The sequence below is a fragment of the Trachemys scripta genome, chromosome 4, assembly GCF_013100865.1.
Source record: "Trachemys scripta elegans isolate TJP31775 chromosome 4, CAS_Tse_1.0, whole genome shotgun sequence".
Taxonomy (NCBI): Eukaryota; Metazoa; Chordata; order Testudines; family Emydidae; genus Trachemys; species Trachemys scripta.
Window position 1 is genome coordinate 47965592 of NC_048301.1, and position 537421 is coordinate 48503012.

General features: G+C 40.7%; 2 protein-coding genes across 8 annotated transcripts in view; both read right to left on the reverse strand.

The window, feature by feature from the left end:
- NPAS3 (neuronal PAS domain protein 3) overlaps positions 1-4574 on the reverse strand; it is an 827431-nt gene extending 822857 nt beyond the window's left edge. For 3 of the 5 annotated variants that reach the window (XM_034768663.1, XM_034768662.1, XM_034768661.1), the window contains exon 1: positions 4401-4574. In XM_034768663.1, coding sequence (XP_034624554.1) covers positions 4401-4558 — 158 coding nt within the window. In that variant the 5' untranslated portion in view covers positions 4559-4574. Of the gene's footprint in view, positions 1-418; positions 1036-4400 lie in introns of those variants that run through there. The other 2 variants (XM_034768666.1, XM_034768664.1) reach the window with 1 other exon arrangement.
- A 66679-nt stretch (positions 4575-71253) lies between these two features.
- AKAP6 (A-kinase anchoring protein 6) lies at positions 71254-454452 on the reverse strand. 3 transcript variants are annotated; one of them, XM_034768678.1, is made up of 14 exons: positions 454352-454452; positions 372212-372569; positions 313375-313626; positions 306975-308777; positions 283124-283246; positions 244671-244767; positions 243271-243434; positions 173410-173558; positions 166494-166614; positions 133116-133262; positions 129387-129611; positions 106813-107028; positions 78807-82228; positions 71254-72208 (listed from the first exon to the last, which is right to left on the reverse strand). In XM_034768678.1, exons 2-13 carry the CDS (start codon positions 372524-372526, stop codon positions 78845-78847), a joined length of 6996 nt encoding a protein of 2331 aa, XP_034624569.1. In that variant the 5' UTR covers positions 372527-372569; positions 454352-454452; the 3' UTR covers positions 71254-72208; positions 78807-78844. The 3 variants fall into 3 exon arrangements, with proteins under 3 accessions (XP_034624569.1, XP_034624568.1, XP_034624570.1); XM_034768677.1 differs by having other exon boundaries at positions 243271-243437; XM_034768679.1 differs by lacking the exon at positions 106813-107028 and having other exon boundaries at positions 243271-243437.
- Between the last annotated feature and the right edge of the window lie 82969 nt (positions 454453-537421).

The window sequence follows — 537421 nt, forward strand, 5'->3', positions numbered from 1 at the left end:
TCCCCCAGTCACCCCCTCCTCCTCCTCTCCCCTCCTTCGCGGAGACTAGAGACCCGAAAGGGGCCGCCCCGGGGATCCCCACCACCACCACATACACCCCTCCCTCCCTCGTCAACGCGCCCTGCCAAACACCGGCTCCTGCAAGCTGGGGAGGTGCCACTGCTCTGAGACTGGCGGCGGCTGCAACGGGGAGGCTCGCAGCGCGCGCGCGTGTGTGTGTGTGTGTGTGTGTGTGTGCAGACAATATGCAATAGGAGAGAAACTCCCCGTACTACCTGACAGGGCGAGCGGGTATCTGCAGGCAGAGAGTCCGCCTCCTCCCACCATTCCCCGGCATGGCAGCCAACCCAGACCCAAGGCAGCGGCGGCGGCACCGCGCGGCGCTGCTGCTGCAGGTTCAATAAAGAGAAAGTGTTACCGTTCTCGCCGGGAAGGATCCTGCTGAAAGCTTGGCTTGGTGGGCGCCATCTTCCTGGGTTTTTTTTTTCCTTTCTCCCTTACTTTTCCCCGTGCTGGGGCTGGCGTGTGTGGTGTGTCTAGCGGCGGTAATGGCCCTGATTACCCAGATAGGCTAAGGAAAAGTACTGAGGCCGAAGCATCGCGGGCTCCCGCTCCTCGGCGCAGTCCTGGTGCAGGTTGCTCGCTAGCACGGCTGCTGCGGCGGCCGCCGTCCACAAGCCGAGGAGCGGAGAGAGCCCGGGCTCCGCCGGCTCCACAGACATGCCCAGCGCAGAGACAGGCGGCCGGCGGCGGCGGGGGGAGAGAGCCGCGCAGCCCCGGCGGGCAGCCCGGCCATTGGCATCGCCCGGCAGGTGTGACACACGCACACAGCACGGGCCAGATTAAGCTGGGTGCCAGGCCATGGGGCGAGCGGGGCTGGGGAGAGAGGGGGAGGGAAGAGTCAGGGAGCTCCGGGCTTGACCGCTGTGAAAATATTTCTGGGCATTTTCCAGCTGCTTCCCAGCTCCGCTCTCACTCTCTGTGCAGGGGACAGAGCCTCCGCTGCCGGCGCAACAACGCCACTCAGTTGCAGTTTCGCACACTTTCCTGCTCTGGAGCAGCAGATCCAGCAGAAAAGAGGGGCTGAGAGACAAGGTTGTGTGTGTGTAACTCTGCGAATGCACGTGTGCATATCACAGGGGAGAGCATGTGTGCACTCTATGTAGAAATCCGTGAGACAACATATGCTTTATACAGCGTGTGTGCATTACATACGGAGAAGTGCGTGTATGCGCAATATGTTATGTGTGCAGCATATGTGCATCTATTATGTATACGGTATTGGAAGAGAGTATATGCGTTAGATACACAGAAGTGTACGCACGTGTGTATAGCTCATATCTTCTGTACAGAAACCGCAGATAAATGGGGAGGGTTGCGAATATAGGCGCGCGCATCCATTTGAGTGTGTACAGACCCCGCATCTTAGTATACAGTTCTAGCTATAGATGCTCTCTTCTTGAAAGATACAACATTGGTCATGTTAACACAATGTGACACGCTCTGTTTGGGAAGCATATGCTTCACATTCACTGGAGATTACCAAACTGATCACGAAATAAGGGAGCGAGAAAAAGAGCATACCTTACAGGTTTCTTTTAACATACCAGGAGAGCTGGGGTTAAAGAGATTTTAAAAAACAATGTCTCTTTTGTAAATGGCTTTTCAAAGCCAAAATAACAGTGTGGCTGTGCTTCTGCTGCCTGCAAGTTCAGCTGCGTAGGGCCTGATCCTGTTCCCAAAATGAATCGGATTCTTTCCATGGGAGCAGGATCGAGCCCAAAACAACGGGGTTTAAACAGAGCGTCTTCTCCATAATTTAAAAAGGGAAAGAGGAATGGGATGGCTACACGTTTGAGTTGTGCAAGAGAAAGCGAGTGAGGAAGAAGTTATTAAAGCACCTGAAAGTTTGGCTGTAGGGCGTTGTTAATGCACCAGAAGAAGAATCTCTCCCTGTAGGAGCCATCGAGACTGACCTACCTATTAGGTTTGAGGACTTCCAGAAGCAGACACAGGCTGCCAGGGACCAAGCCCCTGCAGACAGCTTCTCTCTCAAAGCAGCCTACTCACCTAGGCCCCGATCCTGCAAACACTTACACACGTGTCTACTCACTGTAGTAAAGATAAGCACGTGGGTAAGTATTTCAAGGACGGGCCCCATTTCTTACTGGACTGTTTGTATTTGTCACTCTGCAATACATACACATATTAACTATACTGTATTTATCCAGAGTAAACATCATACATCTCAACATAAGATCCTTGGGTTTCTTTTATTTTTATTTCAGTCATTAAATATGGGATCTGTAATAGAATTTCAACTTTATATCAAGGAATCTGGGGGGTCCAAAAAGCACAAAATGCCAGTCAATCCGGCAAGCCTTTTCCCTCCCCTCCTCCAGAAAAAAAAAGTGAAGAGGTGTCATCTTGGATTTTTGCAATGAGCATAAAAGTGATGCCAATGTTTTGGTACATTTGTAAAGCATTTCAGTATAACAAGTTGAAACATCATTCAAATTAAAGGCATAGTTTTAGTCTATAAAACTAATAGTTACCTAACATTTGGAGAAAATGCAAATTGTTTTTTCTACATGAAATTATGTAATTTATGTAAAGCATCCAGACTGGACTTGAGTCTCATTATTGTAAGTATTTGACTATATATTTAGTCAACAATATTTGGTTTACTGGTGTTGGTAGTTTATCAGAGAGGAGTTGTTCTTATAACTTTTTCCTGATTACTGACTGACAAAAATCCAGCTATTAAAATCTAACTGAAGTACTAACATTTCACAAACTGCCTTGCCAATATATTTCTGTATAGCTTAACCCTCCAGAGGTCTCTTTCATTTATTTAAAAGTCAATCTGACATTTCTGACCCTTGACTTCCCCACTTCACAGACTAAATTATTGTGACAGTTGCCTGTACTTCCTAGTTAAAGTGACCGTCAGTTTCCCTTAGAATGTAAATACTTTGTAAGTGACAAAAATCCTAAAGAAACCATGACAGGAAAATACTAGCCCAACTTTTTCCCATTCTTTATATCTGTCACGTTCCAGTTCTTTTATATAATAGGTTCGTGTATTTGAGCAAAAGAAGGCTGATATTTCATTTCAAACGTTCCTTAGTAAGGAAAGTTCTTAGGGATCATCTAACTGCAATATCACGTTTATACTAATTTTTCACAAAATAAAGCCTTCAAAAGTCACGTCCAGAAAATGTCTAGCATCGGGCATCAAATGGAAAACACACCCATGTGTTTTCCAAAACTTGCCCTGATGTGTTAGGCAACTCAAAGTTGGTGAACAACACAGCAGGCAATGATCGATTATCTGAATCTTACCAGTTTAAAAACTGGTGGTTCGAAACAAGAGTTTCCAAATCAGTGAAGTTTTAAATATAAGGTAAAAACTTACTGCGATACTAATATTCATTATATGCACTAATATTCATTATATATAGTTAGAGGTGTTGGATATTTATGGTTACACATCATTTTTACCCCCAATATTTAATTTAATGCAAAACTGGAAGCCCAGATGTTTGGAACTATACTATTTTTATTTTATTTTAAAATGGAAATTGTTTAGATTTCAATCTAGACTTATTTTTGTCAATTACTGGGGAGTACATTTTTGTTCTAATTTGCTAGTAGCAAAGAATATCAAAGAGAAAGTTCAGATTGTAGACTTAGAAAGACGAGGAAATGTCATGTAATTAAACATCATGTTAGTATCAGCACGTATCAATGAATTATTAAGGGGCGGGGGGTGGGGAAGGTCTTTAAACTTCATTATGACTTAGTGCCTAGCCTAACCTAACTTTGTAGGGCTCTTCCTAAAGGCGCTGCCTGCGAATTGCGTGTATTTGCATTAGAATGCAGTTAAGATGAATACTCCACAGTGCTGCGTACACTTAGGGTTTCATACTATATTTCCCTGTACTAACAGGTGACATGATAACACTACAATGTGGACCTGCAAGCGTGCAGCTCCAAGTGAAAATTGTCTCTTTCTCTGTCGAAAACAAATTATCAATCAACACACCGTGATCAATTATCCCCCAGGCTGCCACACAGTGGGATTTGCACAAGGCATTGACATTGAGAAATTCCTCTCTAGCAGGGAAGAGCGGACGGGATCCCAAACTTTGCAGCAGCCAAGCTAAGATGCCGGGGAACTCACTCCCCCCCACCACCACCCCCCATTGCTGCTTTCCAACTCATTCAAGATACAACTAGAAGATTTTGTTTACATTTCGGTGCATTTTAAAACTGCCTGAATTTTTACACCCAAAGAGCTACCAACAGTGGGGGGGGAGGGAAGGAAAGAAACACAAAAGCACAAAGAAAAGCAAGTGAGGGAGCCTCACGCACACCCTTTTTTGACCTGCACTCACCGTTGTTGGTAGGAAGTGATGCCCTGAACGTTTTGCGGGTTGCCGTTGGCTGCGGTGCTGGCTCTCCCCATGCCTGGCCCGGCCGGCACTCCCCCGGCCGCCCCACCGGCCGCCGCCGCAGTCACCTGCACGCTGAAATCCGGGAAGATCCTGATCATCCCCGCGGCTCAGCACCCAGCGAGTCTCGGCGAAGAGGTACAGCAGCTCCTCTCCCTCCGGCGGCTGCAGCAGCAGAGCCAGGCACACTGCAATCCCATTAGTGAGCGGCGGCCACTGTGAGTGAGGGAAGGCGCTTTGATCTGAGCTGCTGGGCTGAGATTGAGAGGAGTTGGGGGGAGGGAAGGATGGGGGGTAAAGGGAGGGGGGAGATATTTTACCGATTTGCAAACATGCAGCGTGTGAGGATTTTTGGGGGGGGGGGTCAGCACTGCCAAAGGAAGGTATAGCTAATAATACCACTGAAGCTGAGGTTATACCAGAAAATCCAAGCTGAGTAGGGACAGAGAGGAGAGGGAGGCGCAATTACTTTAGCGGTGCCGTGAAAATGATGAGCAGCAAATGTTGCCTTTTTTCCCCCGTCCTCCCTCTCCCCCACCCCTCCTCCCAAAATGCAAGTCTTGGAGGATTTCTCTGTCTCAATGAAGTAATAATAAGCGCTGCTGACCACAGCCTGGGCTAGAGCCAACAGCGCGGGAGAGGAGGGGGAGGAAATATCCCAGCTCCCAGAGTCCTAAAGAAAGAAGTGAGAGTGGAGGATTGTTGCTGCCCAAGTTCTTGCTCTTGGTAGCTTGCTTCTCCCCCCCCCCCCCACTTTCTATGAGGGGACGGTTTTCACAAGTGAGGAAATGCGCCGCTTTTGTGCAATGGCAGAGTTTGTTCCCTATTATAGGGAACTGACTCTCCTCCCCTCCTAGTGTGCAGCAATGTTATTGCTATTCAAACTTGTAAGGTGTATGGTTGTGTGTGTGATTGTGTGCGTGCATGCACTGATTCCCATTGCTGCTTCAACATATCAATTATACCGCTGAGAGGTATGCAAGAACCCTTAGCAAATTTATATCACAGAGCAGCAGGAGCAAACAATAACAATAGTGAGGAAGGTGGCTCGTCTTTGGTGTCCCTTTCATGCAAACTGCTTTATATCGGAGAGGAAAAAAGCGTCTGCAGATTTACAGCTCCTTTGTGCAACATGGGTAGGAGTGGGCGCAATTCCTCCCCCCTTACCGAGGAGGGTGGATTTGCCTTGCCCCTCTTCCCCGCTGCAAAGTGATTCTCCACCCAAACCCGGGTTTAACTGCTGCTGTGCATGTGTGTGCGCCCCGCGCCACTCTGGGCAGTGTTGTGGTGCTTCTCAGGGCGCAGCAGCCGGCGGTGCAGTGCGAGGTGTTGGAATGCGCAGAGCAGCCACCCGCCCCGTGCCAATCCCTCCCTCCTCCTCGCAGGCGCCGGGAGTCAATGAGGGAGCAACAACTTGCTCTGCCGCGCTGCTGATTGACTCCCCGCGCGTTAACCACCGGCGCTGCGGGCCTGGGCCGCTCGCCTCGCAGCCAATCACCGGCCAAAGCGCAGGGCTGGCGCGGCGCTTCACCTGCTTAACCCTTTGAGCCAGGCGAGGAGGGAGTAGCGGCCAAGACGTCAAGAGAGGGTGCGGGGGGAGGAGGGAAGGAAGGAGGCGAACAACAAGTCCGCAACAGAGCCGTTCCTTTCTTAACAGGGACAGGCATTTGGGAAAGCCCTTGTCCTAGTATGGAGGAATGCAGAAGCCTTGCAAAAAGCACCCAGAAAAGCCTGTAGCCCCTGCATCAAATTACTCACCCAGTTTCACCCTGACACCGAGAAAGTAACTGTGGGCACTTGCCCCAAATGCTGCCCCCTCACCACACCCAAGTTACTCAGTCTAAGCAACCTGGTGTTACTTTGCCAGGGTTCCATACTGCAGTGCATTAAACACTTTCAGTCAGGAGTATTAAGGGAAGAGGAGGAAAAGCCTTTCCTCCCCACAGCTTTTCTGTCCGGGTGTATTGTCCACACACCACCCTCCTCCTCCTGGGGACTTGGAGCCCAGGCCCCTCAGATCCATAAGGCAGACCTGAAGGAGTAGTTCTCATAACAGCCTGCCCTGTTCCCCCCTAGCCAGGGGAATGAAGCACCTACACTGTGCTAGTGTGGGGTACACAAGCAGCATTCATACTGTGCCTGTCTGTGCTCCCTGAGGACAGAGCTGCTAACCCTGATGGCACCACTCATGGTATGTCTCCACTGCAAAAAAGTGTGTTCTCAATTCAGGTTAGCTAACTTGAGTTAAAATAACAGTGAAGGCACAGCAACTCAGGTTGGCAGCTCACGTTCAACCCTAGGATGCCCTATAGACGAACTCAAGTCACAGTATGGCAGTTGCACTGTGAGATCTGCTTGCTGTACTTTTCCAGCCTGGCCCACCACCCTAGAAGCATTGTGCTCCTGGCTTCCACTGGCAAAACTACTCTTGTCCTGGCAGTATATCTCCTTTCACCCAATGCAGCTCAGCCTCTATGAATCTTAGATTGGCCCTTAGTCCAAATATCCTCTTCATTTTGACTATTTTTATTTGAAACCAAATTAAGACACATCAACTTTATGTTAAAACAGAAACTGCATTCAATCCTTTTGTATTAAATAGCATCTGTGTTTGCATTCTATTTTAATACAGAATTCTTTGGACTGCCGCTAATACCAGGAGATATGAAACTGGTTAGTCCCCACATGTTGCACATAAAAAGAATTCATAATGAGCATCTGTGGGATGTGGAATGGATCCCATGAGTTAGCCGAAGACCTCATAACGTAAGAGCTGAGAAGCCTAAGTGAATTATGACTGTCTCTCTCCTCACAAGTAGGATTAATTTTCTATCCCACTTATATTCATTATCTATCCTGTTTATACCATAGGGACATCAATTGTTTGAGTGTTAAATATAAAGACTTTACAGAAAAAGTATAGGTTAGATAGCTGAGGGAGGAGAGGATGTTATTCAAACTCCAGGTTTAAAGAACAGTTTTAAATAAAGATGTTCACATTATTTTTAAATTACTGCTGATGTTTGTTTCTTCTTTGTAATCAACATATTTAAAATGCAAGGTTTATAAACTATCCTCCATTTGCCCATGGCCCTCCCAATTTTGTCAATAGGAATTTTGCATGCAGATCAAGAACTGTATATGGCCTTTAGAGAGCAGGTCAATAAATGGCTGGAGGAATGATTAAAGACTTCTGAATAGTGCCTTTCCTTTTTCTTACAACACAGTACAAGACTGGCATGAATATAGGCTACCACTCTAATTGGTTATGGAATAAACACAGAAAGGAATTTAAATGTGCCCACATAGTCATTTTTGAAATTTTCAGTCCATTATAGTATTTTTTTCTGCCAACTTGTGTCCCGGCATTAGAGTGGACTTAATCATTTAGAGGTCTCCATCCTTTGACTGTCACTCTGGGTACTGTAACCATATTTTCGTGATCCAAAGGCAACGTCTGAGATACAGAGAGCCAGCCTTTGGCTAAGATGTCCAAAGCTTGTCTTAGTTAGAAGTCTACTCCCGAGGGCATTCTGCACAAAAAAAATAAAAATTCTATGCACAATATTTTAAAATTTTGCAAGTTTTATTTGTCAATAAATAAATGCAGAGGCTCCAGCATGGCAGTGGGGAGCACAGGTCACTGGTTTGCTGAAGGTGGGAGATCACCCTGCAGTCCCTACCACCCCCAGGACATGGACTCAGTGGTGAGGCTGCCCCTGACCCTTACACAGCACAAGGCCCTAGAAACACCCTGGGGTCCCACCCCTCTGCGCCAGGCAGTGTAGGGCAGGCTCAGCCCAGCAGAATCCAAGCGTAGAGGGGGTTCAGTGTGGGGGGGATCCAAGTGTGGGGTGAGAGGATTCTGTGTGAGACAATCTGGGTGCAGGCAGCTCAGTGGGAGGGTCTAGGTGTGGGAGATCTGGATGCACACAGGCTTGTTGGGGGGGGGTTTCAGGTGCGGGGGCAATGGGACTCTGCAGGGGCTTTCAGGTGAAGGCGGTTGGAGCTCAGCAGTGGGGTCTAGATGTGAGTATCTCAGTGGGGAGGCGTCTGGGCACTGGGGGAGTGAGGCTTGGTGGGGTGGGGGGTCTGGGTGCAGCTAGTTGGGGGTCAGTGGTGTGGGGGCCTGGATGTGGAGGCTCAGAGTGGTGCAGGAGGTGGGGCATCAGGGTGGGGGTTTGAGTGCAGGGAGCTCAGTTGGGAGGTGGTCTGGGTGCAGGGGTGGGGGTCCGGAGGTAGGGGGGTCTGGGTGCAGGGGGGCTCCAGATGCAGGGGTTGATGTTCAGTGGGATGGGGTTCAGGTATGGAGGACTAGGGGGTTCTGGATGTACCCAGTGAGGCTTGGCAGGGGTGTCTGGGTATGGAAGGTCTGGATGCATGGGGGTAGTTGGATGGGGGAGGAGCTCCCCATACATTGACCACCCCCCCACACACACACAGCTGAGGAGCAATGGGGGCAGGAAGCATGGGAGGATGCTGAGCTTCCTGCAGCTGGGGGACGTTTCTGGGGGTGGGTCAGACACAGCCCCCAGTCACTCCTTGCAGGGGAAGAGGAAGTCCCGTCTTCTCCTGCCTCCAACCCAGCTGGGACTAGCAGCTGATCTCGGCTCAAGGTAGGAACCACTGGCTGGGGTGTCCCCAGACCTGGGATGATTTAACTTTCTACCGGGTGCCTGAAACCATGTACCTGCTCTGCTAAGGAGTGGTACATGACTGCTCTTGCAGCTTCCCTTTGCTTCTCTGTCAGAAAATAATTTTTCTGCAGGAAAACAAATAAATCTGTGGGGGATATGAATTCTGTGCACGTGCAGTGGCGCAGAATTCCCTCAGGAGTAGAAGTCACACATGGGGGTCCTGAGCTTGCACCACTGAAGCCAGTAGTTTTGTCATTGACTTCAGTGGGCGCAGGACTGGATTCTCTTTGCATATTTTAAACAATATTTTATGACTACTGACTATCATTTATTTAACTGCTTAAGCACAGCAAAAGCCAGATCCAGCAGCCCCACAAGTAGCCCCACTGAAGTCAGTGGAACTTCCCATATGAGTAAGACTAGCAGGATTCAGTCTCAGGTTTGTAATGTCTACAATATGTAGAGCCATTGTTTCAAAGCCCTTAAAAGAATATCAACTACAAATGTTACACCATGACTGTAGAATAGTGCATTTGATTGTTTATTGCTTTTCTCCCACAATTAAGGGTAGCATAGTAAAGCAACGAGTGAATCTCTGCTATTTGAATCTTATTTAACACTCGAGTGAAAATGTTCAATGTGGGATTTATACTCCTATCTGTCTGCCCCATGTTCAGTACTGTGGGCCAGACTCTCCTCCCATTTTCACTAGTTTTACACCAGCATAACTATGTAAGGGGAAGGATAATCAGGCCCTATCATTTTTTTTAAGTTAGTTTATATTTCATCACTCCCCGATTATTGCCAGATTCTGGTTCTTGAGTGGAATTCTTTTTGTCTGAATTCAGTATACTATTATAAGATAGTCTGCAAGTTGCTTTGGTATTGATTGAGCTCAAAGATGTTCAGGTACAGTAGTGATGTTTCTTATAATACACTGTAGATCTTCCACTGTTATGGCAAAAACACAGTAAAGATAAAAATTAAAAACACATGACAGTGTGTAATATAATAACATTTAATATTTATACATTACATATACCTATCTCTCACAATTATATGTTATATCTTTATCCTCATTGTCAATGTACTACAGTTCCTTTCTTTCACAGGTGAAAAAAAATCTCTTCTCTGGAAATTCATTTCCATTTACTTAAAGTTAAATGGTTTGACTTTGAATTTTCATTATCTGCTGTTGGAAGGAGCCTATGACAGGTACTAGAGAGAATGCTACAAAGCTTCATTGTATCATCTAATTTTTGCTTCACTTTAGTCAGATATCATTTAGGCGGAGAGTAAAATAGTATACATAGAACAGGATAAAATAGAACAAAACAGAACAGAAATAAAATAAAATGAAAATAGTCTACATAATGAACTACAGTAGAAAAATGCCTTTATCGCTGAAGTGTTGAATTTTTTTTTAGTTATACTGATTCCTCACTAGTGAGAAAATTGAACTAATTTTATATAAAAGGAATATGTCATAACAGGATATGGCATTTATCTTCATGAGATAGGGGTGACCTCATCATTCATAAGTGGTGTAGCTATGAATGAGTAATCAGCCTCACCCACCCATTAAGTGTAGATAAAGTCCATGTCTTCTGTATAGGTATTAAATATTCAATTTATTATTTTACAACTCCCCATCTTTACAAGTGTCCACTGACTGTTGTATGAGCTGCTGCAACCAATATGTACTATTATTATGAAGCACTGGCCATTCAAAGGCTGGACTTCGTGACAGTGGATGGATATAGAGAATGGAAAAGAAAATAGCAGAGAAGATGAAACAGGAGAAGATAGCCCATGTAAGGAAAAATTATGGGCAGAGAAGGGAGAAGAAGACTAACTGACCTGTACTTTCATTGCTTGTAATATTTATAACATACATACAATGAAAACATTTTTGCATTAATACTACACATATCAGCTACCTCATATCTCAAGTTATATTGCTAAAGTTATTCCCAAAGGAGTTTATATATGTATACTGAGAAAGGAATATATAATTAGGAATGAAGAATTTCCTTTCACCATTTATCAGCAGTGCACATTAGAAAAGAGCAGTTGATAAAAAAATATGATTTCTTTCCAGAACTATATGAGAGAATATAATTTTTCCCTCAAATGATGTCATGTGCTGCATTTTGTTTTCATTCCAGTGTAAAAATAATGATCTCAGTATAAAATATACATACATTCTGTTTAATTTTACGTGGAAAGAATTGACTGTTCATCTGAAAAATAACAACATATTTCTAAACAGTGAATGTTAAAAGTCAGGAAAAAAGCCATCAAAACTCAAATAGGAAGTACTCAAACATTTTCCATCTGTAGAATTCCTTGATATATACTCAGGGTGCCAGGGCTGGGAGAGAGGAGGACAGAAATTTATTTTCTAAAAGGATGCACTGGGAATGAGGGAGAGATTAAGATAGCCATCCATATATTCTAAGCAGGAAGAAGAAGATAGAAGGAAAATGCCTGGGGAAAGTAGCATCACTATTGAAATCATAAAAGATGTATAAGGACATCAGTAGAAGAACTAAAAAAACTATTAGAAGAATGCCCTAGAGGGCTATCCCAATGGCTCAATGATTAGCACACTGTGCTGCCACTTGGAAACTAGAGTTAAGGTTTGAGGTTAACCTTAGAATCTCACTCATCAGTATGGGCAGTTGAGAGCATTGTGAGGGCAATGCTTTTAGCATGGAGGAAGAAGGAACAGTGATGCATCACTCATGAATCCTAAAAATATCTAGGTCCTTTACAACTACTAGAGCTGTCTCAGAAAAGAGTATCAGTCTTTCACCTGGCTGGAAATCCTAATTCCTTGATTATGTGAGCGCAAAAGAGCCCCTTTGACCTACACTGCGTAATGGCAAAGGATAGCTCATTTTCTATTGCTAGAGCTTCAATATTAATTTCTCCTGTGTAGTATCCACTGCTTTGGCCAGAAGTCCTAATTAATGGGTAATCTCTTAGCACCAGAGGTTTCCCATAGTGTTGATCCCTCACAAATGGTGTTGAACAGCTCCAGTGGAAGATCAAAGAACTGTCGTCTATTTTCCCCACACTTTATCTGCTCCTACAGTCAGCAACTTAACTGCAGATGCTCCATGGTGTTCATCCAGACAGTTTTATCATCTGAAGACCAGTCTTTCTTCCCTTCAGGATCACTTCCATGACTCCAAAGTGAACTAATGCTGTACTTTGCTGGCCAGGGTGCTGGAATAGTTTTTATAGTGGGGGTGCTGAGAGCCATTTAACCAAATTGTTAAAAACTGTAAACCATGTAATGGAAACCACATCAAGCCAGGGGCGCGCCAGCACCCTTAGTTCCAGCACCTATGTTTCTGGCAATCAGTATGGGATCATCTTGGGGCAGGAGCGCCGCCAGGTTTTTTGCCACCTTAGGCGGCGGAAGGTCCCACCCCCAAAATACCAATGACGACCAGGGCGGCTGAAGATCCGAAGATGCCATGGTTGCCCCCCCCCAAATGTCAGTGCCCTAGGCGACCGCCTAGGTCACCTAATGGGTTGCGCCAGCCCTGTCTTGGGGACAGCAGATCAGTTTCAAAGCAACACTTTCAGTTGCTCTTTCACCAGGATCTGAATTATATTACAAAGCCTGCAAATAAGCTGAAGTCAAGAAAATGAAAAACAAACTATATGGTGGGGTTTTTTGGTCCACAGGGTTTCATGAAGCAACAGTGTATTTTTTTCCCCTGTGCCTACACTGTACCTACCCTCCAGGGCCAGTAATTCTTTCCACGCCTGCATGCCTTTAGGCTCAAAGCAGATTATAAAAAGACCGGGTTAGTTAGCAACATTTTTTTCCAGGTGTTTTCTACCATCTTTATTTTCTTTCTGCATTGATATTCCTAACTAAGAAAATTTGCAGGGACAAGAATTTGGTGTGCAGTATCCTACAGGTAGCCACAGTAGCCAGCTTGATTTATCTCCTATGCTTAAGGGGGGATCTTAGCATCTGCATCCTTTCCTTTTAATCAGTCCCCAACACCTTCTGATTTAAAAAACAAAACAAATCCCAACAACCCTGCTTGGTATCTCCTAGCTCATTCCTGAAATGATGAATCAAAGTTAAGAACAGTAAAATAGGAACAGATTATTATTTATTTCTCCCTCTCAGAGCTCATGTATCCATGCCTAGTGTGGCCTAATGTAGCCTGCCCACTTTTTGGTGCATACCAACAATGCTCTGCTGAGTTATGCAGCAGTGGTCGAGTAGCTCAATATATAAGTTTATTAATACCAGTGTTTCTTACTCTTGATTGTAATCTGGAAGTCACAATCAGGACTGACCCTAATAAAAACCTAGATTCTCAAGAGGTCCCTGGAAAAATATTAATTGATTTATAATCCTGTTGCATTCCAGAGTGGGAAGAGTATTTATTTATCTTTACTTTTATTAAGAAAGCTAACATCATGTAAGTCTTACTTTTTACAAAGGAATTAAACTATTGAGTGAAGTCTCCTTGCAGGAGGCCTTCATCCTGCTTTATGACAATTTCTTCATTTCAACCTACCCTTCCTTCTGGGATGAGAAACCCAGTGTAGAATTTACAGACAGTCCTCCCAACACCTTGTCAAGTCATTTCTACCACTCAGCTTATTTCATTGTATTTCTTTTTGCTTTTGTTGTTGTTGCTCACTTTGTCCATTGGTAGGGCAACCTAAAGGTGGATGGTGTCCTGGAGTGACATTTCAAGCCCTGATTAAAGATATTTTCAGACGCTCAACTAAGTCTTCTTATATTTGACTCTCCAGTCCTTTCTCATGGCTTTAACTTTGGCAAGAAAGTTAAGTGAGATGAGATTCATTTAGTCCTTTTATACATCTTTATTTTCAATTCCCACAGACCAGCCCTAAACGCCACCAATTTCAGAACACACAGAGTTCTGCCTCCAGCACACGATTCTTTTCTGTTTTTTGGTCATAAGTCTTTACAAGTACATTTTCATTTTCATTTTAGGTTTCTACCTAAAGCACTTGAGTTTGTGGAGAAAGTTGATGTCTTCATTGTGTTCTTTGAAAATCCCACAAAAAGACTACATAATCCTTTAAACCCTACTTTGCCAGACGATCATATTATCCCATTTTCAGGAAGATAAAACAATAATACAGGAAACTCTTTTCAGATTGTGGGGGCTCATTCTGGCAGTGATTCATATTGGATGAAGAAACATCAGTCCGCTTTGAAGGAAGTCAGGCAGTTACCTGGCCATTAATATGCCTTCTAAGCATTACAAAATTGAGTCACTATTCTTTTGGATACAGATTTTGTTTTAGGCAACAGATGCTTCAAATACCTTTCAGGAAGGATATGTGTAGTGTATATGTGTGAGAGAAAGAGAACTTATGACTTCTGCGTAGAAGTAATTCTTGAGTTCAAACCTGATTGAAAAAGTCTTTACTGCATTTGTTTAATCTCAGTCTGATCCCAGCTGACATGGTTACTTATTTGTCTTTTTTAGTTTGACACGCAGTCACATCTGCATTTCCTTGGTTTATTTTTCACTATTTTATTACCCATTCTATTTTGTCGGTTGATGAAAATTACTGCTTGCTAAGTTATCATGAGTTATGACTTTTGTGAAGACCAGTGGTTCCAATGCAGAAGAACGGCTAAATTAGTCCCCTTACCTCTAATTTTTATTTTTCCTAGCATGGATATTTTTGTTGTAGAGAAACTGCCCCAGTATACTTTTCTAATATTCTGTACATATTTGGTTTAACATGGGTTTGTTTTTCTTCAAGTCAGACTAAGAGAGTATGTCAAACAGGGCTAAATGTTACAATAATGGCATCTACATAATGTTTGTGTTTGTATTCAGTTCCAATGTATAATAATTGTTTTATGTCTCTTCAGTTTTCAACTTTAGCCACACTCTTCTGGGGAAGGTGTGACTATTTCAAAGAACGTGCCATTATGGGGAAGTTTCATCTTAAAAAAAAAATGAAACCAGCCTCCATTCACCTGGATTGGCCAAGAATACTCATGAATTAATATACTCCCCAGAATAGTGGAAAGATAATAGAATAAAACAAACATACAGTTAAGACTAATTTTGTCTATTTAGGGGCCTAGATAATATTCATTTTTTCTACTCGAAGATCCAAGGAATTAATTAAAAGTGTCAAAGAAGATTCAAATAATTATAATTTTATCCATCAGCATTCTGCTTACAATCTAAAAAGCTTTCTGTTTAGTCTATTCAGTAATGCAGTTTTACTACCCATTCAGTCCATTACTGAATGCCAACCAGTCATGGTGGTTGGATTGGTTTGAAGTGCCCTTTATTTCTAGTGAAATTCATTTAGCTGTTGATAGTTTATAGAGTCTGAAGGGTAAAGATCTATATAATAAAGCACGTATAATGTGCAAAAAATCTTGAATTAATGTAATGTTAGGTTGAACTATCAGACACTTAGAATATTCCAAGTTTAACATTGTTTTTGAAACTTTAATTTGAACTCTTTTCACATCCTATACTTTTTATAGTATACATTAATAACAAGAGCATATTTTAAAGTTTACATTTATCAAGGAAAGTAGGAATCAAAAGTATGGTTGAGCTAAGGGACAGGTAGCAACCTTAACTTTCTAAATGTTATTTTGGGTGCTTGATATTCCAATTTCACCATTGCATGAATATTACTTTTTTGCATTTAATTTTCCTGAGACAAGGAGGAGAAGTTTGAGAGGGGGAAAATCCAAAGCTAGATGACTTTGGGGAGCTTGTAAATTATTTGATCCTATGACTATGATAAAGGGCACAGCATAGAATCATAGAACTGGAAGGGACCTCGAGAGGTCATCTAGTCCAATCCCCTGCACTCATGGCAGGACTAAGTATTATCTAGACCATTCCTGACAGGTGTTTGTCTAAGCTGCTCTTAAAAATCTCCACAACCTCCCTAGGCAATTTATTCCAGTTCTTAATCACCCTGACAGTTAGGAAGTTTTTCCTAATGTCCAACCTAAACCTCCCTTGCTGCAATTTAAGCCCATTGCTTCTTGTCCTATCCTCAAAGACTAAGAAAAACAATTTTTCTTCCTCCTCCTTGTAACAACCTTTTACATACTTGAAAACTGTTATCATGTCCCCTCTGAGTCTTCTCTTTTCCAGACTAAACAAACCCATTTTTTTCAATCTTCCCTCATAGGTCATGTTTTATAGACCTTTAAACATTTTTGTCGCTCTTCTCTGGACTCCAATTTGTCCACATCCTTTCTGAAATGTGGCGCCCAGAACTGGACTCAATACTCCAGTTGAGGCCTAATCATTGTGGAGTAAAGCAGAAGAATTACTTCTTGTGTCTTGCTTACAACACTCCTGCTAATACGTCCCAGAAGGATGTTTGCTTTTTTTACAACAGTGTTACACTGCTGACTTATATTTAGCTTGTGGTCCACAGTGACCCCCAGATCCCTTTCCACAATACTCCTTCCTAGGCAGTCATTTCCATTTTGTATATATGCAACTGATTGTTCCTTCCTGAATGGAGTACTTTGCATTTGTCCTTATTGAATTTCATCCTGTTTACTTCAGATCATTTCTCCAGTTTGTCCAGCTCATTTTGAATTTTAATCTCTTCTTTCTGTTTATAAGCCCTGGTATCCCTAATGCCCCTTGTACATTCTGCCATAGGGTGCCATTTGGGTCACTGAACACTTACATTGGAAATCAGAGCTATTTGAATTGCAGAACTTAAAATCTGTGCCATCTTTGCCATTGGAGTTAGGTGTTTCTAAAAAATTCATCCTTTACTTCGATTTTCTAAAAATGGGTTTAGAAAAAGATCTAATACATATCTGCAAAAACTACAGATTTAAATGTACATATCTTTAAAATTACTGAACCATTTTTCTTCAAACATAGGATTTTTAACATTGGGCATTTGACACACATATACTATTCCATAATGCATAACCAAAGACACCCATCACAGTAGCATTTAACTTCAAAAAAGGGAAACTGTACAAAAATGAGGCGGCTAGATAAATGGAAATTAAAAGGAGCAGTCACAAGAGTGAAATGCCTGCAAGCTGCATGGAAACTTTTTAAAAACACTATAATAGAGGCTCAAACTATATATATGCCCCTGATTAAAAAAATAAACACCCAGTAAGAGGATAAAAAAAAATGCTACCATGGCTAAATAGAGTAAAAGAGGTGGTTGGAGATAAAAAGACATCCTTTAAAAACTGGAAGTCAGATCCTACTGAGGAAAACAGAAAGGAGCTCAAACTCTGGCAAGTCAAGTGTAAAAGTAAAATTAGGCAGACCAAAAATGAATTTGAAGAGCAACTAGTAAAAGACACAAAAACTAGCAGGACATTTTTTAAAATACTTCAGCAGCAGGAAGCCTGCCAAACAATCAAAATGGCCACTGAACAATCAAGGTGATAAAGGAGCATTCAAGGAAGACAAAGCCATTGCAGAGAAGCTAAATGAATTCTTTGCATTGGTCTTCACTGCAGAGGATGTGAGGAAGATTCCCACACCTGAGCCATTCTTTTTAGGTGACAGATCTGAGGAACTGTCCCAGGCAGAGGTGTCAATAGGCAGTTTTGGAACAAGTTGATAAGTCACCAGGATCAGCACCAAGAGTGCTGAAGGAATTCAAATATAAAATTGCAGGACTACTAACTGATATGTATCCTATTGCTTAAATTAGCCTGTGTATTAGATGATGGGTGGAAAACTAATACTATACTGAGTTTTAGGAAAAGCTCCAGAGGCAATCCTTTCACTTGCAGGCCAGTAAGACCAACTTCAGTACCAGGCAAACTGGTTGAAACTATAGTAAAGAATAAAATTATCAGACACATAGATGAACACAATATGTTGGGAATACACAATGTGGCATCTGTAAAGGGAAATCATGCCTCACCAATCTATTAGAATTCTCTGAGAGGGTCAGCAAATACATGGACAAGAATGAACCAGTGGATAGAGAGTACTTGGACTTTCAGAAAGCCTTTGACAAGTCCCTCATCAAAGGCTCTTAAGTGAAGAAAGCAGTCATCGGATAAGAGAGAATGTCCTCCCATGTATCAGTAACTGGTTAAAAGACAAAAAACAAACAATAGAAATAAATGGTCAGCTTTCACAGTGGAGACATGTAAATAGCAGTGTCCCCCAAGAATCTGTATTGGGACCAATACTGTTCAACATATTCATAAATTATCTGAAAAAAAAGGGGTAAATAGTGAGGTGGCAAAGTTTGTAGACAATACAAAATTACTGAAGATAGGTAAGTCCAAACATGACTATAAATAGTTATAAAGGGATCTCACAAAATTAGGTAAATGGGCAAAAAAAATGGCACATGAAATTCCATGTTGATAAATACAAAGTAATGTACACTGGAAAACATAACCCCAAATATACATATAAAATGATGGGGTTTAAATTTGCTGTTACCATTCAAGAAAAAGATCTTGGAGTCATCGTGGATAGTTCTCTGAAAACATCTGCTCAGTGTGCAACAATTGTCTAAAAAACTAACAGAATATTAGGAACCATTAGGAAAAGGATAGATAATAAGACAGAAAATATCATAATGCCACTATATAAACCCGTGCTACGCCCATAACTGGAATACTGCGTGCAGCTCTGATCATCCATCTCAAAAAAGATATATTAGAATTGGAAAAAGTTCAGAGAAGGGCAACAAAAATGATTAGTGGTATGGAACAACTTCCATATGAGAAGAGATTTAAAAGACTGGGACTGTTCAGCTTGGAAATACTCCTTCACACAATGCACAGTCAACCTGTGGAACTTGTTGCCAGATGTTGTGAAGGCAAAAGTACAACTGGGTTAAAAAAAGAATTAGATATATTCATGGAGGATAGGTACATCAATGGTTATTAGCCAAGGTGGTCAGGGATGCAACCCTATGCTTTGGGGGACTCCAAACCTCTGACTGCTAGAAGCTAGGAGTGGATGACAGGGGAATGATCACTCAATAAATTGCCCTGTTCTGTTAATTTCCTCTGAAGCATCTGGACCATCCACTGTTGGAAGAAAGAATACTGGGCTAGATGGACCATTGGCCTGGTCTGTCCATTCTTATGTTCTTAATCTAAAATCCAAGATTTAACTACTACATACTCATGGAAATAGATATGGAGATATTGGTTCTTTATTCAATTCTAGTGATGATGCTACAGAAAGTTAATGACCAGTACTAATTTTCAAAAGTGATTTTGAATGTTGGGCTTCAGTTTTTGTGTGCTCAAATGGAGATGCCTAAGGCATGATATTAAAAAATGCTTAACATTGACTTCATTTGGAATTGTGGGGGCTCAATATTTTTGAAAATCAGAGCATAGGTGTTTATAGCTGGGCATTCAGAAAATGAAGCACCCAAAATTAGAGATTTTTGAGAGTTGTGCGTTGTCTTGATGGCACGATTGAGAAATTTATGTATTTTTCCAAGACAGAAGTTGGAGTCAAGGCTTTTTCACTGGTAGGTACTAAAGTTAAGCTTCATTTGAGTGTGAATCTATATTTCTTTATTCAAAATTACAGTAAATGTGTTCTTGCAGAGAAATTGCTCAAGCTAAAGATAATTATAGTTACAAAGTCACTCAGGTGAATCAGTGCAGAGAAATGAAGAAGACTTGCCTCATCACTAATAGACACGAGAAGTATGCAGTAAGTGACTGTGAATTCTGTCCATACCAAAGTGTCTTTAGCCCTGATACATGTATAGCAATACTTTCTGCTCTATTAATAGATGTATTTTCCATGCTTTAAGCTAATTGTTCCTGCAATATGACAGTATAATAGCAATTAAATACATAATATATATGGTATATTAGACCTATATAACTCTGTCCTGATTTATTTGGTCTGAGAGAATCTATAAGTTATCTCGCTTCTGAAACAAAAAAGGCAAAATGTTTCTGCATGTGGATGGATAGATTTCAAGCTAAATCAGTGGGTACAAGAAAAAACTAAATCAGTGGCCATCTTTGAAAAGAACAAGCAAAGTTTAAGTTAATATATTGCATAGAAAATGCTAATATGGGTATCAGGAGGACTAGGGCAAATCTTGAATTGATACCAAAACTGAAAGTGCATAGGATGATGACTGGAAACACAATAGCAAAATTAAACTGTTGCATTTGAGAAACCTTCAAAAATAAGAGCAGCCTTGGAGTACAGAAAACTGGTTAGAATTGTACAGGCCTTAATTCAATATTGAATTGTAAAAGACTGGTAGCAGTTCATTGATTTTTGTTTGTTTGATTTATTTTGCTCTTCCATCTTTTCCCAATCACATCTCCTCTCTTTGACCACCAGTTTGGATTTATGAAAGATTTAAATAATTTCTCAAGAAAAAAACCACAATTGGTTTAATTTGGACTTCCCATGTTGCTAAACTTCAAAATGGACTACTACAGTAGACTATTTGTAGCAGAGTGTTTAATAGAGTACTGTGCAGATATGTTTTTCAAAAGTGGCTAGCTTGGGTGTAAAAAGGGTTTAGAAATACTATGCATGAACAATTAAAATACTACCAAGAAGTTACTAGAAGATACTTCTCTGTTTCGCTGGAGATTAGTAGTAGTGTTTCTCTGAAGGCAATGGTTAACATTACCTAGAAACAATTTTCCATTGAAGTACATGGAGATTTGGTCTTATCAGTATGATACTGAAGTCAATTGTCTAATGCTATTAGAAATGAGTCTCCATTGAAGTGAATGGAGATTAATTTTCAATAGTATTTCATTGAAGTCAATGGGCCAGTGCCATCAGAAATGAGTCTCACTGAAGTTGATGGAGATTCATTTTTGATAGCAGACCACTGAAATCAATGGAAATAAGCTCCAGAAAGTTAACCCCATAGGGGGCAATTGTAAGTGATTCTCCATTGTCTTCAATTCACGAAAGAGGAGAGAGATTCTTGTATTCTGCAGTATAACCATTTTTTTTATATAGCAACATTCATACTTATAGTATCTCTAAACTATCTGTAAATTAATGCCTCAAATGCTAGTAGTGAAGTGACTTTGTAGGCTAACAAAGCAGTTATAGGTTCAGCATGATCACACAACACCATATAACAACACAGTTCATACAATACTGGAGCATGTTTTTGAGAGAGATAATGTTAGGCAGGATATCACTTATCCCATACTCTTTGAACAGTGCCTCAAGCACTAATGTCTACCTAGATAGCCATCAGAGACAGGCTCAAGGGATCACAGTTTAATGTCTCATCCAAAGGGTAGCACCTATAAAAGCACATTTCCCCCCAAGTACTGAAGTATAGAGTCAGTACTCGTATCAGCTAAATTCTGGTGTGCGAATTGAATCCACAATCTTCTAACCTGTAGGCTAGAGTGCCCTCATCTTAGCTAAACACGTAGAACACATTTACAGAGCTTCCAGCATTAACTCATGGGGAATTAACCTCACTATCTTTGTCCAAGCACAATAACCCTCAATATTTCTTTTCATCTGTGCAGAGCTTTAAACATTTGAAAAGCTAATAGTAAAAAAAGAATCAATATAAATAAAAAATAGGTGTATAGGTGGATCCTGGGCTGAACACTTTATATGAATTAAGAGGTTGATTGAATGAGAGAGGATAAATATCTTTAACTTTGCCATCTTGTGTATGCCATTATGCTAAAATATTTGAGTATGTTACCATATCACACTAGGCAATGTAATATACCCCAGGCAAATATTTTCCACAAACACAAATATTTTCTACAAACATGGATTAGTTATATGGAAGTGTATTAATATTTCATTATGTGATTCCATATTCTTTAATTTATTTTATTTGTTGAAATTTCTAACAACACAATATATAGGCACTCATTCAGCACTCTGGGCACATATCCCATGAATTAAAAATCACAACAAAAATTTTAGGGTATAAGAACAATGTTGTTAAATTCTTTATATCTATGACTCCCGAAAGTTTAAGAGGTAAAACATTGCATAATTCCAAAATCACTGAAGCAAAAGTATTGGCAGTGTCCGTTGAACTTCTACATTGGGGCAAAAAGCCCCCAGTCCCATTGATTAAGAAGGTGAGATATTATATATGATATCAGGAGTTAAACAAAATACTTCAAACCAAATCAAGTTTAGGGCTTTAGAAGTTAACGCTAAGGGCCTGATAGTCAGTTGATGCAGATTGTATTCAATAATGTTAAACCTAATCTGCAAGCCTACAGGCAAGCAGTAAATAGAAAGTATCCTAATTCTCTGCTGCTTCTTCCTCCTTTAATAACAGATGTGTTTTTCATTCTATCCTAGCTAGAGGTTGCAAGTCAAGTAGCTCAGTACAGAAGACATTAGTTTAACTTTAAAATCACACAGGTTGTATTGTGATCTCTAGATCAGCATGCAAAAGCTGTCTCCTGTCTAGCAACATCAACAAGATGTTATGTTGTGCTTACCATATGTGACACCAAGTCTTCTAATGCCAGCCCCTGGTCAAAGACTGTCCTCAGATTTGTGCCATTCTACCTTTCTGAAGCAGCTTCCTAAAGATGGAAAGGCCTAGGGAAATATCATTCACTTTACATTTCTTTCTTGCATGCTTTTCTTGGATTAAGTTTCATCCAGTTTCTAATCACCTCATCATAGAATTAGGATGTACACACAATCTCTCTGTCCTCAGATTTTGGAAAGACAAATCTAACTATCATCTATATATGGTGATAACCCATGTTATTGATCTCAAAAACTCCCTCCAAGAAGCAGCATATAGATTCTGAAGATACCAAAACAGATCCCTGGAGAATATCACAACCAATTCTAGTGCAAATAATTGAAAATTAACCCACTGTATGTGAAGTGATGAGTTATCCCTGAACTAGAGCCTGATTAACCCACATGCAGCAATGAGTCATTCCTGTGTTAGGCTCCAAGCAATTCTTAAGCCAGGAGCTGATCTGGTGACTCTCAGAGCAAATATATAAGCCTCACAAGAGAAACAGGAACTCATTCTGATCAACATTGCTTCAGGGCTTGGAATTCTTCTCTTTCTGGCAGTGGTGACAGACTCCACAGGCTTAGCCTGCTCTGGCCCTGCTCTTCCTCCAGCCTTGCCTCTAGTGCTGCTCAAGGCTAGTTCCCAGCCCTACTCTTAACCTTGTTCCAACTCTGCTCTTGACTCCTGATTCTGGTTCTGAACTTCTCCCACCAAAATAGTTACCACGTCTCAGGGAGGTGCATTAACAACACTGATGGGAGAGCTCTCTCCTGTTGGCATAGAGCATCTTCATTAAAGCGCTACAGGCAGTGCAGCTGTGCCGATGCAGCATTTTAAGTGTAGACTTGCTATAAGAGAGGAAGATATCCAGCACCTTGCAGCATCAGGTCCGTAAATTTTAACTCAAGCTCAACTGCCTTTTGCGTGTGACTTTCTCAAAGATTTCCAAGTTCGGGAGCCATCTAAGTTGCCTTTTGTCCATGTTCTTATTTTGAGTTTGAGATTGGGGCTAGGGTAGTTGGAGTAAGAGTGTAAATGTGTGTGCATTAACTTAGATTTAAAAGAAAGAGAACTGAAGAAGGAGTGTGCACTGAACCCCCAAAGAGCACTTTAGGTGTTTATTTTTGCTTCCTTGAGTATCAGAAAGCAAGTGCTCTTGTTCCATGTGTAGAAGAGCCTCAGGAATGTGATTGGTTTGTTAAGGCTGTCACTAAGATTAGAGCTTCCAGAAACTCCTGTTCTAACATCAAATCAATTTCTTGCTAAAACTCATTCTTATTTTAAATGGGAAGAAGATTAGAGCTATGAGAGCTTGGGAAATAACCCGCCTGGTGGGCAAGCTTTCTTTTAGTAAAGAAAAAACTCCCCAAGCTCCTGAGCCTAAGGATAACTCAATAACGACAACGAAGAAACTAAATTTGGGGGATGAATATAGAAGTGTGAGAAATAAAGAACATAGCTAAAAAATAGTGTTACTCCTTGTCATTAGCACAAACAACAAAAAAGCAAAAGCAGTTAAATTTGGAGGCTGAAAAGCATCTCTGCATTTTGAAAATGAAATTATTTTTAAAAAAAATTGTATACTCAACAATCTGCCTCTCTCATATTTTATGCTTCAAAATATCAGTATCACTCAAGTAACATTCATAAAACATTGCAGAGAAAGTTCTGATATGGGAAGGGTAATAATCAGTGATGGGGGAAGAAAAAAGCTCTCACATCAGATTGAAACGGCATCTCTTCCTGCTCTTCCCTACCGTCAAATATATCCCCTCGACTCTTACTAATTGGATTGTAACCCTCACCCACTCTTATTTGCTCTAAGTTTCTGTTGTGAGGTAAAACCATGCCTTGCCATCTGCATTGATATAGATGAAGTGGTGCTGAACTGATATCTTCAGTTTCTGTTGTGGCCATTCCAGAGTTCTTATGACTCATTGCCATTCTCCTGAAGTTACGGAAAAGGGATAGAAGATTTTAATTATAAGCACACAAAAGCCTAACAGGCATATGGAGATAACAGCCCAGAATTTTTAGGAGACGTTGGAGAAGTTGGTTTGCTAGAGTTTGAAACTTGGACAATTGACTTATTTTAGCTCAAGAGAAAATTTCCTGAGTCTCTGTTTCTGCCAGGATTGCTAATAGATGAGCTTTGGTTAGCAGCGGAGTAAAATAGAAAATGTGCACAAGGGTCACTGTCAAAAAAAGAAAGTCTAATAAATAAACAGGACACACATTTTAAAAGAGCCTAATAATGAATTATTTTGGTATTAAAATAAGTACCATTATTCATGAGACTCACTTGGAGTCCTATTCTGTTCCAATTGCAGTCAGTGGAAGTTTTATTATGACTTCAGTGGGAGAAGGATTGGGCCCTTGGTAGCAATGTGGATGCTGTAATGGCTGTGAAAGATTTGCTCAGTAATTCAGCATTTGCCAACTGGAACATTACTTTAATGTTGCCAAAATAAAATAGAGAATTTATAAAAAAAACAAAATCTTTGGGTGCAAAAAATCCATTTCCTGACCTACTCTAGAGCTGGTCAGAAAACTTAGTTGACAAATATATCTGATGAAAAAAATATTTCCTGATGAAAAATTTCATGGACACAATTTCATTTTTTTTGACCAGCTCTAGTAATTACTAACCCATGCGGGGAAAAAATAGGCCCAATCCTTAGAGGTGCTAAATACCTTCACTGATTTCAATGGGAGTTGCATTTACTCAGCACCTCTCAAAAACAGACCCTAAAAGTAAAAAAAGTAGCTGATATCCACGCGTATCAGTAATGATTACATGAAATAAATTTAATCTATGCCCACCCGGCAGAAATTCAGAGCCTAGATAGATATAACTGAGCAAAAAAACCCTAAAGATCCAAAGAAGGGATATGTAGCCAAAATAACATTTCTGTTCCTTGTATTTAAATAACTAGTTAGTGTGGAATTTATATTGTATGTATTTTCTCTGCACCTGGGAGTGTGCTTCTCAGTGCAGGTAGAGAGACACACATTAGCTCTGCTTGCTTTAGTGTGCTAAAAATAACTGCATGGATGTAGATTTCAGAGTAGCAGCCGTGCTAGTCTGTATCCGCAAAAAGAGCAGGAGTACTTGTGGCACCTTAGAGACTAACAAATTTATTAGAGCATAAGCTTTCGTGGACTACAGCATATATGCATCCAAAGAAGTGGGCTGTAGTCCACGAAAGCATATGCTCTAATAAATTTGTTAGTCTCTAAGGTGCCACAAGTACTCCTGCTCTTTTTGCATGGATGTAATGTGTCCAAACCCCGCGTCCGTACCCAGGTGACTAGACTGTGCCAAAGCATTCACACTGCTATTTTTAACGCAGTAGCTTAAGCAGAGCTATCGCATGTTTATCTACTCACACTGGCAAGCATGCATCTCATTGCAGTGTAGACATACTCTTAAGGGCCTGAGGTTTTGCCCCATAAACATGGAAATATCCCAGCAGCAATGAATTAATAATGGTCATTGTTCACCCAAAGTAATTGCCAATAGAATGTAAACAAACATTGACAAACATGCATGATGCACACTGAGCAAAATTAATTACTCATGCTTGCCTTTTACCTATATCTGTATGCAACCACTGTTATTCTTGCTCCAAATAAATTCAGAAGAAACCAACAAAGGCAAAGATCGAGGGGAAAAAAATCTTAAAAGCTATAAAAACGTCAAAAATCCAGGGAAAACAGAGTTAACAACCCACTGAATTAAGCATTATAGGCTAAATTCTGAAGTCCTTACTCAGGACCAGATTCTTATACTCTTACTTTAACTGAGTAATAACCTTATGCCATGAGTTGTCCCTGGCAGTAATGGCTTTATTGGAATCTCATCCTGCCATGGCGCTGAAGTGGTCTGAGGGGATCGTGGAAGTAGTATTACGGTGCAAAGGATGGTCCAGCATCTGGCCAGATCTATACAGATCAAAGGTTATCTGTGCATTTCATGGGACAAAACCCGCTGCCTGTTTCATGGGAGGTAGCTTCTCCCAAGAGGAAACTCCATAAGGGAACCTTGCAAAGTCTCTAGCCCTCCATATGTAGTTGTGGTTTTTTTCTCCGCCTGATTACCTCATGTAGGGGATGGTATAGGTCTCATGTTTTTTATTCTGTCTTCACTTAAAGTGAGTGTGCCAAATCCCAAGAGTTGATGAGCACCTACAGCTCTCATTAACATCAACAAGTGTTGAGTCATATCTTGTTCCATGAATAATCCCACTGAAACTGATACTTTCACTCTTATCCCAAACCCACAGATTATTTTAGATCTACTCTAAACAGAATGCTCCTCTGTTGAAGCCACAGACTTGGGGATAGAAAACCCGATAGATCAGCTTTTAATATCCACAGTGTCTTCTCCCTCCCCAAAGTAGACAGTAACTAGCTGTGGAGAGGAGACCACAGTATTGCCACTGAGTCAGCCAAACTGTGAGAAGGAAGGTGGGGCCCAGGGCAGCAGGCAGAGTTTGGCACAGTTTTCCACAATCTGCTATGTTGTGGCCTGGATTCCCTGCAGATCTTTGGGTTCCATGTGAATGCCATGTCACATTCACTGCCATCTCTGCATGAGTGTTAATCCATCCCCACCTCTTAGAAGGGCTTGTGTTGGGAACTCCCCAAATTGAAACAGGACAGAAATAATCATGCACTTACTCTGTCATAATGCAGTAATCTGTCATGTAAATACCTTGCCATTATATGGTAATGATGGTTTAATTAAACGGTCATGGCTACCACATTTGGCAAGAATAATTACATATTAGTGTCCTGTACCTTAAAGTATTCACAACTCTTTTTACTGAAGGAGGTGAAACAAGTGGTCAAGTATGAAAGAGGATAATTTGGTCCAATGTGTGTATTTATTCAGGATGACTTATTATGCCATGCTCTCATTTGACTTTGCTCCAAAGCACACTAAGGTTTAATTAAAAGGGACTTTAAAATTACTAGGGCTGCACATTTTCAGAGCCTCCTGGAGAGGCTATATCACCTCACTACTTTTTTTCTTTTCACTTCAAGCACTGGGTCAGTACATCACAGAAACTTAAATAATACACTCATGTACAGATTGGGAATCTCAGCCTATGCAATCTGATTTACTATTTGACACTGATCTGGACAATTTGGTAATGTGGCAACTTGTGTGGTTTTTCGCAACTCTAAATACCTGCTTATGCTCAATAGATATACATTGTTTCTTGTGAGTCTGCAAAGTCTTTATTTAGAAACTGCAGATACTGAAATATGTAGAAAAAGTTTACACAATAATCATATGAGCACTGCTGACTCATATTGAACTAAATATATACCACAGTATGTATATCCATCTATGAATATTTACTTAATTGTGAAATGTATTAATAGTTTGGATGGAAATTTCTTTTTCAGTCAGCAAAACTTAAACACAAGTTATAAACATACATTTGTAAATATTCTTTACGTATAGCTTTTAACCACTCCGTGACATTGTAAGGGCAGGGTATTTTGCCTAGCTGCAGGTAAATCTATGATAGTTCCTGCTCCCAGAATTTGAATCCAAATACACCTGTACCCCGATATAACACGACCCGATATAACACGAATTTGGATATAATGCGGTAAAGCAGTGCTCCGGGGGGGCAGGGCTGCGCACTCCAGCGGATCAAAGCAAGTTCGATATAACACGGTTTCCCCTATAATGCAGTATGATTTTTTGGCTTCGGAGGACAGCGTTATATCAGGGTAGAGGTGTAATGGATAGACAGGCCCTTCTGTGCATGGATCTACATAAGAGAGACATAACACATACCAATAATTTTCTCAGCCCCCACAGCAGCAATATCTTCTCCCTCCTTCAAGCCTCATGGATGAACCTAAATGAGTCCTGGGGTGAAATCCTAACCTCATTGAATTCAATGTAAAACTCCCATTGACTTAAATGAGGCTGGATTTTACCCCAGGGATCTATCCATAAGCCCTGGATATGAAGGGGGCGCAGTTGGAATGAACATCACCATTTCCTCCCTAAGTTCCTTTAGATAATGGTCCATTCACTCCTCAGTCTCTCCCATTTTCTTCCATCAGCTTGTTTTCACCTTCCTTACACCGTTCTTCTCAAATAGTTTACCCTATTTCTTATAAGCTTTTTCCAACAATTCTTCCTTATCTCTCCTCTTACCTAGTAGCCTCTGAGGCTCATATTGGCAGAGCATTTCTTCAATATTCTTCCCTTTCTAGTTGCTAAGTTCAAATTGTCATTTACCAAACTTCAGGGAATCTTCTGCTTATTTTCCTAGTCCCCAATTTAGCAAAGTATTGAAACACATATCTAATTCGAGACACGTGAATAGTCCCACATGTTTAAAAATATGCACATGCTGAAGTACCTTGTTGAATCTGGGCCTCACAGAACATCTTTCAAAGTATTCTGCTTACTGTCTGAGGACAATTATGCTATGGCTATGTCTACACTACCCCCTGAATCAAAGCTCCAGGGATTGATGCAACCAGGGTTGATTTAGCGGATCTAGTGAAGACCCGTCAAATTGACTGAAGATCACTCTCCAGTTGACCCGGGTACTCTACCCTGAACGAGAAGAGTAAGGTAAGAGTAAGCGTAGTGTGGACTCCGTGGTAAGTTGACTTAAGCTACGTTGACTCCAGCTACATTATTCACGTAGCTGGAGTTGCGTAGCTTAGGTCGACTTACCGCGGCAGTGTAGAAATAGCCTATGTCCTGTATCCCCTTCCCCTATGATCTCTCACAAGTGCCAATGAACTGTATTCCCCTCTGTTAAATCCATATTATTTTCTACATTTATTTAAATACATACAGAATTTCAAACAAGACATAAATGATAACCAATTGCAATAGTACAAGACTACTTTCCTCAAATGTAACTTTCACTCAATTTAAAGTTATTTCTTCATCTTACAAATATTTTCTCAGATTTTAAATTTTTTATTGAGAAATTAATATTTTATCATCTCAGGAAGATGATAGAGGTCCAAAACCCTTGAAAGAAATAATTGATGATAAGATGTCAATAGGGTTGCTCAGACTTTAAAGGTTCAAGGCAGAATTTGGACTGAGTTGAGTATTGTAGTCTATAGTGATAATGTATTTAGGCAGTTAGCAGCATTTACCCTTTGACCTCATGCCTAAAAACCACCCCTGCATGTTATTAGACCATAATACACACTCCGTTGTGTCTTATTGCTTAGTTGCATGGTATCTGCAACTCACAATTTCAAATGTGATACCAAGGAAAAAGTGTCACAGTGTGATCCTTCCAAACCAAGTCATGACAATGACCTGCTGTTAGTCCGACTGCTTTGGTGTGTGGGTGGAACTACAAAAAGGGACAGAGCCACTAAGCATGAGAGAACCTCAGTATGCAGATTTAATCTTCAATCTTTATAAATCATCCCACATGCCATAGGACCATGACACACACAGCTGTCTTAATCATATAACGGATTAAATAAGGAGGGTGGGAAAACCAAGAGAATTCCTGGATCTTGCAGGGATATTTATATGCCCAGGGCTCTTTTATTCAACCCAAGAACTCATATTTATAGACCTTTTCAGGGTACCTAAAAACAGTTTACCAAATAAAATTTCTCCCCAGTCTCTCTATGTAATTACTGTGTGCAGTTTCAAAAAAGTCCTTTGTAACAAGCAAGAAAATGCAATTAAGAAACTCAAAGCAAGATTTATACATTCCACTCCCCAATTACCATTCAGGAGAGAAAACCTGACCGGTGAGAGGGCAAAAGCAGCTCTGTCATTTTTTATTTATATATTTATTTATTTTTAAAAAGCCTTGCTAAGAAAGGGAATAATTTAATACTGAGGAACTTACAAAAGCGATGACCACTGATATTATATTCAAGTAGCACATACTCAGGTAACTTGACCCATAATTTTTAAAAATAGATTAACTCTATTATGTCCTTGGTCTCAAGCATTAAGGCACTGATCTTGCAATTGGAGACTTGTGGGTAAACCCCATGATAAACCTCCAAGAGAACAGATGTACAACCTGAAATTTCAAATTACTATCTGGGTGGGTTAAATTAACCTTCTAAATACTTCTAAACCAACTATTTAAAAACTGGCTGCTGCTCTAACAGCTGCACAAGGTCAGCTTTATTTATTCATTTAAATTTGTGTTTCTTCATTTATGTTTAGGATAGTTTAAAAATGAGCACGTTACTAAAGGTTTTAATCCTGCAAATGAATCAACTACTTTGTAACAATATGCAGCACATATGTAAAGCAAAAGTAAACATTTAATCAAGCTCATATGGAATAATCAAAGATATAAGGCTTTGCACGTGGGGACACTCCATATTGTAATTGAGTGCCTTGGCACCGAGCCATACAATAGGTACACACATCACGAGTGGGTGAAAATGCAATTGGTAGGGTTGCAAGGACACTTTCTGACACATCTAGTAATATAACTGTGATTTGTTATATCAATATATATGCCATAAAAAAATTGAACATTAATGCAATGCTAAGGCTGAGCAATCAAGTGCTCGGATGTCAGGAATTATGGAAGTAAAGATGAAAACTGCTCAAACTTAATACTACCCTGTTGCTTTGGTTTTCAAGTAAAATTTTTATCCTTTTTGAAAGATTCAATCATTTTGAGAGAGATTTCCTCTATTTAAAATGGGAAATACTATTGGAACCAGTAATATAGCAAACCAAAAGAATTTTTTTAAGTGTGACCATTTTATATGATTATAAATCATGTCAGGTGTACATGAACAACATTAAATATTCTGGGCAGACAGCACTCCTTACTTCTTGTACCCTCTGCCAGCCCAAAAAGTGGGAATTTTTTCATTACCCTCATATTTCACTTAAGAAGGAAAAATTAAATGCACAACTACAGAATGGGGAATAGCTGGCTAGGTGGTAGTACTGCTGAAAAGGATCTGGGGGTTACAGTGGATCACAAATTGACTATGAATCAACATTGTGATGCAGTTGTGAAAAAGGCTGGTATCATTCTGGGCTGTATTGATGGCAATATAATTTGTAAGACACAGGAGGTAATTGTCCCTCTCTACTCAGGACTGGTGAGACATCAGCTGAGTACTGTGTACAGTTTTGGGCACCACACTGTATGGAAGATGTGGAGAAACTGGTGAGTGTTCAGAGGACAGCAGCAAAAATGATAAAAGGTTTAGAAAACCTGGCCTTTGAGGAAAAGTTAAAAAAAAACTGGGCATGTTTAGTCTAGATAAAAAAAGAATGAGGGGGGAACCTGATAACAGCCTTCAAATATGTTAAGGGCTGCTATAAAGAGGACAGTGATCAATTGTTCTCCACGTCCACTGACGACAGGACAAGAAGTAATGGGCTTAATCTGCAACTATGGAGATTTCAATTAGATATTAGGAAAAACTTTCTATTCGGGTAGTTAAGATCTGGACTAGACTTCCAAGGGAGGCTGTGGAGTCCGCATTATTAGATGTTTTTAAGAACAGTTTGGACAAATATCTGTCAGGAATGGTCTGTGTTTACTTGGTTCAGCACAGGATAGGGTATCTTTGATGATCTCTCAAGGTCCCTTCCAGCCCTACTTTTCTATGATTCTGTAATTGGGTTCTCTTCAAATACATAATTTAGTGAGTAATTTTTCTTGGTAACTACTATGCTGAGATGCCTGATCCTCAACAATATGAGTAATGGCATCCTGCCTACATGATAACTTCTGATGGTCTAGTTCTGAAGGCCAAGCAGCAGGGTAGTGTAGTTCTTCACTAAGTTTGTGAAGTGCCATTACTAACTTTACTCTCATGTTGCATGGTGTTTTTGCTGCTTTATCCTGTTCCCCTTCTCTTCTGAGTGCTGCTGACTGACCACACTGTCAGCTTTTGCAAGATCTAAGATAGCCTCAACTCAGATATGAGGAGATCCAAAAGTTAATCAAGGCTTTACTCAATTTGATCCATTGCCGTTGATTAGGTTCTACTGACAGATTAGGATCCATAATTTGCACATCTGACTTCCAGACATTACTTTCACAGACTCACAGAGTCCCCTTCAAATTGATGGGAAACCAGGAGCTCTAACATTGAAACTCCAGTTCAAGAGCCAGAATCTTCCAGCTTTACTCATGCTGCAAGATGTCCCGTTGACTACTGAAGAAGAATAGAAGCACAAGCTAGCTCTAATGGAATGGTGTCCCATTATAACAAGTACAATGAACCAAATTTGAAACTTAACCTTTCCCCTCTGCATCTCTGGCTTGTAGTGAGATGTAACAAGCAAAATATACTATTTTCTGATACTGCTCAGTTACAGGCTGTACACAAATTTATAAATGTCAAATGCTGGATCTGATATAGGCACTGAAAGTAGGTCTTAGTTGTTTTAACAATTGACTAGCTCTAATTGCTATTGCAAAGAATGAATTTAATCATGGAAGAGACACATTTTGATTAGAACACAAATACTGTACTTTCATTATGTTTGTGTAAATGTAGATGAATGTCAATGGTCACATAGAAATGGAGTCAGTATTTTTCCATGATCAGTGACAAAAAGGATACTTAGTTTTAAACCAGCCCCTCTTTTGTAACAGAATATCGATGTAGGACAACAGTTTCAGAAGTGCCTATATGACTTAGGAGCCTTAGGCCCAATTTAAAAAAAAAATTTCTTAGGTACTTAAAAGCCTGAGGCCTGGTCTACACTAAAAACTTAGGTCAACAGAAGTTGCTTTACATTGACCTAATAATGTATGTGTCTACACTACCAGGTCCCTTCTGCCAACCTAACTTGCCTGTTATGTTGACTAAATTACTCCACTTCCACGAGAGGCATAGTGCTTAATTCGATTTTGATGCATCAACAGACATGCAGTGTAGACGCCTCATTGTATAAGTTGACTGAATTGGCCTCCAGGAAGTGTCCCACAATGCTCCGCTGTGACCGCTCTGGTGATGGTTTTCAACTTTGCTGCACAGCAGTCAGGTCACAGGAAACAGCCCCTCCCCTAAAGCCCTGGGAACTTTTGAATTCCCATCACCTGTTTGATCAGCATGTAGCGCTCACCATCCCAGCTGATCATGGCGACTCAGTGACCCAAACACGCTCCAGCCTAGAGTACACAGGAGGTTGTGGAACTTATTGGTCTGAGAGGAGAAAAGTCTGTGCAGTCACAGCTCCGATCCAGTTGAAGTAACATAAACATCTATGAAAAGATCGCACGGGGTCTGGGGGAAAAGGAGAACACTTTGGATGCGCAACAGTGCCGTGTGAAAATCAGAGAATTTCGGCAGGCATACCAGATGACAAGGGAGGTGAACAGTCGTTCTGGTTCTGCACCACAGACATGCTTCTTCTAGAAGGAGCTGCATGCGATTCTTGGTTGCGACCCCACCACTACCCCCCAAACGCAGCATGGATACCTCACAGGAGTCTGAGTCCAGGGCCATCTCAGGCAACGAGGAGGAAACGGCTTTGGACAAGGAAGAGAAGGAGGAGAATATAGATAATTGTTGCAACCACTGTTATATATTTGCAACAAATCTTGTACAAAATGTGGCATGTAAGATGTCTATGAAAAGGTTATGATTTGCTGGTTATGATTATGCTATCTGTATGCATATAACTTTAAATACAAAAATGATACAAGTATTGGCTCTATACTGTCTGTATTTCAAACTTGTGCTATGCTTCTGGGTGACACCCCAGACAATTTGGCATCAGCACTGCCTAGCCTGCTTGATGGCCCATTAAGGACCATCAGCTATACAGTTGACCCACTGACAGAAGGCAGATGCACATTGTGACTCAGCAAGGCATGCAGGGACATGCCTATGGATAGAACTCTAAGGCTTTCAAGCCATGGCCGGACAGCTTGTATTTGAGACAAAGGAAGCACAAACCACATGGCAGAGAATATAAAAGGCCCTGGAAACCCCTCCATTTTGTCTTCAGTCTTGCTTCTTACTTCTGGAGGAAACTTGCTACAAACTGAAGCTCTGAATAAAGGACTGAATGACTCATCCCAGCTGTGGATGTACTCCAGAGACTTGATTTAAGCCTGCAGTGTATTCCATCACTGCTACAAGCCTGAACCAAGAACCTTGCCATTATTATATGTAATTGATTCTATTTAACCAATTTTAACTCTTATTTATATTTTTGTTCTTTCTATAAATAAACCTTTAGATTTTTTATTCTAAAGGATTGGCAATAGAGTGATTTTGGGGTAAGATCTGACTTGTATATTGACCTGGGTCTGGGGCTTGGTCCTTTGGAATCAGGAGAACCTTTTTTCTTTTACTGGGGCATTGGTTTTCATAACCATTCGTCCCCATAATGAGTGGCAATGGTGGTGTTACTGGAAAACTGGAGTGTCTAAGGGAATTGCTTGTATGACTTATGGTTAGCCAGTTGGGTGAGACCGAAGTCCTCTCTGTTTGGCTGGTTTGATGTGCCTTAGAGGTGAAGAACCACCAGCCTGGGGCTGTGACTGCCCTGCTCTAAGCAATTTGTCCTGAATTGATACTCTCACCAAAGGCAGCGTCATTATAAATGCTCACATCAATAGTGCGCAGCTGACTGGGTTCCATACTTCTTGGGCTGTGGCATATGCATGGATAAGCCAGGCTTTCAAAAAAAAGGCACGAAAAAGCATGGGTTGTTTGCCATTGATATCAGGACAGGTAGGAAGGGAGGAAACTGCATCATGGGAGGCTGAAGCCATGTTCCCATTCCCTCCTTCAACAATATTTTGGTCCCATGAGGCATTGCAAGCTATTCCGAAACCCCCCTTGCAGCTACTTGCACTGTGGGATAGCTACCCATGGTGCACTGCTCTCTGCATCAATTCAAGCACTGCTAGTGAGGATGCACTCCACCGACACAATTAATGTGGTGTGGACACACCGGACCGACTTAATTACTGTGGTGACTGGATGTCGACTTAACTTAAGTTGACTTAATTTTGTAGTGTAAACATGCCCTATGTCTCACTGAAAATCAATGGGACTTAGGTTCTTAAGTCACTGTTGAAAAAAAAGGACACAAGCTCCCAAATCACATAGGCACTTTTTGAAAAATGTGACCTGCAATAAACACCAAGGGAAGGAGATATCTGTATGAGAAAAGAAAAAAAGTAGTTGTTATTAAATGTAAAATGACAGATTTGTTTTAACATGAAAATTTAAGACCCGCCCCCATGCAAGTAAAATCCACAGGAATTTTGCCATACTCTTAAATTGTGCACGACTGAGCCCATGTAAAATATGAAGTGCCAAGTGTTTTACTTCTTCCCTCCATTTCTTTGGATGGCAGAAAGAAGGCTGGGCTTGTGCTTAATGCTCTAGGCAAATGATCTGAGTTCTGTTCCCATCTGTACTGTAGAATTCCCATGTAATGTTGGAGAAATCATTTTCTCTCTCTCTCTCTGCCGTAGTTTCCTCCTCTTTGCCATGGGGCTAATGAAACCGTGCTTCCTTCCTTCACAGGGATTAATCTATGTGAGGTGCGCAGATACCGTGGGGAGTGGTACCATTGAAAAGCCTACAATAAATTTAACTTAAATTGTGGCATTGACTGTGGATGCAGTCCTGCATTCCTTATATATTCAGAATTGCCACTGACTCCAATGGGAGTACTTGAGTGAATAAGGACTAACTGCATAGAGGTTTCAGGATCAGACATTTGAGTCCTGATCCAAATCCCACTGACACTAAGGGAAAGACTCCCACTGGATCAATGGGCTTTATATCAGGACATCAATGTATAGCAAGGCCCTAGCATGACCCTCATATAGCAGATGTGTGTTCTTGTATGTGTACAGTAAGCTGACTTGTTAACATTTAAAATCCCTATTTTTTGAGTTAACTTAAAAGAAAACAGCTTTAATGCCCCCCCAAAACCTAACAAACCCAACAATTGGAAACAATTATTAAACATCCATACTTAATAATTCAGAAATAGCTCTTAGCTGTCATAAATGACATACTAATAACTAGATAAATTTACATATTGAACCCATAATAATGAAACATAAGAAAAGAAAAAGTCTCAAATGGAAGAGGGATCTTGAAATGAATTATTTTATCCTAAATGTTGTAGTTGGCTTCTTTTACAAGAGCAGACTTTAATTTACTTATTCCAGAAATGATAAATGAAGAACCTTATCAATCTAGGTCTTTACCCTTGGAGGAAACTTGTTATTACATGCATACAAGTCTGTTTTCTCCTCTTTTTGGCTACCGACATACAAAACAGTATCTTTATGATCTAGGATTTGTTTGAAGCGATTTCATCTGGAATGGAGTCAAGCAGAGTAGTGGCAAAGGAGCTTTTACAGATTATGACCTGTAATCTAGTTAATACTTTGAAACGCAAAGATCCAAATGTTGAGTAATTTTGGACAAGACCACAACCTATGTGTCTTAGTGCCCTTCTGACAACTTGTCCTGGAGGCTAAGATGAAACCAGTTATCTGCTGAATCCAATTTGGGGTGAAATACCCTGTACATAATTAATGATATTTAGATTCATTTATCTCAGAGAAGAACAAGATAAATCTCTTATCACAAAAAAGTATATTTTATTCTATTTAACCTTCAGTTAAATGGACCCTGGTGTAGCTCTTAAGGTTTGATCCTGCACCAATAAGTCAATGAGACCTTGGCCATTGACTTGTTGGGGGCAGGATCAAGCCCTTCAACCCGATATTAAGAGTTTCACTGGAAAGTAAAGGGTACATAAAGCCTTCCTCAGATCTTCAGCACTAGGGTAAATTTCATCCCTTATGACAAGGTAAAGATATACGTCCAACCCTAGCCATTACTCATTCAGTGCTTCAATGACGGTCCATGACAACTTTGGAAAAGCCACATGACTTAATCAAAAGTTTGGCTTTATAGCCAAATTGGAACACCAGCAAGTATTTATGACTGTTTAGGCCCCCAAACTCTCTTCTCTGAGTTGCATAAGGTCCCTGATGGTAGAACTATGATGTGGAAGCCTGTGCTGGGCTGAGTATACATTCTATACATCACAGAGCCTAACTTCCAAAGGACTTCTGGCTTGGCTTTTTGGGAACAGGTAGCAGGGCAGGGATGGCTGAGACTCTACTGCTACATGGTTCTCCCCTCATTCTCTGGCTCTCCCCTCATTAATCTGAGCTCTTTTGATAGTTCATCATGAAACTACACTGGCCACTTCTTGTTCCTTGCATTCTTCTTTTTGAAAGGAATTCTAAAGTACTGTGCCTTAACTACAGTGTTGTTAAATTTCCACAGGCTTCTTCCAAGCTTAGTGACTTGAATAGTCTTGTTTCCTTTGCACCTGACTTATAAGAAGCCAGATCCCGCAGTATTTCTGCAGTGCAGAACTATTAACTGTGGTTTATAATCTATCATTTAAATCAGTTTCTGTACCAAATGCCTGGAAGATAGCTAATGTGATTCCAATTTTTAAAAAGGGCTCCAGAGGTGATCCCGGCAGTTACAGGCAGTAAGCCTGACTTCAGTACCGGGACAAACTGGTTGAAATTATAGTAAAGAACAGAATTGTCAGACACATGGATAAACATAATTTGTTGGGGAAGAATCAACATGGTTTTTGTAAAGGGAAATCATGCCTCACCAATCCACTAGAATTTTTGGGGGGTCAACAAGCATGTGGACAAGAGGAATCCAGTGGATATCATGTACTTAGATTTTCAGAAAGCCTTTGACAAGGTCCCTCAGCAAAGGCTCTTAAGCAAAGTAAGCTGTCATGGGATAAGAGCAAAGGTCCTCTTATGGATTGGTAACTGGTTAAAAGATAGGAAACAAAAGCTAGGAATAAATGGTAGGTTTTCAGGATGGAGAGAGGTAAATAGTGGTATCCCTCAGGAGTCTGTACTGGGACTAGTCCTATTCAACATATTCATAAATGATCTGAAAAAACGGGAAAACAGTGAAGTGGCACAATTTGCAGATGATGCAAAACTATTCAAGATAGTTAAGTTCAAAGCAGACTGCAAAGGGACCTCACAAAACTGAGTGACTGGGTAACAAAATGGCAGATGAATTCAATGTTGATAAATGCAAAGTAATGTACATTGGAAAACACAATCCCAACTATACATGTAAAATGATGGGATCTAAATTGGCTGTTACCACTTAAGAAAGAGATCTGGGAGTCATTGTGGATAGTTCTCTGAAAACATCTACTCAATGTGCAGTGGCAGTCAAAAAAGCTAACAGAATGTTGAGAATTATTAGGAACGGGATGGATAATAAGAATAACAGAAAATATCATATTTCCTCTATATAAATCCATGCTATGCCCACATCTTAAATATTGCATGCTGATGTAGTCGTCCCATCTCAAAAAAGATATATTGTAATTGGAAAAGGTTTAGAAAAGGGCAACAAAAATGATTAGGGGTATGGAATAGCTTTCGTATGAGGAGAGATTAATAAGATTGGGACTTTTCACCTTGGAAAAGAGATGACTAAAGGGGGATATGATTGAGGTCTATAAAATTGTGACTGGTGTGGAGAAAGTAAATAAGGAAGTGTTGTTTACGTCTTCTCATAACACAAGAACTAGGAGTCACCAAATGAAATTAATAGGCAGCAGGTTTAAAACAAACAAAAGGAAGTATTTCTTCACACAACACACAGTCAACCTGTGGAACTCCTTGCCAGAGAACGTTGTGAAGGCCAAGACTGTAGCAGGGTTCAAAAAAGAACTAGAAAAGTTCATGGAGGATAGGTCCAACAATGGCTGTTAGCCAGAATGGACAGGGATGGTGTCCCTAGCCTCTGTTTGCCAGAAGCTGGGAATGGGCAATAGGGGATGGATCACTTGATGATTACCTGTACTGTTCATTCCCTCTGGGGCATCTGGCATTGGCCACTGTCAGAAGAGAGGATACTGGGCTAGATGGACCTTTGGTCTGACCTTGTATGACCGTTTTTATGTACTTCCTCAGGTAAAATTTTCACTGATTTCCATGAGAATTTTGCCTGAATGAGTATTGTAGCTTGTATGTATTGTTTTTGGTTTTATCACATATCCAATGATTTCCTTTGTTCCCTCTTTACCACCAGAATGAAATAGATCTTAAATCTTTTCTCAATAATAGCCATCAGTATATGTTGGGTCAGACTACATGCTACCCTTGCTCAGCCACACAGGGACAGAGGGGCACACAAACAGCCTCTCTCTCTACAGCTCCCCATTGTTCAGCTACTGAAGGGCAGCACACAATAGCCAGGGCCAGCTCTAGGATTTTTGCCACCCAAAGCAAAAACAATTTTGGCTGCCCCCCCCTTATTTAATTACCCCAGCCCCGCCTCAACTCCGCCCCTTTCCCAAATCCCCAGCCCTGCCTCCTGCCCGCAGGCTCTCAAGTCTAGGAGGGACGGGGAGAAGCGGCACTGCGCCGCGGCCACTCAGGGTCTCCCCCCCTCCCAGGTTTGAGAGCCTGGGAGGGGGAGACTCCGAGTGGCCGCAGTGCGGGCGTCGCTTCTCCCCCTCCCTCCCAGGCTCTCAAGTCTGGGAGGGAAGGGGAGCAGCGGTGCGCGAAACAGCTGTTTCGCGTGCCGCGGCCGCTCGGGATCTCCCCCTCCCTCCCAGGTTTGAGCGCCTGGGAGGGAGGGGGAGACTCCGAGCTGCCACGGCGCGCAAAACAGCTGATTCGCGCGCTGCTGCTCCCCCTCCCTCCCAGGTTTGAGAGCCTGGGAGGGAGGGCGAGTAGCGGCGCGCGAATCAGCTGTTTTGCGTGCCATGGCGGCAGCAGCAGCGGAGGTGAGCTAGGGCGGCCGGGGCACATTTTTAGGGGCGGCATTCTGGCGCCGGCCATGCCGCTCCTAAAAATGTGCCGCCCCAAGCACCAGCTTGTTTTGCTGGTGCCTAGAGCTGGCCCTGACAATAGCAGTCCCTTCACTCCCTATGCTCTGAGGAGTCTAGGGACTGCTCATACCTAGTTCCCCACCTGAGGGGCAAGATGGCTGAAAGAGTGTGGGGATTAGTAGAAAAGAGGCAGAACCATGTCCTCACACTTCCTTTGCACTGCTCTACAGAGTGGGGCAAGCATGCCATGTAGTTAGCCTAATCACCGCGGTGTATCAAATGTGCATCCCACCTGCAAAGGGAGCAGTGCCTGACCAGGACACAAACTGCTTCTCTTGAAGCAATGTAGCTGGGCCCCACCTCCTGTACAGGATTTATGGCTATGTCACAATCTAAGCCATTTGGGTACTGGAAAATAAACCTTGTTCAGTCACACAGCAAGTTTTTTTCAACAATCATACACACCTCGACTGATTTAAAGTGACTGACTCAGAGGAACAGCAGTCTCCAGTTGTTATATTTCCAAATCAAGTTCTCTAATCTCCTCTGATTCCATATGTACAGCTCCCATTAATGTCAGTGGGAGAGTTACATTTGTATTGATGGGGGAACAGACCCACAATTTTTTGCTGTAAAACAAATGACACCTGATGTATTAGACAAAGGAATATCTGAAATAAGCTCAAGAAGTGAGAGGAAATAATTCATTTGTAATAACTTTCATTCAGTAAAACAAGTAAAGTGACAGCACAAAGCATTTATCAAAAACAAATGGATTTTAGATCTTCAAGAAAAACCCAAAGCTTCAGGGACTGCAAACATCGTATATCTACAATGGTATCTGTGACATTAAAAAAAGAGATGAGGTGACTTAAAAACACTGAGATTGATGTCAGTAGTATATGTAACCTCTAACTTTTGGCAATGCTGCTTTTGAGAAAACAAAGTAACAAGAGAATATGAGTGAGAATAATATCTGCACTGACTAGACCAGTGCCTCCATGCAAAAATCTCATGCTTTTTAAAACTTGCAGATCACTGAAGGCTGATCCAGCTTCCATTAAAGCCAACGGGAAGACACCCATTGATTTCAGTGAGAACAGGATCAGAAAAAGATTACATAAAACTGAACTTTAACTTCAAATGAACCTAACAGAAATAAAATGCTACGAAGCCAGGCAAAGAACTGGGGTGGGAACATCTATAAATTAAGAGTTACAACAATGGAAAAAATGCAGTGGATGACATCTTTGACTGGGGAAGCTGTAAGCAGTCACATAGAATCTGCAGTATCACCAGTATGGATTCTGATCTTATGTTACTGTAAATCAGGACTAACTCTTTTAAATTAATGGAGTTACACTAACAGTATGAATCAGATCTCTGAAATATCCCTCATTTCAGTCCTACAGCTACCTGCATTGCACACAAATTTGGTGTCCTCTCATAATTAGGTATTGAAAATTGTTTACAACAGAAATAGACTCATGGAGCAATGATTACAGATGTTTGTTTATACTATAGGAAGAGATCCCCCAGCATTTCACATTTCCTGAATGAAAACATTTTTGTGTTCCTCCTTTTGGGTCTTTCTTACATACCACATCTCATATTTGGGCCATGCCATGTTTAGAGGTTTAGTGTAAAACTGGAGTGAGAGTAGAATAAAGCCCACTATTTATAATCTATTGAATAGTACCTGGGAACACAGAGCAGGTTAGTGCTTTAATGATTAAGAAACCCTGTAGAACACAGAACAGTAAATCTTTGTTTGAAAACTGCCTATCAGAAGTGTTATATGAGAGGGAGATGTACTATTTTGCTGATAGAACAGGAATACTTGTGGCACCTTAAAGACTAACAAATTTATTTGAGCATAAGCTTTCGTGGGCTACAGCCCATTTCTTCGGATGCTGATGTTTTCATGAGGAGGATGCATTCTAGTTATTGTAATAGAGCTCACTCGCACACAATTATGGAAGTAAATTTGAGACCCAAAGGAACCTAACTCCAATGGGGTGTACTGTAATGATGAGTCCCAACCCAAACATTCATTCTAAACAATGAGAGTCAGAATTTGTTTGCAACAATTGTCTCCCTCCCTACAACTAGGCCTTCTCCCTTTCTCACCCTCTCAATTCAGCAGGCTTGACATAGGCAAGACACTGCGACTTACGTTTTGTCCCCACTTCCCTCATGGAAAGACAAGGGAAGGAACTCCATGAGGGGAACTTAGCAGAATTTTCCTGCTTCAGAACCCTATCCTGTGGGTTTTAACCGATGGAGGGGATGAGCCAGGCCAATGCTGTTAGCCCTTCACTTTCAAGAACATTATATTCATGCTAAAAAACAAAGGAAAATATATATTTAAGAGAATACTGTCATTTTTAGCCATCTAATTTCAGTTTTCCCCTAAGCCATCAACAGAAAATGTTTGCTGCACTTATGCAAAACTAGACAAACTCTATGGTTCTAGAACTACTCTATGGTATTTAGTTTTATTTCAACTTCTTACTTGACTCTTTTGAAATTTGAATTAAAAAAATTAATATGAATGTAGACAGTAAGAAGATATTTGGGATAATTATTGACAGTGCTTAACTTGCTTCTCTTGGAATTCCAATAGAAATACCATGTGCCTGGCATTAGAAGAACAAGATTTGCATCATTAGGATCTTTATGCACCTGGGATAGATAACACTGCAGCAGAAAAACTGGTGTTATGGTTTGAACAGAAATTAGAGGTTACCTACCAGAGCGTTTTAAACCTAAGAGACATAGGTTACAGACTGGTGATCGTTGTTACAGCTATACTGAAAGCACTCGCTTCTAACCTGTAGTGGAATTCTTTTTCTTGAAGCTTCTCAGGACAGGGAAAGAACCATCAGTCTCTCTTTATATCCTCCTCCTAAAAAAAATTCCATTCCATGTTTGAGGCTAGTAAAAGTTTTGACAAAGCACATATCTGAACAGATTTAGCCAGGTTTCTAGAAATTAGAAGGCTCCAGGACTTGGGTAACCTGAATTGCATTAAGCTGTTGAATTATAGCGGAAAACTGAAGGGAAAACGAATGTCTTTTGTTTTCTATCTTTTTCCTTTAAAAATGTTTGTATACACAATACAATATTGGGCAAGTCTAAAAGGGAATGGGCAGGTTCCCTGAAGTGTTTTCTGTGGAGATAAAGGCACACGTCAGGACCCCAATGGGGCCCCGGGTGATCGCTACTTCCCACCACCCAACACAGATGTAATGCGGTTAAGCAGTGTCCGTATAAGAGAAAACTAAGACTACTGACTATTTCTCAAAAAAGGTTTTTAATGACTTACAGCTATAAATGCAACACAGACAGAATAAGAAAAGGAGAAATAGAGACCAGCATTGAATAAGGATTAATATAAATGGCAAGTTATATTGCAAACAAGCACAAGTACAGGTAATATTATGCATCAATTACTTACTACTATAACACATACTATTAGCGTTGAATATAAATGGCAGGTGATACTGAAGGCAGGTACAAGTACATGCAAAGCTACTGTTACTTATTGACTACCAACTTTGTACATTCTGTTCCCACCACCAGTGGACACAAATATAAGTAAAACTATTATATCAGCAACTTATAACTACTCCTAAACAATGTAATACTTCTATTAAGATTTTACTACTATTTATAATACTTCAGCATTGATATGACTTGAGATCAAATTATCCCGACACTACCATTTGTAATACTGTAGTGCCAACACAACTTGAGATCAAATTAGCTTGAGCAACTCAGACTTCTTTACTTCATTACTTTAGACTGCATGCATTTTCCTCTCCCGAGTTTGATCTACGTAAAGAAAACGAATGCTACATCCTGGAATATTTGCAATAGACACAGATAAGGCCAGCCACTGCGTAATCTAAAGCATCTAGGCACCTGCAGGAGTAGCCAATCAGAGTAACCAGTTGTTATGTCTATGCTTTAAAAAAAAAATCAAATCTTGAAAATCTATTTCTGTTTTTTTTCCCCCAGCCTGACTAATTATACACTTCTACATCTGCTAACAGAATTTTTTATTTAGAAAAACCTGTAAAGATTATTCATTGAAGAACTGAAGCCTTATGGGTAACCAACATATATAAAGAAGACAAGAAGCTAAAAGGCTTCATTTATTTGAGTTTTGGGCAAAGGTTTGGTGTGTGGCTCTTATATCTATTTGTTAAAATAAGCTGTTCATTCAAGCACCTTGAAACCTCATGTAGCAAGTATATGGAAACCCAATTCAGTTAGGGCATGATGAGAAACAGTAATGCAATTAGAAAAAAAAGTTCAATGCTAATATTTTCTTAGTTACCTTAGAAATTTTTGTAAGTGCCATAAAACGTAGATAAAACCTCTCTGGATCATAAACTGAATCCACAACAGCTTGAGGTATGAGTTTAATTTTGCAACATCAAGGTTATTCTAACATACATATTTCAAGTTCTTCAGCAGGATCTCACTGAAAACCAAATGCTGCATTCAAGATGAGCATTACTGAGTAAATAAATGATCAAAAAGTTCTGCATTAGAAAACCCTTTATCTCTGGAGTGAATCAATATGAAGTATTGCTGGGAGGATACTCACATTTTGTTAGTACATAATTTTTATACTCATGATGATTTTTGCAACCAGCATAAATAGCTTTTTTAGACATTGTTTCCTTGCCAACAGTTCACTGTTTGTGGGGAGCTGGTAGGAAGGGTAAGAGCAGGGATTGCTTTGCTCTTACTCTAACAAAGATTTATAAGTTGGGGGATGGGGAAAGAGAATTCTTACACTTGGTGGTTTGAATTTGGTATTTATGAAGGTAGCCCTGGGGATGAGGTCCTCTATTTACACAACAGGTGCAGCACAGGCTGCAGCTGTACAAGCTTCCCTACCACTAACCTACAAATGTGCCTCAGTCATTAGCTGAATGAGCCACTTCCAGGACCGATTTACCCAGGTTTCTAGAAATTAGGAGGCTCCAGGATTTCGGTAATGTGAAATTTGAGGGGGAAAATTAGTGTCTCCTGGTTAAACTAAGAAGAAACCCAACTGTGTTTTGTTTTCTCCACAGTGCAGCACTTGTATGGATATACTGAAATATAAAGTGAGTACTACACAGGAAATTATTTTGAGCAAGTAATGTTAGGTTCAGAGGGAATGCATCAAATCTTGTTGCTTTAATATTTTCTCTGAGGAAATAGCTGTCTCAAGAACTAATCCTGTACTCTATATAGAGAAAACTCCCTTCAAGTTAATGGAAGTTTTGCATGCATAAGGACTGCAGGATTGGTACCCAGATTTGTTTAATTTTTTTCAGTTAAAGATGTCAAGCAGTCTTTTCAGCAAAATGACAACTCTCAATGGCCCCAATCCTATAAAGAACTCTGTGTGGGCAGACCCCTGCAGACATTCGGGGCTATTTACAGATCAGAGACTGAGTCTGTCCTTAAGATAAATGACAGATCCTGACTCCAAGGCAGGCCAGAAAAACATTACCAATAACAATCTCTCAGTACTGTGCATTGTTAATAGCTGCTGCATCAGTGCTGCCCTTGTATAGACTCAGCACAACGTCAAAAATAACCTTTTACTTCTGTTCATGCTGCGACACCAGTTTTTGTGCTTTATTTCCCCATCTGTAAAAAATGGCCTAACTGCAATGATGCAAATATTATTCTTCTGATGCTAGGAACATTGTGTTTATATCCAAGTTCTATGAGAAGCTTTTTATATTTAAGCAGGCCATCAGCCTGAGTGAGGATGATTAACTTCTGCTTGTTTCATTAGGCAACAAGATTATTCTGTTTTCAGTGGCTTTTTTGTTGCTGTAAGTGATAATATACTGTGTGCAAGAACTTGTGCTCTGAAAAGGAATTTCAAAGTATCCAAGAATTTGATTTTTTTTCTCTCTAATTCTCAATATGTTTCTGTTGCATTCAGGAAACAATATAGACTTCCTCCTTTTAGCTAATTTAACAGTTATACATTCCCTTGCTTGTCAACCAGAAATGGTGACACCCACATAAATATGTTTTGAAGGTACTAATTTCAATAACAGGGACAGAGAAAGAATAATCAGAGCAATAACAGCTATTAAATCTACAATCATAATGTAACAGGGTTTCATTTGTTCTGCTATCAGTCCAGCCATCTAAGCTAATAGCAGAGGAACAGCTTCCAAATAAAATGACTTCCATGGAGATGGGGCAGAGGCTTCTGTGCATTATCCTGCTAGACTGTTGGTACTTTATGATGGGACTGAAAGCTCTTCAGGGAAGGTCCTGGAAAAGGGCTGAAATCTACCAAGAGGACTGATAGTCCACAAAGGAGAATTTTGTTCTTATAATTAAGGTAATAAGTCACTGGAAAATACTTAATGTTTTCTTTAATGTCTAAACTAATAAGCATTACAATTGTTGGGAGGCGCAGAAAACTGTATAAAAAATAACCATATGGGTAATATTTCTCCTTGTTGCACTCAGTGAAGGACAGCAACATATTGGTTTGCTAACATACTTTGTTGTATTTCATAAATTCTTTCTGCAACAGCAGTCAAACTGGACCAGGAACTCTGTGGATCTGTTTGCCCTGCTATCAGATCTTTGGCCTTAGTTCATGTTTCCTTAGGTGTATAATCTACTAGTCAGAATTAGGTGCTGTCACCATCTCAACTTGGGCTTGATTGCATCATAGAAGAGAAGATTTTTCTCTTGAGAAGAAGGATGGTCTAGTTGTTAGTATGCTAGCCTGGGCCTTGGGAGATCCTGGTTCAATTTCCTGATCTGCCAAACTTCCTTTGTGACTTTAGGCAATTCACTTGGAGCCAAGATTTTCAAAAATGACTAGTGATTTCACGTGCCTATGAGGCCCCAACTTGAGACACCTTAAAGGAATTGATTTTCAGAAAGTGCTGAGCAGCCACCCTCTGGTAATTAGGGCCTTAAAGGTGTCTCAAGTTGGGCACCTACAAATTGCAGCATCCAAAATCTTGGACTTAAAGGGTACATCTACACTTCAATTAAAAACCTGTAGCTGGCCCATGCCAATGGACTCGGGCTCATGGGGCTTGGGCTAAGGGGGTGTTTAATTGTGGTGTTCAGGCTTGGGATGGAGCCAAGGTTGTAGGATAGTGGTGGGCAACCTGCAGCCCATCAGGGTAATCCGCTGGCGGGCTGCCAGACAGTTTGTTTACATTACACACCTGCCCGCAGCTCCCAGTGGCTGCGGTTCACCGTTCCCAGCCAATGGGAGCTGTGGGAAGCAGCGTGGGCCACAGGGACATGCTGGCCACCGCTTCCCGCAGCTCCCAGCCTGGGAGCGGTGAACCGTGGCCACTGGGAGCTGCAGGTGGCTGTGCAAATGTAAACAAACTGTCTGGCAGCGCACCAGCAGATTACCCTGATGGGCCGCATGCGGCCCATGTGCCTCAGGTTGCCCACCGCTGCTCTAGGACCCTGTGAGGTGGGAGGGTCCCAGAGCTTGGGCTGCAGCCCCAACCCAAACGTCTACACTGCAATTAAACAGCCCCACAGCCTGAGCCCCAGGAGCCTGAGTCAGCTGGCTCGGGCCAGCCGGGATGTCTAATTACAGTATAGACATATCCTTAGTGCATTGCTTAATTTGTGCCAGGGCTAATTCCTGGCACCTCTAGACTTGGCAGGTCATAGCCCCAGCACCTCTGGGCTTACTGCATCAGTTATAAATGTAAAAAAATTCCTTGAGCCTTGGCACCTCTTTCATTACAAATTAAGCACTGCCTTAGTGTCTCAGTTCTTCAGTTCCCTATTGTGAAATGGAGATAATAGTACTTCCCTATCTCTCAGGGGTGTGTTGTGAGGCTCAATATAATAATAAAAAGATTGTCGGGTACTTAGATACTATGGTAAGGGGGGCCATAAAAATACCTTTGCTATATTATCAGTGTTGTAAAGGGTGATCAGTCCCTCAAGATTACTTCATACGTTTATAGAAATCATAGAAATGTAGGATTAGAAGGGACCTTGATTGGTCATATAGTCCAGTCCTCTGCACTGAAGCAGGATGAAGTATTATCTAGACCATCCCTGAGAGGTGTTTTATTAACCTTTTCTTAAAAATGTCCAGTGATGGAGATTCCGCAACCTATCTAGGTTCCAGTGCTTAACTACCCTTACAGTTAGAAGTTTTTCCTAATGTCTAACGTAAATTTCCCTTGCTGCCAATTAAGCCTATTATTTCTTGTCCTGGCCTCAGTAAATAAGAACAATTTATCACCTTCCTCTTTATAACAACCTGTTACGTACTTGTAGACTTTATCATGTCCCCCCTCAGTCTTCTCTTCTCCAAACTAAACAAACCCAATTTTTTAGTCTTTCCTTGGAGGTCAAATTTTCTAGACTTTTATCATTTTTGTTGCTCTTCTCTGGATTTTCTTCAGTTTGTCCACATCTTTCCTGAAGTGTGGTGCACAGAACTGGACACAATGTTTCAGCTGAGGCCCTATGAGCACGGAGTAGAGTGGAAGGAATTACATCCCATGTCTTGCTTACAGCACTCCCAGCATGATGTTTGCTTTTTTAATAACAGTATTGCATTGCTGACTCATTTAATTTGTGATCCACTATAACCCCCAGATCCTTTTCTGCAGTACTCCTTCTTAGGCAGTTATTTCCCATTTTGTATTTGTGCAATTGATTATTCCTTCCTAAGTGATGTATTTTGCATTTGTCGTTATTTATTTCAGACCATTTCTCCAGTTTGTCCAGATCATTTTGAATTCTAATCCTATCCTACAAAGCAATTGCAACCCTTCCAGCTTGGTATCATCCGCAAACTTTATACGTGTATGTTCTATGCCATTATCCATATCATTTATGAAGATATTGAATAGAAGTGAACCCAGGACAGATCCCTGTAGGACCCCACTCAATATGCCCTTCAGCTTGACTGTGAACCATTGATAACTACTCTGAGTACAGTTTTCAAACCAGTTGTGCACCCATCTTACAGTAGGTTCGTCTCTGTGCTATATTTCCTTAGGCTATGTCTATACTGGAACTTTGTCAGCAAAACTTTTGTCTTTCAGGGGTGTTAACCCTCCCCCCCACCACCCCGAATAACAAAAGTTTTACCGACGAAAAGGGCCAATGTGAACAGCACCAAAGCTGCTGCCACTCGTTGGGATGGAATTTTTTTGTCGGCAGGAGAGCTCTCTCCTGCTGACAAACAGCAGCTTCACTGCGCGCCTTTCAGTGGCATGGCTGTAGAGGCACAGCCATGTCCCTAAAAGCTGCGGAGTGTAGACATAGCCTTAGTTTGCTTATGAGAAGGTCACACGAGACAGTATCCAAATCCTTACTAAAGTCAAGGTATATCACATCTACTGCTTCCCCCATCCACAAAACTGTCAAAGAAGAATATTAGATTGGTTTGACATGATTTGTTCTTGACAAATCCATGTTAACTGTCACTTTTAGTACCTTATTATCTTCTAGGTGCTTACAAATTGATTGTTTATTTGCTTCATTATCTTTCTAGGTATCTTTCTGAGTTCCGAAAGCTGACTGATTTATAATTCCCTGGGTTATCCTTATTTCCCTTTTTATAGATGGTACTATATTTGCCCTTTTCTAGTCCTCTGGGATCTTTCCTGTCCCCCACAAGTTCTCAAAGATAATCATTAATGGCTCTGAGGTTTGTTCTGCCAATTCCTTGAGTATTCTAGGACTTACAGTAGAAACTCAGAGTTACAAACACCTTGGGAATGGAGTTTGTTTGTAACTCTGAAATATTCATAACTCTGAACAAAATGTAATGGTGGTTCTTTCAAAAGTTTATAACTGAACATTAACTTAATACAGCTCTGAAACGATATTATGTAGAAGAAAAATGCCACTTCCCTCCCCCCTTTTTTTTTAGTAGTTTATGTTTAACACAGTACTGTAGTACTGTATTTGCCCTTTTTTTTTTTTTTTGTCTCTGTTGCTGCCTGATTGGGTACTTCTGGTTCCAAATGAGATGTGTGGTTGACTGGTCAATTCATAACTCTGGTGTTTGTAACTCTGAGGTTCTACTGTATTCCATCAGGCCCTGCTGACTTGAAGATACCTAACTTCTCAACTAAATTTTAACTTGTTCTTTCCCTATTTTAGCCTCAGTTCCTACCCCATTTACACTGATGTTCAGTATGTTAGTTATCCCATTAATGCTAACCATTTTGGTGAAAACTGAAACAAAAAAAAGCATTTAACATTTCGGACATTGCTATGTCTTCTGTTGTTGTCTTTCCCTTCTCATTGAGTAGGGGCCTATTTCTAATATATTTGTAAAATCCTTTCTTGTTGCCCTATATGTCCTTCACTAGTTTAATCTCATTTTGTGCCTGGGCCTTTCTAATTTTCTCCCTAATGATTGTGGTGTTGTTTTTTATATTCATCCTTCATAATTTTACCTAGTTGCCACTTTTTGTTTGACTCTTTTTTGAGTTTCAAGTAATTGAAGATCTCCTGATTAAGCCAGTCTGGCCTCTTACCATACTTCCTACCTTTCCTATACATTGGGATATTTTGCTAGTGTACCCTTAATAGTGTCTTTTTAAAAAATTGCCAACCTCCTGAACTCTTTTTTCACTTAGACTTGCTTGCCATGGGATCTTACCTACCAACTCTCCGAGTTTGCAAAGATCTGCCTTCTTGAAGTTCACTGTCTTTATTCTGCTGCTTTCCTTCCTACCATTCCTTAGAATCATGAACTCTACTATTGCATGATCACTTTCACCCAAGCTGCCATCCACCTTCTAATTCTCAACCAGTTCCTCCCTTTTTGTCAGAATCAAATCTAGAACAGCCTCTCCCCTAGTCGCTTTTTCTACCTTCTGTAATAAAAAGTTGTCTCCATTTCATTCCAAGACCTTCTTGGATAATCTGTGGCTGCAACTGATAGTTGAAGCCCACAGTCAGCACCAAGTCCTGTGCTTTGGATAATTTTGTTAGTTGTTTAAAAAAAGCCTCCTCCACCTCTTCTTCCTGGTTAGGTGCTCTGTAGTAGATCCCCTATCATGACATCAGTCTTGGTTTTTACCCATTTTATCCTTACCCAGAGAGTTTCCGCAGGTTTGCGTCCCACTTCTATCTTGACCTCCTCCCTTTTTCCCTGCCTGTCTTTCCTGAACAAGTTGTATCCTTCTGTACCAATATTTCATTCATGTGAATTATCCCACTAACTCTCTGTGATGCCAATTACATCATAATTGTGATTATTCACCAGCATTTCTACTTCTTCCTGTGTATTTCTCATACTTCTTGCATTAGTATACAGACATTTAAGATGTTCATTAGACTTCTTCTCTATATTCTATATGTCTGATCTGCTCAGGGTCATACGTTGGAGTATCATTAGTGCCCACATGGATGAGCAGCATGGGGTTGTAGTCAAAGGGCTGGATGATCCTCAGCAATTCTTCCCTATTGTCTCAGAGATGGGCCCTTGGCAGGCAGCATTCCTCCCGGGATGTCAGGTCAGGCCAGCACATGGATGCTTCCATCCCCCTTAAAAGGGAATCACTGATCACACACACACACCCATTTCCCCTTGGGCATGGTGACCATGATCCTCCCAGCTTTGGGTGCACATGGCTTCTCCTCCTCTAACTTTGGGAGAGATTCCTTATCTCTCATGTCTATGTGCATATACCTTTTTTATCTCTATGGACTATAGGTTGGAAGGAAGGATGGAACACTGCCTGCTGTCAGAAGTAACCAGCAGCCAGCTTCCTCCCTATGAGGGAGCCATTTCCTCCTCCCGTGGTAGTGCTACTGCAGTCCTGCCTAGCTGGATTGCTTCCTCAATCTTGGATGTCTCCATATACATATTTTCTATGAATTCCTTGTGTGCACCAATACTCCTCACTGTGGCCAACTCTTCCTGTAGCTCTCCCATGTGCTTCCTGAGAGATTTTACCAATAGAAAACTCTCACACTGGATGGTCTCCCCAGCTTGGCTTTCTGTGACAGGGAAATGCAGGTCAGTCTCTTCAAATCCACACCAGGACCTGGGGAGAGGCATCCATGGTTGAGTTCTCCATCTGGACATAGGGACAGATGGAGGAGCCAGGAGCAGTGTTGGCATTGGTGATGTGGCCTTTCCGAAGCGTGGCCATTTTATTTTTTTGCCCTACTAAAAGCCTCCCTCCCAAACTCCCCTGTTTGCTAGCTCCTCTTGGTTGCTTAGTGTCTGGCTTTTAAGCCCTTTTCTCCTAGGTCAGCTTTGTCCACTCCTTAACACACAGAGGAAGGATGATCGCTAAAGGGATTAAGGATCAAAGGATAGGAGGCTAGGGCTTGGCTAATGCACACTCAGCTAGGAGCTAGTAAGTCTCTGGCCCCCTCTCCCATACAGTCCCCAACACTGTAAATGTTAAGCAAGCCAAAAGAAAAACCAAACAGACAAACAAGCTCACTCATCCCAAGAATTATGCTGCCTCCTTCTGCAGCAGGATTTGCTGGATTTATAGTTGATGAAGCCAGATTGGATTTCTGAAAGAGGATTCTGTTTTACCTTGTGTTTATTGGGCTGTTAGGGACAAAATGGCTGCAGAGGATAGGTCAAACCGCTCACTATTGTGAGTTATTTTTTGCTAAGATAAGGCATAGTAGCTATACTTTAGAAATATTTGACAATATTTAACACCTTAATTGAAAAGCCCATAGATACAGAAAACCAACAATTGTTACTGATTGTTTTGTTTACAATAATACTAATAAGTCATTAAATGTACATTATATTGTTGGAGATTTGAAAATATAAGGTAAAAACACATCAAACCCTATTTTAAACATGTCTGTTTTCTTTTGGTTATCATCTGCATGTTGCTGAACTGTTCTTTTTCTATTCCTAGTACTATACATGTATAGTGTTTTGGATCAGGATCTAGGATTACAAAAATGGATTTGGATTTTGGACAAAGCATGTTGCTTTAAGACACCTAAAATATATTACAAAGTTTTAAAAAAACATATAATTTATCTAAGTTAGCTATAGGAGTACAGTAATGGGCATAGGTGCTGGAACTAGGAGTGCTGCTGCACCTCTGTCTGGAAGTGGTTTACATATACAGGGGTTACAGTTTGGTTCAATGGCTCTCAGCACCCCCACTATACAAATTGTTCCAGCAACCCTGGTAATGGGGAATTTTTGGCTGTGTAACCAACCTCTCATAGTGTCAGACAACTTAGATGACATTTGGCTTTATGATGGTAGTCCACACTATTGTTGGTTTCTAGCCTAGTCTTTAAGCATAGAACATCCCATGTAAATGGCAATGAGGAAGGAATTTGTTTTTATGCCGTCAAGAGGTGATGTCCTGAATTAAAGTCATGTATCTTTCAGAATGAACAGGATTCATGGTCCATTTTATTCCTTATGTGGTATCATCCATTTTTTTCTAGGCATGTGTTATTTTATTGAATATACTTTGAGACACTTAGGATTGACGGGGCCATTAATACAGTGCCATCAAGTCCACATTGCTCTGTCAACATACTTTAGTTCTAACCTATAGTATACCACAACCATTTTAACAATAGCCTTCTCTGAGCAGAGGCATTCTAGCTATACCTAGCTTTGTGAGGTAGATAAATGCTTTCCAGGAACTATCCTGAGATCACAAAACTAATTTAAATTCTGACCTCTGATATTCGAAAAAAGCTATTGGTGAAAGGCTAGTGCACTTAACCATAGCATATCTACCTTTCTCTAATGTAAATTATTAAATCTAAATCAGAGAAATGTGGCAAGGTACACAATTAGCTGTTGGAATAACATCTGGATTATGAATGATATAGCAAGCACAAGAAAAAGGTAATAATTGTCATAGAGCATCATTAAGTTTTATACACTGACTGAAGCTGGGAGCGTGATGCAGGTAAGCAGAAAGGAGGCTGCTGGACTGTAATCCTATTCTATGTTTCTTCACAGAATAAAACTTGTTCCTGGTGGTTTGTCTGATTGGCACTGGCCTGAGGTGAATACACACTGACACACAACGCAGAGCACACAGAGGAGTCTCAGGCTCAGTTTCCCAAAGCTGTGTAAAAAGTCACCAGGCAGACTTTACCTATCTTGAACAAATGTACACTAGGCCAGAGAACAGGATGGGGGCAACAGATTACCTTTGATTTTAAAAATTAATAATTTGGAGGGGAAATTAGACAATATTTGCAAGGAAATTATTCATATTAATCTTTCGCATGATCTGTGGTGACGGACAAAAGTTCCTAACACCTCTTGAGACAGGAGATTTCCTTGAACCAAGTTCTGACTTTGAGCCAGATCTACCCCTCTCTTTGCATCCCTTTGTGACAATCAGGGTCCAGACACCCCAAAAAGAAAAGAGGGGGTCTGAACTCTAAAAAATAAGCACCAATATTTCTACCTTTGAGTCTATGATTCTTGTATCGAATAAACTTTGTTTATTTTTACCTCAAGCAGGTCTCTATTGCATAAACCGTGTGGCAAAGTGAACTGATAATTGTGGGCATGTTTCACATCTTTGGGGGAAATGAACCAGAGGGAAACAGTCCACGTGTCTGGTAGTTAAGAACTCAGGGAGATGAATCTGGGGGGCCTCAGGACCAAAAGGGATTGTTGATGTCACCCTGCCAGCAGTAACTGGATTGGTGGAAGCCAGGGTGGGACCTTGTCCTTGTAGGCTGGCTACTGGTGTCAGAGCACTGAACCATAGCAGCCTAGCATTAAGACACCCGAAGTTACAAAACAGGTAGTGACAGAATTCCTTAACGGTCTTGGTGATCCCCAAAATGTTACACCCTCCACTGGCTCATATCAAACATAAACTGCTTGTCTTCACTTTCAAGGATCTTCATGGCCTAACCCCACCCAACCTACCATCTCTCATTCTCTATTGACAGGTCCAAAATCAGCCCATGAGGCCAGCCCATTGCCCACTTGTTAAATTTTCAAACAGACACCTTTTTGCTTTCTCCTATGCCACAAAACATCCGTAAAGCCATTTTACTGTTCAAATCCCTCCTCCGAACTCTCATTTGCTGTGATGCCTCCAACATCTTAATGACTGTTAGGCTACTGGTGTGCTGAGACCACAGCCTAGCATGCTAATTGTTTCATTTTTTTTCCTTGTACTCCCCCATCAGTCTGTCTGTATCCATCTGGTGTCTTTTGTCTTATACTTAAAATATAAGCTTTGTGGGATAGGGACTGTCTTTTTGTTCTGTGTTTGCCCCCTCCCACTTACTGCCCCCCCTCAGAACCCTCGATCCACCCAACCCCCCCTGCTCCTTGTCCCCTAACTGCCCTCTTCTGGGACCCCCCACCCCTAACCGCCCACCGGGAGCCCACCCCCAACCAACCCCCCCATCCCTTGACTGCCCCGACCCCATCCACACCCCCACCCCCTCACAGGCCCCCCGGGACCCTACGCCTATCCAACCACCCCTGTTCCCCATCCCGATGCCCCCCCCGAACCTCCACCCCATCCAACTGCCCCCTACCCCCCGTCCCCTGACTGCACCCCGGGACCCCCTGCCCCTTGTATAACCCCCCCAGGCCTGGCCCATTTACCATGCTGAGCAGAGCAGCATGTCTGGCTGCCGCGCCGCCTGGAACTAGACACGCTGCCACTCTGTTTGGCAGGAGCTCACAGCCCTGCTGCCCAGAGCGCTGCCTGCGCAGCGGCGCAGCTGCAGGGGAGGAGCCAGGAGCTAGCCTCCCTGGCTGGGAGCTCAGGGGCCGGGCAGGACAGTCCCACGGGCCAGATGTGGCCCATGGGCTGTAGTTTGCCCACCTCTGATCTAGCACAATAGGATCTGGGTCCCGGACTAAGGCTCCTAGACAGTATGATGATACAAATAAATAACTGCACCTCCTGAAAGAAGGTGTACCTGAACCTGTTTAATTTCTAAGGCATGCAGGAATTTTCATTGCTTAGATTTTTGGTTTAAAACCCTTATTCCAACTGCTAAATTGTATATTAGCCATGGGAATAAGCATTAATTTGCTTAGATTCCAATAATAATTCCAATTCCATTCCCAGGCACCCAGTGATGGCAAGTTTAGCCAAGTAGCTTGAGGGAATGTATAACCGGAACTGTTCCACGTGTTAAACAAACATTGGTGACTGACAGGAAAACATAAATCAAAGTCATAACGAAAATAACCATAGGATCCTATACTAAACCATTTCTAGGACAGTAAGTTTGTGGCGGTGCACAGAATCCAGTTTCAAGCTAAATAACCTCGTCCATTATTGTCATGTTCTTCTCCTTTCTCATCCTGACTTCATTTTGACTCAGTTATTTCATTATTTAGATAACATTGGGCTGATTGGCTGTAGTCTGAGCCCCCTCAAGAGTAGGGAGATTTATCAGGTGACATGTAGTCTTTACCCCTGTCTCAGGATGGGTTAATGCAGATTTATGAATATGTAGTCTTAGGTATTTTTTCTGTGATAACTTGGGCTGTTTTATCTGATATTTCCAGTTTTAAGACACACATCTCTGTCACCTCTGAGTAGAATTTTATCCTTTGCCCCTTGATCTTGAAAAATTAGATCACAGCTTATTTTTTAGGTCACAGCAGTGGAGTAGCAAAATCAGCATCTACTTCACATTGTGCCTTCCAGTAACCCTTTCATTATTCCATGATCTTGATTTTTTTAAATCAGAGTTGAGAAGAAAGTGTGGATTTTATGCACTCATTATTTATAAAAAGGAAGCACATTACTTTGTCACAGATAACATATCATGTCAGTGTATGATATCCTGAAGACTTTGGTTATGTCCCAAAAAGAACACTTATGAGTTTATTATTTGTTTCAAATTCAGCAAGAGTGATTATTTTAGAGCTAGTACTTTTTTGGCCTATTTTGCCCACTTTTAAAAACAAGTAGTAGTTTAAAACCATACTTAGATCCTTCTCATATTTGCTAAAGACTATTGCAATGTCCTCTGGATTCTGAATAGCTATTAAAATAGTCATGGTACATACAAGACCCTACAATATTTTTACTCTACTGCCATGGGGCCAGCTAGCCAGCAGATGAAACAAAAGTTAAGTAACAAACCCCTTTTCCCATAGATGTGGTGACATCTTCAATAGGGCTGATGGCAGTAAGAAAATAGATAAGACAAAGCCATATCAGCCCATATTCCATAAGAAAGACAGTGAGGAGGGGAAGCATAGTGCCAAGCACAATGGAGCAGTGGTGTGTGACTGGGGCTACTAGGAACTGCGGTAATACAAATAAATAACACTGATTAAAAACTGAGAGAAAACAAATGTTACGTAAAGTTTCTAAGAAGGGTTTAAAATGTAAAATTACTGGTACTTGAAATTGTCCTTTTAATTATTCTATTCACTTAATTATGCTTTTACAAGACTCTTATGAAAGAACGAGAGAGAGAGAGAAAGAATGAGAGCATGGAACTTAACTCTTCCTGGAAGTCTGGCGGAGGAGAGAAGAGAGAAGCACAGTCCTTTTTCTTTGTAGCATCTCTTTGCTATAGAAATCTTACCGTTTCTTTTGCAAATCTTGAGAGAGGTCAAAAAAGAAGAACCAGTGTGACCCCTGGAAAACAGTCTCTTTCATCTCCTTTGCTCTGCAAAGGATATACTTCTTGTCTTGCAAATGGAGCCCTTTGACAATCATTGCTCTCTGTATCTGGTTTAAGCTTCATCTTTGGTGCTAACAACTAGTGCACTTTTGACCTCCCTATGTTGCAGTAGAGGTACAGTGCCAAAAAAGGTCAAGGAACAACTTTTCCACAAAGATCAGTCTCTGACAAACCTTTTCCTTTGAGTAACCCCAGAACTTGGATATTGGCCTTACTGGACTTGATTTTAAGATAATTCAGGGCTGTTCCAGAGAAAGCAAAGGCAGTCATCTACTACTGCTTTACAGCCCACATACTGGTTCCTTATTTGTTGCACATTTTCCCCCAAGATTTTATATGTGAGCTCTTTCCTGTGGCTCATTTAAAAAAAAAATGTTCCTTCTGTTCTCTGCAACAACAGGAGAGAGTCAACGGTTGGACTATTTGAAAAGGCATACAAGCTGCACAATTTTCAGGATCTCCAAAACATTCATCGTCTCACAGTTTCCACATAAGTATATTAAATACAAAAGAGAACTGGTTGTTTTTAAACAACATTAAAAGGTCTACTTTGCACCACTAAAAATCAAGGATTTCAGGGTTAAGTTCTTTTATTTTACTCTGAACTTATATACTTGTGAAACACAAATTAACAACAGAATGTCAGTCAAATTTAAATTTCATATTTTTGTCACTTTAAATTAATTTAAATTGTGTTTCATTGAAGACTTGAAATGTTCTGTTATTCTAATTAAGACACTATTCTATCATTTAAGCTAGGGTTGTGACCTTCGGGCAATGTATTTAATACTCTTTTCCAGTCAGCATTTTCTCTTGTTAAGCTTGTATACTGGGCTACATATTAGGCATTATTCAACAGCCCATATCCCAGGTAAAACTCAGTGTGAGTTTGGCCTATATAAGGACTGAAAGACTAGGATCATTCATTATATATAAGTTGATGGATTTATTATTTAATTGCTACCATTTCTTTGAAATAGCCATTTTAAAATGCATATTGTGCTGATACTCTGTAGTTACTTTCTTAGGGTCCTTTAGGTTAAATGTGATGATCTAGTTGCCATGTATATAGTTATGCAGTCAGAGAACTACAAGCCCTAGTGAAATTTTAGATATTTAGATATTTAGCAATTCAGCATGAAATTTGTTTTTGTTACTGTTGTTGCTTTGTATTTTAAAGAGGTATTTCCAGATAAATAAGCCCATAAACCTACATACATGATTGTGGTTTTAGGTACAAGTCAATAAATGGTTGCTTAAGTGGTGCAGCAATATTATATCCAGAGGATACACCTACCAGTGTTAAAACATTCCATACATATTGGTGTATAACAATGTTGCATTGTTTAAAATACTTGCACATACCAGGTTTTCTACCTGTGTAAAACAATTCTGTAACAAATTCCAAAATAACCTATTCTATCTACTTGTGCAACAATGGAATGGCACAACAAATCAATACATATTTCTAGTTTTTAAAACCTTAACATCATGGTCATTTAAAATTTTCTTTTCAAAACATCAAAAATAATTCAGGGGTGCTGGAACAATTTGTATAGTGGGGTTGCTGAGAGCCACGGAACCAAACCCTATACATAACGGAAACCACTTCAAGCAGGTTTCAGAGTAGCAGCCGTTTTAGTCTGTATCCGCAAAAAGAACACGAGTACTTGTGGCACCTTAGAAACTAACAAATTTATTAGAGCATAAGCTTTCGTGGACTACAGCCCACTTCTTCGCACTCCCCAGACCCTTAGTTCCAGCACCTATGAAATAATTACACTATATTATGAAGTAATACTTTGCCCTTTTTGCATTGAATTATAGTCACTAAAATATCATTTAACTCCTGTTTAATATAAAAAAGTTCTAAACAATTAAAGATTTGTTGTGAAGTATACTTAGGCTAAGTCCCGCTATTTAAAATTTAAGCTCAGAGCAAATTTCTGCATCAAAGCTAAAGTGTTAAAAAAGTGTTTTAGAAATAATAACTAATGCTCAGCACTTGAATAGACCTTACCATGTTCAAAGTGCTGAACAATTATTAACTAATCAAGAAATGTTAGCAGCCCCTGAACTACATCACTAATGGTGCTGCTATAGTAACAAAATGATCTTTAATCGCCTTAAAAGATATGGTATATATCATAATGTTTAGGAATTTGGACTAAGAAGAGGTGCTGCTGATAGAAAATTATTTTTTTATCTAGTCACCACAGTTAAAATGGTACTTTTCCATCAATTTCTCAGCTTCTTGTTAACATTTGCTGTGCAGAGATGCTATTATTTATTCCAACAAAACCTGTAACCTTGGTGCTAATTATGAGTCTGATTCTCATCTTACCTTGGTGTTAAACTAATGTTACTCCATTGATTTCAGTGAAGATGCTCCTGGTTTACATCAGTGTGTACGTGAGAGGAGAACCTGGCTCTTTTTTACAAAAAGGCTGTTTGCATGAGTGCGTTTGAATTTTTAGTATTACAGTAATAAGTAGTATACAGTAGTACCTCTAATGTGGTTCACTTCTTGCTCCTCTCTCAAATGACCATCTGGCATAAAGAGTTGGGTCCTCTACCAGTTGCTGGCTGTTCCATCTTTTTAAATTATTACCCTCTGTAGGTTGTTTTGCATTGGCAAGATGTGAGATCTTGCTGGCCATTCTGTCCTTCCCAACAGGACAAAGCTTTATTTGTTTGCAGAAGCAGAGATTATTTAGTGATCTTTTTTTTCTTCATTCCAGTCTCTTCTGTACTAAAAACTCTTTTCCTGCTGTGCAAACTCAGTGGGAGTCCCCTGGCTACTTTAGGATACAACACTACTAGTAAAGGAAGTGGTAAGTGCTTTCTCTCAGAAAGTATGATGGCAGACCCTCCTGTAGCAGCAAATTTCCTTGTGTAATACAACTTTGTTCATTGTGAAATCGCACTAAAACACTTGGTGGCTCTTTTTAAATACAGTCTGTGTATAAAATATGTGTCCACAAATCTAGTAAGTTTTTAATGTGTAGTATGAAAATGTCCTTCTTCTAAATGTTTGCCTAAAGAGAGGCATTTTCCTATGACCATTCGTAGGGGATAGAGCAGTGTTTGGTTTTAAGTAAACAAGTGCTGACCCAAAAATGCAATCCTCTTCTTGCTGCAATTTGTGCATCAGGAACAGTAACACTAGGGCCACAAAAAGAGGTATTGGGAAATCACCTTCAGGTCTGATGCTCATTCACACACAGTTGTTTTCCATAGGGAATAAAGTGGAAGGTAGTGCCTTTTACCCTGACAATAGTGCCAAAAGACTTATGTAATAAAAAAACCCTCTCTTTTAGATGCAATTATCTAGTTAGTTCAGTATTCATAATTCTGTTAGTAGCCCAAAGTTACTGTGAGAAGGGCTTTTCTTAAAACACCTGTAAGCTTCACCCAAAAGGTTTTTCCTTACCCAGTGAGTACACCTTATACACTCTTCTCCAGGCACCAAACTACTCTCACTCCCTATCAAATGATACTTCCCTAGCACCTGCTCTTTGATTTCCTCTCCTTCCCTATAAAGGTTGTCAGCTGTAGTTCATCAGGAGGGCTAGACAGCTTATACTGGGACTTCAACCGTACATTTCCACCACAACACATACCCCCCATACTCAACCCCAAGCTTTTCCCCCAGGTGCTCGATTGCCTCCAATGCAGGATCTGAACAGCCTGTCACAGGTCCTATATATTACAAGCCTAATACCTCTAAAAATGTCAGATAAAATTGCATATTTTTAGACTTACTGGGCTGAAATCCCAGCTTCACTGGAGTTAATGGGTGTTCAACGAGGCCAGGATTTCACCCCTAGCTCTTTATTATTTTTAATTATGGATGGGGGAAGATAGAGGGGTGTGTGTGTGAGAGAGAGGGAGGGTTAGGAACATTCTTTTGTAGCAGCAAGATTAGGGACATTTCCAAAAGCACAACCTTTGTTCTCCTTCAGCCAACCAGATGGGCATGTGATAAAATAGTGTGTGGGTTTCACAGCTCAACATAAATGTTACTCACCTCATATTTTCACTGTGTCTACTGTTAGGAAAATTGTACAGAGAACTTTTAAAAGGGTGATAATGTGGGCACTGGGCAAGGGAAGATAAATGCTGTGACTCATCAGTGAAAATCCATAAGCTAGCCCTTGTTTCTGTAATGTAAAATGTGTTCTAAGCATTGTATGAAGATGTATAAGCATTGCTAGCAAGTCCAGCTATGGCTTATTGTAAAAGAAGGTTAACATTGAGAGTAGTCAGTTTAATGTTAACTATGGTTTGCATGTTCATAAAAGGTTTGAAGTTCCAGAAAATAAATGCCCTGCTATACAATTTTTTGGAAGAGTGTATGATTGCACAAAACTTTCAAAGTACAATGAAAGTCTAAAAGAAATATAATTATTATTGTCGGTTTATCACCTCAAACATGTTGTTGTAAATTGTCATTATATCAGATGAGTTTGGTAACAGGTTTTCCATTTTGCACTTTATTTGACAAGGTGATTCATTGTTTAGTGCAGTTTAAGATGTCAGTCCTTCTGGAATGAATTGAGCTGAGCTGATGTGCATATGAGCACTCCTCCATCAAAGTATATGATTAAAGAAGGGTTATTCTTCTGAAATATTGTTACCCTATTGCCTGGAATACAAGTGTTTTCTTTATTGAAATATAATTTAGCACAGTTAGCTTCATCTAGGTAACCATATATATGTTACACATGGCATATGGGAAGCCTGTTACAGTTACCCACAGAATCATATTTTAGGTAATTTCTTATACTTCAGCACAATAGCTTGTCAAGTAATTGAAATAATTTGTTTCTGGCAGATCACATCTTTGTTTCTCAGAACATAAGTATTAGTAAAAAAAACAAAACCAAACAAGCCATAGGCATTACCCTATAATATCTAGTCCCTGACAGTGGCCTATTCCTGATGCTTCAGAGCAAGGCAAAACTTCTCCATCTTTGCTTTGGGCAAATGGTGCAAACCAGTAATGGGGGAGAGGGAGGCTGGGAAATTCCTTCTGGTCCTTCAAAAGGCAGCAGTTTTCTTCATGAAGGATGAAGTTTGCTTTCAGTGGTCATTAGTTTTGACTAACCTGCTATCTTAGCACAGCTGCCTATGCTATATTTAGATTCCTTTACAGTCCCACCAAGGTACTGGACTCAGTAATTTCTTGTAGAAATGAAATTCAACAGATTAATTATGTCACATAAAGTAGTACAGTATTTCCTTCCATCAATTCTGAATTCACTACCAATCAATTTCAGTGAGTGACTTAGAATTATGTGGCTGGAAAAGAAAAGGAACAATAGATCTGTCTTAACGAAACCATTCATTATTTTGCATACTATCATGTCTGTCGTGATAAAATTATCTCAAATAGTTTTAGGTACATGCTGTATGTAGGTGTAGCTTAACGTTTTTTTCTCTCCCAAGCATATTACTCATATAATTGGGTCTTTGGGAAACTTTTAATCTTCTGACAGCTGTTCTAAATACAATAATTCACTCGAGCATTTAGCACCCCATTCTGCAAGCTGAGGAGCACTTCCTACACTTCCCATCCATTCTTATTCCCAGGCACTACAGGGTAATGAATGCCACAGACATACCGATCCATACATTAAAATTTGACTTCACTGGTAGTTGAGGATTAGAGCTGGGCAAATAATTGCTATTTTTGGTGGCTGAACCGAAAATCAGGAAAAAATATCCATTTCGGGTCAACCTGAAATGATTTTTTTTTCCTCAACAAAAAATCCCCCAAATTGTTTTGAATTTAATTAAACTTTTTATTTAACCCGAAATGAAATGTTTAATTTAATTTTCAGGTGCTTATCCTCTTTAAAAAAATGAACATACCTAAATTTTGAAACCAAATGCTCTGATTGTTTTGGGAAAATTCCCCTCCCCTTCTTTTTGGTTGAAACTATTCACCAAATTTGAACGAAATTCACTGATAGTTTGAGTTGATCCACAACTGTGTTTTTCAATGATTAATCTATTTGTGCAAAATTTTTGCCCAGTGTGTTGAAGATGGTTATTGAAAATACTTTTACCCTTCTGAACAAAATCAGATACCCTTCCCAGAAAGAAGTAACCTCACCTTCATCACCCTGCACTTAATGCAATAAAATGTGAATTCGATGACAATAATGCTGTAGATTGATACATTTAGCAAACTGAAGATCTTCATCAGAAAAATGTGTATTCATTAATAGCATTATTTTACATATTACAATAACAGGTTTTGCATGAGAGATCAATCGGTTTCAACACAGTGGATGTTTCTACCATGCTCCAAATATTTTTATTAGAGACAATGCCCATCAGCCACCTATGAAGCTCCTCCCTTTGTGCCTGCCTCTTCATTTTTATTCTGTCAGCAGCAGCATGGCATTGCCTTGCTGGGCAAGGCTGGCATACAGATCTAAATTGTCCCCTAGTCTGTCTGGCACAGCTGTAGCCATTAGATGCATGCTGGCCACACATTCCTCATCTTTACCTCCTGGATCCCTTACTGTTCCTTCTCCCCTAGTGCCTGCTAGTTGCTGTACCATAGTACTGAGGTCACATAATTCTGTTAGTTATTAAATTAAAATGTAAGGGCTAATTCCCACCTTTGGTTATAAAGCACGTGAAAAAGAAAAAGGGCAGAACACAAATGCTTAGCTCAGTGGTGCTGAGGGCATCTTGTTTTAGTTAATCTGGGTCCCCCAAAAGATTTTAAAAACTGAAGTGAAAAACTTCAGGGGCAGATTTGGTAAATATTTATATTCCAACCTATGGCATGAAACAGAGAGGAAGATTCTTATGTATCATTTTATTAGCATATGAATACAGAGAGTTATGTGCATGGGGAAAAAAACCTACTAGTGGCTTCTCTTCACAAAATAGTGCCAAAAGCAGCACGGATCTATTGTAACTGGCATGGACACTCAGTGACCGAGTGGAGCCAAGAGGCTTGCTTTGATTTTTGCCACAATTTTAGCAATCAAAAATAAATATCTACAGTCTGTTTGCCACTTTAAAAAAAAGAAGAGGTTCCACTTTGAGGTAAATAAACAAAAAACACCAACCCCACACCAAAAAAAACCAACAACCTATCACACATAGAGAATTAGATCTGTCTAGCATCACTGAGTCAATATAAATAACAATCAGTAAATGGGACCATCATAATTCTACAAAGCTTACAGCATCTTTGATTAAACCATTGGCTGGGGACTATAAGGATTTATAGAGTGATTTCTATAATGAGGGTGAGGGGTTTTTTTTTTGTTGGTTTTGGTTTTTGGAGGTGGGGGAGATTGTGTAAGATAATAAAAATCATAGGATGAGAAACCTGTCTGGAGTGTACAGTTTCAATTCTAAGGATGTCAGAAATGCCTCAGTTGAATTTGGTCCAAATTTGGCCCCCTGTTCCTTCTGGAGGCACCACACAATACGTGTCCTCCAGAAGGGCATTATGCAATAGGGCTTTTGAGTCAGGAGATGTGAGCTACAAGTTTACGGCTTCCTGAGCAATGGCAATAACATCACCACTCCACCTCAGAGGACAGCAGATTATTCCTAATGGCATTAATCCCTATGGGGCGGCGGTACCATTGGCTAGAATGTGGGGATGCAATAATATCGCCCTACAGAGTCTAGTTTTAATAGACAGTATTGACACTGTAAATGAGCTTCAGGAATGATTTACACTTTTGAGATACAGCTTGAACTCCTGTTAAACTACATCCCTTTCCTCTTCGGGAAAACTATCTTGTGAAATGTGTTAAATCTTACATGTGCCCCTCCATACCCCACCCATAATGACAAATGTTGAGAATTCTGATTGCAACACTATAGGTAGTTGAGTCTCGCTTTGCACTTAAAATACAGATTTAGTCTCTTGGTTTTGTATGAAAAATATAGCATAGTCTCCCCACATGTATAGCATGTACACCTTGAGTACAGAATTATATTTCTGAGAATTTACAAGTAAACCTGTTGTTTGAGTTAAAATTAATATAAAAAATAGGTTCTTTTAAGAATATAGCATACGTGTCAGTCTTTTCTTATTCCTAAATGATCTTGTCAGACTCTTCAAATTTCACTATAGCTAACATTAATTGCAATATTGTGCATAGGTTAATTTGAAGAAATTAGATTGTAATTCATCTAATGATTGTTGTGTCTAATTGCTATGGCCCTACAGACAGACTCAGGTTAATGGCTTAAATAACTCAAGTGACAATTGTGGCATCAGTGGTAACAACCAATGACCGACATTCTTCTACAGCTAGTGGGTGGGTGGGTGAGGTCTGTGGCCTGCAGTGTGCTGGATGTCAGACTAGATGATCAGGCCTTCGAGTCTATGAGCTAATTTGCATGGAACATTTTGTTGGGTGTAATGACTTAGTGGTATGAAGGAGACTGGACACATATCAAGAGTTCTCATTGGTAAATCACTGGACCCAAACTGTCACTGTTAATTAAAGATTCCATGGCCAGATACTAGTTTGGTCATCAGTGTTTGAAAGGCTTCCGATTGCACTGTTGCCCTGGCTCCACAGCACTGCTGGAGGAATTGAGCAGCACAGAGAGAGCCCTTAAAGGGCAAAGACTTGGAGACTCAGGGACTGGACTATGCTTGCATCCCTTCACATAGTACTGATCTCATTAATACAGCACACCAGCTCAATAAGTCAACTCCATATTTAGGACTAAAGTCATCAGTACACTTTGGCTGCTTTAGGCTACTGTGAATCTGCCCTCAAAAGTCAAAATTTAAAAAAATGTTTTAAGGCTGATACTACATATCAAAATAGTGCCCAATGGAGGAAGCAGTGGACTGACAATGACTAAATAAGATGGCTACATATCATCATTATAAATAGTGCATGGTAGCATTCTCTTTTGCGGGTTTGGTCTTTTTTAGTGTTCATTTTTAATCATTTAAAAAAAAAAAAACTAAATTCCAAGCCAACTCCCCTACCATGTTAAAAATTAGTTAAGGTTGAGAATATATAACAGTATCTTAAAGGTTTTTAAAAAATAGATGGATATGGTATATTAAACCAAAACTAACATTAGAAACCCAGGAAATTCAGAGTTAAGTTTACACATAAAAGAAATCCAAAGATGTTAAAGTATGGAAATGCACAGTTAAGGCAACCAAATAACCTTAATTCTGCCCTGTGGTGATGTTATTGGGGCGGGGGGGGGGGGAGAGAAGGAATTACATATGCTATTAAAAATCACTCTAATCTAAGTCCATAAACACTCAAATGCCATAATTATAAAGTTACAGTTATTATATGACATCACTAAAGGCCAAAGTTAAGGTTATTTGTGTGCTTTAAATGTACATTTCCTTACCTTAACATGTTTGGATTTCTTTTAAATATGACTTTAACGTGGAATTTCCTGAGGTTCTCATGCTTACTTTTGGGATAATTACAACATCCCTCTAATGTTTTCACCCTTAAATTACTGATACATACTCTTAACCTTAACTCCATGAAAACAGAGTTTTTTGTCTGGGAATAAATTAATACTTACCATTTTATAAGAATTTACATTTTCAAAGCATTGTACTAACAATAACTAATCCCATGCATGATGCAATTTGGTGCACAGTAGATTTATGATCTGCTCCTTGAAAATGTTTTATTGAATCAGAGTTGAATAGATGCATTCTGAACAAATAATTAATCGTTATATGACAAATGTAAACAACTGGTGTTGATAGAGTGAGCCTGAGAAGTTAGATACACTGCTCTGGAGGCAATAGATCAGTTGCCACCAATTGTACAAAACCCCCTTTAAAGAAATACTATTATTAGGAATAAATTTGTAGAAACTGTCCAAACCTGGGGATAATAAGCCCTTGGCACTCAGACCTCTCCAGCACAATTCTTGATATCTTAAATCAAGACTGGATGCCTTTCTAGAAGGTAAGCTTTAGTCAAACACAGGTTATTGGGCTCATTGCAGGAGTAACTGGGTGAAATTCTATGGGCTGTGCTATACAGGAGGTCAGACTAGATGATCTAATTGTCCCTCTCTAGTCTTGACATCTATTAATCTACTCCTGTCCATCATTCTGAAGGAAAAAGATTGAGGCACATTTTCATTTACTGTGAAGCAAATAACGGGAACAGTGTTGTGAACATTTATGCTACTATATGAGATTTGTAAAGTAGAGTCAGTAGGAAAAAGTCTGTCCTCTTTTACAGTCCAACACTAAGGACTTCAGTGGAGATTTGAATTAAATGTAAATCAGGGACCTCGATTAAGGACTGTGGAATAGGTATGCAGTTGGTTCTTAATGGTATATGTGCAGTAACTCCCAGGCACAGGGATGGAAGCCTATCGCTATCTTAGTGTGTAATAGTACAATATAGAGTATATTTACTGCTTATAACCCGGACAGTATTTTGAAAGTTTAGATTAGTAGTTTGTGGGGACTACTTTTCATGACTTTCCAGATTTGTGAGGCTTTTTTTTTTTCTGACACAGGCATTTAAGAATTTTCAATATATAGACTAGATTAAACAACTGTATCACATCAAAGTCTATGGCATCAGTGTGAATTTAATGTTTGAAATTCAAACAGCATTTGAGGGCCAGATTCTGGCTGTCTGCATACATGTACCTCTATATCAGGAAAACTATGGTAAGCAGTAGGAGCACAGAGTGGAGTTTGCCATCTGGATTCTTCATCCTATAAAAAGACACTATTCCACATGGCCTTCTTTGACTTACCTGATAGAAAGGCACAACATCATGTGACCAGTGGGGTCAGGGATACGATGCAAAGTTTATGTCCATGTGTATTTATATACAGCTGCTTTGATAGAGCATATCTTCCAGAAGTGCCCCCTGGATCACAGTCCCACTGTGCATATTATTCCTACTCTTAGTGGGTGCCATTCATTCTATCTGCATAAAGCCAGACTATTCAGACTCTAGGTGGGTGGAATGTGAAGCGCTTAGGGAGATGAAATCCAAGTTGCAGGGCATGGGCTGCTGTGCTGTCTCCTCACTACCTGCAGAAGCTATTGTTGGGGGGCCTTTCTTATAGTCAATGTGCAGCCAGTATGTAGACCCTTTCTTCAGCGTACGGACAGTGCACAGGCAAAAACTCCATGCACCCCCTATGTAGGGTTAAGTGGGCCAAGGGATTTGTGCAAGTCTCCTGCACCATAGGTGATTTTCACCTAATTGAAAAAGAATGTGAGGGGGCTGTGTATGGGTTGGTGTTAGACAGGATATGAGCTATATTAATGCCACTTTTGCAATTCTTTTAGGGAGCGGGCATTATAACTATTTCCAAGTGCTAGACACAATTTGGCTCTAAGCATATGGCTTTTATATGACATGAGTGAATGCTGTATAGTGCATGCCAGAGATTTGTTTTCTTTCAGAAATCAATTTATATTGACATCAAAATCCAATATGCTCTCTGTGAGAAGAAAAATAAGAAAATATAGAGCTTATAACCATGCTAGTAAAGAATATTTGATAATGAATGGCCTTGAATCACAGTTATAAAAATGATACTGTACTTTGTCTCCTGAGATCAAATAATATAGTTCTGCAAACACTAGTTAAGTCAAGGTGTTCTCCATCTCTCAGGATTGAGCCACATAGCCTTACAAGTTTGAATTGTGACCATATACTATTCCAAATACTGTATTATGAATTATTGTCTTTATGGTGTGATTATACTATTATTTTCACTTAGAAAAACCAGTAAGTGGCCACTGACCTAATAAAGCAGAAGCACGGTACAATAACTGATGGAGTTCTGCAGTTTGTTGGCTGAGCTGACAGACATGAAAAGCCTCTAACTTACGAGTTCTGTTCTCATCATCAAGATATGATTGCAGTCAGAGTGAGTTAGGTTAAAAACAAAGTGCTAAGATATACTTCAAAACTCAATTCCCATGTAAAAATTAACCATGATAAATCACTAAAAATTAATAATTTTAATTAAAAAAAAATAGACTGGCTAAACTCTGTATGATTTTATGAGAAATTGCACCTAGAAATTATTTGACATTTTCCAATATTCTGTAAAGAGTGATTCAGACCTTCAGTGTGGCTTGGGTTTAACTTAAACACAGTTCTGGACTATAACAGTGAGAATATGCAAGTGGAGAACACGTCATAGATTCAAAAAGGCAATTGCAAGGAATTTTTTCTCAATTTTTTAAGGGCTTCATTCTCATCTACATAAGGCTCTTTTACAGTGCTTTCGCCTTGTAAAGGGGACTTAGCAAAGATAAGAGTCAGGACCTACATGTTTTTCTCACCATTATAAGTGAAAATATGCCTTTGGTAGCTTGAAACCGAAAAGTTTTTCTTACCAGTTCCTCCACTATTACATGGACATGCCAATGAGGTATTTTAGGTCGTCGTCTAAATTCTGGCTAGGCTACTGGCATTTTATTTGATTGATTTTATTAAGAAAACCAATACTGAAGGATTTTGTTTGTTTAAAATAATCCCCCACGCACATAATAGAAAATATATATATATATTAAACAGATAAAATAGAAAACAGCAGACCCAGTTTCTGGCTTATTAAATGTAGCCTCCACTTAAATAGAGATTTTTAGGAAAGAGTCATTTTTGCAGAGATACTAGATAGAGCATTCAGCATTGTTTTAGCCACCCAATATAGTTTTAGAACAAGATAAAAACATTTAAAATGTACATAATCTAAATTATTCAAACATCCTAACTGTAAAAGAGCTTATATAAATATATACAAAGCTCATTCAAGGGGACTATGTAAATGAATGAAATTTTAAGAGACAGAAAGTTTCCTAACATCCAACATCAAACTATTAATAATAAAGAAATAAAGGTTTAAGATATATGTATATTTGTCCTTTGGGAACTGGTGTTGCAGTTCACTAGATTCATCTGTCTGAATGTTTGCATTTCCATGTGTGACCAGAAAGATTTTGAAACTCCTTAGTTTGCATGACCTTTACTTTGGAGCCATGTAGCCCAAAACTCTTGACTGATATGGAAACTCTAGACTCTATGAAAGATTGCAAACATAACTCTTCTGTATTTTGATGCAGTATTTTTTTTCTTCGAACGTAGGTAAAACAGATAACCAATTTTGCTTTTTTTCCCCAATAAACGATGTTTATTATGCCAATTCTAATTATCATGCAATCTAATGGTTTTAAGGCTTATATTTTCAACATCACTGAACATCACAAACATGAAAGCATTTTATACTGTCATTATACATCAATGTTTGTACTTGGTTATACATATATACAGAAATTATTCACACATCTTAACCTTGCTATTTCCTCCTTTGAAACCAACATAATTTTACTCTGAAAGCAGCTTTTTAATAAATGGTATAAGAAATACAGCAAGGCACACTTTTTTAAAAACTTTTTTCCCTTTACCACCTCAAGAAGCATAAAAACCCAAAATGTTGTACTTAATTCAGTAGAATGTCAACAGTTCCTAATATACAACACCATGTAGTTGTTTCTTGAAGTGTTGCATAGATTAAATTTTAAAATGAAATAAATGGCATTGATTTTAATTGCTTAACTTTTAGATGTATTGAATTAGGAGGACTAATGACTTTTCCTTTTGCTGCAATCAAATAAAATTGTAATTTTAAACACAAAATAGTTTCAACAAAAATATGCATTATACATATATATATATTAAATTTGATACATGAAATAAGAGAGTACTGACCGGTACAGCTTTGTAAAGATGAATCAGACTGATCATGATGAATTTGTGGAATTTCAAAACTTTAAAGAATGTAACGGGTGATAAGTATTACAGAAGCATTCAATTTAGGTAGGGTGGGTAGTTAGAGGTAGCTTGGGAGCGGAATCCACATGAAAGCAAATGGCTTTACTATACTACAAAATGATTACTGAATTAGGACCAGCATATGTAGCCTGATCAGAAAACCAACATGGACAAATCACATTTGGAAAGAAAATGTATCTTGAGAGTCAGTGTAACGAGAGGCAGTGAATGATGCAATGGCATTGGAGGTCATCCCATGGTTAACAGGATGAACCTGCACCTGAACAGCAGCCAAGTTTCTAAAAGGAAATGAAAAAAAAAAGTGAAAGTATGTTACATAAAATACAGTTTTATTTGCAAAACACAAGCTCTTCCAGAACAACTGAAGATAGCCATTATACGATTACATGCCAAAGCCTTTAAATGCACAGGCATACAGCATGCGAACAACGATTTTTAAATGCCTAGATTCAAGTTAGAGTAAAAAATGTCTTTGTACTGATGTAGAAAACTTATTGATTTTTTTAAGAACGTAGTTTCAAAACAAACAAGGGAAATCATCAAGTCTGACCTTTTCCCTGGATCCTGTCCTTATACTTACCTGTGAACTTACCTTCAGCACACTCAAAGGTGCTCCGATCAATAATAAAATATGGATCTGCCACAGCCAAACAACAAAAAGGGATACACAATATTTAACGGACACACATAATTTATGTACGTATATACAATGAGATTTTAATATAAAAGGCGAAGAGGGGTATCACAGAACTATTTGGACATTTCTGGCACCAGTAATGAGTTAACTTTTCATACTATGGAATTTATCCAGCTTGGAGTTTAGGGTTAAACTATTCATCAAAGAGCAGAGGCTTATGATGAGGATTATGAAGAAATAACTGTCGGAATACAGCTAAAAGATTAGTGCAAAGTACATCTCTTAGGCATTTCCTAGGAGGCACTCCAGACATGCATTATATGCCTTCCAAATTAAGCAGAAATATCTGGATCTATCCAGTTACCTTCTCCTTTGATCTTATTTGCTGTAACTGACCTCTCTATTTTTATAGAAAAAGTAAATTACATGAAATCTGTGCAAAAACAACATGCAGAATAATGAAGATATCAAATTTGCTCTTTAAAAACTTTGGTGTGGGTTTTAATCAGATCTATAGTGAGAAGTCTCACTGTTGGACAGTTAACCTGTTTTCCAAAATCAAAACATCCACAGATGATAATATAAACTAGCTATTTCTACCATTTAGGTATTATTAAGATTTTAAATAAGTCCTCTGGTGGAATTTTCTGCTATAGTGAAATAAAATATCATGACTATGTTGTAAAAAAAGATAAAGAAACACTGTTGTTTCTAGTGCCCTATTAAATCTGCAAAGATAAATGGTAAGAAAAGGTTTAGATCATTCCTGCAGCCTAATTTTTTTATATTTAAATTATTATTCATTAGTGTCTGTATTCCACTGGCCTTGAATACTGTTTTTTTCATAGAATTATGTAACTACTAATACTTTGCATTTAGATATCACATTCTATCCATGGATCTCAAAACAGTTTTCGGTGAATGATTTAAGCCTCAGGATTCCCCTCTCAATTATTATCCCTGATATTTCATTGTTAAAGAAACTGAGGTAGAAAGGGATTGAGTGATCTGCTCAAGGCCATACAAAAAGTCTGACTAGCAATCTTGTGCTTTAGCCACAGGACCATCCTTTCCCTCTAGGTTCCTCCTGGCTACAGTCAGTTGCAGGATATTTTAACTCCCGCTGCAGGATTATGGGATAAAACCAGTTTATTTTTCTTCAACCAAGTAATAATTTTTTTCCAAAGTATGTGAAATTTAAATTGTATGTTCTATACAAAAGGACGGAAATATCTTTTGTGACTTACGTGTGACCATAACAGATTGCACACAGAAATCTAATGTATTTTCCAGAAAAGACTCTAGGAACATCACATAAGGTGATCCCTGCACACACTGAATATATGACTATGAATCCTGATTCCATTGGTGAGTCATGGGTCATAGTGACAGCAAAAGATTGCATGATCTCATATGCAGGAAGGCTGTTCTTTCAAGCTGTCCTCTCCTTGAGAAACAAAATCAGTATCACTTTCTGAGCACCTCTGCTGTATATTGGCTCATATAGTAGAATAATCATTTCTAATAGAGGTATTTTTGAAGCTGCTTATAGAATTGCTGTTACTTTCCCTTAATGGTCAGTTTTACAGCAAACTGATAAAGAACAAAATTGCAATTTAAATACATTTGGTAGAAAATACATTTCCTCCACTATAGCTTTTATCCTCTTATACAACCAAGGCAAACATAGACTGAAAGAAGATAAAATTAGCCAAGCTACATCAGTAAGTATGCCTTTTGTCAGCTTTGCATTCCAAGTATATTTTTAGAGTATACCTATACTATAGGTTATTTTTCTCTTAGTATTGCAGCTACACTTGGAATTACACATTTTAATGAGCTTACAGCACAGGTGCTACAGGAAAAAATAATGGTGTTTGCCATTTATCTTTCAAATTAAATAATGTGTTTTTAAATAGTAACTTTTTTCATAATATACTTATGGGAACAACATTTATCTGTCACATTTTAAAAGATGTATTAGTAATAAATGTAAATTACTTTTAGAAAATCAGTAATTAGGCTCATCAAAAAATAAACAATCTGCCACCAAAAAGATAATCTTTAGCATAGTTAAGTATAATAACTGTTATTTGAATAAGTTAACAAATTAGGATAGATTGCTTCTGTAATTCATTCCCCATAGCATGAGAGATGAAGTTACAGCACCAAGCTCTTAATGGGGGAAGGGAATTCAGACTTTAGTGAATCACAGATCTCATATGTGGCAGCATGGATTTTCATTTTTTTTACTTGCTTGAGGTACATTCCCAGCATTGCAGCTAGGAATAATAAAATCTATGTGTAATTTTAATAGAAACAATACTATCTAACATTTAACAAACAATAAATAGCTTCTTAAATAAAGAGTAGCATGTAATAAAAAGGGCTTTTTATTATTTAAAAAAGCCTGTAACCTTAAGGCAAAATAAAAATTATTCTATGACTCCATCAAACTATCATGTACAGTCTCAGCATTTCCTTTCACTGAATTTCATGAGGGTGTGTAAATATCTCTATTCTTTATACTCAATTCTGGTCCTCAGGCCTGATTAATTGTACGTTGTCATAACCTAGTATTAATGAAAACACAGCTTGCTACCAGGTAAGTAACTGTAATATCTGTAACAGTGGATGGCAAGTTTGTGCAGTGCTTTGAGATTCTCAGATGAAAAGCACTATTGAAGTGCAAAGTTATATTACTATCATCATTAGTGAAAGAATGAGGACAAGAAGAACAGGCCAGTCACACACACACTATGGTAATTCTCTTTCTCAGGTTAATATAATAATAAATAAGTGATGAAATTAAGAACTCTAACAAAAGATTAATTCAAATTTACTTTGTCTACTGTATAAACTTACAAACTTGAGCCTTTTGTCCTCATCTCACTTTTCAGATAGATACTTCCATGTATACATAGTCCTCTGAATATAGGCACTTGATCATATACTCTCATCCATCTCTTTTGTAATTTCTCAGTTGAATTTCAGTTGCTTCTCCAGTGATTTTGGAGTGGATGGTGTCACTAAGCCAGTAGATGTGTATTAAGGTTTCATTTAAGTATTTGCTTAATTGGCAATTGTCAGGTCGTGAACACCCACAATCTGTTCAAACATCTTTTCTCTGATGTCACAATTCCAATATAATGCAACATTATACACACATACGTGCAAAGGAAAGTGTCAGGATAAAGATCACAGAATTACAGAAATGTAGGGCTGAAAGGGACTTCGAGAGGTCATTTAGTCTAGTCCCCTGCACTAAGGCAGGATCATCTATATCTAGACCATCCCTGATAGGTGTTTGTCTAACCTGTTCTTAAAAACCTCCCATGTGGGGATTCCACAATCTCCCTTGGAAGCCTATTCCACAGCGTAACTATCCATATAGTCACAAAGCTTTTCCTAATATCTAACCTAAATCTCCCTTGCTGCAGTTTAAGCTGACTACTTCTTGTTCTACCTACAGAAGACATGCAACACAACTGATCACAGTCCTCCTTATAACAGCCTTTAACATATTTGAAGACTATCAGGTCATCCCCCCGTCTTCTTTTCTCAAAGTTAAACATGCCTGTTTTTTAAATCTTTCTTCATAGGTCAGGTTTTCTAAACCTTTTATCACGTTTGTTGCGGTCCTCTGGACTCTCTCCAAAGATTCTGTCTTAAAGTGCGGAACCCAGAACAGGACATAGTACTCCAACTGAAGCCTCACCAGTGCTAAGTAAAGCAGGACAATTACCTCCCATATCTTGCATACTAAGGCTACGTCCTCACTAAGGGGGGGGGGAGAGGGTGTCAATTTAAGATATGCAAATTCAGCTATGCGACTAGCGTAGCTGAATGTATCTGAGCCGACTTACCCCGCTGTGAGGACGGCGGCAAATCGACCTCCGCGGCTCCCCCGTCGACGGCGCTTACTCCTACCTGCGCTGGTGGAGTACAAGCGTCGATTTGGGGATCGATTGTCGCGTCCCGACGAGACGCGATCATTCGATCAACGGGAGATCGATTTCTACCCGCCGATTCAGGTGGGTAGTGTAGACGTAGCCTAAGGCTCCTGTTAATACACCTCAGAATTATATAGTCTTTTTTGCAACTGCATTCCCATTGTTGACTCCTATTCAATTTGTGATCCACTATAACCCCCAGATCCTTTTCAGCAGTACCACTACCTAGCCACTTATTCCCCATTTTGTATCTGTGCCTTTGATTTTTTTCTTATTAACTGTAGTACTTCAGACTTGTTTTTTATTTAATTTCATCTTGTTGAATTCAGATGAATATTCCAATTTGTCAAGGTAATTTTAAATGCTAATCCTCTCCTCCAAAGTGCTAGCAAACCCTCCCATGCTTGGTGTCATCCGCAAATTTTACAAGCGTACTCTCCAGTCCATTATCCAAGTCATTAGGGAAAATATTGAATAATACAGGACCTCAGACTGACCCCTGCAAGACTCCACTAGATATGTCCCCCCAGTTTGACAGCAAACCATTGATAATTACTCTGAGTGTGATCTTTCAACCAGTTTAACCCCATCCTTAAAGTAATTTCAACAAGACTATATTTCCTTACTTTGCTTATGAGAATATTATTTGGGATGTGTCAGATAATTGTTGTTGTAACAAGAGAGCTTTAGCAGAGGCACAAGTATATGTGTGCATACAGAGAATCATACAAGTATGGACAAAAACTATAGCAATGTCATATTAGCTGAAAGCAACAGAGGGTCCTGTGGCACCTTTGAGACTAACAGAAGTATTGGGAGCATAAGCTTTCGTGGGTAAGAACCTCACTTCTTCAGATGCAAGTAATGGAAATCTCTAGAGGCAGGTATATATCAGTGTGGAGATAACGAGGATATTAGCTGAGGAAATGCAAAAGCTACACTTCCAAAACCAACATCTCATTTTGTATATATAGGCCCAACTCCTTTGATACATCTGAAGAACACATTGCACAGCTCGGAAATGGGGATGCAAAGGTGGAATTGGCAGTTCCCCAATTCTAGGTCATTGTGTACCAAAGACCTCAAAGGATCAATATGGCAGCCAGGGATCCATGAAGAGTAAGAAAGCCCTGATCACACTTTCTTTCTCCCAGCCACACCCCCTGCACAAGCAGCTGGGCTGAGTGTGGCATAGGTGCAGCTATGCTGGCTGTAAACTGTTGGAAGATCCCTCTGCACTAATGTGATTCTTGCATAGCCATCTATGCTGGCTCTAGCACCACTTTGAATTAGTGGTGAGGTGCAGAGCATATGCTGTTTTCTATTTCTGTTTTTCTGGCTAAATATGCAGTTTAATATTTCTTTTCATTAGAGATTTATGTGAGCCAGAAAACCAGATCTGAACTTCTTCAAACTTTGGCAAAGATTGGAGCCAAACTTCACATCTTAGGCTCATCTCTACTACTTATGTTCCAAAATATACATCATAAAATATACCAGAAAGGAGCAATTAATATTGCTATTGTAGCCTTTACTTTTCACCTTCCTCTACCTTTTGTGTCCTTACTGTACAACCTTAGTCTTGCATTTGCAATAACCCTCATGGTAAAGCTTTCTTATTTTGGTAACACTAATCATTTAGCCTGTCATTTCTTTTTCTTCATAATTGCTTAGCAGGTTTAAATCCAGAATCATAGGATATAGACATTAGCAGATAAGTTAATACCTCTCCATTTAATCTGGTTAGCCACTATCCCAGAGGTTTGTTTTCACAAGATTATTTGCAAACACAGTAGAACACTGATATTATGAAGGCTTCATGGGATTGCCAAACTTCTGATTGTCCAAATGTTTTGGATAACAGAGGGTCGCTGATTATAGCAGAAGACCAGCTTACTGTGGAGAAGAGAGGAGAAGGGGGTGTCCCTAAGTAGAGACAGCTTCTACGAGGCTGGACAGCTCAGCAGCATAAGGAGGAGAATGGGAGCTACCTGGGAATATCAACCCTATGGAATTTCCAAGATCAGCAGAACAGAATTTTGACTCCAGTGGATTTTGTGTGTTCCACTGGAGTGGAGCTTCAGTCCATGCAACAACCAGGGGCAAAACCAGTATCTCGAATACATTAGTTGACCAGAGGTATGTAAACTGGGATTGTGATCAATCAAATATATATAAAGCATGGTGCTATCATAAAACAAAAGTCCCGGATGGTGATTCATACCCTTTCATTATACAAACATATAAAAATAAGTCATATGCAAAGCCATACTGTACAGTACATACCTGTTTGAGATAATGTATGTGCACGGGAGGGTTACATTCTATCTGTGCATATTAATGTGCCTCTCAGTGTGAAGATTCAGGAGTTTTTCTTCACAAGTAAGTGTTTCAGTGTCCTGGTGCAATACATCTTGATCTTTCCAGTGCTCTGGCTTTAATTGAAAACCTATAGCTGAACCCTTTGCAGAAGCAGCAATACTTCCTTTAGACTTCCCAGTTCCAAGTGACTTTCCTGTACTTCCTTTTTTAGTGCTAAACTGCAGAGAATTCATGTCTAAGCCTTCATTATGGCTATCCAAAGTCAGTGAATCATCAATAATATTTTTTAAATTGTTTGATACCTTTTGGTTGGCAGGATTGGGCACATTTACATCAATGTCATTACTTAAGAAAGAAAAGCTACTACATTTAGCAGAAGTTTTAGGTTCAGCCAATAATTCTAGGACTTTGCCTGCTGCCAGAGATCCTTCAGGAGTAGCGGAAGAGAAATGTGGCTGCTGCTCAACTCGCTCTTCCTCAGGACAAGCTTCAAAAAAACATTCAATGTTTTCTCTCTCATCTGCAAAGTCCAGTGGCACTGGAGTACTGCTCTTTTCCTCTATGTATTTGGTTACCTCCCCACAGTCACTATCATGAGAGGAGAGAGAAAGATAAGAGTAAAAATCCCCCTTTCTTAGTTGTATGGGCCGGTGAGAATGTTCCATTACCTTTTCCTTGATTTGAGTTAATGAAGTAGGAGTGGCTGTCTCACATTCAGGCTGTGATTTACTCTTCAAGGCTGTTGATGCCATGTCAATTATCTCCATCACAAAGTTGTGCACTGAGCAATCTTCCACATTTCGTTTATCGAAAGCAACAGATTCACAGTTGCAACATGAATCACTACCACTTGCTGAGGTGTTCTCTTCTGCTTCATTTGGTTTAAAAGTTACACAGCAATCGGTAGGTTTTTCAATAGTGCTTGTTCTGCTTTGTTGATCATTAGGTAAATATTTTAGTAAAGAAGTATCTTGTGTATCTATACCTCTCATTTCTGATGCAGGCTCCATACAAGGCTTTCTAATGGGAGTATAAGCAATGCAATGATCGTCAGATTGAAGTTGATTTTGACATTCTTGTAGAAGACTTGTGGATATATTTGATGGTTGAACAGTCTCCTTACCATCCATATGTGAATCATCTGAACTATCTGTAAACGCTTCGCAGATGCAACATTCGTTTTCAGCTCCCTTACCATCAAGTAAGCCAACATTTTTGAGAGTGGATGAAGTTCTAATAAGCTCTTCCTTTTGACTGTCTGGAGTATTTTCAACATTTCCATTCTCCATGTCATCCACAAACTGATCTTTAGCAGCCTGAGAACTATCCTTTATAGTCTGACTTTTTGTCCCCAGCTCATGACCATCTGATACGTTTTTACTGTTGCCATTATTTTCCGGTAGCTTATATACTGAACCATTCAGAAGTGTTTCAGTGCTCAATGTATCTATTGCTTTTGATGTCTCATTGCTACTTACATCTTTACTGCACTGAATTTCATCACTGAGGTTGCATCTTCTCTTCTCCCTTGTCAAAGAAAATTTTGGTCTAATCCAAGTCTGGAGTTCATTCTTTATGTAATCAAGTCCAGAAATTAAATTGCACTCTTCATAAATATCCTCATCAGTTGCAATACTAGAGTCGTCATCTTCATCTTTGATGCCCAGCTCCTCCTCTGTCAAGGTCAGGGTAGAACTTGAAAGCAAATCACTGTCATCTTCATCATCAGTGCAAGCAGAAGTGCAGGAGACATTAACAATCATGCTGACATTGACATCGCTCTCATCAGCTACTGACCGATTAAGATGTTTCCTAAATGATGCATTTGAATCTGGCACTTTATTTCTATGCAATACAATGTCCTCAGAGCAAAGAGAAAGGTCCTCACTGCTGCTGAGTTCAGTGAGAGAAGCAGCTGAATCTTCATTGATTGAGGATGCAATATCTAATGCTAACTGTCCGGCTAATGACATTTTTTGTGAGCTACTTTGGAGTGTGATATCAGAAATGCTGCGCTTTATCTTATGATCTAAGGGGCTCTGGATATTCTCTAAGCGATTCAGGAGGTCTAATGTCCTTTTGCTGAGTTCTCCAACAGAATCACTGCTTGCACTTATGTCTCCTGAGCCATGATGACTAAAAAGATCTTCATTGCTTTTGTATGAAGTTAACCAGCTTTCCAAAGATGCGCTTCGCTGAAGACCATCACCAGCTTTAAAAATACTTGAGCCAAACAAATCACCTGCCACAGAAAGAGATTCTAATGAAGAGCTATGAGATAAACGTGAAACCTGTTTTGCATTCTGTATATCAGTTAATTTCCTAGAATCCTCCACAGATTTGCAGGAAGTGGGATCTGATTCCCTGGAGACACTTGCCAAAGTAAGTTCATGCATAAACTCATCTGGTTGTAACTCTGCAGATTGATGTTCAGCTTTACAGGGTATTTTATCAAAATAAAAACCATGAAGTAAAGTGCCCTCTGTACATGCTTTATCAGTTTGTGATTGTTTCATCATCACTGGCAATTTGAGTTTGGTGCCTTGGAGATAAGAGTAATCATAAAATGTAAACACATCATGTTTTCCTTGTAATTCTTCTTCCAAACAATCAGAGGTATGTTGGGTAGCACCATTTAGATCTCCCTCTTTTCCACTTGCACAACATGAAGAAGAAGTTGAGTGACAATTATCTGAAAGTGTAATATGGTCATCGTCTTCTTGTTTAATTTTTTGTTTTATCACATGAACTATGTCACTCATGTGGGCTTCCAGAGGCCCAATTTCAGGATTACTCTGGGTTCCTTCAATATCATTTATCAAAAAGATTTCAGAATCGTTTGAAGTTTCTATATCACCTTCACTGACTATTCCGCTTTCACTCTCAGAATGTCTGCTTATGTTTCCGCTATGGTACATATAATTGAATGGTTTTGCCAAAGTAGTCCTGCCTATTTGGTCTGGCAGAGATTTAGTAGAGGAAAATGGGGAGTCCTTAAGACTTTTATTTAAAATATTAGACTGTGTTACACTGGGGAAGTTTGAAGTCTTTTTCAATAAAGGTATATGTTTTTTTCCTGATAACTCTACATTGTGGAGGCTATAGACTTGGTAAATGTGAGGGCTAGGAGGTGATGTAATGCTGGAACAATACAGAGGAGTTTCATGATCACTGATATGTTCTTCTTGATTCAAGTCATTACCACCACATTCTTCTAAAGCAGATTTCTGTTTTGGATGATCCTGCTTTTGTTCTTGATCGAGTTCATTTAATTCTTCATTAATGCTAATCAGCTTATGACTTATATCAGTTTCATCCCATTCTAATGCATCTTCATTTGGACCATTTACGTCCATCAAACCAGGATCAATAATATTCAGGGGCTCCTGTAAAAAAATTACAAAGATAAAAAATAATTGTACATTAAAAAACATTCTAGAGAAATAAGGATAAATTCACTGCCTTTAATTTACATGTGTTCAATGTAAGTGCTTATTTCTTTGGAGCACTTACCACTATTATATAAATACCAATGAGTTATGTATTATGTAAAGTTAAAATGGACATATGAGAGTGAAATCAATTAAATGTAAACATGGTCTCCATTTTTGTACTTTTTCTGTATATACCAGAATACATTTGCTCTTTGATTGAAAACCTGTGATACAGGATTTTGATTTCTCTCCAATAAAGATTGTTTTTGATAAATCAGGTTAGTACAACTTGCTTAAGAAACCTCGAGACTAAAAGCTAAAAGGGATCCCATACAAATATATCAGTAGGTAAAAAATAACTATTAGCACTTTATTATATTGGATTTGAGAGAGATTATCTGTTTAGCCTACTTAAATTTAAAAGAGTCTAGATTAAAAGTAAACAACCATTAAAGGATTTTAAACTTTTTATAACAGAAACTTTTATGCTGCCAATGTTATAACAGCTAATCTAATACACTGACAGTCATAAAACTTGCTTAGGTATGGAGTACCTTCACTGTGATGAATTTTTATTAGAATTTCTGTTTATTCTTTGCTTGCTGATAAAGGCAGTACTAATGACTGGTTAGTATGACTAATGAATGCTAAATCCTCAGCGGTGAGAACAATCAATCAGTCTAATCAAATACAACATTCATTTCAAATATTGTCTGTGCTGACACTGTACTCTGGGAAAGTGCTAATAAATAACTGAGCTAGACTTTTTTTTAAAGACTTTTGTCACTTTCCAATAATATTTGCAATTATGTTTATACAACACTTAAAACTAATCTCAAGAATATTTTCTTCTAGAGATAAACAGAAACAGATCTGTGTGAAAGGAAACATGATGGCAACGCATTCAGAAAGTCAGCACAAGGCCAGAGCACACTCGTTCAGTCCCACATTGAAGCTTTCATAAAAAAACCTAAGTGGTACACAGATCTTCAGCTGGCTTTCTGGACACAAGTGAATTTCATCTTATGGCATCTTCCCTTCATTTTCCTCTCCATGCCCATGTAATCTTGCAAGGGAGAATTACAATTTAGGGAAGATTTTTGGCTCATCTGTGATAGACCTACTATCAGTCGGTGATGGTGACATGCGAAAGAGAAATCAATTACTCAAGTCCTTAAATATAACTCTGCTTTTCATGATGCCATAGCTCAATGTTTGTCAGGATGTTGTCTGGATCTGTAGATCTCAAGGACAGAACGCAACTGAAGAAATGAATAGTAAGGCTGAATGCTTTCTTCAATGGCATTCATCTGAAGACATTTTCCTGACATGTTTGTTTTAAACCAGCCTTACAGCTGAGTATCTTTACATTTAGACAATGGCCCAGATCCTGACTCTGTTCCAGCCCCTTTGCACTGCTCCTGAGGTGCAAAGTGGCCACAAAGCTAGCATAGCTAGCCAGCCCTATGTCAGCTACTCCTTTAGCCTCCTTGGCACAGAGTGTTATTATGGTCTGCAATCCTTAGTTGTTTAATGGCTCTTAATTGTTTATGGTCTTCCTGTTCTGACATATGGCACAGTCGCTCTTCCTTCAAATCCATCCAGAAAAAATTCTTACACAGAAATGATCTCTCCTGTGTACTGTATTGTCAGGGTCTAAACTAGATTGTAAGTTCCTTGAGGCACGAGTGCTTCCTTATATGCATGTACAGAGCTGAGCATGTGCTCAAACAACAGTCTACACCACAGCTGATTTAGAAAGATATTGAAACAGAATTGGGCTGTAGCAAAAAGGAGGACTGGGGGGTGTAGTTATCAAACACTGAGTCTATTATATAAAGAATTTTTATGGTACTCTTTTTTTTCTAGGATACTTAGGTGCGTGATCCCTTCAATATGGCTCACTAGATCAGAAATCCCAGCTGAAACACCTGCTTGCTAGATGTATGTAGATGAGGGCACCAATGTACATCCACCTGGAGAGCTGAATGCTATACTCAGATTTGGAGAAACGGGGACTATAGGGTACCAACTCTGATGGTTGGTACCCTATATTTGGTCACTACCACTATATTTTGGTAACTTGGGCCAGATTCCAACAATTAACCTGCAGGTAAAAATCCATATATCCAATTATCAACACCCTGAGCATTCAGTGCCACAGGAAGATTACAATTAAATAAAAACTAGTCTAAAACATGTTATCTAAAGACAGTCTACTAATTTTTCCCATTTTTCTCTCTGGATTTTCTTATTACTCCAGACAACTGTACACTTAGCATTTGGGATGCATTACTACAAACAGTCTCAAACCTCATTTGATTTGTACTGCTTTAAGCTGCTGCCAACTGCAAAAAAGAAATCTGTGAAGGCAGGAAATCAGCAGCAGATTCCACAGATTTTATGTGTTGCAGAATCTGATTTTATGTCTCAGAAATACATTTGGCTCTTCCTGGTTAGGAAGATAACCTTCCCCCTGTAAATTAGCACTCTGCTGCCTTGTTTGTTCTGCAAGTCAGACAGACTGAAACAATAAAACACACACAAAAGTGTGACCTCAGCCCATTCATCTTAACTGAGTGCTCTGTTACGTCAAAGCCTACTTTTTATCATTTAAATGTATTCAGTTTTCTGAGAGTAAGTTTTTCCGAAAGAAGAAACACCCAGCTCAAGTCACTGAAACATTATTATAAATCATTTCACATTGTTGACCACAGAGTACATTTTCCCCTCCCTTTTACAAAACCGGGCAGGCTACTCAAATAAAGGAAGGCGTTTGGACACCATGACATCAGCCTGGGAGAGCAGCAACTGGGAGAGTGTATGGCTTATTGGAGTGCTGAACAGTGTGGCATACCACGTCCCACTGTGGTTGCACTCATGATGGCAGCAGGGGGGAACCAGAAATCTCAGAAGACTTTGTTTGTGTAAGGTGAAATGTCTTCCTGAACAGGCTCCTAAATGCATAGGCAGGATGCCAGGGCATCAGATTTATGATTATTTTATTACATTAGATCTTGTGGATTTTTCAGTAGAACATCTGAAATTGCAGACAAGATGGAACCTTTACTTCTAATCGCCCAGAGGGTGGGAGTCACAGCCTTTCTCCTCCCCACTATAGTCGGCCCTAATGTCTGTGCTACATTCTAAATGTCTGAATTAATGTTCCTTGGAAGGAGAGTCAAGATAGGGAGTAAAAGCAATGGCAGCATTTTCTTTTCACTGCTTTCCTTTCATCTCGCTATAATGTTGTGGGTCTTTCTTCTTCTTCCTATGGCACAGATGCAAAGCTGGCTTTCAATGAGATAATGTTTGGAATAACTCCAGACAGTTTTTCAGGGCTTTTTTTTTTTTTTTTTTTTACAATAATTTATTTTGGTCCGACACACCTGACAATGACCTATGATAAAACTTTCCCCTCTAATTTCGTCTTTAATTTTATTTTTCTCCCATTTTTCTCCCATCTGAGAATTAAATAGCTAGAAATTACTTGACGTCTTAGGGCAAAAGGGTGGGTATTTAGTTAACTGCTCCAGAAAATAAAAGATTTCTGCATGACTGAGATAGGCCATTTGTGCATGAAAGGCCAGATCCTCAGCTGGTGTAAACTAGCAAAACTGCACTGACTTCAAAATTATACCATGTAATTTACATCACCTCAATCAATGCTGACTATGCTCCTCCATGGAAATTGCACTTGCTGATTCCAGGGGCATTTGACTTATTCTGGACCAGGATATCACTCCTTGAGTCACATTACCCAAGAAATGAACAGTCCATTATAGACAGATGTCCCGATCCTGAAAACCAGACACCAAAGGATAGTGAAAACATTTTCTGATTCTTGCACAAGCAAATGGGGACTACCATTGAAGGGCAACCTTGAGAGTTCTAGAGAGCATCAGGATTCTTCACAACGGTGAGTTGTATAGGGTGAATCATGGCCCCATTGAAGTCAGTGACAAAAATCCCATTAACTTCTGTGGCATTCACACCTGATATCAAACTGTTGGGGAGAGGAATCTATGATACTTACATATACTTTTTTGGATATTAGCTGGTTTAACTGACTGCCTGTGAGTATTTAAGCTGCCTGATATTTCAGTACTTTACCACTTCAATTTGTTTTATATATGTCACCCTTTTAACAATGAGTATCCTTAAAAACCCTGTGGGACATAGCTATAGCTGATGCGTATTGGTGGAGTTCCATTGACTTCAGAGGAGCTAGTTTTATTTACCGCAGCTTAGGATCTGGCCCAGCATTTAAATTCTAATTTCAGGGCCCATATCAAATAATGGGCTGAATCCTGGGGTAAGGGACTTGCCAGCAATGGGAGTTTGCCTGGCCAAGGACAGAGTAGAAATTGGGTGGGATTTTGGTAAGCACTTAGTGTTGACCTGACTGCTCCCATTGAAATCTATTGTAAAATAAGGCTAAGAGTGAGCACTTTTGAACCCCCCCCCCCCCCCTCCCAACTGAGTAAAGATCTCAGGATTTGGCCTAATACAAGTAATAATTTAAGAGAGTATACGTATTCTCAAAAGATCACAAAGTACACCACAAATTATACATCAACACTATTAAATGCAACCCCATCTGGTGTGGAGTGCAACAGCCAAATGGCACACATGCAGACAAGAGAAATATTTTTTGACCTAACAAGCCAAGACACATTTCTATCCATATTATATATACCATGCTTCTACAATAGTGCCATGGAGCAAACAGCAGATAGCCTTCTAAGGTTCCATCCAGAAATCTACCAGACAGTAAATTGTATCTGACTTGGAAGTTGAAGGTGAAAAGTTGAATTCACCCTGCTGGGATTTGCACGTGTGGTTTTAGGGAGCCTAGGTATTTGCAACTTGGGCCCTGATCAAGCAAAAACTTTAAGCACATGCAGAACCTTACTCAGATGAGTAGTTCTATCATGTTCACTAGAATTACTCATGTGAGCTAGGTTAAATATGTGCTTAAATATTCGTAAGATCCAGGCTTTACTGCTTAAACCACTGATCTACCCTAAAAATGTTATCAGGGAGAAGCATACTGTAAAACCATTTAAAGATTTGTTTCCTCATCCCCTGTGATTGTTTAAGAAAAAAGTTTAAAAGGATAATGCATTTCTCCTGTACTGTTTTCTTTACTAATACAGAGATGGATTTGTCTTTTTCTCCAGTAAGCTATTATTAAAGTTAAACAATGATTCCCTGTGTTTCATTCTCATTTCAATGTACTATTTCAGTACAGATACTTTGTGTTGGTGAAATAGTCCTGTAGTGTAACCCCCACATACCATTATATTTTTTAAAGGAATTAACATTAAAAAGAGCTTTTACAATAATAAATATAAACTCTGTTCCCCTCCCGCTCCCACAAAATCCCTTAATTGCTGTGTACAAATTATCCAAATGTAACTGCACTTATGGAATGGGGGGAAATGAAAGAAAGAAACCATCCCCCACCTCCAAGAATGTATTCACATTCAAGAAAGACAAACATGATTTTGTTTTTTGAAAAATGCCAGCATGCCAAGTACTTCTGCTGAGGGAAGTAGTCATGTTTACAGTAGCCACTTCATTTCTGCTTCACTTATGTTCATTTTCTAAATAGGGTTCCTTGTATGATAGCCAACCAGCGAACTGTCCTCATCTCTCAACAACTACACTTCATAATTAATAAGCATTATTGCTGAAAGGACCTGCTCATTACAATATGATGGGTTATGCTGTACCGGACCTCATTAGAAAAAACAATCATTAACACATCTATTTACTATAATTAAGGTTAAAACAGGAGTTTATCTGTAAATCTGTGTTTATTTTTTAAGAAAATAAAAATCCAGGACTCAGGTTCATATTTTCCCTTGTTCTACTTTGAAATAATTAGCCTCAGTTCTACACTCTTCACACGCAAAAATTCCATCTACTTCAACAGGCATTATGTGTGCAAGACGGTGGAGTCCAATTTTTGAGGCACCAAAAGGAGGACTTCTATAGGGAAAAAACAGATTTTCCATCCCCCCCTCCATTATCCTTCCCTCCACTCATACCCCCTTTATTCTATCTGCAATATTTGTTTATACAGGTTCTTATAACAGTGCCCATCCCAGCAGCATGGCCAAGACTTCGCACTAAGGTCTGTGTGGGCGGATTCCTGCACCTATGAGGAGAGTCACTGGTTTTAGTGGGGCTGTGCTCAATTGTGGGTGTCCATGCACAGGGTTGCCAGTGGAGGACAGGGGTAATTGATGTTCTGTCATTGTTCAGTTTCTCACAGGCATGTCAATGCTTCAGGTTCTTCTCGACACTCAGAAATAAAAGGTGGAAGCAATACTAATTTTGGCTGTTAAAATGACACTTTTCTCTAGGCCATTTAGCAACTTTAAAAAACCCCAGAATTAATAATTTTAAGAATTTTTAAAGGGACAGCATCAATTTTAAAAAACAGTCTTATCTGAAAAATGTGTACTTACTATAGTTACTAGTAAAGCCTAGGATTATTGTCATTCAAAAAAATCAGAGGAACCCCCTCGTCCCCCTCCAATTTTTTCCTCTATTTTTAAAGTTTGTTTAATCTGTGCATTTGGGAGCACTTTGGGATCAATTAGCTGTGTGCCTGCACCCGGGAGTAAACAGGGCATAGAGAGTCCCCTAACTTCGCTCGATGGGCTACCCAATATGCCACATGTTGTGCAGGGAGAAAGTGAATGCGGAAGTGTGGAGTTTTGGCTTCAGCCCCTTCCCCGACAGCACAGCTGAGCCAACATGGAAAAGGAAATAACCCGTGCCAGGGAAATGGCTGGTGTAGCTTACTTCTCCCACAGATCACTGGAGAAACAGGGACTAAACTGGGTGACAGTTTGGTCCCTGTTCTGCTCCTGGAGTAGCATTTACCCAAGCTGGACTGCAAGCCCTTTCTGTGTGTAGTCAGTTGGGCCCCAATCCTACAACTAGATCCTCCCACGGGTTCCTGTGCAGGAGACTTAATCAGTTTCTCTCTTACTGAAGAGACCCTTTTAAATGTTGTCAGAGGAGGAGGAAAACTTCTGTTAAGTTTTTCAGAAGAAACATTCAGGATACACTATTTAAAAGCTGCTCTGTCAGGAACTGGATTTTTTTTTTTTTTATTAGGCAATTTCACAAGATTCACATTGAGAGGGTCTTTTTAACAAAATAATTCAAACATTGCAACTGTTATGAATCCAAAAATAGGCTGCAATGAAAAAAGGTGACACTTTTTTAGTTCCATCACATTGTCATCCAAATAGGGTTTACAATCGCCGACCTACATGCCAAGTTGTGTAAGCGGGCTTTTTTTTCCTGATGATAACATCTGGCTACATGGCACATTTTACTGGCAATTGCTTTTGCTGCTTTGTAGTTTTCTTTTCATCTGTCAAGAGGTTACATGACAGGGTTTTTTGTGTTCCTGAACGTCATTTTGGTCTCACCTTTGCTTCTGTGGCATATGTGTATTTTTCTCCTTCTTATGAGAGAGTCCAGCACAAATCCTTAATGAAAAGCCTAGAAGGAGCATTCACAGCTTAACACAAAAACAGAAATTTGTGATGCATTTCCATATGCAGTAAAGGCCAAATCCTAAGGTCTTACTCAGATAAATTCCCATTCAAGTTAGCGGGAGTTTGCCTGCAGAAGCATCTCCGATTTGGACCAAAATGCACACACTGACCTTACTAACAGGAGAAAGAACAGTTTTTATGGTTACGGCACAGAATTGGAGCAGTTCTGTGGCTTTGTCTACATATAAACTTGTGCTAGTTTAACTAAGAGCTTGTCTACACAGGCAAACTGGCAGAACTACAGTGTTATAATTATACTGTTATAACTATACCAAAAAAAGTCACTTTTATTCTCTAACAGAGTGTCCACACACAGAGTTATACCAACATAGCTAGAGCAGTATGATATTACCACTATAGTTCTGCCAGTCAATCTCCCCATATACACAAGTCCCCATGGTGTCAAAGAGAACTATCTGTCCATCCTAATGATAAATTGAGATTCAGGAGAATAATTCTTGGAAACTGATTACCATGGAAAGCACTTTCCTGAGATTTTGCAGGCTCCTTCATTATGGCAAAGCATATGTTCTAAACATGGCAAGCCTCAAACTCAGCCCTAATCTCCAGTGGTAAGAAGTCCCAAATCAGAAGGTCTCCACTGAATCCTCTCTGCCCTAGAGCTTCAGGCATCTTGTTCTGGGCTCCATTAACTGAAACATCCCTGTTGACAGTAGTGAGAGATAAGGGAGACCTGGAGGTTAGTAGGAATAGGGCTTTGAATTTTGAACTGGATCTGGGATTATAGTGGAAGCAAGTATAGGGTGCAAAGCACCAGTGTTATATACTCTTATCAATTTTTCTTGCTTAGGAAGTGGGCTGGTACGTGTAGTAACTGCCTTGGCTTCTGTGTAGTCTCCTTGGGCAGCCCAAGATAAAGTACTTTGCAGAAATTCAACCTCTAGGTGACAAAATAATGGACAACTGTGGCCAAGCCTGCATTTGAGAGGAAGGTAGCAGTCTGGCTAGGCAAAAATGCAAAAAGGCACATCTTTCCACAACTGCTGTTTGGGTGTTTGTGAGTGGTAACAAGTGTAGATAGGAATCAGAGGTTGTACAGCATTGTAACAAGTGAAGGGCAGAGGGCTATTAATATTAATGTTGTTAATATGCCAGCTTGAAGTTTAATGTATACAGCTCAAAGGCTTCCACATGACTTAGAGAAACTTTCGGAGTTGCACTGAAACAAATATTTGTGATGCATTTTTGTGTAATGTTGGAACATTTTTATTGTGTCCGGTTCCATGATAAATTAAAGTTCTTCCTCCCCTTTTTAAAATAAAAAAAAAAAATTTTTTTAAAAATACAGCTTCTTTCTGCATTGTTGAGTAAACCCACTGGATTAGCTGGGACTCCATAAAGTTTAGGAACTCATTTATTATGTTGCTAGATCAGACACTGCATTTATTCACACAGTGCATCTATAAAACCTAGCTTTCATTAGAGCTGTGGGGAGGCCCAGTCTTTCTCCCTTACTGGAGAAGGTGAAGCTCAAGAAGATAATTAAGCATGAAACAATGAGGAGGCTTGCTGGGTAAGCAGTAGTGTGAAAACAGTTACTCCTCACAAAAGAGGGGAAATTAGCTGGCTGGATAAAAAAGGAAGTGTCAGACTGGAAGACTGAAAAGACTGCCAGCGTAAGTAAATAGCTCTATGCATCATTAATGCAATTTTTATTAACACTTAAATGCCACAGCTGTCTAAATTTAAATGCCGCTAAATGCTATGTGTTGAGAGATTAGTATACCATGTTAAAATAATTTATTTTAAACTTCCAACTTTAATCTTTCACTAATCTTGGCCACCCTTTCTGACTACAAAATTCAGCAACCTCTCAGTATTGTATCCTTGTTTACAAAGCCAATGTAAACAGAGCATTCTAAAGTGATTCCGTTTGCTCATTATACCTTAACAAACACATTATTTTCCATTCTTAATACAGATATTTTTGTGAACAGAAACTTTTTGATTTTGCTCTTTCACAGAGTAAAGACTTACGATGTGTGCTTCCTTTCAAAACTTCCTTCTACCCGAATAGTGTTCCCTGAAGCAGCCACATTTTTGGCACAAGTTCAGTTATATGCAGTGCCAAAAGAAACAGAATAAACAAACACTGCTTAATGCAGCTGGCTAGGAAATTTACATATTACTGCACACCAACATGAAGACCTGAATATGGATTAGAGCTACAGTGATGACACAAATGTCATATAGATAAAGAGAAACAAAATTCAGCACATCATTACTTACTTTTACTGATGATTTACATTTTACTATTTTATATATATGTGTGTATATTTATGCATAAATATTGATGTAAAGGTGTACATTTATATTTTATATAAATATCTGTATATGCCTCATTTTACAGAAAAACACATTAGAAATGTTTTACACAGTTTAAAAAAGGGGTGCAATTTTTCATATTTCTCCACTGGTAAAGCCAGTCTGCCCTATCATATATCCAAATATACAGATTTCTGAGACAGAGAAACAAAATAACTAACATTTTAAAAACTCTAAAGTTCCTTAAAATTGCTTTTGTATATATAAAAATATTACAGATCTAGGCTCTGATCCTGCAAGCATATGTGTTAAAAGGATATGTAGCTTCTAAGATAAAAGGTCCTACAATATTGAATGTTAAGGACCCAATCATGCAAATACTTCCACACATCCTGCAAATACGTATGCATAAGTGTTTGCAGAATCAGTCTTAAAATCCAACAGTACAGGAACTTTTAAGGTAGAAGTAATTACTATGTAGACCACTAGAAAAAAGGATTCCTTTCCCTTTTTAAAAAATCTTTTCCTTATTAACTCTTCAAGGAGAATATTAAAACATAAGCTGAGATCCTACCTCATGGCACTCACTGCAGGATTGGGGCCATAAAAGATACACTGCAATGAGCAAGGCATTTAAATTTATACAACAATCATTTTCAAAGGATCAAAAGTGTACAAGTCTGCTACTTTATATTTTTTAGCTTCTGTTTTTCTATCATCATTTTTTTAAAAACAACATTGGCTCAGAGCATAATCATGAGATCAGTGAATGTTAGGTACAAATATAATCTCCAGAATATTGCTTCTAGGAGAGACATGCTATAGCACAACTGTATGAATGAATCCATGCCACACCTTCATTCAGGATAGAATACTCAGGAATCAGAACTCACTACTAGGTTCAAATTTTCAAAAGCACTCAGGTCCCATTTAGACACCAAAATAAGTGGTCCAGAAGAGCTCATGTTGAAGGCTGAGTTCTTTTTGGGAATCTGGCCAGGAGTGTCACAATGAGAGCTACTATGTGCTGAGCCCTTTTGAAAATCTGGCTTTAGTCGTGGGTACTGTGCCTTTGAAAATCTGGCCCTTAGTGTATTTTCCTGTATTTTGTCATAGATGTTATTTTCTGTACTAAAACAGTACTTGACAATTCTTCTAATATTCTGCATAGATTGGAAGTGCATTAGATTCCATTTTCTGAATATTACATATTTTGCTACTAAGACTGACCTCAGTACCCATTCTTTGTTATTCAGGAAGGTTTTATTCAGCCAACAGTTCTAATATACTGACTTTTGGAGACGGGGATGTCTTTGTGTTCAGACCTGTGGAATACCTGTACATATACAACTCCTCTGGGAATTCTGTGCCAAAAAATTAAAAAATCTGTGGCAAAAAAAAAAAAAAAAAATCCTGCGCACAATATTTTAAAATTCTGTATATTTTATTTATCAATAAATAAATGTGAAAGCTCCCCCTGTGGGGAGCACAGGCCACCGGATGCACAGAGGTGGGAGATCACCCTGCGGCCACACTCTGCCTGAGATACAGACTCAGTGGTGAGGCTATACCCAATCCTGACTCATCACATTGGTTGGGCTTGCCTCAAAAACACCCCAGGGCCCTGCCCCTCCATGCCAGATGCACCAGTGAGAGGGACAGAGCCTTGCACACACTCTGAGCCCTGGCCCCCGATCTAGCTGTGGGGCAGGGAGGCTAAGCCCAGCAGGGTCCAAGTGTGGGGAGATACAGATGTGGGGTGAGAAGTTTCTGTGTGGTGCAATCTGGGTGTGGGCAGTTTGGTGGGGAGTCTGGGTCAGGGGGTTTCTGGATGCACAGGGGTTCATTGGGGGAATGGGACTCTGCTGGGGGTTCCAGGTGAAGGTGGAAGGGGCTCAGTAGGGCCTCTGGGTATGGGGAGGATGGTCTCAGCAAGTGGGGATATGGAGGGATGGGCTCAGTGGGGGGGTCCGTGTGCTGCGGGAGCAGGGCTTTCTGGGGGGGGGGGATAAGGTGCAGCTAGTCGGGGCTCAGTGAGGTGGGAATCAGGTGCAGGAGGCTCATTGGGGTAGTCCAGGTGCAGGGGGAGTGGGGCTTGTCAGGGTGGGGGTTTGAGTGTGGAGGCTCAACTGATGGTAGTCAGGATGGGCAGTCCTCGCACCACTCACTCCACCTTGGCCAATCTGGTGGTGAGGGAAAAGTTCCTTGCCAGCCCCCCTAGAAAGGAGCGGTTAGAGCAATGCCCACATCAGGCCCTGACCAAACCTGTTATTTTACCAGCTCTAAGGGGAGGGAGGGTAGGTGCCACTCCACCTGGTCCGGGGAAAAGAGGCTTTTCTTGTTGGGCCTGTCCCTTATAAATTCCCCAGTCCTTCCAGTCCCTGGGGATATGTCAGTGTTGCCACGCTGACCCTTTTGGAGCCGCTTCTGAGCCCCTCTCTCACCCCAGCCTGTAAAGCGCTAAACCCCTTCCCCGGCAAACTAGACAACAGCCTACCGCTTAAAGGTGTGGTATGGTCAAAATTTTTCACCTGTGTGACAACAGAGATGGGAGCTTTATACACACTGGAAAGAAGGATTCCCAGCACCTCAGTGTGTAGGATAATACAGCACTGAAGGACCTTAGAAGATCCTGAGATATTTGAGTTTAAAATTATGAAAATTTTAAAATATTTGATATTTGAGTTTAAAATTATGAAAATTCCAATATATCTTTTTTGAGATGGGGCGACCACATCTGCATACAGTATTCAAGATGTGGGCGTACCATGGATTTATATAGAGACAACATGATATTTTCTGTCCTATTATCTATCCCTTTCTTAATTATTCCCAGCATTCTGTTGGCTTTTTTGACTGCCGCTGCACATTGAGTGGATGTTTTCAAGAACTATCCACAATAACCCCAAGATCTCTTTCTTGTGTGGTTGCAGCTAATTTAGACTCCACCATTTTATATGTATAGTTGGGATTATGCATTTATCAACATTGAATTTCATCTGCCATTTTGTTGCCCAGTCATCCAGTTTTAAGAGATCCTTTTGTAGCTCTTCGCAGTCTGCCTGGCTCTTAACAATCTTTAGTAATTTTGTATCATCTGCAAATTTTGCCACCTCACTGTTTATCCCTTTTCCCACATCATTTATGAATATTTTGAATAGGACTGGTCCCAGAACAGACCCCTGGGCGACACCACTATTTACCTCTCTCCATTCTGAAAACTGACAATATATACCTACTCTTTGTTTCCTATCTTTTAACTAGTTACCAATCCATGAGAGCACCTTCCCTCTTATCCCGTGGCAGCTTACTTTACATAAGAGCCTTTGGTGAGGGACCTTGTCAAAGGCTTTCTGAAAATCTAAGTACACTATATCCACTGGATCACCTTGGTCCACATGCTTGTTGACCCCCTCAAAGAATTCTAGTAGATTGGTGAGGCATGATTTCCCTTTACTAAAACCATGTTGACTCTGCCTCAACAAATTATGTTCATCTATATGTCTGACAATATTGTTCTTTATTATAGTTTCAACCAGTTTGCCCGGTACTAAAGTTGGGCTTACAGGCCTGTAATTGCTGGGATCGCCTCTGGAGTCCTTTTAAAAAACTGTCATCACATTAGCTGTCCTCCAGTCATGTGGTACTGAAGCTGATTTAAATGATAGGTTACAGATTACAGTTAGTTCTGCAATTTCACATTTAAGTTCCTTCAGAACTCTTGCGTGAATACCATCTGGTCGTGGTGACTTATTGCTGTTTAATTTATCAATTTGTTCCAAAACCTGCTCTAATGATACCTGAATCTGGGACAGTTCCTCAGATCTGTCACCTAAAAAGAATGGCTCAGGTTTGGGAATCTCTAAACTTTGCTTGAAACTTTGACTTGAATGAAAGTCACTGATTTCTGTTCTAACAAGTACTGTCCTACGCTGTGTTCCTGTTGACTAATAAACCTTCTGTTTTGCTGTTTTGCTGGCTGAGAGTCACATCTGACTGCAGAGTTGGGGTTTAGGGCCCTCTGGCTTCACCAGGAGCCCCGCCCGGGTGGACTCGCTGCAGGAAGTGCATGATGTGGAAGGGGATGCTGAATGCTCCGAGGTCAGACTCAGGAAGGTCGAAGCTGCGTAAGCTTCTTGCCCTGGAGACAGTATGTCAGAGAGAGGAGGCATGCTCCCCCAGAGTCCTGGCTGGCTTTGTATGGAGTAGTTCCAGAGCACTGACCCAGTGACTCCATGACAGTGTCCAATACATTTTGATAGATAGTAACTAAGACATCTGGCTTCCCAGAAGAAGGAATATAAAAAAAAGTGCATAAAACATTTTAAAAAAACTTTCCAAAAGGTTTATAAAATATTTTTTTCTGTAAAATAGGTGGCATATGCAACATTGATGACGTTGTTCAATGTACAAATCTTATTGAGACATGTTTGGAATTATTATAACTCATTGTGGCTTTGCCATTTGTAAGAAATATTGAAATCTTAATATCAGGATAAAAAAACTTTAAGCCTCACTACACCGTAAAGTTTTTCATATATATACATATATATTATATGAGAGAATGACTTCATAGTATTTATGATGAAAATAGAAGGCTCTTCAGTCCATGAAATAGATTACTGAAAACTGCTCATGAGAGTGACTGAAGGACACTAACACAGATATACAATTTTTTACCCCATTCTAACTTGCAATATGGTTTAAAACAACTATAACAACAAAGCATGAAAGGTCCGATACTGCCAAACGTTACCAATTGCATGGTCCTTGCTACCTTGACTAGTCTGAATGAAGTCAAGTACTCACCGTAGTAAGTAGTACACCTAGCAGTGAATGCAAGAACAGGCATCCAAGTTTTAATTTAAAATATACTGGAAAATGTATGTATGTGTGATTTATTTTGCATGTAGAATGTTTTCTTTACAAACATGGCCAGCCTGAAGTAAACATTACCACTCATACAAAGAAAGCCAGTTTCTAAAGTTAAAAACTGGATAGCTTTCAAATACTTCACAGAAAAGTGTGCGCTGCATCAAGAAATAGAAAAAAAAATCAAGGAAGAGAATGGGGGGTAATTAAGTATTTGCAGCAATTGATTTTCTCATTAAAATAATTCTTTTCTTTTAATTTAATTCCATTCATCCTTTTGTGCTCATGTTCATTGAAGTAAGCAACTTCCAAATGATGTTCCGCAGATTTGGCCAGATACTGTGGTGAGGGTGGAAGACTAGATGTGTCAGGGGCTTTGTAATAGGTCAGAGAGACTTTCACCTCTCGGTCAATATTTTCAATTCAACTGAGGTGAGTAGTCACTGAAATTTGTTACTATTTGATGGCTGTTCAGTGGCCTATTAGAAATGTACTTGGTTTCAATCCACTGGAATCCATATCATACTCAACACAACCACAATTAGCAATACATGCTGCCTTTTTTGATAGTTTTAACAGAGAGAAAAGGTCTTAAAGGGCATGACCTATTATCTTAACCCTAGAAGTTATCCTTCTAGTTCAATGGAGAGCTGTACTGGTGAGAGGCAGTGTAGACAAGCCTACACCACTATTGCTTATGCTGCATCTCTTCAGTGCATGGAGAGAGGACTGCAGTCCCCCGGGCAGTCAACTCTGCTCCTCTCTTTCATGAATACAACAGAGCAACAACAGCCAAAATAATTTAAAAAAATCCTTACAAATCCATGTTCAGCTATGAATGGTATCACCGACTAAGCAGGTACCTCTTACCTACTCCAAGCCCCAGTCCACACAAACTATACATGGGCAAATCTCACCCCCCCTTCTTAGGGCTTGACTTTTTAAATTAAATAAATGAGCAACAAAATCTAGTCCATGGCTTCTCCCCAGGCTTGATTGCTCAGCCTACCCCCCAAATCTTCTCTGCCTGAGGCTGAAGGGTAAGCTAGTCTGGGAGCACGCTTCTTTTCTTTTTATTCCCGCCAGGCCTGATACTGCTGGCAATGTGCAAAGTGATGCTGGCTTTAGCACCTGTCCCCTGAACACACCATTATCACCTTCTTGCCTAGTCCTGCCTGGGGCTTGTTCCTCCCGTCCCTGGCTTCAAACTGAACTTCGTTTAAACTAAAATGTGCCAAATAACATGTTTAAAATCAGAGCCATAGCAAATGATCTGACCCACTGGCAGTGAGCTCAAATGATCTCCTTTTAGAGCTCCCTCAGCTGACTGGCATTTTCCTGCTAAACTTAATTCATATTATCAGCTTGAATGTATCCATTAGCCTTGTGATGGTTTGTAATGAGAATATGCCACACTCAGATGTGTTAAAAACTGCCATTTGGGAAGGCTAAATGGCTAAAAGAGTTGGCAGTGTGATATGGAGTTTCTCACCTCTAGATTGTTGGTCAAAACTGGGGTCAGGTTGGTAGTGACTGAAAGTCTTTTACATCTGACTGTTTGCAGACCTATATGAAATGATTTGATGAGTTTGGTTTATTGGTGTTTATCTCACAAAACCACCACTACATTTGGCACTGATTGACACCCTTGGCAGACAGCTCAAAGGATTTCAAGGACAAGGAACCTCAGCTTTCCTCTGGATCATACAGGAAGATCCTCCAGATGGCCAGGTATCTTGTTTGTGGAGGGGTGTAGTTTTGGAGAGCACGAAAGTGCCACTGCTAATGCTGTAAATAAATATAGTACTTCAGCTACCAAGACAGTCAAGCTTGGCACCTGTTTTCACTCAGTTTAGCTAACATCTTCTCCACTGAGGTTATTTCCTTTTCCATCTAGAGGGAAGCCAATGGTGTTTCTCAAGTGTGTCTCTTTCAGAAGCCCTACAGAGATCAAATAGACTAGCACCTGTCACTGAGTCTAAAATCACAAAAAGTTCATTTTTAAAAAGCTGCCACCCAATGCAACAGGAATTTCAAATTTTGACATCAGTGGTTCTGACTTGATGATTTGAAAAATATGACGGTGACATGAAAAAATGAATAGGAATCTTTTTGTGAAACAAGCTAAATGCTGTATTAGCGTACTCTCTTCTAGGAGAAGTCATTTGTAATTTAGTAAATATAAGGAATTAAATAATGACTTTGATAGGGCTCGATTATGTAAAGCAGAAGAGCACTTTGTACAGGACGTTGAATGTCCTCCTCACCAAGTAAGATAATGGGAAAGCTGAGGATTTTCAGCATCCCACAGGATCAGACCCTTATGTAGCACTTCTAAACTTTACACAAGCTTTTTTTCAGCTATCTCCAACCTTACAAAAATAATGGCTTAATTAAACTCTTTCAGTTGAGTAAGTTTTTGTTTAGTTTTGCTACCTAACAAAGTAATGGAGCAATAACTAATACATTTGTCAACTCTGGAGTTTAGAACAAGTATCAGTCCATTGCTTTTTTTTTTTTTTTTTTAAATGTATCAATGAAAAGGACACAGAAAAAGTGAGGGGGAGATTTGATTTAGCTCTGAATTCAGTATTTTAAAAAACTGTTTTCTTTTCCCAAATGTGCCAGAGAGGCAGGCGAACAGGGGAAAGGGATGAGAATATCAGCTCAGCAGCCATGTAGAAGTTTTTAACATTTTGTTTTTCAAAGTGAATTATAAAGACTCAAAGAGGAGGCTGGGAAAAATCCCAAACAGCACATTAAGAACCGTCTTCCCCTCCTAAGAAATAAGCATCCAAGAAACAAGCTCATGGAAAAGAGAGCGAAATAAACCCTTTTTTTTTTTTTTAAGTGAGCTGTCTCACCATTACAGATTTTCCCAAGTCCTTACAACTCTAATTAAAATGTGGTAATTGGTTATGTTACCTCAATTACCATGACGCATGGACATTGATGCAAAGCGACACCAATTGAATCCCTTGGGTGTTATACCCCAAGGCCATCCCATTTATTTTGGCCTTATTATTTTCAATTATGTGGCTGGATGTACAGCATACTTTCAGAGCCAATACACATGGGGCTTTTTCTGGACATATAGTGCAGTGTACATACAGGATGACTCGGGAGATAAAAAAAATTTGCATGAAGCACAGAAGTGGACGTTAACACCATAAAAAGACTAAAAGACAGGAATATTTCAGAGGTATTACAGGGCAGTTTGAAAATTAGAGCATTCTGAACCCAAATTATCTTGGCTGAAAACATCTATTTTATGAGTCTGATTAGTACTGCCCCCTCAATAATTAGCAATCTCTGTTGATTGAGAAAAGAGATTGTGAATTTCTGCATAAAACTGATCAGAATTCTGCACTTATTGCATGAGCAGAGTACCTGACATCTGTGGGAGCTCTGCTTATGGAATGAGCAGCTTCTCCAGTAATTGAGAAAGACAGGGGTATGGGAGGTGCAAACTTTGGGAGAATAACAATTTGAAAATATAGATTTGGACCCCAGTCCTTGGCAGCACTACATGTACTTTGTGCTACTCCAGCAGTGTAAAACAGCTGCAATGACAGCCAAACTGGCTGGCAAAAGTTTCTGCTTGTGTGGGTAGTGTACTTTCATACTAACCCCATTGTGGCCCATAGTGTAAGGGGGAATCCAGGAGGCATGTGGCCAGGGCATCTCTACACTTGGCTATCTGTGGCTACTGGAATGACCTATTGAAGCCATAGGTGCAAGTCATTCTGGGGATAGCCCTGGATGGCAACAGGATCAGGGTAACAGAAAGGCAGCAGTAAGCAATCTTTGTGTCCCACCCTCAGCTAACCTCAACACAACTTGTAGAGAGCACTGAATCAGGTCTTTCAGCTATTTAGTGTTTTCACAAGTGTCTCTTTGTCTTCTAAGGCTAGGTCTACACTACCCGCCTGAATCGGCGGGTAGAAAACGACCTCTCGGGGATCGATTTATCGCGTCCCGTTGGGACGCGACAATCGATCCCCGAATCGACGCTCTTACTCCACCAGCGGAGGTGGGAGTAAGCGCCGTCGACAGGAAGCCGCAGAAGTCGATTTTGCCGCCGTCCTCACAGCGGGGTAAGTCGGCTGCGATACGTCGAATTCAGCTACGCTATTCACGTAGCTGAATTTGCGTATCTTAAATCGACTCCCGCCTGTAGCGTAGATATACCCTAAGAAAGCTGCTAGTAAGGTCTCTTTTGGTGTATATTATGTGCCATTTGTGTGGTTCTGAAACTAAGAATTAGGAGACCATAACTGTAAAATACAATAAAAGTGGGGTGGTGACTAACAAAAAAAGAAAAGAAAAAATTGTAATTACTCAAATATTAGAGCATATAACTGGTGCTATTTGGCAGTCCTGTTGACAGCCTCAGTACCAGAGGCCAAGGACTGAATGAAAATGGTGGACTAAACTCTCTTATACCAAGTGGTGGTCCTTTCAGAACTGGGAGGAGGCACATTTGCAGAGTAGCATGGGGAATCTTGCAGTGACGTACCATATATAAATAGGCCTCACATTCTGAATCATTCACACTTTTTGCTTCATTAAAAAATAGGACTTTATACTTTATATTCCCGTACTGGCTAACTGAAAGACAGCTGTTAGAGATTGGAGGTGGTGATGTGAGGACTAGAATGCAATTGGATCTCAAAGTGCTTTAAAAATGCTAATGACTTAAGCATTGCAACATCTCTGTGAGGTAGGAAATTATTATTCCCATTTTACACCCGAAGAAACTGAAGCACAGATAAAGAGTCCCAGGTCTCCCAACTCCCAGGTAAATTCTTCAGCCAAAAGACCAACGAATCATTTATTGTTTTTAAATTAAATCAAATCATTATTTTACCTAGCCTCTTTAACCTAGCCAACTTTTTTGCCCCTTTGAGTGATTCTGAATTATAATGCTACTTTCTAGATTCTTCTGCATCGTGAGAGGGCCATCTTTTGCCAGACTTTGGTTTTTGCATTACATACTAATACCTCTTTGTTATGTCTAGGTTTGTGAGGCAGCCTATTGCAAGGATAATGAAAAATTCAATAAAGATTTTTTTTAAGGCATCAAGAAATAAAATAAATTTGAAAGAAACCTACAAACCCTTTGTAATTAACTCCAACCTAGCTTTCAGAAGGGGATAAGCAATCAAAATAAGAAGTAACTGAGGATAATAAGGAAGAGTAAAAAGATAAAGGAAAATTCTGGTATACAAATTAAGAGGAGAATGGAAGATGCAAGCAACTCCTGCGCCTCTGTATGGCAACATAATCAGCTGTCTTATTTACTGTCAGAGAGTCAGATGCCATCGGAGGTATAAAACATCTCATTTGTTTTCATAAATTACAGTATACTGTGGGCAACCTCAAATAAAGACTTGTTACCAGGGGATACTGTTTATGTGCCAAGACTGGCACACCATCAAGTGCAGAGAGATGGGGAAGCAGAGGAAGCAATCTTGGGACCATCCCAAGAAATGACTACACAGGAACTGAGTGAAAGGAAAAGCTATAGCATGCCAACTCAGGACTGGGGAAGCGTAAGAACCCAGAATTCTACTGAGGTTGGTGCATCTTTCAGTGCTGAGAATTCAAATGGTTTTATCAACCTCAGAAATCTGTGGATACTGCTATGTTTATACAATCATATTATAAAAAAATCCACAACAAAACACTCCAAAACAAAATACTGCCCTAAATGAAAATTAAATGAGCATCCCGATAGTTCTTAATATCTGCCATTTCTCAGCAGAGAGGAAGGTATGAACCCTACCCAGTTGCAGACAACTCAGTCTAGCACACAAGTTCTGCTTCCCCCAGGCAAAGTGGGAACAAAGCAGTGTGCAGCTTGTGAAGTTCCGTGGCATCCAGACATCAAGTAACACACAGCACTTGTACAGTCTCTCTACCTCGGCTCCCAATCGATTCCAATCCCAAACAGAGCCACAAGACTCACTTTGCTCCTGCTGCAACAGCAGTGCCGAACTCTAATTAGCACATAGCAGCTTATTTAGAATAACTGCAGCTCCAAAAAGCAAATAGCTTACACATAGCAGCTGTTCACGTGCAAGAGGAGAGAATATGCTCTCTCTGAAAAAACTTGGACCTCTATTCAGCAGCCTCCAGGATTTCTCACAGTTGCATCTTGCTCCTGCTCCAGGCACAAGAGAACAGCTATACTTACTACAGCAACTATAAGTTTTAAGAATGAAAAAAATATCCAGTTAGCCTCTTTATGGCAGCTCGCATCTCAGTGAAATATAGTAGAAACCCAGGTCAGCCTCTTTCTGGTAATTGTACTCCCATTACAGCAGCCTCCAGCAACCGAGCTTCAAGATTTTTAGAACTGCATTTGTTCCGTGCTGCAAGGTACAAGACAACAGCTAGTGTACACTCTTGCTGTTGCAGCTCCAAGCTTCAACTAGTTTCTCTACAGCAGGTCCACTCAACAAACCAGTCCAACTCTACAGCCCTAGGTAATGGTTTCTTAGAGCTATTGCTATCATTTAAAAACATAGACAAAAATAAAAAATCCCAAAATTGCCTCAGGGTTGGATCAGTTACCAGATATTGCAAAAAATAGAGAAGGGCTCATAGACCCTTGATCCAATTTTTTCCAAAGAAAAAGTTCTGCTATTATCCTTTCCCCCATCACTAACTCTCCTCTTCTAATCCCTCAATGTGCACCCTTTTCACAACCATATTTTGCTGCTGACCTCCCTTGCTTCTGTTCTCAACCTCTCACTCTCTTGGGATTGTTCTCTTCAAAATTCAAGCATCAGTAAGCTGGTTATTTCCTTTCTCAACTGTCATCTCCCTTCTTTCCCTCAGATCTAAGCCTAAGTATGCAATCTACAACTGCTACCTCAAGTTCCTTACACACCCAATTTGGTTTTTGCCTTCCACTCCATTGAAACTGCTTTTCAATGGAGATTTTATCTGTTCCTTGCTATATCTTGAGGCCTTCAGCTCATCAACCTCTCTACTGCTTTTGACCCAGTTGATCTCCATCTCAACACCTGACCATCTTTCAGCATCTTCTCCTTCTTTAACTTTTGTGATACTGTCCTTTCTTGGTGGTTCTTCTATGTCTCTCGCCTTCCAACAATGTCTCCTTTTGCAGGTTCTCTTCCTGCTATGTTTTGCTTTCTGTGGGAGTCCAACAGGGCTCTACCATTGGCCCCTTCTTTTATCCCTTTATTGGATGGTTACATCTGCTCATGTGACGTCAACGGCCATTTTTAAACTGATAACTCACAAATTAATCTTTCCACTCCCTATTTGTCTCCCACTATCTAATCCCATATCTCATGTTGTCTCTCAGATGTCCCTTCCTGAATGTCTATCAACTAAAATTAAACATGGTCAAAATTGAACTCCTGGTCTTTCCTCCCCAAACCTCCGGACTTGCTTATTCACTTTTGCTATTGAACACACTATCACCCTCCCTGCCATTCCAGTAACCAGCATGAGCGCCAATTCCTCCACCTCCCTTGCACTTCACATTCAAGCCATACCTGGAGTCTTCCCTCTTCTTTCTCCACAACATTTTTAAGATCTGACTTTTTCTTTCTGGACATAGAGATAGAGCTCTTATTCAGTCCTTTTTATCTCTGGTATTTACTGTAGCCTCCTCTGACCTCCTTAATATGCATACTTCCTCCCACCCCAAGCCAATACAACACACAGCTGCTAAAATCCTCTTCTTTGACCTTCACTGGGACCATGTTACCTCTCCCCCTTTCATTGGTTTGTTCTTCTCCTCCACATCAAGTTCCAGGTTCTTATCTTTGCCTTCATAGCCCTGTGTAACTCTGCATCTCTCATTATCCACACTTCCTCTTGCCTTGTTCCTTCCCCCCTACTCCAACACTTATGCTAGCCATTATATCCTGTTTCTCTGCTTTTCCAGTAACTCTCTCCTTTACTTTCTTCCATGTCATCTTCTACAAAGACGTACCCATTCTATGATAATCCATAAGGTCAATGCCCTTATTCATTTCCTTCATTAAGTTCCACTTTTACTGCAACACCTAGAAGAAATTAGACAACTAATCAATGGCTAAATAGACATACACATGGGGATAGGGGGAGGGATAGCTCAGTGGTTTGAGCATTGGCCTGCTAAACCCAGGGTTGTGAGCTCAATCCTTGAGGGGGCCATTTAAGGATATGAGGCAAAAATCTGTTGGATGATTTAATTGGGGATTGGTCCTTCTTTGAGCAGGGGATTGGACTAGATGATCTCCTGAGGTCCCTTCCAACCCTGAAGTTCTATGATTAGGTTTGGATACATAATCTTTTTTTTAAAAAACCATGCAAACATCAAGATGTGAGCCATTCATCACCTCAGCCACTTTGCTTTTGTGCTGAACCGCTTTCCCACACACTTTATCAGTTGGTCTTTTGAGACCATTAGCACACGGGGCAGGGACTTCTGATGGGTCTGTAGAATCCCATGTACATTTTGGGTGCTATATTTATATAAAAATAATAAACAACTCAAAGAGATCTATTACTTTTTGTTTTTCTTTTAAATGGAACTTCAAAAAAAAATCTCTGTTTAAAAAACAACCTAAACCCACAAAAGTTAACATTTCATTGCTAGTCACTTAAACTGTCAAGAAAGGGGTGGATGTCAAGTAATTTTTCCTATTTTTAAATTAATTATAAACCTAAAAATTATATAAAGTAAAATATATGTTGTTCATTCTATTATTTTTATGATGCACGTCAGTACCTGTATTGCATAGGATTATCATCATTGCTTCTATGGTTGCAGTACTCATACTTCAGTGTTAGGACAGTAACACAGGACATGTTGGGTCAATTCCTCCATTACTGTCAATGGAGTAACAGTAGGGATATGGCTTATTGTCTAAATATAGTTAATCCATTCCAGCATGGTTTTATACTGTACAAGATCTGTATAATTGACACCACTTAATTGATAGCATAAGTGATATAATATTTTGCGTCTTAGGGATTGTTTGCTAAGATAAGACCAGATGAATACATTTTCCTTATATTTTAAGTAGTACAGAACATATTACATACTCAAAGTATTCTGTCAGTGTTTCCCAACCTTTTCCAGTCTGAGGCACACTTACTTCAATAAATGATTTGTGTGGCACACCCCTCCGTGTTAAAATTATTTAAAAAACCCCTTACTTTTAATGAGAAATTTGATGTAAGGTCTGTCTCATGCACATTCACCCAAAGAGCAACAGCACAAAATGCAATTTGGTTGTGACACTAATTAAAATAAATGAGTTTTTTTCCTCGCAAGTGACTTTTCCAAAATTCCATGGCACATCAGTGTGCCACGGCACATGGCTCGGAAACACTGTTCTATGTGAAGAATGCACTTAGTGATAGGCTGGTGCTAAAAACATTATTAACAGTGTACAGAACTTTTATGAAGTGTCAAATCGAAAAAATTATGGGCCCAATCCTGCTAAATTCTGAGTAACTCGACTTGCACTGCTTTCACAGGAGTTGAATGTGCCCGGTCCTTGACAGAATAAGATCCCATGTGATTAAAAATGCAGCAAACAGAATATGTATATTATGAGTTTATCTTATTAATCAGTCATGTCCATATCCAACACTGTTTTGTGAAAAATAAAGCTTTATTTGTTGACTGTGAAGATTAGAAATGGCATCTTCAGTCAGCAAATCCACCGTAACATGAATATGTTTGCCATCCACTGGAATGATGTCTCCCATGTGACAAATGAAACAATACTAGATCTATTTAAAGCAAATATCACTCACCGGGACTTTTCCCAACTTCTTTTGTAGCCTGGTTTGCCACTGGACAGCTTGCATGACAATGGCTTCCCACCTTCTTTCAAGATTTACAATTATCAACTGCATAGACTGGTGATCTGCATTCAGATTGCAGGTCTCCTGGTCATCCAGGAGGTGCTGGCATAATCGCAACACAGAGGCTACTCCACGACGTCTCTGTTTGATCTCACAGCACAGAGACTGCAGGACAGAGAAATGACAGATGTCAGTGTAGTGTAGTCTACAAATGTATAAAATTAACTGTTAAGTTTATACTTTGTAGTGTCCAGTCTTCTTACAATATGTCTGTGTTCCATTCATTGTTTCCTTGATACTTAATATCAAAGCTTGGTGATGCACTCACAGATAGTAATAATAATGGCAATGAGGCTGCAAAGCTACTTTAAGACTCCTTCAAATTAATGCCACATGTAGCTAACTGTCTCAATGATGCTGGACGATTTACAGCACGTACAGGGTTCCCCCCAACCCCTATTCCACTGGGGCATGTCTCTGAAAATTAGTTATCCCGCCAACATCTAGTCATTCAAGGTTTTAAAATGGATTTTAAGAATCTTTCAGGAAAAATAAATAAATGTCATAAAATGGCATAGTTTAATTCAATGTTTAATTCAATGCAGATCTAGAAAATCAAAATAAAGAAAAAATATATTACTTAGAAGAACCATTAGAAATGATGGGCCATATGTTATACTCCTGAGGAAAAATGTGCAGCAGGGAAGTGCAGTGGTCCTCTTTACAATCTTTACAAATGCTTCTTGTGATTATAACAGTCCTAAGGTATTTCTTACACTGAAATTAAAATAGGAATACTATAGTAATGATATCTGTGTTCAAAATTATAAATATTTAATAGCAACCACTGTATTTAATGAGAAAGATCCAGTGCAACAGAGGAATACCGTTTGCGCCTCATCATGCAATTCAAACCAGTGAACAAGCCTTGTTTTTACCAAATAGCGGTTGAGGCCAGGAAATGTTGCATATACTCCAGAAACCTGTACAATTGCATTAGCAACCCCATATGATAATAGTACAACTAGTGCATCTCCCGTGCCACAACTAAGGGACACATTTCTACAATTCTGAAGGACAATGGTTGGCTACTTTTCTGTGCAGTATAGGGTCATGTATGGGGTTTTCAAGTGCTATCACCTCCACACCCAACGTTGCATCAGGATTGTATTAACTTAGGATGTCTTTTTACAGTAATTGCTATGAGGTTTGGTGGGACATAGCCTGGGCATCTATGAGGAAGAGTCCTCAGCCTCGCACTTGACCATGTACCTTTTCATGGCATGCTGTGGATCTAATATATGATTCCTAATTGGCACTTGAGCTACTCATGGCATTACACAATGTATGTAATAATGTATTTCATGCATGGAGTTTCCCCAGATAATTTAAATTGTAACTTGCCAACATCTGTTTTCCTCTGCAGGATGCCACAGATGAGAGTGCATGACCCTAGGAGAAAATCTCAACTATCATTTGAGCATTTTTGTTTCTCTTAAGGGACAGGTATTTTGTTTTTAATTTTCTGTTTAAAAAGAAAAGTAAAATAAACTCATCACAACTTTCAGAGCAGTTCACAAGTGCCAATGGCTGAAAAATATTGATAATTAAGCTGGACAGCCCCTTCTAAACTTGAATAACAAAACAATAATATTCTTTAAAAAATAAGTGAAGCTTCTGCATTATTAAATTGCTTTAAAAAAGGAAGCTATACCTAGAAGTGATGTATATCAAAACAATATTTGCCCTCCAGAAGCACTTATGCTTGTGCAATAACTCTAAGCCAAAGGACTGGAGCAAAATAGTGGTGCACATATCTAGAAATATACATCTTTCTTTTGCCTTCTGATAGTGTGCAAGTGATTTTTTTTTTAATTCAAAGCCTTCAAAAGAAATGATAATTATATCCACAAACACAGCAGAATTACTAATCTACTGGCACAATTTGATTCTTCTAACAGTTAACAGATTGCTTATTAATCAACAAGGGTAAACAAGACAATGCAATCTCATTTAGAGCGTGAGTTTTAATGCCTAAAAGTATTTGTGTTCAAAATGTTAATCCCGATAAGGCTTCATTAGAAGACATCTTAAAATGATTAAGTGCATTTCATTGTAAAGTACACTGAGTAGTATATCAGCAGGTGGACATTTCATACAGATGTTCCACTTATTGATATAATGCATTCTATAGCTATTTAAATTACCCCAACTCTGTGATAGCTGGAATTCCATTATTTCTGTAATGAGAGAACTCTATACCTTTAATATTTCTGAATTTTAAATAAGGTGAATGACAAATTCCCAAACCACTATTTATGGCAAAATATGACCAGGAATTTTATTATTCAATTTAGATCAGTGCTGCATTTTCACTTCAGTTTCCTGAACTTGCCCTTATTTATTTTCCTAGGATTCATTACTATATACCTACACAGCTCTTGATGTAATCAAATGTCTGAAATATTTCCTTTCTGATGCTGTTCATTAGCCTAATATTACACTAGAAAAAAAATCTAGGTACAAATAAAGTGGTACTTAACACTGCAACAGCAAAGAAATTGAACATTATGGTGGCTTTTATGAGCTAGATTCTGCTCTCAGTTGAATCTGGTAAAAATCTGAATAAACTCCACTGAAGCTGAGAATCTGGCCCCATATCCTTAACTCATCCTCTTATCTTGATATACCTAATAATGGTATCCCCTAAAATGTTGGATGCTATAATACTGTTAGAATCCCATATAATATGACAAACTAAGGGCCATTCCATTCATAAACCAAAATATGTGGGCTATAATAAGACCTGTACATGGTATTATCTGCAAGCAGAGATACAGGACCAAATTCATCTCTCATTTACATCAGTTTTCCACCAGCAGAATAACATTAACTTCAAGGAAGCTATTCTTGATTTACATGGGTATGACAATACAATTCAACCATGGTAGTTTTGTTTCAACTTTATTAGATGTTATGATTAATATTAAAAGAGGATGAAACTCTCATTCCTAACAAGGAAAAGAATGACTGTAATGACTCTTGTAGAGCTAGAAGACTTAATCAGGTAAAGACACACAAACAATATATACAATGGCAAGCTACAATGAATCCAAAGGGGGTATTTATGGTCTGTTATGTATCATGCTAAACGATCATTATCTGTTTCACTGACATGATATCTCACAGTGTCCCATACCTATCCATACTTTGCAACTATTGAACTGGAATGGTTATGTGAAATATTGTGAATACAATGATTGTGCACAGACAGTTCTCATTTCCAAATCTTCACCAGTTATTTCATTTTACATTTCTAAATAGTATAACTCTATATTTTGAGAAATTAGCTTCTACAAAAAACTCATAATCAACAAAGCCATTACTTATCAAAAGAAAAGCAAAGAGGACCAGGATTTTCAAACACAGGAGTCTAAAGTGCATGAACCTTAAACCCTAAGTCCATTTTTAGGCACCTGCCTGACTTTCAAAAGCGCTGAACATTCCACCGCTCTGATTGCTCTCAGTGGGAACTGTTGGTGCTCAGCAGTTTAAAAAGTCAGGCAGATGCCTATATATAGAATTAGGAGGCTTGCTTTAGGCTCCTCTGTTTGAAAATCTAGACTGAATTGTCCCAGTAAGGTTAACAATGTTTTGCAATATGGAGAGAGATGTCTGGTGAATATATAGGCAATATTACAATGCAGTGTTTATTAAAACATATTTCCTCTACATCACAGAAGAACCCTGGGGATCTTTCTTCTCTCAGCATAACCCTATGTTTAGTGCTTTGTGACTGTCAACCTGACAGCTGAAAAGGGCTGGATTGCTCTCCTTTCACAGCCTGCTAATACCACACCATAAATTATCTGGAAGGACCACTGCTGAATGACATCAAAGACCGCTCCCAATCCAAGGGCCAAGAGTATTGTCTAGGCAGAACCTAGTGCCCAGGATGGTTCTGGGACAAGGGGTTGAACCATGTACTACTGCTTGGCTACTAAGGCCCTGATTCTGCAAGGTACTTAAGCATATGCTGAACTTTAAGCATGTGAGGAGTCCTCTTAAATTCAATGGAACTATGCACATATGTTAGGCACATGTTTAAGTTCCTTGCTGAACTGAGGCCTAAGCAATATTTTTCAACAACTGGATATTCTTCCTTTAAGTCTAAAAACAAAACAAAAAATGGAGTGTGAAATTTATTAAGGAAACTATTAAATACAAAGTTTATTTTGCTATTGACCAGTCCATCAGTCTAGTCCAATTTATCTCTAAAGCAGAGAGATTGCTAGACAATGGCACCAAATTGGTAAGCTGAAATTGTTCACAAATGATAAAATTCTCATATCACAGAATCATAGAAATGTAGGGCTGGAAGGGACCTCAAGAAGTCATCATGTCCAGTCCTGTGTACTGTGGGAGGACTAAGTAAACCTAGACCATCCTTGATAGGTGTTTGTCCAAACTGTTGTTAAAAACCTCCAATGATGGGGATTCCACAACCTCCCTTGGAAGCATATTCCAGAACTTAACTACCCTTATAGTTAAAGTTTTTCTTAATATCTAACCTAAATCTCCCTTGCTGCAGATTAAGCCTATTACTTTCATCTTCAATGGACATGGAGAACAACTGAGTATCATCCTCTTTATAACAGCCTTTAACATATTTGAAGACTTATCAGGTCTCCCCTCAGTCTTCTTTTCTCAAGATTAAACATGCCCAGTATTTTTAACTTTTTCTCACTAGGTTTTCTAAACCTTTGAAAACAGTTTTGTTCCTGTTCTCTGGACTCTTTCCAATTATTCCACATTTTTCCTAAAGTGAGGTGCCTAGAATTGGACACAATACTCCAGCTGAGGCCTCATCAGAGCTGAATAGACTAGGACAATTACCTCCTATGTTTTAAATACAACACTCTTGTTAATTCACCCCAGAATATTAGCCTTTTTTGCAGTTGCATCACATTGTTGACTCATATTCAATTTGTGATCCACTATAACCCCTCGATCCTTTTCAGCAGTACTACTTCCTAGCTAGTTATTTCCCATTTTGTAGTTGTTCATTTGATTTTTCCTTTCTAAGTGAAGTACTTTGCACTTGTCTTTATTGAATTTCATCTTGTTGACTTGAGACCAATTCTCCAATCTGTCAGAAGTCATTTTAAATTCTATTCCTGTCCTCCAAAGACCTTGAAACCCCTCACATATTGCTGTTATCTGCAAATTTTATAAGCGTACTCTCCACTCCATTATCCAAGTCATTCATGAAAATATTGACTGGTACCAGACCCAGGACTGACCCCTGCAAGACCCCACTAAGATATGCCCCCTTAGTTTTACAGCCAACCATTGATAACTACTCTTTGAATATGGTCTTTCAATCAGTTGTGATACCACCTTATAGTAGTATCACAAAACTGTATTTTTATAGCATGAATCTGAATTACCATATACAAAAATTTAGATGATTTTTTGTAGCAAAATGAGTAGATGATTTTTTCACATACTTTTAGTAAATACTGAAATTTCTTTGCATGAGGTCTTAATGCATTTCAGTCATTTTTGTCTCTCCTGTTTAAAGTTTGATAGACTTTATACTGATGAATATTGTAGTGTGTAGAAAAAAATAAATCTCTGAAAATTCAAGGCCCAATCTAATTGAAAATACCTGAGTCTCTGGAGTTAGGAAAGCTGTCTGAAGGGCCCACAGATGCTAACTTACATGTTTTCACTTTCTTTGTACTTTTAGGTACAAAGGAATTGCCACACCCAATCAGACTAGTGGTCTCTCTAATCCTGTATCCTGTTTCTGACAATGGGCAATATTAGATGCTTCAGAAGAAGGTACAAGAATACACTGAGGGCAATTATGAAATAAACACCCCAAAGTGGAAGTTTCTGCCTAACTTTTGCCAGCCTTCTGCCCTGAGGCATGAGGCTTTATATCCCCCCTTTATATTTTTTTCCTATCCTGTGTAATCATGGATAATGACTGAACTGTTACTCAAACTTTTTTATTATTATTTTTTTGTATTTATTTAAAATCAACATTCAGACATAGGCCAAGCTAGTAAAATTCAGCTAAAAATTTGAGAATGGAAGCTCTTATGCAACCTTAACTCTAATGGTTGCTGGTGCTCTCAGTATAATGATAATACTAGTCAGAGTCATGTTTTCGAGTGGCAAACGAACAGCAGGAGCAAATGAACTCTTCAAAACAAAGGTGGGCCTATTTCACCACTTTATGTCTGCTTTAGGCCCATATAACACCACAGATTTCAACAGAGTTGGCATAAGACTAGAATAATGACTATGAAAAGTCTGACCCTTTATTTTTATGCAAATATCACTAATAATGAAAAACAGTGGCATGACAGGAAGTTGGAATTATGACGTATCAACAGAATGCTTTCCATGAGATGACGGTGGCTGTCTGCTAGCTGGCTCCTACTGTCTGCTGTGCTGCAGCTTGTGTTTTAAAATTAACTTTGCATACTGCATGAATATTGAAAATAAGAATTTCTATTAGTGAATGAAAAAGACAACCAATGGTAAGTAATTCCTCAAAATAAAAAAAGCCAAATGCCATGGACTGGAAGTGAATGATGACTTGTCATCTTTTAAAGAAAATACTGGCAAACACGGGTGTTTTAACTGATTTCAAGGTTAAAAGAAAATGTCACCTAATATAGGATCTCCGCTTAGTTGCAAATGGTGGGACTTAATCTATATTGAAGCTAAATATTCTATAAGTATGCAGTGAAGTGCAAAAAACAGCAATTGAAAAATGACATGATTAAATGGCACAACATGCAATCATTTGCTCTCAATTATATCAATGTATCTTCTTCATTTCAAGGAGTCAGGCAGAAATATTGTTTTTTAAATGCCTCTATTAAATTGGGCACCAATAATAAAATAGATGAGAGTCCTAATAAGCTCATTTATGTAACATACATCATACACTACAAAACTATTCTCTCCAAACGGGTTTGCACATAGATTTGTCTCCCGGTTGTCATCAGTCTTGGCTATATTAAAAGATTTTAAAGGCATAATGCTGCCTGCAGGCCCATTCACTGGAAAACCTTTGTATAACTTTTCTGGTTCACCCTTGTGAGATCTTTAATGCTAATTATGGAAAAAGTATTGATATAATATCTTTGCTGTCACATTTTATTACGATGACAGACACAACAGAATCAGGGATTGACATTTTGGAAATATCATCTAATTGCAAGTCAGAAACACGGAATGACAGTTTAAAGTAGATTACAACTTATTTCAAAAATAGTGAACTGGTTTCCTTTATTTAAAAGCCATACTTTTAATAGCATTAGAGGCCACTAAATTGCTATGCTGAACACATCTCGCTAGGATTCTCTGATCAGTGCATTATTTCTACACAATGAATTTGGAAATTGTTCACAACATTTTTTTTTAAAAAAATCCATATTTCCAGTGCCAATTCCATATTTTTTCCTGAGAGAGAGATATAAAAAATTAACTGCCATCCAAGTATTTTAAGATAAATATTTCATTTTTGTAAGTTCAATTTACCTATGTGTGTATTTATTATTGCCATGATATCTGAGTGTGTTGGGTTGAATTTTAATTCAATCAGATCACTGACTTGTAAAAAGATACACAAAGACATTTGTGTTGAAATCATTTGCAAACAACAATTAAAACAGCATTTTTAGGGACTAAAAGCAGCACCTGTATTCCTTCCAACTTGTCTCCTGAAGTACAGTATATGAAATAAAACACAATACTGAATTTAGAATTGATATTTCTCTTAGGCTTATTCCATGAAAGCTGTTATTATCTCTGTATGACATTCTTTAATTTATTTGTGCCACTCCTTATGCTGGGTTAAGTATTTTTACATATATTTATTTTTAAGAAGATAGTTCACTGGCCTGGTACTTAGTTCATATTCACATGTAATTAGTAATACGTAATATACTTCTTCTAAATTAAAAACACTATTAACATTCTAGACGTATAAAACAATATGAAGATTAAGTTACTCTAAAGGAAACGATAATAGCTTACAGATTGCTTTTATCATTACTAAAATGCTGGTATCTATTACAGTGTCTCCCTGGAATAAAGAATGCACTTTTGGCAATAATCTGTTAAAAAAAGTGTCCATTATTGTTCAGATGCTGCTATCTAAAGTCTAAACTAGTCTGCAATTACAGAAAGGTAACTTTTAACAAAAAAAAAGAAAAATGGTGTTGGATGCAAATGTAGCATTGCTACTAAAACATGAAACACGTCTTCTGAAGCCTTATTTTTTCCTGGTGTGTGAGAGGAGAAGGTATTAATTAGAATTCATTTTCACATTCAAAGATTTTAGAACTTATTCACAACACACACTGATTTGTAGGTTAAATTGGCTCCAGGGAGCCATTTCCAAATAATTTGTGGGGAGGAAGGGAGGTGATGGGAAGAAGCCATTTTGCCCGCTATGGCACTGTTTGCATGTCCAGACTCTTCCAATTTCTATCCTGTTTGCAATTATTTTTCAGAAGATTCTCCTTCCAATGAAAACAGGAGAGATTTTGAAGTATGTAGTGGAAAATGTTCATTTTTGGCAAAATATTCTAAAGAAATAGAGACAGCATCAGAAGGGTAAGATCAGGGCATGAATATTAGCGCTTTGTACGTCTTTTGGAACGAAACCTGAAAATCACATTATATTCACCTGGCATTACAAATCTGAAACTTGAGCTAGGTTTACTAACCAGTTCATCATGGTTTGCAAAACCTTCAGCAAACCTGGGTCAAGTTTCAAGAGAAGAACTTCAGGTTGAGGTGAAAATCTTCAAAATTCTGAAACCGAGAAGAACGCAGTGGGTTAAGCTGCATTTTGGTTTGAGTTTTGGAGTTAATTTAAATTCAAAACTTGAACTGAAATTAAGCTCTCCTCTCAACAAGCATCAGACCTAAGATACAAACAACCCCTCTATTGCTCAGAGTACTGTTTCAGATATCTGAGTTTCATTCAACTTTAATGAAAAAGGATTATGTTGACTCATAGCATTTAGAACCCAGTATCCACCCAGAGACCTAAATATACATTGTTAAAAAAAAAGATTTACATAGCTTTATTGCATGAAGGTATGCCAATGCCTGTAACAGTTCGGTCTATGCCAGATGCGGCTACTCTGCCTACTCCATCCCCTCCTTAACATAGCCCTTTCAGAGCTTCTAGGCTGGTATATTTTCCTTGTTTCTCTGCAATGGTCTTCATACATTCCAGGAGGCACTGAGTGCTTCCTTCCCTTGAGAATGACACAAGAAGAACTTCCTGGTGTAACTTCAGATGGGGAAGCAGTGTATAGAAAATAAACTGATTTAGTCTTTTTAGGGACTTGAGAGCAGGCAAGGAGGCAGGAAGGGGAAAATGGAAACAGCTAGAGTAGGGAAAAGATAGTTCCTTTGGATTTTTTGTCACACTGATGAGGCAATTTTAAACCTGGGTGAACAAAAAGATAGCTTGGAAATAACATCATCCCCACTCCTAATAAATGATGCCCATGTCTGAGTCTGCTTAGGAATACTAGAGGCAGAGATAGCGTTGTGCTTTCAACTATATCTGTTTATGCAGTGACAACAAGCACTCTTTTCTGGAATGTTGTGCCTAGTCTTATTGCAAAGAGTTAGTCCATCTAAAATAAAAAGATTAATATTTAATTAAATGAAAATATTTTCTCACTTTGTGTCTTATCTTGCCCATATTTATATATAGGTTTTTTTCCAGGCTTATTGAGCTCAGTCCTTAACAAAGCTCACAGGCTTCCATTTCTTTAATAAGAAATAAACAAGAGCCAGGCTAAAGAGGCCACCTTCTCTTTTCAATCTCTCATTTAGCAGAGAAAGGGAACAGGTGGTGTGAAGTGCTCCTCCCTGTGATCTCTGATCCAGTAAAGGGAAAGTCTGCAGTGAAATGTTTCTCCTTTACAGCCAGGTACAAGCTATTTTCTTTCATTTCTACTCGGAGGAGAAAGGTTTAATTAGGTAAAGTCATGGCCTGATTTTTCTGTATGTGGAAGTGAGAAGATACTATCCCTTATCTCATTAGCATGTGTGTGCTGGGATTCAGGTCACACTGCCTAACTGAATCTTTATTACCCATTGTTGCTTCCAGACACCATTATGTCATGTCAGGTTCATTCCTCTAATACTATGTTGCCAGAGATTGCCATCCCCTCTAAATTGTCATCTCATGTTTGTGGTATGCAGTATTTTGTAATATGCAATCAATAAAAACCATCAGGGATGAAATAGTCCTTCAGACTATAAAGCACGGTCTTTTTGAATAAACGTTCCTCATAGAAGAGCTGATTCTGATATCCTTACTCACATTAAATTAGACTTTACTCTCCTAATAATCCCATTGAAATAAATGGGATTACTGATAGAGTAAAATACTACTCATTGTGAATAAGGGTATTAATATGGTCCATAATAATACTCCCTGATGGGCAAATGTTCTATTAACTCCCAGGTAAGACTAAATCTAGGAAACCTATCCTGTATAATTGAGGCAAAAATTGGGTAACTCAAATTAATATCAAAGCCAATAATATAGCACCTAATCCCTGGGCTGAGTACTGAATATTTATCATCACTATTAAATCACTTACAGACAAATGTTACGATGTAGATTTCTGACAAATGTGTGACAGTTTCATAGACAATAGATCATTATGGTGACAGAAGATCTGTTATAGTCTTTTCGGTCAATGATCCACCAATTTAAAAGAAACGCTCTTTAGTAGGATTTAATGGCTCTAGAGGACTTTAGTGGATCAATAATCCACTAATATTGGTCTGATTTGGACTGTAAATGCAGTGCAATGGGTTCAAAGGGGCAGTTATAGACAGCCAAGTAAATCATATAATCGTATTCAGTGGTTATCAAGTGGGCCTTAATGGAGAAAGTACACTGTATTTTGTCAGCTCTCAGACATTTCTCTACTGGGTTTTTCTAAGGAACTCAACCTTGGAGTTGAGCCAAATCACTGACCCTCACTTTTAAAAATCTGTCAATTAATATAGATCAATCTATTTTCAGCATGGTGGAAGTGTTTCTGTCTTTTATTTTAGATCACATTTTGCTCCCCTCTACACCTCCTTTATTCTTTTTTGTTGCAGGAATAAGTCTCTCACCCTGCTGATGGTGTTAGAAGAGGAGATGTCTGGATTTTCCTGTAAATGGATCCTCATGCAACAGCAGATGAAAGGCAGCAGGAGGCAATAACTTGCATAGATATATTAGAGCTATGGATAGGAAGGCCAAGGGAACAACATAGCTTCAAAGACATCCACAGTGGTAGTGGGAGGTAGGCAGGAACAAGTATCTGATGCTCCCAAAAGATGCAAAGCTAGTTAGGGGCTAAGGAATAAGTATTCTCCACCTCAGTTCCTCTAAGAAAACTTCTGACCTGTTTTGGAGGGATGTGGAAAAAGCAGACCCCACCCTTCTCTAGATATCCATAGTAGAGAAGGCTGTGGAAAGAACTGTGTGTCATTTGCACAATCTGTGTCATTTTGCATGACAGATTTCCTGGTTTTGATATCCTGCACAGGTGGGACAGCCTCTCTCTAACCAGGCAGTCCTTATAGTTAAGGTATTGAGAAGGGAGAGGAAACAGAGCAGTTTCTTTACAGCTGTTGTCTCCTAAATCCTCTCTCACAGCATAGGATTCACCCACAGACCCTACCTGCTGAAGAGGGAAGAGAGGAACTGGTGAGTCTCAGCCCCATTTCTTCTCTCTGACCAGTTGTAGTAAACAATAGGGCCAGCTGGCTCTAGAGACCACACTACTGGGTGTGTAAGGGACTGGGAGTGGGGAAAATTTCACAGGGACTGAAGCAAGACCGCAATTAGTAGGGGGAAACATCTTTGCACCCATGCTGTTGTTAGGTCTCCTGTGGTTTGTTATGGAGTCTGCACAACATCTCTCAGTCATTCCGGTCTTCAAGATCGTTCCACTGACTCCTCCTGTCTCATGTTTGCTGCTAGCATGAGAATCCACTTACTGCAGGTAGATCCCCTTGTGATAACATCAACAGGAGAGTTATTATTTCTGCAACAAGGAAGATAATAAAAAGGTGAGCAGGGAGCAAAGTATGAAATAAAGAAACAAAGGGTCTGATTCATTGTTGCATCCAGTCTCTGCCAGGTGAGGGACTCAAGGTTGGGGGCAAATATGGGGTTTATACCACCTTCATGCCTCTGTTATTGTGGGAGCTGTTGAGGCCTGGTTTGGCCCTTGACACAGGTTAAAGTGGCCTCAGGGCTGCTTTAACTTGCATCTGGCTGCTTATGAAACCAAGGGCTGTGAAGCAGGCTAGTTGAGAACTATTTACAGCTGCACTACACCATATGGGGCATTCCCCATCTGCAGCGGGAATTCCCTGGTGGCTGGATCTTCTGGCTTTGTGGCCCATTTTTTTTTGTCGGGGAGCTAGAGTAAAGGAGCCATAGAGTACGAGTGAATCAGGGTCAAAACTATGTTTTAGAAACAGACCGAGATTGGCCTACAATTAATTTTAACCTTTGATTATTTAAAATGTGAGGATCCGCAAAAAAAGAAAGCACAACCAGAAAATTTACAGGTCAGGATCAACAATCAAAACAGAATGGTGTGGTGAAGGCTGCAGTCTCAGGTAGGATTTTTATCCTTACATAGGAATTCATGTGATTGTGGCTTTAAAAGGGAAAACCTAACTGAAGCACAAAGTGAGCTCTCTCTTGAATAGCAATAATTAGAGCATTAACCTGTAACTTGGAGATGTGAAAACATCTATGCTTCTCAAGGGCAGTGGCAGAATCCCACATTTTTGGCAAAAATCATTCAGCAGCTGTCTCATTATATTGTAATGTAACGTCACAAGGCTGGGTGCTGGCTTCCTTATTGTTTGGTATATAAATGTTGCCTTAGGATGGATGTCAGAAAAGCTCATTTGGGGTTCCTCAGTGTTTTGTAAATGACACTCAGCTTATCTGCTTTTGAATCTGACCTTAATCAGGCAATATTTCAAACAGTTCCATACTGGATGTCTTCCAGCCTGTTAAAGTTTAAGCCAATTAAAACTAGGTAAAGGTTTTATCATCTGTGAAAAGATTTTGGACTTTGGATAGCTCCTTATTGTTAAAAATATATAAATTATTAGAACATTTTTTTTTTATAATTTTGATATGTAGAAAGGATTAAATCCTGCCTGACTTCTGTTGATTTGGAAACTGTTTTGCATGCTTTTGTTACATCCACATTGAATTTCTGTAATTCTTTATTTGCAGCTCTACCAGCAGCATTGTTACACAAATCTCAGCACTGGCTTCCAACTTTCAACCAGAGTTAAAATTTGTATTTGCCCGGATGGATCTTGTTTGTTTGTCTAAAGTCTCACATCTTGGGTCCTGTACATTTTGTAAATCCATGTTGCTGGCTTTTCCTTTTAAATAAAAATTTGATTGTGGCTATAATTTTATGGCTTATCCAAACATGGCATAAGCTTTATCCAGGGGCTTTTATTTAACTGATTTGTTTTTAAGGCCTGGTCTACACTAGGCGTTTATGTCGAAGTTAGCGCCGTTACATCGAATTAACCCTGCACCCGTCCACACCGCGAAGGTATTTAGTTCGACATAGAGGTCTCTTTAATTCGACTTCTGTACTCCTCCCCGACGAGGGGAGTAGCGCTAAATTCGACATGGCCATGTCGAATTAGGCTAGGTGTGGATGGAAATCGACGTTAATAGCTCCGGGAGCTATCCCACAGTGCACCACTCTGTTGACGCTCTGGACAGCAGTACGAGCTCGGATGCTCTGACCAGCCACACAGGAAAAGCCCCGGGAAAATTTGAATTTGAATTCCTTTTCCTGTCTGGCCAGTTTGAATCTCATTTCCTGTCTGGACATCGTGGCGAGCTCAGCAGCACTGGCAACGATGCAGAGCTCTCCAGCACTGATGGCAGTGCAAGCTCAGAATAGAAAGAGGGCCCCAGCATGGACTGATCGGGAAGTCTTGGATCTCATCGCTGTGTGGGGCGATGAGTCCGTGCTTTCCGAGCTGCGATCCAAAAGACGGAATGCAAAGATCTATGAGAAGATCTCTAAAGACATGGCAGAGAGAGGATACAGCCGGGATGTAACGCAGTGCCGCGTGAAAATCAAGGAGCTGAGGCAAGGCTACCAGAAGACCAAAGAGGCAAACGGACGCTCCGGATCCCATCCCCAGACATCCCGTTTCTACGAGGCACTGCATTCCATCCTCGGTGCGGCCGCCACCACTACCCCACCACTGACTGTGGACTCTGAGGATGGGATAGTGTCCACGGCCGGATCCTCGGACATGTTAGCGGACGGGGAAGATGAGGAAGGAGATGAGGAGGACGAGGCAGTCGACAGCGCTCACAACGCTGATTTCCCCGACAGCCAGGATCTCTTCATCACCCTTACAGAGATCCCCTACCAACCCTCCCCAGCCGTTACCCCGGACACAGAATCTGGTGAAGGATCATCCAGTAAGTGTTGTAAACATCTAAACATTTATTTGTAACAGAACATGATTATTAACAATGTAAAAAATGGGTTTCTCATGATTACTTTGAATAACTTAACGGTTCAGTCATGGGCAGTGCAAGTATTTCAAAAAAATCTAGCAATGTCCGGTTTTGCATGATTGTCCTGCCCAAGCCGCTCTACTGTGTAGTCCCTGCTACTGCAGCTACAGTAAGATGCGGTCTATATGTCCGGGGATGGAGCAGAAATCCTCCTGGGACATCTCAAGGAAGCTCTCCTGCAGGTAATTTGAAATCCGCTGCATTAGGTTCTTGGGGAGAGCGGCCTTATTGGGTCCTCCGTAGTAGGACACGTTGCCGCGCCACGAGACTAGCAAGTACTCCGGAATCATTGCTTGGCACAGCATGGCGGCATACGGCCCTGGTCTTTGGAGGCTTTCCCGGAGCATTCTCTGTCTGTCGCTCTCAGAGATCCTCATGAGGGTGATGTCGCTCATGAAGACCTGCTTTGAATGAGGTAGGGGAATGTTATTAGTGTTGGCTGGTTTGCAGCCACGCGGTGGAGGCGGGAAAGGGTCAGCCGAAAGGGATCGTTCCCGGGGACAGCCGCGAGGGTGTGGGACAGGAGCAAACTTCCTGCTTGCCGGATTGCTGGCAGCAGGGACCGACATTGATTTCAATGTGAAATGAGGCCATTGCTAATATTAAAGTTTTAAGCTGCCACGAATCTACGGCTTACCATGTCTGCCTGCAACAGAAATTCCGTTGTCCTGACAGGGTTCTCAAAAGTGCTCTGCAAAACCACAGACAGTGAATGCGAAGGCCGAGAATTCGACCTTGTGCTGAGTGCGCATGTGATAGGTGCTGTGCATGGTCCTGTTCACAGAGAAAGACTATGTTCTTTGTTCACAACTACATTTATGTTTCTGAGGAATTCACTCCCTTTTTCCCATTCCCACAGCCCCATCTGCGACTGTCTCACAACCTAGCCTGTCATCACACTCCCAGAGGCTAGGGAGGATTAGGCATAAGAAGAAGAGGACACGGGAGGACATGTTCTCCGAGCTTATAGCCTGCTCCAGAGCACAGGCAGCACAGCAGACCCAGTGGCGGGAGAACTTGTCCCAAATGCACCAAGCCAACATGGATCGGGAGGAGAGGTGGCGTCAGGAAGACCAGCAGGCGACTCAAACCCTGCTTGGACTACTGAGGGAGCAAACGGACACGCTCCGGCGCCTTGTGGATGTTCTGCAGGAACGGAGGCAGGAGGACAGAGCCCCGCTGCAGTCCATCTCTAACCGCCCTCCCCCGCCACCAAGTCCCATACTCCCTTCACCCAAAGTGCACAGAAGGAGAGGCGGCAGAGTCCCTGCTAACTCTCACTGCACCCCTGCAGAGAGCTCGAGCAGCAGAAGGCTCTCAGTCCCCAAAGTTTGACAAGTTCTTTCCTTCCCGCCTGACACAAGCCCCCGTCCAAGTTTCACTTCCCAGTCCCCTGTGTAGTTGTTAATAAAAAATATGTTTCTGTTAACTACTGTTTCCATCATGTTCTTTTGGAGGAGGGGGGGAAAGGGGGTTGGTAATTGGACAGGACAGTCACCTTTGGCAGGGTACATAGTCGGGGGCAGGCACAGCAGCAGGGCACATACATAGTGCAGTGATGCAGTGACTACTTACCCTGGTTAGTCTGGGAGGTTCTTTTCATGTTATGTGGTGGGAGGTGGGTTGCTCTGTGACTTTGTGGCACGGGAGGGCAGTTAGAGATCTGAAGCGGCGGTCCTTAGGCAGGATCACAGAGCCACACAGCAGGGGATCTGTAAGCGTCCCCCCCCGCCACAAAGTCACATAGTACCCCCATACACACAGTCCCTATCAGGAGGGGTGACAGGCTCCGTTGAAAGAACCATCCCACCGCACCGGAGCCTGTCAGTCCTTCAGTTTAGAAGCTGCATTCGCGCGACTACACTACACCCGCTCCGCACCACAGTCTGCGTCCCAGTTTTAAAAAATTCCCGCGAAAACAGTATTACAGAAAACGGTGTGCTTTAACAAAGTAGAACTATTTTTATTTTGAAACGTGTGTTGGAAGTGGGGTGAAGGCTTCTCTGTACACAAAATTAGAAAGTCACAGGTTACCCTGCTCACTCAGGAACTTTGCTTTCAAAGCCTCCCGGATGCACAGCGCTTCCCGCTGGTCTCTTCTAATCGCCCGGCTGTCTGGCTGTGAGTAATCAGCAGCCAGGCTAATTTCCTCAACCTCCCACCCCGCCATAAAGGTCTCCCCCTTGCTCTCACAGAGATTGTGGAGCACACAGCAAGCTGCTATAACAATGGGGATATTGGTTTCGCTGAGATCACAGCGAGTCATCAAGCTTCTCCATCTCCCCTTGAGACGTCCAAAAGCACACTCCACCACCATTCTGCACTTGCTCAGCCGGTAGTTGAAGAGTTCTTTTTCAGTGTCCAGGGCACCTGTATAGGGCTTCATGAGCCAGGGCATTAGCGGGTAGGCTGGGTCCCCGAGGATGACTATAGGCATCTCCACATCCCCAACAGTTATTTTGTGGTCCGGGAAGTAAATACCTTGCTGCAGCCGTCTAAACAGACCAGAGTTCCTGAAAACACGAGCGTCATGAACCTTGCCCGGCCATCCCACGTAGATGTTGGTAAAACGTCCCCTGTGGTCCACCAGTGCTTGCAGCACCATGGAAAAGTAGCCCTTTCTGTTAATGTACTGGCTGGCCTGGTGGTCCGGTGCCAGGATAGGGATGTGAGTTCCATCTATGGCCCCACCGCAGTTTGGGAATCCCATCGCTGCGAAGCCATCTATGATCGCCTCCACGTTTCCCAGGGTCACTACCTTTGGCAGCAGTACATCAACGATTGCCTTGGCTACTTGCATCACAACAACCCCCACGGTAGATTTGCCCACCCCAAACTGGCTCGCGACTGACCGGTAGCTGTCAGGCGTTGCAAGCTTCCAGAGGGCTATGGCCACTCGCTTCTGGACAGTCAGGGCTGGTCGCATCCGGGTGTCATTGCGCTTCAGGGCAGGGGACAGCAACTCACAAAGTTCAAGGAAAGTTCCCTTCCGCATGCGGAAGTTTCGCAGCCACTGTGATTCATCCCAGACCTGCAGCACTATGCGGTCCCACCACTCAGTGCTTGTTTCCCGGGCCCAGAATCGCCGTTTCACAGCATCAACATGACCCATTGCCACCGTGATGTCCTCGGCGCTGGGTCCCCTGCTTTCTGAGAGGTCTGTGCTACTCTCAGACTTCAGGTCATCACCGCGTTGACGTAGCCTCCTCGCCTGACTTTTCTGCATCTGCCTCAGGGCAACCTGTATGATAAGCTGCGAGGCGTTGAGAGCGGCCACAACTGCAGCGATGGTTGCAGTGGGCTCCATGCTCACAGTGCTGTGGCGTCCGCGCTGTCAATGACTTGAAAAGTGCGCGAAATGATTTCCCGCCGGCGCTTTCAGGGAGGGAGGGAGGGCGGGAGTGAGTGATGGATGGATGACGACAGTTACCCAAAAGCACCCTCGACACATTTTTTTACCCAGAAGGCATTGGTGGCTCGACCCAGAATTCCAATGGGCAGCGGGGACTGCGGGAACTGTGGGATAGCTGCCCACAGTGCACCGCTTCCAATGTCGACGCTTTCCCCGTTAGTGTGGACTCACAAAGTCGAATTACTGTCCTTAGTGTGGACACACACGTTCGACTTTGCAATATCGATTCCAAATATTCGATTTAAGTAAAATCGAACTACTCTCGTAGTGTAGACAAGGCCTAAGATTTGCAATATTGAATGTTGAGCAACACTTGAAGATATTTATAATGAAAAGCACCATACAAAGTGTTTGACTGACTCACTAACTGATGATTAATTACCCACTGCTATCAAAGAGATGGTCCTAAGCCATAAATTAAGAAATATTCATGTGGCAATATCTGGCATGCTCAGTCACAAATTCAATGAAATATTCCTATCATCAGTGGTTTTAGTGATTCAGAGGTACAAATATTACCGCCAGTTGGTAGGACACTACCTTTACATAGAAAACCTTTATGCAAATAGAGACAAACTCTGCGAGCTGTGAAATACAGCATTTCATGGACATTTAGGAACTTTTAATGAGACAATATTTGCCAACATTTTCAAATATAAGTGACCTAATTTTCAGAAGTGCTGAGCATCCCAGTCCCACTGAAATCAGTGGGAGCGACAGGTTTTCAGCACCTTTGAAAATCAGGCCACATTTTATTTTCAGTGCCTGAATATGGATTTAGGAGCCTAATTTTAGGACTCAGGTTTATAAATTTTATCCATTATTTATTGGTTTATATAAAATTAGATTAGAAAACTCTAAGAAATGTGGCATTATGGACAACTGAACTGAGCACGTGCGCTGATATTATAACCAAGAAAAAGGTGGGGGGCACTTTCTAAGGTTGACTGGCAACAAGCAATAGCAGCTTATCCACTGCTGTTTGAGTGGATTTTGAGACAGAGGAACTCCAGCAAGTCCAAGCTTGCCCTTGAATAGATTGGCTGTGAGGTGAGACCATATACACTGTCTTTTTTTTTTTTTTTTTGGCTCGAGATGGATCATTTATCTTGAACTGAGCCCCTGGATGAGTTTTGTTATGAAATACGGTGAATGTATGATAAAGTACTTAGGTTCCCCCCCTTTTTGGGAAGGGATTTTTTTGGGGGAAAGCAGCATACTTTTATCAATATAAGGTCAATCCCCTTTGCTAGCCAATAATTCCCACAGTTCTCTGCACTGACCATGCTCATATAATAAGATTTACAAAAAACTGTCACTACAGAATGCACATTCCCCTCCCCATTTTTACTCCTCATCCCTTCCTGCTCCAGGTCTCTCCTGACCCCTTTCCCAGGTGTAGGCAACATCATTAAACTAGGAAATCAGTTTTGCCAAGTCACACAACTTAATTGTGAGTCTCATGATATTTGCTAAAGTCCCAGTGCCTAGAGCTATGTGTTTATATGAGAATCTCCTGTTTCATTAAAAAAGAGTATGTTTCTGGCCCTCATGATTGCAGAGAAAAGGTTGAAAAGGTGAACCCAACAGCTCAAAAACCAGAAGAGCAATAAAAATCCTCAAATTTATATATTTTTTAAAAATCTCATGATTTTTGAGATTCTAATTCATGAGTTTTATAATGGTTGGGCTTAGCAATAGTATGAAATAAAGGTCCTAAGCAGTGGTCAAAAATGTTAATGCTCAACAACATAAAACACCCCTATCTACCCTATACCCCCTTCTTTGTATACAATGATCCTGTCAATACAACTCTCCTCCCCCTAGCAGGCTGGACTAATCTGTGTTTGCAAGATCACTTAACATCACTGTTGATCAGCCAGTAAGTGTCACTATAGACTGAAATGAGGCTCATTCTTCTCATTTGGGAGCTGAGTGTGAAAAATGTTTGCAGCAGCCTCTGGCCCCTGCAAGCTGATGGAGGGAGTGATTGAGTATGCTGGGTTTCCAAAACAGTCGTACCTAGTGCTATGTACAGAATACTGAGCTGACCAGAATATATAGGACTTTTTGTTGCTGTGAAAAATGTAGAACAAAATAATCATACACAGGATAGCAAATGATGACAGTAGCTAGCATTCATTCTGATAATAATGAAGGAAAACTGAAAAATCATATCCAGCACAAATTGAACTTTAAATCAAAACAAACAGCAACACAAGAAACAGTCTTTCTTCACCACAAAAGGACTGTATTGAGAGGCAACCTAGAGACAGGAAGGATGGTTTTGTGGTGAAAGTAAAGTCCTAGAAATTGGAACAGCTGGGTTCTAGCTCTGACTCTGCCAGAGACCTTCTGGGAGAGCTTGGGGAAGACACTTAATTTCTTTGTGTTTCAATTTCCCCATTTCTAAAAAGGGGAAAAACTATACCTACCGCAAAGATTTAGCGAGGCTTCATTCACTATGTTTGTACAGCACATTCGGGTCTGTGGGTGGACAGTGCTATAAAAATACTATGTATTATTACTGCACAGCAGTATTCCAAAAGAAAATGTGCAACAGTACATTAATAAAAAGTACACCTAAGTTAATGCAGACCCAAGATCAATTTTCATAAAAGAAAAATAAGTCAAAATAATTATCTACGAGGGAATGAAACGTTTTCCCATACATACCATAGTGTTCCTGTGCTATGTCCTCAGTGTGTTTACCTATAGCATTCAACCTTTTCTTCAAATGAAAAAGGAAAGGAAAACAACTGCAAAATGAAATAACTTTTTCCTGTACCATATGTCCAATTTAAAATGTAATGCCATAGAATAAAAATCAAAAGCACTGTTGTGTTTATTTTATTAACAGGAGTATTTCTCTGTATGCAGTAGCTATAGGTATAATCTGCATAGGACAATAAATTTCCTTTAAGAAACAATGGTTTACATTCTGTAGTGAACAATGTTAATTAGGTTAATCTCATAGTTCAGTGGAAAGAAAATCAAACTAAATACTAGCAGGTTTACCAACTAGTGGCATAGCTAATGTTTTTGAAAATGTTCTAAATGTTCTCTCCCAAATATATAGATTATACATTGTAGTATTGTTAATTATATCCATTTTCTCTTTTATACACTCCCCCCCAGGAGTTTAGTGGAGATTGGAAAACTTACTTATAGTGGATTTCAGATTTAATGAGACATAGATGGTTTTAATATACATGACAAAGTGATGTGCTCTTACCATATTTTATATGTACTTGTTTTTTATAGTCTAATGGCTACCATTTTGAAAATACATAATTTGATGGTTATATAGTATAATTATTAGCTAATCAACTATGTAATAGTGCCACATTGTTTAATATCATTAGATCTCTTTGCATGATATTATGCGTAATTTTTGAATAAAAGGTTTATTTCATTTTGAAAAGTTGTGTGTGCATTACAGATGCAGGGACTAATGTATAGGTGTCCATATATACTATGACTGTGTGAAGTTAGACTCCTAAGTCCATAGGTAGGGACCTAAATAAATGATTTGATTTCCAATAGAAATGAGCACTCAACCGTTCCTATTAACAACTTATATCTATTACTGTGAAGGTCTACAAGTCCAAGAACAATATTCCATCTGCATCAAATCCAATTGTAAAACAAAAATAATCAGCATGATTATTTGTTTTTGTCCACTGCCAGAAAATTGTCAAACAAATAACCAAACAGTATGTTTGTCCTAACCCAGGTCTACAGTTTCACTCAAAAAGATCTTGGAAACACTGATAATTCCAGAAAATGCCAAATCTGCATTGTCTGGCTATACCGAAAGAAGGACAGGAGACATATGACATGGATTTAATCATGCCGCAACTTTATTATTAAATGTTTGGGACTACCCGGTAGATAAAAGTGTACAGTGCAGGTAACCTCCTGTTTATTCTGTAATTACCTGCTCCCCCTCTTAGATTGTGGCCAATCTCATAGTGGGTGTGTCTATCTCTACCTATCTATAGTTAATAAGCCTGATTCTTCTCTCATTATACCAGGTATTTGCCTGTGGGATTACTGACTTCAGTACAGCTACTCCTGCCTGTGAGAGGAGACTCAGGTCTCATGTCTATTAAAATGGGGTGTTATACAACACATTAACTAAAGTGTTCAATATAGAGACTGCAGTACACAATGTAATCATTTATCATAAAACCAAGTTTATAGTGAAGTAAAATAAAAGACACAAATTGCTTGCAAATTCTGATGACAGAGAGCATCCCTTTGAAGTTTTACTGTAGAAAAATAACTTCTCTGTAAGTGTGCAACAGTACATTACATGAACACATTGTATATAAATGCAGGTATAAATGTGACTGTACGATTACATATGTGCATATATTGTATTATCATTACCTGATACATATTTTATCTAACTATTAAGAGAAATCTCGCTATGAAAACTATGTTTTTTTTTATTACCTTAAAATATTGCAGTTGTTTCTCAGCAGTCATTGTTCCTTCATTTTCTTGTCTCAGACAGGAATTGAAGATGAAAAGCTCTGTATCTCTCAGCCACCCTTTCAGCTCTTTGATCCTGACCTCCAGCTGCCTTACCAGACTGCCACTTTCAGGTGAGAGCAGGTCACGTGGACCTGACCCACTGTGCCCTACCATTGTGTCTTGGATCTTCTCTCCTAGGGTTTTCTAATGCATTAGATTAAAAAAAACAACAACAGAGATTAGTCTTATGTACCAAAACATATCACAGGTTAGTGAGCAACAAGAACTATCTGTTAGATGACCAGTAATATTTTTTCTAGTTATTACCAATATCAATCAATTTATTCTTTGTACCCTTTATTCTCATTTAGGGCCCAATTTTCTTCTCATTGAAGTTCAATGGCAAAACTTTCTTTGACTTCAGTGGGAGGAAGAGCAGGAGCTGGTCCTTAGTGACAAATGGATTTTTTCATAACAACAATTATGGACAAAGAAGACTAAATTGTACTCATTAGATTAACTTTGTAAAGTGATCACCTAGGAACACTTGCCAATTGCTTAAGATAACTAAATAACTTTACCACATAGTAAGGATAGGAAATATTATAAATAATGAGTTAACCTTACCTAAAATCACAAGTTTTTAAGCATGGCCATTGTATACATTTTTAAACTATGGATTCCTAGAATAAAGTTTTCAAACTTGGATGTCTAAACTTAGAATTGGGCCAAAATCTGGCCAAAATGGGTGGCCTGAATTTCAAAGGCAAACACCACCTACAGCTTCCAGTGAGATAGGAATTTCAGGTGCTTAGAACCTCTGAAATTAGATAATTAAATATGGATTTAAGTACTTAACTTTTAAGCTGCAAAAAGTTTAAAATTTTTGGCCCAAAATAAACATTCACCTATAGCCACCAATTAAATTAATTTACTGTAGCTTTTCCAGACAGCTTTTATAGTAAAAGAAACACTAGCTACATTTTCAGGGGTGAGCATTCTGAGTATAATCAATGTGCTGAAGAGGCCAAGGATGGATTGTGCAGGGAGACTGAACTTCCCTTTCAGTATCTTAAAAGGCAATCCCTCAACATCACAGTGGAAGCATGTGGTTGCCTGCTTCTATTATGCCAAGCTGTGTTTCATCTAACCTATAAAAGGCTGTCAGTCCAACACTTATTATAAGCACTAAATCTGTGCTATTGATTGTAGAATTTTGAATAAATACTGACAACCATATCCTATAAACTTTTGAATATATAATTAGCAGGGCTTAATTGTTGTAACATGAAGATACAGTTTTAAGTGACCCTGTATGCCTGTCTGTGGAAAATGTACCATCCCCGTTCAGTGGGACATGATTTATTGTGATGAATTAAGCCTCCAAAAATAAGCTTTACAACACAAATAAAATTAGATTAACAGACATTAATCTACTGTGTAGCATTGTGTAAATAGTATCTTTAGGAGATCATAACTTGAAAACATGCATTCTTGGCAACACCTTTCTATTTTCATGGTGGAAATATTGATAATTTGAAGACTCTCAGAGGAATCCAGAGTTAGCTATTGTTTTTATGCTGTAACAAAAGTAGCAGCAGGAGGTGAAATCAATGCCCTTGGAGGGTAGGGTCACAAAAAAGAATTTATTGCCACTTTTTTGTTCTGGAACAGTTTGCAATCATAAATTCTTCATAAACAGAATACTTCAGAGAATGGTCCGTCTTCATAAATATACGACAGAGGACATCAATTTCATTTAATTCACAATTTGTGTCAGCACAGCAGATGCCAATGCCTGCCTTGATAGGGTTGTTTAATATGCAATTGAGACAGAGTAATATTCAGCACAGGGGACAAAATTTCACAGATTAAACTGTACGCACCACTGACATTTCATTCTAATGTATTTCGATTCCACACTGTTCACCTTAGATGAAAGTAATATTAAAAACCATATCCCTCTATTTTACCATTGTTAGAAGTTAAAATCTTTGTCTTTAATTTTTTTCATGCCAATTAAAATGTAATCATGCCAATTAAAACAGTACGCCTAGTGTTGCTAGTTTCTGCAGAGGTTTTTATTAAATTAAACAAAACTCTATCCAATTCTGCTTATTATACATGAAATTGCATTTAGCAGGAAAACTGCATTTTTTATTTTTCTTGTAAATGCAGAAATTGATATAAAAAGTAATCTAAAATTATATTTTGATTTTAACATGCTGAGAGATAAAGTTTTTTAAATGTATTTTAAAAAAGACCGGGTAGGTTTTTTTATTTACATTTTGAAAACTGATTTTAAGAAGGATTATATATCAGTTGCTTTCAAACTGTCTTTATATCCTACCAAGTTTAATCAGAGGCATGGTACTGAGCTTGAATTAAACTGATTAAATGTGCTTCAAGTCACAAATGTCAAAGGTTTATAAATAGAATTATTTTTAAACAATTTAAATACAAATTGGTTGCCATAATTCTTCATTAGTTGAAAAAGCTAGACTGAGAACTTAGTAAATTCTGTTTTTTAAGAATTATAATACTGCTGTTCAATCATTTAAAAATGAATTTAGAAATGCTGCACATTACTTTTTAAACAAACTACTGATAGGACAAACTTAACTTTTTGTGACAATTGGCATATTCATAGACTCAAGCTGTTTGAAACAGCTGAACCACGCAGAAGAAAAAACATGCAAAATGGCTTTTGTATTACTACACAAGTTAAAATGACAAGCCAGTATCCAAGCTGACCCTGACAAGTTGTGTATGTAGCTTTATTGGCAATATCTTAGAAATACTGTTTTTAAAAGTAAGATAATAGCATGCAAAATTATGCTGTATAACTGTATTGCTAATATTACACATCTATAATTAATCATTTAAAGTAATTTATAAATTTATCTTACCCTTGATTTGAAGTGAAGGCAATTAAGTAGAAGTGGATGAAAAAATATAGTTTAACTTCTCCTCTCTCTCTCAGCTGTCTTACAACAATAGAACAATAGTGTCTCCTGCATAGTGCCATCACTAGTCTCTGGGTAACAGAATCACTATATTGCTTTTTTTGCAAATTCTTGTATCTCACACTTTGGCTGAAACCCAGCCCATCATAGCGTGAAATGAATTACATGAAACTTTTTTTTGGCTTTTGTCAAAAGTGAGCTGAATACAGCAACGTGAAACTTACCCTGGCTGCATTCTTAGATTCAGGTATTCAGATTTGTACCAAATTTGCATATTTGTTTTTGAGCATTCAATATCACCTGAAATATGTAGTGACAACCCCACTTTTCATCTTAAGGGTATAGTAAATAGTTAAACAGTAGATGTCTCTAACATGTACTTTCAGAATAAATTCTATTAACATTCACTCAAGCATGACAGTCAGTGTATATCAGATATACTGTATTATAGTTGACTTGGTGCATGCCCATAATACATGGCATATTTTACTTACATTCTTTATGTATTAAAGAACTAAAATTATTAAAGTCAGACAGGTGACAAGCATGGAATAAAAAAAAATCAACAGAAGAAGAAAATACTAGTTTTTTTTTATAATAGTATGAGTAGCTTGTTTGAAATGTATGTAGCGAATTGAAAGAGCAAGATATTTGTGCCTCAAATTAGAAATCAGACAGACAGCGTACTTCAACAGACAAAAATGTACATATAACCCACAAACAGTAATAAAAATGCAAATACCCCAAGCAGTTCCCATTTTTCATTAATTGAATCCACTTTTTCAAGGAGATCATTTGGTAGTAAAACACCACTTTTCTTCAAAGCTTCAACCTTACTAAGCAGTTCCATCTTTTTCGGGTGCCTGATTGACATTTCTACATTATATCTCTAAAATGAGAAGAAAAAGATAACATTAGCTACAGTAAATTGTTTTCTCTATTAAAATTCACCCTTAAAAATCAAAAAGCTCAATTGTCATCCTGATCAGAGAGCTTCCTTTTTTATATAGCGAAACACACAACCTTATTAATGTGTCTTGGAAAGGATTTTTCCATAGGATTTCAGATGCACACTGAGCAGGTGGTTTGTATGGGTGGGGTTTAAGTTAGAAAAGTTGGCAACTGATTGCATACAACAAAATTAGACATAGCTTCCAACAGTCCCTCATCTAGAACCTGATCTACCTTTGTGTTCTTGAAATCAGGTGTTTTCCTAATTTTATTAAGGCATGTTATTCCTATCAGAAATACTGAAGCATGACACTGAAACTATGAAAATGAAAACAAGTAAATTCCACATTGTTGTAAGCTTCCGGCACAACTTTTTTTCTCTTGATTGTCCTGTTGGGTTTTGCCTCATATTTGGGTCTCAGGAGGTTGAGAGCTATGAAATTAAGGCATATGATGACATCATATTTTAGCCACGTTAAAAATTATTAATATCTTATTTCAATAAAATTCTAATGATTAGATTTTTGTTGAAGCACTCTTACAGTAGCACTAAAATGGTGGCACAAATAAGAACAGCAACAATGCTCACACTGTTCAAATGCTTCTTCAGCCTACAACTGCTCGTTATTTCCAGTATGATTATTTACCTTTTTAAAAAGAAGATGGAAATAAGGATAAAGAGAAATTTAACAAACATTTTACAAAATTACTTTAAAGTGAATCTCTAAATATTTCAGTTGGCTACTTCTTATATTTTTCACAAAAGGACATACTGGCATCTGCATGACATATTGGTAAGTAAATCTCTTTAAAACACATGTTCTCTTAGAGCTATGTTAGTATTATATATGATGGTTACTACAATGATTAGGTATGTTTTAGTGGACTGCAGAGTAAATCAGAAAATGCAACACACACTCTTACGTAAAAGCACATTTGTTGAAATGGGACTTCTTATATTGCCAAAAACCGCACCTTTATTCAGCGAAGGGAATACAACACATTTTCCCAAACAAGTGTTTAGAAAACCTACATAAATTATGCATAGCTATTAGCAAACTGCATCCTCAACATTAAGCTTTCTTTGCTTTAAAGTCAGCCAAGACAGCTACTACAGTAGCTCTTACCCAAAATGTTAATATCTGGGCTAAGTATAACAAAATTAAACTAGAATAAAGAATGTTTAAAACATGGGTGCTTTTGCCAGATCCAAGAACATGTACTGTAGCAAAACAAAACAAAAAACAATTGGAGGCAGCTTAAAGAAAATAAGAAATGTGTGAAATCACTGTTTCAGCTAATAGGTCCTCAGCATTTCCATGCATATGTTTGCATATTGTTAGTTTCATATTTTAATCTTCCATTTACACAACACATGCACATCATTTGTATTATGTAAACTTCACAAAATATTAGTCATTTGTGGATCACAGAGCAAAATCTTTTAAATGAGGTGATTTAAAGCATTTCATATTATTAATGAACACCGATCAGGTGTCTGCGTATCAAAAATTGCATGAATATTCATAGTAAATATCAAGGAATTGTTTAAAATTTATAAAGAACTTGTCTTCTGATAGATGGAAAACAGACTGTGCTTTCTAAAAATGCGTGATAACAGGAGGCAATCGGGTTTTGCATTGAGGAATTGCCTCAACCCGCAGATAATCCAGTTTCATTGGACTAAAATGATCAACAAGTATGCTTCTTGGCCCTATATTATTGCCTTTTCAGCTAGAATGGTGACTAGAGGAGATTACAATCTGCTTTATGTAATCTGATTTCTATTTAACGATGATATAGCTGAAAAGGATTTGCATAATTATTTCCATAAGTACATGTAATATCAAGGGGAATCCATAGTCGATTACAGCTAGGCACTGAAATCCAGTTTAGCTAGGAACTGAAATCCAGTACACATTACTCCTTTTCTTTTTCCAAGTGAATTAATAGACTGAGGGAGTCCTCTAGCTGTGTGACACTGGTGCGGGCTCTGGTTAGTTAACACTTTTCACCTGTGATTGACTGATTTGGTTGTTGTTGCCTGAACTAGATTTTGGTTATGCTCTTGGGTAGTATAAAATCAATGACAAAACAATACAGGTTGCATATGTTTCATTACAATAATGTTCATGCTAACATAAAAACTAAAACATTTCACTTAATTTTGGACTAGATAAAATAATTCTGCAATGTAGCATAGCATGAATAGTTTCTGTGACAGATGTTATAAAAGGTTATTACATTAAAAAATAAATAAGCTAGACTTTATGTATGCTTTCTGTCTTTGTCACCATGTAACCTACTGTATATAAAGCATGACGAAACCTGATGATTGATAGAGAATGCATTATACAGTAACAGTAAAAGATGAAAGAATTCAGTTAATTGTTAGATGTATTGGTATGTGAGTGAAAGTCAGTATTGTTTCACTTATGAAAATTAAAGTGAAGTGTTTATTTTAATTTAAGGAAAGAGCTTAATGTACAGCAGGTACAGTTTAGGGACTGATAGCACTAGATGCTATTGCTAATGCTTTTTTTTTTTATCCATTAAACACCTACACTCTAAGCAGTTGCATGGCAAAATTAGCTACCAGCTCTATCAGTGCTGCACAACCCTAGTCTAGGAGGACTACTTTATCCTGTGGTGAGAAGATAATTTAATCTTCATATTCATTCTATCCGCGGCATTAAGTGAGCAAAGGCTGCTCCATTGTGACAGTCTGTGAATGCTATGATATAGATTACTGTTCAATAGCCAAAAATGAGATTAAGAAAGTTAAAGTCACAGGATTTCTCACAGTGGCTGCAATAAATAAATGACTAATATTTAATTTTCCACAGCACTTGCCCCACCAAACTTTAAAAAAAACACACATTGAAATACTGTCAAGTACTTACAGCATGATTAGCTGTGTGTATGTGTGCATGCATGGCTGGTTTTGTGTTAATGAATCCACCCAGTAGAAATAAGAAGCATTGGTATCTACGTTAAAGAATTTTGATTCTTTTTCTTGCCAAAAAAAGGAGTTTTAAAAAAATCACTAAAGAGTTTATCTATTAAGATGCTTGGCAAATTCATATTAGGTGACTACTTTTTTTAAACAAAAAGTACTTGAATTCCAAAACAAAGGAAGTAAAAACACGATTTCTGTCAGAAAGAAATATTCTATGAAATCTAGGAAGGCTTGACTGAGGACCCCTCCCCCTTTTTGACACTTATGCTAAGGGATACTTTATATATATCTATATAGATATATATAAAAATAATTGTGTTTGTGTGTGGAAAATCACACCCGAAAATTCTGCCCAAATGGAGACTGGAACAATGCCTTGTAACAGTGTTAATTGTCACCATGGAAACCAGAAGAATAAGCCATTTTGAAACTGGTATAGAAGGCACACATTGAGCAACTCAAGCATTTTTCAGCCTCCCTCAGTGTTAAGGAACAAGATGCCTAGTCACTGAGAGGTCAGAGAAAGAAATCATCATGAAAGGTTTGTAGATGTGCACTGTCTGGTAAATAATAAAAAAAAATCTGTACACCGTTAACAACGCTGTAAGACTGCACACTGCATCTTTCAGAAAGAGAAACATCACAAAAAGATGATCAGGGCTGGGGTACAGATTCCACCCCTAAAGCAAAACTTTAGGGCAATATTATGCGAACCTTGCCCCTAAAGCTCCCTGGGAATTCTGTTGTTGTAATAAAACTTCAGAAGAGGAAAGAAAAAAGGCTGCATGATGGAATTCAAAATAATGCTCTAAAAGCACACAGAGAGATTAAGACATCCATTGTAAGACTTTTGTATGGTGCTTCTGTTGGTTATAGTGAAAAGAGACTAGACATACTGAACACACAGTGGAGCTATGGCTACGAAGTACAGAAGAATTAAGCCAGTGAAATTTCTCAGTTATTGGAATAAGGTTACACAATTTGTAGATCTTCTACAGTCCATCATTCACAGTCTCCAAAATGCAACTTTAACTTTCTTTTAATGACACGACCTAGTATATGATTGAGATTAAGATTAAGTGATCTGCAATTTTATTTGTACCTGAATAATATTTTACAAGTTTATAAAACTGCAGTGATGCAGTTGCTGCAGATACACACACATACATATACATAAATGGTGCATATATGTACATACATTCATTGATTTCAGGCATGCAAAAAAGTTGTATACAGTCTACGTCAGTACATGTAAAAATGCTTTGTGGACACATTCACTAAAATATACATGAAATATACTTGCATATATGTATATTCATACAGATATGTGTCTGTCTATCATCTCTCTGCACACACTCACATTGTGCTTTCTGGATAATGTTTGCACTCTTCATGCTAGGCTTCATGGTGGCCCCTTAGGAAGCCCCATGCCTAATGCCATTCAGTGATGAACAAAGACTCTTTTTATTCTGAAGTCCAGGGTCCAAAGCTCAGCTGTATACAAGCAAAGTGAAGGAATCTGCTAGAGGCCAGCCTACCCTTCACAACAGCTCTTAATGCTTCCACCTTTTGTCATTATATCAATGTGGGACATATTACAAACTGTCCAGAAGCTTGGTTATATTTCATATGCAACCATTACAACTAGAAGCTCTGGACAACATTCAAGACCTTGGTTGAGTGTCCTGTCCAGACAAACAGCAGTCGTTATTTCTTGCAAACTGCTTATGTTTTACTATTAGCAATTTATGGCAAATAATTGCACAGGGAAATTATAAAGACTCCTACAATTGTCCTTGTAAATTAATAATAGGTTTTCTTGATTGGGATAAATTTGCTGCTGAGCCTTTGGAAAAATTAAAAAGTGCAATGTCATTTAAAATTGCCAGAACTCTCACAGCAAATTACATCTGAGGTTAAGAATCAGTTTTTTCTCTTCTAGCTTATTCCATTTCCATGATCTGGAAATCATATTACATTGGCCATGTATTGTTAATTGGACATAGATTGCATTATCTTTAATATAAATCAAACTACAAATATTAAAATGAATTGCAAATTCTCTAATAGAAGATCATAAAACAATCTTTTTTTAAAGTCTCTCCCATTAATAATTTAATTCCAATTATATCACTCAGAAAATTCAAGAAGGAAACTGGTAACTTATTGCCATTCACTCTTCTTTTTAAATATATATATATATATATACACACACACACACACACACACACACAGTATTATTTATAAATAGACACACACAAAACAAATCTTAATACTTCATACTGCACAATCCCCCTCCTCTGAAAACAGAAACAAAACCAAAACAAACACCATGCATTTTTTGTTTAAAAAAATAGGAAATCTGGATTTTACTTCTGTTTTTCACATTCATCTTTCCAGCAGCAAGCAAAACGAATCCATTGAAGAAAAGGCTTAGTAACTTTGTGAACTACATTTTGCCCACAATAAAAAAATATGCAATTGGTACCCATTGTTCTGCTTTTCTGAAGGAAGGTGATCCCAACCATTTAAATTTTACTATAAATGTAATATATTTTTGAAGACTTTGCATGCCCTTTAATGAGTTTATATTAAATATTTAATACTGTTTAGGGCATATCCACTACTACCAAAAACAGTTATATTCCCAGCAGTCCCACTGTTTCAGGCAGAGGGCTTGATTGATCCTCCTAGCCTGAATTGAGTAGAATGAAAAGAAGCAGTTGGAAAATAGCTGCAATCATTTAATGCAGATGACCTCTGACAGGCTCACAGCTCTTCTATCTGAACAGAAATTTGCATGGGGTCTCTGTGCAGAGGAACAATGTAACCTAAATGGTAGACAATCTTTATTCTAATGAAGTGGGTGTCAAGGTCAATGTAAAACTGCAATGATAAATGGTGCACCACTAGGCAAGAGAAGTTGCATAGGCACTGTAGTGTTTTCACATTAATTGAAGGCTGAAATGCACTGAGTGAAAGTACAAGATTCTTTTCACCATAATGTGTTAATGCACAAATGTTTAAATGTTTTCTTCAAGCCTCTAGCCTGTTGACACAAATCTTACTTAAAAAAAAAAAAAAAAAAAGTTGGCCAATAACCAGAAAAATAGAAGGTTTTATTAGGTTGTCCTATTTCTAGAATCCCTAACAACTTCAACCATCTACTCAGAGTGCCAAAAGAATAACAAGTCTCCAGACACCTAATGTAATTCCCATGATCCTTTTCCTATTTAGGAGATCTGTCTTTAATTAGTTCCAAACAAGCAACCCTTTAGACAACTCTTCATTAGATACCATTCCCAGTGAACTAGCTATAAGAAAAAAGAGTCATGCTCCAATATTATTTCCTAGGTTTTAAGTTTTCTTTTTAGTATACAGTTAACATCGCCAGGTGTACTTTGTTCTGAATAAGAATTAGACCAGTAAAACTGGGTTTTGTAATGCAAAGAGTTGTGTGTCTATAGTGGGGACTGAACTACAATCCGTTATTGTGGCTTTGTCAAAATTGCAATACAGCTATAATTATGGCACTTCATCAGTCGATCAAGTAATTTGTAGAAGGCAATACATTTTGTCTTATAAAAATGAGGAGGACAGTAAGCTGCTTTTAAAATCCTGAGCTGCTTAAGCCTGTTAAGGGTATATTGTTTGCTAATACTCTCATTAGCAGCCAAGCATTTTAACTTCATCAATTAAACAGGAAATGGCGTTGCACCATTAGTTTCACAATATGCTAAACTACAGATAGGAGTATTTTGCTAACAATTTTAGAAAATATATTTCCAACTGTAAGTCACAAAATGAATTGCCAAACTGTTTTTGTGTACATACATATACACACACAGTGTGTGTGTGTGTTGAAAGTCACAGTTATGTTTCTGAAGGTAACCAGTTTTATGAGAACTTGTATATATGCGCAAGCGCTCACACAGGCATGCATGCACACACACTTAAAAATTCTTAGGTCCCATAGAGATTGAGTTTAGATACTTGCTCACTTCTTCACACTAGTGAGCACTTACGCATGTAAGTAGTCCCCCACTGAAGTCAGTAAGGCTACTCCTGTGAGTAACTAACTGCTCAGCGGCATGATTAATGGATTCACAATCTAGCCCATAGATTGTGAATATTTCTCAATCTTCAGAATACTAAGATCTCCTGTACAAATAGATTTTAATAATACAATTACAGTTACTAGACAAGGAGCTATAGCCTGTCACTAATTAAAGTATCTGCAGTACTTTCAGTAACTGGAAGACTGATAATGGAATTTACTGTACAATGCCATGTCTATTTTACAGCTTCGATGTGAAAGAGAATTTTCCATACAGAAATTAGTTTTCCTGATATTGCAATTCAGAGAATAAACTCCAATGGAAAAAAAAAAGTATAGTGAAAGAAAAAATCTTACTGATGAAACTGTTTAAAAAACTGTACAGCTTCATCTGTGTGTGATTTGTCAGGTCTGAAGCTTTGACGTGCCCAAGGGGCAGACCCCAGCGGGGAGTAGGCTGCAGAGCTAAATAGCTGTGAAAGAAGTCTTAATGTAGGATGGAATTCAAACTAACCTTGACATGACCTCAGGAAAAATATGCAAAAAGTAAAATGAATGCACTCTGCAAGATACATCCTAATTTTGTGGCCAAGCTGGTTAGTTTCACAAACATAACTAGGACTTTAAAAGAAAAATAAAATATAAGAAAAAAGGGGAAACTTAGGAATTCAGAGTAAAAAGTTAAGCAGGCATGGTGTATTATTGTGGAGGCATGTGAACCATTTGGAAACAATCCAAATAAAAACCAACACTGAACAATATTGTTGTCAGCCTGTCTATTCAGGAAAATTGTTTTTTTTAGGTTGAATATAAATGACACAAAGCCAAGATTACATCATTGCATTACAAAGTCTGTTGTGACTTTTAGCTGAACAAGCCCCATGGATCTATTGGTTGATAGCAGTAATTCAGTAAGGAGGTTTTAATCCCCCCCCCCCCCCCAGCTTCATTACTATAAATATAGAGAATTTTTGTTTTAAACATGGATGGCTTTTTTTTTTTTTTTTTTTTTTTAAAAACTCTGCATACTGATTTTGGTCTGGTCTAATACAAACAATAACATTTTAGCAGATACATTAAGTTTTGATTTAGCTTTATTATAAATTTTGCCTATCTTGCTCAGTGTTCAGTTAAGCAGGAAGACATCCACCCTAGTACAGCAGACAAGAACTGGCTAATTCACTAGATATATGGAAATTTTAATTGAGTGTCAACTTGTGTTGAAATTCAATCCCATTACCTTCCAGAATGCAATTTTGTAGCAATACCAGTTATTTACTACACTATTAATCAGATTTTAAACATAATTAAATTCCTAAGAACATATAGCCAAAATACCATAGTTTGAATTCCTACATCCAGGGTAATCAGGGTATGAGATTCCACTAGATGCATATGTGTACGGCCCATCTACAAAGCCAAATAAACTGTGTCAGAGGATTGTGTTAGAACACAGTTCCATAATATAGTAATAACACTTTCCCACCCATTAGTATAGGAAAGATCAAACAGTGTTATAATACTATTAGTGCATTTCCAGTCATAACACAGTCACTGAAGCTAGTAAATTTGACTGTTTAAACAGGCCCTTTGGGTGTATCTACAGGGAGGAATTTGTGAAATTCTCCCTCTGTTGCTAGCACCTTTGCACCAGTGCTAACACCACTGTAGACTGGCTACCGGAATTTTTCCTACTGTATTTTTCCACCGTAGCTCAATCTTCCACCATTGTGTAGATGAGGTCTAGGATCCATTTGAACATGGATTGTGTTTATTGTGTCATGGGTCTGTCTTATGACTGGAAATGCATCAACTGTATTATAACACTGTTAACAGGTAGGACTAAAGAGTGTTATAACTCTGTTATGGAACTGCGTGCAGCAGTTTCTAAACCAGTTCTCAATTTAAAATTATTTAGTGGCATGAAGAAGTTTTTCTGTAAGAGAAATAAGAAAACCAGTGAGCTCCTCAGAACTTTGGATTAACAGGTATATATCCTCACTGGAATAATTTCAGAGTCAGGGCATGCCAAACTCATTGCATGGTTAATGTTCAGCCCATCAGTAACAGGAAACCTACTTCGCTGTGAAGAAATGTTTAGGCCCGGGAGCACAAAGTTCAAGAAGCAACTGTTACATACTGGATGCTCAAAACCACTAGTCAAAGAAAGACTTAAAATAGTGCATCTCTAACCAAATCCAGCAGAGCCCTATACTTACATATAAAAAGATGCCAATATAACATGAGGGGGTTTGAGAGAAACCCACAAAGAAAGAAAATTATGAACTGAGGATCTCACTTCATCCTCCGTTCATCTGGTTTTGCCTAGGTTTTGCAGCAGACATGATACACAGATCAGACTTTCCCTAAAGCACCAAAGGTTTAATTCCAAATTAATATACTTTTGTCATACTATGCCACAACCATTTTCCTATTTTGATACAGATGTTCTTTTGTAGTTAATTCTCTTTGTATTTTTCATAGACAGAATTTCCTGAAGTCTTTACTCAGTCATTACTCAGGAGGTCATTAGGTGTTTTGAATGAGTAAGGACCGATTAAAAACAGAGGGATGGATTACCCTCTCATGTGGTAAAACACATAGGTGTGAGTTAAGGGAACTCTCTGTGTACTTTCCCTCCCACAGTTGCTCCCACACTGGTCCCTGGAGTGGGGAGAAAGGATTTCCCTACTGCAGAATGAGCTGAGGGTCCAAATCTGTACTTTCCCCAGATATATGTATGGGTCTTGAAGTAGCCACAGGAGAGACCAGGGAAATCCATGAAAGTGTTCTGCGTTCATGGTGGCTTCCAGGGCTGGATTTAGAGGCAGGTGACCACCTCGGGGCTGGGTTTGAAGGCACCATGCTCGGGATGCTGCGAAGTACTCAAAAGTTTAACAAATGGAGAGGGGGACACCATTTGGTCTAGGGATGATCCTGTTGGTTTCCTCCTCTCGCCACTTAATGGCAGGATAGCTCCAATGAAATCATGCTATTATGGACAGCTTCTGGTTACAGCTCTTCTGGTGAACGGTGGGGAAAGAAATAAAGCATTGGGCTGTATTACCATTCCTGGAATCTTTGCAGGCCAACCAGTGATAATGTGCATCCCACCAGCCCTATCTCTGTCACTACCCAAAGAAAGACTCTTTATTCGGCCTGCTCAGTCCTACCCCTTCTGCCCATGTGGATACTGACCATATGAACAGTCCTCTGTGGGGTCTGGGGTGACAGTATTATGGCAGTGTCTGAACGCTCCTGTATGGGAGAACTGAAATCCACTGTATGTGGTCCCTATGTTCACAGATCTTGGGGACACAATTGGACTGTGAGTGAGGATTTCTAGACTTGGTCCAATGTTAACATAAAAAAGCTCTTCCTTTATTATAAACCCACCTTCCTGCTGCCTCCAAACTAAATAAAGGCTAACAGTTTCAGTACTGTGCTCCAGTTTGCTTCTTGTGTTATGTCAAGTGTTGGCACACCTCAGTGGATCCACAGTGCTTGCAAATGCATCTTCAGTGAATATATATGGCTCATCGGCATAATGCAGCATAACTTCCCTAATTGTAATGTCATTATGATGTACCATTTCAATGCTGTTTTAATACCACATCAATTCATACTTACGATGTTATGTAATTAATATGTAATATCTTCCCTGGTATACTGTACACACTGAAAATGTTTTGAAATGTAATAATGTCCATACTTAATAGCCACTTTTCTAATACAAATCAGAGATGTCATTAACAAAAATTCTTAAACACCCCAATGCCATCATTGCATCAGTAAAGTGCATATTGTGGGTTAATATACTAATACGTATGTTGAAAAGGTGATTTAAGAATTGTTAAAAGGTCCAAATTTGTTTTTTTCACCTTTTTATGTAAATCATAGTTTAATTGTTTTCAATCATTTTTGATATGAAAAGAAAAAAATTTCTCCTGGGTTAAGACTTTATTTTTATGGTCAAATTACAAGCATCTTAAAAAAGGTCACGTTTATATTGGAAATGCTGATGTAGCCTAAAGTATGGTTGCGTGTATGATACAGCAGGAACTATTTTAAAAAATATTTTTAGCATCAGGAGAATCTAAATTTGTTTAAATCTGGACTTTTTTTTTTTTTTTTACAATTGCAAGTAATGATAACAACATGCAGAAATGTTAAGGCTAAGTGTACAGTGTCAAAATAGATTGAATCTCTCTAAAAACTGGAAATTCAGGCTATTTAAACATAATCCAGATGTTTGGCTTGTATTCACATTTCAAGGAGGAGGAAACTTATATGAAACAAAATTCATACATGCACATTTCATTAGTGCCATTTCTATCACTGAATTAAAAGTTCTTCCATGTGCTTTCTCAAATCAGATAATGGTTTAAATTAAAGGAGTTGCCTATAAATTGTTCACCTCGCAAATGTCATTGAATTGTTTTCATATGGGAAAAAACATTTAACTCTTGTGTTAAAAATTCTGATAATCATTTTCTTCTTAATGCTATCAAGTGTAATAGATGGTGGAACATCTCATTCTAAACAACCAGGATAAGTAGGCACTCAGGACCAATGACTCTCTTAATGCAGTAGCAGATATATATTTTCAGACCGACATATCCTGATGGAATTATGAACACTTTGGTATAAATGCATTCCCTCCCCATTGATAATTAAGAGGGTCACATAACTCCAGATTTTTGAAGAGTTGTTGTAGCTATGTTGGTCCCAAGATATGAGAGAGCCAAGGTGGATGAGGTAATATCTTTTACGGTACCTGAAGAACAGCTTTGTGGAACTTGAAATCGTGTCTCTTTCAAAAAGAGACATTGGTCCAATAAAAGATATTACCTCATCCACCTTGTCTCACTCATTTTAAAAAATCTATTTAGATGTTGCTGCCCTCAGCACTGCAATGTCTAACTCAGGGTTTCTCACACTTTATTGCACTGCGACCCCCTTCTGACAACAAAAGTCACTACAAGACCCTGGGAAGGGGGACCAAAGCCTGAGCCACATCATCCCAGGTGGGGAGGCCAACGCCCACGCCCCCCCACACCCGGGGGGGGGGGTGCCAAAGCTTGAGGGCATCAGCCCTGGGTGGTGGGGCTTGGACTTTGGCTTCAGTCCCAGCCCCAGCAACTCTAACGCTAGCCTAGCAACCTGGTTAAAACAGGTCACCACCCATTTTGGGATCCCGATCCACAGTTTGAGAACTGCTGGTCTAAAATCTTTAGGAACCTAAATCTCATTTTCAAAAGTAATTTAGGACCTTAGGAGCTAAATTCACATTGAAAGCCAAAGGGATTTAGGCATATAAGTGTCTAAATCACTTTGAAAATTAGATGTAGGCTCCTAAAACAGTTAGGCATTGCAATACTGAATGCAGCAACACTTAAAACCTTTAAAAATCTGGGACATAAGCAGTTTTTTTTACTCAAGGTGGGCTCATGCTGGGGGAAATGTGACTTCCATGACATGTTCTGTTTTTAGAAGACTAACCAGTAGTATCTTATTTGCAGTACTGAATATTAGTTAAGGAGTGGTAGTAGTATGGCCATTGTGTCTATAAAATACACTATCCACAATAAATTGCACAATTCTTGTAACCTTCAGTGTCTTAGAAACTGAGATTCAGAATCCACTTCTTACTAGCATCTCTCATGGACTAGATGACCTCTCGAGGTCCCTTCCAGTCCTATGATTATATGATTGATTCTGTAATAAAGCGGTAACAGCTCCTCAAGGTAGGCAAGTTAGGCAAAGCTTAAGAAACAAACAAAATTAGGTAGAAATGCCCTTCATGTAGAATGGGCAAAACAAAGGAGGGGAAAAAAAAGAAAAAGTTCTGATTTGGGTACCTCACTGTTAAAAATGTATGCCTTATTCCAGTTTGAATTTGTCTAGCTTTAGTTTCCAGCTGTTTTATGTTGTTATACTTTTGCCTATGGCTTAAACTGTTGTGGTTGGAAACCCTACAGAACATGGTGTTATTGCAAGAATCTGACATGAAATGAAACATTTGGTGGACTCAGATGAGTTTTGTTTTGAGTGTCTGGCCTTGTCAACTCATGTGAACCAAAATGGTCACACAAAAGCCTATGATCCTCAAGTGTCCACATTCTGCACAACTCTACAGCTTGATTCTCTAACGCACCTAAATAGAGCTTAGGGGCAGTGATGAGCAGAGCTAATGGGGTACCAGTCACAGTTCCCTGATTCTTAGCCACCGCCTGTGGCATAAACTGAAGATACACGAGGGCAGCTTTAACTTACACCAGTGGAGAATAAGGCATAGCAGAGCTTTGTTCCACCATCCCATTTCCTTGCCTTCCCCTGCCATATCCCTCCACCTACTTCTGGCATTTTCCCTACCTTCCGTTATGCTGGGAGGAGGTAGTGGAGCTTGGTGGCAGTGGTAAAGATTCCCCCTATATGAAGGCAATTCTCCAGTGCAGATCTCTGGCCACTTTAGGTTCACTTTGTGAACTTTCAATGTTTATCACAAAGTGAGGTTGGCAGAGAAGTGACTCTGGGCCCCTAATGTTTCCAGTCGCTCTGCTGCATGTCAGTTGTGTCCATGTTGGCCACACAGGGTTGTAGCTACACCTTCCTATTTGCGTGATAATTCCATATTCTGACTGGTTTGCATTTTAATTTTTGAAATCTACATAAAGAAATGGAAAAAGGTATATATTAAAATTTGGAGGAGGTATTTTTATCTTTAAAAAGGTCAGAAATGCATGAAGGTGCCAAAATTCTTTTTAAAACAACCTTTTGATAGGAAAAGTCAGGACAGAAAGGCTTGCAGTCAAATATTCTGAAGCGAGTTCAGGGAAGTTTGAATCTCCTTCAACCATACAGATCTCTAGGGAAGAAGGCTCAGAAGGGAATATGGAATTACAGTGATTACTTGTAATTGAATTTCCTAGGAAAGACTTAGAATATAAATATGAACTTGTCTTGTACTGGCATCCCTGGAAGACCATTTTGGTGCTGCTTTTATGGACAGCTAAAGCCTATAGCCAGACATGTCATTAGAGCTAGTGTGACAGCTCAAATACGAACCTGTAAGATATAGGTACTGTACAACAAGCTGTAGATTGGAAGCAAGTTGTCTGATGTCAACAATCAATCAACTTTCAATGGATATTTCTACCCAGTGATGTTTCTCTGTTACTCTATGCTGGGTATTTAGTTATTCTATATGGAGAAGGTAAAAGAAAGCTTTAAGGGACAATAGGGGGAGCGGGAGGGAGAAAGTGGACCCCATCGTTCCTCTAATTTATTACTCACATCTTTCAAAATGGACATTTTGTTAAAAACATCAGGAAAAATAAGCAACTCCTATTATTAAGATGATACATCCTTCCTGAATAGTTATTGCACTGTGCTGATGTCTGAGTAAAGCTGCTTTTTTTAACCATCATTAAGTTTCCTTTCTAGGTCAACAACCATTTTACACTTATTAAAACAACAGAATTCTTAGTATTTTTGAATTTGAGTGTTGGTCAAAGCTACAATCTATATTTTAAATATTTCAGATTCTTCCACTAATTGTTATAGTACATTGCTATATAACTTAAGTTTAAATAAATTTAAGCAATGAATACATATTTCAGAATGGCTCAGAGTGCCTTTATACATTGATAGTCTACACTAGCACTACATTAACCCTATTAAATGTAATTCTTCCAGCTCATTGATGATTGACATTAGATACTGACATTTGAAGAATTGCCTTTATATTGATTTTATTCTTTGCCTCTTTAATAATGTGTTGAAGAAACAGCAGTGGTAGAAGTTAACTGTCCTTTGGTAAATCCATTAAGCACTTAAGAAAAAGGTTTGAATATTTAAGCCATGCAAAAAAACTTTAAGGACATTACATATGTTTTTAATTTTGCAACCATTCACAGTAAACGCTGAAAAGTCCCATTAGTGTGAATACATTTACATTTGATCAGTAGAACATAAAATGCAGAGTTAACAAATTCCACACTGTCACATCCACAAAACAATGCCATATAACAAAAGAAGTTTTAATAAATATTGTTATGTGCATTTCTCAAGACCTGAGGCAGGATGTACAATGCACAATACAGTGTGGTAGGCCACCTGGTGGCCAAATGAACTAATTATACATTTAAAAGAGAGAAAAGCAGACATTTGTGGAAAACAGATTTAAGTAAAGGAACAAAAAACGAAAGATAATAAAGTAGAACCGTGTCGTTTGCCTACCTCTGAGTGTCAAGTATTGGCCGCTGCTTGAGGCACAATACCAAACTAAGAAGAGCAATATTTTGGGATATGGTAAAACAAACGTAGCCCAGATTCTTGGCTGTACTGAGGCCACCTTGCCTCAGTCCACGAACACAAAGCTATTGTAAATCAGCTAGAGGATTCCTCAGGCTTAGGGGAATCTTCCAGTGTTGTAAGGCCACCAGAGCAGCTCTTACGCTACCTGCCAGAGGGAAGTGGACCGAGTAAAGAAGGGATGGCTGGGACCATCCGTTACAATGATGATCTATGATAATGGTAAAGACCCTGGGGTAACTGGCAGCTGGCTTACAACAGAACAACCTGGAGACTTCTGTGTATTACCCTGAGGACTATTTTAGTCGCTGGCTGAATCCAAGACAGTGGCGGCACGAAGAGCCTTCAAACCACCTTCCTGTCCCCTAGCTTATCACTTGTGTTTCTAGGAGCTTTTCCCTTGGGAAAACATACTGTGTTCTATATCCTGAAGACACTCTTACACTGAGGAGCTATTGAAGTATTCTTTCATGACTTCTGTAATATTTGTTTATTTTACTGTCTGCTCTTGTGTTTATTTTAATTCTTTCCATCCTATTCTATTTTCTATTTTTTTTATGAATTCACAATTTAAAAAAATTCTGTCCCTCCCCTCCACCACCAGTTTTCTCCCTAGTTTTGACCTCATTCAGTATCCCTCCATTCAATATCAGTTCCTTTCCTATCAAAACTTTTAATTCCCCATCTAAATGACTTATGGCCTCAGCTGCTTGTACGGGGCAAGTCATCTTCTGGAAAAGCCCACAGTTTGCTGCTTCTCAGCTCAATTCAATCACATGCTGGAATCCCTGCGAGCAGTATCAAATTTAAATAAAAATAATTAAACAGAATATTTGGGGTGGTTTTGGATAGGATGTGGTGAACTTCAGAGAGAATTTTTTATTGCATGTTTTGTCCCAAATACAGAATCAACACAGCAAGAAAGAAAGATGGTCTACTGGAAGAAGGAAGAGAACTTTTAAATAATATAGAGTATCATTCCTCACAGGTTTGACATTGAACCTTATTATATTTTCTGCACTAGGAAACTGCCTATTCTTAAAGATGCCTCTAGATATTGGACAGAGTTCTGCCCTCGCAGACTCATGCTGCCATTCTTAAAAAATGTGATGAGTCCCCACATATTAATAGCACTGCTGAGCCGTACATACAAACTGAATTAGGAATAAGTAGGAAGTTAGTGTTGGGCACATTTTAAATACCTAAGAAAGAATACAATTATTTAAAAACAACTACATTGTTTTTTTAGTCTATTTTGTGTTCATTTTTAAGACACATCTCTAGTCTAACAGCACTGATGCCAATAATGGAATTTTGTAATTCCTGGCAACATTAAGAGTTATCTAATGTATTAAAAAGTTCAGAAAAGCAGCTGCAAAATTTGAATTTGTGATGGAAAATGTTTATGTTTGACACACACATTAATCAAAATGCTGCTCTTACTGTTACAGAGAAGCAGAGTAGGGAGCTGGCCATCTGATGCAGGAATGCTTATGGTGGCTGGAGAGGTGTGAGATGTGCTGAGACATATTTTGCATCTCTTTTAAAAGGAGTAAGTACCCACACCAGCTATCAAATGCTCCAGGTGCAGAGTATTTGATGGTGACTGACCACACCTACTAATGAGATTGCACTCCTGAGGGCCATGGTAACCCAGTGGTTAGGGAATCCTGGCCTGGGTGCCCAGCACTCTTGAGTAATAAGTGGAAAACCCTGTTCTGCATGTGTAAACTGTGAAGAAAGATGTTCTTTGTGTCCTCTTCCCCACTGTGAACCCATGCTTTACACAGAAGGATTTGGCCCAGAAAACATAAATCTCCCAGAATAAACCAAAACCCCCTACTTCAGTGAAAATGTACTATTATTACAGATCGGCTCATCAGTGGAATGGCTCTCCATTGTCCCCCTCTTGAAGACTCTAAAAGTTGAATAACTAAATCATGCCCTGCTTTGTGAAAATCTCCCTAAAATCCTTGAATGTGCATATTTTAAATCTAACGATAAACACTAAGCCCCGGCCTGGTATAAGTAGGAGTAACTCCATTGACTTCATGGACTTTTACAGCTGGTCTGAATTTGGTGTAAAGTGCCTGAAAATTAGGAAACTACAGATATTTCTTTTGAGTGCACAACTTATTAGACATTGGAGGCCTTCACAGAATGGACTGAGGATTTGTTGGAATAAAGTTTGCATGGCTGCGCAAACATACTTATAGTATATCAATCTTTAGAGTATAATGTAGCTCCAGTACATGCTTAGGAGCATACAGGCAATTTAAATAACAGTATATGCTGCTGTGTTCATCTGTGACTGGCGATGTTATGAGGATCTCTCCAGTATCTGAGAAACCTCCAAACATGGAAACTTGTAGGGATGAGAAAACTTCAAAAAATTTGGAGGTTTGCTTTGGTCAAAATCAGTACCCAATGGTTAAAGTACCTTATCTAGCCAAACATTTTTTGTCTGTAAAACTGGTTCAGAAATCTCCTTAGAATAGGCTTGATACTGAGATTTTTGGTTCTTCTTGGACCAGAAATATTGTAAACACAACTTTTTTGATGGTACTTCAGCATTTCAGCTTCCACCTATGACTGAAATAATGACATCCAGAGGCATGACAAATGGGAGGGAAAGAAGTTAGTCACAACACTTCCAAACCATTTGGTTAGAATTTTGTCAAAATTGTCGGGTTCTATAGAAATCCATTTGACTCTTCATAATAACCTAGGATGCTGGTGCAAGAAGATTTATTTTAATGCTTGTGTCTGTATCTCCTTATCAGAATAAACACCCCTGTTTTGGGATGCATCATGTTTCATGCTGGATAATAACATGAGAGGACAGCATGTTTCTAAAACTAAATGGGCTCTTTGTTAAGAGAACTATTTACAGAGATGCTGCAACTGCAGCTGGTATTCCAGTTATGTGCACACAGACTGGATTCCTGCGGCATCCTCCAAACTCCTGCAGTTTATGCGTTTTCCTCCAAGTTCCATGCAGGTTGTTACATTTTCCCTTTAAATAATCTTTGTTGTTGTGTCTCTTCTGTTAGCATGACTTGCTGTGGCACTTGCTCCTTGAGACCTGGAGTATGAATCGTTATAATGCATGTAGTATCCCATCCTGTTCAGTTCTTTGTTGGACTGTCTGGGCCTCTCAGCAGAGATGCAAAGACATTGTAGTATGTTCACAGACTTTATTTCCTGTTCCACAGAACCATCTGTGTTGTACTCTGGAAGGGAAGCCCTGGTCAGTGTATCTGCCATCATAGTTACTCCCCTGGCAGTACCTTATCCTCACTTCATAGTGCTTCAATCTCAATAATATGTGTTGCAGTCGCTTGTGTGCACTCAGCACTGACTTCTTTATGATGTTTTCTAATGGCTTGTGATCTACCTTGTGCCCAAAGGTGAAATGATGGAATCATTCTAATCCAAAGGACACAGCCAGTAGCTTCATTTCTATCTGAGCATATGCCCTTCCTGCATTTGTAAGGACTATAAGCAAATGCTATTGGTTTCTGGCCCTGCATCAGACCTGCGCCTAGGCCTCCTTCTGAGGCACTATTCTGTGGGTCTTGCTGTTCTAGAGGGTTGTAATACTTTAGGACCAGTGCCTTGCTTATTATCATCTTTACTCTTTCAGATGCCTATCCTGTGCTCTCTTACAATTCCAACACTGCCTCATTGCATGTCAGCTATCTCAAGGGTTCACAGGCTTCTGACAGGTGTGCACAGAATCTGGAACGATGGTTAGTCATTCCTATAAATTTCTAGACTCCCTTCACATTCTTTGGTGTAAGCATTTCCTTAATGGCTCTCAGTTTCTCAGAGTCTGGTCAGAGTTCCTCAGAAGTCAACAGACATTCACTATAGGGGACCTTAGTTCTCCTGAGCTTCCGCTTGTCTACATTCTGCCGAATATTCTGCTGTTGGCATCTGACTAGGAGTAGCTTGTTATCATGGCCCTGGATTGCATCTTCCTCGACTGCTTCTTCTCCTCCAATAAGAATGTCATCATGTACAATCTTGATGTGTGGGAGTCCCTCTAGTGCTGGGTTCAGTTTACACCGGACCACCTCTGAGGCCAGGCTGATGCACATAAGCATTCACTCCCAGCAGTACCTGCCAAAAGGTATGGCAAAGGTTGTTAGGTGACTGGATGGCTCATCTAGCTCAATATGCCAGAACCCAATCTTGACCTCACAAACCATGAACACTTTTGCCCTAGATAAATCAACTGGTATGTTCTCAATTGTTGGTAATGGGTAGTCTTTTCAAAGCTCTGTTTAGTAGTTTTGGGTCAATGCAGATCCTTAATTTACCCAAAATTTTCTCACCACTACTAGGCTGAGGATCTACTCCGTGCTAGTTTCAATAAGAGTAAAGCCCTGTTAGAATGCTGGACAGGGCCCAGGGGGCCCGATCCCTTCCTCTCTCACACTGGGGATATTCTGGTGCTGTCCTATGATCATTGCCCTGCTGCCCACAAAGTGGGTAGTACTCTCGTGTGTCAACTACTATAAATGCCAAGTGATAGCAGTCATTTTGTGGGTTTCTTATTGGCAGCCTGCATTTGGCCATTGGCCTCAGAATGGTATTATTATACATCACTAGTACTTGGTCACATGTCTCCAGTCTAATATTGCTGCTTATCAGTGTTACTGGGATTACATTGCAGCTGGCTCCACAATTCAGCTGAATTGAATTGGTTGTTGATCAAATAGCCTAGTTGCAAATATGGGAGTAGAATGGCTGGCATCCTTCTTCTACAGTACATGTATATTGGGAGTGTTTGCATCTGCTAAAGTCACAGTGCAGACATCCTCAATCACTGCATATGTTACTGCTTTTTTCTTCCTGGGGTAGCTGCGGCATTGTAACATAAAACATCTCTTATTTCTCACACTGTTGCAGCTGGGCAATTTGTTTTCTACCTTTCATGTTGGTTTCCAAAGATGTACACAGGACTATGATGCCTTCATTCTTGGTTGTTCTACCTTTGTCCTGCTACCTGGGTTTCTTTAGCTTGAGCCTATGCACTTGCTCTGCATTAGTGGCTGTCTTTGTTTTGATCCTTTCTCTAGACAGTTCAGATGCCCTTGTTATTTGGAGGCATTTCTCTGTGGTCAGATCTGATTCTCTCAACAATCTTTCCTGTAAACTGGAATCACATGTCCCACAAATGATCCTGTCTCTAATTAGTGAATCTTTTATGTCTCCAGCGATATATGAAGATACCAAAGCTGCCAACTGTGTAACATAAGTATCTATTCCTTCTTCTGCTTCTTGGTGGCCTGTCTCTCTACAATCTCACACTGTTTGGAGTAATGGTACTCAGACACGTTTATCAGCTGTGCTATATTTTGCATGTTATTCCTGGCAACAGTGTCTCACTTCTCATGTTTTCCCCCACTATGAGATAGTAAAAAAGCTTTACCTTAAATTTTTCATCTGTATCCACCATGATCAGCTCAGTATACAGGCTAATTTCTTGTGTATGATTTTTTTCTGGAAATCCAGCTTTCCTAGTGGCCAGAGGCTCTCCATTCTGCCTGTTTGCTCTGTTTCTAGGGGCTGCTTTGTTTTCCTGTTAATCACACTCTCTTCCTCATTCAGACTGACTGCTGCCACCATATTCTCACATACCACATGTTGGGTAACAACATGAGAGGACCTCATATTTGTAAACTAAACTGGCTCTTTATTAAGAGAACTATTTACAATGATCATGCAGCTAGCATTCAACCCATGAACACAGAGACTGCCTTCCTGGTGCCCCTTCCAAACTTTCCCTTATGCAACCTGTGCTCTTCCCTCCAAGTTCCATGTGGGTTGCTACACATTATGCATAAGGATTCTATTATGGAACCAGGAATACTGATTTGTAGGCGAGCTAACTTCATCCATGGATGGATGGGAGAATTAAGGTTAAGTAGGCCCAATATATACCTAAGCTTCACATCTCCTAGACAGATCTCTTCAAACACTTGAATGGTTCTTGCACTTCCCTAGTGAGGCAACCTAGCCAGCTCAAAAAAAGCTATCCCTTGCACCATAATCTGCTATTCTGTCTCTGATTCACTAAAGTGAAATCGAGCCCTCTAGGTCCTAAAACGTAAACTTCAATCCTCAGTCTGTGATCATGGGTTTGTTACCATATATTATTATATTTTCACTTTATAATGATAATTTTCTGAATGTTGAGGAACAGATGTTTGGCCATATTTACAAAAATCTTCCCTTCATGTACATTCAAACTGAATCAGATATGCATATTAATTCAAATTTAATCATACATGCATATTAATACATATTCACATGTTTAGCGGTCATATGAATTTTAATCTCTATGTACAAAGAAAATTGGTCATGTAAGAGCTAGAGGTGCTGATACAGTGCAATCATCATAGCATCTAAGTGCTGATTGTTGAAGAAATGGGGTGGACAGAAGGGAAAAAATTAGGAAGGAAAGAAGAGCTAGGGAAGAAAATCAGACTGGAAAAAAAGGGACTGCTTCTTTGTTACACTTTCCAAAAACATTACAAATAATAATATAGTCTCTTCACCCTCTTCCATCTCTGTTCCCAATATTCTCTCAACAAGCATGCACTTTGATCTTTTAATTTAAAAATGGAGATTCCTAAAGTGGAAGCTGTCTTTGCTGAAGGGATGAGAATTGTACAAATTTCCCAAATGAAGCTTTTCTTTTCTTTTTTACTAGGATCTTGAGTTAAGCATTAAGAAACAAACAGACTGCAAAGCAAAGAGTTTTAACATCTTCCAAGCTCAGTAACTCATGTTTCAGTCTCCCATCTCTTGTGGTCTCCTAATAACTAGAGTTCTTCAGTCCTCCAGAGGATTTTCAGAAAGTACAGGGGAATCAATGCCTAATATTTGAAAAAGTACTTTTAATTTTTTGAAGGGGAAAGAAAACCCTTTTTGTCTTTCCTTATACAACATAAAGAAGAAAAAAAGGGCAAAACCGCTTTACCTATGCAATTTACTTTGAGAACAAAACTAAACTGGCTATTTCACTCGATCTGAGCAGTTGATGATTCACTCCTTGGAGAAAAAAAATGAACTCTGACTTTTAATTTCTTAAGTTTGGGAAAAAAAAATTGAACACAAAGATGATCTTATGGAGGTAGAACACTGTATTGACCAGATGGCCCTACCCACTAGGGTTACCATACGTCCGGATTTTCCCGGACATGTCCGGCTTTTTGGGCCTCAAATCCCCGTCCTGGAGGAATTCCCAAATGCCGGACATGTCCGGGAAAATAGGGAGGGAGGGGCCGGCGGTGCTCGGTCGGGGGCCGGCGCCCCAGGGCCTGAGCCGAGCCGGGCGGGAGACGCCGGGGCCAGAGCCTCTTGGCCTGAGCCGGCTGGCCGCCAGAAGGAGCCACTCGACCGGGGGGGCCGGACTGGGCCGCACACCCCAGCCCCAGCTTACCTGCTGCCTGCCTGTTTCAGGCTTCCCGCGAAGCCTGATGGCACTTATCATTCCTGTGCATCTGCTCGTCTTCCCCAAAAGCCCTCATTGCCATTCAGTCTAGGATCTACCCTTACCTCACCTCCTTTTTAAATATTTACATGAGATCAACTGGTGAGGTGATGAGGCATCATGGACTTTGCTGCATATAAGTGTTGATGAGACCCAGCTGTGTATCACATTTTCAATAGGTGCTACCAACACCATCACAAGGATGTTGCAATGCCCACAAGACATCATTACCTAGATAAACAAAAGTTGGATCAAACATGACCCACGCAAGGCTGAAGTAATGCTGGTAAGAAGGAGAAAAGCTTCAAAGAATTACTGGAACACTATTCTCCTTCCATCAAATATACCTATTCCCCATTTATCAAAGTTGAGTGAAGCTTTTGGAAAATGCTTTTTTTGTCACTGGATAATCAGGCAGCATCAGTGGTAAAATAGATATATAACCCCAAGCAGAGATTCCCATAACCAGAGAAAGGAGAAGAGCAGAAGACTCCAGGAAATCCACTGAAGACCTTGCTGCAAATGTTTAATTTAACTAGTAAGTGCTTAGAAGTTATGCTGATGTGTGCTATACATAAATGAGACAGAGAGAAGTGAAAGTACTGTACTTTGCAGTGTCTTAGATCATAGGCATGAAGAAACATGTGGTTTTCCCTTAGAACAGTATCCCAGAAGAATTTGTTTAGACCATCGTAAGAAAAGAGAGCCAAATGGTCAAACACATAACTGATGATCACTAGGCTAAATTTTGTTATTGAGAGTGAATAGTCATATCCAAACTTCCATCTGATATTGCAAGCAATGAAATAGGAGTTTTTCAAATGTTAGCTGGCTGCAACTCTTAAAACACACACGATAGAATGTGTTCAGAATATCGGGAATTCTGCAGCTAGCTGTGGATTTGGTAAGGATAAAATATCAGCACAAAACCTTAAAATCCCCAACTGTGTCAGCCTCTCACTCATCACAGAAGTTGACATTGAGGTGCCCCAGATTTCCAGGGGCCCAGCTACAGTTATTATTACAATTTGTACAATGTTCAGAAGGAGAAGTTAGCACACAGCACTGTAGTGATTTTTTTATGTCATAAAATAACTGCTGTTTGTGTAACGTCAGACACAAATGCCTGGTCTGTCTAAGAAACTCAAATTCCTGGTCTGTCTAAGGAACTTTTCAGGAGAGTATAACTTGGCCATACACATTTGCTCTAAATTGAAACTTGGCATGCAATAAGGATTTTAGGACATATTTGTATGGGCATGTATTAAGTGTACTAGCATCATGAGTGTTTAAGGTCCAAAGAATTTGTCTTAATCTAACACAACTTCATGAAGAGGTATTTTGTTTGTTTGCTTAAAAAAACTATTTAAATCCTTTTTAAAATATAAAGCACTGCACAAAACCTGTTTGAGGAATATGTTGGCTATGGCATAAAATAACAACAGGAGATTATTCTAGGAGTAAATTGGGAGCTCAGAAAGAGTAAGTTCACACATTATATTATGAATATGGAATAAGATACAGGAGGAATGCAACTAAAGTAGTAAGTCAAATGAGTTTGGGATATCTAGATTTATTTCTGGAAAATGAGGGAATTAGGCAGCATGAGGTGAAAAAGCAGGAAAGGTGGGATTAAGATTCATCAAAGAAGGTAAGGAATATTGGGCCATATGACCTTTTTGTGCTTAAAATATGTTTAAATGTTTTCTATCCAAACACCCTCTCCAACAAACAAACAAGCAAACAAGCAAGCCAACCAACCAACCAACCAAAGTTCAACGTTCAAAGTTAAAACTACCTCTCTATTCTTAACTCACCCTACTTTGCTCTATTATATAAAGAGATCTCAAAAGAAGTGTTTGATTTTACAATGCAAGGGTTGCCTGAATGAAAGATGGAGAAATCAGCATGGACTCTGGAATTTCTTTACTATAATGGGCTGATCTCTCAGGCATTGATATTATTCTATTAGAATTTTTATGAGTGAATTTCACATGAGAGTAAATATTTTTTAAGCATTCTATGGGGATTTTTATTAGGTGACTTCCACTGATTTTATTAAAGTTGAATAATTAAATTTGTGAAAATCTCCCTAAAATCCTTAAATGTGCATATTTTAAATCTAACGATAAACACTAAGCCTGGGCCTGGCATAAGTGGGAGTAACTTCATGGACTTGAATTCTTTTACAGCTGGTCTGAATTTGGTGTAAAGTGTCTGAAAATTAGGAAACTACAGATACTTCTTTTGAGTGCACAATGTATTAGACACTGGAGGCCTTCACAGAATGAACTGAGGATTTGTTAGAATAAACTTTTACATGGCTGAGCAAAAATTATTAGAGTATATAAATCTTTACAGTATAATGTAGCTCCAGTATATGCTTAGGGGCATACAGGCAATTTAAAGTGGCTGGATGGGACCACCAGTGGAATGGATCTCCACTGTTCCCCCCCTTGAAGACTCCCAGCACAGGAGTGAGGCTGGAGCGCTAGTGTACACTGGCTATTAGCTGCATCAATGACCCCTAGGGTTGTGGGCATTTGAGTGCAGTTTAGACCAGCCTTGAGGCGTCTCTAAATTGTTTGGCTCCAGAATACAGGAAATTTGGAGGTGGCCTACACCAACTTATTTCCCCTTGCCTCAGAGTTTGTACCAAGAGAACTTTGACTGGACCTGAAAATCAGGGTCTTCTTCATATTATTTTCTTTAAGCATAAAATGTGCCTACAAGATCAATAAATGTGGCCTTCCTCTATTTTGGAATTCATTTTCAAAAGCATGCTGGGTTGAATGTGGGGAGAAACTTTTACTCTCATGAGATGTACCAGGGATTCTTTTGGAATAACTGGGGGCTGGCCCCAAAAGAATTCCTACACTGCTTTACTGCTTCTAGAAACATGTTTATGCATTCAAAATGGAAACAGACAGGAATATAGTATTCTTCCTTTTTTATCCATACTTTATCCTTACTTTGATTACCGTGTCTACAGAATCACAATGTTTTCCTGTTGTAATTACTGGAACATTAAGGCCAAACATTTATCTACTTTAAATAAGACTTCTTGCCAGTAATAATTCTCCCTGCTACTTTTTAAATAAAAAAATTTTTTTTTGCCATAGATGCTGAGCACTTTAATCATAAATAAGGCTGCAAGTCTGTCATGGAGGTCATGGAAGTCACGGATTCCATGACTTTCTGGGACCCCGTGACTTCTGCAGCAGCCGGTGCTGCTGGCTTGGAGGCCGCTTGAGCTGCTCGAGCGGCCTCCGGGCCAGCCGCATCGGCTGCTGCTAGGGCAGTCTCGGGCCACCGTGCGCCCTTCCCGCAGAGCAGCAGCAGCGGTCTTGGGCCACAACCCTCCTTCCTCCCCGGAGCACCCGTGGCGGTCCCAGGTCATATGCCACTGCTCCCCCCCCAGCACCAATGGCACCCCCAGGCTGCGTACCACCGCCCCCCGTTCCTCCAGTCCCAGCAGCCCCAGAGCACCTGCAGCGGCCCCAGGATCCCCCTCCAGGGCACCTGTGCTGCCCCCGGAGCCCCCCCTCCAGAACACCCAACATTTATATAGTATATAGGGGTATATAGTACAAGTCATGGACAGGTCATGGGCTGTGAATTTTGTTTACTGTCTGTGACCTGTCCATTATTTTTACTAAAATTACCCATGACTAAATGTTAGCCTTAATCATAGAATAATGTTAAAATATAGGCCTCGTCTTCATTGAAAAAATTAACTATTTTTACACTAGGTGTCAAAGATGGCTTTCCCCAGTCATCTTTCCTGTGGTGTTGAAAATGAACATGTTGGTGTGGAGAGTGTCAACCAAGTTTAACACAGTGCTATAAGTGTCTAGGATGCTTTGCTACAACAGGTATTGAACTCAGTTGACCCTCCTATCACAGTGGGACAACTGTTTTCAGGACAGCTTCGGTTGGGTAGCCATTTTTGACACCTATTGTGAAACACAGTTCAGTTTCCTTGTGTAGAAAGAGTCCCTATATTCTTAGTCTCTAAAAAGCTTCACTCACCAAAGTTCAGTCATGCTCTCTGGCATAATGACATATTAAGAGCACGTTACAAAATCAGAGTCAGCTGATCCGGTTATTTTTATTAAGTCATGTATCTTTTCATATACCTATGGACATAATGTAAGAGCACTAAACAGTGATGCAATTAACTAGTGCAAATGAACAATATCCTTATTGGTATTATTTAACAGTATAATCTTTCTGTAATTTTTGAACAGACATGAGAAAGAATATATATATAGATCAACAGATAAAATCAAAGCTTTCACCTTGCAACACTCAGTTTGTATCAGCATTAAAGTCATATTTCAAAAAGCTAGAGGCTGCACTTTTTGCAATTTAGCCTAAAAGTTTATTAGCAAACTATAATGACTATCCTGATTGCAATTAAAAAGGCTCCCAAATGGGTCAACATACTTAAGTGCTATCTGCAATCATTTAGATTTTAACATGATGGTTATTACTTATTACCAAGCTGCACAATGAGATATATTGATTACTTTTAACCTTTAGATCCAAGGATTCAGAAAAGGTCAAGGTAGTACTCTACCTTTCCTGTCTAGTAAGCTTATGGCCTTTAGAAGAATTCTAATGATTCCTATTGGCAAGGCAGATTTGAAATTAGTTTATTCTCTTGGCTGACATAGAAATGATGACGTATTTAAAAATACTGCATGCATAGCACATTTATAGTTTCTGTCCAGAAAGGGCCTAATCTTGCAACATGCTGAGAGCTTCCTGAGAATTGGTGAGTACCCTCAACTCCTACTGACTGTTAGCGGTCTCATATAAGAAGATAGATTACTAGACTGACAGGAAGACTGCAGAATTTGGGCTCTAGGATCATTCTCCACAGGATATAGTCCAAACAGAATACTTTTCAGGCAGATTACCTTGTAATAAGTTTTTTTACAGCAGTAATTTGGTTGAAATAAAGACAACTACAGTGTGGCTTCAGTAGGTATACAGTCCTTGTTTTAAATGGAATAAAGTAATCCAGTTGAACTACTCTGTTTTACAAGTTAAAAAGATACAGAGAACATTAATTGATCCTTGCAGGCTTCTGGTATTTCAGCTTTCTTTCTCTTTAGTAACATTTGCTTCTCACATTTATATCCTCAAAGTGAACAGAACTCAGGCCTGAGATTCAGGAGAATTATGGGCAAGAGAAACATATAACTGTTATGTGTTAGATTAATTCACAGAACACTTGGCATTATTATTGCCAAGTAGTCAAATTGTTCCAAGTTGTTCCGGAAGGTTGTTATTAATAGTATGTTTTCTGAGGAAAGTTCTGTCTACTTTTGGAACTGCATTTCTGTTGCCAAGGAAACTCCTTTAAGCACAGCATTCTAGGAGCACACTGCTGCTTTTGTTTGCCAGTATCCTATTCATATCATCTAAGTAAGCACTTTACATACTTCAGCCTCTGGTTTCAAATGTTTTAGGTTTTTGTTTATTCGTGTTACTATTTGAAATATAGTTCGTTCTTTTTAAATCCAGGACTAGTCTAAGTTTATTTGTAACAGTTGCATTAAGGAGGGAGGGTTGATTTTTTTTGCAAGTTTACGATAAATTAGGTTTAATTTGAATAATAGCTCCATAGGTTATAGCATTAGTCCTTAAGCGTTAATTATCTTTTCACTCTGAAATTAATGTAGTCATTTCCTACTGACTCCTCTCCACCGTTATTGAAGTGCCGAGGAAAACATGTCATTGAGTTCTGAGCCAGAACTGTTGTTGTGATTAATCCTGGTCACATGGCCAATCTCTGCCAAAAGGAGATCACTGAAAAAAGGTGACAAAGACAGTGATTTCCTGTCAGCAAAGAGTACGACAGGGCTGTCTAGAAGTGATGCAAATGAGGGAAACTTTCACCACGGTTTGTTTGAACCACTTAGGGCCACAGCACACAGAGCTAGAGTGAATGGCACAATGGAGCAGCAGCACACCCAGAGGAGAAAATGAACTGCACCTTCAGAAGAACCGTAGCTTCCATTAGGGAAACAAAAAACTGCTGGAAAGGTTTTTTTCAATTTTTCTTTAAAGGTCCATAGCACTTGATGTGCATTTTAATGTTATTTAATAGAGTGAACTTCTTCCCTTTGATAGGATACTTCAGTATTTAACCTGTTCAAAAGCCACATTGACAGATTTTCTTCTAAATCTTTCCAACTGTTGTACCAATTTTTTTCTATTCATTATAGAGTTCATCTTTGCTGAAGACTTAATAATTCAAGAGATTGCTTATGCAGTATGTATTTCAAGCATCTTAAATAGTTTTGTAATCATACATCCAAACATCAAAGGACATCCTGATGTTTTTATTTTGAGTTTTTAAAAAATGTTTATTTAATTTTATTCTCTACATGTGAACAATTTTAACAATCATATCTTACTTATTTAAATGGGGTTTTAATCTAACAGACAATTAAGTTTTACAATTAATCTTCTGGGGAAAATATAGGAATTATCATTAACTTTCTATGTCTCGTACATTCATTTCTAATCTCCAGAGCTCCAATAAACACTGATTTGCTTCATTTTTGAACATTCAAGGTAGAGATATAAAATCCATACCCGAGTTCCCACTGAACGATTCATTAGCAGAGTTTAAATTCTGTGGGCCTGATTCTGCAAACCCTCTGCATGCAAATCCACCTGAAGTCAATGTGAACCCTATATACAAAGAAGGCTTATGAGATCAGGTCCACATGCTATCGATAAAAATGAGGGTTTTCTTATATGTTCAACTCAGCTACAATGATCTTCAGAAATCAATCAGATATCAGAAAAATTTAGATGTTCCTTATAAGTTAATTTCAATTATAGACTAACAGGCTGTAAACCACTCATTCTGTGTTTGCATCTGTAACATATATTAGTCAAATCAGGTAGTTACTTTTTAAAAATTGAAAATGAAAATTGAGTGAATTGTCCCTTTTATCCCTGGGAGAGGGCTGCAGGAGGAAGAAGAATTCTCTTTAGAAGTTGTGCTCAAACATAGGAAAATAAAATGAAAGAGAACCAACAATACTGCTAGTGTATATCATACATGCTTAGAGTTTTAAAAAAATACCAGCTGCACTATACACTCCTGTTTATATTTATAGAAAGAATAAAATAAATTTAAAAGAAGGGAAAACAGAGTGTCTAATAAGAACTGAGAACCCCCTAGTATATTTCAATGCAAAATTAAGCAGAAGGAGTTGACTTAAATTTATATGAAATCTGAAAATATAGTACTGAGGAAATAGTCTAACCTGTGAAAATGCATTTTATTTTCCCACATGCAATTTTAGCATTTATATATTATATTATGCTGCTTTAATGCATGCTTTTCCCTCCTGATTTACCTGTTTTATCATACCTCCTTTCCATTCATAGTCTCCTTAGGGGCAATGATTACTGTTGGTAATAGTGATACCATAGTAGGTTCACTGGCAGAGAAGGCTTGCTGAGCTGGCTCAGAGGTACAATTACTTGTCAGCTCAATAGCTGGGAGGAGGGGATCTGAGGGTTTAGGAGAATCCACCGAAAAGCAGAAAGTGCAATTAACAAGTTCATATTTGAAGCTGCAGTTGATAAAGAATACCTAAAATAAGGCCTATGTTTTCATAACACCCTCCATCTTTCAACAGTTTTGATTACTCAGCTGCATGCATTTCTTTTCAGATTTTCTTCCCCCCACAGAGTAGAATTACTTCCATGTTTAGTATAAAGTGTTGATACCACATGCTTGTGATTGCTAGGCAGACCACTAACGACTCTGAGTCAGATCTTTCACATAGGTAGAGTGTCACTATTAAGAGTATTTGTTATTGACTGTGGGGTGGTTAGCTAGGCTAGGTTTTAGAAATATAAATGCTGAATGTTGTTAGGGGCATGATGTATCCTGGTTACTAAAATCATAGAAAATAGAGATTAAAAAGCCCTGTTTGTTCACCTAATCTGTCCTTTTGCCAAGCAGAGTGTGTGCGCATCCCCACTGTTTATGGTTTTGCAGTGGAAGAACTGCAATTGTACTAGAATAATATATTCTTAAAAGCTTTAAAATTGTGGCTGGGACTCTGCAAGGAAGAGCTCCACCTGTGGAGACTGCAGAGCGAATGTGCTGAATCCAGTTTGGAATCTGTGCTCATTGACTGTAGGCCTTGCAGATATGTGGGAGCTATAGACCTGACAACTCTCCTCTGTCTGAACTTTTCAATCCCAGGACCATTGTACCAGAAGAGGCCAGCATAACTCAGGGCTCTATTAAATCCAGGGAATATTATCTCCCTTTCTGTGATAAAATATTTCTGTATGTGTGGTCTAAAGTTGTGTTGGCCATTTTTGTCACCATACTGCACTGCAAACCTTTGAGTAAGTTCCTGTCCTCTTTTATCCCTCCCATTGCCCCACTAACCACTATCTCCCCAATTATATACATTACCATTCATATCTTTCTGACTGCATTTCGAATACATCAAGATAATAAACATTTCTAAAGGGTGCATAGAATAGTGGGGCCAAGTGCTTCTTGTGATTCCAGTCCATTTTTGTTGTTTTTTAAAAAATATTAGAATTTTTTGAATTCTTCAATGTAAAACTGAAAACGATGACTACATTAAGACATAGAGCAAAACACTTTGGAAATTGCCCTGTATAAATATACAGTGCCTAAGCATTTCAATCCTGACTTGTAACACACTATTTATTCTAATCCACACATTTTTAACAGTGAGGGTGAATAGCCATTGGAATGAACTAACAAGGGAAATGGTGGATTCTCCATATCTTGATATCTTCAGATCAAGACTGGATGCCGTTCTGGCAAATATGCATCAGCCAAACACAAGTTATTGGGCTCAATAAAGGGGTAGCTGGATAGAATTTAAGGGATGTCATATACATGAAGTCAGAACAGATGGTCCCTTTTTGCCTTAAAATCTAGGAATCTCTGAGTCTATCTAGGGCCGAGACCATCAGCTGTGTGTGAAATTATGTATTTAGTTTTCTTTTAATATTAACAAATGACTGAAAAAGAGAGAAACTGAGGCTATTCAACTTAACTTACTTGTGACTTTTAATACGTTAAAGCTCAAACAATATTCTCTGCATGTGAAGGTATTTTATAACCTATTTCATAATTATCTGTTTAGGTCCTTTCAAATAAAAGGACCAACATTAGATAGAATAAAATGCATGAAGAGCAACAACAAATTATAAATTCAAAGCAAGAAAATATAAATTATATTTAATAAATTATCAAATCAGGTAACCTTAGAAGAAAGAAAGCAACTTCTATTTGACCTTGAATGTACCATTTATTCTATAAGAAATAAAAAAAAAAAGCTAGAGGGTAGTTGTTTCTTGTCATTATACTATTGCTGATTCTGTAGTTAGTTATTAATTTTATTTTTTATGATTCACAATCTGCTCTTTGAAATACGCCATATGCTCAAAGCAATTCAAGGATGACAACTGTCAGAATTACTCCAATAAAAATTGCCTAAATGAGGAAGATTTACTGCAGCCTGATATTTCTGTGGAAAAAATCTCCCTCCTTTCCCCAACCCCCATCATGCCCCTTGAATACAGTTTCTCAGACACACAGTCAAGCCTGAAACAGTTTTAAGATGAAATCTATATTTTGGGGGACTATTAAAATTATCCATGAAAAAGAAGAACTGATCAAACAATCTGGACTAAGACAGCAATGGCAAATAAGGGAAACAGTATATATTTATTTGACAAAGAGCCTCCAATCAATATGCGAGTTCAAAATCATTTTGCTTAAATCACAAGCAAGTGTATTGACTTAACATGACAATGTCTGCTTTATGTATAACTAATAAAAATTAAATTGGAAGAGTCCTGTATCCCAGCAGCAGTAAACCAAAATCAAGGCAAATTCCTCTCTTCCCTGAAGAGATCTGAAAGGTGGATAAAAATCCAGCTGAAAGCTCCAATCAAAACACATTTTGTTAAATGCTACCATTTCATTTTTTCTTCATTTTGTTTCAGTCTATTTATTAATGCAGTTTCATTTATTTCTATTCATCTTGAAGACAAATCTTTGTCCTTCTATAGAATTACACCAAATAGAATGTGATAAAGGGAACTTTCTTGCAATTATGATGTCGGTGCAGCCTGTCAGTGCACAGGGGATGGAAATGAGGTTGGGGACAGGGAAGGGAATTCTAATAGACACCATGATACATACAATGAACGTAGCGATATCCTGCGAGAGAAAGACTTGTCAAGCTAATCAGATCTTCTATAGCTAGGTAAAGGCAGTAACGGTAGCTCTAACCTTGTAAAGATGCTGCTGCTGCTCCTCTGACATCATCAGGTCATGGCTGTCCATCACTATAGATTCCATGTCAATCAGCCAATCCCAGAGCTCCTGGTATTCTGAATCAAAGTCCAAAAGGCTGTAGATAAGGAACAAAATGTATTATGCATAAATACAGCCTAGTTGTTAAAATCGTGTATTAGGATAATATATTCTTGAAAACTCATGATGTACCAAGTTATATTTCTAAAGAGACAGTCTATATTTATAGAGAGTGGACGCAAATAAAAATTGAAATCCAATTTAAACCAGTGACATGACCTAAATTTGGCGAGTGATGCTAGATTCTGACAACTGTAAGCATACTGTACTTGCTGCAAAAATGTAGAAATAAAAAACCCTTAGATAATGTTGCCTAATGGTTTTTAAAGTGCTAACATTATATTTAACAAGCTTCTCTACAATGATCATGATATACTATTATTCATACCAAAAATATTACTTTCACAGAAAAATGACTCAATCCATTTAGCCATCCCTCTGCTGTCTATCTGCCTATCTCTGCAAATATATATCCTACATTTATTTTCATGGATGAATAGCTAGCATTTCAACTTAACGCTTTAGGATAGGCTTGAGTGAATATGGTAAGCCAGTGAGAACTAAGGCCAGATACAGTATTAGACAGGTGTTCCCTACAGACATGTAAGAAACAAAGGTAAGGACAGGAAGTCAAAACAATGAATCTTTGAATAGCCAGCAATCATTAAAATTCAAAGGAGGATCACTATGGTTTTCAACAAAATAAATCATTAGAATAAGGAGCTTAAAAGGATTAATGTGATTCTCTATTGAAAGCCTAGTGAGTAAGTAAAGCACAGATTCTTCTAAAACACTGTGATATGAGAAAGAAGGTATACATGGAAAAACTGCAAAATTGTCAAAAAAAAACCCCTTAAAAGAAATCCTCAAGACTTGTCAATCTGTAACTGACCAAAAGCTTATTAATAGCAATGAACAAAAGTCATCATTGTAGGTCAAATGAGTATATGACAGTGTGTGTTCCTGCCCATGAATTTAATATTGCTTACCGAGGCTAATTTTTTCAACTATTTAAAAACTTTATCTAGTTTTTTACATCTTTTTTATTAATGTTATAAAGAAAGTGAGAAATCCTGCAACAAAGGAACAAAAGAAATAATAATACCAAATATATAATGTATACACTACTGTAGTTTGAATCACCATTAATTAGTGTACCATATCCAAGGTGATTGTGAACGTATGTAGATATAGTTAATGTGTTGTGAGACACCCTCTTTTGAGAGGCAGGAGGGAAGGGCGGAGAAAGCATTTAGTCCTCTGTAATATTACTTCCACCAAGACAACTAAGTACTGTATAATGCACGTGTTGATTCTGCATTCTCTCTCTAGATCAATCCACTACATTTAGCATACTCTTACTTAATAATTTATGAGGTTATAGTTCCTATCTTGGAAAGGTAAGCAAAGGTGCTATTATAAGGAAGAGCAGGCATGAACAACCGAGTTATTGTGGTTGAAGAATAAGTTTCATTGGAAGTTGAGGGCATTTGTAACCTCTCATGAGGTGCTTGATGGACCTTTATTTTGAAACTAATTGCGACACTACACTCCATATTCTTCATAGAAATATTGCTATAATATGATTGTAGCATAACTATGATACGTTTTGTGCAAGATAAGTCACGTGAGATATCGTTGGAAAGGTTATGATTTGCTGAATATGATTATCCTATTTGTATGCATGTATCATTTTGGTATCTAAAATTAGGAATATTGACTATACATCTGTACTACCGAAGTGTTTGCATCCAGGGAACACACACCAGACAGAATACAATCAGTCTGGCTGGCTAGCTGGGGACCAGTCAATGGACCATTAGGGAGAACAATAGGTCTTTGAAGATGCTCATCTCCCACCTTCCTGAGAAGCTTTCTTGGGATGCTACAAACCACCTCTGATTCATGATCGTTTTGACACTGCAGGGTCATGTGATTAAGTCACCTGGTACTGGACTCCATGATAGAATACCAGTATTTTTCCACTGAGGGGGGAGGAACCACACTGAAAAAAAAAGGATTCCTGCCATATGTAAAGCCTATTTAAGGCAGGGGAGGGACATTTAAAGGAGGGTTGGTTCTTCACTGAATCCCCGCCCAGGATGACTCCTGGAAAGATCAAAGAAACAAAGACAAAGTGGGGGAGAAGGACTGAACCCAGCCTGGGAAGGTATCTGGCCTGTGAAAGAAATACCTGGAGTTTTAAGCTGCAAGCAAGAGCAGTTTGCCTTCAAGAGACTCTGCAATCTGCCTAAAACAACATTTAGGGTGAGAAATTACTATTTGTAACCAGTTTCTTTAATATCTAAGCATATATTGCATCTTTATTTTATTTGCTGGGTAGTCTGCTTTGATCTGTTTGCTATCCCTTATAATCACTTAAAATCTATCGTTTGTAGTTAATAAACGTGTTTTGTTTTCTCTAAAACCAGTTTGTGGAATTCATAACTGGGTGGAGGCAAAAAGCTGTGCAGATCTTCCTCCACATTGAGGGAGGGAGCGGATTTCATGAGTTTACGTTGTACAGCACAAGATGATACAATTTTGGGTTTACACTGCAGAGGGGGTGTGCACTTGAGTGCTGGGCAATTCCTTAGTTGAAGCCTTCCCATTGAGTGCTGATTTCAGGGTCTGTGTCTTTCTGCAGCTGGGTGTGTCCCTACCTGTATGTGTGCTGGAGTAGTTTGAGGTCCTGGCTCAGCAGGATGGTGTAAGGGAGCCCAGCCTGGTGGGATAGGTGGGCTCAGTGGTACCCCAGTACATCAGCTGGCACCCAGGAATCGGGAGGGGGCAGCCCGTCACACTAATATAAAACTATAATCTTCATGAATAAAGTCCATGATATTCAGACTGTTGTGTAATAGAATCCTTACCTAAACCTCAGAGAACTGACTAACCATTCTGCATCTTCAATACTCAATTTTTTGATATTATGTCTCCGCCAAAAATTATCCCAGCTCATAAAAACTGACAGGGTAGAATGCTGATTATTAAAGACATATTTTTATCAGGCAAGGGACCAGATTTTCAGCTGGTGTAAATTGGTATAGCTATACTGGCTTCTAGGGTCTTCTCAGTTTACATCAGCTGAGAATCTAGCCCAAGAATTAGTGATGGATTGAACCAAAATCTGGATCCAAACACTCCACTCTTTTGGCAGAATAGGTCTGGGATGGATATTTCAGAATCAAAACCCATAAATGGATTAGAATTTTAATATAATGAGCAGAATTAAAGTTCTGAATCCAAACACATCTCGCACACTGGGGCTTCAAAATCCAGATCTGAACCAAGATCTAAATTTTGCTATGCAAACCCATGTTTAATTATTATGAAGCTTGGTTTAGAAGTTGTCAAAAATATGTTTTGACATAACTATGAACTGCTTAAAAAAATCCCTTGCTTTTAAAGATATTCTATTTTTAAAAAATGTATAAGCTATTATTAATTTGATAAAAATGTATAAGATAACAGGACCAAATAAAGAAGTTAACAAAATGGGACAAATGTAGGTTCAGTGATAGGTTAAGATTAAAATATAGCTGTCAACGTTTCTGTTAGGTTGAATATTCCTTTTCTATTCAGAATCCATTTTTTCTATGCATAGCATGTAATTTTTCACACTGCCTGAGGCAGAATCAAGAGAAGCTTAACTTCTGAAATACTGTATATCTGCTAGATGCAGGAATTACAAAAATGACTTGATTTTGGTGCATTAACCAAGTCCACTTTAAAAAATGTAGAGCAAGTGTTTCTGGTCCAAAATATTCATCCAATAAAGGAATTCCAATAAAATTCATCCAAGAGGAATGCAACAAAGTGTGTTAAAGAACAAATAACTAAACTTCCTTGAACATAGTTTTATGGTTAATACACTAAACTCATGTTAGCAACATAGTGTTTGTAATGACATTAAGGTATATTTTAGCTTGGTAAACAGGAAATAAGATATGCAGAATTGCATGGCTTATCCCTTGAACCCTAAACATATTTCTTAAAGTATGGACATCAATTTATTATTTTGAATGAAAATTCATGAGCTGCTTTCTTATGAGAAAACCAGTTCATCTGTGCCATTAATAAATAAAAAGGAATGTGGAGCTATTTCCATTAGCCATTTTTTTTCATGTTTGACACGTACCACCAGATTGTATTATTTCTTTGATGGCATAGCTCACATGGCATTTAGAAGTACTGTAAGCATAGTAGTATGCCTGCCCAAAAAAAAAAAAAAAAAATCCAACCAGATAAAATATTCTTTCGACTTTCTGGGTCATCATCTGTTGGATCTCCTTTCCATAAGCATGGGATTGAAGTATTATAGAGGAAATCAAATTTCTGACCATAACAGCTTTAAAAAATAATATTGCTTTAAATTCTGTGCATATCTGGAGCATTCCATAATGTTCAGTCAATGCACTCAAAGCCTGATCCTGCAGTCCTAACTACGGTCTAATGAGTACTGCCAAAGGACCGAAAGAAATGGTCCTGAGACATGTGCAATAGTTTACTGAACACAGTAAACATGGGTCCGAACTAAAACTCTGATATCATCATGCCACCAACTCTGAGGGTGTTCAGAATCTGAACCTATGTAAGTATCAACATTTTGCAGCTGGTCTCTATTACTCCTTTGAGCTCTTTCCACACACATGGTGGCCATTGTTCTCCTGCAGCAGATCCCCATTCTTTTCTCTTTCATTCCCTCCATAGCCATTCCTATGCAGACATTAACCGATCCCTCTTCATTTTCATTGTAACTATCCCTATTCTGCAGACATTCCCCAATCCTTTGTAGTCCCACCTCACAGACTTTCCAATTTGCAGATACTATCTTACTGGTCCCATTTTAATCATCTCTTCCCTGCACCTAATCTACTTCTGATCTATTCCCACTGTAGATATATCTCCCCCATTTGCCAAATCCTCATTCTTACCTTGTTCGCACTGTAGGCATTCTCCCCTGAACAGGCTCCAAAGGCCATGCATCAGGTCTCTAATATATGGGCATTCCCATGCTACTCCTCAACATAGTACCTTATCATAGCACAAAATTTGGATATATGTGCACAGAGGACCAAATATTAAAAAACAGCCCCTAATCTTGTAGTTGCAATCAAATGTGGGCGAACCTCAAGGGTTAGATTTTCAAAGGGGCCTGAGGGAGTTAGACACTCCACAACCCATTGATATGGAGGTCAGCAAAGGTTGGCGCCCTTTGTTCTGTAGGCCCCTTTGAAAATCCCAATCTAAATTGGTAAATGGCTGATTTATGGATGTTAAGCAAGAGGTTAAACATCTAAAATGCTGTCATTTTCATGTGCAATTTTGTCTTTTACATGTGCAATGCTTGCCATTGATACTATGATAAGGTACAATGTTTAGGAACACTATAGGAATGCCCATAAATTAGAGACATGTTGCATTACCCTTTGAAAGTTAGCTCTGACAAAGCTGTCCCAATGCACCAGAGGACTGTGGCCAGAATGTTTGCAGTAGGTAGATCAGCTATGGACCTTGGCATTACTACAGGGGAGGGAAATATTCAGATCATGGGGATAGAGCAAGGGCATTTCTCCATTGGCATCAGTGGAAATTTGAAACAAATCCCTATGGAGCCTGTTCAAGGAAGAATGTCTATAGTGGGAATGAGCGACAATACAAACTTTGTAATTGGGGGAGATATATCTACAGTGGGAACAGCTGGAGAAGAGATTATGTACAGGGAATCAGACAGATGACAAACTCATTAGACACAGAAATCTCAACAGACAACAGCTAAAGTAATTATTAGAGCTGGTTGGGAAACAGTTTTCCCAAATAGATGCCATTTGGGATGAAACTGAGACCTTTTGAATTTTTTTCATGAAAAACCAAAAGGAGAGACAAAGAAAGAGCATGTGCCTGTACTAGAATAGTCTCGTGGTCAGAGCAGCCAGCTGGGAAAGGAGAAACCCAAGTTCAAATCCTTCATCTGCCTAATTCAGGGTGGTCTCTCTCAATCTCTCCTGTTGAAGCTGTTCCATATAAATAACTAAATATTGATTGTCCCAGAGTCAGAACAAATGCCCAGTGGTTAGGGAACTCACCGAGGATGTGGAAAGGCAGGGAATTGAACCTGGGTCTCTCACAGCCCCCTAATCACCAAACTATTCTGGAGTGGGTTTCTTGCTTGGTATCATTTTGACCAAAAATTCCATTCTGGACCTGAGAAACCTTCCTGTCAAAACAGCTATATTTTCACTAAAAGTTCTGGTTTTGACTAATCAGCAATTTTAGATGAAACAACCGTCAATCAAATATTTCCTGGCCAGATCTAGTACTTATAGCTTTCAGTCAGTACTGAACTGGGCCATATTTAAACCAGAAATCCAGAAATGAAAGGCTTCACATTCACCTACTAAGGGTCTAGTAAAACGGTCTCTAAGGAAGTTTGTTATAAAAAGATACTGACATGTCATGGAAGTCTTTGGAAGAAACATACTAGGAAACCCGAAAGCATCAGAACAAATTAAGAAATAAAGAGAAATAAAGGATGACATAACAGGCTTAGAAAAGGCTGAAGTTTAAGGGTATGCAAAATTTTTCATGTAGATAATGGGCTGCTATTTGGAAAAGTTAGGTAGCTCTAGGAGCAAAGCAATTAATGTAGATAAAATTATACAGAACTCATTAATTTTTGCATTAATAAATATGACAATAAATATACATAGCATGTTACCTTGTATCTTGGTTAAGGAGGAAAAATCCTGGCTAGCATAGCAGTAAGAAAGAAGATCATGTAAAAAAAGCACAGATCAGAGAGAATAAAACAAAAAGAATAGTTTCCTACCCATTACTTCCCACTGTGTGAACTTTTGACATATCAGCAAACTCTTCCTTTCGCTTGCTACTACTGTTGTACTGTTCACTATACAGCTTTAAGGACATCTGTTCAACAGCATCTCTTTGTGCTTCCAGATAGCATAGCTGAACCTCAGCCTAGAGAAAGAAAACAAAGAGGAAAACACTTTTTTTTTTCATTCCAAAGGAATGCATTTAAAATGACTACTTTTGGACTGTACCAAACAATTTAACCAAATTTCTTTCTTCCCTTAATAAGGCTGGTCCTATAAATCAGATCATAGTACAGTATATTACCTAGCGTATAACTGGACCATTTAAGTTCTTATCAAAGCATGGACCTTATGTCCCGTGAGATGTATATCTAGCAAAATGCTAAATAAAAATGTTTGTCTGTATGCGTGTGAGCGAGCAAGTGATATTAGAAATATCACATTCTGAAAAAATCCAGCTAAATATATAAAATAAAGCTTCTTGCACATTTCAGAAGCTCATCTTCATCTCTTGCTAACAAGATGACGATGCTTCAGAGTTAATTATACTTGCATTGTTTTGTTAAATTAATAACTGTAAATTAAAACAAAGGGACTGGCATTGTTCACATTCTGTTTTTCCCTATCTAGTTTCCAGTGATTACTCAGAAATCTTGATTGCAAGGAAGAGGCAATAAGTTAGATGTGCTGTTTTCCATCAGTCTATGTGCCTAGCCAAAAGAATGTTGAATAATTTTTGGCATGAAAACTTATTGAACAGACGCTTTATTTATTGCAGCTGTGGTGATCAGTTGGATTCTGGAAGTCAGAGCACCAGATGACATGGGAATAAAGTTTGCTTTTTGCTGTGCTTGCCCCTGGGTAGCAGGGAGAAGAACAGAGGGAAGGATAAATTCAAAAGCACTTTGGGGCCAATATGCTGTTGTTTTCCTTTGGTAAGGGTGCACTAAAATAAAAACCACAGACATTACAAATTCTGATAAGCTTAAAAAATGTCACTTCTTTGTAACTTAATTCCATATTCCTATTAGTAATAACATGTTCAGTCAATCACTTGGTATGGCAGCAAGATGAATGCACTAGCATGGAGGAAACCTTGGTTTGGAAATGATCTTCACAGTCCAAGCAAAATGAAAGAGAAGTGTTTGCTCTCTGCTCAGAGGGTAACAGTGACTTCTATCTATGATAACAGCCATTTGTGATGTAGAGAAAAAGTGCCAAGATGAAAGCGCTAAAACAGGGAACATTTCCAAAGCCCAGAATAAGGATGCATATTATGGGCCATGTTTGGACTGGGAAGAAAAAATAAAGGAGTGCCAGCAACATATGCTTGAAAGTAGTTTTGGACACTTATATAATCTTGTGGTTACCTGGATTATGTGAAACTTGTTTATAACTTGTATTAGCATTGATGTATTTTTTACCAAGACGTATTATAGCTAATTTTGAAATACCATTTCCATTTTAACTTCCTTTTTCAGTTGCTTGTAGCTTTTCTCCAAAAATCACTCTTTGTAGTGAATCTTTTAATGTTTGGGTTTAACCCAGATATGATTTTTTGGGACAATTTGAAGAAAATCCATTAATCCATCTTCTGAGTAGCTGGAACATAAAAAAACTTCCAGTGCTTTTCAGTGCTCAAATAAGTAAATCATAAAGGTTTATTTTAAAGCATTATACTTGACATGTATGTAGTCCTGAATGTGTCCATTTTGCCTTCTTTGAAGAAATTTGATTATGAAAGAAAGTTATTTTAAAATAATTAATGTATAAACAGTATGCACAATATATAACTTTCCTTACTGATTTCATCATGCACTAAAGTGCTGTAGTCCAAGTGTTCACAGATGTACAATCTTTCTTGAAGAGGGTTGACTTGATTCTGCCAATCTTTCAGTCCTTAAGATATTTTTGTTTGGTATCACTGAGCAAGTTTATAGTGTGCTGTATATATCCTCTAAAGAACTTTGATCTCATACGCAGGCTGAACACTGCTCAACACCCATTTCTCGTCGTAAGAGCACTCTTCAACTTAGCAATTTGTCATCTGTGTAGCCATTTATACATTTTAAAACAATCCAAAAACAACAAGATTGTGGATATACTGTACAAGTATAAAGACAATCTACGATTAATTAATTATGGAAGTTACATATAGTTACCAATGAAAAGGTAGTACCAGAATATGTGAAGTTATCGAAATATTCTGGTTGAATATATCTAATCTCATCTGGTTTTACCAGATAAACTAGGTTGGGAGTGGTCAGTAGTGTGATGAGACCCCTGAAGAAAAAGGAATCCATGGAACACAGACTGCTGTTTACAGACCTCAGAAAAGACTACCAGTAACAGAGAAATCAGAGTTCTCTTTAGCTTAACAAATAGTTTCCTTCTATGGGTTATTGAGGTTCCAGGTTCAATCTCTTTCTGGAGTGGATTCCTCACCCACAAGGATAATCTTTCATTTGAAGTTTACTCATTTTGATGCCTTTATGTATTCTTCACTGTCCACATCACGCATTGCAGTTTTCATTTATTCTTGCCAGAAAGCACTTATTCATTAGCTGTTTTTATTTTAGTTATGGTTGAGGTGGCACTTTCATTCTAAACCCCTATTGTGAGTGGCTGATAACTTTCCAAAACAATTACCTTATGAAATAAAATTTCCCATGATTGTTTTCAGCCTAGAGGTGAATTCTTTTGGAAAGTTTAAAGAAAACAATTTTGCTTGCTTTGAGGATGGAGGTGCAAATGAAGATGCATTTTTAACTTAGCAAAATAATTATTTTTCTTGTTTTCACTAATTAAAAAAAAATTAAATTACCCATATAAAAAAACTACATTAAGCACTCAAAAAAGTCAGGAAATGCCCATGATTAAATTTTTACATGCAACCTGAAAGCTGGCACCTTCTTCATATGTATTAAGAGATAGTCTTTAATGATATGAACACATGCTAGTTCTCAAATGACATAATATACTGCCATACAAATTTTCCTAAAATTTTAGATACACACATATAATATTTTTTCCATAGAGTTTTCTATAGATTTTAAGAAAAAAAAAAAAGGGGGAGGGGGATAAAAAGAAGCAGCTTCTTGCTACAGAGCTTTGAAGTTCTGCTAACTTTCAAAAATATGGCATTAGCATGTGGAGACTCCTCACCTGCAAATCTTACAAGCTGCATAGCTGGGAAGGCATTTGGTAGACTTCTTTGATTGGCCCTTGGACACCTTACAAAATGCACTGCAGGCTCCCTTGATTTCTTTGCAGCTTACAGTGTTCAAAAGAGTCCTCCCTCAAGTCATCCTACACCTTCAGTATACTTTTTCCTACACAGCTAAGTTAGACACACACACACAAATACACACAGGTAACACAGTCTCTCTCAGCTGTACATTTTGAGCTTACTAATAAATTCTGTACAAAATTTCAATTGACATGGACACAGTGAAGACAGACGCATGCATGGAATTAAGTGGAAGGCTGAAACTTTTGTTAAACTTTTAACACGGGACCGGTGCTACCTGCCCATAACTGATACTTGCCTATACTAGACATTTAATTGGTTCCAGTGCAGGAGTTACAAGGCTCCTTACCATATAACTCATAATGCGGGGTAGGCTATCCTCAGTAGGGTTGCCAATATTGTATTTCAATAATAAGGGACTGTTGACAACCCTAATCCTCAGTTTACCCCTCCAGAACTCAGTTCTCTCTGAGTCTTAGCACCCCCACCCAGCTATGAGTGGGCAGAGGGTTGCAGCAGGGTGGGGACCTCGGCCCGTGAGGGCTACAGGGTCTGACCTTGGTCTGAGAAAGCTACAAAATCTAACCTGGGCCCGGGAAGGCCACCCTATAGCATGGTCTCACCCTATACCATGAGCCCAAGGCTCATCAGCAATATCACAGGTCTTTTACCTCTGGGAACTGTTCATTTTATTCTCTTAACCACACTGGAAACAAACTGCAAGTTGCTATGAATAAACAGCTCTAACCAAGTACCTCAGTTAGGTACTAAGCATGTTCCTACTTAACTCACTGTGGCTTGAAGGTGCTGCGAGAAAGGCAAAAACCTCCGTGGTCCTCTGCCAGTTGGCCCATGGGAGAAAAAATTCCTTCCTGACCCCTAAACCAGCGATTGGTTAGATCCACAGCATCTGTCAGGCCAGATTTCCATTCCTAGTTCAGGGTGGGTAGGGTGGGGCTGCTGGAATGGAGCTGTAAGGGGCTCTACATGGCACCTGCACCAGGTAAATTCTGGGAGCTGGGGAATAATAGCCAATCAGCGACCCTCCTCCCCCAGCTGGCCAATGGGTGCCAGAGATTCTCTGGGGAAGGAGCTACCTATTGTTAGGGTTACCAGATAGCAACTGGCAAAAAATGGGACGGGGGTGGGGGCTATATAAGAAAAAGTCCCAAAAAATGGGACTGTACCTTTAAAAACGGGACACCTGGTCACCCTACCTATTGTCCCTTAAGGAGTGTCTCCCTCCCTTGCTCCTGGGACTGTCTCCCTTCACTGCCAGTCCCATCAAGTTCTCTGACCCATTGAGGCAGGTGGGTGGCATATGCATGTATGATTTCTAAAGGTGCATAGAAAAGTCTAAAAAAAATCATCTCTCTCCATCCCTTTAAGAGTACACTAATCCCCTCGAGTACAGAGACAATAGGGACTTATCATCAACAGCCTATGGACTGCCAAGCAACAGGATGATCTTCTAGTCCACAAAATCAGATCCAGGTGTACGTAGACTTGAGAGACTATTGCATGTAGTGAGTTTATAGGCAGCTCAGCTGCACTGCTATCATGTAGGCGGCTGCAGACCCAGTCTGCCGGCTTGTGACTACAATTCTATTTACCTGTCCCTACTCAGTTGTTGAGCAGTGGATTGTGGCAGGGTACTACAAGTCAGGGGGATATAATGGGAAAAGGGAGGAGACGACAAATTACTGAGAGTAGAAGTGAGAGAGAACATGAACAAATGTGGCTGAGAGAGGAAATACGAGGATGAAAGCACAGGATGGAAAATGAAAGGAGAGGAAGATTGAAGCAAGGAAAAGGGGAAAAGGGTAGAAGCCAAATGGAGAAAAAGAAAAAGAGAAAGAAAAAGGTAAAGAAAATATAAGAGAGGAACAGACATCCATTATTCTCTTCCCCACAACCTCCCAGCTCACTAACCTTCTTGTGCTGACCACCACGATCTACACTAAAATCATACTCAGTGAACCCTGCTACCTTACAAGACTACTATTCCAGTTTTTTACCTTGAAAATATGATCCCTGAATAAATCAACTATTTTTAAGGATAGCTGCTGTCTTCAGTTATTGTAAATATTTGCAGCAACTCAAACTCAGGTAGCTCAGAGCTTCAGATGGATCCTTCTGATTTCTTGTGTGTATGAATTCATCTATCACACTGTTATACTTAAAGGGTTTTTTCACTTCATGTTCTACTGACATCATTGCAAATCCAGAGAGGCTTTGAAGACCTCAGGTAGCTATTGATCAGTTTAAGTTTCAAAAAGCTATAATTTGCAGGAGCCTCAGTAAAAAGTCACAGTCCAGAAAATGTGCAATACAACACAGAAGTCTGAGTAAATCTGATGCAGTCTATTCTTAAAAGTAAGATTTCTTCTGAGGTGATGAAAATATAGTTTTGTATCATTTCAGCATGACGTTGTAGCTTCATTGTAACAGGTTTCAGAGTAGCAACCAGAATGATTACTTGTTTTAGTGCTCAGCAGATCTGGCAAGCTCAACTAAACCACTTTAATATTTTTAGGTTGGCCTATGAAACATTTTTTTGCTCCCCCTCCAGCAACTATAAAAGACTGCTGTCCACCACAAGCACACCACTGTGTACAAGACCAGACTGAGAATTCTGAGGAGGGTTAGCGTGGAGATCCTTTGGTATCACCCCAAACTTCACTGACAAATTGAGTGTACAATGGGTTTTTTTGGGAAGATGTTTGCCTGGATTCCTACTACAAAAGTGGAGCACAGCAGCTGCTTGCGCTTGGGGCTGGGGGTGAAATGGGGGTTGATCTCTGTGAAAAATTGGTAATATTTAACAAAAATGGCAAGGAACCATGAGGTGTGGTTTTGAGAGCTGCTAGGGGCACAGGTACAGGAGAGTTCTGTCTCCTTTCTGGTGAATGTTAGGATTCATAAAGCACTTTTAAAACATTAGTGCTTAATAGTCACGAAAGCCTGTGAGGCAGAGAAGTATTACTATCCCCACTTGCCTTGCCTAACTTTACCTAACCAAGTCTGAACATTTTGGCTTTTGACCGAGCCCACAGAGGAAGTCAGTGTCAAAGCTGGGATTAACCTCTTGCTCTCAGTCTCACACTATTGAGATGATCTCCCTTGTGGTCAGAGGTCCTACTGGCTGCTCAGCAGAGAAGCTGGCTCAGCTGCAGGCTGCCTGTAGTAGGCATCTTGCGATGGTCACATTCAGCAGTAGGCTGAGCAGCACTGCACCCTACAGTTGGAATTAAGCTGGGGTCTGCCCAAAAATCAAGGGATGTAGAGCTCTGATTTTTCTGAACCCTCTAGATCAACTCCAGTAGGCTGCAATGGGATTGTGAATAACTTGGTACCTTCAGGAAAACTCAGGGTACAGTTTACAACCCTAGCAAGCAATTAGCATCGGTTTACATTTTCAAGGCTATTGGCACAAAGAAAAGAGCCCGAAACTTAATTAAAAAAAAAAGTAAAGATTTTCCAAATAAAGGGAGGAGGCTGTGGCTGCGGCTTTTGCAGGCCCTCAAAGACTGGTTCTGCATGTCAACATTAAGTGCTTTCCACTATAAAGGTTACCATGTAACATAAATGGTAATCAGTGACAATACAAATCAATGAAAATACATTTTATTTCTTGTTAGACCTGCTTGTTTGAGTGACCTTATTCAGTAGTGAAGAAAGACAAGACACTGGATAATGGCTGTTAGTGTGTGAGGGGGGGAAGGACATTGTAAGGTTATACTGTATAAAACCTTGAAGTGACTGTAGAACCAACTGAGTCACTCAGAATTTACACTAATGTAACTGAGATCACAACCTGGCTTTAATGTTCTACTGTGAAGGGAGGATTCCAATAAATATCACCAAATTGGTGAGAAAAAGAAAGTGTTTACAAATACTACTTTCCATGAAGTACTACAAGTTCTTCTGATATGAAATCTATCACTATAAGCACAGTATTCTATGATTTAAAAATACAAAAGTACAATAAATTAAACTGAATTTGAACTGTGTAACTTGAACTAAGCCCTATTATCCCCTCTTTAAATAGTGCTGTAGAAAATACTATTTCACTAACTTGTAATTATCAAATAATTTTACACACAAACACACACACACACACACACACACACACACACACGTCCCAATTCTGCAAACACTTATGCATGTGCTTAACTTTAATTGATGGGGACCACTCATATAAAGTTAAGCATGTGTTTCAATATTTGCAGAATTGGGGCATTATTAGGTACTGTTATTATATATATACACATTTAAAGAAACTTCAAAGTAAATATTTACATTTTAAATCTACCACTTGTTTCTTGAAATTACTTTGAATTTTAAATACTTTATTAGTGAATAGTATTCTTATTTTATATCTTAATATTTTTGATGCACTGAGATTTTGTATACATTTGTTCTGACAAAAAGGAACTAAATAAAAATGCAACTACTACTAAGATGATGCTATATGGTTGCCAGGTGTCTGGTTTTTGACTGGAATGCCCGGTCAAAAAAGGACCCTGGCATCTCCGGTCGGCACCACTGACCGGGCTGTTAAAAGTCTGGGTGGTGGCATAGTGGAGGCTGGGGCTAAGGCAGGCTCCCTACTTGCCCTGGCTCCACACTGCTCCCAGAAGTGGCCGCCAGGTCCCTGTGGCCCTTAGGTGCTGGGATGGCCAGGGACTGGGAGGCTCCATGTGCTGTGTCCACCCAGAATTCCGGCTCTGCACTCCCATTGGCTGGGAACCGGACCAATAGGAGCTGCGTGGGGCGGCACCGGGGGGCGGGGGGGTAAAGCAGCATGCACTGCGCCAAGCTGCCGGGCTGCCCGTGCACCAAGAGTCCGCAGGGACCTGGCGGATGGTTCCTCGGAGCCATGGTAAGTGCTACCAGAACCCCCCTGCAACTCCCTGTCCTAGCCTAGAGTCCCCTCCCACATCCCAAACCCCTCATCCCCAACCCCACCCCAAGCCCACACCCCCAGCCACAGCCCTCACCCCCTCACCTCCCTACACCTGATCCCCATCCCGGGTCCCCTTCCTGGACCTCAAAGCCCTCATTCCTGGCGCCACCCCAGAGCCTGCACTCCCAGCCCAGAGCCCATACCCCGTCCTGCACTTCAATCCCCTGCCCCAGCCTGGTGAAAATGAGTGAGGTTGGGGAAGAATGTGCAACGGAAGGGTGTGTGGGGGGGGTGGAGCTAGCAGGGCTCAGAGAAGGGGCATGGCAGGGGTGTTCGGTTTTGTGTGATTAGAAAGTTAGCAACCCTATGATGCTATATGATAGAAAAAATATGAAGTGTTACTATTTGGTATTAGACGGCATCATTTATAAGCATGCTACATGGTAATTATTTAAATAATATAAACTTTCAAGCTGATACATTTTTCAAATATTTCAGACAAATATAAATCAATTCACTGGTCAGATTTTTTTAGACATTTTCTCATGCTTAACTGCAAAGGCTGTTTGACTTTGCAACCAATTCTATAACTGCACCCACATGAGGTAGATTCTTGAGCCTGCATAGAGTTCCATTGACTTCAGTGAGGCTCAGCATGAATTGTAGAATCATGCCCTAGACTGTAAACTCATCTAGGCAGGGCCTGTCTCTTAATATGTGTTTGCACAATGATTAGCACAAAGAGGCCCTGGATTCTTTATGAGGCCTTTGGCACTACTGCCACATAAATGATAAAAAAATAATCATACTTACAATGGAGGTCACCAAAATAGGTATCTATCCTCCAAACAACGAGAAAGGCAATTCTCTTTCGTATCATGAACAGAGCTGTAGTCTCATGGAAAATTTACACCAATATGATCACTATAAATTTGGGTGACATCCACTATCCTAATAATTCAAAGCACTTTGTCTCCTTTAAATTTATTCCCCTACCTCATTTGATTCTGCAGTGAAACAAAAAGATGTAGTTATGATATCATAACATCTTCTATGCCATCAGACTGTGCTATTGTAAAGAGATGATTATGATTTCACTGCAGGATCAAGCAGAAGTAGCTAGGCTGGGAAGGAGCATATATTAATGCACAAATGATTTAATAAATTTATTTAATAATAAAGCTATTCAGGAAAGTGCTGGTTAAGAGCATTGTCTGACTATACTGAAAGGACAGGAGCCACTTGATCAAGTTGCAACTTTATTATTAGATGTCTGGGACTACCTGGCAGGTAAATGTGTACAGTGCAGGTAACTCCATGATCATTTCAACATCTACCCGAGGGTTCCTGCCAGCCCCCACACCTTCTTTTTCCATCCAGATTCCCTAGCCAACTCATTGCTGGGATCTTACCATCACCCTCCCCTCGAACAAGAAGGGTTAAGGTGGGCTATAAGAAAGGGGGGGGTTGGCTCCCTGCTGTTCCAGTTTAGGAGCCCTGAACCCCATCCGTTGGCCAACTGGTGGTGAGGGAAAAATTCCTTCCCAGCTCCCAACCAAACCTATTATTTTGTCATCTCCAAAGGGAGGGAGGTGGGTGGTGCACTGCCAAGTCTGGGAAAAGTGCTTGACTTCTCCCGCCGGGCTTGCCCTTTATCGACTCCTCAGCCCTTCCGGTCTCTGGGGATAAGTCAGCATCGTCATGCTGACCCGCTCTACTTTTGCAGCAGCTCCTGAGCCTCTCACTAACCTCCCTTCCTCCCACCCTTAATGCGCTATACCCCCTCCCAACTTAAGGTGCAGTCATTTCTCTTGATATAAATATTCTTTTTCACATTTGAATAAACGAGAAATAAAAAGTTATCTCCACATGATGACCATGTACAAATATCATTAAGGATATATAGGATCGGGAGACAATCATGAGGTAATCATTAAAAAGCTAAAACAAAGCTTTATCAGTAATGACAGGTAAATTATTATACAGCAAGACTGACTTCATAGGAACAGCAACAACTTAAGATGTGGATGTAGACAACCATTTTGCCATGTATAAACAGCAGGCAAAGACTGTTGCTTCTTTGAGTTTATTTATGGGCCTCACAGAAAGCATCAGCCTCTTGAAGTATCTGACACCTACTCAGGTCGGGGGAACTGTAAAAAGATAACTGTTTTAAACGTAAAATATTTGTATTGCTGAGAGGTCAGCTTCACTGCTACTGACTTCATGGCAATTTGCATACCATTAAAGCATTACCCATAATGTTCAGAAATTTTAATTTTAAAGCTATGCTGTTAAAGATGTTTGATGAATTGTAAGCATCTAAGACAGCTGGGAAATCTGTTAACACTCCTGAGTGTTAACAAATAGTTACTGTATTTCTGTCTTATTTTGGTATCTGTTTAACAATACAAAAAAAAAAAAAAAAAAAAGCAACCCTCACCCTCCATTTTACGACAATGAACAAGATCACATCAGAACAGTAATAGAGATAGCTTCCCTTATTATTTTCAATATATTTAAGTTTGTTAAAATGTCATTATTTTATTATATTTTTGTAGAAAAAAGGGGATTATTTCTATTTCCCACATCATTCTAACACAGTTTTTCTTATTAAATCTTTCAGCCCAATAAACGTGAGCATCACATTTGTGTTTCTATGCTGTGTTTGTGTTCTCGTTCTCCTCTCCTGAACTCCACCAGAGCAATCTTTATTTATTTCCTGGCTGAAAAGAAAAATTAAAAATTTATAATGTGAAGATACAATCTTTGTTTCCCTTGCCCTGCTGGACTAGTGCTTGACTCCAACATATATTTATGCTGGCAAATACTGCTATTAACTCAGTTACCGTACTACATGAACTACAGTTCCTTTGAAATTCTATAAAATAGTTGTCCTTAGATGATAATAGAAAGGAAGGAATGAAGTAGGAACAACAAGAATTACTTTACATACTAATAACAACAATTTAGTTATCAAAACAGTACTGAACAAGCATGCCTTTTCATACAGTTCTTTTAAAAATTTAGCTTCCTAGGGTTCTAATAGCATTTTCCTATGGTTCAGGAATGCACAGTAGCACTCAGCCCAGTGCCTATATCCTTATTTCAAAGAGAATCATTCAAACCGACATCCACCCTGTCAAGAAACTTGACTTTGAGCTGCTAATGCAGAATAAAAATCAATATAAATTTTGATCATTTGATGAATATTTGCTTCTTTCTTTAGTGCTTAGGGATTTAAAACTGAAAACTGCTGAATCAAGTCATTCTATTTTTTTGTGTTTGTGCCAACACCAATTTACTACCCTCCTGAAAGTTCCTGAACAAGATGTCTCATGTGGCAAACATGTTGGTTTTTCCTGTCAATCATAACAGTGCGCCAGTAGGGAACCATAAACATTTCCCTTTCATACTCTTAGTGTTTCAAAAAGGAGTATTTTGATTACTTCCCTGGAAAAGATAAACTTGACTTATTTAGACATATTGTAGAATGCCTATGCCTGTTATTCTTGGAGTGCTGTTATGCCTAAATTGATACTATCTATTAAAAGTTAAACACTTTATTTTTGGCTCCAGTGACCTCACACAAGAAACAGAGTTTGCAGACAGAATTCACAGCAAGCAAATCCCAGTAACACCAACAAGACGAAGAGCTTTGCTATCTTTCACCGTGTATTTTCTGAAAGATGGCAAAGAAATTCTGGCTGCTATAATCAGCACCAACACTTCACAATATTATTGAGAATGAAAAGAAGACAGGCAGTAGAAAAAGCTCCAAGGCTTAGCAATTAAGATGTGACTTCAGTTTGTAGCAAGTTTTAAAAGAAATATATCCTAATTTTTAATATAATGGACTTTTAAAATATGTCTATTGAAATCCTATGTTTCCATCAGGATCTTTTCAAGAAAAAAAGTTTCTAAATTTGAAAAAGTCTAAGATTACTTTAACAAGGACTGCAAATACAAACAATTTTCATCTTGGAAGACAAAAATTATACATGGCACAGTGGCAGAAGGGCTTTATATTAAGGAGCAATTTTGTTGGTTTCTTATAAATTAAATAAAAGTGGCAGCAGCTGTCTTTCAGAAGGCAGATACAGGCTTGTACAGTCATATGATATTATGCAGACAGATGTTTTAAATAAAATAAAATATTTAGATTTCTAGATACCTTGCTAGATACAAAGGCAATTATAGGATGTCTTTGTTAAATTAAATTTCTCATTCTTTTGAGAGAAAAAAAAAAGAAAGAGAATTGTCTTGGAAACAGTTCCAACAGGAAATGATCATATATCTAAAACAGCTGGAGACTGTAACTAATATAAATTTACTTGAAAATAAAAATGTTGCCTGCCTCTGGAGACATGCTGTAACATGCAGGAAAAAACAGATGAGAATATAACATTATTTTTAAAAATCTCAGGTCATATCTATGTATCGTACTAAGATGTGATCCACTGATATACAGAGTGTGTTCAGGGTTTAGAAAAAGTAATAGAACAATTAAAAGCCCAAACTGCAACAAAAAATAAAATCTCTTTTGCAACAATAAATAATATTCTTCTGACAAATTCTACCTTTTATAAAACAGGTTAGACACTTTACTCTGGCATTGATTATAATATGATACCATTTTATTGTATTACCTAGACAAAATGCAATGGAAACCTTTTATCTCTGCACTTTAAGGTGAATTTTGACTCACATGTTTCTTATATATGTCAAAGTTCCAAAAATAACTTTAAAAAGGAATACAACTCAGAAAAGCCAATACCTAGCCATTCAAGAGCTATTCTTACTTTTATTGGGTCTGATCCTTCAGTTTTTGTTTTGAAAAAACTCCCATTGACTTAAGTGGGAATTTTGCCAGAGTAAGGGCTACATGACTGGTCCTTATGTTAAACCCTACAAAAATATAAGCGATATATTCTGGCACATGAACACGAAACCTAATATAACAATTTTGCCCCTCCCAGTCTTAATGGAAATGGAAGAGTTTGACTGACTGCATCAAAAATTCTCTAGAATTATTGCTATTTTTACTTTCCTACAAGACCTCAATTACAGCTTATCACTGCTTAGTACACTAGACCTGATCCTGCATACGCAACCCGGACAAAGCATCTACAGGGCAAAGCTTACCAGTAAAGCAAATAGCAGTGAGCTGTGCATGTGATGATGGAGTAAAATTATTTGGAAGACATTGGATAGTATGCACTGTACCACAAACCCCAACATTTAAGTATCCTGTGAACGACTGCAAGCCTCCTGGGAATTCAATAGGACTTGAGAGTACTCAGCACCTTTTTGGGTACAGCTTTTCAATCTTTGGGTTGGAGTTGCAGTGCATATTCTTCAGGCCTTTTCCAATACTATTGTTCTACCAGTATTTGCAGAACCCACCCATTGCTTGCTTTCCTAGTAAGTGTGATACTCTAGAAACATATTGTTCAGGGTTTTTTGGTAACATTCTGCTTGTTATTTTTTTTCTAATTAATAGAACAGAACATATGACAAACAAAGTATCTCTGCTGAACTATCTAATGAATGCCTATTACATCGTAGATGTTTGAACTCCTATACTATAGTCTCTTTATAACATGAGCTGCAGATGCCATTAAAAACACCTTTCAGAAAGACTCAAACTGAATCTTTCTTTATTTTCAATAGCCTTAATTGGATAAGTATCTTTGGGTCCACTAACACCCAAAGAGAACTAAACTCAGTAATCTCGTCAATACACTGGTTTTAGCAGATTTTTACCAAAGAAATCAGTTATATGAGCTACTGACAGCCTTCTCTTCATTGCTATATCATTTCTTATTCAATATACACTATGTATTATAGAATTGTTACACGTTACATTGTTACAGTATTCCATCTTATCATGATCCTCACAAAGATGTGGCACTTGGCTTTACTTATGTTTGGTCAGAAGTTCACATAAAAGATGAATGCAAATATTATTTTTGTTATTTGTTTGGGGGGGGTTGTACCCCAAAGCATTCTAGGTGCTTTACAGAATAAAGAGAATGACCAAATTAGAGCTGGGTGAACTTTTTTGCACAAAAATCTTTTTTGGTAAAAAAAATAGATTTGGTGACACAAATGTTTTGCAAATTTGTGTTGATTTTGCCTAGTTGTTTTGGTTCGAAAAAAATCCAATAATTTTAAAAAATCAAAATGTTTTATTTTGAAATTTTGGAAACAAAGATTTAGATATTTTTAGTTCAAAACTACCTTTTGTATCAACATTTCCTTTCCTTTTATATTATTTTTAACATTTTAAATACATTTTAAAATGCTCAAAATTGAAACTAAACATTTTGTTTGACCAAAACCAATTTTGTTAGCTTTTTGATCTGCCAAAATTTTTGAAATTTTTTGTTGCTATTTGACCCTAAATTAATTTTTCCCCAATTTTTCAAAATTTCCAGTGAACCAGAAAATGTGTTATTTGCCCAGCTCTAGAGAAGGTATCTACCCTGATGACTGCAATCCAAATTTTAAATATGTTACAGACAGGGTAACAAATAGTAGTGAGGGAAGTGAGGACAATGGTTACATCATTATATACACATGGTTACATTATATACACAACTCGTGGCAATTCAATTGTATTATAAATACACACACATTTATAAATGATTATTGACTAATCACGGAAGAAGTGAGCCTTAAGAACAGATGTGAATGAGAACAGAGAATGTTGGCATGGTGGGCCACAATTAGGAGGTAATACAAGTATAAAGATGTCACAAACAAAGGGATGAATGAAGACAGTCATGGGACAGATGCACTGGAGGTTGAAGATGGCAATAGTGGTGTGGCAGACAGTTTGGTAGCTGACAGATCCTATTTTAATAACTAGGTAGGGGTTAAATTAAACAGGATATTGAAGGTTGAATTACACTTGTCAGCAAATACTACATGCTACGTTATGGCATGAGATTCCTAGACTAATGAGAAACACATTGTTAAAAATAAACTGATAGCCATTTGGCCTTCAGTGTGGACCCCTGCTTCCACAATCATCTGAAGAGATTCTCCCTCACTGCTATTAGATACACTTTCTTTAAAGTTGCCCCTTCTTCTTATAATACCAGTGTTGGTTTCTATCTGTGGTTGAACTTGCAGACACATTATCTGCAGGTAGCGTTGAGCGAATAATTCACTGACTATCTGATTAATTTAGCTTTGTTTTCTCCTTGTGGAATATCTGCAAGCTGATCATTACTTCTCACATTTATTCATTATTCAAAAGTATTTCAGAATTTTTTGTGAATGTTTTTAACATTGATTGCAAATAGTTCTCTGTGACTATTCAATATTTGCTATTTCAGCAGCATTGGCTAGTTGTAATTGGTTTGATAATGACATTTGGAAAGGTGCTGGTGCCTTATAAAATGCTAACGATTTTGCTTAGTTGCTTCTTATTCCTTCCAAACATTCCTGTCTGCTTTGTAGCTGTTGTAAAGCAAGCTGAAGTCTTCTCTGATTATAACTCCCAAAATACGTAGTAACCAATCAGGGTCTAATGAGTAAAGCCAGGATGCTAATGGATGAAAGCTTTTTGTAATTTGTGCTTAAATTTTTTTTCATTTCTAGTTTACTTTGTCTCTCTTCTGTTCCTCAAAAGTGGAGAGGTTTTCGTGGCTGTTTGAGTGTTAGTCTTGCGCTAGGACTCTGAACATATACTCCAGTTTCCTACAAGGTTTTTCCATCTGCTCTTAATGTATTATTGTTAGCATTCTACCATCTGACATCTTGATGGTACCATAATTGGGAAATGAGTGTTTCAGTATTTTTCCTAAGAGTGTTGTAAAATCCCTGTTTCCTTGTCTAATTCTATACAGGCTGATATATTTCTTTTTGTCAAATCTCATCAATTGTCACTATTTTTCCTCTATCAAAATCTTAGTATTTGATTTGTGCAATCTCTCCATGATGTTCCTATCAACATATTTGAATTTGCATTTTTACCTATTTATGTGACTTGAGTTATAGAACATATGCTATCAGTATAACATCGTTTCACTTCAATCAATACTTAAAACAAGCTTAACTGATATGACAATAGCATATTAGACCAGAAAATAATATGCAACCCCGGTGCCACCTTGCTGGGTTAAAACCTTACACATGGAAATCCTTTGCACATTTGATGGTTGATTTTTTCTGCAGCCAAAAGAAGACACAGCTTGGTCCTCAGAGACCAAGGTGCAACTATTATATTCTAGACTGCCAAGGATAGTAGTCAAAGATGTTGATTTCCAGTAGCCATGAGTAAGATTACAATCTGTTTGTGTACATATGTTTAGAAGATGAAGGTACTTCCTTCCATTATTGTGTCAGAAGTGTAACTAACGAAACCATGGTTACTTCAGGCATTCAGCTCATGTTAGACCATGATCTGTTTCAAAGACACAGAAGAAAGATGTGAGTTATAAAGCCTCTAACAACCACAATTATATGGCTTAGGATACTGTCTCACTAGACATGAAATAAAAAAGCAACATACACCACAGTTTCGTTGGACCATCTCCAAGAGATAAAAAAGTGATAACTGATAAGTGAAAAGCCACCATCATAGGTGCTGGAACTAGGGGTGCTGGGGTGTGGCAGCACCCATTGGTTTGAAGTGGTTTCCATCATATACAGGATTTACAGTTTCAATGACTCTCAGCACCATCATTATACAAATTATTCCAGCACCTCTGGCCACCATAGTATTTTAGAATAAATCATTTAACTACCGATGGGTCCAGGAACTTAGGTTTGGTCTTGCAAAAACTCTTCCATCTGAGCCTTAAGATGGTTTTGATCCAGCTTCCATTTTATCTGAACCACGACAGTTTTATAGGCGAAGCTTCAGATTAAAAATTCCAGTTTTGGACCATCTATAATAATTTCCATATAAAGCTGTGTGGAACAGGACTTCTGACATTATGCTCTTGTGTAGAGTTTAGATAGAATTTCCAATCAGTTTGATTACATCTATTTCTAGTACTTTGTTAATCGCTTCCTGAAGCTGCTCATTAAAAGCTCCCAGGTTGACACATAATGCTGTGGTGGCTGAGACACGGATCTGGAATATGATCACAAAACTTGGCTTGGCTGAGAAGTAAACTGTAACATTGTTCACTTTATCACAAGTGCAGCTTTCCCAGTTGATAAAATGGCTTAACATCTTATATTACATTGGCCATTTGTTTCAGGAGGAACAAGCTGAATCTTTACCATTAAATTCCTATTGAATTCAATATGTGAGTAAACTTCATTCTCTCTTTTGACAATGGAATTGCAGCAAGACCCTAGTACTGCAATTTAACATCTCTCTTGCAACAGCCACAGAAGTGATGACAGCCCTAGACAACAATCACATGCCAATACTATGGTGCTTACCTACTGACTGAAAGCTCTCATAGCCCTAGTCAATAACTGAACCGACTAATTCCACTGTGCTGCATGTGACTGGTGATATTATCCCTTTAAGTGTGTTATTTAAGTTTGCAATGCAGTTAATTGAAACCCTACTAGATGCAAATCAAAAGTTTCAGCCTTAATTGAGATATTTTGAAAATTGAACCCATTGCTTCAGGCAGGTGCTACATGAGATTCCATTAATATAGGTAATTAACATTAGCCTCTGCTTTAATTAACATGCACACTTTAATTAGTAAAGCATTAACCAACATTAAAAATCTGATCTTCATGCATCACAAAAACTGTAAAGTTATGAGTACTATGTTATTTTTCCCAAGACTGTAAATCACACAACACATCAAAATTTAAAAGTACATCAGATTTAAAATATTAAATAGATTTACAAAATTGATAAAAATCTCAAAATATTCAACATATTTAACCTAAAATATCATAAATGTTATGAAAGCTTTCTTAGTGTATATTTTAAAAAATAGAATTAATTTAAAATTATGCCAGCTGGTCACAGTTAACCCTATGATAGACTTCAGGGCTAACCACAAATTTTAAACATGATAGTTCTGTCTACACTGAGAGCTAAATTGTATTTAACATCATGTTTGTTAACACATTTTATAACATTATGCCATTTCTCAGGGTGGACAAGTCTATGGCTTCAAAGAAAAGTTTGAAAATGTGACCTGAATGCAATCGATGCAGTCCTGTGTTTTTGATTTTTCAGAGAGTCTAAAACAATAGCTTTGAGAAGTATGAACTGTCTTAATGGGTTGTTAACTATGAAACCCCCTTCTCTAGAGTGTCCCCCTGCTGACACTACTTTAGCACAGAACTCTGTGGCCTCATCTACAGAGGGAGTTTTTAGGCACTGATGCAGACCTAGCTTACCCTGGTGCAAATCATGGTTTACACTGGTGCACCACGTAAACACTAGGTGTTTGTACTGTTGCAGTTACATTGGCCCTATGACACCAATCATTGCCTCTACCACACCAAACTAGGCTAGTCCAGGGGGTCAGGGTCACCATGTAGGTAGGTACTTATGTCCCAGCTAGTATGAATGTATCCTGAGAAGAGTGTTCTTATTTAGAAATATATTGGGACTCATTTTGATCTCTCACGTGTCTAACAGGAGTAAATCTCTTTAAATAAATGGAATTAACTGGTGCAAAACTTAAGTGAGTGAAATCAGAATCAAGCCCAAAGCTTCTAGAATGTCTTGTCCCATCCCATATGATCTCTATTTTTCTTACAACAGTAACCTCATCCTATTGAAAACTTGGAAGACATACAGCATTTAAACAGAGATATTTACTTTACTTTTGCTATTAATGCAAATGGTTCAGGGTATACAAAAATAAATACAAGGTTTTTCCCTCATGCCACAGCTTCTGCTGTTTGATCCTACATGAAAGGCATAATTGTGTTTTTTATTATATTACAATCTTTTACACATGGAAATGAATACATGTAATAATTCAGCATTATGACTTCACTGGAGTCTCAGATGTGATGTGACAATAGCTTGCAAGTCAGAGGCAGAAAACATTATTCAAATTCAGATTATTTTGAAAATTAGCAAATGCTTGAGAAACAAACACATAAAAGAAAATCTATGTTCAGCTTGCATATATTTTGTTGTTTTCTATATTAACCTCCTATATGTTTTGAAATAAAGTTCCAAATAATGTAAAGTTATCTTCCTCTGCCTAATCTTTCCCTTCTGGAGTTCATTTACTCATCTAATCTCGATAGTTCTTGCTTTAAATGTGGCAACAGGCTCTGTCCCTTAACACTTCATTGTTACTCTGAAAAAGGATTTCTGGTCCATACATTCTGATGTCCCTCATGTGCCTTTTCTCTGTACATACTTGTGGCACATGTATTAGTTGTTTATAAAGAAACTCATAATGAGGCATTGGATGTGATTGTTTTGACAAGGCAGTCATTTGAGACCCAGTCATAAAATTATTGCACATTCGGAACTCCCACTGAATTTGATAGTGAAACAACTGCGGGATTTTAAAGGGCTACATTCTCCATTCGGGTTGCATGAATAATAAATGTTAAGGAGAGCTATGCACACACATTGAGAGGAGAATATACCCTTACAGTCTCCAGAGCCTCTAGAAGTTATCAAGATAGATTTTTTTTCTCTGAAACTCATTCTCACTTTAAATGGGAAAAAACAGTCATGAGAGGGGAAAAAAGTCAACTTCAAAATGTCTTCAGTGCACATTATCAAATTTAAGCACTTGTTTCCATGGACTAAGTCCTGCGTTGTGTTTCTCACACACACATGCACACACAGGGCCGGCGCTTCCATTTAGGCGACATACGCGGTTGCCTAAGGCACCTGGATTTGGGGTGGGGGCGGCAATTCGACAGCGGGGGGGTCCTTCCGTGCTCTGGGACTTCGGCGGCAATTCTGCGGCGGATCCTTCTCTCGCTCCGGGACCCGCTGCCGAAGTGTCCCAACGACCGGGAGCACGGAAGGACCCCCTCCCACCGCAGAATTGCCTCCACTGACCGGGAGCGCGGAAGGACCCCCGCCTAGGGCGCCAAAAACCCTGGCGCTGCTCCTGCGCGCACGCGCACACACACACACACACACACTTCTCAAATGTAAAACTTTCCAGACACTGAATTTAGTGTTGCCAGCTAAAAAGTGCTGGATCCCCTAGGTGCAATTTGCAAGAGTTTGTGGGATACTGCAGGACATTTTGTGGAATTTTGATAGTTTTTTATAAAGCTAAATTAACACTTGACTGTGTGTTTTATAGATTATACAATTGAATTGGCCCATTTTTAAACCTGAAGAATCAGAGGTTACAATAAAAACTAGATATTGGGTCAAATTCTGTCCTGACTTGCACCGTGAGCAGCACCAGGAAAGTCAGTGTACTACTGATTTGTATAGGGTAATTTGTCCCTTTATTTTAAAAATAGAGATTTTTACATGCACACTTTCCAGGACTACATGCACTTGCTATTTTCTTCATGCAAATACGTATCTAGCTACTATTTTATGTGGCTTTTGTGGCTAATAATCAAGTCAGTTTGCTCTTGTCATATCTATTTGATTTAATTTACTAATAACTAACTACAGATTTTCTTCCCATGGGGATAAAGGGGAAGATATGTGAAAATGAAAAAATAAAAAAATGCTTCAAAAATTGCATGGATGACCATGTTGAGAATTAACACATGCTCACTCATAGTTAAGAAACTGTTAGGCTATCAATTATGTGGAGGCAGAGGCTCAAGGAAACAGTGGAAACCCTGGTCTCAACTCTGTGGATTTTGGAACATTCATGCAGAAGGTCAGCTCCTCTGAATGATTTGTAGACACCATCCTCATGCGAATCTAGCAAAGTAGCCAGCTTGCTGGTTATGCTCCCACTAGTCCCTTCATCTGTATCTGTACATTACCCTGTGTATGCTGCTGGTCTTAATCACCAGCTGGGGACATATAGCCATGCCCAGCTTAGTTTCTGTCCCATCCTTCAGGGATCTCTTTATCATCTCCCCAAAAAGAAACAATGTGCAAAAAGTAACACAAACAACAATCTGATTAAATGTTCAGACAGGGGCCCTCTGGCCTCTGGTAGCTCCTGGGCAGGGTCTTCCCCAACCAGTGGGAGGGGGGATTTATAGGCCCTGGCTGCCCGCAGTCTCCTGCTCCGGTTATAGAAGAGTATGCTCTCTACTCTCTTCCAGCTTCCCCATACCTGCTCATGGGACTGGGCCCTCCTTAATTATCCAGCTGAGCATGTGGGCCAATGACCAGGTTCTGTTCAGCTGCATCAGTGGATTCCCAGCACCTGCTTGTTGGGCTTCTCCCAGGAGCAGGGTCAGCTGCTCCCTGGCCTCCAACTCCTGGGTCACTGAAGAGACGAATTAAACTCCTCTCTTAGGGGAATGGAGACCACACATTAGAAGATACTGGTGCAATGAGAGGTATTATGATTGAAAATCTACTGCACAGAGAGTGGATTTTCAGGCCACAAAGGGCTGCTTGCTACTCCATCCAATAGGTAATCTTCAGTGCTTTATAGCCCCAGAAAAATGTTTGTGTGAAGGGAATTCTCTAGGCTTGGAGTCAGAATTAAGTATACAGCACAAGCTATACTCTCCATTAGGACCAGTATAACACAGCTTGACTATCAGGAGCAGCGCCAGGGTTTTTGGTGCCCTAGGCGGGGGTTCTTCCGTGCTCACGGTCAGCGGAGGCAATTCTGCGGCGGGGGGTCCTTCCGTGCTCCCGCTCGTCGGGGCTCTTCGGCGGCGGGTCCCGGAGCGAGTGAAGGACCCCCCGCCGCCGAATTGCCACCGAGAGCGGCAAAATGCCACTCCCCCCCAAATCCTGGTGCCCTAGGCGACCGCCTAGGTCGCCTAAATGGAAGTGCCAGCCCTGATGACTATGCTTCCCTTTCCTCCCCACAGCAAAAGAAGGGACATATGGCCCAGAAATTCTACTATATTAAAATCAATTCTTCATCTCCTCCTTGTGGCCACCATTCCCGATTCTCCTTATATAGAATAATTCAGTTTTCAATAAACCAATATTCTATACATTTTAATCTAGAGAGTGCATAATGATCCAGTGATATTTCTCTGTAATACATAAGTTGCCCCAGCTACACTACAGCTATGCAAACATTTTTAACCAAATAGTAATTGATATTCTGTGGGACACTACATTAAAGTGAGTACAGTATTCTGTAATTACTAGAAGGGATTTGTGTGTGTGTGTGTGTGTGTGAGACACACAGCATCTGATATCCTAATTATCATCAAGAACAATGACCTTTCTTAGGACATGGAAATATATAGCTAGTCTCCCTTAGGAACTGAAAAGATAACTTACTTCTGTCTCCTATGAAAAAATTGGCAAACTATGAGTAAAAGCTATGAAAACCATACCATGAATGTAACTTTTGAAATTAAGTCACTGAACCTATTTTGAAACTACATTTCATCTTTTCCACATTTAAATTGCTGTAATATAATAGGCAATGGAATATTATAAACAGTCAGTCACTCTGATAGGCATAATACACAGCGCACAATGTGTCATTTGTAGAACCAAGTTTCTTTTAAAAGATAGCAGAACAAATTACCTCATGCACTACATTCTCAAATTACAGGGTATGTACTTTTGATGTTTGGTTATAACTCCAATTAGCATTAATAAATTCCAACATGATATAATCTACTTTTGTTTAAAAAAAAACACTTCCATTATATTCCAGCCACAAACTGGGAACACTCTACTTTTGTGCTGTTTGTTTTCTCTTTTGCTTGTATTATCCTACTAGAAGCCTGAAAATAGCACTTCTTTCCCTATTGATTTTGTCATTTGGAAACACAGATACGTTTCCACTTTGTGTTTCCAGTGGACCTTTAGTTTCCTTGCTTGTTGGTGCACCAGTATGGTTGATGTCAATGGACTATCAGGAGAGGCATTTGGCAGTTTGCTACAGTGCCAGCAGGGGGAGCTCACTTTTTGTTTGTTTGTTTGTTTGTGCAATGAAATACTGACCTTAAAAAAAAAGTTCTCTTTAAAAAAGTGATGGATTGTTGTTTTTTAAACCCTCTGAAAGCTGGAGATTTCTCCTCAGGTAATAATTTTTATAGTCCAAGTTGTATGTCCAAAATTAAATCCCTTTTATTAGTAGTAATGCAGTCATAACACACTTAAATGTTACAGTTCAAAACCAAATGTGCTAAATTCATTCTGGGAGTAAATGCATTGAAATCAATAGAATTACAACAGGTCTAATTTGGCCCAATATGTACTAGTTGCGTTTTATATCATTTTTAGAACAGAATACAGGAAGAAACTGCAGAAACTTAGTGAAAACTTTGGAGCAAAATTAAATGTAAGACAAGTTTGATCATGTACTTCTCCTTGCCAATTGGCATACATAATAGAAAAATGGTAGAGAATAGGTTAAACAGTCTAAAAGGATTTTAACCTTAAATTTGACAGAAGCTAAATGGCTGTGACATTGGGTTCTTCTACTTTATTCCAGCTAGTAATCCACCTTCAAAGTTCCTGTCAGGTAAATGACCTTGTATTTCATTAACTGATAATTAAATGGATTTATTCCACTAACGGTTTTAATTAAAATGCTAGAAATATTGATTACCCCTCTCATCCTTATTCCCCCAGATGAAAAAAAGGTTTTAGGAATGTTTATTTAGAGAAGACAGAGAATTAAATTAGATTGAATCTCTATGAGACCCGAAGACTGGTTCTTTCATTTCTGCTGCTCAAGCAGAAAAAGGTTTCAATTTTTTGATGTTTGATTAATTATTTTGAAATCCATTTATGCTTACCTTGGTGTTTAATTAAAAATGTCATTTTTAGCATAATTTAATTGGCTATCTGTGGAAGACTAACTTCGAACTTATATATTAAATATTTTTTATTTGGGGTAAAAGAAACTTTTTACTTATTTGCTTTTGCCATAAAGGTATCATCTCATGAATGAAGAACTAAGGAGGTCTGGAGCTTAATTGGATTTTCTACATTTGAATATGAGGATACATATGCTTATAACTAATGCAGGTTTATTTGGTTGTACACTTGAATCCATTACATATTCATTCAGGAACATTAATCTAGCAAACATGGAGTATGCTCCTCTAAATATGCTGGATTTGCTGTTGTATACATTAACAATGCATGTATCACAAAACTGTCTTCAGCATGTCTTTTATTTGTGGGGACATGGCTCTCTTACAAGTGATTTGATATATATAACACTGCCATACTGCATCCAGTCAATTTGTAACCAGTTGCTTTATAATCTCACCATCAGAAATTATAATAATCTTAGAAAGGAAGGTTTAGTTTATTTTGGTTTTAGATATTCATCCAAAATGTACATACTAACTTGCACACACAAAAATATGGGGAGTTATATACAGATTTTTCTTATAAAACTATATTTTAAAATATCTAAAATCTGATTTCTATATCAGCCAATAATTCATTGACAGCTTTTTAAATTATAAATGAGAACTAACTCAAACTGTGATGTTCCTTTTTTAATCACTAATAAATGAAATGTTTGTTGTGGTCTAAATAAAAAAACACCACCATATTTTATACCAGCACCTATTTCCAGAAAGTTTGTTCCAAAGTACCATGTATGTACATCTATAGCACTAGAGAAATAAAATAATAACCAAAATAATAATTGTGAAGCATGTGCTTCACTGAAGTATTGAAGTACAAAGGGGACTGCTCACATACCTAAACTTAAGCACCTGATCAAGTTCCTTGCTCACTTAGTGCCTTTATGCTTACAGCTGGGTTCCATCTTCTGTTGTTTACTTGTGAACTGAATCTTATTGCAAAAAAGTTCACACAAACACAAGGTAATCAGTCTCACAAAATACTAGATGTTAGAGATGGAAATATTTGTAACTATAGGCCACATATTTCATTTAATTTATACTGTGAAATAAAACATGATTCTATTCTGTAGACACATGTGTCTTTGGGCTCTCAGTCTGTTGTCAAAAATATACGAATTATATATATTATGTAGCCAGTGCAATTTATAGTTTCTTTCCACTTTTTCTTTCAAGTGTTTACTGGAGAAGTTTTTAGAGCCCAATGGAAAGCCTGCTGAAGTCAATGAAAAGGTCCTTAGTCAAAATAGTTGTCTTGAGTTTAGAATGGGTTGTAAGTGTTGTAAAGTTCTGAACAGGAAGTCCGCATGCTCTATGCCTTTGACCCAGTTTGATGATAGTGACTTTCTGAATTGTCATAGCTAATATAAGAATGAGATGGTTCAAGTGTCTTAGAAGTTCCTTGAGATTAATTTTCTGCAAAATAATCCCTGATTTTAACAAGTAACTATGTAAAAACACAGCAGGTGCCTCTGTGAGCGGCAATAGATTTAAGGAGTCTAATTGTATAAGTGTGCCCCTTTATAACTTCCCCTGTTTGAGGTCAATGAATCCTCCCTTCTATGTGTGCACTCATTTTCAAACCACTGCATGTGATTTCAGTCATGCAGCTTAAAATATCTATTTAAAATAGCAAATATCTAATACATTGTATAAGGCCCTATTCTGCAAACACTAATGGGAGTAACTTTTTGCACATAAGTACTCCAATTGAATTTAATGGGAGTATTCCTCTGCCTATGGTTATTCACATGGACAGGCCCATAATGCTTTGCAAACATATCCCTGCATGCTAATGAGATTAGTGGGACGGGATCTACTGTCTGCTTCAAAGTGTAGTGTAAAGTACTGCAGACAGTAGGCAGGGTCTTTTCTTTCAATGGTCCACCCCTTTGGAACTCCATCTGCCATGGCATATCATCACTGTCATTTTTAAGGGGGAACCAAAGTTTTTATTGTTAGCATTTTATTTTTGAGTTATTTTATTTATTATTGCTTTGATGTTTTGTGACTGTGGGGAGAAGAGTTGTGTTCTTTTCATTTAATCTTCTGCTATTGATTTTCTTACTACCTAATTTGGATAAATATTCTATTGCATTGCTTAATTTTGTGAAGGCACCATGTAATCGTTGAGCATGTGTTGCCAAGAAATTAAAATGCTGATGAGCTAGTAGGTATTTTCCATGTCTACCTTCAATGATTCTTTCTATTACTGCTGGAATGAATAAGGAAGGAAGGAAAGTGAAAAGTGTCAAAAGGTTGTGTTAGTGACTCAGATTTCCATGGAGAAAGGAGGATGGAAAGCAGGTGGAAGATTTTCAACAAAGAGCTGTGGCTATTCAGAAATAATGCAAGCCCACCCATATAGAAGTGCTGCTATTTGCCTTTACTATTTGTCACAATTGGGAACTATTTAATTGGTTTGTTTTCAGAGATGTGTGAAATAATTTTTAAGAGATACACATTGCATAGTTTTTACTGCCTTTTCTCTGAACTTTGAGGAACTAGTCAAGCTGAATAACTTTATTTTTAACATTGATATATGACACATTTTAACCTGTCTACATACAAAAGTAGTGCTGTTAACAATTGCAACTTTCTTCAAGTATGCTATGAATCACTGTATTCCTTTTCCCTTTTTTCATGCACCATTGCCACTATCTTACCTTCAGCGGTTTTGCTAGATTTCAATGAAGATGGAACCAGAGGGCACACATTAGAATTTTATATCAGTTCAAGAACGGGAGAGAAGAAAGACATATGAAGCTAGAATGACATTCATTGAAGGTTCCCTAGGGAAGATAACACATGTTTTTGTCTTTCACCTGCTAGGCATGCTAAATCAGTGCAATGATAAGCTAATTTATGAAATATATTTCATTGAAACCTGTACATCTTTACTGTGCTAGTTCAGCTATTAGATTTTCAGAAATAATGGATGCCTAATTCAAAAAATGTTAAGAGTTGGATTTTTTAAGGTAATGCTTACGATATATCTTTTCCAGAGATCTCTGGGTTTTGAGCTACAAAGAACCATTTCAAAGGCAATTAGGATTAGCCAAAAGTTAAAATAAACATTCATTATTCCTGTAAAGCAAGTCATGCTGATGCTATTTGTTACCATATCAAACCCAACACAGGTTTCTTACTTGGGTACTTATTTTCTTTTAATATTCTGAAATATAAAACATAGAAATAATCTGTCTAGGTAGACCTAGCATTGGGACTGTTGGAAAAACAGTTATCAAAACAGTAGCTCAACCTCACTCCATAAATGTTATATTGAGATCCAATCTTGACTCATTCATTTCTTATAAAGGAAGGAATAGGCTGCTTTGTTGTTCCTCAGTGACTACAGTACACAGAAGCTGACTCTTCATCTTCTCAAGCAAGATCTATAGGGTGCCTCAGTTCAGAGAGAATGAGGGAGAACCCCCTAGAAAATTTCAGAGCTCTGTTTTGGTTGTGGGAGAGGTTAGTGCATTGCTATTGATGGAACATGGCAGCAGCACGAAGCGATGCAATAGTGATGTCATAGCCTTCTTAACCACCAAATGAATATTGGAAACCTATGATGATCCCATCTATGTCAGGAGTGTCTGATCAGCTCAATCACTACACACTCTATGCCAGACACCAAATACAATTAAATTGCATTATAGTTCACTCAGATAAGTATATGAACCCCAATCCAGCAAATATTTATACATGAGCATAAATGTAAGAAAATGACTTAAAAACTTCACTTAAAGAGAAGCATGTGCATAAGTTTTAACAGGATTGGGGTCATAGATAGCATGTAAGCATAAGCAGGGCCGGCTCCAGGGTTTTTGCTGCCCCAAGCGAAAAAAAAAAAAAGCCGCGATCTGCGGCGGCAATTTGGCGGAAGGTCCTTTGCTCCAAATGGGAGTGAGGGACCGTCCGCCGAATTGCCGCTGAATAGCTGGACGTTCCGCCCCTCTCCAGAGTGGCTGCCCCAAGCACCTGCTTGGCAAGCTGGTGCCTGGAGCTGGCCCTGAGCATAAGATTAATCTGGAGTTCAGGTTCACAGGATTTACGTTTCCTAATTTGTGATTTCTTAACTGTTCAATTTCAGTGGTACAATAACATTTTTTCCCGTATTTAATATTCTAGGTTTTTATTCTGAAAGAAAAGAAAATGTGATTCTTACAAATTCTGCCAGCTGCAACAGTGTGGCTTGAATTTTCCCTGCTCTGGAGCAAATGTGTTTGCAGAGATTGGACTCTTCCACAGTTGTACCACTGCAGATAATAAACAACTCCCCAGTAATTCCCATGACACCTGGGTGTGGAGTTCTACTTTCCCAAAGACATTCTTTTCAATTCTGTCTCCCAAGCATCATCCTTATAGACCCTGATTCAGGAACGTACTTAAGCATGTGACTAACTTTAACTACATGAGCAGCTTCAGTGAAGTCACTGAGGCTACTCACATGCTTAAAGTTAAATACATGTTTAAATACTTGGCTGAATTGCCATGGTCCTTACACTGAGCAACCATGCAAGGGGCAGGGGAAAAAATGAACTGAAGTTAACCACTCAGGGACCAGGTAACACTCCTGAAGCCTATCAAATGTTTTAAGCTGCACATCCCCCATCTTTTGGGTGCGCACCCTAAAACCTAATAGAATTTTCTACATTTTCAAATAGTCATAGCTTTGTTGAATCAACAGCAAATTTTTAAAACCTAGCAAGGGCACTACTCCTCAGTAAGGTGCTATTTACATTCAGTGTTTCAACTTTCAAAGCTATTTCTGAGTTTAAATAAGATTGATGCATTTTCTCATCCTCTAAAACAGCTGAAGTTAGACTGGATTTCCAAAATGTAATTTCCAAAAGGAGAATTTTCAGAAGATTGAGATTCAAAGCAGACTCCTATACATGTGTGGAGCTCCACTGAAATCAATAGGCATTTTCTTGTGCACAATGAGTTGCAGGATCAGGGCTTTAACTGGGTTACATACTGCAGATACTAAGGACCAGATTCTCAAAGGTATTTAGAAGCTTAAAATTCAGATGGCACCCTATGGGATTTACAAAAGTGCCTAAGCAGGTAGGTGCTTAGCTACCATTGATTCCGCTAGATGGCTATTTGAATTTTTGGGCACCTAAATACCTTTGTAAATCAGGCCATAAGTGACTGCTACGGAGCATTATTTTTCTAAAAGTCCAAACCATTACATACTTAAATATATTTCCTCTCTTATCCTTGCCAATTACCAAAACATTTGTCTGTAAATAACAAAGGAGTCTTTCTACTTTCTGGCTGTCAACTTTTAGTAACATCACAACCCAATGTTTTGTGACATCAGAATTAAGCGCCTCAAAAATGACTGTGATGTCACAAACACTGGCATTGCAAAATAACTTGGGTATGATAAGGCTAGTTATTAATGAGATATTTAATTATAAATAATAAATATTCTAGTGGTAGTAGAAAGAAGCTTGAGCTGCAAAATTTAGCTATGGATACAAATGTTCCCAAAATTCAGGGAGAGGTGGTCTGAAGTGGTATTTGGACTCTGGGATTTGATTCAGCCCTTTATAGAGGAGAAGATTAGCTGCAAAGTTCAGATCCAGAGTTTAGGGTTGTTTGGATCGAGGATTTTGGGATCAACAATGCTGGGAAAAGAGATATAGACAACATTCCTGAGATTTTATTAAAATATGATATTTTTCAAAGTTTACATGACTGATTGTTGCTCCTACAAACTCTATCTGCTGGTGTTTTTCATAATGTGCACAGCATCATATACAAAATTAATAATAGCTTTTATGATCTAATTAATTTCTCTATGCACATTGAGTCAGCATGATAGTGACTCCATGTGACCTTTAGAGAGAAAGTCTAAGAAAGAAAACCTTTAACAGAGGAACTATGTAAACATAAGTAATGCGTCCATGAACATTTTATGGCAAAGATAATAACAAAGGATTTAGCTTCAGTATTCACCACACAAAATACATCTTTAACTGAGATGGCTGTTTTGTAGAACCACCAGTCCATAATTCTGTGCTTGTTTATCTGGACTTCAAGTGATTGACCTAAATATCCTTTTAAATACGAAAGTTATAATTAGGGCCTCAATCTTGCTAGCACTTACACATATGCTTAACTTTATGCACTTGAATAGTCCCATTGATGTCAAAGTTGTTTAAAATTAAGCTGGTCCATAAGTATTTGCAGGACTGGAGCTTGTTTGATTATAATGTAAACCCCAAAAACTTTCTTGAAGATCGTTCATTTAATATACCGTCCATAAAACAGACATACTAGAAATTGATGATTCAAGTGGCTACAAACTGCCACAAAATGCACGGGATGGTTTTGTGCATCACTCAGGGTTCTGATTTCCAGAGGTTTTATTTCACTAATCTATATTATATTGGTATTTGTACCTATAGGAGTCTTGTAAACGTGCACAGTGGCAATTTTCTGCTAATTGCTAGGTTTTTTTTTTATCATAACATAATGAAAAAGTTGTTAATATGATTTGAATATTTAATTGTATTGACAATTTTCCAGCACACTTTATTTCCCTTGTACAGTATTAATACTGATCTACTGTACCAGTGCAATATATTCATTTATAAAAGTAGTAATGGTTGTTTCAGATTAGAATTTATAGTCTTAGTGCTAATAAGAGTGAGACATATATCCCTGTGCATGAAGATGAAGAAGATACTCCTATGTTTACAATTTTATTGGGGACTGATTTGATATTTATAGGGAATTTGTTTGCATATGAAACCAAGGGCATATCATTTCCTATAACTTAACTATAACTTCTGTGGTTTATAAATGAACTTTGTTCCAATTTGCTGCTATTCACAAACTTATGAAAAAAGGCTACAAAATTTTAAGTATTTTCTCCCTGTATTTTTATTAAATAAAATCAACATTCTAAAAATGAAATAGACAGCTGCCAGGAAACATCAGTTCAACGGTTTTGGGGGGGGGTTTTGCCTGAAAAAGGGAGGGAAGAAATTACATTAAAGTTTTAAACGGAAACAAAAGTTTTCAGCTGATATAGATAAAAATCTATTAAAGATAAAATTGTTTTGACAAAAACTGTGTAAATAAAATGCCACTGGCTGCAAGTCTATTATTGAATGAAAGTGGAAAATAAGCATAGCACTCCTAAAAGGGCAATACTAAAGTTGCACAAAATAAACACAATCACTGCAGTATAATTTTTCACATTAATTATGTTCTCTTATCGTAGATATATAACTAGCAGAATACAACAAGAACAAGATAACACTGAAGTTATTTTGCAAACAGGGAAAAAGAAACCAAATAAAATAATACTGATATGCTAGTTATTAGATTACTAGCCTTTTATCTTGTGGAGTTGCTTCTCTGAACAAAAAGACTTTATTAATCATCTCTGTTCTTTCCAGTAAATTCTATTGCATTTCTGGAAAAGACTGTTTACAGCTTTTTTCTTAAAGAGATCTACATTTATTCACAGAGCTGACTTTTTCCAAAGATCAGAGTGTTGGAAATATAGTTAGAAACATATTTTCTAGCATAAATGCTTTAACAGTATTGTATCTCTTCACATACAGATCTCAATGTCTTGTCTCAAGTCAAGAGGGAAAAATTGGTTGCAAATCTGAAGATGGAAGGCAATCTGGGGTGACAGTGATCATGAAATGATAGTTTTCATGATTCTGAGGAAAGGAAGGAATCAGAGCAGCACAATAAGGATGATGGATTAAAAAAATCAGGCTTTAACAAACTCAGAGAACTGTTAGGTAGGTCCCATATGAAAAAAAATTAAGAGATAAAGGGGTTCAGGAGAGCTGGTAGCATCTCAAGGAGACAATTTTAAAAGCACAACTGCAAACTATCCTGATGTGAAGGAAAGATAGGATAGGAGCTCTCTGATGACCTAAAAATCAAAAAAGAATCCTACAAAAAGTGGAAACGTGGACAAATTGCTAAGGAGGAGTACAAAAGAATAGCACAAGTATGTAGGGACAAAATCAGAAAAGCTAAGGCACAAAGTGATTTACACCCAGCAAGGGCATAAAAAAACAAATAAGAGGTTATTTAAATACATTAGGAGAAAGAGAAAGATGAAGGAAAGTGCAAGTCTTCTACATAACAGGGAAGGATAGCTAATAACCAAAGACATCAAGAAGGCAGAGGTGTTTAATGCCTATTTTGCTTCAGTTTTCACTAAAAAAGGTTAATGGTGACCAGATGCTCAATACAATTAATAGGACCACAAGCAAAAGTTGGGGAAAAACAGGTTAAAGAATATTTAGATAAGTTAGGTATAGTCATGTTGGCAGGGCCTGATGAAATTCATCCTAGGATACTTAAGAAACCAGCCAAAGCAATCTCAGAACCATTAGCAGTTATCTTCAAGAACTCATGGAGGATGGGTGAAGTCCCAGAAGACTGGAGAAGGGCAAACATGGGAATGATACACCAGCCAGTCTAATATTGGAATATTGATATTGGAAAGATATTGGAACAAATAATTAAACAACCAACTGGAAGATAATAGTGTCATAAGGAATAGCCTGCATGGATTTGTCAAGAACAAATAATGCCAAACCAACCTAATTTCTTTCTTTGACAGGGTTACTAGCCTAGTGGGGAGGGGGAAAGTAGTAGACATGATATATCTTGATTTTAGTAAGCCTTTTGACACAGGCCCAAATGACATTCTCATAAGCAAACTTGGGAAGTATGGTCTAAATGAATTTAATATAAGGTGGATGCACAACTGATTGAAAGACCATACTCAAAAAGTAGTATCAATGGTTTGCTGTCAAACTGGGATGGGTGTGTGTGCACAGCCCACAGGGCTCAGTCCGGGGTCTGGTACTATTCAATATTTTCACGAATGACTTGGATAATGGAGTGGAGAGAATATTCTTATAAAATTTATGCATGATACCATCCTGGGAGGGGTTGCCAGCACTTTGGAGGACAGGATTAGAATTGAAAATGACCTTGACAAATTAGAGCATTAGTCAAATGAACAAAATGAAATTCAACAAAGACAAATGCAAATTACGGCAATTAGGACAGAAAAATGCACAGCTACAAAATGGGAAATAAGTGGCTAGGCAGTGGTACTGGTGAAAAGGATCTGTAGGTTATAGTGGATCACAAATTGAATATGAGTCAACAGTGGAATGCAGTTGAGAAAAAGGCTAATAACATTCTGGAGTGTATTAATGGGAGTGTTGTATGAAAGACACAGTACGTAATTGTCCTTCTCTACTTGGCACTGGTGAGGCCTCAGCCTGAATACCACGTCCGATTTGGGCATCACACTTTAGGAAAGATGTGGACAAATTGGAGAGTCCAGAGGAGAGTAACAGAAATGATAAAAGGTTTAGAAATGCTGACCTATGAGGAAAGGTTAAAAAACCTGGTCATGTTTAGTCTTGAGAAAAGAATGAGGTGGCACCTGATAACAGTCTTCCAATATGTTAAGGGCTGTTATAAAGAGGACTGTGAGCAACTGTGCCGCATGTCCACTGAAGGTAGAACAAGAAGTAATCATCTTAAACTGCAACAAGGGAGGTTTAGGTTAGGTATCAGGGAAAACTTTCTTACTATAAGGGTAGTTAAGTTTTGGAATAGGCTTTCAAGGGAGGTTGTGTAATCCCCATCATTGGAGGCTTTTAAGGAATGGTCTAGGTTTTTACCTTGTCCTGCCTTATTGCAGGCAGCTGGACCTGATGACCTCTTAAGACTCCTTCCAATCCAGCATGTCTTTGATTCTCTGATAAGACTACCTGGTGTTCCCCAATAGTATCCTTGTTCTCTCTTCTACATAAAAGTTTCACAGTGTTCCCAGTCTAAACAATGTGTAGTATCACAGTCCAATTTTTCAATTCTTTAAAACAAATATGGGCCCAAACCTAATTTCTTTAGGCAAACATCCTCTAACTTTGCATGGGGATCAAAATCAGAAATGATTCTGTGATTTTGGCTCATCTCTGCGTTTGATACAAAAGCAATATTTTTCACTGTCACTGTCTTTCAGACTCATGATTCCATAATCACACACATACAGACCCATGGCTGTCAGCTGGATAAGTGTGCAGTAGGATGAACAGCAATAATGTTATTACTTTCCTTTCCCCAGAATTCATTTTGTGGGGCACGAAGCGTGTCTTTGAAATAAGACACAAACTTCCCCTGGAAGGTGGCATCTTTAACAGTGAATCAAAAGACCAAAAGCAGAAAAAAGCTGTGTCATTAGTATCTCCACCTAGATTTTGTCAAGTAAATAGGAGATTCATAGAACCATTCACTATTTCCAATCCTTCTGTCTCTTATCCTCCCTAAAATTTGAGGGCCTTTTAGATATTCTGGGTACCCTTGTTGTTGTTGGGCTGCTGGAGATCCAGTAATACAGCACACTCTTATGGTGATCTCCTAATGTAGCTCCTCTATTATTATTCGGAGACCCAAACTGTTTGCAATTTATTCTCCTGTTATATTTTATATACATTTGTAATATACTGTCTACTGTGTATGTGTACCATTTCCTTCTGCTGGATGGTTTGTCAGCCCATCTCAATTGTTTGTGATTATAACAATCCCTAGTGGTTTGTTTACAGGGGATAAAAGCATCGATGTTACTGACAGCTAAGAGAGAATCTCTTTCAAGTGGTACAGGCCTGTATTTCTAGAACCTGTCACATGTGTGAGGTATAACTGACTGCCCTGGCAATTGTATGTAAGCATCTATGGACAGTTTGAAGCGAGTACAATATGTTTTAACCATTTTGTAAATACATTTTGTAAATTACTAAATACACAATACATTGAACAGACACTAAAGTATTACAATATAACTAAGGACATGTCTCTTGATGAGATTATGCACTTTGATGAGTAAGTAACTTCTCTCAGGACTGATTAGAACAGATGTTTACGCTTGTATTTATGTGGACACTTACAGATAGTTACAAATGAAAATGGATATTTAGAGTTATAAAACAGGTTGGAGAAAAATTATGAAAAAGGAACTGGAGCAAGCCCTTTAGGTTTTAGAGGGAAAGAGGAGGGATCCTCCCCCCACCCTCCCTCCCCCATCACCCAACAGCAAGGCCTCACAAGCATTTTTTGAAAAGAGTTAAAAAAAAAAGATTTAATATAGTGAATTGAGCTACATTCCATTAGATATAATTAGACCTAGACAGGAAAGGTAGTTCTCAGGAGCTAATGAAATATTAAGATTGAATCTAAGATTGTTGATTAGGATAAAGCTAACCCTGATTAATATAAACAAGAAAGGTGTTAGAGACCTTATTTTTCTTTTTATTTAAATTTTATTTTTATCTTAGAATGAATAGGCCTGACGATTTCCCATATACTGAAAAAGATAAAGTTTTAAAATATTAAATGGCATTGCAAAGTAATTTCCCCCCCAAAGCTCTCTGCCACCCCCCACAAGATCCCTGTCCTCTCAGGTTCTTCATAATTCAACCCCATCTACATTGATGCTCTCATTTCATAATATACCCCATTTGTCTACTTGGGTTCATCCCAACCCCTTCTCCTATAGCAACTACTCCTTTAGTAGAGGGCTAGCACAAGATCTATGCACCACTTAAGTCCCACTTAACCCCTACTGTACTATCCTTCAAGCAACCCATAGCTACACAACCTATCCTGAGAGCTTAATTAGGATTTAAGAGAAGTATTGCTCTTGTGCTCACCTTCTATGCTTTCAGCAGCTTCCCCACTTCCCAAGTGCTAATCATCTTCTCAATCCTCATACAAATCTCTCCTTTAAACCTATTTCTTTCCTGAAATCATCCTTAGCACTGATCCCTATATACCAGAAGCAGCTAGGATTTGGAAGGGGGTTCAATATAGAACAGCTTTTTATTGAAACAGTGCAGAAATTTTGCCAGCTTTGCATGTGTCCCCAAGTGAGCTTCTAGGTTTGATGTTCAATTTAATGGATTTGTGTTTAAAGTGTGGTTTTATTCACTGGCTTCACTCCTATCTTGCAGAACTGCAGGCTTTGAAGGCTGCAAGTGGAGTTTGTCTGAGAAGTCCACAGCCAAGTTAATTTGTGAGTGGCCTTTCAGCAGATTGACAAAGTGCCGGTCAAAATGCTGTTTCTTTTGCTTCGATCCAGGAATGAAAAATGTGTGACCTTAATTTTAGAAATATTTCTTGGACCTCACAAGTTGAGGAATATACTAGAATTTCTTTAGAAAGATTAACCTCCACAAAGGATCATCTAATTATGTTGTCCATCTATTCTCATGTATGCCTGGTATTGAGAAAGAATTGTAGCAGTAAGTCTCCTTTTGTAACTTTTAATTAGGGACATTTCATTGCCATGTGTGGAGCTGTGAAGACAGGAAACTGAAAATCAAAACCCCATTTAAATGTAAAACTGGGTATGAAATTTTGCATGACAGGATGGGATGATACAAATCACTGGCCTACAATTTTTGAGAAGTCGTCTGCTTCAGAGATAAAATGTACTATTTATTATGTATTTTGATGTGCTGAATTCAAATATGACAATTAAAACAACTGATTGGCTACTGTTTTTAAGTTTTTACATTTTATGTCTATGTATATTGTGTAGATAGTAGAGTTTTAATCATAAATTGTAAACCTCGGTCTTTTCATGTGTTTATGGTTGCTTTACATGATAATATTTCACCTGTCCTGTTTATATAACACTTTAAAAATCAGCAAAAGGGTTATATAAATAAAATTTATTATGAAACAAAAGGCAAAAAACTATTATGTACATAGTTTAGTCCTATTCAGTATCTACTCGGCGCTTCTTGGCTTGTCTCTTGTATTCATTAAATGGAGGATCTCTTGTCACTGTCCAGCAATAGTCTGCAAGCATTAATGGGCTCCATTTGCCCTGATAGCGTTTCTCCATTGTTGCAATGTCCTGGTGAAATCGCTCGCCGTGCTCGTCGCTCACTGCTCCGCAGTTCGGTGGGAAAAAATCTAGATGAGAGTGCAAAAAATGCATCTTTAGTGACATGTTGCAACCAAGGCTTTTGTATGCCTTGAGGAGGTTTTCCACCAACAACCTGTAGTTGTCTGCCTTGTTGTTTCCGAGAAAATTTATTGCCACTAACTGGAAGGCTTTCCATGCCGTCGTTTCCTTGCCACTCAGTGCATGGTCAAATGCATCATCTGGAAGAAGTTCACGAATCTGAGGACCAACAAAGACACCTTCTTTTATCTTAGCTTCACTTAACCTTGGAAATTTTCCACGGAGGTACTTGAAAGCTGCTTGTGTTTTGTCAATGGCCTTGACAAAGTTCTTCATCAGACCCCACTTGATGTGTAAGGGTGGTAACAAAATCTTCCTTGATTCAACAAGTGGTGGATGCTGAACACTTTTCCTCCCAAGCTCCAATGAGTGTCAGAGTGGCCAATCTTTCTTGATGTAGTGGGAATCTCTTGCACGACTATCCCATTTGCAGAGAAAACAGCAGTACTCTGTGAATCCAGTCTGCAGACCAAGCAAGAGAGCAACAACCTTCAAATCGCCACAGAGCTGCCACTGATGTTGGTCATAGTTTATGCACCTCAAAAGTTGTTTCATGTTGTCATAGGTTTCCTTCATATGGACTGCATGACCAATTGGAATTGATGGCAAAACATTGCCATTATGCAGTAAAACAGCTTTAAGACTCATCTTCGATGAATCAATGAACAGTCTCCACTCATCTGGATCATGAACGATGATGAGGGTGCCATCACACCATCGATGTTGTTGCAGGCTACAAGATCACCTTCCATGAAGAAGAATGGGACAAGATCCTTTTGACGGTCATGGAACATGGAAACCCTAACATCACCTGCCAGGAGATTCCACTGCTGTAGTCTGGAGCCCAACAGCTCTGCCTTACTCTTGGGTAGTTCCAAATCCCTGACAAGGTCATTCAGTTCACCTTGTGTTATGAGGTGTGGATCAGAGGAGGAGGATGGGAGAAAATGTGGGTCCTGTGACATTGATGGTTCAGGACCAGAAGTTTCATCCTCTTCCTCGTCCGACTCAAGTGAGAATGATTCTGGTGCATCAAGAACCTGCAGTCCTTCTCCATGGGGTACTGGGCGCATAGCTGATGGAATGTTTGGATAATGCACAGTCCACTTTTTCTTCTTTGACACACCTTTCCCAACTGGAGGCACCATGCAGAAGTAACAATTGCTGGTACGATCTGTTGGTGCTCTCCAAATCATTGGCACTGCAAAAGGCATAGATTTCCTTTTCCTGTTCAACCACTGGCGAAGATTTGTTGCACAAGTGTTGCAGCATATGTTTGGGGCCCACCTCTTGTCCTGATCTCCAATTTTGCAGCCAAAATAAAGGTGATAGGCTTTCTTAACCATAGTGGTTATACTGAGCTTGTGTGATGCAAAAGTCACTTCACCACAAACATAGCAGAAGTTATCTGCACTGTTCACACAAGTACGAGGCATCTCTGCTCACTCTGGCTAAACAGAAATGTGTCCCTTTGCAAAATCAAACACTGACAAATAAGAGAGCACGACACTGTATGATTTCTAGAGCTGATATAGGGCAATTTGTTCAGCAGAGTGATGTAAGCTTCGTTATGATTGCATCATCCATGACTTCTAGGAATAACATGATGCAATTCATATCACGTATGACGCAATACCAGCTTCAGATTGCATCATTGTTTTACCTAAAAAGCAAGTACTGTCCAAACCCAGTCATAGATTTATTCATAGATCCAGTCAAAGATGTATTTGAGTCATTTCTGGTTTAAATTGAGATCACTTCCCTTTAGAACTCATTTATCCTCCGCCATTCCCAAGTCAAGGGTCGTATATACTGACCCAATAGCATATCTTGAAAACTAGAGCCAATCAACAATTTTAAGCATGATTTTTGTTCTCAGTGACCCAGAATTAGTCAAGTTTGACTACATTTATTTCAGAAGCATTTTGGCTGTAGAGCAGTGTTGTCACCCCACCCAGATATGTAATCATGTAAGTTGATCAAATTATATGAACTCCTTGGAGGAAATTAATATATAAATTGTAGCCTAATTTTTAGATTCATCTACATGATTATGTAATGAGGTTGTAAGTACTCTTCATAAATGTGGCCCTATCATGGGGATTCGGCATCTGAGCCCCGTAATATGTCTCAGTTGCTAGAGTCTGTGATGGCATCACAATGTAGTGAAAGTCAGCAGCAGTGTTGTCCAGTGGTGACAGTTTGCAGGACTGGAGGTAGAGGAACCTGGGCCCTCCCTGCTTCACTGGGTTTCAACCAGGGTGCTGTCACTAGCAGGTTGAGTATGTGGCCTAGTGTAGATGCCACCAAGCCTGATCTCATGGTCACTTCCTACCGCAGCCTCTGACCCTCCAAAGTCACAACAGGATCTGCTTATGCACTCACAAGGGGGGCAGATCTCTCCCTGCCTGTGATCTGAAAGCCCTTCTCCTTCAGTCTTGGCCCACCGACTCTGGTCTCCATGGGACATTCGGTGGTTCAGCAGTGGGGTCTGGTCCAGGAGGTATGGAAGTCCTGCGGCCTGTCTTCCTTAACATGGCCTTCAGGGTCCCATTTAAGTGTTCCACTAGCCAGTCTATCTGTGGATGGTAAACGCAGGTCTTGAAAGCCATGATCTCCAGTAGTTCACACAATTCCCACATCAGTTTGGACAAAAAGTTGGACCTTCAGTCCATCAATATCGAGGTATCGTGACCCTCGCAAAGACCCTCATTTGCAATGGTGGATACATTTGTTGTGCAGAGGAGGGTGACTTCAGGGTATTGTGTTGCATAGTCCACTATCACTAATATGTGAACAGTAACCTGATGTACTTTTCTCGAGTGGCCCCATCAAATCCATGTTTACCCATTCAAAGGGCATTCTCACCATGGAGAGTGGAAACAGGGAAGCCTTTGGCACCCCTTTGGGCCCTGCCAGCTGACATTCAGGACACAAGGCACAAAAATTGTGTACCTCTTTGTGTATCCCCAGCCAGAAGAACCTGAGGGCCACCCTCTTCAGTGTCTTCTCCCTCCCCTAGTGCCCTGCACATAGCAGTGAGCGTGCTAGGTGGAGAACCCACTGGCAAAACCTTTTGATCTCTTATGTTTTGGGGGTTTCATGTTACCCTGTAAAGCTGCTCACCTTGGCACTCAAATTGAGGGCTACTGCTTTGGTTGTTGAGATTTTCTCTCCTCTCCATCAAAGAAGTCTTTCTGCTTCCAAGCCCGGCTCACAGTGTGGTCTTCCCATTGTTCCTGCATGGCTGTGTTGGTTTCCACTGGGTGGTCTTCACTCCATCTTTAAAGGACCTCCCTAATTTACAGCCCTGCCCTAATATCACAGGCTAGGCCAGGGTGGAAGATAACCCTACCCTGCAAGTCTCGGTGTGGTCCCTCAGCTGCACTTCTGTCATAGTGTAGGATCATATATCCCCATGTATGCACCCGGGGTAGATAGCAATGCCCAAAATATTGGGAGACACTAAGTTTTCTTGTACTATTGCTTTTCTGCATCTGGAGTCTACCAGGCCTGTTACCTTAGACCCACTGACCCATACTGGGATTAGCATCTTGGCCAGGCCCTGTCTGTGTGCCCTGGTGCATGCAATCCAGGCCTGTCCATAGTTGCAGTCCATAAATCTGGATAATGGTGTAAAAAATTAGAACTTTGTTAACGTAAGTTTTTAATTGTAGTTATACTTTAATATGCTGAATATTGTATATGTATATCTCAGATTTCCTCTTCGTTTTTTTTTTTTTTTTGCAAGATTTTAGAGTTTCAGCTGAGGTCAGAGAAATGAGTAGGTCAGAAGTCATTGAATTCCACTTTCAGTGCTTCCATTTAACTGAGCTAATTTTTAATTCAATAGGCAACTTCTGAGTTACTCAACTTACCCAACTTCTAAAACCGTTTTAAACGACTTATTTTTATTTTTTGGGTAATAGCAGAGCTATCTAACGATTTTTTATTTTTGTTGTGATGGTGTCTTCTTGTAAATCCCTGAACTATTGCAAAATGATTACAAAAATGTTCTGGGAAGTGAAATCAATGTTTATATCAAACACACAAAAATTTTTCATTAAATTGCACAGGTATTTCCTCATATTGTTTTCATTTTCACTAATGCAGCCTAGCATGGCAAATATAGTGTAATGACTTTTATATTTGTCTAAAATTACTGGATATTGTAGCAAGTGCATGGTTAATTCAACTAGATTTGTTGTTCTCCATTTTGCTCCCTGTTAAAGAAAATTGTGAGTTTACTAAACTAGCGCATGGTCCTGTATGAAGGCAGCTCTACAGACACAGTCCATTTGGAACTATACTTTGGTGCTTAAATGGTTAAAGAACGAAATTTTTATACGTCAATAAATGTTGCTTTAAAATTTGATACTCAGCTTTAAAGTTTTAGGTCTCTATTGTGCCTTTAAGGCACTGACCCATATTAAGGGAGATGCAACAGAGTACCAGCCCAGCAAGTACCTCAGGGAGACACAATGCCTGGAAGCGCTTCTGGATTCAGGGAGAGCATGACAAATGCTATTCCATCCAATTTACATGCCAGCTGGCTTTACTGACCAGAGTTAATGGGGATGAGCTAATCGTCCTACCTCCAGCTTGCATTTTTTGGGTTGACTAGGGTGACCAGATGTCCCGACTTTATAGGGACAGTCCTGATTTTGGGGTCTTGTTCTTATATAGGCTCCGATTACCCCCCACCCTCTGTCCCGATTTTTCACATTTGCTGTCTGGTCACCCTAGGGTTGACTAGCATTGTTAGTGGTCCTAAAAATGGAGGAAGGGGGTCTAGTGATTAGACCAGGGAACCGAGTCTGGGCTCATATTCTGATTTTGGTTCTGTTACTGACCCAACTATGTGAACTTGAGACTAATAACAACAAACAAACAGAGCACTTTTCATCAGCAGATCTCAACGCATTTTACAAAGAAGCTTAAGCTCTCTGTGCCTCTGTTTCCCCATCTGTAAACTGGAACTGAATAATACCTATTTCACCAAAGTGTTGTCAAGCTTAATTAATGTCCTAAAAGCCTCCTTTTCTTCCCATTGCTACTTATGCATATTTAATGCACATGTTAATGTAGCTTTCACACACCTTAGATTTTCCCACAGTTTATGCAGGTGCCTGAGCAGAAATTGGGAAGGACTAAATCAAACAAACAGCCCAGTGCAGGCACAGGTGCGGGGCTGCAGTGCAGTGTAATTTCCCATATCTATCTGATCAGCACAATTTAAAATTTCGATTTACAAATGCAGCATATAATGGCAAGTCTAGTTCACAATCCCTACAAATCAAAGTCACAAATTGAAACCAGATTACCATGCGACACTAAGCTATTTCAATTACCGCTAAAAATCAATGCCTGTGGTCATTCGGCTTTCCTGACAGACAGTTGCTCACTCACATTGCATGTGTGAACAGAAGGAAGCAGCTCATATTGGGAATGGTCAATAGGTAATTGTATGACAAAAATATTATCTCCCATTTGACTAAGACTCTTTTGTCCCTTCTTTTGGGATGATGTTGTTAGTGCTCATAAAAGTAAAACAGGTTTGACCCAGTGTAAAATTATCACAATAAAACTTCAAAGCATGCAAAGAGGCCTGATACATGATCACAGTCCTTATCTTCAAAGCACTGCATGCCCTGGGCTCAGGGCATCTAAAGACCAGCTAAAGCTCTGGGACAATGACTATGGTCAACGACTGTGGTCAACAATTCTGCTCCTCTGGCAAAATGGAACTCTCAACAATAAGAGTAAAGCTCATCAGTTTCACAGACAGAACTTTCTCTGGCGGTAATCCAAGGTTGTGGAATGAACTCCCCCAGAAACTAGAGACCATCACTTTCTGCTTCAAGTGCAAGGCACATTTTTTGACCTTGCCTTCTTTTACATAAACCCATAGCAACAGGTATATTTATATTAAGAAACACCCTACTAGAACAGGACACTCTACCTTTTGGGGAAAGGACGAGAAAACGAACAACACTGTGACATATGTGTAGGCATGTTGCTTAATGAACTACTGGAAGGTTCTCAGATACTATGGTAATGAACACAGTATAAAAACCTGTATAGAACAGAATTTCACATTTCATTATAAATTCAAAACTCAGGCCATGTTCCTTAAGAGACAGGAAATCCACTTTCTTCCTGTGCTAACACTTGATGGTCAAGAAACCACTCCAGTCCATGCACTTGGTTTCCCCAGCATTCAACCCTTTCCCCTGCCATCTTCTGGGGAAAGCTCTTGAAAGGCTCCCAGATCTGCCAGAGGAGCCCTTCTTCACTCACCAGCAGCATGCAACAAAAGCAGCAGAGGAGAGTTTCAGATCTACCAGCCCCACGTCCTTTGGCATCATCTCATAACAGCTACAAGTGTCTCAACACATCTTCAGCATCATTCATAACTATTTGACTACTTCCTTTCCTTCTGAGATTGTCTAACTAGTCCTGCTGTACATCTGGTGTCATCATGCCACTTCAATTGTCCTCCTTCAGGTTGTCATCAACTTTCCCTTCCATCTCTTCTTCCCTTACTTTTCCACTTTTCTCTCCATTGGTCTTCATTTCCCCAGTTCTTCCTCACTTTCACCCTGCCTCTTCTCTCTGCCACCCTCTTGTGTTCCAATAGCTCCCCATTGTTTCTTTACCTCAGCCTCCTCAGTTTCACACATGCATAGATCCCAGAAAACTACAATTATAAATAACTTTGGCTTACAAAAACATTTATAAAGGAACTACCAAGATGTGCACAAATATGCTTACATCTAAGACAAGTGCATCCCCATTGTCTCATTGTTATAACCACTTTCTCTCCCTTTCCCAAGCCACTTCCTCCACTTGTTATCATTTGTCATGTCATGTCAGAACACAGACTTGGATCCAGGAGCACTTAAGCACATATTTAGCTTTACTCATGTGAGTAGTCCTGTGCTCTTTAGTGAGACTATCCACATGAGTAAAATTCAGTGTGTGTGTAAATGCTTGCAGGATCAGATATAACATCTTCAGGGCAAGGTACAGTGTCTTTTTCTTATCTGTAAAGCACTACACATACCATGATGCTCTATTAATTATTAAAGTTTTCAGCTTTCTGTGTTTTTTAAAGTGAAAGTGAGATGAAAGTTAGTAGTTTTGACTCACTTTCACACTGGACTTTTAATTTGTCTAAGCAAACCCATGTAGTGTGAAAGCAAGAAAAAAAAAGTTCACACTCCCACACTCCTGATATGTGAAACCACAGAGTTTTGCATATCTCTTGACTGAACCCATCTTCCCTGAGTTGAAAGGCTAATGCATTAGCCCAGTACATCAGCCAGCCCCAGGAAATTACTCTAAAATATCTGAGTAGTTTTTTGCATGGAAATACACACATTCCACTTCACTTTTTTTTTCAAAAGGATTCAGCATCTCAGCAAATCACATTGTTATGTTGTGTTATGATGCATGATGTTTTCATAACGATGTGACATGTCTGAATGACAAAAACCTGGCTCCCTACCAAAAATGTAAAGCAGTTTATATCTTTTTTTTTCCACAGGAAAAAGCCATTATCAGTTCGTATAGCAAATTTCCCTGTTAGAAAATGGCAGAAGACCAATTTAATGCAAAGTATTCACCAAGTCTATGATAACCAAAAAACAAAGACGTTCATGGGAGATTAGAAGCAAAAGATGTTTTTCATAAAATTGTGCCCAGCACTGCACAATGAAACCATAGGCACACACAATTTCCAGCTAAACATCACACTTTCAGCTTTGGGAATAGAATCTAGGAATATCATTTCCAAAAAGCAGAACATTCCTTCTAAAATAAGGCTCAAACAGAATATTAGCTGTTGGTAGCTGTTGCCTATCCTCACTGTAGTTTGCAGCTAACTACTACAAAATAATACACTCACTAACCCTTACTTGACACCATCGCTTTCAGCTGCAATCTTAACAAAAAGTAACAAAAACCTTTTAGATTAAATATTCTCCTTATTTTGCCAGGGGAAAGGGAGAGATCCTCCCATATGAATATCACCTTCCCAGCTGCTTTATCCCTGACCACCTAATAGGATTATTAATTCTCTTTTAATTTAACACAAGTAATAAACACAATATAGCTTTTGGTTCAAATACTGTACCTGAAAAAGCTTTCATCACTTCATTATATTTGAAAAAGATACTGTTGTTTAACTTGCTTCCATCTGAATTTTATTCCTTTATATAGATTTTTATACTACACTTGCCATTATAATATATGAGCACCCTCCCAGTAGTGCATTAAGCACTGTGACTAACATCTGTCACATGTGGACCCTTCTCTTGCTCACCCTTTCTCCAGTGAGACAATTGTGCATGCAATGAAATGTTTTATTTTGGTAGGGTTCTCTTTGCTGGTGGTGGTGTTTTAAATGTGCATGTTACTATCTGTTTATATTAGAGAAGACAAGGGCAAAGAAGTGTGCACTGGACACGGAGCTGAGGGTGGTGTGATTTGTGACGGTCCTTAGCTCTTGTTCATTTCACAGTTGCAGACTGACACCCAAGATTCAGAAAGCTCTGTGTCCTATACAGATGAGCTTTACCCTTGTGGTAGAAAGTTCCATTGTGCCTAAGGAGAGGAACTGTTGACCACAGTCTTCATCCTCAACTTCAGCTGATCTTTTATCTATCCTGGGGCCAAGCTGTTGAGTGTACTGAAGATAAGGATTGAGACCTTGAACTTAATTTGCTGTTCTCTGGGAAGCCAATGAAGAGAGCAGAAGACGGGTCTGATGTGATTGCAGTAGCCAGTGTTGCTGAGGACACATGCTGCAGCATTCTGTACTGGTTGCAGTTTCCTAAGGGCTAGTGGCTTCCTGCCATCTGAACACTCTTAAATTCCAGGGAAAAGGTAGTAATGCATTGTCACTATAGCTAAAAGCAGCAGTTCTCAAACTGTGGGTCGGGATGCCATTTTAATGGGGTTGCCAGGTCTGGCGTTAGACTGGCTGAGGCCAAAGCTGAAGCCTGAGCCCCAGCACCCGGGGCTGAAGCCCAAGCCACACTGCCTGGGGCTCAGGCTTCGGCTTCAGCCCTGGGTGACAGGGCTCTGGTTACAGGTCCCCCACTCTGGAATGAAGCCCTTGGGCTTTGCCCTCCTCCCGCTCCAGGGTGCCAGGGCTCGGGTGGCCTCAGGCTTCAGTCACCTGTGCTGGGGTCGTGTAGTAATTTTTGTTGTCAGAAGGGGGTCACGGTGCAATGAAGTTTGAGAACCTTGGCTAAAAGGATAAAACTCCATATGCAAGACTGACAACAGAGTCTGTTGGTAGAAGGCACCAGGAAAAGAGGTGGAGGCAGCACAAAGTAAGAGCATTCTCTTTTGGTCACAGCCGAAAAACTCAACAGTGTTAGTTGGATGGTGTGGCTGGGTGGGAGGGGACAGGAAGGAAAGATAACCAGAGTAGCTGTGGGATTGTCAACTTCTCTTGGTGCAGCCTCACTAGAGCTCCAAGCTTTCTCTTAACTGGTCCCTTTTAATTCATCTACAATTAGACCAGTCTATAACCTCTTAACTTAAATTGAATCTTCAGCCCTTAAACTCCAAGGCCTCCTTTGTCTCCCTGTCAGCTTCTCAGAGGCAGCTTGGCATGGGGCTGCTGCCCCATCACTATACCAGCCCTTTCTGCCACTTTGGTATCCCAGACCTTTCTGCCTCCCTTTCCTTTCTTTATAGCTGGGATTGTTTTCTTTATTTGTCACAGTTGTGGGTGTATGTCTCCATGATTGGCAGTTCTGGCAGCTACATAGGGGTGTGGTCAGCCTGATTGCATCTAAGCAGGGAAGACTCTCCTCTTCCTTCTGCCTATGCTCAGCACGGAGTTTTGTAAACCCCATTACAGGGATGTATTATCTCAACGTGTCCACCCATTAGCTTGGACTGACTGGGCTTTGAGGGCACCCCAATCATAATCTAAAGATTATCCCATTTGGTGGAATATCCATGGGAGAACAACAGCAGTACCGCCAACTGTTCACCTTTGGCATCAACTCTCCTAGGGAACAGTAGGTTAGACTGGTGCAGAATGAATCTGGTTCTGGTACTTCAGGGAATCTGGCCCCATGTATTTAAGATCATTTTTATGCTAATTGGTGATCAGTTTAACAAGGTCTTTACTTTGAGGTGAGTAAAAAGGCTGGTGATCATGTCCACTCATACTCATAGAAAGAGATGCTTTTGGGCTCAGAAAATACACCACCTAATTTTACTATGGATCAAGTTGGGATTTGTTCCCCGAATCACTCACCCAGCTCTAATTCTAACAGAATACCTCAGAATAGTTTTATACTAATAACAGCTCTGTTGAGACTCTTGAAATTATAATATATTAAAGAACCATCAGCCTATCAGAAGAACATGTAATTTTATGTTCATTACTTTTGGTTCCTGACTATAGAATTTGGATGGTTGCACCTCAATTAAAAGTTGAATCAAAGTTAATATAATTTAAATAAAAACTTGAATAAAAAGTTAAAGTTCTGTCCTTAATAGCATTAGTACCCTCTAATGACCGCTACGGTTATTACCACTAGATAACTGACCTTCTTGAACCTCTCTTCACATGGAAACCTTTTTTCCAACACAGTCAATTATTTAGCAGTAATGAGTGCTGTGTAAGAGATTATTGTTTAACCAAGTAGCTTGAAACACTGCTTTTTCTTTGTTATCTCTATTCTTCAACAAATGTTGCACTTTTTCTATTATAGGTTTTTCTGTTCCTAAGAGAAAGCTGAGGGCTTTTTCTTTCCACTGCAGAAGTTCACCATATAATTGGCAAAACTTCAGATATAATTAAAATTATGAAAATTAGGGTATTATGATACTGTACTTGTGAACAACAATTGCTGACACATGGCAATCTCTACAGTTAGTAGGGCAGAAGTGAGGGATTTAAGAGAATAATGTGAATGAAGAGGAAAGAAAGAAGGGTGAGATTGGTGGGGATGCGAAGATATCAGATTGAAAAAACATGTGGTGAAAGGAGAAAACATAATTCAGGGAAAGAGGAATAGGAAAGAAAGATGAAAAAGACAGACTGACAAAGATACAAAAGATATAAAAGAAAAGAGTAAAAGGAGGGGAAAGAGAAAAAGAAAAGAAGCAGTGGAGATATAGTGAATTAAATCTGGGTGGGCAGAATTCATTTTGATTAATATACAACTTTTTTTTGACAAGGGTCTGCAAATTTTGTAAAAAATTATTAATGTATTCCTATACTCAAGAAGTATGAGAATTACTGGTTTACTAGTTTGAACATGGGTCCGGGACACAGGAATTCTTGAATTCTAATCCCAGCTATGCTGATGATTCTCCCTATGTCTGCGGACAAGTCCCTTAACCTCACCATTTCAGTTTTTTGATCTGTAAAATGGGGAAACTTACCTCTTTCCGGGGATGTTGTGAGGATTAGTTAGGTAATGTTTATACAGTGTTTTGAAGATATAAAGTGCTATCTAAACATGAATACTAATTTACCTGAAGTCAGTCTCAGGCCTTATTGCTTGCTATGCCAGGAAGGCTTTCGGGAGAATGTCTGCCTCAAAAAGGACCTGCAGATCTTGCAGCATTGAGGGACATGGCCCTTGCAGAGACAGAACAGATACCTCATGCCTCCGTTGGTCAGAGGCATAACCACCTCACAAAATGGGCAGCTCTTAAAACACAGGGACTTGCCCTAGTCAGCTGTGGCAGGCAGTGCTACCAGCAGCCATGGGGAGAGGAGCCCCTTTCCCTCTGAAGTCCCAACTAACTAGTATTAACTCTAGCAACTAAGCTGTAGTGGTGGTACATCCAAGAAGAGTATCGCCAATATATACCATGGGCAATAAAGAAGGCACTAGGTGTGGCAGGCAGCGGCTGGCTCTGCCCTTTATACCCTTGTGATCACATGAGGAAGAGAAGGGCATATGTGCTGCCCAGAGGCATAGTGCTGTCTAGAAAATTCTCTGGTACTTGTGCACTGAACATGCACTCACCAACTGTGGAATATATATAAAGACTAGCACTTGAAGAAGAAATTTAGCTCACCCCATAGGACAGTGACAGTTAAGGAGGGAACTTATAGATGCCTGCTTCCAGACCCCTACAACACTGTAAGCAAATTACCTACTTTGTGACAAGCATATTTTGGCATAATACTATAACAAGGACTTGCAATTCAACACCATGCTCCAACATATTGCAAACAGGGCCCCATAACCTGAAATGTTATTTCAGTGAATTAAAAATTATTTGCTCATTTAAGAGCAGGAAACTTATTCTACTCTTCTCAAGAACTACTCCAAAAAAAAAAAAAAAAAAAAAACAACCTTGAAAATTGATCAATAAGCATGATGTATTATCCTATTGCCAATAATGCTGCTATTTAGAAGAGAACATAAAGGACAATCCCTTCACATGATTTACCTTAGTAAATTGCAAACTGTCTTCTAAAGTCTTAGGTTCTTCTAATTTGTATATTGGTTGGGTTTGGTAAGGTTTCTTTCACAAACTGACCAATAAGTGGAAAAGCAATAGGGAATAACTGGCAACTGTGCCTCCAAAGCAAACTGATTACAGTGTACCTACCATCCCCAATGGCTTAAGCTCCATTTTTTCTAGCTTCAGAAAACTGAAGGAGAGGTATTATACTTACATTATTTTGCACAGAAAATACTATAGGTAAGATTTCTGTAGACAAAACCCTGTCAATTAAACAGGTTGCCACATTGGAAGAAAATGGAAGAGGAAGGTTTTTTTTTTATTATTTGTATAAAATATATTTTTCTTCCAGGCTGTACTGAAATAGTTTCTATTTAATTGCAGACAAATCCTAAGAAGGTTACAGCAGTGAAACATTAAAATTCTAAGGGCAACTAATAACATTAAAACTTTATAGCCCCAGATAGAATAATTTAGACAAAAACAACATGAACATATGTTTTGTGTAATAATAACAAACATTTATAGCTGTCAAGAGAGAAAAACACAGGTTTATGCACACCTTAATGGCGTGCATGGGTGAGCATGAGTATATTTAAAACATAATATATTACAAAATTGACAGCAGGCATGACTCTTCTGGGTACTATGTTAAATCAATGAATAAATTACCAAAAGTGTGCTGTGGCTGTTTGGATGTGTAATTGAGCTTAACGTATGTAGTGTTATTTCAAAAGAAACTGTTCAAGGAGTTTCTAGACCAATCCACTATGCATCTTTACTAAGCTGTTTACAAATAGCAATAAATGAAACTGTCTCACAGTAGGAAGTTTAGTTATACACATTACGTAAATGGGAAAAAAGTTAATTTTAATATGCTTTTCAAGAATTAAAAACAAACTTATAATATTGTCAGGACCATTGAATTGGAAATCAGCATTTTCATATTTGGTTTTACATGTATTTTAAATTAATTGCTACTTTACATTCTGAAGTCCTTACACTAATATAAATTGGGAGTAACTCCACTGAAGTAAATGGAGTTGAACCCTGCAGTACCCACGTAAGTGAAACGAGAATCAGACCCCAATTCATTAATTAGTTAAAAAAGAGCATTAATTAGTATCCATTTAGTTTCTCTGTATTTTGCTTGGATAGCAAGTAAACTCTATATTTTTTAAACATTTGTATTAAATTAGAAATGTGAAAATAATGTTAACCTATTTTTGCTGACTAGTTAATGTTCAAACAATAATAACCAAGGGGCAAACAAAGCCATTAATGTGATATATTTATAATAAAATAGCCATAGAAATATTTCAATTTCTAACTACAGTGCTGTTCATCTTACTTACTACACACACATTTTATGAAAAAGGGAAGAAAGCACATATTGGCCTATCTATTTTGCTGGCCTCATTACTTCCTTAGTTACTGTGAAATGCATGATGCTGTGAAACTCTAATATTGTAGACTGGAGTTAGGAACTGCATCCTGCATTGATGTTCCCTTGCAGTCTCTGAGAGATTTTGCCAACTAACTGAAAGGGCAGAACTGACAATCCAACCTCTCAACTATCCTCTGTCTCCCTCCTTTTACTAGAACTCCGCAAGTACAACCAATTTTAAATATGTTGTGCTGCATGCCTGTAACCAATCATATCTGTGTTTCAGAATACATGCTGGTATGTGGTGTCACAGCTATTTTATGCTTAGAAGTTCCATGATATTTTATCTCCTTTTAGTCTCTACTTTTTTGTCATTTATTTCTCCATTTCTCCGTAGGGGATTTCTGCCAGCACCAGCCACAACTGTGATGTTCTTAGGGCTCAACCTCAATGATCAATTTATTATTCTGTGCTAAATGTGTGCCCCTTTCTAACACTATTGTAAAGAAGAAAAAGATGGTAAAGAAGTGAAGTGTCCATATCCAGATGAGCTGATCCTACTCTCCGGCCTGATGATGGTTCATAAAGCATTCTATGGGGCTAATATAAAAGAACATGGTATGTCACCTGTCTCTTGGCCAGAAATCCCCTTTTACATTTAATACCACCTTAGATTAATTGTCATTAATGTTTATGGCTGCACATGGGATGTTGCTAAACACACAACTACCACATTTACTTTTCTGCAGTAGCTTCCAGAAGTATAACCAACATTTTGAATTTCTGTATGCAATGGCTGATCGGCTATCAACACCTAATCTCTTCCATACTATACTGTACAATTATCATAAATTAAAAATAGTTGAAGTTAAGAAACAGAAAATACTGTAGCCACGTGTTAATAAAAAGTCTGATGAATAACTAAACGAATGCCAGGATTACAAAAGAAATGTTGGCCCCAGGTAATTAAAAATAGTAGACATATGTATATGTATTCCCTCATACACCCCCTTTTTCTTTTTTCAACATATAATTCTGTGCTTCACAAAGTGTCGTAATAAGCCTATTTTCCCACCATTTGTATACAGATAATTGTAAAGTGACTTCACACGTGTTGCTCATTTTAGCACCTAATTGCTTCCAAATAGATAAGCCACTGCTCCCATCCCAAAGTGTACTGTCAACTGTACGATGGTACTAGACATTTACGTGTGAGTCAAATTTAAAATGCAGACTGTCCAAATACTGTTTTACCTGAGTTCCCTTTTATGACCACCGGAGTGGAGAATAGTTATTGCTTATGTATACTTCTGAGACTAGAATGGCAAGGTTCTACAGATAAAGCCATGCTATAAGATGTTGTTCTGAAAGACTAAACTAGGAACTGAACTGGGGGAGGGGGAAAGTGAAAATGCTACCCAGACAGAACATAAAAGTAATTAAAATATGTTTTAAAAGAATAACATGCAGAACATAAAATGTGCCTTTATCTAATAATATCTTTGTTCACATCAATGTTCCTTTTCTTCTCTATTACACATTTATTCATTCTTAGACATCAACCATAACAACAAAAATTCAAATATTGAACTGCTAATTAAACACAGTAATATTTCTAAGGGTTTAGTTTATTCTGCAGATATGAACACTTAATTTAATGCACAAATACAATGAAAGTAAAATTCTTTTTAAAGCTCAGCACAGTACTATGTCAGTCACCATTCAATGAAATAAAGAAATGCCTTTTATTTGCAGCACGGCAATATTATTCCAATAAAATGATAGAGACAAAATGCGTGCAACACAAGCAACAATCTTTATTAATGACAACAAGCAATGGCATCCGCCTAAAGATGCAATTTTAAAGGTACACAAGTCTAAGGAGACTGTCAAAAGAGGGAAGCTAGCCTTGTGTTTTTAACAGGGTTTCTAAAAGATAAAACTGCTTAAACTGTTATGAAAGATTGCAGTCTGGCACCAAAAGCAAAAGCATCTCAGTATACAAGGCAAGCTGGGTTCACTCCACTGTTTTAGATTGCACTAACAGAGGTAATTAGCATGAAAATCATGTGGTATTACTGCTTTGCTACTACCTGTTAGAATAAGCAAAATGGGCTAGGGGAGAAAGAGTTAAAAAACCAACAAACTTGCAGCTCTTACTTCAATATAGCTCAGTAATCCAAAAATACTTATCTACTCTGGTGATGGGTAAACTTCAGAATGTTTGGATAAACATCCAAAAGTTCATTTACTTATTTGAACTTATCTGAACCTCTTTGGTCTGGAAATCACAGACTGAATCTCACAAGAACAGGCTTTCAGTACAAGATTCCCAGTACCTTCTGGTTTTGGCCAGTAATGAACACTGAGAGAAGAGGTTCTCCCACCATACTGCTGTGCTTCTCTTTCACCTTTGATCTTGGTGAATCAAGCAGCACTGGGTGCGGGAGAAGTGAAAAGAAAAAAACCAAAATAGTGTTAACTGAAAGTTTTGAAATTCAGAAGTGATTAACTTCAAGCAGAACTGACAATCCAACCTCTCAACTATCCTGTCTCCTTCCTTTTACTAGAACTCCACAAGTACAACCAATTTTAAATATGTTGTGCTGCATGCCTGTAACCAATCATATCTGTGTTTCAGTCTCTCTCTGTTTGTAGAGGGAGAAGGGCCTGGCTGTAGGGAGCTAAAGACAGAGTACCTGACTGGAGCAGGGCTGGGGAAAGGCTGCCGAGCTGGGGAGCTAGCAGAAGGCCAAGAGGTACTAGGGGTTGCAGAGGGCAGCCCAGGGTTAGGCCAAGGCAGCAGGTCCAAACCCAACCTTGCCAGTGATGAGTAGGCTGTTACTGCAGTCTGCCCCAGGCCATGGGGCTAGACGATGACTGGCAGTAGCCTTATACTGAAGCAAGGTGGGAATAGTGGGTGGGGGTTCCATGGGGAGGGGAGACCCTAAGACTGAAGGGTTACTGCTAGAGGGCAGCACCCCAGGTAAAAGAGCACCGAGGTCCAGGGAGGGACATGGGGGCCAGGGGACAGGCGGATCACCGGCCTGCAGAGGGCACTCCAGAGCTGGAATGAGCTAATTCCCAGAAGTCACCAGCAGGAGGCGCCGCAGGGGTGAGTCCGCACCTCTACAGTACCCTTCAATTGAGTGTTGAGAGCCATTATAGCTGGCACAGAACAGCAGTCATGAGTGAAAGAAGAAAACGCCCCTCGGGGGCAGCATTCAGAAGAAAGAAAGAAAGCAAAGGAAGCTTTTCTATCTAAGCAGGAAGGAGGTCTCCTGAGATACATAGACACAAAAGTTCACAGTGAGCTTTCTGGCCCCAGTGAGGATGTGAATGGTGAGGAGATGCCTGATCTTCCAGTTAGTCAGAGTGCAGGTGATCTGGCATCTACTACAGCATCCATATCTCCATCTCAAATGGATGTAACCATGCACATTCCTGAAGAAAAGTGTAGATCAGAAAAGGGTGTGATGGAGGCGCAAGAAACAGCTGCTGCTGAGTTTAGTTCCTTAAGTCTAGATGATTCAGGACTGTGGACTCACTTGAGCAGTAGCCTGAGGGACTTCCTCGTAGTGCATGGGCCACAGCAAGTGAAAAACGTCATGTTCCCCAAAGACAATGAAAATAGAAGTTTCCATCCAACACATTACCGGCGTAAAAGTGGGGAGGCCAGGGCTTATATACTCAAAAACCCAGAATGCTGCATACTGTTTTTGTTGCAAACTCTTCCAGTCTAATGTTCCTGCCACACTGGGTTCTACAGGAACAAAGGACTGGTAAAAACTGGCTAGAAATCTAGCATGCTATGAGAAGGCAGCAAATCACCAGAGAGCATTCCATAGGTGGAAAGAGCTTGAGATGAGACTAAGGTTAAAATCCACCACAGATGATCAGCATCAAGAGAAGATTGCATCAGAGTCTCTCTAATGGCAAAATGTTCTGAAAAGGCTCATTGCCATTGTGAGAATGCTTGCTACCCAAAACCTAGCACTGCGTGGTACTTCAGATCAGCTGTATGTGTCAAACAATGGAAACTTCCTTAAAATTGTGGAGCTGATGGCTGAGTTTGATGCTGTACTCCAGGAGCATCTAAGAAGAGTCACCAACCAAGAAATGTAAACACACCACTACCTTGGAAAAACAATTCAAAATGAGATCATACACTTACTGGCAACAAAAGTCAAACAGAAGATTGTGGCAGATGTGAAGTCAGCAAGATATTACTCTGTTATTCTGGACTGCACACCTGACATCAGCCATACAGAACAAATGACTTTAATGGTGCATTTTGTAACAACAACAGAACCTAGTGAAAATGTCCCTGCAATGGTGACTGTCAAAGAGCATTTTCTGGAATTTATTGACATTGATGATACTACAGGAGCTGATATGACAAATGTGCTTCTTAAAAAGCTGGAAGATATGGGAATTGCGATAGCTGACATGAGAGGTCAGGACTACGATAATGGTGTCAACCTGAGAGGAAAGAACAGAGGAGTGCAGACATGGATCTGAGAGTTAAACCCTCGAGCTTTTTTTGTCCCATGCAGTTCTCATTCATTGAACTTGGTGGTCTCTGATACAGCATCAACTTCTAGTATTTTTTAATGTAATTGAAAGCATCTATATATTTTTCTCTGCATCAACTCATCGATGGCAAATTTTGAAGCAACATCTGGGAACATCCTCTCTGACACTGAAATTACTCAGTGCCACAAGATAGGAAAGTCGAGTGGAGGCGATAAAGCCTATCAAACACCAAATTGGGAAGATAGATGATGCCATAGTTGGCATTATGGAGGATAATGCTATGACAGGAAGTGTTCATGGGAGAACAGTGGTAGACAGAAATGGAATCACCAGAAACATATATAACTTCAAATTTATGTGTGGCTTAGTGTTGTGGCATAACATACTGTTTAAAATAAATGTTGTAAGCAAGAGACTCCAAGGTTTTGACCTTGATATAACTGGAGCAATGGAACAACTGGACAAAGCAAAGTCATACCTACAGTCTTACCAGTCAGATGCCACAGAAGTTGGCAGAGGAACTTCACACTGAAGCTATTTTCCCACCCAATCAAGAAAACAAGAGTCACTGAAGAAGACGACATTTTGATTACGAGGCACGGGATAATCCCATAAGAGACTCCAAACAACAATTCAAAGTTGAATTATTTAACCAGGTGCTAGATTGTGTAATACAGTCAGTTGAAGAATGTTTCATGCAGCTCAAGGAACACAGCAGTATATTTGGGATGTTGTATGATATTCCAAAACTCCTCACTATACCTGAAGAAGACCTACACCAGCGATGCAGGGCACTAGAGACAGTGTTGACACATGATGACATGTGCGATATTGATGTGAGTGATTTAGGTGATGAACTGAAAGCCCTTTCAAGATACATTTCAGCAGGCTCAACTTCAAAGGCTGTTCTGGAATGTATGTGCACAAATAAGATGACCACCCTCTTTCCAAATGCTTACTTCCTGTAACAGTTGCCAGTGGAGAATGCAGCTTCTCCAAGCCAAAGTTAATAAAAACACATCTACGCTCCACAACGACACAGGAGAGGCTGGTCGGCCTTGCAACCATCTCGATAGAGCATGAGCTGGCCCAGACTGTGGACCTTCAGGAAGCAGTTCAAATCTTTGCAACCAAGAAGGCACGGAAAGCACCACTTTGATTATTCAAACAGATAAAAATGCCAGTGTTTACTATACAGTAAAGAAAAGTTACATTTGTTGTTCAGGCATTTGTAAGTTAAGTGTTACTTAAAATTTTTGAACAAGATATTTTAAGTTGTTAGTTCTCCTTTATTGGGATAGGTAGCAGAGCAGTACCATGAGCAGAGTAGAAAAGGAAGAAGGCAGAATTGAGACCTTTCAAAGTTTTGGCCCAAGAGAGGAGGCATGGGGGGCATCATTTGAGCTCCCCGCCTCAGGTGCCAAAATGTTGTGGGCTGGCCCTGATTATCACTTTACCCGAAACACGAGGGGCTGACTTCAACCTTTGGAGTGCACCACAGTGAACCTCCAGAATTGAGGTGGAAGAAGAAGGCAGAGTGGTTGGCACACTTTGCGCAGCAGCCCCACTCTGAAGAGAAGCCTGAAACCAGCTAGTGCAGTTCATAAGTGGGCAGGGCCAGATGGGAAAGGACAAGGTCAGACTGGCTGGGAGTTGATATGATTCACAGTATCTCTCGAAAAACTGCTGCTGAGGAGGCTCCTTTAGAACCCTAGCTGAAATGTAAAGCTTCTTTCCCAGGGGACGACAATAGCAGTATTGCCATCTGCCATCCTTCAGGGATGAAAACCCCTTACAACATAACTGACCCAACAGAGGTACGTGGGCCATTTGGGCAAAAACAAGTATGGTAAACCTGTAAAGTTTATTTTAAGCAAGGGCTAAATCACACTTGTTCAAACTACAGTATCCTGAAAAAGCAATATGAATTCAGACAACTCAAATTCTTTGGATACTTTAATAAGAATCAGTGCATCCTAGACTAGGATAGAAAAAGAGGAAGGTTTTAGCGGTTTCATGATGAAGACGGCTTAAACTATTGTGACAAAGTTCTTCCTCTGTCTTGGTGGGTCCTGCGCTTATTGGTGGATTTTCTTGCCTCAGAGATTCACCATGTGGGTTGGGGAACAGCCCAGAGACCTTCCCCTCTGGAAGAACCCACAGTCCAGGTCAATTGGGAGGTTTGGGGGGAACCCGGGCCCGCCCTCTACTCCGGGTTCCAGCCCAGGGCCCTGTGGACTGCAGCTGTCTATAGTGCCTCCTGTAACAGCTGCATGACAGCTACAACTGCCTGGGCTACTTCCCCATGGCCTCCTCCAAACACCTTCCTTAGTCTCACCATAGGACCTTCCTCCTGGTGTCTGATAACGCTTGTGCTCCTCAGTCCTCCAGCAGCACACCCTCTCAGCTCCTTGCGCCTCTTGCTCCCAGCTCCTCACACTCGCACCACAAACTGAAGTGAGCTCCTTTTTAAAGCCCAGGTGCCTGATTAGCCTGCCTTAATTGATTCGAGCAGCTTCTTCTTAATTGGCTCCAGGTGTCCTAATTAGCCTGCCTGCCTTAACTGGTTCTAGCAGGTTCCTGATTACTCTAGTGCAGCCCTGCTCTGGTCACTCAGGGAACAGAAAACTACTCATCCAGTGACCAGTATATTTGCCCTCTACCAGACTCTTGTACCCCACTGGTATGGGTCTATCATACTATTAATATTTTTCTATATGCAATGGATCCTTTTTATCCTGTATGTCTGTAGAAACTTAAAACATTCTATCGATACAAACCCAAGGAAGGCATATAAACTTGTATGTACTTCTGAGTGCTGCTGTTTATATGGAAGACAATTACTATATCAACACATGATCATTAGATGAGAAAGGCAAAGATATGCACTTATTTTTTGGCAAGAAACAAACTTTCTCCAATAAATATCCCTCTGCCACAGATGCTAAAGCCAATGGATTTGATGTCCTATGCATATCAAACCAAATCTTGCTGGTGCTTCTTCCATAACATCTCTAAATTCCAGCCTTTTCTTTCTGTCCACACTACTAAAACTCCTGTGCAGACCGTATCTCCCTCATGAAACCACCTCCTCTCTATCCTTCCTGACACCCACCTCCATTCCCCTCAGGTCCATTCAAAACACTGCTCATGAGGAATGTTTTGAATACATTTGTTCCTGCCCCATCATTCTGACCATGTTACCCCTTTCTTTGAATCCCTCCACTGGCTTCCACTTCTTCACCACCATTTCTTCCCAGGATTCCACCTTTCCTATGGGCAGTGGACTGCACTTAACTGCATTCGGACAACACATGGAAGGTGTGGATATCTCCTCCACAAACAGGAAATCAAAGAATCATCAAATTGTGACAGTGGTCAATCTATGAGTCACATCACGGACAACTGCCCCATTTACAGTTAAAGTGGTGGAATCCACTTAGCTACTCCAGAAGCATTAGAATGACTTTCGAATCTCAAGATCCAATTATAATCTCAGCCCATTGCTTTTCAAATGCCATGTGAAAGAAGAGGATGATGATCACATCAAATACAAGCTTCTAGTCCATACTTTTAAGGCCCCCTAAAACTTAGTCCTGACCTTATTTTTTTATTTCAATCTGCTCCACCAATGATACCATCCTCCAATGCTTACTTGTCTGTTTCTCCTAAAAGGACTTTTATCCTTTCTTTTCCATGGTACCTGAACTTGTTTGTAGAGACACTACCCTGTCCTTCAAATCCTCCCTCAACATACACTTCTATTGTGATACCTATGAGAAACTGCCATGTGATAATGGCTATTATGGATATACGGCTGTTATACCCCATGTTTACCTTATATTTTGTTTCAGACGGGTAGCCGTATTAGTCTGTATCAGCAAAAACAACGAGGAGTCCTTGTGGCACCTTAGAGACTAACAAATTTATTAGTCTCTAAGGTGCCACAAGGACTCCTCATTGTTTTTGCTTATATTTTGTGTATTTATATTTTTAACTTATAAAAAAGTAGTAAATTGACCAGATTGAAACCATCTAGCTGCACTTGTAGCTGGCCTATATAAACATACGTTCTTATTACTATTTTCCTTCCTACCTCCCCAGTTCCTTCCAACTGTTTGTTATACCCATTTGTTGTACCTAGTCTTAGTTTTTAAATTCTTCAAGGCTGTCTTCTACTCTATATTTGCACAGCAGCTATCACAGTAGGGTTTCAGTCCTGACTGGTGCCTCAATGTACAACTGTAATACTAACACTGACAGATTTACTACACGCAAAAACAAGGTTTTGTCTACTATTTTATAGGAAGGCAGAATGATTGTCAGTCACACAAAAAACAGTCCCTTTACTCATCACTTGACCTTCTGATCTCTGGATCAAGTCCTACCTTCGAGGTTGACAAACCAGCAATACTATAATGCCAGATCTTAGAAATATCTAAAAACAAAGAACCTTTGATTTGGAGCAGTGGATGAGAAAAATAGTAACTAAGGAAACATTCTTTCCTAACATAGCAGATTTAATAGGAATCTGTTAATTTTAAACCGAGGGGTTCACAATCCTCAGAATATACTTAATACTACATCTAAGATTCCAAAATTATGAAAGACTCAGAATTAGAGCTTATTACACAAGTGACTTAAACAATTCAGAATGGTGACATATTATGTTCAATACAGAGCCCACCGTTAAATAGTCAACATTTTTGAATCTCTGTAGTGATGGCAACACTGCAAAATCTACTGTGCTAATTATGGGAAAATACTATGGTCACTGCAGGTATTTGCAGGTTGGTGAATGTTGGGTTCCTAATGGAATTCATCGTAATCCATTTCTTCCCAAAAGAGCTTTACAGACAAAAACTATACAAGGACCTTCTATTCCACAACTGAATGTAACCTTTTAACAGTGCCCAATACTACGCAATAGTATTAAAAAGAAAAGAAGAATGCTATAGTCAATTGAAATTGCAGGGAGAATTTAGATGGGCAGATTGTAATGACCAAAGCTGGAATTTGCCCTGGGAACTGGTGGTTGGAACCTTGCGTTAATGTCTAATCTGAAAGATGTCACATTCACAAGAGAGCTCCCTCACATCGAGCTGGGACGGTGGTTCACTATGGATCCAGAGAAAAGAGCACCCTCTACTGAATCACCAATACCACTATCTGTGGCACCTTTTTATTACTAGAACTGACTCATGAGATGACCACAGAACAAAGTGGATATTCATACTTACCTTTCCATAGCACCATGAGTTGCTACAGTAGAGGGAAGACTAATTTCCACCCCATTGTTAATGTTTTCTTTTTTACTGATGAAGGGGCAACTATTTATTTACCTCTATATTCTGTACGTGTATATCAAGAAGTGGTTGAAATTTTAACATTAATGGTATGTATGTGTGTACGTGACTGTACAGAATGTAAATGAAACATACACCCACTTTTGAAGCTTACATTTCATAATTCATCCTGTGTGACTTAATGAAAGCCTCAGTTTAAGCAGAATGATCCCTCTAACATAGGTTATCCCTATCCCTTTGCTAGAAACTACTAATTCCAGGGAGAGGAGATGAGGGTAAATCACACATACTGATGTAATTGTTTCACACTTTCAAATCACTGCTATTATAGTACTAGTCCCATCTACTCTGGTATTAAGATTTCTTTTTTGTAATTAGCAGACCAAAGTGTTCGTGTCAAAAAAAAGCTCTAGATTCTGAGCTCAATCTAGCTCATATCTGTTAACCACATGATAGAAGATTAACCTGATAATGACTTTGCCTGTTTTTAAAAAATACAATTACCTGAAAATTATTGGTGTGATGGCTTGCTTCCCTTAGAATTACAGTATGTGCACAATATGGATCTCTGAAGATTAGAAATCTAGAGTTGAAGAGCCCTTTAGCTGAACAGAGGAAAAGCAAAATATCTACTCACGTATATGACATTTCTCTGTATTGATCACAGAGACCAAAGAAATTCGCTCATACATTCCTTCTGTATCATAATATTAGTCTTAAATGTTGCAGCTACAGAAGCATGGTCTGGACAACTAGGATGTAACTGTCTAGCCAGAGAGTGAGGGCTGTCAGCATTTCCCTGACTATTTTCTTTTTCTGTTTTGTTACACATTTCTCAAACATGCCCTCACATTAACAAACTGAGAAGAGATCTGTTGTCTGGAATATAGTCTTGATCAACCCACTGTGTCTGATAAGTTGTCCAGCTGTGCTGGAAGAAGGACATAAGACACTGGATGTGGTTTATTTAAGCTGGAACTTTATTCCTGTATGTCTGGGAATAACAATCAGATAAAAGTGTACAGTGCAGGTAATTCCATCATCATTTACATATACCTGGGCTGTTGTCAGCCCTTCCCCTTTACCCATCCTGGTCCCCAGCCAACCTGCTGCGGGGACCCCGCTACCCAGGGCCGGCTCCAGGGTTTTTGCCGCCCCAAGCAGCGCAAAAAAAAAAAAAAAGCCGCTATCGCGATCTGTGGCGGCAATTCGGTGGGAGGTCCTTCACTCCGAGCCGAATAGTTGGACATGCCGCCCCTCTCCGGAGTGGCTGCCCCAAGCACCTGCTTGGCAAGCTGGTGCCTGGAGCCGGCCCTGCCGCTACCCCTCACCTTGAGGGTTAAGGGATCTATAAAGGATGGCAGTTGGCTCCCTGATGTACCAGTCATAGGAACCCCAATCCTCACCTGTTTCTGTGCCTTTAAAGAATACCTCCTTTAAATCTTGTACCAATCCATTTTATCTGATCACCATATCCCTTCCCTATAAAGTGCCTGCACTGGACATCTGCCTCATGCTGACATAATGAGTTGTGACATCATTGCCTAACCCCTGTTTCATGTTTGCCCCAGCTAAGCCCCCAACCACCCTGAAGGCAGCGAAAACTCCCACCTCGCCTTGGCCATGCTGGCTGTGAGGGAAAAAGTACTTCCCAACCCTCTGAGAAAGGAATGACGAACAAAATTCCCACAGGTATTTAACTATGTTCCTGGGTGGGAGTTGCTCTGCCTGGTCCAAGTAACAGAGGGCTTTTCCTGCACTGGAGGATCTATATAGTCCCTCCTCTCTTTGGGTCACCTGGGGTGGAGTTGATGGGTCAGTGTTCCCACGCTGACCTAGTATGAAGCTGCTGCAGCCAGTCACTTTGCCTATCTAGACCTTAAACAGGCCACACGCCTTTTCCTACAACCAGACAATGGCCCCCACTGTTTAATGTGTCATGAGGTCATTGTCCAGCTATGCCAGAAGGAAGACATAAGACACTGGATGTGGTTTAATTAGGCCGCAACATTATCTCTAAATGTCTGGCCGAACCTGTGCTGGGACACCCCCAGTGCTGGGACACTGTCAAATGAGGGTTGGGGGGGGCTATGAATGGGGAGGGTTGGCTCCCTTCCGTACCAGTCATAGGAGCTCTGAACATCCCCCCGTCTCTGCTCATTTAAAGAATATCTCCTTTAAAACTTTACCAATCCTCTGATCACCATATCTCTTCCCTATAGAGGACCTGCACTGGACACCCACCACAAACAGGCACTGGCAACTAGCTTGGCTGCCTCCCCCACATATCTAGTTGGGTTTTTAGACATCTACTAATGCCCTCTTTAATATTGGCCAAAACCCTGTCAGTTCCCAAGTCTCACCGGTGGATCCCATCCTCCCTGAACAATTCTGGTGCCCTGTATGCTCTGTCCAGATGAGAAATTACCAACACCCCTATGCCACCTATGAATTTTGCCACCTCCCCATTCACATACCTCCTAGCTTTGTTGACTGATCGGAGCTTCACACCTCCCCACCACACCCTGAGTTGCAACATATTCAACCCAATAATTTTTTCTCATGGGAAAAGTTCCAGGATCTGCCCCAACTCCCTCTTAGCTATGAGCATTAAGGCCACCATGTTCCCAATCATTTTCCCCAAGGTATTCCACAATCATACCAAGTGCCTGTTCATGGGCCATCACAGCGTACGGAAGGGGCATTAGCTCATCCCATAATATGCTCCTCTTCCCATGCCAGCTCAGGACTGCTTCACCACTGTGACCCAGCTGCGAACCTCCAGACAACCTGGAAGGCCACCTATGCACCCAATAAACTATACTGTGCCTGTAGATCCACACCACTATCTGCCAGCATCTGGAATGCAAATACACAGGAAAATTAACCCTGGTTCCCCACCTGGGGTGTCACATATGTTCTGTATGCTTCAGAATGCCAACTCCCAATTGTCTGAATTGCGCTAGCCCTCACATCCAGCTGGACCACTGCTGTTGCCAAATTCATGTGCTAGAAGCCCCAACCTCATCAGTCCCCATCTTAAAACTGTAACAAACTTGCATGTTGTGAAGGGACTCCCGTCACCATGAATATAGAGATTGCCCATCTCTCCCTGGCCTTATTGCCATATATGCCCTCACGGCCTTAACAGGGCAGATCCCGAGCTCATCACTTTCCTGTAGAATAATGGATTCACCCTGGCCTCTTTGATCCATCTTTGACTTCCTCAAGGTTAATATCACTGATCACCCCTCCCAGTGTATTTCCCTCAGTTCCAAAGCCCTTCCAGAAGAGTCCCTACAGGACACAGGTAGGTACTAGTTCACTGATCCTAAAAGCTCCAAAAAATGCTACCAGAAATGCCATCATGAACAAGGCCAACTTTTGTCCACAATGACATATGGGCTCTAGGATCTGCACCAGATCCATAAGCGTATTAACAGTGACAAGACTATGTGCATCCTTCCTATGTGAATGTAGATGGTTGATGATGCCGGTTGCTAATGACACCATGTGCTGCAGTACCTGTTCCTCCATAATGGGCCCTCCTGCTCCTGAAATTTTACAAAATCATTAAAAACTTCTCTCATAGATTCATAGTGTTTGTGGAGCCGCCAATATCTGCACTATACAGACCCCCCTCCTTCCCAGCCCCAGCTCGGGGGCTGCCGTGGCAGAGGAGAGGGGGCACATCCATCGCATTAGAAAGGCAAGACTACTGATATTAAAATATGAGTTGGGTGCCTTTGTTTGTAGAACAAAAAACAATTATTTATTAAGGGTTTTTTTTTTATAGAGAGTTTTTATCCAAAGCACTTTACAACAGTTAGCTAACGGTACAAACAACATTCAGAAAGAGGTCCCCTCAGCAATTTTCAAGTGGTCAGTGAAAAAAAAAAAAAAAAGTTTGAGAACCACTGGTCTAGAGCTATGCCAAGTTGGTTAGTATATGCGATGGCTCTGTTTTTGAGAAATCGCCATTTCCATATGCATACTGTGACAGAACAAGTGCTTGGAGGCACCAGAAGAACAGCCTCCCACAAGAATCAGTATTATCTCCAACGTTCTTCAACTTATATTCAAATAATCTACCATATACTGGGTCTTGAAAGTTTGTTTATACAGATGACATATGCCTCAGCACTCAGTCACACTCCTTTGACATATTTGAGAGTGTTCTGACTACAGATATGGCAGCTATGGCCGATTCTTGTCATCAGCAGCGCCCGATACCAAGTGGAAGTAAGACACTGTCAACTTTCTTCCACTTACATCATGCACAAGCGGGCAGAAAGCTGAACACAGATCTCAATGGTCAATAAATAAAGCATGATGCACACCTGGTCTAGGCATCACATTGGACAGAACTCTCACATATCGTGGCCATCTTACAAAGTCAGTGACTAAGGTCAAAATGTGCAACAACCTGCTCGGAAAGCTGGCTGGAACAACGCCCAAATGTTACACACTTCAGCCTTGGCACTCTGTTACTCAGCGGCGGAGTTCTGTGCTACAGTACGGGCTCGCTCATCTCACACAAACATGTCAGTGTACAACTTAATTCCACCATGTGTATTATTTTAGGCACACATAAATCTACTCCTCTACCATGGTTATTGATTCTTTGCAATATTGCTCTGCCCTGTGTTTGCAAAGAGGAAAGCATAGTAAAGCTTGTGATGAAATTGTGTGATATGCTACATCAACCGCTATTTAAAGTCATTATTTACGACCACTACATGGTCGTCTGCCCTCATGTCACCCAGCGTGGATAAGTTTACCAGCTGAGGGATTTATGGTAGAGGACGCACAGTGAGCTTCATAGTCCGCAAAGAAAGTGACTAATAATTATCTTGTATCGGACCCCATTCAACCTCAACCAGGATTTGATTTGCCGCGAAGGCAATGGAACCTTTTCAACCAGTTTTGTATCGGACATGGAATTTGTGCTGAATTTTGGTGGCATTTTGGAGACAGTCCTCTATGTCAATGTGGGCAGCCACAAACCATGACACATATTGTTGAAGACTGCAAAATGACAACTTCCTGGAGGGCTTCGTGCCTTGAACATTGTTGATAAGAGCGTGGTGGCTTGGCTTGATTGGATTGCAATTTGAGTCCTAGCAATCACTGGCTACACACACACACATATATACATCATCATCATTGGTTTACTGAACCTGTGAAGTATTGGGAACAGAACTAACAACCTGTTTTAAGAATATAGTCTTCTAACCCTCAGGCAAAAGGGGAATATCCATTATCTGTGAGTAGTATTAGGATTTGTATCCTCTTTTCAGGGAAGATAATTACAATCTACTAGACACTTCTGCAGATAGTGAAATTCCATCTAGGAGCAGAATTAAAATAAATACATAACATGGGAGTATTTATACTCAGATTCCAAGGTGAGAAGGGACTATTATGATCATCTAGTCTGACCTTCTGTATAACACAAGCCACAGAACTGCCTCCAAATAATTCCTTTTGAACTAGTGCATATTAAAAAAATCCAATCTTGATTTAAAGATTTCCAGTAACGTAGAATTCACCATGACCCTTGGTAAATTGTTCCAATAGTTAACTACCCTCACTGTTAAAAATGTACACCTTATTACCAGTCTGAATTTATCTAGCTTCAACTTTCCGCCACTGGATCTTGTTATACTTTTCTCTGATACACTGAATACCTCATCATCAAATATTCGTTCCTCATGTAGGAACTCCTAAACTGTGATGAAGTCACCCTTTAACCTTCTCTTTGTTAACCTAAGTAGATAGAACTCCTTGTGTCTATCACTGTAAGGCATATTTTCTAATCCTTTCATTATTCTTGTGGCTCTTCTCTGAATGCTGTGCAATTTATCAACAACCTTCTTGAACTGTGGATACCAAAACAGGACACAGTATTCTAGCAGCAGTTGCACCAGTGCCAAATACAGAGGTAAAATAACCTCTCTCGACTTGATATTCCCCTGTTTATACATCTGAAGAGTGCATTAGCCCTTTTGGCCACAGAATCATACTGCAAGCTCATGTTCTACTGATTATCTACCATGACCCTTGAATTTTTTCAGATTTCTGAAGTAGTCACATAGCCAGTAGGGGACAAAATACTTCATACATTATTGCTCAAAAATAATCCCTCTTGTTGACTGAGGAGCAACACTGCACCAATGTAAGTCCTATCTAGTCCTTTTCTGCTGAAAATATGGTGGAACTCACAGGAACTTAAAAAGGGCCAGTTAAAAAGCAGGCATCTCAGACATTTCCCAAAGTGGAAAAACAAATAAATATAAACATACACCCGTCACTTCTAATTACTTTAGTATACCTCTAATAGCAGCTTCAATCAGGAGGAGAAAAACAATTATTACTTTATATGTCTAATAGCCTGAATTAGAATAGATGAACTGTATGTTACATTTATCAGTAGTAACATTACACAATGAAACTTCTTAAACTGAAAAACATGAGGTGATTCCGTTTTTCTTTAAATGTACTTCTCTCTGGATAAAAAACAAAAAATATACTCAAATTTATGCTTGATATACTAGCTGTATGGTTATTCTAAAAATCACAAACTACCAATTACTACTAAGGACCCTGGTTAATGTTAGAGACTTCAACACATTTGTAAGTGAGCTTTAAGTATTCCTTTCCTGTTTTTAGTTTTTATTTCCATGGTAAAAGATCAGGGAGAGAATGCACTGCACTGTAAGAAGTTAGGTATTAATAACATTTTGAAATCCCTCAACTCCTCCACAGTATTCAGAATTGAATATACCAAAGCTGTGTTTCAGGTTATAAACTATTACAAAACTTCCATACAATACAATATATAATCTCATAAGCAAAATCGAATTCCTGAATGTGAGTGTGCCGAAGATACATTTCTAGAACAGCAGCTTCCCTCTTTCCTTCCCTCTCTCTGTTTGCTTCTATAAAAGATGCCATAGTACTGGGAAAACACTTTTAAAAAGTCCTAGGGGAAAAGTTTCCTAGAGTCTTAGAAATCTGTAAAGAAACAGAAATAGGAAGAATTTCAAAGACCAACTCCTTTCCTGCAGTCTCTCAAACAAGGTAAAAAAGAAAAATACCCCCTAGATATATTCCTTAGATTCTCTATTATGCTTCTCAGGTTCCCCATGGCTTCTGAAGTAAATGTAAACTGAAATCTAGAGTTATATTTCCCATTATGTTTTATTTTTAATTAATCTTTCAGCCCAAAGCACTAGATGATCAGAACTATTTAGAGATATGCATTTCACCACAGTATTTGCCTGTTATACATTACAAGGTCACATCCTATGCGGTGGTGACAATGTAAGAAATAGCCTCCAACTAGTGTCTTTGTGGTAGTGTTTTTGGTTGTTTGTTTTTAATGGTGGGGGAACCACCTATATGGGAGAATTTCTCTGAGTTTTCCATTTCCCACATGATGGGAAAGAACTGTTACTTCGCCATAAAAATAATTAAGGATACATGATCAGTTTAAGTTAGGTCTCTGAGTCTCCCAATAAAATATTTTAACTCTGTCCTCTAGACTTAGGTTCTCCGTAGTAAAATTAAGCAGAATTTTTAAACAATTTTTCTTACATTTTAATTTTGGTTAAGCATTTAGCCTTTGGCACGGATGAATCAATCTGTTCAGAGATAATGCAGTGAAATTAATGTGGGAATATTATCCAGTACATAGTGATATTACAGAAGGTGAAAACTTTTAACTCTTAGCTAGTCTGTGTATTTTAATGGACTGAATCACAAAATCAAGTTTTGCTCACTGCCCACTACCTTAGAAAAGGCCATATGACGTTGAAGCTCTTCTAACCAAGTCAGTGACTTAGGATATTAGATCAGTTTGAGTCTGGGTATTTAGGTTTGTTCATTCACTCTTGTTACACTGTTATTCTTGATGACTCCTCCATCATCTCTAAGATCCTTCCCAGAGTTCACATCTATGGCCAGGTAATAGGAGCTGGACATTTAACTTAATTCACAGGTGACACCAAAGACCATTTCAGAGAACGGTCCTTAGAAAATGACAAACCCCACTACAACTTGTTCTCGTAGCATGAGAATCCAAGAAACTAATTTATAAAACATCTCTGGAAGCAGGAACCTTGAATTTTTCTATAAATTGGAGTCTCCCATATGCTGGTGCTGAAGGTACTGGACTTATCTGCGAATTGCAAATGGAAGAATCAATGTGGCTCTAAAAATAAATCCATTTTTGTTGTTGATAACACCACTGAACCTATGGCATGATTTGGATGAGTTCGTGTTGTTTAAACTACTCTTGCAAGTATCACATTGGGCGACTGGTAAATAGTATAGCAATCCTGGATAACTATTACATACCTAGGATGACCAGACAGCAAGTGTGAAAAATTGGGACAGGGGTAGGAAGTAATAGGAGCCTATATAAGAAAAAAATCCCAAAATCAGGATTTTCCCTATAAAATTGGGACATCTGGTGACCCTATGCACACCAAATGATTACAGATGTCAATACTTTGTTTTTGAAGTACATGTTGTATTCAATGCATGCACTATTATGGCAGGCTTAAACCAGAGCAAAAAGATTTGTGGCAAAGCATATGACCTTCTTCCCACTACAATGGCCATCCTCTAATTAGGCAATGCATCTGATAGTCATTAACAGGAATGAGATAATGAATCACTTTCTCTCTTCTTTGTTAATTTGCTGTAACCAAGCGGCTAATGGATGTCAGAGCTGAGTGATTGCACTGATTATAGTGATTTATAGTTGCAACAAAACAATTTAAAACCATTCTGATTATTCATGTTAAAGATGCCTTATGTTTTGTTTACTAAATGTTTTATGTCCCTTTCCTGCCCCTTCACAGTCCCTTACACACTGTGAAAGAGGTCTTCTTGGAAAACTTGAAAGTTTTAAGCTTTTTTTTTATTATTGTTTCAGAGTAAGACATTTCATTTTGTTTATAAAAAAAGAAAAAGTTTACCCAGTAGAAATGAAAAAGCCTTAGGGTGGAAAGAAAACTTCAGTGGTGCCTAGTTCAAAAGAAGATGGAAATAAGAGGAAATAAGGCAAACTTCAAGCCACTTACCTTGGGGCTCCCAGTCCCTTCCTCATCCTCTGCAGACACATCAGTAGCCAGTATCTCTGCTTTGATGATATCCAGAGCCCTAAGAATCCAGCTGTGTTGTCGTTTGATTTGCCTCTGTAGTTCCTTCCACTGACTTGCAATCATCTGCAGCATGTCCTTCAGTCCTTCTCCAAAATGAGGAGGCAAAAAAAATGAAAGTTGTAAACTCAGCTACATCTTTATACAATTGGTTATCAGGAAATTTAAAAGAAAAAACACAGCAAATATTTCAGTATATTCAGAAAATGAGGCCAGGAACTACAACACTATATGGTCATAGCATCTCTTTTAGCCCACAATGAGCCAGAATGTTACATTTTAATTATACCTCAGCTCAGAATTTAAAGGAAAATAAAATGTCACAGAACCAGTGATTTATATGTAGTGGGGAAAGCCCAGGAAACTCCCCCCTCTAGTTATCTCTTCCCTGGCTCTAAACATTCAATAACTTCCTAGCCAGGATGTAATATTTCATCCCTCCCACTCCTTTGTATATTTTCTGTGGTTTAAATTATTATTTTCTAAACATACTGCAACATACACAATTTATCTCAGTGTACAGCTTTGAGACCTTTGCTGTGGCTTCTCCACCCCCTGGGAATTATACCAGTAACTCACTGATTTACTATAGGTTTTGCATTAAAGAAATTCTGTCTGAGGCTCTCATGAAGTAGGTGTAGATTGTGGAACAACAGCTGTAATGACCAGAAAAATGTAAATAAAAGGACAACTGCAAATTGGATGAAAGTGGGCCAAAATTAAGACACCAATCCCCAGTAGTAAAGTATAGTATACTACTATTAAGCTAGTCATGCTGACATCTAAAATATTATATAATTATGCACTCAGATTTAAGTCCTTTGCAGAAAAAGACAAGCATAATCAAGGGAAATAATTTTTAAATTATTTTGCTAATAAATTAAAACTGAGGTAAGAATTAGTTTATGTAAGTAACAAAAAAAGAAAAGAAAAAGAACCCCCCCCCCACCTTTACCAATGCAATTACCTGTGCAGAATATATATATGAAATCCTAATTCATTATCTTAATGTTATTTCCATAGCACCTATATCAAAGAACATGTCAGTGTGAAGTTTTCAGTGATGTGATTTCAATTGAAACTCAGCTGAGCAGCAAGACCAAAATAAAATGAACAGACTAGTTGAGGTAGTATTTCATTTTATAAGTATCACAGCATTGTAAGCAGTATATGAAACATTTATAAATCTTGAAGGTCAATCTGATAATGTAAATATTAATAATACATAAGGAAGTGAATATATGCAGTAATTTACAGCAATGCTTCTTCATTCTTTAATAGTCTGGAGACATAAAGACTTGCAATATTTCAGAAAGATTTACCTGATTTGTGAGATACAATAAGCTCAAGAAGTTGACATCCTTCTTCTACCACAGCTTCTTTTAAAGCACAGTGGCTATCTACATTCAACTTAAAACTCTGCAAGGAAAAAAATATGAGCATCAAATGTGGGAGAGGCAGCTAAACATAAAACCTGTACAAAATTACTTGCTACTTTATATCAAGACCCACAGCCCCATTTACAAAATAGCCAAACAAACTTGCAATATCAAAAGCTATTGATATTTTAGATCTGGCATCAAAATATTTCCATGAGATTAGCAAAGTGCATCTGTGTTGAAACAGCTGACAAATCTAGAAATTCATTAGGTTTTATGAAAAGTCACATCCTGTAGGCTGTATCTGGAGTAACAGTGTTCTATAAAAAACACAGAGTTTATGCCATCCCATATGAGCACTCTTTCTCATACTTCCTTTGAAATGTTGCTAATATTACTGTTTATGAAACCATAAAAATGTACAACACTGAATATATTAGCCTTATGCCCACCCATACAAATCCATTAATATTGTGGTTCTGACTTAACTCCCATCTCCCTTTTCAAACAACAAATCATGCTGCATCAGGTACCTTCTTCTTTAACTGATAAAACAAATGTTTTTAATCTTTTGGGCATTAGTATCATTAACTAGCATTATTATTATTTTACAATGAGTCTCTAATTATCACATTTGCTTTGAAGAAATTAATTACATTTTATTCTGCAAATTATACTCTAAGCTGCTAACATAAAGATGATCTGGAAACAGGAGTTACCCTTTCATCAACAGGCATGATATGCCACTTTGATATCTTCATTAGGTAAGTTTGAACTATAATTTATAATTTCTTATCCAAACTGTACAAAAAACAAAGGAAGAGGGAAATACTTGGAATATTTAATCATAATTCATATGTGGCCCTCATTCCCACAGGCAATTCTTACTGTCATCTGTGGGAGTTCTGTGTGAAGAGTGACAACAGTAAGTACATGGCCCTCTGGATGAAAGGGTCATTCTCCATCTGGGAATGAGTTCGTTTATAGATGTTAGACTGAACTGTGCATGTGCCCAACTGTACTTTAGTTTCTCCACCAACTGCCCTGAATTGCTCCAAATCCTACTAATTAACTACCAGGGACCACAAAATATCTAAGCTTCCTTTCTGAGGGAAACAAAGCAAACATTTGCAAGTAGAATCGAGCAGTTCCTTCCTGTCACCAATCCCTATTAAACCCAACTATAGTAAATTTGAATTGTATGGTGTGACAGTGAACAATGCAGTTTGGCCTTAGGAGAAAGCATCGGTGGGCATTAAATACCTACAACTCATACAATTGTAGGGGTCCTCAAGGTAGTGAGGAGGGGCAGCGATATGGTGACTCAGTTACTTTTCCCTGGTAACAAACACAGTTGCAGTGGAGCCAGAACACACTCCACCTGTCTGGAGAATGCAACTTTATTAAACTGATTTATTAAAAAATGGCGTCTTCCATGTGGTGTGACCTTGCACACACTGCATGGGAGGTCGTGCTGCATGGAGGATACCATTTTGTAGAGCAAAATGGTGTCCTCTGCAAAAGCAGGGGCCCCAGAATTGAGCTTTGCAAGGGACCTCCATGGGACAAATGCTGCCACTGGCAGAAAGCAGGGGAAAGGGGGTGGGGAGGAAACACAGCAAGCTGTAATAAGAGGACACAGTTTTTATTTGATTTGTTGAGGGTTGGGAAAGTTTGTTGACCAAGTATGGTTACATAGAATACTGCTCTCTCTCAGAAAACATCCTATATTGATGCATAGATGCTTAAGCATTCAAATAGAGGACAAGGCTCCAGCTTCCAGAGATAGCATATGTTTTAATTATATGGGAAGTTGGAAGAATCTGTGTTGTTCCATTATGTCTGATTATTAGGAAACATGCAAACAAACAAAAAATGGAGGTCTGATACTATGCTTAATTTCTTAAAAGACCATTTTTAAAATTTATTAAAAAATAAATAATTAATGGATTTACTTGTAAACTTGCAGAAAATTCATTCTATACTTAAAGAGTATGTGCTGCAATTTTAGGAAAGATACACAATATTGTTCATACACAACAGAGGTTAAAGTATTAAACTCAGCTTATCCTTAACTCCGCTGCAATTGGTGCCTCCATAATATTCCTGTTGTTGTTTTGTTCGACTGAGAAGAACTGTTGCCTGCATAGCAGCACAGTTTGAAGGAAAAGAGGGAAATTTTAAATTTTAAACATTAGCAGCAGCTTCCTGAAAAAAAGTCTTGCATTAAACCATTCTGCATTTAACAATGCTTTTATTCCCAGGAAAGCTCAATCTAGTAACTCCCTAAAACTAAACAAGCATTATGTGCCTGATAAAAACCTGAAGATATATTAAATAGGGTATGATACAAGTACATGAAATACTTGATAATAGATAGGAAACTCTTATTGTGTACAAATGTCACGTGAATATTCTTTACTTATACAACTGTTGACCATTTAATTAAAAATTAAGTACTATATAATTAGAGGGCAATACTGAATACATGATTATTTCAGTGTTAACACAAGTATAGCTTACATGGTAGTTAGTTTTGGATCTCTAAAGGGTCATTGGCAAATAATTTGCAAAACTATGAAAATATCACATAGTTACATAATAAATGAAGTAAGGCTTACACAACTTAAATAATTGGCCAGAATGACTGGAAACCAGAGTGGATAGATTTAAATCAAAGTAATTTAAATCACCAATTTTAATTATGATTTAAACGATCAAACAGGAAACTTTGATTTAAATAATCAATTTTAATCTTATTTTGTATGTATTGTTTTTAGATTTTTTCCTAAAGAAAGGTTGATTCTCTAGTTGGTAACCATTAAAACATGTTGTTTTACAAGTAAATATAGATTGCACACTAAATTGAGTACATCTTTTTGCTATCCCAGAAGATACAGTATATTGATTATATTTATTTAAGCAGTAATACAGCTTAATTTACATTTATTCAGATTCTTCATTTTTTACTTTTTTATTATGTTAGAAAATGATTAATGACATTTCTTATTTACTAGATGATTACATTTTTTACTCATGATTTGAGTCATATTCTATTTGGATGCACAAAAACAGCATTTTAATTTTTTATTAGTTAAATAAAACTACCTTAAATATGCCGGATAAATAAGAAAAAAAGTTTATCAAAACATGTTTTGCACTTAAAACTAACTGATTTATTAAACAAAGAAAATATGTGTACTTAGTGAATTGAACTGATTGTTTCTGGTCACCATGTCCTTCAAGATTGTAGAATTATCAGATTTTATCCTCTCACACCTAGTTTTTGTTCATAAATTGGAAAAGAAAAACAAGGTTTCTTGCTTTTTCAACTCCCAATCAGTTCCTCACATTTGAATGAACTAGTCATTGGACTGAACTAGTTGGATAAACTGAAATGAAGAAAACATTCTCTCTGTACCTGTGAAAGAGGCTACTGCTATCAAAAGCTGGTTTAGCACTTCAACAAACCCTGGTTCCAAATGCTTAAACAGTGACTTCCATCCGTTCATTGCTTCTACTTTCTTTAAAACATTGACAGTAAACATATACTGCTTGAAAATTAATTTTATTTAATTTAGGTGATTTTTATAGATTAAAGTAAGTTTTAGTCCTTAATTTTAAATGTATTTCTTTTTTAATATAAAACCTATTTAATTTAAATAAAAAAAATGATGTTTTTGTTTTAAAAATACTTGATTTTTATCCACCCAGCCGGAAAACATTTTTTAAAATGTATTTACCAACTCTTCACAAAAGAGAGTTGCCATTTTAAACCCAAAGGTTGCATTCTCTATTTAGCATCCATGTAAACAGCCATTGCAAACTATTGGGATTTGACTTCTCCATTGCTAATACAGCTGGCTATGCAAACTCATCCAGACACTAAGGCCTGCTGTTGAAATAAGCAAAGTATAGCTTTTCAGAAATTCTTTTGAATGATGTGTCCTTTAACCAATAAAAATATTTTAATATTACTATTAAAATCCAAATAGGGAAAATTATTTTTTGACTGGGAAATTGCTGGTTCCAGAGCACTACCTGGGGAAAAGTTACATAAATCAGTCTGACACAGGCTAACCTGTGTGAATAGACTGAACCCCAGCCCATTCTCAGCGCACAAACACTCTGTCTTTGTGTTCAGACTCTCACCTCTCCCAGGACCTTTACTGGGCTCTCAGAAACAACACCACAAATATATTTCAGACTGAATTTGGCTGTCCCTCCAGGACTTCCTCAGTCCAAGGACCCGGTTTCCTTCTCCCCAAAGAACTACTCCCACTTCCCTTGTTTTCAAGGTGGAATTATGGAGCAGCACCTGCCACAATGAGTCAGCAGAACATAAGCAGCTTTATGAAGGGTCCTAACCCTTGCTAGCAGGATGAGTTCACAGAAATGCACTGCTGTATGCCATTAGTTTTCTGGAAGCCATATTTTATAGTTACACTGGATTTTTATAACATCATGTTGGTGGGTTTGAATAATTTTCTCTGTAGCCCTGAGGTTACTTTAATTTGTATTGTATAGGTTCTCACTCACAATTCATTTTGCATAGAACCGCTCAGCTTTACTTTACTCTTACAGTCCAAATGTGAACAGTTCACAGGATATCCTATTATACAAAAGAAATAGCTTCAGAAAGTGGTATAAGTGTGTAGTGCTGGAATCTTCCTTCCAATAAGCAGTTTGCCAAATAGCTGTGAAGGTCAGTTACAGAACTTGCACATCCATATGTGGCAGCTGTTTCTTCAAGATAAGTGACAATGAATGTCATGCAAAAAGAACAGGAGTACTTGTGGCACCTTAGAGACTAACACATTTATTTGAGCATAAGCTTTCATGGGCTACATCCCACTTCGTAGCCCACGAAAGCTTATGCTCAAATAAATGTGTTAGTCTCTAAGGCCTGGTCTACACTAGGAGGTTATGTCGAATTTAGCAGCGTTAAATCGAATTAACCCTGCACCCGTCCACACAATAAAGCTATTTAGTTCGACATAGAGGTCTCTTAAATTAGACTTCTGTACTCCTCCCCAACGAGGGGAGTAGCGCTAAATTCAACATGGCCATGTCGAAGTAGGGTAGGTGTGGATGGAAATCGACGCTAATAGTTCCAGGAGCTATCCCACAGTGCACCACTCTGTTGACGCTCTGGACAGCAGTCTGAGCTCGGATGCTCTGACCAGCCACACAGGAAAAGCCCCGGGAAAATTTGAATTCCTTTTCCTGTCTGGGCAGTTTGAATCTCATTTCCTGTTTGGACATCGTGGCGAGCTCAGCAGCACTGGCAACGATGCAGAGTTCTCCAGCAGAGGTGACCATGCAATCTCAGAATAGAAAGAGGGCCCCAGCATGGACTGATCGGGAAGTCTTGGATCTGATCGCTGTGTGGGGCGATGAGTCCGTGCTTTCGGAGCTGCGATCGAAAAGACGGAATGCAAAGATCTACGAGAAGATCTCAAAAGCCATGACAGAGAGAGGATACAGCCGGGATGCAATGCAGTGCCGCGTGAAAATCAAGGAGCTGAGACAAGGGTACCAGAAGACCAAAGAGGCAAACGGATGCTCTGGATCCCAGTCTCAGACATGCAGTTTCTACGAGGCACTGCATTCCATCCTAGGTGCGGCCGCCACCACTACCCCACCGCTGACCGTGGACTCTGAGGATGGGATATTGTTGACACCCGCTTCCTCGGAGATGTTAGCGGACGGGGAAGATGAGGAAGGAGATGAGGAGGACGAGGCAGTCGACAGCGCTTACAACGCTGATTTCCCAGACAGCCAGGATCTCTTCATCACCCTCACCGAGATCCCCTACCAACCGTCCCCAGGCGTTAACCCGGACCCAGAATCAGGGGAAGGATCAGTCGGTAAGTGTTATAAACATGTAAAGATTTATTTTGAACAGAACATTAATATTAACAGTGGGTTTTTCATGATTACTTTGCCCTCGGCGCTTAAAGTTTTAGTCTTTGGCAGTGCAACTACTGCCAAAAAATCTAACGATGTCCGGTTTATCATGATTGGTTTGCCCTAGGCGCTCTACTGTTTAGTCCTTGCCAGTGCAGCTACAGTAAAATTCGGTCTATATGTCCGGGGATAGAGCTGAAATCCTCATGGGACATCTCCATGAAGCTCTCCTGGAGGTAATTGGAAAGCCTTTGCATGAGGTTCCTTGGGAGAGCGGCCTTGTTGTGTCCTCCGTAGTAGGAAACGTTCCCGCGCCAGGCTAGCAGCAAGTACTCTGGGATCATTGCCTTGCACAGCATGGCGGCATACGGCCCTGGTCTTTGCAGGCTTTCACGAAGCATGCGTTCTTTGTCGCTCTCTGAAATCCTCATCAGAGTGATGTCACTCATGGTGACCTGCTTAGAATTAGGGGAATGTTAGTATTGGGACTGCTTGCCTGTTCCTTTACAGAACTGTAACCGGTGGTTTACAGCCATGCGGTGGAGGTGGGAGAGGGGCAGCATACAGGGATCTTTCCCAGGGACAGCCGCGAGGGGGTGGGACAGAGGCAGAGTTCATGCTTACTGGATTGCTGGCAGCAGGAACTGGCCAACGCTAGGAGCATTGCTTTGAACGTGAAAGTAGGGCAGTGCTATTATTAAAGTTTTAAGCTGCCACAAGTCTACGGCTTACCATGTCAGCCTGCTACCCAAATTCCGCTGTCCGGCCGCGCTTGTCTGATCTGCACTGCAAGACCCCAGGCACCGAATGTGAAGGCCGAAAATTCGACCTTGTCCTGAGTGCACGTGATAGGTGCTGTGCATGGTCTTGTTCACAGAGAAAGTGTTCTTTGTTCACCAAAAAATTTATCTTTCTGAGGAATTCACTCCCTTTTTCCCATCCCACAGCTGTGACTGTCTCCTGACCTACCCTGGCATCACAGTCCCAGAGGCTGGCGCAGGTTAGGCGTAGAAAGAAAAAGACATGGGACGACATGTTCTCAGAACTTATGGGCTGCTCCCGAGCCGTGGCAACCCAGCAGACCTAGTGGAGGGAGAACATGTCGCAATACCAGTGAGCACACCGCGAACGGGAGGAGAGATGGCGGCAGGAAGACCAGCGGGCGACTCAAACACTGCTTGGACTAATGAGGGAGCAAACGGACACACTCTGGCGCCTTGTGGATGTTCTGCAGCACCGGAGGCAGGAGGACAGAGCCCCGCTGCAGTCTATCTGTAACCACCCTCCCACGCCACAAAGTCCCATACCCCCCCTCATCCAAAATACCAAGAAGGAGGGGCGGCAGAGTCCATGAAAACTGTCACTCCACCCCTGCAGACTGCTCAAGTACCAGAAGGCTGTCATTCCCCAAAATTTGATAAGTCCTTTCCTTCTCGCCTCACCCAAGTCCCCATCCCAGTTTCATCCCCTAACTGTGTAGTTGCTAATAAAAAAAGTTTCTGTTAATTACTGTTTCCATCATGTTTTTTTAGAGGACAGTCCGTTTGAAGGGGGGAAAGGGGGTTGGTAATTGGACAGGACAGTCACCTTTACTAGGGTACAGACACGGGGGCAGGTTCAGCAGCAGGTCACACACACATTGCAGTCACTAGGCACCCTGGTCAGTCTGGGAGGTGGTTTTCATTTTCTGTGTGTGGGGGGGCTATGTGACTTTGTGGCAGGGGAGGGCGGTTAGAGATCTTATGCAGCGGTCCTTATCCTGGATCACAGAGCCACGCAGCAGGGGATCTGCAACCGTCCTCCCCCTGCCAGAAAGTAACATAGCCCCCCCCACACAGAGTCCCGAACAGGAGGGGTGGCAGGCTCCGTTGAAACAACCAGTCCACCACTGCGAACCACTCTAGAAGCAGGAGCATGTCATTCCTCGAGTTTAGACGCGTCCTTTGCATCACTACACTACACCCGCTCCCCACCACAGTCTGCGTCCCAGTTTCAACACTTTACCGCGAAAACAGTAATAAAGAAAACGGTGTTCATTAACAAATTTCCAGTGATTTTATTTTTAAACATGTGTTGGAAGGGGGTGAATGGGGTATGAAACTGGAAAGGATAGTGAACATTCACTGGGTAAAGAAACGGGGGCAGGTTCAGCTTCTCTGTAAACAAACGTAATAGTCACAGGTTACCCTGCTCACTGAGGAACCTAGCTTTCAAAGCCTCCCGGATGCACAGCGCGTCCCGCTGGGCTCTTCTAATCGCACGGCTGTCTGGCTGGGCGTAATCAGCAGCCAGGCTATTCACCTCAACCTCCCACCCCGCCATAAAGGTCTCCCCCTTGCTCTCACAGAGATTGTGGACCACATAGCAAGCTCCAATAACAATGGGGATATTGATTTCGCTGAGATCAGAGCGAGTCAGTAAGCTTCTCCATCTCCCCTTGAGACGTCCAAAAGCACACTCCACCACCATTCTGCACTTCCTCAGATGGTAGTTGAAGAGTTCTTTTTCACTGTCCAGGGCGCCTGTATAGGGCTTCATGAGCCAGGGCATTAGCGGGTAGGCTGGGTACCCGAGGATCACTGGATCCCCAACAGTTATTTTGTGGTCCGGGAAGTAAATACCTTCCTGCAGCCATCTAAACAGACCAGAGTCCCTGAAAACACGAGCGTCATGAACCTTGCCCGGCCATCCGACGTTGATGTTTGTAAAACATCCCCTATGGTCCACCAGTGCTTGCAGCACCATTGAAAAGTAGCCCTTTCGGTTAATGCACTGGCTGGCCTGGTGGTCCGGTCCCAGGATAGGGATGTGAGTTCCATCTATAGCCCCACCGGAGTTTGGGAATCCCATCGCGGCGAAGCCATCTATGATGACCTCCACGTTTCCCAGGGTCACTACCTTTGACAGCAGCACCTCAACGATTGTGTTGGCTACTTCCATCACAACAACCCCCACGGTAGATTTGTCCACGCCAAAGTGGTTCGCGGCTGACTGGTAGCTGTCTGGTGTTGCAAGCTTCCAGAGGGCTATGGCCACTCGCTTCTGGACAGTCAGGGCTGCTCGCATCCGGGTGTCCTTGCGCTTCAGGGCAGGGGACAGCAACTCACAAAGTTCCAGGAAAGTTCCCTTCCGCATGCGAAAGTTTCGCAGCCACTGTGATTCATCCCAGACCTGCAGCACTATGCAATCCCACCAGTCCGTGCTTGTTTCCCGTGCCAGAATCACCGTTCCACAGCATCAACATGACCCATTGCCACCGTGGTGTTCACGGCGCGGGGTCCCGTGCTTTGTGAGAGGTCTGTGCCCCTCTCAGACTTCATGTCCTCACCGCGCTGCCGAAGCCTCCTCGCCCGATTTCTCAGCATCTGCCTCTGGAAAAGGTGGATGATAGGGTGCGAGGTGTTGACAACGGCCATAACTGCAGCGATGGTCGCAGCGGGCTCCATGCTCGCAGTGCTGTGGCGTCCGCGCTGTCACTCACCAGAAAAGTGCGCGAACTGATTGTCCGCCGGCGCTTTCAGGGAGGGAGGGCGGGAGTGACGGTTGGATGACGACAGTTACCCAAAACCACCCTCGACACATTTTTTCCCCCAGCAGGCATTGGAGGCTCGACCCAGAATTCCAATGGGCAGCGGGGACTGCAGGAACTGTGGGATAGCTGCCCACAGTGCACTGCTTCCAATGTCGACGCTTGCCCCATTAGTGTGGACTCACACAGTCAAATTACTGTCCTTAGTGTGGATACACACGTTCGACTTTGTAATATCGATTCCACATATTCGATTTAAGTAAAATCGAACTACTCTCGTAGTGTAGACATACCCTAAGGTGCCACAAGTACTCCTGTTCTTTTTGCGGATACAGACTAACACGGCTGCTACTCTGAAATGAATGTCATATACTGAATTTCATGACCAAGGCCATAAAGCAGGATTGAGGGTGCTCTGGTATTGAAAGTACTACATTCTCAGGGATAACTACATTAAACTACAGTTAAGATTAAAAACAAGAGAGAAAGAAACGTTTATGTGAATCTTGTAGTTTTCTCCAAAACACTATGCAAACCATAGTCTAAACCTTTTAAGTTAAGATTCCTTTTTAAAGTTAAAAACAAAAATTTATCACATGGGTACGAACACTCAAGCTCACCCAGATACCCTTAACTATCACACGTTATCATTGCCCTGAGAATTGACGGACTCTGGAACAATGGGACCGATCCCACTGGTATATAAAAATTAACGATAAAATTCCATTCACTTTTCTGAGAGAATCCAGCCCAATGTATGACTCAAAAAAACACACAGGCTCATGTCATCACTGACCAAGAAAATTAAGAAACCCAGTATTTTAAATTTACACTGACATATCATTTAAACCAAACTGTATCTGTGAACACATTGCAGGCACACTTGGCTACTATTTTTTTCCCCAGACACACACACAATTCACTGAGAAATATATGTTTGGACATATCATGAATTAAAAAACATACGTAGCCCACACTGTTTTCAAAAGCTCTATGCACCTCCAAATACAAAATTATTGTTTGATAGCAAAGCGTAGTGAGACAGAGGGATGTATGTATCTAAATACCGTAGTATACATTTACTACATTCTACATATCAATAGTACAAATATAATAGCTTTTACAAATTTAAGATGTTCACAGTCACAAACTAATCCTCAGGGAACCTCTATCAGGCAATTTCCCCATTTTCTTTCATATCCTCATTTTACAGAAGAGGATACTGACACACAGAGAGGTTTTGACTTGCTAGGAAAGGGAGTGTGGTCCTCTGTGCTGTGTTTTATTCATCTGGAAAGTAGTGAAATTTCACATTCCATAGGTGAAATCTGAAAATATATGGGTTTTAGTATGTTTATAGCTACATGCAGATATGTAGGTACCATTATCTTCACTATACTGATTCAGAAGCATTACAATCAAGTGGATTTGGCAACTGCATAAGACAAGAAATGTAGGGAATTATTTTCAAAGGTGCTGAGCCCCCACATCTCCAATTGAAGTCAATGGGAGCTGCAGCTGTGGATAATCAGGTTTAGGTTCTATCAGTTCTTATACTGTCCTATAAGTTTAGGCAAGTCACGTGATCTTGTGTCTCTTTTTCCTCATTTGTTAAATAGAGATTATGATATTTATCTGTGTTTACATGGGTGGTGTGAGGCTCCAATAAATATGTGTGAATTGTTATTCAGGCCAGTCAGTGGAACAGATGGGAATAGAACATGAAGTCTCTAGGTTCACAGTCCTGTGCAGTTTCCTAGACACTGGGGGTCTTTTGATGGGGAAAGTATGAGCAAGGAGCTTTTAAGTAAATTTGATGCAGACTCCCTGGTCTCTGTTCTAGAGACTTTGCAGGATATTTCTGCTTGGTGTGGACGATTAAAAAAAAAAAAAAAAGTATGCTGGCCTGGCACTAACGTCTTGTTTAAGAAGCCTGTGTCAGGCCAGTGTTTTGGCATATGGTTTCTTTAGAACACTACATTGTTTAAAAGTCACATGAAAATTGCTTTGATTAACAATTATTTATCTCTTCTGCCCTCCAGAGCATCACCCCTTACCAGAGAAGAGTAAAACAAGTTTGGAGTTCCTAGGTCAAACTGTTCGGAAGTTATATTTTTCAAATATAACACAATAAAACTGGAAAATATCCAAGAAGTGAGAGAATCTCATTTTTTGAACTTTCCCCGTCTTTCCAAATGTCTGGTCCAATTTTGTCTTTATAATGGTGAAATGCTAGTCTACACAGTTAAATACATGTAATGTATGTATCGCTGATCTCACCTTCAGCTGTATCACAATCATATTTTTCATAAGTCGTGTATATCTGTGGTTCTCAACCAGAGCTACACATACTCCTGGAGGTACACAGAGGTCTTCAAGGGGGTACATCAACTCATCTAGCTATTTGCCTAGTTTTACAACAGGCTGCATAAAAAGCACTAGCGAAGTCAGTGCAAACTAAAATTCCATACAATGATTTGTTTATACTGCTCTATATACTACACGCCGAAATATAAGTACAATATTAATATTACAATTTATTTATTTTATAATTACGTGGTAAAAATGAGAAAGTAAGCCATTTTTCAGTAATAGTGCTGTGACACTTTTGTATTTTTATTTCTGATTTTGTAAGCAAGTAGTTTCTAAGTGAGGTAAAACTTGGGGAATACGCAAGACATATCAGCCTCCAGCAAGGGGTACAGTAGTCTGGAAAGGTTGAGAGCCACTGACATATAAAAACAGCTGTGGACTTGCTGTTGTAGGGATTATCGATTACTGTTACCAATCTTTCTTGTTTATTTGTGTGCTGTAGTTATAGTAATTAACATTTGTAACAAATAATTATTTTACATAGTTGAAGTTCGAAAACTGGCAACCCACTACATCAAACTGACAATTTTCTTTGCTGTTCTTTGTATTTATACCTACCTGTGAGTGTGTGGCCCCTTCTACTTGAAGCTATGTATGCTAGTATACGTTTGATTTTTGCTGAATTTCATGCATTTTTGCCTTGCAAAATATATCAGTAAAATCTGAATTTTGCACAACTACAAAATTGCAAATCAAACCCCAGAAGTTTTGGCCCATCTTTATTCATCATATTTTACATCTTCAGTTTAACATTATTACTGGTTAATAGGTGCACCTGAAAATCAAGCTGTATTGTAATATCTGGTGCGTTATGTTAAATGAATCTTTTCTAGGGCAGCAAGTCTTTTTTTCCCCTTCCTAATGAAGAATACCTCATCTTTTCCAATTTTCCTATCAAATGCATCCACATCATCTTGAAACAGTGCCACATCCAGCTGCATCTATACTGAGCTTCAATTACATGAAATTACCCAACCTACTCTTAGGTCCTTTAGGTGCTCTTTTGCTATGTGAGGCACATGCATGGTGCATCTCTTGTGAAGTGCATGATTACAAACTATTCAGCACAAGCCTGTTTTAAGTAAACAGTAAATTAAATATTGTCAGTGCTTGTTCAAACTTGCTCTTATGAAGGAACTTCTAGAATGGGTTTTATAAAAGTCTAGATTTAAGAAAGGGCTGGGCATAAAGTAATAGTTTTTTTAAAAAAACCTTCTCTTGGCTCACCAGTTTGTATCTCTAGGCTTTTTTCTCTTTTAATCTACTATATCTTTGCTTGTTTTAGGATTAGTTCAGGATTTGGACATCCTGTTTAGGTGCCATTATTTGAAAACTGGGCTATATGGAATACTGAAATCTTGCGCATAGGCTACCTATGAAGAAATGTTAGGATAATGGTAATTTTGCCATAGTTTTTCATAAATGAAAGTTTCTCCTTCAACAGCTGCTCAACAATAATTTTTCTTTCACAGAATCCCCAGAAGAATCACCGTCTTTCAAATCAGCTGCCATTATCTTTTGTACTCAATGAGACTGAAGCCATATATTGCTTTTAGCACAGGTGGCCTCTGCATCACCAGTTCCTCAGTGTTTCTCTCTACCTCCTAACAGTATCGGGCTATCATTTTCCCCAATAGCAGCTTGGTTTTATGGTTACTGAGAACAATAGAAGGCAGTGAACATTTTGCCAGAGGGCACACTTAACTGAGGGCAACCTCTGGCCATAAGCCTGTTGAGAACAATGGGAAATGGTAGCCATTTTGAGATAAGACAGTTCTTTTAGAGTTTCTTTGGAGAAGAGTTCATGCACCCGCCTCTGCTGAAAGATAAACAACAAAAATAAATAAAATCCTGAATATTTCTTTGTCCCGTAATACCATAATAAAAAGGAATTACAATGTAATGTGTCTTTAAAATTAGTTTAAGCTAATTTGAGACCCCCAAGCACTAGAATGCTTTCATCAAATATGCAGTGTTGTTGTACCCACATCGGTCCCAGAATATTAGTGAGGCCAGGTGGATGAGGAAATATCTTTTATTGGACCAACTTCTGTTGATGAGAGAGAGAGAGAGCTCTCAAGCTTCATAATAATAATTACATGGTTATTGCATAGTGTTACTACAGGACAGAAATAAGGTTGTTTGGGTGCCCTAACAATGCATTCTGTGTTTTAACATGTCTGGATTTCTTTTAAATTTAATATTAATTCTGAATAATCTGGGTTCATAATTCTTTGTTATGAGATAATTACAACATCCTTGAAATGTTTTATCTTACATTACTCACACATACTCTCAACCATAACTCCATTTTAACATGGTTTTTGTCTGGGAATTGATATTGCACCTAGCACACCTGGAAAGTTACAGACAAACTGGTGGGAGTTTAATGAAGAACAAAAAAATATGATTAAAAGGTTAAAGGGGCAGAGGAAAGATTCCAAGAACTAAACAAGATTAGCTAAATGATGATTAAGGGGAAGAAGGGGGAATATAAATGTCTATTTGTATTTCACAAGTAAGAACATCAAGGAGAGAGAAAACTTATTTAGCATGGGTAAGTATAAGAGGGTATAATAGCTAGGACTAATGGAATTAAATTAAGAAAATTTAAGCTAAACATCAGGGAAGTTTCTCTGACAGTGAGATCTATTAGATTGTGTAATAATCTTCTAATGGAAACAGTGAAAGCTCCATCTCTGGAGACATTAAAAACTAGACTGGAGAAAGCACTGGAGAATATACTATTTGGAACAATCCTACACTGAAGCCAGGGGGGAATGGACTAGATGATCTTATAGGTAGTTTTCATCTCTTATTTCGATGAGTCTATCTTATGCATGCCCCATCAAGCAAATTGAGATTACTAGCCTCAAAATCTTAGGATACAGAATACTAATTTTATATTTATGGATGTTAGACATGAAAAAATATCATTAGATCATCCAGCCTCCCTTTCCCAATTCAGAAGAGATCCCTACAGCATATTTTATAGTCTATCTCCATTCTAAAAGTCCCACATGATGTAATTTCAACCTCTTCCTTTTGGAAAACTATTATACAACCTAATATGACTCATTGTCATATTTTCTTGAATTCTGCCGACTTTTACCCTTTCTCAATTTCATTGCATTACCTGACCTCTACACCTAATGTCTCTCAAACTTTGTTTAAATACTTCCACTATTAGTAAGCTGTTATGTTTTCCCTTGGTCACCTCTTAGTTTTACCCAGATAGCTATTTTGAACTTTCCTCATAAGTTAAATCTTTCATGTCTCCTGATTACAGAGAGGAGAAACAAAAATATTCTCTCCAGTTTACCAGTATCTTTTTGGCAATGTGGTACCAAGATTTGAATGCATAATTTCAAGCTGTATATGGAGAGGGATGATTATGTCTCTACTCTGTCATGGAATGCCATTGCATATGCAGGTCAAAATCATAATGGCTTTTTTTCTGCAAACATTTCATATTGTAAACTCGTGTCAAATTTGCTGCTATCATCTCTAATCTCTTCCAGTTTTACATCTTACAATATTTCTTTTTGCTATTGAGTATGTGCATTTTAGATTGCCCATCACAAGTATTGGTTTACAGTTTCCTAAACTTATTCTCAGTTTATTTTCTGCTTGTGATTCTAATCTCTCTAGGTTCAAAGGTGTTATTTCTTTGTACTGACTGGTGTTCACAACTCCTCCCAATTTAGCATCACCTGCAAATTTCAAAAACTTGTTGCTTACTTCCTTTTCCAGATAATTAGTGAAGATGTTAAAGATTAACACTGATCTCATCAGATCCTCAACTGGACACTTTGCCTGAAATCTATACGTTGTTGTTTATTATTCCACTCTGTTTATGGTCTTTTAGCCAGTTTTCATCCGCATGACAATGTTTCTATCCAAGCCAATTTGCATTTCATTTTTCAAGTACGATTTCATGAGACACAGCATCAAACTGCTTTATCTAGATTTAAATCCTTTTACCAACTAATACAGTTCAAGGGTTGTGCTGTACTTTGACCCCACTCTGTCTCTTCCATGAGGAGCCTTTCAAGCCACAGGCCCATACCTGCACTTCTATCAGCCCCACAGTTACCTCACTTTTGGACTGGATCACCAGAGTACAGCCCTCCCTGTTTCCCAGAATAATATTACCTCCAGCACATCCAACTGGGTTTGGCCCCTGCTATATATTTCTCTCCAGGAGCCTGTGACCCAGTATGAAATTGCAGTAACGAAGGACAGATTTTTTCAAAACATGTGTGATCTGTTTATCCAAAGGAACATCACAAATACGGAGACAAGTGTTAAAATACCATTTAAATGCATACTAACTTACCTAAACCTAGGCCTTTCTTTACCTCTTTTAGGGAGGCTCACATCATTGCAGTGAAGCCTCCCTGCAATCTTTATCTCTCAGTCTGATTCTCTGGGCAGTGTCTCAGCCCATAGTTCCCAGCTTATACCTTCCAAATATCCTTTTTTCAAAGTTCCTGTGTCTGACTTGGGACCCACACCGGTCCAAACTGGCTTATGCATTTCCCTAGAAAAGACAGTGGATTCAGGTATTGTTCCTTTGAGCACCTCATTATGTAGTTACCATTCAGTATCATTTGCTGCCTCTTTCTTGCTACCATCTCTTTCGCTCTGAGGAGAAGATTTTCAAAGGCTCATAAGGCAGGTTTAGGTGCCCAATTCCCAGTGACTTTCAATGGAATTGGATGCCTAACTGTCCTTTCTGCCTTTGAAAATGACCCCGAGATCATTGGCTGGCTACTGTCTGCCCTAGGACTATTCTTGGTCTTCTGATGATACTCCTCTGTCCTCTCTCCAAGGGCAGAATATCTATTGATAGCAACAAGGATGAAACATTCCAATGATGACACATTCTCTTATCACTTTTTTTGCATCTCTATAACTATCTATGTCATGTATTGTTTCAATTTATTCTGATGATCTTCCTTCATCCTATACCCAATATTTTTTCCCTTCCATCTCCCAGCGATGTCAAAAGCTGCTAAAGCTCCTGCACGGTCCCCTGGGTTTCATTCAGGAAAAGAAACTTTATGATTTCCACATTGGATTATCTTCACTCTGCCAGAACCCACTGTTTTCTGGAGACATGTTCAAGAGTGATTGTGCTTAACCTGCAATTTACCTCCCTTCAGATCTGCTCAGAAAATTTGAGGTAAGTTGTAGAAATGAAGACCTGTCAGGCTGTGCTATCACAATATTTCTCCAGACTGTCTTATGTCACACAACATGTTTGCAGGTGCACCTCATTCATGTGGAGAAATGGTATTCCGAAAGGGCCATTTTAACCACTGCTGATTCCCAGTTTGTATTGTCCTGACAGCTGCAGAAAAGGCCAGTTCATGTGAAAAGATTTTTCTATCCCAGAGACAAATATATGATGTACAACAGGCTCTGTAGATGTGGAGTCTCTAAGGTGATAAACAGCCATATGTATATTACTCACATATACATTTGCTAATGTACAGATCCCAATACACACATTAGCACTTAATAATACTATGTGGTTTTAGAACAATCCCTGAAGGATGTTAGTTCTATTAAAATTATTTGAGAGCTTGGAGGGTGGATATAATCTGCTTCCACATGTCTTGTGCAATTAAAAGGTGAACTGAAATGCCTCCTTAACAAAATAAATGTAATAAACTATTTGAGATCCCAAATTATTAACTGAATGCATGTGTGGAATTAGAAATGACAAATAAACACATAATAAAACGTGAACAGAAATGTTTTTACCAGCCAAGACCTCAGTTCATGCCCCAAAGTTTCCATATTTCTGCTGCAACAGCAGTGACATTACTCACACCAAAAACAGGGCAGGAGCTGCCTTGCTTAAACTGTTTTAGGTGTGAATGATGTCATCCATCTCCTGTAAGAGAAAAAACACTGAATGCTAAAGGGATTGACCTCAAGTCTTGGCAGGTATGGGACAGAAGAACAGATTTTAAATGTTTTTAAAATTTAATTATTTGTAATCTGTGTCCCTATACATCTATTCTGTTAATGTTTTGGGATCTCAAAGAGACTGCTTTTTTAAATTGCATTTTGGTTCACTTTACAAGACAGCTAATATCTACAATGTTCATATCAATATGCTGAAATTTCAAAAGACTATTAGAATAAATACATTTAGAAATATACATTAAATATTACAAATCATTACCGACAACAAAGCATTTTGCAGTTTATTGAGAAAATAATATTTTTTTCAAAACCAGTGTTTTTCAGACATGTCAAAGTCACTAGCTCATACTGAGAAGCAAGGAATATAAAGAGAAGTATAAAGTTAGCAGTGTGGGAATGACTATGTTAAAATTTGTATCAAGCCTCTGAATAGAGCTGACTGGAAAAAACTGGATAAAACATATTTTTGTCAGAATCCACTGATATGGAAAAAATCAAACCATTTTGTGGAGACTCTTCAATTTCAATGAAACTGGGCAGCGTTTTATCAGAAACCTGCTGGGTTCTCTGTTACCTTACCTGACTACAGGGGTGTTGGAACAATGTGTATAGTTGGGGTGCTGAGAGCCAGTGAACCAAACCATAAACCCTGTATATGATGGAAACCACTTCAAGCCAGGGAGTGTTGCCACACCACCAGTTTCAGCACCTATGCCTGACTGGGCTTCCAGTTTGGGGTTTCAGCTGCCCTGTCTGTAGCTTCCTCCATCTGCCAAGCACTGGGATGCTATCTGCTTTCACAGACTGAATTTTTTTATTTTAATCCTGAATAGCAACGATTTTGAATTGGTCGATATTGGTCATAATGTTGACATAATATATTTAGACTTCTGTAAGGTGTTTGACTTGTACAGCACAACATTTTGATTAAAAAACTAAAACAATATAAAATTAACATGGCACACATGAAATGGATTAAAGGCTGGCTAACTGATCGGTCTCAAAACATAACTGTAAATGGGGAAGTGGGTTGTTTCCAGTGTGGTCCCTCAGAAATCAGGTTTTGGCCATATGCTATTTTTATCAATGACCTGGAAGAAACCATAAAATCATCACTAATAAAGTTTATAGATGACATAAAAAAATCAAGGGAGTATAAATAATGAAGAGGACATGTCTCTGATCACTTGGTAAACTGGGTGCAAGCAAACAATATGTGTTTTAATACAGCTAAATGTAAATGTATACATCCAGAACAAAGAGTATGGGGAGGGACTCTACCCTGGGAAGAAGTTATTCTGAAAAAGATTTGGGGGTTGTGATGAATAATCAGCTGTAAATGTGCTCCCAATGTGACTCAGTGAGCAAACAGCTAATACAATCCTGGGATGTATAAACAGGGGAATCTTAAGCAGGAGTAGAGAAGTTATTTTACTTCTATATTTGACACTAGTGCAACAGCTGCTAGAATATTCCAAGAAAGAAGTTGATAAATTGGAGAGGGTTCAGAGAAGAACCATGATAATGATAAAGTAATTAGAAAGTATGCATTATAGGGATAGACTCTAGGAATGTTTCTTTGGAATGAATCTTTGGTTGTTTGAAGGACCGTGTGCTGTGGCTGGCAGTTGGAAGCTGTGAGCTTCAAAGGAAGGTTTGAAAGCTAGAAGCCTCTGGTAACTGGCTGAGCCTTCATCAGTGGGCGGGGCATTCATACAGGCCAGGGCTTTATAAAGCAGCGCACAAGCGACCAGGGGCTGCTAACAGGGAGTTTCGCAAGGGAGTTTGGAAGGGGAGCAGGAAGGGGCGAGGATCCCTTGCCGGTTCCATCTGTTTTCTCTTGATTCCCCTTAATACCTATAAACCAACTACATCCAAAACTTCTTGCTTAAACAACCCTTTCAGCCGACAGGAGGCTGCAGACAGGAGTTTGACAGAGGGAGGCTTACGATGGTTAGGAAGACCCGCAACACCTGTGCCAGCACTGCTTCTGTCTCCTCCACCTGTGCCTGTAGCCAGACAGAGCGCCTGAGCATGGATGCCTCTACCCAGATCCTGGTGTGGTTTTGCAGAGACTGTAACTTGCAATTTCCACTTACTGATATCCAGGCTGGGGGGACCATCCAATGTGAGAGGTGCCTGCTGGTGGAATCTCTCAGGCAGCAGGTGGGAGAGCTACAGGAGGAGGTGGCTAGGTTGAGGAGCATCCGAATCCACGAGCAATTCCTCGACAGTGTCCATGTGGAGACAGCTGAGGTAGCTGTCCCAGTACACAGGACTGCTGATACACCACTGGTGGAGGAGGAGATGGCTCAGGGTGGACACTGGCAGCTGGTTACTTCTGGCAGCAGGCAGTGCTCCACCCCTGCTCCGAACCCTCCTGCCGTGGTTATAGGTAACCGTTATGCTCTTCTTGATACAGGAAAGAAGGAATCACTCCCTACAGTAAAGGAGGAGAAGCCTCGTACCCCTAAGGCTGGGAGGTCTGCTGCCACCACTGCGAATAGGAAACGTAGGGTAGTGGTGGTCGGAGACTCTCTGCTGAGGGGGATGGAGGCGCCCATCTGTCGCCCTGACATTTCATCTCGGGAAGTATGCTGCCTGCCGGGGGCCCGTATCCGAGACGTTACAGAGGCATTGTCGAGGATTATCCAGCCTTCTGACTACTACCCCATGCTACTCATCCATGTGGGCACAAATGATACTGCACGGTGTGACACTGAGCGGATCAAGAGTGACTACAGGGCTCTGGGAGTACGGGTGAAGGAGTTTGGAGCGCAGGTGGTATTCTCTTCAATTCTTCCTGTCAAAGGTAGGGGCCCGGGCAGAGACAGATGCATCATGGAGGTGAATGCCTGGCTGCGAAGATGGTGTCACCAGGAGGGCTTTGGCTTCCTAGACCACGGGGTGCTATTCGAGGAAGGACTGCTAGGCAGAGATGGCGTTCACCTTTCGAGGAGAGGAAAGACCCTATTCGGACATAGACTGGCTAACCTAGTGAGGAGGGCTTTAAACTAGGTTCGACGGGGACAGGTGAGCAAAGCCCACAGGTAAGTGGGGAACATGGAGACCGGGGAGATGGGTCGGAAACGAGAGGGAGTGTGGGCTATATTGGCAGAGAGAAAGGAGGGTCAGGACAAAACTGGGAGGAAAGATCAAACCAGTATCTTAGATGCCTATATACAAATGCGAGAAGTATGGGCAATAAGCAGGAAGAACTGGAAGTGCTAATAAATAAATACAACTATGACATTGTTGGCATCACTGAAACTTGGTGGGATAATACACATGATTGGAATGTTGGTGTGGATGGGTACAGCTTGCTCAGGAAGGATAGACAGGGGAAAAAGGGAGGAGGTGTTGCCTTATATATTAAAAATGCACACACTTGGACTGAGGTAGAGATGGACATAGGAGATGGAAGTGTTGAGAGTCTCTGGGTTAGGCTAAAAGGGGCAAAAAACAAGGGAGATGTCATGCTAGGCGTCTACTACAGGCCACCTAACCAGGTGGAAGAGGTGGATGAGGCTTTTTTCAAGCAACTAACAAAATCATCCAAAGCCCAAGATTTGGTGGTGATGGGGGACTTCAACTATCCGGATATATGTTGGGAAAATAACACAGCAGAGCACAGACTATCCAACAAATTCTTGGACTGCATTGGAGACAACTTTTTTATTTCAGAAGGTTGAAAAATCTACTAGGGGGGAAGCTGTTCTAGACTTGATTTTAACAAATAGGGAGGAACTCGTTGAGAATTTGAAAGTAGAAGGCAGCCTGGGTGAAAGTGATCATGAAATCATAGAGTTTGCAATTCTAAGGAAGGGTAGAAGGGAGAACAGCAAAATAGAGACAATGGATTTCAGGAAGGCAGATTTTGGTAAGCTCAGAGAGCTGATAGGTAAGGTCCCATGGGAATCAAGACTGAGGGGGAAAACTACTGAGGAGAGTTGGCAGTTTTTCAAAGGGACACTATTAAGGGCCCAAAAGCGAGCTATTCCGCTGGTTAGGAAAGATAGAAAATGTGGCAAAAGACCACCTTGGCTTAACCACGAGATCTTGCACGATCTAAAAAATAAAAAGGAGTCATATAAAAAATGGAAACTAGGACAGATTACAAAGGATGAATATAGGCAAACAACACAGGAATGCAGGGGCAAGATTAGAAAGGCAAAGGCACAAAATGAGCTCAAACTAGCTACAGGAATAAAAGGAAACAAGAAGAATTTTTATCAATACATTAGAAGCAAGAGGAAGACCAAAGACAGGGTAGGCCCACTGCTTAGTGAAGAGGGAGAAACAGTAACAGGAAACTTGGAAATGGCGGAGATGCTTAATGACTTCTTTGTTTCGGTCTTCACCGTGAAGTCTGAAGGAATGCCTAACATAGTGAATGCTAATGGGAAGGGGGTAGGTTTAGCGGATAAAATAAAAAAAGAACAAGTTAAAAATCACTTAGAAAAGTTAGATGCCTGCAAGTCACCTGGGCCTGATGAACTGCATCCTAGAATACTCAAGGAGCTAATAGAGGAGGTATCTGAGCCTCTAGCTATTATCTTTGGAAAATCATGGGAGACGGGAGAGATTCCAGAAGACTGGAAAAGGGCAAATATAGTGCCCATCTATAAAAAGGGAAATAAAAACAACCCAGGAAACTACAGACCAGTTAGTTTAACTTCTGTGCCAGGGAAGATAATGGAGCAAGTAATTAAGGAAATCATCTGCAAACACTTGGAAGGTGGTAAGGTGATAGGGAACAGCCAGCATGGATTTGTGAAGAACAAATCATGTCAAACCAATCTGATAGCTTTCTTCGATAGGATAACGAGTCTTGTGGATAAGGGAGAAGCTGTGGATGTGGTATACCTAGACTTTAGTAAGGCATTTGATACAGTCTCGCATGATATTCTTATCGATAAACTGCGCAAATACAATTTAGATGGGGCTACTATAAGGTGGGTGCATAACTGGCTGGATAACCATACTCAGAGAGTTGTTATTAATGGTTCCCAATCCTGCTGGAAAGGCGTAACGAGTGGGGTACCGCAGGGGTCTGTTTTGGGACCGACTCTGTTCAATATCTTCATCAACGACTTAGATATTGGCATAGAAAATACGCTTATTAAGTTTGCGGATGATAGCAAACTGGGAGGGATTGCAACTGCTTTGGAGGACAGGGTCATAATTCAAAATGATCTGGACAAATTGGAGAAATGGTCTGAGTTAAACAGGATGAAGTTTAACAAAGACAAATGCAAAGTGCTCCACTTAGGAAGGAAAAATCAGTTTCACACATACAGAATGGGAAGAGACTGTCTAGGAAGGAGTACAGCAGAAAGGGATCTAGGGGTTATAGTGGACCACAAGCTAAATATGAGTCAACAGTGTGATGCTGTTGCAAAAAAAGCAAACATGATCCTGGGATGTATTAACAGGTGTGTTGTGAGCAAGACACGAGAAGTCATTCTTCCGCTCTACTCTGCTCTGGTTAGGCCTCAGCTGGAGTATTGTGTCCAGTTCTGGGCGCCGCATTTTAAGAAAGATGTGGAGAAATTGGAAAGGGTCCAGAGAAGAGCAACAAGAATGATTAAAGGTCTAGAGAACATGACCTATGAAGGAAGGCTGAAAGAATTGGGTTTGTTTAGTTTGGAAAAGAGAAGACTGAGAGGGGACATGAAGCAGTTTTCAGGTATCTAAAAGGGTGTCATAAGGAGGAGGGAGAAAACCTGTTCACCTTAGCCTCTATGGATAGAACCAGAAGCAATGGGTTTAAACTGCAGCAAGGGAGGTCTAGGTTGGATATTAGGAAAAAGTTCCTAACTGTCAGGGTGGTTAAACACTGGAATAAATTGCTTAGGGAGGTTGTGGAATCTCCATCTCTGGAGATATTTAAGAGTAGGTTAGATAAATGTCTATCAGGGATGGTCTAGACAGTATTTGGTCCTGCCATGCGGGCAGGGGACTGGACTCGATGACCTCTCGAGGTCCCTTCCAGTCCTAGAATCTATGAATGCAATCTACTTATCTTAACAAAGAGGAGGTTGGGGGCGAGTTGATTACAGTCTATAAGTATCTACATGGGGAACAAATATTTAATAACGGGTTCTTCAATCTAGCAGAGATAGATATAACGTGATCCAGTGGCTGAAAGTTGAAACTTGACAAATTCAGATTGGAAATAAAATGGTCTCGGTGCCTTCTCTTAACCCCAGTTGGGAGGCACAACTTTTTCAGTACTTGCAAATATCTATAGTCAGAACCTAGAATACTTCAGAAACCTCAAAAGTAGAGTTTGCACTTTATAATGGATTCTCCTCTTTTCTTCAGTCAGAGCAGGGGGTTTAAAAAGAGGTTGATCTATGGAAAGGTCTCGTCTGAAATTTAGATTACCCAACTGGTCTAATCAGTCTGTTCTCTGGTCCAGCTCCTCCCTTCCAGGCAGGTCTGATGCATGCTGGATCCTCCAAAAACAGCCCCAGCTCTAGTGTGGTATAATAATTCTCCTTGTAGTGTATTAGGCAGTAACAGTCAATGTCAAAGCCACCTTACAGGAGGCTTGGTATCTACAGCTCTGGAAGGAGCAGGTCTAGAAAAAAAATGGTTGCTCTTGGGAGCTTTGTAACTCCTGAACCTAGTGGGAATTTAGCGAAGAAGTTCATGTGATGCTGTTCCCTTTCACAATGTAAAATGCCCTGAGGTAAGCACTGGAAGCCAGAACAGTGAAGAGACCATTTTCCTTCACAGAGCTCACAAGACTTGCAGTTTCTATAGCATCAATTGGTTTAGTTGGGGGCAGAGGGGAGGGGAGGCTGCGTCCATAGGACTGGGAGAGCAAATTCTCCCACCAGAACGTATGAAAAACTTGTGCCAATTCCTATTCTCTACACACATATAATGCACACTGGAAGCTATTTTAGATCTTTTACAAACCTGTCCTTCAAGTGTAATAGTTCTACACTGGTCAATAAAGTTACCATCGGCTGTGAATCACAAAGTACCCACCCGGATTTCCTTATGAAATACTTAAACTTTTAATTACAGAAATAAGATTCAAAGGAGCTAGATACCAAAACAACAGTGTAACCATCTTAGAAATCACTACTTTTCTCACTAGCAGCCATTCTACAAAGCTCTATTCCAACTGGTCTATTAGCCTGCACCTAAGTTATAGTCCAGAGACAATGTAGCATTTTTTCTGTTCTCAGGCACTTCTGGCCAAGGAATACAGAAACTCACACAGAGATAATTAACAGGTTTCATAAGGTACGCAGTAGACACAAACACCACTACATCTGCATCCCCCTGGTGTTTCAATCATGTTTTCTTTCTTTTTCTTTACTTTTACCACAGTAAGTCCCTCGTGGTTGACAGCATTATTTAGAATCCTGGATTTGTAGTTTATATAACTGATTAGTATACTCTGTGGATTGTCTTCTGTATAAAATGACACATGTTTAGGGACGCATAAAATTATCTTTCCAGATCAGGTCAATAAGTTCAGAAAAGCCAAATTATCAACAGGTTAAATGATTTACAGTGAATTCTACTGAGGGGAGAGATAATAGTCCACTAGACTGTTCTAACTCTTAAGCACCATCATTCTGAAGATAGTACAATATATCAAAGAAAAAAAATCTAAACATGCTGCCATGAGCAATGAAAGTGGTGAAATTATTTACGATGCTTCTACTGTGTTAAGATTTTGGAGGCTTTAGCATCTTTAACAAAAAATAAAAATGTATTGAAAAAACAAACGCCCACCACAATAAAAAACAAAAAATAACCCCCCACCCCCCCCAAAAAAAAAAAAAAAACCACGAACAAAACAAAAAACCCAAAACAAAACCACCAAACAAAAAAAGCAGCAGATTAGCCAAGGGCATTTGTATTTCAGTTTGTTTTCAAAGTGTACAAATGTTTAATACTTCTGTAATCTGCATTTCCCTGAAAATCACAATTTTGAAGGAAGATTTTTTTTTCAAAAATAGAAGACAGGTTGCAAATTGATGATTAATTATCATCAAAATCATTAAGATATCATTGCAGTTTCACACAAATTCTGAGTGGTAAAATACAGCCCATTCACAGTGAACAAAATTGTTCACTTTTTACAGCTAAGAAAGGTACTCATGTTATTGATGGGAGTGACAGGGGGAAGAGGGTGGAATTCTGATACCAGACAGCTAAGATTTCAGATCTGGTTGTTCAACAAGAAAACATGACTGTCCAATTTTGCAGCCTTGGGCTCATTCTCTTATGAAAATTAATGAACCTCTGTGATTGTCTAAAGACCTTTCTCTGGATTATGCTCATTCTGTTTTCCACTGCCCCTCCCCCCCTGTTATTCTTATGCCTTTAGTACATCTGATTTCATTTGGTCTTATATGTTTAGTTTTGTCTTTGTTAGGAATTTAAATGCCACTGCTTTCACTAGTCTCAGACTGAGAGTCAAAACTGAGACAATGGCATAATACATTTCAAATTCAAGTATTAATTTTAATCTCTAAATTATATGATGAATAATTTCCACCTGCCTTGAAATCTAGACCTGATCATAAAGGTCTAGATCTTCCATTATTGCTGCCTGCTCGGTGTGAGCATGTCCACAAATATATTTTGTTCTTGGTTCCCATTCAGGCCAGTAGAAATAGCCTGGCAGGTCTGGAAAAAAGCTACACTTTTGGCAATTCACTTGCATATGCTTCAAGTCCTTTGCTGCATACATGTGAACTTCTTTTGTGTGGAAAACCATGTTCTATCACTTCAGGGCTATAGAACAATTAGAATAATATTTCTACCATGAACAATAGAGCCAAAAAGGCAGATGGGTTGGTGACTAAAATTTTGTTAAATATACACATGCATTGTCCTTTGTTGTGCTTGTCACTCAATCCAGCACAAAAGGCCTGGAGGAAATCACCAACTGGAAGCTGGTGGAACTGGCCGTAGATTAATGTAATGCCCTTTTAGCCCTCTCTTTTTATGCTATCTAATTGCTTTAGTGCTCTTCCAGAGCTATTTGTAACCCATCTAAAACTCCTGAGCGGTCTCTCTCAGTAAGAAAGAATATGAATATCGGCCTTTATATGGTCAAAAAATGTCCTTTATTTTGGACAAAGGACACTACTTCCTCTATCTCTCTAGAGATCTATATTGTCAAAACTCCGGTCTCTGACAATACAGGTGGCTTTTGAAAAAAAGGAGGAAGATTTTTATGAGGTATGGAGAGCACATCTAAACTCTCTTCCATAGAGAACAAAAAAAAAAAAAAAATTGCAGGTGTGGACAAACTGGTGTGTGAACTTTTATACAATTTATTTGTAAATGCTAGTAATATTATTCTTTTGTTACAATTAATTAGGACAAAAATGCATGCTACCCAATTCCAAATTCTTAAAGCGTCCATTTTTAATTAATTTAATTAAAATGAATTAACAGATTTACTTGTAAATTCTCAGAAAATTAACTCTATACTCAAAGAGTAAGTGCTCTAATTTTGGGGAGGATACACTGTATTTTACATTCATAGCAGAGGTTGAATCCTTCTATAAGTACAATAAACTCAATTTCAACTATGGATCTGTAAGCTATACAATAGGGTGCGGGGAGGATCTTTTTATGCTTCCTATCCTTTCACATCAGCAGAAGGGTTTATTGCAATCCAGTACTTAATTACTGTTAAAACTATTAGGTCACTAATGGCAAGGGTTCCCAAACTTGGTTGGTGGCTTGTTCAGAGTGAGCCCTTGGCGGGCCGCGAGACACCTTTGTTTACCTTAGCATCTGCAGGTACGGCCACTCGCAGCTCTCAGGGGCCGCTGTTCACCGTTCCCAGTCAATGGGAGCTGTGGGGAGCAGTGGCTGGCCCGCGTCACTTCCCGCAGCTCCCATTGGCCAGTAATGGCAAACTGCGTCAACTGGGAGCTGCGAGTGGCCATACTTGTGGATGCTCAGATAAACAAAGTGTTTCACGGCCCGCCAGGGGCTTACTCTGAACAAGCCACGAAACAAGTTTGGGAACCTCTGCTAATGGTCATTCCTGCAACTTTGGAAAAGTTTACAAAGCCGTATACGGGGCCTCCCTTAGGGAAAATGGCACTCTGGGTGAACTTGTCTTTTGAAGCCTTCCCCCATCACCCCTGGCCCCCATGGGCTACCCACACTCCCATCACTTCTGGGCCCTACTGCCTCCCCCAGTGTTTAATTTGTATTGAAAGAGGTGCCACAGCTCAGCCCTGGCACAAATTAAGCACTGTCTGGACAGCCTGATAGCAGCTGCTAGCCAGCTGCCCAGCTCTGCAGGCAATGCCACTGCCAGCAGCAGCCCAGAAGTAAGGGTGGAATAGTATATGGTGTGTTGCCACCCTTACTTCTGCGCTGCTGCTGTGGTGTGTGGTGCCTGGCGCTCTGCTTGCGGCTCAAGGCAGGCTTTGTGCTCTCACACGGGGGCAGCATCTTGCCCTAGCCCACGGCCCTCCGACAGCCCTCTGGCCACTCCTGGCTCAACAGCGGCGCCATTTCAAGTTTTGGGAGGGGTGGAGGGCAAATTTTAACCATGATTCCAGGGACTACTCAGACACCTGAAAACTCTAGGTTTTTGGAGGGGAGGGGGAAGGAGAGCAGGTAATAATTTAGGAATTAGCTGACAGGAGCACAACATCTAATTGTTATATAAAGAAAGAAAAATATACACAAACACCAATTAAAGCCATATTTTAAGTATATATGTAAATATAGAACAATCAGGAGAGAATACATCAAGATATTCCCAATCCTAAAACTAGCGGTATAAATTCTGGAGCTTTAACATAGATATCAGAAACAAAAGTTTGATAGTTTGTACCCTATATTTCATAAGATAAATAGAAAGAAATAAAATCTGCTTACTTTCTCTAACAGACATACACTGTTACTGCCATTATCTACTCTATTTTAGTCAATTGTTTTTCACGCCATTACAAACGTATTTACTTAATTTTAACATATGTGATTAAGGTTTTTTTCCTCTTTTATTAAGAACGATAATTTATTTTTCTAATGATTTTTGCTGTTATGTTTACTGATCACAATCATGTATGTGACTCACTAACATTTGACTCCATCATTGCTATTAGTATCATACTTGGAACTGCTTATTTTCATATGAACTTTAAGTTATTTTACAGATAAAACTAAAAATACAATTTGAAAATAAGCAACCTTAATCTGCACAGTGTCTAAAGTTATGTGTTTGGCTACTTTTTTTTAAACTGGCACTGCTAAGGTGAGTACAAGCTAAATTTACATTCTAGAAGGATACTATTATTTGATTGTACCATTTTAGATAATGAATGACAAAGCACAATATGGTAATAAAAGTAATAATGATAATTACTCCAGCTAGGACAGGGTAGGTATTTTAGAACTCCCTACTTAATGAATTAAATTTAAGCATAAGAGAAATAAAATTATGAAATTCAAAAAACTAAAACAGCAGCACTGTAATCCTTAACAACTTCGAAAGAATGAAATTACAGAGAACATATGTGCATTGCACATTTCGACAGGAAGTACCAAGAAGTAATAACAACAACAATAATAATATAAGTGTGTGTTGGGGGGGAGAGTGTGTATATTGGGGGAGTGTGAGTGTGAGTGTGTGTGTTGGGGGAGTGTGCGAAACACCGCGCTGTCACTTTAAGCAGAGCAGCACTCACTAATCTCAAGGCTTGTTCATACAGCAGCAGCAGCTGCCAGCAGTCCCCATTCCTGAACTCTGTCCCTGCACCTCAGCTCAGCAGAGACTGAGTACACGAGTGGGTTGGAGGGGCAGAGCAGCGGTGGGAGGAGGGACACCCTGGCTCCGGAGGAGCCCCCCTTAGAATGGAAGCCCTGGGCCATCTCCCAGCCCACCCACCCCTAAAGGCCAGCCCTGCATATACACGGACTAAACAAACTTAGGCTAGGTCTACACTGGGGGCGGGTGGGGGGGGGGTGTCGACCTAAGATACGCAACTGAAGTAGCGTATTTTAGGTCGACTTACCTGGCTGTGAGGACGGTGGCGAGTCGACTGCTGCCGCTCCCCCGTCAACTCCGCTTCCGCCTCTCGCTGCGGTGGAGTTCCAGAGTCGATGGCAAAGCGATCGGGGATCAATCGCTACCCGCCAATCCGGTGGGTAGTGAAGACGTGGCCTTAGTCTTAATAATAAAAAACACTTTGCATTTCTATACCACCTTTCACCTGAGGATCTCAAAGTGTCTTATACACATAAATTAAGCTTCATAAATCTCTGTGAGGCAACCAAGTATTAGAAAAACTTAAGAACACAAGAATAACCATACCATCAATGATCCATCCAGCCCAGTATCCTGTCCTCCGACATCAACCAGTGCCAGATGCTTCAAAGGGAATGAAGAGAACAGGGCAATTATGTGATTTATCCCTTGTTGTCCAATCCCAGCTTCTGGCAATTAGAGGTTTAGGGACATCCAAAGTATGGGGTTGTGTCCCTGACCATCTTGGCTGACAGCCATTAGTGGACCTATACTCCATGAACTTCTCAAGTTCTTTTTTGAACTCAGTTATATTTATAAGAATATAAATTTGGCCACACAAAGATGGGTAAACTGAGACATGGAGAGATTAAGGCCACAATGTCACATCTTCAGTGCCTAAAGTTATGCACCTAAATCCACATTTAGGCACCTAATAAGTGGCCTGGTATTCAGAGGTGCTGCACACGCACAACTCCTATTAAAGTCAGCAGAAGCTGAAGCTGCTCTAAAAATCATATTTCTGATTTAGGTGGATACAAATATGGATTCAGGAGTCTACTTTTAGGCACCAAGTTTGAAAATATTGACCTAAGCGATTTGTCCAAAGTTACAAAATGAATCAGAGATGGATACAGGAACAATCTTGGAGTCCACACTTCTAGTGCCCTGCTCGAATCACCATCCAGTATTGCCTTTTGCAACAATGACTATCAAAACACAAAAGAAAATGACTCAGGATACTCTACACGACTGAAAATAAATGTTCGCTGGTCTCCTTCAACAAAATACATAACACTTAAAATATGACAATCTAAATGTTGGCACCTGAATATTAACTGTTTTGATAGAGCATTTCCTAATATGATCAGGGAAAGCTGTGAGATCAGCAATTGCCTTAATTATAATTACTTTAATTAGCTCACTATTTTTCCTTAAACTTTAGTACACTTTTATTATTGCAACAAATTATCATTCATATCTGTCTATATAAAATAAAATTTTAAAAAGAGAACACTTCCAATAATTCTTGACACAACAATAAGAAAGTCTGAATATGTGAAGTAGTTAGAAATATAAGTATTATAAGTTACAGAAATTGTCAGATAATTGGACCAATCCCTTTAGGAGGTATGAGATGAACAAATACCTCAAGGGAAGGAGGGGAACATATAGATGAAGAGAGAGAAAAATAAATATTCAGTAGAAGAGATCTGTCACTAAAGATGTACACTGGATCTTTTCACTGATAACCTGGAACATACATTCTTCTTAAATTTAAGAAGCATTGCAACAAATTATTTTAAACAAGGTGATGCTGCACTCTTTGGGGATTTTCATTATAAAGTCCCTCACTGGTTATCTAGTGCTAAGTTTGATACAGGACACAGAACCACTAATGGACTAAAGACCCAAGAGCACATCAAAGGAAGCCCTATAATTAGGAAGCTGGCATGAGCAAATCACGTAAAGCAAAGTCATGCTAGTAACAAAAGGTAAAAGTAAAGATTACAATATCAAAAATAAATAAAATAAAATAAAATAAAATAAAATAGGCCCCTGTGAATTTCACACGTTAGAAATACATTTTGTCTGAGTCCTTCTCAATAGTCACTCTTATATCCTCACTTACTTTTTTCTGTGCTCTAATAAAAGCAATGGTTTCTGCTGAGGAATAAAAGTGATAATGTGTCCACTTCAACAACCTCTTAAATGGGCAGAGTAAAGAACATCAGTTTGAATTCTTATTTGTTGGGCTGGTAAGAAATTAATTTGGTTTAAGAAGCGAGGTAGTATAATCTAGATAGATGCTTCCATTTCATGAGCTGCCTTCGGGATGCTATTTTTGATTAAAACTGATTTGCAAACCACCCAAAACTGTGCATGAAGTCTGTTTAGAAACTGATTTTGATCAGGGAGCCAATGGGCAGAAATCAGCATAACTGAAACAGAAGAGTTATGAAAGGTAAAGCAAATCAGAAACCATTTTTCAAAGGTTCTTTCTTGGTAAGGTCTTTCTATGTGCTCAATACAGTAACTCCTCACTTAACATTGTAGTTATGTTCCTGAAAAATGCAACTTTAAGTGAAACAAACGATGTTAAACAAATCCAATTTTCCCATAAGATTTAATGTAAATGCGGGGGGTTAGGTTCCAAGGAAATTTTTTTGGGGCAGACAAAAGGCATTATATACAGTACAGTACTGTACTGCACTGTGGTGGGGAGGTGCCCCGGCTTACCCCTGGGGCTCAGGGCTGGGGGTGCAGGGTCTGGGAGGGAGTTAGGGTGCAGGAGGGCGCTCAGGTGGGGGTGTGGGAGGAGGCTCAGGGTGGGGCAGGCAGGAGGTACAGAGCACTTACCTAGGGCAGCTCCTGTTTGGTGCAGGAGGTGTGCAGGTGGCTCTGCGCAGCGTGGCACCACCCCCATGGGCGGCGATTCTGGGAGCCGCGATTCTAGGGCCACCCGGAACACAGGAGCCTTAGGGGCTGCAAGGCCCTGGGCTAAGGGGACCCTGGGGCCCTGGCCTGCAGCTCTAAAGCCCCTTTCAGAATGTGGCCCTGCGAGCACAGGCCAGAGGACTCAGGAAGAGCAGGGGCAGCCACGCAGCCAGCGGCCGGAGAGAAGCGGCGCTTTCCCCTTCAAAGCGCCGCTTCTTTCCAGCCGGCTTTGAAGGGGAAAGCGCCGCTTCTCTCCGGCTGCGCGGCTGCCCCTGCTCCTCCCGAGTCCTCTGGCCCATGCTCGCAGGGCCGCATTCTGAAAGGGGCTTTAGACCTGCAGGCCAGGGCCCCGGGGCCCCCTTAGCCCAGGGCCCTATAGCCCCTAAAGCCCCTGATTTCCGGGTGGCCCTGCCTGTCGGGGGGGTGGTTAGGGGCGAGCAGCTTCCCCGCTCGCTCGTGCCCTCTCTCCCTCCCTGACATTAGCCCCCTCTTCCTCCTGCCCCCCACCCCGCACAGCAAGCAGGAGCCTTTGGGAGCAGCTCCAAGGCAGAGGGCAGGAGCAGCACATGGCAGTGTGGGGAGGGACACAGCTGAACTGCAGGCAGCTGCTGCACAGGGAACTTAGGGGGAGCTGATATGGGGGCTGCCGGTCCACCCTGGTTCCAAGCCCCCACCAGCTAGCTGCAACGGGCTGCTCTTCTTGCAAGCAGTAGACAAAACAGGCAGCTGCCAAACGGCATTAGAAGGGAGCATTACACAACTTTAAATGAGCATGTTCCCTAATCGATCAGCAATGTAACAACGAAACAACATTAACCGGGACGACTTTAAGTGAGGAGTTACTATAAATGCAGCAATCTTCAAGGTTTTATTATACGAGCCCTATTATCTAACTCATCAACTTTATTTCTGAGTGAAATATCTTATTCCACACCAGTTGCATGGTTTTATGTCCTAAATGGTAAGTTTCTAAGTCTACTACTTAAAGGTCTAAAGCAATTTTCCAACCTAGGGGGTTGTCCCTGCTTGGAAGCCTCAAGCCAGTGAATTGGAGGGAAGGTTAAAGCATGATCCCATATCTGTATTTCTTCCCCAGTGTAAATGTGTTCCTATGGTTTTGGATAAAGCAGTAGCTGGCTCCTTGAAAAATCACTCTCCATGTGATTTGGCTCCCTCAGTGGCCCCTAAAGCTGTTGGCCAAAAAGAGCAGCTCACATGTACAAGACTACAGGCTCAGGCAGTAGGTCACAGAACCAAGCTTCAATCCTCTGCTCCAGTAGCATCCAACTAAGCTGCAAGAGCATGCGTTACCCATCCCCATGGAGTCACCCGTTGATGTCTCCACCTTAAGCAGTAGGTAGTCTACAGCTGCGTGAGGAACAGGAATCCAGAGCCACAAAATAGGACAGCACTTAAATAAAAGAATTAGAAGGGAAAATACAATAGAGGGAAAAAGAAGGAACAGAAAAAGGACAGAGAAAAAGGCAGGGAAAATGATGGTGGCAACAGTGTACCATAAGCACAATGTTACCCTCATCTGAATCACTCTCTAAGAAAGTATCCAGATTTTTACATATATTTTTCTGATTTGCTTTGCAGTTTATATATTGTTGGTCATCTTTTTCATCTGTTGGGTTTATGAAGGTATTTTCCATCCTTCCTAATATCTGGTAATTGTGTATTTGGATGCTATCACTGCTGCCATCACCCATTTTCTTAGAGTTGAGCATATCTTAGAGCTTCTGAATTGTCTGTGAGAAAGCTATGAAACCAGTCTTTTTTATGTCCCTTCAGAGAAGGACTAATTTTTGACAAATACCTTGCCAACCAGAAAAGTGGTTCTCGGGTTTTACGTCACTTGGACGTTCCTCCCAACTACCTCATATAACTAGAACTCTCCTCCTATGTAGCAAAATGGGTGGTCACAAGCCCAGGTTGAGAATCCCTGTTCTAGATCATGTTTGTATCTTTTTAGAGGGGAGGGGCAGTGTAAACAGTGGGACTGAGGTCTACTTTGTAGAGTTTCAACAGGTTTTCCATTAAGCCTTTCTATAACTTTAAAGTATGTGCACTTTAGGTGGTGTCTTCAAGTGGTTCTAGATACTTTTTGGTAGTTATTGCCGGTATTCTTTTATATCTAGGTGTGTATGAATTTAATGAGTATTGTCACAGGAGTGGGCACAGAACTGATTTTTTTCACCATTTGAATTTTTAGAAATGGATGCTGAGCTCCTACAAGGTGCTAGATTGACAAGACTGGACAGATCTCACGCGTAGTTGCAGAACACAGCAGCAGCAGCGCAAAATTCCTTATTCCACCAATTTGTCTCAAACTTTACCTGAAAGACCAACGCTTATGAAAACTGTTATTCGTCAGGCCAATCCAATACATTCTGAGAATGTGAACAGAAGTGTACATTTTTAATGTTTTTTTCTCGGGATATGGACTTTTTTTCCCCTCTAGTAACTGGACTGAAATTAATTGTTAATTAATTTCACGTAAACCTGGCTGACTTTTGTTCACTAGCATTTTAGCTTGGATTTAGACTAGTCGCCTATGTATCAAAGGTTTCTTATCCCTTACAGATTGTTATGGTTCTCCATTTCCCCAGAAAGCTAAATGTGTGTGTTCCATTCAATGGTGCTAACTTTATTTATTTTAGCAAGGGGAGAGTTAAAATTCAGCTTTAATATGCAAATAATTTATATTCAATAGTCACATGCTGAGGTCCTGAAATGATGATCCAGGTGACATGACAGAAAATTTGAGAGGTCTCTTGAATCCTGTTACCAGTACTATCTTTGCTAGAGCATCCTCAGCCAATAGACAAAAAGGGAACAAATAAACCTTTCCCTCATCTGAGTTTCTTTTTATTTTCTTCCCTCTATGTGGCAGCAGCGGGGAGTTAAGTGGCAAGTATAAAATATCCCCTTTCTTTGATACCCAGGCTCCCTATTGTGGCTAAGGTTAGGATTGCCCTGGAGTCTCCAGGAATTAACAATTAATCTTTCATTAAAGATTATGTCATGTGATGAAACCTCCAGGAATATGTCCAACCAAAATTGGCAACCCTAATTGTGGCCATGTGTTTTAGGCAGAGCAGGGCCACAGTCATTAATGATAATCTGAGGCAGAGCCTTCTCTCCACTAGCACACTTTGTCGCCATAATACACAATCTGGTAGGATTGTGGTAAAAATGCCTGAGTCATGTTTACATTGCAGCTTCTACTGCTGATTGTGAATACAAAGATAGCTAGTGTAGATGCAGCCTATAGGAGAGAGGCAAATTCATTGTATTAATGTATTTGAAAGAGGATCAACTCACAACTGGATGTCACTGCAGAAACCCTGAGGTAGTGCTGTGGAACCTCACTTAGGAGTGAACCTGCAAGGTACTGAGTGCCTTCTGTTCAGAAGACATCAAGAAAAACTGATGGCATTCAAATTTGCCAAACCTGTCTTGTAAAACAAGAAACTTTGAGGGAGGTAAGCTCCCTCTCTCTTCAAGCCCTTAATCAGCATTGATTTAAAATGCTAAATCGAGAGGAATTTTAACACTGAACTTAATGTGAATTGAAGTTCATATACATCTGTTTAAACACAGATTGGAATTTCTGTCAGACCACTACCAGTGAAAAGTTGACATTCTAATTAATACGAATAACTCTATCTTCCTATTACAAAAATATCCCTTATTTTAATAATTCAATCATCTACTGCAAAGAAAGGAATATAATAGCATATGTTTTTTTTTAAATCCCAGGAGAAATGAGGCTGTAGGATCACTACTGCTTTTCCGTGCTGTCCAACACATTGTTTACATAGACTGACAGTGTACATGCCATCAAGGTATATTCACAGACTGAAATTGTAGTGTATTATATACTCTAGTACTTCATGGTAGGATTTTGAAAAAAACCACTCTTACTTCATGAAAATAACCCCCCACCCCCGAAAGGTGTAACATACTCTATGCCTCAGGAACACTCCGGTGATAGATTTTTAATGGCTTTAAAATAATCAAATGAAATGATAGACAAAGGTATAAGGCTCAGTTGTGATCTCTCCTGTGCACCTTCACAGAGAAGTGAGGGGATGTAAGGTGCCCACTCTCCTGTGGGGGCTATACATATTGGTGAATCCTGAAGGAGAAGAGCAGCCACCATGCAGCTGCTCCTGTCCATCCCACAGTGGTGGGTAGCGTATGTACAGGCAGGGATAGGGAGAGAGTAATTTTGGTTCCAGCTCTCACAGTGCACTGGAGCTGGGGCAGTCTTTCAAGTAATCTGTGCTAGTAAGAGGGCTGGTACAGAAGACTCCCCCCATTGAGCAAGAGGGAAATAGGAACTGAAAGTCACTGCCTCCTTTCTGCCCTGCTCTTGGGACACTGCAGCTATTTCCATCTAGCCCAGAGAAAGCCATCTTCCAGAGAGTTTAATGCAGTAGAGTAGGAGTGAACACACTGAAATGACCCAGGACTTTTAGGCGCCGATCCTGCAATGTGTGGTGCATAGTCAGATCCCTGCGCTTGCATGGGGCCAAAGTCTATGGGGCTTCATGTTAGCTCAAGGGAACCTTTGTAAAATACACAGCAGGACCAAACACTCTTTGGTGCAGGGACATTTACTGCATACATGCACAGTGCCTATTACAATGTCTGTAGGCACTATTATGATGTAAATGATTAACATCAATAAAGAGCATGAAAAATATCAATTCATGCTTGAAAGCTGGAGATCAGAGAGTTTTAAAGTTGTGGTAGGGTCAGTTAAATTTTTTTAACTGCTTAATTTAATGGTGGTCAGGCCGACCATTAAATTAACAGAAATAAACGAACAACAGAATTTACTGTATCAACGTATTGAAACTCACTGATTTCCAATGCTTTGAAATGGAAGAGCTTATTTATTTATTTATTTTTGCTCCTACTTTGCATTATCCAATTGGGCCGCATAAGAAGACTCATTAAAACGTTTAAAAACCATCTTGAAAATTAATTCTGCAACACACATACACATATTGTATTTAGTATTTATCCTGGAGAGCTCTGATATGCCCCTTAAATCACAAGAGTTTTCCTTTAAGGAGGCATTTTCATTATTATTTATATTGGGTTAGTAACAAAGGTCTGAATCAGGAATGGGACTCCATTACTCTATACAAACAGATAGGAAGAGATGGTCTCTGCCCCATATATTTGATAATAGTGTGAAAAATCTAAGCATGAGGTTTTCAGCATCTAAAATCTCATTTCATCTAACATGGTTGCTTTTCATATTTTACTACAATTCAACAACTGTAGTTGGTTTTCACCTGCTGGTAACCAGTACCAGCTGTTAGAAGTATTCAGTAAAAACCTCAAGAGGCTTATCCAATGCCCCTCAATCTATAATTCTTGCCTGTAATATCTACACATCTTATTTTGCCAAGTGTTTTCTACTTCCACACAAAGGTTTGTTTGTTTGTTTGCACAAGAGCAAGAATAGTGACAGTTACAGGATAAAAATGTACATCCGCTAAAATTATTGAAATGATAATTTCAAATATTTTATTTAAATCATTCTGTACTATGATTAAAAATGTGGCAGATAGTAAAAATAAATTAGAGCTTCATTAATACTGGCCAGAAGAAATATAATTTTACTTTTACCTTTTATTATTTCCTTTTCTTTCAGTCTGAGGATAATTTCTGAATTGCAATATAATTTTTTCTAATTCATTTTTGAAGAGATTTTTGCTACACTATGGTTACTAATGAATGTAGGAAATTTTGTTTTTCTTTTAGAAGGTGAATTTGTTGGAATTTTGAATAATAATACAATTTGCAACACTGTAAATACAGCATTAAAATATAGGTGTTGACTAAAAATTAGAAAAAATAATCTACTAACAAAAAGCACAGCAGAACACTTCAATTACTTATAGCAATCACAATATAATCTTGTCCTACCAAGTGTGTCTCAAGGTACAATTTAAGGCTGTCTGTCTCTGCTTTAGGAGGAGTCCAATTCTCTGTCGTTTCCATGGCTTCATTTAACCAGTGAATGAATTCATCCAGCTTGCTTACAAACCCCTTACCAGATAAGAAAAAAGAAAGAACAAGAAAAACATATTTGTTAGTACAATGACAATCTGGAAAAAGCATGCTCTTTATTTTTTTTTAAACCAGCAGAGCATTGGACAGTGAAATCTTGTCCTCAACAACCATGCAAAGAATGATAAAAATTGGTTGGTGGTCTTCTGATAAAGGAGGAGCAAGACTGTGCTCAATGTGTTTTGGGATAATCTAAGGTGGTCTCCTGGGACAGACCAGTGTAAAAAATTCATTAGATTGTGGTAGGGTGACCAGACAGCAAGTGTGAAAAATCGGGACAGGGGGTGGGGGGTAATAGGAGCCTATACAAGAAAAAGACCCCAAAATTGGGACTGTCCCTATAAAATCAGGACATCTGGTCACCCTAGTGTGGCGAGATGGAAAAACAATGGGGTTTTAAAAGTGAGGGGGATTTGTATGAGTGGCTGGGTGAGAGGCCTGGGTTATGATAAAAGATGGGTTGGAAGCCCCTATTCAGGCAACCAAATGTGGCAGCTGCATCACTTCTAGTGATATACAAGGCAGAATGTGCAGCATTTAATGCAAGGGCTGCTGGTCTTTTATCACAGGCACTATTAAATGATGCCCCTAACTTTACATGACTGGATGATGCTCTAAGGCCCATTCTGAGTGCAGATAACTCCACCAGAGTCTTCTGTTCAGCATGAATCAAGGGAAGGTCGAGAGGGTAGCGTGGCCATGATGTTTTTATCAACTTAAAATAGATCTTAAGAGTATGTTCATCTAATATGACCATCCCAGAATTGCTTAAGATAATGCTACCACTGGTGTATTAGTTTTATTTTTATTCATTCATAGGTTTGTTTAGGATACTCAGGACTCTGCTATCTGAGCACCTCCCATAAATTAATTAAATTATGCCCTCAACAGCTCTGTGAGGTAACCAAAGTATCATTCTCATTTGTTCCCCTTTTGTATAAATAATTCAATATTCAGTGGAGCAGGGGACTAGAACCAAGGTCACTCTGCTCCCATGTGAATGCCTGGGTTCAAATGCCTATTCCAGGTGAATGCCCTAACCACTGGGCTAAAGGTTATAAGGGGCAGAGGGGCACTCCTCTAGCCCTTTAAAAATGCTTGGAAAAAAATCTTTCAGGTCAAGTAAAACAATTAGTTCACCCCCAAACAGATTTTTTTTATTTGCCAAAAGTTTTAAATTTTAACAAAAAAAAAATCAGAACTACCACTGAACAGGGAGAAGAATACTACAAATCACATTACTGATTGCTTGTCACATCCTAGTGATGTTATCTCACAAACAAGGTGATTTAATATATACATAGACATAGGCAGACAGATATACATACACACACAAAATAAAGGTGCTCTCTTATACAGGCTTCATGTATTTTACTAATAAAGTAATATATTACACCCCCATAACAGAGTATTATGTTTTAGAAGAATTTTTCAAAAAATATTTCAAGATTTCAAGCATGTGATGCCAATACTCACTAGTACAAAAGGCAGCTCTCAATAGTGACTATGCTTGTCCCTCAGAATATTTGTATTTTTTGATATTATGTATGGGAACCCTCCAGTACTAGCCTTCTAGATGTCAAATACTTTTTCTGCTATGCTATTTTTCTGCACATACTGCTATGAAATGTGCCACATCTAATATGCCTGTATTTACCACATGGGGGGAGACAATCCACAACAGGTATATGACCTGAATCATTTGTGTTGTGGGGTAGGGAATGTTTGAAGGGTGTTTTGGGCCTGAATAAATATATAGACAATATCATGTAAAGCTATGAGGAGCCAGAATCTTTTTGTTTAAAAAAATATAAATATTCAAACAGTTTCATTATGGACATTAAAATCCCCACTAAAAATAAATGGGTCGGTGATGAGCACTGAGGAGACAGCTAAAGGAAAGGAGAGGCATGATGACAGAATGGGGAGATCTAACCCAGGCTACGTCTCTGTCAGAGAAATATTTTCTGCTACAAAACACAAATCACAATAATCCTACTATTTTTCAAACGATGGCTATAAAATTTTATTGAAACCATTCAAAGAACACATCTGTAGAAACTGAAAATAATTTAAAAAACTAAAAGCCTGACACTGAAAATGACTGTCAGAGGATAGATAACATTGTCCAGCTCCTGAATCTCAATGTCTGGGTAAACACCACCATCTGGAGGCCTAATGGAGCATTGTCAGTCCTACAAAATCTTAAGGAGGGAGTCCAATGCTGAATTGTAAGCATCTAAATTGGATTTTTAAATCTTACCTCTGCACATTCAAATATGTGCCTTTTTTTGCAAATAAGTGCTAGGGAACATCAAAATGAATATTTGGATGTCCCACAACTAAATTAAGACCACAATTTTACTTGACTTGTCATTTGAGTTCTGGTAAAATTAAAAGGAAAACCCATATAGTTAAACACATGACAATGGAAATGAAGACAATACATGCGAGCCTAGATCAGACAGGAGATTTCTTTTTCATATTTTCCATGTGTTTATCTCAAACTAAATTCAAGATTATGTTGAGGCACCATAATCCCTACTTCATTTGTCACAAACTAATGATCAAAAAGTTTTTCAAAAATTTTTCACAGTAGTGCCTAGGACTCCAACTTATTTATTTTAATAGCCTGATGCTAGTGGGCAAAGAGACACCTTTATCATCCCAATGCCAGCCTCATGACTCATGTCTGCCTAGAAGGCAGCTCCAGTGGAAATTGAAACCTATGCAAATACAGTCAACTGGATCAGGTCTGTTGCAAAAGACTAGACTACAACCCTGCTCTCGAAGCTGAACTTCTACTTCTTTTCAGAGAGACAAGGTGGGTGAGGAAATATCTTATCGGTGAGAGACAAGCTTTCGAGCTTACACAGAGCTCTTCTTCAGGTCTTCTCTTTGGCATTATTCCAAGGCCTGGCTAAATACAAACTTTAAAACCAAAATCAGTATTTTCAAACAATATGCTGCTCCTTTATCACTTTAAGCACTGATGCACACATTTGGGTCTTGATTATTCCATCTGATAAGCAATAGGTGTTGCTATTTTAGGGCTAAAGCATACTTTTAGGCACAGCCTTGAGCAAAGGATAGTGCATAAACTTAACACCAGTCAATAGTTACCCTGCAAGACACTCCAAGTCACAACCTAGACCTTACTGAAGATGTGATTACCACTCTATTGACTGGCTAGAAGTAACAAAACATCCTATGTAGAATGATGAATACCTAATGAATTTTGAAGATGTACAGTAAAAAACAAAAAGGGGCTATCTTCATGCAGTTTGTTTTGGATATTTCCTAAAATACATATATATTTTAAGAAATGTTTTAGACAAATTTGGGTCTAGGAAGTTCTAATATGGAGAAAGATTTGCCTCTTGATAAAAAAAAAGTATTCTGCAACACTAGAAAAAAAATGTAATGCAACCCAGTCAGAAAATGAAATACAGGACTAATTACACCATGCAAAAGAATGGAATTTAGTGTGCAATCATGAACCCAGACTCAGGACTGATCAAGGAAACAAATAAATATTATAGGAAAGCAAAATATACACAATAATATTTTGCCATGGTTTCTTCTCACTTCATGCCTCTAACAGAAATGGCTGTACATCCCTATCATTAATAATTTTTACCACTCTCTCTCTTTTGTATTTGTGGTTTACCTGTTTCTTTGTCTACACAGCTTTCTTAGACAATTTTAAGATAGAGAGAGCCTCAGCTGGTGTAAATCAGCTTCAGTTGCTTCAGTGGAGCAAGGCTGACCTATAATAACTATGTATCTAATCCAGACACTATGATGCCTATAATTAAACTATGATATATCACAATGTTTTAGAATCTGAAAATCCCAAAGTTACCTGCATTATAGCAAAAAAATTACTATAAAAACAAGAACTCCTCAGGAGAGAAAAAAAAGGAGACCAGGAGGGAATTCCAGTGTAAACGGATCTCTCTCTTTGAGACCAGCTGCATCAGTTCTGTGATGTAACTGCTCCGTATTGTCCTCGTAAGCTAGCCACTGATTTTATTCCAGACTCCACCTGGTAATATTGTTACTATGCTATGTTTGGAAAAGTCAAATGCTACATAGTGGATATTTGGTAGCAACCTCCATAGCTAAGGATACAACGCAGTTCCATGATGAACTTCTGTTTGAATGCAGTGATACATTTCTGAAATGTGCACCTATTGGGTTTTTCACATGATTACAGGTTGTGCGACTATGGAACATACATTTTCCTTTGTGTAAAAAAACCCCACAATGTTTTATTCACACTTTTTTAAAACAAAGCTACAGGAAAAATTGTTTAAATTTAAAAGTTGGCATGGACATAGTCTTCTCTGGGGATCTATAGCTATTTCATCTGGGTGGATAAGGATTCAAAATAAGAGAGTTGTAAGTATTGAAAAAAATCTAAGTGTGTTCAAGGTATCTGGTAGGCTTCTGGCAGAGCCTAGTAACAGTATTGCCAACCCCAACGGTTCAAAAACTCCCAAATCATGAGATTAGACTAAAATCCTGAACTTCTTTTTCAAGAACCGGTCTTTTTTCAATGCCCTCTAATGCCCCTGCCTATCTCAAGAGAGTGTGTGTAAAAACAACAAGTCAAACATTTTAATTGTGCAGAGAAATAGGCAGGCCCTGCCTCTCCCCACCCCCCTTTCCCACTGTTTAGAGTCTTTTCTGACGCCCTTTACACTTGCTTCCCAAATCCCTACCACTGCTGAGAGCCCTGCCAGGCACACCTGCTCCCTCACGCCCCTCCCCCATATCTGACTCCCCTTGGCAGATTCTTGCAGCCCTTCTAACTGCTGCCAGGCAGACTCCAGAAGCTGGTCAGCCCCCAATTCCTCCTTCTTTGCAGGCTCCAGAAGCTGCCTGCCATGTCTCCAGCCTAGAGAAGGCCTGCCCTGGGCTTGGACCTCCATTAACGCCCCCTTCCAGGATTGTGGGAGATGGGCCAAGGCTGCGCCTACTAGCCCCAGAGGTGGCAGGGTGGCTCTGCTGTGCTTTCTGCTCCAGTGTTTTGCACTGCTCAGAGCACGTCAGTACTGCAGGCACTAGCTGCCTCTACCTGCAGCTCACATGGTACAACAGGGAAAACTACAGTCAGACCAGGGAACACTCCCTAGCTGCCTGTAGTGTTTGTGGAATTGAGAGGATGTTCAGGGAGGGTACTGGCCCTCTTGAACCTGAATTTGGCTATGCATGTTTCAGAGAGACACTTGTAATGTCGTAAAATATACACTATAAAATAATACAGGATGTAATGTGGCAAGTTAACATTGATGTGGAAACTTTAATGTATGCAGTTCCTGAGCCAAATTCTGCTCTTTGAAACTATGCAGAATTCACTTGGGTTGCATGTGCAGCTGGAAACAGTATTTGACCATCTTGCTTCTTGAAATTTTAAGCTGTGCAATGTTGACATTGCTTAACAATTTATTAATATTATTAATTTGCATTTAATATGCACATTGAATTATTATGGATTGCATCACAAACACTTAATAGAGTTCTTTTGGACACAACTTTTATCAAGACACAAAATCTTTGGAGTGACTAGAACCAAGATTTGAAAAAAGGGGTTCCAAACAGGTAGGTCCCAGATATATAAGCATGTACTAAAAATGTCTATTTACCTATTGACAAAATTATCACGTTTTAAGGATGACAGTCATACGAGTTTTACAGAGACACAGAACCTGCCCTTTATACCACAAATCTCAGCATAGAAACACAAGAGAGCACTACTAGTGAACTTACTACACTAGATCTCCCCCTCCTCCCCTTTAGTTTTGGGCACACAAAGGAAGTTTTGTCCGTAAAAGAATTGGTTATGAGGATGTGTGTTAAAAAATGAATGTTCAATTTTATTGCAAACAGAGAATGTTGTAAAGTTTGCTCCCAATTTACAAAAAAAGACTGAGCTCACAAAGGGGCTACATACTGGCATGTGCTGCCTCCAAGGGCACTTCTATCACAGAATGGCATTAAGAAACCCCTTTGTCTAACCACAAAAGGACTTGCATATGAGTCTCAGGAGGGACTCAGTCCAGCCCACTGGACTTTATTTTCAAAAGGATAAAAGTGCACTTTCTTCATAGGGAAAGGTAAGTCAAAGGAATCCAGGTACTCAGGAAGATGAGACTGTACAAACAGCCATGGTCAGTTTAATTGGAGCTAGATGCAGAGGCAACAGTGCAATCATCAGCAGTACAGATTATAGAACTCCCTAAGGAGACAGATGGCACTAAGGAAAAAAATTCCTCTGTAGTGTCCTCCAGACTTTGTGATGGCCAATAAGTCCACTGACCTCATAGGAGGAACATAATGCTGACCAAGCATAACATCAACAGAATTCTTCTATGCTTTTCTTAACAATCCTACTTAATCCAGGATATGACAACTCAAGGCAATTGGAAATGTGATGGAACCAAGCTAAAATGAATTCATGGAGTGATTAAAATATTTACTTTCCTACTTCACACTTGGCATTCATAGCACAGTGTATGTAACACCCAAGTACATGTTACTTTTTAAAAGGCAGCTTTCAAAAGTTGTTAGAAAGCGTCATGCCTACAGGGTATGTTCAGCCAAGGAGCGTCAGATCCAAGAGTGTAATGCTTCTAATGTGGGCCTTGTGTACACTAGACTATTTTTCTTAATATTTCCCACAGTTGCTACTAGAGCTACAGGATTGCTGTATAGCTAGCAACAGGTAAAGGGCCAGTATTGTCCAAGAGTGTGGGAGCTGCTGTAGCAAAGGAGTGTTAAGAAATCAGCTGGGGTGTCATACCCTAGACCACAGGAGTGGATTCCTCCCCTGAATATGATCAGACTTTTACATTGGCACAACGTGTTGTTCCCTAAGAATGGGGCAATCAATCAACCAGAGACGTAATAGGTTGGTTTCATCTGCCACATCTCTCCAAGCAGACTTAAGGGCATCTCATGAAGGTCTGGTGGAGTTATGTATGCTAGCACATACAGACTGGACATTGGTGTATAGTGAAAACTAATAATACAAGTGTCCAAAGTCAGCACCATCTTGACAAACTAAGTGCGCCAGCTGCTGCCCCAGATCACAAAGCAGTATTCAGCTAAAGCAAACACCAGGGCCAATGCAGATGTACAAAGACTGAAGGGTCTGCTCCCTAGGAGGTTCCTGATCATTTTCATATCAAGGTGGTGTGAGAAGAGATCTTCATTTTCAGGTGTTCCAGTGTTCCTGAAGCCAATGTGTCAGGCTATGATCAAGTTTTACTCCCAACTGGTCAGAATGGCAATGGCCATCCTTGGACATGGATCATGATGGGTTGATTGGCAAGATGATTGTTTAGATGGAAGTTAGTTGTCACTGTCTTGGTTTCACTGAGTAGTCTCACTGATAGAAGCAGGTGGTCCAAGTAACCATGTTTTGGCTGCCAAGTATCAGAGGGTAGCCATGTTAGCTGAGATTCCCTTTCTATCCTATGGCAATCGTTTTCCAGTGTCAGCACTACAGATGTCATCAGAATACACATATTTCTCAGCCTGTGTTTCAGGGAGATCATATAAGGGGACAAGTCTACTGCCATCACATGGCACCCACTATCTGTATGAAAAAGCTAAAGTAGACAAAGTGCAAAAATCGGAGCTCAAGTCCTCGGCATAAAAAGTGAAAAACAAAAACAAACACAGCCTGAAGGAGTTGTCCCCTATGGGGTCCTCTTCAGGCCAGGGTCACAAACCCTAGTGCTGGAGTCAGCTCTCAAAGTGCTGCTCCTCCATATCTAGGGAATCTCAGCAGCCAAGAGGGGCATTCTCCTACATTTGGCTATAGAGCATAAAGCACACTTAATTTTGCTTCAGGAAACACCCCCTACCATTGACAGTCCACTGTCAATTACTGGCATTGCTGTTGTGTCTCACCTCTGTCGTAGGCAATACAGGATATAGCATAGTGGTAACTTCCATAGACGTACTTAAACCAAGATAATTCTTATTTAATTAAACATTAGAAAAACTTATGTAAAATGTTACTTGTATAAACACAGGTAAATATGATGAGTAGGATAGACAGCACAGCAGAACCTGACCCTGTATTAAGGACTGCACTGCTGCCAAGTTACTCTTGCCTCCTAGCAGAAATAAGTTTGAAGTGAGGAGAATATAGCTGTATACTGAGAACCTTGTTCAACTTGTCTCCTTGGTATGCTTATTCTCCACACACCCCACTCCTTCCTTCCCCTGAGCTCTTGAGAATAAAGGAGCAGGTGCCTAAGAGGCTTGGGACTTGCTTCCGCTCAGTATGGAAGTCTATGCTAGTGCTGACATTTATCCAAACCCACGTGTGGGCTCTACTTACACTTGTACTGGAGCACAACCAACTTGTAAAATAAAGGTCTAAATAGGGAGACTTGTGGCAGCGGGACAAGAGCATGGGTAGAATGAGAGAATAGTCCAGTCAGTCTCTGGCTCCCAAGAGACAAATTTTTGGATGCCACAATCACTCCACCCCCTCTGCCAGATGCTAGAGGGCATAGGCATGGGAAGTAGGAGAGTGGGGGGTGCAGCAGCACTCCCAGGTTTTCTGCCCGGTGTCCCGGCCACCGGCCCCGAGCCCCTGCTGGAGCCCAGGGGCTCTGCTGCCGGCCCATGGCCCCAGGGGCCCGCCTGGCCATTGGCCCCGTGCCTGGGGGCTCCACCGCCAGTCCCAGGGTCCTGGCTGCTGGACCCACATATGGGGACCCAGTCACCAGCCTGGGATCCCATCCGGTTGCTGGGGCTCTGGGGGCTCCGCTGTCGGCCCCAGATCCCACCCGGCCACCAGCCCTATGCCCAGGGCCTAGCTGTGGCCCCAGCCTCCGCCGCCTTACCCCTGTCCGTGGTCCCCTCCTCCCAGAGCTCTAGGGGGCAGTGAGAGGTGTGGACTGGGGTAAGAGGGGTGCAGCTCAGTACCCCCACTCCCAAAACTGCTCCAGCGCCACTGCTAGAGGGAACTGTGGGTGCTTAACACCTCGGAAAATTAGTCCCATAGAGACTGGAGAAACAGTCCAGAGGTCAAACAGCTTCCTAGTTTTAAAAAAGGGATATGTTACTTTGGGGCACCATTTTTCTCATTTCAGATGAGGAGAAGATTACTATTTGTTCTTGATCTATCAGCTCCTGATCTTAAATTTGCTTTTCTACCTGTAATTGTGTGATCATTTAGTTAGGTTATGCTTTGCACCTATATAACACCTTTCCTTCAAGGATTTCAAAGCATTTTTAAATGTCTGACTTCTGTTTAAGTTTCACATTAGATCAAAATGCTGGATCACCTGCAGCAGGGTGGGAGCTCTACTCATGTTATTTCCACACCACTGACCTGTTCATTCAGCATTTCTGGTTTGTGTTCTTTATTGTTTATGAGGCATAGTGGGAAGATGGCCATGAAAAGAAGATACTGGATGGGTGGACCTAAGCAGACTTAGTAGCAGGAGATCACATAAGGATTTACAGGACATGAGAAATAAGTAATAGGAGGAACCAGGGACAGGAAGTAAGAGCAGGAAATGATAAGGGAAAAGAGGCATGGCACGGGTGAGGAATCAGTAAAAGGAGGAGAAGGCCGATGTCTGGGGAAAAGGACACGGTGGGTCTCAGGTCTTTTTTTAGCTTGATAAAAACTAGGATCCAACTCAGAATGTAAAGAAAGGTAAGGTGGGACTGGAGGACAGTAGAATCAGACACAGTGAATGATGCCTCATATGCCATTGTGAATGTCACAATTAAGGAAATCTGTGTTTCTCAGATATTCGGGAAGAAGAAAAGAGGTCAGTTTTGCAGACTCAAATGGCTGGACAGTACAGATAAGGATCTAAACTTTTGGATGCTTAATCCAAATGAAACCTGAACTCTAACCCATTTGAACTTCATCCTCTCACCACATTTTATCATTTTTGTTTCTCATATTTATCTGAAAATGTTTTCATTCCGAAACAGATTATAATTGGGTATGTCTCCTGGGGTCTCTGGTTATCTTGAAAATATTTTTTGTACTGTTGTGTCATTTTCCTTTCATGCTATTTTTCCTACCAGTGTATCTGACAGGTCTCAACAGCTGCCAGGGAATAATCAAGTGTGCCCAAAATGCTGTACTAGTATGGGATACACTTAAATTCCTGTTGTGCAACACCGTTTTGCTGTCAGAGCATCAAATACCCAGAGCTAAGTCTTTTCTAAGTTTTATACTCTCATGTCCCTGTCTCAGCCAAAAACTAGCCAGACTGTACTGACCAGCTAAGAGAGAAGTAATGCAAATCTTTTTTAGGTCACACAATCTTGTCTGACTCAACTGTCAGTCCTGGGACCCAATCTTGCTAACATTTGCCACCATGTAAATAGGACTACACATGGGAAGCTAATGGGGCTACCCATGGTAGTAAGTGTTTGCAGGATCACACCACTAAGTTGTAACACATACCCACTTATTACACATTCCTAAACTCTTCTTTTGTCTTCTATGGGCAATTTTACAGAATACTGAACCTTAGTAGAAAATATAGCAGGTCTTTCAGCACCAATAGTTCACACACATGAAAACTGCTTTTATTCAGAGATCTCTTACATGGATTCAGTGGTCCCTAAACCCTGCACAAAACCCAAATCCACAGATTTGAACAATGCCCCTCTCGACCCATCAGCTATTTATACAGTATGGATCCTGATCAAAGGGTGTGGCTCAGGCCCATCTCTAATCTGTATTTTTAAATTTTTAATAAAGCAACTGGTTACTTTTTTCTTAAAATGCTGCCAATATAAATACTGATTGATGTTGAAACTATTTATGCTAATACAAAGATACCTGGCGATATTAAATCATTCCCTTCTAATAATTATTTTAAATGTTGTGTTGGCAACTTACCTTTTTCAGACTATTTCATGGGTAATTTATGTATTGGTTATTAGCCTAAGTGCACCCAAAGACTAGCTAATCATCACTTGCCAATTTTCCATATTATATGTACTGTACTTGTATATTTGGTTTTGTTCCATGTCCAGAAAACAAATAGTGTTTTGTTACCATCATTCCAGGTCAATAGGGTGACCAGATGTCCCAATTTTAGAGAGACAGTCCCAATATTCAGGGCTTTTTCTTGTATAGGCTCCTTTATGCCACTTTTCCAGATGAGGTTTGTTGGGATGGTGCCAAATTGGTGTGGCCATACTGAATGAATGGTGTGAGCATAACTTGACATGATTTAAACATGGCTGAATGGCTGCAACGGATCCTGGGCGCAGGTTCCCTTTAAGCAGAAGCAAATTTGATACAGAACTGGCAAAGTCTGCATGTACGATCGATACTGAACCTATTGGTTGGCAAATATGGGCCCATGCAAAAGTAAATATCACATGTATAAAGTTCCAGCATGGAGCACAGATCAACCTGGTTATAGTGACTTTACAGCAAGAACACCATGCAGAGATCCAGAGTGAATGATTGATGAGTGAGTAAATGTGGGGTGATCTTTCTTCAGTACCACCCCCCTGAGCCCCTTCTAAAACACTAATTAGGTAAAATTAGTAACCACACACCCACTGGGCATGCTTTTAAGACATGTGACTCCTTCGAGGAAAAAGAGTATAAGAATCAAGCAAAGTAAATTGCTGTTGGTTGGGATTTCTTAATTGACGCTTGAAGAAGCAACACTGCTAGACAGAATAGCCAAACCTCTGCTCCATGGGCTTGAGTAGGACTGTGAACCAGAGGGGTCTCAAGGCAACCAAGGTCTTGCCTTTGCCTTGAGGGAATCTGAGACAGACCAGAGGGCTAAGAAGAACAGACTGAGGGGAAGAAGCCATCTATAAAATTGGTAACCACCTTCTCTGTTTGCCAAGCAGGAACTGCGTGAGGCTAGCACAGGGCCTGTTTGTGCATGTTTGTGAAAGAGAGCCTCATTAAGAGGATTGTATAGCTCTTAATGTATAGTTCTTAATGTCTAACGTAAGAATTATGGGCTTAATATAACCCTTTACCACTTATGTAGTTCCTTCTCAATAAACTGCTGTGTATTGCAGATAATTACTGTAGAACTTTTTCACTGGTATGACAGTAATCTGCTCACCGGGAGCCAGTAAAGATCCATTTCAGGGGTAGTAGCGCCCCCTGTTGTCAACAAGGGTCATGGCGGCAGTATGGAGAGTAGAGAGGACTGGATCTCCCTTTTCTTCCACAACAGGTTCCAGCTCCTCCTGGGGATTCCCCAGCATTCCCAGGCTAGCTGGGAGACATAATCCCTCCAGCGTGTCCTCGGGGCCTTCTCTGAGTGGGACGTTCCCAGTAGAGTTCCAAAGAAAGGCTCCCATGGTGAATCCTTATCAGGTGCCTGAACTACCTCAGCTGGCTCCTCTCAATCCAGTGGCTCTATTCCAAGGTTCTCCCGAATAGCCGAGCCCCTCACCCAGTCTCTGAGAGTAAGCCCAGCCATCCTGTGGAGAAACCTCATTTCCACTGCTTGTACCCATGATTTCATCCTTCTGGTCATTACCCAAAGTTCATGACCATAGGTAAGCATGGGATGTAGACTGACCTGTAAACCAAGAGCTTCGTCTGAGAACTCAGCTCCTGCTTCACCACCACAGATCGGTACAATGCCTGCATCATTGCCACCGCCATACCAATCCGCCAGTCAATCTCACGTTCCCGCTTACTATTCCTCATGAATAAGACCCCTAGATACTTGAACTCTTCCACTGAGGACAGCTGCTCCCCCTTCACTTACAGACAGCAGGCTATTTTCTTCAGGGGAAGGACCATGACCTCTGATTTGGAGATGCCGATTTTCATCCCAGCTGCTTCACGCTCAGCAGTGAAATGTTCGAGTGTGCCTCAGAGATCACAGTCTGAAGAAGCAAGAAGGACATCATCTGCAAACGGCAAAGATACCACCTACAAGTCCCTGTTGAGGTTGGTGGAATCTAAAGCCCATCTTAAAATGAACTTCACTTAATATCAAGAATATGAACAGAACTCTCGCTCTGAGAACAGAGGGACCGGCTAGCACACAAAAGTGGCACTGGCACCTCATGCTCCTGCAACACTTCCCACAAGAGATCTCAGGGAACGCGGTTATATGCCTTCTCCAGGTCTACAAAACAAAGGTAGATCAGATTAGCAAACTCCCACAATCCCTCAAATATCTGCAACAGAGCTGGTCCATTTTTCCACGGCCAGGATGGAATCCACATTGTTCCTCCTGAATCCGAGGTTCAACTAACGGGTATAGCCTCCTCTTCAACACTCTGGCACAGACTTTGCCAGGGAGGCTAAGGAAAGTTATCCCTCTGTAGTTGGAACACACCCTTTGGTCTCTTTTCTTAAAGATTGGAACCACCATCACGGTTTGCTAGTCCAGAGATACTGCACCCGCCTTTCACGCAACATTGAAGAGGTGCATTAACCACAACACCCCAACATTTTCCAGTGCTTTCAACATCTCCGGGAGAATCTCATCCACCCCGCTACCTTGGTTACCACTATGAAGGCACTTTACCGCTGTAGTAATCTCAGCATCAGAAATAGATCTGATCTCACTGGGGGTTTCCGGCACTAGCTCCTAAAAGTAGGGCGTGTCCACCGGGTTGTGGAGTTCCTCAAAGTGCTCCTTCCATCTCTTAATCTTCTCAGCTGATTCAGCGTTTCACCACTCTTGCTGAGAACAGCCTGTGCAATGTCCCACCAACCCCTCCTAAGGTGATGAATGGTTTGCCAGAACACCTTTGAGGCGATCCGGTAGTCATTCTCCATGGTCTTTCCAAACTCCTCCCAAGCCCGGGCTCTCTCTTCAACGACTGCCACAACTGCAGCCCTCTTTGCCAGCCAGTACCTCTCAGCCAAATCAGGAATCCAGTTTGCAAGCATTTCTCGGAAGGCCTCCTTCTTTGCCTTGACAGCTTCCCTCACCACTGGTGTCCACCACGCCTTCAGGCCGCAGCTTTTTGTCCTGCCTCAACAATTGAAGCCCTGAACATTGTCCTCTCAGACTCAATGTCCAAGACCTCACCCGGATTTCTTCTGGATGGGGGAATTGAAGTCTTTCCTCACAGGGTTCTCCACAAGACGTTTCCAGACAACCCGCAGTGATGATTTGGGCCTCCTATGTCTATCCAGCTAGCACCCCATGCATCAGATCTGACTCACCGCCAAGTGGTGATTGGTTGACCGCTCTGCCCTTCTCTTCACCTGGGTGTCCAAAACACACTCCACTCACCCCTCCCCAGTAAATTGTACAAAGGGCTTTGTGCCTTCTCTCTATGCTTGGCCATAGTCTAAGAGCTGAAGCTGACAAATGGCTCATGACATTTGGAGAGTGATCTACAGACAAAATACACACCCTCACCTAGTTATACTTTATACTTTACTTTTTTAAGTAGCTTTGTCAATAACTTTAAAGTGAAACTTTAAAGCAAGAAAGCATTTTTTCTGGCAGCCACAGGTAGGATTAAGCCCTGATTTTGAAAAGAATATGACAGTAGGTTCTTAAATATTACCAACAAATAAAATAATATTTGTAGCCAGATGCTATCACTACAAACTGTTTGCAGTGGATTGAGTTTGCTTTTACAATAGATTTCACAAAATCTATAGAAGTGCAAGTTCTCTTTTGTAAACCTAAGAACAGTTGCATATTTATGCTATTGCTTCTTAATTCAGAACATAAATTTCAACATTAATTTTGTTGCAATAAAATAAATTGCACAGAACATGTATTACCAGTAGAGGCTTCATTAAAGAAAAAAATATTCTTTTCATTAGAGAGTACAGGAATCTGGTTTACAATTTATCTTTTGCTATTACATTTTTAACAGTTCTGTACATTTTCATGTGTTTTGTTCATTTAAACAAGAAAGTATACTAAAAATCTGTCAAGCAGCTGCAGTAGTGAGATCTGGCCTCATGAGGGTGCTACATTACCATTTCTTAAAGGATTTTGAAATGCAGCAGAAAGGGCTAGGAGGGAAAAAAGCTTTTGCACTGAATTAGAATGGAACATGTTTGCTTCTGGGTAATTAGTGAATATATTGACCTTCTACTACATCCTTGACATGAATTATATGATGACCATAAGTCACAAAAGAAATTAGAACTCTTAATTCAGCATTTCCTACTGAAATAGGGCTAATTGGTTAGTAAAGGTTAAGTGTGTCATCTCATAAGAGGAATTTAAATTATCTGACCCATGAACTTGTTTTTCAGGTAAGTTTTCTGTGTGTTTAAAACCAGAAACTGGCAGACTGGTGATAGGTAACTCTCTTTAAACAGTTGCAGAAACCACTGTTCAATCACCACCATCTCTTCTATTCATTCTTTACTACCCTATCGTCCCCAGTCTGGGTGGGTTGTTTGAACCTGAAACATGATGCAAGACTCAGGAGGTGTGAACGCAAATGAATCAAAATCAGATGTAATGTTCACATTAATACTTTTGCAGTAGAAAGGCAAGATTCTCACGCTAGTACATATTGGAGCCCAACAGATAGGACTGGCTTAAGACGGCACCTTGTGTTCCAAAATCTTAAATAAAAAAGAAAGCAGCTAAAAATTAAGTTTCTAGACCTTTAGTTGGAAAGTTAAATTTCCAGTATCTGCCTGAGTCTACAGAGAGCCTGAAACAATACTGCTGGGAACTGTCCTGATTCACCATTACCGGAATGGTGTCTAATGTTGACAATTTAAAGGTCAGCCCTGTTAATGTTTCACTGCTGATCAAGTCTCCTGAAATATAAGGGATGAAGATCAGCTAAAGTCACTGTGTACAAAACAGAAGAGGGCTGAAAATATTTTGAAGATTTATGCATCTCAAGTCTTGGGGAGGGGAGAGTTTGGAGAATACTGCTGCTTCCACCCTCACCTCCCCAATTCATCTTCTGCCTGGCAGGATCTGCATATTAATTAGTGCTGATTCAAAGGAGCAACTGAGGCTTATTAGACACTATTGCTGGCTGAAGGAGAAAGGCTCTGGGAGAGACAGGTCCTGAGAGAAGGAATCACAGGAACTGAATAGTGAGAAGGCTTAGACTGCAGTTCATGTATTTTTATTTTGGAATTAGCTAGCTTTTCGTTAATGAAACTAGAGATTAGAAGAGGTGACATTTTGACCACAGCAAGTGAATAGCTTGTGTTTGGACTTGGATGATGACTCTACCAATTTCCACCTGCCAAAACACAACTGAAGTTTCCCAAAACTCTATTTTCATAGAATATCAGGGTTGGAAGGGACCTCAAGAGGTCATCTAGTCCAATCCCCTGCTCAAAGCATGACCAATTCCCAACTAAATCATCCCAGCCAGGGCTTTGTCAAGCGTGGCCTTAAAAACCTCCAAAGAAGGAGACTCCACCACCTCCCTAGGTAACGCATTCCAGTGCTTCACCACCCTCCTAGTGAAATGGTGTTTCCTAATATCCAACCTGGACCTCCCCCACTGCAACTTGAGACCATTGCTCCTTGTTCTGTCATCTGCCACCACTGAGAACAGCCGAGCTCCATCCTCTTTGGAACCCCCCTTCAAGTAGTTGAAGGCTGCTATCAAATCCCCCCTCATTCTTCTCTTCTGGAGACTAAACAATCCCAGTTCCCTCAGCCTCTGCTCATAAGTCATGTGCTCCAGACCCCTAATAATTTTTGTTGCCCTCCGCTGTACTCTTTCCAATTTTTCCACATCTTTCTTGTAGTGTGGGGCCCAAAACTGGACACAGTATTCCAGATGAGGCCTCACCAATGTTGAATAAAGGGGAACGATCAAGTTCTTCGATCTGCTGGCAATGCCCCTACTTATACAGCCCAAAATGCCATTAGCCTTCTTGGCAACAAGAGCACACTGTTGACTCATATCCCGCTTCTTGTCCACTAGGTTCTTTTCTGCAGAACTGCTACCTAGCCATTCGGTCCCTAATCTGTAGCAGTGCATGGGATTCTTCCGTCCTAAGTGCAGGACTCTGCACTTGTCCTTGTTGAACCTCATCAGGTTTTTTTTGGCCCAATCCTCTAATTTGTCTAGGTCCCTCTGTATCCGATCCCTACTCTCTAGTGTATCTACCACGCCTCCCAGTTTAGTGTCATCTGCAAACTTGCTGAGAGTGCAGTCCACACCATCCTCCAGATCATTAATAAAGATATTAAACAAAACCGGCCCCAGGACCGACCCTTGGGGCACTCCGCTTGAAACCGGCTGCCAACTAGACATGGAGCCATTGATCACTACCCGTTGAGCCCGACGATCTAGCCAGCTTTCTATCCACCTTACAGTCCATTCATCCAGCCCATACTTCTTTAACTTGGCGGCAAGAATGCTGTGGGAGACCGTATCGAAAGCTTTGCTAAAGTCAAGGAATAACACATCCACTGCTTTCCCCTCATCCACAGAGCCAGTTATCTCATCATTTTGCATCTGTTTAAATCTTTGTCTAGACTAGAATTTAAAGGTGTATTGTTAGAAGATGATAAACAAATTCTAACTCACGCATTCTACAAGACTAGTGTAACCAAAGCAGTGTATAAACTGGTTGAGTTAAAGCCTAGGCTCCTCTGTAGGCTTCAACTTGACCAGTTTAGTGCACATTACTGGAGTATATCCCGTCTTGTCTATATTAGACTTTTAGATTATGTTGGAACATACTGGCCAACAGCTTCTAACCACACACCTTTAATCCTTTCCTCACAAACCCTTCTAGACCCTTGAACATTTGTATTGCTCTTCTCAGACTCCTCTGCAACTTGTAGACCTATTTAGGCAGTATTATGTTACGAAGGTTGAACAGACTGGTGTTTAATTTAGTCCGAAGTTAGTAGCAATGTATTTTTAATACATATTTTTAAGAGAGTCTGATGATTGTCACAGCACTGTATCTTTCTGGAATGTCCCATGATTCCTAACAGCTAGCTGCATAAATCATAACCATTCAGTAGCCTGCATATTGGAGGTAGGTGCATCTTCTTACTCTTCCACATGTTTGACAAACAGGAAAGTGACCGACTAGCTTTGCTGATTCTTGTCTTCACTTCCTTAGTGAACCGGCCATTAGCAGATATTGTACTTTCACAATAGACGAAGTTATGAACTCTTTCATACTTTTCTTCATCAATCACTCATCTGCCAGCGTAGACAGCACTTTCTTATAACTCCATGATTTTGGTCTTCTGCATACTGATACCAAGTCCCACTTTGGCCATTTCTGCTTTCATGCTCACAGACCGTCTTTTCATTCCATCCAAGCTGGTATCCAGTATGACTATATTGTCTGCAATATCTAACCATCACAATTTATCTCTTGTCCAAAACAATACAAGTGACCTTAGCAGCAGCCGTCACCCCCCCCCCCCCCCAAAATCATAGAAAATTAGTGACCATTTCACAGCATTCTCATTTAGTATGAATGACAGTATCAGAATACTCAGAATTCTGATTACTGCTGAGTAGAGGTTGTGGGAAAAAAAACCAATAAAAAGTTTTGTACCGCCACAATAAAAGGAATATAGAGCATTTTGTACAATTACTTTTCATATTTGATTTCAAAAAGTTATTTCTGAATGTACTTGGAATTGATGCAGAAATTCCAGTGCATCACAGAATTCAAGGATCCCGTGTTGCAGACATCAAAGGGTCCAACCACAGAATTTTGGTTCAGCATGCCACAGAGGACACGGCTAACAGCAAACCTTGGTACAACAACTGACCTTATCTTGGATGCTAGAGATATGGGTGAGGAAAATAAAGAATGTACATGTAGCAAATGATGATGTGAGGAGAGTTTTCCCTATGTACTTCAAATTTTTAATAATATTCATTATTAATAAACTAAAAAATATTTCTGCTGCTCAATTAACTAGTAATTTGGCCAGTTCAAATCAAGCAGATGTTGTGTGGGGGTGGAAAGAAATATTTACACCATGTCAGTATCAGGGCAAAATGTATCTGAATAATTTGGAAGTATGCAGAAACATGTTTTCCAGATTTCTAGAAGGACTGAACAGCCTTGGCATGACTCGGACAGAGAAGGTGGCGTCAAATAAATTATTTAACATAGGTTCAACAAATTCCTTACTGTGAGGTCAGTGCTAGGTTCATACCAGTTCAAAATATCTCCCATTATAATGATATATCCTTGAATTTCTTTTAGTCACACTGGCTAAAATATTGCTTCTATTCATTTTTAGGCTGCGGTTCCTTCAAAAAGAAGGACTGACTTCAGCCATAAATAAAGAGTATTAGGCTGGAAAGCTTCATCACTAGAACTGGTTCCACCAGTCTTTGGCTGTCCTTAATGAAGCTTTACATTCAGATTTGACTCTCCAGAACAAAAATGCCACTCACAGAGGAATTACTGAATTATTGTTGAAATGTGGCAGTAAGACATTTATACCCGTACACTGAAAAGAGCTTCCTGTTCTTTGGCTTGTTTTGTTAAATCACATTTGCTGTGCAACAAAATGCAGACTAATGAGCATAAAAATGAAATGGTGCACATCTGCTTTTGTGTTTAGATTAGTAATTGTGAGGTGAGATAACTGTAAGAAAGAACTTGATTGTGAGTGAGATAGATATTGTGGTATCTGAGGTAGTTTTTGTTTATTATGGTTCATAATCTCACAAAAAGGAGGAGGCTTCTATTCCCTGTTATTCAGCCATACATATGCAACATAGATCAATTAAGAACAATAATTGTTGTTCACATTGCTCAGTCATTTAAATATACTGGGCCAGATTCTGATCTCAATCATACCAGAATAGAGGAACTCACCAAAGCAGTTCAAATTGGTGTAACTGAGATCAAAATCTGGCTCAATATATGGATACAAATAAATCTGAAAGTGAATAATTGCAAATAAAGCATGATTTTTTCCAGAGTTAAGGGAAGAGGCAGGGCAGAATTGCTAGTTATGGATGGGAGAACTCAGGCAACTGCAGGATTTGGCAAGATCTTAGAATTCTTTAAAAATACTCTGTTTGGTGGAACATTTGAGAATGTACACCTCTACCCTGATTTAACATGGTCCTCGGGAGCCAAAAAATCTTACCATGTTATAGGTGAAACCGTGTTATATTGAACTTGCTTTGGCCTCGAGCGTCTCCGTTATTAATAGTCAGCAAATAGCCCCGCCCCCATCTGACCCTCACCTACTTCTCGCCCCCGACTGACCCCTCAGAACCGCTGACCCATCCAACCCCCACATCCCTAATCACCCCCAGGACTCCCACGATGAGCCACGCGCCGCACTGGGACTTGTGCTAGGACCCGGGGAGCCGGTGCATGGAAGTGCTCACACCTGCTCGACCACATCAGCTGGGGTGAGCCCTGTTCACAAAGTGTGCCCAGCCCGGCGCAGCGGCTGAGCCTGCGAGGGGGACCAGGGTGGGCAGCCTCACCCGAGGTGCCCGCGTGCGCCTAGTCCCTGCCCCGTGCCCATGTGGTGCCAGGGGAGGGTGAGCCATTGGCAGGCGGCTCCTGCCATGCGTGCCTGCACTCAGCCCATCTCTCCTCCTGCGTAGAGCCCTGTGCTGCCCATCTCCAGTGAGGACATCGCGGCCAGCTGTCTGCCGGGGCGCACGGAGCCCCTGACTGCGGGCAGGTAGTGTGGCGCACTATGGACCCGGAGAGCCCGCTCGGCTCTGCTGTGAGTGGGACACAGCCTGCCAGCCGGGCCCACTGTGTGCCGAGCCCTCCAGCACCGGGACAGGGGCACCTGCATGGTTCCGTCAATGACAGGCACCTCTCCCTGCCCTGGATCCACAACATCCCCATGTGGACCAGTCCTCCCCAACTTCTCGGAGCCAGCTGGAGCGCGTGTGACGTTCCCTTGGACTGCAGCTCCCCTCCTCGGGCTGTGGATCCCCCCTGCTCCCTGTTCCCTGACCACCCCCCAAGACCCTCTGCCCCTATCGAACCCCTCGGCCCCAGCCCGGCACCCTTAACACGCTGCTCAGAGCAGCATGTCAGAGCCAGACATGCTGACGCGCTGATCTGCCGGAGCGCGCAGTCCCGCCCCCCAGAGCGCTGCTTTACTGCGTTATATCCAAATTCATGTTATATCGGGTGATGTTATATCAGGGAAGAGTGTATCTCAAATTCATTTTTATTCAGAATCCCCAAAACATGTTTTTTTCAAGCCAAATGGATCAGTTTACATCGTCTGGGATGAAATACAAACATGATTCTTTCTTACATATCTCTTCTTAGGCTGGGCAGATTATACACTTTGGAACTGGACTTTCTCTATCTAAAGTCCCACTCTTACTCTGGCCCTCTCTCACAATTGAGCCTGTGCTAGACAGGGCCGGCTCCAGGCACCAGCCCACCAAGCTTGTGCTTGGGGCGGCACCTGGAGGGGGGCGGCGTGGTGCTCCGGCTCCGGCCGCCGGGGAGAGCGGAGCCCCGGCTGGCTCTCCGGCCTCTTCCCGGCGCTCTGGCTGCCGGGGAGAGCGGAGCCCCGGCCGGGCTCTCTGCCCTGCTCCTGGGGCTCTGGCCGCCAGCGGAGCCGCGGCAGGCTCGCCGCCCTCCCCCCGGGACTCTGGCTGGTCGGGGAGAGCAGCCTGCGGCCGGACTCGGTGCCCTCCCCTGCCGCGCTGGGGGGGGCGGGAGGGAGACGGCCTGGGGTGGCAAAAAAGCCAGAGCCGGCCCTGGTGCTAGAACATTTCTAACACGTATTCTCTAAACAGTTTGGTCTGTCTTTTTTCCTGACAGGCATGCTACAAAATCAAGCAGAAGATTATATATTGGATGATTTGGTTAGCATGACTTGAATAATATCCTTCTATCCCTCTCCAATGTCCAAGGATACCATACTAGAACCTTGGAAGCAATCACCATGTTTAAACACAGTGATCACTATATTATTTCAGTAGTACTGTGGACAAGTCCTTATTTGCAGATTCCATCCAACCCATCTATTTACAAGGTTCATCTTTTTCTTCTGTATGGTCCTTTTCTTCCTCAGCTGTCAGGTTCTCTTCTTTGTTTCCTTTCTTAAAATGAGTTACCTCCATGGCAATTTCCTGCAGTATCCTGGACAAATCTTATTGAATTAAGTTTAAGTATTTTAGGAATTTGTTGTATTAAAAATGCAGATTTTTACGTATTATTGTAGGATGTCTCGCGGGGGGGGAGGGGAAACATGACTAATGTAAAAAAGTTGGGAAGCATTATGAGCTTCAAAGGACTATTTGAAACAATGTACACCTCCGGTTCTGCAAGAACTCAGACTTTTGACCGTTCGCCCCGAGGAGGGGACTTTTGCCTGCTGATCAGCTGAGGATCAGACCAGAGCCCCTAGCTGTATAAAGGAAGGACTCACAGATTGATGGAGGTGCTTGTTCTGAGCTAGCAGCTGTTATGAACTTGTGACCATGGAAGAAACGCTTGATGGGGCTTGAAGGACTGATCAACTGCCAGAGTCCTTGTTGGAACTGGAGTGATGTCTGCTAAGCTTATTTGCATGCAAGGAGGTTCTTCTATTGTTGTTAGTATGTTTTCTCTGTAATGCTTTCACTTTAAGAATACGTGTGCCTGCTTACAAAAAGATGTGTGGTAACTTATACCTAATGACAATTACACTATTTTAGCCTCTCAGCAAAACAGGCATGCTTAGGCAGTCTGGCTTGCTGGAGAATTCACAATGTAGACAGGGAACTGTGCAGCCTGGGAAAAACCCGGGAGGGGAGGTGAGAGAGAGGGAGAGAGAGAGAGAGAGAGAGAGAGAGAGAGAGAACACGGAAACGTGAGGTAATGACTGAGGAGGTGGGAGCCTAGAGTGGATGCCCTTGCTGAACCACAGCAGGGGAATGCAGCTGCTCTGAACTCTGAGACCACCAGCAGTCTGGAAGGAAATCCTATCTCCTTCAGATCTGAGCGTTAGAGAGTGACTATAAAATTGGCTTGGGGACAGTAAGGTGATGATGCTTGGGAAAACTTGTTTGGAGCAGCGGAAATCATAATGTTATCTCTGTGTTAAGCAGAGCAGGGACAACATAGGTGGGAAGAAAAATCACTTCAGGGGAGATAATATACTACAGGATAAAACAGAACATGTTACTAAAAGGGTTATAGCAAAAATCAGGAACTCCCCTTCCTGCCCCCCCCCAGTATCTTTGAACCAAAGCCACTGAATTAAAAATTGGCAGAGTACACTAAGTGCCACTTCATTCAAACATCACTGAAATGTGTGTGTATGCAATTAATTACAATCCAACTTGCTTTCCTAATGTCTAGTTTATTTTGCGCTACATCCAAAAGCAGCATGTAAATGTACCTGAATCTTAGAAGTGTTAAAAACAGTATTGACAGGATGATTCTATGCCAAACATGAAAGCACCACCTCAGGTAATTAGTGTTTTCTAGTATTGGTGACCAGATGGATACGTCCACAATATGACTCATTACTAGAGCTGAGCAAATAATGGATTTTTTCAGTTCAGGGGCCAAACTGGGGGTGGGGGAGAGAGGAGGAATCTTGAACAATTCAAACTGAAATTTAAAAAAAATTAGGTGAATCAAAAAAGTTAAAAAAAATATTTTGTATCAACTGAAACGTTTCCAGTTGACTCAACAATTTTGGGAGGGTATGCAATTGATTTTGAGTCAATCTAAATAAAATAAAGCCCCTTCATTTATATACGGTCATACCACTTGTGAAGAACTGACACACGAGAACACAATTAAGGATAGCATCTGCCTTACCTCAATTTTCTCCCATATAGTTTCATAATTGTCTTGGTGTTGTATATCTTGCATCAATTGGTGAATTAAATCTGATTTATTTGAGGCAGAGGTCTCATTTTTCTCAGAGGACTCAGTCACTACAGGTTTTCCTGACTTGTCTTCTATGTATTTTTTAAAGCAAGAGGCAGGCACACAAAGCTCTTCATCTGAAAGAATGTCACTCAGAGGCCCAGATTCAATGCTATCACCCAAAGAGGATACTATGTCACTTGAGGAGCTTGGTGAAACCCTACCCAATTTTTTGTGCTTCTTTTTAATCTGATATGTTGGATACATCTCAGAATCTGAGTTTATTTCTGACAGCTCCCAGTCATCAATGTTTTGAATGGTTTCTCCTCTGGGTTTCTGAGGCAGCAGTTTTGTTAAATTTTCTAACTTCAAAGCCAATACTTCAGTCTGTTTGAGGTGTGATGGAAGTGCTAAATATTCATCGGAACCATACCAGGCCTCAACAACTTTACCATTTGTATTATCATAACTTGGTGATGACAGGTAACTCTTCTTGCTCCTATTTCTTGGAAGAACAGGTGAGGAGGAGATAACAGGTCCTGAGTCAGTTGAAGATGCACTTTCTTGGCTATGAGTTGGTGAACTAGATTGTTCATTTTTACTTTGGGACTGACCATTCAGTTCTCTCTGATTACAGGTATCAGCTGATGTGGAAACAGAATCTGATTTTGTACCTCCCATGGACTGAGAGTTACAGGAAGAAATTCCATTTTGTAGAGCTGAGCTCCCTTTTTTATACACCTGCATTGCTGAAGCTGTGTTAGATATACCCACAGGTGTCCTGCATGATGTCACCTTCTCAGGAGTATCATGTGATTTTTTGTGCCTTGGCTTTTCTTTCCAAATGTAACAATTAGACTTACCTAAACTTATGGAACTTTCCTTAAAGTGATTGTTTATCATGTACTCAAGGCTTCTATCACCAATTTTATGTAAGCAATCATATGACTGACTGACAGCAGATGGACTGTTATTGTAAGATGATTGTAAAGCCAAGCAAAGCTTGGATCTGTCTGGTGGATCTAATAATGAGGGTGTACTTCTGCTCATTTCAGTCTTTAAACTAAGAGAGGTGGGTTTTTTTACATCACTGGCTTCCATATCATCTTTAATCACTTCTTCTTTTAAAAACAGACCTCTTTTTGGCAATGTAGGCTGTGTGGGAGAATCCTCATTGTAGTTAAAGCAGTCTCTTATTGACCTTTTGGGAGTTGAGTTTTCACAGTGTGGATGCTGTTTGCTTTTTGCACCAAGATGGTGCAATGGATTGTATTCGTGTTTCTCTAAACTGGAAACTGGTTTTCTGTCATCTGATAAGATGCCATCTTCAGAGCACGATGCTGTACAGAGAGATGACTTCCCAGAAGGAGAAAACAGTGAAAGCTCAGGTGATGTGTTGCTGTCTTTGCTTTCTCCCTTATCTTCTGTTGAAAGAGGTAAATGGGTTTCTTTCACATTAATGGCTTCATTGCACTTGGAAACAATGGAATCAGTTGCAACTGCAAGTAATCCTACACTTTTGATAAGCTCTGGAAAGTCTTTTTCCATCTCACTGTAGTTCCAAGATTCAAGTGGTTTTGCATTAGCTTGACTGGAGGTCATGTCACCCAGGGCACCAAGCAAATCCTCACTTGGGCTGTAGTCAGACAGTTCAAATGCAGTAATACCACAATCCAGGGATAAGTAATTTTGAGAGCACTTGATAGTTAACTGTCCTGAGTCATCCACTTCAGTTAAAGAGTCAAGACGGTCCTGAAACAAAATAAAAAATAAAGACCTTTTAAAAAGGGATTTCAGTTTTAGTACTACACTGCTACCTTGATAAAACTCCACCCAATATACAGGGCCGGCTCCAGGCACCAGCTTGTCAAGCAGGTGCTTTGGGCGACCACTCCGGAGAGGGGCAGCACGTCCAGCTATTCGGCGGCAATTTGGTGGACAGTCCCTCACTCCGGTTCGGAGCAAAGGACCTCCCGCCGAATTGCCGCTGCAGATCGCGATCACGGCTTTTTTTTGGCTGCTTGGGGCGGCCAAAACCCTGGAGCTGGCCCTGCCGATATAACATGAATTCGGATATAACACAGTAAAGCGGTGCTCTGGGGGGGGGTGGGGGGAGAGCAGGGCTGCGCTCTCCAGTGGATCAAAGCAAGTTCAATATAATGTGGTAAGATTTTTTGGCTCCTGAGACAGTGTTATAACAAGGTAGAGGTGTATTAGTAACTATTCATTAGATGAATTCTTAAATCCAGTATACTAAAGGTCACAAATCCAACCAGTGGCAATGTATTCTTAGCTACAATCTAGAAAAGCAGTTGTTACTGAACTGCCACAGAGCTTTGTACAGTACATTTTGAGTGAACTGTTCTACAACATTTGGGAATAAAAGCACAGCAGAATGGCCAAGTGTTAATCTGCACGTAGGAATGTTTAACTCCTATATGATATCACCCTGAAGAGTACTGCAAATTGTAACTATCCTGAAGAGATACTGCTCACCATTGTCATGGCATGGGTATGATTGTTATTGTGTTTGCAACTAAATATCAAAGTCTCTGCCATACTCATCCACAGAGAAACCAATGCAAGAGGAACCCCAAAACTCCACAAAATGGACCTCATTGAATGTCCCAGTGCTAGTCACCTTGAACGGGAGGGGATTTGTGGGGTCAGAGTGGGCAAGGGGTGGAAAGCATCTGTGTCCAAACCTGGTAAAATCTGTGATTTCTGAAACCCATGGACACAGAAATATCCACATAAGAGTGCTGCTCCTCCAAGTCACTCCACAGGCCTCCTACTGATTGTCAGCATGGATCTTTCAGATGCCAACTTGCCATTGGCAGAGTTTGCCCACATTTGCACAGTAGCACTGCTGACTGCACCTAGCTTCATGCAGCATTAACTCCTGTTGACGTATCCACTGGGATAGCCACAGGGTTAGCTGAGGACAGTACTGTGACCAGATGCTGTGGCTGTGTCTATAATACCCTCCTTCCACACCCTCTATCACAATCCCCTAAATATCAGTCCTCCCATTCTCAGAAGCTGAGGGAACAATCCTAATGGAGCACTAAGATTTTAAGCGTCCAGACAAATGTGTATAAAAAAATATTTAAGAGGGTTCTGAGACTTAAGTGGAGCAGGCAGAAAAAGGAAAGATTTTAGGATCTAGAAGCAGCCTGACATACTAGCAGTCACAGCAAAATTACATTTGGTTTACAGTTTGTTATTTAAACATTGTTTTATAGCTAATTTAGGGTTCCAGCATCTAAGCAGGAGTCAGCTATCTCCCAATTTCAATATATATATTCAAATTTGAATATTTGAATAAATATCTCAAAATCATAGGTCCAAATTCTGTTCTTATTTACCCTACTCTATATCGGGTGTAACTCCATTGAAGTCCACTATTTAGATTAGTAAAGATGATAAATCACTCCAGCTAGGTAAAATTACAAAAAGAAACTAAAAAAGCCATGAAAGCAAACATTTGCTCAAGTGCTGGCATTAAAGTGCAACCTACTATTTAAAATAGATCATGTCTCCGCCTCACAGTAAAAGCTATTTCAACAAATGACCCCCACTAATAGTCAAAACAGCTGCAGTCTCAACAAAAGAGTAGCCTTGTGGTTTGCCTCCTACCCTGAATACTGTACAATACTAGTTTTGGAGTCCCTTAATCAATAAGGACACAGCAATTCAATCATTAAATTGTTAGGTCCACAACAAATAACGCTTGTGTTAGCCAAAAAAACCCAAACAAACCTAAAATAATAATAAACACTTAAAAACCTTTAAGTTAAAATGGTTTTTTGTAGAAAATTGGTTTGGAAGATTTTATCTGTAACCTAAATCTGTGGACTTTTCTTAAAAAATTTTATTGTGTGCATTCCTGTCATGTGAAGGGCCAATTCAATGAATGGTAAGTCATGAAACTGGTGTGCCTGCATTATTTATGAACAATGTTGTATAAAGTCATTAAAATATGTATGATGAGGAGGCCAAAGAGCAATATTAACTAGCTTAAAATGTATAAAGTAACTGCTGGAAACATACTCAAATTATTAGGGCGGGATATAGGCATCATGCTTGTGTGGCTCCATGCTATCATTAGCAGAGCCCTGCAAATCTGCGGATATGTGCTTTATATCTGTGGATGTGGATATCCACTTGATATCCAGGGATGCGGATATCTGCGGACCATGTTTGCAGATTGTGGATCGGATGAGGATACAAATTTTCTATCCGCACAGGGCTCTAATCATTAGTCATCCATTTTATTAAGCAAATTTTAATTTTTAGTTTTAAAAAACAACAAATCACTGCAATTTAAAACATTTTGCCTTTCTTTACAACCAATCAGCAATAACAATCTAGCAATATAGAAAAAATAATCTCTTAATGGGATACCATTAACCTGGAAATCCCATTCCACTCTGTAAAATTAGTACCTACTATTGTTACATGCAATCCTTATCATACTGACAGAAATCACAGAAATAATTTATTCGTCTCTATTATCTTATTTATTTACTTGTCTTATGGATTTGATAGCATTTTAGGTATAGTAGGGTCACTGTTTTGTTGATGGTTAGTTGCACTTCCTGTCTCATTATGGAAGTACCAACTAGGATGGCCACTGCCCAGGTAGAGGCCACTGCCCCTTTAAAAGTCTCATTCAGGCCTCCCTCAAGCTCAGTCTAGGCAAACACAATAGGTGGCTTTTGTGAAGCCTAAATGTATGTAGTAAGATCACAGAGCTGGTCTGCTACAACCAAACCCTTGGTGGCTCTATTTACAGTCCTGGATCATCTCTCCTTGGGTAGGTGGGAAGAGTCCTAAGCATCCCAAAGGCCCCTTCTGGCTACTCAGGTTGCAGCCTCTTCTCTAAGGAGGAAAATCTTCCCCTCAGCCAGGCCCTTTCTTTCTGAGGGGGCAGTTGCTATAGCAGATGTAATCAGATCCAGTTGGGGCACTTCCTGCTTCTCAGTGCCTGAATTAAATCCTTCCTTAGGCCTTGAGATCCTAGTTACAGAAACCCTTACCACACTCGAGCATCATGGCTTCACTCCCATTCACTCCTCTGAATGTGCTCATGGGCATGCCTTTCCTTAGAACTTGCAAGAAAGTGTTCAAAGCTGAAACTGAATCTGAAGTAGCAGCAGGTATGTGTACAGGCAGGAATAGGGGGAGGAAGAAGGTGGCCCTGGACATGTTTGATGGTATTGATTTCAGGAACCCCCTCCTCTGTTTCAAAGACTTTTATATACATCAGCCACAGAGTAGAGAAACTTTTCAATTTTTAAGAAATATCTTCATACTCTATCAGAAACTTGTGTTATCTTAAATTAATCCATTTAATACATTATAAGTCCAAAAGGGACCATTATGATCAACTAGTTTGACCTCCTGCATAACACAGGCCATATAATTTCATTGTATAAAGCCCATAAACTTTTTTTTTTTTTGAGCTACAGTATATCTTTTAGAAAAACATCTAATCCTGATTTTAGGGCTTCAAGTGATGGAGAGTCCGTCACATCCCTTGCTAAGTTGTTCACATGGTTAATTACCCTCACTATTAAAATTGTGCACCTTATTTCTATTTCAAAAACATTTGAGTTGACAAGGTCTCTTTAAATCAATTTAATAACCACACTTACTGAGCAAAAGGCAATCCAGTTAAATGCATCTATATTAATAAGCCTATTAAATTGGTACAAACTTTACATGCATTAGAAGAAAGTGTGATTGGAGTTGGTCTGCATGGATGTTGCTAACACAAATGGCAGTTTGTAGACTACACTTTCAAAAAGAAACTTTAACGTGGCCCGTGAAACTGTGGATAAAAATTTTCCATGCCTAAGGTTTGTGACTACAAAGACAAATTCCATGTTTTGATTTACACATGCAAATGAACTTTTCACACACAGATCTAGAGTTGAGCCTGAGCTCAAAGTTTTGATTTGGATACGAACTTCTAAATTACAGGGTGACTAGATCAGATGTTTGGGGTCGAAAGCACCTCTGCACCAATCTGAGTGTATCTGTGGGGAAAATGTTAGGCTCGTGGGAAATATTGCCTGCTATTTTAAAGGATGTTTTTGAAAAGTTGGTCCTATGATCCTACACTTATTTGGTTCAACCACAATCGATGTCATCTGAAGAAATTTAAGATGAGAATATCTATTCAATTAGCCTCAATATTTTTGGCTGCACTGGCAATTGTTTGTATGAAGTGCAAACCATCCTAGCAATTTTTAAACTAGTAGCTGGGTAGATGAGTTTAAATTCTCTAATATGACTAGGGATTAATGTTCCAAAAGTAAATGACTGCATTTAGTTCTCATACCTCTTTTGTCTCCTCAGAAAACGCTTGCAGAATATCAGTCTGCCTGGTGTAGTTTCCATTGGCATCCTGTAGTCCCTGTAGGATGCGTTCCCTCAGAACCAGAACAGAAACACGTAGCTGGTGCCAGAGTAGCTGCACTGTATGTATATCGACTATCACATTGACGGAATAAGACAGAAGCTTCAGGGAAAACTCTGTCTCTAACAGAGCATGAATTTGTTCAACATGATCAGATATATCTTCACATATATCCTGTAAGAGAAAAGAAAAATATATCTTTAGCTACAGGTATAGGCTCTATAAGGATCATCTCTACTTTAAGGATCATCTCTACTTTTTGGCTAATGCAGAAAATGCGATTTTAGATAGGGAGAATAAAGTAATTAATACATACAGGGTTCTCTATTTATTTTTTATTTATAGCAATGCTACAACAACTGAACAAGCAGCTGTCCTATTTGGCAGGAGTGTTCACTGAGTACAGAGATAGCATACAATAAGTAAGGATGGCACAACAAGATCATATGAATCATAGATAGAAAAACAGCACTATGAAGATGTCATCCTAGACCATAGCGATTACAATGAAAGTATTAAGATTGACCCAACTGATCTCTATTCTTGATTTAAAAAAAAAAAGTCAGAATGTAAAGAATTTGATTTGTGCCATTCCCAACAAATAGGTATAAACAGAATTGCCATTTTTTTTAAATCAGTAAGAATCTAGATATATACAGTGTTTTATGCAGCAAAGAAAGGGTTAAGTCATCAGCAAGCTGATCAGGTATATTAATGTGGGTAGAAGACATCCTGTGATGTCCAATTAAAGATTTACCCTTTTGCTTACTGGAACAACTTCCAGTAAATTATACAGCACAATGGATTTCACTGACTCTAAACTACAGATTAATGGCACATTCATTGTGAAAGACCCATTTAGAGTTTATCTGGACTAGGATTTAAAAGTGCATTGTCAGAATGTGGCAAGCAAAAAGGCTAATGTAGACAAATCAGTGAGTACTTTTAACATAAGCAATGTTGAACTCCTTCACTAACAGGAGTTACGAGTATGCATTGCCTTGTCTAGACTTTTAGAACAGGTTAATTAGCTTCTAACACAGGGGTGGGCAAACTTTTTGGCCTGAGGGCCACATCTAGGTATGGAAATTGTATGGTGGACCATGAATGCTCACGAAATTGGGGGTTGGGATGTGGGAGGGGGTAAGGGCTCCGGCTGGGGGTGTGGGCTCTGGGGTGGGACTGGGCATGAGAGGTTGGGATGCAGGAGGGTGCTTCAGGCTGGGACCGAGGGGTTCGGAGGGCTGGAGGGGGATCAGGGCTGGGGCAGGGGGGCAGGCTCCGGGTGGCGCTTACCTCAAGCAGCTCCCGGAAGCAGCAGCATGTCCCCCCTCTGGCTCCTACATGGAGGCATGGCCAGGCAGCTCTGCGCGCTGTCCCATCTGCAGGTGCCGCCCCTGGCCAATGGGAGCTGCGGGGGTGGTGCTTGGAGCAGAGGCAGCGTGCAAAGCCCCCTGGCTGCCCCTACACGTAGGAGCTGGAGGTGGGGAGCTGTCGCTTGCAGGAGCCACATGGAGCGGGCCAAGCCCTTGACACTGCTCCCCGGCTGGAGCACCAGAGCGGGGCAAGCCCCAGACTCCACTCCCTGGCGAGAGCTTGAGCACCAGATTAAAACGTCTGAAGGGCTGGATGTGGCCCCTGGGCCATAGTTTGTCCACCCCTGTTCTAACACCATGCCTTTAAATCCGGTCAAGATAAATTCAAATTTCAGAGTTAGGATTCAGAGGGATGTGGATAAAATTAAGCAATCACAATCAAACACTGGATTGGTTTGGTCTGAAATGCTTGCAAGGTGAAAGTGGTGGGGAGCTGTCAAACCAGCCCACATGGATAGGGCCAAAAGTATGCGACCCAGGAGACTACCAAACCGCCTGCATCTGAAAACACTGGCAATCACACACAGTGATATCTGGTAAAATTTACTGGAGCTTTTTAGGGATGGAGTGTACTTGCTGGATGCGGAGGCTGACACTTGGCTAAGGGACCTTAAGGATTGGATAGGGGAGGAAATAGATACCAGGTTGTGTGGGTGGAGGTGATTGCTGAGACGCCCAGGGGTCAGTATCTTATGCAGATAAAGGCTAAAAGAACTAGCTCCCAAAGGTAAATGAGACCTGGGATTTTAGTTTGTGGATCTTGTACCTGTAAGGGGAGACCTGAAACCTTCATAGACTAAGGGTCCCTCTTGGTACCACCCACACCCACGTGCATGAGTGTAAGGTTAGAGGACTCAGTAGTGAGCTGGAGTCTTGAGGGGTAGGCAGAAAGGTGTATCCCAAATAATGGGAGTCCTGTAACCCTGCACTGGACCCAGTTAAACACCTGGTATGTGAGATGGTGGGTATATACTGCCCTTACCCAGTATTAAGTAAGTTAGTCTGCTGCTTAAAATCCATTCCACCGTCTGTCTTTCATTCAACTGTGTGTTCTAAGCAAATTAGATTAAGAAACATGTCAGACTTGCAACTAATCAAAACAGTTGTCTGGAGACCTGGTATTTATTTTGGTCTTCATTAATATTTTTGTTTTAATAGAAGCATAGTGATGTAAGAGGCAAAGCAAAGCTTTTCTGCATTGACAGTATGTAAAATCTTCTGTATCAGTTTAGATCTGATGTTTATAATTTAAAGTAAAGCTAACTTCACAATGGTGTTTGGTGCACAGGGAAATACTGTGGGCACTATTTAAAACAATTTTTAGTAACTTAATATTAATAAATGAAACCAAATTTCCTTGAACTGTATTAAAAATTGCTTTAAGTAGCAATCAATAGCTCAGTATTAGCACTTGAGAAACAATTAAGGTTAGAATACTGCCAACAGCAACTTGGACCATGTTATTGTAATAGCTGGCTTGGGCCTAAATAAAACCTCCTATGGGAAACACCCACAGAAAGGCCAGAGATTAGCATAAGGCCTCCTGGAGTTTCAAGGAGCATGGTTTCTCGGCTGCCTTGGGGTGGGGATAATATCTGTTCTACTTTGTACTCAGCTATATTGTTCTATCATCTGGCAACCATATTCACAACAGTACAAAACAAATAGATTGATCGACTATACTGGGAGTTGCAAGTGCTCAGAATCTCTGAAAACTGGGTTGAAAATTTCCAGTTTGGCAAAACAAATGCCCTTGCTACTGTACCACTGCCAGGCCAAAAATCACTAAAAACTTAAAGGCTGATCCAAAACCAAGACTCCCAGTGAATTAATAGGCTAATCCAAACCTTCTGTTTTAGGTCTTGTCTACATATACATTTGCATCACTTTAACTCAAGGTATGTTTTCAAACCAATTTCATTAAATTGGTGCAAGTTTGAAGGTATATACTCTGAACTTTCTCATGCAGATAGGGCATATTGGTTTTAACTTAAGGTGTGGTTTAAATTGATGTAGTTAAACTCATCGGTGCTGGAACTAGCGGTGCTGCCACACCCTCTGACTTGAAGTGGTTTCCATTATATACAGGGTTTACAGTTTGGTCCAATGGCTCTCAGCACCCCCACTATACAAATTGTTCCAGCACCCTGGTTAAACTTATGCAAAATCTTGTATAGATACTTTTATTCCATTATATATCATGCTTGTTTGGTTAAGTTCAGGTCAATTAGGAACTGATTTATGCTAAACCAAAGTAAGCTACTTTTAAACCAAAATGGGTGTCCACACAATCTTTGCACCAGTTTAACTAAACTGGTTTCCAATTGTACCTTAAATTAAGGGGTGCAAGTTTCTCAGTTAAACCCTAATAAGGGCTGGTCTAAGCAGGGCTGCCCAGAGGATTCAGGGGGCCTGGGGCAAAGCAATTTCAGGGCCCCTTCCATAAAAAAAGTTGCAATACTATATTCTCGTGGGGGCCCCTGTGGGGCCCGGGGCAAATTCCCCCACTTGCCTCCCCCTGGGCGGCCCTGGGTCTAAAAATTGTTTAATTTGATTTAGGGCTTCTCTACAAGGGAAAGTTGCACAGATTTAATTTAAATTGATTTTTTTTTAAAGCAACATAGATTTGGTTTACAATGGCTCATTTTGGTTTCATTTACATATGGTTCATTGGTTCCCAATCAACTTAAGCTAAACTGAAATAAGAGTGAGCACACAGGAGTTTGCATCAGTTTATCTGAACTGATTTAAATGCACACTTTAGATTAAACCTGTGCAATTTTGTTATATAGACAAGCTCTTAATTTAATCCAGTAAAAAAATAGGTTAAACTAAACCAAACTAAGGGACTTTTAAACCAAAATAAGAGCATCCACATAGGAATTTGCACCTGTAGTCTATCTTACGTGGTTTAAAATACAAATTTAAGTAAAACCTGATAAGGCCTTAGAGTCCATCCATTAACGCTATGCACTATATTAAGAGGAACAAAATAGCCTAAGTGATACCATCTAAATAGCTACTTGAGGCTACACCAAAATACTATTATTTACATTACCAAATTACTATTGGAATGCCCAATTGGAAAGCATGATTACACTTTATTCAGAGTTTTAAAAGGATATTAAAAAATACTCAAGTATTTTATTTATATGAATTCCCATACACGTCCCTGAATAACTGGTTAGTTAAAATTTTCTTCTATTTTACTATAAAACAGTATAAATGATTGCAGGACTTCATAAATTAGAATTGTAAATGTGTTTAATTTGACTTCTGTTGGGCTACTCATGTACATAAAGTTAAGCATGTGTGTTTGCACAATCATTTCCCTAGATCTATGTAAATCTGTGATGAGGTGGACTAAGTCCAGAGGCCTCCTGCTGGAGGCCTCGTGCCCCTGCCTCACCCCGCCCAGCCCTCTGCCCTGACTCCTGCACTCCCCCTCCCCCACACCCAGCCCCCTGCATTCCCCTCACACCTCCCCAGCCCCCTGCACCCCCTCACACACCCTGAGCCCCCTGCCCTGACTCCTGCACCCCCACACATACCCAGCCCCCCCACGTCCCCACACCCATCCAGAGTACCAAATGTGAGCTCCTGCACCCCTTGCATTCCCACCTGCATCCCTCACACCAAACAGGAGCTGCCCCAGGTAAGCACTCCACACCCCAACCTCCTGCCCCAACCCTGAGCCCCCTCCCTCATCCTAGCTCCTGGCCAGACCCTGCACCCCAACTTTTTTTTGCAATATTTGGAAAGATCATTAAGTGGTCCATCGAGACCCTCTGCAATTTTCAAGTGGTCTGTGGAAAAATAAGTTAGACTACAAGATCAATCAAGGTACCGCACTTTATTTTCATTTACTTGCTATTATAGGAGGAGGATGAAGAAAAAAAGAATGAAAAAATGGGGGTGGGGGGAGATGAGAGAATGTTCTTTTTCTTGGCTGAGTCCCAAGGAGGGACCCCAAAAATGAAGCTGAGCACAGGGCCGGGGGGCCCCACTAACTCTAAATCCACACTGGCTGTCGCATCACCTGGGCTGGGGATACAGTGTCAGCTGATCCCCACAGTCTCCAACCTACCTGAGCAGTACAGCAGACATGGCCTGCCCATTAGCTCCTCTCCACTCCCTAGCCCACCCACCCCTTGCTTCCCACCGCTTGCAGCTTAGCCCTCTCACTTTTAAAAATGATTGCTTGCCCCTTCTCCCCTCCTCAGGCTTTTCTGGCACCCCTGTTGCCAGGTATCCAGTTTTAGACTGGAAACTCCAGTAGAAAACGGGACCTGGGTGTCTGGTTAGCAGTGCTGACTGGAAACTAAAAGTCCCGTTATAGGAGTAACCACATTAGCCTCCACTCCTCCCACTCCCAACACCCACCCCAGAGGGCTGGAAGAGAACCTGTCCTGATGCTGCTGGATGTCACGGAGTGTGGGGGAGTCAGGGTCCTGCATCCCCCACTTCCTGCGATTCACCATGACTCTCAGCCAGCCAGAAAAACAGAAGGTTTATTAGATGACAGGAACACAGTCAAAGCAGAGCTTGTAGGTATGGAAAACAGGACCCCTCAATCAGGTCCGGCAGGGAGCCCAGACACCAGTGCTGGGCCTCCCTCTGTTTCCCCAGCCAGCTCCAAACTGCAACCCCCGCCAGCCCCTCCTCTGTCCTTTGTCTCTTTTCCCAGGCCAGGAGGCACCTGATCTCTTTGTTCTCCAACACCTTCAGTTGTCACCTTGCAGGGGAGGGGCCCAGGCCATCAGTTGCCAGGAGACAGTGTATCAGCCATTCTCTGTGCAGACAGCATCACACCTGCCCTCTAGGGCTCTGCAACAATCACACAGCCTTATCCCACCACCTAGATACTTAAGAAATGCATAGGGGAAACTGAGGCACCCACACAGTATTCAGAGAAAACATTAAGAACATTCCCACTTTGTCACACTGGAGGAGGGGCAGCTCAGTGCAGAGAGAGAGACAAAGAGAATGGGCTAGAACCAGAGAGAAGGTAAGTACCCGCTCTACTTGGGCAGGGGCGGGGAGGGGGAAATCCTGTTTACCCCTCCCCATCCCTGCTGCACTTGCAGTTTATCCCTGGCCCCTCCTTTGTTCCAGGGACCAACCCTAGCTCCCGCCCCACTGTGCTTTTGCCCCCAGCCCCTTTTACAATCATTCCCTGGGGGGCACACAAATATGTTTGGTGCCGGGCCCACAAAAAGTTAATCCGGCCCTGGCCACAGCCAAATGATACACGTACGAACGAGATAACTAACTCTGTCTACTTCCTTCCCCCGGTGTACCAACAAACACCTGTTTCAAGGAGAGAGAGAGAGAGAGAGAGAGAGAGAGATTCTGGAGCATCATCTATCCTGATTGCTCATTGTCATTGTAAATATGACAAAGGAACAGGGATCCAAAAGCCTGTGTGACAATTTTACTATAATGAAATACTTAATAGCAGAGTGTTCAGGTTAAAAAGTAGTGTCTAGAATAGTAGCAATTCCAAAATGATCCAAGTAGTGGCAACAATTTCTTTACAACAGCCGATATCTAGATGCAGCAGTAATTTGAGGAAACTCAAGAATTGTATTAAGCACCTTCTGCAGTGCCTTATGCAAATTCAAGAAGACACTGAAATGTCACCAATAAATTATACATTAAGAATGTGAACAGGTCGTTCATTTTCAGGAGACAATCAAGGTCTGTTGTCTTGCCCTGCTAAGGCAACAGGAGATAAGATGAGAATTTACAAAGATTATTCAAGTTCTAGTGGCACTTTTGCACAGTGAATGGATACTGTATGGATCCACAAGAATAAGAATTCTGCTTACTAAATTTTCAGATACAATTTACAAATTCTGCCGGGGAGACATGAAGGTTAGAGGAAATTCTGACTATTGCAAGTAAACTGCTATAAAAAAGGAACTTTTTAGAAGTCACAGCAACAACAGGACTTCAAATATTTAAACCATTACAATTTCTCCATGTCTCAGACAACTTATTTGTATATAACTATTATGGTTGAGAGGACACCTCTCTGAGCCACAACAACAGTAGTGCTCCCATGTTGTAGTGTGTATGTGACAGTGGTGAATATCGGGGGGGGGACCCTTTACACAGCACAATATGCTCCTCAAACACATACTACTTCGCATCCAGACAGCTCCACTGGCTAGCATGTTGGGGACAGAGCCATAGTTTCACCCCTTCTTGTGTATGTGGAGATGTAAGGCACAGAGCCGCTGCTCTTGCTCTCTGCCCAAAGCCAAAATTTGGTGCATCTAATGTGGCCTCACAAGCATTCTTACTCTTCCTACCCACTTGTGTAGCCACATTATACTAGGTCACAATCTAGCCCAAAATATTAAGAGTTAGACAAATACAGAGCATGGTGTTATGTATGTTATTACTAATGTTCTTTGGGAACAGGAGAGAGTATCTAATGGCCACGGTGAATGGCACACTAAAAATTGATAGGTAGATTAGATTAAAATGTATATTCTTTTATAACAATACTTTTGATTTGTCTGCTGACTTCTACCCCACAATTTCCACATTTCCATATAGATTGCAATGATACACAACCTCCAAATGAAAACACAGAACCAAACACAAACACAATTTCATATCAAGAGCTGTTATAACTCTGATTTCTCAATGCACAATTTTAAAAAGGACTTTAACCAATTAAAAGTTATTGATGTATTCATAAGTCAGTGTTAAGGTAAGGCTTTTATTTTCAATTCACAAACTATACCGTAGAATCATTTTCAATGGTATTTCTCAGGGTACAAGGGTTGTATCCATTAGACTGCCAGCTGCCCACTTCACTCAGTCTTGCAAACAGCTGACCTTGTAATTCACAGTTGTTATCATCTATCAGCTAGGCCACAGCCCTCCATGTTAACTAAAATAGCTTGCAATGCAAACACTGCTGCCAACAGAGAAATTGTGCACAAACAAACCTTCAGGTTTATTAGAATCTAGGGTTTGATAAGAAGTTTTAAACAAACATTTTTTCACTGTAGCATTCTTCTGCCTACAGTCAGACATGGGGTTGTTAAGATGCATGTGATATCTAGTGAAAGATTAAAGGTTCTAGCGTTAACAACAGTGACAGAAGCAACTGAAGTGTGGTTTTATGTGCTTTGATCTTACAGTAAAACCTCAGTGAGAGAAATCAGATATTCTTCATTTAGCATGACTAGCTTAGCTTACATGCAAAACAAATTCATGATTTAAGAAACTAACAATCTGATCTTTACTTATACAAATATTTTAAATTCCTTAGATGATAGAGATTCCAACTTGCACATCAAATTCCATTTAGAAAAAAAATGCATATCTGTCAAAGAAATAGATTTTTTTTATGTTACTTGGAAAGCAGGGGTGAAACTCACTCCCTATACTACAGAGTCATGTGTGTCCAGAGTATAATACAAAAAAAGTGTTTCTTCAATGGGCTTAATAGCTATTTGTATGGGACTGTTCCTCCAAGATATATTTTGTATCCTTAAGAAAAACTGTTTACCATCTCTTCCTGTCTCAAGTGAGCATGTGCATACACTATTGTATTATATTGAAGATAATCTTTTTCTTGTAGTGTGGATTATGTTTGGTAAAGTCCTTGAAAAATGCTAAAACTGAGAAAAGATTACTCATTGGATGATATGTTTTTCTTTTAATAGACACAGTAATTGTAGCCAAAGGAAATAATCACACAGAGCAAAGTACAGAGCTTGATTAAGCAAGTGTAACTCCCATGGAAGTCTCTGGGCCAAATTCTGCTGTGACGTAAATTGAAATGCAAATTACACATCAGGCACAAGTTAGTCAGAAAATGAGGGTAATTGGTAAAGTATTGTAACTTGTACCAATGTCGCACGTAGAGGCCATGGAAAATGAGTGCAATTTACAGTTTGAGGTGTGCAAGTGTAGGTGTGGCAGGAAAGCAACCACCAGGAGGTTGTAAGAATATGGGTCTTTCATTGAAAATACTGAGAACTTTGACAATAACTTATCTGGGAGGAAGATTGGGCCAAAAAATGACCTCTGCCCACTATGTCTGTGCTACACACTTTGTGTGTAAATTACACTTTTTTGCACAACAATGAAAGCTACATCTGCACATTATGCTACTTTATCACACTTGCGCGACAAACTTACAGCCAACACGTAACTCTGAGACCACCGTTTACATCATTGCAAAGTTTGACCCTTCCAGGATACATACGATGAATTTGACTATTGTATTAATAATTTTGATTATTGCTAGGATTCTCAAAAACTTTCATAGAAGCTGGCAAGGCTATTTATTTGACAGATGTGTGTTTTCCCTGTAGAAAAGTGTACCTCTCTTTATAAACTGCCTTGATTTTGGAAGAATTACTTCAGTAGAAATTGTCAGATATGTTAGAAGTAGGGTGACCAGATGTCCAGATTTTATAGGGACAGTTTCGATTTTTGGGTCTTTTTCTTATATAGGCTCCTATTACCCCCCAGCCCCTGTCCCGGTATTTCACATTTGCTGTCTGGTCACCCTAATTAGAAGGTTAGTTGTGCTGGGAGGCTGGCAAGAACAGATAATTCCTTTTATCTTATGCAAACTTGCTGCTGCTCAGAGCTTAAAGAAATACAGTATTATGAAGCCAAACACAAAAGTCCCTGCCATAAGAACAAAATTCACATTGATCTGAAACTCCGTGGTTTTGGGGTTTTTTTTTGTTTTTATTTTTTTTTAAATGGACTACATTTGAGCAGTTTATTGATGTCTAATGTGGCATTCTGCTATTTAAATAGGTTTATATTTATCACTTGAAAACTCATTGTTTCAAAGCTGAAAAGATGGCAAAGAAGATCATTTGAATTTCAACAAGATGGAATGTTTGGCTTCAGAATGCCCCATATGCAGCCAGGCCCAAAAATGTTCAGACATTTCTCTCATTGAAGGTTTCAGGACACAACACATGCCCAGGAATTAACAATGAACCGTGTTAAGTAATTTTACTTTGTGTACCTCAACATGTACCCACATTCATTTAAATGCTATAGTTTTCTAAATATTTGAAAATGGTACTTGTATACAAAATATTACAAGCTGTATAGAAAAAGAGAAAACAAATGTTCAATGCTTTCCAAAAATTTGCTTTATATACCACTGTATGGCACAAATACACTGAACTTAAGTTTTTGGAAAAGGGCAAGATGAGAACCATGGAAATTGTGTGCCTGCTTTTAACACCTTGTCATGGTGTCAGCAATCTGTCACAATATGTCTGGGTCAAGAACATCCATCTTCCTAGCATTCTGCTTGTCTGAAAATCATTCAAAACAGGCAATATTGGAATGTTTTGCATACAGCCATGTTACAAGTACCAAATAAACAAGACAAGTATATTTCAAGACTTGCATTCATCCTTGGACTCTGATAGCAATTTTATTGTCTTGCACTACCAATTTAGTGTGATCACTTGGAAAATGAGAACTGATAATGATGATGTGACTTTAAAGTCATCATACATTATTTATCTACCACACTGAAATGCAAGAGCAAGGACCAGTTCAAACAGTCTTAAAATATTTTATAGATGCCTTCACACAACACTTTACTCTTCCTGTAAAAATGCAAGTACTTCCTGAATCACTACAAATACCTTTTAATTTGTGTAACCCTGCCTAACTTTTCCTTGCTCACTGCACTCCAAACATTTGATAATAGTAGCAAACAGCATTCTCTATACATTCAAGCCTTCAATACATTGAAAGTAAGAAATTTTGTGAGTGAGCAAATGGAACAACCCTGAAAAACATGACAAACCTATAAGAGATATAAAATATAACTTGCATCTAAGAAAAGTTTAGTACATCTGCTACTGGTTTGGCCAAAACAAGGCTCCTTTTGGTGTCAGCATGTAGAGTTGTCAATTGTCCACGAGGGTCCCGATTCAAGTCCTAACTACCTTGACATGCAGAACACACACAGAGGTAATCCCAGCTATTATATGGGGAACTCAGCAGCGATGGATTAGGTCTACTGCTGTGTCTGGCTACCAATAGGCAGACACCTCTCTTTTCCCCCCCCCCCTCAGATTTAATCTGAAGAACTTTAAAAGTATGCTCAGGGGATAGGTGACGAGGTTGACCTAGTTTGTGGAATAACTATAAGGACTCTTCAGAAGCAACATTACTGGTGTAATATGTCTCTCACCATTGCTTATACAAGTAGAGCTGTACATGTAGTTATCCTGAAGCTTTTCCAGTCTGGCAGAGACTCTTCAGGAAGACACGCTTTACTACTAAATTCAGTAGAATCCAATAGGGTTTTAACTGGTGGTCAGCTGCCCCAAGTGGAAGAGTTCCAGTCTGATGGAATGAGAGAGATTTCTGGGAGAGGCAGCTTCAGCTTTGAAATATGAGGTTTCAAGTAACAAATAAAAAAAAAGGATGCCTAGTTAAACAGCAGAATGTTGCATTAGTCGTCAACATACATACACGTTTCAAATCAATGTGAATTTAGTTCTTATGGCAGGGACCTCTGTTGTGTGTCATGTAAACGACATTGTCTATTTATTGTGCCATATGAATAATAATGATTCCAAATCTCTCTTGCACTTCAGCATACTTAAGAGCATAGCTGAGAGTGTTTCTGATTAGTGGACTGACAGGAAAAGAGAAATTTTAAAAAGATCTGTTTAGTCTTCCATATTCCCCTCTATTTCCATTTTTAATCTCAGATCTGTGGTAGGGTTTGTTTATCTAACTACTTCTTCTCTCTAATTTCTGCTGCTTCTTGCAGATTAAAAAAACAAACCTAAACAGGGTCCAATTATAACCTGCCAGCACAGTAGAAAGTTGGCGCCTCTGGAAAGGGGAACAGATTATCATCATTTTCTGTTAGGGACACCAGGTCTTGAACCAATGTCCACAGGCCTCGGGGAACTGCCACTCACTAACTGGCTAACGGTCATCAGAATTAGGACCTGAACTCTGACAAATGAGTCCTGGGAGCGGATTGGTAGAATACTGGGGGTCCTGATTGGTTCACAGCTCCTATTGAAACGCAGCGCAGGAACAGGAAGCTGTCTGTAGGTGGTGCCTATCCAGGCAGAACTGGGTTAACTCGCTTAGAGCTGCTTCTCCAGCAATATCTAATCATGCTGCTGATCTTCTGGCAACCTGACCCTGATTGCCTCCTGACATCCAGTTTGCCCTCTGGCCTCCTGGTATTGGACCCGGCCTGACTCCCGACCCCTGCTCTAACTGCTAGGTCAGACCGCCCATGTCCCAGTCATGACAATTTGCATGGACCACATAGGCCACAGAAGTGGTCCCGGGACCAGCAAAATGGACCTGGCTAACCCTTCAGAAACGCCAGACACACTTGAGTTGGCCACCTGCCTTCAGGGGACAACTGACCCCTGCAGGCCCATGTCATCCAGCCTGGAGAACCAGCTATTCCAGGACCAAGTCAGAGTTGCATGCCAAAAATGCCAGACTCCAGGCATGGTTCAGGCAGCCCTGTTCCCTGATACAGCTGCCAGAACCATTTGATGGTAATTGCCAGAAATTCCGGGGTTTATAAACCAGTGTCGCCTCCTGTTCATGAGGCGCCCTCAGTTCAATATTACTGATTGTGCAAAGTTGAGCCTGGTCATCAGCCTGCTGTCCTGGGAAGCCTTAGACTGGGCTTCCCCTTCTTGGAGTGTGACAGCCCAGTACTGTCTTTCTCCAAGGCATGTCAGTACTCTTTGATGATCTGCACTCAGCTCAAAAAGCGGAGGCTGTCCTAAAGAAGGACCATCAGGGGCAGAGAACTGTTGCCTCCTATGCTGCACATTCTGCCACCTTACGTATGACACAGACTGGAACAAGGCAGCACAAATGTAATGGTTTCAGTGGGGCCTGCAAGAAGATATTAAAGACAAGTTAGCCAGGGAGAGATACCCATGAGTCTGGATATCCTCATGGATCTTGCTGTCCATTTAGATAAATGGTTATGGGAACAAAGAAGAAAAAATGGGGGTCTTGCAGCTCTCCAATCCAGGTACTGTGACCCTTTCACCAGTGCCTCCTGCAGAGCCAATGTAGGTGGATGTGGGCAGTAAAGGGCTCACTCCCCATAGAAAAGGAAGGATGATGCCAATACCATCTCTGTTTCTGCTGCAGTGAGTCAGGTTGCTCCATTTCTACATGCCCGATATGATCTCCAGGGAAAAGAGCTCCCCCACATTTCAGTCTTGACTGGAACACAGCTGGAGCCCCACCCAAGGGCTCCCCACTTGCAGGTGCCAATCCATTTCCACATACCTGGGGCATCCCTGAAAAATCTCATCCTACCAACCCTCATTGACTCAGGCACAACTGACAATCCGCTCATTTGGTGGCAAGCACAGGAAGTCTGTTTTCCACCAGAGTTTCGTAGACAGCACTGTTGGGGATCGCATCTGTACTTCAAGAGGTTCAGATGGTATCAGCTATCCAGGCAGAACCTTCCACTGACGCTGCATCTGAACTTCCTTCAAAAATAGCAAATAGCAATTGATGTTTTTGAAAATAAGAATGTGGAAATTCTCCCTCCACACCAGGACTATGACTGCCCCATAGAGCGGCAGCCAGGAGCAATAATATCCTTGTCAGAACCAAGAGTACCTCCAGGAGGACCTGGCCCAAGGATTTATCTGCAAGTTGTTCTCGCCGGCTGGGATTCCACATGTCTCTTCTCTGCTTACCATCCGTAGTCCAATGGCCAAAGAAAAACAGCCAATCAAATTCTTGAGCAGGATCTGTGACGGTACTTCAATCACTACCAGGATGATTGGTCTTCATTTCTGCCTTATGCAGAATTTGCCTACAACAACACAGACAATGTGTCTACAGGTCAAAGCCCGCCCCCCACTCCCTTTTTAAATCAACAATGGGAACAAACCCCAATTCCACCTACAATTACTTGTGTCCTCTCCCAACCCAGCAGCCTCAGATGTGAAAGAGTTGATTCACTGGGCCCAAGAAGAAATGACAGGACACCTGGAAAATCCAAGAGCAGACTATAAATGGCATGCAAGCCAGCATCAACAGCAAGGCCCAACCTACTCAGTGGGACAAACTTTGTGGAGAGCCAGACCATATCTCCACACAAACAGATCTAATCACAAACTGGATTTTCAATTCCTTGGCCCTTTTAAGATCCTGCAGCAGGTTAATCCAGTCACCTTTGAACTACAACTATCTTAGTCTCTGAAGATTCACCCAGTGTTTCATGTATCAATTTTGAAACGCTACACAGAAAACCTTTTTCTTCACAGGACTCAGCCATCTCCTCTACTGGTACAGGGCCACGAGGAATATGTGGTTCACAAAATCCTGGATTCTAAATGTAAGTGTGGTGGGCTATGGTATCTTGTTGACTCTCAGGGATACGGCCTTGAGAAGTGCACCTGGGAACTTGTGGGAAATATACATGCCCCTACACTTGTGCAAGGGTTCCATAAATATCACCCTGAAAAGTCAGCCACGTTGCCCTGAGGGCACCCCTTTGGGAGGGAGTTATATCAGAGCCTGTGGGTCTTGAACCAAGATCCACAGGGCTTTTGTGGGCTCTGGCACCCAGACTGTGGCTCCATTGTCCCTTCTCCACCCACGCTCCATCCACCCCCACTTGGCCTCTTTCCCCTGAGGCCCCGCCCGCTACTTGCACAGAGGGGAGGGGGCAGACAGCAGCAAGCCTGGGGGAGAGGGGGAGAGGAGCGAGCAGTAGGCAGGGCCTTGAGGCGGAGCGCAGGCAGAGCTGGGGGACGGGGCCACGGTCCAGGTGCCAGGGCCCCTTCTGAGTGTGGGCCCGGCCTCATTGTAAGCCCGGTACTGCACAGAGCTCTTTGGATCTAATAAGTTTCAATCTGTCACCCAGTGACCTGCTAACTGAACTCTGACTGAGAATCACAGCCCTGGGAACTGACTTGTGGAATACCTGGAGCCCTGATTGGTTCACAGCTCCTACAGAAACGCAGCACAGGAACAGGAAGCTGTCCATGCAGCTGGGTTTACCCTGCTTAGGACTGCTTCCCCCACAATATCTGCTCCAACCGTTTGCTACTGGTCTCCTGGGAACTTGACCCTCCATGCCTCCTGACACCTGGTTTGCTTTCTGGCCTGCCTCAGACTCTGACCTTCTGGCATCTAACGGCCCTGACTCCCAACCCCCGCTCTAACCACTCAGTCAGATTGCCCATGTCCCAGTTATGGCAGTCTGAGATTGCAAAACTGAAAGCCACTGTGACCAGTGTTTTTGTAATGACTAATGATATTAGTTTTTAGGCGACAATCAGAAAACATTTAGACAATAAGAGCTTTGCACTGACTTTTTATATTAATTTTCTAACTCTACATAACTCAGATATAAAGTACCTTTATCTAAGCCATGATTTTGAAATATGGCAACACTGAAGCCTCTTCGTAGAAGTGATGGGGATTAAAGGAAATCACTGTATAGTTTGGCCTTATAAACTCATGTTTAAATGCTCTAAAATTAAGCTACTTTAAGCTTCAACTGAAAACTACAGTGACTACATCCTCCATCTACCTGTGCTTCCCCAGAAATAGTCATCTAATTCAGATGCCCTGGGGAAGGCTTTAAACTAGTCAGTCAAAAGTTTCAGCTGTTCCAAGCAGTCCTGCTGAGGTTCATGAAGGGAACTTTGTGTCCAAGAAAGAACAAAAGGATAAATGTGCCAAAGAGCTCCTGACAAAAGGAAATCCCAGTGTAGATTAAAAGTATATAATGGTTTATTTACTGTATGGGTTCATAGATAATGATAAGCTAAAATGGAGTAATTTAAAAAAAAGATTCTACTGCGCCCAAAATTAGACTTCCACATCTCAGTGGAGGACTAAGATGACTTGGGACATTTCTGATCTACATGTCTCAACTATCTATTATTGCAGAGCTGACACTTGTACAGTGGGAAGTTTAGTGATGTCTGAGTGATTCTATTGTGTGTAATTACACTGGACTACAATTTTTGAGACGTCGTCTGCTTCAGAGATAAAATGTGCTATTTATTATGTATTTTGATGTGCTGAATTCAAATATGACAATTAAAACAACTGATTGGCTGCTGTTTCTAAGATATTTAAGTTTTTACATTTTATGTCTATGTATATTGTGTAGATAGTAGAGTTTTAATCATAAATTGTAAACCTAGGTCTTTTCATGTGTTTATGGTTGCTTTACATGATAATATTTCACCTGTCCTGTTTATGTAACACTTTAAAAATCAGCAAAAGGGTTATATCAATAAAATTTATTATGAAACAAAAGGCAAAAAACTATTATGTACATAGTTTAGTCCTATTCAGTGTCTACTTGGCACTTCTTGGCTTGTCTCTTGTATTCATTAAATGGAGCATCTCTTGTCACTGTCCAGCAATAGTCTGCAAGCATTGATGGGCTCCATTTGCCCTGATAGCATTTCTCCATTGTTGCAATGTCCTGGTGAAATCGCTCGCCGTGCTCGTCGCTCACTGCTCCGCAGTTTGGTGGAAAAAAATCCAGATGAGAGTACAAAAAATGTATCTTTACTGACATGTTGCAACCAAGGCTTTTGTATGCCTTGAGGAGGTTTTCCACCAACAACCTGTAGTTGTCTGCCTTGTTGTTTCCGAGAAAATTTATTGCCACTAACTGGAAGGCTTTCCATGCCGTCTTTTCCTTGCCACGCAGTGCATGGTCAAATACATCATCTCAAAGAAGTTCAAAAATCTGAGGACCAACAAAGACACCTTCCTTTATCTTAGCTTCACTTAACCTTGGAAATTTTCCACGGAGGTACTTGAAAGCTGCTTGTGTTTTGTCAATGGCCTTGACAAAGTTCTTCATCAGACCCCACTTGATGTGTAAGGGTGGTAACAAAATCTTCCTTGATTCAACAAGGGGTGGATGCTGAACACTTTTCCTCCCAGGCTCCAATGACTGTCGGAGTGGCCAATCTTTCTTGATGTAGTGGGAATCTCTTGCACGACTATCCCATTCGCAGAAAAAACAGCAGTACTTTGTGTATCCAGTCTGCAGACCAAGCAAGAGAGCAACAACCTTCAAATCGCCACAAAGCTGCCACTGATGTTGGTCATAGTTTATGCACCTCAAAAGTTGTTTCATGTTGTCATAGGTTTCCTTCATATGGACTGCATGACCAACTGGTATTGATGGCAAAACATTGCCATTATGCAGTAAAACAGCTTTAAGACTCGTCTTCAATGAATCAATGAACAGTCTCCACTCATCTGGATCGTGAATGATGTTGAGGGCTGCCATCACACCATCGATGTTGTTGCAGGCTATAAGATCACCTTCCATGAAGAAGAATGGGACAAGATCCTTTTGACGATCACGGAACATGGAAACCCTAACATCACGTGCCAGGAGATTCCACTGCTGTAGTCTGGGGCCCAACAGCTCTGCATTACTCTTGGGTAGTTCCAAATCCCTGACATGGTCATTCAGTTCACCTTGTGTTATGAGGTGTGGTCCAGAGGAGGAGGATGGGACAAAATGTGGGTCCTGTGACATTGATGGTTCAGGACCAGAAGTTTCATCCTCTTCCTCGTCTGACTCAAGTGAGAATGATTCTGGTGCATCAGGAACCAGCACTCCTTCTCCGTGGGGTACTGGGCATATAGCTGATGGAATGTTTGGATAATGCACAGTCCACTTTTTCTTCTTTGACACACCTTTCCCAACTGGAGGCACCATGCAGAAGTAACAATTGCTGGTATGATCTGTTGGCTCTCTCCAAATCATTGACACTGCAAAAGGCATAGATTTCCTTTTCCTGTTCAACCACTGGCGAAGATTTGTTGCATAAGTGTTGCAGCATATGTGTGGGGCCCACCTCTTGTCCTGATCTCCAATTTTGCAGCCAAAATAAAGGTGATAGGCTTTCTTAACCATAGTGGTTATACTGCGCTTTTGTGATGCAAAAGTCACTTCACCACAAACATAGCAGAAGTTATCTGCACTGTTCACACAAGTACGAGGCATCTCTGCTGACTTTGGCTAAACAGAAATGTGTCCCTTTTTGCAAAATCAAACACTGACAAATAAGAGAGCACGACACTGTATGATTTCTAGAGCTGATATAGGGCAATTTGCTCAGCAGAGTGATGTAAGCTTCGTTATGATTGCATCATCCATGACTTCTAGTAATAACATGATGCAATTCATATCATGTATGACGCAATACCAGCTTCAGATTGCATCATTCATTGTTTTGCCTAAAAAGCAAGTACTGTCCAAACCCAGTCATAGATTTATTCATAGATCCAGTCAAAGATGTATTTGAGTCATTTCTGGTTTAAATTGAGATCCCTTCCCTTTATAACTCACTTATCCTCCGCCATTCCCAAGTCAAGGGTCGTATATACTGACCCAGTAGCATATCTTGAAAACTAGAGCCAATCAACAATTTTAAGCATCATTTTCGTTCTCAGTGACCCAGAATTAGTAAAGTTTGAATACATTTATTTCAGAAGCATTTTGGCTGTAGAGCAGTGTTATTTAAAAGAAAAAAAGTGAGAGTGTGGGAGAAATGAGTTAAGGTTTTTGTTTTCAAATAAAGAGACATTTCCTGGAGAAAGTGATTTTACATTATATTTCTGTCCAGTTGGAAAACTGTTGGAAGAGCAGAGTAAAAAAGCATTGAAAATGTGCAAATAGTGTACAGTGAGACTAACTTAGCTCAAAGGAAACTGTATTCCAGTTCTGCCTGAATTTAGCACTGAGTAAGGAGTACTTGAGTTTAACAATTTTAAACAACTATTAAAATAAGTAAATAATTATACTTATTTTGATTATTAAACATTTTTATTTTCTGATGTTTCTTATTTCACTTCAAATATCATCCCTAATATTTAGGTACGATTGCATAACATGCTAACGAGAGTCATGGACACTGGTATCATTCAGTGAACCCTAACGAACATTTAGTCTTCCAGCTGAAGTTAGTGGGAGTTTTGCCATTAACTTCAACTCCAGCATGATTGGCCATATGCTATCAAATTGAAAGTAAGACCAATAGTTCTAACACACAGCTTTTCTGAGGAAAGCCAATTGTAGCAACCCGGGCTATACAACCATGAAATCTAGGTCAGGAGTCGAAGAATTACATCCTCGGGGGATTTTGTACTTTTTTCCCCCACTCCATTTATTCAATGTATTTTACATTTTAAAAGACTTATTATTCAGGACATTTTCTAACTAAATAGCAATTTTAATGGTCTGCAGAAAAAGAAAATCAAAGGTTTGAATAGTTCTCTTCTCTCCTGAGATGCAGCATTTTGAATACTATATGCGCCTTCATTTTTTATGGTCTGTGCGCTCCAGCAGCAAGTGGAAAATTCGGGGGAGACTGAAAGGAGGAAGGTTTTAAAAATAAAACTTTGTATTGAACTTCCAAAGATAAATACACAGATTTCAAATGCTTTGCATGGATCCTCTCTCAGCAGGGTATCATTTTGATGCCTCTTCAAGAGGCTCATGCTAGGATGAAGCATTAAAGCAAGAACTTCTTGAAGCAGCACTGAACATAGATCAGGTATATACTATACCTAACTATAGTACATTTCTTTCTTTGTCCTTGTGATGCTGTATGGAATCTGGGGGACACTTGAGGATATTATCAGTATCAATAATGTAAAATTGCAATGAGTTGTGCCAGATATGCCATGTAAGGTATCTACAAAAATGTTATAATTTGCCAAATATGATAATCTAGTTTATGTGTTTGTATCACCTTTGTATTATAAGTTACATATATGGTATGTCTGTAGTTCCAAACTTGTGCTGTGCATCTGGGTGACACCCCCAGACAGATTGGCATTAGCACTGGCTAGCCTGCTTGACAACTCATTCAGGAACATCAGCTATATTGACTCATTGGGGAAAGGCAAGGGATACACGTTATGACAGCAAGGCATGCAGGAGCACGCCTATGGGCGGAACTCTCTGGCTTCCAGGCCAGGTGCTGGGCAGCTTGTGTTTGGAACAAAGGAAATCAAGCTGAATGGCAAAAGGCACCTGCACCTTCTTCATTTTGTCATCATTCCCGCTTCTTACCTCTGGAGTAACCTTTCTACCAACGAAGCTCTGAACAAATGACTGAATGACCCATCCAAGCTATGGATATGTTCCAGAGGGACTTTCAAACCAGCAAACTCCCCAGTACTGCTAGGAACCTGATGTACTTTGAAGTCTTTGTATGTATGTGTCTGTCTTACCATTTAACAGCTCTCTCCTTGTCTTTTTTCTTTATAATAAACTTTTAATTTTAGACACTAAAGGATTGGCTGGCAGCATGGTATTTTGGGTAAGATCCAGACCTACACTGACCTGGTAATGTGGCTGACCATTTGGTATATGTGAGCAAAGTTTAAAAAAAACAAAAAACAAAAAAAAACAACTCCTCACTGTACTGGACCTAGGTGCTGATTGGGAGCCAGGGAACTGGAACGCAATAAAGGGGGCTGAGTGATTTCTTTTTTTGCTTCTTGATAACCAGGGTGGGGATCAGAAGCACAGTTGGTGACTGGTTGGGGAGTTTAACTTCAGTGTTACTCCCAAGACTGGTGGGTATCTGCTCTCCCTTTTGCAGCCTGCCCTGACCTTGGCATTTCCAGTGAGGGCTGCCCTAGGCACCACCGAGTCACATTGGTCTAGTTGGCAGGATCCACAGAACCAGATCATTTGGGTTTTGGATCAGGAACCCATGCTATTCCAAATTTGAAATTTAAAACAGAGTGTTAAAGGTTGAAGATAGTCACAATGCATGATCCACAATCAAAACCGCAAGCCCCGAGAGATAGCCAACATCGTCAGCATGAGAGAGAAATGGCAGAACTTTGGATGCAAGAGAAGCAAGCCTTGGGCCAGCTGGAAAAAGAAGCTGAGGAGGGAGCCAGGCAAGCTGAGGAAAGAACCAAGCAAGCTGGAGAGAGAGACAGAGAATCTCACAGGAGGTGAATGTAGCTGCTGCAAGCTGCGCCGCACCCCTCCGTTCCTCTGGCCACACGCCCGCCGGGCCGCCAGCCTGTGCCCCTCCTCACTCCTCCGGCAGCGGCTGCCGGCTGTGCTGCAGGCCGCGTTCCGCCCGTGCCCTCCCCCCACCACCACCACTCCTCCGGCCACACGCCCGGCACCCTCCCATGGCTGCCGGCTGCGCTGCGGGTCACATGCTGCCCGCACCCCCCCCCTCGCTCCTCCGGCAGCTTTTGGAAAGGCGCCGCTTTGGGAAATTGTGCTGCAGGGAAGCGGCAGCTTCCCCTCAGCCAGCTAGCTACGCTACTGACTTCCAGTCCTCTGTCTGTGGAGCAGACAGAGGGTACCTCTCAGACTATGATGGTTGAGGGATATTTCAGTTGACCCAGACGTGGTTCTGGACTTAACTGAACCCCAAGAAGGAACCTGCATATTGCCAGTGAGGAAAGCTGCAGAGGGAGAGTGCCTCTAACCCTTTAACCCCCTTTCAGGCAAGATGCTAAACTCCATGGTTATATGAAAAGACTCTTGATGTGCCAGAGGTGATTCTGGATGTAAGTGAAACTCAGAAGGAGTTGAGAGAAGCCTGTAAACAGATTGGAAAGCACACACTGTATGCTAGAAAGCCTTAGGAATAATGAAATGTTACAGCTGATACCTGTAAGCAAGCTTGAAACTGGGCACAGCACAGAAACCTTTACAAATCTAGTCTGCTGCATAGAAAGGAAAACTGAGGCACACTACCACATGGCTGTCATGGCTAAATGCCAAGGTAATTACATCCTTGAAAGCAGTAAGGTCTAGAGTATCATCAGATGAGAAAGACTTTCATAAAATGAAGCTAGCTGTATATAAACAGCCTGATTTAGTCAGACATGATTTTGATGAACTATTTCAGCTGTACATTAATACTTGTGATGTAAACTGAAAATGTAATATAGGACCTAGAATGGAAAATTCCTGTGATGCATTCAGCAGTGTCCAGGAACACCCCTTTCAGCATCAATTTTGCATGGGGTGACGCTGTATGGAATCTGTGGGACACTTGAGGATATTATGAATATCAATAATGTAAAATTGCAATGGTTTGTGCCAGACATGCCATGTAAGGTATCTGCAAAAAAATATAATTTACTAACTATGATAATCTAATTTATGCATTTGTATCATCTTTGTATTATAAGTTATATGTATGGTATGTCTGTAGTTCCAAACTTGTGCTGTGCATCTGGGTGACACCCCCAAACAGATTGGCGTTAGCAATGCCTAGTCTGCTTGACAGCCCATCAAGGGATATAACTGACTCATTGAGAGAAAGCAAGGGATATACCTTATGACTCAGCAAGGTATGCAGGGGCACGCCTATGGACAGAACTCTCTGGCTTCCAGGCCATGTGCTCCGCAGCTTGTGTTTGGAACAAAGGAAATCAAGCTGCATGGTAAAAGACTATAAACAGTCTTGGGAATATCTGCTCTCCCTTTTGTAGCCTGCCCTGACCTTGAGATTTCCATTGAGGGCTGCCCTAGGCACACCGTGTCACAGTCCTTTCCCTTATAACTAGCAATTCAAATGATAATCAAAATGGCCCATAGGCAAACTCCTGTCAGCCACAACTATATTAGTTAACCAGCATCCCTTAGTATAAATTAACTTATAGCAAGAAAAGATCCAAAAGCCTGTACAAACAATTACTTCACCATATTAACATAGGATGATGGGGATACAATGTTGTGATTGAGCAGATGTGTGACTCTCTCATATCATAACCATAATCAAAGGTAAGGAAGGCAAAACCAGTTTCTACCCCTCAACCATGCATCAAAACTTGAACCAAACCTCCTTTTTTAGGTTAGAAAATGGGATGAATTTCTCCAAATTCCTATTATTTTTCATCTTTAATTGTGAGCCTTTGCAATTCCAGGTTCTAGATAGAAAGGGAGTGCCAAAATACTTCAAGAAAACCTGTTTTGACTTCTATTTATTCATAGATTCAAGGACTGGAAGGGACCTCGAGAGGTCATCGAGTCCAGTCCCCTGCCCGCATGGCAAGACCAAATACTGTCTAGACCATCCCTGATAGACATTATCTAACCTACTCTTAAATATCTCCAGAGATGGAGATTCCACAACCTCCCTAGGCAATTTATTCCAGTGTTTAACCACCCTGACAGTTAGGAATGTTTCCTAATGTCCAACCTAGACCTCCCTTGCTGCAGTTTAAGCCCATTGCTTCTTGTTCTATCCTTAGAGGCTAAGGTGAACAAGTTTTCTCCATCCTCCTTATGACAACCCTTATAGCTTGATTAAGGACAGAATTTCCAGGAAATCTCACAAGAAAGCCCATTTTTACTAGATTTTAAGCCCACTTTTGCAGACTGAAAAATCGAAACTGAACTCAACTCTGAACTGTGAAATTTGTCCCTAATTCGGGCAAAACTAAATCAAATCCTTCAAAAATATTTAAAGAGTCTTTCTGGAAGATTCCTGGCCCTTCAACATGGATAGCTGAAGCAGAATCCTGATTAAATGGCCTGTATCTTACAGAGGAGTCCGGGAAAAGGAGGTGGCACAGTAAGCATGAATGCTGCTAATGGGAGCAAAGCAGTAGGAAATGTATATATAAAGTGCACCTCTCACCTCCTTAATTGTAAAACAAATAAAGAGAAATTTCAGTAAGTGATAGTGTTAACTCAAAAGAACTGCAAAAGAAAGCACCTCCACAAACCACAGCAACAACTCAAAACTCCCCCAGAGGAGAGAGGAGCCTAAGTGATTAGGTAGGCCTAGCAAAATGCCCTGAAGGTTTAAAAAAAAAAAAAAAAAGGGACTCTTCAATCAATATAAAAAAAGTGGAAGTTAAAAGTGAGGAAAATAGAAAGGAGCATAAATTCTGGCAAATGAAGTGTAAAAATATGGAAGACCAAGAAAGAATCTGAAGAACAGCTAGCCAAAGACTCAAAAAATAATAGCCAATTTTTTTTAAGTACATCAGAAGCAGGAAGCCTGCTAAACAACCAGTGGGACCACTGGACGATCGAGATGCTAAAGAAGCACTCAAGGATGACAAGGCCATTGCAAAGAAACTAAATTAATTCTTTACATCAGTCTTCACGGCTGAGGATGTGAGGGAGATTCCCAAACCTGAGCCATTCTTTCTAGGTGACAAATCTGAGGAACTGTCCCAGATTGAGGTATCATTACAGGAGATTTTGGAACAAATTGGTAAATTAAACAGTAATAAATCATCAGGACCAGGTGGTATTCACCCAAGAGTTCTGAAGGAACTCAAATATGAAATTGCACAACTATTAACTGTGGTCGGTAACCTATCACTTAAATCAGCTTCTATACCAGATGACTGGAGGATAGCTAACGTGACACTAATTTTTAAAAAGAGCTCCAAGGTGATCCCAACAATTACAGGCCAGTAAGCCTAACTTCAGAAACTATAGTAAAGAACAAAGTTTTCAGACACCTGGATTAACATAATTTGCTGAGGAAAAGTCAACATGTTTTTTGTAAAGGGAAATCATGCCTCAACCTACTAGAATTCTTTGAGGGGGTCAACAAGCATGTGGACAAGGGGGATCCAGTGGATATAGCGTATTTAGATTTTCAGGAAGCCTTTGACAAGGTCTCTCACCAAAGGCTCTTCAGCAAAGTGAGCTGTCATGGGAAAAGAGAGAAGGTTCTCTCATGGATTGGTAACTGGTTAAATGATAGAAAACAGAGTAGGAATAAATGGTCAGTTTTCAGAATAGAGAGAGATAAATATTTGTGTCCCCCAGGGGTCTGTACTGGGAGCAGTCCTATTCAACATATTCATAAATGATCTGGAAAAAAAGGTAAATAGTGAGGTGGAAAAATTTGCAGATGATACAAAACTACTCAAGATAGTTATGTACTAAGCAGACTGCGAAGAGCTACAAAAGGATCTCACAAAACTGGGTGAAGGACAACAAAATGGCAGATGAAATTCAACATTGATAAATTCAAATTCATGCACATTGGAAAACATAATCCCAACTATACATATAAAATGATGGCATCTAAATTAGCTGTTACCAGTCAAGAATGAGATCTTGGAATCCTTGTGGATAGTTCTCTGAAAATATCCGCTCAATATGCAGCAGAAATCAAAAAAGCTAACAATGTTGGGAATCATTAAGAAAAAGATAGATATAAGACAGAAAATATCATATTGCTTCTATATAAATCCATGCTACACCCACATCTTGAATACTGTGTGCAGATGTGGTTGCCCCATCTCAAAAAAGATATATTGGAATTGGAAAAGGTTCAGAAAAGGGCAACAAAATTGATTAGGGGTCTGTAAGGGCTTCTGTATGAAGAGAGATTAATAAAACCGGGACTTTTCAGCTTGGAAAAGAGATGACAAGGGGGGGATATAATAGAGGTCTATAAAATCATGACTGGTGTGGAGAAAGTAAATAAGGAAGTGTTATTTACTCCTTCTCATAACACAAGAACTAGGGGTCACCAAATGAAATTAATAGGCAGCAGGTTTAAAACAAACAAAAGGAAGTATTTTTTCACATAACACACAGTCAATCCATGGAACTCCTTGCCAGAGGATGTTGTGAAGTCCAAGACTATGACAGGGTTAAAAAAAGACTAGATAAGTTAATGCAGGATAGGTCCATCAATGGTTGTTAGTCTGTATGGGGGCAGAGATGGTGTCCCCCTACCTTCTGATTGCCAGAAGCTGAGAATGGGCAACAGGGGGATGGATCACTTGATTACCTGTTCTGTTCTTTCACTCTGGGGCACCTGGCATTGGCCACTGTTGGAAGACTGGATACTGGGCTAGATGGACCTTTGGTCTGACCCAGTATGGCTGTTTTTATGTTCAATAAGGTAAACAATTTTTAGTGTGGAGGCCTACCTTTCCTGAGCACACTGTCTCCAGTCTCCATGGAGACTGCCACTGAGAGCCACCTAGCTGATCTCCCGTATCAGGATGGAGCATCAAGAGAAAAATGCTCTTTAAAACAGACAGGACACAACACTTATAGGAATTTATTGATCAAAATCAACACCTTTAATATCATGGGGAAAACAAACAAGAAATCAGTGCAGATTACAGAACACTGATGTAATAGGCACCTTGAGAGAAACAATTGTAAGGAAGCGGGAAGCTGAATTTTGTACTAGTAGAAATTTTTGAACAGATTTTAGTGAAGCCCTTATGGACAAAAAGCATGAATTGATCTCATCATCATATACGAAAGGTCACAACTTTCTTAACAAGCAAAGATGAAAGGAAAACTCCTGTTTATAGTGCCTGGACTACTGAGGATCCAAATGGATCTCTAAACTGTAAAGCTTATGAAAAGTCAGTGACATCTGCTTACTCAGCTGAGGGGTTATCACTTCTTCTATCTGCTCTGAATGTTTTCCTATTTCACTGGCATCACCCCTACCTTATACAAATTGATCATCAGCCAACTAGCTCTCATTCAAACCTAACTTCTGCTAAACTGCAGGAAAGAAAAAAGATCTTAGTCCAATGCAAACCTTTAAAATCAAGAACATTCTCGTAGCAAACTGAAAGTTCCTGCACTCTCTTTGTGGATGAATACATTTGCAGAGAGGACAGACACTGCAGAATGGTCTATCTCAAACCTTAAGGTCTCCAAGGACCAGGTACTCATGCAACATCTTGAACTGAGTTGTTGGGTTCAAGACACGAGGACACTGAGAACTGAAATAAAACATATCACGTCCTTCCAAAGGCATAAAAGTTTGGAGAATAGTTTGAAAAGAGCTATCTGAATTGCTATTTATTGTCCATCAATGACATGTTACGTTTAATCTCTATATTGAACAGCCATATAATTTAGTGAGTTGGCTGTTAAGGTGATAAGATCTATATTTGTTGGTAGAGTTGACTATTTTTAGCCTATCGGTTTCTTAAATCTTAACTAAATACGACTCTTAACTAAATATAACTCAGCTCAAGATGTTGCATGAGTACCTGGTCCTTGGAGACCTTAAGGTTTGAGATAGCTCATTCAGCAGCGTCTGTTCTCTCTGCAAATGTAGGTGGGTGAGGTAATATCTTTTGTTGGACCAACTTCTGTCGGCAAAAAAGACAAACTTTCGAGCTCCACAGAGCTTTTCTTCAGGTCTGGGATGACCTGAAGAGCTCTGTGGAGCTTGAAAGCTGGTCTCTTTCACCAACAGAAGTTGATCAAATACAAGATATTACCTCGGCTATCTTGTCTCTCATGTATCCTAGGACCAACAAGGCTACAACAACACTGCAAACACTCTTTATAGGTTGAAGTTTTAACCAGAGCAATGTAATAATAATAATAATACTGCAACGTCTATTTCTAATTATACTGTGACCTCTAAACAGTAAGCTGAGTGATGTCATAGAGCTTTCAGACGGGTGAGCATTTAAATTTCACCTGGGGGGAAAAAATACTAGTAAAGAGCGATAGTCTCTTGCTGAAATGTCTAAAACTTTTTGTGCCCATTTCTTTCCTACTCAAATTATTGCAGTGATTGCAAAAACTTGATATTATGCAAAATATCAGAGAATGAAAGAAATTTTGACAATTCTCTCAAGATAAAGAAAAGATTCATCTACAGGGGAAAAGATCAATTGGTTTTGCAAGTTAAAATTACAGTGCATAAAGGAATAAAATGCATCATTCTGAACAAATAAATGTAGAGCATCAAATTCTACTTTAAAAGTAAACAAGGATTTGCAGAACAAGAAAGCATTTAGGTCTTGCTGTGGGAAAGGTTTGCAAAACCTGCTATTAAATAGCTTTAAGACAGTACCAACATTTTGTAAAATATTTCACATTAACAGTGTCCTACCTGAATTGTACTGGAAGAAGGGATTTTCAGTCATCAGCTTTGCAAAAATTTAACTGTTCCATTTTCTTTCTTCAGCTAAAGCAGTTACTCCCAATCAGCAAACATTTAAAAGTCAGACAATTAAGCCACAGACTATGTGTAACCCAAGCCATTTTCAGTGCTGAGTCAAATGCTTACGCTTAACATGGAAGAAATTTCAAATATATCAAATGATCTGCTGCCAGTACCTGTGCTATTGTGCAGATCAAGTTTAGGCCAGTCTACTCGTCCTCGATGTGTTCCAAATTACAGTAGTAGTTTCCCAGTCATGCAGTTCTCTGACTCCTAACTGGAATTTCCTGAGACACTTGCAGCTTGCAATTAAGCAAGGTTATTTTAGGCACTGACCTAAGTTCCAGTAGAATGTTAGCTGTATCCACCAAGATAGCAAGAGAGAATTTAATCTAAGTCAGTCACTTGGTTACCCTGTAAAGCTGATGTAGGACAGTATTGAATCTGTAGTTCATGAATATCAAAGTAAATATTTCAACCCTGGTTTGATTTGATTTTAATATTTTAACTTCCAGAAAAAATATTGTTGACTTAAAATGAGGCAGTTTAGAATTTATTTTAGGACATAACTGATCATATGCTTGGAACAAGTATATTAATAGGAGAAGTTGCGACTTCCCTAATGGAGTGACTCAGATGGTACAAAACAATATGAAACAGACATTAGCAGCTGCCTTTCTAGTGTTTTTATTTGTACTACACTATATTGTAGTCTGAATGGGAATGAGGAATCACTTGAAAAGCTGAACTTTATTACAATTTCTCCTGGTTACTCCTTAACTTCCCTGGGCAGGGCTCTCCTTTCTGTACACTGCTCTACCAAACCTTGCTTTCTCCTGAACTCCTTTTGGATTGAACTTCTTAACTTTAAACAGTTTGACAGTCAACATTTAAAGGCTCAGTCATGCCCCACAGCTCACTGATCACTGCTTATGATTCACCCATTTTTCTTCCCAGATCAGCTTTCCTCCTCAAACCCTTGCTCATAGGGTAGAGTGGGGTTGCTGGTCTCCCAGGAGGAGCCACACCAAACAGAACTGTCACTGGTCCAGATTAAAATGAAAGCTGTAGTTCCAATCTTTCCCCTTTGAACAAAACTCTCAATTTATTAAATAGTTTTAAACATACATCTCATACATGATGAGTATCACTATACTCAGCATAAACAAATATCAGTACTGAAAACATAGCCCGATTCTTCCATAGACCATACTGATATTTAATCCTAGCATCCCAAAGCCACCTCTAAATGCAAGACAATCCCTGGCACCCTACTCCAACATCAGCTTCACCTGGACTTCAAATTCCAGAACTGAATGGATGTGAGAGTTGTGACATGTAAACTGCAGGATATGCATAAACATAGTGTACTCAAATATGTCATTTAAATTTGCACTAAATAAACCTTTTAAAAAGAAAGCTACTTCTGATGAGCAGTATTGACAGATTTAGTGGTACAAAAAGCTATGGGTGGGGAGAGGGGAGAAATCACTTGAAAGAAACACGTACTTTATAATTCAGAGCCATTCACTTCTAAGCCACAGATCTGAACCTGGCCTAGCACAATGGTAACCCAAAGTCTTAGGACTGAATGATGGCCTGGTGACCGCCGTAAAGTGATTTTGGTAGTCTCATATCAGTTCCTAGTGGTCACGTGCCTACATCAGAAAAATACCATTACATTTCATACTCCTGGCACCTGTATTGGCAATCTTAGCAGAGGCCAAAGATGAATTGGCCATAGTAGCAGAACTTCCTTTACAACCCTACAGGTGGTCCCTCCAGATTTTTGTTGAGTCATTTTAGCAAAGTAGGATGGAGAAGCTTGTACCCTTAAGTCCTATTAGTTAGAACAAGACATGTCCAAAGATCAGTGCAGGTTCATTATCATCAAAACATCTTCAAATAATCCTATGTCTCCCATTGAACAATGCTGATCTGACTCTCCCCTAATTCAAAACTTGTCAACTTCCATGGCATATGAACAGGGCCGGCTCCAAGCACCAGCTAAAGAAGCAGGTGCTCGGGGCGGCCAATACAAAGGGGTGGCACTCCGCCCGCTATTGGGACGGCATGTCCGGGTCTTCGGCAGGAATTCGGCGGCGAGTCCCTCAGTCCCTCTCTTCCTCTTTGAGCTGCCGCCGAAGTGCCGCCGAAGAGGAAGAGAGGGAGTGAAGCCGCCACCGAACTGTCGCCGAAGAGTGGAGTGGTGCGATTGCGCTGCCGCAGCTTATTTTTTTCCCCCTTCTCTGCTTGGGGCGGCAGAAAACCTGGAGCCAGCCCTGCATATGAATAAAACAGAAGTGGTAAGACACACTTCTCCAATTAAACAGCACTCACACATAGCTTTCCACACTTAATCTTCACACTCGGGGTGAATAACTTTTAAGGGGAAAGGGAAGAGCATCAAAATTCACCGTATATTGGGAATAGCAGGATACAGACTGCTTGCTGCTCACTTAAGTACTCAATAGCAATGTCTCAGTTAGAAGAGAAAGCAAAAACTGTATCTCTGTAGTTAAACCGCATCCTGCAACAATAAAGCAATACACACAGTAATACACAGGTTCCCATTTTTACTTCTTCCCTAAATAGTTTTAAACTCCTTCCAGTGCTGGAGGACAACATTATTAAGATGAAACTAGACTCAAAATCAAATGTAATTTAAAAATGTCACTCTTCATTCAATGAGTTGCACATTCCACAATGCGGTAATTGTGGAGTTCAAAGTACTGAACATTCTTCCCTACTACTTAACATCTCAGTGCAAGAAACAGCTCCATTTATCCTGATTTTCAAGTCTTCAGAAAGCTGAACTGAACATTTTGAACTCAGCTTGTTTTCCATGTCATTGATTTGATTTTATTGACACTTTGTCATGTTAGTATTCTCAGAACAACATTTATAAAATCATTTCTTATTTTCCCATACAATAGAATCTCAGAGTTACAAACACCAGAGTTACAAACTGACTGGTCAACCACACTCCTGATTTGCAATCAGGCAGCACCAGAGACACACACAAAAGCAAATACAGTACTGTTTTAAAACATAAACTACTAAAAAATAAAAGGGAAAGTTAAAAAAAAATTGATAAAGTAAGGAAACTGTTTCTGTGCTTAATTTAAATTAAGATGGTTAAAAGCAGTATTTTTCTTCTGCATAGTAAAGTTTCAAAGCTGTATTAAGTCAATGTTCAGTTGTAAAGTTTTGAAAGAACTATAAGGTTTTGTTCGGAGTTACGAACAACCTTCATTCCCGAGGTGTTCATAACCTAGAGGTTCTACTGTAATTGTAAACCAAGGGTTTCAAATATATCTATTGCAGTCATAGCAGCTTGAATTTCATCTAGACTGTTGCTAATCTCCATTGAGTTCTCACTAAGTAAATCCAACAAACCTGTCTATTTATGTAGATTTCTACTACACCCCACCCTATCACTGTACCATCTGAGTATCATTATCTCTGGGTGGTGTGTACCAAGAAGCAGAGGAGCCTGCTTTTTCTCCCCCTCCTCCTCCACAGTGGATACTAAAGAGCAAAATATCAAATCTTCAGTCAGTTCAGGACTATTTTGCAGCAATATAATTTACTTAATTTCTGTAATAAAATCATCAAAACCCAGTAATCAAAGTCATCCAACTGCAAAATAAAAATAGAACTCTGCTTAGAAACTGTTCACTTTTCCCTTATTATGTTTCAAAAGTTCCTTTTTAGACTTTTCTTTGCCTATCCAGAGACAAATCTGTGTGTGCACAGTAAGAAATTGAACGAATTGTTTCTTTAACCATCTTCATTTTTAAATCATTTTCTGAGGCATTGCTTCTATTACACCTCTTCCCCGATATAACACGACCCGATATAACACAAATTCGGATATAACGCAGTAAAGCAGCGCTCGGGAAAAAGGCGGGGGGGGGGGGAACTGTGCGCTCCGGCGGATCAAAGCAAGTTCAATATAATGCGGTTTCACCTATAACACAGTAAGATTTTTTGGCTCCCGAGGACAGCGTTATATAGGGGTAGAGGTGTATATATAAACACACAAAGCACCAAAAGAAAAAAAAAATATGTTTATGAAAAATTCTATTAAAATAAAATACCACTGTTTAACCAATGAGGCACTGAATGTGAGAGATACATAGAAAACATTCATATTTTTTCCCAAAAACTGTTTGAAAGGCTCTTCACCTGTCAAATCCCAATAACATCTCCCTCCAAACCCCTTGGAAAAGCTTAACTTAGGCAAAGAAAACTTCAGATGAATGTATAGAAGAATACTGGTAATTACAGGCACTGTAAACTTATTTTGTTTCCACCTAAAAATGCTGGGAATGCATCGCACACAAACTTAAAAGGTATTAAATGCCTCAGTGTAAGTAATTAAAGCAATTGGCTACAAGCTGACAGTTAAAGTTTTACCACATGGTACAATTTAAAGTAAAATATGATGACCGGATTTAGATCTCAAAAAAGGATCACAAGGTCAATAGTTGGAGTTTTTGAATGAAAAGGCCACTCACATACCATTGCCTGAGACAGTAAACAGTGGTCATAAGCAATATGACAGGCATTGCAACAAGTACAGTACCTCAGCATACACATACTTCCTCTGAAATCCAAGCTTAAGGGCAGATATATTACTGTAATAAATACTGTGCTGCATACTTTCAGAATAACATCTTCATAATAGAAGATTTCTTATGTAACACCCAAACAAAAATTATTTGTAGACATCATGAATCAACTGGCTTGCTACAGCTGGATGCTATGACTACACACACACACACGGGTGACCAGATGTCCCGTTTTTATAGGGACAGTCCTAGTTTTGGGGACTTTTTCTTATATAGGCGCCTATTGCCCCCCACCCCATCCTGTTTTTTCACAGTTGCTATCTCGTCACCCTAACACACACATACACACACACACACACACACACAGCCATTAAAGCCCTCTAAGAAGGAATTTAATTTAAAAAATGAATGTTTATTCTTTCTGAATTATTTTTCTCCAAATAAACTAAAATTTCATATGTGAATGTGTCTTCATTCCATTGCAGTTAAATTCTAAAATATATAAAACAGCACATTAGTATTTAAGCACTACAGGTTGTACTTTGTTAAAATAAGGGTAACATTATTGGACCTTAAAGTAACTGAGAGACATGGAATCAAAATGCTTTATAAATGGCCAAACTATGACTACTGACTTTGGAAGTGGGGGCAAGGAACCCTTCTCTCCCCCCTCATCCTTGACCATGGTAGTGTTCCCAAGTTTGGGTTCAGAGATTACGTCCTGCAGTGTATTGTTTGTGTTGTGCTCACTGATACTAGGGGGAAAAAAATCATATGATTTCCTCTCTTCTGTGACAAAGCTGGGGGTCCCACGTTTCCTGGCAGATTTCGCTAGCCTCAGAGACTCACTGTAACGCTCCACGTAGCCCTTCTCTCTAGAGGCAAGGGCCATTTTCATCATAAACCAGCAAGTGCACAGTCTCTGTTGTCTCCCAGTCTCAGTGATTAATCAGGGGGAAAAGGGGGGAGCCGAGGCCTGCCCTCTACTCTGGGCTCCAGCCCAGGGACCTTAATAGTATCAGCTATGGTAGCTGACTTTTTAGAAACAGGACACATACAATTCCCTGAGCCACTTCCCCACAGCAGCCCCCACTTCCTCAAGATCCACTTCATCCTTACCCCAGGGCCTCCTACCTTGTGCGTGATATGGTTTATACTGCTCAGTCTCTCCAACAACACGGCTTCCTCCTACAGCTCCTGACACACACTCCCACCTAACTACCTGGGAGGCTTACCTAGTTTCAGCCAGCCTCTGATTGGCTTCAGATGTCCTACCTAGCTGTCCTCCCTGTCTTCTGGAAAGATCTTAATTGGCCCCAGGTATCTTAATTGACCTGGAGCAGCTGCCATTTGCTTATCCTGGTAACAGGGATTTGTTTAGGCTAATATATCAATCTCCCATTTACTTTACTATAGCCATCTGGCCTTGCCCTTGGACCCTTCACAAAAATGATGCATGCATCTCTAACTTACACCAGAGGGCAAAGTTTTAAATGAATAACTATTATATCTTGAGTGGAAAAAACCTCTACTTTCATCTAATACTCAGTCAGTGTTGTGACTTTAAACAGTAGTTAATTGATAAAAAATAATCTAGGTTTTGGAGAATAAATTAATACTGATCTGTCAGAAAAAATTCCTGTCCTACACATGTTATACTCCTGTTCTGACAGAGCCATTCCTGGACCTCTAAGCAGAACATAAATAAACAAACAAAATGCAAGTGGTGTACATGAAGTCCCTTCTAAGATATACAACAAAACAAATAAAGGAAGAATGAGCATTATTTTTTTCACGTACAATAGTGGCACTATGCAATAGGATAGCAGCAGGATCCAGTAGCCTCTCCTTTCTCAGGGCCAGGCCTGAGAAGTGCTGAGCAACTGCAAATCTACGTCACTCAGGACAAGGCCTCAAACTCTGCCTTGAAATTTGATTAATCTCTGTCTAGTATTAAGACGTGACACTAACAGTATGCACTGCACACTCCTTATGTTGGCATTTAGAGTACATACACTCCATGCACCCTTAGCACAGGTATAAATAGCAGTGTAGACAGTAAGGCCCTGCTTAGGGAAATAAAGACATACTTGAACCCTGTGGGTGTGTACATGGCTCTCTACAGGCCCAAGCAATGCCTCCCCTGTCTACAGTACCGTTTATAGCAGTGTAGTGTCCTGCTGCCTCCCTGCCATAAGAGCATCTTTCTCTCCACCACAGGGAAAGGCTCCAGCAGCAAAGAAAAGCTCTGGCAGGAGGGAGCCAGAGGAAAGGCTCCAGAAACTCCCTGCTGCAGAGCCTTTCCTCACTACATCCTGCTTAGGCTCCAACTTCCTCTCAACCCCAGGCCCTCCCCAACTCCCCCCTTTCCTCCAAACTCCCACCCCACCCCGCCTCTTTCTGCCCCTGGCCATGCTCCCTCTCCACCCCTTCACTGAAGGCCCCACCCCACCCCTTCCTGAACCCACTTCACCCCTGCCCTCAAAGCCCCATCCCCGCTCCACCTCTTCCCGCCCCTGCCCCCACTCCACCCCTGCCCACCCCCACTTCACCCCTGCCCCCAAGGCCCCAACCCACCAGCAACCAAGCTCCCTCCTCCCCCACGGCACCCATGGAGTCAACGCTTATGGCCTCCTGCCTGCCAGAGCCTTTCACTGATGTGTGTAGCTACACATCACAGTGTGGATGCAGCTTGCTTTTCACTGTGGTGTGTGGCTACACCCATCCTATGCGCCACCACTAGTGGTGTGCCCTAAAAACCTATTGCACATATCCTGTATGTACTATTATTTAGTACTTTATTTCCTGATGATGTGCTTGCTGTTCCTGGGGAGCAGGGAGCTATAGGTGAGAGTGAAGTGAGGAGGGCTGGTAGTCTATTGAAGTTTTTTCTCTCTCTCTCTCTCGCTCTCTCTCTCTCACACACACACACACACACACACACACGCATATAAAAGCTATAAAAATGTGTACATTAATGCATTTAGTTGAAAATAAGGTTGTCCAAATAAATGTGAAGAAAAAGACAAAATGTTATGCTAATTTTAAGCTACCTTTGTCTTGAAATTGAGTTGTGTGATGAAAGATAAACTTATGCAGTTTATGTACATGCTGTGCCTACCATCCATACAATAAATACTGTACATTAGGGAAACTGGATGATTTCATAGCACTAGGTGGATTCCATAACTAATGTTTTGGGCCAGGCAAACAGTTCTTGGCACACAAGAGGGGGTACATTTTCAGTGAGGCATCCTGAAAATTGAAAAGTGGACTGACATTGAGGAAAATGACTTGGAAACGACTTAATAAGCATGGTGGATGAGTCATGTGTTTTTCTTAAAACATCTATACTTTCAGAATGTGATTAAGGTACAGAAGTTCAGTGAGATGACAGGCATGACTAATTTGCATAATTATGGGTTGATTAATGGGTTTTAAATAGATTTAATAGGTTACTTTAGTATTAGATTTATTAATATGAAATGCTTGTCAGAGACATCTCCAGTTTATTGACACTGTATGGTTTCTGAAATCAGACAAATTTCTTTTCAATCTTTTTCCCCATTGGTTGATTTTTTTTTTTTTTTTTTTTTTTTGTAATCAGTGTGCAAGGCAAACAATACACCCTTTGCTTAGGCTTGAGTTCCATGTTATTCTTGTGCTGTTTCTTGACAATAGAGCACAGTACACTGTATTATTACAAATTCACATTATTGAACAAAGTCACTGACACCTTGGGTGAAATTAATCAGTCACGTGCAATGAATCTGATCCTTATATTTTAGCAAACATTGAGTTGGATATTGTGAGGGTGTATTTTTACTACCGTGTCTGATAAGTACAGTTTTTACATACATGTTCTATTTTGTTTGAAAGTCTTGTTTTGTGTTTAACATACATCATTTAATTAGATTTTGCATGATGCCTCTTCAAGACTGCAGTAGCATATAGCAAGTGTCAGACAGGTGATCTGGTACCGATTTGCTTTCTGAAGATGAAAATAGCTTTTCTTTGTTTTTGAAAGTTCACAAGTTCAAACAGCAGTATAGTACTCCTGTTCTTCTTTTTGCGGATACAGACTAACACGGCTGTTACTCTGAAACCTAGCAGTATAGCTGATTTTATTGCATGTGAGATGACACAATTAATCCCCACCACCAGACTCTACAGAGTCAACTCATTCAATTTGTGGTAAGAAAGCAGTTGGTTCAGCTGGTTCACCTGCATGACCAATTCACCCCAACTGTGGACAGGAACCAACTGGTTCTCAATATGTGCTGTTGGGATCAACTCTGAATCAATGTTAATAAATTATCAAATTTTTATAAGGGACAAAGTTTCATGCTTCAGAGGGTATGTCAACTAACTGACATACTTTTTCTTACAAGGTTTCTTACACTGTCCTCTGCAGTATCTGGTATTAGCCACTAAAGGAGCTAGACAGTGGGTTAGATGGACCGCTGACCTGATCCAGTCTGGCAGTTCTTATGTTCCTATATAAAGGATAGAAACACATAGAAATCAATTTATTTGATCCAAAACCAAGATGGTCTATCACCCAAATCCTACTTAGAGATGGGACCTGCTAATTTTTTATTTTTTATTTCTTTGAGAGAAAATGTATCCGTCTGGATGCACAGAGAAATTTCATAGGCATTTAGACATTCTTTCAGTAAATGAAATACCTTGGAGTTTTCATTACTGACACTGAAACAGATCTTTTCATGAACTAAATTGATCTTTTTAGTTTGGGTCTGTTATGTATCCCCTTGTCATTGTATATCTTCCATTTACACAGACTGAAAATGTAGAGAGGAACAGATGAAAACTGGGAGGTTTAATATTTTTACTTTAAACAGGACTGTTCAAAATGCATAGTTTTCTGCTTTAGTGAGGAGCTCATGGAAAACTGATGAAGATGCAGATTTCACCTACACTTTTCAAACATGGTATTATGTTAAAAAAAAAATCTTCAAACCTGTTACCACTAAATAAAATCTGAGCTGACTTTTTAAGAGATATACATTATAATAGCATGTTACTAACTGGAGCCAGAAGTGTGTGTGGTACCATTTCATCATTCTTTTTAAAAAGCAAAAGTTAAGTAAAGTACTGCAGTAAAATTCTTTTCCAAATTGCATTTCTAATATTTCATATTGATTAACTATCCAGACACATATGACAGTTTTAGCTTATGCCCTTATGGATTTAATCAAGAAACACTCTAAATATGGTCTTCCCTAGGAAATGAAAAACTGGTTAAAACTGGTTTTCACTAGTTCTATTCCAAGAGACTGATCATCACATTCCAGACATTTCTAGGCAATGGAATTACATCATTCTAAATATTTTTTTAATGGAAACAGCTGTTACATCCAATATTCATGACCTTTAAGCTTTCAATATCAAATTATTCAGCTGTTCTTTCAGTTCATCTGAGTTGCTATGAAATGGAGCCACACAAAACAAACAGTTTTACTCGTGTTTAACTGAAAGTACCTTGTTTCTTCTACTTTTCTATGAACCAATAAGTGCAGGAGAAACATGATATACAGAATGTTTGGCAGCAAAGTCCTGGATCTTATCAGAGGTGCAGAAGACTGTTTAAGGACCTCTCTCATCACCAACCAAAGTCACTTTGGTTCTATTCTTTACATTGCTTCTCACTAGCACTTAATATGCACAACTGAAAGTATATAATAAGCCTGTTCTATCTCATCAATTCCTTATTAAACTCCATTGTTAAAGAAAATTGAGCAAATTGGGTCCACCTTATGAGCATTTCACTGCTTAATGGTTTGCAGTGAAGAAAACACTGAATATCTACAAAGGATCCATTTTCCATGCTTCTATATTTAGAGGGTCATTAACTTAAAGGAAGTTAACAAAATCCATGATGACTATTTAATTCATAATGGTATTTCAGATACTCAACTTTAGCATGTTAAATGCAATATGCTACCAGTAGGTTCTAATTTCAACATCAGACCCTTTCCTAGCAAAATTGTTTTATAGTACTGTAAATCTAACTCTAGAATTCAAAAACTATGCCAATAACCAGGCAAATTATGCCTTTGGAAGGACATGGAGGACTGAGGTAGCAGAAAACAGCTGTGCCTTGAAGGAATTAGGAGACCTTCCTGACTTTACTACCCCTTTTTGCTGTGTGTTTTAGGTAAAGTCACATAGCTTCCTTCTGTCCGCTCTCCAGTTACATCAGCAGTGCAATGGGTATACTGCATACCTAGCCTTTGTAAAGGGCTTGAGCTCTATGGATGAAAAGTACTAAAAATTCACAACACGATGATAACTAGTTTAGCTAGTAAATTTGTGCAGAACTGGAAGATCTGTGATTTGGTATCCCAAGAGAAACTCCTCAGATTATATGTCATCAATGTATAGGCACTTTCTCTTTGGGACGCTCCCTGGGCAGAGTCTCCTTTTACCCATCGACAGTATGGCCAGTTCAGCATAGCTGTGCCACCATTTTTCTCATATAAAGTACTATAAAAATGAGAATTATTATATATACAGACATTGTATAAATATACATTATATACAAAGGCATACACCTTCCTTATCAGGGCTGAAACTGCTTGAAGCACTTCAGGATCAAAATTTAAGTTTGTAAGCCTTATTATATTAGATGTGACGTATCAGTGATAAATTGCTTTCAGACAGAACTGACATTTAAAAAAAACCAGAAAAATGACTTTACTGTTGCTGCTACAAAAATGTGTAGGTGTGATAATAGCTCAGCATTTGTGGTATTATTTTTGCATAAGGAGAAGCAGACAGGAAATTCCTTCTGCTTTTCTCGAAACACTAGATGGTGCTGTGCTACAATTACAGTCCAAATCTACTTGGTTTTATAAGAAGCCAAAGTTAAAATGTGTCTCTGCCTTTTTAAATTTGAAATTAAATAAATATTTATGTAACAGGGTATGATTTTTACAACAATTCTAAGTACTGAGGGAATAGCACTGTATTTGCATTTACTGAAGTTTTCTTACAGTTTGTTAATAGAAGGTTTTATTTCACTTCTAAGAAACCAAGGAAGATACTGTAGTCAGCGTACACAATGAGATACACTTATTTAATGATGTAAACAACAAAGAATATTTGGGAACTGATAACGTGGTTTAAACATAAAATCTGTCTCCTGAAAGAAAATCTTACAACAGTGAACCAATTTGGTGAATCAGACTCTGCACAGATTCCCTATATTCTAAAGTGCAAAACCTGAAGACAGCAAAAATATTTTTCTCATAGAAATACACGTGTTACAATTTTTAACCATTGTTTTGCTTTGTAATATATATCTAAACAGTAAAAAAATATTTTTAAAATAAGATTTGTGCCTCATTATAGTCTTGATTGTGCAATCTCGTAAATATGGGTTCAACTTGGCACACGAGTAGTCTCAGGTCTGGTCTATACTACCCGCCTGAATCGGCGGGTAGAAATCGACCTCTCGGGGATCGATTTATCGCCTCCCGTCGGGACGCGACAATCGATCCCCAAATCGGCGCTCTAACTCCACCAGCGGAGGTGGTAGTAAGCGCCGCCGACAAAAAGCGGCAGAAGTCGATTTTGCCGCCGTCCTCACAACGGGGTAAGTCGGCTGCAATACATCGAATTCAGCTACGCTATTCACGTAGCTGAATTTGCGTATCTTAAATCGACTCCCCGCTGTAGTGTAGATGTACCCTCATTGAGTTCAATGGGGCTACTTCCCCTGCACAAAGTTACACATGTGCATTTTTGCAGGATTTTGCACCATTATTTCTCTGTAAATGTTGTTTAACTCAGAATTCCTGCACTAATGTAGTAGTGGTTTCATACTTGCTCACTCAGGCCCTGATTCTACATGCTGCTCAGTATCGACAGCCCCTTAGGGTGACCAGATGTCCCGATTTTATAGGGACAGTCCCGATTTTTGGATCTTTTTCTTCTATAGGATCCTATTACCCCCCACCCCCATCCCTATTTTTCACACTTGCTGTCTGGTTACCCTAAGGCCCCTGGACCCTCATGGAACTCCACTGACTTCAGTGAGGCTCTGTGCAGGCAGAAGGGGCCGCCCCAGGGAATTGCTTGCTGGATTGGGTCCTAGCACAGTAAACTTGGAACTTTTTCTAACATTTCAGCTTGATGGAGGGTGGTGAAAGGTCCGTGCAGACTTCTTATACACTTGTCTCCCGATTCATTTTCTCTATTAAAAAAATGATCAACTCCTTTTTTGTCAACAGAAACAATTGTAATTCTTTTACTCAGGGCCAGATTTTCCAAATAGCATAGGCACAAATATACATACAAATGTAGGGAGCCAATCATGAGCCTAATGTGTACATGGATTTACAAAGATTGCTTGTCAATTTGTAATAATGGTCCCAGCCCTGCACGGTTCTGAGTGGCTTCAACCACATGGAAGTCAATGAGAGTGGAAGGTGCTTAGCACCTAGTAGGATCGGCATAAATACCCAGTTTGTGTCTACACTGCAGTAGGAAGGTATGACTGCAGCATGTATAGTTTTACCCGAGCTAGCTTTGATATTGCTAAATTAAAACCAGTTTGCATAACAATTGCAGTGAAGCCACAGCAGCATGGGTGGCAGTTGCTTGAGTAACTACCTGTGCTACCACATTTGCTGCTGCAGCTTCACTGCTGTTGTTATTCAAACTAGCTAGATCAAAGCTAGCTCAAGTATCCATATGTTTGGTCACCGGCAAGCTCATTTCCTGGAACAGCCTGGAGCAATCATGCTGTAAATTCTTTGGGGCAGGGATCTTGCCTACATCCATGTCTGCATGGAACCCGAGCAGTACAAATGCAATGTAAATGCACAAATGTATATATCTGCATGTCTTGGAAGATCAGGCTACATAAACGAAAGAAATCTACGCAGTCAGCCCAAATATTTTATATCATTTTTTAAACCGAAGAGCATATTAAAATGAAGTCTTTTATCACACCTTATTTTAATTCTTTTATAGTTCTAGCAAATGCAAGACCAGTCAATCAGTGGAGAAAGGCAGAGCATGATGCAACTACACCTCTACCCCGATATAACGCTGTCCTCGGGAGCCAAAAAAATCTTACCGCGTTATAGGTGAAACCACGTTATATTGAACTTGCTTTGATCCGCTGGAGCATGCAGCCCCCCACCCCCACCCCGGAGCGCTGCTTGACCGTGTTACATCCAAATTCGTGTTATATTGGGTCATGTTATATCAGGGTAGAGGTGTACTTGTTCTGCAACTTTTATCATGCTCTGCTGTTTCCCTAATTATCCATTTCTAATGCAGAAAGTATTTCTTAAATGTGTGCTCTGTCATGCTGCTGCCCTCTCCTCAGAATGTGCCATTGGTCCAAAGAGGGACGGGGCTGCTTTCTAAAGTGGCAACTCAGCTTGGTGGGGGAAGGGAACTTGGCAGCAAGGTTAATGGGCACAAACAGGAAAGGGTGAAGCGAAGACAGTCGGCGGATGGGGAAGTGGGAGAAGAGTCAGAAGCAAACCAGGAGAGGTCAAGGAGAAAACTGAGACAGTTATGAGGGAAAAGAAAAGAAAAGAAAATGATTGGGGCAGAAAAATGAAGGGGGAAGAGAAAGGCAGTTAGACATAAAGGGAGGGATTAGGAAATAAAGATGAGAAAGAAAGAAATGGAAAGACTCTGATGTACAGCCTGAGCCCATAGAATCCCTACATAAGCCCACATACCCCTCATATGTGAAAACAAAGCTCTTAGTCAGCAATTTTAAGACATACCCAAATATTATTCCTATAATAAACAAATCTTCAGGCAGCCTGTACTATCACCAAATATTAACTATTGCTCTATCATTCTCATTTGATAACTTGCTTGACTTTTCTATACCAAAATCATGGCAGCAAAGAGAACCCAGCTAGATACTGAGTAATTATGAATACAACATTATTTCACATACAGATACTAGTATACAGAAGCCACGCAATACTAGGATAATAGTGCTTTGAAGGGCAGTGAGCCCACTTGGAAGTCTGTGCATCCAAAGAGGACAGTATAACACTACCTATTCATAACTCTACTGTATAACCAGAAACAGGGCAGAGACAAGAGGGAATCTTAAAGTCAATGCACTCAGTTATAACCAGGGCAATAGAAAATAGGAGGCCATCCCAAAAGGCCTGTCTGGCAAACATCAAAAGCTGTGATAGTAGAAAAGGGGCAGAAAAGAAAAAAATCGGGAGTATTCTTCATTCCCTCCATAAGAAATGTGAAAAAAATCCCTACCTGTGTATCATTTTAATCAGTGTTTCTTTCAATGAAAATGATGGTACACTATTCATAATCTCAGACACAGGGGTTTTTTTTTATTCTGAAAAGGGATTATCTCGTCTACTCACATCTGCTTTCCCAATTTAACTTTGTATTAAAACCTCAAGATGAACAGCTGGCTAAGATTCAGTAACAGTTTAGATGCCTAAACTAGGCTTTGTAAAAAAAATTATGTTTGGGTGCATGTTTATGCATACGTGTGCATTGCTGTATGAATCCATATATACAGGCACATTTTTAAATGAAACACGCCACAACATTCACAAATTTTACTTACTACTTAACAAAATTAACAACTGCAAAAAGAGATGCAATGTTCCGATATGAAAAAAAACACACTATACAAGTAAATTGTGCTGGGCAGGCAAGAGAGTGCTGCAAGAGGTCTACGTATATAACTACTAATATTGTACAAGGAAAAGAATGTGTGCAAGACTATTCTGTCTGGGTGGCTTCACCAGGTGCCCACACTTTACCAGGAAGGTCCTACAAACACTGTACTAAAGTATTCCCAATGACATCACCAAGGAAACATTTTCCCCCTAGATTTCATTTCATTTCTAAACACAACCATATTTACATTTCATGGGCATAACGAACTCAGTCATCAACACTTCTTGATTTGGGGGGAAAGCAAACACCTGCATGCTCAGCAGGGAGTCATTCAGCCCCATTCTGTTCTTAGCTTGTTTGCACATCCTGTTCCAGGACTTCAGTGCTGCTCTAATCCCTAAATTTCTATATTTATGCGTGCCCCAGTGCACTGCTGAACAATTGATGCTCTTTATCTGTCTGCAATATCATCTCAGTTACTTTAACTATTCTTTCATTTTCTAATCTATTTCTTCTCCAAAGCGCAGTTAATTCTTATACTTCAAGTGATCTTGTTTTCTGTGGCTTAACAGTTTGCAGTCATCACCTCATTTTAGGGATTTCAAAACACAAGCTAATTTAAACAGTATCATGTGTGTCCACGCCCAGTGAATACTACATCAATATTCCTGACTTGGTCTTTGCAATATTCACTGTATTTTACACTCAGCTATCTATAGCCCCAAGGGACTCTTCTCAATGTTCCCAATTCTCATGGAGTTAGCATGAGTCCAATGATAGTTGGTGTTTCTCTTAGAGCTGCAGCTGCTGAAAGTTGTCTTATTAGCTGAGAATCTAAGCTTTTGTTTTATTTTTTAAGTTTCTAGCCCTCAGGGTTGCAGAGAATAGCTTAAAAATATGAACCCTAAAGGCTCCAATCCCAGAAGACATAAAAAGAACCCCAAATTTATTATTTAAGTCTATCTTATGATTTTTAGGGCATAGCTGGCTCATGATTTCCGAACGATTGGGACTGGCAATACTTGAAGTAGAGACTGAGGGGAGTTGTATAGGAGCTGTTATGCTTGCTCAACACAAATGAGGAACCCTTACCTTTCACTTGTCTCTTTCTTACCTTGGGAGTCATTTCTGGTGCCTCCATTATGACTAACACCTTCTATCATATAAAAGTTTGCTCATTTTGTAATTCTTATCTTCCAGGGCCTATGCTCATCAACTAACCTCAGAGAGACCTCTGCTTTCGTGCCAGCCCAGAAAGAGAGGCATGCTGAGCAACGTGATGATTTCCAGAAAGAACACCTGGGACAGCTGTGTAGCAGAGAAGGGGTACAGGAGTTGGATGAAATATGTTCTCCTGTATCTTGGCCACAGTAAGAGTTGATCAATATCCTCCCTTCCACCCCACCTCACTTCCCCACCACCATACAAATACTGACTCCTTTCTGTCTCAACCCTCCACATGTGTTGCCTTGGCACTCTCAGCTCCTCCATTCCATCCTTCCTACTGTCCCAATCCCCTCCACACCTACTGCCCTGGTTCATCCACTCTGCCGCCTCCTAGTGCCCCAGTCCTCCAGCCAACTTTCACTACCACAATCAGATCTACAGTGTGAGCACACACACTTTGTGCTGGCTGCCTATAGAACCTACTTGAGGACATGAACTATTTACAAATACATTTATTTCCTTATCTCCTCACATAAGATGATATCACTTCACTACCTGACAACCCTACCCCTGCCAACATAGAGCCACAAAAATTGGTGAGCTCCCCTTTCTGTTTTACTGTACTTTAACTCCTGGCTATTATAGTAAATATAAATTGAGCAGTGTAGTTTTGTTTGTCCTTTGAGGTTACACTCAATACCTGTAGGGTTCAAAATACACTTTGTCAAGTGAGGAGCCTGTTTATTTAGTGAATGTTCTGAAGTTTTAAACATACAGCAGCCCCCAATATCTTTGAAGGGTCAGAGCCAATTACTGAATTATAGATAAACTTGAGGTTATAATACTTCTCTGTAGTCACACCCTACACACTATTGTAATAATCTTTGTACAAGGGATGCTTTGCTTTATATGTTCCATTCTATATGCATCTGAAGAAGTGGGCTGTAGTCTACGAAAGCTTATGCTCTAATAAATTTGTTAGTCTCTAAGGTGCCACAAGTACTCCTGTTCTGCTTTGTGAAGTATCATTTGAAAACTGATAACAAAAAGGAGGAGCAAACACCCATGGATACCCCTCCTCTTTCCCTACCTATCTCATTCTCCACACCTGAGAAAACAAAGGAAACAGCTGTTCAACTCTGCGGGAGGGGGTCCCAATCTGAAAGTTTGATCAGTAATGCTGTTGGAAGCATGTGGTGAGAAATTTTGTTTTGAATCTAATATAGTTTGTTAAGCTAGGCACTAGAAAGCATTCTTTTTATTTTCTTGTAACCATTTCTGATTTTTACACCACATTGTTTGTACTCACGTAAAATTTCTTTGTCGCTAATAAATTTATTTTATTGCTTTACGTAAGCCAGTGTGTATAAATTAAAGTGCCTGGATAACTTCACTTAAGATAGTAAGCTGGTGTATATTGTTCTCTTAAAGGAATAATGGACTTAATATATTTGGACTGTCCAGGAGAGGGCTGGGCAGTATAAGACATCCAGTCCCAGATTTCCCCCCAGAAATGTGAGTGCGTGGGATCACCCTAAAGCATAACCAAGGCTGGTGGGAGCTAGAGTGTAACCCAAGTGTGCTGGCAGGCTCCAGTTACACACAGATACTCAGAGTGTGATTCGCAAGCTGGAAAACTGTTTGTTAGCAGCCCTGGTGGGAGCTACCACCAGCAAGGTATTGTAAGACTCTCATGGTTGGAGGTCAGGAGTGACAGCCTCTCACTGATGTGGATTGCACCCCAGTATGTCACAGATGGCAATGCAGACTAACCATGGATAAGAAGGGATAGTGATGAACAGAGATGAGGAATAAGTGGAAACTTTTCATTGACAGCAGCAATGAATTTATTTATTTATTTATTTTAAAGCACTGTAAATTATACGGGCAAATACATAGTGTGATGGTGGATAGAAAGCGGTTTTCAACTTTTGTGTTTTAAGAATGCCAAAACACTACATCAGTGGGAATCTAGGCTTAAAATCATCAATTGTATGTGCATTACCCTACACACATTGTAACCTGGCATTATGCAGCATCCAGTAGGATTAAAGCAATAGCTGTACATTTTGGCTTTTAGGCTACCTTTACTGCAGAAAGGATGTCTGTTTCCTCACATGTATTGTTGAACTGTTACCTAATTTGTGATCCAGTACAAACATGCTCATCAGAACACAGGCAGATTACTGCTGCACCAATATATGAGATTGCATTTAGTAATTTAATTACATTCCCTTAGAATCATGTGGCCAACTCTACTATAAAGATGGCTCTGCTACAGCAGCTAATTGGATAAGAAACAGTACAATCCACACAAAGTCACAATGTGCATTTTCTCAGTGAATTTATGGACTAGAAGAAGTGAATTAAGGTAAAAAAGGAAAACATAACTATTAGGTTTCTAGTTGAAGGAAGTGGTTTCATACTTTGGACCAAATTATCAAATGGTGTGTCAAAAATTTGGAGTAATATGTACATGAATTCATTGTTACATTATAACATTAGACTACATCAAGTTTCTTTTCAAAAACAAATTTAAGTATTTTTGTCCTTAAAACAGTAAAGCCCTGATCCTGCAATTAACTCCATGTATACTGGGGCTCACCAGGATTAGGTCCTATAGGTATATTTGAGGAAGCAGTTCTAATAGTTAGCATATGGAATTGGTAGACAGGAATTTTGGGTTCTAATCTTAGCTCTGCCACTTACTTTACATGCAATCCAGAGTAAATCACTTAATCACTCTTTCTGTAAAATCAATACTTAGCTACCTGAGGTTTTGCTAGGTGTAATTAAATGCAGTAATGTATGCAAAATGCTTTAAGGTTTTCAGATCAAGACTGCTACATCTGTACAGGTAAAGTATGTATCAGCGTCAGCAACCTTTCAGAAGTGGTGTACCGAGTCTTCATTTGTTCACTGTAATTTAAAGGTTTCGCGTACCAGTAATACATTTTAACGTTTTTAGAAGGTCTCTTTCTATAAGTCTATAATATATAACTAAACTATTGTTGTAAGTAAAGTAAATAAGGTTTTTAAAATGTTTAAGAAGCTTCATTTAAAATTAAATTAAAATGCAGAGCCTCCCGGACTGGGGGCCAGGACCCGGGCAGTGTGAGTGCCACTGAAAATCAACATGCGTGGCCTAGGTTGCCTACCCCGGTATATATTAACAACATTGGTGAGGCTTCTTCATATAGAACCCTAGGAAGAACAAAGCAGTCTGAGAAAGAAGTTCGTTTCTCTCCTTCAGGGTTTTGATTCCAAGATTCTTTTTTTGCTCCAGTCTCTCATCTCACTACCTATGAATGATGCAATCCAACCATTACCTGATTCTACTACATTAAAAACGATACTTGATTTTACAGGTTTCTTCACCTTATTCCCTCATGCCTCATCTCTTTGTAATCCCATACAAAATGATAGTTTTACATTTTTCAGGACTACTCGGTGCATCATTCCCATTAGCGATCGTATTTAACCTGTTTATGAATACCTGTGATGATGGGACCATGGAGGATCTGACCAATAACCAGGCACATTTGCTCTTTTCTGCTCCATGTGGCAGAGGGCAGGATAGGGCCCAGCTATATTGCCTAATTGCTCTCTTTATACCTAACTTACAACTTTTCTTTCCTTGCCATTGCTCTTCATTCAAGCTTTACATTCTCTCATTTGTACTGTTGTCTTGAAAGTATTTATATACTGATCCTGTCTTCTCAAGTTATCATTTTTTATTCTATGTGAAAACAGCTACCTCAGTCTCCTCTTTTACTGGTATATATTATCTTCCAAGGTTCAGATCATTCTTGTTGCTCTTCTGTGTCCTCTAGTTATTTTTTTAATATCTTTTCTAAACTGCAGGACTACAAATGCACAAAATATTCCTGGTGTGGGCACACCAGATCTAAATAGAGCAGTATTATCACCTTAATTTTATAGTGATCTTCCAGTAGATATGCATTTGAGAATGGGATTAGATTCAAGTTTCACAATGGTAATGGACTGTGAACTCATATTTATTTACTACATCTCCCTAGAAACTGAGGCTTTCTAAACAGCAGTCTCCCATACAGTTTATATCTGTGCTATTGATGTTCTCTCCCTACAATCACGAGTTTACATTTATTAATATTGAATTTCATCCTGATACATGCTCTCTGCCAATTTGTAGTTAACTGTGTGTGCGCTAGCCTTCCAGTTTAGCCTTGCCAGCAAGTCTGACTGAGTTTGAATTTATACCTTCTAGTTTTAATACTGAAAATATCCCATATGAGTTCCAATATTGACCACTCAACTAATGCAAATAATGTCCTTAAAGAGGTACTGTCATGTCAATTTTAGGCTCAAAATTTAGATTGTTAAAAAAAATCTAGCCTTTTCCATAATCTAATATCAATGGGAATATTTCCATGTTTGTATTATTAATATACATGGATACAGTTTATTTTAAAGGCATAATAATCCCCTGCATTATTTGCAACCCAAATTATAGAATCATAGAATATCAGGGTTGGAAGGGACCTCAGGAGGTCATCTAGTCCAACACCCTGCTCAAAGCAGGACCAATACCCAACTAAATCATCCCAGCCAGGGCTTTCTCAAGCCGGGCCTTAAAAATCTCCAAGGAAGGAGATTCCACCACCTCCCTAGGTAACGCATTCCAGTGCTTCACCCTCCTGGTGCAATAGTGTTTCCTAATATCCAACCTAGACCTCCCCCACTGCAACTTGAGACCATTGTTCCTTGTTCTGTCATCTGCCACCACTGAGAACAGCTGAGCTCCATCCTCTTTGGAACCTCCCTTCAGGTAGTTGAAAGCAGCTATCAAATCCCCGCTCATTCTTCCCTTCTGGAGACTAAACAATCCCAGTTCCCTCAGCCTCTCCTCATAAGTCATGTGCTCCAGACCCCTAATAATTTTTGTTGCCCTCTACTGGACTCTTTCCAATTTTTCCACATCCTTCTTGAAGTGTGGGCCCCAAAACTGGACACCGTACTCCAGATGAGGCCTCACTGATGTTGAATAAAGGGGAACGATCACGTTCCTCGATCTGCTGGCAGTGCCCCTACTTATACAGCCCAAAATGCCTTTAGCCTTCTTGGCAACAAGGGCACACTGTTGACTCATATCCAGCTTCTTGTCCACTATGACCCCTAGGTCCTTTTCTGCAGAACTACTACCTAGCCATTCGGTCCCTAGTCTGTAGCAGTGCATAGGATTCTTCCGTCCTAAGTGCAGGACTCTGCACTTGTCCTTGTTGAACCTCATCAGGCTTTTTTTGGCCCAATCCTCTAATTTGTCTAGGTCCCTCTGTATCCAATCCCTACCCTCCAGTGTATCTACCACGCCTCCCAGTTTAGTGTCATCTGCAAACTTGCTGAGATTGCAGTCCACACCATCCTCCAGATCATTAATAAAGATATTAAACAAAACCGGCCCCAGGACTGACCCTTGGGGCACTCCACTTGAAACCGGCTGCCAACTAGACATGGAGCCATTGATCACTAAATATTGCCATCTGTCAATGTATGAAAACCAGAAATTGAAAGGGATTAAAAACTGACTATAAACAAAAATGAAATTAACCACTTTAACTATATTGCCCAAAGTGAATGGCATGCAAAAAATAAATGGTAAAAAGTTTTTTTTTCAATTCTTACAGGTTCAATAATATGTGTTATTAGTAATATATCTAAGGAAGTTACAGATACACACACACACTATGATTTTTTTTAATAGGATTTCTCACTTGGAGGTGACAGTTAAGTCTTTGGGCATAAATAGTCAGATTTCTTTATAGGTTCTAATAAGTGCTATTCCTATGATGCCCCAGTCCACAGAAGTCAGTGGATGCTCAGCACCTGTGGATTTAGATGCCCCAGTTTAGGTATCCAAAGCTGAAGGGGGAGACAGTGTAAAAGAATGAATTAGCCTCTTGCTCTCAGTCCACCAGACCATACTGCTTTTCTCCTGCTATTGAGTTGATTTTCTTTGGGACCAGAGGTCACTGGCTGCTCAGTGAAGGAGCTGACACTTTAGGCAGCTGGCTTGTAGTAAGCTTGCAGCAATGCAACCATTAGCGATAGTCTCAGCAGCACTAACTTAAAAAGGAAAAGTGCTTTAAACTTTATTAAGCCACAGAAAGCCAAGATCCTTTGAGGGGCTACGAAGACTCATGGAAAGTCAATGAAAATTGTAAGTGAATTAAGAGTTTTATCTGCTCTGACCAAACTTGCAGTAGGCAAATGATGGTGATTGTGGATGTCATAATTAGTTCATGAAGAATCTACCTCCTTACTAAATAAAGCTATGAAGATTCTTTTACAACACTGAACAATGATCACTGATGGACACTGACACTATTCTTGGAAGATATTTTTTTAAAATATTCTATACATCTTTAATGTGTATGTATTTATATGTAGACTTGGAAGGATTCAATTTTTAATCTGATTTTTTTAAATCGATAATCTAAAAAATACTTAAAAATAAACATCCATATTATCCATTGGAATTTTAAAAAAAATCAAATTCTGCCAACCTTAGCTACAGACCTAAGGTTTATTTTTCTGTGGAAATATTTACCAAATGAACAGCTTGAGCTGGGGCCAAGGAAACTATTATTGTAGTTATCTGTCATTACTGTAACCATTATCTATTACCATGTGCATTGCCAATAAGTCAGAGGTCTGAACTTCATAAGAATGTCAAGAAAATATGTGTACATACTTGTTTGCTGTCTGATGCTGCTGTAGTACAACATGTTAAAATTTAGTTACAAAATCACATCTTTCCACACCAAATATATCACACTGAGCAAGACTATACAAACACAATGAAAATCCAAAGGCTTTACATGTTGAGCAACTTTGTAAAAATATATTTTTGGACCATAATGTAGGCAGCCATTGTGTTCCCCAGCACTCTGCTTCTCCATTTTATCCTTTTCCAGATGTTATTTTTAAAAAGGTTTGTCCTCACATCATTTAGAGTTGCAAAGAATGGAGGTCAGTCACAACACTGACAAAGAGGCCAATTACTTCCTTTGAAATGTTATGTGAATGTTAGTGTTTCTAAAAGTGTGGGGGCTAACAAAAACAGCAGGTTCAGCTTCTAAATTTAACTCTGCCAGTGTACCTTAATCCCAAAACACAGAACCTTGTGCTGATTTGTACTATAGAGTTGCTCATGAGTTCCTGGCATATTTATTTTTGAAGAGCATGAATCATTTGATTTGAATCAAACATATACAAAACTACGGACATTGCAAATAGGGTAGGAGAAAATCCAAACTGGATCAAATTTTGTCCACATAGATCCTGTCCGGCCAAGCACTTAAGCAATACTTCCAGCACGCAGTAATGCAATTGAAGTTAATGGAAATGCTCTCATGCACTTGGTTAAATGCTTAGCTGGAATGTGCCCTTCTTATGCAAAGAAAAAGAAACAGTACATAAATACATTACATAAGCTATAGCGTGATGTTCAGTATTGTTACATTTTTTCTTCTCCAACATGCTTCCACAAGAACATTATTATGTTTATTACCATGCTTGGCTGCAAATCATAGTCCCAATTAGGTTTTTTACAATACATTAAGTTGTCCAGTTAACTAAACACTGAACTGAATAGCTCTGAATGAAATTATAGGTCATAATGGTTCTGTTGCTTCAGATTATGTAGCCTTACCAATTTTCACAAGTTTTCCATGAAGATGCACATGACACAAAGAGGGATAGCTCAGAGGTTTGAGCATTGGCCTGCTAAACCCAGGGTTGTGAGTTTAATCCTTGAGGGGGCCACTTAGGGATCTGTGGCAAAATCAGTACTTGGTCCTACTAGTGAAGGCAGGGGGCTGGACTCAATGACCTTTCAAGGTCCCTTCCAGTTCTAGGAGATAGGATATCTCCATTAAAACAAACAAACAAACAAAAAAACCACACATGACTGGGGTGGAGCAGCTGCCCCACAGAGGGAGAAGGAGTTAAAAGCAGCACCATTGAGGCTGCACAGAACCCACTGATCAGGAAAGGGCTTATTGAGCCCACCATTAGGGGAAAGGCTTGCTGGAGTAGCCAATCAGGGCCAGCGAGGGCTATATGTAAAGGACTGCTCAGCAGAGCAAAGGGGGAGTCTCTCCCTGGAAGGCAAGGGAGGATGACTGGCTGCCTGAAGAAGTGCCATAGGTAAGCAGGGGTAGCAAAATGCAAGGGTGAGCTGCTGGCTGACCACTGCCAGGCTGGGGCCTTGCTACAAGGGATGAGAGGGTGCTTGGGCTATGCGGGAGATGGCGCAGGGAAAATAGGCAGCAGGTTGAAGGAGGACAGAAGGTGGCTGCTGGCTAAAGGTCCTGGGTCGGGACCCAGAGTAGCAGGTGGGCCTGGGTCCCTCCTCCTTGCACATGAGGAGAGTGGCTGGTATCCTGGCTGCTGAGGCAAGTGGTGGAACTAAGGACTGCTGGCCCCCTGGAATAGGGGGAGATACCGGAGTGGGGGCACAGCTGGAGGACTATGCCCAGAAGAGAACGCTGCTGTCTGGGGAGTGACGCAGGTCCAAAGAGTGGAGACAGCCGTGACGACAGGCGTGACACCACTAACTGAAGGGGGACTAGAAGGGCTGAAAGCTAAATCCCAGGACAGCTGGCAGGAGGTGCCACAGTGGTGAGTCACGTCCCCCTTACATGCTATCAATTGTGTTATTATTATTATTATTATTAAATTACTGATTAAGTGCTTGCAAAGTTCTGCACAAGGACAGTTTCTATACCAAGGAGTTTACACACTGGACTTAAAATTTGATTTTGCTGTGGGAAAAACCAATTTTGGGGGTTTCTTGACCAGCTCTATTTAAGAATTATTTCCAAAGAAAATATATACCCAGTTACGTATACATTATACAGACAGCACAGTTGTCAGAAGCATCATCAGGAGATTGGAAGAGAACATACCAGATTATCACGAGTTTTTTGTCTTGAATAGGGTTGGATTAGGGAGGGATGACAGCTCTGGGGAGCCATGTTGTAGCCTCTTAATTTCTGGAGAGAATTATTTATTAAACACTGGTGTGTGTATGCGTAGGGAGGTTGTAGGTGGGTAGGACATGGAGGTTACATGCCAGGATAATTTCAGGAGGACTGCCAGGTCAGGCTGCTGCTATCCTCTAGTCTACCAGGGTTCTTTGGGGATGGTAGCATGCTCAGCCCACCACATATACAGAGCAAGTATACAGTCTACTCTTGACTGGAACTATGAAGCTCAGAAGCACATGCATGGCTACTAGCCTATTGTGCTCTGTGTATTTTTTGAGGAGGGGAGGTGCAGGCCCACTACCTCCTCTGGAAGATGCCTGAAGATAACAGGGTGACAAATAGACCTGGCCACCTCCTGGAAGAGGCAGTAAGGAAGCAGCCAGTTTGCATCTTCTGAAGACTGTGGAGCATAGGAGTTAGGGAAGATACCTGGTCAGGGTGAAGCAGGATCCAATTTTCACTTTCAAATACTGTAAGCAAAAACTGATATTTATGATGTTATGGATCCAGCTGGACACAAAAGCTTGAAGATAAATTCTGATCTGGTGTTCCAAATCAGAATGCCCCCAGATGGTCTATAACACATTTGGATATTCCACAGTAAATAGCTTACAACACTGCGTTATTAGTAATGTCAGATGTAAGGTAGGATTTCAAAACCTAGTCAGCATTAGCCTAATTTTGACTTCAGTGGGAGCAAACATAGAAGTCATATGGACTCCAACAGAAGTAGAATTATGCCAATGCTTTAAAAAAATTCTTCCTCATAGTGCTTTGTACTCTGAAGGACACTTGAATCTCCTGCTGTGTGGTCACGAAAGTGGATGGTGTGCCCGTTTCTCAGGCCTGCCACAGTGCATGGGGTGCAGGGAGTGATTATTCCATAATTGTTAGGAATAGTCACAAACTTTCTACCATGATTACATTTTCAAGGCAATTTTCATAGTAAAATTGGCTGAAGATTTTTATTTTTTTAAAATGAAGTCTGAATCTAGCCTTTATAGTTACATAACCCCAAAAGACATGGGGCTGGAAAGGTGTGATGACGCCCTGGCCAAGTACTTCACATACCCCATAGCCCCATTTCATCTGTGACTATAGGCCAGGAGTGGCCAACCTGTGGCTCCGGAGCCACATGTGGCTCTTCAGAAGTTAATATGCGGCTCCTTGTATAAGCACCGACTCTGGGGCTGGAATTACAGGCGCAAACTTTCCAATATGCCAGGGGGTGCTCACTGTTCAACCTCTGGCTCTGCTACAGGCCCTTCCCCCACTCCACCCCTTCCTGCCCCCTTCCCTGAGCCTGCTGTGCCCTCACTCCTTCCCCCTTCCCCCCCAGAGCCTCCTGCATGCCATGAAACAGCTGATCCGGAGATGCGGGGAGGGAGGCGCTGATCAGCGGGACTGCCGGTGGGTGGGAGGCGCGGGGGGCGGAGAAGAAGCTCATGGGGGGCTGCTGATGTATTACTGTTGCTCTTTGGCAATGTACATTGGTAAACTCTGGCTCCTTCCCAGGCTCAGGTTTGCCACCCCTGCTCTAGGCCTATGAAACCCTTCAAAAGGAACCTGGTTCTTAAATCAAAGAAAAACCATAATATATGGTAATACAACTAGCATTACTAACATTGCTCAGTATATGCAACCTTAAACTACACAGCACTTCAGTGACTGACTACATACTAAATGAACCTGCTCAGTACTAGAGATTACTGCTCCACCTCTGGATATGTTTTTTGTAGTAGTTTCACATATCTCCTTTAAAATAAATCTACTTGCCACCACTCAACAACATAAAGATCCACATTTTCAAACATCCTCCCATTTGTACACCCCATTGTATCTGCACACACTCATCATGAGAGTTACGTGTCCAACTGTTTATTTATTTTCTATGGGGAAACTGAGGCGCAGAGGCTGGAATTTTTAGAAGGGCTCAACTCCCACTTCAGTGGCCAAATTTCTTAAAGAGCTCAGGATATTGAATGCTGTGCTTTTTCGAAAATGCTGAGTTCTTAACCAAAAAAACACCTCTCACATCTACTTCTGTGCAAACTAAGGCCTTGACCTGTATCTCTGACATCTCGTGGATACCCAGTCATCACCTCAAGCTATCATGGCTAAAATACAGCTCTTGATCTCCCCCACTTCTCAAGCCAACCCTGCAACCTCCTTTCTTGATCAATCTGGACAACACCAAGATCCTGCCTGTCATCCAGACAGTAATCTGGGCATCATTATTGACTTAGGTGAGAGATGGAAGTCCAACATCCAAGCTATGTCTAAATCTTGCCAACAACTCTAAAATAAGGCCTTTGCTATACATACACACAGCTAAAATCCTCTTGTCCAGGCTCTCATCATCTCAGGTCTTGATTACTGCAATATCTTTTTCCCTGGCCTTGACAAAAGCAGTCTTGCATTAGATAAATTTTCCCAGCCCATCACTTTGACCACATTACCCACCCCTCTTCTTGAATCCCTCTACTGGCCCCTCTTTCTGTATTACATCAAACATAAGACACTTCTCTTTGCTTTCAAGGCTGTCCATGGCCTATCCCCGCTCTACCAGTTGTCTTTCATTCACTATCGACATGTTGACTCCTAATTGCTATCAGCCCACAATGCCAGCCTCCATTGACCCTCGTTAACTTACCAAAAATGCACATTCATGCTTTCTCCCATGCCGCACCTCACATTGAGATGAGCTTCCTGTAAATATCTGCAAAGGTACCTCATTGTTGTCCTTCAGCTCCCTCCTCCAAACTCTTTTTCCATGATTCCTACAAAAAACTTGACCACTGGTGTGCTGAGACCACAGCCTCGCCTTCTAATATTGTTTCCTTGTACTCCCCCATCTGTATCCATTTGTTCTCTCCTGTTTGATAGTTTGAGTGTAAACTCTTTGTTGCTGGAATTCTCTTTGTTCTGTGTTTGTACAGCGCCTAGCATAATGGGGTCCTGGTCTAGGTCTCTGGATCCTAGGTGCTACAATAATACAAATAATAACTTTTCTCCCAACTGTTTGTTGTTAGATGGTAGATATCAGACATTAACAAAAATAAACAAAATAAAAAAATCAAGTCTGAATAAAAGTGACTTGTTGCTTCCTTGGCATCTATGATATCAGAATCTGATTAGTCTTACAGTTGAGCATAGTTTTCAAGGAAAACAAGCTATACAACACCTGAATTTCTAATATTTAAAAACACACACACACACACACACACACACACCCCCTACCTTTTCCTGGCCTTCTTAATACATAAAAGTAGTAAAAAAAGGAATGCAATCTTTCTTTCCCTTTTGTAAGATACGTTTAAGGTCATCTATATAATGTATACATAGCTTTGTATATGGGAATCATTACAGCAGGAGTTCTCACTTTTTTTTTTTTTAAATAGTATGGACCTCATATTAATAAAGAGATTGTCTCATGGAACATGTTGCCTCCACACTGGTGATTGTATGGAACACCCCTCTTGCTGATCACGTACGATCCCGGTGACAAATATAGCAACTACTTAGATGGAAAGTAATAAGATACCTAATGAATTTTTGCCATTCTTTTGCATTTAGAAATGTGAAGAACTAACAACATGTCACCATCCCACTCTGAGGGTATACCATTGGTCCACAGACTACAATTTGGAACATTTACTTTAAGGAATAATACATTTTGCGGGGTAGAGAGAGAGAGATTTTCTATACAAGAGCATCCCACTTTTAAGCCACAGTTTGAACTTTACCCTTTTCCTCATTCAATTCAAAACAACTCTGGCTGAGGCAGCTGGGCTTCTCCTAAGACTATTCACAAGGGCCACTGCAGTGAGTTGTGAGGCACTCTACCTCTTCAGGGGCTAAGCATGTTTCCTTTTCAGTGATGCCTACGTTTGCTTGCCTGAGATGCCAGAGGCAAAAAATGAAGACCAGTTCCCTCTCTGGTGTTAGTGCTGTGCTCTGCATTAACCACAGAGGCAATGGACTAGCCCATGGAATAATTTTTTCAAGGTTTCCTAACGTCCTAGTCTTATACTAAACGTGTACTGAAAACCATAATGCAGAGTGAGTGCCAAAGAATCCTAGGTTTGCATAATGTATTATCACAGGCCTCAGAATGCAGAACTCTGAAGACAGCTCAGTCTGAAGAGATAACGTTCGTTTGCTATTTTTGGAAGTTGTTTTGTGTCTTCAAAGACATGCTTAATCTGCTGCGGCAGACCAAGCCATGCACACAAGCACTTCCATCCATACAGAATGCTCTCTTATACTTTACCCTGTATTTCTTTAAAATATCTTAAAAATTGACTGTTGAAATTTAAAACTAACAATGTGACACACTGTAAATGATTTATTTAAAGAAGACCTATTATAGAATTGTTTTTGTATGTCCATGTATGTAAATGCAATTTTGTTCTCAAAAATAAACTTCTTGTTTTACTGGTTGTGCTGCTTATAAATCTGATCATTACATATTCCTTACCAAGGCCCAGAACCTGCAAAGTTTTACACACGCCTAATATGACGCACATGAATAGTCCCATTTCAAATCAAACATGGATGTAAGTTTCTGCAGGACCGGGGGCCAGGACTTCAGAACCACGATAGAAGTGGTCACTGGGGGCACTACATGAAATAGAATGCATGCTGGTACACAATCTTGAGAGTTTTAGGGCCTGATTCAAGGCCCATTGAAGTCACTAGGAATCTTTTCATTAACTCCAGTGGGCTTTCGGACCAGTCCTCAGTTAGTGCTAGGTTAGGTACCCATATAGTTTGGACATGTTGAATACATCTGATAGGTTTATTGCGTTAAATGAAGAATCTATAAATATACTGAATGCTACACACCTTCCATTTCCCCTAGAAAAGGATGTTGGGTTTTTTTTGGAGAGGAGTCGTCACATGCAATTGGGCAACTTTTGACGCTTTTTCCTCAGCACATGCCAGTAGCTGACTGTAGGGGGTTTCTTTTATTTATAAAGCTGAAATGTGGCTGGTATGAAATATGAATTGTATCTTACCTTTAGCTGCACTAGATGTACATCCACATGTTTGCTGTCTGAGTCCTGCTGGACGGAGTAGGTCAGATCCCTGACTCTTTCAGATGTCATCCGGAGCCATGTTTCAATTTCAGGCAGATGGAGAACAATCTTCCAGTCTGCCCCGGTGTGGAGTGGGGGAGGCTTTTCATACTGTTGGTCAGAATCAAGCTCCTTCATTGCATCTTCTTCACCATCTTGCTCTACAGTGGGAGTCATGTTTATGATCATGGGGGATGCATCAGTAGCCAGGGGATCCAGTTCTTGTGACCTCATGGGGCTAAATGCAACATCCATGGCTAAAATGGGAAAATCTAAATCATAATTCTTTCCAAAACAGCTGCAAAGACAAAAAGAAAGGAAGAAGATTAGTTACAGGACAAAATCTTAGATTAAAGTATTCATAAGATAAGAAATAAGCTTGATCACTAGAGATAAAATATACCATGGCATTCTGAGTGGCTTCTTCACTATACACATCCTCTCTCATTAACATCTTCAGGAATAAACTGAATTATTAGTTACTATTTTACCTATGGAGTTTAACCTCCTTAATTGGGAAGAATAGCAATTGTCACATTTCCTTATTTCTAGAAAATCAGCACTCTAAAAATCAATTTTTGATTTTCATACTGGATGGAACTTTACTGTATTTATATTAAAGTAGAATACATCAGAATTAAGATATTGTGAATAATCCCTTGCAATTCTTGTATGTTGTCAAAGTATTGTATATTTGGGTTTAAATTAAAGGTTCCACTCTCATAGCTCAGTTCTTCCACCTAATTAATCCAGGGAGAAAGTGAATGGTGAGTTTTTGGTATCACAGTCTTCTCCATGGATACAAACTCTGATGTTATCAAAACTGGATTAATGTAGCATCAAGTAGAAGGCAAAGGTAGATTGTGACAGATGAGGTTATTCATAAATCACAGTTACCCAGAGCATCAGGAAGATACATTGAAAAATGGCAAAATATATTGGTACTTATCTCATGTTAACCACATGTGGGAGTCCCTCTTTAAACGGTTAAGCACAGGAAACATTGAATCCTTTTATAGCAAATTTCCTTCTGGCTTGACTATGGAACAGTTTCACTGGGGCTACACTGTGTATCATTTTGTATTTTTAAAGGAAAATACAGTTTCACTGAAAATTTTCTTTTAAAGCATTTTTGCTTTGATCTTACTCTTTTATTTTCAAAGAAAAGTGGATGCTGCAGTAAAGCATTATACAAGAAAATACGAGCCAGGATGTCAGCAGGAGGCCCTGCATAAAGCAAAATACCTTAGCATTCTGAAAATCTTCATTAGTTGTGTGATTCCTGAACTTCTTCAAAATTAGATCTGAATCTTATGAGATAGCTTTAATACAGTGCCATGGTAGAGGTGGTTCTAATACAAGGCATTGTCCCCTCCGCAAAACATTTATGGTGTTCTGCAGCACAACAAAGCCACATTCAATATATTTGTATAAAACAGTTTAACGAGATTGGTTGTATCTGGAGATGTCTCACAGCCATTTTGTCTATCCATCGGATGCTACAGGGCTTAAAACTACTTTTTTGTAACTCTTTCTTGCTTTATAGAAATTATAGAAGTAGTCACTAGCTGCAGGATAATGGGGCTCAATGCCACAGTGCTTACTTGGGCAATATTCCAGTTTCTCCAGCTGGAATTTTTCCTGAGTGAGGACTGCAGTTCAGCGCATAGGTCATCAGTTTAGAAAGGGTAAGCAGTTTTACCACGCTTCAAACACTGAATTGTGATGTTTGAGTATTTAATGTGGAGCTCCCGGCATCAAGACATTCCCATGACATGCAGACGGAGTACCAAAGTACCATCTATAACAATCGTCCAGTCCATTTCCTCTACAACCCTAACGATGTGGTAGAGTTTTGGTAGGCAGTCAGGCCAGAAAACATAACATCTATGCTATTTTGCTTCTATCTGCCACTCTACCACTATTTTACTAAGCCACAGTCTGTGTAATCATCAGCCATGCATACATCTGAATTTGCAGCTGCCTCTAGCTTTGTAAATGTTTAATTAGGTTGATTTTAAAACAGATGATAAAATCAGGGAGAGAGAGAGAACCAAAAGAAGATTCTCAGAGCTCTGAGTTACAGTACAACTTTTAATTCAAATTCCCTTTCACCCATTCAGAAATTAAATCATACGCATTTTAGCAGCATTGCAGCAAGATTGTATGAAAATAGTTACAAATATATCCTCAAAATGCTGATCACTTTTCAAATCCATCTCTGTTCTTTACACAATTTTCAGATTAAACACTCAAAGTGCATTTTGTTAGACAAATCTTTCCATTTGTAAAGTTCTAACTCTAATGTATACTGTATCAGAATAGACTGTTTTTAATAGACAACACAACTTTGTTATTTTAAGCACTCTCTCAATGTTATTTCCTCCTGACCAGTGAAATTTTGATGGTGCCCACAGTATCCATTTCTCTAAGTTTACCATTACCAAATAAGCATGCCTTCTAGCCAAATTAGTTACTCCTCCTTCATTAAATGATGCAGGTGCAGAGGAAATTCAGCACAGGCCTAATGGCTGTTCCACATACAACTAGTTCTCCATGCAGACTCTGGAAGGCTTTTTATTATTAATTATTATTATTATTATTGTGGTTCATCTCCAGTAACGGCACTAGAGCAACAATCAAAAAATTAAAGCATGATTCCACTGAAGCAAACAAAAGCTAAACCATGCTGCATGCAGAGTGCACCTCCAGCTGCAGGGAGAGAGTTTGTAATCAGCAGCCTTTAGGAACTCACTGACCTGCTTTTTGTCCCCATACACTTGACCCTGCAGTCTGGTTTCTCCAGCATTATAGCAGACAGCACTATTATTCTAGTGGTGTTAAAGTCCATCAAATCCTTTTCTTTCCACAAATTTTTACAAGTACATATTTTACAGATTTCTTACAAACATAACACATACCATGGATTCTCATTAACAAGGCCTGGGGATGCTCTCTCTTTCTAAAAGCTCACAATGCTTGAAAGGAGACACTGTTGCAGACAGAAATTACTGAAGCTGAACACTAGTACACGTGATTCATTATATTGTTTCTTGGCAGATCAAAATGCATCACAATCCATCTATACAGCCACAAAAGAAAGCTGAAAGGATCTCTTACTCTCTCTCAGAGAATTGGCATCAAAATAATGTACTCACTGCACTGTTATCCTTAATATCAATCTAGGACCAGTAAACTCCACTGTAAATATGACCTTGATTCACATGTGTGTATTTGATTTGAAAAGAAACTCTTGAAGTTCTTGCTGAAGAACAGTGTTGTTACTTAGCTCTATTGGCGTCATACCAAATAATAACCACCGAAGTGTCTCCAGTCACAGTAAAAAAAAAACTTTGCAAATCAAGATGTTTTAAGCAATTTGAGAACAAGAACACCTGCCAGAATCAGAATTGCTATCAAAAGTAGTTCCATTTTTTTGGTATGCTAAGCACTTACCATCAAGGTCAGGAAGTTTTTGTGTTCCTAAGCAACTTCATAACTGGATAGTTGGCACAGTAGTGCATTAACAGGATATCATGAATGATTGAAGCCAATCAAAGCTAAATAAAAGCATTCTTGTTTCTCAGCTGGGAAGTTGCCTTTTCCAATTCAGAGTTCTATTTGGTGATAGTTTTAGTTCCAATATCCTGCTAATGTTGTAGTCAATATATATTACATCTGATCCAAAATATTTCACATGCTGGAAAAAGGCCCAGCTAGAAAAACGAAGAGTGCACCATATAAAGCTGTGATAGCTACTGTATAAAACCATTTGTGGGGAGAAAGATTTAAATGATTATGCTAAACAATACATTTGGGGCTAAATTTGTCATTTTCCCTTTTTTCACTCTGACTCCCTTGATAGGGCACAGAATCCGATTAACAGGAACTCCTGAACTGAAGTAAGCAGTGAGTCTTGGTTAACTTTAAATGACAATCTTTCCTAATGGTTATTTTCAGAGATATCAAAGCATTAAATGGCTGAACTGTTCTTTTCCCAATTCAACTTTTTAGTTTAAAACCTGGGACTTAAAACATTTTCTTTTTAGCCACAGAAAAACAGTAAGAATTAATCTAAAATTGCATGAAAGAAGTAGAGAGAAAACTTGTTATAAATTCAACTTTATCTTTTGAACTCCATACTTTTGAAATATAAGATGGCCAGTTTACCAATTAAAGTAATTTACAGCTGTGGGAGTTTAGACCAAAATTTTCAAACCTTGATGCCTGAGGGTGGGAACCTAGATATGCAATATGATTTTCAGAGTTGCTGTCACTGGGTGCTAACCAGATTTTCAAATGTTGGCCTTAGACTTTATTTTGTTGCTTACTGACTTTACTGTAGCAGGCACAAATGGAGACTGAAGGGAAAATAATAAGTACAATATGAAAATGAAATGCATTCTCTAGTTTATACCAAGATCTCCTATCATACAAAATTTCCTTGTGCAAGAAGGTGAGAAGAAGATATATATTTCTTCCTAAACAGGGAATCTGTCAATCACACATCTATAGCATCCAAGAATTTCAGAGTTCATTATAAACATTGAGAGTCCAGTGTTGTGTTTCTTGTGCACCCATAACACAATGCACTCAGTGATAGTTCTGGGTGTGCAAGCAATCCAGGACTGGGTTCTAAACAGTGTCATGGTACCCCCCCTGAACTGAGTCTTACTATGCCCAAGACAGATGAGTCAGCATCTTAAGTATGATTTTTGGCTAATATGTTTGTACAAAAAAACCCACAATAAATACAAGTCAAAGCACCAGTGTCGCTTTTGATTTCAGAGCTAAACTTCCTGAGTCCATTAAAAGGATGCAATAATTATAAGCCACAGGTTGTAGCTATTGGCTAGAATTATTTCTAGTGGGGGAAAAAAATGCAGCAACAGATTAAATGATTTTGAAAGAATCATTCTGCACTATGATTACTCTTGTGTGTGTGTGTGTGTGTGTGTGTGTGTGTGTGCGCGCGTGTGTGTGCGCACGCATGCACACATATCCCTTTACTAAGTGCATTAAGTCTAACAGTTGGCTGATTACCTTCCACAATCACATAGACAATCCCCCTTTCTCCTGGTTTTCCACTCAGACACGGACACTTTCATGCAAAGCATAGAATTTGCGTGTCAGCCATAATATAGTTCAATCAATCATCAAAAGTCTTCTCTCACTCATTCTGCCCTCCGATTATTCAGATTCTCCTTGTTTATAAGATGCAACCCAAATTCACTCAGCCAGCCATCAGATCATCCATGTTTTCCTGCAACACAGCTGGTTCCTGTCAAACAAAGATTCATTAAGTATTTTAAGTCTACAGTGGTCCAAGCATTGATCAATGGTGCAGACACTGGGTTGAGTGAATGTTAATGAGCTCTAATTTTTTTCTCGCTGTCACATTGTTAAAATCAGCTGCAAACATTATACAGCCATCTATCTGTCAGGAAAACAATTCATTTTCTTCTCCACAGTGGTCAAAAAAAGGCTGAAAGTAATTCATTAAATAACTACCGGTATGCCTGGTTGCTGACTTTGAAATCTAATGATGCAAATTTCAGCAACAAACAGAATTAACTAGTTCAGTGCTGTTTGTTTTACTATCCAGCCAAAGTGTTTATCCCACACCAAACTGTCTCCTACACCTTTCCTAGCATCAAAAGCCCCAACTAGCCTCTATGCAAATGTTAAAACCTCCACCTTTCCCCTGACAAACTCTACAGTAGATATGTTTCAATACCAAATTCTGCAGCACACAGAAAATTAAAAATTTAGAAGCAGTGTGAAATAAATTGAATTTGCTACAACAGATTAGACAGAATAACTGAACTGAAGAGGGGCCAAAATTTTAAATTCGGCCTTAATTTAATTTCGGTGACTCCATTTTGTGCCTGCAATTTAATAGATTTGTTGATTTTAAACAGATTTTAATGCCAGAAGGAACTAATACAATTATCTAGTCTGACCTCCTGCATAACATAGGCCAAAGAATTACATCCAGTAATTCCAGTATCAAGCAGGAATGATGATGTTAATTACACTTGGAATTTTCAAAACCACTAAAAATTGGCCTCACTTGGCTTCCATTAAATCCCCCAGGACTTTAAGGGGAGCAAAGTCAAGCCAATGTTGAGTACTTGTGAAAATCTCACCCTAGATGTTAAGTACCGGATTATGCCTGCAAATCAGGTATTAAGAAACCCGAAATGACCTGCCATGCATTTTGACATCTGCAATCTCCCGTTGTTGCTTGTGGAACATGAAAAGTTTATACTCACAAAGCAAATAATCGCTTATTCTCACTAGGACTAAACAAGAAATTAATTGAGTAAATCTGGGTAAGTCCAGGTTCTAGTGCAATCAGAAAACATCAGTTTATGGCCATGATATCCACAGACTTCCACTGTTACTCTTTGTCACAACTTGGGCCAGTCCCCCTCTCTGCATGGTCATCAACCTGTTGTGAGTGATCTTAATTCCTGGATCCCACATGCTTCTAAACACCCCTGGATCTGGGAAGTGACTGGTCATGTTCCTATCTCTGGGTCTCTGAGGCCCACTTCCAGGTACAGATCTCATGTCTGCACCCTTCCTTAGGACATTCAGACTGTAGAGCCCCATATCCAATACCCTGAAACCGGCAGCCTCAGCCTTCTCAAGCTCTTAACTGCTTAGACAAGTTGCCCCAGAGTTCACCTGCCTGTGAAAGCTGTGGTTTCTTGATTAACTCTTTCAGGGACAAGTTGGCAGGGAAGCAAGGACCACAGGCTTCGAACAAAAGTTTCTTTACAACAGTCATTTTACTCTTAAAGAACGCACACTCAAGAGTTACGGATCTTTGAAAAATAACACACAGTCCTGAGTGCAGCACCCAGAGTCTGATCTCACCTTCCCACAACCCTGTCAGCTCTGGGTTTGGACAGCATCCTTAGGCTAGGCCACCCTAAGCCTGGAGTTCTTAAACGTTGCCGTGATTTGGCCCTTTGCTTACAGAAGCATCCATCTCTTAGAACTGTATCTGTTCCCTTTTTGCCTATGTGCTTTCAGGTGAGGAAGGTCCAGGCTTCAGCTCTCCCAGTCAGCTTCTATGCAGTGTGTCATTCAAACTCAATGGCCCTATTGGTAGAAGACCCATTGTTCACGTAGGAAATAGTTGTTCAATGTTGATAGTTCTAGATTGCTCTGTGCCAGCTTCTCAGACACACTCATTCAAGAAGGTGACAAGCTCCCACTACAAATGCTCTAATCCGGGGTCGGCAACCTAATTTAAGGTTTCGTGTGCCAGTAATACATTTTAATGTTTTTAGAAGGTCTCTTTCTATAAGTCTATAATATATAACTAAACTATTGTTGTATGTAAAGTAAATAAGGTTTTTAAAATGTTTAAGAGGCTCCATTTAAAATTAAATTAAAATGCAGAGCCTCCCGGACCGGTGGCCAGGACCCAGGCAGTGTGAGTGCCACTGAAAATCAGCTCGCATGCCATAGGTTGCCTACCCCTGCTCTAATCCATAATGGAGGTTACAGCACAATGCAAGTGTTACTCTCCAAAATGGAGGTTACAGTAGAAGCTGGGAGCCTTGAAACAAAATTGCCTTCACAAAACAAGATGTAGTTCACAGTTTGCCCTGGCTAGACCCCTATTGGTCACACTGTTCACATAGACCTACTTCCTTTCCACACAGGCATTTCCCTGCCATCCTTCCCATCTTCCTAGGCCCTGCTCACTCACTCCCTTGCTTCTAGGACTGGATGATCTGCTCCATGGCTGAGGACCTCCATAGGGGATGGAAACTGAATACTGCAGGACATTTATAGTGCAAAGTGGAGTCTCAAACTTACCAGTGCAAATCCACGCCCCTTCATTCTATCCCAAAATCACTATGGTCACAGTGGTCTGGTTGAAATAAGGTTGGTGATCTAAGTATTGGCCCACCTCACTAAAGTCATCATTTCAATAGTTAGCACCCTTATTGGCAATTTCAGCAGGGGTCAAGGATTGAACAGACCATTTGCTCCTAGACAAGTATTGATGAACATAAGCAGGGCAGTATGAGCCATGCTTGCACTTCCAGTGCCCAAATTGTATCGGTAGTTCCACAGATCAATAGGCATTCAAACCTCCCGGGGGTCTCAAACCAGCATCTTTCACCAGCACCAAGTTCACTTAAAATTAAAAAGAAAAAAAATAGTTTTTATCTTATATTAACTGGAATAATCCTAGAAAAGAGTAACTCAGGAAGAGGTAACATTTATTTCCCCTCCACCCCCGATGAGAAAAGTTTGCACAGTATCAGATTTTGCCAGTGCCTATCAAACCCATGTGGGGAAGGGAACATGCAACTCCTCATGTTGCCACCAGCTCAAGAAATCTCAACTCTTCTTTATGTGGGACCTAAATACTACGTGGTACAATGCAGCCGTGCATGAAATAGTACATTAAATATATACACTCAAATTCATATCATTTTACACTCCCACTTGGGGAAAGGCAAGGAGAAAAACCAGAAATTGAGACCATTAATTAGCTCTCAACAGATTTAAGAATAATTTCTACTCTAAAGTATATATTCACATTGAAGAAAGATTTGAAATAACAGTGTTCACAGGAAGCTGGACCGGTTGATTTTAGTAACTATTTTTCCTACCCATGTTTCTCTCAACAGAGACTCCTCCTGCTCACCTTGCTCTATAGAGAAGAGTGAGTGAAAGACAACATGGAGAGAAGAGATTAATTTTAAAATGGGCTTACAAAAATTAGTGGCTTCACATTATCCCAGCAGTACATCAGCATCCTTTAACATCTACCTTGAGGCATTTGTTGTCCTAATTTCCACTCCCAAGTGTTGGCAATACTTAAATGTATAGTGGCATGTTGCATTTGTTCCCCCCTCACCCCCGGTCTAAGCCACATAGGATCTTCTTGCACAAGTGGCCGGTATCAGTATATAAACTGCAATCACAGCTTGATTTCCACTTGCCAGCTACCAAGTACAGAAACAAATAATCAGGTGGTGGAAATTCCAAAATAAAGATTGTCCTACTGGCAGAAGGTGGCCTCCTGGGTTCCAAAACCTTCTCCAATGGAAAAGGATAAAAAGCTTTTCAGTTTGGAAGGTGATAAAATCAGGTTTCAGTTCAGAGGTATCACAGACACCTGTAGTTATATTTCAAACTGGATTTGCAAATTTGTAATTTGTACAGATGCAGCAAAAATTGGTTCATAATATGAGGGGGTTTTAAAAAGTCAAATTATAAACTGTATGAGATTAATGGGAATCCTGCACAGGACTTCCAAGAAATGTAATTCCCACCAACATAACACAGGGCCAAAATAAACCGAGGAGATGTAAGAGACATTTTCAACATCTGTGATGCTAAGATCATACTATGCCCTCAGATCCCTCCTTCAAAGTAACCTCTGCTCATGATATAAAGATGAGCAGATAATGTTCTATAATGGTTATAGTCAGGGAGTGGGCATATGGTCTTCTTGGTTCTCTCCCACTTTAGCCTGTCAGCAGCAATGTCATATCAAGCAAGTCATACGCCATCTGTGCCTGTTTTCTTATCTTTAAAGTGGGAACAATAAAACATGTCTACTTTACAGGGGTGTTGTGAAACTTAAGTAATGTTTATAGAGTGCTTTGAGATCCTCAGATGAAAGGTGCTACAGAAAGAAAAAGTAATATTGCTCCTTGATCGTTTTCTGGGATGCATTAATGATGAAGATAAGTATACAAAAGGTTCTAGAACGTTTTACAGCTATTTTAGTTGTACGTTAGGTCATGTCTAAATGAGCGGTTAGTGCACAGCAAGCTGGTGTGTAAATCTACAGTGTTCCAGGCTGCCAAACACTAACTGTCCGTGTGGTCCCTGCTGCTGGTCACTAAAATTTCCCTACACTGTGCACTAGGGAACTTTTACGGTACAGCAGCTAGGTCCATTGAAACAGTTAGTTCACAGTGTGCTGGAGCGCTGTGCACTAACTTTAAACAAGCCATTCGTCATAGTTCCAGGGCACTTACACCTGTGGACCACCCAGGCCACCTGCTTTAGGCTTCCAGCTCCAGGCCGTCATCTCTTTGGAACAGAGACTTGAGTCTTATTCCTCCAGATAGGGGATTTTAAAGCTGCTCAGCTCCTTTCCTTATACTGTGCTATCCCTAGCAAGCCATACTGCGCTATCCCTAGCAAGCCATACTGCCTTAAAAGACCAGGGCTGTGCTTTTCTTTCTCTATGAAAGCTATGACTAGTGTATCACCCACAGTTATAAGTTACCACTCAGCTCTTTCTAAGCAAGCATATTTATTTTAAGGTAAAAGCATTACAGAGAAAACCTATTAAAACAATACAAGAACATATGCTAAAAAGCTTACCAGAGATCACCCCCAATCCAGCGTAGGGCTCTGGTGAATATCTGTCACCAATTTGAAGGGGCCTGAGCTCATTATCACCAGCCTATCAACAGAAAGACTAAGGGGAAAAGCTGTGGCAGCAGCTTTGTAAAAAAAAAAAAAAAAAACCACAAGGGTAAAACTGGGATGATGGCTTCACAGACTCACACCTTTGATTTCCTGTTTTATTGTCTCATCCACACCACAGAAAGTCCAGACTTCATAATTTACCATCTAAAAAAGTGAATGTCAGACAATAAGTCAGAAAGCTGGAGGCTCCACAGTCACAGATGAGACATTTTCTTAATATCTTTTCTTTGCTATCAAGAATAACGCATTCCTGCTGCAGAACAAGGAAACAATTAGCTATTTGCAACTGTCTGTAAAAGCAATTTGTTCACAGTTGCTATCAGAACTTCCTTTTGAGAAAAATACAGCTAACAGCTTTAAAATATTCCGCCTACCTTTAATCATGCAAGACCTAGTTTTCAAAGACTCACATAACAAGGTGATCTACACAAGATATGTGTGTGTATGAATATATATGCTTTTGCATGCATTTCCTCCCCTACATGCACACGCAATTGGAAGAATGCATGTGTTCTGGTGCAGCACCAGCTACATCTGTAATGACAAGATTTGTGATGCATGTGTAAGCTCTAGAGCTAGAAGGCTTAGAGGGATGGAAAACTTAAATCCCACTAAAGAAAAGAATGGAAAAGTTAGCACTGGCCAGCAACATTCACTTGGCAAATATGCAAATGATGCTTGCTAGAGCTAGGTTTCCCTCTTTGCTTTAGGGAAGCAAAACATTCCAGCAAGTTTCACTTAAAATGTTTTGTTGTTTTAGCTGGAATTTGTCTACATTCTGATTGTGTAAGTGATAACAGATTGTTACTGTACTCATACCAGGACACAGGAATTGTGTAAGACATGCCCTGAAGTAGGTGGGTTACCCTGGCTTAACAGGTGTTGGACTTTGGTTTGGGAATAGGATTCAATTTCAGTAAGGAGTGGGCTCTGCACTAGAGACCACGAGCTTTATCCCAGAGAGCAGGTAACACATACTCACCAGTGGGTTATACAAGATCCTCTCTGTGCCAGTCCACAAAGGATAGGGAGTGGTCACAGCCCCCAGCTACAGGACCTTGGCTCAAACTATCAGCTCATACTTTTAGCTCTGGAGGGCCTCAGGGTACTGGCCATGAGTGTGGCCATCACACAGGTGCTCTGTCCAAAGTCCTGTTCTGCTATTGGCTCCCACCTGGAGATTCTGAATTCTGCAGGACTGGACCAGACCAGCAGTAGTAGCACAGATCTTACTTGGCAAGTGGGGATCATGCTGAGCTGACTTCACAGTACTCCAACCGGCAGTGGGACAAAGCTGAGCTTTACCACGGGGCTCTACCAGACCGCCAGCAGCAGAACAGATATCACAGAAGTGAACCAGACAATTGCCCATTGGAGTAAGACCTGGGGGGAGGAAGTGAATGTCTCTGGACTGGAGCAGACAACGAGAGAAGAGACAACCCATGGTGCTCCCTCCTCACTTTTCCAATATGAGGAGGGGTGGATGGTAAGGTCCCGGCAACGGATTTGCTGAAGGGACCTGGATGGTAAAAGAGGAGGAGCTGGTAAAAGCCCCCCTCAGGTAATTACAGAATAAACATGGGGTTACATGCACTGTACACTTTTATCTGCTGGGTAGTCCCAGACATCTAATAATAAAGTTATGGCTTGATCATAGAATATCAGGGTTAGAAGAGACCACAGGAGGTCATCTAGTCCAACCCCCTGCTCAAAGCAGAATCAATCCCCAGACAGATTTTTGCCCCAGATCTCTAAATGCCCCTCTCAAGGATTGAACTCACAACCCTGGGTTTAGCAGGCCAATGCTCAAACCACTGAGCTATCCCTCCCCTCAATGTCAAATGTCTCCTGCCCTTCTTTCGGTATAGCCAGACAATAACTTTGGTCATGTAAGTAGTCCCACTGAATTCATTTGAAATTGTCTTGTGCTTCATATATATGCCTCAATGGCCATTATGACAAAAATATTGCATTTGAAATGCAGATTATTAAACATATTATGTATATATAGCACTCTGCTTGGTCTGGAAATTAGGCAAGAAATTCCAAAACACTCTCTCACCTCATTTCCAGTTCTTTCTAGGTCATGAAAGAGCATTTCTATCCTTCTATTTACTTTCTTTTCCAACCAAAGCAAAAAAATTCAGAGGAACATAAAAATGATACAGACAAACGTTTCCAAAAGACCAAATAAAGGTTCAGACGTGGGTTGTGGGGTTTGTTTTTGTTTTTGGTAATTCCTTCTCTCCTTATGTATAATATTACAAACCAATATCAAATGATGTCATTTTGTTTTAAGTGCCCAACTTTAAAACTTAATGATGTTGGGCTTGTTTCCAAGAGTGCCTATAGCTTCCATAGGAGTGGCTCCCCGGATCAAGCCTTTAATAATTTTACAAATTAACATACTGATTATATGTAGGGTTGAATTACATAAACATGACCATTCTGAAGAGACAACATATGTTAAAATAATATTTATAGGTTCTCATTTTTTCCATATTCCAACAAATTGACATGCTTGAAGCTGGGAATAATCATACACTCAGGGTGCAAAAAGAAAATCTCTTAGGCAGACTGATAATTCATTAAATTAAATTATAACATTCGTAAGTATATATTTTCCAAATGGCTAATGGGTGCTAATTAAGCTTCATATTGGAAAAGTCATAGAAACTAAAATTATCAAAAGAAAACATAGAATGGTGGGATGGGGTATCAAGTAGGACTGGTCAATTTTTTTCCATCAAAACTGTTTTTCCAATAGAAATCCCCTCCCCGCCAAAAGTGTCCGCTTTCTGGGGAAATTTTCAATTTTTCATCAAAAGCCTGAATGCTCCCCCCCAAAATAAAATATTTTGATTCTGAAATGCTGCCACTAGACTCATGGGAGTTGTAGTTCAATTGTTTCATACTTTCATTCTCCTCTGTTGGACAGACTACCTCCCATGATGTAATACCTCTCCTCACCAAGAGTGGAGGCAGTGGGTGCATCATGGGAGATGTAATTTTACCAGGAAGCCTGGTCTATAGGGTAGAATAGGGGCATGAGGAAACAAATAACTCCCACAATGCACTATGGTAGCATTTTAGAATCCAAATATACTGGGTTTCAGCTGACATATTTAGGATTTGGATTTGTTGTGTAAAACTCAATTTCCCATGGATGTTTAATTTTCTAAGTTTTCCAAGGAACCCCTCCCCCATACACATTTTCTGATTAGCTGTAGTATAACAGCTTTATTAGCCTGTGTTTGGGATGGTAACATTACTCCTAAATAGTGTAGCCATAAGTGAGTCATGCAGGTCATCCCAAACAAGTGTTGAAAAAAAACATTTATATCACACCCTCATGTTTTTTATGTATGCAGGCCCCATATGCTCTGTAATTCTAAGACAAGATCTGTCCTTGGAGAATTTTCCTCCAGAATCCAAGCTCTCAAATTAAAAAAAAAAAAAAAAAAAAATCTTGTTCTTATGGTTACTAAGAAAACCTTCCAAATGCCTAGTGAGTGTAAACTGATACAATGATGTATGCCTGAGTATGCAAACAAGCTGAAAAAATAGCTCCAAGAGCTTTGACCTGCCCTATTCATCTCGAGTAGATATTAACTTACAAATCTAATGATGCGGACACTGAAATTAGCATAGTTAACACTCTTTCACTGCTGATAGTTTAACATCCAGTTACCAGGCTTCATTCTGCTCTCCCAACAGTGTAACACTTCTGTAATTACATTCATTTCAATAAAAATGGAATCAGATCCACTGTGTTTATCTTAAAGCCAATCGGCCTTCTAAATCTCCTCAGTTGACAAAAAGCCCCAACTATCTACACTCCTCACAACAGCCAAAATATCATTCTTCCTCCAATAACCTCTATAAAACAGACATGTGCTTTCTATTCAAAATTCTGCATGGATTATAGTTAAAAATTTAGATGCAGTATGAATTTAATTAAATAAAATATATTAAACAGAAGATACTATAGTGATCTTATTCATTTTTATCTTTAATTCAATAAAATTTAAATATTTTAATTTACCTAAAGCTGCTGCAAAATGCCTTTTTCAGTGAAATTCTACAGCATACTTAGGAGTATGGTGCAGAATTTAGCTTCAGATTGCATCAAACTACCTATGGACTTTGTATGTCACATTTTACAGCAACACTTTTTGAAGAATTTTTAAGTCTTCATTACTAACAATTTTATTATCTCTTTACCTACAAAACCAGGTATTCATAGTACTGGGAGTTCTCTAAAAGAGTTCCGAGGAGAGAATATATGCACCAAATACAATTTCTACTCCTGAGGGAATTCTGCACCAAAATATTAAAAATTTTGCACCAAAAAAAATAAAATCTGTGCACAATATTGCAAAATTCTGCATATTTTATTTGTCAAAATAAAGCAATATAATCACACTGGTTTCAATTATTTTGGTAATTTATTGAAACTACAATACAATGGATGGAGAATCGGAATGGGAAGCATTGGAGGAAATCCCCAAACTTCCTTTGTCTAACAGTAATGTAGCTAGGTTTGAACCTTATTTCTAGTTCTTAGTCAACAAATATATGCAGTCATATGCTCAGTGTTACATCATAGGCAACCGAAGATCAAGTGAGGGCTCGGGCATCAAACTCACAATTTATATTGGCTAGTGACCATCTCCAGGAAGGTAACAAAGAGTTCATGGAGCACATTTTGATTGGAATTTTTTTCAGTCAAAAAAATTAGGCCAGTTCTAATCACTAAAGCACCATAAGCATTTATAAGACCATCCTGTCCTTTACACCACTCTAGCAATGTAAAGGAGCTTTAAAACTTTTACACCTGTTTTATACTCCTTGGGAAATTCACAATGACAATGGGAACAATTCACTAAGCAGACAGGCTGCTACATTCTGCTCTGCCTGAGGAGACAGAGCCTGCCCCACACCTACCTCCTCAGAAATGCCCCAAAGCTCTGCACCTCTATGCCAATTGTGCCATAATAGCGAAGACGGACAGAGTATCTCTCTCTCACAAATGTACCATAGCCCAGTCCCTGCCATGGTGATTTACATCTCTACTATCAGAGGGGTAGCCGTGTTAGTCGGAATCTGTAAAAAGCAACAGAGGGTCCTGTGGCACCTGCCTTTGGAAATTTCCATTACTTGCATCTAAAGAAGTGAGGTTCTTACCCACAAAAGCTTATGTTCCCAATACTTCTGTTAGTCTTAAAGGTGCCACAGGACCCTCTGTTGCTTTTTACATCTCTATTAGATGCTCCGGGCACCTGAACTGACGTGCTTGAGCTGCTGGGGAGGAGGGCATGACTTCTCTTGTGGCTTCCCTTTGCTTCCCCATCAGAAGTCATTTTTCTGCGGGGAAGAAATCTGTGGGGGACAAGAATTCTGCACATGTGCAGTGATGCAGAATTCCCCCAGGAGTAAATAATTTCAGATACCTCTAAAAAGTTATCTAAAATAGCATTTCCTTGGATAGTTTAATGTTGTGGTCTGAAGGTTTGATATCTCAGGACCTTTCACAACTGGAAGCAAGTTCTGTGTATCCTCTGGAAAGCTAGGAATCTCTACTGCATTAGCATAAACCTCCCATTTCTAGGGTTCTGAGATGGCAGACTTTAAGGGTGGAATTTTCTAAAAGCACTCAATGTTGGTCTAACTCTGCTCCCACTGGAGTCAACAGTAAATCTCCCATTGATTTCAACGGGAGTAGAAATCGGCTAACAGAGTATCTTTGAAAATCATATCCTAAATCCATTTTAGGCTTAGTATCTGTCATTCTGTACTTCCAATAACTACATTTGTGGAAAAGCAACAATTTATAGAGTTTTTAAAATTATGACCGTTTGAAGCTACTCAGAGATGTGGAAAGTAGTATTTGTGGAGATAGATCAGTAGGCAGAGTGCAGGTGAAGCAGTCATACATACATGATAAATGTAATTTGTTGCATGGCTACCATCACAGATGCCATAAAGGCCCTTAAACTTACCAACTGTCTTAAGTAACAAAATATGTGCACTTGACATCAATCTTTCCATTATTCATAATAGTTCCTATAGTAATTCTAGGTAAGTTCAAGGAAATACTAAACACATTGAGGCATTTATCTTAGGGAAAACTGACACATTAAGGTCCATCACTATATGTGGGATATTAAGGCAGATACTAATTTCTAGTTAGATATCTATATTCCTGCTCCTTCTGGTTCAGAACCAAAGTGATACTTCTCTATCAGATATAATTATGATAATTGCTTAAACAAGAATAACACAAGGTGGGTAGAACTGATCTGCATTCACTGCAGTACAGCACATGATGTGGAGATAAATCATAGAGATTTGTACAACTCTGGAGTTTTCTTCAGTCAGTCTCATCATTTAGCCAATCTATGAGGTGTGAAATTGATTCAGATTTGTTTTTTCACTTCATTTCTGGGCATTTAGTCAAATATCATAATGGATGCCAGTCCTGAGAGCCAAAACAAGTCTCAAAAGAAATGCCCAAAAGAGTAGCTTTAGCTCGGCAACTTAAAGCAAGGTCCATTTTAAACTACTAAATGATTTACCAATGCATTCAAAATATTTGCCAGGAAATAAATGTGATACAATCTAGACAAAATATTATTATTCCAAAATAATCTAAGATGTATGCAACATTGAATGTGTGTACTGTTAGACAGAAATGCCTCCTGGACTATTGGAAGTTAAAGTCATGCCATGTGTCGGGACCAGAAAAATTCACTCATCCAAAGCAAAGGGCAAATTATTTCACTCAATTGCCATGAACGCCTGAAAATATAATCTTCCATTCAAAAGAATTTATGTTTATAATCCTTATGGTTGATAAAATAGCCTTCTAAAAATGAACCAAATACAAACCAATGCAATGATTTCCTCCTAAGTCCCCACAGTTCCACCGCCTCTGCTCTTGGTCAGAGCTTTGCCAAGATGCAGCAGAGTGAAAACTGACTGTAGTCTTGCCATTTTAATTTGCTGCAATTCAGAACCCTGTGGACTGCAGTGAAAGTGACAAGCAACAGGTCAATGCCCCCACCCCAGCCTCAGAAGTGGGTGTGACTTTTTCTGGGCCAGGAGGGGAAAGAAAACCCTCAACTGCTTTTAAGGTGTATACCTCCTGCTCTGCTTGTGGGCATGCAGTCCCTTCATAGTCTTGAGGAGGCAGGGGGCCCTCTGGGCTGATTAGTGGGACTCAACATAGAGCAAAGCCTATTGGCTCCCATGCACTTAGTGGGAAGTTTTATGAGCCCTTCTCCCAGCCCATGGAGTCATTCTGGGATGATCAGTTTCTCTGGGGACTGACTGCAAATGCCGGGGGTGGGACATTGATTAGTTGCAGCTGTGTGTGACCGACAAAGTGATCAGAAAAATTAAGAGAAAGCGAGGATGAAGCCAAAGAGGAAGCGGAGAATCAGAGCTCTTTCAAGGCACAATACTCATTGGAAAGCTAGGCTTGGAAATTGTGAATAAGAAACTGTCTCCTGTTTGCTCCTACTATGTTCAGGGACACAGAACTTTACATTCTTTGCGAACAAACAGGATTGCACCAAAGAAATACCTGACTCCCCATAATTAATTTATCCTCATAATGGAAACAACCTTGCAAGGCCCCAAATATTGGCTAACTGCTCGGGCAAAGGGTCAATAGGAAGAATGACCTGCACCATACGAGTTACTGCCAGATAGTTCCCAAATGTTACTTAATAAAGTTCCAGCCTAGTTAAAGACCAGACACCAGGAATATGGTTTCTTCCTGCAGCATCCACAATTTCACTTTGCTGCTTGGTAAAGCCACGAACAGCAGCAGAAGCAGGGAACTGAGCTATTTGTAAGTGGGGGGACAAAACCAGAGTCTGGGGGAGGAGAACAACAGTGTAGACATTCACTTTGCAGAAACAACTCTTTGCAGAGACCCACCCCTTTAGGATCAATCAAGTAGGGTCTGGAATGGAGGGAACAAAGAAAAAAAAATGCTCCTTCTCCCTTTCAGCAGCCAGAAAACTTCAGATTTTCTAGACTTCCACTAGCAGGAAGCGAATAAGAAAAACAGGCTCCAACCAGAGTCTAAAGATGTGATATTGAAAATTGTGTTAAAATTACAAGCTCTCATGTTAAGTTACAAGAGATTTCCCAGTGCTGCTTGGAGGCGGGGAAGTGCTGTAGGGAAGCATGTGATCTGGGTGGTTTTCAGCAGTCAGTTTGCTAAGAGTCAGCCTAGAATAAGATAGGTTGAGCTGTTCCTCTCTAAGGGAGCAGCCTGCTTAGTCTCTCTCTGGTTTGGGGTGCTTATATGTTATTCTTCTGAATTCTAAGAAATAAAGTAGTGTTACATAGCAACCTTCCAGCAAAAGCATATATATATTTTTATCCAACCGCGCTCGGCATATGCCATGAATATAAGCAGATACAGATGGCAATCCCAGCACTTTCCCCCTTTGCCAGAAAGTGTGGGGTGAAACATTTTTTATAGAGCTGGTTAGAAAATGGTTCAGATTTTTCATGGAAAATCTGAAAGAATTAAAAAACTAAGAGGGAGAAATGAACAGGATAATTCAGAAAAGAGAGAGATATGGTGGTGAAGGGAAAGAAAAGAATCACTGAAGTCAACTCAGGAAAAACAGAGACCTTGATCTATTATAAGGAAGAAAGAGGAAAAAGTGGAGTAAAGACAGGAGAAGACAGAAAGTAAAACAAAGCAAGAGATACGATATGTAGGCCAGAGAACATACACACATTTCAGTGAGTTCTACAGCTGGTCAAAAACTATTGAATTACTATGCTATTTGTCAGTTTTTTCCTGCTAGTCCATGTGCCCTGTTATATTTATTAAAACATAAAAATGAATTAAATAGTGAGTAGATTGACAATGTATTTTACAAGTGAATAAACTACACAGTAAACTGCCCATAACTGTCTTATTCCTATAATTCATAAGGAAGGGGGACATGACAGCACAGGGATTTCATCCTGTCTAGTAGGTGAAGGATAAATTTTCTATTTCTGGCACAGGCTGTAGGAAAGGTAATTTTCTTTGGAGTTACCAAAGTCTGATATGATGTTGAAGCCATGACCCTTCTTAATATCCCTCTTCTTCTAATGGGTACCTGCACAAGCTAATAATACTTTTAAAAGGAACAGAAATTTCTGTCTTAAATAAGTTCCTCACTCAAAGCAAAAGGCAGACTGCATCATGGCTGAATGGGGGTTTTCTGTCCATTAGGTAGAGAACAACAATACAGACACTTCATTGTGTGGATCAGAAATGGTGCTGTCCTATGATAGTTTCAGAAATTGCTTAAGCCTGGAATAAATCATTTCTGATAGACAATGTGATAAGTTAACAACAACATTTCCCAGCTTGGTCTTTCACCAATGATCAAAATTTTCCACAAAGAATGAAATTTACTATATTTCACATGTGTCAGTCTCAGTTGTCAGGAGCATGACAATGTTGCAACACCTCTAGCTGATCATGGCGCTGTCATTCAGTCTCAGGCTGAAGGAGGAGAGGAAGAACAAAGAGGCATTGTGCTCAGATGATATAAGACGACACTACTAGAAGATCTGGGTTCTATTCTATTCTATGCACTCCCTGCTCTCCATGTGTCAGTATATAATGCCTGCATCTGTAGCTTTCACTCTATGCATCCGAAGAAGTGAGGTTTTTACTCACGAAAGCTTATGCCCAAATAAATCTGTTAGTCTTTAAGGTGCCACCAGACTCCTTGTTGTTTTTATTCTATTCCTTGTTCTGCCACTGATTTTAAAGAAGTCAATTCACCTTTCTATGACTGTTTCCCCTCCCATCTCAGATTTAATGTACACCAAATTTTGATAGAAAAATATTCATAACGAAGGATGCATGGCAGCACTCTTTAGAGTGCATTCAGAATTTACTGTAACTGATCAACAGTAATCACGAATGCTCCTAATCAGACTGAGAAGGAAGACATAACAAAAATCACCTTGATAAATGCAAAAAAAGTCATTGGGGAGGGGAAGTTTTGGACTTGGCAAATGTAAGATTCTGCTTTCCTATTAAACTTAATGGGAATTTCACTGAAAGCAAATGATTCAGGCAAGTTCTGCTGTTTATAGGAACATTATTTGGAGTCATTTCTTCCCCTTCTCTTTTACACTTATTATTTTCCTTCTCTTCCCCATCCACTCCTCTCATCAGCTCTTCCTCCCTCCTCTGATTTATACTCTCCCACTGTCTTCAGTAAACATTGCTCCCTCTCCAATCTCTCACTATCCATTTTGCCTGTCTTTGATCACACTCCTGTTCACCCCATATTTTGCATCCATACTTCCAGTCCTTCCGTGACCCCCAGTTCATCAGTGCCCACTATTTTCAGTCCCCTCTTTCTCAATCTTTCCCTCCACAACTTCACTAACTCAGCCATTAATTTCCTTCACTTCACACTCACTCTTTCTTTCTTGACTCCTTCCCCCTCATCCTTTGTCACCCCAAAGTTACTTACCTTGCTTCTCAATTATCAGTTTGTTCTCTCCTCAATTGCTGTGATCTCCCTGGTCAAACAGCACGCACTCTTATGGACTCTCACACCCACAATCGCCGCTGACGAGTTTCTGTCTTCTTTCCTAGCTACCTATCAACCCTGATGCCCTGGAGTTATGTTGGCAGTGCTTCATGCACCTGCATCAGAGCACTGAATTCTCTTTTCAAGAAGGTTCACTAGCATGAAGGGGAAAAGGCAGTACAGTGTTAGACAGTCTCACTATCTATTTTTTCCTTATAAAACTAAGCTCATCAGGGCAGGGAGAGTCTCTTTTCTATGTTTGTACAGCACTTAGCCCACTTGGGAGGTCCCAATCCAGAATAGGGGCCCTAGGCACTAATGTTAAACAAATATTAACAACTTTCCTTCAGAAAACCTGTAGGTTTCTAGGGATTCACCTGCCCCAACCCCTTTTCATTCACCATCTTTTGGATCTCTTGAGAGCCCTATGGGTTATAGAACAGCAAGACAGAGCCACCCTTTCCCATGCAGCTGGGGGCAGATCAGCGTGCAAAGTTTCTCATCCCTGCAAGAACTGATGGAGCATAATGTGTTCAGGGTTTTTTTGTAATTGGGCTTGAAATGTTAAAAAATAAATAAATATCAGTATTTTCTTTACTTTGTTTGTAATAGTTTCCAGGCAAAAATACCACCACCTCCACCACGCACCACGGCAAACCGTACTTTTAATCTGAAAATATCTAGGTGCCTTATCAACTCTGAAGCATCACAATTTCCTTGCAAAGTGGATAAGTATAAGACTGTCCTTTAGAAACATTGTATAATATCTAAAATGTACTGTATTTAGAGAAATCCTTTCCTACTTATGTGGATTTCCTCAGTAATATGTAAAAACTAGCAATGCTTACTCCTGGGGGAATTCTGTGCCAAAAATTAAAAATTCTGCACACTATTTTAAAATTCTGCATATTTTGTCAAAACAACAGTATAAAATCATGCCCGTTTTGTTGTTGTATTTCAAAATCCCTGTCAGCAGCTATGTCTGTAACAATACAGATACACAAAAAATTCCCCCCAGGAGTAGAGGGTTAAAGAAACCCCTATGACAACCCAGTTCTTGTTTCTCTGCCCCCTCCCCCACTGAGCCCAGCCGGGGGACCAGACACCCACACCTCCTTCCCCCAGAACCCAACTGCAGGGCACCCTCTAGCACAGACACTTGCATCCCAAGCTCAGCCATGTGGCATTCCTAAGCCTAGACACTCACTCCCCACCCCCATCCCCTAGATCCCAGGGATCCAGAGGGGAAAACAGCCTGATGCTGGGTCCCGGGTTTGTATGGAGTTTCCTGCACACTGCCTCTTTCTTCCAGGGTGTTCCAGGAACTGCAGCTGCCAGTTGAAGAACCCTTCAGCTTCTCTTCTCCCTCCCCATCTCCCCAGCAGTGTCTTCTACAGTAGAACCTCAGAGTTATGAACACCTTGGGAATGGAGGTTGTTCATAACTCAGAGTGAAACATTACGGTTATTCTTTCAAAAGTTTATAACTGAACACTGACTTAATACAGCTTTGAAACTTTACTATACAGAAGAAAAACGACTTTAAAAATAAAGGGAAAGCAACATTTATGTTTAACACAGTACTGTACTGTATTTGGTTTGGGTTTTTGGTCTCTGTTGCTGCTGGATTGTTCCAAGCTTCCGGTTCCAAATGAGGTGTGTGATTGACTGGTCAGTTTGTAACTCTGGTGTTCGTAACTGAGGTTCTACTGTATTTGCAAGCTGGGGAGCTGGGCTAGTGGTGGCCAGCAGCTCTGGCCAGAGTGCACTTAAGTGTTATCAACATAAGGCTGACAGAATAGATGTATAGCATTATAGTCACTTTTTGCTGTTTTCTTCATAAGTGAAAGTCACTTCTTCAGCAAAGGCTATAGAATAATTTTCTTCTACAGAGAACTCAACAAAACAATTTCCCACTTTCAAATGGCTGCCATCTCATATTGTTCTCAATAGGAGTGAGACTAGGTTGCCCTTAGCAAAGATGATTATTCCCCACCCCCACCCCCAACTGTTTCAAATCGGCCATCCTCTCCCACTGTTTCCAAAGAGAGTGAAGCCAAGCTGCCTCCAGAGACATGGTGGTTGTATAAGCCCTCATTGGTTTGCAGTTATTTGTATTGCCTCTTTTCCCACAACGCTGAATTGGATTTTATTTTAAAGTTTCCATTATGAGAAAATATTGAGGAAACAGCAAGTGTCCTGTAAATATCAAATTAACAACCACTAAATCTAGATAGTGAATTGAAAACATTTCTGATATACTTTAAGTGAAATGAATGTGCTTTGTATTCCCAAATTTACTACGTTACAGCAGGTGTAACTACTGAAAACTTCAGGAATACAGAGTGCCTTCCTCTTGCTTTGATAAAATCTATGTAGCAGATAGTATACAGAAGAGGTTATCATTTACTGCAGTTCAGAGTTGCAGTTATTTTATTTTAAACATTTTAATTCCTTATGTCTGTCTCATTTAGATTTTTAACCTACTTCAGGCTCCAATCCAGTGAAATATTTAAACCTTTGTGTAACTTTAAGGACATGAGTTGTTCAATTGAAGTCATGAATGTGAAAGTTACACCTGCACTTAACTGCCTAGTCAGATAGTTTGAGTTAGTTAAGGGAGAGATTCTCAAAAGCACTCAGCACTGGCCTAACTCGGCTGCCAGGGAATTCAGTGGAGACTTTACCATTGACATCAGAGAGAGCGGAGTTAGGGCAATGCAGAGCGCTTTTGAAAACACCACCTGAAGTTTGCTATAGACAAATACAGAATGATTCAATTCCTGGGTATGGAGTTCAAAAGTTAATTATTGGTGATTTATTGTACAAATTATTTGGCTCCTGAGGGAGGTTTTGATCAAATTAGGAGGAGGATTCAATTAACTAGTGATTCCTGTGTACAGGAATATAGTAATTACCCAATATTTGATCTAGGGAAGCAATTGGGTGGGGTTTCTTTTTGCATTTCATTTTATCAAAAGGTACAGTAATTGTGACAGAGTGAAAAATAGCTCTTTTCCAGGCTATTACATGCTGTGCTTGTACTGTAAAAGAGAACTATAAGTAGCAAGACCAATTAGTAGCTTTAATAATGAAAAATAGCTAAGAGTGGAAGAATGAGAATTAAGAGAACAGTGGAATCTTGAGGGATTCTCCTGTATACACTCCTGAAGGATTTTTTAAATCAGTAATAAAATATTTAACTTTAGTAGCAATAAATCATATAGATTTGTGTTACTCTTTCCAAATACAGTACAGCTTTAACCCAAATAGCCTAATCTGTGATTTTGTTTGTAATTGTTTTGAAGATTCTCCATGTAATTCTCTTCAAGGTCAGTCATTTCTCTGTTTAGATTGCAACAGTAACATTACATTTGTCTAGAGCACACAGTGCTTGAAGTCTCATTAATTTTTTTATAAAAGCGCTCTTCTCCCTTCCTCTCTTGCCCCACTCATTTCCATTTGAATTGAGCTGGCTGCTTGCCACTAAAATTACAGCTCAGGACAAAGTTCTTCCAAAGTCTAGCTGCAAAATCAAAATACCAAGTGGTTTTTTAAATTGTGAGTGGCTTCTTTTATTCTCCCAGTGGTAACAATCCGTTAGGCATACATCATGCATATTGTACCGCAAACTGCTTTTACCCTATGCTACTTTCTGCTCCATCACCCTTGGCCCTGAATCTCTCCGAAGACATATGGTCAATTGACTCTCCCTGCAGAGCCCAGATAGCTTCATGAAAGTATTGTTGGCCCAAGTGTCCATTTGGGTTTCACTCAGCACAAAGTGAGACCTTATATAGAGACTCTTTATCCAGCTAGAAACTTCCAGTCCCTGATCTTAAAAGGATTACTTTTCCAGTGATTCTTGCTACACTTATTCTGCCTATAAATTAGTAACAAAAATATACTGCATTATGGAGATCTCTTTCTTCTGCTAGCAACTTCCTAACTTTGCCCCTGCCTCTCAATTCCCTACATTTCCTTTGGTTGGGGATTTGCTGCCTCTACAAAGTAGAGTTGTTTTTCTGCTCAACCTCCTGCAGAACTGATTGCTTAACATGCAGCATTAAAGAAGGGCAAACTGAATACACATAAGAGCCCTTCAACTTAATTCAGTTTGAAATATTATTCAGGAAAGATGATGGGAACAGTAGAATATGCAGATTTTTGTTAAGTTTTGTATATCATCTTTGAACATAAAGCTGGGAACATTTACTTCATGTTAAAAAACTGCTGAATGGTCTGTCAAGACCATTTTTCATAGTCACTTTGATATCTTTTTCATAAATCTCAAAAAGTTCCTAGGCCAGTCCTGGAGAAAAGTGAGTAGTCAGTGGAAAGGAGGAATAGTGAGTGGAAATCAACAAGACAATGCTATAGCAATAAATAAACCAGAAAGGAGGGAGACTACTGGACGATGGGATCTTCTGAATGGTCTGGCAACAAACCTAAAAATGATTTAGGTAACTTTTCATCATTTTTGTACTATATAATGTATTTTGTGTTGGATATACAGCTGCATATGACTTATTTGAATTAAATTAAATCACATATATTTAACACACTTATTTTACAGATCACAGTCTCAAATATTTAGGTATTTTTGTTAAATAGTCATGAATGTTTGAATGATTTAGTCAAGTACAAAAAGTTAGACATCTGGGCAGGTTTTAGGGGTATTATTCAGCAAAACTATTTGAATAAAATTATATGATGTTAGGACAAGTATCAAATTTTATTTAAATATCCGTTTCTGATTTATTTTAGTTTATTTTCAAGTTTATTTTATTTGGTACAAAAATTAAAAAAGAGGCTGTCTAGCCGAGGGTCTACATGCCTTCCCATATAGCACACAACAAAAGAAAATTAAATAGCCAAAACAACAGACAATCCTCTGCCCACCTGCAGATCTATCCCCATTAAAGCTACCACTATGATGAACCGCCATACACGAACTACAAAATTTTTTAAAGGTTATTTTAAATGTCTTAATGTTATGCTTTCAACTTCCATAGTTAGTTTATCTGGTTGGGAATCTTCCAACAAAATGTTTTTTCATTGGAAAATGCCAATTCATGCAAACGGAAACTTTTCATGGAAACAGCAGTTTCAATTCAACTTTCTTTCAGAAGGTGTCTCAGGTCCAGAATGCAGTTTCTGGGCTGAGAGAGACACATTCCAGAATCATCGAGAACCTGGTGGTTAGGGCCCTCACAAGGGAGTCTTCTTGATTCAGAGCAAGGACTCGACTGTGTCTCTCCCACATCTCAGGTAAGTGTTCTAACCACCAATTTACTGGCTTTTCTAGAATTTCTCTTCTTGTGTTATTTTGTGAAAAATTTTAGAAGGCTTCATTTTAAACCAATTTTGAAATCTCAAATATTTTCATAAAACAGAATTCTTGCTTTCCAGACAGCCCTAATAGTTGACAGAAGGCTACCAAAAGAAACAGCCTGGCCGATGTATCAGACTGGAACAATTGAAAGGATTAAAGTAGTATAAACTCAAAAAACACCTATAATCTGTCAGAATATGGGGTGAAATGCCGGCTCAACTGAAGTCAATGACAAAATTCCCATCCTATTCAATGGAATCAAGATTTCACCCAGGGTGTTTAAGCGCCTCTGAAAGGGCTCAGTCCTGCTCCATGTCTTCAATGGGAGCAGGAGCAGGCAGACAGTCCACCGAGGACATAGATTGAGAGACTCCCATTAAGTCCATGCAAAATCCACTATCTTAATAATAAAGGAACTAAGCCATATATTTGGAATTCAGCAATGTTCTTGTAACAAAGGTAAAAAAATTCACATTCCCGCACTCTTGCTACGCGTTATGTATCCCTACTAAAGGTACGTCTACATTACAAACTTAAGTCAACCTATGTTAGGTCAATTTACTGAGATGGTTCATGTCCACACTACCCTCCTTCTGTTGGTGGTGTGCATCCTCACCAGGAGTTCATCCATCAACCTAAGAAGGGTAGCGTGTGGAGGGGGCTGAGAGCCTGGGCTCTCAGCTTCACACAGTGCCCTGCCCAGAGCCTGGCAGCCCCCCAGGCTCTCGGCTCTGTGCAGTTTCCTACCTTGAGCCTGGGTGGCAGCAGAGCTTCCAGCAGGGAGTGGGGAGCCGGGACCGTGAGGGCAGCCCAGCTCCAAGCAGGTAGTCTGAGCAGTAGCCCAGCTGGGAGCAGGGAACTGGGAGGGCAGCCGGGCTCTAGCTGGAGGCCACCACCCACCCTGGGGTGACATCATTAGCTGTGAGCAGCTTTCTGTTTAATTTCACGACTCCAGCATGGAACCATAAAATTGACAAGAATGACTGCCAACAGCTGACATAACTAATCTGCAGTGTCTACACGGACACTGTGTTGCCCTAACTGCAATGACATAAGCCCTATGCCTCTCATGAAGGTGGAGTTATGTCGGTGTAGTAGGGCACTTACATCGGAGGGAGCAAGGCTGTAGGGTGTATGCTGCCATACGTCGACCTAACTCTGTCATGTAGACCAAGCCTCACAGACAACAAACACCAAGCAGCAAAAGAACTTGATAGTTCTGAAGGAAAGAAATGCCCTTTATATTTTTCCTCCCATGTAAATGAAACCATTGCCAAAGTATGGCTACAAGTCAGAACTTTATTATTAGGCACTTGAAACTTGTGTTATGCTCATACAAAGCACATGGGATCTTTATAGAGGAAGGTAAATACACACAGCGTTTATTAAGAATACCACAGTTAGCATATGCCTTTTAGACACACACACACACACACACAGTCCTGCAGTGATGTTTATAGTTACCAGTCCAGAGTCTGGATCAATCTAGTGGCCAGCCAGATTGGTTGCAGAGGGGAGCGGGGTTCTATCGGTCGCGATCCGATGATCCTGGAACGTGGCAAGACGAACCCAAAGTCCTATGGCAAAGCACCCTGTTCTTATAGGTTTTTTTCTTTGTTGAAGCCTATGGATTTTGCTGTGTCACTTTGTGACCCGTTACTTCTTAATTGGTGTAAACATTCCAATACACCTCCGAGAGGGTCATCCTGTCCTTTGTTCCGATTTAATCAATTGTCTTTAGGGGTGCCAGCCTTTACCTCAGAGTTGTCAATCTGCCCTTCATTATGGATGCGTGTTGATGATTCTTTGAGGTCTTTTAAGTTTCTTCACTCTTCTTCCTTGACTCTGGCTATAACAATGGCCTTTACACCTTATCTTTTTCTAATGCATACATTCCTCATTCACACAAACAGATTGAGAATACAAACAGTAGTATTTTATATTGAGCAAAAGGGCATTGTAAAACTTAGCAAGGTTTAATTTGCAATCAATAACCAAGACAATTTACATTGAGACCCAGGCCTTCAATGTTCCTCTAATCTACTTAACATAGACATAATAGAGAATCCTGTCTCTTACTTCCTAATTTATAATACATATAGGAAACCATAGTAGCTTTATAACTTATTCTAAAACAAAAGGATGACCATAACTAGTCATAAGGATTGTTCTGGTCTGTCATTCCTTTCTGCTATTCAAAAAGGGTGGCTGACAAGATGAAATCAAATCATACATTAATTCTCAGAGTACATTATAAAATCCAGCTCCTACACTTGGACATGCAAGGTGTTGAGTACTTCTGTGCTGAGCATCCTAAACTCTTAGTGACTTTGTATAACCGTCCCTTTTTGACTCAAGTAGTTAGTCACATTTTGGAGACCTGGGAATGTTCCAGTGGGGAGTAGAAACTGGTAATAGTCAGGCATTTCTTTGGTGCAACCATATTTACAAGGAATATTCAGAGTCTTGCTTCTCTGACCACAGAAGAAACCAAGAAAAAGAAAAGTAGCTGTTTCCTGTCTTGCAGCTCCAATCCTCTTTAGCCAACAGACCCTGAAGTTCTCTCTAGCTTTTTCCCAGGGTCACACTGTGCTGACAGGATACTGCTTGGCTTTCTTGCTTTTTTGCCTCTGCCTCTCCCTCTATTCTCCATTGTTCTCAATTTCTGTGTGTTCTCTCAGACACCCACACACACATCTGGTCACAATACCCAGTGGAACTCCCCACCCACATGGTGCTAATTTCTGTGCAGACTCTATTAGATCTTGTTTTAGGTTGGCCCCTTAATGGTCTCTTACAACTATTTTAAATTAAAAGCATATTCACACATCATTAGGAACAAGGTTTTAACTCAACCCATAACAAAGTGTCACCCGGCTCATTGTAATAAGCTAGATTTTTTTTTTTTTTTTTTTAAAGTTTGGGGCACCATTCCCATGACTCCTACTTCATTTATTGACTTCATTTCTGGTCTGGATTTCAATTTCCAGAACTCAAAACTTGTAGGAATTTTCTCTTAGGAAAGAGGATAACAATAGTTCTATTAAGATTCTGTACTCTCATATGATCATGGAGACCTGAACTAGTATTTTCTAGTAACTATAGGACTGTAGCTTCATTCTTTACAGGAGGACGGTTCCCCCCCACCCTTCTACACTACCCCTCGTGCCAAAACTGCTTTGCTGCAGAACATTCTATTGTATTAATTAACAGATTTATTTGGGCATAAGCTTTTGTGGGTAAAAAAACAACTTCAGATGCAAGATGTTGGGTTTTTTTACCCACGAAAGCTTATGCCCAAATAAATCTGTTAGTCTTTAAGGTGCCACTGGACTCGTTGGTGTTTTTGTGGATACAGACTAACATGGCTACCCCCTGATAATTGACACCATGCAAGGTATTGTATTAATGATCCTCACTTTTTGAAATGGGAATCCACAAATCCTTTAACAAGTAAGACTTGACAAACAGTTGCTTCATTCAGCAAAAAGGAAAAAAAAAACCACTTCAATATTTTCTCCTTTTCCTAAGATTAGAAACTGGACTCCTTCAAACAATTTTACCTATATTACATTGTAAATTTATAACTACCTGGGTTAATCAAAACTTTTAGTCATTATAAATACATTTATCTTAAAGATAATGGACATATTCCAAGCAGTAATCTCATTAAGCCACTAACAAACATCACATTTTCATATTTTTCCTAGTTAAATACTACAGATTACCAAACGATTAGCATCCAAATACAACAGTGGTAGATGCATTATAAATACTAAGATTTGGATTAATTAAAGATATATATACATGGATTAGATGTAGACAATTGTAGGTGGATTTCATTACAAACCTCTTTTGGTACTAGGGACTTTTATCATAAATTAATTTTAGGAACATCTAAAGAAAAACTGCTATAAGAACTTGCAAATTTTCCTGAGTCATAGAAGAAGTCAGAGAAAGCACATTGTGATGGTCCTGTATCTATCGCACTGATATGGAAATGGGGGGTGGGCAGGAACAATGGTGACAAACATTTTTTTTACCCTAAAATATATGGCACTGACATGTCCTACAGAAAAATAAATCAACATTTGGAATATAGAAAAGACAGTTACCTTTTCCGTAACTGGTGTTCTTCGAGATGCGTTGCTCATGTCTATTCCACAATAGGTGTGCGTGCTCGCCACATGCACCGGTGCCAGAAGTTTTCCCCCAGCAGTACCTGTAGGGAAGCACCCCTAGCAACTCCTGGAGGGGCGCTTTATGGCGCAGTATAAGGGGCTCCCTTATAAGGTGTGCATGATCCCCCCACCCTCAGTTCCTTCTTGCCAGACAACTCTGACAGAGGGGAAGGAGGGTGGGACGTGGAATAGACATGAGCAACATCTCGAAGAACACCAGTTACGAAAAGGTAACTGTCTTTTCTTCTTCGAGTGATTGCTCATGTGTATTCCACAATAGGTGATTCCAAGCTATATCTGTTGGAGGTAGGAAGGAGTTCAAAAATTCTCAGGACGGAGCACAGCCGTGCCGAACCCGGTGTCTTCCCTGGTCTGGGAGATGATGGCATAATGCAAGGTGAACGTGTGAACTGAAGACCATGTGGCAGCCCTGCAAATGTCCTGAATGGGGACATGGGCTAAAAAGGCAGCCGAGGCGGCTTGCACTCTAGTCGAGTGTGCCCTCACAATTGATGATGGAGGGATTCCTGCCAGGTCATAACAGGTACAGATGCATGAGGTGATCCAGTTGGAGAGCCACTGAATGGAGATCGCCCGACCCCTCAAGCGTTTGGCCAAGGTGATGAACAGCTGCGAAGACTTTCTGAATGGCTTAGTCCATTCCAGGTAAAAGGCCAGAGCCCATCTCACATCCAGCACGTGGAGGCAGCGCTCCTCACTGGATGCATGGGGCTTGGGGCAGAGGACTGGCAGGAAAATGTCCTGACCCATGTGGTAGGCGGAGACCACCCTCAGGAGGAACGAAGGATGTGGGCAGAGCTGGACCTTATCCTTATGGCACACCGTGTATGGTCAGGGCCCTGAGTTCCGAGACCCGTCTAGCTGACATGATCACTGCCAAGAAGGCTATCTGCCATGAGAGGCGCGACCAGGAGCATGTAGCATCTCAAAGGGGGGACCCATCAACCGGGCCAGCACCAAGTTCAGGTCCCATGCAGGATTGGGGGCCTAACGTACGGGAAGAGACGATCCAGCCCCTTAAGAAATCAGCCCGCCATAACATGGGAGAATACCGTGTGGCCCTGCACAAGTGCACCTTGATGGACGAGGGCGCCAGTCCCTGGGTTTTAAGGTGAAGGAGGTAGTCTAAAATGAGCTGGATCGGGGCAGTAGGCTCGACGTGTGGAGGGTCGCCTGCTTTCCAAGAGGATGCGCTGAACCTCTTCCCGTACGTTAGGCCCCCAGGTCCTTTCCTCCCAGCCTAACCATTGAGCAGCCACGCCATGAGGCGGAGTGCCGCTAGGTTAGGGTGAAGAAGGTGGCCCTGGTCCTGGGAGAGCAGGTCCGGGTAGGACAGCAACGACCACGGCGGGGTGACTGCCAGGCTTGTGAGGGTCCTGTACCAATGTTGCCTGGGCCACGCCAGGGCAATCAAAAGGACCCGGGCCCTGTCCGTCTTTATCTTTTCCAGGACTTTGCCAATCAGCAGGATTGGGGGGAAGGCATAGAGAAGTTGGCCTGACCAGGATAGGAGGAAGGCATTGGAGATAGAGCCTACGCCCTTCACTGCCCCTAGAGCAGAACCAAGGACACCAGCAGTTCTGCCGCGTCACAAACAGGTCCACCTGGGGAGTTCCCCACTCTTGGAAAAGTCTGAGTGCCACCTCTGGGCATACAGACCACTTGTGCTGAGAGGAGAAGTCTCGGCTCAGGTGATCCACCCGCGAGTTCTGGGCGCCCAGTGGGGGTAGGCCTGTAGGCAAATGTTGTGGGCTATACAGAAGACCCTGAGGGCTTCCTGGCAGAGGAGCGGGCCCTGCCTTGCCTGTTGATGTAAAACATCGAGGCCATGTTGTCTGTGAGTTGGGGACAGGGTGGGTGTACAGGTATTCCTGCCCTTTGGCGGGCACAAAGTACTTCCGTTCCGCCCTCTTAGAGATGGGGGGGCAAGGAAGCCGGGGTTTGCCACAAGGCATTTGAAATTTTTGCCACCCCCTCATGGAGTGGGAGGGCCACCCTGCCCAGTACCGAGGTGGACAGGATGTTAAACAGGGAGTCCAAGGGTTCCTCCACCTCCTGGGCCTGAAGGTTGAGGCTTGATACCTCCCTTTTCAATAGCTCCTGGTGGGCTTTAGAGTCCTCCTGAGGAACAGAGGGAGGAGGGGCCGTTATCGCCTCATCAGGGGAGGGTGAGGATGTGGGTGCAGTACTCTGCGTACCCACCGGTACCGGAGGTCCCACCACTTGGTCGCCCGCCGGGCACGGAACCGAAGACGCATGCCCCACTGACTCCTTTCTGGGAGGCCGGGAAAGGGAGGCCGACAGTCATTCTGAGGCACTGGCCAACAAGCAAGCCCCCACCGGAGCCTGCGTCATGGGCCATGGGGCCCATTGGTACCACGGTGCTGGTCAAGGAGCCTGGTGCCACTGCATCTGCTGTGGCACCAGCGGAGCAGGCTGGTCAGCCTGACTAGCCTGTCCCATCAACTGAAAATTACGAAGGGAGGCCGGGCTGGCGTACGGCCTGCCGCTGTCCCTGGACTGGGAGGAGCAGTGGCGTCAGGAACAATGCCGACCACAAGACCATGATCCTGACGTGGAGGAACGGTACCACCAGTAGTAGCTGCTCCGCGATTGGCTCCGGCCAGCGGATCCGCAATGGTGAAGTGCTGGCGATTGATGCCTGGGACTGCGGGAGCGGTGCAGCAGCGGGGTCCTGGAGCGAGACAAGGATTGGGAACGGCATCAATGCCCGTGTTGCGATGGGTACGGTAGCCTCTCGAAGACGAGGACCTCCGGTGCCGTCTATCTCGGTCTCAACAGGGCCCGCTCCCTTTGTGAGGTCTACGGTTCCTCGAGGCAGAGCGGTGCCTGGAACCCCTGTCAGTTGGGACCCAACTGGAGGCCTTTTGGAAGATATGCTCGGTCAAACATAAAAAGTTATGCTTTAGTCAAAAACGAGTTGTTGGGCTCAATATTAGGGTAAATGAAATGGTCTGTGATACGCAGTAGGTCAGACTAGCTGATCTAATGTCCTTAAACTTTATGAATCACTTTGGCCACAAAACAGGCATCACACCACTCTCAGTAAATGCAAGTTGAACTGGTTTTCAGCTGCTGAACTAGAAGTCAAAAGGCTCTGTACCTGATCTTCAGAACCTTGGAGCCATTCACTCTACCAGGACACATTCATTTTCTCAGGAGCACAGCCTTTTGTGCTAACAGGTTTGAAATGTGTCTGATCATCCTCTAGAGAATTCTTTTTAAATATTCTTTTCACTGCTGTGCTAAGCATGTAACACCATTTCACTCCCAGCTCTTTGTTTTTGTTTATATCTAAATGAATGGCAAAGAGGCAGAAGTAGGTCATTGGTAAATACACATCTGCATAAACAGGATGAATCGGAATTCCCAGAGGAGTTAAAAATAGGGTTGGGCAGATCAGGGAATCTAGAGGGTTCAATAAAGTTGTTCAGAAAAGTTACTTATTCTCTGCACACAGTTTGCCATACAATAGTAGAACCCCTTTAAAAGACAGTAGTTCAATAGCTTCCAACCATTACAGAATACAGATGATGTTTGCATTCACAGCAAAATAATGTATACTTCAAAACCCACTGTTTATGCAAACAGACTTCAGAATCAGTTTGCGCAGTGTGGTCAAATGTGCAGTGGGTACTCTATTCCAAGTGCCATCAATTAAACAAGGTACTCCATCTTACACTGGTTTACTGTGGCCTACTGGGGAACTTGGTTCCTGCCAGAGAGAATCACTGCTTCAAGAGAAGGTGCCTATTGTAAATCACTGGGAATAGGCTCTATTTATTCAATGTGACAGGAACTGGTAATTCCCTTGGCACATTTTTTGCAAAGACATGCATTCTGACAGAGGAAGGAAAATACAGAAAATCAATAGGTACAAGAGCTATATAAAAAGGTGGAAAAAGAAAGGTATAGAAGGGAAGCAGTAAGAGGATGACAAAGAAGGAGAGTTAGTGACCTATACAAAACATAACAAATGCAAAGACATAAGTAATATTAGCAATAATCCCACAGCTAATTCTGCAGTTGCTGAAAAGTTACTATATGGCTGCAGATATCTACACCTGAAAAAGACTCTAACAGGGTGGCACCCATCTCTTGTGAGAGCCCCCTGGTCAACTGTGGACATGCCTGCAGTTTTTTCTTCACTCACAATGCCTCCTGTTGGCCACTGTGCTTGGCAGGTGGGTCTTTGGTGACTCAGCCCTCCAGCCAAGTTACACACAGTCCATATGCAAAACAAAAAAACCCATTCTGGGGTACACAGTCCAAGAGCCCTCCCTGGGCAGTGTCGTCTAACAGTCCAAAAAGGCCCATCATGGTACCCTCTTCGTTGCCATCAACCTGCAGCCCTCCCTGGGCTCAGTCTCCTAACTAGTCCAACAGCGGCCTATCACTGTATCCCCTCAGTTGGTGCATCTGATTGTAGCCCTCCCTAGACCCAGTCTTTAACCAGCCCAGCAGGGCCCATCACGGTACCCTAAGCTGGTCTGGCTAGGTTGCAAGGTTCCTACTCTGGTATGGAGCAGTGCCCAGATGGCTTCTTCTTTGGGGACTCCTTGCCTTTACTTGAGTCCTCAGTGATCTCAGCCTTCCTGTTGAGGCACCCCTCTTTGACTCAGTTCTCTGACCACAGCGCCCCGCTAAGTCAGTCCCACTGCAGCCCCCTTCCCTGGTGTACCACAGTTCTAATTCCCTTCCTTAGGGCATAACCACTTCCCCGGTGGCTGGTGAGGGGGACCTGGTCCCGGCCACTAGTCTGGGTCCCAACCCGGGATCCCTTTAAGTATAGCAGCCTCGTGCTGCGTCCCTTTACTAATTGATGTTTCCCTGGGCCACTTACCTGCAACCAGCCAGAAGCTCATTCCTCACTTCCTCAGTCCCTGCCAGTAACTACCTGCTTATTCCCAGCAGCCATTCTAGTCTTAGAATGGATCCCAGCATCTATTTTTGGGCTCCCTTGGTCCCTGCCAGCAAACTGAACTTATTCTTTTTTATGAGCCTGCTGGGCCTGGATTAGCTGCTCCCTGCAGCCTCTTTCCCGATTGGATGCATCACATGCAACCTCTATAGGCAGCTTGGAGAACCCTCTCCACTGCTTTTTACCTGAGGTGGGCATGGTTGGACTTTGAGGCCTCCAGCTGAGGGTCTCTAGGCCTAGTCCACCCCATCACAGACTCACTTTTTTTTTTAAATTTAGTCTACAATTTCTGAAATGCTTCCACAAAACTGAAAAAGTTTCAAATGAACATTGATAATGATTTGAATAAGTATTGCAACATATTCTGTAGTTACAGCAACTATTTGCATATAGTAAGAGATCACTTAGCGCTGGATTTATCTCTGGTAGGACTTTGTGAAGATTTTCCATTGGACAAAGAACTAGTTGTAAATCCACTGACTCCTAGAAGCTGTTCCACCTCTGCTGCTGCTAATTTCAGATACAAAAGAGATACAAGCTTGTATGTGTGTGTAAGGATCTGAGAGCAGCAAGTCTGCAAATAGTAACTGTGAAACTACTATAATCCTCCATGTGACTGTTGTCAGTCTACCACTATCATACATGATAGCCTCAATGTAATCCACTTCAGGATGAGGCACTTATATTTCTTGTTTCTACACTACATGAACGATACATCAGATTTGTTTCACTTAACATCCCAATAAAAAAAAACAACAACTAAGTGTGACTCAGTAGTCAAAGTCTCTGACCCTGCCTCGGGAAAAAAAGAAATGTACAGTATTTTAGTAAAAAGTCATCACCACACCTTTAGTTTGAAAAACATTGGATTTGGGGCTGTCAATTGTTAATGAAGTTTAATACACATAAATGTACATTTTGTTTTCAAAATCTCAAAGCCTGTAGTGGAATCTGCGGTGGTCTAAAAGAACAATATAAGTGTGCTATATTTTCTTAAGTGTCAAAACCTGGTTGGAATAGTCATTCGATTATAAACACTCTGTTGAAATCCTGCCTTCATCTCTCCTCTTGTCTTGTATATCGCTCTGCATGGTCACCAAAAGAACCTACCCTCCCTGCTTCTTCAATCTATCCAGCATCAGTCAGCTTGTCTCCTCATTTGTCTGTCTGAGCATATTACTCTGATGCACAGTTTTTTAATGCAACAGAGGGTCCTGTGGCACCTTTAAGACTAACAGATGTATTGGAGCATAAGCTTTCGTGGGTGAAGACCCACTTCGTCAGATGCATGAGAAATGGGTATTCACCCATGAAAGCTTATGCTCCAATACATCTGTTAGTCTTAAAGGTTCCACAGGACTTTCTGTTGCTTTTTACAGATCCAGACTAACATGGCTACCCCTCTGATACTTGAGGTTTTTTAATGGTTTTTCCATCCCTTTCAGAATCCCTTAGAAAATTTTAGACTCTATTATTCATTTACCTTGTTAAGTAATTACCCGTGAGGAGAGATGAAAGTCACAGAACACATGATCCCTTTCAGTTTTCTAAATCAGGGCTTGCGCTCTTGAAATGCCAGATTTTAGTTTTCCCTTTGAGGAAGGTGAACATTGCCCAGAACACTGCCTCTTGGGTCTTGAACCTTCTTTTCACCCATAGGCCCAATAATGAACTTTGAGGCCTGATCCTACCTCTGACCTCGACTCGCCCTGGCACAGCACGGGGAATGGGAGGGGGGGTGTGGACTAGATGGCTTCTTGAGGTTCCTTCCAGCCCTACATTTCTATGAAGATGATATAGCCCTGTATCTAAGGAACCTCAGAACTGCAAATGATTTAAATCAAACATTGGCCCATATTGTCCCTCCCCTTAGTAGAAGCCATGAAAGGAGCTTTTGGCAACAAAATTTCTGCAAGAAAATCCTGATGAAAATTTCCCCAAACCCATTAGGTCATTAAAGAGGGGCAAGGCTTGCTTGCGCCCAAGGGGAAAAAAACCTGCCCCAAACATGGCGTGACACCTCAAATCCTTGGTTGGCATTGGCCACTTACACAGAGATCCTAAGCCCTGCAGGGGCTCTGGTCCCCACTAGCCTAGCAGTGCAACTCCATTAGAGCTGCACTACCAATGACTACCCCACAGCCATGGTGACTCTGAGGAACCCTGAGGGACATACACAAAGAAAATAAGAGAGCCCAGGAGGTCCTTACAGTGAGAGTGTGTGCCTCTGATGCATGAGAGCCCACCTGGCATGCACAGAAGGAGAGACCTATTCATGGAGAACCTCTTGGCACGCAGATCTTGGGGGACATAATATAGTCTTATGTTTTAATTAGAAAAACATTTGTTTTGTTTCAGGTAGGAACACAAATTCCTAGCTGAAATTTATCTCAGCCTCTCTAATTTGGAAGTCTAGCTGGTATCTTAAGAGACACAAGATCTTACAAGTGCTCCTCAAAGACAGTCCTGGATCTGACCGAAACAAAAATACCTCTCAGCTGTTCATGATATTTTGATAGGTCAACTTCCAGTCAAAACCATCATTATTATTATTACTTTTAGTTAGTATTATAGTGGTGCTTAGAGACCCCAAAGAAGAGCAGGCATCACTGTGCCAGGCAACATACAAACATATAGTAAGAGAATGTTTGGGTTCAAAGAGCTTACAATGTAAAGCCTTTTGTTTGGTATAGGCCTAAGATCCTTGGCTATAGGAAGGTGCAAACATTTGGCAGTTAAGGGAGAACTCAACCTGTGTGCAATACACAGGGCTGAATTTATTAAAAAGTTAACCTGATCAACAAACCTGAAATGTCTTTGAAAAATCAAGATAGATTTGCCATTTGACTGAATTTTTGCAATGTTATTCTTTCTTCCACCTTTCCAAACTACTACAAGTATCAGTTGTTCATCTGCTGCTTCTATCACATCTTGATGTTGCTTGCCACTGGAATTTGCCAATTGTTTCTCATCTCATTTCCACATCTTAAGATCTATGGCATATTACATCTTGTTAGCATCATGCTACCTTTTTACTGTTAGCTGAAGGATACACTTAAAATGGCAGAACACTTTAGTGAAAATCCTAGTAACATTTCCCATTCTGGATGCATGGCTTGTTGCTAAAGTAACGGTAAAAGAAATGTGTCTACCTTAAGAAAACAGATGTTACTAATAACCTTGAAAATTGACATTTTTATGACAAGTTTGTTTTTCATGTATAACCATAAAAGCTGGGCAGGCAAATACCTGCTACTTACCTACATATACTTTACCGAACCATGAACCTATAATGTTATAACCAGAGAGCAGATTGTCCAGGAGGGATATTCCAGAATCAGCTAATTAGCTTTAAATGACTCAACCAAGAGGCTGCTAGACAGCTCTCTAACACCACATTCTACAGGCCATTATCCTCTGATCCCACCGAGGATTACCTAAAGAAACTACACCATCTGCTAAAAAAAAATCCCTGACAAAGCACAGGAACAAATCTGTACAGACACATGCCTAGAACCCAGACCAGGGGTATTCTATTTGCTACCTAAGATCCATAAACCTGGATGCCCTATCATCTCAGACATTGGCACCCTAACATCAGGCGTGTCTGGTTACGTGGACTCTTTCCTCAGGCCCTACGCTACCAGCACTCCCAGCTATCTTCGAGACACCACTGACTTCCTGAGGAAACTACAATCCATCAGTGATCTTCCAGAAAACACCATCCTGGCCACTATGGACGTAGAAGCCCCCTACACCAATATTTCACACAAAGATGGACTACAAACTATCAGGAACAGTATCCCTGATAATGTCACAGCACACACATCACTGAACAAAAACACTGACCCAGGAACCTATCCTTGTAACAAAGCTCGATGCCAACTCTGTCCACATATCTATTCAAGTGACATCATCATAGGACCTAATCACATCAGTCATACCATCAGGGGCTCGTTCACCTGCACATCTACCAACGTGATATATGCCATCATGTGCCAGCAATGCCATCATGTGCCAGCAATGCCCCTCTGCCATGTACATTGGCCAAACCGGACAGTCTCTCCGCAAAAGAATTAATGGACACAAATCTGATATCAGGAATCATAATACTCAAAAACCAGTGGGAGAACCAGAACCTGTCTGGTCATTCAATGACAGACCTGCGGGTGGCTATTTTACAACAGAAAAACTTCAAAAACAGACTCCAACCAGAGACTGCTAAGCTGGAATTGATATGCCAATTAGATACAATCAATTTAGGATTGAATAAGGACTGGGAATGGCTGAGCCATTACAAACATTGAATCTATCTCCCCTTGTAAGTATTCTCACACTTCTTATCAAACTGTCTGTACTGGGCTATCTTGATTATCACTTCAAAAGTTTTTTTTCTCTTACTTAATTGGCCTCTCAGAGTTGGTAAGACAACTCCCACNATGTTATAAATGAGATTACTGCATGCAGCATCCTAAAAGCATTTCATAAAGTCTAAACATTAAACACAGACAAGGTATGGTGGAATAAAAGAGGATCTGTAAAAAGCAACAGAGGGTCCTGTGGCACCTTAGAGACTAACAGAAGTATTGGGAGCATAAGCTTTCGTGGGTAAGAACCTCACTTCTTCTTGCATCTGAAGAAGTGAGGTTCTTACCCACGAAAGCTTATGCTCCCAATACTTCTGTTAGTCTCTAAGGTGCCACAGGACCCTCTGTTGCTTTTTACAGATCCTCTTTTATTCCACCATACCTTGTCTGTGTTTAATGTTTAGACTTTATGAAATGCTTTTAGGATGCTGCATGCAGTAATCTCATTTATAACATCCATACCCCATATTATAAAGTTTCATTGACTGTTTGCATTGTAAACCTCTGTAATTGTGTAAGTAATCAAACAGGAAAGAAGTAATAAATTAATGTAAAATGCTGGCTTCCTACAGACGATGTTAGGCCCTGCCCACCAAGGCAGCCCAATGAAATCAAATGAGCCATTGTGAAACATCAAAAAACAAAGACTTTGTGAATTCCCCCACACACACTCAATGAGAGGAGAAAAGCAAGTGGACTTGTCCCATTGGCCTGAACTCTGGGGAAAGGGAATAAAAATCCCTGACAAGAAGAAACCAAATCTCTATGACGCTTGTCTTTGGGAGGGCAAGATTTAAGCTTAAACAAGGGAACCCCAGCTGCTTAGCCTGGGTTAGCCCTAGCGGACATATAGAGCTTGCATATTACAGCAGCCTCTATTACTTTTTGGAACCTCAGGCTGTAACTCATTTGTGAGAGTGTATTTACTTGCTTTCCTTGTAAATAACACTCATTCCTTTTTCTTAGGTCTGGTCTACACTATAGACCTATGTTGGTATAACTACATCACTCAGGGGTGTGAAAAATCCACACCCGTGAGCGACAGTTATACTGACCTTAACCCCCCCCCCCCCCCCCCCCCCCCCGCCCCGCCAGCGCTACGTCAACAGGAGAGCTTCTCTTGACAGCATAGCTACCGCCTCTTGGGGAGGTGGATTAACTATGCTGACTGGAGAGCTCTCTCCTATCTGCATATAGTGTCTTCACTTAAGAGCTGCAGCTGCATTTTAAATGTAGACTTGTCCTTAGTTAATAAATCTGTAGTTAATTTGTGATAGGATTGGCTACAAGCTTTGTCTTTTGTGTAGGCTCTAAGGCGCAATTAACCTGGAATAAGTGACTGGTCCTTTTGAGACTAGGAGTAATCTCACTATTATTGTTTTTGGTATAAATGTCCATCTACCACAAAGGCAAGCTTACCAGGGTGGCAAGACAGATTGGAATACCCAGAGCGACTGTCTGTGATTCCATGTTAAGACATGTGATTCCATGTTATTTTGTGGATATATATCGTGCTTGAGGAGTTCACACTTGATACTTGGTCAGTGAAATTTAAGTATAGAACTCACACCCAGTTTGAGGTTTGTGTCCCTCTTCTTAACACTCTGCCCTGAGGTTGGTACTAATTCTTCCAAGCCACACCAGACAGCTTGACAGTGAAACCTGAAGTTCCTTATATAGTAACACTTTTTTGTTTTGTAGTCTAGTCCTGTGCTAATTCAGCCTAATTTACTATTAACTTTTTATTACTCCACCCAGTACTGCAGTACACTAGACTGGTGAATGTAATCAGTATCCTACAAGCATATTTGAATATCCATATATTTAATCCAGTGAATGTATCATACACTCAGAACATAAGAACCTGCAGTAGGCTCAGAGAATTTAATAAATTCTAGTCTGTTAGACAACGTACTTCCAGTTGCAATATCATTACAACCTATTCTTGCTCTTGATTGTAAACTAACTTTGAGCCAAGTACTTTTTCTCTCTTCATGGCCAGAAATGAGAGGAGAATTAGATCCCAAAAAATAACAAAAGCATAGAAATGTCAAATAATAAGCATAACAAACTTTTAAAATCAAACAAGTTTCTAACCGCCAAACAGTGAACTGCCAGAATTGCTCAATGAACAGTTTGTGATTGAGGGGAAAGGGCGGGGGGAGGGAGGGGGAAGATTGCAAAGCCATAGAGAACTCATATGTAGTTAATTTTAGTCAACAGCATTTCATTTTCCTGATAAGTTACTTTAAATCATATATGTTATTTGCATACTTTTTTTTTTTTGATAACTAGTCCTATAACTGAAACAAGCAATACTGCTCTGCTCCTTCCTCTTTATACTTTCTACTCTCCCATGTCACAAAGCAGTAGCAGAGGGAACAAGTTCAGGGCAAGACTAATATCAAAGATGAATCAATGAATGAACAACTTTCCCCTTTCTCTGGCTTCCTTTCCAAGTATCCACATAGAAGGTCAACCAATCAATAACATCTCCCTTTACCTAGCTTCCGAACACCTTCCTGCTTGCTGCATTCTAGAGACAGAACATGTAAGCCATTCATCACAATCACACTGTACCTCTTCTCCCTCCTCTTTTCTCCATTACTAAGAGAGATTGTCCTATGGACAGCCTCCCATTCCAGTCAGAATTCCATGGATCACTATTGGCAATCAAAGACATCCCTATAGCAGCTACAGAAAGTGCTTACACATAAAATTAACATTAATAAAACAATGCATTATTTTAGTTTGATTTAACACTAGGACAGTGGTTCCCAAACCGTGGGCCATTTGTGACCCAATCAGCACACAGCTGCAGCCCTCATGACAGCCTCAGGGCCATACAGTTAGTATATATATTGTGTGGATGCATAATACATAGAGAGCAGCATGTGTGTCCCATAATGGTAAATAGGTTGAGAACCACTGAACTCAGAGAACCAGAACCATGAGACCAACCAGCTCTTCAAGGACACCAGTTCAGGGAAACACTGTCTCAAACAGCATCTTCTCTTTTCTTAAAAGCTTGGGGTGAGTAAGAGGCACAAGCAAAGAACTCACAACATGGGAGGCATAAGGGGCTTAGGTGACTTCATGCCACTTTTGTGTCCTCCAGGGCCTGGGCTGCTCCAGGGGTTGGAGACGCCCCCAGCATAATCTCACAGCTTTGCAGGACTTAAGTTACAGCAACCTCCCTAGACTACCTTATGGGCTGCAACACACCCGTCCCACCCCCAGCTCCACCCACACAGTGTCCTTGGCAATGGTATACCCCCTACTCTGGGGCTTGCAAGAGTAGGAGACTGTGTTATAGCTCAGGAGACAGTGTGTTATCCTCAGTGCCTTCACCAGGGGAATCCTCCTTTGGTTAGATATGGGGCTCTTAGGGCCCATGCTACTCCAGCCATTTTTATGCTACATTTAGTTCTCACTTTCTTTTAAACTCTGATGTTTGCATACTTGTATGTGTCCAGTTGGTAAAAGTTTTGTTTGTTTTTAGTTCACTGTCCTGTTTCCGTATCGTGAAAAGCTTCTCTCAAACCATTCGACGAGAGGACTTTCTGACTAATATTTTCACGATTATTATTTTTAGGCATTTTCTATTTTATAAAATTTGCTAAAGAGAACCTTAAGTACAGTTTAAAATAGGATTATAAGCTCTTCAGAGAAGGGAACATGCCTTACTTTGTAAAGTGCCATTGAAATTTATGGTCTGAATATATCAGGGGTCTCAAAGTCCCGGCCTGGGGGCCATCTGCGGCCCAAGAACCTCCCCACTGTGGCCCACGGAGGAGAGACGCATAGACACGCTGCCCAATGTCTGCTGCAGGTGCCGCCTGCCGCGGCTCCCATTGGCTGGGGGAGAGGGACAGAGATACAGGCAGCGTCACTTTTTCCCCCCATAATGAATATAAACAAGTCAAAATACCAAACACAACAACTATCTGAGACACACCTGGCTGCAATCCTGAAGGTTTCAACTTCTCAGTCACTGAGGCCAAACATCAACAAACTGACAGAACTGAAGAGTTGCCAGGTGTCTGGCAAACACTAAAAACTCTCTGGCAGGCAAAGAATTGTATAAAGTTGTATGACAGTTTTATTGTTTCCAAGAAATTCGAAATAAGAAATACAATATAAATGTTTTCTTTTCTGACCACCATCTTCAGAGACATTATTGGCCCGCTGGGAGGATTTGAGGACTGGCACTGGCCCTAAGGTAAATTGAGTTTGAGACCCCTGGTATACATGATTATAATAATATAAAAAAAGTTAAGAAAAACAACAGATTATACTTCTTCGATAAGCCAGAGTTAAACAACATGGGAACAATCTATAGGGCCATCCCCTGATATTTTAACTCACATTAGGTAGCCTCTTACTGTACAAGTTGTCCCAGTGAAGTCAACAGGACTCTGGAGTAAGCCACTGCCCATTGTAAGTAAGGTTATCAGAAGCTACCCATAATTACTTGTAAGTATAGCAGAGCAAAGGAAAAAGAGCTATTTATGCACACATTTTGCAAGCACAAACCCCACATTTGTCTGTGCAAACTGGGTAACAGATGCCCAGGTGCTTCATTTACACACACACACACACACACACACACACACACACACACACACAAATTTAGACAACAGTGCTGTGTGTTTAGACTAATCAAAAACTGTCTATAGTAACTTTTGGCAAAAGACATAGCTACATACAGACACAAACTGAATCACACAGGCTTACGGTTTAAGATAATAATCTGAAAAGAATCAAATTGTCAGACATTACTCAGCATTTGTAAATTTGGCCTAGAATATACTTTTAAAAAGAAATGACGCTCCTTGCTTTTGCAAAAACAAGTTGAGTCAGCTTTCTTTCTTTGAAATGGACTCTATATGAATAAAAGGGCTGATATTCTGCCACTTAATATTACTCATGATGAACATGCCTAAGAAGCTAGGAAAAAACAAAGGGAGACTGGTAATATTTGACTTCAGTTGGATAACTGGAATCAAGTTCTATGGAATCACATCTTACACCCCCTTTTTGTGCCCAAGGAGTTCAAACAAAGGAGTTACAGTCAGATAAAGACAAGACATGCATGTTGCATCCAATTTAAATGCAAATCCATATTAAACCTGACTCAGTTTTGTAACAAGGAATAACAAAATAAAAGACTGACAGTGAACTAGTTTGAATATACTGGGTTCTCAGTGAAAGACTTCTGTAATGTATATTTCAACCAAAACATTACATTGCAATGGTAAAGTTTGCAGACTATATAAAAATTGGGGGAAATGTTAAATAATGAAGAGGACAAGTCACTGATTCAAAGTGATCTGGATTGCGAACTAGATGCAAGCAAACAATCCGTGTTTTAATATGGCTAAATGTAAGCGTATACATCTAGGAACAAAGAATGTAGGCCATACTTACAGGATGGGGGACTCTATCCTGGAAAGCAGTGACTCTGAAAAAGATTTGGGGGTCATGGTGGATAATCAGCTGAACATGTGCTCCCAGTGCTATGCTGTGGCCAAAAGGCCTAATGCTGTCCTTGGATGTATAAACAGGCGAATCTAGAGTAGGCATTGAGAGGTTATTTTACCTGTGTGTTTGGCACTGGTGTGACCACTGCTGGAATACCATGTTCAGTTCTAATGTCCTCAATTCAAGAAGGATGTTGATAAATTGGAGAGGGTTCAGAGAAGAGTTATGAGAATGATTAAAGGGTTAGAAAACACATCTTACAGTGACAGACTCAAGGAGCTCGATCTATTTGGCTTAACAAAGACAACATTAAAGGATGACTTTATTACAGTCTAGAAGTACCTATGCAGGGAACAAATATTTAATAATAGTTCTCTTCAGTAGAGCAGAGAAAGGTATAAAACAATCCAATGGCTGGAAGCTGAAGCTAGATAAATTCAGACTGGAAATGAGGTGTACATTTTTGAAGGTTAATGACGTTTGCATTGACAGCAAATTGTTATATGATAAGGTTCTTCCTCCAGAATCAAGCTACACAGAATTTACACTATAGAGTTCAATATCTTGTAGGGAATCTCAGGTTGGATAACAAGGACACTCACACTGATGACAAAGTAAAACCTTAGATACCTTTGTTAAAATAATGGATAAAGCTAGAAAAGATCCAAGCCACACAAGAGAGAGATAATACAGGATTGGGGTTATGTGTGGTATCGTTCTATGCATAAGCTCTTTGAATTGCATATTCACACCCTTAGTTGAGGGCCTGGTGGTAGGAGACAAAAGACCAGCCCTGTCTCTGGCATGCCACAGCATCCAATGATCCATGTTTCTTAACAAGTTGAATGGTAGAGAACAGACAGGCATGGAAGAGGCCCAGGAAAGAACAGCACATGGTGACTACCCTATCGTAGGGCCTGAGCATCATTTGCCCATGATCAGTCCTCCATGCCCATATTAGCCTTTTCACCAACATAATACTGAAGTGAATACAGAATTATGATATAAGACAGTTTAGGCAATATCACTGTTACAGTATTTGTGCATAGTATGCATTAAGCACCAACAACATTAATATATATAAATATTGTGGATAATACATACTATTAATATGACATATTTATACACTACCAGCATATACTAGTCAACAGGCCCTCCTTGTCACCTTGATGGTTGTTAATAGTCAAAGCAACACCTTTGCCAAAGTAATGTCTGAATTAGTGGTGAGAGCCTTTAGATGCGACTTAAAGTGTTCTAACAAACTACATAAGTGGCAATACATAATTAACATAGCTAAAACTAATGCGCCAAGTAACACAAGCAATGCTCAAATACATATATATAAAGCATTTTTTTTCCTGATGCCTAGGGCTTTCTTCACTGTGCACTTTTGTTGTCTGGTGTCTTCGGGATGTACCCTCAAATAGCTGAAGTTGGTTAACATGATAAAAGATTTATCTTTTCAGTAATCCAAATTTATACATTGTAAATAAACCAAGTTTATGTATGTAACAGGGACCAAATTATTTATAACACAAGCTACGCTTCTGTTCTGATTTTCCCAAAGCTTTAGCCCAAATATACTGTTATAGCCCAAATTTGTTATAGATGCTTTTGCTTTTTTTTTTTGCACATAGACCTTCATTTTTACTTCCTTCACATGTGCATTACTAGGTTTTTTCCCATAATAAATATTCAAAGAAAAAACTACAGGGGAAAATCCTCAACATTAATGAAAAGATAATATTGACAGATGTCATAATTTCGATTTTGGGTTATTAAATATTAAAATATCGTTCTAAGAATGTTATAGTGAAAATGTCTAAAAATATAACAATATATATATTATGTTTGGTTATGTTGCAAAATGTTAAAGGTAACCAAACAATTTCAAAAGGGTTCTACATTTGGCTTCCAAGCACAACCAAGTGTCACGAAAGTTTAATACCCTCAAAGTGATTGCATAAGTCTGCATTTAAACTTAATTTTACTTTAAATTTTTACACTATTTTTGTGTTCTGTTAAACAAAGCGGTATTGGTTATTAAAGTTTGTGCTTTCAAATATTTAACAGAAGTTAAGTTGCTATCAGAAGCAAATTAACTCTAAAAAGCTTGGGTAAAAATTCTTTGCTAACTCTTGCTGAAACAGAGTGCTCAGCGGAAGGAGCACAATATATCTTCTCACAGAAGATTGCAAGCATCTATTTTAGCAGGCAAGCACTATATTTATTATGGAAAAAAACTAGTAATGTACATGTTGCAGTAAAAATGAATGTCTGTGCAAAAACTGAAAAAGCATCTAAAACAGATATATTTGTGCTAAAGCATTGGGGAAAATCAGAACAAAAGCATAACTTGTGTTATAAGTGACTTGTTCACTCTTGCATTGTAAATAAACTACCTTAATCTGTGCATAAATTCAGGTTATTGAAAACAAATATAATAATGTTATGTTAACAAACAAGCTGTTTGAGGATACATCTTTATTTAAAATTTGTCAGTGATGGAGAATCCACTGTGATCCTTGGTAAATTTTTAGATCAAGATTGGATTTTTTTTTTCCCCCTAAAAGGGATGCTCTAGGAATTAGTTTGGGCAAGATCTATGGCCCATCTTACACAGGAAGTCAGACTAGATGATCACAACAGTCCCTTCTGGCCTTGGAATCTATTAATTTATAAAACTAGACATAAAACAGCTGATAGACCAAGAAATTCTTTGATGTTCTTTATATTACAAAGAAGGGGTAAAACCACGCTAGTTTTACTCAAGCAAATAATAATCCTATTGAAATTAATGGGACTATTCATAGGAGCAAGGTGAGCAGGATTCACTGCAGAAAATTTCACTGTAGAGAATTATTTAATTTGGCAAATAGTTGACTTCATGCAATTTTTTAAACTTTTCTTACAATTATGCGTTGACATTTTAAGATGTGCATTATTACACAATTATTTGCACGATTATTTACAGAAATAGGATTTCATAATTCATAAAAGTTAACCAGTGTGATTGAGTCACTTTTTCACATTTCTTCTTTTTGATCTTTATGAACATAAATGGTGGGCGTCTAAAGTTATCTTATATACCAAGGCCTGATGCAAAGCTCATTGAAGCCAACACAAAGCTCCCAATGGCTTCAAGGGGCTCTGGATCAGGCCCTCAAGTCTAGATTTTTAAAAGGCATTTAGGCATTGCTGTGCTCAGCGTTACAATGCCTAACTGATTCAAGAGCCTAAACCTCATTTTCAAAAGGGATTTAGGCACTAAGGAGCTAAAATCCAATTGCCAGTTGATGGGATTTAGGCGCCAACCTGCCTAAATCACTTCTGAAAATGAGATTTAGGCACCTAAATCAGTTAGGCATTGCAACACTGAGCACAGCAATGCCTAAACACTTTTAAAAATCCAGGCCTGTTACTTTTAAAGGGGATAATTCACCAAAACCATAATCCTAATAAAGACTAGGAAAAAAGGGTATTAGCAGTTGTACGAGTAATTTATAAAACATGAATCTGGTTAATAAAAATATAGCCTTTATTTTACAGGCAGTAGAAAATTAAGCTGTCTGCAGGAGCTCTAACTTTCAGTTAGGTTACTGATATGGATGATGCATTACAGCATGCAATTCCCACAGCAACAACTTTCTTACATTACAAGAACTATTTGAAGTTACATCAAAGCTTAAAATATGCTGACATTCCCAAACGACACTGGGAAAACGGATTCTGAAGATGCAAAAAAATAAAATAATTTAAATCTGTATTTTCATTTCCATATGTTTATATTAATGAGAGTCCTATACTACTCCGCCCAGCTAGAAGTGAAGTTCAATACTAGGGAAGAAACATCTTTGTTCATCTCTGAGGAGAGAGTAGACACAAGGGAATCTTTAAAACCAGTTGGCTTTATTTTTAAAATTTGTTAGGCAGCTTGACAAAAACTAGCACAGGGCTTCACCCTGCCAACAGATACCTGTATGGATCCTCATTCACATGCAGGCAGCCACTAAAGTCAATACATGAAATTCTGTCCCCTTTGAAGTCAATGGCAAAACTCCCATTGACTTCAATAGGGGCAGGATTTCACCCAGCAGGAATAAGGGTCTACACACATGCAATTTGTGTGCAGAATCAAGTCCTTAAGCATTAAACTTTTCTTCCTTTTTTCTTTCACCCCATGCTGAAATTATAGACTATTAGTTATGATTATTACCACTATCAACCAGATCCTTTCCTCTCTTACAAGTTGTCCATTCTAAACACCTCCTACCTTCTGGGAACAGGGGACATTCTGGAATAAGGCCTGGTATTTGTGAGGTCAGAAGGGAAGTGCATTTATAGGAGAATGATCATCATAAAAAAAATGAAAATGCTTAGTGTAATTTCTCATCTTCAAAAGGCTTTAGAAATTTATATTTTTTAGAAACATGTTTTCTTAATAAATATTTTTGAATCTGCAATTATACTATAGCTTTAGCAGCCAATATATTTTTAATTTTTTAAGAGATACAAGTCAGATTTCCCTGTGCATATACTCAGGGCTGGCACAACCCATTAGGTGACCTAGGCGGTCGCCTAGGGCAATACAATTTGGGGGGCGGCAACCGCAGCAGTATTTCGGCAGTGGGACCTTCCACCACCTCTGTGGGGGGCGGCATTTCGGGGCGGGACCTTCCGCCGCCTAGGGCAGCAGAAAAGCTGGCGGCACTCCTGCATATACTTAACCTGAGGAAGGACACAAGATGTTCCTCACATGACACACTCGTGCCTTTAATTTCAATGTATAGCACTCCGGAGGATAGAAAATATTTAAAAAGAAAGAAACTAAGTTGTATTTTTAGCAATCCCATTGAACCAGGATTTAGGGAAAAAACAGAAATACAGACTCTGACAGATCATAACATTACCCACTGGCCATTCAGTTTGAGATTTTTCATTTAAAAAAATAAATGTAAATTGAAAACTCACAGTAGTATGCCAGAGGCAATGATTTCCATAATCTTCTCCAATCTCTTTGAACCCTATTTTTAATCGATCCTAAAGATGTATATGTGGACCCAGGGTGTAACTGATGCTAGATGCAAAGGGGAAATTTTTAAGCAGCGAGACACACAAATCTGGTAATACATAATGGTATTAGTGCACCTACCTCTTAATCACCTAGAAAATAAACCTCCAACTCCTATATGAATATGCATAATTGCATTGCTACTTACTACTGTATCTTCATAGAAAATATCAGTGACATGAAGTCTTAAATGTTGCCATTTCTGTATTAAAATATTTTCAAATTTCAAGTCATTAACTGTGTATAAATCATTAACGCAATTAAATAAAAAAATCAAAATCACCCTCTCCTCCCATACCTCACTATAAAACCCTTCTTGAAATATTAGATGCATGTGCCTCTAACAATATCTAGGGGCTCTAGTAAACAGATGTTAAGTGATTCTTCCACCCTATATACACACAGACTGCTCATCCATTGACATTTATGTCCAGTCAGAAAAGCAAAAAAGATACAGCATCACATTAACATGAAGAAATGGTGGGACATATAGTGAAAAACCAACATAATCTTAAATAGACAGCAAGCACAGAATAGAATTTGAGCTGTATGTGTGTGTTACAAAGAGGTCCACTCTTCTTTACATGGTGAAATGTTCATATCGGCAAGACAAGCAGTGGTGAAGACCACTCAGAGCTTAATGTAAGAGCTGCCTTCACTGCTGGTGATAGATTGAAAATTCACATGAAAATATGTGGAAAGGGAGAACCTCTGTAGCCTGTGTGTCACCAAAGATGTGCCTTTTTCATGCCCTTGGGCACGGCTGCTTTAGGTGAATAAGGGACAGTGGGTGTGCTAAGACCCACAGAAAGAAAGTTCAAACCCCCAATTCACAGGCCAGATATGAGTAGCTGCTGTCCCTCCCCAATAGTTCCATTAACTCTTCATTACAGGCTCCATTGCTGCTGTTGATTTTCGGGCTGTTAGAGAGCTCTGGGACATACACATCTGCATAAATATACTAGAGTCATCTGATTTCTCACCCATTCATATTGGATCAGAAATTTGGAAGCTTGATACATATACAAACTACAATACAGGAAAGAGAACTTTGTTATACTTTCTATCTAAGTTTCTGCTGGACAAATTTAAACAATTAGGAAAAATTTCAAATGGTTTACTAGTACTATATAGCATATGTCACCTGAGATGCATGATTCTCTATATAAACATACAATTGAGTTTATCTTGCTTGTTGAATATTCAAATAATGGGAGAATGAAAACACATTTTGGAGAACGAACTGGGTTCTCAAGTTTATGTATGTAGTTACTACTTGTGCGTGTATTCAAAGACAGAATTTGGCCTTAATTCTATATTTTCTTCTCTAGATGAAATAGCGGTGATAGAAATTAAGTCATCATTGCATTGTACAACCAGGACCAAAGGAGTTCAAGTATCCTGAATTTTACTTAGCAAATTTTCATGCAAGCATTCTCCCAAGAAAAACAAAATTTACAGAACACCAACACTGAATTAATTTAATACATTTTTGCCATTGCAAACATAAAGGCCTTTGTGCTCATGTTTAAAGGAAGCATAAAGAGGCTGCTGGGAAACCGTTTAATCAAGAATGGTCCTAATCCAGGGGCAGGCAAACTTTTTGGCCTGAGGGCAGCATCGGGTTTTGGAAATTGTATGGAGGGCCGGTTCAGGGAGGGGGGGTCGTGGCCCGGTCCCCCCCATCTGCCCCCCCCAGGACTCCTGCCCCATCCAACCCCCCCGTTCCCTNCCACCCCTTCTCTCTGTCCCCTGACTGCCCCCCTGCCAGCCCATCCAACCCCCACCCATTCCAAACTGCCCCCCCTCCCGGGACTCCTGCCCCATCCAACCATCCCTTCTCCCTGTCCCCTGACTGCCCCCCCAGGACCCCTATCCCCATTCAACCCCCCTGTTCCCCACCCTCTGACTACCCTGACCCCTGCCCACCCTCCCTAACTCCCCTGCCCTCAATCCAACCCCCCGCTCTCTGCCCCCTTACCGCACTGCCTGGAGCGCCGGTGGCTGGCAGCACTACAGCCACGCTGCTTGGCTGGAGCCAGCCACACCGTCACCACTGCGCAGCACAGAGCACCGGGTCAGGCTGGACTCTGCAGCTGCGCTGCCCCAGAAGCTCCAGCCCTGCTGCCCAGAGCATTGCACCGGCGGCAGAGTGAGCAGAGGCTGTGGGGGAGGGGCCGGGGGCTAGGCTCCCAGCCAGGAGCTCAGGGGCCGGGCAGGAAGGTCCCAGGGGCCGTAGTTTGCCCACCTCTGCCCTAAAATCCCATGCCACTGAAGTCAATGGGAGCTTTACTATTGGGTGCTAGATGGAGTGCTAATTTTGCTATTTGTACCCTGTGCACTTGGGAAGTTTCTCTAATACCTTTCATGTAATTCTGTGTTTTTCTGGCACTTGGTCTCTTTAAAAGAGTATATTTGAGCTAGCTTGATCTTCACCAAATTTTTCGATAAAAGATAACTGCCTTTGATGATGTTTTTCTTGTTTCTTACACTAACCAACATGATTTCCAATACCGAGTACATAAATTATATTTATTTGTGATCTCCAGTGCAGTGGTCTCCAAACTTTTTTGATCGCGCACCCCTGGCAGTAAAAAAAATTTTGAGCACGCACCCCCTGCCACACTGCAGGGCCAGCTCTACCATTTTTTGCCACCCCACGCAAAAAAAAAAAAAAAGGGCGCTCGGACTCCCACCCGAACTACCGAAGCAGCACTGCTCCAGCGGCACTCCTCATGCCACGCACCCCGAAGGATCCTCTTGCCCACCCAATTTTGGAGACCACTGCTCTAGTGTAGCATTGTGTATGTTACAAATTATTTTATATGGCTGTGTCATCACAACTGTAAAATACAACACCATAAAAGTCCAATTGATAATACACAGTATACATACACATCGTCACACACTTTCCAATCACCATATTATATGTCCAGCCACACAGTAAAACACAATGAAAGTATACAACCAACCAATGTAAGTAAATTATATATATATAGTGGCAAAGTACCTTCTTCTCCTCAGCAGGCTCAGTCCTTTTTAGCCTTGGAGACACAGGCTTGGGCAAAGCAAATCCTTGTAGGTAGCACAGGGTCTGGCTATTCCTTCCCTCAGTCAGTCCCTTGTGCTTGTTTATCTTCCCTTCTGGGGACAGAATGCGGCCTTCCTTGCAGGAAGGGTTCAGAGCCTTGCTGCTCCTAGCTTACTGGCAGCTTCTTTTTCTTTTTCCTCTTTCTTTCTTTTTCTCTCTGTCCCTCCCCCACCTCCATGCTGGGGAGGGTTTAACAAGGTCCCAAGCAGTTGGAGCCAGCTGAACCTAATTAGTTCCCTGGTTAACCCCTTGCCCAGCTGAACCTTATTTCCCCATGGTTCTCTCTCCTCAGTGGCTTGGGAGAGGCCTTTTTAACCCCCTGGGACTTCTCCACTATATATACACACACACACACACACACACACACACACACACGCAGAGCACAGAAAAATATGACATCAAAAGAACATTCAGGTTTCTAAATCAAGCACTGAAAAGTTCAGAAATGCCAGAAATAAGGTTGCCTGTGAAATCTTCTTTTATCCCTCATGTGTGTATTCATGCAATTAAACACTGTATTATAATGATCATATACTATTTTTTCCGCAGGAGCCCTGCCTCATTCATGCACAGAATGAATGGTGCTCACTTAATGAGCCATTATTCAATATTTTGTTTTATACTCATTGCTTGCTGTGTGGCCCCATGCTATTTACTGAACAATAGTCATATCCTACTTTGAATACAGAACTGTTAGTTTTCTTTTTTTTTATTTATAATGGAGATATCCTATCTCCTAGAACTGGAAGGGACCTTGAAAGGTCATTGAGTCCAGCCCCCTGCCTTCACTAGCAGGATTAAGCAATGATTTTTGCCCCAGATCCCTAAGTGGCCCCCCCTCAAGGATTAGAACTCACAACCCCAGGTTTAGCAGGCCAATGCTCAAACCACTGAGCTATCCCTCCTCCACCCAGGACTCTTCTATGGCATTCATCACTATAGAAGCTGAGTACTTCACAAACCCTAATGAATTTATTTTCACAACACCCCAATGAGCTAGCATTACTACACTATCCCCATTTTACAGTTGGGGAACTGAGGCACAAAGAAATTAAGGTCAAAGATTGGGTGCCCAGATTGAGATGCCTAGGTCCCCAATTGTTTAGCTTACTTTGAATATATAAAATGCTATATAATGCTAAGCAAATTGCCCGTTGTCTTAAATTGCAGTTCTGAGTGCTCAGCACTTCTATAAAATTAGACCACCCCCCGCTCGGTATCAGGTTGGGCACCCACAAAATGAGGAATGCACAATTAGTAGCCAACTGTGAAAAGTGTAGTTTAATGGCTTGTCTATATGGTAAGTTACTGCACAGCAAGCCAGGATATGAATATACAGCACAGTAATGTCCGGTGTAAACATGGCTACAGTGCAGTGAAAGTCAAAGTGTGGCTGAGTGTGCTGCCATTTTTGCTGAAATTTTCAAAAAAAAAATCAACCCGAGGTTGATACCCAGCATAGAAAATTTCATTCCAAATAGTTTAAGTTTGACAGTGTCATAAGCAACTGAAAATAAGGTCTTATTATGAGATGTGTCAGGAAACTATAAATAGTGCTGGAATCAATCTATAATATGCACACACCATGTGTGTGTGTGTGTGTGTGTGTGTGTGTACGTAAGTTTCTATATAAAATGTGTACACATACAAACCTATAATTTTTTGTTACTGTAGCCATCCAAGCAAAAATTCAGACTATTAAACAGATTGGTTTCTTAACTTTTCCAGTAGATGGCTTTTATTTTTGCCTGACAGCACAATTCACTTTTCAGCTAATACTTTCTGCCTTACAAATATCCTGATCTGACCTATCTATTCCTGTTCTTTAACATTCAAAATAGCTACAAGATGAGGAAGATTACCCTATATAGCAAGATAATGGAAGAAGAAGAAGAAAGAGGGATTTCTGGTAAGAGGACTTACAAAGAATACCTTTGCCAGTAGTCTACAGGATTTAAAGGATTCCTTTAAAGTAGACAGGAAATGTTCTAACAGAATTATGACAAGGAAAGCAAAAGCAAAAGGAGATCAGCTAGAAGTCAGATGGCTCTCTTCCCACAAAAATAAATATTTGATATTAATCATAGAACCATAGGGTTAGAAGGGACTGCAAGGGTCATTTAGTCTAACCCCCTGCCAAGATGCAGGATTTGTTGTGTCTAAACCATCCAAGACAAATAGCTATCCAGTCTCTTTTTGAAAACCTCCAGTGAAGGAGCTTCCATGACTTCCCTTGTCCATTGTCCTACTGTTCTTACAGTTAGGAAGTTTTTCCTGAGATTTAATCTAAATCTGCTATGCTGTTGTTTGAACCCATAATCCCTTGTCCCACGCTCTGTGGCAAGAGAACAATTTTTCTCCATCTTTTTTATGGCAGCCTTTCAAGTATTTGAAGACCACTATCATTCCACCCCCTCCCTTTAATCTCCTTTTTTCCAAACTAAACATACCCAATTTCTTCAGCATTCACTGATCTGGTTTGCATTCCACCCCTTTTTCACTTGCCTCTGGATCCTTTCCAGTTTCTTTACATCCTTTCTATACCGCAGTGACCAAAAACTGGACACAGTGCTCCAGCTGAGGCCTAACCAGCACCAAGTAGAGCAGTACTATCACCTCCCATTGCCTACATGCTATGCCTCTGTTAATGCAACCCATAATTGCATTTGCTTCCCCCCACCCCCTGTTTTTCAACAGCATCACATTGTTGACTCATGTTGAGGCTGTGATCCACCACAACTCCCAGATCCTTCTTAGCAGTGCTGCTGCCAAGCCAGTTTTCCTCATTCTGTATTTGTGCATTTGGTTTTTCTTCCCTAAGTGTAGCAACTAATATTTGTGTTTATTAAATTTCATTTTGTTGTCTATAGCCCAGTTCTCCCATTTATCAAGATCCCTCTGAATTTTAACTCTATCCTCCAAAGTGTTCGCAACCCACCCCAGCTTTGTATCATCTGCAAATTTGATCAGTATGCTCTCTCGTCCTAGATGTAGCTCATTAATAAAGATGTTTAACACCAGACCCAGACCAGATCCCTGTAGAAACTCTGTGATAAATAAAGTGGGGAGATTGCTTCCTTTGATGAACACCCAGCCAGCCATTTAGCTGTAAAATCCCTCTTGGTAGCTGTTCTTTACTTGCTTTACCTGTAAAGGGTTAAAAAGTCCCCCAGGTTAAAAAAAAAAAAAAAAAAAAGTGGACACCTGACCAAAAGAGCCAATGGGAAGGCTAGAACTTTTTAAAATGGGGAAAGAAACTTTCCCTCTCTCTCTGTTGTTTTCTGGGCTGCAGGGACAAGGCGCAGCATTTCTTTTTATAGCATTGCTATGTAAGGTTTGAACCAGGTGTGAAAAAGTTAGGGTGACCAGATGTCCCAATATTATTGGGACTGTCCCGATATTTGCTTGTTTGTTTAGTGTCCCGACTGATGTTTGGTCGGGACACTGGACAAACAAGCAATTTTTGCCCTCCGCTCCGGCTCGCGCCCCACCCCTCACCCCCACTCCGTCCCCTTCTCCCCCCACCCCCTTGGATAGCTCCCCAAATCCCTGCCCTGGCCCCCACCCCCTCACTGCCCCATTGGATCCTTCCCCAAATCCCCGCCTCTTTCCCAAGCACGCCGCATTCCTCCTCCCTCCCAGGCAAGCACTGGAGGGAGGAGGCCCGGGGACAGCGGGGTGAGTCTGGCCTGGCCCCGGCCCGAACGCAGGCAGGAGGGCGGGGCAGTACCTGCAGGGGGGCAGCAACAGGTCCGGCCTGGGGAACCGGGTCCCTACGCACCCATGGGTGAGGGTGCAGCAGCTGCCCGCGTGGGGACTCCAGTTCCTCAGGGCTTCACCTCCGCCATGTGCGCCCTGGCCCTGGGGCGGAAGCAGCCAGGACCCGAGCGGGCATAAGCCAGCTCGGTGCACGCAGGGTCTCGGGCCCTGCGCAGCATGTGCTGTAAAATCGCGCAGAGCCTCTGCTGCGCTCCATTCCTCAGTGCATGGCCGGAGCTTGAACCCACGTGGAGGGACAGGTCAGGTGTGACCGGGGCTGTGAAAGTCTTGCCGCAGACCCTGACTGTGAAAGCATCTGCTCCCCCAAGTCCGGGGCCGACACTCTGACGGAATTGCATGGGGGGAGGTGGAGACCAGGCGTGCGGGGTCCGCCGCTGTTTTTTTCCTCCTTCCCCCGCATCCCAATATTTCAGTTGTCTCATCTGGTCACCCTAGAGAAAGCATCTTCCAGACCTAGAAGAAATAATTTGGATAGGGAATGCTTAGACAGACACTATCAGGTTTATTTCTTATTTTGGCTTGTGGATCTCCTCTGTGCTAACCCCTGATGCTTTTGTTTGCTTGTAACCTTTAAGATGAGCCCCCAAGAAAGCTAGTTTGGGTGCTTAATTTTTGGAATTGCTCTTTTAAAATCTAGCAAATAAAATCTAGCAAATGCTTAAGTTTTAGATGTATTTTCTTTTTGTTTTCATAAAATTTACCTTTTTTAAGAAGGATTTGGATTTTTGTGTACTAAGAGGTTTGTGCATATGCTGTTTGATTAGCCCTTCTCCAGACTTCCAGGACCTCTCCTGTCATCCAGGAGTTTGCACTTATTATTGCCAGTGGCTCCGAGATTTCTTCACCTAATTCCTTCAGCACTCTGGGATGAATAACATCAGGCCCTGCTGACTTGAATTCATTCAGATTAGTCAGAAGATCTCTAATGTGTTCTTTACTTATCCCAATCTGAATCTCTTCCTCTTTGTTGTCTATGATTACTTCGCTAGTGATCGTCAATCAATGCATCAGAAACCTGTATTAGTTCCACTGAAGATAATGAAATTGATCTGGCTTTGGGAGTTTTCAGTTCCGGACTGCCAGCCAGATGACTAAAATCTTTAATTCTAGCCTAGGTCGGAACTTGAAATGATTCAGTGATTTCAACCTAGATAGGGAGGAATGTAGCAAACAGCCCCCCTCATCCACAGTTCATGAAATCATATCTGTCCTCTGTGTGATTGGAAGCTAGTTGTAAAAATGGAAGGTGAATTGTAATAATTCAAACAGCAATAAATTTCAGAATGTTCAGAAGCTATGGCTGCTGGTTGTCTTAGCAGAATCAAAGTTCGGATGCTAATCGTTCTCCAAGCTTCATGAGCATGCAACATTAAGATCCCTCCTGCCCACACTGAATACCCAGCTCAGTGTGTGCTAGGATGGCTATCCTCATTGGTTTAATAGACTACTCATGGTAACAAGTACTATATAGGTAGTATGTGCTTGTAGAAGCAGACCCCAAAACATGAAAAATCTTGAAGTTTCTCCTTTGAGATTTGCAGGATTTAATTTTACTTTTTTGGATCAGAGCAGAAATGGTGAAAGAACAGCCTCTTATAGTACTTTAGAAAGTACCTTTCCTTTCCCAAATAAAATCACAAAGTGCAGAAACAGCTGTAAATGAGGAATGAGTTGGGGCTAAGGTTTGGGTTAGTAAATATTTTATATAAAGCACTTCATTTGTTCAGTATCTCTTCCCTTTAAAGAGGGTCATATTTTACATATGAAATGCCTTTTTGCATTAGTTAGTGGCTATAAAGGTGTAAATTTCAAAGCATCGCCCATTTTTACTGACACTTCCTATTATAATATCAGGACAAATAAGATAGTCATATTAGGACCAGCATTTACTTAATTTTAAATCAAAGTTTGAACATAGAGTGTAACAAAACACTTAAAGAGAAAATGAGATAATGACCAGTTTTCCCTATTGTGCCTGGAGAGGCTAGATCACATGCTTGTTATTTTCCTTTAAAAAACAAAAAACAAAAAAAGGAGGAATTAGAGGACAAGAGGGTTGTTCGTTTTGCATTTACTTGAGATGCTGTTTTCTTAAACTTCATTAAATTATTTTATAATCATCACATTTTACATGCAGAAGGAATAAGATAAAAGTGCCTGGCACAAATTACAATTCTGAAACTAATCTAGTTACTAGAAGATATTGAGAGAGAGAGAGAGAGAATAGCAAGAATTTGTGAAGTGAGTCAGAAAGTAGTACAGTGTAAACATCTCAACATTCATCCCCGACTCACTTGATAAATGTTTAAATTTCTTCTTTAGCTACTAGTATATCCTCACACGAATTCAGAATATTTCCTTTTACTTACACAGAATATCTTTCTGACTTGTCTTTAGTTCACACACTAGTTTTTTTTAAGTCAGTGCCTGTTTCTATAAATACATCTTAAATATAAATCATGAATATTTAGGAGCAAGACTGTTGAGTAAATATCTCTCAGGTCTGGAATCAGATTCCTGCCAAAATTCTGAAAGATTTGATATCAAGATGGAAAATGTTATTTACATCAGTTTCTAGAAGGTTGTAAATTTGTGAAGCAATCTGGAACATTTAAAGAATTATGCTGTGAAGATTTATTAGTGTATTCCAATAAATATAGAAAGTGATAAATATATAAATACAATTATACATCTAATGGATGTGAATAAGTTAACTAGTTAAGATTTAGTTAAAGATATAGTTAAACTCAGAATCAAATGGTAGTCCATTTTCCTATTGCCTTAGTCAACAATGAAAGTGAATCTTTTACATCACAATTCTTACTGTTTATGATTTCATACATCTCCTCTTAAAAGAAATATTCTTAAAAAACTCTCAAAATTGACCTCATCAAGGCAGGAAATTTAACGAAAGTATTATGCATTCCCATTAATATCATACAACCACAGCTGACAAATCATGAGTCACTTACAGATCTTATTTACAAGAGAAAAAATGAAATTAAAGACTATATACAGACATAACCGTTATGTATCATCTTTAAATTAGGGAACAACTCACAATAAATTCATAACAGGGAGGTTAAAATGATATGAACTAAAATAAGTCTTGATAGTGGTTTTTGTTTGTTTGTTTGTTTGAAGATCAGCTATTCTTATATCAGGATGAGGGAGGGAGCTTCAAATCCTGGTTCAAGTAAACATTTTTGAAATAGTTCTACGTTTGTTTGCTGTGCAGTTACCTGAAGCTGTTTTGGGCCCTACTCGGGAGGGGTGTCAAAGTCTTGCAACCCTACCTCCTTATCATTACACTAGTGGATGCTGGGCTGGTGGAAGCAATAAACTCATGGTGCTCAGACTAATGCAAACTTGGAGGCCACCGAGAGTCCAGATTTTTGTGCACACAACCTTAATCAGCCCACATGCTGCTTGAGGTTCATAATATGGAAGGAGTCAATTGACCCAAATGGGAGGCACAGCTGCTCAACACCTGTGGTGGGGGCAAAGGATACCTTTATTTTAAGTACTAATTCCAGGTACCCAAATTTGAAGCTTCTGGGTTCCCCCCACTTTTGAAGTGGCTCTATGAACACTTCCTATAATGGACAAGGCAGTAGCACTATATGATCTCTGGAATGCAGGCCCTTGTAATACCCACAATCTGCCACATGAACCGCCAATACAGTACACTTCTCTACAGAGCTGCCTCTGACATTACTTGTAAGTGAGGCCCGGTGTACTCTAGAAAATTACATCAGCTTAACTACGTTGATCAGGGGTGTGAAAAATCCACACCGCTGAGCGGAGTAGTTAAACTGACCTAAATCCCCATGTAGACAGCACTAGGTCAATGGAAGAATCCTTTAATTGACGTAGGCCACATCTACACTACAAAATTATGCTGACCTAACTTATGTCGGCATACAGCTACCGCGGTTATTAAATCATGCGTGCTCACACAGCTGGCTCTTTGTGTTGGCAGTGCGCATCCTCATCAGGAGTACGATTCTATTGTCAGTTTGGGGCACTGTGGAACAGCCAGTAATAACCTACGTAAGCAATACAGTGTCTATGTGGACACTGCATCGACCTAATTACATCACCTGTGATTCTACACCCCTCGGGGAGGTGATGTTACTTAATCAGAGTAGGGAGGCGCATACGCCAGCAGGAGCCAAATTTAAGTAAAGACACTTCCACAGTTAGGTCGACGCAAGCTGCTTTGCGTTGAACTAACTCTGTAGTGTAAACCAGACCTGTGTATTTATACAACGCTTAACATATGGCCCAAATTCTGATATGAGCATTTAGATGCAACCATAATCAGAAATAACTAAAAGCAATAATGCCAGGGCACACCACACATGTGGGAGTGATCTATAAAAATATTCCTATGGGTGATACATGGAATATGCCAAATTGTATTTTGTTCAGTTTGTTTGGCTTTTGACTAAAATAATCCAACAACAAAAATGCCATGCCTGGATGGCGGTCCCTCCAGAGTAAGGTTGAATTACCAGAAGATGGTGTCAGGAAGCTTGCATTGCTACTGCCCATGTTGTCTACCTAGTTTGTGTCTACCTTGTTTGTCACTAAATAGAACTTAATTCTCACGGCTTTTACAAATAATTGTTGTACACATTTTAAAGAGAAGTTGGCTATCTTGCTGTTGGTTCAAAGAAACCAAGAGCATACAAAGAAATCTTCAATATTCTCTGGAACAAGAATCCTTCCTCCTGAGATTCAGTGTTTGAAATCTTCAGACTCTTACAAGAAAAGTAAATGTAGAGACAAAAAAAGGACAGACACAAAATTTACAAAGTCATTGAAACCCTTCAAATTTAAATCTGCTTGACCTAGATGTCTATGGTTGCTACTAAGGCTCTGACAGCCTTCCACCATACAAAAAGCAGCATGAACTTTGTGGGAGATTCTTGTGGAATTTCCATGAGTTTGATAGAGTTTGATGCTAGGCAGAGTTACTGTTTTCTAGCCCTGTTAAGCCACAATAACCCCTCCCCAAACCCCATTGTAATGCTTTTGCAGGATCTAGGGGAGTTCAGACTCATTGCATTTTGTTTTCATTAAAGATGAAACATGAGACTCCAGGGGGAGTGGAATTAGGTCAACACTGAACTTTAGGAAAGCCCACCCTGTGGGTTACATCTCTAATAGGCACACCCAGAACAAGCAACCCAGTGGATGGAGTTCCCAGGTGGGTTTAAGCCACCCTGGTGCCCTCCCAATTCCGGGCTGCTCCAGGAGTGAGAGCAGCCTCCAGCTAATTTAGATAGCCCAGGATAGCTATCTGAGTTAAAATAGCCTCCTTAGACTGTCCTGCAGACAGCAGGACTGCCAAGAATCTCTGCAGTACTGTGCGCTGTGGTCCCTGCTTCAACTCCAGCCATGCTCACTATAACAGGGCTTGTAAAGAGATTCTCGGAGGACAGGCTGCAGTTGTCATCCTAAATTCCAGTATTGGAAGAATTCTTCCCCAGCCAAATCCAGGGCCTTAAGAGCCTCTTTATGCCTCTCCAGGTCCTTTGCCCAGAAGATGGGCCAGAGCAGGGGGTGAGAACCCTTCAAATCTTATATCTGGATTTGTGAAGCTTTAAATTGAGTTTTAACTTTTTCATATTGTGCTTTTATGAGTCTTACATTATTTGCTTCTTGGAGTCAAAGTTAATGACTGAGCTTCTATATATTAATTTTAATAATTTTGTGGATCAAAGTGGTAACTGATCTGACTTTGTATGTCTTATTTGATGCCAATGATGACCTGTGGATTTGCTGCTCAAGTTTATGGTAAGTTAGAGAGAGGGTGGGTGCGTTGTCCTAGGAGATTTTGTGTTGACTTGTACGTGTTGCAGTGTGGGACTATGTGTATTTAGGATTATTGTGAATGCCAGTTGTACGGATTTGTGTCTGGGAGTTATGCTGGGGTTATTGTGTGTGTTAATCCTTGTGCTGATTTATGTGGGCGGTGAATGAGGAGGATGTGCTGCGGTGAGGGGCTGTGTATGTTTGGGGCTGTTGTGTGTGCTGATTGTGTTGATTTGTGTCTGCGGTGATTGTGCATTAATTTGTGTGGGTGGTGAATGCTGGGTGTGCACTGTGGTGAGGGGTGGTTTTGAAGTATTGTGGCAGCTGAGCCAAATAATCCTCCATCTTGCAAATTAGCTTTAGAGTGAGGATGGTGACTATTGTCCGAGAGAGAGAGGGGAGGAGTTGATGGAGACAGCACCAATTCTGGGCCACGGGAGGAATCAGGAAGGCATGAGGGGGAGCATAAGGGAAGATAGGAACAGGCACAGGTCAGGACTAGAGGGACTAGAGACCAGATTACTAGATCGCACTGTTGCCAGGCGAAGGCAGGTGTATGTAATTGGAGACTCTTTACTGAGGAGATTGGACAGGCCTGTGACCAGGGCGGACCCGGAGAACAGAAGGGTGTGCTGTCTACCGGGGGCAAAGATACGCGATGTGGACCTGCGGTTGAAAAGGATCCTAAAAGGAGCAGGTAAGAACCCCTTGATAATCCTTCATGTAGGAACGAATGACACGGCTAGGTTCTCGTTAGAGAGAATCAAGGGAGATTATGCCAGGCTGGGGAAGACGCTCAAGGAGATAGAGGCTCAGATTATCTTTAGTGGGATTCTGCCCGTTCCGAGGGAAGGGCAGCAAAGGGCTGATAGGATTGTGAGAATAAATAGTTGGCTAAGGGAGTGGTGCTATAAGGAGGGCTTTGGGATGTATGGCCACTGGGAGGCTTTCGGGGACAGACACCTGTTCTCGCGGGATGGGCTCCACCTGAGTAGGGAAGGAAATAGACTTCTGGGAGGGAGGCTGGCTCATCTTATCAAAAGAGCTTTAAACTAGGAAGTTTGGGGAGAAGGTTGGGAGATGCACAGTTAATCTCCACGCCAGATTCCAGTATGGAAAAGGTGAGTAAAATGAGAGGAGACATAGCCGGGGAGATGAGATTGGACATAGGAAGGACAGGGGGGATGGACGCAAGGAGGCCCGCAACTTATAGTGCTACTAATGGGAGACAGGCTAAACGACATACATTAGGGTGTTTATACACCAATGCCAGAAGCCTAGGTAATAAAATGGAGGAATTGGAGCTCTTGGTCCAAGAGCTGAAACCAGATATCGTAGGAATAACAGAAACGTGGTGGAATGGCAGTCACGACTGGAACGCAGGTATGGAGGGGTATGCGCTGTTTAGGAAAGACCGGAATAAAGGTAAAGGTGGGGGGGTGGCATTGTATGTCAATAGTGAAATAAGCTGTAAAGAAATAATAGTTGATGGATTAGATAACACAGAGTCCGTCTGGGCAATACTCACACTCGGTAATAGGACTACTAGAGCCTCTCCGGGGATAGTGCTTGGAGTGTGCTATAGACCGCCGGGATCGACCCAGGATATGGATAAGGAACTATTTAATGTGTTTAGAGAAGTAATTACTAATAGAAACTGTGTAATTATGGGGGACTTTAACTTCCCGGATATAGATTGGGGCACAAACGCTAGTAGTAATAATAGGGCTCAGATGTTCCTAGATGTGCTTGCTGATCAATTCCTTCATCAAGTGGTAGCTGAACCGACGAGGGGGGAGGCCATTTTAGATTTGATCCTGGTAAGTAGTGAGGACCTCGTTGAGGAAGTGGTAGTGGGGGACAATTTGGGCTCCAGTGATCATGAACTAATTCGGTTTAAAATACATGGGAGGAGTAACAGAATTAAGTCAAAGACTAGGGTTTATAATTTTAAAAAGGCCAATTTTAACAAATTAAGGGGACTGGTAAGGGAAGTGGATTGGGCAAACGTATTAATGGATCTAAAGGCAGAAGAAGCCTGGGATTACTTCAAGTTAAAGATGCATGAGCTGTCGGAGGCCTGCATTCCAAAAAAGGGAAAAAGATTACAAAGCAGGAGATTTAGACCAAGCTGGATGAGCGACCGACTCAAAGGGGCGATTAGGAAGAAACAGAAAGCGTACAAAGAGTGGAAGAGGGGAGGGATTAGTAAAGAAACTTACCTTAGCGAAGTCAGAGAATGTAGAGATAGAGTGAGAAAGGCCAAAGGCCGTGTAGAGTTGGACCTAGCGAGGGGAATTAAAAGCAATAGTAAGAGGTTTTACAGCCACATAAATAGGAAGAAAGCAAAGAAAGAAGAAGTGGGACCGCTGAAGACTATTGCCGGAGAGGAGATTAAAGACAATCTAGGCATGGCGCAATATCTCAATGAATATTTTGCATCGGTGTTTAATGAGGCCAATGAAGGTATTAGGGATGCTAGCATCACTACAGAGGGGCATTCAGGATGGGGGATTACCGTATCCGAGGTAGAAACAAAACTTGAATGCCTTAATGGGGCTAAGTCGGGAGGACCGGACGATTTTCATCCGAGAATATTGAAGGAATTGGCGCGGGAAATAGCAGGCCCGTTAGCGATAATATTTAATGTATCTGTAAACTCGGGGGTGGTCCCGTTAGACTGGAGAATAGCTAATGTGGTTCCTATTTTCAAGAAAGGGAAAAAAAGTGATCCGGGTAACTACAGGCCTGTTAGTTTAACATCTGTAGTGTGCAAGGTGTTAGAGAAAATTCTAAAAGAGAAACTAGTTGAGGACCTGGAGGTTAGTGGCAATTGCGATAAATTACAACATGGTTTTACGAAGGGCAGATCGTGCCAAACGAATCTGATCTCCTTCTTTGAGAAAGTAACGGATTTATTAGATAAGGGAAATGCGGTGGACCTAATATACCTGGATTTCAGTAAAGCGTTTGATACTGTACCCCATGAGGAATTATTGGTTAAACTGAAAAACATGGGGATCGATATGAAGATCCAGAGGTGGATAAGGAATTGGTTAATGGGGAGAATGCAGCGGGTCGTATTAAAGGGTGAACTGTCGGGTTGGAGGGAGGTTACTAGTGGAGTGCCTCAAGGTTCGGTTTTGGGACCCATTTTATTTAATTTATTTATAACTGACCTCGGGACCGATTGCAGGAGTGGGCTGATAAAGTTTGCGGATGATACGAAGGTGGGAGGCATTGTAAATTCGGAGGAGGATAGGGATATCCTGCAGGGAGACTTGAATGAGCTTGTGAATTGGAGTATCAGGAATAGGATGAAATTTAATAGTAAAAAGTGTAAGGTGATGCATTTGGGGATGACTAATAAAAATTTTAGTTACAAGATGGGGACGCATTGGTTAGAAGTAACGGAAGAGGAGAAGGACCTAGGGGTCCTGGTAGACCGCAGGATGACTATGAGTCGACAATGCGACGTGGCGGTGAAAAAAGCCAATGCTGTCTTGGGATGCATTAGGCGAGGTATATCTAGTAGGGATAAGGAGGTCCTGCTTCCGTTGTACAAGGCGCTGGTGAGACCTCATTTGGAGTACTGTGTGCAGTTCTGGTCTCCCATGTTTAAAAAAGATGAACTTAAACTGGAACGGGTGCAGAGAAGGGCCACTAGGATGATCAGAGGAATGGAAAACCTGTCGTATGAAAAGAGACTAGAGGAGCTTGGGTTATTTAGTCTGACAAAGCGAAGGCTGAGGGGGGATATGATTGCTATCTTTAACTATATTAGAGGGATTAATACGAGGGAGGGAGGAAGAATTATTCCAGCTTAGTACTAATGTGGATACGAGAACGAATGGATATAAACTGGCCGTGGGGAGGTTCAGGCTTGAAATTAGACGCAGGTTTCTGACCGTCAGAGGGGTGAAATATTGGAACGGCCTTCCGAGGGAAACGGTGGGGGCGACGGACCTGTCTGGTTTTAAGATTAAGTTAGATAAATTTATGGAGGGAATGGTTTAATGGTAAAACATAGTAGTCAAGGAAAACCAAGAAATGGTAGGTAAATTGTATAATGGCTGACAGGGGTCAGGCTGGAGACTCTTGCCTATATGCTCGGGGTCTTACTGATCGCCATATTTGGGGTCGGGAAGGAATTTTCCTCCAGGGCAGATTGGCTGAGCCTCTGGAGGTTTTTCGCCTTCCTCCGCAGCATGGGGCAGGGATCTCTAGCAGGAGGGTTTCTGCCAATTGAAGTCACCTAAAACAGGATTGGGGACTTCAACAGCAGAGTCCAGGGAAGGGGTAGGGACGGTTTTATGGCCTGCAGCATGCAGGGGGTCAGACCAGATGATCATAATGGTCCCTTCTGACCTTAAAGTCTATGAGTCTATGAGTCTATGAGTCTATTGTGATAGCAGACAGACGCTTGCCATGACTTGCCTTGCTCTAATTCATAAAATCAAAATGGAACTTAAAAAACTGGACAGTAACTGGTGATATTCTGAACAAAAAGGGCTCTCAACCATGCCTGTAGCTGTTTCCATCACTTCACACTGACTTAGATTTTCTAGGCTTCAGAGTGACACACAGACTGGTGACAATCCTGGAACCTGCAGTTATATAGATATTTCTCAAAGTATTCCTTCATTGCGTGGTGGCTGAGAATCTCTTCTGTTTGTAAACTGATTTCTATTTGAATGTTTCTTTCAAGACAAGAAAGTATAGGTATAGAAAAATTTTAATTATTCATCGTTTATATTGCACTAGTGCCCACAGGCTATAGTGTCAGGCTCTGTGATGCACAAAAAACATGCAGAAAAGTCGAAAACTCAATCACCTCTCATCATCATTGAGGTATCCTTTGACCTCAATAGCATTAGATGCTCTTCAAGCTGCTAATAAATTGTCCCATTTCCGTGCCATTCCCTTGTCTTTTCATATATTGCTTGATATATTTTGTTTGCTCTTGAAGCACTCCAATCACATTTCAAATCAACTTGAATCTAACTAGATTCTGTAGTCTCTAAAACTACCTCCTCAGAAAAGCATCTTTAAAAGGTGGAGAAGAAACATAATGAATTACAAATTATACCTGACAGCGCCAAAACCTTTGAAGGTGTTTTGATTAAGGATTATGCTGTTCTTCGTAGAAAAAAAAACTGTTTGTGAAAATATTAAATCATGTAGTGGTAGGATATCGGGATATTTCTGTCCAGGTTGACTGCTCACATGTTGGTAAAAAAAAGTTCCATTGTTGTTTGAAACAATTTTGGAAAGAAAAGTTGAGCCATTTTTGAAGATTATTAAAGCATTTTCTATCTATTTAAATGTTCCTCCACCAGCTTTTGATGAATATGAGAATTATACTTTTTGTTTAGTAAGTTATATTGACTCAAGTCCAAAGAAAGAAAAAAATTACAATTTCCTGACCTAAGTAGAGTTACATGGCTGAGTATAAAGAAGTTATAAATCTGAGTTTTTTAAAACTATCAGTAGTACTTTTTCTTGTGACATTTAAACTGAATGTAGCTAAGAAGAAGTTTGTCACTGATTTTAAGAAGACAATAACATTTTTCTTAGATCATATCTAAATAATGTGAACAAAGGGCAGAGCAATAGGGGCCTCGATGAAGAATCATGTAGCAGATTTCTATCTTTTCTAATTCTCAGTAAAATATTTGGGGGGATGTCATAGTAACATGAATACCTTTTATAGCTTGCTTATGAACTAATGTATTTCTTTTTCTTACTATTCTCAAGAATTTTTGGAAGCTGTATGCTTTTCTAATATAGAGTTTTAAATGATTTGAGAACTAATACTTGACAAATAGAGATTCTTCCACTCCCCCAGCACAGTCAATTCCTGTTCTAATTTCACTTTACTGTTTGTCATTACTCAACACTCTTTTATTGAGAGCTGCAACAGGAAATGATAAAATATTAGTAAAAAGAAATTAATACCTTCAGTTTCTCATCAACCTCTTCCTGCAGGCTTGTTTAGTCTCTCCCCGCTGTGGGTTCTTTCTAACAAGGAAGTTCTGTTATCTGAGCGGTCCAGGGACCATATTCTGCTCCAGCAACTTGGTCAGCTGAGAGACAGAGAGAGTCTCTATAATACTAGGTTTCAGAGTAGCAGCCGTGTTAGTCTGTATCCGCAAAAAGAAGAACAGGAGTACTTGTGTATTTGTTAGTCTCTAAGGTGCCACAAGTACTCCTGTTCTTCTATAATACTACCCACTCTTCCATCAGTCACCAGCCTTTCTGGGGACTAAGTGGCTCTCTTCTCTCAATCATGCTATAGCCTTTATGCTGATTTCTGCTTTCCTTATTTGTTTGCTATTCAGCTCAGTCTGGACTCTCTCCTTGTCCCATGCTTTTTCATGGATGCTTCTATGCTGTGGTCACCAGTACAACAGCTGTGATACACAGACGTGTTGACTCTTGGGAGGTTTCTGGCCTGTGGGTCTCACTACTTTCAGGATTCTATGAACCCACTTTTTTTTTTTCTTTTCATAAAAATACTTCATCCTTTAGAATGAATCTTTTCTAGTTCCACATGCTGTATTTCTCTCCACCAAAACATTACTATTTGCTGTTTTGCTGCTTCAAGGATCTTTGAGTGCCTAAAATTAAGCAGTCTGAGGCAAGATAATTATACTTTCTCAAGGCCTCTATAGTTTTTTTTTAAAGAATTGTTTTAAAAACTTCTCTGGGCCCTGCAATACTAGTAGTTTTCCCTGGCTCTAGATGAACTAATCTATGAAATCTGCATTTACAGCACACTTATTTTCAGGCTGGATAGTGGGAGCAAGGTGGGGGACAGCATTTTGTGCACACAAGAAAATATAATCCCCCCCTAAAAACCTCTAGCAGGGGATTTTTCTATCTTCCCCCCAGGTTTTTTATCCATCAAGAGAAATTGCAGATAAACTCTGATCTTTTACATTTATTCATTTGATTAGGCAGTTTAGTACTAGTGTCAAGTTATTAATCATTAATTACTATTACTACTACACATTACCAATTTTATGAAACTGAAGCAAGGCAACCATCTTTATACCATCAACGATTAATCAATCCTTACAGAACACCCCTTTTACTTTAATAGCCATGGTAGAGACACGTACTAGGAAAAGTTGCCATCAGAACTAGAATCATAGGGCCTATTCAGTGAGGTGTGAAAAATATTTTGATTAAGTGGGCATAAGAGAGTCCAAATTTAAGTGAGTCTAGATTGGTGTAAGTTAGGCCACAAGATTCAAGTCCAATATGAGCAGCTACTTCAATATAAGCTTTCCTGAGTTATCCTCTCTTTTTTTATGACCATTGGTACATACACTACCATCTGACTTCCTTCTGCCCACTTACCAATGTTGCATTTACATCCCCTTACACACCACCACTGAGTCTGGTCCTTTCCTTCTGCTCTTGAAAGTATCCTCCGCCAAGCTAACTCAACTAGAAGACCTAGATAAAAGGACTACCAGGCACATTGCATAAGCACCTAAGCAAGGACAGCATCAGCAGAAACCTATATTACGAGAAGACAACACGATTTACCATGGAGGGCCTAATCCAAAGGCCACTAAAGCCAACAGAAAATGGAGGACACTAAAAGGTTTTGGTTTAAATGAGACATTTGTTATGTACCACTTGCACATATACTGTCAGACAATGAGGACAGCGCCTTATGAAGTATACCACTGAAATATGGTACAAAGGTTCTAGATTGGGGCCTTTATTTCCAGGCACATAGTGTCTCCTGTTGAAACAAATTCAAAAGCAGCACTGATGAGCTGCATGCAGCCATTGTAGCTGGAAAGAGAGAGAAATTGTGATGCATCTCCTTGAGAGTATGAGGAGCCTCCTTTCCTAAAAGAAAAACTGCTCCTGACAACAGGCTCATATTAGGGTATTGCCTCTCAAACTCTGAGAAGTGACACTCAGTGGATTAATCTTTGGCTGTACAAAAGTGTAATGGCTAGATGCAGGCTAGTGAAAGTGTCTGCCAAATGTTGCATATCTATGCATATACCAGCACTAACAGTTAATCAGGCTTGACTACATTGGCAGACAGGCCTCACTAGTGGAAGTTTCAGGTATGCCAAACCCACTAATTTTACATGGATTTTCCCCATGCTACTCCAATGTCCCGAGAGTAATATCCTGGAAATAATCCCTTTCTGCACAGGTTGCATTTATATTTCACGCGGTGTGGCTGCCTCTTCTCCAGCCAGCATTCCACTGGGCCACTTCTCTTGGTCCGACTGCAGCACCTTAACATTTATTTATGTGTAAAGTAAAATTATTGTTGACATTATCTTGTTCAAGCCTGTTTAGCTCCAGCTTGCCACTTCCCGCCTGGGCCCTATAACTGATTGTTGTGGCAAATCCAAGTTAAAATTCTGTCATCAAACAGGAAGTCATGGCAGGGAAGGGAGTTTCATGTAGCCTTAAATTGCCTATTAGTTCTCCTATTTCAATATTGTGGTGCCAGCAGTGTGTCTTCTACTAAATCTCCACTGGGGAGGATGGGCCCATAGATTAAATATCCATCTAGTTTCTGCTTGTTCTGTGACCCACCCATCCCCCAGCTTTCATGACAAATGCTCTAGGCTCAGTCCCCCAGCACTCTGGCAAACAGAATTCCCTTCTCCCTCAAGGAGGGAGAAGTAGAAGAGAGACCCGCAGAGGACAGGCCCACACTTCGCTCCATTCCTAGAAGGGGTTTCCGAGTTACAAAGAAGGGAAATAAATCCCCTAGATGGGACCTAGGAATGAAATTGAAGTTAATATGGAAGGAGCAATGGTATAAAATTGAAGAACATCATTTAGGACAGGTCTGAAGTTACACTGAATATCACCTGCTTCCTAGACTTAGCAATCAGAAACCAAGGTTTACAAGGTACTTAAAAAGAACAGTACTTGTGGCACCTTAGAGACTAACAAATTTATTTGAGCATAAGCTTTCGTGGGCTACAGCAATGCCCCTCTGCCATGTACATTGGCCAAACAGGACAGTCTCTACGTAAAAGATTAAATGGACACAAATCAGACGTCAAGAATTACAACATTCAAAAACCAGTTGGCGAACACTTCAGTCTCCCTGGCCACTCGATTACAGACCTAAAAGTCGCAGTATTACAACAACAAAAACTTCAAAAACAGACTCCAACGAGAGACTGCTGAATTGGAATTAATTTGCAAATTGGACACCATTAAATTATGCTTGAATAAAGACTGGGAGTGGATGGGCCATTACACAAAGTAAAACTATTTCCCCATGCTTATCTCCCCCCACCCACCCATCCACCCACACATACACAGTCCCTCATATCTCCTTGTCAATTGCCGGAAATGGGCCATTTTCATTACCACTACAAACAGTTCTTTTTCTCTCCTGCTGATAAAAGCTCACCTTAACTGATTACTCTCCTTATAGTGTGTATGGTAACACCCATTGTTTCATGTTCCGTGTGTGTGTGTGTGTGTGTGTGTGTGTGTGTGTAATCTTCCTACTGTATTTTCCACTACATGCATCGATGAAGTGGGCTGTAGCCCACGAAAGCTTATGCTCAAATAAATTTGTTAGTCTCTAAGGTGCCACAAGTACTCCTGTTTTTTGCAAATACAGACTAACAGGACTGCTACTCTGAAACCTGTCAAGGTACTTAAAGGTTCACTCTGGGAACCTATTTCATTGTTAACACATGCATTTGCATTTGGAGAACCAAACTTGTTTCCTTTTATCTTCAAATACGAATGGACATTCATAGCAATTGCAGAAACACTGTCTGACCCTCACTGGCAAAGCCTCTGCTGACACTGGAAATGCTCCAGTTCATTCTCAAAATTGACAACTTGTAAATTTAGCAAAAATAAACTAAAATCCAGATAGGACTTTGACCATAAAATCTCTAACAAAACACAAAGTGAATTTTTGGAAGAGAACTAGTCTGTAACTAGATTAAGAATGTACAGAAGTGTACCATGATTATTTTAACAATCTGACCTTTACAACGGCTCTCTCTCATATCTGCTGTGTCATTGCTTTGGTAACAGTATAGCAGACATGCTGAAAACTGCTATGTAACAGCCTAGTTTCTCAGAAGCTGCATTTCGATTCCTGTTGCAATATTAATGTGATTTGTTGTTTTAACAGAATCTTGTTATATTTTTAAAAGAAAGTCAGCATGACTTAGTGTAAGACGAATGTACCAAACACTTGCTGGTTGATAAAAAACATGGGCAAAAGTGACTTGGACCTTACCTTCTCATGGGTGACAGCTGCAGACAGAGTAGATCTTATTGTAGCTCAGATTGTAGGTAGGAGTAGCTGCAAGAATAGCTACTTTAGCTAGCCAATTTTTAAGATGCCCTCCCCCGATGAATACCTTACTCAGTAAAATACATTATAAGATTATAAATTTGTCAACCCAATCTAATCTCAGTTGTTTTGCTTCTTGGCAGACATTTTATCAAAGTGTTGTGGGCACTATTTTATTACTACCACCATTGTTAGCTAATATTTCTATTGAGGCATCTCTAAAGTAGGTCTTTCAATCTCAGATTGAAAAGTTTTAGAAAAGAAGAGAGGGTTATTTTAACTATGAAAGTAACTGGTACATCTACTCTTGACCTGTATTTACTCCAGAAGTCGAAGAAAATGGGAATGTTGATCTAATAATAATAAAAATCCATTCTTTAGATGAAATTCTAGTTATTGAGGTTCGTTCAGCCCATCTCCAGGGGCTGTCCAAAATCTCAGGATGTCTTCTGCAGAGACATGGACGCAATGCTTCTTCTATTCAACACTTCCTTTCTCAATAGGAGTTCTAAACATCCAAGGTTGCCCTTTGCAATACATATTAATCATTTTTTTCCTTTCTAATCAATATAACATTTCAATATACAATGTTTTTACATCTACCTTTTTTTAGCCATCTCTCCTACAAACCTTTCAATTCTCCTGGCAGTGAATATTCTATCACTATTATCACAGTCAGATATCAAAAGGGAAGTGCTTTATATCTGATTATGAAACAGTAAATCAAAGATGTTAGTTTTGTAACAGGTTAGCAAGAAAAAACACTATTTCTCTACTTTGTGTTTCAAAACTAAATATATGAAATGGCCATTTTCAGCCAGCCAGGGGGATATATTATCATCATTTATTTAGTACTTAAACAACGAGCTTGGTCCTGTACAAAAACACAAACACAACACCTGCCCCCAAACAGTTTACACTCCACAAGACTAACATCAAAGAAAGGACACACTGAGAAATACAGATTGGGGAGCAGAGGAAGGAAAGCTGAGATGAAAGTTGGTCTTATGGTTTAAGTACTGTACTAGGATTCAGGGGGCCTGGGTTCTTCGGCGGCAGGGGTCCTTCTGCTCCAGGTCTTTGGGGCACTTCGGCGGCGGGTCCCGGAGCGAGTGAAGGACCCACCACCGAACTGCCACTAAAGACCTGGAGCGGAAGAAGCCCTCACCGCCGAACTGCTGCCGAAGACCCGGAGCGGAAGAAGCTCTGGGTCTTCAGCAGCGGGTCCTTCACTCACTCTGGGTGTGTTTGGCGGCACTGAAGGACCTGCCGCTGAAGACCCATCGAAAACTCAAATTGCCCCACTTGCCCCCCCACCGTGGGCGGCCCTGATAATAATTCTTATCTTGCCAGTTTAGACTATAATCTGTTCAGAACAGGGATCATCTTTTATTAAGTGTATATACAGCACCTAGCACAACAGATTTCAGCCTCAGTTGTTGCATCTAGGCACTAACGGAATACAACTAGCAGTAACCCCAGCATCGCCAGTATTCCCACCCAGAACTACTGTTGTAAACTCACTGCTTGTGGACTTCACAGAAGTGTGTTTTCATGAGGGATTTAAATGAGGAGAGGATAGTGGCTTAGTGAAGTAGGACAGGGATTTCATTTCACACATGGAAAAATTCTCAAACACAGGAGCAGCAGAATGAGGGTACTGAGCATGGCAGAACAGAAGAGACACAGAGGAAGCCTACGTGACTAGCCTGACACGTAGGCTAGGGAGTAGCGGTAACAGGGCCTTGAAGGTGAGCACAAGTAGTATGAATCTGGTGCAGTGTGCAAGGTAGACCCCATAGGGGGTCCAGTATAAGGCTAAGGATTCAGACTTGACTACAGGATTGTCTGACATCAGCTAGAGAGCTATTTCCTCCTAAGAACAGAAGAACGGCTGTCCTAGGTCAGACCAATGACGCATCTAGCCCGGTCTCCTGTCTTCCGACAGTGGCTAGTGCCAGGTGCTTCAGAGGGAATGAACAGAACAGGCAATCACTGAGTGATCCATCCTCTATCATCTACTCCCAGCTTCCGGCAGTCAGAGGCTAGGGACACCCAGAGCATGGGGTTGCATCCCTGACCATCCTATAATTTCTCATAGCAAAGGGAGAAATACAAAAAGGGTCAAGGGTAAGATAAGATAAACAATCTGCTTAATAGCCAGTTACAGGCCTGCTTTATTTTACCCCACAATGAGCTAGTACACAATCAACATCATCAACTGACAGCTCCCCAAGAGACTTCATGTCTGCATCCTACCCCTGAAACTATGACCATGTCCAGCTTACAACATAACCAGCAAAGGGCATCTCTTAAGAGAACTTTTATACACCTCTACCTCGATATAACGCTGTCCTCAGGAGCCAAAAAAATCTTACCGCGTTATAGGTGAAACCGCATTATATTGAACTTGCTTTGATCCACCGGAGTATGCAGCCCGGCCCCCCCGGAGCACTGCTTTACCGCGTTATATCAGAATTCGTGTTATATCAGGTCCTGTTATATCGAGGTAGCGGTGTAGTTACAAACTGGAAGCAGCATTAGAGGAGCCTGGGCTTGTGTTCTTGGTCGGACACTCCCCCAACAGAACGTTAACACTTCTATTAGTACAGACTAATGCTACAGAGCCTCTCTCTCTAAAGTGTGTCAGCTCTCACAGGACTCTGCATCGTGGGGCTGGGAAGTCTATTACACCACGATTTCTAAAAGGATGGTTGCAGCTTCTCCTGCTGAAATATGCCTTTGTCCAAGTAAAACATGACATTTTAAAATGGAAGCTATTTTAAATACAGGCTGAATATTCTTGAAGTCTATGAGGCAATCGTTTGAATTGCTGCACCTTTGCTTTTAAAAAGTCAGGCATTTCTGTGTCTGCATTCTGCTTCACAAAAGAGGCGGTTTTTAAAAAAAGAAAAAAAATTAACAGTGAAGGTGCTGCAGTTCAAACTATGCTGCATTCTTTAGCATTTACCCTTACTTCAGAGCCCAGTCTGGCGGGCAGGGGAGGAGAGGAGAGGGGCAAGATAGGGGGTGTTGAATGCCTCTTGAACAGAAGGTGCTCATCACAATTCCAGGAGACATGTAGCATTTTATAGGAACAGGCCCTAAAACATTAGCATAGCGAGGTTCATAAGACCCATCCTCAATTTTCTAAAGACCCATATTGCCTTTGGGATGCTGTGATTATTCCATGAATTGGTAACAAGTAGTTTACAAATGTAAAGTACCTTTTATCTCAAGGTCTCTAAGAGAACATCACATCTATATTCATACACTCAGCCACTGAAATGCAGCCACTTCTAGGGTGGCAGATGGACCACACATTGTGTAATAAGTGGCAGAAGGAGAAGAAAATTTGGCCAAGGCTGTCAAGGCAAATCTTTTATGTGACATGTGCCTTGAGAACTTCAGTGTCCATGCAGATCAGAGAGAGCTCATTTTTTCAAATGTCTTGTCTGAGAGCCCCAGACATAGTAAACTGCAGAGTACTTAATTTTTTGACCTAGAAGAATAAAGAGCTGAGTCAGCCTTGCTGGGATTCAAACTTCCCAGGAGTCAAAGAATTTCAAACCCAATAGTTAGACGACTATTATATAATACAGGGCAGGAAAAAAGGTATAGTTTCTGCACTACCGGATTCTTTCCTTTCCCTAGAGGCTTAATGGCAACCCATGCCCAGAAGCCACAGCTTTTCCTAAGGCTTTTTAGCAACAAGCCATAATTTTATCCTGGTAAACAAGGCTCTATCAGCACCTAACATCTCCCTGTGTGCCCAATACACCAGAACGGATGTTATTTATCTAATTTTCAAAATTAATAATACAATTCCGGTTAAATTAATTTATAAGACACACACAGAGATTTGGTTAAATAGGTAAACAAATAACATCTCCTTTATTTTAAGATGAGAATTGAACCCATTACATATAATAAAATTGAAAATTCTATAAAAAGGGCTAATGAATTAACACAAGCAATGATCTGACCCTAGCTTAAGAGAAATTCCACGTGTTCTCTCGTTGCCTGTCTTTCTAGATATGCAGCCGATTTAGCCATCCTTCAGGAATGCTGAAGACCAGCCCACACCTCCTCCCTACACATTAACTGATTAAGAGCATGTGTGCCTGTTTAATAAGGGAGGTGGCTGCCTGTACTGGCTCTCCTGGAAAGAGGAAAGCATCCCAAAGTCTCTGTCATTAAATATGTCCATTTAAAAGTGTATGAACACAGACCTTCATATAAGGGTGAAACTCCCCTCACTGGACCTCAGCTTCCATATTCTTCCTCTTCAACTGAGAGGAGAATTCTGCTCTTAAAAGATTTTTCTCAAATCCCCAGAGATAATTAGCTTTAGGATGAACCCTTACAGTCAGCTTTGCATCCCTGTATTGGTAAACGTATATTTTGTCCTGAAACATGATATTCTAAATAAATGGCTAATATCAGTATGTTTCATGAGTGCAGGGCCAGCTTTAGGAAGTGTGGGGCCCGATTCAAATAGTTTTGATGGGGCCCCGGCAGCGTTGACTTTAAAAAAACATGAAAAAAACCACATGGGGCTTCTATTCACCGGGCCGCGCTCCTAGTTTTTGGCGGCGGGTCCTTCACTCGCTCCGGGTCTTCGGTGGCACTGAAGGACCCGCCGCCAAAGACACAGAGCGCCGTCGGGTGAGTAAAAATTAAAAAGGCGCCTCTAGCCAGGGAAGGGATTCTCTGCCACTTGCCCCCCCACTCGGCGCGGGGCCCTCTTAGGCGCGGGGCCCAATTCGGGGGAATTGGTGGAATTGGCCTAAAGCCGGCCCTGCATGAGTGTACACTCACCTCAGTATAACACATGGGGCATATAGTACAATGCAATATCAATTCAGTGTCTAATGTAGAAGGGGAGCATACAAGACTCCTGTATGAATTCAAATGGAGCAATGATTTTCTTAAATACAGGGGCCTGAATACCAACACTATTGACCATCTGCAGCTCCCAGTGAAGTCAATGGCACTCAGTACCTACAAAAGTCAGGCCTCAAAGCCTGTTAGTAGTTTTTACATGGCTCAGTAATTAATTTTATATTAGGGGTGAATAAATAAAGAGACATTGGGAGGGATTTTCAAAAGTGCCTATGTGAGTTAGGAGCACAAATCTTATTGACTTTAATAGAACTTGTGCTCATAAAACACTTATGCACTTTTGAAAAGGCCACCAATTCTGACTCAGCTTTGGGTTCTGCGGTTGAACATAACATTTGACCAATTCACTGCCAACCTCCTTTTCTAGTTTACACTCTAGGGATGGACTCCTGGGCCAATCAGAAGACAGCCCTCTGCAAAACTAAAAATAAAATAAAAAAATCCAGGGATGGGAGCTTTGGAGCACATGCATCTTCCATGTTGATTCTGGGGCAGGGCAGGGGGAGGGAGAAGTCTGTTCTACATAGGAGGCATGATAATTGCATTACAACTTACTGACCCAAACATCTGACTAGTGTCAATCTTGTGAATATTGATGCTGCAGTTGGTCTGTCAGACTGTATGACTGCTGGGTTGGGAGGAGACAGATTTTTGCTTGACCCCTAGCACTCAGCTCAATGTTGCACAGCAATGGTTAAAATTAATGTTCTATAATCACATTCTTACCAAGACAAAGCTTGAGAAGTTAGTAATTCTGCAAGTGCTTTATGGGATACCTCTGTTTCTCACCACACCTCACTGTGCAAGTGTGCATGTAGAACTCTATCATTAATACAGGAGAGTCTTCCCCCCCCCGCCCATGTGCAGATATAGGCAGGATTTTTCATTTCCAGAACAGTCCAAATTCAGGCACTTAAACAGATTCCATTAAGAATCTCCCTGATTTCAGGCAGGGCCAGCTCCAGGGTTTTTGCCGCCCCAAGTGGCGCAAAAAAAAAAAAAAAAAAAAAAAAAAAAAAAAAGCTGCAATCCCGATCCCGATCTGTGGCGGCAATTCGGCGGGAGGTCCTTGGCTCCGAGAGGGAGTGAGGGACCGTTCGACGAATTGCCTCCGAATAGTTGGACAGTGCCGCCCCTCTCCGGAGTGGCCGCTCCAAGCACCTGCTTGGCAAGCTGGTGCCTGGAGCCGGCCCTAGTTTCAGGAACTATGAACAAAAGGAAACAATGGAAACAAAATTGAAAACACCCTGTAGGTTTGCTGCTTTTGATCCCTGCTGGAAACAGGTTTTATTGTTCTGATCGTGTCATTATACCTTAACAACAACCAGAATTGCATTATTTCTAGTAAGTTTCAACAGCACAAGCGGCCAAGATTGTTGGGAAGGAAAATTTCTATTTCTTTAGTACCATTCTCCCCAACTGATGCCCCCTCTCTTCCTCTCCCTCTCCCCCCCCTCTCTCTCACACACACACACACACACACACCCCTCTGCCCTCCCACACCCTCTAGGGCATATATTAAATAAACAATAAAACCTCGCTAATTAAGATATTCAGCTGGACCTGAGATCAGCACTGGCTGTGTTGCTCCAAGAAGCCAGCATTGTCATACCAGCTCCTATGTCAGTGGGTGTTTCCAAAGCAAACAATGTGTGTGTGTGTGTGGGGGGGGGAGGGTAGAGAAAAAAAGCTTTGAAAAAATGTAATTCTTTCAAATTATTAGAAAAATCCTAAAATCATTTGCACTGTACATCATCCATTCCTTTACAATTTCACAGGACTTTGTTTCCCTAAACTATTTCCTATCATTCATAGGAAAGTCTAGTCCTGAAAAATTCTAGTGACAGTGCAAATTATATGCAAAGTCGGAAGAACACATCTTATATGTACTAATAATGTCATGTACTCCATCCAATCCTATGCTGTTTTCTCTCTCTGACAACCTTTAGTTACATCCATGCTGATGATGCACGTTAAGGCTATCACATGAATTGATCCCCAAAAGTTGTTAGCAAAAATGCATTATTCACTAGAATTTCCATAATTCAACCACCAGCCAGACTTCCTCCCTCTTCCTTTTGCTAACTCATACCTTCTGAGTGAACATATTGAACACCCAGAGATTAGAGATTACACCTTTTGCACCATAAACCATCACAATTCATTTTAACAATCACAGTAAGCAAAGCAATAGCACTATGATAATTATCTACCTTTTTGTGTTTTGCAGTTTAACGCAAAATATATTATGCTCAGACCACACTGGAAATAGTGTATATGATGCAGTGCAGACTGTCTAATTAAAAATCTAGGAGCTCCATTTCAGCTAGTGCCAGATGAGACCATCATGCCTGTCCCTATGAAAAGGGATCAGATCTGATTACATGTACTGGTTTTATGCTTCATATTTAATGCTTTTTGGTCCTTTATATCTGATTAACATTACTAAAAGATTAGTGGTTGCTATTCCTTCCTGCTATACTTTTAAAATACAAACTAAAGCTGAGCAACACAGTGCCAGAGACCACTCCCTAATTCCTAGTGGACATATTATATTGATCAATTAAACTGACATGTGTCTGGTCTTTTCTTTGCTTCTAATCATGTACACATTCAAAAAAACAAAACAAAACAAAGAATTAACATTGTTCTATCCAAGCCAGTCAGATTAACTTGGAAGTTAAGTAAAATGAACGTGGTTGCCAGAAACAAGACCATGATATAAAATAGAAGCCATTAGACACAATAAAGAGTTTATAAATTTTGCAGGCGTTGGGTTATAATTCAGTCGACGGTGGTCCTAAAATGTATGTATATTTTCCCCATACTTGCAGAGGGAGCCATTACAATTTTTCATACTCTATTTTATTCATGTAAAGATCAGCAACACTTGAAAAGCCTGAATCTTTGACTACATCTTTTACTGCAATTGCAGCAGAGAAGAGAGACTTGTTTTATATCTAATAAAGAGTATATCTTAGATCCACTAAATACATATTATGGTTTAGTAACAAAAAAGAGATGGAAAGGAAGGAATTCAGTAATACAGCTGGAAGCTTTCAAAATAAATACTTGATATAAAGGGATGATAGAATTCAAAACAAATTTTGTCTAGCTGTTTTGTTTTTAAAATACCAACTGTATAGTATAGAACAGAACCACTTGTCAAAGCAATACAGTGCCAACTGCTTATTCAGCATTGTGTAGCATTTTGTGTACTACCATATTATTGAAAACTCAGTGGAATTAAATAATAATATTCACACGCACACCCCAGAAGAGTTCATAAGTTAAAAGAAGAGTGCTACAAAAAATATTAATCCTTCAATATAAGGAGGGAAAGGATTATTTGACCTTTGCAACACTATAATTGTGAACAGCTGTATGTTCTATTTCAGAGAAAAAACATATTGTTATTACAATAATTTAGATGTGAAATTCAGATATATTCTGTAGAGGTCCTCAGGATATCATACACAAATACAGCAAAGATTATAATAAATATTTCTGCCTGGCTGTGCCTCCTGTAGGCCTTTGTCTTAGCCTAACTGTCTGAAAAAGATATTTAGGCATGCAACGTCTTTCTTCAAAACCCATTTTCACAAGGCAAATCCCACACATTCTAATTTTAGAAGAGACTCATATGAAATCAGGAAAGCAGTGGTGCAATTAAAAACAAGACTACATTTAGCACTTACCATCTCCTGTTCAAACCATTCTCTTTTGATGTTTACGGCACATCTGTGGGATGCAATACTAGGAGGTGCCTTGTGTGACCTGCTGCATGATGCTGTGACATCAGTTCAGATGATGCAGCTCATTATGGGAAAGACTGCTGTTGCCATGGCAACTGAGATGTGATAGGAATCCTTACTGCATTTCCAGGGGAGCCTGAGACAATAAGGAAGCCCTTTAAAGAAATAGACAAAATGCAAAAGGACTCTTAAAGTGCCACGCCATAAGATTATAGTGTCCATGTAACAATACATGTTTTCTCATTGAGTTCAAATTTAGACAGGAAGAAATTATTCCCCCGCTATGGTAACAAATTTAGACACAGGAGTTTAAAATTATTTCCATATAGGGCACTTAAAAATTAACTATAAATTCATTAATGACAAACAATTTAATAAACTAATATTGTGGCTAATACACAAAGATGCTTGTTTTAGAAGAATTTCTGCCATTTTAATATTAAGCCTGTTGTAACATGAGCTATTTAAGGAATAAAAGGTGCCACTCTGCCCCACATCAGATGTGAGATTCTTGAGAAAATTTTCCTTGCCGGTACTAAAAAGAAAACTGGATTAAAAACTTTTACGTTCTCAACATTTTATGCTGTTAAATAAGTTACTGTGCTTTGTTTTTAAAGAAAAAAAAAAACCACCATTTCTATTCACAAGAGAAGTTTCTAGTCAGCCAAGTAAAAACCTCCTTATAATTTTTCAGCTGTAGGCCAACCTGCAGTACCATCTGCATGCTGAGTAGCCTGGCTTTCTTCTGCCCATCAGGCAGACACACAAATGAAGATTTAGAAAGCTTGCCGGCAATCTGCATGCTTCCTGGTCCACTCTACCGTGAGCCCCCTACTCACAGCAGTTGAAGGGAAACATATTGAAAACAAACGAACCTCCTCCTAATTTGCATAGGGCTTTGGATTGGTAGACCAGACTGTTAGAAATTACCTTCAGCACCTGGAATTCATCCCCCCTTCCTTGCAATAGCTGAAGTAGGGATGTCTGACACAAGTATTAACTAGAATGGTGTGAAAATGAGAATTCACAACTGAAGGAAAACCAGCACATTTTTGGCTTTTTGCCAATTCTATTGGATGAGAAAGAATCTGGCAAAACTCCTTTTTCCTTTCATGAAAATCCCTTTTTACATGGTAGAAAAGGACAAAAGATCTGGACCTTGTAAGCTGTAGGCTTTCCCAAGGGGAAACAGAGGCCAGAGATCCAAAGAGAATTTAGACCCTAAAGGTGTCCAATAAACTCTGGAACCAGTGTTGAGACCAGAGCTGTATGACCCACTAGATCTCAAACTACACATAAGAAGTTCCTTTACTCCTGATTTTAGATACTGTGCCATAGGCAATTACTAAAACTTAGTCAGAAAGGAAAAAACAGGGCCTTAGATTGTTTGCTTAGAGCATCAACTGCTTGTAAAATATAAAGCCACTTCCTACAATTAGGAATGCTCATGGCCCTTGTGACCTGTACTGGACCCTTGATGGCCCCAAGTACTTTCAGTGCTCCAGTCATGCTTATAGAATCAGAACTGGAAGGGACCTTGAGGTATCATCTAGTCCAGTCCCCTGCAGTCATGGCAGGACTAAGTATTATCTAGACCATTAAGTTCTAACTTAACCCCATACTACTGCAAACAAAGAACCCCAGCCCCAAGGTACTCTCACACTGAGTGAGACTGGTGTTCAGAATAAAAGTTTGGACAGAAAACCTGTAAAGATTGTTCTATCTGATCCAGTCAGAACAACTTGGAAGATAAGTATTCTCTCACTGTGGGCAGAACAAACAAGTGGTTCAGATCTGAAATCTATGGGCATAGAGTGACCAGAGAAAGAATGATTATATTGAAAAAATAGAAACTGTGAGCCCTAAACACAAAAAAGACTCAAGATACAAGTTCATGCTCACAAGATATTTTCAGCTCATTTTTATTTTTGAGTGTTTATCCACAGAGAATTTTTTAATTACTTCTACAAAATAAACAGACATTAACCACATAAAAATAGGATTTATATTGGTTTGGTACATTTAGTCTAGGAAATTGATTGAGTCTTCTCCAAGTATTTATAATGTGCGGATCACCATGTTATCAAAATAACTCAATATTCTAAAAGTTTAAGTAAAGGGATCTCTATTTCTCTCCTTCCAATTGCTGTTTGGTAGAATTTTTTTTTATTACTATTGCTACTACGTGGAAAAAGTGAATTTTATATTTTCTTATGAAGGTGATGGGATTCAATTCAAATTCATACAAATGGCTGAGTGGGAATGAATAATAAGCTGGCTGCTAAGAACATCTTGTGTCTCCATAAGCCTGGCCTTTGGGTTGCAAACTGCATTGTTCTTGAAGAATGTAATTACTGTGGGAGGTCAAAATCACAGAAGCTGGACAAGTGCAGTGTTGCAACTTGAGCAAATGGGATTGCAGAGCCATCCCGTCTCAGGTGCACATGGTGCATTGTGTCCACGGAGCACTGCCTGCAAGTGTTGCAGGACTTGTGCACTGTTACACATATTTCACAATGTCCAGCTCAGTTCTCTGGAGAAGGTGTACGTCTATGGTATATTATGTCTGCTGGTACCTGCTCACAATTGGATCAGCTCTGGATCTGGGGGCCATTATTATGAGGCGCACTATCACATTTGGATCAGTGTCCAAAATCTTCAAAATCCTAAAATTCCTTATCCCCAAACTTTGTTTTACCATCTTTGAATGTGACGGTCTCAACTGGTGGTTCTGATCATTACCAGATAGTGATCAAACCAACAGACAAAGGGGGTGCCACTGTAGTCCTCAACCAGGATTACTACATTAAAAAGGCCAGTCAACAACTCTCCAACACCACCTACTATAAAGAACTCAAAGGCCCCACACTACAATTTACCCAAGAACTTAAAAATATCATCAACTCCTTCTCCAAACAACTCATCCCCCCAGGAATCCACCCCATGGACTATCTACATGCTTCCCAAGATACAAACAAGGGAACAGTAGACCCATCATATCTGGCCACATCACTCTTACTAAAGAAATACCAAGACTTCTAGAAACCATCCTCAAGTCACTCACCACACAAAGGGTCAGCTTCCTCCAGGACACGACTGACTTCCTCCACAAACTACGCAACATTAACAACCTCCCTCAGAACACCATCCTTGCCACCACGGATGTCGTCACTTCCCTATTCACCAACATGCCGCACAATGACAGCATAGCTGTCTGCCTCATATATTTACAAGAAAATGGACAGATATTCACTCCAAACACATCACCAAACTCATCCATTCCATCCTCACCTATAACAATTTTACATTCAACAACACACACTTTGTCCAAACCACTGGATCAGTCATGCGTACTAGGATAGCTTCCTAGTATGCCAACCTCTTCATGTGCCACCGTGAAGAAGAATTTCTGGAAAAATGCACTATGAAACCAATGATATACCTGAGATACATCAGTGATATTTTCATCCTCTGGACAGATGGTTTAAACTCCCTTTGGGATTTCTATCACAACTCCAACAACCACCACCTGTCCATTAACCTGTCTCTGGAAGACTTCCATACTAGCATCAACTTCCTGAACCCCTCAATGAGCTTCAGCAATGGAATCCTACAGACAACCATGTACAAGAAACCCATGGATCACCATCCCTACTTTCATAGATCCAATAAACCACCTCAAATGCACCAAGAAATGGGTTATCTACAGCCAGGCACTCAGTTAACATTCTGATATGCTCTGAGGAGAAAGTCTGAGATATACACCTTAGCACACTCAAAACTGCCTTCACCAAACAAGGACACTCCAGAGAAGTAGATCACATCACAGAATGGGCCAAATTCCCCAAGAGAACCGCTTGAGTACAGAAATAAAACCCCTTCTGACCACACACCCCTAGTTCTCATCTACCATCCCACACTTGAACCCATATAGGACATCAAACAACCTCAACCCATATTTGCTGGGAACCCTATCCTGAAAGAAATCTTTTCTGAACCCCCACTTCTGGCCTTCAATCAATTCCCAACCTCTCCAAGCCCATCATCAGAAGCAAGCTCCGCACATACCAGGACACATCAACTCAAAACAGCATCCAATTCTGCCACAACAATAGATACAAAATCTGCAGATATATCTCCACTGCTACAATGATAAACACTTTCCCCCACCAACCCCACCTTTCAAGATTCATGGATCCTACACATGCTTTTCACAACATACAGTATACTCATCCAGTGCACTAAATGCCCCAACAACTACTATGTGAGTGAAACCAGACAATCATTACACTCTCAAATGAACTTGCATGGGGGGTGGGGGAACCCTATCACCTATGAGTAAACACTTTTCACAAAGCGAGCACTCTACATCTGACCTATCAATTCTCATCCTCAAAGGAATGTCCCCCAGGGACGCTTTCAAAAGACAAGCCTGGGAGCTTAAAATTTATTCCTCTGCTAGACACAAAAAATCATGCACCGAACAGAGAGATTTCAGAGTAGCAGCCATGTTAGTCTGTATCCGCAAAAAGAACGTCTCGAAGGTGCCACAAGTACTCCTGTTCTTTGAACATAGAGACTGGATTTATGGCTTATCGTAACAATCTGTAACCCATTAACCCGCACCGGCCCCCCTTTTTGTGCTATGATTGCAGAGGTGTTAATGGGCCACTCTGCCTTGAATGGGCCCTTAGAATATGCTAAACAATCTGTTCCAGCATTGCAGCAAAATGCAAGGTGGGAGTTCCTTTCTGAGACCTGAAAAACAGCTCCATGTAAGCTCGAAAGCTTCTCTCTCTCTCACCAATAGGGGTTGGTCCAATAAAAGATACTACCTCACCTACCTTGTGTCTCTCATATCATACAAACACCCATACTAGGTCAGACCAAAGGTCCATCTAGCCCAGTATCCTGTCCTCCAACAGTGGCCAATGCCAGGTGCCCCAGAGGGAATGAACAGAACAGGTAATCATCAAGTGATCCATCGCCTGTCGCCCATTCCCAGCTTCTGGCAAACAAACAGAGGCTAGGGACACCATCTCTGCCCATCCTGGCTAATAGCCATTGATGGACCTATCCTCCATGAACTTCACTAGTTCTTTTTTGAACCCTGTTGTAGTCTTGGCCTTCATAACATCCTCTGGCAAGGAGTTCCACAGGTTGACTGTGTGTTGTGTGAAAAAAATACTTCCTTTTGTTTGTTTTAAACCTGCTGCCTATTAATTTCATTTGGTGACCCCTAGTTCTTGTGCTGAGAAGGAGTAAACAACACGCCCTTATTTACTTTCTCCACACCAGTCATGATTTTATAGACCTCTATCAGATGCCCCCTTAGTTGTCTCTTTTCCAAGCTGAAAAGTCCCAGTCTTATTAATCTCTCCTCATACAGCAGCCATTCCATATCCTTAATCATTTTTGTGGCCCTTTTATGAACCTTTTCCAATTCCAATACATCTTTTTTGAGATGGGACGACCACATCTGTACGCAGTATCCAAGATGTGAGTGTACCATGGATTTATATAGAGGCAATATGATATTTTCTGTCTTATCTATCCCTTTCTTAATGATTCCCAACATTCCGTTCACTTTGAGAGCCGCTGCACATTGAGTGGATGTTTTCAGAGAACTACCCACAATGACTCCCAGATCCCTTTCTTGACTGGTTACAGCTAATTTAGACCCCACCATTTTATATGGGATTATGTTTTCCAAAATGCATTACTTTGCATTTATCAACATTGAATTTCATCTGCCATTTTGTTGCCCAGTCACCCAGTTTTGAGAGATCCTTTTGTACCTCTTCAGTCTGCCTGGGACTTAACTATCTTGAGTAGTTTTGTCCATCTGCAAATTTTGCAACCTGACTGTTTACCCCTTTTTCCAGATTGTTTATGAAAGTTAAATAGGAGTGGGCCCAGTACAGACCCCTGGGGGACATCACTATTTGCCTCTCTCCATTCTGAAATTGACCATTTATTCCCACCCTTTGTTTCCTATCTTTTAACCAGTTACTAATCCATGAGAGAACCTTCCCTCTTATCCCATGACAGCTTACTTTGCTTAAGAGCCTTTGGTGGGGGACCTCGTCAAAGGCTTTCTGATAATCTAAATACACTATATCCACTGGGACCAACACAGCTACAATTACACTGTGCTCACATGGGGGCCAAATTAAGGTTTGCACAGGCAGCTGTAACTCTGGCATTTCCAGAAGTTGGAGTGCTTGACTTTGTAATCTTAGGCTATATCTACACTGCAGACCTTACAGTGGCACAGCTGTATCGCTGCAGTTATGCTGCTGTAAGGTCTCCCTGTAGCCACTCTATGCTGGTGGGAGAGAGCTCTCCCACCAGCCTAATTAAACCACCCTTAATGAGTGGCAGTAGCTATGTCATCAGGACAACATGTCTGCCGACATAATAGCACTGGTGTGAACTGCACTGTTTGTGAAACTTATGTCCGTCGGGGCGGGGGAGGGTGTTCTTTTCACACCCTGACCAACAAAAGTTTTACCAATAAGTGTGCCAGTGTAGACAGCCTTAAAATTTAATGTCTTTTTCCTGACTGTAAGATTTACTCCATACCAGTGTGTATACACCTGCTTGAGTAGGAGATTAACAAAAAAACCCATATCTACTTAAGGGGAAAATCCTTAACCAGGTATATAAGCGTCTCATTTTATACAAATACGTATGGTATGGAGCCCTTACCAGGGAGATACTGGTCCTATGAGAAGTGCCCAATTCCCAAATAGATGAAAAGAAGCTCCCCCTTATCAGTAGAGCAGGCAGGACTTACAAGCTCTACCAGTTCCCACAACTACTGTTCTCCCAGTAGAGTCTACCAATATAGAAAAGAAGGAGAGTGGCAAGGACTGTACACTTGTAAACTGCACAATATTCTGTCACAGTAAAACAAACCACCACTTTAGAAGCCTGGAATAACGCACCCCAGGCAGGACTGACCTGTGTTTTCAAAGCTAAGTCTTAAAAATTGCTCTTCATTTTGGGGGAGGGGGAAAGGTCATCTACCATACATAGTATGGTATACAAGTTTGTAACCAGACTGGGGATAGGGAGGGAAGACAACGAAATCCAAATCATTTTAAACCACCATATTAAAGCAAAGCATAATTGTTCAGTAGCACAATCTTGAGAAGGTGCACACGTAGGACCATACACTCAAACCCTTCATAGCAAAACTGGTACCACATGACTGAAAGGATGTGTGGATCTGATCTGAAGGGGGCATCTCAAAGTTTTCCAGTTGCTGCTTTTCCTCCCCAAATAGCAGTATTAAACCCTACACTCAACCTTAACACATCACTGTGTAATAATGTAGGTACAGTTAGTTCTATTGGTAGACATAATTTCAGTTCAATATACTTGATGGGAAATGCATAGACGTTCCCATTCCCACTTTCAGTACAGCCTCTTCACTTCCCTTTAACGTAAGGTTGCAACATGTATTTTCCCCCAAAGAATTGCCTTAAATACCTGATAAAAATTAATATAGCTTTTGACTCAAATTATCTTAAAGTAGTAACTAAAATGATTCACTCCAGCTATTAGTAGCCATTGTTTTTCTTTACTATCTAGTTCTGGATTGGCGGGACATATGGACCAATCACAAGTTAAACACAAAAAGAAGAACAGGAGTACTTGTGGCACCTTAGAGACTAACAAATTTATTAGAGCATAAGCTTTCGTGGACTATGCATCCGAAGAAGTGGGCTGTAGTCCACGAAAGCTTATGCTCTAATAAATTTGTTAGTCTCTAAGGTGCCACAAGTACTCCTGTTCTTTTTGCGGATACAGACTAACACGGCTGCTACTCTGAAACCTGTCATTATGCAAGTTAAACACAATATCTCTTTGCAGTTATACATTTCCTGTCTATAAGCAAAACATGATCTGCAGTTGTATTTCAGTTAAAAAAATTAAACAGGAAAATAAATAGCAACTCCCCTTTCCCTCAGCAGGTATGTCTACACTGCAATGTAAGCCCAGGGTTAGTGGAACTCGAGTCAGCAAATCTTGGGTTTGAGAACCAAGGACTTGAATGCCTGCACTGATTACTGACCCTAGGTTGGGAATATTTGAACCCAGGAGCCAACATGCACATTGCAGTACACAGGCCCAAGTTCAGCCAACCAGACTTCCTACTGCCCCCTGAAACATGGCCGTTCTAGCTCTTTGTCTGCGGTGCAGCATGAGAAACACTGACTGTCTAACCCTGGGAGATACAGGACATTCGAACAACATATCCTGCCAAGCCATCATTTGGTCTGTGCACTCCCAGCAACATGGAGGAGTTGCCTTTGAAGAACTTTCCTCACTTGCATTTTCACTGTTTAAGGAAATGGGCAGAGCTTCCGCAAGATGCTGGTGGACAGTATTCTCTGACCCTCTGAAGGTACCTGACAGAGCTAATGATGAAAGAGTAGGAGAACATGGACATAGACTCAAGGAATCAATTTTGAAGCAGAGGAGAGGAAAGTGATCAGGCACAATCAGCATGGATTCACCAAGGGCAAGTCACGCCTGACTAACCTAATTGCCTTCTGTGATGAGATAACTGGCTCGGTGGAGGGGAAAGCAGTGAACGTGTTATTCCTTGACTTTAGCAAAGCTTTTGATATGATCTCCCACAGTATTCTTGCCAGCAAGTTAAAGAAGTATGGGCTGGATGAATGGACTATAAGGTGGATAGAAAGCTGGCTAGATCGTCGGTCTCAAAGGCTCCATGTCTAGTTAGCAGCCGATATCAAGCAGAGTGCCCCAAGGGTCGGTCCTGGGGCCGGTTTTGTTCAATATCTTCATTAATGATCTTGTGAAAGTTACTAGTGACCCCCCCCTTAACAGCTAGTAGCCGTTATGTCAGCCAACAGCCATTAGGGGGAAGCAGACACCTAAAGGACACAGTAGCCTGAACTTTTCAACTGTCTTCCCTTTCAAGGCCTTAAAGGTAGTTGAAGCTAGTCCCGAGCCAGTTTTCATTGACCAGATAGCAAAAGCACAGGTTTGACAACCACCAATCAAGTGTTAACACGGCAAGGGCCTTTGTCTGAATGTGTATAAAGGATCTGTAAAATGTGTGTAAGACAGAGTTTTTGTACCAAGACGCAAAGCTCTCCTTTCTTCTGCAAAATAAAGCAACTCTTCCTTATCCCTGTCTGGCTGTTATTGGCTCTCAGCTAGGTGGACCCGATATTTCGGTAACAGTTACTGGTGACTCCGCCGGGACTCTCCTAGCTCGGACATTGGACTCCGGATGGCTGTGGCAAACTGGGAATGGCACCAACGGGATGTTTCGCCCCTTTTCTCTGCTTCACCGTGGCCCCTGGGGTTCGTGTTCCGATAAGGTGAGTCCTAATAGGATAAGGAGACACTATCTGGTTCTGGTTTTGGTCTGGTTCTGTTTTGGTTAACCGGTTAATGAATTTCTGTCTTATACATTTGGGCGTTAGGTGTGTGGATGGAACTGAGCCTCTCATTCGTAATTCCTCAGAGTGGAAGCCATTGAGTGCGATGAAGCTCTGAGGTCGAATTGGGATCCTTCTGTCCCGTCCCCTGTAGCGGTCAGTATTAGTAGGAATTCCTGTAATAGGATCCTATTAGGCCATAATTCCCTCTGTTCTCTGTGTAATTCTCTGTTAGAATGTCAGCAGGCAGATGGGTGGGTCTCTAAACCCTCTAAGGATAGTCCTTTGGCTTATATATTAAGCAAATGGCCCTTACCCGGTGTTCAAAAAGGGATGTCAAGGAAGTGTTTTTTAAAACTTTGCATCCAGGATTGGCCAGCCCTGGGGACTGCACGGCCCGAGTATGGCTTCTTTGATATTCCTACCCATTTAACTCCCTTGCCCCTGACATTGGAAAACCAAGTGCCAGGGCAAATGGACTATTGGTTTTTGTGGGACGATGAGGCTCATCGTCGCTTGAAGAAGGTATAGATTCAGGCCCCTTTATTCTCGAAAGCTTCTGCTCCTCACGAGGCTGATTATTGGGAGGATATTCTCCCATGTATTGCCCTAGACCACGGCCACCCCTGGCGGCAGCATTACCAATTGCGGCGGACCCGGTACCCTCCTCAACATAGCCCGGGGCAGCAGATCTACTGAGACACATCCCGCCAACAAAGATTGAGGATGCTACAATGCAGGTCAGCGAATCAACTAATGGAGCCACCAGCAGTGGGTACACTACTTCCCTGCCTGGTCCCATCCTTAGTCCATCCCATACAAGGAAGGGGGCACTCTATGGGGACGAGGTAGTTAATATCCAAGCACCCCTCCGGACCATCCCAGTCCCTACAACAGATGGGAATGTTGTAGACCGTTATGTTCATGTCCCCTTTACCACTGCTGACCTTATGAACTGGCAAACCACTACGCCTCACCTTAGGGACGACCCGGACGTCGTTCACAGGCGATTCCGTGCCATTTTCCAGTCTCATAATCCTGATTGGCAAAACATGGGCCAACTTTTAGATTGCCTATTGTGCACGAAAGAGAAAGAGCGGGTACTGAGGGGGGCCCGGGAGGCTGCAGAGGCTGCCAACGACGGTCGCAATTTTATAAGGCTCGCCAATCCGCCCCATTGGAACCCGAATGATTTGACCCAACAAGCAGATCTGAAGAAATTCCTAGACTATATTTTGACAGGCATAAAACAAGTGGGAGAAAGAACTTTAGATTGGACAAAGGTCCATAATACTGTGCAAGGGAAAGAAGAACACCCTTCTGACTTTTATGAGAGACTTTGTAAAGCATTTTGTATCCATATTAATATAGACCCCAAGGCCACGGACACACAGTCCACGGTCAGGCTTATTTTTATTTCCCAGTCAGCCCCGGACATCAAGAAGCAGTTGAAGCGGCTCGAGGGCGCTGAAGGAAAATCCCTGGAGGAACTGGTAAATGTGGCCACCTGGGTATATCACACAAGGGAAAAAGTTCAAGAGACTGAACAGGTGAGGATGCTAGCAGCCCTTGTAAACACTGGAAGTGAAAAACAGGGAAGGCGGCAGGGACCCCCCAAGTGGCAACCAAAATCGGATTATGGGGGGACCCCCGAGACATGCCAATGACATATGTAACTACTGTAAGCAGCTTGGCCACTGGAAGAGAGAGTGTCCGAACCAACCTACCGGACGACAACCCTGTCGCCCAGACCGACCTCAACAACAGATGGCTGTGACAAGAACAGACGCTGTTGATAATGAGGAATGACGGCAACCAGGGGGTCCTTGTCACCTATTCAAATGATTTTACCACTTATGTTTGTTCCTCCCCAGACCCCCAGGTTCGCCTAACATTGGGAGGAACTGCCTATTCTTGTCTTTTGGATTCAGGGGCTGCCCTTTCTACTGTTACTGCCAAGCCAGAGAGAGGAAGCCTCACGGATAAGAGCATTCCGGTAATGGGTATAGGCGGAAAGCCATTTGACTGTTCTGTATTACAGGAGGCTGCTGTCGAAATCTCTGGTGTCTCCGCCTCCCGTGCCTTTCTGCTAGCTCCTGATTCCCCAGTTAACCTCTTAGGCAGAGATCTGTTGTGTAAACTACGTGCTCAGATTTTCTTTTCAGATGACAAAATCATTCTTCGGTTGCCTCAAACCCAATTTCCCCAGCTGCGTGCTGTTCTGACCCAAGTTTCAAAGGATCCGATCCTGCCTGTGGACCCGATCCTACGCGAGCAACTCAGACAGGAGTATTCCTCTAGATAAGGACAGCTGGGATATCTTTGCATTTACATGGACGGACCCAGAAACTGGGAGGGCAGAACAACCGACCTGGACTCGACTCCTGCAAGGATATGATGAGTCCCCGACTATTTTTTCCCTCTATCCTGACATGTGACTTATTGGCTGGCTTCTACACACCCCTTGGAGACCACCATCTTCAGGACAAGTGGAAAGGATGAACCAGACTTTAAAAACTTAAACTCTCTAAGCCGTGTGCTCAAACCGGGTTAAAATGGCTTCAGGCTCTGCCTTTGGCCCTTCTGGCAATTCGAACTGCCCCAAGGGGCTGGCTCCATCTCTCACCCTTTGAACTTTTATTTGGCAGGCCATATACCAGATTTACTGATCCAGGATTTGTAACTGATTTAGCCACTTGGGGTGACGAGGAGCTAACCAGATATGTTGTTTCCCTCCAAACCACTCTCAAATCTCTTTACAGGTACGCGGCTCAATTTCAGTCCCTACCCGCTGATGTCCCTGCCCACCGGATCGCTCCAGGAGACTGGCTCTATGTGAAAAAGTGAAAACACAAGCCTCTCCAACCCCGGTGGGCGGGCCCTTTCCAAGTCCTTTTTACCTCTCACACTGCCATTCGAGTGAAAGAGCGAGACACTTGGATACACCACACCCGAGTCAAGCTAGTCCCTAGGATGGGGCCAGAAGCAAATGACTTCGGACCTCGAGGGAGCACTGCCAGCTCTTCCCACCGTGACCCAGAAGAACCAGAAGCAGATGATACCCGGAAAGCTGAACGTCTTGAGGGACTAAAGCTTCTGTTCTGGCGAACAAAATCCTAAGACTTTATAACTATGGGTTCTCAGATGGTGCTGCAGTGGCTAATTACTTTTGGGTCTGCCCCTTGTACAAGCTAACCCACACCCAGGCGCTAAACCTCTTCAGCGAATAGCCACATTGGGACACTTATCTGATTGTTGGCTGTGTCACAAAACCCGCTCTGAGGGAGGAATAGGGTTGTGGGCTGTACCTGCAAATCTCTCTGAAGTACTCTCCTTACAGATAGTATGGAAAACTAAATAGGCATGGGCGGGGGAATGTCAATATGACAAATATAGGAGGAGGTCTGAAGTTTGGCATTATTACTGGGCAGCTAAGGGGGTCCCTCTTGGGGGAGGGATAGCTCAGTGGTTTGAGCATTGGCCTGCTAAACCCAGCGTTGTGAGTTCAATCCTTGAGGGGGCCATTTAGGGATCTGGGGCAAAATCAGTACTTGGTCCTGCTAGTGAAGGCAGGGGGCTGGACTTGATGACCTTTCAAGGTCCCTTCCAGATCTAGGAGATGGGATATCTCCATTTATTTATTTATTTTTGAAGTTCTTGGGATCGGGTATAACCTGCCCCTTTGTTTGGAGAATGCTGAAGGAAGTGGGCTACCTTCCCCTGGAGGCCTGTGACCAAATCCTTAGAGTTGAGGTCAGAAATGGAACCCTTTACCCTTTAAATACCCCTGAGAACACCCAAAGCCCCCCCTCCCATCTCCTGCACATGGTCTTTACTGTGAAACCAACAGGCATTCGTTATCAAGGGCAATGGTTTCCCTCATTCCTCCCATTAGGCCCCATAAATAAAACACATATGTATTATATGGATATTTATTCTGGCAGGCTGTTGCCCTACACATCCCTTGAAAGGATGTCTGGATGCCCGGAGTCCATAGGATCACTTGCAAGTTTCACAGCTAATATATTTGGGGTTACCTATTGTGGGGCCATTTTAAATAATACCCATGCCGTAGAAGACTTAAATGTTTCCCATTGGAGGTGCCAGGACCGCCTAGTGGGTAACTTCTGGCACTGGGATGAATGGGTGGCCTGGTGCCATCGAGTTGCAGGTAATACCCTTACCCTCTATTTAGAGACCCCTGGCTTGTATTTTATCTGTAGCCACAGTGTCTACAAAGCTCTCCCTCCAGGTTGGCAAGGTCGGTGTGGTGTGGCCCGGGTGGTACCAGATGTCCAAATAAACGACACATTGGATTCCAGCCAGATCCTCAACCTGGGCAGCTATTCCCATAAGTTTTTCACCACCACCACCCCCCACCCACATAAGGACTCGAGCAAAACGCACCAACACTCCCCTAGTAGTCAAGCAAATGGGATTTCACTCCTTTGTTCGTGCGCTCATTCCTGGGTTGGGGGTAGCCGAGCTAGAGAAAGCAGTGGTAAATATTTCTGCAGAACTAGAAAAAATAGCTAATGCATCAATAGACACTTTCCAGAAGTTGAAATGATGAGGTAGCAGAAATAGCTTTGCAAAATAGGCATGTATTAGATGCTATGAATGCTGAATTAGGGGGGGCTTGCGCTCGCATCGGGGAAAAAAAAAAAAAAAATGTTGTTTCTATGTTAATCATTCCGGCTTAATTGAGCAGGATTTACAAGCCATTAAGAATGCTGCTGTTGTTTTCCATGCTGTATCTCTTAATCACACCTTTAGGTTTGAGAACCTCCTTCCAGACCTTGGGTCATGGTTTACGGGGCTCTTTCAAACAATTGTTAAAAGGATTCTTTTCTTTCTATGTGTTATTTGGATAATGATACAATGTGCCAAATGCCTTTGTAATGCTATGACCAAAAGCTCGGCTGTCCATAAGAAAACCCAGCATCTGTCCCTCCAGCTTGATCGCAAATTGCGTAAGGGGCCTGACAATTTGGGTTTGTCAGGTCCAAAGTGGGGGGGGGACTGTGAAAGTTACTAGTGACCCCCCCTTAACAGCTAGTAGTCGTTATGTCAGCCAACGACCATTAGGGGGAAGTAGACACCTAAAGGACACAGTAGCCTGAACTTTTCAACTGTCCCCCTTTCAGGGCCTTAAAAGATAGTTGAAGCTAGTCCCAAGCCAGTTTTCACTGACCAGATAGCAAAAGCACGGGTCTGACAACCCCTAATCAAGTGTTAACACGGCAAGGGCCTTTGTCTGAGTATGTATAAAGGATCTGTAAAATGTGTGTAAGACAGAGTTTTTGTACCAAGATGCAAAGCTCTCCTTTCTTCTGCAAAATAAAGCAACTCTTCCTTATCCCTGTCTGGCTGTTATTGGCTCTCAGCTAGGTGGACCCGATATTTCGGTGACAATCTGGAGGATAGAATGGACTGCACCCTTAGCAAATTTGCAGATGACACTAAACTGGGAGGAGTGGTAGATACAGTGGAGGATAGGGATAGGATACAGAGGGACCTAGACAAATTAGAGGATTGGGTCAAAAGAAATCAGATTATATTCAACAAGGACAAGTGCAGAGTCCTGCACTTAGGATGGAAGAATCCCATGCACTGCTACACACTAGGGACTGAGTGGCTAAGCAGCAGTTCTGCAGAAAAGGACCTAGGGGTTACAGTGAACAAGAAGCTGGATATGAGTCAGCAGTGTGTCCTTGTTGCCAAGAAGGCTGACAGCATTTTGGGCTGTATAAGTAGGAGCATTGCCAGATCAAGGGATGTGATCATTCCTCTCTAGTCGGCATTGGTGAGGCCTCATCTGGAGTACTGTGTCCAGTTTTGGGCCCCACACTACAAGGAGGATGTGGAAAAATTGGGAAGAGTCCAGTGGAGGGCAACAAAAATGATTAGGGGTCTGGAGCACATGACTTATGAGGAGAGGCTGAGGGAACTGGAATTATTTAGTCTGCAGAAGAGAAGAATGGGGGGGGTGGATTTTATAGCTGCTTTCAACTATGTGAAAGAGGGTTCCAAAGAGGATGGATTTAGACTGTTCTCAGTGGTACCAGATGACAGAACAAGGAGTAATGGTCTCAAGTTGCAGTGGGGGAGGTTTAGGTTGGATATTAGGAAAAAAATTTCACTAGGAGTTTGGTGAAGCACTGGAATGGGTTACCTAGGGGGGTGGTGGACTCTCCTTCCTTAGAGGTCTGGGATGATTTAGTTGGGGATTGGTCCTGCTTTGAGCAGGGGGTTTGACTAGATGACCTCCTGAGGTCCCTTCCAACCCTGATAGTCACTGAGTCATAGAATAATGCTGCTCATACATGACCACAAGCCTCCCCCTACCACTTAAATAATGCGGTGAGTATGCTTGTGCAATGTTGACAAAAGTATTCTCCTCCTACAGACCTGTTCGGATTCCAGTTTCATCAATGCTGTCTGCATTACTGTGCTCTTCATCTTTGTGAAGCCAAAAGGTGAGCCAGTTGCCCCAGAACAGGTCTAGGACAGTGACAGACTAGTGAACCAGTACACTCTGCCAGAAAGTGCAGCTACCACAGCTGGAGCTGCACACATCTGGGCAACAGAAATTAAAGATGCTCTATGCTTCCACATCATGCACTTGCATGGGCCAAGAGAAGAGGGAGGAGAATACCTTTGTCAGCATTGCACAAGCACACTCATAATGCATTATTTAAGCGGTGGGGGGAGGCTTGTGGTCATGTGATTCATAAGCACAATGCACGGCAACTTGTGAGATAGAGGGATAGGGAGAACTGTGGGTTTATAGTATGGATTAATGTAGATAGCTATACTGAAAAACAGTGTTTGCACGCAAATTCAAAGTTGTCCCTTATGTGTTTATATTTAAAATACATGTTACATGATGTGATGCAGTGATGACAATACAATTGCCTCAATGAAATAAAAAATTTTTGAACATTAGAAAAGCACAACATTAAACAACTGTGAGATAGGCCAGCTGCCATTAGCACACCAAAAATACCAGTAACACCAAAACCTTTAACAAAACCACAAACTAGTGCAAATAGTGAAAATTTCCAAGACAAGAAAACCCCGACTGGTGTGGCCCCAGGCTCCCTGCTCTCCTCTCCTGTTTGCCATATAATGAGCACCAGAACAGTGACATCCATGGGGGACATTTGGCCTAGCCATCTGCTGATCAGTCCCAATTGCATGGCCCACCCAGCCATGGAAGGAATTGTCCAAATTGTGTCTGGTCTACAGCACATTGTACAATGGAGCAGTATCCCCCCTAATTTTTTTCCATCCTTGTGGATTTTGTTATGTGCACCATATTGAGGTAACGTGCAGACGTGTGCCACCAGTAGAAACCAAAAGCCTAACTACAATATTAGGGCTGTCAAGTAATTTTTAAAAAAAAAAGTAATCACGATTAATTGCACTGTTAACAATAGAAAACCCTTTATTTAGATATTTTGGATGTTTTCTACATTTTCAAATTATTTATTTCAATTACAACACAGAATACAAAGTGCACAGAACTAACTTTATATTTTTGATTACAAGTATTTGCACTGTAAAGAAAAGAAATAGTATTTTTCAATTCAGCTGATACAAGTACTGTAGTGCAATCTCTATCATGAAAATTGAACTTATAACCATATAGTTCGGGGGGAAAAAAAATCTGCATTCAAAAATAAAAAATGTAAAATTTTAGAGTCTGCAAGTCCACTCAGTCCAACTTCTTGTTCAGCCAATCACTCAGACAAACAAGTATGTTTACATTTGCAGAAGAGAATGCTGCCTACTTCTTGTTTACAACATCACCTGAAAGTGAGAACAGGCAGTCTCATGGCATTGTTGTAGCCAGTGTTGCAAGATATTTACGTGCCAGATATGATAAACATTCATATGCCCCTTCATGCTTCAACCACCATTCCAGAAGACATGCGTCCATGCTGAAGACGGGTTTTGCTCGATAATCCAAAGCAGTGCGGACTGATGCATGTTGATTTTTCCTTATCTGAGTCAGATACTACCAGCAGAAAGTTGATTTTCTTTTTTGGTGGTTTGAGTTCTGTAGTTTGTGCATTAGAGTGTTGCTCTTAAGACTTCTGAAAGCATGCTCCACACCCCATTCCTCTCAGATTTTTTGGAAGGCACTTCAGATTCTTAAACCTTGGGTTGAGTGCAGTAGCTATCTTTAGAAATCTCACATTGGTACCTTCTTTGCATTTTGTCAGATCTACAGAGAAAGTGTTCTTAAAATGAACAACATGTGCTGGATCATCATCTGAGACTGCTATAACATGAAATATATGGCAGAATGCTGGTAAGACACGGAACAGGAGACATACAATTCTCCCCCAAGAAGTTCAGTCACAAGTTTAAATTAACGTTTTTTTTTCGTTTGTTTGTTTAAAACAAGCATCAGCATGAAAGCATGTCCTCTGGAATGGTGGCTGAAGCATAAAGGGGCATACGCTAAATGTTTGTATCTGGCACATAAATGCTTTGCGATGCTGGCTACAAAAGTGCCATGCAAATGCCTGTTCTCACTTTGTCAACATTGTGAATAAGAAGCCGGCAGCATTATCTCCAGTAAATGTAAACAAACTTGTTTGTCTTAGTGATTGGCTGAACAAGAAGTGGGACTGAGTGGACTTGTAGGCTCTGAAGTTTTACATTGTTTTGTTTGAGTGTAGTTATGTAACAAAAAACCCTATATTTGTAAATTGCACTTTCACAACAAAGATTGCACTACAGTACTTGTAACAGCTGAATTGAAAAATACTATTTCTTTTATCATTTACACAGTGCAAATATTTATAATAAAGAGTATACAATTTGATTTCAATTACAACACAGAATGTAATATATATGAAAATGTAGAAAATCAAAATATTTAATGAATTTCCATTGATAGTCTATTGTTTAACAGTGCAATTAAAACTGCGATTAATCACAATTAATTTTTGAGTTAATCATGTGAGTTAACTATGATTAATTGACAGCCCTATGTAATATATATTTTTAAAATGTTACCATAGATTTCCAGAAAGCCTATGTCTACTGGATCCCCCTTGTCCACATGTTTGTTGACCCCTTCAAAGAACTCTAATAGCTTAGTAAGACATATTTCCCTTTACAGAAACCATGTTGACTTTTGCCCAACAATTTATGTTCTTCTATGTGTCTGACAATTTTATTCTTTACTATTGTTTCAACTAACTTGCCCGGTACAGATGTTAGACTTACCAGTCTGTAAATGCTGGGATCACCTCTAGGGCCCTTTTTAAATATTAATGTTACATTAGCTATCTTCCTGTCATTGGGTACAGAAGCTGATTTAAAGAACAGGTTACAAACCATAGTTAATAGTTCTGAAAGAACTCAAATGTGAAATTGCAGAACTCTTGGGTGAATGCCATCTGGTCCCAGTGACTTGTTACTGTTAAGTTTATCAATTAATTCCAAAACCTCCTCTAATGAGCCTTCAATCTGTGACAATTCCTCAAAATTTGTCACCTACAAAGGACGGCTCAGGTTTGGGAATCTCCCTAACATCCTCAGCCGTGAAGACTGAAGCAAAGAATTCATGTAGTTTCTCCACAATGACTTTAGTGTCTTTAGGTGCTCCTTTTGTATCTCGATTGTCCAGAAGCCCCACTGGTTGTTTAGCAGGCTTCCTGCTTCTGATGTACTTAAACATTTTGTTATTACCTTTTGAGTTTTTGGCTAGCTGTTCTTCAAACTCCTTTTTGGCTTTTCTTACATTTTTACACTTAACTTGGCAGTGTTTATGTTGGGCCTCTATTCAATGACTCCATAAAAGTGTGCATGCAGCTTGCAGGGATTTCACTCTAGTCACTGTACCTTTTAATTTCTGTTTAACTAACATCCTCATTTTTGCATAGTTCCCCTTTCTGAAATTAAATGCCACAGTGTTGGGCTGTTGAGGTGTTCTTCCCACCACAGGAATGTTAATTATATTAGGGTCCCTATTTCCAAACGGTCCTGTTATCGTTACCTCTTGGACCAGATCCTGCGCTCCACTGAGGACTAAATCAAGAATTGCCTCTCCCCTTGTGGGTTCTTGTACCAACTGATCCAAGAAGCAGTCATTTAAAGTATTGAGAAATTTTGTCTCTGCATTTTGTCCCAAAGTGACATGTTCCCAGTCAATATGGGGATAATTGAAATCCCCCACTATTACTGAGTTCTTTATTTTGATAACCTCTCTAATCTCCCTTAGCATTTCATAGTCACTATTACTGTCCTGGACAGGTGGTCAATAATAGATCCCTACTGTTATATTCTTAATAGAGCATGGAATTACTATCCATAGAGATTCTATGGAATATGTGGATTCATTTAAGATTTTTACTTCAGTTGATTCTACATTTTCTCACATATATAGTGCCACCTCCCCCGTTCAACCTGTTCTGTCCTTCTGATATATATATTTCTACCCTGGAATGATTGTGTCCCATTGATTGTCCTCACTCCACCAGGTTTCTGTGATGCCTATTATATCAATATCCTCCTTTAACACAAGGCAGTCTAGTTCACGCATCTTATTATTTAGACTTCTAGCATTTGTGTACAAGCACTTTAAAAACTTGTCACTGTTTGTCTGCCCTTTTCTGATGTCAGATTCTTTTTTATGTGAATGTTTCTTGTCTGATCTGGCACATACTTTATCCTCTTCCATCCTCTCCTCTTGAGGAAAACCTAGAGAATCTTTATCAATAGACTTTCCTCTAAGAGAAGTCTCTGTCCAATCCATGTGCTGCTCTGCAGCAATAGGCTTTCCTCCCCCCCCCCCCCCCCCCCCCATCTCTTAGTTTAAAAACTGCTCTGCAACCTTTTTAATGTTTAGTGCCAGCAGTCCGGATCCACTTTGGTTTAGGTGGAGCCCATCCTTCCTGTACAGGCTCCCCCATCCCAAGAGTTTCCCCAGTTCCTAATAAATCTAAACCCCTCCTCTCTACACCATCGTCTCATCCACGCATTGAGACTCTGAAGCTCTGCCTGCCTACCTGGCCCTGCGCATGGAACTGGAAGCATTTCTGAGAATGCCACCATAGAGGTCCTGGATTTCAGTCTCTTCCCTAGCAGCTTAAATTTGGCCTCCAGGACATCTCTGCTACCAAACCCTGGGAGAAACGTTGTTGAACATGGGCTATTCTGTCTTTCATCTGCAGCACAAGTCGCCCCCCCTTGTGCGCAAACACATGGAGAAGACCCAAGGGGCACAACGGACAAATTACAATCGCCAAGCAACGACCCAGAAGTTCCAGGTTGGGGACCGGGTGATGGTGCTCATACCCACGGCAGAGAGCAAACTCCTGGCCAGGTGGCAGGGGCCGTATGAGGGAATAGAAGTGGTAGGAGAAGTCGATTATGAGGTCTGACAGCCGGGCCGCCAGAAGCTGGAGTAGATCTACCATATAAGTCTGCTGAAATCTTGGCAGAATAGAGAAGCTCTGGTGGCTGTGCTGGGGGCACCATCCCCTAAAAGCAACCAGCCCGATCTGGTGGGGATATCCCGGAGTTGATTCTGGAACAATGATCAGAAGTGCTCAGCCTGATCAAATGCAACCAGGATGTGTTCTCCGAAAAGCCGGGCAGGACTACGGAGGTTCACCATCACATCCTCACAGAGCCTGGAGTGAAGGTGAACGTTAAGCCATACTGGATCCCAGAGACCAAGAGAGAAGAGATTAGGACAGAGGTCAGGAAAATGCTGGCCTTAGGAGTCATTGAAGAATCTCATAGCCAATGGTCTAGTCCCGTGGTTTTAGTGCCTAAGCCAGACAGCAGTATGAGGTTCTGCAATGACTTCCGCAAACTCAATGAGGTGTCCCAATTTGATGCCTACCTTATACCCAGGATAGATGAGCTGATTGACAGACTGGGAAAGGCATAGTTTATGTCTACCCTTGACCTTACCAAGGGCTATTGGCAGATCCCCCTGGCCAAGGCCGACAAGAAGACAGCCTTTGCAACTCCAGAAGGAGTGTTCTCCCCTTTGGGTTGCATGGAGCCCCCACTACTTTCCAACGGCTAATGGACAAACTGTTGCGACCCCATGGAAAGTACGCGGCAGCCTCTCTCGATGACATCATATATAGCCCTGACTGGGAGACGCACGTGGAAGCGGTCCTGGACACCCTGAGGAAGGTAGGGCTGACTGCCAATCCCTCCAAATGTTCAATCGGGTTAGCTGAGGCCAAGTACCTTGGGTATATAGTGGGGAGGGGCGTGGTGAAGCCCCAGCTCAACAAGTTACATAAGAACATAAGAAAGGCTGTACCGGGTCAGACCAAAGGTCCATCTAGCCCAGTATCCTGTCTACTGACAGTGGCCAATGCCAGGTGCCCCAGAGGGAGTGAACCTAACAGGCAATGATCAAGTGATCTCTCTCCTGCCATCCATCTCCACCCTCTGACAGACAGAGGCTAGGGACACCATTCCTTACCCGTCCTGGCTAATAGCCATTAATGGACTTAAAGAGAACTGGATAAATTCATGGTGGTTTAAACTCTGTTATAGTCCTAGCCTTCACAACCTCCTCAGGTAAGGAGTTCCATAAGAAGAACTTCCTTTTATTTGTTTTAAATCTGCTGCCTATTCATTTCATTTGATGATCCCTAGTTCTTGTATTATGGGAATAAGTAAATAACTTTTCCTTATCCACTTTCTCTACATCACTCATGATTTTATATATACACACACACAAACACACCCCTCTATCATATCCTCCCTTAGTCTCCTCTTTTCCAAGCTGAAGAGTTCTAGCCTCTTTAATCTCTCCTCATATGGGACCCGTTCCAAACCCCTAATCATTTTAGTTGCCCTTTTCTGAACCTTTTCTAGTGCCAGTATATCTTTTTTGAGATGAGGAGACCACATCTGTACGCAGTATTCAAGATGAGGGCGTCCATTGATTTATATAAGTGCAATAATATATTCAGTCTTATTCTCTATCCCCTTTTTAAATGATTACTAACATCCTGTTTGCTTTTTTGACTGCCTCTGCACACTGCGTGGACATTTTCAGAGAACTATCCACGATGACTCCAAGATCTTTTTCCTGACTTGTTGTAGCTAAATTAGCCCCCATCATATTGTATGTATAGTTGGGGTTATTTTTTCCAATGTGCATTACTTTACATTTATCCACATTAAATTTCATTTGCCATTTTGTTGCCCAATCACTTAGTTTTGTGAGATCTTTTTGAAGTTCTTCACAGTCTGCTTTGGACTTAACTATCATGAGCAGTTTAGTATCATCTGCAAACTTTGCCACCTCACTGTTTACCCCTTTTTCCAGATCATTTATGAATAAGTTGAATAGGATCGGTCCAAGGACTGACCCTTGGGGAACACCACTAGTTACCCCTCTCCATTCTGAGAATTTACCATTAATTCCTACCCTTTGTTCCAGTCTTTTAACCAGTTCTCAATCCATGAAAGGACCTTCCCTTTAATCCCATGGCAGCTTAATTTACATAAGAGCCTTTGGTGAGGGACCTTGTCAAAGGCTTTCTGGAAATCTAAGTACACTATGTCCACTGGATCCCCCTTGTCCACATGTTTGTTGACCCCTTCAAAGAATTCTAATAGATTAGTAAGACATGATTTCCCTTTACAGAAACCATGTTGACTATTGCTCAACAGTTTATGTTTTTCTATGTGTCGGACAATTTTATTCTTAATTATTGTTTCGACTAATTTGCCCGGTACTGATGTTAGACTTACCGGTCTGTAATTGCCGGGATCACCTCTAGAGCCCTTTTTAAATATTGGAGTTACATTAGCTAACTTCCAGTCATTGGGTACGGAAGCCGATTTAAAGGACAGGTTACAAACCTTAGTTAACAGTTCCGCAACCTCACATTTGAGTTTTCAGAACTCTCGGGTGAATGCCATCTGGTCCCCGTAACTTGTTAATGTTAAGTTCACCAATTAATTCCAAAGCCTCCTCTCATGACACTTCAATCCATGACAGTTCCTCAGATTTGTCACCTACAAAAGCCAGCTCACGTTTGGGAATCTCCCTAACATCCTCAGCTGTGAAGACTGAAGCAAAGAATCCATTTAGTTTCTCCACAATGACTATCGTCTTTAAGCGCTCCTTTTGTATCTCGATCATCAAGGGGCTCCACTGGTTGGTTAGGAGGCTTCCTGCTTCTGATGTACTTAAAAAAAAACATTTTGCTATTACCTTTGGAGTTTTTGGCTAGCTGTTCCTTAAACTCCTCTTTGGCTTTTCTTATTACATTCTTGCACTTAATTTGGCAGCGTTTATGCTCCTTTCTATTTGCCTCACTAGGATTTGACTTCCACTTTTTAAAGGAAGTCTTTATCTCTCACTGCTTCTTTTACGTGGTTGTTAAGCCACGGTGGCTCTTTTTTAGTTCTTTTACTATGTTTCTTAATTTGGGGGATACATTGAAGTTGGGCCTCTATTATGGTGTATTTAAAAAGCGCCCATACAGCTTGCAGGGATTTCACTTTAGTCACTATACCTTTTAACTTCTGTTTAACTAACCCCCTCATTTTTGTATAGTTCCCCCTTTTGAAATTAAATGCCACAGTGTTGGGCTGTTGAGATGTTCTTCCCACCACAGGGATGCTGAATGTGATTGTATTATGGTCACTATTTCCAAGCGGTCCTGCGCTCCACTCAGGACTAAATCTAGAGTTGCCTCTCCCCTCGTGGGTTCCCATACCAGCTGCTCCATGAAGCAGTCATTTAAAGTATCGAGAAATTTTATCTCTGCATTTCGTCCTGAAGTGAAATGTTCCCAGTCAATATGGGGATAATTGAAATCCCTCACTATTATTGAGTTCTTAATTTTGATAGCCTCTCTAATTTCCCTTAGCATTTCATCATCACTATCACCGTCCTGGTCAGGTGGTCGATAATAGATCCCCAATGTTATAGTCTTATTAGAGCATGAAATTTCTATCCATAGAGATTCTATGGAACATGCGGATTTGCTTAAGATTTTTACTTCATTTGATCGTACATTTTCTTTCACGTATAGTGCCACTCTCCCCCTCCCCCCCGACCTGTTCTGTCCTTCCGATATATTTTGTACCCCGGAATGACTGTGTCCCATTGATTGCTCTCAGTCCACCAGGTTTCTGTGATGCCTATTATATCAATATCCTCCTTTATCATAAGGCACTCTAGTTCACGCATCTTATTATTTAGACTTCTAGCATTTGTGTACAAGCACTTTAAAAACTTGTCACTGTATATTTGTCTGCCCTTTTCTGATGCGTCAGATTCTTTTTTATGTGAATGTTTATCATCTGATCTGGCCTCTACTTTATCCTCTTCCATCCTCTGCTCCTGACTATAACCTAGAGATTCTCTATCATTAGACTCTCCCCTAAGAGAAGTCTCTGTCCAATCCACATACTCCTCTGCAGCGGTCGGCCCCCCCCCCCCCCATCTCCTAGTTTAAAAACTGCTCTACAACCTTTTTAATGTTTAGTGCCAGTAGTCTGGATCCACTTTGGTTTAGGTGGAGCCCATCCTTCCTGTACAGGCTCCCCCCATTCCAGAAGTTTCCCCAGTTCCTAATGAATGTAAACCCTTCCTCTCTACACCGTTGTCTCATCCACGCATTGAGACGCTGAAGCTCTGCCTGCCTACCTGGCCCTGTGCGTGGAACTGGGAGCATTTCTGAGAATGCCACCATAGAGGTCCTGGATTTCAGTCTCTTCCCTAGCAGCCTAAATTTGGCCTCCAGGACATCTCTCCTACCCTTCCCTATATCATTGGTACCAACATGTACCATGACCACCGGCTCCTCCCCAGCACTACACAAGTCTGTCTAGATGCCTCGAGAGATTCGCAGCCTTTGCACCAGGCAGGCAAGTCACCATACGGTTTTCCCGGCTATCACAAACCCAGCTATTCATGTTTCTAATGATCGAATCTCCCATTACTAACACCTGCCTTTTCCTAATGACTGGAGTTCCCTCCCCCAGAGAGGTGACCTCAGTGCGAGAGGATACCCCCATCACCACCTGGAAGGAGGGTCCCAACTATGGGAAGGTTTGCCTCTGCTCCTGTTGACTGCTCTTCTTCCCTCCTCCTTAATAGCGCAGGAGCTGTCTGACCGGAGGTGGGACAAATCTACAGTGTCCCAGAAAGCCTCATCAACATACTTCTCTGCCTCCCTTAGCTCCTCCAGTTCCGCCAACCTGGCCTCCAAAGCCCGTACATGGTCTCTGAGGGCCAGGAGGTCCTTGCACCGAATGCACACATACGCCACCCACCCACAGGACAGGTAATCATCCATGCTACACTGAGTGCAATAAACAGGATAGCCCCCACTCTGCTGCTGGACTTCTGCCTGCATTCTCTCCTACAGCTACCTAGGTTAATGAGAGGGTTTTTGTTTAAAAAAAAATCAAAAAGTTTTTATTATAGTTTAGTTTAAAGGTTTTAAAGAATGGCAAGTGTACATCGCCCCCTTCCCACCTCCCTCTTGAAACTCCCTGTTAGCAGCCCCTGGTCGCTCCCTCACTGCTTTATAAAGACCTGGCCTTCCGGACAGCCCCACCCCATGACTAAGGCTCAGCCAATGAACAGAGGCTTCTAGATTTCAACCCCTGTTTGGAAGCTGTGAGCTTCTAACTGCCAGCCACACAGCACAAGGTCCTTCAAACAGAGACAAGCTCAGCACACAGCAAGTAACCCCCTAAAACAAAAACACACACTACAGACAGCCACTTACCCCAAGAGTCCCGTATTTGCTCCTCCTTCACCTGGAGAACTCCCTCTTGAAACTCCCTGTTATGTCCCCAATGGACAATAATAAGGCTTGAATCCTAGGTCCCAGCTGGACTCTGGCTCAGACCCTTCTCCCCTAATGGTTTCTTATGACCCTGGGTCCAAACCAGAGTCCAAGAGAACTGTATGCATGCAGATGGGGAGTTAGGGATTGAGCCAGAGTCTGAGCTCAGGCTTACACTAGAGTGTACTCCGTGAGATCTGTAGTAACCAAGGGCTAGACCCTTTTAATAAATTGCTTACAATTAAAAGGAAAATTCAATTTCAGTAGATCTCAACTTACCAACTCAAAAATTCCAAAGCCAACCCTTTCTCAGGGGGGGGGGAGTGGAAAAAAAAAAAAAAAAAATCTTTGTTTAAACACACTTTTCAAGGAATTATCTAGTAGTCATTAGCTACCAACTGTTATGTTTTCCATATACAAATAGCCAACAGAAATGGGGGAGAAAGCATAGCTTAAGTGCCATATTCTATAAATTCTTCCATCTTGAATTGCCCCAGACACAGAAGAAGAATCCTTTTATTTAAAGATGAAGTACACAGAGAACAAAAACAACATCTCCTCAGTGCTCCGTACCTACACAGCTAGTATGGTATGTGTGTGCATGGTATGGTACAGAGGAAAAATACAATTGTTGCTTTCAAGGATTTTGCAATCTAACCCAGGGAAAAAACTTCTCTAAACCATCACTCCCAGAGACTTTGTGTATCGCTTTAAATCAATGCTACCGAAGACGGTTTTATCCAGAAATCTGCTTTTGATGAACGGGGGGAGGGCGGGGGAAGAGTAAGACCACCCACTTCATGCTCTGACAATAATTCTATGCTGTCCCTTCTACCCAGCCCTACAAAGCCTCAGAGTATTCCTTTGTGGTGATGTTGAATATTAGAGACTCTGTTCTAGAACCAATCTGAATCTGTTCTTTTAGACTAAAGTAGGAGAGGGCGGAATGATAGTTCTGCTGCACTAGTCCTCCACATTGCTTTATGAACAGCCTCAGCTAGGAAAAAAACAGCAGTATTCCCATAATTACACAGTCAGTTAGCCATTAGAACCATATGGTTGCCAGTTCATCTCTAGAATATTGGATCAATCATACCAAGTATTTAACCACTGAAGTAGCTGCTTATGTAATGGTTATGTTCACACCTGTTACAACACCTTGAAGGGAAAAGAGGTTGTTTCTTTTCCATCTGTCTGGGTCTCCCTGAGGTAACAAGGTTAAAAAGAACAGAAACACACAGTTTGTCACTTTCTACAAGGATCTGCCCTGACTCACTTTCCAAAGGCTGATGTTGTAGTTTGCCTCTTCCCTCCAGCACAAACACACACCCGGGTCCAATACCTAATTTTCCTCAATTAAACAAATCCTCTTGAATTAAAAATGAATACTGCTAATAAACATTTATAAGTGATTAAATTGACAAAGTAAATCTACAAACCAGGCAGAATTGAGACAAATAAGTAGACTCAATATACACTGCAGAAGTGTTGTCCTTGCAATTTTTTGTGACCTAGCATCATATTTTGTCAAGATTCAATGTACAGTGTCAAAGCAAGACAATACCCTCCTTCCCATCACATGAGAAAGGTAAACAGGGTTGTGAGTAATGGAACATTCTGCTGCCCACTAATAAGCGGCTAGTAGTCTTCATATGGAGAAACACACACTTTAAGTATAGTACTTAGTCCAGAGCTATAATGTTAAGATACTCCAGGGCACGTTTTGCAGTGATATTAACAGTAACCTTTGGTCTCGTGCCTTAAACCACCCAAGATTTATGTTATTAGTCCTTCAGAAGAGTCTCAGGGAGGCCTTAAAAAATTACAATAGCATTCTTATTGAGAGAAAATTAGACTAGTTAAGTTCCTCCCCTCCCCCTTCACTAAATAAAAAAAATTAGAAATGAAACTTAAAATGGCATTCATGATCTTTCCTCTGAAGGTTTCCCCTCTCTGTCTCTATCACAGTGGAGAGCACCACAGTCTTCCCTATCATTCAAGTCCTAATATTGGTTTCACCTTCGACTTGGCCATCTATTTTGACCCAGACATCCAGACTGTTGCTGTTTCTTCCTGTACCATCTAACTTTCATTCTCTGCTAAACCACACACACCCACCCACCCCACCACAATACTTGTCCAAGCCCTGATCATCTCTTGCTTTGACTACTACAGTATCTTTCTCTATGGCCTGGATGCATCCAAGCTCACCCCCTCCTCACATCCATTAAAAATTCTACTGCTAAATTCATCTTCTGGCTTGTTGCTCACTGAGACTCCCCGTCATCTTTAAGTCTCTCATCAGTGGCTCTCCTACTTGCACCTCAAAACAAACTCCAAAGCCCTCTGCTATTTATCTTTCTTATTATCACAAGATGGTTGTCAAAGTGAAATGGACTCAAACCATCCTTGATCACCCACTTCTCCCTCAAGCACTTTCATACTCAGTGTACAAATTGAACTACATCATGCATAATAAGTGATGGTCTCACACTTACCTCTACTCTCCTGCCAGTATCTTTCTTGTATCCTTCTGATGTCTTTCATCATATATGTAGATTATAAGCTCTTTGGAGCAGATACCATCTTTATAACGTATGTGTAGAGCACAAGGTCAGGGGGACCAGGATCACTGAATAAGAGCTTCATAGTGCTGCCACAATACACTTAATGAACATCAGTAACATTGTGACTTGCCCAACTTCGATTTTCCTTTAAAAAAATTGAAATTGTGGGTGGTTCACTTTTGTAACAAAATTGGGAATCCTCATTAGGCTCGGTTATCTGCATCCAAGAGCAAGTGTCAGTTTTATCTTCTTTTAATAAAGCTGGTGCTTTCAAGAGCACTTAATTTGCAGCTGGACTGCTTTTGCTTCCCTTTCCTCTTAAAGGGCAGCTAACTCAGGGGCATTTAGACCAGAGGTCCCAATTTTATAGGGATGTTAGGGGACTTATTCCTTTACCCTCTCACTTCCCTGGTCCTTCTCACATGAACAGAGAGCAACAATACCCAAAGGCCAAAAGGTACAAACAATTTGATGTTTATTAGGGTGAACTTCCAGCAAGCATGACTCCAGTTTCCTTCCTCAGTGTCCCCCTTCCCAGCTCTGACACCACAGAGCCTTGCCTGTGTCCCTATTCCCATTCCCCCACATAGCAAAACATGATCCCAATTCCCTCCCCTTACTTCCTGATTGACTGCAGACTATATAGTAAAACTTGAGTTCTGCTTAGTTATACCTTAACCAATCATTTTACTGAAATTTAACCAACCAATCCTAACATATTGTAACATGATTAGCTGAGCAATTATATCCCCACCACCTTAGTTTACACCCAACAAAATTAATTATACAGCAGACCGAAACCATTACAGAACCAGACAGAGACCATGCAAATAAACATGTAAAACAAAACAGAAGTGAGGATTTCACAACTACATCTATACAGACATAAGGGTTTTCCAGCTGTGTCTATTGATAAGGGAGTTCTTACCAGACAGAAAACTATCACACTAAATTTCCTTTTACATGTTCTAGGCTCTTCCCTTTATCTGGAGGTGAGAGATCTGATCACCTTCCTAACAGTCCCAGATTGCCTTATTTCAGTTTGACTAAAAAGGGCCTCAGACTGTCACAGTGATAGACACAGATAGCTAGTTATAGAGGTATAAAAGAATCGAAAACATTGTCTAAGTGATAAGAATACACCTAAATTCTTAAAGTATAGGCTTGAATATCTTATAGGCCAAACAGGCTTGAATATCTATATCCTAACAAGGGACAGTCCCGATTTTTGGGTCTCGCTCTTATATAGGCTCCTATTACCTCCCACCCCGTCCCAATTTTTCATACTTGCTGTCCAGTCACCCTATGGGCATTCAATAGCTCCCAAGTTAGCATTTTTAATAAAATGGGATAGCAAAATTAGTCTGGCTATTGGGGGTGAAAGTCAACTGAAAGCTGCAGCTAGGAAGAGAATGGAAAGGGGACACAGCAAGGAATATCTGAATAACTTAAATAAACCTTAGATTCTAGGTAGCCACAGGGTGTTAACACGTTAATGATTCTTTCCTATACTAACAGGTAGAAAAATATTGTTACACTTTAATTAATGGCATGTACCCATCCATGGCTATAAAATTACAGAACAGGCCTCATGGTAGTGGAACCCCCCCCCACACACACACACAGGACCTCACTGCAGTGCCTCCATTGTGTTCTGAAGAAGGCACTTTTACAAGGAGAGCAGCTCCCTTGCAAGTTCTTGGCCTCTCTGATAAGACTTCAATGATGTCAGATAGTAATAATCAGCTAGGACATAAAAAGGTTCTACATACCATTTTCAGTGGTTTTTTTTTTTTTTTTAATTAAATTTTCTTCCCCATACCGCAAACATACTATAGTAGAATAGGTACAATGATCTCAGTTAAAGTACACTTCTATTCTGAAGAATGAACTACAGTACATAAAAGCGACTGTCAAATTCAACAGATCTACCCCTTCTGTGGTATCCCACAACGTATTGATTTGTTTTGTTAATAAAATAACTAATCAGATATTTTTGTTTGGGGCTGCAGATCTAACAGTTATGGATGAATGAGCTGGATTTGTGAAACAGAATATTGTTCGCAATTATTTTGAACTGTAGGGCCAAAATCTGCTGTCATTTACACTTGAGCAATCCCATCGAAGACTGCAGGGTTGCAAAGACAAAGCATGATTTGAAGACAGCGGGTTTGCACCAATGTAATCCAGGAGAGAATCAATCTTTAATTAGGGGTGATGATGCACGAGCCCAAAAGAACCAGCTTGTCTTTCAGGTCCCAGGTTGAATTTGTGGTGCTGACCATTAAAAAGACATTTAAAATCAAACCAAATGTAGCCTGGAAATCTGACACAAAAGTGGAACTTCGATATCATTTTTGCAGTCACATTTCTGAGTACAACGACATTTTAAGTAACCAAGACAAGGTGGCTAAGAGTTCGGCAAGTAATTTCTGTAGTAAATTCACAGAAAAGTGCATTTTTAGTGAACCAAGACTATTTGCAAATTTGGTGGATAGTTTCAGGTTAACAAAATCTGAAAAGAATTTAAAAAAAAAGTGTTGAATCAAAACTACATATTCAAAATGAGAAGTTGACGTTATTCTAAATATAAATTCAAACTAACATTTGAAATGTTTTCATTTCAACCCAAATGAAATATTTTGATGCTGAAATGGAAAAAAAAAATTGTTTGGTTTGGCCACCAAACATTGGGGGGGCAGGGGAAGGGGGGGGGGGGAAGCACACACACCAACCATGTGTTTAGCTCTACTAATAAGTTCATCTCATCTTTGTTATTTAAACAAAGGTTCCCAAATAGTTTTAATGAAATGAGAGAGAGAGAGAAGCTTTGCACACTGAAAATTGTTCAGATCATTGTGTGGAGTAACGTCCTATAACAGAGAGGCGCTGTTGTGGAGTGTAACACATGGCCATCTGAACCATACACCCAAAAGACACATGGCAACACTTAGGAATTGCCCCACCCCCTCCATGTATCCAAAAATCACATTAAAGCAATTGAAATACTCCTTTATAAAGGTTGCTAAACTGAAAACCCAGTATACCATATTACAGAGTTCCATTTATACATTGACAGAGGCTATTTCTTTCCTGAATTACTTTAAAATGAGATCTTATAACCAAGGTTCTCTTCCACCTGCATGGGCAGTATCTTACAGGACTTAGATAAATCTCTTCTCCCCATTGCAGTTGGGCTACACATTGATTGACTACCACCCTCTAACCCAGATATGGATACAGTCTGTAGAACTATGGTTTGTACATGATGAAACGAGTGGAGTAAATGTAACATTATTATTCTATTAGGCAGTTTGGCAAACTGGAGAGCTCTAATATACTGGCATAAAAAAACCTTACGTCTTCCAGATGGAAAATTATTTTCCCTTTGTGAGAGACATTCCTCTGCAAACTAATTCTGTAGATGAAAATTGAACATGTGTCTTAGACAAAGGCAGTCCTTAATGGCCCTTATTGCCCATGTGACATTCAGGGAAATACACTTAAGTGTACAAATTTGAAAATCATCATAATGAGATGTACATATTATTCCTAAAACTACAACATACATTCTCATGAAGCTCACAGTATAAATCATTTTGAGAGTCCTCACCGTAGGTGCCACCTAGATCCAGTACTATGCAATATTTTCATTATTGACTTGGATAACGAATAGAGAGCATGATTCTAAAATTAGTGGATGGCACCAAACTGGGAGAGATTGCAAGTACTTTGGAGGACAGAATTAGAATTCAAACCGACCTTGAAAAATTGGAGAATTGGTCTGAAATCAGCCAGATGAAATTCAAGAAAGTAAAGTTCAAAATACTTTACTTTAAGAAGGAAATAACATCAAATGCATAGCTACAAACAAAGTGACTGGCTAGGTGATAGTATTGCTTAAAAGGATCCAGGGGTTATAGCGGATCACAAATTGAACATGTGTGCATCTACAATGGGATACAGATGCAAAAAAAAAAAAAAAAAAAAGCTAATGTTCTGGCATGTATGAACAGCAGTGTCACTTGTAAGACATGGGGGCGAGGGGTAGTTCTCCTGCTGTATTCTGCACAGATAAGGCCTCAGCTGGAGTACTGTGTCCAATTCTGGGGACCACACATTAGAAAAGATGGGGCAAATTGGAGAGAGAGTCCAGAAGAGAGCAACAAAAGTTATAAAAGCTTTAGAAAACCTGACCAACGGGAAAAAGGTTTAAAAGTGGGCATCTTTAGTCTTGCGAAAAGATGATGGATGGTGGACCTGACAGTCTTCAAATATGTTCGGGGCTGTTATAAAGAGGACTGTGATCAATTGTTCTCTATGTCAGCAGAAGGTAGAGAAATAGTAATGAGCTTAATCTACAAACAAGGGAGATTTAAGTTAGATATTAAGAAAAAAAATTCTAACAGTAAAGCACTGGAATAGGCTACCATGAGAGGTTATGGAATCCCTGTCACTGGAGGTTTTTAAGAACAGTTGGACCAGGGATGGTCTAGGTTTAGTTGGTCCTGCCTCAGTACAAGGGGCTGGATTTGTTGACTGTGATCCCTGTATTTCTAGGATTCTATAATGTTCGTGCTTTCACTGTGCTACTTGGCAAATCATCTGCATTTGCCCCCTCATGTTTTGCATTTGGATGTGAACTTGTTCACTAGCTTTGTAAATGCCTGTAAGCCTTGGTAGGGGTAGCATGGGTTCTCTGAGCACTCATTTGAGCTCCTTCATCTCTATTACTAATATCACAAATTAGTTCATCTTATGCAAGTCATGGCAAATCTTAAGAGTCAGCCATTTCACATTTTGTTAATATACTGATCTATTGTTAACCAGATTCTTGATTACACTTTTGGAAAAGACCTTTCACCATGACATTTTTTGAGAGTTGAAAATGCTTTAGGAGTGCGTCTAGGATTTTACATGGGTCTTCCTGGTCTGCTCCTGACATTTCCAGATGCTGTTGGAGCATATGGCAACCTTCGCCCATTATAGCTAGTAGTATGGCTGCTTGCTTCCTTTTTATCCAGTCCCTTTGCAATTTTGTATTTTTCCTATTGTTCCCTAAAGAATGTCCAGCTGCTAAACACATCCCCTTTGCTGTCCATCTGCTCAGGATTCTGTTATGCTACTTTGATAATTGTTTTCTTTGCTTTCTTGAGATCTTTCTTTGAAATGCTCTTGTGACCCCATGCTTCAGAGAAGGGACTTAAGGAAAACATTATCTGTTCTTATCAGTTTAATATCGGATATGCCCTTTATTTGGCCATAGGAGTGGTCTTTCTGTCAGAAATATACATCTTTTACTATCGCCCTATAAAGCTGCAAGTCTGACCTTGTTATAAGCCTTTGAAAAACTGCAGTTCAGGTATGCTCAGTAGAGACTTCCTGGGGATCACCAGCTAAACTCTGCAAAGAGTCCATCCTCAAAGCATATTTAAGTATCTCATAGTTTCTGGTATTAGCCAGACTGTACATGCACAGTCCCCTTTCAGCAACTGAGCCTCTTCCATCCAATCCAGGACTATGGAAGCTCAAAAATGACTTGGCTGCTAAGGGCTGCTCCTAGCTACAGTGATTTGGGGTGGGGCCAGGTAGTGGAACCTACAGCAGGGAATCTGTGTCTCTTGTGATCTCAGTGGCCTGCCTACTGGCACCCAGGCAGCATGGAGGAAGCAGCTGACTGATTCAAATGTAGACAAAGGAGTAGATGCATCAGACTGCTTGTCTCAATCTGGGACTGGAGGTATGTGAGATGTATTTAAAAAGTGTAAAATTACAAGCTATCACAAAGTTTAAGAGTTTCCTGGTTCTGCTGGCAGACTAAGGGTGGGAGGCAGGGGAGTATGAAGCAAGTGATCTGGATCTTGTGTAGTCAATCTGCAGAGAACGAGCCTAGAGCAAGTTTCATTATGCTTCGCTGCCTTGGGGAGCAGCCTGCTTTGCCTCTCTCTGGTTCTGGGTTCGTGTGTGTTAGGACTTTGGATTCTAAGACAAAAGTATTGTCATGTTACAACCTTAAAGAGTATTTTATGCTTTTTAATTTAACTAGGAACATAAGAGGATTGGGGGGAGATGAGAAACTATAATTGGAAGGCTGTGGGAGGGGAGAAGAAAGACTGCTGGGGCAAGATTGGAACTCAGACAACTAACCTGAATGGGTACTAGGCCTGGGATAAGAAGCCTGAGGAGTGGAGACAGGAACTGGGTAGGCTAGAAGAATGGAACTGGTACAAGTTGCCTGGGGTGGGGCAGAGAGAGGACTGGACCAGGGACAGGGTAGAAAGCTGTTGCTGTGTAACCTTAATTTTGACCCTTTAGGGTATATGCATTATAATATTCTTTAATTACATGATCGCACACTATTTTTCTACAGAACCCCATCTCATTCACTATACAAGATGGATAGTCTCAATCAGTAAGCAGCTATTTAATATTTATTTTATCATTATCTCATGTGTGGCCATAGGTCTTATTTACTGCCCACAATTCAAACCCTACTCTGAAGACAGGATTATTAATTTCCTTATAGGCATTTCTATAGTCCTCACTATAATGAGTGTTTCACAAACACTCATGAATTTATTTTCACAGCACCCCAGTAACAAGTGGGGGTGCTAGACAAGGGGTTCTCAAACTGGGAGTCAGGACCCCTCAGGGGGTCACAAGGTTATTACTGTCAACCTCCACCCCAAACCCTGCTTTGCCTCCAGCATTCATAGTGGTGATCCATATGTAAAAAAGTGTTTTTAATTTATAAGGGGGGGGCAGGTCACACTCAAACTTACTATGTTAAAGGGGTCACCAGTACAAAAGTTTGAGAGCCACTGTGCTAGACCCATTGTACAGACAGGAAACTGAAAGATTAAAATTATAAATATCTGCTAATTTCAGAAAACTTGGACCTGCTTTTTCAGAGTAGATAGCATTATATGGCATTTTATATGTTCAAAGCACAGCTCCTATTAACTTCAGTAGCAGCTGAGAGTGCTCAGAACTTCTGCAAATCAGACCCCAGAGCAGAGGCGGGCAAATTTTTCGGCCTGAGGGCTGCATCGGGTTTCGAAAATTGTATGGAGGGCCAGTTAGGGGAGGCTGTGCCTTCCCAAACATCCAGGCGTGGCCCTGCCTCCCCACCCCCACTTCTTGCCCCAACACTCCCACCCACCCTGCTCCCTGTCCCCAAACACCCCCGCCCCCAACTGCCTCCTGCTGCCCCATCCAACCCCCCCTCTCATTCCTGACTGCCCCCCCAGGACCCTGCCCCATCCAACCCCCCTTTCCCTGCCCTCTGACCACCCCGCCCACCCCCACCTCCTCTGCCCTCTATCCACCCCACCCCCACACTCGCTCCCCCCTTACCACACTGCCTGGAGCACCGTGTGGCTGGCAGCACTACAGCCGCGCCGCCCAGCTGGAGTCAGCCACGCCATCGCGCAGCACAGAGCACCGGGTCAGGCCAGGTTCCGCAGCTGCGCTACCCCAGGAGCTCGTAGCCCTGCCACCCAGAGCATTGGGCCGGCTACTCAGTGAGGGGGAGCGGCTGCAGGGGAGTGGCCAGCGGCCAGCCTCCTGGGCCAGGAGCTCAGGGGCCGGGCAGGAGGGTCCTGTAGGCCGTAGTTTGCCCCTCTCTGCCCCAGAGTCTCAATTCACCCACCCAGAAAATGAACACAATTAGGGAAAAGTTTTGTTGAAGCCACTTGACTGGCACCACAGAGAGCTCTGTGGTAGAAGCAGGGATAGAATCTAGTTCTCTAGAGTAGCATTCAACTGCCTTAACCATGAGACCATCTTTTCTCTTCCAGCAATCTCCTCCCTCATTCACAGCACACTTCCCAGCTTCTGCACCAAATGAGGTAGAAGTCTTATGGATAAGAGCCTGATTCATCCCCAGGTCCATTTTATGCTCTGAATGATACAGAAGTCCTGTGGATAAAAGTATGTGATCACCTAATTTAAAACCATATAGCACATTCACAAGCAGGCCACATGCAACACTTCTGGCATTTCTTAACTTGTGAGCGATTGACTTTGCAAACTTAACATTCTTTTAACTTTAGTTTTTATATTTAATATACATATAAATCTTACATTTCTATGACCCACATCCTGCATGGGGCTGGGTCTAGGCTGGACACCCAGGTGGATCTAATTGTAAAATCAGGGTTCTGCTTAAACACATACAGCCACATGGCAATTTAATTGAGGCATCTAATACATAGGCATCACAAGAGGAAGCCAAAGAGCAAACAATATGGTTATGGACACCAAATATGAGGTTAGGTGTGTAGTATTTTGGTACAATTATTTGTCTTCAATATTTACAGTGTAGGATTAAATTTTACTAGTGGGGTAGTTTAAAGCCTATACAAATAATGGTTTGTGCAACAAATCAGAAGAGGCATAATATGTATTCGTTTAGTGATGGACTCAAGGGATCATAGATTGAAGAGTTAATTTTCTGATCATTCCTTTTTTAATGAATATACTGTACAGTCAGTCCTAGATAAACTTTGGCTTGAAAATTTAAATGCTGTGTAAGGTTTGTAATTTCACTTAAAACTGAAAAGCCGGAACCCAAAGACAATTTTCAGCTTCAGTTAAAAAAAAAAAAAAAATCTGGAATCTTATATTGGGATGTTCTTAGAACTTATAAGTTTCTAGGGGATAAGTCTCTGTACGATAAAACTAATTTCTCTATAAAAAAAGTTCAATATACTCTATACAAGTTAAAGTTTCAGTTAATACTAGTATATAGATCTAAAAGAGAAGATATAAGAGCAACACACAAGAATCCCAGTTTATTCATATACCTGGAGTTTTGCAGTACTTCAACACAGCATAAGAGGATTTTAAAATCCCAGAAAAAGCCTCAAAGAAATGGGAATTTTGCAACATAAAAATTTAATCAGCCCACACACAATGTCTGCTCACGCACAACCTTTACCTTGATAAAAATTAAAAACCAAGTAGCATTTTACTTAGCTCTCAAAGTCACCCAGGTTGTTTTTTGGTTTGGGGTTTGGTTTTTGAGGGGGATGCGGGGGTGGAGGAGAGATTTGGCTGCATTAGTATTAGTCACTTTTACTTGCAAACAGATTTGGGACTTCAGGCAGTTGCCTTGCTCCTCACTTTCCCAGGGCCACCCAGAGGCTTTAGGGGACCTGGGGCAAAGCAATTTCAGGGGCCCCTTCCACAAAAAGAGTTGCAATACTATAGAATATTATATTCTCCTGGGGGCCCCTATGGGGCCTGGGGCAAATTGCCCCACTTGCCCCTCTGGGCAGCCCTGCACTTTCTTTTCTTTGATTCTAGATAATTCTCTCATGGCTCAATGATCCAGTGATGTGAAATTGCCACTAGCAGCTGCATATGCAAAGGGAATTAGGCTCCAGTTCTTCTACCTTCTCTACAACTGGCTAGCAAAGTCTGATGCTAAACTGACCACATCATATATACACACACAGCTCTATTTCTCAGAGAGCACACTGTAAAGAAGAAGAAATATCACTATTTCTATTTTATAGTGTGGCAAACCCAGGACAAACAGCTACAAAAAGGGGGGGTAGTAACCAGTCCCAGGGGGTTAAAAAGGCCTCTCACAAGCCACTGAGGAGCGAGAACCATGGGGAAATAAGGTTCAGCTGGGCAAGGGGTTACCAGGGAACTAATTAGGTTCAGCTGGCTCCAACTGCTTGGGACCTTTTTAAACCCTCCCCAGCATGGAAGGGAGGGGGAGGAGAGAGTGAGAGAAGTTGCCAGTAAGCTAGGAGCAGCAAGGCTCTGAACCCTTCCTGCAAGGAAGGCTGCACTCTGTCCCCAGAAGGGAAGATAAACAAGCACAAGGGAGTGACTGAGGGAAGGAATAGCCAGACCCTATGCTACCTACAAGGATTTGCTTTGCCCAAGCCTGTGTCTCCAAGGCTAAAAAGGACTGAGCCTGCTGAGGAGAAAGAGGTACTTTGCCACAATAGCTAGGAAAATGGAAGCCCAGAAAGGTTAAGTGACTTTTCCAAGACCACAGAGTGAGTCAGAGAAATAGAACCCATGTCACGTTCCATCCAGTCTAGTCCTATTCACTGAAACACACACTCTAGTAAGTTGTATTAGCAGCTTAACATTCTCAATATGCAGGAGCACTTACACAAAAAGAAGAGGGTTCAATGAGAGAATTGGTGGCATTCCACAATCTGACCAATCATCTATTTTAAGAGACTAGGTGGGTGAGGTAATCTCTTTTAATCAGGGCAACTTTTGTTTGTGAGAGAAACAAGCTTACTCTAATATCCTGGGACCAATGCAGCTGCAACAACACTGCATAGAATCAAGTTGACAAGCAACTAATGCCACTCTCCATGAAATTCCTTTAGTACAAAAGCAAAGTTTCACAATGCAACAATTATGGTAGCAACTAATCTTGAAAGTTCTCACTCCTCCCAGTTACAAAAGGCCACCAGGCAATACATACATATAACTCTTGCTTCCACTTTTTCCAGTATCTGAATTTCCCTGGGGGAGCTTTGGCACATAACACTAGCCTAATGAGAGAAACTTAGCAGAAGTAAGACTATTGTTACATGGCCTTATGGTCTGATTCTTGGTTGGCTAACATCAACAGGCGGTCCTCCTGGAATAATGAAAGCACATTAAATCCAAGGTCCTGGTCTGTTTATTGCTTGAAAAGAGCACAGACATCTCACCTTGTGCTGGTAGTGTTGCAATAACACTTTTTCCTTTCTTCAAGAGGAAAGAACAAATACACTTCTGAACTGTGTATTACTTCAAGCCAAGGATCCTTCCGCTATCAGAGCGGCCACATGCCCTTTGGGAAGTTACCTGTTTGCAAGCCAAGAAAAATCAGTCTGCCAGAATAGTAACTTTGTTACTATGTACAAGAGTTATATGTATGCATTGCCTGGTGGCCTTTTGTAACTGGGAGGAGTGAGAACTGTCAAGATTAGTTGCTACCATAATTGTTGCATGGTGTAACTTCGCTTTTGTGCTAAAGGAAATTTGTGAATGTGGTCATACCCCCAGGTGAATGTCAAGGGTTGGTAGCTATTGAGATGTAGAGTAGTTAAGTAAAGTCATGCCTCAAATATTCTGCAGTGTTCCAGCATGTTCAGAAACTCTTCTCTTTACATGGATCTAGGTCTTTGCTTTCTGTTCAATGCAATTAAAGTAAAAGGTAACCAAAGTACAGTACACCTACCTGCCCAAGTTCTCCCTTCACCCCCCCAATCACTTTATAGTAGAGCTGTAACAAAATTTGACTTTATCCAATCAAATTATAGTAAAACAGAGTCTGCTGTGCAGCAGAGTAGTTTTTCAAATATCTGTTAGTGACATCATTGTCTGTATTGCAACATGAGTCTCTCATAAAGCATCTCTCTCTTAGCCTGAGGTAAATGCTGTGTCCCAAAAGTGCATGACCAAGTGATGAGGAATCCATTAATGTTTTCCCTTCTAAACAAAAATGTTTGCTTATAATCCCAACCAAAACTCTGTTCCTGTAACAAACTCCATGTCAGCTCAGAGAGATAGCAATACTTGGCAAACAGTCTTGTTTTAAACTGGCAGCCTTACTCACCAGTCTGGGGAATTATCAGCATCATCCTCAATCAGGCTTTAGCCTTTGCCCCTAAGATCCATTTGCTGTCCAAACTCACGAAGGAAAACAAAATTTCCAGCTTTCTGCCCAGCCATAACTCCCAGGGCTTCCCCCTTCCCTGAGAACTACCACAAACAATTCTCCCTTTCCTGAAGCTCCTTATAGGGAACACCTGTTCCCCAACCCCACTTCTCAGCAGCATCTGATTAATAACCAGGGCTATCTGGCCTAGGCCTCTGGCCCTTAAAGGGGCAGGCCACCCTGCTACTCTGCACTTTGCTGGAAAATTTGTATTTGTTCTTGAAAATATATAGAGGACTGTATAACACATTGATCAACATATAAAATTTAAAAGGGGAACGAGACCCAAGATCTTGCAAGTCAGGGAGAAGAATGGGAGTCCACATGTTTTCTGCCCTGGAGTTCTTGAAAACCCCTGTTATTCAGTGCAAATTAAACCATTCCATTTTTAAAAAATTGTTTTTCCAGATGTATTTTATGAGATCCAGGGATAATTAAGCAGTAACCACAGAGGATCAGGGAAGATCCATTAGAGAAAAGCAAATTGTACCAGGCAGCTTTCCCTTAAATTTGGTGTCTGAATTTTACCACGGGGATCCCTGGAACCCCCTTGAACACATTACTGATAGCTAGTTTAATGCCAAATGAGGAGCAGGCACTGCTCACTCTCCCATGGTAGCTATGACATGCCTGGTTTAACCACTTTTGCCCCACTTCCTCATGACCTGTTATGTCAGTACGTGGGACAGAAAAGGATATTGTAAGGAGATTTTGCTGCTTCAAGTCTCTCCCCACAGCACCATCCTCTTCATATCAGACCAGACCCAGAGACTGGCAGGCCCGTTACCCCACTATTTCTACTCCCTCTCCCACCCAGGGTGGGATTCACTAGAGATTTTTAGCTGCCTAACTTCCACTTTAGGTGCCTAAATCCAAAATTTAGATTCTCAAAACCCCCACTCAGCTGCTGCCTAACCCTGAAAGCACTTAAGTTTCCATTGGCAAAATCACCTAGATGCGAACATTTCTGCCAATGTGCATGTATTAAGCTGCCTCAGTCCTCGTACCACTAAGCAACTCAGCTGCTCAGCATCTAAGCGCCAGCGGGATTCACAAACTAGGCATTCCCTTGCTAATCTAACCTGCCAAGCCCAATCTGGTAGACGTGCTCAGAGGCTGCCTTGGAGCATGTCTCCAAAACGCATTTGGAAGAAGACTATGTTTTAGATGCAATAGCCCAGTGGTTAAAGCACTCACCCAGAATGTAGAAAATCTAGGTTCAAATATCTCCTCTACCTGAGAAAAGCAGCAACTTGAATCCAGGTTTCCTACCTCCCAGGTAAGTGCTGTACCCATTGGATTATAGAGTATTTCTTGCTTGTGCTTTCTGTCTCTCATGCAATGAATAATTAAGTATTTTGCTCAGAGTGGAAGAGTTTCAACCACTGCTATATGATACTGTGGGTAAGGAACTCACTGGAGACAGCTGTGTCCAAGTCCCTGCTTCTCTCCAGCAGAAGGGGGATTTGAATCTGGGTCTCCCACAGCCTGGATGAGGGTGCTAACCACATAGGTATTGGGTAGAAGTGAGTGCTTAGACTCTGCCTATAGCCTATGCTATCAAAAGCAGCATAGACATTTGAATTATACATATATTCAATTGTATACTGTGTACTTATTAGAGAGAGATTGACTTTGGGTAACATTTTCAAAAGCACCTAAGTGACTTAGGAACCTAAGTTTCATTTTCAGAAGTAACTTAGGAGCTTAAGTCTTATTGAAAGTCAATATGCCTAAGTCATTTTTGAAAATGAGACTTTATCTTCTGAATCACTTAGGCTTTCTAATGCCTAAATACCTTTAAAAATCTGGGCCTTAGGGTCTTAAGATACTTAGATGGTTCTGAAAATTTCATCCTTAGCCTAGGCTATTTTATATAACAATGCAAAGCAACTTGTCCAACACATCAGACTAGTAGTCGGGTGAACAGTGGAAAATTGTTTTGTTTTTACATGCTTATCAAGTGCTAAGGTACTGCTCCCCTTCTACTGTGTCTCCTGTTTTTACTGAGCCTAGCCACAGTCTGGCACTCAACCGCTTTATAAAAGTTGGATGGAGAAAACCAAAAAAAGACAGTACAGTATGTGAAGCCATATGAAAAAAGTAGATGATACAAAAGGCCACTTAAAAGATCATTCTACTTTATTTCTTATTGTTCTACACAGGACACATATTACAATTCTCCTGCTTTATAGGACATTGCATGCAAAGTCAAAGTGATACGTGATTTATTGTCACTAGCTGATGTATTAAACATGACTTCTAGCATTTGCATGAGTTTAAGTGCAGCACAGAATTTCTCATTCATGATAAAAGGTCACATGCTCCAAGGCAAATTCCTTTAAATAAAAAATAATGTACAAGGATCAAACATTTACATTGGGAGGGACCTTTAGCAGGTTCTCACCTTAGTAGTTTAGTCAGAGATGTGACAATCAGTATGTAGGAAAACTAAACAATTTCCCTACCACATGGATTATTTATCAACATAGGAAACATATTCGATGTACACAAAAACCAAGTAATATCCCCACCCTGTCCATAAGTGCACAGATAGAGAGCCACTGAGTACATGGGTACATATGGGAATCCATGACTGCACATCATGACAATGTCCACAGACTGGACTTCTTGTCATAAAATATACTCCTTTGTTTCAATAAGGATTTTAAACCTAGCTGGGCTGTTTTGGTGTTCTGGTTATGTTCCAGTGTAAACTTAGTTTCCTATAATAACATGAGGGGAGAGGGAAAGAAAGATGTGTAATAATAAATAATTTAATTATAGCACTTACATAAGTGCTTCTGATTTTTGAAAATATTTTACAAACACTGGGCCCAGTCTTGTATGGTACTGAACATGCTTAGTTTCTGTTAACTTTAACAGAGCATATGGGACTCATTCTCCCCAGTCAGTCCCTCTGCTTTTACATGGACAGGACACTAACAGTGTCTCTCTCCTGAGGAGGAAGGCATATAAGAAGAGACTTGCCACTGCTGTAGCATCAATCCTCTGCACCCATATAATGATATGGAAGTCATTCTGCATGGAGTTCCACGGAGAGGCGGCTCTGCAAAGTTTTGTGGGTAGGTTTGGGAATAGGAGGAGCCATTCTCTGCAGAATTTCCCCCTCCCTAGGCACAGGGATGGGGCTGCCCAGAGGAGCTAAGGGGGAGTGATAGTATATAGCATCATCAGGAAACCGAAGCCTCTCTGTGGGACTGGGACTCCCTTCCTCATTGTTCCCAATACCAGGACTGGAAAGTTACTCTACCTGTTTCCTCTGTGCAGACTCCTCAACACCTCTATGCAAGAAACATCACAAGTTTCACAGACCCTTACACAAAACTAGTCCTCAACAGTGCTATGAGGTAGATAAGTTATTACTGAAAGCAGTAGCAATTACTAGTATAGTGGTAATAATTAGTAGTAAAGGTGAAATCTAGCAGATTTCTTCTGACTGATTGCCAAGGTTAACAACATGACAGTGAAGGTTTCAAAACTGGAAGTTGCTTTTGTAACATAGAAAGTCCATCTACTCTGCCATGCAAAGAAAGAAAAATGATAGCTGGCAGGCAGAATGCTGAGACTAGGCTCTGCTCTGTTTGCAGTCTCCACAGGGCAGTGTATAGTTTTGGAGACCTCCTCCTGTTTTGACTCTCAGTTTGAATGGTCCCTTGAAATATGTTAACTCCTTATGCTAAACAATCTGTTCCACCTTGTATTTAGCAGTGAAACTGAGTACATTTTCCAGACCTGAAGAAGAGCTTTGTGTAAGCTCAAAAACTTGTGTCTCTCACCAACAGAAGCTGGTCCAATAAAATATATTATCTCACCCACATTGTCTCTCTAGTGTCCTGGGACCAACACAGCTACAACTATGCTGCATACAACTATATCATGTGTTCTTTTCAGCCAAAGGGAAATCCAAGAATAAGTCCCTTCTCCTCAGAACTACAGGATCTGAGTAAGCTAAATGGGTTTTGGATTTATTTTTGTTTTGGTAATTGAAGTGCATGATGTAATTTTTAAAAATACAAAATGCATTAGTCTGAATTTGAAAGAATTGAAAAGCTATTGTAATGAGTAATATAGAAATGCCTACACACTAATATTAAAATATAATTCAAGTACAATTATATTAAAAATATAATTTCCAGGGCCTTAACCACAAGACCATCTTCTTTCCCTCCCTGAGGGGTATGGAAGGTTAAGGTGCTCAACTGAGATAAAAGAGATCTGGGGTCAGTTCTCAGCTCTACCAGAGACCTCTTGGGTGAATTTGATCAAGTCACCTAGGGCCCAATTCTACGAATACTTCCCCATGGGAGTAACCTTACTCATGCAAGTAATCCCACTGATGTTAGTGTGACTAAGGATTTGCAAGATTGGGCCCTGAATCACTCTGTGCCTCAGTCCCAATTCTGTCAGATGGGGATAACAGTACTTCCTTTTACCCACACTTTGTCTCTCTTGTCTGTTTAGACTCTAAATTGCTTGGGGACTGTCTCTTACTATGTATATGTACAGCACTCAGCACAAGGGGGATCCCATTTTGGTTGGGGTCTCTTGGTCCACTAGTTATACAAAATAAATATTTGAATTTTCTCTGAGACCCTTCAACTGTCCAACTTTGTAAAACTTTCAGAGAGGAAATCAAAGGGGCTCTACTCTCCAGTCTCACGATCAATATATCACTCTGTCTTTCAACATGCAGAAGTGTTGAAAGACAGAGTGCAAGACGTCCCCCCATTTCCTTGTGCTAATGTGCTCCCAGCTGGAGTCCCTGGCTTCCCAAAAAGGGTGCGAGGATGCTGGGCTGGCTGAGTGTAGAATAGAGCCCATACTGTGGATGTCCTTTAAGCTGTGGTGCAGTGAGCATGCTCCCCCTATGTGTTCTGGGAGATATTGCGTTTCCTGGAGTTGCTTCTGCTGCAGTGAGACTCCATGCTGCCTCAATGGCTTAATATCACAATCCAACCCAATGTCTTTTTATTAGCACTACAAAGGGAAACTGGACTGACATGTAACATTGCCCAGCATCACACCTACTCTGTACAGACCTAACAAGTTCAATGTTTGTCTATACATAAAGAGGTCATTTAGCCAGCTACGGACATGCCTGGATCAAGCAAATTCTGCTTCAAATGGATTGAATTTCATCATGAAATGGTGACCTGGTTATCTTTGGCAGAAATTACCCTAATTTAACAGCAGTATTATTTCAGTGCTTACATACAAATCAGAGTGCTGAAAGACCAACCCGGAATTAAAAGGGGGAGGGGGAAATGAGGGGTGTATGGTACTTATTCCTGTTTGTAATAGTCTGTATTCATGTCATTTAGTTTAATTACCTGAAGTAATTAAGTGACGAGAAAGGGAAAATAAGTCATTAAACCAAACACATGAAGGTAGCAAGTCCATATGAGGAAAAGGCATCACTATAATAGCAAAGGTAGACTGGCAGGGGAAGCCAGAAGGATTCCTATGATGAACATAAGGGAAGAGACAAAGAAAACTGAGATGTTGGGACAACTATGGAGATAGTTATGACAGTTGTTAGTTCAGGTGACAAATTATAGAGGTGATCTCAGCTCATTTGATCATAACAAAACAAATAAAAATCCCATTAATATAGATAATTAATCTTTGCTCCGTTATGGCAGTCATTGTATCCATTTGGCAACAGGGCAAGTTTAAATTGTCTGCTTTTCCTTTTTCTTAAGAGGTTAGTGATCTTTCTCCACAAGGTGGCAGAAAGACCACACAATCAACCAATAATGGTTACAATCAACCTCTGACTGTCTCTGGAATAGTTATGTTAAAAGTCGAACTAGCCATGTATTTAAAAACTTTAGAAATAAAATCTTCAAACTATTAATTCAATATTAATTGACAAATGCAATCTAGCCCAGTGATTTAACAAAGGCAAAAAAGATCACAAACAGCGTGAGATTAAACTACTTAGTCATTTGGGGCCTAGTCACACAGTCTTCTTCCATTTGCAGTTTATTCAAATGTATTCCTTTGCATAAATACAGACCAGTAATACCTTGACTATTTGAAGGGATACAGGGATATGAAAGGAACTTGGAAGGACATCAAAGTTTTATGTAAATAAAATAGGTCTGAGGGGCCATAATCTCACTTTGGATAAGATAAGTTTTTCAGATAATCAGGCTTTGATAATATATAAAATGAACTATTTCATAGTCATGTATAAATTAAATACGAAGGTTACATTCCTTCACAAATTTCGCCAGGATTGACCATATCTTTATCTAGCTACCTCCAGCTGTCAACAGATCCCTGAGGGAAGATAGCTCCTGCAAGTTAACTGAGTCTGGGATGAGACCTGCTGTAAACCCTTCCTCCCTACCTATAAATCTGAGACCACTGGGTGCTATTACATTGTAGTAGATACTATGCCTAACTGCTTGTGAATCCCCACATGTAAGTAGTCCTCTCTGCTTTTATACCAAAAGACCTGTTCAGCCAAGTGTGTACATCAGCTCCTGGCAAATGCCTCTTTTAGGATCTGAGGGAGGAGTAATTCCCACATGTTCCCATATGCAGCAAGCCAGAGGCTACACACTCCACTCTTGTGCCAATCAGTTTATGCCAGGGGACAAAGGCAGCCTATCTAGTGGGTGGAGTAGAACCTTGCCCAGTGACTATGGTAGCAGTTTGGGTAATAACAAGTATAGATCCAGGGATCCACTGGCGAAGCCAGAGTTAGGATCTAGGGGCCAAGCCAAGGGTTAGAACCAGAGTCAGAAGCCAAGCCTAACCTGAAGGGTATGTCAGAGATGTAGTCAGGAGTCAGAAGCCAAAGTTGTAGTCAGTGACATAGCCAAGAGTGGGAACCAGAACAGACCAGGTACAGGCTAGGGCAGGGGCAAGTGGAAGCAGAAATGAGAGCAGGGTAAGCATATCTGCAAGCATGATACATATTGAGCTGCTACTCTACTGCTGCTGCAAGGCTCAAGTAGCAGCCAGCTGGCTCCCCAGAGCAAACAGGGAGCACAACCATTTGGAAGGGGACTCATTGGGCCCAGCTGAGCTTGCTGGGTTGCCTAGCGACCAGGCTGAGAGCCAGCTGTGCCCCTAACAATTAGCCCTTTTCACTGCACCTCAGCAAGGGCTTTCTCTCCCTGACCCCTGTCAACCTCGAACTTGTAACTACTCAGTAAGAAAAAGAAAAAGACTCAAGCAGAATTCAGGAAAAAAATGAGAATATAGAATTTAAAACCCCTGATGTAAGTACAGGCCATAGGTGCTGGAACTAGGGGTGCTGCCATACCCCCTGGCTTGAAGTAGTAATAACCCAGCTACATGGTTTCCACCTTCAGCACCCTCACTATAAAAAATTGTTCCAGGACCACGGACACAATCACAGTAGTGAACAACATGAAATAATTGAGGCTCCTATAATAATCATCTTGTCATACATCCCTCCAACTTGTGAAGCCATTCTTTAGACCAGCCCTCAAAACTTCTCTTCTTCTGCTTTGAATGGGATGGTGAATAAGAGAAAAGACTTCACAGTAGAGGCAGTTTACAATTTTTCACTGAAATGTTTTCTAGCAAACAACAGCTTTTTGACACAATGAAAATTTTCGGGGAAAAAAACGTTTTTGTGGAAAATTTCCATGTTTTTGTGAAAAAAACAAAACATTTCTGGTAACACTGGATGATAGTGTTTCATTCATCTCATCTGGTTAGACTGTAGTTTCTTCAGTGCAAGGACTGATGTTTACTGTTTGCATGAACAGCGTTCAGCACAACAGGGCCCCAATCTTGGTTGGAATCTCTTGGTGCTACAATTATGCAAACAATAAATAAAATGCAAATTATGGACAAAATTGTTCCCTCTGCCACCAAGGAGGGAGAAAATAAAAGTCAGGTAGGCTCAGTCCAGGCTGCAGAATGGGGAGCGCTACTTGTGTGGCATCCTCCTCTCCCATTTTCTCTGCTCCCAAGGAAATGTACACCCATGGCTAGGGAAGGAGTGGATCAGAGCAGAGTCAGGTGTTCTCTGCTCATGAACTTCCCTCCACCCCATTTTAGGATGGTAGGCAAAAGTTCACACAGATGGAGTCAGTATTCACTTTTGGGTGGAGACCCTCCCTTCATTTAATATCCTAGTGCTACACCCCAAAGGTTGGTCCAGGAGCAGTGAGGAAAGCCACAGAAGCATAGTTCTTATGCACTGATGCTGCCACGAGCTGGGATGGGGATGGACAGAGCTGGGAGGGAGTGCAGAAGCACTGGGACTCCACTTGGTTGGCCCCAGCCTTAAATCTTTCCTCTGAACTCCAGACTGCTCTGGAGCAAGCTGCAGGTTCTGCTGATTGACCAGTTTGTTCCAATGGTGGAGAAACCCTGCCCCCCCTGAAGGAATGGTCCAGCAGAAACTCAGACAGGTTCACCTTGTGGCGTTTCCAGTCCCCCAAACAGGGCTTTTTCACTATGAAAGGAGTAATCTGGGCCATTAAAACAAATTTACTTGAACCTTGTTTGCAAGGGAGGGTTACTGTGTCAGCATGTTACAGAGAGAATTGTAGCTAACTAACATAATTATGAGGATAAATTACTACAGCATGTGGAACTCAAGGGGACTCACTTTACTGCAGTGCTAACTAAACCTCAAGGGAAGGCTGGCACAGTCCTACACAGCATATAAATGTTGTCTTAAATAATTTGCTTACTCTCTGCAAAGATAAGACTATTTATGCTGCCCCATATCCCTTAACAAGAGAACTGTCATTCAGAGTCATACCTAGCACTATTGAAGGCAATTAGTGATATGGTCAAGAGTCTGAGACCTCACTTGCCTTTTTCATGTATGTTTTTCTGAGTCCTCTGATCAAAAGATACATCCCAGGTAACCTTTGGTGCCGTGTGCTGCTTGCAGCTTCACTGAGGTAGGGGCAGGGCAGCCTCCTCTTCCTTATCATAAAAACCTCTCTCAAGTATATTGCCATTGTCTAAATAAAGTGTGCCTACCTCAAAGGGGAAAATAGTTTTCTGTCTGAAATACTGAAGAGTCTTTTAAAACCCTAGAGCAGTTATTCCACTATATACTCATTTGCTGGGAATATTGTAAGAAAAGGGGAAAATTAAACTCCTCTAAAGAAATTTATGTCATCGCCCACAGAGACAGGAAAGAAATCCACCCAGGGTCAAATCCTGATGTCATGACTCAGTTAAGTTCTAGTTGCCCTCAGATCACTGTCAGAGATGGAAAAGACCTATTAAGTCCATGTCACTGCAAGGACTCCCATAGAAGATGCATCAGATATTAAGCTGATGGTACATATTTTCTTAGCCAAAAGACCAAGAAAAAATTATCTTCTTCCTACATCCATCTACAGAAGCATTAACATATAACTGGTGTAAAAAGATAAAGCAGTAACTAAGTCAGTAGAAAAATCTGCAGTGAAATCCCTCCCACAACCCACTACATCTGTCCACCTACATTATTTGTGCTACCGCTATATCCCTACCTAAACTTTAAGAAACTGAAACTCTCAGCTTGGCAAATCTAAGGTTTTATTATTTCACCCACTATACTTTTCTTTGTTGGTGGCATAAAATGTTAACTACAATAAAACAACCATGCATCTAATTCAAGGCCTCCAGATGTCCAAAGCACAAGTCAATTGAAAGAGAATCCATCCATATTAGGAAAGACACTATTTTCAATCAATAAAGGTCAGCTGTACATTTTCTTAACCATGGTGTCAGTGTGATTTCTCGTGGCTTCATATATGACTCAAAAGTTTTTCATACTTAGGAGTGTGAGTAGTTTAGTCACTCTACACCTCCGTTTAGTTTTTGGCTCCTCCAGCGAGAATGCCAACAAGGATGCCAGATTTGATTATGATTTTTGTGATGTGGATATGGCTCTACTAGAAACTGCACTGAAACCACAGACTCATTTCACATACTGTAGGTCACCGAGCAGCTGCTACTAATGATTTTTGCTCACTAATGACCTAGGTTGTGTTTGAATCAGTGCCCAAGAAGTGAAAATTCTATATTCCATTACTAATCCCCTGAGTCATACAATCCCCTGACAATTTTTTTCTAGGTGGCATACCCAATACCATTATTTATTGACATAAAAATAGCATACTTTGCAAGCATCCGTTAACTAACCACCAAAATGCAGCAGTAGGATAGCAACAACACTACACAACTATTTAGAGGCAGGAAGGGAAATGTACATTATCCCATTAAAACAGAGTATTTAGGTCAGCACAATATAATTGCTCTTAAAGTACCATGACATGTATAGACATTTCTACTGCTGTGAAAAATGCCGTGGGACCTTTAATAACAGATTGGATAAGGACCTTAGTTATAAATATCATAATTAGATAATGTTCCAGTTTAAAAATAAAAAACATTCAACTGCTAATGCAGTTCTGTCAAGGAAATCTGCTTCTTCTGCTGAGGTCTTGTACGTGATACCTGACACATTATGAGTTCGCATCAGTGTCACACACTCACACCAGCGAGTGGTCAGTTAAGAAGAGTACCCACTCTCTTATGAAAGGATACAGTAGGTGCATTTTAGGATTTGTCTGAGGCCTGGTCTACACTAGGAGGTTATGTCGAATTTAGCAGCATTAACTCGAATTAACCCTGCACCCGTCCACACAATGAAGCTATTGATTTCGACATAGAGGTCTCTTTAAATCAATTTCTGTACTCCTCCCCGACCAGGGGAGTAGCGCTAAATTCGACATGGCCATGTCGAATTAGGGTAGGTGTGAATGGAATTCGACGCTAATAGCTCCGGGAGCTATCCCACAGTGCACCACTCTGACGCTCTGGACAGCAGTCTGAGCTCGGATGCTCTGACCAGCCACCAGCCACACAGGAAAAGCCCCGGGAAAATTTGAATTCCTTTTCCTGTCTGGCCAGTTTGAATCTCATTTCCTCTTTGGACATCGTGGCAAGCTCAGCAGCACTGGCAACGATGCAGAGCTCTCCAGCAGAGGTGACCATGCAATCTCAGAATAGAAAGAGGGCCCCAGCATGCAGTGCTCGGGAAGTCTTAGATCTGATTGCCGTGTGGTGCGATGAGTCCGTGCTTTCGGAGCTGCGATCGAAAAGACGGAATGCGAAGATCTACGAGAAGATCTCAAAAGCCATGACGGAGAGAGGATAAAGCCGGGATGCAACGCAGTGCCGTGTGAAAATCAAGGAGCTGAGACAAGGGTACCAGAAAACCAAAGAGTCAAATGGACGCTCTGGATCCCAGCCCTAGACATGCCGTTTCTACAAGGCACTGCATTCCATTCTAGGTGCGGCCACCACCACTACCCCACCACTGTCCGTGAACTCTGACGATGGGGTATTGTCGACGGCCGCTTCCTCGGAGATGTTAGCGGACGGGGAAGATGAGGAAGGAGATGAGGAGGACGAGGCAGTCGACAGCACTTTCAACGCTGATTTCCCCGACAGCCAGGATCTCTTCATCACTCTCACGGAGATCCCCTACCAACCCTCCCAAGGCGGTAACCCGGACCGTGAATCAGGGGAAGGATCAGTAGGTAAGTGTTTTAAACATTTATTTTGAACAGAATAGGAATGGTATCTTAACAATGGGTTTTTCATGATTAGTTTGCCCTACGTGCTTTAGTTTTTAGTCCTTGCTAGTGCAGCTACTGGAAAATTCTGTCAATATGTCCGGGGATAGAGCAGAAATCCTCCTGGGACATCTCCACGAAGCTCTCCTGGAGGTATTGTGAAAGCCTTTGCATCAGGTTCCTGGGGAGAGCGGCCTTATTGCGTCCTCCATGGTAGGAAACTTTTCCGCGCCAGGCTAGCAGCAAGTACTCCAGGATCATTGCCTCACAAAACATGGTGGCGTACGGCCCTGGTGTTTGCTGGTATTCATGCAGCATGCGGTCTTTCTCTGTCTCCAAAATCCTCATCAGAGTGATATCACTCATGGTGACCTGCTTTGAATTAGGGGAATGTTAGTATTGGGACTGATTGCCTGTTCCTTTACATAACTGTAACCAGCGGTTTACAGCCACGCGGTGGAGGCAGGACAGGAGCAGCATGCAGGGATCTTTCCCGGGGACAGCCGCGAGGGGGGTGGGACAGGGGCAGAGTTCATGCTGGTCGGATTGCCGGCAGCAGGAACTGGCCAACACTAGAAGCATTGCTTGGAATGTGAAAGGAGGGCACTGCTATAAATTAAGCTTTAAGCAGCCAAAAGTCTACAGCTTACCATGTCCGCCTGCTAGACGAATTCCGTTGTCCAGCCCCGCTTAGGTGATCTGTACAGCAAGACCCCAGGCACTCAATGGGAAGGCCGAAAATTCAACCTTGTACTGAGTGCGCATGTGATAGGTACCAGTCCACCAGTGTGGACTGCTCTAGGAGCAGGAGCCTGTCATTCCTCGAGTTTAGAAGCGTTCTTTCCATCACTACACCCGCTCCCCACCACAGTCTGCATCCCAGTTTCAACACTTTACCACGAAATCCTTAATAAAGAAAACGGTGTTAATGAACAAAGTTTCATTTATTTTATTTTTAAAGGTGTGTTGGAAGGGGGGGAAGGGTGTTGGTAACTGGAGAGGATAGTCAACATTAACTGGGTAAAGAAAGGGGGGCAGGTTCAGCTTCTGTTTAAACAAACTTAATAGTCACAGGTTACCCTGCTCACTCTGGAACCTAGCTTTCAAAGCTTCCCGGATGCACAGCGTGTCCCGCTGGGCTCTTCTAATCGCCCGGCTGTCTGGCTGGGCGTAATCAGCAGCTAGGTGATTTGCCTCAACCTCCCACTCCGCCATAAACGTCTCCCCTTTGCTCTCACAGAGATTGTGGAGCACACAGCAAGCTGCAATAACAATGGGGATATTGGTTTTGCTGAGATCAGAGCGAGTCAGTAAGCCTCTCCATCTCCCCTTCAGATGTCCAAAAGCACACTCCACCACCATTCTGCACTTGCTCAGCCGATAGTCGAAGAGTTCTTTTTCACTGTCCAGGGTGCCTGTATAGGGCTTCATTAGCCAGTGCATTAGCAGGTAGGCTGGGACCCCGAGGATCACTATAGGCATCTCCACAACCCCAACAGTTATTTTGTGGTCCGGGAAGTAAATACCTTCCTGCAGCCGTCTAAACAGACCAGAGTTCCTGAAAATGCGAGCATCATGAACCTTACCCGGCCATCCGACGTTGATGTTGGTAAAACATCCCCTATGGTCCACCAGTGCTTGCAGCACCATTGAAAAGTAGCCCTTTTGGTTAATGTACTGGCTGGCCTGGTGGGCCGGTCCCAGGATAGGGATGTGAGTTCCATCTATAGCCCCACCGCAGTTTGGGAATCCCATCGCAGCAAAGTCATCTATGATCACCTGCACGTTTCCCGGGGTCACTTCCTTTGAGAGCAGTAGCTCAACGATTGCGTTGGCTACTTGCATCACAGCAACCCCCACGGTAGATTTGCCCACTCCAAATTGGTTCGTGACTGACCGGTAGCTGTCTGGCGTTGCAAGCTTCCAGAGGGCTATGGCCACTCGCTTCTGGACAGTCAGGACTGCTCGCATCCGGGTGTCCTTGTGCTTCAGGGCAGGGGACAGCAACTCACAAAGTTCCAGGAAAGTTCCCTTCCGCATCCGACAGTTTCGCAGCCACTGTGATAAATCCCAGACCTGCAGCACTATGCGGTCCCACCAGTCCGTGCTTGTTTCCCAGGCCCAGAATTGCCGTTCCACAGCATCAACATGACCCATTGCCACCATGATGTTCACGGCACGGGGTCCTGTGCTTTGTGAGAGGTCTGTGCCCCTCTCAGACTTAATGTCCTCACCGCGCTGCCTCCTCACCCGATTTCTCAGCATCTGCCTCTGAAAAAGGTGGATGATAAGGCGTGAGGTGTTGACAACGGCCATAACTGCAGCGATGATCGCAGCGGGCTCCATGCTCGTGGTGCTGTGGCGTCCGCGCTGTCAATCACCAGAACAGTGCGCGAACTGATTGCCTGCCGGCGCTTTCACTGAGGGAGGGCGGGAATGACGGTTGAATGATGACAGTTACCCAAAACCACCCTCGACACATTTTTTGCCCCAGCAGGCATGGGGGTTCGACACAGAATTCCAATGGGCAGCGGGGACTGCGGGAACTATGGGATAGCTGCCCACAGTTCACCACTTCCAATGTCGACGCTTGCCCCATTAGTGTGGACTCACAAAGTCGAATTACTGTCCTTAGTGTGGATACACACATTCGACTTTGTAATATCGGTTCCACAAATTTGCTTTAAGTAAAATCGAACTACTCTCGTCGTGTAGACATACCCTCAGAAAGGTATTAGGGGTTAAAAGTACTTGAGAAGTACTTGAGTGTATGTATAGGCTAGGTCTTTTCAAATCTGTGTAGACTCTTCCTACCTGCAGTAGTTAGCTTCATAATCCAATGCTGCCATGAAAAAATAATATTGGTTTGCTTTTTCATCCATGCACCACACTGCTTTCACTTTCATCAATACACAGCAAAAATCTCAGAGGAGAATCATTCCCTAGGCTGCCTCAATACTTCTGATCTTTGACCTCCACTGGAAATGGATTCCAGGCACACACTTGTCTGACAAGTGAACCATGTAAAATCTTATAGATGATGTGGGGGGAGGGTGGTTTGTGAAGGGGAAAGGGGTGTTAGGATGTGTGTGTAGTTTTTTGTTTATTTTTATAAGCCCTACGATATATGGAAACTTTTGGTATGTTTCACATAACCTTATTTATCAGTACACGCCTAGAGTCAGGATGATATATTGCACACATATGGAATACGTGTTACTACATTAACGTAGTATTTTAGAAAAACAAAACAGCACAGCGTAGAGCACAGGCCTCGTGGTAAAAGAGGAAGGTTTATAGCTGTGATGTCATAAAACCTCAATAACTCCTTCAATGCACTGAACATATACACAGCATAATGAATCTGTTCTATAGAGGGAGAAGCTTAGGAAAAAGAGGAAAGAAAAGATTATTTTTAGCTGAGGGAACCCTTTGTCTTACAGCATTAAAAATCCCTGAGTTGGCACCTCACAATAGCAGCCTTGTGCAATGCTCATGGTGCTCTGCAAAAGGCAGCAATGATGCAGAGAAAGGTCCTAAACTCTTTAATTCACTTTTTATCAGATAAAAGTCCTTTGGCTTCCATGAGAATTTTGCCTAAAAAAGACTGCAGGATTTGGCCCATAGAATTCAAGATGATTTCTCTGTACAGTTACAGATTTCCTTGCATAAGATAATACACTAGAGCAACAGAACTGCAAATAAACACTGGTTATGAAAGTAACAAGGTAAGAGAGTTTTAAAAGGCAATGTCTAAAATTAAATCCAAGGCCCTTTCCCATTTGAACATTTCGTCTAGGAAGATACAGACCCCTTTTTTCTCTAATGCCAAAGAAATTTGATTCCACATCCATTAATATCCCAAATGTCAGCCACCAACAACATTTTCATCAATCATTGCATTAAGGCACTGACCAAAAGATATACCTATAAAAGAAGAAAATCCACTTACCATTACCTTAATGTCTTTACTGTGTTTGAACATTTTTAGGCCATTTAGCTGTAGGCTACTTTTAGTAGAGTGGAGAGAAAACTGAATGCACGTCAGCTACAGAAATTTTAGTTTGATTTAGCAAAGAATAAAGCACTCAAAACATATTTTAGAAACATCTAATATTTACAAATAAAATAGTACATGTTGGCTTATTCATTTTATTTTGATTCTGAATTTTGTTACATACAATACTGTGAGATATTTTTTGCTACTACTGCAGGGATCAGACTGGCGTAGGTGTGACAAAGTAATCAAAGAGACTAAGGGTCCGATTTTCAAGGGTATTTAGGCACCTAAAGGTGCAGATATGCTCAAGGGGTTGTTGATGGGATAAGAAGCCTTTTCCCTCTAAGTCATGTGATAGACCCAGACTAGTGGGGTACAGGAGTCTGGTAGAGGGCAAATATACTGGTCACTGGATGAGTAGTTTTCTGTTCCGTGAGTGACCAGAGAAGGGGCTGCGCTAGAGTAATCAGGAACCTGCTAGAACCAGTTAAGGCAGGCAGGCTAATTAGGACACCTGGAGCCAATTAAGAAGAACCTGCTAGAATCAATTAAGGCAGGCTAATCAGGGCACCTGGGTTTTAAAAGGAGCTCACTTCAGTTTGTAGTGTGAGGAGCTGGGAGCAAGGAACTGAGAGTGAGTGGGTATACTGATGGAGGAGTTATTATGTGTAATTATGGGGGACTTTAACTTCCCAGATATAGATTGGGGCACAAACGCTAGTAGTAATAATAGGGCTCAGATGTTCCTAGATGTGCTTGCTGATCAATTCCTTCATCAAGTGGTAGCTGAACCGACGAGGGGGGAGGCCATTTTAGATTTGATTCTGGTAAGTAGTGAGGACCTCGTTGAGGAAGTGGTAGTGGGGGACAATTTGGGCTCCAGTGATCATGAGCTAATTCGGTTTAAAATACATGGGAGGAGTAACAGAATTAAGTCAAAGACTAGGGTTTATAATTTTAAAAAGGCCAATTTTAACAAATTAAGGGGACTGGTAAGGGAAGTGGATTGGGCAAACGTATTAAGGGATCTAAAGGCAGAAGAAGCCTGGGATTACTTCAAGTTAAAGATGCATGAGCTGTCGGAGGCCTGCATTCCAAAAAAGGGAAAAAGATTACAAAGCAGGAGATTTAGACCGAGCTGGATGAGCGACCGACTCAAAGGGGCGATTAGGAAAAAACAGGAAGCGTACAAAGAGTGGAAGAGGGGAGGGATTAGTAAAGAAACTTACCTTAGTGAAGTCAGAGAATGTAGAGATAGAGTGAGAAAGGCCAAAGGCCGTGTAGAGTTGGACCTAGCGAGGGGAATTAAAAGCAATAGTAAGAGGTTTTACAGCCACATAAATAGGAAGAAAGCAAAGAAAGAAGAAGTGGGACCGCTGAAGACTATTGCCGGAGAGGAGATTAAAGACAATCTAGGCATGGTGCAATATCTCAATGAATATTTTGCATCGGTGTTTAATGAGGCCAATGAAGGTATTAGGGATACTAGCACCACTACAGAGGGGCATTCAGGATGGGGGATTACCGTATCCGAGGTAGAAACAAAACTTGAATGCCTTAATGGGGCTAAGTCGGGAGGACCGGACGATCTTCATCCGAGAATATTGAAGGAATTGGCGCGGGAAATAGCAGGCCCATTAGCGATAATATTTAATGAATCTGTAAACTCGGGGGTGGTCCCGTTAGACTGGAGAATAGCTAATGTGGTTCCTATTTTCAAGAAAGGGAAAAAAAGTGATCCGGGTAACTACAGGCCTGTTAGTTTAACATCTGTAGTGTGCAAGGTGTTAGAGAAAATTCTGAAAGAGAAACTAGTTGAGGACCTGGAGGTTAGTGGCAATTGCGATAAATTACAACATGGTTTTACGAAGGGCAGATCGTGCCAAACGAATCTGATCTCCTTCTTTGAGAAAGTAACGGATTTATTAGATAAGGGAAATGCGGTGGACCTAATATACCTGGATTTCAGCAAAGCGTTTGATACTGTACCCCATGAGGAATTATTGGTTAAACTGAAAAACATGGGGATCGATATAAAAATCCAGAGGTGGATAAGGAATTGGTTAATGGGGAGAATGCAGCGGGTCGTATTAAAGGGTGAACTGTCAGGTTGGAGGGAGGTTACTAGTGGAGTGCCTCAAGGTTCGGTTTTGGGACCCATTCTATTTAATCTATTTATAACTGACCTCGGAACCGATTGCAGGAGTGGGCTGATAAAGTTTGCGGATGATACGAAGGTGGGAGGCGTTGTAAATTCGGAGGAGGATAGGGATATCCTGCAGGGAGACTTGAATGAGCTTGTGAATTGGAGTATCAGGAATAGGATGAAATTTAATAGTAAAAAGTGTAAGGTGATGCATTTGGGGATAACTAATAAAAATTTTAGTTACAAGATGGGGACGCATTGGTTAGAAGTAATGGAAGAGGAGAAGGACCTAGGGTCCTGGTAGACCGCAGGATGACTATGAGTCGACAATGCGACGTGGCGGTGAAAAAAGCCAATGCGGTCTTGGGATGCATTAGGCGAGGTATATCTAGTAGGGATAAGGAGGTCCTGCTTCCGTTGTACAAGGCGCTAGTGAGACCTCATTTGGAGTACTGTGTGCAGTTCTGGTCTCCCATGTTTAAAAAAGATGAACTCAAACTGGAACGGGTGCAGAGAAGGGCCACTAGGATGATCAGAGGAATGGAAAACCTGTCGTATGAAAAGAGACTAGAGGAGCTTGGGTTGTTTAGTCTGACAAAGCGAAGGCTGAGGGGGGATATGATTGCTATCTTTAAATATATTAGAGGGATTTATACGAGGGAGGGAGAAGAATTATTCCAGCTTAGTACTAATGTGGATACGAGAACGAATGGATATAAACTGGCCGTGGGGAGGTTCAGGCTTGAAATTAGACGAAGGTTTCTGACCGTCAGAGGGGTGAAATATTGGAACGGCCTTCCGAGGGAAACGGTGGGGGCGACGGACCTGTCTGGTTTTAAGATTAAGTTAGATAAATTTATGGAGGGAATGGTTTAATGGTAAAACATAGTAGTCAAGGAAAACCAAGAAATGGTAGGTAAATTGTATAATGGCTGACAGGGGTCAGGCTGGAGACTCTTGCCTATATGCTCGGGGTCTTACTGATCGCCATATTTGGGGTCGGGAAGGAATTTTCCTCCAGGGCAGATTGGCGGAGCCTCTGGAGGTTTTTCGCCTTCCTCCGCAGCATGGGGCAGGGATCTCTAGCAGGAGGGTTTCTGCCGATTGAAGTCACCTAAAACAGGATTGGGGACTTCAACAGCAGAGTCCAGGGAAGGGGTAGGGACGGTTTTATGGCCTGCAGCATGCAGGGGGTCAGACCAGATGATCATAATGGTCCCTTCTGACCTTAAAGTCTATGAGTCTGAGTCTATGAGGAGCACAAATGTTATCAGACACCAGGAGGAAGGTCCTGTGGTGAGAATAAGGAAGGTGTTTGGAGGAGGCCATGGGGAAATAGCCCAGGGAGTTGTAGCTGTAATGCAGCTGTTACAGGAGGCACTATAGACAGCTGCAGTCCACAGGGCCCTGGGCTGGAGCCCAGAGTGGAGGGCAGGCCTGGGTTCCCCCCAAACCTCCCAACTGACCTGGACTGTGGGTTCTTCCAGAGGGGAAGGTCTCTGGGCTGTTCCCCAACCCACATGGTGAATCTCTGAGGCAAGAAAATCTGCCAATAAGCACAGGACCCACCAAGATAGAGGAGGAACTTTGTCACAGTCACTAGTTTGAGTGCTGCTCAGATTGATTGCAACAAAATTTCCCCTCCCCACCCCATTTTTTGACTTTTCAGTGTCCTAAGTTAAATGAATGGGTGAACTCAGTCCAGTCCCTAGTGTTCACATCCCAAAAGCTACCATTACTACAAGTACCCTTGTTGACTGTCTAAGAAGAGATACCAAGGACAGAATAAGCAAGGAAGTGGAAGTGCCAGGAACTGGCATTCACCCTCTCTCTGACTACTACATCAGGCCAGAGCGGACCTGAGGTATAATGGAAAGGTGATGAAGAAAATTTTCATTACTAATATCATACAGTGACTGTTCTGCACATAGCTGACTTCTGTCTAGAGTACCAGAGCTATAGGGCCCAATCTCATAAGATGATAAAAACTGTCAAGTCAAGCAAACAAGAGTGTAAGGTGCTCAGGATCTTGCAGGCCTGGGACTTTAATAAACACTAAATTTATTTTAAAAACAAAAAGAGCATTGAAGTCTATTCTTTCTTTGATAAGAGTAAATCCTATTAATATTCATGTCCACAGGGCCATCCATTGGTCAGGGTTTTGTTCTGGGTTCATCTAACATCATTATTTATTCACAAGGCTTAATTTAACTTCCACCCACCTGTCTTAGCCAATGACATATATCTGGTTTGCCCATCTGTACTATTGAAATGTTGGGTAAAATTTGCAAAAGCTGCTACCTAAATTAGGAACCTATGTACAATTTTGACTTTCAATTAAATATAGGCTCCTAAGTCACTTCTGAAAATGGGACTCAAAGCCAGATGTACAAAAGTATTTGCCTAAAGCTATAGATAGACACCTAGTGAGATTTAACAATCTGAGCAGTTTAGATGCGTAACTCTCATTGACTTCAGTGGGAGTTAGGCGCTTAATCTGCTAAGGCACATTTTATCTCTCTCATTAAGTGCTTTATCTGCACTTTTAGGTGCCTAAACACCTTTGTAAATCTGGCCTTATGTCCCATTTTCAGAAGTGACTTAGGCACTTAGGAGCCTATGTTTCATTGAAAGTCAATCTGGTACTTAGGCTCCTAATTCACTTAGGAACTTTTGCAGATTTTAGCTACTGTGTTTGTCAAACCTTTGCACTTCTATAGTGAAATTCTCTAAAGTGTTTTTGTAGGACAAAGACTGAAAAGGATTTTTACCCTGAATATTTGTAGGATATGGCATTGAATACATAATTTTGAATCTGTCAAGTATCATGATACCTTAAATGTCACTTCCTGCAAGGTGCTGAGCATAGGAGTCAACGGTACCTAGTGCCTAGCAGAAATTAGCCCTAATCGTTGTCCACTCAGCAATTCTACCTGAATGTACAATGAGCAAATGGCTCCTGCAAATGCCATTTGCTGTTGACTGTCCAATTGCCTCTTGCTTGCTGAGTTTGGACTTTGATCCTTAGACAAATTCACTACTTAATAAGTGTTTTGATCCTCCTCACTTAAGCAAATCTCATTGATGTCTGTTGGAATTTCACCTGAGTAAGGACTGCAGCCACAAGCACCAGGTGCGTGAGGAAAGCTGAGCTAATGCTCTACCAGGTGGATAGGCATTCCAGGTGCAATCACAGGCCACCATTTAACAATAGAAACAAAAGGTGGGAATGGGAGTGAGAGTAAAGTGTGGACAGGAGCATCCTCCTTCCTTTAATACTCAAATATTTTGCTTGACCATGTCTTCAAAAGAGAAATCAAATATGTTATCTTAAGATAAAATAGTGGATAAGGCCACAAGTTAGTACTGTTTCTGTTCGATTTACCATGTAGCTACCACATAGAAATTATGGTCTGCTGTATGCTATTTTGTGTTAAGTGCTAGCATATAGAATCTTATACAGTCACTGTTCCTATAAGCCTCTCCATTTTCTTTGCAGCTAAACAAAGCAGATAGTCAACAACCCAGAGTTGGAGGACATTTTTGGGACACATCCAGATTGGTTCTCTGTGTCCTTTGATTTGAGGATAAACTGAAATGCTGCACATTGGTTCAAGAATTGGTCTTAATTGAATAACCTTCTCAGAAGGTTCTTTCGCTGACATACAAGATTGTCACCTTCCATAAGGTTTTGGGTCAAATTCATTCCAGAGGAGAATCTGGACCATTATATTTACTACATCACTCTAGCAGTGGACAACAGTCAATTCCTGGCCCTATAGTGATATTAATTAGTCATACAATAATTAGGGGAGTCTGAACAACTGATAAATGTTGCCTAATGTGCTCTAATTTGTAATTATTTCTATTTAAAGTAAAACACTAACTAATACATGTTGCTGGCTGACTGATGACTGCTAACACTGTGTATAGATATATATATATATATATATATATATATATAAAATGTACTAACCTTGAAAGAAACAAAGTTTATTATACAAAAGTAGCTTAGATCAAATCTTGTTCTGTCCTCACAGGAAAAGCAACTGAAATCCGTAAATAGCTTGAACTTTAGCCATCTCTTAATAAGATACAGTCCTGATCCCTTTCGTAAACAAGCACATTCAAATGTTTCTAAAAATACAATACAAATATTACAATTCATTGACCAAATGATTTCATGGCGTTCAGTCTCAGCAATATTAATAAAACATGATAATCCTGGGCTGAACAGAATGTATAGGAATCTAATTAATAACAGGCAGAGACTGAGCCAAGGTGATGAGGAAAGTGCTACACATTCGTCTGACTAAAATGAAACATGCAACACTTGCTTGTAAACAATCCCTACCCTGATTACTGATCATTGGGTATTATTCAAGATGCTCTGGTAGCCTAGGCACAGATTTTAGGGGTGGGATTAGAATTCAGGAGTGGAGCTTGTATAAAGAACAGCATTTTCTTTCTACACAATCAGAATTTTCCACAAGAAAATTTCAGGTTTGGCAAAAAAAAAAAAAAAAACACTTTCTCTCTCCCACCACCTCCCAATCAGGAAAATCAAAATGAGGGCTTCCCAGCTGCATGCCTGGCAGGCTCTTGTCAATTTCAATTTCTGCCTCCAGGGAGAAAGCAAAATTGACAAATGTTTTCCATGCAGGGATCCGGGGAGTTGCTGCCAGGCTAAGGGGAATTTTTCTGGAATCTCTTTCTGTGAAAAATTTCGTGTTTTTGACTTCAAGTCCTGATTTGGGACAAAAATTAAATGTGAGTTTTTTCCATGAAAAAGGATTTCAATTTTCTAGACAGCTTTTACTCAGGAGTTCTAAACTTTGATGCTAATGTGCTGTGTGGCCTGGGGAAAGTTACTTAGCAAAACTAAGGCTGGTTATAATGTAGATAATAATACTTGTCTCCCTTATAGGATTTTTGTGAGGGTCAATTCGTAAGTGAATTAAAAGAGCTAAGTTATTAAGTATTATCATTTATTGCACCAGGCACCCATTCCTTTGGTTAAGATAATACTTTCTCTGGAGGAAAAAAAACACAACCAAGGAAGGGGAGTAAATGTTCTCTAATAACATCTGTTTTACATTATAAGATAGTTAAGGGCTATTTGGCGTTGGCCTACTTTGGACAATCTGTTTTAGAGGGTCTTTGAAAGTAGAGCTGCAAGAGAAGAGCATGCAGGAACATCATTTCCCTGTCCTTGTTTGAGGTGCATAAGCCCATATTTGTATTTTGGAGTCTGCAGATCAACTGTAGCATGAATATCTCATTGCACACTGGATCTAAAGGAAAGCTGAGAAATCATATGAATCCTGTTAAATCCTACTTATGGAAATGATCTCCCTGGGTATTTGGCAATAGGGGTGATGGAGGATCACTTGGCATCTAGTGTGAATGTAGAATCACTGCATTTGAGTCTCAGTTCTTTCCCTGGGCATGCCCAGCCATCTCTTTACCCCTTTCACCCTCTTCCCCGTGTATGTGTGGGAGTGAGGGGGAAGGGTGAGATCTCCTCTCATCAAAGGGAAAACCCATTTCTTTGTGTGCAGACTCAGGATTTTTCAGATATGTTTTTGTTTCTGACCTTCGTACCAAGCCATCATCATTGATCAGCTGAATCCTCAGCAGCCCCCTTCCCTCATATATCACATTCTTCCCTTTCTCTTTCCTGTCCTGCTGTTTGTGCTTTGTCTAATCAATTCCAAGCTTGGCTAGCTTGGCTTTATTAAGAAGAGAGAGCAAATAATATACAACTTCTTACAGTGCTAGTATATAAATTGATGCTATTGACTGGATCCTGAATTCAATTTTGGTCACAGTTTGACAAAGAAATACAGAAACAGAAAAGGTTCAAAGAAAGTTCAAGAATAAATGCAAGTATGAATGGGAATGGAGCTTCTATATGAGGAGGAATTAAAAACACGGATTTTTTAGTTTGGAAAGGAAATGGGCAATATGACACAATAGAAATACATAAAATAATAAAAGGTACAAGAAGTTCTAAGTGAATGATCCTACTTGTCCTAAATAAAGAAACCAAGGGACACTATGTAATTAAAAGGAAACCTTTAATCTGGGCAATTTATAATTAACCTCTGCAACAGAATTCAGAAGCAAAGATCCTTATGACTATGAACAGCAGCTGTATTTACACTACTAGGATAAATGGTAATGTTTCTATGGTGCTTTGAGATCTTGTGATGAAAGGAGCTATATAAAGTAATATCATTAAGAAAAATACAAGAAATATAAATGCTTTGGGACATAAACAACTGTGTGCTCAGATTAGGAACATGTTTCTATCGAGGTAGAGTATTGCACAATTGACTAAGTGCATAGTGGGGATTTTCAGAGTCTAGCAAAATTGGAGAGTAAAGACTGGATTAAACCATTGTTCTGTTCCAGTATGACCGTTCCTGTTTGCACTTATGAAAACTGGAGGCATTTAGTTTTTCAGAAGATGGGAGTTTAATTTAGTTTTCACTGTTTCACATTCTCTGTTTACTGTTTTGCATTGTTATTGGCAAGACTCTGAAATAGCCCTGTCTGCTTCAAAACAAATTAAGCCCTAAGGAGCTTTAAAGCTCTTTAAAAATAAAAAGGGACAGGGGAAAATGGTTGAAGCAGGATTAAGCTGAGAGAAATCCTGTGTAAAACACAACTGTCCCAGAAGAAAGGTAGAGGGGTTGGGGGCGAGAGAGAGAGAAATTAACACATATTCAGAAAAAGAGAGTGATGTTAAAAGGTTATAAAGCCATGTTAATATGTGGAAAGATTAAAGTATAGGATGAGAGTCAGGAGATCTGGGTTCTATTTCTAGCATTCCTATACATTTCTTTTATTACCTTCAGCAGGTAATACAAATTCTCTGTGCCCCTGATTCAGTATCTGTAAAATGGGAATGTCAGTAGTGCCAAACCTCCGAGTGATGCTGCAAGACTTATTTTGTTAGTGTTTTTAAGCATCTTAAGTTCCTTGGCTGCAAAGTTCCATACAGAAATGCAAGATATTATCTATATTCTGCTTTAATGAATACACACCAAAATTGGATTGTTTATGATGAAAATACAGAGAAGTGTGATATTGCTTTAAAGGTAATATCCTGGAAACCAAGGATCAGCTGGAAATGTCTGGTATGTTAAACAATATGTCCGAAATCCTCAAGCAGAGAGGTTCTTCTGAAGAAAGAATTCAAGGTGGTTTCTTCTGACCACGTTCTTACCCCAATCAGGTATGAGGATCTAAATTTACTGTTTGTTGATTCAGTTTTTCTATTGTTTAATAAAATTTAAAACTTAAACTGGCAACATGGGGTCCAGTTGAATTTCTACCATGAGCACCATAAATCCACTTCACACACATCTCAAATCAAAGACCCACCTGTCTTTGGCTGTTCAATACAATTTGAAAAACTGAATCAGACAACTCAGGTTGGTCATATAGAAATCAATTACGCAACTTGCCTAAAGAATTAAAAACTAACCAAATATTCTCCCAAGCTGACCAATACCACCACAGCAGACTTCCAGGACTAGACTCTCCCACCTCTACTCAGATTGAGTAGTATTTTCTTCTGTAAGAAATCCCATTGATTTCCAAGGATGAAAAAGGCTCTGCTCCTCACACAGCAGGTCTGATTGCAACTTCTTTTCCAGGATAAGCAGTTAAAATACCCACAAACTTCATCTACTATCAGGGCTGGCTCCAGGCACCAGCCCACTAAGCTGGTGCTTGGGGTGGCACCTGGAGGGGGGCGGCGCGGTGCTCCGGCTCGAGAGCGGGGCTGCGACCAGGCTTGCCGCCCTCCCCCCGGCGCAGCCTCTGGCCGCCGCGGAGAGCGGAGACCCGGCGGGGCTCTCCGCCCTCCCCCCGGCGCTCTGGCCGCCCCGGAGAGCGGAGCCCCGGTGGGGCTCCCCGCCCTCCCCCCGGCGCGGCTCACCATCCTCCCCAGGGGGGCGGGGGGAGGCTTTTTTGCCTGGGGTGGCAAAAAAGCCAGAGCCGGCCCTGTCTACTATCAGTATCAGCAACTAAAAATATTTTAAAGGAGCATTTCCAAATGCTTCTTTTCCAGAAATACTACACCGCGGTGCTTAAAGAAAAGTAGTAGTAGCTGGGAGAATTCACTTAATGCTGCAGAATAAGTCTGATCTGGACAGCAGAAAGGGGAAGTGGTAAAATGCAGCTAATCCCTTTATGTAATGACTTCTAAGATATGCTCTTCAGGAAACATACCTTTACTGAGCCATGGTCCTTATGTGGGACCAAGGCATGCAAATAAAACAGCAGAAGGATGCAAGATTAATTGCTTTCAGATTATACGCATTACTAGAAAGAAGAAACATATTAGATCATCCAGTCCCTGATCCTGCCAGTGGTCTCTGCAATATGTTAACTAGTTTTTCATCCAGTGTCTCGAATGAATGAGGTTCCATCACTTTCCTTGGAAGACTATTCCAGAGTCCTCTAGATCTCACTTGCACGGTCTCATTTTATCAAATAAGAATGGCCATACTGGGTCAGACCAATGGTCCATCTAGCCCAGTGTCCTGTCTCAGACAGTGACCAATGCCAGATGTTTCTGGGAGAATAAACAGAACGGGCCAAACTTGAGTAATCCGTACCCTGTCATCCAGTTCCAGCTTCTGGCAAGTGGAGGTTTAGGGACACCTGAAGGAAGGGGTTGCCTTACTGACCATCTTGGCTAATTATTGATGGACCTATACTCCATGAATTTATTTAATTCTTTTCTAAACTCACTTTTACTTTTGGCCTTCACAACATCTCAAGGCAACGAGTTCCACAGGCTGCTTGTGAGTTGTGTTTTAAACCCGCTGCCTATTCATTTCATTGTGTGACCCCTAGTTCTTGTGTTTATGTGAAGGGGTAAATAACACTTCCCTATGCACTTTCTTTATATCATTCATGATTTTATAGACCTCGATCATATACTCCCTTAGTTGTCTCTTTTCTAAACTGAACAGTCCCCGTTATTTTAACTTCTCCTCATATGAAAGCTTTTCCATATCCCTAATCATTTTAGTTGCTCTTCTCTGTACCTTTTCCAATTCTAATGTCTTTTTTGAGATGAGGCAACTGGAACTGCGCACAATATTCAAGATGTGGGCATACCATGGATCTATTTATATATGATATATACACACACACACACACAAAAATATATAATGGTGGTATGATATTTTCTCTTTTATTATGGCTTTCCAAATAATTCCGAACTTTATCTTTTTTGACTCCCACTGCACATTGAGCAGATGCTTTCAGGGAACTATCCAGGATTATTGCAAGGTCTCTTTCTTGAGTGGTAACACCTAATTTAGACCTATCTCCACTGTAAAAACTGATCATCATTTTGTAGCGATTATTTATCCCAATTTGCATTACTTAGCCCTTGGATGAACACCATCTGGTCCCGGAGACTTACTGATAAATTCCAAAACCTCCTCTACAGACATTTCAATCTGGGACAATTCCTCCACTCTGTCACCTAAAAACAATGGCTTGGGTGTGGAGATCTCTGCAGTCAAGACACTGATGCAGATAATTAATGTAGTTTCTCCACAACAGCCTTGTCTTCTTTGAGTGCTCCTTTAGCACCTTGGTCATCCAGTAGCCCCACTGACTGTTCGGCTGACTCTCTGCTTCTGAGATACTTTAAAAAATTGCTGTTCTTTTTGTGGCCGTAGCTAGTTGCTCTTCAAATTCTTTCTTGGCCTGCCTTCTTATACTTTTACACTTGACTTACCAGAATTTTTGTTCCTTTCTATTTTCCTGGCTTTGACTTCCAAATTTTAAGGGATACTTTTTGCCTTTAACTGCCTCTTTTACTCTGATGTTTAGCCATAGTGGCATTTTTTTATCCTCTTACTGTTTTCTTTTTATTTGGGGTACACATTTAGCTTGAGCCTCCATGCAGTTTGCAGGCATTTCACCCTTGTAACTGTTTCTTTTAATTTCTGTTTAACTAGCTACCCCATTTTTGAGTGGGTCCTCTTTTTGAAGTTAAATGCTACTGTGGTGGGTTTCTTTGGTATTTTTCCCACTACAAGGCTGTTACATTTAATTACATTATGATCACTATTACGGAGTGGTTCAGCTGTGTTCACGTCTTGGACCAGATCCTTAGGACTAAATCAACAATTGCTTCTCCCTTTGTGGGTTCCAGGAGAAGCTGCTCCAAGAAGCAGTCATTTAATCTCTGCATCCCTTCCTGAGGTGACATATACCCACTCAATATGAGGATCATTGAAATCCTCTATTATTATGGTTTCTGTCTTTGTAGCCTTTCACATCTCCCTGAGCATTTCACAATTCCTGTGACCATCCTTGTGAGGTGGTCAGTGGTGCTATAGTCCTACTGCTATACTCTTATTATTCAAGCATGAAATTTCTATCCATGGAGATTCTATGGTGCTATGGTATGGTTCATTCTCTCTATAGCACTTTTAGTTTAAGGACTTGGCATTTGAATAGAATGGAGTGGAGGGGTCCTCTAGAAGGGAATACATGAAACACTGCCAGGTGTGAATGGAATGAGGGCAAATTTAAGATCTGAAATGAAGGCTAGGTATAGTCAATTATCACAATGAGGTAAATGTTTCCATACCGACCAATGTACAAGCAGTGGGACAAATAGCAAAAAATTCTATCTGTAGGGCCATAGAAAGCTCTTACTGAAAACTCTCCCCTCCCGACATGGTCTCATTTTGCAGCAAGGGACAAAAAGGGAAGGAAACAAGAGGACTAGATGAGTAGGCAAATTCAGAAGACTAATATGAAAGTATAGAGAAGAACAATGGCTTTTGTTTTAGTTCTAGGCACCTGTCTCTTAAGTCACAAATAACCAGAAAGTGCTGACTATATTAGAATTGCATGCTGCAATTTTTGCCCATAGTAAATAAAATATGGTAATGAGGTCTCAGCTTCAAGTATCACCTTCTCACTAAGAAAAGGTGGTTTAATTAAGAGGCGCAGCATGAAGAAAACACTACAAACTGAATCACGTTTATCTTTATAAACCTGATATCTGTCCATCAGGACATGAATTTACTCTCCCAGGTTAGCACACAGAAAGTCTCTTTGAAAGGCAATAGTTGCACCTTCATGTTCTGCATTCAAATCCTTGTAAGACTGATGGGGACAACTGTACCTTACTTGGATTTTTCTCATGCTGTCCCATCCCCAGGGATGTTTAATCCATGGAGTGGAATGGGCACTGGCCAATTGGACAATAAGAGATCTTTCATGGGTGGCTAGCCAGAAGTGAAGGATAGTTGGAGTGTGCACATGTTCCAGTATTAGGCTATTTGTGAAGAGCTTGCTGTAACTATTTTATGCCCCTCCAACCACACAACTGGGGAGAAGGGGAGGAGGAACTAAACCTTTAGGAAGGAGCTTGAGACAAGCTGCAATTAAAATACACCTGGCCAAATGCCAAACATAAATACCTTCAGATACAATGGGTCCTAAACCCAAATTAGGCCAATTGCCAGACTTGGAGACCCATAGACAATCTTAATCTTCTAAGACCAGCCACAGAGAGCAGAATGTAATTAAGTATTCCTTGGTCTCTAGTCAGCCAGAGCAATCCTCAGGCACAGCAGCACTTCTCAAACATTTCTCCCAGACACCAGAACTAGCAGGACTATTTGAATACAATATTTGATTCAATTTCTATTCCCTAGGATCAGAGGGGTAGCCGTGTTAGTCTGAATCTGTAAAAAGCAACAGAGGGTCCTGTGGCACCTTTGAGACTAACAGAAGTACTGGGAGCATAAGCTTTCGTGGGTAAGAACCTCACACATTCAATGGCTATCCAACTACAGAAACAGTTTCTCCTCCCTTGGTGTTCACACCTCAACTGCTAGCAGAGCACCTCACCCTCCCTGATTGAACTAACCTCGTTATCTCCACACTGATATATACCTGCCTCTGGAGATTTCCATTACTTGCATCTGAAGAAGTGAGGTTCTTACCCACGAAAGCTTATGCTCCCAGTAGTTCTGTTAGTCTCAAAGGTGCCACAGGACCTTCTGTTGCTTATTCCCTAGGAGAAAGCAAAAGTTTGAGATCCAGGGGAGAAGATAAGGTGGGAGGATAACACCTAAGTCTGGCCCGAGCTAAGAAAAAGTGATCTAGAAATGCAGGATTTAGCAGCCATTCACTGTTGGGAGTCACATAACTAAGTATAAATAACGCAAGGCTCTGAGTTACTATTAAATACCAAAGACAGCTGTAAATGAGGAGGCAACGTGAAACAAACAAATAAATGGAACAATATGTTTTGGCTATAATTGATATTTGTTTCATTCTCAGCCTGTAGGAGACAGACCTCCAGTAATCTCCCCTTTGACACTGCCACCAGCATCCAACTTATTTCCCTCATTAAGCTCAGTTAGTCGCCATCTGTGCTAGAAAACCATTCTGAAGAACTAATGTTCAATCTAATGTGTAAGGAAATGTGGATTCAGTAATGATACACAGTAAATGAGACATTGGCTAGAGCAAGGATACACCTCACAATGGATTAAGATGGTGAAGTTGCAACAAGCACCCAAACCAAAGTTGCCTAACTTCCTCTATTCTTGCAATAAGTCTCAGCCCTTTTTACAATGGTTATAATCTTATAGAGTAGCCGGATGTTCTTCCTTGAACAAAGGATCAATAGAGGAGAATGCCAGCGGAAGAGGAAGTGTTTTGTATGAATTAGGTTGAGGTTCTCAGTAAGTACAGCGAGCTGTAGGTATGAGTAACATCAATTAAAAAAAACCTTCAAACTCTTCCAGAATTAAAAGTCTGTCAGCCTAGTCAATATAAAAGGGTATTTGGGTAATCCACACACCTCCTGAGTGTGGTGCTCTGTCCCCTTTAGTGGCACCAAGACGACAAAGATTAATGAGTCTGTTCTACAGCCTTAGCTAAGTGGTATGTGGCTTTTAGCTCATGCAATAGCGACTCATGCATTTAGCTCCAAAGGTCTCAAGTTCAGTCCTGCCTGCCAATGATTGGGGTCCGTCCGTGTTACATTTGCACAAAGTCGGGCCCATGCACCATCTTAATAATAAAGGCTGCATCTCTGCTTCACCTTGTAAGGTGCTGCAAAGCAATCCCCATATTTTGGATACTAAGGGTGAGTACCTCACCCCAGTCTGGCCCCTTCACACATACAAAAGGGCTAGAATGGTGTAAAGGTGTCCTAGGAGATCTGGCTGTGGCTGGGGCAGGATTTCCCCTGGAATAGGCACTATAGGCTGCCTCCTGAATGCCCTCTTGCAAGACCTGGTGCAGGGGACATGTTGCAGACAGGAGGCAATGTGTCAGGGGTGGGTCTAGAGAGATTCCAGGCACTGCAGAAGCCCAATGAGCAGTTCTGGGGAGACTGCCATAATTTAGATAGGCCAGGACAATCCAGGATTGAGACGGTACAAAGATGGCTAAATGCCAAAAGTAAAAATCTTAAATGAACCACACTGTACCATAGAATGGTCTATGGGTAGTAATTCCATGCTCTAAGAAGAAGAATAAAGCAGCAGGGATATATTACTAACCACCTGACCAGGATGGTGATAGTGACTGTGAAATGCTCACGGAGATTAGAGAGGCTATAAAAATAAAAAACTCAATAATAATGGGGGATTTCAACTATCCCCATATTGACTGGGTATATGTCACCTCAGGACAAAATGCAGAAACAAAATTTCTCAATACTTTAAATGACTGTTTCTTGGAGCAGCTGGTACAAGAACCCACAAAGGGAGAGGTAATTCTCGATTTAGTCCTCAGTGGGGCGCAGGATCTGGTCCAAGAGGTAACTGTAACAGGACCTCTTGGAAATAGTGACCATAATATAACAACATTTCTGTGGTGGGAAGAACACCTCAACAGCCCAACACTGTGGCATTTTATTTCACAAACGGGAACTATGCAAAAACGAGGATGTTAGTTAAACAGAAATTAAAAGGTACAGTGAGTAGAGTGAAATCCCTGCAAGTTGCATGCACACTTTTCGAAGACACCATAATAGAGGCCCAACTTAAATGTATACCCCCAAATGAAAAAACACAGTAAAAGAACTAAAAAAGAGCCACGGTGGCTTAACAACCATGCAAAAGAAGCAGTGAGAGATAAAAAGGCATTTTTTAAAAAGTGGAAGTCAAATCCTAGTGAGGTAAATAGAAAGGCGCATAAACACTGCCAAATTAAGTGTAAAAAAGTGTAAGAAGAAAAGCCAAAAAGGAGTTTGAAGAACAGCTAGCCAAAAACTCAAAAGGTAATAAAATGTTTTTTAAGTACATCAGAACTAGGAAGCCTGCTAAACAACCAGTGGGGCCCCTGGACAATCGAGATAAAAAAGGAGCACTTAAAGATGTTAAAGTCATTGCGGAGAAAGTAAATGAATTCTTTGCTTCAGTCTTCACGGCTGAGGATGTTAGGGAGATTCCCAAATCTGAGCCATCCTTTGTAGGTGACAAATCTGAGGAATTGTCACAGATTGAAGTCTCATTAGAGGAGGTTTTGGAATTAATTGATAAACTTAACAGTAACAAGTCACCGGGACCAGATGGCATTCACCCAAGAGTTCTGAAAGAACTCAAATGTGAAATTGCAGAACTATTAACTATGGTTTGTAACCTGTCCTTTAAATCAGCTTCTGTACCCAATGACTGGAAGATAGCTAATGTAATGCCAATATTTGAAAAGGGCTCTAGAGGTGATCCCAGCAATTACAGACCGGTAAATGTAACGTCAGTACCGAGCAAATTAGCTGAAACAATAGTAATGAATAAAACTGTCAGACACAGAAGAACATAAATTGTTGGGCAAAAGTCAACATGGTTTCTGTAAAGGGAAATCGTGTCTTACTAATCTATTAGAGTTCTTTGAAAGGGTCAATAAACATGTGGACCAGGGAGATCCAGTGGACATAGTGTACTTAGATTTCCAGAAAGCTCACCAAGGTCCCTCACCAAAGGCTCTTACGTAAATTAAGTTGTCGTGGGATAAGAGGGAAGATCCGTTCATGGATTGAGAACTGGTTAAACAACAGGGAACAAAGAGTAGGAATAAATGATAAATTTTCAGAATGGAGAGGGGTAACTAATGGTGTTCCCCAAGGGTCAGTCCTAGGACCAATCCTATTCAACTTATTCATAAATGATCTGAAGAAAGGGGTAAAAAGTGAGGTGGCAAAGTTCGCAGATGATACTAAACTACTCAAGATAGTTAAGACCAAAGCAGACTGTGAAGAACTCACAAAACTAAGTGATTGGGCAACAAAATGGCAAATGAAATTTAATGCGGATAAATGTAAAGTAATGCACATTGGGAAAAATAATCCCAACTATACATACAATATGATGGGAGCTAATTTAGCTACAACTAATCAGGAAAGAGATCTTGGAGTCATCGTGGATAGTTCTCTGAAGGCGTCCATGCAGTGTGCAGCAGCAGTCAAAAAAGCAAACAGGCATTAGAAAAGGTTCAGAGAAGGGCAACTAAAATGATTAGAGGTTTGGAACATGTCCCATACGAAGAGAGTTTAAAGAGGCTAGGATTTTTCAGCTTGGAAAAGAGGAGACTAAGGGGGGGTATGATAGAGGTATAGAAAATCATGAGTGGTGTGGAGAAAGTGAATAAGGAAAAGTTATTTACTTGTTCCCATAATATAAGAACTAGGGGCCACCAATTAAAATTGATGGTCAGCAAGTTTAAAACAAATAAAAGGAAGTTCTTCTTCACATAGTGCACAGTCAACCTGTGGAACTCCTTGCATGAGGAGGTTGTGAAGGCTAGGACTATAACAGGGTTTAAAAGAGCACTGGATAAATTCATGGAGGTGAAGTCCATTAATGGCTATTAGCCAGGATGGGTAAGGAATGGTGTCTCTAGTCTCTGTTTGTCAGAGGGTGGAGATGGATGGTAGGAGAGAGATCACTTGATCATTACCTGTTATGTTCATTACCTCTGGGGCACCTGGCATTGGCCACTGTCGTCAGACTGGGCTGGATGGACCTTTGATCTGACCCAGTATGGCCATTCTTATGTTCTTATGTTATGTTCTTGAAAACACAACTCCACTGTGTTTAACAATCCTTTACGGAGATGCATGATAAATTCTCTTATGTGAGGTTACCTCAAAAAAACAAACCTCAACCCCCCCCCGCCACCAAAAAAAGCCCCAAAAGCCCAAAAAAACAAAGATACCAACTTATTCCTTCATAAATTTTCCCTATGGGATTGTGTGTTCTGACCATTATAAAATTCTTCCTAATCCACACTCATAACAGCATTTTAACCAGTTGAAACAAAGAAAAGACGGTTACTCACCGTTGTAACTGTTGTTCTTCGAGATGTGTTGCTCATATCCATTCCATTAGGTGTGTGCGCGCCGCGTGCACGATCGTCGGAAGATTTTCTACCCTAGCAACACCGGCGGGTCGGCTGTGGAGCCCCCTAGAGTGGCGCCTTCATGGCGCTGAATATATACCCCAGCCGACCCGGCGCCCCCTCAGTTCCTTCTTGCCGGCTACTCCGACAGTGGGGACGGGGGGCGGGTTTGGAATGGATATGAGCAACACATCTCGAAGAACAACAGTTACAACGGTGAGTAACCGTCTTTTCTTCTTCGAGTGCTTGCTCATATCCATTCCATTAGGTGACTCCCAAGCCCAACTTAGGTGGTGGGGTCGGAGTGAGACATTGCTGTGTGCAAAACCGCTGATCCGAATGCAGCATCGTCCCTGGACTGCTGCACTAGTGCATAGTGAGCTGTAAACGTGTGGACTGATGACCAAACCGCCGCTCTACAAATGTCCTGGATCGGAACATATGCCAGGAAAGCAGTCGAGGAAGCTTGGGCCCTCGTGGAGTGAGCGGTGAGGTGCGGTGCTGAGACACCTGCCAGGTCATAGCAAGTCTGGATGCAAGACGTAATCCAGGAGAATAGGCGTTGTGAGGAGACCGGTGAGCCTTTCATTCGGTCGGCCACTGCAACGAAGAGTTGCGTCGTCTTTCTAAAGTGCCTTGTGCGGTCAATATAGAAGGCCAGGGCCCTTCGTACGTCCAGGGAATGCAAACGTTGATCCTGGCGAGTGGCATGTGGTTTGGGATAAAAGACCGGGAGAAATATATCCTGGTTGATATGAAAAGGAGAAACCACCTTAGGGAGAAAGGCAGGATGTGGACGAAGCTGCACTTTATCCTTATGAAAAACTGTGTAAGGGGGCTCAGAGGTAAGCGCTCTGAGTTCAGAAACGCGCCTTGCTGAGGTGATGGCTACGAGGAAGGCTGTCTTCCAGGATAGGTACAGAAGTGAACAGGTGGCCAGTGGCTCGAATGGAGGACCTGTGAGCTTGGAGAGAACCAGGTTGAGGTCCCACGTCGGGACGGGCTGACATTGTTGTGGGTACATCCGGTCTAAGCCCTTGAGGAATCTAACGACCATCGGGTTAGAGAATACCGAGGACGCGAGTTCCCCTGGGTGAAAGGCCGATATAGCGGCCAGGTGAACTCTAATTGAAGATATCGCCAACCCCTGCTGTTTTAGGGAGAGGAGATATTCCAAAATGAGAGGAATGGGTGCCTGCAACGGGGACGTGGCTCGTTGTTCGCACCAACAGGAGAACCGCTTCCACTTGGCCAGGTACGTGGTGCGTGTTGAGGGCTTCCTACTGCTCAGCAGAATCTGTTGGACAGAGTGCGAGCATTGCTGCTCTGCCTGGGTGAACCATGGAGCAGCCACGCCGTGAGGTGGAGTGATTGCAGGTCGGGGTGACGCAGCCGGCCGTGGTCCTGAGAGATGAGATCCGGACATAATGGAAGCGGGATCGGTGTCTGAACCGAGAGCTCCAACAGTGTGGTGTACCAATGTTGTCTCGGCCACGCTGGAGCGATCAGAATTACCTGTGCCTGGTCTCTGCGCAATTTGAGCAGCACCTTGTGGACCAGAGGAAACGGAGGGAAGGCATAAAACAGGTGGTCTTTCCAGGGAAGGAGAAACGCATCCGAGAGGGAGCCCGGAGCTCGACCTTGTAGGGAGCAGAACACGTGGCACTTCCTGTTGTCTCGAGATGCAAACAGGTCTATCTGGGGAAACCCCCACTTCTGGAAGATGGAATGTATGATGTCCGGACGGATAGACCACTCGTGCGTCTGGAAGGACCTGCTGAGTCGGTCCGCTAGAGTGTTCTGGACTCCAGGGAGGAACGATGCCGTGAGATGGATTGAGTGGGCGATGCAGAAGTCCCACAGGCGAATGGCCTCTTGGCATAGAATTGACGAACGTGCTCCTCCTTGCTTGTTGATGTAAAACATGGCCGTGGTGTTGTCGATGAGAACTAACACACAACGGCCACGTAGGAGATTGAGAAATGCCTGGCACGCCAGGCGCACCGCCATCAGTTCCCGAACATTGATGTGCAGGGCTAACTGGGGTGCAGTCCACAGGCCCTGGGTATGGTGTTCGTTGAGATGGGCGCCCCAACCCAGAGATGAAGCGTCTGTGACCAGGTGTAGAGAGGGTTGTGGGGTGTGAAAAGGCATCCCCTCGCAGACCACATTGTGATCTAGCCACCAGGTGAGGGAGGTCAGGACCGAGTTCGGGACCGTGACCACCATGTTCAGGCTGTCCCGATGTGGGCGGTATATTGAGGACACCCAGGTTTGAAGTGGGCGAAGCCGAAGTCTGGCATGCCTGGTTACGTACGTGCAGGAAGCCATGTGACCCAGCAGGGTGAGGCACGACCTCACCGTGGTAGTTGGGAAGGCCTTGAGCCCTTGAATGAGGTTCTTGATGGTGCCAAAGTGGTTGTCTGGCAGGATGGCTTGTGCACGTCTGGAGTCTAGAACTGCGCCGATGAATTCTATTCTCTGGGTAGGTTCTAGAGTGGATTTGTCCTTGTTGAGTAGGATGCCCAACTCGTTGAATGTGTGCACTATTATGTGGACGTGAGCTTGAACTTGCTCCTTGGTGCGACCGCGTACCAGCCAGTCGTCTAGGTACGGGAACACCTGTATCCCTTGTCGACGAAGGTACGCTGCCACGACAGCCATACATTTCGTGAACACTCTTGGGGCCGAGGATAGGCCGAAGGGAAGGACTGCAAATTGGTAGTGCACCGTGTTTACCACGAATCGCAGGAAGCGTCTGTGAGGTGGGTAAATTGTGATGTGAAAGTATGCGTCTTTCATGTCGAGGGCGGCGAACCAGTCTCCAGGATCGAGGGAAGGGATAATGGCCCCCAAAGAGACCATGCGGAACTTCAACTTTACTACGAATTTGTTGAGTCCGCGCAAGTCCAAGATGGGCCGTAGACCTCCTTTGGACTTGGGGATCAGGAAGTAACGGGAATAAAATCCCCTGCCCCTTAACTCTATCGGAACCTCCTCTATGGCCCCCAAGGCCAGGAGCGTAGAAACCTCCTGTATAAGAAGTTGCTCGTGAGAAGGGTCCCTGAAGAGGGACGGGGAAGGGGAGTGAGAGGGGGGGATAGAAGAAAACTGGATAGCGTATCCCCTCTCCACCGTGCGGAGGACCCAACGGTCCGAAGTTATAAGGGACCAAGCACGGTGGAAGTGGGAGAGACGATCCCGGAAGGAGGGGGCTGGATCCTGGGGGATGACTGGGGCGCTGTCCTCGACCGCACCTTCAAAAGTTCTGTCTGGGGCCTGAAGGTGGTCTAGGTGGCCCCTGGTTCTGGCCGGGTTGAGGGCCGGTCCACCTTCTTCTACCACCTCGCCCTCGCCTCCGGGCCGAGTCCTGTCTCTGACGAGGCGGGGGGGGGGTAGAAGCGCTGAGGTTGCGGCCTAAATGGCCTGCGCTGAGGTCCCGCAACATGCATCCCCGGGGAGCGCATGATTGTTCTCGAGTCCTTGAGGCTCTGTAGGCGAGAGTCCATCTTGTCTGAGAACAATCCATGTCCCTCAAAGGGCAGATCCTGAAGGGTTTGCTGCAGCTCCGGAGGCAAACCCGAAACCTGAAGCCAAGAGGTCCTCCGCATAGCGATACCCGAAGCCAGGGTCCTCGCAGCCGAGTCCGCTATGTCCAAGGAGGCCTGCAAGGAGGTCCGAGCCACCTTCTTACCCTCCTCTACCATGGCTCCAAACTCCTCCCTGGACTCTTGGGGAATCAACTCCTTAAACTTCCCCATAGAGTTCCAGGAGTTAAAATTGTAGCGGCTCAGTAGCGCCTGTTGGTTCGCCGCTCTAAGTTGCAGCCCTCCGGCTGAGTAAACTTTACGGCCAAACAAATCGAGCCGCTTAGCCTCCTTTGATTTAGGCGCTGCAGCCTGCTGACCGTGGCGCTCTCTTGCGTTCACTGATGCCACCACCAGTGAACACGGTTGGGGGTGGGTATACAAGTACCCGTAGTCCTTAGACGGGACAAAGTATTTCCTTTCCACCCCTCTCGCTGTGGGTGGGATAGAGGCAGGAGTTTGCCATATCGTATCTGCATTGGTCTGTATCGTGCGGATCAGGGGTAACGCCACCCTCGATGGGGCATCCGCTCCGAGGATGTTCACGATAGGGTCCTGCACTTCCACTATCTCCTCCGCCTGCAGATCCATATTACGGGCCATCCTACGCAGGAGATCCTGGTGAGCCCGAAGATCTATCGGAGGGGGACCTGTACATGATGTGCCCGCCACTGCCTCATCCGGAGAGGAAGAGGAAGATGCCTCCGGTGGTACGGGATCCAAGGGAGGGTCCTGGTCCCCCTGCTCCTGGGCCGGAGCATCACCTGTACTTGGATCTATGGTGTCGGGTGGCGTGGACACGGAAGCCTCCATGCCCCCTGGCGGAGGCCGAGAGATGGTGGACTCCGGGGCCCTTCTAACTGAGTGACCCGAGCGAGAGGTCGAGGGTATTGGAGCCCCTTGCTCCTGGTGGTACGCCCACGGGGTCCAAAACGACCAGTGAGATGGGCCATGAGAGTGGTCCTCTGCCATCTCCTGCCAATGGCCCAAGTTCCGTTCCTCGGCTTGCCCTTGAGGGGGGTATGCCGATCTCGACAGGTCCTCCGAGGAGCGAGACACCGATCTTGATGGCCATGGCGGTGCCGAGAGTGACGAGACGATTCCCGTGGGCTGCGGTGCCGCACGGTGCCGGTCCGGAGATCTTCTATCTCTACGCGGTGCCGGCGAACGGTGCCGGGACCGCGATCGGTGCCGATGACCTCGTCGGTGCCGGGAGCCGGATCTGGACCTCGACGAGGACCTGGAGTATGCCCGGTGCCGGGAGCGGCCTCTCGACGTCGAGCGTCGACCGTAGCGGTGCCGAGAACTACGTCTCGACGTTGATCGGTGCCGACGATCATAGCGGTGCCGAGACGTAGAACGGTGCCGCGACGAAGATCTTGGCCGCGAGTACGACCGGTGCCGAGGTGATATTCGGTGCCGGGACTGCGAGCGGCGTGGGGACCTGCTTCGGGACCTGGACCGGTGCCGAGGTTCCAGCCCTTGCGATGGAGGGCGCATCAAGGCAGGTTTCCCCCTTGACTGGACCGGGCGAGTCAACGGTGCCGTCGGTGCCAGTGGTTGAGGCGGTGCCGGCTCTGTGAGAGCTATCAAGTCTCTCGCCGCCACGAAGGTCTCCGGAGTTGACGGGAGTTGTATTACCGCCGGTCTCGGTGGAGACGCTATCTGCACCGGACTCAACGGCCTCGGTGCCGGAGTCGACAGTGCTGGAGGCACCTGTTTCCGGTGCTCCACCGGCGGACTCGGCTCTACCCCCGGCACTGGGGGAGCCGGCGTCTTCGGCACGGAGGCCCCCATCTTATGGGCTTTTTTATGCCCCGGGGATAATGACCGGCGTCGAGGTACTTGCTGCGGTGCCGACGAGGTCCGGTGCCGGGGAGGCTTGTCCGACACCACTCGCGTGGTCGGCATTGCCGGTGCTGCCGGGGCACTGCGCACCGAGGCACTAGGTGCCGGGGCTTGGCTTGTAGAGGGAGTGTCCGGACTAAGTGCCGTCTCCATCAAGAGTTGCAGGAGCCGAAAGTCCCGCTCTTTCTTGGTCCTTGGTCTGAAGGCCTTACAGATCTTGCACTTATCTGTTTGGTGGGACTCTCCCAGGCACTTCAGACAGGAGTCGTGCGGGTCGCTCGTGGGCATAGGCTTAGCGCAGGAGGCGCACTGCTTGAAGCCGGGAGCTTTGGGCATGAGCCCGGGCCCGCGGCCGGGGGAGAAAGGGGGAGACGACCCCCTTAGTCCCCTGGACTACTATAACAACTAGAACAACTTTAAAACTATTTAACTATTTAACTATAAACACTAGAACTATAACTATAACTACAACTGCGAATAACTAACTAAGCTAGGGAGAGTGGAGGACAGCTATGCCGCGCTCCACAGTTCCAACGACCGTCAGGGGCGGTAAGAAGGAACTGAGGGGGCGCCGGGTCGGCTGGGGTATATATTCAGCGCCATGAAGGCGCCACTCTAGGGGACTCCACAGCCGACCCGCCGGTGTTGCTAGGGTAGAAAATCTTCCGACGATCGTGCACGCGGCGCGCACACACCTAATGGAATGGATATGAGCAAGCACTCGAAGAAGAACTAAATGCTTTTGTGGTTTATTTAATATATATAATTATTTAGTCAACCCAGTATGCTTTTGGTGGTAAGAAACTACTGTATGATTTCTTAGCAACATCTTAACTGCCAAGAAGCTTTTTCTTTCCATGTGGAAAAGCACTGTAAACCATTATATTGTTCTCTAATGTAGACTTTATGGAAATTGCTAGATATAAATGTCATTCATTAAACTGGATAAACTCCAGGTATATGAATTGACTGGCAGTCCTTAGCCACACTATCTGTGGAACCGGAAAACTAGGCTTCATAAAGTTTAAACTAGTTCAGTTGACTCTTTGAATCAATCTCTGCTGGTGATTTAATCTTCCAAATTATTTGGGTAGAAATTGTGTTCCTCTCATACTGACACATCTATGCTATTCTCTTTACACAATGAGAAATCACCTTTGCCACTTTTTTGGTTGAATGAGATCTTGTCTGGGTCTTGATTGTTGTATACCCTTTTGTGCCACATATACTGTATGAATGCGTCTGTTCAGTTTTGCTCATTCTGATCTATCAATGCTCAATCTTTTGGAATATGCAATAAAGAACTGTATGACTCATAAGGGCAACAACATTTATCTTTCGTAAAAGCAGTGATATGACTGTACAAGGAGCAGATGTGTGCGTCTATTAATAGCTAACAAATATGGGTCAAATCCTGCACTAGTTAGATCTTACACAGACAACACTACCACTGACTTTAATGGAAAATTCAACCAAGCAATGACTGAAGGATTTGTTCCTATTTAAAAATCTTATAATAAAGAATTGTACATGAAAACAAATTAAAGTGAATGTATTGTTGTGTTCACAATATTGCGAGTAAAGCTACTGGAGTCCAGAAAACCCTGTATTATCTGTACATGAAAGTAATTAAACATTAAAGCATTAACATAAATATTAAGAATAAGAACTTTAATGAACCCCATACAGAATACAAATTAAGTCTACCAGTATGCTTGCCTAAACTCAGTACTATAAATATAAATGCAATAGAATCTTGCACAAAATAACTATAAAAGAGAGTAATTGCCTTAAAAAGAGAACCGGACAGAGGTGCAAACAGCAGAGTAAGATACACATGGACGTAAATGCAATATAGTAAGTTATCTAATATAAATAATAACTGAAGCCCATTGGATCTGCATGCAGACAGCAAGCCAACTGGACAAATTTTCCATACCTCAACCACAATGTTTTATTTTCTACTGCCAGGTCCAAGTCACAAAATCAAGGCCAGGGCAATAAAATTAAATTAACTTTTGATAAACTATAAGATAAACACTACAGAGTTAACAAAATTCCAATATACTACTTTTTACTAGCTCACAATTCAGTGTACAGTAAATAGGAGTTTTCCCTGCAGTCCATCTCTCCTAACATTATAATTGCACAGAACTCGACAGCTTGCTTCAGAATTGGTTTGCATCACATCAACTAGCTCTTAACAAGAGCTTATCTGATAAAAATCCTCTAAACCCATCTTACTAACACACACCCAGCTCAGAAACTTAAGTTAGCTAGACAAACTTCCATAAAACATGCAGAGCTTTCTTTCTTTCTTGGCATTAGATTGACCCATATTTTTAAATATAAATTTTGTTTGGGTTTTTTGGGGATGTTTATTTTTTCTTAAGTAAATCAGGCAGTTTTTAAAGTGGGAAGTTATATCTTAGGTATTTATACTTTTTTCCTGAAATTCTATTCCTGGCTCAGCTGTATCAGTCTAAACTTCATCAGGTTTATTTTATAGTGAAATGGCCTGTATGGCCAGTACTGGGATAAAACAGAGTTTCTCAGATTATTGATAGACAATAAGTAACTTTTTGTTTGACAACCATACTGAAACCAACCAAGCCTATGTGCAAGTTGCATATTGTCTTATGACTTTTTCAAGGAGACTTTTCTATAAAACTGGCTTAATATTATTAATAGTCATCATCATCTCTATTATTACAGAACCTAGGAGCCCCATTCATGGATCAGGACCCCATTGTGCTTGTCACCACACAAACACAGAACAAAAATATAGACCCTGCTCCAAAGAGCTGACAACCTTGACCAGCTCTAAGTAAGGTCAAAACTTGTGAATTTGATTGCTTTTCAGTTTTACCGTAACCTGAAAGCAAACGTGAATTTTTGTTCTTCTTGCCAGAAGTATCAAAGAA

Bases quoted from the DNA above. Each gene is read 5' to 3' on its own strand.
- AKAP6 (XM_034768677.1), bottom strand. From the start codon at position 372,526: ATGGATGTTGCATTTAGCCCCATGAGGTCACAAGAACTGGATCCCCTG. The intron at 308,778-313,374 runs GTATGAGAACTA...ATTTTGTTTCAG, and splicing joins TTTCTGAGGAGACAAAAGAG to GACCGTCTTGACTCTTTAAC. The intron at 166,615-173,409 runs GTAGGAAACTAT...CCTTATCTACAG, and splicing joins CACACAGTGGGAAGTAATGG to CCTTTTGGACTTTGATTCAG.